Source organism: Eretmochelys imbricata, chromosome 2 (assembly GCF_965152235.1).
Source record: "Eretmochelys imbricata isolate rEreImb1 chromosome 2, rEreImb1.hap1, whole genome shotgun sequence".
NCBI classification, from domain to species: domain Eukaryota; kingdom Metazoa; phylum Chordata; order Testudines; family Cheloniidae; genus Eretmochelys; species Eretmochelys imbricata.
Window position 1 is genome coordinate 159,368,661 of NC_135573.1, and position 534,950 is coordinate 159,903,610.

Consider the following 534,950-nt stretch of genomic DNA (forward strand, 5'->3'; position numbering starts at 1 on the left):
GGGAAGGAGAGCTAAAAATGGGTGACATCAAGAGAGTTGGGGTATTTTGCTTCATTCTTCTCTGAAAAGGTTAATGGTGACCAGATATTCAATACAAATCTTATTTAATAACAAGGGGGAAGGAAAGTAAGCCAAAAATGGGGAAAGAAGAGGTTAAGGAATATTTCAATGTATTCATGTGACCACACGTGATGAAATTCATTCTAGGGTACCTAAGGAACTAGCTGAAGCAATCTTGGAACTGTTAGCAATTATCTTTGACAACTCATGGGAGAGATCCTAGAGGACTGGAGAAGGGCAAACATGGTTCTTATCTTTAAAAGGGGGAACAAAGATGACCTGGGGACTTTTAGACCAGTCAGCCTCACTTTGATACCTGGAAAGATACTGGAACAAGTTATTAAACTATCAGTTTTTAAACACCTAGAGGATAATAAAGTTACAAGGAATAGCTAGCCATGGAATTTTCAAGAACAAATCATGCCAAACCAACTTGATTTCCTTCTCTGACAGGTTTACTGGCCTAGTGGATAGGAAGGGAAGCAGTAGATTTATTTCAATAAGGCTTTTGACACTCTACCACATGATATTCTTATAAGAAAACTCAGGAAATGTGATCTAGATGAAATTAATATAAAGTGGGTGCACAACTGGGAGTGTGTATCTTGGGGGGTCATAAAGGGATCAGTCCTGGATCCAGTACTAGTCAATATTTTCATTAATGACTTGGATAATGGAGTGGAGAGTGTGCTTATAACTTTTACAGATGATACCAATCTGGGAGGGGTTGCAAGTATTTTGGAGGATTAGAATTCAAAACAATCTTGAGAAATTGGAGAACTGGTATGAATTCAACAAAATGAACTTCAATAAGGATAAGTGCAAAGTACTTCATTTAGAAAAGAAAAATCAAATGCACAACTACAAAATGGGGAATAACTGGCAAGGTGGTAGTACTGCTAAAGAGGATCTGGGGATTATTGTGAACCAGAAACTGAATATGAATCAACAGCATGATGCAGCTGAGAAAAAAGACTAATATAATTCTGGGGTCTCTTAACAGGAGTGTCATATGTAAGACACAGGAGGTAATTGTCCCAGTCTATTTGACACTGGTGAGGCCTCAGCTGGAGTACCGTGTCCATTTCTGGGTACCACACTTTAGGAAGGCTGTGGATAAATTGATGAGAGAATCCAGAGGAGCAACAAAAATGATAAAAGGTTTGGAAGCCTGCCCTATGAGAAAAGGTTTAAAAAAAACCTGGGCATGTTTAGTCTTGAGAAAAGAAAACTGAAGAGAGGCGTGTTAACAGTCTTCAAATATGTTAAGGGTTATTATAAAGAAGACAGTGGACATGGAGAAAAACTGATCACAGAAGGTAGGACTAGAAGCAATGGGCTTAATCTGCAGCAAGGGAGATTTAGGTTAGATATTAGGAAAACCTTTCTAACTCTAAGGGTAGATAAGCTCTAGCATAGTCTTCCAAGGGAGGTTGTGGAATCCCCGTCATTGGAGGTTTTTAAGAACAGGTTGGACAAACCCCTGTAAGGGATGGTCTAGTTTATTTTATCCTGCCTCAGTGCAGGGAGCTGGACTTGATATCCTCACAAGGTCCCTTCACATCCTACATTTCTATGATTCTGGCTATATTACTCAATTTTGTTTTCTGGTTCGTGTTAAAACCCTCCAGCCCTCAAAAATAAAACCCCAAAGAAGAGTTCCTTCTGACAGAGACTGTGCTTATTTTTCTTTTGCTGTTGACCATGTTGATTTGAGCATTCCACCAGCTTGCACTCATTACATTGTTAGACGTTTGTGAAAAAAAACCAGAATCCTCCAAGCACCAAAGGCTTAGAAAAACATTGAACTTGGAGGCTGCAAAGTCCCATTTTCCCTGGATTCAAGACTAGAAGTGGTTAGCATCAGAAAAGACTTTAGTCCCATGAAAAAAGGATTTTAAACACTTCAGCAGCTGTCCTCTGTGTTCCTCATTACCATGACTCTTTTCAGTCAAGGCACAGAGATTCAATTCTGAGGTACACAACTGGGCTTTATTGATAATACCTGCACTGCATGAGTATTCACACAGTGTAAATTTAAAATTCCCAAACCCTGTCCCAGCATGCATTGGGCTTAGTGTAAAATCAGGGATGAATTCTTGCTTTTTTGTAAAATCTGGAAAATGCAAGAAATGTCCCCCAAATTGTACACCATCTTCTGTTAATAAAACTGCAGAGGTAAAAATATATACTCCAGAATATACTTTTTATGAAGCAGCTCCTACAGAAAGTCAAAAGAGGAATATAGAACTGGATGGGATGGTATTTGGAACAATAATGAAGATGAAGTCTTTATGGATTCTTTCAGGTGGCTGCTTTCACAAACAATTTGGATAAAGGTCTAGATTTATTTTGTTCAAAAGACACTAACCTGTGCCGAGAATTTACCTGAAATTTCTTCTGTTATTCTTTAAAACTACACCTCTATTATAAATTATTATAAAATTAAGTAAGTTCATGATGTCTTGGAGTGCCTAGTATATTTTCAAATGCAGAAAGAAAAACTCTCTCTGAAATAAACCCCTATATATAATCATTTGCATTTAGGGGGAAAAGTAGTATATATTCTATTTGATTATGCTGGTCTGGTCTTTATTTGATTGTGCTAGTCTGCAAAGCATAATAAGTCACAATTTTTTAACAGTGAGGGTAATTAACCATTGGAGTAATTTACCACAGGTTGTGGTTGATTCTCCATCCCTGGCAATCTTTTAATCAAGATGGGATGCTTTTTCTAAAACATATGCTCTGGTTCAAACAGAAACTAATCAGCCCAGGTGAGTGCTTTAACCATTGGGTTACAAGTTGTAAGGTTGGCACCGCAGAGCCACCACCTCCTCATCTGCCTAGATTTTTAATGGGATGCAATCTAGCAGGCACCTTCTGAGCACACCTACAGGATTAGGCCCTGCATGAGACTTAAATGGTCAAACACCTGTCTTTCCCTGGTCTGTGAGTCACTCTGGGGCTTAGGCACGAGATAGGCATCCGCATGCCTCGAGGGAGCACCAGTGCAGGTAGCCGTATGGAGTGGAAATCTATCAACTGCATGAAAAAACTTGCACAGATACAGACAGACATCATCTTCCTTTCCAAATGCAAACAGATGGACATCGTACCAAAAGGACTGAAGGTAAAAAATCCATTACAATCTACATACCACACAGACTATGCTGACAGCTTGTGCTGGAAATGGCCTAACCTGAAGATTACTTTAGATAAGCTATTACCAGCAGGACAGTGGGGTGGGAGGAGGTATTGTTTCATATTCTCTGTGTATATATAAAGTCTGCTGCAGTTTCCACGGTATGCATCTGATGAAGTGAGCTGTAGCTCACGAAAGCTCATGCTCAAATAAATTGGTTAGTCTCTAAGGTGCCACAAGTCCTCCTTTTCTTTTTGCGAATACAGACTAACACGGCTGTTACTCTGAAACATGTAGAAATATAGGCACTATGGTAACTTTTCCCCTGAAAAGTTAGGGGCCAAGTGAGTTTAGGCACCTACAGGGTTTTGTAGGAGCTTTGTGGATGGCAGTGGAGTGTAAAACTGCAATGCAGGTGTCTAAGTACCTTTGTGGATCCCACCCTAAATGACAGTCAAAGTTTCTAAAAGACAACAGCATTTTACCCTGGGCGAACAGGTACAACTTTGCTGCTTGATAGTGGATTCCCTCGTGCCCAACCCGGCTTGCCACATAATTGTCAGCATCTGTAACAAAAAAAAGCAATAGATTGGATAAATTCAGGTACAAGCCATTAGAAGCACCTGCCATTCTTAAAGTTACATTTAAAAAAAACAGTCCTGGTATTAGGAGAGAACTGCATGATATTGCCATGATACTTTCATTCCATATTTCTATCATTGTTCCAATTCACTTTTTCATGTAGAGAAGTCCCGAGAGACATGAGGGTGTAGAGCTTACTACCTGTTTAAAATTAATTACCCTTACCATTATCATCAGTTTAACCCCACCTAATGACAGAAGGAAATGCAGTCAATGTCAAGCCATTTTCAACAGCTCTACACAAATGAGCTTAGGAGAATTGGTAATGACATCTTCAGGATGTACAACGGAAACTCAGGGAACCCAAGCAATGCATTCCAATGCATTTCCCTGTTAAAAACAGTCTGACCAGAGGGAAAAATCACAACTTTCCCAATCTCCTGTAGAAGAAATTTAGAACTTTAAATGGGATGATGTAAGTAATCTGAGAAATCTTGACATAAAAGCCCCAAACAGATAAATACTTGTTTAGAATTAGTAATGTGAGAGTATGTGGGGAATCAGATATGACTAATCTAAATCACAAAAAAAAGAAAAAATTCAAAGGAAGACCGCTGTTAAACATTTTAATTCCCTAACTATTTCTTAACATACATATCTCACTCTTTAATTTCCTAGGTTTCAGAGTAACAGCCTTGTTAGTCTGTATTCGCAAAAAGAAAAAGAGTACTTGTGGCACCTTAGAGACTAGCCAATTTATTTGAGCATAAGCTTTCGTGAGCTACAGTTTATGCTCAGATAAATTGGTTAGTCTCTAAAGTGCCACAAATACTCCTTTTCTTTTTAATTTCCTTTGAATTTTTTCTACACTGGGTGGGGCTAGTGGTGAACAACAATCAGTGTTTTTATGACCATGTCATCTAATAAGGGCTTGTCTTCACTGTATTGTTCGTTCAAAGAATAACAAGTTTTGCACCTAACCCAACTCCCATCCAGGCACCAAAATTGCTTTAAGCTTGAGCTCACTGGCCCATCAGGGGCTGTGGATTGAAGGCAGACACACAATGGATAGGCAGCAGCAGCTCAGGTTACATACAACTCATCAGTTGCTGATCCAATAGCTCTCTCTGTCTGTGCTAATCAAATCATTCTGCAGCTCGAGTACTGTTTCACAGTATGGCCTCTCTCACTCGGGAGACTTTCACAGCAACCTCACTATAGACATAGGGCTGGTCTGCAGCTGAAAATTTAGGTTGACCCAGCTACGTTGCTCATGGGCGTGGATTTTTCATACCCTGGAGCAACATTGTTAAGCCGACCTAACCCCTGGTATAGACAGCCCTAGGTGGAGGGAAGAATTATTCTGTCAACCTAGCTACAAAGCTGCAACTGTGCTGCTGTAGATTTCACTATAGCCATAGCCTTTGACTCTGAGGCCTGGTCTATGCTATAAAGTTAGATTAACTAAAGCCACCTTGCATCAAACTAGTTGTGCATGTGTCTACACTTAAATTTGTCTCCCACCACTGTAAAGGCCCTGAGTGGCACTGAGCCATGGTCAAGGAATTATTGTTGGTGCAGCATGCGTGTGGGCACTACATTACCTATGTTGATCCCAACAGTCCTCCAGCACCTGTCCCACAGTGCCTGACACTGGCCATTCTGGTCACAGTTGTGAACGCCACTGCCTGGGGGTCATGGAGAGTGGAAGGCCCCATACCCCCTCCCCCTCAAAGGCCCACGGATTTTTGAAATAACTTTTTCTCCTGATTGTTCAGTTTGGGAAGCAGGCTTAGCAGCTCGCCATTGTTGTATGAAAATACCCAGCTTACCATGCTGGTGACATGCTCCAGCTTGGAGTACACAGAAGATGTTGGATCTCCTGAGCCTATGGGGAGAAGAGACTGTACAAGCACAGGTACAGACCAGCTGTAGAAACATGAACATCTACCAGCAGATAGTATGGGGCATTCAGGAGAAACCAGGGACCTGCAGCAGTGCTGCATGAAAGCAAAGGAACTGTTTATCAGGAGGCCAAGAATCGATCTGGTGTTGAGCCACCCACAGACATGCCACTTTTGTCCAATTCATCATCAAGGATCTACAACCTATCCTGAAGGATGACCCATCACTCTCATAGATCTTGGGAAACAGGCCAGTCCTTGCTTACAGACAGCCCCCAACCTGAAGCAAATACTCACCAGCAACCACACAACAAAAACACTAACTCAGGAACCTATCCTTGCAACAAAGCTCGTTGCCAACTGTGTCCACATATCTATTCAGGGGACACCATCATAGGGCCTAATCACATCAGTCACACTATCAGAGGCTCATTCACCTGCACATCTACCAATGTGATATGTGCCAGCAATGCCCCTCTGCTATGTACAATTGGCCAAACTGGACAGTCTCTACATAAAAGAATAAATGGACACAAATCAGACGTCAAGAATTATAACATTCAAAAACCAGTTGGAGAACACTTCAATCTCTTTGGTCACTCGATTACAGACCTAAAAGTGGCAATTCTTCAACAAAAAAACTTCAGAAACAGACTTCAACAAGAGACTGCTGAATTGGAATTAATTTGCAAACTGGGTACAATTAACTTAGGCTTGAATAAAGACTGGGAGTGGATGGGTCATTACACAAAGTAAACTATTTCCCCACGTCTATTCCCCGCCCCCCCCCGCCACCGTTCCTCACATGTTCTTGTCAATTGCTGGAAATGGCCCACCTTGATTATCACTACAAAAGATTTCCCCCCCACCCCCCACGCCCAGCTCTCCTGCTGGTAATAGCTCACCTTACCTGATCACTCTTGTTACAGTCTGTATGGTAACACCCATTGTTTCATGTTCTCTGTGTATATAAAATCTCCCCACTTTATTTTCCACTGCATGCATCTGATGAAGTGAGCTGTAGCTCACGAAAGCTTATGCTCAAATAAATTTGTTAGTCTCTGAGGTGCCACAAGCACTCCTTTTCTTTTTGCGGATACAGACTAACACGACTGCTATTCTGAAACCTGTCACTTTTACAAAGTGCTGCATGCCATACTTCACAGAGACCCCCACCAGCACCCTGCAGACCATCCTGGATACCTCCAGGGAGCCTGAGTCACAGGCCCCTGGCATGAACAGTGAGGACGAGGATGGAAGAGGAGGAGCATGGGGGACATGTGACCAAGGGGGTACAGCTATGCCACGAACCAGGATCTGTTCTGAGACTCCACTACAGTCCAGTCAGTGACGGCAGTTGAGCACAGGTGAGTCTGATGCAGTGCAAGGAACTTCAGGTAAGCATGCAAATCTATTTCTCATTACACTGATGGTGCCACCCAACTTGGCAGGACACAGCAATAGACTTTTCATTCATTTACTCATACTACAAGAGGCAGTGGTATAACAAATTGAGGTAGTGTTGTTATCTGGGTTTCATTCCCCTGTAGAGTTAGGCAGGAGGGCCATGCAGAGCAGTTTGTTTATGGACATAGGGATGCCCCTTGAATCTTCTTGAGAGATCTCGATGAAACTTTCATGGAGGTGTTCTGCAGTCCTCTCATGAACGTGTCTATAGATGGCAGCCTTATTTCTTCCTCTGCAGTGGGACATTTCCCCATGCAATTTAGCAGTGACTTCAGCAAGCACCATTGCAGTCAACAAGCTGGCAACATAAGGCCTAGGTGGCTTTGAGACACCAGCAGCTGTGCTCTCTGTGCCTTTGTCACCCTCAGGTGTGAGATATCAGCTAAAATCATCACCACCTGTAGAAAAGGGTGCCAAGATTCAGTGCCACTGCCTTCATAGTTTCATGCAACCAAACAATTCCCTCCTCATTTCCCCCACCCCTGGCAGGCCACACTCACCATGGCTGGGGCTGTGAGTGGTGCTGTGCACAAGCATTCCCAAGCAGAACTGTTAATAAACAGGTCTTGTTTAAAATTTTAAGGCAGCAAGGGAAGCTAGATTTAACTCTTAACTCTTGCTTTCCTTTGTGACGACATTGACAAGTGTACCTGTGATGGAATACACCCCTGTGTCCACACTCTAAACACTATTGTAACCTTTGTACAAGGTATGCCTGGTAAGGTATCATTTGAAAACTCAAATTTGGTGGTCAGTATTGTCCTGATAAAATAAGTGTGGTAACATTGTATGTGAAGTGATAAGAATCCCCTGTATGATGTTATTAATACACCTTCCAAACCCCACAGCCCTGCCCAAGCAGATGTCAGCAAATGGGTCTGTCCTAAACAAAGGAATGTGTGTCTGCCTTAATTTGCCTTGAAGCTGTAAACAGTCATCAAGCAGAAGGGAAAACAAAGGAAGTTCAAACAGGTGAAAAAACTTTCAGGAAATATCCTTCCACATAGACTTTTTCTCTCCTGGGTCTCAACTGGAAATTTTTTTTCAAGAGGGGGACTGAAACTATAAAAAGGAGGGACAAATATTCCAAAGGACCCCTCTCTTTTCCTGCCCATCATACTCTCTGCATCTCAGAAGACAAAAGGAAACAGCTGTTGGACTTTAAGGGAGGGGTCCTGACCTAAAAAGTTTGATCAGTCATTTGCTGGAGCATGTGGTAAGAAAGTTTGTTTTGCAATTAAGAAGGTTTCTTAAGTAGATATTAGTATATGTTTTATCTTTATTTTTCTTGTAACCGTTTCTGATTTTTATGCCTCATTACTTATACTCAAAAATCTCTCTCTTTGTAGTTACTAAACTTGTTTTACTGTTTTTTTAATCTAATCTAGTATGTTTAAACTGAAGTGTATGGATAACTATTTAAATTAATAATCTGGCATATTACTCCTTTACAGGAATAACAGACTTAATATGTTTGTACTGTCCAGGAGAGGGCTGGGAAGTACAAAACATACATTTCTGGGGGAAGATCTAGGACTGGGGGAAAGTTGTGGTCACCCTGCAGTATAACCAAGGCTGGTGAGAATCACGGTGTAGCTGGCAGGCTGCAATTACACACAGACACTCAGGGTGTGGCTTGCATGCTGGAGACTGTGAGCAGTCCAGGTGGGAGCTACTTCAGCAAGGTATTGTAAAGGCACTCAAGGGTTTCAGGGCAGGGGTGACACAGCCCCCTCACTGGTCTGGATTCTGCCCCAGTATGTCACAGTAACTGTGTGTGTTTTATCTGTGGCTGCTGTCATTGTGGCATTGGGGAGTTCCTCTTCCACATCAGCAAAATGCCTGAGCCAGATAAGGAGGAGGAAAAAAAGAGGACCCAATGACATGTTCGCTGAGATCCTGCCAGCCCGTGCTGCTTCAGACCGTGAGCAAATGGCCTGGAGGGTGAACATTGCAGACAGCCTGGAGAAGGAAAGAGCAGCCAGGAGAAAGTCCCAGGGGAGTCCCAGCAGGAAAAGGGGAGGGAGATGTACCAGGACATAATGGGTCTTCTCCAACAGCAAACACAGATGTTGCAGACTCTTGTGGACCTACAGATTCAACAGTCCCAGGCTTGCCTCTCTCTGCTGTCCATGGAGAACTCCATTACAGCACCTCCCTAAGCACACACCCAAACATTCCACGTGGCATCAGGGGCCACATCCCTGCCCCTACTACTCCACACTGGAGGATGTTAAGGACAGCCAGAGTTTCAGATACACTGACCTGTGAGAGCCACCATTGCTGTATGTGTAGGTAAAACAGACATAAATGCTCTCATTCTGGTGTCCCTGTGCTGGAGGATTGGGTGAGCTTAGCACACAGAATGTGGCCTTGCACATCCGAAGTATTGCAGCCACTGCTCATCACCCCAAGCCTGCATTATGATGTGATCCCACTGATCAGTGCTCAGGCCCAGAAGCGGTGCTCCACCATCTGCAGCTGCTCCATGAATGTCACCAACCTTGAACTAGTTCTTGCTATGTCCCACAGCAATCTGTCCTCCATGAAATCATCATGTTCCCCACTGATTCAGTTCTTCCTGTGGCTCTGCAAATACTGGAGGACTGTGCATCCTGTGCTTGCAACGCTTACGACAATAGTCCAGCGCTGTGCAGGCTCCATGCTTCTGTCAGAGATGGTGAACTGTGAGGAGGGCCATGCAGTTTTGTGGGATTTTTTTTTAACGAAGATGTGAAAATTATGGGATATAGATGACATTATAGGTTGGAGACCGCTGCATACTGTTGACCCCATGCTCCCAGTTGCACCACTGAGCAGCTTGCTTCTGCCCCACCATGCATTGTCAAAACTTCCCATAAGACCATGCGCTAGATGGTGGGAGGGTTGCACACAGGGATATGTACCCATGGTGTGCCACTCTGTGCACTGCCATAAGCACTGCTGGTGAGTACTGGCAGCACAGATGCAAGAAGCTAAGTATATACACATGTAAGTGATATGCTAATTGTAGCAGCTTTAGGCCTACATAACTTGTGTTGGCAAAAGGTTGTACTAAGGTCACATCTACACTAACTGCTCTTCATTTTGTTCATTTCCACTGGGTACGAAACAGTTTTACTGTAGAAAACCGATTTTTGTCTGAATTTAGTGTGTGTGATGACATGCATTTTGTACAGCTTTTCAGCTCTTGAGCTTCTCTGTTGCAGTCCTGGGCCTGATCTTGCCTTCCTCATCCTCAGGTCAAACTCCTAGTGAGGCAGGATTAGTCTTCCTGTTTTACGGGGGGTCCCAAGTGCAACTGATTTTGTCATTCTCATCCTAGTCCATTATGCACATCAAAAGAACCACAAAACTACTACACAATATTTAGCACAGCTGTCATTCTCAGCTCAGCCCTAGGGCTTTCTTGAGCTATCATGGGAACTGCAGATCAGGAATGAGATGTATTGTTACAACTGTGTGATGAAAGCTGCACAGCTCCCTCCTACACCATCTGGCAACAACCCCTGCTATTAGCTGCTCACTTTTAAATATGTTTTAAAGTCACACTTCAAATTGAATCCTAAAATCACAGAAATGTAGAACTGGAAAGGACCTCGACAGGTCATCAAGTCCAGTCCCCTTCACTGAGACAGGACTAAGGTGTTTGTCTAACCTGTTCTTTAAAACCTTCAATAACAGAGATTTCACAACTCTCCTAGGTAAATTGTACCAGTGCTTAAATACCCTGACTGAAAGTTTTTCCTAACATCTAACCTAAGTCTCCCTTGCTGCAATCCAAGCCCATTACTTCTGGGCCTGTCCTCAGTGGATAAGGAGAACAATTTATCACCGTCCTCTTTATAACAAACTTTTACATATTTGAAGACTTACCATGCACCCTCTCCCGCCCCCGAGTCTTCTCTTCTCCAGACTAAACAAATCCATTTTTTTTCAATCTTTCCTCATAGGTCATGTTTTCTAGACTGTCAGTTATTTCTGATGCTCTTCTCTGGACTTTCTCCTCTTTGCCCACAGCTTTCCCAAAGAGTGGTGCCCAGAACTGGACACAGTACTCTAGCTGAGGCCGTATCAGTGCTGAGTAGGGTGGAAGAATTACTTCTCATGTCTTGCTTACAGAACTCCCACTAACACATCCCAGAATGATGTTTCCTTTTTATGCAACAGTATTATATTGTTGACTCTTATTTAGTTTGTGATCCACTGTGACCCTCAGATCCTTTTCTGCCGTGCTTCTTGCTAAGGCAGTCATTTCCCATTGTGTATGTGTGCAAATGATTATTCCTTCCTAAATGTAGTACTCTGCATTTTCCCTTATTGAATTTCATCCTGTTTACTTCAGACCATTTCTCCAGTTAGTCAATATAATTTTGAATTCTAATCATGTCCTCCAAAGCACTTGCAACCCCTCCCAGCTTGATATTGTCCATAAACTTTGTCAGTATGCTTTCTATACCATTATCCAAATCATTTATGAAGATATCGACTAGACCCAGACCAGATCCTTGTGGGACCCCTTCCAGCTCGATTGTGAACCACTGATAAATACTCTGAGTACAGTTTTCCAACAAGTTGTGCCCCTGCCTTATAGTAGGTTTGTCTAGGCTGCATTTCTCTAGTTTGTTTATGAGAAGTTCATGTGAGACAGTATCAAAAGCCTCACTAAAGTTGAGCTATATCACATCTACTGCTTGCCTCCATCCTCAAGGCTTGTTACCCTGTCAAAGAAGGATATTAGGTTGGTTTGACATGATTTACTCTCAACAAATCCATGTTGACTGTTACTTATCAACTAATTTCTTCGGCTTACAAATTGATTTTGATTATTGCGCCATTATTTTTATGGGTACTGAAGTTAATCTGACTGGTCTATAATTCCCCGAGTTGTCTTTATTCCCCTTTTTTACTATATAGGCCCATTTCCATGCCTCTGGGATCTCTCCTGTCCTGCATGTGTTCTCACAGATAATCGCTAATGGCTCAGAGATCTCTTCAGTCAGTTTCTTAAGTATTCTAGGATGTATTTCTCCAGGCCCTAGCAACTTGAAGACATCTAACTTGTCTAAGTAATTCTTAACTTGTTCTTTCCCTATTTTAGCCTCAGGTGCTACCCCATTTTCAATGATGTTTGCTATGTTCGGTGTCTGATCACTGCTCATCTTTTTGGTGAAAACTGAAACAAACGCATTTAACACTTTGGTCATTGCTGCATTTTCTGCTATTGTGTGTGTGTGTCTCTCTCTCTCTCTCTCCTCATTCAGTAATGGGCTTAACTTGTCCTCTCTCTTCCTCTTGCTTCTAATGTAAATGTAAAATGTTATGTCTCTACTAGTTTAATCTTGTTTTGTGCCTTGGTCTTTCAAATTTTGCCCCTACCTACTTGTTTTCTTCTTCTTTTTTATATTCATCCTTCTTAATTTGACCTACTTTCAGTTTTTATATCTACATATGAGAGAGAGAGAAAGAGAGAGATCCAGGTTGTTGAAGATCTGGTTAAGACAGGCGGGTCTCTTGCCATACTTCCTATCTTTCCTACTCAGTGGGATAGTTTGCTCTTGTGCCCTTAATTTCTATTAAAAAAAAACTACCAATGCTCCTGAACTTTTTTTTCTTTTACATTTGATTCCCAAGGGATCTTACCTACCAGTTCTGTGTTTGCTAATGTCTGCCTTCTTGAAGTCCATTTCAAACAAAGCAGCAAAAAAAAAAAAAAAAGAAAAGAAAAAGAAAAATAGCAAAACTGCTTTTGTGGAAGAAAGTTACTTTCCTGAAGCTGGTTAAGAGTACATTAGATAGTTTTCCCAACTGTGGGCATCATTAAAAAATTTAAAATTTTGTCTAGTTTGCTTTACTGAGGTATTCACAATATTCCTTATTACTACTTATAGTTTAGTTATCACCTCCTAGTATTTCCTATACTTATTAAAGGAATACCATAAATATCATTGCAACATTAATTCAATAATAATAAATTGCAAGTCTTCAAGGTTGCAAGTCTGTCTGGGAGGATTTGGTCACACTGTGCAAGATTCATACAATATTTACTGAGCTAATGGCTTCAGTTAAGCCACAATGCACAAATAGGCCGATCTGGCCAAGGTAGGAGTGGGGCCAGGGACATTCAAAATATCCCCTAACAGCCTCCAACAGGGGAGTTCCTATGGAGTCTCCAGCAGAGTTTAGCACAAACAGGCTGTGTGATAAGGCATCTCCTTACTGGCTCCACCTGCATCAGTGGGAGTGAATCCACCCCATGCTTCGTAAAGGGTTTTTAGGATAATCATAGTATAGCTGTACTTTTTCATATATTTAATTACAGTGTGTGTAAGCCATAGACTATATTTTTTTTACATTATTCTGTTACTCAATATGCAGCATGACAGATACTGTTATGTTGACAATAGTTATCCTTTATTATTCCAATGATGATTATTTTAGTGCTTTTTTAAAACAAAAGGTAGAGAACACAGCATGTTTAATCTTACTTATTTTGTAACAAGAATAAGTTACAGTTTTTTAGTAACTAAACAAATGCTTCCTGGATCAGAGATGGTACCAAACAAAATACACACCCAGTTAGTTCCTTTTACTTTGCTATCTTTTTTCACCTGTTAAAAGGAACCATGTTCCAACACACCATAAAGTGGAAAAGCCAAAGTCATTTATTTCAGAGGAGAGTATCATACATATAAGTTGTTTGCCACTGTAATATTTTATCTTTGAAGCTGAAATAAATGTATATTTCATTTCCTACTGGACTACAAATATTTCTGAATACAATAAAAATGTATTCTATGAACAGCTGTGAGGTGACTGAATGGTATTAGACGCAAGGGAGGGCATATGATCTAGTGTTTAAAATCAGCTTTCTACCACAAACTCCCTCCATGCTGTTGGCCAGTCACTTTTTCTTATTTTATCGAATTTAGGGCACCTATTACAATGGTTTCCTAGACTAATTTTTCTATGCCTTAGCTTTCCCATCTATAAAATGGGGACAATAGGACTCTTAACTTTATCATACTGGATCAGACCAGTGATACATCTAGTCCAGTAACCTGTCTATAACAAAGGCTGATGACAAGGTTCAAGAAACTCCAAACTGGGAATTTATGGAATAACTTGCCTCTAGGCAAACTTTCTTCCTAACCCGGAATTAGCGGTTGACTTATGCCTTTAAGCATGAACCTTTTCATCCGTTCCAGACTTTAATCTTTGTCAAGTATTTTGATCGCCTTGGGTGAAAGACATTGCATGAGTGCCAACTATTACTGATGCTAACTCTATTATACAGCGCTAGATGAAATCTGAAAACCACATTTCCTTTGGAGCTAGTGGTAGAAGTGAGCAAGTTGTACAACCCAGAACAGTAGTCATGGAGACACTGAATTGCCTAATGTCACTTACAGCAATAGTGGTTTCAGGACTTACACTTTTCAGGTTCTTCCAGCATGAAGATTCTCCTTCTGTTTGCCTATGATAAGTGCAAGTAGCTCTTTCGCTGCCTGGGAAAGGAAGTAAACTATGTGAGGTGAAAGAGAGGCTTGTATCATCTGTTGCTAATGTGAAACTGTCTCTGAACCTTGAAGCAGATATATATATTTTGTTGGTGTATTGTACAACTAGGACTCTACCTATGCTGTGACTTTGCTGTGCTGTCCCCTCTCCCACCTGACCTTCCTGACTGGTGAACTGGCATATGAGATTTAAAATCTTTAGATGGCATCTGATTCTGAATCTCACAGGACTCAGCTTGGCATTTTGTATAAAGTTTTTTTTCCCCTCCTTTCTTACTTTGACTATATGCAGCAGTATAAGCAGCCACACAAGACATGCAGCTGCTAAGCCCTCTATATTTTATGAGCAAGAGCCTGAAAAAAATACATTTACACGTCTCCTCCTGCAACAAGGAGCCTGCTTCTGCTCCCCTCAATGGGAGCTTTGCCAATGGTTTCAGTGGAAGCAGGACTGGGCCCAAGGTTTATTTTTCAGGGAACCAGGTATATTTTCAGGTTTCTAGGAGAGGTAATCCCCCTGTGTTTCCTTGAATCCCCAAAACAACCTTCTTTCCAGTTAGGATAGATTCCCTTTAGAAAGCCCCTTTTAGATGACCTGACTGTCATTGAAGGTGACATGGGGTGATCCTCTCCTTTTCTCCCTAGAGCTTGAGCACCCTGCTTCTGCAGCACTCCCAGACCCTCCTAATCCAGACAGTAGGAACTGGGATCATGAATCATTTGCATGGTCAGTGCACAGGACTACCCAAAAAGCCATGAGGCTGGCTTGAGAGGTAGGCATCCTGAGTCAAGTCTTTCCCTGAGTTACACGCTATGCAACTTCAGTGAAGAGTGCAAGTCAGAGCAGAATTAGGCTGATGCTTGACAAGAAAGGTCTAAAGGTGGATGGCCATTGTTCAAATGTTTCTAGGGCTGAACACAGAGAAGGTTTTCGGTTGCTGTCCAAAGCAAGCTCTCCACTCCAAATTGATATTTTTCTCCATCACATGACATATTAGAAACAAGATTCCAGTAAAATATTACACAAACTTCATGAATAAAATGAAATAACTTTGGACACACAACATTCTTTTCTTGATTTGGCTGTTGCTTAGGTATGGACATATGTCTCGGCAGCTGCAAAGGTAGGAAACACATTACTGGAGAGAAAGGAAAGTTGTTATCTCAAGAAACATGTGATAGGGTGGTCTCCCTTTAAGGGCCAGGAAGCAACTGGCCCTGTTCTGGAGGAACGTACAGCAGGCAGATGCTGGGAATCTGCCAACCCAACTAGACAGCAGCTAATGATTAGGTCTGATTCCTAGCTGGAGGATAAAAATGAGGACCATAAGGGAGCCTGGGACCAGGAAAGAGCTGAGTGCACACCCCTGTGGCTGCAGCAGAAGGCCATAAGAGGGAAAGCCAGTCCTGTGTACCTCCCCTGGGCTGGGAAAGTCCGGACCCTTTGGTTACCAGAGACTGAGGGCCTCCAGAACTGCAGGCAAAAACAGGACTATTGCTTTTGTTGTTATTCTCCATTTCATTCGTTTTGGTCTTGGAGAATAAACAGAGACCAGGGAAAAAGGGCTACCAGCGGAGCCAGGCATGGCTGATTGTTGTGTTGCCCTAGGCTGGTGATCAGGACCACCTTTTTACAGTACAGTGGTTTACTTTGTCAGTGCATCCTTTGCTTTATCTCTGTGTTACACGCTCTATTTCACTGCAAGCTAAGCTCACTCAGAGAAACAAAAATTGGAGGATGGACAAATCACACTTAAAAAATTTATTCTTTCAGTGTCAGATTTAGCTTTTCATAATTTACAATAAGAATACAGTGTTAGTTTTGATCAGGAGCAAGAGACACATGCACGATTTCTCTGAGGTTAACTCCTAGAACACAGATCCTGTTAGGAGTAGCTGTGGAATACAAAATCTTTCTGTGAGGAAACACTATGTTTTGGCCACATCCTTTCTAGCTAAGAGAAGTAGCTAATTTTTATGTCAGTCCCAGGCTTTAGCCTCCTGACCAGCCTCACTCAAGAGTAGGGTGACCAGATAGCAAGTGTGAAAAATCGGGACAGGAATGGGGGGTAATAGGAACCCACATAAAAAAAACCCCAAATATCAGAACTGTCCCTATAAAAATGGGATATCTGGTCACCCTACTCAAGTGCCCATCTGGTGTCTACAGAGTGAATTCTGACTACTTGGATGCAGAAAATTTAAATTGAAACTACATCACCCTATTTCCTTGCAGTGAAAATCTCTTCAGATAGGAGATTACTAATTCCAGAACCTCAGTTTCTCCAGTAGCAGGCACATCTTGTTCTCAGCATAAGACTTTATAAGCATGGCTCATACCGCTAAACGCCCGGGAGAAACACAGGGAGACTGCCAGAACAGAAAGAATTTACCATTATTCCATTTTTCCCGTATATTGTTCAAACTACATAGAGATGGGAGTCTGAGATATGTCTCTAATATCCTGGGACCAACAGTCTGAGATGTGTCATACTAAGGACCGTGAATCCTTTATTCAAACTAGTGTGCAGTGACAGGAGTAATTCCAGGAGTAACTGATCACCGTTCTGAATAAAGGGCTCATAATTATGATGGGATAATATGATTTTGGCAATTAATTGATTTTTTAAAATATTCATGGTAAATAGGCCCAATGGCCTGTGATGGGATGTTAGATGGGGTGGGATCTGAGTTACTACAGAGAATTCTTTCCTGGGTATCTGACTGGTGAATCTTGCCCATATGCTCAGGGTTCAGCTGATCGCCATATTTGGGGTCGGGAAGAATTTTCCTCCAGGGCAGATTGGAAGAGGCCCTGGAGGTTTATCGCCTTCCTCTGTAGCATGGACACAGGTCACTTGCTGGAGGATTCTCTGCTACTTGAAGTCTTTAAACCATGATTTGAGAACTTCAGTAGCTGAGACATATGTGAGAGGTTTATCGCAGGAGTGGGTGGGTGAGATTCTGTGGCCCTGCATTGTGCAGGAGGTCAGACTAGATGATCATAATGGTCCCTTCTGACCTTAATATCTATGAATCTATAATGTGGTTCTTTGAGGGCTGAACCCCTTAAAAATGTTCTGTTTGTTCACCTACTGCTAGCAAAAAGAAGCTTGTCATCACAAGATAACTTCTCTGAGCAATTTCTGTGTAACAAACAAACACCACTGACTGCCCGGCCAACATCTAACATGAACTTCTTTTGCTTAAATGACAGCAGGTAGGTGGGAGTCTCATTTTTGTTAAGGGGGTTCCTACATTATATTGCCATTGGCATTTCACTTATTTACAAAATATTACTATAGTCCTTTCCCCTTAGCGGATAATATTTTCTACAAATCTGAGGGACACCAAAAATTGTTTCCCTTTTCAATTTCCTTTTCACAAATCATCTAAGGCTTTGTTGTGTACTATAAATAATACCAGATTGTTTCCAGCACTCTGCAGGGATATTCTGGCAAACTGAATACCTGACTGAGGGCTCCTGTCTGGCAATCAGCTGCTGTTGAGTGATGCTTCCTTTTGCACACAGGCAAGATGAGAGACAGACATACTGGAAACGGCAAGTATACATGTACAGATTGCCAAGTGTCAACTCAAAGTACAGAACACTACCTCCAAATTGTTATAAAAATCTGGTCCCTTATAGAAGTACCCAAAGTACTTCTTAATTGCAGGTAAATTCTATTTCTTTTAATTTTTTATGAAGTAAAACATCAAAAAATTAAATGAAATATTTTAGGAGCAATAGCTTGATAAATAAAGTGTATTTGTACTATTGCTCTAGCATGTCTGATAAGCATTATCATTAATGCATTATCCCATAAATTGGCTTAACAATTTTTCTGGTAAAATATTTCATGGCTATTTAATAATACTTGTTTATATTTAATGTCAGGTGGTTGTTTTTGTGGCTAGGAAATGTAGCTTCTTTTGATTATACATGACAGGCCTGATTCAAAGTCTGTTGAAATCGGTGGAACGAGTCCCATTGAATTCACTAGATTTTGGATCAGCCTTTTTTTTAGGTAATTCTGGTGTAAATCCTACAAACCTTTTCAGACCCATGAATAGGTAAAAGACAAAGTTAAAACAGCTATGCTTCAAAATGAGTACAACCTGAAGAAGAGAATCAGTATGTGCCAAATCCATCACTGGTGTAACCCCAGGCATGAATTTGGCCCACCGAGTTTAAGTCTTGTTGGTATGGTCTATAAGCAGTCTATTAAAAATATAAACTACAGTATAACGGCACTCCTGCTACTTACAGTTTCATGACTTTCCTAATCTACTATCCAGCAACAGATTTACTACCATCCAGCTGAATTATTTTCAGCCATAAGACAAGAGAAAAAGAGCTTCAGCAGACAAACTGTCACACAGATTTTTACCAAAGATTGCGCTAGATATCTTTGAAACTGGGCTACTACGAGGCTGGTCTGATGCTGACCACCTCAATATCAAGGATGACATTAGCAATCATAGTTTGTTCTAATGGTCTTTGTGTGACTCCATAGACCAGTGTGGGAAGAACAACATTTACTGCATTGGCCACAGAACCATTTGTCTAGTTGTGGTGATTGAGCTGCATGTTATTTCCATGCCTGGTGCTGGCTTCCAGCTGCTCCATGTGATTCTTCTCAAAGTTGGGGACACCCACCCTTATGGTATGGCGCCATGCGATGCAATCAATTGCCAGTTGCTCAAAGGTAGAGTCAAAAATGTTTGTTTTGTGCAGATTGTTTCAGAGTGTTTTTGAAGTGTTTCATCTGCCCTCCGTGCTTATGACTGCAGGAGCTTAATTCAGAATAGAAGACTTGTTTTGATAGATGGGTCTCAGGGCATTTGAATTATGTGGCCAGTCCATCTCAACTGGGCACACATCAAATAAGCCTTTATGCCAACCAAATCAGCTGTGTCCAGGACTTCCATGCTGAAAACCCAATCCTAACTTCTGATGCCCAACAATAGTTCTAGATGTTGCAAATGGAAGCTGCCAAGCTTTTCAATGTTTCACACCCATTGAGGAATGTTGTGAGGACACCAGTGTTGTGGATTTTGATTTTGTTCTCTAGATAAATTTCATGTTGCTTCCAGATTCAGTGATAAAAGCCACGACATGCGGCACTAGCTTTCTTAATTCACGCACCCACTTTGTGGTGAATTCTTGCTTCATTGTTCAGCATGCTGCTCAGATAAGTAAACCATTTGACAGCTTGGAGTGCGACGCTTTCTAGGCTTATTGATGACTCTTGGTAAGGTGGTTAGGAAACTCGCTGGTATGTAATCTGTTTTTGTTTGGGCGATGGTGTGGCCAAAGTTACGAGCCACCACAACAAAAAGGCTTGTGCGATCTTGTAGTGCTGCCTCAGAAGGTACCTTCAAGGCACAACAAACAGAGAAATTCCTGGATTACAGACCAGTCAGCCTCACCTCAGTCCCCAGAAAAATCATGGAGCAGGTCCTCAAGGACTCCATTTTGAAGCATTTGGAAGAGAGGAAGGTGATCAGGAACAGTCAACATGGATTCACCAAGCTCAAGTCATGCCTGACCAGCCTGATTGCCTTCTATGATGAGATAACTGGTTCTGCGGATATGGAGAAAGCGGTGGACGTGATATACGTTGACTTTGTATCAAAAGCTTTTGATACAGTCTCCCACAGTATTCTTGGCGGCAAGTTAAAGAGGTATGAATTGGATGAATGGACTATAAGGTGGATAGAAAGCTGGCTAGATCGTTGGGCTCAACGGGTAGTGATCAACAGCTTGATGCCTAGTTGGCAGCCGGATCAAGCAGAGTGTCCCTGAGGTCGGTCCTGGGGCTGGTTTCATTCAACATCTTCATTAATGATCTTGATGATGGGATGGATTGCACCCTCAGCAAGTTTTCGGATGACACTAAGTGGGACAGTGGGGGAAGAGGTAGATATGCTGGAAGGTAGGGATAGGGTCCAGAGCGACCTAGACAAATTGGAGGATTCAGCCAAAAGAAATCTGATGAGGTTCAACAAGGACAAATGCAGAGTCCTCCACTAGGAAGGAAGAATCCCATGCACTGCTACATTCTGCGGACCGACTGGCCAAGCGGCAGTTCTGCAGAAAAGGACCTGGGATTACAGTGGACAAGAAGCTAGATATGAGTCAACAGTGTCCCCTTGTTGCCAAGAAGGCTAATAGCATATTGGGCTGCATTAGTAGGAGCATTGCCAGCAGATAGAGGGAAGTGATTATTCCCCTCTATTTGGCACTGGTGAGGCCGATCTGGAGTACTGCATCCAGTTTTGGGCCCCCCACTATAGAAAAGATGTGGACAAATTGGAGAGAGTGTCCAGAGGAGGGCAACGAAAATGATTGGGGGCTGGGGAACATTACTTATGAGGAGAGGCTGAGGGAACTACAGAAGAGAAGTTATGAGGTGGGGATTTGATTTCAGCCTTCAACTACCCAAAGGGGGGTTCCAAAGAGGATGGAGCTAGGCTGTTCTCAGTGGTGGCAGATGACAGAGCAAGGAACAGTCTCCTCAAGTTGCAGTGGGGGCAGTCTAGGTTGGATATTAGGAAAAACTATTTCACTAAGAGGGTGGTGAAGCACTGGAATGGGTTACTTAGGGAGGTGGTGGAATACTGCATGCAGATGTGGCCATCCCATCTCAAAAAAGATACATTGGACTTGGAAAAGGTTCAGAAAATGGCAACAAAAATTATTAGCTGTATGGAATGGCTGCAGTATGAGGAAAGATTAAAAAGTTTGGGACTTTTCAGCTTGGAAAAGAGACGACTAAGGAGGGATATAATCGAGGTCTATAAAATCATGACTGGTGTGGAGAAATTAAATAAGGAAGTGTTATTTACTCCTTCTCATAACACAAGAACTAGGGTCTACCACATGAAATTATTAGGGAGCAGATTTAAAAACAAACAAAAGTATTTCCCCCACACACACAACGCACAGTCAACCTGTGGAATTCCTTGCCAAAGGATGTTGTGAAGGCCAAGACTATAACAGGGTTCAAAAAAGGAATGAGTAACTCATGGAAGATAGCCATTGATGAACCTGTTAGGATGGGCAGGGATGGTGTTCCTAGTCTTGGTTCACCAGAAGCTAGGAATGGGAGACAGGGGATGGATCACTTGATGATTATCTGTTCTGTTCATTCCCTCTGGACCACCTGGCATTGGCCACTGTTGGAAGACAGGATACTGGACTTGATGGACCTTTGGTCTGATCCAGTATGGCCTTTCTTATGATTAAAAACACAAATTGTGTTTAATTGCATGATTAAACAATAGAATATCATTTATTTAAATATTTTGGATGTTTTATACATTTTCAAATACAACACAGAATACAAGTGCTCACTTTATATTTATTTTACTACTAATATTTGCACAGTAAAAATAGTATTTTTCAATTCACCTAATTGAAGTACTGTAGTGCAATCTCTTTATCATGAAAGTTGAACTTACAAATGTAGAATTATGTAAAAAAAACTGCATTCAAAAATAAAACAATGTAAAACTTTAAAGCCTACAAGTCCACTCAGTCCTACTTCAGCCAATCACTCAAACAAGTTTGGTGACAATTTTCAGGAGATAATGCTGCCTGCTTCTTGTTTACATCACCTGAAAGGGAGACCAGGCGTTCACATGGCAGTGTTGTAGCCAGTGTCGCAAGATAGTTACATGCCAGACGCGCTAAAGATTTGTATGTCCCTTCATGCTTCAACCACGATTCCAGAGGATGTGCGTTTGGGTTCTGTAGATTCCACATCTGACTGTTGCTCTTTTAAGATTTCTGAAAAGATGCTCCACACCTCGACTCTCTCAGAATTTGGACAGCACTTCAGATTCTTAAACCTTTGGTCAAGTGCTGTAGCTATCCTTAGAAATCTCACATTGGTACCTTCTTTGCATTTTGTCAAATCTGCTGTGAAAGTGTTCTTAAAAACAAACGTACTGGGTCATCATCAAGACTGCTATAACATGAAATATATGGCAGAATACAGAGCAGGAGGCATACAATTTTCCCCAAGGAGGTCAGTCACAAATTTAATTAACACTTTTTTAAAAAATAAATGAGCATTGTCAGCATGGAAGCATGTCCTCTGGAATGGTGGCTGAACCATGAAGGAGTGTACGAATGTTTAGCGTATCTGGCACATAAATAACTTGCAACACCGACTGCAAAAGTGCCATGTGAATGCCTGTTTTCACTTTCAGGTGAGATTGTAAACAAGAAGCGGGCAGCATTATCTCCCATAAATGTAAAACTTGTTCAGCCAATCACTAAGACAAACAAGAAGTAGGACTGAGTGGACTTGTAGGCTCTAAAGTTTTACACTGTTTTGTTTTTGAATGCAGTTATGTAATAAAAAACAATCTATATTTTTAAGTTCAACTTTCACCATAAAGAGATTGAACTACAGTACTTGTATGAGGTGAACTGAAAAATACTATTTCTTATCATTTTTACAGTGCAAATATTTGTAATCAAAAATATAAAGTGAGTACTTTACACTTTGTATTCTGTGTTGTGATAGAAATCAATTTGAAAAAAATGTAGAAAAACATCCAAAAATAAATTTCAGTTGGTATTCTATTGTTTAACAGTGTGATTAAATCATGATTTTTTTTTAATTACAATTAATTTTTTTGAGTTAGTCACAGTTAACTCACATGATTAATCGACAGCCCTAATATAAAGTAAAGAAGTGAATCAAAAACTAGAGCAAACAAAATTATGAAATTAGAGAGTGCCACCCACTTGCCTCAATGGGTGGAAGACTAAAGGAGGAGGAAAACATACTGGGGAATGCAGAGGTGACGCTTCCCGCTCCAGAGTCTCTAGCCACTCATTAGCCAGTGGAGGGAGGATGGGAGCTGATTGGTTCCTCGTCCTCCCCTTTCATTAAATTAAATGCTAGCCTGGGCCTCTATTTGCTCCGTTTCAGTAGCCCCATCCTGTACTGATAGCTTTGGAGCTGTGTTTTGTGGTTGCTGCAGGTTTGACCAATCACCTCTTTTAAGGTCAGAGGGCCAGGAAGGATTTTTTCTTCTTCCTGTAGGGACCAAACTAGCATAGGCTGGTTGGGGGCGAGGGGTTGTCCTTCCTCACACCATCCTGGAGGCACAGTTAAGTTAAATACGAATAGGATTTAGTAATTAGCGGTAAGGATGTTAGTTTCTTACAACCTGCGAATGGTTTCCAATGCTCGTGGGCCTTGTGCTCCTGCGATAGGGGGGAGAACCTGAGGGTCGCCCTTTCAGTACCCTCTGTGAGGTTCTAGGACTCAAATGAGCTAGCTGAGTCATAGGAGTAGGCTGAGGAGAGTCTATGCTGAGTAATGTGTTATATGAAGGGCCATACCAAATTCACAGCTATGAAAAATACATCAGACTGAAATCTGATCTTTTGCATACTTTTACCCTATACTATACAGATTTCATAGGGGTGACCAGTGTTTCTCAAATTGGGGGTCCTGTCCCAAAAGAGAGTTGCAGGGAGGTCACAAGGTTATTTTAGGGGGGAGGGGGGTGTCACGGTATTGCCAGCCTTACTTTTGCGCTGCCTTCAGAGCTGGGCAGCAGCAGCTGTTGGCCAGGCGCCCAGCTCTGAAGGCAGCACTCCACCACCGGCAGCGCAGAAGGAAGGGTAGCAGTACTGCAATCCCCCCGACAACAGCCTTGCGATCCCCCCACAACTCCTTTTTGGGTCAGGACCCCTACAATCATAGCACTGTGAGATTTCAGATTGAAATAGCGGAAATCGTGAAATTTACTATTTTTAAAATCCTGTGACCGTGGAATTGACCAAAATGGACCGTGAATTTGGTAGGGCCCTAACCATATGGTAGGAACCCTGTAATCCCTGCACTGGAACCACTTCAAATACCTGGTCTGTGTGTATGGGTGACAGGACAGGTGGTGGCCTTCCCCTGTGTTGAGTTTAATTAAAGCCATCCCTGTGTTTGTCCTCATTCACCACCATCTCCAGATCAAATAAACAGAAATCATCACACCACACAGGCAGACGAAGGCTAGCAGGCTGACAGCTATCTTGCACTTGTACTCTGATTGCCACTCCTCCAGGTCACCATATATACAGGTCAAAATTTTCACATGTGGGTGCTTAATCCCTGAATGCATGCATACACACCTGTCACCATCTCTTAGTGGGTTCTCTTGAAGGGTCCAGGCTTCTCCTGGCTGACCCTCCTTAGTTTGCCCCTCCGTCAGATCAGTTCCTGTACCCTCACCTCCAATTAATCTGTCAGCCCTTCACTTTTCTGGCTTGCAGTTGCCTTCAGTCTCCCAGCTGTTTTCTTGGAGACAGCCTCATATGGGACTGTTGCTCCTTTGCTCTCCCAGGCCTTTTTACTTCCCTTTCCAGCACTGTACTATCCCCTTTATAGCAAGCCTTGTTTCCTCTATTGGGGTATGTCTACACTACGAAATTAGGTCGAATTTATAGAAGTCGGTTTTTTAGAAATCGGTTTTATATATTCGAGTGTGTGTGTCTCCACAGAAAATGCTCTAAGTGCATTAAGTGCAGTAACTCGGTGGAGTGCTTCCACAGTACCGAGGCTAGAGTCGACTTCCGGAGTGTTGCACTGTGGGTAGCTATCCCACAGTTCCCGCAGTCTCCGCCGCCCATTGGAATTCTGGGTTGAGATCCCAATGCCTGATGGGGCTAAAACATTGTCGCGGGTGGTTCTGGGTACATATCGTCAGGCCCCCGTTCCCTCCCTCCCTCCATGAAAGCAGCAGCAGACAATTGTTTCACGCCTTTTTTCTTGAGTTACCTGTGCAGACGCCATACCATGGCAAGCATGGAGCCTGCTCAGGTAACCGTCACCCTACGTCTCCTGGGTGCTGGTAGACGTGGTACTGCATTGCTACACAGCAGCATCAACCCATTGCCTTGTGGCAGCAGACGGTACAATACGTCCGGTAGCCGTCATCGTCATGTCCGAGGTGCTCCTGGCCACGTTGGCCAGGGGATTGCCTGGGCAGACATGGGCGCAGGGACTAAATTTGGAGTGACTTGACCAGGTCATTCTCTTTAGTTCTGCAGTCAGTCCTATTGAACCATCTTATGGTGAGCAGGCAGGTGATACGGATTGCTAGCAGTCCTACTGTACCATCTTCTGCCAGGCAGGCAAGAGATGAGGATGGCTAGCAGTCCTATTGCACCATCTTCTGCCGAGCAGCCATGAGACGTGGATGGCTTGCAGTCCTTCTGCACCGTCTGCTGCCAGCCAAAGATGTAAAAGATAGATGGAGTGGATCAAAACAAGAAATAGACCAGATTTGTTTTGTACTCATTTGCTTCCTCCCCTCCCCCATCTAGGGGACTCATTCCCCTAGGTCACACTGCAGTCACTCACAGAGAAGGTGCAGCGAGGTAAATCTAGCCATGTATCAATCAGAGGCCAGACCAACCTGCTTGTTCCAATAAGAACAATTACTTAGGTGCACCATTTCTTATTGGAACCCTCCGTGAAGTCCTGCCTGAAATACTCATTGATGTAAAGCCACCCCCTTTGTTGATTTTAATTCCCTGTAAGCCAACCCTGTAAGCCATGTCGTCAGTCGCCCCTCCCTCCATCAGAGCAACGGCAGACAATCATTCCGCACCTTTTTTCTGTGCGGATGCCAGACCAAGGCAAGCATGGAGGCCGCTCAGCTCACTTTGGCATGTGGAGCACATTAAACACCACACACATTATCCAGCAGTATATGCAGCACCAGAACCTGGCAGAGCGATACCGGGTGAGTAGGCGACATCAGCGTGGTCGCGTGAGTGATCAGGACATGGACACAGATTTCTCTGAAAGCATGGGCCCTGGCAATGCATGCATCATGGTGCTAATGCGGCAGGTTCATGCTGTGGAACGCCAATTCTGGGCTCAGGAAACAAGCACAGACTGGTGGGACCGCATAGTGTTGCAGGTCTGGGACGATTCCCAGTGGCTGCGAAACTTTCGCAAGCGTAAGGGCACTTTCATGGAACTTTGTGACTTGCTTTCCCCTGCCCTGAAGCACATGAATACCAAGATGAGAGCAGCCCTCACAGTTGAGAAGCGAGTGGTGATAGCCCTGTGGAAGCTTGCAACGCCAGACAGCTACCGGTCAGTTGGGAATCAATTTGGAGTGGGCAAATCTACTGTGGGGGCTGCTGTCATGCAAGTTGCCCACGCAATCAAAGATCTGCTGATATCAAGGGTAGTGACCCTGGGAAATGTGTAGGTCATAGTGGATGGCTTTGCTGCAATGGGATTCCCTAACTGTGGTGGGGCCATAGACAGAACCCATATCCCTATCTTGGCACCGGAGCACCAAGCCAGCGAGTACATAAACCGCAAGGGGTACTTTTCAATAGTTCTGCAAGCTCTGGTGGATCACAAGGGACGTTTCACCAACATCAACGTGGGATGGCTGGGAAAGGTACATGACGCTCGCATCTTCAGGAACTCTAGTCTGTTTCAAAAGCTGCAAGAAGGGACTTTATTCCCAGATCAGAAAATAACTGTTGGGGATGTTGAAATGCCTATAGTTATCCTTGGGGACCCAGCCTACCCCTTAATGCCATGGCTCATGAAGCCGTACACAGGCAGCCTGGACAGTAGTCAGGAGCTGTTCAACTACAGGCTCAGCAAGTGCAGAATGGTGGTAGAATGTGCATTTGGACATTTAAAAGCGCGCTGGCGCAGTTTACTGACTCGCTTAGACCTCAGCGAAACCAATATTCCCACTGTTACTGCTTGCTGTGTGCTCCACAATATCTGTGAGAGTAAGAGGGAGACGTTTATGGTGGGGTGGGAGGTTGAGGCAAATCGCCTGGCTGCTGGTTACGTGCAGCCAGACACCAGGGCGGTTAGAAGAGCACAGGAGCGTGCGGTACGCATCAGAGAAGCTTTGAAAACTAGTTCCATGACTGGCCAGGCTACGGTGTGAAAGTTCTCTTTGTTTCTCCTTGATGAAACCCCCTGTCCCTTGGTTCACTCTACTTCCCTGTAAGCTAACCACCCTCCCCTCCTCCCTTCGATCACCGCTTGCAGAGGCAATAAAGTCATTGTTGCTTCACATTCATGCATTCTTTATTCATTCATCACACAAATAGGGGGATGACTACCAAGGTAGCCCAGGAGGGGTGGTGGAGGAGGGAAGGAAAATGCCACACAGCACTTTAAAAGTTTACAACTTTAAAATTTATTGAATGCCAGCCTTCTGTTTTTTGGGCAATCCTCTGTGGTGGAGTGGCTGGTTGGCTGGAGGCCCCCCCACCGCGTTTTTGCGCATCTGGGTTTGGAGGCTATGGAACTTGGGGAGGAGGACGGTTGGTTACACAGGGGCTGTAGTGGCAGTCTGTGCTCCAGGTGCCTTTGCTGCAGCTCAACCATACACTGGAGCATACTGGTTTGATCCTCCAGCAGCCTCAGCATTGAATCCCGCCTCCTCTCATCACGCTGCCGCCACATTTGAGCTTCAGCCCTGTCTTCAGCCCGCCACTTACTCTCTTCAGCCCGCCACCTCGCCTGCTGGTCATTTTGTGCTTTCCTGCACTCTGACATTATTTGCCTCCACACATTCGTCTGTGCTCTGTCAGTGTGGGAAGACAGCATGAGCTCAGAGAACATTTAATCACAAGTGCATTTTTTTTTCTTTCTAATCTTCACTAGCCTCTGGGAAGGAGAAGATCCTGGGATCATTGAAACACATGCAGCTGGTGGAGGAAAAAAAAAGGGACAGTGGTATTTAAAAAGACACATTTTATAAAATAGTGGCTACACTCTTTCAGGGTAAACCTTGCTGTTAACATTACAAACATAGCACGTGCTTTCATTACAAGGTCGCATTTTGCCCCCCCCCCCACTGTGTGGCTACCCCCTCAACCCTCCCCCTCCCCGTGGCTAACAGCGGGGAACATTTCTGTTCAGCCACAGGCAAACAGCCCAGCAGGAACGGGCACCTCTGAGTGTCCCCTGAAGTAAAGCACCCTATTTCAATCAGGTGACCATGAATGATATCTCACTCTCCTGAGGATAACACAGAGAGATAAAGAACGGATGTTGTTTGAACACTAGCAAACATACATTGCAATGCTTTGTTGTACAATGATTCCCGAGTACGTGTTACTAGCCTGGAGTGGTAAAGTGTCCTATCATGGAGGATGCAAGAAGGCTGCCCTCCCCAGAAACCTTTTGCAAAGGCTTTGGGAGTACATCCAGGAGAACCGCGAATGCCAGGACAAATTAATCCTTTCACATGCTTGCTTTTATACCATGTATAGTATTTTAAAAGGTACACTCACCGGAGGTCCCTTCTCCGCCTGCTGGGTCCAGGAGGCAGCCTTGGGTGGGTTCAGGGGGTACTGGCTCCGGGTCCAGGGTGAGAAACAGTTCCTGGCTGTCGGGAAAACCGGTTTCTCCACTTGCTTGTTGTCTACAATCTCTTCATCATCATCTTCTTCGTCCCCAAAACCTGCTTCTGTGTTGCCTCCATCTCCATTGAAGGAGTCAAACAACACGGCTGGGGTAGTGGTGGCTGAACCCCCTAAAATGGCATGCAGCTCATCATAGAAGCGGCATGTTTGGGGCTCTGACTCGGAGCGGCCGTTCACCTCTCTGGTTTTCTGGTAGGCTTGCCTCAGCTCCTTAAGTTTCATGCGGCACTGCTTCGGGTCCCTGTTGTGGCCTCTGTCCTTCATGCCCTGGGAGATTTTGACAAAGGTTTTGGCATTTTGAAAACTGGAACGGAGTTCTGATAGCACGGATTCCTCTCCTCATACAGTGATCAGATCCCGTACCTCCCGTTCGGTCCATGCTGGAGCTCTTTTGCGATTCTGGGACTCCATCATGGTCACCTTTGCTGATAAGCTCTGCATGGTCACCTGCAGCTTGCCACGCTGGCCAAACAGGAAATAAGATTCAAAAGTTCGTGGTTCTTTTCCTGTCTACCTGGCTGAACCCCATCTGAGTTGAGAGTGGTATCCAGAGCGGTCACAATGGAGCACTCTGGGATAGCTCCCGGAGGCCAATCCCCTCGAATTGTGTCCACAGTACCCCAAATTCGACCCGGCAAGGCCGATTTAAGCGCTAATCCACTTGTCAGGGGTGGAGTAAGGAAATCGATTTTAAAAGCCCTTTAAGTCGAAATAAAGGGCTTAATCGTGTGGACGGGTGCAGGTTTACATTGATTTAATGCTGCTAAATTCGACCTAAAGTCCTAGTGTAGACCAGGGCTTGGTTGCAGCTGTGGGTGTCTGCCTCCATGAGTGGCAGCTCTGGCAGCTGTGAGGGGTTGTGATCAAGCTGCTTGCCTGTAAACAGGAGAGACTCTTCCTCCCCACCCCCGCTCCATCTCTGCTCCGTATTGGATTTGTGGACCCTACTACAGCACCTAAATAAATGCCAAATTGTCAGTGGGGGTAAGCACCCACAGCATCCATTGAAATCAATGGTGTTACTGCAGAGAGAACTTGGCTCGCTAAGGCTCCTTAAATGAGCTGGAGTGCTGTATTCCATTCTGACTGCAAACTCCACGATGAAAAGATCCAGCCTGTGAAGTTTCACTAGAGAAAACGGGTCCATTTAAAAATTTTTCTTCTGTTTCTAGAGTTATTCCCCATTTGAAGTATAAGGATATATCTGTGAAACCTTTACCATCTCCAGAAACAGGAGGAACTCTGTGCCCGTTGTCGATGTATAGTTTGAACTTCCACCAGTCAATCATACTCCTCCTTTCTCATGACACTTCATAAATCAATGTACTGAGCTAATCCTTTGAGATTAATTACCATGGTCAATAGAGATTCTGAAATCAGCATTTACACTGTCCCTCTTCAGGAAACCTTCAAATTAAATTAATCCAATGAGAGTGACCAATCAGCAAAGCCTTTCTAAAACACTCATGGAGATTCTCTGTCACACCCACCTTTCCCCGTAATAGAATGTGTCTGCGCCCCCCCAGGAGCTGCAATTGGGAGCTGGGGCTGGGAGCAGAGCCATGGCTGGGAGCGGGCCCACATTTGGGAGCCAGGAGTGGAGCTGTGGCTGTGGCTGGGAGTGCAGCCATGGCAGGGAGCGGGAGCAGGGCTGAGAGCTGGGGCTGGAGCCACAGGGCTGTTAATGCAATTATATTTTTCTCTTTCTTTTTTTCTGATTTATCTTTCATATCTCTTCCGTAGGACAGTAAATTATTTCCAAGCTTGTGAAATCCTGATCCCATTGAAGTCAATGGGAATTTTGCTATTGACTTCAATGAGGCCGGGATTTCACCCTTGGTAAGTAATTTTATCAATCAAAGTCATCGATTTTTATCTGCAAATCATGGATTTTACCAACTATTTCTAATCACATCCTTCTTGAAATATGAACACCAGAACTGGATACAGAATTCCAGCAGCAGTTGCATCAAATACAGAGGTAATATAACCTCCCTTCTCCTATTCAATTCCCCAGTTTACACATCCAAGGATGTGTATGACAGAATTTCAAGTCGCTGAGAAAATATCACGAAAGGAACTTGAGTTAAGAGGTTTATTTATGAGACAGCAGCTGAGCAGAAATCACTATGGGAAAAGTCCAAATTCAAAACAACAACAACAACAATCAACTATGGCAGATCCCACTTAATAGCAACCCAGATATTAACAACTTCAGGTTAATAGCAACATTTTCCTGGGAACCAATTGCGTACCATTGACTTGAATGTTAATGGGATTCAGATACTGGTAGCAATATGCTGCTTATTGAGAACATCTTTTGGAAAAAAGGCCCCGCTGCAGGTTGGTTTGCAAGGCTGCAGCCAGAGAAGGAGTTGCTGGAATTTGTCTTTTCTGGCTGCAGCCACCCAAACCTGCTTTAAGGGCTGCAGGCTGGGAGGGGAGGCTGGTGCCAGGGCAATAAGCTGCAAGGTACCTCTCCTGAGTTCTCCAGGCTGCAGCCTGCTGAAGCTGCAATTAGGAAAGGAAGCGCTGGGATGTGCTAAGCCCCCAACCCCTGGAGAGTGCAGGGAGATGTATCATGCAGTTTTGTGGGACCCCAGGACCCCCATACTCCACAGAAAACTCTAGCATCCAGGCTGCAGCCCCTCTCCCCGCTTGCAGGACTATGGCTAGGGAAGGCACGTCCCAGTGCTGCAGCCCTGCAAATCTGCCTTCTACTTACTGGCAACTGCCAGATAATGGCAACTTTTTGCTGTGTAGCCTTTTATTATATTTAAAGTGAGTCTAGTAGCATTGTATTACGCTACTGTGGGTTCAGCTCTGGTGGCTACAGTTTCAAGCTTAACAGAGTGAAAGTCACCTTTGCTGCTTGCTTCAGATGTAGAGTCTCTAGGAACACATAAAGATCAAGAGTAGTGACCACATATATATTTCCAAGTGCAAGGTTTAGTTTGTTTTATCAATTTTATTAAAGTTACAATTAAGGTTACGATTACCCAAGCATACAGAAATCCTATAAAGACCTATGCACAAATTACAAATATAGTCATATTCACATCCTTTATGATATTCTTAAGGTTTGATGCATGTCTTGCCAATTGATCATCAGTGGAGGGACGGTTCCTGTGGAGTTGTTCCATAGGGAACTCATTTTGCCCAATCTGGGAACTCTCTTTTAGCTTGTGTTTCTGACTCTAGCTAACACTCTGTACATGTGCATGTGTTAGAAAAATGTGATTATGGGGTACGTTGTAATAAAAAATTAGGGTTAATTTTTGCACATCTTTTCCCGTAATCTTGTAGCATAGGGTAATTCTTTGGTCATTTATGTCAAGCATTTCTTAACTCTAAGGCCTAGTAAGGCTCAGCTAAAACCTTACAGGCCTCAGCCTGTAGGTCTTGTGTTACAGCCTAAAGCATACTTATCCCTTCTGACTACTGATCAAACTTATACTTCTACAATTCTACAATTTAAATCTATATAGCATACAATGATTATATATAATATAGCATGTTAGTTAATCATAACATCACACAACACACAATAAATCAGTAGTTCTCCACCAGGGGTACATGTACCCCTGGGGGTACTCAGAGGTTCTCAATCAGAGGGTACATCAAGTCGCTTAGATATTTGCCTAGTTTTACAACAGGCTACATAAGAGCACTCGCATACAGTCAATGACTTGGTTATACTGCTCTCTATATAATGAAATGTAAGTAACATTTATATTCCAATTGATTTATTCTATGGTAAAAATGAGAACGTCAGCAATTTTTCAGTACCAGGGTGCTGTGACACTTTAGTATTTTTATGTCTGATTTTGTAAGCAAGTAGTTTTTAAGTGAGGTGAAACTTGGGGGCAGTTAAGGCAAATCAGACTCCTAAAAGGGTACAGTGGTCTGGAAAGGTTGAGAACTACTGCAATAAATGAATGATAAAATGAAGTAATTGGCTACAGCTGGCACCAAGTTGTTGCTTACAAGTAGAATCTATTGCCTACAGTATGCCTTTCACTGCTATGTTTTCTGGAAACGATAATCGGTAGATCTGATATTTAATGTGCTGAGTAAACAGAATAAGAGTATTTTTCTTGTAGTGAATTGACACCTTTTTGAAAATGGAGAAATTAATGTCAAAACTCAGTGAAAACAGGATACTTAAAATTAATGAGAACACTGAGCTTATTTTCATTTGTCTTTCACAGAGATTAAGGGTCAAGGCATCTTCTAGGTAAAGCCTTTAATATTTGTACAGAAATCCACATCTCTAAAGGAAGGATTCTATATAAAGCAAATTTCTAATAAAAAAGTATCATTATTCAGACCATCTCATAGTGCTTCCAGAACTGGCAAAATAAAATAAAATAAATAAATATCAGCAGCAAATGGACTTTAACTTTATGTTTGGAGAGATATGTCAAATATGGCATCGACATAGACACAGTCAGTAGTTAAAAAATAATTCAGAACAATATATTCAAAAAATAATGAGACTCAACTGGGTAACAGTAAGTCATCATATAATTGGTATTGTTTAAAGTCTGTACAAAAGACATTTGAATTATTCAGGCAAAAATAATCAAGCTGGGGATAGCAAACCTCTAAGAAAGAGAAAAATATGTTTGCATATCCAAAGAGATCTCTTAAAAATAAGCCAGAGTATCTCAAAGAAATATAAAGGAATATAGTTTCATGTAAAGATGCCAATACGTTATAACTTGAATTCTGGTATTTTTTTACTTTGTACTACGTGCTACTATAGGGGTAAATCATAAGCCTCCATCATAGATGTAAACAACATATACATGAATCTGTTGTAGCTATCATCAAAAGTCTCCAGCCCAGCTGTGTATGCTGATATATATGAAACGTCACAGAATCCAAACACTGCAGAAAGCAGTTTATCATTTAAAGTCAGTATCACTAAGCCTCAACCAGCACCATTATGATTCTGCTATCTACATTATGTGAAATATCTTTGGGCCTCTTGTAGGCCTAACATGCTGTCAGAGATTTAAAGAGTTTACATTTTCTGGGTACAGTATACTATAAAATAAAAAGTGCTAGTATGCAAAATTATAGTCACGGTGGATGTGCTTTTATGTGAAATCTAGAATTCTAAAAGCAAAGTGGTATTATCATTAACTTTACTTTCTCTTTAGTTACAAATTAGTACAACACACAAAGCCATGGATGTACGGATGGAGGCAACTTAGAGTTGCCAACTTTCTACTCACACAAAACCGAACACCCTTGCCCCGCCCTCTCCCCCACCCCTCTCCTGAGGCCCTGCTCCCCTTCTCCGAGGCCCCACCCCCACTCACTCCATCCCCCCCACCCTCACTCACTTGCTCATTTTCACTGGGCTGGCTCAGGGGGTTGGGGTGAGGGAGGGGGTGAGGGCTCCAGCAGGGGGGACAGGCTCTGGGATGGGGCCAAATATGAGGAATTCAAAGTGCGGGAAGGGGTTCTGGGCTGAGAGAGTGGGTTGGGATGCTGGAGGAGGTGAAGGATGCTGGAGGAGCTGGGGTTGCAGGCTCTGGGGTGGGGCTGGGGATGAGGGATTTGGGGTGCAGGAAGGGGGTCCAGGCTGGGAGGTGGAGCCGAGGGGTTTGGAGTATGGGAGGGGGCTCTGGGCTGAGGCAGGGGGTTGGGGTGTGGGAGGGGTTATGGGCTCTGAGCTGGGGGTGCAGGTTCCAGGGTGGGGCCAGAAATGAGAGGTTCAGGGTGTGGGAGGGGCCCCCAGGCTGGGGCAGAGTGTTGGGGTGTCGGGGGGTAAGGGCTCTGGCTGGGGGTTCAGGCTCTGTGGTGGAGCTGGGGATGAGGGGTTTGGAGTGCTCTGGGATGGGACTGAGGGGTTCAGAGGGCAGGAGGGGGATCAGGGCTGGGGCAGAGAGTTGGGGCATGGGAGGGGGTGAGGGGTGCAGACTCCATGTGGTGCTTATCTCAGGTGACTCCCAGAAGCAGCAGCATATCCCCCCTCTGGCTCCTACCATGTGGAGGCACAGCCAGGTGGCTCTGTGCATTGCCCCCATCTTCAGGTGCTGCCCCCGCAGCTCCCATTGGCTGCAATTCCCAGAAAATGGGAGCTGCGGAGCTGGCACTTCGGGTGGGGGCAGTGCGTAGAGCCCTCTGGCTGCCCCTATGCCTAGGAGATGGAGAGGGGTCATGCCGCTGCTTCTGGGAGCTGTGTGGAGCCATGGCAGGCAGGGAGCCTGCCTGCCTTAGCCCTGCTGCACCGCCAACCAGACCTTTAACAGCCCGGTCAGCAGTGCTGACCGGAGCCACCAGGGTCCCTTTTCGACCGGGCATTCCAGTCGAAAACTGAATGCCTGGCAACCCTAAGGCAAGTTGTAAAATTTGCATCTGGACTGGACACAGATCTGGATCTCTCCAAAGTGTTGGGGTGTTTAGATCCAAAGTTTTGGTTTGATTCATCTCTGATTAGCAGAATTTGTTTATTTTTGTGTTTACTTCAGCACTTACCTAACATCTGCCTCATGTTGCCTCTTAATACCTCTCACAGTGATAAGAAGGCAGGCAAATGAATATCTCTCCACTTAAATTTGCTTGGGCCATTAAGTGACCAGTCTGGGATGACTTAACAAGAAATGTACTAATCATGGTTTGCCAAACCTCTGTGTTATTTTGGCAATAAATGCATCCATTAGGGTGACCAGATGTCCTGATTTTTGGGCCTTTTTCTGACATAGGCACCTATTACCCCCCACCTCCTGTCCCGATTTTTGACACTTGCTATCTGGTCAGCCTAGCACCCATCCTTTTGAAGGCACAAACTTGTGTGTTCAGGTCTTCCTTTGAATGCCTGAATTCTATTTAGTGGCACAAAACTTTGTTGTGCTGTTGCTTTCAATTGCATTTTAATGAATGTTCAACTCCTGATAAAGTTCTATAACAACGTTTTCAGAAATTAAATATTTTTATCAAATCATTGTACTTATGGCCTAATCTTGCTAGGCACTATAAGGGTCCAGTCACCCAACCACCCATTATTACGGATATATTACTATTACTAAGTATGTTTTATATATCTATATCTATATATTACTATTTATTTCTATTCTATTACTAAGTATGTTTGTACCGTGCCTAGGCACGGTACAATCATACTTAGTAATAGTAGACAGTATTAACAGACAGTCTCTGCCCCAGAGTTTATGCAAGCCTGATGAAAGGTAGGGGAAAGGGACAGAACAAGCTGAGTGAACAGAGTGCTGGCTTGCACACGACATGTTAGGTGTACAATTTTTTTTTGGAGGGGTGGAGGATGGGGCTAATTCTTTAGGTGCGGGTTATGTGGGAATGGATCAGCTAAACAGAAAGGAAAAGGGAGAGAGGACATTGAAGGGATTGAGCAGGGGAGAAGACAGGAAGGAGGGGAGGATGGAGGACAGGTGCAGTGAGGCAGAGGAGAAGAGACTAAGCAAAAGGGCAGAAGAGGGTTGTAGCAGACAGACAGCACAGGGAAGAGAATGTCGAGTGTGAGAACTGTAGAAAGCCGTCTGATGACATCTTCAGTGTCTGAGTAGCTCCTGAGGCGAATTCTGTGTCTGCTCTGCTGACTTAAGAGTTCCTGTGGTTCTCCAAGCTGGCTCTTGCCTGGAATTTCTTTTTTTGGTAAAGGCCATGTGACTTGGGGGAGGCTGAGTGCTGCAGAATTCCTAGCTCCCTTGCAGGGGAGGGGTTCACCATTTTGGGTGTTAGGGGTGCTATGGTGGAGAAGACCAGGACTGGCTGGATCCCAATTTTCCCCCTTTCGCTGAGGGCTGTGTCTATCTCTGCTCATGCTGGCTTGAGAGTTTCTCTGGCCCCTCCCTGGAATTTCTCTGCCACTGAAGTCAGGAGGACACTGAGCACCTTGCAGAGTCAATGCATTAATCAGTTCAGTTTACATCAGCAGCACATATCATCACCCATGCTCTATAGTTATGTTCTGTTTGCCACCTGGCGGGCAGGGAGAATGGAGTACCACAGGGATTCTTTTTCTAATAATTAAGGTCAGTGGCAATAACCCTATTGACTTAATTCAGGCCAGCATTTGACCCTTAATTGCTGATAAATTTTCTATGATTTGATCACATAACGTTCTTCCATTAGTGCCACCAAAATTCAATGTCCATGCTTTCCTCTGTTATAACTGCTGCATGATATTCAGCTTGTTGGGGAGTATTAAAGTGGTTTTTAAAAAATTATAAATAGGAGAGTGCAACAGGCTGACAGTCTAAATGTTTTGCAGTCTTAAAGCTTAATCTCAGGAGAAACGTGCACATGTATATCACTAAAGACAATAATCTGGGAGGGCTGTACATCATCCTACTCATGAAACAATAGCTTTGTTGTTATTCTGATGTCCAAAAATTACATGTTAAGACAGCTACATCTTTTAAACCTATACTGGAATATCACTGGTAGGGCACATGATTTACCCAAAAGTGGCAAGTCTTAACTCTTAGATCTACATATTGTATCAATTATTCATATCCTACAGTCTCAACCAGATGTATGAGAAACACCGTTTCTAGGAATTAATTTTATATGCATGGTGAAATGAACAACACACCCGAACCTCCTCAGATAGCAGTCAATAGGCAATCAGCTTCCTACAGTACCCAAAGTATACAAATTATTCAATTAAATCAGACCCAAAGGCAAAGACCAGTATTCAGTGGCATCATATGGATCTGTAATGCTAATTGGGAAATCCTGAGGTCCAAAAACTATTGAATTAATTATATTACACTATATAGGTAGTCTTTCTTGAGTGGTAGTTATTTGTGGATAATCTTAATTTATTAAGTAAACTGCAATCAAAATAAGATATTAATATAAATTAAAAGTCAGGGATGGACTTGAAAAAAAAACCCTGGATCCTCATATCAATAAACTTTGGGAAAGTTCATATCCAGATCTGAACTTTTGTACGTTGTGCCAAACATTTTTTGTTCGGTTTGATTGTTTCAGGATACCATGTCAGAAAGCCTATAACAGGAGGAAGACTGTTTATAGATATTGTGAGAGAGGATTGTGCCATTTGTTGGGATGGGGCTCGCTTGACAGTGAACTGAAAGGCATGTCACAAAATACCTTTTGGCTGTGGCATGCTTTTTGTCCAACACTTAACTGGAGTGGCAAGCATGCTTCACGCCATAAAATGCATTTAATGCTATTTTTGGAATTTGATTTTGTGTGCTCTGTCTACACTGAGGATTTTGTGACTGTTTCCATTTTGCATTATTGGTGTAGCTCCAGTGCAGGCAGCTCCACTGACGCTAGCAACATTCTGAGTCCTAATGCGGACCAGTTGCTGGCATTTTTACTGTGTTGTCTAGCTCCAGAGCTAGTTTAAATGCTATGGTATTAAACATGCTGGAGGCTAGTTTACATTAGTCTTTTCACCTTTTCTAGCATCCATGGAGCTACACCTGTGCTACAGCAGTGGTTGGAGATTTTGAGACATAGCTCAGTGTAGACACAGCCAGCGGTGCCTGCAGATGTGCACGCGTTATGGAAGGTACGTGACATTGGCAGGGGCAGAGCCAGCAGTGGTGAGGAGAAACAGCTCTGGCCACCTCACTGCCCACACAGGTTTGGCTCCATGGCTCTTCATCCTGACGGGAGCCAGCAGAACCAAACTTGAATAAATGGCATTCTGATTTGCCGCATGTGGGTCTCAGCACCATTCAGGTCATGGCAGAGAGCTGCAGGGCGAAACCTGAGTGGTGCTGCAATTACCATGCTTCAGGTCGCAATGCCACTCATTCAGTTTTGGCCATGCTGCTCCCAGTCATGATGGAGAGCAGCAACCTGAGAGGGCTGTGTGCCGGCCAGCACTGCTCCTCCTCGCCGCTACTGTAGGGCCAGCTCCTGTACCAGAACTCCCCTTCCTGGCCTCACCCCACTTCCAACAGCCCGTGTCCCCTCTGCTCTGCCTGTATGATTCACTCAGTGACAGAATCGAGGCCTGCTATAAGTAGAGCAAGCTGCAATGAGCGCCACGCAGGAGAAGGACGGTGGGGAGCCCTAGAGGGTGGTGGACACAAGCGGGTTTTGCGTCAGGAGCAGTGATGGGTTTCGATAGATGACTCCATTTTGTTTCCATGCTATGGGTTGGAGTGTTTTTGGAGAAGAAACTTTGGGTCAGAACCTGCAGAGGCACCATGCATTGTATGTACCATGTAAAAAATTTCTGGAGGGCAACCCAACACATGGTTTAATGATAGTGAGCATGATTTGACAAAGGCTTCACCACTGGAGGTTTACGATACCTGGTCTTTATGCAATATGCAACATTTTATGTCTAATATTGTCTAGTATGACCATCAGGAAATATGTCAGGCTGACAATGGGAACCTTGATTTCTCTGCAGTTAACATTAATACATCTGGTCAATATATTTGTTACCAGAACTATTTATTAAAATTTAGCCTCTTTCTTGGTTATCACGTTCTTTGTCAATGGATCCTGCTTTTCAAAAGTATCCACTATTTATAAGTGCCCTCTGAATAACTGGGAAATATTGTTCTAATTAATAGTTATCTGCATTGCAGTACCATCTCAAGAAGCCAATCAATTTTGTGACCCCATTGTTTTGACACTGTACTAATGTAAAAGAAGACATAGTCCCTGCCCTGATGAGCTAATAATTTTCAGCTTATGCGTTGTTTGCAAACTGTTTGCCGATATTATTCTCTATTGACGTTTTTGTGGTATGTGATTAGTTACAAAAGTCACATGATATTGTCTCAGCTCCCTGATTCATCCTTTAAAACAGGAGAATAAAAAAAAGTAAATATTACATAACAGATTTCTGGTATGAATTTTTAGATGAAAAGTCATTGGTTGTAAGAGTCATGAAACTTTCAGGATTCACAGATGTTTTCATGAACACTCACAAATCAATGTGCTTGCTATTTCACCACCTCTAAACATTACTACACTGCAAAGAAACAAGGGAAAGAGTGAAACTGCTCTCTCTTACCTGTGGTTTCAGGCCTCCAAAGAAAAGTAAAGAACTCTCAGTCACTAAACTGTGTGTGTGTGTGGCATTCCTTTCCATAACTGAGTGTTATGGAAAGGAATGCCACACATTTCAGAATTTTATTCTTGTGAAGTAGAATCTCTATACAGCACCTTCATTCTTATCTATCTAATCTAATCTACCTACATACTTATGTGGCCTAATCACATATTAACAAGCATCTGATATCATTTGTACCTTGAGATATCAGGATGAACTCCTTAGCCACCTATCTGTAATGTATGAAAAGAAAAATTGTGTTGTTATGGGGGACTTCAGGTTGGGAGAGACATGCCAAAAGTCTCCCACAGCCACTACTTAAACATCATTAGAGTTTCTAAAAATTATAGATGGTAATTTTCTAACACAAGAGGTATTACACCCAGCATGAGGTAACTCATTTTTGGACATCATTATGACCAATCAAGATGAATTAATCACTGGACTGGAAGTTAGTGGTTGCCTAGGAACCAGTGATCATGACCTGATTACATTCAATCTGGGCAAACAGAGGACAGTTACTCATTAGAATATACTTGTTGCTTCAAAAAGTCTAATTTTCCAAAGCTGAAGAAAATTATGAGTGATATTGATTGCACGAACAAATATAGACAGAAAATGTGAATGAAAATTGGGAGTTCTGTAAAAAGAGTTTATTAGATGGGCAAAATGCCACATTCACAATAAAGAAATAGGACAAATTTGGGTAAAAGCCCATCCTGGTTCAATGGGAAAGTGAAGGTAGCAATGAGAAATAAAAATAGTTACATAGAAAAAAAATCTAATGTTACTGTGTTAGTGTCAGAAAATATTTTTAATATTTTAATAAAACTGCTTAGAATTTTTTTGTGTGAAAATTTTTAATAAATATGTTTTTTGTTTCATTAAAATGTTCTTGGAAATTTGTTGAGTTTTCATTGAAAATCTGAAACTATGAAAACTGAATATATTTTGTTTTTTTGTTGCTGCAAACTGAACTTTTTTAAGGGGGAAGGTCATGAAAACATGAATGTTTTTCAATTAAAATGGATTTTTTTTTTTTGGCTAAAATTTTCATTACATTGAAAAGGTTTTCACAAAAAGATTTTTTACCAGCTCTTGTTATTTTGAATGTATTTAAAACAACTGAAAATGAAGCTAGGGAAAATATGTTGTTTTGCTCATGTTAAATTTTGCTGACATTTTCAAATGGTAAGCCCCCATGCTGGATATGCTGATAAGGCCCAGATATATAAAACTTAGAAAAGTGATTCTCAGAATTTATTGATTCCCATACCACATTTTAAAAAATAGATTTTTGAAGTACCACATTCAAATGTCTCTTTTTTTGTGTGCATTTATTTTAGGCCTTGGTAGGCTTAAGTATTTCTAGACTCTAATAAAATAAATGCCTAAGCAAGCCTAAAATGTTTGATTATAATAGTCTTTTTAAACATCTCAGGTTTTTAGACATCAGAAAGATACACAATGAAGCAGCTCTTATGATTATTATTTGTCTCTAGTGCTATTCAAGTTACAAGAAACAATGGAATATGTCTTCAGTGACAATGATCTGTTTTGGTATGCTGCTCAACTATATTCAGTGGCTTGACTTTTTAACTTGTCTAATGTAAGTTCAAAGCTCCTGCCAATTCTTATCTGGATTGTTGTTGAACACAAACCAGAGTTCACTTTGCTTCGCTTCCCTTTGACAAAACGCAAATCAAGAAAGATACACGTTTTGAGTCGCTCTCAGAGAAAATGGAAAAAAGTGCCATTTATGAAAAGGGGGTTCTGTGTGTAAAAGGGCAGAGGGGCTCTGCTGTGAGTGTGTGTGTGTCTTGGTCCACAGAAGCTCCACCCGCATCCCAAGCAAGGTCTCTGGATGTCTGCAAATGCTGGACAAACTGCACAGTGCCTCTGCCCTGCTAGGAAACTCATATTGCAGCCAGCCATCTGCTCTGCTGCTGAAGAGCCAGACGACTTTTTGTCCTGTAGCCAAGGTTTTATCCACCAGACTGACCCCCATGCCTCCAAACTTCCCTGCAGAGCCAGAAGGGAATTTCCCATGCAGCACCTGCCTCTCAGCCCTGCAGAGCAATCAGTCAGTGCAAAGGGAGCCCCTGCTCTGCAGTGCCTTCCTGTGTGAAGGCCCTTTGATCTTGGGGCTTCATGAGACTATGGGTTATGCAGCTGCTCTGACTCATGCCTGTATACCTGTGTCTGTTTGGGCATGAGAAGTTCTGGTGGCATGATATGGAACTTTACAAGCTTATCTCTGTAGCTCAAGCTGTGTGGCCCAGCACAAACTGACAGCTAGGCCTAGCAGAAAGCCAGCCAGCTGTGCAGCAAATGAGAGTACAATGCCCATCTGCACAGCAACAGTGTACAACATACTGCTAAATAAAACTACTATGCTGGCATGATTGCCAAGTGTTATTCACGCATTTTGTTTCCTGGGTATTTTCGGATGTACTGCAGTGCATGCGACTGTTCATTTGATACTGAAAGGTTTTGTTTGGAATTTTTGTGGTACCACTTCTAATAAGCTTATGTATCACCAGTGGTACACATACTTCAGTTTAGGAGCCCCTGATTTAGAATATGTAAAACTTCCATGTTTCTGTAATAATGTCTGTTTGGGTTTGATATTTTTCCTGAAATATGATTACCAGGTTGACCTGTAGGGCTCACTTGCTGCAGAGTTTTTAGAGGGTGTAAGGTTTTTTTGGAGACCAATTTTGTAGGTGACAGTAAGATATAGAAAAATGGAGGAGGGGGACAGACTTCTGTGGAACACAGATATACCGTACTGGGGTGGACACAGAGGGATCTAGACCCTGGTTCGGGGGCGAATTAAGTCCTGGGATGGGACACAGAGTGCTATACACATACATAGTCACTATCATGCTCACACTCAAACAGATGGCACACCCAGATAATGGTGGCAGCTCGTAGAAACACCATAGCCAGGGTTGTGTTCTGGGATGTTAAGCCACCTAAAGTTGCCTAGGCACATTATGATGACTACCATACACCACAGCATTAACTCTGCCCCCGAGGGATGCCAGACATCACCCCTTTACCAAACTATCCCCTCCCAATACCACACCCTACTACACCTAACATCCTCAACTAACAGGATTAGATACTTTGGTAAAGGAGTGTATACAGAAGGTTGGGCTGAATGGGCAGAGTTAAGCTTGTGGTGCATAGTCTCCAACACCCCAAATACCAGGAAGTATGAGCGCGACAAAGATTTCCTTGAGCTACCAGGAATCGTACAAGATGTCTCAACAAAAAGTGATGAGGAAAATCTGTGCCTCAGCCTGGGAGAAAGGAGAGAAGTAGCAGAGATGGTATGACACTACACAGCACAAGATCAAGAATGGACAGTAATGATAAATGGACACAGCAGATCAAGCCCAGGGGTGTAACTGAACCCTTGGTGGGTTATACTCACCTGCGCAACACCTCAGGGGTCTGTCGTTCCCCTACACCTTTATATTTTGTTATGCCAATACTATGTAAGGTGGCTTTGCTTTTCACTACCTTGTTTAGTAAGGGTGGGGAGACGCGGGTGTCAGACATGTTGTGTGTAGCAACACAACCTGCTTTTGTATATTAAAGAGACAAGGTGGGTGAGGTAATATCTTTGATGGGACCAACTTCTGTTGGTGAAAGGCACAAGTTTTGAGCTTACACAGTGGACATGGTGCTACCTAGGAGCTTTCATGAGGCGGGTGAGCTCATCTGTGGAGCCAACTCTTTGTTTCCCAACTTTGGGATAGAAAACTACTCCATTACTTCCCCCATCACCACTTTATTTTGGTGGTTACATTCTGTTTCTCCTCTGGAAGAACCTCCTGCCCTCCCCCTGCTCTCTCTGCTTCCTTCCTGCCAAAGAAACTCCCTCCAGATCTATCTTCTTCCCCACCTGCCCCCCTTAATCCAACGTCACCGCCACCAACTTCTCTGAGGTCACTTTATAGTTAGGGCCGGGCGGGGGAGGGGGGGCAATTGCTAGCTTCTGGTGGGTTTGCAAGGTCAGCCTTTAACTCGCTTCCTCTCACCCCCGTTCATGTGGGTCTGGTAGTGCAATGAACAGGCACCTGGAAGAGGATTGTCTTTTCTTTTCTTTCCAGAATACCTCGGCCACAGACCCTAGAGGAATGTCACAATGACACAGGGAACATCCAACCTCAGATCCAAGCCAATCCTGGGAAATACAGTACAATCATGAATGATTATTACTAATGATGACACCATTGGGTTCGTTCACCTCGGGGCTTCGCTCAATAACCTAGAACAGGTGCTTCCCCTCCTCCGGCAGCGGGACGAGGGCTGTGAGTGCGCGGCGCAGGGATGAAGCCCGCGGTAGGAACAGGGCTTGAGGGCGGAGGCGGGCGCTGGGTGGCGCGCCCTTTGCTGGGGGAGGGCGGCGGGAGGAGCTCGCCCGATCTCCGCCTGCCCCAGCTGAGCGTCCGTGCTGTGCTGGGAGGGGTTCGCCCAGGAAAGTCTGCGCCAGCTCAGGGCTTGCATCATGGCAGGGAAGCCGCAGAGCAGGGCCGAGCTGCAGCAGCAGCAGGCGGCGCCGCCGTCATGGGGAGAGCTGCTGTCCTTCCAGTCCTTCCAGCGCATGTGTCCCCCCGGGGCCGGCTACGGCTACAGCGGGGGCAGCTTGCAGGGGATGCGGGAAAGCGAGTTCCGCAGGCTCGGAGGTAACCCGATCTGGAGTGAAGGTGCCTGGGGGGTGGCCCCCTGCGGCCAGGGAAGGGGCTGTGGGCTCGGCTCGCTCACTGAGAGGGCCTGGGACAGGCAGCTGCTTATACAACTTCTGCCCTGGCCTCCCCCCACTCGGCACAGTCCCTCGGGCTTGACGCGCCGCAGCTAAACCGAAAGTAACACACCAAGTTTCCCTCCTTCGCAGAAGTTTGAAGAAGCGCTGGCAAGTGGAGTGGTTGGAGTGTAAGTGCAGGCTCCTTGCAGGAGAGGACACCAAACACTCGGAACATCCTTTCAGCACGCCCCAGAGCTAGACAGCACAGAGTTTACCCCCGCAAAGGTTGGGTGTTTGTGCTGAAAGGGTCAGGCCCGGTCCCTAGCGTTTGAGACCAAGCGCTCTAATTAGTCTGGCAAAAAATATTCTCTCCCTTGTCCCTTGCTCACCTTTCCCTCTCTTCGCCCTTTGGATGTCACCAAACTGGTTCACCATCCTAGGCAGGACTTGAATTTCTAATGTAAAAAGCCAGGGGGAAAGCCCATTTAAAAATAAAAAGCAATATTGTATATGGCTAAAAGCAGCAAAAAAAAAAAAAAAAAAAAAAAAAAAAGGACACAAGCCCTGCTTGTTTTCCCACCTTTTCAGGTCACCTTTAAACAGGGTTTAAATTATCTCCATTGGTCTCAATAGTGACATAAGTAAAGGACATTCCTTTTTATATATTTATAACATTTTAAAATTGTACTTGTGTTGGTGTAAAATGACACATCTTCACAGGGAAATAATGACAAAATATAGCAATAGCTTTAAAAAGAACAGTACAATTCACAACATTTAGGTGGGTAAGGATTTTAATCTCAACACTTCTCTGAGTGACATTTCTCTTTGTATAGATTTTTATTTTTCAAAGTCAAACTTTGCTTTCCCATACCCAAGCCGATATTATATTGGCAATAAGAATAATGATGTATTGTTATATGTTTAAGATCCATGCCCATGGCTGCTGTGGCTACAAGACTTTTGGAAAAGTTAAAATAACACAGGGAGCAAAAAGTAAAGGAGTAGTCGCTAAGGTGCCACAAGTACTCTTTTTCTTTTTGTGGATACAGACTAACAAGGCTGCTACTCTGAAACAGGGAGCAAAATACCCACAGATCCAATCCTAGATTTGTGATCAAGTCAATATGCTTGTTTTACTAAGAATATTTTTATCCTGTCACTCTCTTTTATTACTTCTGTGAAAATGTTTCTTGCAATAGATTATAGGATCTGTGTTCAACTCACTAATGGTTTAATGTGTAACACTGGCCTTTAAAATTTACATCAAAAGGCCAAAACGAGGAAAAGAGTGAAAGAGAGCAAGGTATAGTTTGAGATGTTTGAGGATTTTTTCTTTAAAGAAACAAAGATTTATAGAATTTTAATTTGAAGACGTAGCATTTCTGACATCAGTTATTCATATTTGTGAAAGTTTGAAAAGAGGTTTGTGTGTGACAAATAAACTTGGGCCAAAATTTTAAAAATAGGTACTTAAAGTTAGGATTCTAAATCCCTATTGACACTGAAACATGTGACCTGATTGTCAAAAGTGCTGAGAACCCAGTAGCTCCTAATAACTTCAGTACTTTTGAAAATCAAGCCTTTTAAGTGTCTATAGATCGGGTCTTTCAGTGAGCTCTCTGTGAATAAATCTCTGCACCCACATTGCAGAATCAGGGTCTAACAAGGGAATTAGGATTCTACTTTAGGTATCCATTTTGGAAAACTTTGTGGCGTGTGTATATACATATATATACACGCCACAAAATCAAGCCTTAATAGATTTTGTTACAGTAGACTATGGGTGTTAGATATTTTATAATGTTTCCAGGGAAAAATAAATATTGAGCATAAAATAGAATGTATGATAATCCTAAATTGTATGTTAGTCTGTGGCAGGGTGACCTGAATTGCCCAATCTAGCTGGCATTCAGATATCTCTACTTTGCTTGTCTCTCCCTCCCCGCCTTTCAGGATGTAATTTTTTTGAGTGTTTAAAAGGCTCCAGAGCATTTAGCCAACCAGCAGTTTTCAGTAACCTGTCAGGATCTCCCTACTGGGGCCACAACTAGAAGCTTTGTGTCATGGAGGGCTCCATCTCATCTGTAAACATGGGTCCGGAGCATACAAAGTTTTTCAAACTAACCTTCAGATTGTCCCTCCCTTAGCTGAATGAATGTTGTTGGGCTTCTCCATGTCTGCTGCAGGAAAACTCATCCCTTCTGGTAAAGAAAGTAATTGAGCAAGAGGTGAAAGAGTGGGAAAAATTATTTCTAGTCGTTCCTGATGATGAATAAGACAGTTGGGTGCAATGCATATGTGGTCAATAAAAGAATTCAAGATAGTCACCGGGGGAATCATCATGCCATTTCTAGAGGATGGCAAAGGACTGTGAACTTTGGACCTTGTAGAAGCTTACATGCACATAGGAATACTCCCCAAGTACTAGAAATACCTTATTTGTTGTAGAGGAACAGCACTGCCAATTGATTCAACTGATTCAATTCATCAACTGATGAAGTGAGCTGTGGCTCACGAAAGCTCATGCTCAAATAAATTGGTTAGTCTCTAAGGTGCCACAAGTACTCCTTTTCTTTTTGCAAATACAGACTAACACGGCTGTTACTCTGAAAACTGCCAATTCAGTGTTTTGCCTTTTGGGTTGGCACTGGTGCCACAAGCTTTTGTGAAATGCTTAGTCATGGCTATCTGCACAGGATAGTATTGCTTGTGTTTTCCTTGGATGACCTAGTCCTTCTCCCCATGCCAGGCAGGAATCAAGTAGACCTAGACCATCCCTGACTGGTATTTGTCTAACCTGTCTTTAAATGATGGGGATTCCACAGACTCTTCACTTGACAGGTATCGGTGCTTAAATATCCTTAGAGTTTGAAAGTTTTTCCTAATATCTAACCTAATTCTCCCTTGCTGCAAACTAGCCTGTTGCTTCCTGACCTACCCTCAGTGGGCATGGAAAACAGTTCATCACCATTCTTTATAACTGCCATTAACGTATATGAAGACTGTTATGAGGGCTTCCCGAACCTTCTCTTCTTTAGATTAAACATGCCCATTTTTTTCAATCTTTCCTTATAGGTAATGTTTTCTATACCTCATCATTTTTATTGCTCTCCTCTGGACTCTTTCCAATTTGTTCACATCTTTCTTTAAGTGTGGTGCCCAAGCTGGATGGTACTCCAGCCGAAGCCTCACCAGTGCTGTGTACCCCCAAACAATTACCTCCAGTGTGTTATGAAACTCCTGTGAATACATCCCAGAATGACATATCCGTTTACAAAATGAGCGAGCTTCAAGCGTTAGGGATTGATCTGTGTTATACCAGATTTTACAAAGTGGTCCTTTGGAGTTATCCAAGATTCCTCTCCAAGGTGGACAGTGTCCTTATCTCACCTTAATGAGCTTGTCTTGACAACATACCCCCCCCCCCAGTATACCCATCCGAAAGCCTTTCTCGTAATGCAAGAGGATAAATGCCCTGGAGTTCTACTTGGAGTGAACTAAAGCATTCAAAGTCCTTCCAACTTTTTGTTTTCAATTGACATCAGTTCCTTAGATGATGCTGTCACTAAGTGGACCATGCTGAAATGCTCTCTGATTGTAGCTTGCATTGCTATGGTGTGACTGGCCTAAAAGTTAGAAGGCCATATCAAGGCTCGCTTGATCTGAGGCAGGGTGGCTTCTACGGCTAGCCTCAGGATCTTCCCAACAAAGACATCTACAAGGTAGATGCAAGAGGAATCCTGTTTTGATCTCTCAGTTCCGCAGAACCTATCTCTAAAGTAGGGAAGCCCAAACTTTCTTGCACCTAGAGATGTCATTTCTTTATGTATATCTAAGTTCGTCACTTTGTGCAATTTTTAAGCCTATGCTTTTTTGGAATCCTTCTACAGACTATATGTGAATTAGGGCTGATGTCTTTTTGGGGAGTATCTTACTTCTTTACATATTTCAAATCAAGCAAAGCCCCCATTATAATTTTCAGTTCAGTTTCTGCTGCCTGTTGCAGTTGTTTGGTGGTTTGCACTGAGAAGCTCTGCTGTCACACCGCGACCTGGGATGAGTAGGGTCCCTCCCCCAGTCTCTATACAGACATCCATTTCACAGCCCCACTACTCGTCCTGGATGCTTGGTTGAGTGATTGTAGCCCTAAATGCATAATGTTTCTCATGCTTATTGGAAATAAATTAATGGTGGGTATAAAACACAGATCTGCTCAGCCTAAAATAAAAGGTGAGATTTGCCAAAGTGCTCAGCATTGACCTAACCCTATTCCCATTGAAATCAATGGGAATTATACCACTGATTCCAGGAGGGAAAAAAAAAATCCCTCTTATAAAAGCTCTGTGAAAAGATAAAAAGAACTAGTGCAGTTCCTTAAATCATCAGGGGTCTGTTATGCTTAACACATAAGCCTTAAGACTTTCCTTTTAAGCAAAAGTTTATCTGTAAGTTTCTCCTTGGAGGACGATTAACTGACAGATTGTGCAATACTTTCTAAACATATGCATGGAGGCTATTAAACTGATTCCTATCTTATAGGCAAGAGAGTACACGCAACGTGTGACCGTGGCCTTAAACACTTACTTATAAAATAGGGTCAGAATATTAACCTTTAATTTAGAAACAGTTAAAAAATCAACAATGTTTCAGAGTCTCTTCTTAAGCAATAGGATCTAATATACTTTATGTTGAATGATTTGCTATAATGAAATCACAGCACTAAAGAAAAAAATCACATTCAAGCTGTATCATGTCTTTGAGAAGAAGTGGGCGTACTGTATCTAATATAGTATGTTACATTTAATCCCAAACTACTTTTCCAGTTATGGGTCTGTTCCTGTACTCCTTTCCTAGAGAAAGCTCTTGTTGACTTCAGTGGGAGTTGTTGCAAGAATAATGAGCACAGCCATATATACAGATGCACACAGAGAGAAGAATCAACAGGGCACTAGATGAGCACCTGTCTTTTAAGAAATAAATAATCCTCACTTGTTGCCTAATGTCCCAAATCCCATATCAAATTAATAGATGGTGCTCATCATCCCATATTTCAGTGATAATCATGCAAAAAATCATACAATACTAAGGTGCTGTGTAGACTTTGTTGTGCATAATTTTGTACCACTAATAAAATATCATGGGTGTTGGTCTCTTAATAATAAATTTAGTCTTGAATTATTAATAAAATTGTCCTTTATTTCCGTGAAATGCGGTGGTCACTCAAAGTTGTCACTTGTTCTCATTCTGTCTTTAAGTAACAAAACAAATAACATTTAGGTATTTGACCTTTGTCTTCTCCAAATAATTACTTTCTCATATTTCTGTTAACAGTTATCCTAGGACTTTGTCTCTAAATAGGATAGTGGGGCAAATAGTTCTTCTCAAGACAGCATTATTTTGTTGGTAAGGGTTATTAGACAAGCAGTGTCAGTTCTGTCCTCTGGGAGGAGAATAATCATAGGCATGGGTTCATCTCCTATTGTTTCTGTCCTGGTTGAAATCAAGAACTAGCGAATGAAGGTTGGAAAGATTTTTCTTCTCACGGTATGAATTAATGTTTAGCCTTAAATCTTTTCATAATCTAGCACCACTCACTTTTATTATTTCCTCCGCAATTGTAAAGATTAAATCATTTTGGTATTTGATCTGAGAGCTGTCTCATATGTATATGAATCCCTGCTGATTTGCAGAACAGTAATGTACACTGGCACATCTGCCCTTTTAATCTTTGTTTTGTAGAGACCTGCTTTCCCCTTCAGCAGAAACTTCTGTTATTTAGGGTTGGGAAGTGAGAATGGTCTAGTCTCAATATGTTTTTAAAGATTAAATTTGATAATTAGGATTATATTTATGTCACTAATTTAATTATCCCCAACCAGGTTAAAAAAAGTGCAGGCATGTTATAATCAGGCAGAAAGAGCTTAATTATGCCTTGTCAAAAGCTGAGCCACCCGTGCTCCTCACAGTGGCTGAAGGTATTATACCTTTTGAAAAAGTAAAATGTCTTCACTGGTGTGAGCAGGTGAGCATGCAGGTGGAAACCAGTGCTCCCCCTTCCTGTCACAGTGGAGCAAACCTGGGGTGCAGGGGGATGGATGGGGCCAGGCCCAGGTGTCACAGGGGTCACTCACCACAAATGATGCCTCCTCCTGGCTGTCCTGGGGTTTAGCTCTGGGCAGGCGCTGCGCCCTCCTCCGCAGTCTCTCCCACCACCCTCTCATCCTGCAGTCCCTCTCGCTCCAGGAACTGCGGCCTCCTCTTTGTGACTCTTTTTCCATTTTGCTGCTGAAAAAGGGGGAAGGGAGAATTGGAAGAAGGGGGAAAGCAAACTCACCCCAATTTTTCATTTTTGAGTTTTAGTAAAAAAAGAAAAAAATGAATATTTAAAATCTCCTAAAAATCTTTCATGAACATATTCACTGGGCCTTTTTTCCCCCCCGCCAACCAAAAGAAATGTTAGTTTAAACTTTGACCAGCTCTAATTTACACTCATGAATCCTCAATCCTTTTAAAAAGAGAAACAAAAAAGCCAAACAAGTATGTGAGAAACATAGATACAAACAAGCGACCTAAAGCACAACAGAGCACTGAATAGAATACAATGCTACCTAAACTTATCTGGGAGATTTACTACTATTTGTATTATGGCTGCGCCAGATGCCCAAATAAATGATCAGGGCTTCATTGTGTTAGGTGCTATTCACAAATGACAAAAAGATAGTCCCTGCCCCAAAGAGCTTACAATCTAAGGGCCAGAACATGGCCTGTCCTATGTGCTAATGCAAGGCAGGAGAGGGGGCAGTAGGTGACCTTACTTTCTTGGACTGATGCACCCTACCACCACTTCCTGTGCATGAGAGTGAAGCAGACTTTACAGAGCTGCTATGTACAGGTAGGTGGGAAGGTCAGGAGAGGGCATGGAGTGGTTGGGAGCCTAACAACAATTACGACCGCCCAGAGCCAGGTCTAAATAACAAGCTCTCCCTTGGGCTGCTCCACTGGCTGTACAACACTATACTCTAGGCTAGATCACACATAATGGTTTACCCCCAGGTAAGGATAGCATAGATGGTGGCGTGCTATAAAGGTGTACCAGCATGAGTTTGGGAGTGTCACATTACACACGTCAATAATGGTAGTCATCTCAATAACATGCTAGTATCACTTTTATACCACATCACACTGTCATGTGTTCTGCGTAAGCCACGCAGGAAAAAGCTGTTTCAGAGAATATACAAAAATTCTTGTGGGACTGTTTTGGCATGTCTCCTGTGACGCTAGGTGATCCAGAAGTACTGGACTTGAAGGGAGAGGAAAATTATAACAAATACATTTTAAAAACCTCTAAAAATGATCTTAAGTATCTTTTCTAGACATAAAAAAGGTCATGACTTAAAACCCCAGTATCTCAGAACCTACTGGTTAGGGAGAGTGAGTAGAGGAAACTGGGATTTGCCCCAACCACACAGAGCTTGTGTTTCTAGCTCCCATTAGGCATGAATTATGTGACAGTAAACCTGTCATGGGCCAGTACTGAATATTTCCCCATGGTGCACTGCATTTTAAAGGGGTAAATTTTGGTTTGCTAGGGGAAAGAAGCTGCTGTTTGAAGATTTGTAGCAAATGAATCCATACCCCATGGAAGATGGATTAATGGGTGGAGTGCTGGTGGTGAGAGGGCCATGTTACATGCAGCTTATTATATGGCTGTTCAATTGATTGCATTGCTATCACCACAACAATGTGATATGACACAATCTTACTAAGAGTTCCTGTAGTTTCTGATTGTATAAATGGTTAGCTAAATATGACCATTTCTTAATATGTTTGTCTGTGTTATCTAATGAGCTCACATTAAGAAGTAGAGTAGGAGCTGTTTGAGTGTAAAAAGGATTTAATACCGAATATAAGCATAAAGTCAACAATGCATAGATATTTCAATTTTTTTTTTCCTTCACAAATTTTCATAGCAGCAACATGTCATTAGGAAACAGCCATCTGGCACATCATGATTCAAAAGGTTATCACTAGTACACTTGGTGTAGGAATGATGGTTCATTCTTGCAGTGCTGCTTGATCTTTTACTCTGGTGTTGGTGGACTGAGCTCCAAATAAATAGTAGTCCCCATCATGAAACTGCCATAATATTTCAAAATTGAAGGAATTTTTAGTTTTGTAAGAGGAAAAAGATTTCCCCAAAGATTCAGGGGTTGTCTTCTGTTTCTGGCAGTTGCATTACTCAGGCTGATATATGGAATGTAGTTTCTAACCTCAGCTTTGTCATTGCAATACATTTCTCAAAAGTGTTTGAGGAACCATTGTACTGGTTCATTTAAATACATGGGTTATAGTATGAGGCTTTTAAAACTGTAAGCTCAGCTGATGAGTTTAGGAAACAAGTCTGTAAGCAAAGGTCTGCTGCTGCTGTAAGTAAGGGTGCAAGTTCAGACTTTTCATTTGTACTTTGCAAGTACAGACAGGATCAGTTGTGACTGGATCCTTTGGCAAAAAAGGTTCAGATTTGGGTCCCTTAGGCACTTATAGCCACATTTAGACTCCTGTTTCCAAATCAATGTCTTGATTTAAAGAGGCGCCTCTGGGAAGTCAACGGGTGTTGCACATATTGAGGCACTAATGAGTAATTTTCAGCACCCAAGTTTGAACATTTTCGTTTTAATGTTCAGATATGTTAGTGTGGAATCCCTATAAGGGATATCTATATAAGGCATAGCAGTGTCCACTTTGTTGTATAGTATATGAAAATATCAGTACAGGGAAGAGATTGTATTGTAAAAGGAGAAGCTGCTTTCTGATCATTCAATGAGCAAATTGAGCATATTTGAAAATTTTGTTGCTCAAAAACATTCCTGCTGTTGAATTTTTATATTCAGCAATGACTACTTCCCATTAAGGTTTTTTTTCGTTGCAATGTTGCCATGCGAAAGTGCCATGTGTAAGATAGAAATACACTGGTAAGAAAACACCTATGTACATATCACATACCATTCTATTAGATATAGAGCTATTTCTTTTTTAAAAATAAGAGAAGATTATTAATCTAAAGAAATTTCATACATTTTAAGACAGAGACATGGTCAAGTTGATATCAGTGGAATTGCTACTCTAGATTTACACTGCTGTAAGTGAGATTGGAATCTGGCCCACAGAAGCTTCTGCTATGTCCATGTATTATTAGTGATTTGTTTGTGGTATCACTTACCATGTGCTAGGTGCTTTCCAGACATTCAAGAAGGGACGGCTACTTGATCCAAGGAACTCCCAGTCTCCAGACAGATGCAAATAAACAGAGAGGGGAGGGGCAGTTTATATGCCAATCAGCTTGATTCGCTGTATACATCATAGCAGAAGTGGATCTTTAAGAGGGTCTTAAATGTGAAAAGAACCTTTATGGTTAAGCTCGGGAAGATCATACCATGCACAGGGGGCTGCCTAGTAGAAATCACCAATGAGATAAGCTGACAAATGGGCAGACAAGACCAGGAACATGGGCAGAGCAGAGAGGATGGTGAAGGAAACCTGAATCTTGTCCGGGGAAGATATTTGGGGTGGGGGAAAAGGGGGCATGTAGAGCTTTTTAAGATGTCTCTAAGGCATCTATAACAATGGTTTCTAAGCACCAGGTATAAATATATACTAGGCATATTTTATTTAAAATGGCATTTTAAAATATTTTGTTAGGAATCTTCCTGTACTTCACTGAGGTCACTGATTCAGAACACAGCAGTTCGAAAAGGGAACTGAAAGTGTTTATGAACAGTGAGTCAGTTTTGTGCCCGTTTTGTGTTTTTGTGCTCTCAAATTTATCCTTGATTGCAAAATAAGTTGTATAATATACTTGTCATGGGGCTGCTACCCTACACAACCATGTTAGTTTTCTATCTGGTATATGAAATCTGGGTATGAAACCAGATAGAGAAATTTCCCCAAACAAGATTTATAATTCTCTTATTGTCCTATTTCTTACTATCTTCCTCTCTCCCCTGTGTAGGAGAATTCAAGGGAATATTATATTTGCAAGAGGAGGAAGAAGATGGGGTTTCAGTGTTCGTTCAGACCAGGTTCTGAAGCAACATGGTCTAAAACATTTTCAGAGCACCTTAGGAACAATGTTAATCAGACAACATTTTTCTCAGTTCTGGATTCCCCTGAGTAGAGACTTATCCAATTTTGTGACATGCATAAATGGAGGAGTAGGATGACAACAACAAACTCACTTTTACTAGTAAAATAACTAGTACTTGAACTTGAGTCTCTGGAGATGGAATCATGTGCTTGTTTAACATTTGGAAAGATGACAACCTTATTTTAACAAGTATTCATTAATGTAATTTTGTGAGAATTTTATTAACATACGACCTTAGGATACTGAATACCACTGTGCATATCCCTATGCATACTTGTTAAGAGTGCAGCTGAAGGTTAAAGGCCACATAAATCACCTGAAGTAAGGATGCAGCCCAAACATCCTACCTCCTATCTGAGAGAGAAATCGAAGGTGCAAAACTTTCAGATTTTTAAGATGCTTGTGCTCTTATAACACTATGTATAAGAAGTTGTCATAATTACTGCTTATGTTGGGTAGTTACTAATAGTTTCAAGGATGCCATGATATGTAAGCCTTTGTGTATGCGTACCAATGCCCTTTCATTAAAACAGGATAGACCTGATGATGGGTAATGGTCCCATCCACTAGTGCCATTAATGTCTCCAACAGCATATTAAGCAGAGGCCTGTGATTGGGAACAACATTTTTTCCTTTTATTTGTACTTGCCAATAATCTCTTTGTGAAATCATGAACGCATTTTACAAAATAAAATGTAAGTGGAAAAAGGTGTATGACAAGATCTATCTTTTGAAACAGAGAAGAGTATGGAGTCATTTCCTCCCCGCCCCCTGCACTTTTACCACACATCTGTGGTTAAAACCAACAAATGACCAAAATGAAAAAATGTGTAACGTAAGAGAGCAGAACATGGCCCTTTCGTTTCCCCCTGCCCAAGCTATATAGAATGGTGAATAACTTGCCTTGTAGTCTGGTACCCCAGTGTGTCAGCATCCTCCTTTGGTCAGATAGGGCACTGCAGTGTCTGCGCAGATCAGAGGGGATGTCAGTCCCCTTTCTTGCGTGTTATAGTCCTGTTCTGGAGCCAAGGACATTAATATCTGTCTCACTGGGGTGTACAGGTTTCCCCTTATGTTGCTGGGGATTATATCCCCCTTGCCCTCAAGGGGCCTGGAACCCCTTTTGCTCTTAAGGCCTTTTAGAGGCAGGTAGGGGAACCCAGGCCCACCCACGCCACTGGGTTCCAGCTCAGGCCTCTTAAGCCAGGCAGGCAGAATCAGTCCTCCACAATTCTCCTGCTATACCCTGAGTTCTCTCCTACTACCTTTGGTTCTGTAGGCATCTCCAGCCTGTGGCTCTGGGCATCCCTTCTTTGGGTTGTTGTCACTCTGGGGCAGCTTCTCACCAGCTTGCTGGGCAGAACCTTCTTTCTCTGGCCTGCTTGTTCCTCTAGCAGCCATTCCACCCCACTGCTTCTCTGCTCTTTTATTCTCCCAGCTGTTATGAGGCTGCCAATCAGTAGTGGCCAGCAGTTGCTGCATTTATTTCTTGGTTGGTGGTGACATTCCTTCTCACACTGAGGTTGGATCAGAAGCAGATAAATAAAAACAGGAAAGCTCTGTGCTTATGGTGCTGACTGGAGTGAAACTAAGGATTTTACCAGAAATTATCTTCTATTTCTTCAGAAATTGCTCTTTGCTTCTTCATATAAATGTTGACTGGAACAATATTTATATTTAAAAAAACTAGAAAAGACCAAAAATAGTTGAAGCTATCTGAATGCTGCAAAGAGATAATGTTGGAAAAGCTACAGTACTTAATACTGCTATTCAGGAGAACATACCTAAGGAGATATAAAGGTACTTGTGTTTTGAAAACTGGGAAGTGAACCAAATTGACATTCATATGAGAATGTATGGGGATTATTGTACTCTGAGGAAAACTATATTACAGGAGCATCATGTATTCAGTGCTTGCAACCAAACAGATGAAACATTTGATTAGCTAGCAAAGGACTTTAAATGCTGTCCATAAACAATGCGAACATCTTAGAGGTGGCGTTTCTTGCTAGAATGTCATAGGGGATCATTAGAGATAATAAGAAGAGGACAATTATTGGCACACCTTAACTGCAGAAAGGTAGTGACAGATACAAAGCGCTGCAGAAACTGCATAATAATAGAAATGGAAACTGATTGATGGTTATACATCAAGCTGTACTAAAGGAGACCATTTAGCATTCAATCAAGTAAATAAAAGCAAACTGCAAATACTTGTTAACACAACAGGCGAATTGGATTTTGGGAGGTCCAAAAATGTTCCATGGGATATACAATGCCAAAAAATCATGTAAAAGCACAGTAGGCATGACACAAAACAGAATGGGACATATGATATTAAACCAAGCAAAAATATCCATGTAGAAACCACTTCACAAAAGTTCATGAGAAGCTGTGACACAGCTGACTTTGCATGGTTCCTGGGACAGTGCCATCCAGTTAGACTGGATTGGTTTGTTCTCCATTCTGCTGCTGACAGCAGTTCGTGTCTTGACTAGGTCTCTTTGTCTCAATTTCCCCACCTATAAAATGAGGATGGTAAAAGTTGACTACCTCAGATTGTGAGGATTAGCCAGTTAGTTTGTATAATGCTTTAAGAACACCAAGTATTAATGTGCTTTTGTCCATCTGGGTAGCTCTTTAAACTTGTCAGGGAGGGAGTATGGAGGAAAGGGGAAAAAACCTATGAAAACATCTTGGAAATTTTTTTTCCAACGTGGGTTAACTAACTGCAAGAGCCATACTTTCAGTGGAAAGCCACTGGTCATATGGTTGTCTGTTTTTGGTGGATTTCATGTCTCTATCTAGATATTATTGAAAACATTATTCCTAATTTATCCATTAGTAGGCCAGGTTTATCACTAACTTTATCAAAGTTATGCTAAGTGGTACAACCTGGAACCATGGGACTTTTGTGCCCCCTTAATTCTCCAGCCTGGGCTGTCTCTCACACTGCTGTGCCATTGACAAACCCTTCCAGGTGCTGTGATCACTCAGCCATCAGTGTGTGGAGACTCACACTCAGTGAAATTGCATGAACGCGCTCAAAGCCACTCATGAATCATACAGAGAGAGGCATTAGCCAATCAAACCAGCCCCTCACCTTGCACTTGAGGAATATTCTGTTTTACACTGCTCAAGACTCCTTTGGACCATGCAAGCTCATTAGTTTGCCACTTTGTCAAAGGAAAGTGGACATGCACCAGCCTTTGTAATCTGAGCTGAGCTTCCCCAAGCATTTCAACCAAACAGGTGCTATTTTGAGGTACAGAGTGTCACAGCCATGTTTCTGTGCAGACTAGGCTTCCAGTTAAATGTAGTTATACTCAGAAAGTCACTCTGGAAAAAACTGTTTTGTGGGATTCTGTGTTTTTCAATGATTTCCATATCAAATTTGCTCAGTGTTTTAACAGTCAAATATTTTTTTCTAACTACTTGGATCTGAAAGTCAAGTGTGTTCTCTGACTTGTGCGTCATCACCAGTAATAAGTCTGTATTTGGAATGTAGTTAATAATTCTGTCAGTGGAATAGCAGCCAGTTCATATACTCTTAGCTTTATTGGCTCTACAATGCTCTTATGACTAACAAGTATTAAAGCATTTCTTCTGTGTTCAAAATAAGTACACTAGCTATAACTCATAATACGAGGGAGCAGATCTGTTGACTAAGAAATGGCCAATTTTACATAGGCACTTTTTCAATCATTATTTTATACTGTGAAATAAACTTGTAGGTAACGATGATGAACACTGATCCCCAATTCAGCAAAAGTTTGAAGTTCCCGATGTGCCTGCAAAATGCAGCAGCTGAGCTGGAGGGATGAGTTGGCAGGATGGGAGCGCAAGGGAAAGAGCATAATATTTTTATATTCTCTTCTATGGCACATGCTGCCCTTTTAGCAGCCACTTCTGACCCTATGACCATTTTGATAGCTCATTGTAAGTAAAAAACAGCCTCCACATAATTTGGGAGGTGTTTAAAATCTCATTTTGGTTTTTCAGTTCGAAAATGAGTTTGGAGTGTCCTCTAGGCTTGAAGCAAAGACAGACTTGTGGTGGCCAGGCGGAGTGAGAAAAGGGCTAATAGTCCCCAGAATACACTAAATGTCACTGTATAGACAGCTGCAGAAGCTAGCAGAGCCATCTAGGTCTCCCTGATGTAAAAATGGGGAGGTGGCAAAGCTGCCTACTCCTCAGAAAATATCCTGGGAACGTGTGGTGGTGTGGAGAATGAGCATTTCCTCACAGTCCTGCTCACAGATGGGGAAACGGGCGAGCTAAATCCACCCTGATGCCCTGAGAGAGGCTAGCCTGAATCCCCCTCATAAGAATTGGGTTTAGCTGGCCACTTGGCTGTTTCTGCAGAAGAGAGCACCAGATAAGGGCATTGGGGTGGGTGTTCCATGACCTATGAAAAGTTTGACTCCAGGTGCGTTATGCCAGTTTCATTTTCAGTCATCTTTCATGGTTTCACCCGGGATGTAGGTGCTTAAATAAACCGGAGAGTTGATAGGAAATGGGAACTTTTTCCTGAGCATTTTAGTTAATTTTTACCCCTCATTTCTCATTGGACCATTGTTTTCAACAAAATTTCTGATTTGCTCAACTGAAATACCAGGGTAAACTCTGGGGTCCTGGTCCCATGTGAACCAAATCCATCAGTACGGTGTGCCAAAACTCCAGCGCTTTGAAACAGGTGAGTTCTGCACAGCTGTAATAGCGTGACATACTTCTCAGTGTATGAAGGTAGTCAGAAAACACCCTAAGCATATCAGAACTTCCGCAAGATTGAAGTGCTGTTTCTATCAGAACCACAGTCAGCTTTTTCTTATCCATTTCTGCAAGTACAGAAAAGGACAGGGTGTGTCTGTAAGGTGTCACAGTGATTACCCTGGAGTTCATTCAAGCTAAAAAGAGTACCGTTGCATTAGGGAGAACATTAATGCAACTAATCTCTTGCAAATGTAACAGTTCTTTCATAAACAGGGAGTGCAAAAGTTAAGAAGTAAATTTTCCTATCTTAGAGTCAATATATACTGGTATATCAACATTTAACGTTAATTGTCATTGTTTTTGTTACTTTCCACTGTGGCAGTGGCATGTAAATATGATTACACATTGAGTGACCAGATGGCAGTTACATGTGTTATAATAATGAAAATTGACTTCAGATTTTAATGTTCTACTCTCAGAGCTCCTTTAAAGAACTGGGACTAAGGAGGCAGAGAGAACAAATGCAGAAATGGGTAATTAGAATCTCTTCACAAAAAAGCCCTTTAATTTTATTAATCAAAGTGCCCATAATGTCTTTAAGAACAATCTCAGTTTTTATAAGGACTCCATCAGCTCTGTATCTGAGTACTTCAGCTGAATAGAATTGTTAACAATCAGTAACATAACCTTCCTGAGTATAGAGAAAAATGGAGAGAGCTCCAGTATTCTTTTTAGTCTCTTAGGAAATGTATTCATGTCAGCTAGTTTTGTTTCAGGTCTTGAGTGCCAATTGAAAATTGTCACACACACGCCCCAGAATATTTAAAAAAAAAAAAAAATTGGAGGGGCTGGGTTGGGAGAAGGGCGGGGAATGGAAATTCAGAAACCAGACTATTTCAGCCAAAAATCTAAATATTTCTAATTGGAAATGCAGCTGTGGTGCTTCAAGGGAGTTATAGTCCAGGTGTTTCATGCTCCCAGTCTCCTCTATACACTGGCCTCCTTGGTTGGACAATATTTCCCATGATGCACCATGGTCTGTCCTCTTGAAGAGGAGAAGCAGTCTATCAGGGAAGTTTCTAGCCATGCTGAATCATGGGGGATGTAGTCTGCCTGGACAGCTTTGCCCATAAAAGAGAATAGAGACATTAGGCAACTGAACCATTATTCCCAAAAGACATCCTGGGAGTATTTCCAGCTAGGAATATTTTGGTTTTCAAGCTTTTTTTTTTTTTAATGAAAAATCAAAATTTTCTACAAAAATCAGACACTTCTAATGAAAAATTTTGTTAAGTTGAAAACACAATTTTCCATTGAAAGCCAATTTTTGACCAGCCCTAATAACAACCCATGGGGAAACAACAGGTGGTGTGAAACTTTGGTCTGGGTAGAAGGGGGTGGGAGAAAAGAAGGGGACAGTAAGGAAACTATTTCTATATTGCTTACTTGAGGGCTCAATCCTACTTTGGTTGACATCATCGGGAGTTTTGCCATTGACTTTACGGAGAACAGGACTGGGTTCCCATAGAACAGAATGGCTTATACTTTCACAGGTCTGGATTTGAAAAGCCACTTCTTTTTAGATTATCTTGGCTGTAGGTGTCTATCTTGACAGTATGTATGTGTTTTAAGTAAAGCACTTGGTTTGTTTCTCTAGATATGCCATGTTGCCAGTTCTGATTTTATTGCAAGTCTTGGAATATTGAGAGCTTTTCATAAGGCACATAGAGTTACACAGTTGTCTGGCTATACTGAAAGAAGGACAGGAGACATTTGATACGGGGTTAATCAGGCTGTAACTTTCTTAATACATGTCGGGTACTACCTGGCAGATAAAAGTGTACAGTACAGGTAACCCCATGTTTATTCTGTAATAACCCAGGGAGCTTCCCCCAGAACCCCCTCTTTTTCCATTCAGGTGCCCCCAGCCAATCCATTGCTGGGACCTTACCATCCAACCTCCCCCGTAGGAGGGTTAAGGTGGGCTATAAGAAAGTGGGTTGGCTCCCTGTGTTATCTGGGATTTTCAGAACCCTCAACAGGGGCAACTTAACTATTTTACTCCAGGCGGTGTAAGGAAGCAGGCACTTCCATCTGATAAGATTCATGCCAGTAAGTGTGCTATATCTAAAATTGCAGTTTATTAGATTTAAGCACACACAAACATAAGCAATAGGTTTAGACAGTGGTTCTCAAACTTTTGTACTGGTGACCCCTTTCACACAGCAAGCCTCTGAGTGCGACCCCCCTTATACATTAAAAACACTTTTTTATATATTTAACACCATTACAAATGCTGGAGGCAAAGCGGGGTTTGGGGTGGAGGATGACTGCTCGCAGCCCCCCATGTAATAACCTCATGATCCCCAGTTTGAGAACCTCCTTAGCACATCCCAGATATTTACCTCCTATCTAGAACGGTATTAAGTAATTAACAGCAGGTTTGCAGTGGCCACTTGTTCACCCACAGGGGAGAAAGGGTGTCAGGAAAAGTGTCTCTCAAGATGGCTTCAGAGGACTGCTCCAAAGTACACTCTATTAGCTAATCTTTTGTAACTAACTTCTACAAAACACATAGGTCATAATGACCCCTACTGGATCATCACTTTTCTAACTTTCAATAAACTGTTAATATCAGAGGCGTCTAGACTCAAGGTTTTCCAGCTACCAAGGTTTTCAGTCTCAGTTGTTTACTTGTCTGTCCCCTCCTCCCATTTGGATGAGCAGAAACTATAGCTGGTTTTGACCTTGTTTCTGAAAGCCTGTCTCCACATCAATCCTTAACTAGGCGGTGTTCTATTTCATTAATTCAGGGTGGCTGAATGCACATAATATGGTTGCAGTTAGCTTGATCACATTCTGGGGTATACATACCCCTCAAATCCAGGGCATCACTTGCCATACCAATCATAGGAGTCCCCAGTCCCCTCCCGTTCATTCCTTTAACAAACCCTTCCTTTATATATCCTTTTCAAGCCATTTATCCGGTCACTGTATGCCTTTCCTATGGAGTACCTGCACTGGACATCTGCCACACACTTACATAATGAGTTGCAACGTATGGCCTACCCCACTTCATGCCATGCATGAACGGAGCCCTTTCTGAACCCGTTGCAGGGGAAGGCGGAAAAAAACCCAACTGCACCTAGGCCAAAATGGTGGTAAGGGAAAATTCCTTCCCAGGCCCCCTAAAAAAGGGGCAGCTAGCATAATGCCCACAGCAGGTCTTGACCAAACCTGGTATTTCACCACCTCAAGGGAAGGGAAGTGGGTACTGCCTCAGCCTGCTCTGTGTAAAAGGGGGCTTCAGACACAGAGCTGCCCCTTTTAAGCCCTTCATTTCCAGGGGATGAGTCAGAGACCATGCTGACCCCTCCTCCACTTTTGCAGCAGTTTTCCTCTTTCCCCCCTGCCCCCAGCCATAAAGCACTGTTCCCTTCATTCAGCGCAGGGAACATGTCATCTTATGTGATTGTAAAGCACAGTGGGACCCACTATCTTGACTAGTACCTCCAAGAGCCACTCTAATATACATTTTTGTCAGTCATAATAAGCTCAGGAAAATATAATCCAATCACATAATATTAAAGTAACCCAGAAGATGACATGAGGCATCAGGAGAAAAACAAGAAACTTTCAACCTATGGCAGGCTCCAGTGAAAGTTACAGGCAGATATGTATGCTAACAGTGGGCACAAAATAATAATACATAACTCTTATATAGCACTTTTCATCAGTAGATAGCAATGTGCATTACAGAGGAGGTCTGTACATTATCCCCATTTTACAGAGGAGGAAACTGAGGCATGGAGCGGTGGAGGTCACTCAGCAGGGTAGTGGCAGAGCTGGGAATAGAACTCAGCCCCCGTCTATTGCTCTTTCTACGGGGCCATACTGCCTTTCTCAAAAGCAAGAGAGATTTTGTATGACTGGAGTAATTAAGCTCAGAATATGTACTGCAAATCAAGAGTGAGTGCCGTTTGTGAGGATTCGTGTAAAACTTAAAAAATACACCTAGTTTGGCAGCATTTTTTAATTGTGTGACAGGAAAATGGCTCCCAGGCTCCCGAAGAAGCAGTCTTTTTACAGCAGTATCAGACTTCTGAGGGTGTATGGTCTAGCACTGCTTCGTTTTCCTTAGAAGCCAAGTATATTAAAAAGAGAAAATAATCAGAGAGTGAAATTATTTCCTCTCATCATTTCCTAAGGCAACCATGACAGGTTTTCTTTTCAATAATTTATTTTTCCTTTCTCCTCTCCATTCCCCTCTCTTCTCTGTTTGTGGTTTTATTGTGGCTGTTGATAAGCTAAATCAAAAGTGAGTTTTACACTTCCTTCTGAAGGCAGTGAGATTTGTGGTCATTCTAGTCTCCTGTCATTAAGAGTTGTAACCCCTAGGCCCTTATCCTGATGGCACACCTTCTGACCGCCTAATTGCCTCTGCCTTGTAAAGCTTCACTATTTTATGATGGGGGGAAGGCAGGAAGAAACACAAGCCAAAATAAGGAAAAACAGGTTGAAGAATATTTAGATATATTCAAGTCAGCAGGGCCTGATGAAATTATCCAGAGTACTTAAGGAACTAGCTGAAGCAATCTAGGAAACATTAGCAATAATCTTTGTGAACTCATGAAGGACAGGTGATGTCCCAGAGAATTGGAGACAAGCAAACATAGAATCTATTTTTAAATAAGGGAAAAAAGAGGACCTGGGAAATTATACCCCAGTCAGCCTAACTTCGACACCTGGAAAAATACTGGAACATGTTTAAACAATCACTTTCTAAGCACCTAGAAGATAATAGGGTAATAAGTAATAGTTAGTATAGATTTGTCAAGAATAAATCATTCCAAACCAAACTGATTTCCTTGTTTGACGTGATTACTGGCCTACTGGATAGAGGGATGCAGTAGAAATGATATAGCTAGATTTTAGTAAGACTTTTGTCACAGTTCCACATGACATTCTCACAAGCAATCAAGGGAAATGTGGTTTAGATGAAGTTACAATAAGGTGGGTGCATAACTGCTTTAAAGATTGTACTCAAAGATGGTTTGCTGTCAAACTGGGAGGATGTATCTAATGGGGTCCTGCAGAGGTCTGTCATGAGTTTGGTACTGTTCAATATTTTCATTAATTATTTGGATAATGGAGTGAAGGGTATGCTTATAACATTTTCAGATGACACCAACTGGGGAGGGGTTACAAGAACTCTGGAGAACAGGATTAGAATTTAAAACAACTTCAACAAATTGGAGAATTGAAATCAACAAAATGAAATTCAATAAAGACAAGTACAAAATACTTCACTTACGGTGGAAAAAATGAAACACATGACTATTGAATGGAGAGTAAATAGCTAGGTGCTACTGAAAAGGATCTGGGGTTTATAGTAGATCACAAACTGAAAATGAGTCAACAATGTGATGCTGTATCTAAAAAGGCTATGATCAATTTGGGGTGTGTTAACAGGAATGTTGTATTGTCCTGCTCTACTGGGCACTGGTGAAGTCTCAGTTGAAGTGCCGTGTCCAGTTCTGGGCACCACACTTTAGGAAAGATGTGGACAAATTCGAGAGAGTCCAGAGGAGATTAACAAAAATTATAAAAAGTTTAGAAAACCTGACCTATGAAGAAATCTTAAAAAAAACTGGGCATGTTTAGTCTTGAGAAAAGAAGACTGAGGGGTGATCTGATAACAGTCTTCCAATAGGTTAAAGGCTGTTGTTCTCCAAATGCACTGAAAGTAGGACAAGAAGTAATGGGCTTAATCTGCATCAAGGGAGATTTCAGATGGATATTAGGAAAACCTTTCTAACTATAAGGGTAGTTAAGCACCGGTATAGGCCTCCAAGGGACATTGTGGGATCCTCGTCATTAGAGGTTTTGAGGAACAGGTTAGACAAACACCTGTCAGGGATTGTCTAAGTATACTTGTCCTGCCTCAGCGCAGGGGGTTGGACTAAAGATGACCTCTCGAGGTCCCTTTCAGCCCTATGTTTCTATGATTCTAAGAGAAAGCCCAGTCTCCTGTTCTCACAAGGAATGTAGCTGCCAGGGAATGTGGTCATCACAAATAGTGGTGACCAAACTTATTACACAGGAGGGCCAACTAATCCTAAACACAACCTTGTGTGGGCCAAACAGATTCTATGTGGAGTGGAGATATTTGCCTTCTTGTAAATCCTCAGGGAGTAGTCTTAGTTAGAGATGTCTATTATCCAGTCTGGTTTAGCAGTTCCTTTATAAAGGTTGTGTTGTGTGTTGTTGTTGTTTTGTTTTTTTCTGAAAAAGTGGTTGCTGCTGAAGCACTGGGCTGGGGAAAATATAATTTGCATGAGAAAAAGGACAGCCCAGAATTGAAGTGTGATGTTTGCTTCAAATAGACTTTAAATTCTTAAACATTCTCTATAACAAAGCCCATTGTGTGTGTGAGAGAGAGAGAGACAGAGAGTCTTTTAAAAATACATTTTCTTTCCCTGTTTGCCTCTTGTTATTGAAGGAGCTTCTGGTGCTGCTCTGCTTATGCCTGGTGGTGGAGACAATGCTCATCAGAATAACACAAGACCTATATGCTTTAGAGACTCCTGAGAAGAGGGGAAGTACCTGACCCTCCCCAAAAGTTGTACAACTGCAGCCATGTCCTGCTCACCAGAGATGCCAGAAGGAGAGTTGGTGAGGGCTGCATGGTGCTGCTGAGGAAGAGGACTAGGGTGTGCTGCTGCTAGGAAAAGGAGGTAGCTCTTGGCCGTGGCTCCTTAGGTGGTTCTTAAGAAGCAGTCCTCAGCAGGCCCCCTCCATTCTTCCTCAGGAGACAGCAACCCACTGCTGCCAAAATAGAAGCCAATGTTCCTTTAAAATCTGGCCTCAGCTGGATTTCACTGTTGATGAGCTAATTTTTTTGATTTAACTCACCATCCAGCGGTGTCAGCTAAACAGAATATTTGTCTGGAGTAATTGTAATATTGATATCTACATTTACACAATATGTATGCACAACTTGCATTGACTTCAATGGGAGTTGTGTATGTTGAACAACTGCAAGACAGGACCTAGTCAGTAAGAAACTATGTCACAGTTACTTGTGGTTAATGGCTCTCAAACTGTACCAGTGACGCACTGCCAGTATTGTAATAAAATGTTTCACCTGAACCTATGCTAAAGTCTGTGTAACAATGCATGAGCTTTCAGAGAAGGGGAGTGAGAGACTGCAAAATCAGTTCTTTTACTATTTAACTGAAAGCACTTTCTCATAAATAGAACCAAAGAAGGTTTCAGAGTAGCAGCCGTGTTAGTCTGTATTTGCAAAAAGAAAAGGAATACTTGTGGCACCTTAGAGACTAACCAATTTATTTGAGCATAAGCTTTCGTGAGCTACAGCTCACTTCATTGGATGCATTCAGTGAAAAATACAGTGAACCAAAGAAGGAAGCAGTGGTAACTGAGCAAACAAACTTGCAGTGATATAAGTTCCACTTTACTGGAAATGGTTATACTCTGTTCCCAAAGAATGCACTGAATGTATAGATGGTAGAGCAGTGTTCATCTGGTGGATTTTTTAGTGCGGAGAAGAAGGGCCCTTTCCCAGGGACATTTTTTGGAAAGTACTTGACACCTATTGCAATCTAGTTTATTCCAAATCCAAAATATTTGCTTTTTAGTAGTACTTTTTTGAGCCTAAGGCACAAGTCATCTCTGACAAGTTAGATTTAGCAGTCTCCAGAGAGGGGATGTCTACATCAGAGGCAGAGAAATCTTCCTAACCCTTCTTTTGATTGGTGCCAGAATTTTAACATGGACCCTCGGAAACCCCTGGAAGGCTCCCTCCAGCATATCGCTAATATCGTGGGCTGTTTCACCCATTCATAACTTTGCATTGCTTATCCTTCAGTGAAAAATCTTTGTTTCCAAGTTTTCAGTTTTAGATTATTTTTAAATTGCTTTGCCAGTTATAGTGGAGGATGAGAATGTTGTAAGCATAGTTAATAGATCAATTATAAGGCACGAACAGATTGTGATTGCTTTACAAGAAAGAGAACATAACTATAAGCCAATTTATCTTCCTTAGAGAGGCAACGGATTAAAAATGGCTTGCAAATTGTTTCTCATGGAAACACCAAGTTTGCATTTAATATCAGACTTGTCTTTCTTAGTAAAAGTTCAGCAGAAGTTTGAGAAAGTTAATCCAAAGTCAGTTCTCAGGGGAGAAGACTAAATACACTGAGCAATAACTGAAGCTTCTAAGGTTTTTTTAACTTGAGTTAACATAATAGATATTAGATTAAGCTTAAAAAATAAAACAGTTTTCAGATATACTATACTTTTTAAAAACACTGGGGGAGTCTCTCTATGCGTCTGAAAACTATGTTCCTTGAAACTTCAAACTAAAAATTGTAACTATATTTTTAGAACTGTATGGCAGTCGGTATAGTCAGTTAAATGGGTTGCTTCTTCAGAAGAATGGTAAACATGAGGACCTTTTTATTAATTATTATTATTATTATTATTTTACATTTCTTTTGTCCCTAATATCACAGCCTGGTTGGTTCCCATTTTGTTAGGCATGGCACAAACATATGTAAATTTGGCAGAATTTTATTTTTGTTTTTTATAAATTTTTGATGGATAATATCAATATTTACTTTTCAACTTTTTTTTTTCTATTTAAATTTTTACAGTGGCAGGAAATTATGGAAGGCTCAGATGATTAGTGGGTCAGACAATTATTTAATGACAGTAGACTTAAAGTTAAAACTAGGGCTGTCAAGCAATTAAAAAAATTAATCGTGATTAATCGCGCTATTAATCGCTATGTTAAACAATAATAGAATACCATTTATTTAAATATTTTTGAATGTTTTCTACATTTTAAAATATATTGATTTCAATTAGAACACAGAATACAAAGTGTACAGTGCTCACTTTATATTTATTTTTATTACAAATATTTGCACTGTAAAAAAGAAACAAAAGAAATAATATTTTTCAATTCATCTCATACAAGTACTGTAGTGCAATCTCTTTGTCATGAACATTGAACTTACAAACATAGACTTATGTACAAAAGATAACTGCACTCAGAAATAAAACAATGTAAAACTTTAGAGCCTACAAGTTTACTCAGTCCTACTTCTTGTTCAGCCAATCGCTCAGACAAACACATTTATTTACATTTGCAGGAGATAATGCTGCCCGCTTCTTATTTACAATGTCACCTGAAAGTGAGAACAGGCGTTTGCATGGCACTTTTGTAGCCGGTGTCGCAAGATATTTACTTGCCAGATGCGCTAAAGATTCCTATGTCTCTTCATGCTTCACCCGCTATTCCAGAGGATGTGCGTCCATACTGATGATGGGTTCTGCTCAATAATGATCCAGAGCAGTGCGGACTGACCCACGTTCATTTTCATCATCTGAGTCAGATGCCATCAAGAATGTTGATTTTCTTTTTTGATGGTTTGGATTCTGTAGTTTGCACATTGGACTGTTGCTCTTTTAAGACTTCTGAAAACATGCTCTACACCTCGTCCCTCTCAGATTTTGGAAGGCACTTCAGATTCTTAAACCTTGGTTTGAGTGCTGTAGCTATTTTTAGAAATCTTACATTGGTACCTTCTTTGCGTTGTCACCTCTGCAGTGAAAGTGTTCTTAAAACGAACATGTTCTGGGTCATCATCCGAGATTGCCATAACATGAAATATACGGCAGAATGCATATAAAACAAAGCAGGAGACATACAGTTCTCCCCCCAAGCAGTTCAGTCACAGATTCCGTTAATGCATTATTTTTTTAATGAGCATCATCGGCATGGAAGCATGTCGTCTGGAATGCTGGCCAAAGCATGAAGGGGCATATGAATGTTTAGCATACCTGGCATGTAAATACCTAACAATGCCATGGTGCCATGTGAACACCTTTTCTCCTTTTCAGGTGACATTGTAAATAAGAAGCGGGCACCATTATCTCCCATAAATGAAAACAAACTTGTTTGTCTTAGTGGTTGGCTGAACAAGAAGTAGGACTGAGTGGACTTGTAGGCTCTGAAGTTTTACATTTTGTTTTTGAGTGCAGTACTTGTAGGAGGTTAAATTGAAAAATATTATTTCTTTTGTTTATCATTTTTACAGTGCAAATATTTGTAATAAAACATAATATAAAGTGAGCACTATACACTTCGTATCCTGTGTTGTAAATTGAAATAAAATATTTGAAAATGTAGAAAAACGTGCAAAATATTTAATAAATTTAAATTGGTATTCTATTGTTTAACAATGCAATTACAACTGTGATTAATCGTGATTAATTTTTTAATCGCAATTAATTTTTTGAGCTAATTGCGTGAGTTAACTGTGATTAATTGACAGCCCTGGTTAAAACTTTATAACCATTAACCATTAAAACACAAATTGTCACTATCACATGTCAAAATATACAAAGTAAATATCCTTGAATCAAATTCTAATAAGTTGCCAAGCAGCATTTTTCTTACTTTGCCTATCTGTAAATTTGATTATTGACAGAATTTTATTTTGTTGATTTGGGTACAGTGAAATCGATGTTTACTGACATTTTTCAATAAAAATCTAAATCTTCAGTGACTACATATGTTGTTTGACTGTACACCTAGAAGAAGGAAAAGGAACAATGGATAACTGATCACATTGCATTAGATACTCTCCTTCACGTTTATCACTTTGGTAGGTTTATTATACATGAGAACTCTATTAAAATATGCATTAGACCAAAATATTTTTTTAAATGATTACTAATTTTTGGAGTTTTAAATATTTTTGGAGGAGGAGAGGAGCAATTTGAGATGCCTTAGTTGGACCTGATTTGCAAAGAGTTGGTGCTCAGCACTTTCTGAACATCATGTCCCATTTAAGGTGTCTTCATTTGGGTCCCCCAAAATCAGACACCCCAAATCACTAGTCAGTTCTGAAAATCTTGGCCTTTAGCTATTATTTTTAATACGAAAATCTATCCATTGTGGCTAGAATTATTTAATGATTTTACGCTTCCTCTGTTCATAATTCTTATCTGCTCTTTATTATTTTCCAAAACTCTTAGTCTGATTTCCGCCCCCAACTGCCTTTTTTACAATAGTTCGTAAAATTACTTTTTTAGAGCATCTTTGCATGTAACAAGAAACTTTTAGGGTAGATTTTAGATTCTTTAGGTAAAGAATTTTTCAAGTATTGCTAAAAATAAACAGAAATTACAAATTAATATTAATCTAAATGACAAATGAGCAGCTTTAAAAGGCAAATGATAAGCAACTGAACACATAAAACCGTTCTCTTGAGCAGTATATATACTCATGTTTTAGATCTTGTACTATTATTATTGAACTGAAAAACAAATTCACACATTTGCACAGTAATATTAGGGTTTACTCAAAAACATAGACCTAAATATTATTCCATGATATCACTTTTAGCTATAGCTGTTAGGCTAGTTACTTTGAGGATGCATTTAAAAATTAGCCAAATAGAAATTAGCTTCGAAATATTAGGAAATTACTACCACTTTTCTGCTTGTGATAACGTTTCTCATTATTAATTTAAACATTCATTGTCGTGAACAATGTTCAGCTCAGTGGAAAGTCCTTTCCATTCTGATATCATTGTTTCATGTAACCAAGTTAATTCTTGCATTTTTTTTAACTCCTTCCAGTGTTTTGTTTGCCAGCCAACGTGCCTTCTCCATATAAGGAATCCATTTGCTTATCAACCTATTTCGTCTAGTACTACACCTTCAGAAGAGACATCTTTTCAGGGAGGCAACATACTCTAGTGAACAGGGCACAGGCCTGTGAGTCAGGAGACTTGGGTTCCATTTTTTTTTTGCCAACTGGGCTTCTATAGGATTTTGGGCTAGTTAACAACTTCCTTGTGCTGCAGTTTCCACATCTATTTAACAGGGAAAATGTTACCTTCCTATTCTTTCATATTGCTTTGTGATTTGCAGATGAAAAATGCTATACAGATACCAAATATTTATTATGCCCGTGAATGTCCTACATCCAGAATACATGCCCTTTTCCTTGATGCTTCTCTGATGTCATGCACTTTCATTTGCTTGTTATTCACTCTCTTCTGATTCCAGTATTCAGCCATTGCATGCGTGCCCTCGCTGCTTGTACTTTCTGGTTGATGTCCTTGCTTTCTCCCTGTGTGGTAGGTTGAGGAATAATCACATTGGTTGGTTACATTCTTCTCTACACATATACCAGCTGTTTCTTTATTTATAATAGTTAAGCTTTCCAGTGCAGGGGTGTGTGTGTGTGTGTGTAATTTCAAACTATATTGGGATGACAGAAGTCTGAAACTCAGTGGAGAAAAAGTCAGTCATCTGAAGTGCATAAATAAACACACACACAAATATAATATTAAAATGTTTGTGTGCTTCAAAACATCAGACCTGGTGTTATTGTCTGCAACTCAAATTCAGTTGTAACTGCCACTTACTCCAGGTATGAATTTGATCCATTAACTTCAGGATCAGGCTCTGAATCTGTTCAGGATATATGGCATGTTTTCTGGGTTTCAATCTGCTTTGTTTTTTCAAGGATTTCTCCTCCATTAACAAAATAAGGTATAATTATTACAAATGAAGGGTCTGAACTTGTCACATTGAAGTTAATGACAAAACTCCTACTGACTTTAGGAGGATCAAAATCAAGCCATAACTCCTAACTTTTTCTACCACCATACCTAGAAACAAAATGCAATAGCTGATTTTGTGATAGTGAATTGTGATATTCAGCTGAGAGTTTTGTGATTAGGGAAATCGTGAAGTTTTTGTGAATTTGTCAAGCATGACTGTTTGCTCCAAAAATAAGTATAGCATAACATGAATAAGGCCCTTCTCATGTACTCCAGTGAGGATAGTTGCTCATCTCAAGCTGTTTATTTTGAAAGTAATTCTCCCAGACTTCTAATGTCATTAGTGTTCAAAGGAATTCTTTAACCGAGAAGAATCAAACTGGAAGCATGAGTTGGTCATGTGCAGCACACTGTTTCTGTACATGTACATTTATACATTCAACAATTTCTTTTTAGCTGCTTTAATGTAAGACCTAAAAATGAGTAAAAGGATCTGCAGTGCATCTTCACGTTAGCAGAATGAGCTTATCCAGAAGGTCATTTCCAGAAATAAAATTCTGTTTGTATCATTAGTGAGTCCCTCTGTATCACTGTGCTCATGACATGAAGATATCATGTTTTCTCAATTATACGAACATAAACCAAGATGAACTCCACCGAAGACAGAATTCCAAATTTTGCTTTCATTTAAACCCACATGACTTCACTAATCTCAGTTGGGTTGCTTGGATGTAGGTGAAATGAGAACTGGGCTGAATGGACTAATCTTGACCTAAATTATATACATAGGTTTCCTTATTCAAAACAACTTTATCAAGTGGTTTACGCACATAATTTAACTGACTTTAAAGTTGTCTTCTGATAAGGCATAACCACGTGTTTTTTAAGCATCTTTATTTAAAAACAAAAGAACAAAACAAACAAACAAAAAACAAAGTAAAAAATCACCACTAGTTCATTTAAGAAATTTAAAAAGCAAATGTTAATTTTTATGCAGCATTAAAAAAAGACTACTTTTGTTGTGTAAGCATTAGAGCAGGTTGGGAATTTTTCAGTGAATTTTTTTTGTTGCAAAATGGAGATTTGTGAAAACTGAAATTGTTTGCAGGATAGGATCAGTTTGACTAATTTATTGAAAGTGTTGTTGACAGTGTCTTGTAGAACCTTATAACTATTAGCTAGTAAATGATTTTAGTTCTTTTTCGTTGCTCATTGAATTGATTTGAAAGAATCCCATTGATTTCAGTTAGCTTTTTGTCAGGCCCCCTGTCTGTTTCCCACTGATATAAACATGATAAATTGACAAAGGAGAGCTCTCTCTCTCTCTCTCTCTCTCTCACTAGGACAAGACATTCTTAAGGGTAAAGTATAATAGGGTATAAAAACACCACAACCATTGTGTACTGCACTGTAATGTTGAATAGTATTTCAGGCTTTTCTAGTCTGATAAGTTCTTCAAAGTTTAATGGTGCATTAGAATTAACAAGCACTTAGTGTTAGTTTTAACAAGAGTCCCCATGTCCCTGAGCAGACTATGATGTAAGCAACCGTCGTGGGATTTGAATCTCACACCAGTTATACACTATTGTAACTCCACTGACTTCAATGGAGCTACTCTTAATTTACACCAGTGTAAGTGAGATGGGAATCAGACCTTATATTTGAAGCTTCTTCATAGGAAAGTAGGACAACTGCATGATTGTTACCTACTCAGAAAATCCCCTGATAGGCACCTATAATGGATGAAAAAAGGGGAGCGAGACAACTCAGGCAAGGAGAGAACGTTGTGTATGTATACGATCCCCATCCTCTTACATGTTGTTTCCCTAAATTTTCCTAAGTGAAGCAACTGAATAAACATAGTCAGGATCTTAAGGATTTTATTTTTTGATTTTTATATATCTTTATCTATGCATGTATATTAATATCTATGGAGACCACCACTCATCTTCTGGATGTCTTACCTAATTAAAATTAAATTCAAAAGTAACAAAAAAAGATGCTGGGCCAGATCCTCATTTAGTATAAATCATAACGCTTCATTGTCAATGGAGCTATGCTGATTTAGGCCATCTGAGGATCTGGCCCTCTGTATGTTATCTGCGAGTGTTGCACCTAAAAGTATAGGTGGGTTAGTGAAAACCATGACCAAATAGGTACACCTTGCACTAAGCCTTGAAGTTCCCCAGACTTGGTTCCTGGGCTTCCAGAGGGCAAAGGTTCCAGAGACTGAGAATGTCCAGTGGAGTTTACCCCAAGAATGACTAGCAGAAGCAACACAGCAAGTTTTCTATAAGAAGCAAGGTTATCTCTCAGGGTCCAAGATCATTTAGGATCTTTGGTAGATCAGAACCCACAGGAACCAAAAAGGGTGTTGAGAGTGGCAATGATTTTTTTTTTATGCCCATTAATGGCTTATGTCACAGACGAAGGCAAACTGCTGCATTCTGCACTAGCTCCAACAGAATGATTCCCATTACATTATGGGTCTGATCCAAAGTTCTTTGAAGTATGTTTTCTTGGGCAGTTTGCTTGGAGTCTGTGACTATTCCTCAGAGATAGGGACTCTGACTAATCCTCACCTCTGTGACTGCAAAGCTAGCCTTTACTTTGGGCTATCATAAAAGAAACTGAAAGCTTCAGTAGAATGGACCTTGGATCCTCTTTACTCATGGACCTTAGATCAGACCCTATGTGCCATTGCTGTCAGTTGGGGATCCAGGAGCAACAATGGATCTGATAATATCACTACAAACTGCACTGGCAATAGTCTGGTAAATAACCCCAACAAAAAGCACCCTCATGCATACAGCCCACTCGTCCTGACGGTCAGCATCACCTCAGTATTGAGTCTAAATCATCTGACTTCCACTCAAAGCCCTGCCTCTTTTAGCCACTGGAGGAGGAAGGAGTCCATAGTGTCTGCGTTTGGGGGAAATGGAGAACCAGATCTGAGAGAGCCACAGGTTCAGTCCACCAAACCGCGATACTATGGTAATGACTTGTGGTCTTTCCAAAAAAATTATATGTGGTGTATCCTGTGCTCCAGGTGATAGTAATTTTAACTTGGGTCCTTAAGTATTTGACAGTGTCCCTTTAATTAAATCATTTTATTCAACACTTACTAAAATATATTGTACTGCATTTAACTTCCAAAATGTGTAAGAGCCATACACTGCTATTTTTATTCAAAAAAGGCCCTTGGTAGGTTGGGTTTTTCAATATATAATGCTGTTCAGCCAAGTTCATTAGCAAGTTGATTTCTCTCCCTCCCCCTGGCCACCACACACACACACACACACTTGTCATGAATAGTTAGTGAATCTCTACAGCTGTCATGTTATTTCACTCTAAGGAAATGTGGTTTGTGGCAGCATATAATTTTTCCGGTAAACTTACTTTTCTCGTTCCTAACACACCCCTGGAAATGGTCATTGGAGACTGTTTGAATCTGTGCTGAGAAAGGTACCTAATTAGTGGAAAACAAGCTGTAGTAATTAATTTAGGCCAGATATAATAAAGTATTAATGAAATAGTGACACCGATTTATAATTGCATTCCTATTAAATTATTGACAATAAGCACAGAATTTGCTTCTGTCAGACTTTTTTTGTGAGTGGGAAAATGTAGTTTTAAAGTCTGAAGACATTTTCCTTACCAAAATACTACACTATATATGGAGATCTTAGAATATTAGGTCCAGTCACACATGGTTCTGCATTAATATTTGAAAAAACAGCTCCCCTCCCAGTAAAGTAGATTCAAAGAATAATGAGTTAGTATTATTGAAGCATATACATATATAATATATAGTCTGTGAACTTGAGTGAAGTAAAAGTAATTAATTTAGTTTAGTCTTTTGATTAGATCAGTGCGTTCAACAATTACATAAGTAAAGAAGTCTCCATTCAAGCAGCAGCTAAGATCAAACTAATGAAGAATAAACATTAAATGGGCTCACTATCTGGGGAAATAGCTGCTCACCATATACACCTACACTTGGGAGACATATTTTTAATGTAGCTTCCCTGATCTCTGCAATGTGTAACCATGTAACTATATATATATAGTGATGGGGCAAGGCCAGATGGCTATAGGAAAGTAGTGAGAAACAGGTATGTTAGCCCCAGCCTAAACAAATCCCTGTTACCATGGTAACCAAGGCAGTTGCTCCAGGTTAATCAAGACACCTGGGGCCAATTAAGATCCTTCCAGAAAGGGGTGGAGACAGCTCGGTTGATTGGGACACCTGAAGCCAATCAGGGGCTGACTGAAACTAGTTAAAAGCCTCCCACTTAGTAGGGCAGGTGTGTGTGTGTGGAGCTGTAGAAAGGAGCCATGCTGCTAGAGAAATACAGCAGTATAAACCTTATCCAGTACAAGGAAGGAGGCTGGCCCTGAGGTAAGGGTGATGTAGATATTGAGGAAGAGGGTGGCTGCTGTGGGGAAGTGGCCCAGGGAATCATACTTTGTCCTGCTTCCAAAATGTCAGCTACCATAAGCTGCTACTATCAGGGTCCCTGGGCTGGAGTCAGGAGTAGAGGGTGGGCCTGGGCTCCCCCTCCCTGACTAATCACTGAGACTAGGAGACAACAGAGACTGTGTGAGGGAGGATAACTTCTGCTCTCCTCCCTTGCTGGCTTATGATGAAAATGGCTCACTAGGCTGTGACCCTTCTCCCTAGAGAGAGAAGGGCTATGTGGAGGGTCACAGTGAGCCTCTGAGGCTCATGTAGTCTGCCAGGAAGTGTGGGACCCACTAATCCAAGATTGGAGCTTTCACTGTATAGAGAGATATAAACACTACATCAGTAGTTCTGTAGTTTATTTAAAGAGGTTCCCAGTATGACTAATCAAAGGTAAATATAGGTGTGTTGTATTGTTTTTTTTTATTTGAACTTGCAGCCAGAGTCTCACTGTAGAAGACTCTGCTGTCAAAAGCAGCTGCTGTGTTTTACTTGTGGTCCCAGTATAAATTGGTGACTAGGTTCAGGTGAAAAGCTGACCTGGGAGAATGTGATAGGCTGTTTCAGATTACCCCCTTTTAAGGACAGCTACTTCCTGCTATAGTTAGTTTCCCCTGACCCTCAGAATTGTGCTGGAGTGGAAAGAAAGGGTTTAGGGTTTTGGCTGACTTTTTTTCAGCTTCCCAATTTCAAAGAGTTATAGAAATGGGATATATCAAAACCAGTTAGTTCAACTAATTGATCACATGGTGTCTGACAAAAGTGTTCCCTACAATATATTCTCCAATATTCAGCTGAGTTTAAATCTCTAGTGATAGGGCTTCCACCATTTCTCAGTGGAAGCTACTCCACTCCAACAGATCACTCATTACTCAGTTTCTTTGTTCTTAGTTTATGCCTTCTTAGACTACTACTTACTATTTCTTTTCTTGATATTCACATACTAGATAATAAATCAATTACAATCTGATCCTAACACAAGAATGTCATTAATCAGTATAAGCAAATGATTTCCCCATATACAGATGATATGGTTGTGAGAATGGACTGAACTCAGTAACTCCACCAACAAAATAAGAGACGCTACTAATTCAGTTAAAGAATAACTTCGTTCTCTCATAAGTAGCAGGCACTTACCTTTGCTGGAGCTTGCCACTGGAGTGAGATATTGTCATGCACTCTAAACCAGTGTATGACAAGCATCTCATCACTAACAAGAAATAGTTTTAGAAATTATTTTATCAATATGGCTGAGGATAAATACATTAGACAGTGAAGTGCTTTGAGATCACTAATAAAAAGTTCTGTAAAAGAGCTAGATCTATTATACTGATTTCATCTGCATGTCACTTAGTTTCTTGCCCTCACTAATTGTTATGCAAGAGTTTTTGTTCTGTACCAAGGTTATTTGTTGAATTGGTTGATGCTGTCATCTGCAAAACCTACAATGTTTGTTTTTGATATTTGTATGTAAGGAAGCATTTCCATTTTATCTTGAACTTGTTTTTTCTGAATGTTCTGGAGACTAATAAAATTTTTAAAAGGGCTTCCATATGTCAGTGCACATTTAATTTGATGTATTTTGCTAGTGAAAGCTTGGAGTAGTTAATTTGTACCAAGGTTTCATATGAATCTGATTAATCCAGGTCATAGCACATTTCTGGTCAACATCAGGTATTATCTTGACATATTACAGTGAGCCTTTGGATTCTTTATGTGACTAACAAAGAAACTCAAAAGTCGGAGAAAATAATGGAATAGTTTTAACTAATGATCCTTATTGTAAACAAGTATAACTAAGATTCCCTAAGCCCTGCCTTCACAATTACGCTGTCAGTTACTGATAATTTTACAAAATTGAAATCTACCCAAAGGTGACTATTTTATGAAAGTTTGCACAAAAACAATTCAGGCATTTTTCAATGAGGAGAACATAACACTTTTCTGTTATTTAAAAAGAAAATTCTTTCATTTGAACAATTGCTCTAGTGACAAAGGGACTGGGGCTAGAAAATGGAAATTTGCCAGGGTAATAGTCCTCATTGTGAAGGGAGCAGCAGTGTCTTTAAGTTTTCCCCTGCAAATTGGATTTGATATGGCTGAGCTATGGGGGTTTGAAGATCTTGGCAAATTTGCAGTGTTTGAGGTTAGCATTTTAGCTTTTTATATATTTATTTCAAACCAACATTATGAAGCTGCACCGCATGTGCATTCCTTGTATGGCTAGCTTACCTGTGTCATGTACAAAACGTAAGTGCCTCAACAAGAAGGCATTGAAGTTTATGGGAATAATCTCATTGACTTCAACTGGCATTGAATTAGGGGCCAACTGTGAAGAAAAGGTCATGTTGAATTTGACAAAGGCATCATTCCATGAGCAGTGAAGTACATTTTGAATAAAGCAAAATATCCTAGATGATGAAGAGAGACCTGGTAAGGTGGTCATTGAATGAGTCATCTGCCCTTGCCCCATTCAGCATACACCTTGTGCAGGAGCTAACAAATAATTCAATGATATCTTACAATACTTTTATAATAACTATTTAAGATGTTTCTTGTATGATGGGGAAGTGAATGAGGCAAAGGCTCGGAAGGTGAAGTCATTGACTCTTTCGCTGCTCATCTGGAGCCCAGTCCAGCAAAGTACATAAACACATGCTTAATTTTAAGCAGTTGAATTCTCCTGACTACTCATGTCCTTAAAGTAAAGCATGTGCTTGAGTACTTTGGAGTAGGATCCAGATATATAAAGAACTTTCATGGAATCTGTCTGATTTCTACAGAGAAGTAACATATAGTAGAAGAGTTTGCACAAGTATATAATGTTTACTGTTAAACCGATTTTAATCTGTAGTCTTCACTACTGACAACACCACCATGAGAGGAAATAAAATAACTCAACAGGAAACGGAGAAAAAAAATTGAAGTTGGCATACCTAAATGTAATTATGCATTTAGTTGTTGGGCCTTTTATAACAAATCTGAAAAATTGAACCCCAAATGCATTAATTAAATACTGCTTTTCCATCATGTCTAGTAACTTGAAACAGTCTTTTAAATATTGATACCAGGGTTATATGCGGGCAACCCAGATTAGCATTTGGCAATCAAGTAGAGTTTTGATCAGTAAAATTGACAAACTCTGTAGATTCACTTATAATGGAACCTAGAAATTGCCCCATGGCAGCAGATGGACTACGCAGTTACTTAACAGAGCCTGTAGCAATTAAAGATCATGCTGAGGAACAGTCTCCTTTATCTGCCTAAAAACTGTTGAAGCTTTCAGAATCTATGGCTTGTCAATCTCATTCTTTTTTTGAGACAAGGTGGGTGAGGTAATATCTTGTTTTTTGTGGTCTTTTCAAAAGTTCCCTGCCATAGGCAATGCGGGGCGGGGAGGGAGCACCTTGCCTAGCAGGGCAAGTGGGACTTTAGGTAAAAGACACGTTGACATTGAGAGAACAGATTCTGGTTTTGATATTTTTGTTCAAATCAATGCCTAAAAGGAATTGAAGGTACAGATAAGGATTGGTTTACAGTATGTGCTAAATCTTTTGCCCAGAGTACATCTAGATAAAGTGAATCCCAAGCCTTATGCTGTAGTGTGGTTTTTTTCCTCTCATTAAAACAATTTCATGAATGGCTTATCACACCTAATCTTTAGCTATCTGGGTGTATGCACTCCCATTGTGTGTAATATGCACTGCATCATGTGTGCAGATGCACTTATTAGAGGTGGAATTCATGAAGCTACTTAGGCATCTAAACCCAGCTTTAGGCACCAAAATCCCCCACTGCAATCCACAAAACTCCAGACAAACCCTGCAGACCACATAACTCACTTTCAAAGTGAAAAGTCCCTTGGCACCTATGTTTTTGCCCCGGGCATATGCACTGCTGCCTCACTCTAAATCAGAGGTGGGCAAACTACAGCCAGCAGGCCACATGCGGCCTGTGGGACGGGACTGCCCGGCCCTTAAGTTCCTGGCTGGGGAGACTAAACCCCAGCCCTTCCCCCTCACTGTCCACCCCCATCCTGCGTAGCTAGCGCTCTGGGCGGCAGGGCTGCCCACTCATGCAGGGCAGCACAGCAGCATGTCTGGCTCCGGCCGGGCAGTGCAGCAGCCAGATATGCTGCTCAGAGCAGCATGGTAAGGTGGCTGGGAGGTTGAAAAGGGGTAGGAGGTCCCTGGGGGCAGTTGGATGGGGCAGAGGTTTGGGGGAGGCAGTCAGAGGCTTGGGGGTGGGGGAGTAAACAGGGTGGGGTCCCAGGGAGCAGTTAGGGGTAGGGGGTGAGGTCCCAGCATGGTGCAATCAGGGGACAAAGAGCAGGGTGGGTTGGATGGGTGGGGAGGTTCTGAGGGGGGCAGTCAGGGGGCAGGGCCCAGGCTGCTTGGGGAGGCACAGCCTTCCCTACATACAATTTCACACCCCGATGTGACCCTTGGGCCAAAAAGTTTGCCCACCCCTGCTCTAGACATCCAGGCATCTATTAATCACCTAAGTGCAAGTGATTCATGAAGCAGGGAAGATAGATGTTAGGCCACCTAAGTCATGGGAGACACCTGATCCAGAGCATGGCTTCCGGATCAGGCTCCATTGAAAAGCTGTCAGGAGGAGACAGTGGGGATGGTGCTGCCCACCCTATAACTTTTAGCCTAGCAGTTAGACCACTCACTTGAGATGTGAGAGACAGCTTCGATTCGCTCTCCCTCCTAGTGGGGGAGGATTGGAAGAGGTCTCCCACCTATCAGAGTGCTCTAACTATCTAGGGATATTCTAATTTGGGGCTCCCCCAATCCCTCCTGTTGAAGCTGTTCTACTGTGGACAAATGAAAGAGTGATTGGAGCAGGGGGACTTGGCCCAGGGTCTTCCTCACCTCAGATGGGTGCCCGACCCACAGGACTACAGAGTCATTCCTTCTCTTTGGCCCTTCCTTTTTAAAGAAAGAGTGGGTGGGGGGGGGGAATCAAACATCTCTCAGACCATAGGCAAGTGCTCTCACCATTAGGATAGATGCTATCAGGTAAGCACCCCTACCTCTTTCTCCTGCCATTTTGTGTGGAGAAAGGCAAACACCTAACTCGCTGTGAGAAGAAACTACAGAACCACCAAAGCCAGGAGCAGGGTTCCTGTTCATGTAGCGCTAGCAGAGCTAAACACCTCCTTGCAGCCTGGCCTTAGTTCTCCCTTTTTGAGAAAAGGGCAGGGCTTTACCACATCACTATTTCCTGTTGACTTGCCAAGGTGGGAAGCTGCCTAGCATGTTGGGTCACACGCTCTAAGGTGCATCTCTCTCCTCATGCATTGTATAGGGAGTTTAGGCACCTACCTCAGCTTTGTCGATCCTGTGTTTTGCTAGGGGCCATGATGCTCAGAATTTCAATGCCTAAGTCCTTTCACGGGTTGCACCCAAAGGCTGTCATGCTTACCACTCTCCCTCCTCTCCTCCCCCTTCCTAGCTATCTAGGAGCCCCAGTCTACTAGCTTACCCACTGCTGCCTGTGCTAAGAGTAGAATCATAGAATATCAGAGTTGGAAGGGACCTCAGGAGGTCATCTAGTCCAACCCCCTGCTCAAAGCAGGACCAATCCCCAATTAAATCATCCTAGCCAGGGCTTTGTCAAGCCTGACCTTAAAAACTTCTAAGGAAGGAGATTCTACCACCTCCCTAGGTAACACATTCCAGTGTTTCACCACCCTCCTAGTGAAAAAGTTTTTCCTAATATCCAACCTAAACCTCCCCCACTTCTTGTTGCAACTTGAGACCATTACTCCTTGTCCTGTCATCTGCTACCACTGAGAATAGTCTAGAACCATCCTCTCTGGAACCACCTCTCAGGTAGTTGAAAGCAGCTATCAAATCCTCCCTCATTCTTCTCTTCCACAGACTAAACAATCCCAGTTCCCTCAGCCTCTCCTCATAAGTCATGTGTTCCAGTCCCCTAATCATTTTTGTTGCCCTTCGCTGGACTCTTTCCAATTTATCCACATCCTTCTTGTAGTGTGGGGCTCAAAACTGGAAACAGTACTCCAGATGAGGCCTCACCAATGTCAAATAGAGGGGAACAATCACATCCCTCAATCTGCTGGCTATTCCCCTACTTGTACATCCCAAAATGCCATTGGCCTTCTTGGCAAAGGGCACACTGTTGACTCATATCCAGCTTCTCGTCCACTGTCACCCCTAGGTCCTTTTTCCACAGAACTGCTGCCTAGCCATTTGGTCCCTAGTCTGTAGCGGTGCATTGGATTCTTCCATCCTAAATGCAGGACTCTGCACTTATCCTTATTGAACCTCATCAGATTTCTTTTGGCCCAATCCTCCAATTTGTCTAGGTCCCTCTGTATCCTATCCCTACCTGCCGCCGTATCTACCACTCCTCCTAGTTTAGTATCATCAGCAAATTTGCTGAGAGTGCAATCCACACCATCCTCCAGATCACTTATGAAGATATAGAACAAAACCGGCCCCAGGACTGACCCTTGGGGCACTCCACTTGATACCAGCTGCCATCCAGACATGGAGCCATTGATCACTACCCGTTGAGCCCGACAATCTAGCCAACTTTCTACCCACCTTATAGTGCATTCATCCAGCCCATACTTCTTTAACTTGCTGACAAGAATACTGTGGGAGACCGTGTCAAAAGCTTTGCTAAAGTCAAGAAACAATACATCCACTGCTTTCCCTTCATCCATAGAACCAGTAATCTCATCATAGAAGGCGATTAGATTAGTCAGGCATGACCTTCCCTTGGTGAATCCATGCTGACTGTTCCTGATCACTTTCCTCTCATGTAAGTGCTTCAGGATTGATTCCTTGAGGACCTGCTCCATGATTTTTCCAGGGACTGAAGTGAGGCTGACTGGCCTGTAGTTCCCCGGATTCTCCTCCTTCCCTTTTTTAAAAATGGGCACTACATTAGCCTTTTTCCAGTAGTCCGGGACTTCCCCCTATCGCCATGAGTTTTCAAAGATAATGGCCAATGGCTCTGCAATCACATCCGCCAACTCCTTTAGCACTCTCGGATGCAATGCATCCGGCCCCATGGACTTGTGCATGTCCAGCTTTTCTAAATAGTCCCTAACCACTTCTTTCTCCACAGAGGGCTGGCCACCTGCTCCCCATGCTGTGTTGCCCAGCACAGCAGTCTGGGAGCTGACCTTGTTCGTGAAGACAGAGGCAAAGAAAGCATTGAGTACATTAGCTTTTTCCACATCCTCTGTCACTAGGTTGCCTCCCTCATTCAGTAAGGGGCCCACACTTCCCTTGACTTTCTTCTTGTTGCCAACATACCTGAAGAAACCCTTCTTGTTGTTCTTGACATCTTTTGCTAGCTGCAGCTCCAGGTGCAATTTGGCCCTCCTGATTTCATTCCTACATGCCCGAGCAACATTTTTATGCTCTTCCCTGGTCATATGTCCAATCTTCTACATCTTGCAAGCTTCTTTTTTATGTTTAAGATCTGCAAGGATTTCATTGTTAAGCCAAGCTGGTCGCCTGCAGTATTTACTATTCTTTCGACACATTGGGATAGTTTGTCCCTGTAACCTCAATACGGATTTTTTGAAATACAGCCAGCTCTCCTGGATTCCTTTCCCCCTAATGTTATTCCCCCAGGGGATTCTACCCATCAGTTCCCTGAGGGAGTTGAAGTCTGCTTTCCTAAAGTCCAGGGTCCATATTCTGCTGCTCACCTTTCTTCCCTGTGTCAGGATCCTGAACTCGACCAACTCATGGTCACTGCCTCCTAGATTCCCATCCACTTTTGCTTCCCCTACTAATTGTTCCTGGTTTGTGAGCAACAGGTCAAGAAAAGCTCTCCCCCAGTTGGCTCCTCCAGCACTTGCACCAGGAAATTGTCCCCTACATTTTCCAAAAACTTCCTGGATTGTCTGTGCACCGCTGTAGTGATCTCCCAGCAGATATCAGGAAAATTAAAGTCACCCATGAGAACCAGGGTGTGCGATCTAGTAGCTTCTGCGAGTTGCCAGAAGAAAGTCTCATCCCCCTGGTCCAGTGGTCTATAGCAGACTCCCACCACTACATCACTCTTGTTGCTCACACTTCTAAACTTAATCCAGAGACACTCAGGTTTTTCTGCAGTTTCATACCGGAGCTCTGAGTAGTCATACTGCTCCCTTACATACAGTGCTACTCCCCCACCTTTTCTGCCCTGCCTGTCTTTCCTGAACAGCTTATCTCCATCCATGACAGTACTCCAGTCATGTGAGTTATCCCACCAAGTCTCTGTTATTCCAATCACGTCATAATTCCTTGCCTTCACCAGGACCTCCAGTTCTCCCTGCTTGTTTCCAAGGTTTTGTGCATTTGTATATAGGCACTTGAGAGAACTTGCTGATCGCCCCTCATTCTCAGTATGAGGTAAGAGCCCTCCCCCCACAGACATTCCTGCCTGTGCTTCCTCCCGGTATCCTGCTTGCCCACTTACCTCAGGGCTTTGGTCTCCTCCTTCCCCCGGTGAACCTAGTTTAAAGCCCTCCTCACTAGGTTAGCCAGCCTGCTCAAAAAGATGCTCTTCCCTCTCTTTGTTAGGTGGAGCCCGTCTCTGCCCAGCACTCCTCCTTCATGAAACACCATCCCATGGTCAAAGAATCCAAAGCCTTCTCTCTGACACCACCTGCATAGCCATTCGTTGACTTCCACGATTCGACAGTCCCTACCCCGGCCTTTTCCTTCTCCGGGGAGGATGGACGAGAACACCACTTGCGCCTCAAACTCCTTTATCCTTCTTCCCAGAGCCACGTAGTCCGCAGTGATCCGCTCAAGGTCATTCTTGGCAGTATCATTGGTGCCCACGTGGAGAAGCAGGAAGGGGTAGCGATCCGAGGTCGTGATGAGTCTCAGCAGTCTCTCCATCATATCGTGAATCTTAGCCCCTGGAAAGCAGCAAACTTCTCTGTTTTCCCGGTCAGGGTGGTAGATAGATGACTCAGTGCCCCTGAGGAGAGAGTCCCCGACCACCACCACCCACCTCCTTCTCTTGGGAGTGGTGGTCGTGGAACCCCCAACCTTAGGACAGCGCATCTCATGCCTTCCAACCAGCGGAGTCTCCTTCTGCTTTCTCCCCCCAGACGTATCATCTGGTCCACTCTCCGCAATGGTACCTGTGGAGAGAACATGAAAGTGGTTAGTTACCTGTGTCTGTGTTGCTGGTACCCGGACAGTCCCCCTTCTTCTGGAGGTCACATGTTGCCAAGCTTCTTCACTGGCCTCTTGGATCCACTGTGCAACCTGCTCTAAATCTTTAGAGCTTTGTGCCCGTAAAAGCATATCCTGACTTTTGTCCAGGAAATCCTCAGATTCTTGTATGCAACACAGGGTTGATATCTGTTGCTTCAGACCTTCAGTCTTCCTTCCAGTATGGATACTAGCTTGCACTTAGTACAGAAGTGACTTTGTCTGTACAGTGGAAGAAAGACAAACATGGCACATCCAGTGCAGGTCACAATAGCTGAACACCCCCCCCCTCCATATCACCTTCCTAATATGAGCTTCCTCAGAGAAGCTGGCAAGATGTAAGCCTCACTGGGCTCACCCCAGGCAAACTCCTGCTGGTCCCCTGCCGCTCTGCTAGTCCGCGGAGCTCTGGCTATTTTTAAACAGCCAGGCTTCCTTGAAACAGACACCCCCCCCCCCAATACCCGCCCCCTGCAGGCTACTACCCAATCAGGCACTCGCTCAGGCTTTCAAACTGCCCTCCCAGCAAACAAACACACACACTCGGATACTCACTTAGCAAACACACACACTCAGATACTCACCAATCCCAGGCAAACTCTTGCTGTTCCCCCCTGCTCTGCTGTTCCCTGCTGCTCTGCTGGTACCTTTATGTCCAGCCTGCCTAGCCACATAGAGTGAAATCTGCCTCAGCCCTCCTTCCCCACTTTAATATATTAAATATGCTTCTGTGTCACTGTTTCCTCTTTTAATTTTCAGTCCCTGTAGAAGAGTCCTTCCCCTACCTACCTGTTTCTATTGATGCTGCTTTGTTTTACATTCAGTTCAGTATTTTTATATTGTCTGCTTCATGCTGGTTTTGGTTAATGTTTCTGTCGTTTAAATACTCTGTGATCCAGGGTGTGTGTGCATGTGTGTAATAAGTAAAAATTGTATCAGCCAATCAAAATTCAGGATGCTGGTACTGCCTATAACTATGCTCTTTCTCCACTGCACATTTCCCAATCTAATTGGCAGACAATGATTCAACAATTGGACTGCAAGAATTTGCATAATGGCTGGACAGTTCTATGGTAACAACCATGTAGACTTTATGGAAATCCACTTTGGCTATTATAATGGGTAAACTTGGGGCAGCCATGTTTAGTGGACAAATAGAGGAGGATTTCTGAAAGCAGTAGTCACAGGCCAGGAATTTATGGTTGCCAAGGAAAAGGGCAGGGATGAGTGGAAAAAGGCTTGATATTACCAAAGCAGCAATAATTAGGTGTGCACTATTAACTAAGTAATCATATGTTAATCTTAATAAACAGCAAGAACAAAAGCTTTGTAAAGCAAGAGTACCTGCAGACTGTCATTCCAAAATGTTCTCACCAGAGATAATTCATCAGGTAATGTCTTCCTGAAAGGCATCCTGGCTTGATTTGAAGTCCTGCTTTTTCAAGCACAAATCAAATTTTGTTTCTGATGTCTGTATTAAGGCTCCAGAACTGATACCTCATGGCTTGGGATTGGTCATATCTTGCTGTATTATCTCCTGATTGTTCTAAACTTGTATATAAACTTAAAATATGGCTTTAATTGGTGTTTTTATATAATTTTGTTCTTTATATAGGAATTAGATATGGTGCTCCTGTCAGCTAACTTCTAAGTTATCTGTCAAAAAAAATCTAGTTTTCAGGTGCCTAAATCACAGTTAAAGTTCTTCATCCCAACAGAATCTGAAATGACACCTCTGCTTCCTCCCCGCCTGGTTCACATCCCCAGCATGCGGCTCCCTGCCACGGGCATACTGCAGCTGCACATGCTCCAGCCCAGGCTGAGGACGCTTAGATTAGCAAACTGGCTGGGGCTCAGGAGCCGCAAAGACCTAGCATCCATCCCCCTTCCCTCCCCCCTGCCTCCTCCAGCTGCTGCTAAGGATGAAGGACAGAGCACTGTAACACCTCCAACTGCACCTGGGATCAGTTAACCCTGTCTAGCACTGGGCCCTTGCTCCATATTGACCACAGTGTGAGTTGTTATATTATGGCTGAGTCGCCAAATCTTCCAAATATCTATCTCTGCCATGTGCAAATGGTTAATTTTAAAATATAATACAATATATTATCCAATTTAAAGTAATTAGCTATTTAACCCATTTTTTCCCCAGTAGCTTGCATTTGTTTATTAGTTATTGGCCTTTTTCCCTGTTGATTTTCTGTAAATAAATGTTGCAGCACTGAGCTGTCATAGATAAAGTTTTTAAAACCGATCTGTCTGTATATAATTTTTATTCTCCATTTGAGGTTAATATAGATAAAACCAGTGTTTAAGGGTGTGTGTATATTTTTTAACAATAAGTATGTGTGCCCACAAGATGTATAGCACAGCCCCCTAATTTTCTGTCTAGCCCAACTCCTCTTCCCCCCCCCCCCCCAACCAGGAAGAGGCTGGAGCTGACCCCGATGAAGGCTATGTGTGTGGTGGTTGTATTTTAAATAATATGAAGAGTTGGGAGGGACAACAGGAAAATAACCCATGCTTTATTGAGAGAGATTAACTCCACTACATGAAGAGAGTAGATAAGCAATAGAAACTGTTTCAAAGAACTCCATATACAGAATTATTTTGCAGGTATATTTAAATGTAGGCATTTTACTATCTAAATAAACATTTCTTAACCACCTTACCAGAACTGGTAGCTAAAAATTAATCCTTTTGGACAGACACCTAGGACAGTGGTTCTCAAAGCCAGTCTGCCGCTTGTTCAGGGAAAGCCCCTGGCAGGCCAGACTAGTTTGTTTACTGCCGTGTCCACAGGTTCAGCTGATCGTGGCTCCCACTGGCTGCAGTTCACTGCTCCAGGCCAATGGGGGCTGCGGGAAGCAGCACAGGCAAAGGGACATGCTGGCCGCCCTTCTTGCAGCCTCCATTGGTCTGGAGCATCAAACTGCGGCCAGCGGGAGCCGCAATCAGCCGAACCTGCAGACATGGCAGGTAAACAAACCCGTCCGGCCTGCTGGGGCTTTCCCTGAGTAAGCGGCGGACCGGCTTTGAGAACCACTGATCTGGGATGTAGATTTCATCAAAAGATCAAATCATTTCTGAAACAGACATAAATTACACTTTAAAATATGCAGTGTTTTCTCAGACCTGAAGAACTCTGCATAAGCTCAAAAGCTTGTCTCCCTCATGAACAAATGTTGGTCCAATAAAAGAAATTACCTCACTCACCTTCAAGAGACGGTAGTTTTCATGTCAGTTATATTCACTATGGTATTAAATTCTCATCCACCCAGGTAAAACAGAGGGCCTCAATACATATATTAATTTTCTTTCAACTGATGCTTTTAATAAATAATACAAATCTACACTGTTGACAGATGGTATGCTGTGTACCACAGAGAATTAAAGGGATCTAAATTATCCAGTTTGTACTAACACATCGGTTTGGTTAACGAGTTTATTAAATAAAGTTAAAATAGAAAATGTTGTTAAAGGGGAAAAGTGCAAATAAAATATCTTTAGCTTTTGTATGACTCTTATGCATGTGGGACTAATGTTTCGGTTTAGAAATAAACAAGTCTATTGAAATGAAAAGATACTATTCACTTGTTGAATGCAATCTCAATTTACATAAACTCCTCCTTTCAGTTGGTTAAGATTGAATAGTAAACACTGTTTACGGTCTTCAATTAATCAGCAAACATTAAAGATAAAAAGGGAGAATGTTTAACAGTTAGTAATTTGTTGATCTCAAGTGAACTTCCTGTAAACTTTTCCCAGAATGCATTCTGGGGTGAAACCCTGGGCTCCTTTGAAGTCAAAGGCATTTTGCCATTGATTTTAATGGAGAGAGGATTTCAGCTGCTATATTTAGACACAGAATGAAACAAGCTTAAATACTCGTTTCTGGGCACTTTATCCAAGGAACCTCTTGTAATGTAATTTTGAGTGTTATTTCTGTTCTGCACAGGGTAGGTTCTTCCTCTTGTCAGCAACATCCCTTGTTTACTAGTGTCCTAAGAGGCTGATTTCAATAGGCCTCTTGTTGTTCTCTGCATAATATATAGTTATGGTAATATTTGTATATTCATAAATACTCCTGTCAATGTGAGCATTCTCAGTGTTTTGCAAACTGTGGGTCATTTTTCCTAACAAATATATGTATATCCTATTCCAGTTAACATCAAGATAACCCAAGGGTTGGGTGTAGGTATCTAGGGGCAGACCTTGACTTCATGTATTATCTTTCATTCTATCTGCCACTGAAATACAGCCATATTTTGGGACAAAACAGCAGCCATAGGCCCTGATACCTTGGGTTTTTCTGGGGCTGGAACATCAATGGGGAAAAAATAGTGGGTGCTCAGCACCCACCAGCCACAGCAGTTCCCCCACCCCCACTCATCAGCTGATGTGGGAGCACTGCTGTTCTCACCTGACAGCTGATGAGAAGTGGTGCCACTGCTAAACAGCTGTTTAGCGGCTCAGAAAGGAGCTGAGGGGAGGGTGGACAGGAGCCTCAGGGACGGGTGGAGTGGGGGCAGGAAGAGGTGGAGCTAGAGTGGGGCCTTCGGGGAGGGGGTGGAGTGTGGGCAGGGCCTTAGGGTGAAGCACAGTTTGAGCCCCCTGGGGAAAAAGGAAAAAGCGCCAGGGACAGCAGCCATTTGACATCCTAAAATCTCTATTGTATACTATTGCAACAGGCTTGGAAGTGATGAACATCTTTCCTGTTTTAAGTGATTTTTAGGTAGAAAGAATGGATATTTTTATACATCATCTTGGAGGAAAAGTAGAAACCTCATCAAAAGATGAGGTATTAAAATATCCTGGCTTCCAAATTCATATGCCACTTTTTCTATATCTCTGTGTCAGTTAGTAACTATCTTTTGATTTTAGTCCAGAAAATAACTGAGATGCTTTTTGGGGGGCAAAGAAGGGAGGCGGGAAGCTAGAAGGCTTTTCAGAAGTAAAAAAACAGGAAGGGGGTGTGTGGTTTTTTTTTTTTTTTTTTTTTTTCCTGGAGCTCTTCAAACCATTTTTCCTGATTAAATTCAAATTAAAAAAAACTTTTTGGCTAGGGATTAAGCATGAGAAATTTGAAGCAGAAAGTTAGAGGGATAAAGAGTGTCCAGATTAGTTTTATAATTGAAAGTATCTCACATCCTCACCTACCAAGTTACTGTTTTAGCACCATAGTAATATATATTTTTTTCAAGTGTCAAGGATTCTAGTTAAGAGCTTAACTGAGCCTTAAATCCTTGTGGAAAGGAAAGAGCTTTTAAAATACTTATTAAATGCTAATCTTAATCATATTCATCATTATTAAAACTTGAAATAGGTTGAAATATTTACATGACGTGAAATGAAAGACTAGCAATGGACCTGAGACACTCTAAAGAAATGGGAGAATAATTGCCAAAGATTAAGAAAGCAGAAATGGCTAAACAAGAAAAGACCTTAGTGTCCAGTTAGATTTTCTTTTTCATTAGAATAAGCTTTTCTTTCAAAAATTTAAAAATGAACTGAGACTTAAGTGCAACAAAATGGGAAGAAATATTTAAATACGTTGAAACTTAAGTTCTTGTATTTGAGGTTAAGGAAGCTTCAAACTTTCCCATGCACACTGCTCAGGCCTTACTAATTCTTGAGACTGATTAGTCAGTAAGACTTGGGGCAACATTTAGTGTGTGTGTGCGCCATATAAACACAAAACAAAAAAATAATCCCTGCCCCCAAAGAGTTTATGATTGAAGTATGTTTAAAAGAAAAGAAATGGTGTTAAAATAGGTTACTTTAATTTCAAAATATACAAAGTTTTGATCATCTCTTTACATGTGGAGTACCTGCCTTCCTCTTCTACACTACAAACTTATGTTGGTATAACTACATCACTCAGGGGTGTGGAAAATCCACATTCCTGAGTGATGCAGTTATAACAACCGAACTCGCAGTGTAGACAGCGCTATGTCGACAGGACGGCTTCTCCCGTCGACATAACTAATGCCTCTCAGGGAGGTGGGGTACTTACGCTGAAGCTCTCCCATCTTCACTAAGCGGCACAGCTACATCACTTCTGCAGTGCTGTAAGTGTAGACAAGCCCTCCTGTATTTTGCTGATTATGAGCTAAAAACTTACTGGGAAAGCACTTAGTGATGGCTGCGACACAAACTCCTGAGAAATAAAGCCATTCCCATGAGCTTATGGACAAAATGGACTTGCCATGGTATATACTGTAGCTTTTAAATTTGCTCAAGTGACTTTTGTGCTTCACATTGGTAAATCTAGTCTGTATGGGAGGTTAGAATTTAATATTAAGAAGCTAATATATTGTACTTTTTTATCTTAGGAATGACCTACCTTGACCATGCAGGTACAGCACTTTTTCCACACAGTCTTCTTAAGGAGTTTACTGATGATCTCAGTAAAAATATTTATGGTAAGTACCAAGCAACTTTCTCATAGGCTAACATCATTTACAGTGTTTCCTGTTACTGCAAGAGTATTTACGTTCTATATACTGCAGTGATCAAGTGACAAATATGATGGTCTTTGTCATAGTTTGGGACAACTGCACCTCCTCAACCATCACCTCTATTGGTCAGAGACATATGTCTCACTCCTTCCTGGCAGGGTTTTTTCCCATACTGCACAGTTCCCTCTCTACATTATGATATTCCCAGCAAGCCAGATCACCTAAACATGCCAGCATCTGTTTTGCTTTCTCTCAAGAGGCTATGAACAGTGGAATTGCCACAATTATAAATTACCACACACCTCAAGGTGACAGCATTACAGAGAACCTTAAAAACAATAAAAGAACATGCATGCTAAAAGCTTGCCCAACATCACCCCATTCCAACTTCAGGTTCTGGTAGGTGTCATCCCTTCAAAACCCACAACTGGGTTTTCCCTGTGGTTAGGAGTTCATAACTGTCTCAGATTCAGAACTAAAACAACAATGAATAGTTCACTCTTTCCTTTATATGGCTTGGGCCTTTGATCTTGACCTCATGTAACAGGTGATCAGCAGACAGTGGCCTGCTGATCCAGCTTCAAAAGGCTGGGTTTTGGCATACGGTTTACACCCCCACACACACACATGGAATTTCCATTGACCTCCCCCTACATGTTCCTCAGACAAACCACTTTATACTTTTTGTTCTAAAAAGTCCATTCTTGTCTGGCACTTTCTTCTATATCATCCTTTGAACCCCCAGATCTCACATTTATCTCCCTCCTTGAGAGGTGACATACAGTCCAGGCTCACAATAATACATAAACCATTCATTTAATATAATGGACCCCAAAGATACTTACACTTAATTCAGTGAGGTCTTCCAAGGATATTGTAGGAAATTGCTACATCAGTTAGTCTTACCTTGACTTTGGTCCCAGCTCTGTCACTAACTCAATGAGTAACCCTGAGAAAGGCACATAAACTCTCCATGCCATTTTGTCCAGACATGCAGAGGGGTCCTCTAGACACAGGTTTTTTGTCCTGTTTCATGTGCAGAGGGAGGCAAGTCAGTCCTCTTTGTGGGTATCTCAGCAGTTTAAGGACTTGCATGGGCAGGAACTGGGCTGCCAGAAAGTGAGTGGCCTCATCTTGGGTGGACGCTTTGTTTCTGGTATGTGCTCCCTGCAGCTCTGAGCACATGATTGCTGGCTTGGGAACTAGCCATTATCATTTAACCAGAAAGCCATAGCCTTTAAGGCAAGGGACACACATCAACATATTTGTGGGGTGTAATACTGAGGTCACCTGTGTGCAGGGTTGGATTTAGGGACAGGCGACCCAGGTGACCGCCTGGGGTGCTAGGCTTGGGGGGCATCCGGCTCAGGGTGCTGTTTTTGTTAGCAACAAAAGGAAAAATTGAATATTCTAAGTACGTTTCAGATATATTCATGTTTTGAATGAGAATAAAATAAAATCTCTAGACTGCTGTAGCCAAGGTTACAACAATGGTATAAACGTGAAGGGAAGAAACAGTGGCATCCAGGCAAGGATCCTTGCACTGAATCCAAGAGCTTTCTTTCTGCCTTATGGCTGCCATTCCCTCAACATGGCAGCATCTTCTTTAGATTCATTCTGTCTCTTAGGAGTACTGCAAAGGATATACGTCCTGTTTTCAGCATCAACTCTCAGGAGTAAGATCCTCATCAATAATGTTACAAATCTGACTGTGAAGCCACTAAGTGACACACTCTGGGAGAGATACATGGACAGTGTAAGGCACCAAGTGACTGAGGTTTACGATGCCCTAATAGAACTGGTGCAATCAAGTAAACCTGAGGCCAGAATTTGACGTGTGGTGCAAAGCCTGGCAAACCAGATCATTAACTTCATGTTTCTGGTCTCAATTGTGGTTTGGCACAACCTCTTTTTTTTTTTTTTCCAAGTAAACATTGTAAGCAAAGCATTACAAACTCAGTCAATGGACATCGCAACCGCTACTACTTTGAGAAGCTACCTTGATTTCGTTGTGGCCCATAGAGACAACAAATTTGAAGATGTCATTACTGCTGACAAAGAAATGGCGGAAAACTTAGGAGTTGAGCTTATCTTCAAGGAAACTCGTATTCCTCAGATTTGGTTACGAGAGCAGAGATGAGGTGATGGAAAGCTTAGAAGAAAAATTCAAGAGGGAGGTCTTTTTGCTCTTATTGACACTATGCAAGTGTCTATCAAAGATCTGGAGAATTGAAGCATCATGAAAAGACCTGGTTTTTTTTGGTACGATGACCTTAGTAAGCTGCTGGTGGACAGGAAAACATTCTTGAACAATTGTACAGAACTCCACTGGGCGCTGACACATGGGGGATGTTCAGATGTCAATGCTAAAGACCTGTATGTTGAACTGAACAACATTAATCATATTTTATAATATGGGAAGCACTCTCTAGTCCAAGTTCTCAAATTCATTCATGAGCTGGACACTTCCTAATGTGTGGATAGCTTTGTGAATTCTTTTCATGTTGCAGGTCAGTCGTGAATGGTGAGCACACCTTTTAGAAGCTCAGGCTCATTAAAACATATCAATTGACAATGGCCAATGAGAGACAGACATCACTTGAAAGTGCAATTGGCCAGTCTTGATCTCTGACACTGAGCTTCAGTTCGTGAGGGCAAAGGGGAGAAAAGCAACCCTTTGAACAAAAGGACTAGGGTTAACATTCTAAGACTGTCACCTACTTTAATACTGGTCCACCCAATGTTGGTGCACACCAATTTCTTGATGTTAGTATACTTCCGTTCTTAAAATTAAAAAAAATTTGTAAGTTTAGAGGAAATTGAATTTGATTTGCTTACATATGGCATGATTTACAGATCCCAGTGTGCAAATTTATCATTTTCTATGACGGGGATAAATCATGCATGCAAATCGAGCATCAAAATCATGGAATGGGCTACAAATGTAAGAAAGATAGTCAAAAGTTTAACAAATGCAGTGGGGGCACTGAAGACATTGCTCACCTGGGGTGCCATTTGGTCTAGGGCTGGACTTGCCTGTGTGCCACAGATGGATTCTGGCTGGTGCTCATTTTGTACACAACTGCTTCTTCTCCCTCTCCATTGCCATGACAGGGAAGCAGAGAACAGAATTTAGAATGCAGCTAAGTTACACCAAGACTTAGAAATAGTTCTTCGTGTAGAGGCTTTAGCTTGAAATGTAGACCTATGAATGAGTATTACAATAGTATAAGTTGATTTGATCTTAGCAATGTGCTTTTATTTCAGAATTTTTTTTATTCAAGTGCATATTAGTGATAAAAATTAATGCTCAGTCACCATACCCATTATAAAGCCTAATATTTGTCTAATCTCAACTATTTCAAATAACCTTGAGCTGAAATTTGATATATAAATTTTAAAAAGTCTGTTAAATTAGTGAGTTACTTCACATGCATGAGCATTAGACTAACTGCTTAAACCAGAAGTTTATCGGATCTGCAGTTGTTATGGAAGAATGAACTAAATCCTAATATTTTCCCCCTTTTAATCAAAATTGATTAAATTTCAATTACAGGGCCAGTTTCTCTCCCCTGTTACTCATGCAACCTCATTTAGTGCTGCTGGGTGACACAGGTGTAAAGGACAGTATTAAGACACCCACGTAAGTAAGGGTAGACCTTGGTTGCAGAACTTATTTTTTGGTGATTATTCACAGGTCTAAAGGACCACAAGTTGCTGAAAGCTGGGGGGGGAGAAACAACTACGAGAGCCCAAGGAACCTATTTTATAGTCCATTTTCACAATGAAACTTCACTCTAAGCTAGAATTGTATTCTGTTTAAAGTTTCTACTCTAATCCCTGCAACACTAAGAAACTCAGTGATATTTTTTTTAAAAACTATGTAAAATAGCTAAGGCCATGCCCTTTTACTGCAAAAATTATATGGATCTAACAATTTAACTTTTTTTTATTTTATTTCTCAAATGTTTAGTCATTAGGTGAATGTAATTGCTTATTAACATGAAAGAGTGATGTGCTTGCCTTCAGGTCCACATACTTTCTCATAAAATCTACCACACTAACTTCAGTGAAAGCTTATTGCCTATGTTTTAACTTCTGAACAGACCTTGCCAGTTTGTTTTGAATAGTGTGAAGCTGGCTGATAATTTTGTGATGGAGTGGATATACACTAAGACCTGCAGTCAAACCACAAAAATCTTTCCCATTTAAAACATAGGATAGATTTTTTTTTTTTAAACCCAGATGTCCAAAAATTAATTGGCTGTCACTTCAACATACCATACCTTTTTAACCCTCTGTTTGCTTGTTAACGTACGTGTGTGTATTACACATGCATTCTCTATAGCTTCCTCCTAGCAGAATAGTACAGCTGTAACTTCCTTCTAATGGAACTCTCTTACAATTAGATCAATTACTAATATCTGCCAGCTGAAGTTTCAAGGTCTGTCATAATTGCTTTCTTCTGTTATTTCTCTTCTCTTGACTAACTACTCTCAGGAGCTTCAGGGCAACACTGAAATATTAACTCTTTTTGTCATCTTTTCACTGGCTTGGTCTAGTACTTTGATAAAGAGAAAAATATTAACAAAACTGATTAATGATTGACTTCTATGTCTGTCTCCTAGGCAACCCTCATAGTCAGAGCATCAGCAGCAAGCTGACGTATGACACTATTGAGCATGTCCGATACAGGTAGAATAATCTGTATTTTATTTAGCATTTTGATTTCCAATGTACTGTTTGGATTATTCCTTGGAGTTAGTCATTTTAGTGTATTGTTTGTTGCATGTGATAGTACATCTAGTTCATAAATTCCATGAAGCATTGGTCAGGCTCATGTTGGCGGGATTAGGGGATCACCAATGCTTCCCCCCCCCCCAGTATCACACCTGTATTTATGTAATTACATGATAATGGAAGCCAAGCCTGCAGTTGCATTAGGATGTTAGGGATGAAACGTTAACCCTGTTCTGGAGGTAGTGATTAACAAGATGGTGTGAGGCATTCTAAAAATGACCTAATGGACTACAGGAATTTGTACATTACTTTACAGAAATTACTAATTAAAATAGCCTTAGTTTTAGGGAGAACAAAGAATATTAAATGGAGACTGAGATACTAAGTGCTTTTTGTTCTGGTTTAGAGCGGGAGCTCAAATATAAGACCATCCCCATCTCCAAATTCTGAAATAGATAGGCTAAGAATTTTCTCTTAGCCATTAATTTACCAAAATAGAGGGAAGCTGGGATTAGTTTAGTCAGCCATTGGTTTTAATTGGTGGCACTGGCAACTATAAAATTAAATTTATGTATGTAGCTAAGTATAAAAACACTTTCATAGTATAACAGTATGCGCTGGGCCTTTGTCTTTAATGCACTGTTTGCCCAAAGCACAGTGGTCTTGGCCCTTATTTTGTATAACATCTTATAAACCACAGTATATCCCAAAGCACTTTACAGAATTCAAATCCATAAAGCCATACCATTGTGATTTTTGAAAGTGTTCTAATTCTGAAACAACAAAATCTGTAACTTATCCTTTTGCTCTTTGATCTCATAATGGAGATGTACAAAAGTATAAAATGATACAATCTGTCCTGAAGAGATTGTAATCCTGAACCCCATTGGACAGAGGCTGTTGCAGGTATAAGCAAAAGCTAAATTTTCAGAAATTAAGGAAAGCAGGATTTGGGTCATGGAAGCATCTGAGTAAAAACAGCCTGTGCTCTTCTGCCCCCATGCAGACATGTACTAGACTATACCTAATAGGCTTTGTCAGCCAGTTAATGGTCAACTTTCTAACAGTCTATTTTCCAATAAAAGTTTGAAAAGCACAATCATCAAAACAGCTTATTCATAAAGGTTCAGGAAAAGAGTCCAAAAAAAAACCCTCTGTAAATCAGCTGTCAAAAAAGCAATAAAATAATTTTTTTAAAAAAAATCTATACTTTCATGACATTGCTTGTTTTTGATTTGTTGCAATGTGACAAGATGATGAGGCAGACATCTGTATTCTGCATCACCACCACCATCTTCTATTTCCTCAATAGAGGAAAAGGTCCAGCTGGCAGATTTAGATTTTTTTTTTAAAATGCTTGTTTGCTTGTTTCATGGTCTCGGTGTGTGTATATAATGTCTTCTGCAGTTTCCACGGTATGCATCCAATGAAGTGAGCTGTAGCTCACGAAAGCTCATGCTCAAATAAATTGGTTAGTCTCTAAGGTGCCACAAGTACTCCTTTTCTGTTTGCTTTTAAATCTATTTGAGCAGAAACTCTACTTAGAAAATGGCTTTTAGAAAAGGTCACAATATTCTGACATAACCACAATGGGGCAGCCATTTTAGATGGGTTTTTTCTCTCTGACAGAGGATCCAAGCAACTATGTTAAAACAGAAATTAAGCTTTTATGTTTTACATTAACAGGACACACACCCCTGTACTGCTTTCCGCAGCCCCATTGGCCTGCAGCGGTAAACCGCAGCCAGTGGGAGCTGTGATCGGCCAAACCTGCGGACGCGGCAGGTAAACAAACTGGCCCGGCCTGCCAGGGGCTTTCCCTGGACAAGCAGTGCCCCAAGTTTGGGAAACGTTGCTCAATATACTAAGTGACAATATTGCAAACAGACAGCTAGCTAATGATGCTACCATATTTATCTCACAACAGCCTTAAATAAATGCTAAAAGTTCCTTAGTGTACTTAGCTGATGTCTTGTGCATTGGAAGCATGCGCCTTTCTGTCCATCCATGATATGGAAATACCATCGCTCCAGTTTCTTTCGTGAAGGCTAAAGAGTGTGACTGTAATTCACACCTCTGGTGCTGTATAAATACCTGAGTTTACAAGTTTAACAGTTGTTACATTGTTTTTAGTTAGTTGTTAGAGTATTTGTTTCTCACGCAGGCATATGAAAATGTTTGCTTTCTGAATATTTTAAAACAGTTGCTCTTTCAAATCTTGAACTTGCGATCTCAGACATTGCATCACTGTTCTCTAGTCATTAAATCAGACAACTGCATGAGAGGATGTTAATTTTTCTATATCTATATAATGTATTAAAATATAGGGTCAAATCATCAGCTGATGTAAGTTGACATATCATTGAATTCAATGGGACTATGACAGTTTATGCAATCAAAGGCCTGACTGTAAGATTAAAAAAACACAAGTAGAGGTCAGGAATTTAAATATGGTGGGGGGGAAATCAAGAAATTTCCCCAGCAAAGGTTTCAACACCAAACTTGGATCTCCTATTTATCTCCAAGACAATAAATAGTACAGAATGGGGTGTGATCCAGAGAATGGTCCTGATCCTGCTCTGATTGAAGTCAATGGGTTTTTTGCAATTGTGTTAAAGGGGAACAAGTTTTGGGTCCAGAACTAGACCAATATACTTTTCATGACCACTTTCTCTCCAGATATGCTGAAAAGAACTTAGTAACCTTTTTATAGGCCTAAAGAAACTACAGGAGAAGAATAATTTCTGTTGCCTGGGAATATTAATTGAAAATGTGAAACAGGAGTAAAATTCATTATTATGAAAATGGTTGTGCCTCTGTAGCAATATATACAGTTAAGTATTATTGGGTTTTGCCCAGAAAATAGTCTTACATTTTTTGGATAATTTCTCTCATGTATTTCAATAAACCACTTAGTAACATGCAGAGCTTTAGTTTGCTACCCTGTATGGATAGCATACATTATTTAATCAAATAAAAGATGGTGAGTTTCAGTGCCAGACTTATTTTTAAAAATAGTTACTGTGGTTTCTGGAATATGATACACAAGATCAGAAATCTTTCTCTACCATAGTTCTCCAGGGCTAAGCAATTTCTGTGTCAGAAAACAGCAATGTTGGAATGGTTACATACATGGAAACTGCTTGACCTTTCATACGCAGTAAGAAACAGACACAGTATCTTCTTAGTATTGATTTGTCCTTTCTAAATGTCACTAACTGGAGACTGTATGGATGAGTGAAATCTGAGCACCACATTCTGCCCTTCCTAATGGTGCACAGCTGCATGGAAACCCTGTTTAGAAATCAGGGTGACTCAATTCTTTTACAATACTGGGTTTATAAAAATCTTTCTTTAGCTAATGCTGCTGCCTTCAGTCCAGCTGGCCATACTGAAGTAACAGCACTTCTATTTTTCAGTAAGGAGAAATGCTACACGTTAAAAGAGCTAAAGGTTCCATGCTCCTCAGTGAGTTGTTTCCACTTAGGAGAGCAGAAACACCTGAATTTCCCTGAAATTCTTCCATCTGGAGGGGTTTTCTTCTTTATCCCAGCCCTGCTGAATTAGCCACTTGCAAGCTTTGCACATTTAGTGTTGAGTTGAATATGCACAGCCTTAATGTCAAAAGTCAAACCAATAGAAGCTGAAGTCAGTATGATGACTGTCACTAGGGTACATTTTGATGTCCTTAGCAATACAGGATAATTAGAGAAACGGTTTTGGGGAAGGGCCTGATAATTTTGTGGGTGAGGGAGGTGCTCATTTTTCTGCAGGGTTCATATATCCAATATCAGTCATGCACAGAAGGCACAATCTCAAGTGTGCATGGAGATGTCTTATGCACTGTTGTCATAGCTGTGTTGGTCCCAGGATAGTAGAGGGACAAGGTAGGTGAGGTAATATCTTTCATTGGACAACCAACTTCTTTTGCTGAGAGACCAGCTTTTGAGCTTACACAGAGCTCTTCTTCAGGTCTGGGAAATGTAGCATGCACGTAGGAGAGCGGGGAAAAAGCCATTGTGCCCATATAGACTGAACCCATGACCTGAATTAATGTTCCATAATGCATTGAATGACAACAAAATGGTGATGTAAACCATTCTGTTCAACAAAGCACCACTTTCAATTTTCCCTCCAGCATGCAGCCTTTCACCTATTTGCTGAAACACTTTTTTTTCTAAATACAAAAGAGGAATTCCCGTAGGAGTTAAGTGCCTAAATAACTTTTGAAGATTTGGGCCTCAGTTTTGCCAACACTTGTCTTTGTGGTTCATTCCTTTAGGGACTGCTCGTTGTGGCAAATACTGAACTGGCTAGTAAAAATTTGCAGGCAGGCCTATAGGTACCATTCTACAGGAATAAATTGGCAGACCAACCCATTATGCTTGGAATTGCATTCACTTGCAACGTAAGAGCCATTGGAACACCTTTTTATTCCACTTTGTTAGGTCAGCTCCTGGACTCTCATCTCTGGTGATAAATTCATTAACTGTTTACTTGATAACGTTATGTTCTAAAGCTCCTACTTATCTGTTTTCTCACTGCTAGCAAGCTTTATGGCATCTGCACTCCCTATAAAGAGACTGCAATAAATAACATCTAAACATTCATAATGTTTCTGCGTTGGCATGCTAAGAAATCCCAGTTACATAATCTGAAATGCTAAATGTTTTAAAAAATCAGTTAAATATGTAAAATATTATAAAATCTGGAGGCTGCACCTGATAACATTCTGCAACACACAGGGTTGTTTCTTTTTAATGGCTTTATTCAGACAAATCTCCCATTGATTATAACCAGAGATTTATTTACATAAGGTGTACAGGATTGTGCTCTACATTTTTGTGTGTGTGTATTTAATGTGCCCATGAATATGAATGTAAGGACCAACCAGGAAGTAATTGTGACCACCCTTATACTTCCTCTGAGGCTTATAGGTAAGAAGACTAGGTGAAGCATGTAATTCAGTATGGGGGGGGGGGGGGAGGGAAATCTCAATTTGGAATTTTGAGTCTGATTACCTCTGTGATGGACTTGGAGGTACCTTCATGATTTATGAATTCTGTATGTTGACCTGGGTAGTGGGAGGTTTACTGTACAAATATAATTTAGTTTAATATGTGCTGTTGGGGGACAATGAGCAAGAAGGAAACAAATGCTTCAAGATGCCTCCGCAATCACTTAAGAGACCATGATTAGCTTTGATTTTTACCTCTTGCTCCAGCCAAACTAAAAACTGGTTTTGACCAGAAAGGTCAAGGCCAGGGAATGAAGAAGAGAACATCAGTACTTTAAAGAGTGGGGCAGTTGTTCAGGGGAAATATAGTGAGACCCAGGGTTCCTGCTGGGAAGTATATGAAGAAGTTAGGCCTGCCTACATTACCACACAGGATGGTAATCCTTTAGGGAAGAGAGACTTGTGTAGGCTGTTGTGTTTAAAATCTTTTTTCTCTAAAAGCTTTGTTCCTACTGCACAATAAACAATAGCTTAAGAAGGTGGTTTGGGGTTCCTGTATACACCACTGGTCACAGATTGCCACAGGGAAGAATTGCGGGTGCTCAAACCTGGCCAGCCCTGTTTGGTAAGCATGGTTGATACATAAGGTACTATACCCTAGTGCCAGGTTTAAGAGTGGGAGAATCATGGGATTGATAAAACCATGAGGCCTTACACCTAAAGGGATGTGCTCTAAGAGACCAGAAAGGGGACACAGGTGCAGTTATAACCTATTCTGCCTTTTCTAGAATCCAGACTGCAACAGTCAAGCCAGATTGACACCCCCTCTGATGAAGGAACAGCCTCTGTGGCAGTGAAGTCAAGCTTTACCTGGATGGATTTCTAAATTGTTCCCTAGAACAAAGTAAATGTTTTTAACTCCAGTTCTGAATGAGAGAGATGGGCCTATGACCTTCAGTTTTTCTGTTGCATTTGAAGAAAAGCCACAAATCTGCTATAATATTGCTGGGCCAAAGTAGCAACAAAGTTTTAAAAAAATATACAGACCAGAGAAGACCTATTGAATTGAGAAACACAGAAGTTACAGGTTGAGGTGATTAAAATTCTGCAAGAGAGAAACAAATACATTTCGTAGGCTCAGAAGAATGGATGAGTGTTGATGATGGATAAAGATAAGACAAAATTGGGAGTGGTAAACTAATTGGGGATGAGGTGAGAAATGGAGAGCCCAATGATGTGCAGGGATCATGGTCTGCCAATTTTCAGCAAAGCCAAATCAGAAGAATCATGCAAGTCTGGGTGATGCTGTTGAAGATGCAGTAACAGAAGGGGTGCTATTGACTGCATAAAAACCAGGTTTGATTGAACATCTAACTTGATTGACTTGCTCTGGATTCCAGAAAAGGCAGCATGTGTTTATAAAAGCAAAGGGGAATGACACGGGGACATCTCAGATAACTGGAGGAAAGCAGAGGCACAATATAGGTTAGATCTTCGGTTCAAAGATTAGATAAGTTTGTATAGTCCAGAATGGATTGCAGCACATAGTTTACTGAATTGGTGTTATGCTTTTGGCGGGAGGGCATGGGGCAGAATCGTTAGAAATTGCTGGAAGCCAAAGCATTTGCTTTTCTCTGCAGAATGCTTTTGTTTTAGAGTCATACCAGAATAATGTTGAAGAGATGATCTGTAAAGTGGATGAGATTGATTTGAGCGCCAAACTGAGCAAAAAGAGCACTTCTACAGACAGATGTAACTCCTACATCTTCTTGAAAGGAAAAATCATTTGATTGATCTGATGCTCTGTTGTACAGAGCAACTAGTTCTTTAGAGTAAAATGCATTGGCTTTCATGTGTGGCTTGAAAATGCACAGCAAATGTGTCAGTAAAAACTTCATGGAACTTTGCAGATTGTTGCCAGTCATATAGAATTTTCTTTTGACTTAAGAAAAACCTCTCCTTTTTATTATGCCCAATCAATCTGGAAGAAATCCTGACTTTTATCCTGCTACACAGTTCAGTGATTCAAGTTTCTGAGCTGCTTTAAGGATACTGTTTCTTGTGTTATGATTGCTGCAAGTAATGAAAAGGAAGAATTCCTTCAAGAAGCAATCTGAGCCATGATAGGATGTAGGAGCAAGAAAGATGTGTATAGAGTTGGGCAACATCTGTGCCCATAATTGCTGCTTTTTTTTGTGAGGGTTAATAACCAGTTAAGAATTTAGTGTTTCGGTGTCTAATTTTTGAATGTATCTAGATTTTTTGTTTGCTGTGTTTCGGAGCAGGAGGAAAAATGTGTTATGACTGGTCTTATGGGAGATTCTTCAGCTGAGTAATATGTTTCTAATATTTAGAATTCCTTTTTTAAAAGGTAAGCCCATTTCAGAGTAAGATGTGCACATCATGAAATCTTTATGAAAACTCCTGCTTGTAATCTGTTCACAGTTCATCCAACAGTGTCTAGTTTAACACTGCCATTTCTCAGCCATCCTGCTATTCTCTCTGTATTTAATTTCTTTTGCCTTTTTTAAAGGTGATTTTAGCTTTCTCTGATCATTCATTTTGAAGTTTATAAAGTGATCTCTGTGGATTTACATTGAGTTTTTTCCTGAAGGCACATAAATCAGTGCCCATATTGTGGTAGGAGAGATTCTAAAGCCACCAAACACCCATGTTCTACTTGCTTAAAAAACCTGGCAGTCTATTTGTTTATAGTTTCGGACTATAAAGATTTATGACAGCATTGTTTAGCAATGCACAACAGTGACAGAACCAAAGATGCTCAAAAGCGCTAAACTCAAGATCCGGAATGCAATGCCGAGGCTTTGCATGCTGGACCCCAGACCCATTAACGTGGCAGATATTTGTGCTGACCTATCTTTGTCCTGTTTGAATCAAGTGTCTGGCTATTGCTAGTGAAATACTTGGCTTCATAGAACACTATGAACAAGCAATACTCATACTCAGTAAATTGTACTGAAGGGACGAGTATGCCTCTCCTCCTGAACAGTGAGTGAGTAGCACCTCAACCGTCCTCCAATCTGCCATCCCCTCCTAGTACCACTGAGAAGTGTGACCCAGTCACCTTCCACTCTCTGACCCTTGTACAATACCATATCCTCCAAAAGAGCCTCCAGCTATCCCTTTCCAGCTGCTGATTCATCTCTCCCACCTTTCAAATGCTCCTCTGCCGCTACACTGTATTAAAACTCCAGTTCAACCTGCTCTTCACATTCATCCCTTCTAACTTTTTTAACCAATATTGAATTAAATCTGCCTGGTGAATTAAATAGAGCTGGTAAAATTAAAACAATTAGTTTTGTGGGAAATTTCTAAACGTTTTTTTTTGGGGGGGGGGCATTTTGGTTGAAATTTCACACCACATTTTCTGTGTTTTTTTTCACTGAAACCAAAATCTGAAATGTTTTTATTTACTGTACCTTTTGAAAAAATGGTTTAGAAAGCATTTTGAGTTTTCAAAATTTGGACATTTTTACTTAATAGTTTTTGGTTTAAAAACACATTTGATTGAAACAGATTTTTGTAAAATTGTTTTTGATGAAAAGCAGTCTTTCATCAAAATTCCTTGTCGCATTTTTTGTTGTAAAAATCTATCAGTTGCCAGAATTTTTCTCAATGCAAGACCTGACTCAACGCGCCTCCAAGTGTCAGATGTCGTTCCTCTGGCAGTCTCATGGAGCATGCCTAGTGTTCTAAGGACTCAATAGCTGGCTTTTTTTTTTTTTTTGCGCAATTGTACCAAAATATTTAATGCAAAAAACCTGATGCAATTAACACTGTGTGTGTGTGTGTGTGTATATATATATATATATATGACACACACTGTAATTTATGTGCTTTATTATATTTAAGTAATTAGAAAAGTGATGTCTTTTTAGCCTTTACTTAGTGCTTACATGTTCAAACTATTGTACGGATATTGAGTAATCATTGAAGCATGCCAGTGAGCTCAAAGTATTATCCCCAATATTCAGATGGGAAAACTGAGGTACAGTGTAGTTAAGTGGCTTGTCTAAGGCCATAAAGTACATCAGTACAACTCAAGAATTCCACTGCTGGGCTATTCCTCCCATACATATTGTATGCTACATGTAGGGGTACTACAGATGTGAGGGATCTCCGAAAGAGCTTTTCAAAAGGCTCAGAGAAAAATGGTCTCAGTACTATCTTTAAAGGTTAGGTAAAATTACTGAATAAGCTCAGCATTTATTTTTCAGCATAAGCCTTCAGCCCCAGCCATTGGAAAGCTTTTGTCTTGAAATGAGGATATTCTTGCTTAAAGAAGTGGGAATGCTGTGACTCTTAGTTCACAAAGTGTCTGATCACTTTTGTCAGAATAGGTCTGTGAGTTCCCCTACTCCCTCAGGGTAGAGACCAGGAGGAGGATTCTGTCCCCTGGACTCTCAGAGATCAGTGAGTATCAGCACAGAAACATTGATTCCAAACTGCCTCCCTGAACCTTCATGCTCTGGAGAGCACTGTCACATAATGGGGATTCCACAACCAGGGGTGGGGAGCAGCACACTTTGATGCCCTGGGTGTGCAGCGGGAGGCAAAAATCTGGCTGAGAACTGTGAGCCCTTCACCCATGCCAATTCTGGTAGTGGTGCCCAGTAACTCTTCCCTGTTGTCAAAGGGCTGATCCAAACATTTCTATTTTTTAAAATCTCAGTGTGCAACATTTTCAGTTCATAATCAAACTTTGTATTTTCATTTTAACCCAGTTGCCCTTGAGGGCTACAACTCAGTGCCTTTGGCAGGCCACAGGTTAGAAGCCAATGGACTACAAAATCTTTTTTTTTTTTTTTTTAATTAAGCCATATTTAGCAACAGCCTAGACTCAGACTTTTTAAGGCCAGAAAGGACCATCATGATCATTTATTCTGGTCACCTGCACATTTGCAGGCCACAGAACCTCACCCACCCACTCCTTTAATAGATACCCCTAACCTCTACCTGAGTTACTGAAGACCTCAAATAATGATTTAAAGACTTCAAGTTAGAGACTCCTCCATTTACGCTAGTTTAAATCTCCATGCTGCAGAGGAAGATGATCCTCCCCCCCCCCGGGTCTCCGCCAATATGACCTGGGAGAAGATTCCTTCCTGACCACAAATATGGTGATCAGTTACACCCTGGGCATGTGGGCAAGACCCACCAGCCAGACACCCAGGAAAGAATTCTCTGTAGTAACTCGGAGCCCTCCCCATCTAATATCCCATCACTGGGCATTGGAGATATTTGCTACTAGCAGTCACAGATCACTTGCATGCTATTGTAGGCAGTCTCAACCTACTATCCCCTCCATAAATTTATCAAGTTCAGTCTTGAAGCCAGTTAATTTTTTGCCCCCACTGCTCCGCTTGGATGGCTGTTCCAGAATTACACTCCTCTGATGGTTAGACACCTTCCTCTAATTTCAAGCCTAAACTTGATGGACAGCTTATATCCATTTGTTCTTGTGTTCATATTTATGCTTAAATTAAATAACTCCTCTTCTGAGGGTATTTATCCCTCTGACACTTACAGAGAACAAACATATCTCCTCTCAGCCTTTGTTTGGTTAAGCTAAACAAGCCAAGCTCTTTGAGTCTCTTCTCATAAGGCAGGTTTTCCATTCCTCTGATCATCCTAGTGAGCTCTTCTCTGCACCTTTCCAGTTTGAATTCATCTTAAACAGGGAATACCAGAATTGCACACAGTATTCCAGATGAGGTCTTACCAGTGGCTTCACAAATAAACATAAGTTTCTTGAGTGGAGTTATACCAGAAATGAATTTGTCCTTTCATTGTTTAGATTGCGGTGGCCAACCTGAGCCTGAGAAGGAGCCAGAATTTACCAGTGTACATTGCCAAAGAGCCACAGTAATATGTCAGCAGCTGTGCCGATCAGCGCCTCCCCCTCCTTCCCTGTACCTCCTGATCAGCTGTTTTGGGGCATGCAGGGAAGGAGCAAGGGCATGGCAGACTCAAGGGAGGGGGTGGGAAGGGGTGGAGTGGGGGCAGGGCCTACGGCAGAGCCAGGGGTTGAGCAGTGAGCACCCCCCGGCCCACTGAAAAATTGGCACCTGTAGCTCCAGCCCTGGAGTCAGTGCCAATACAAGAAGCTGCATATTAACTTCTGAAGAGCCGCATGTGGCTCCAGAGCCACAGGTTGACCGCCCCTAGTTTAGATTATACACAATAAAATCTTTTAAACTCACATGGAAAACCTATTGTCACTTAGCTAATTAGCAAGTACGTGGACAAACAGGTTAAAAACAGAGCAAGAAAACTCAATTACAAAACTTATATAATTTATTTGACAATTGTCACTCACTGTTACTTTGCAGTAATGTGTTACAGGACAGGCATTTTTACAGAACATCAGTGAATGAGTTCTAGTGGTTTATAAAAATAAGACCTACTAAAATGAGACCTCATTTTGACGCTGCATTTGCTGAGATTGAGAGAGAGGGACAGCAATTTGCATGTGTAGTTTATAAGGTACATACATTAGCAAAGTGCCAATGAACAAGGTTGTACCTGTTATAGCTTTTAGTGATGGAAGGAGATTATGCAACCCATCCTGATATGTCCACTCTCTGCTCACTGTTAGTAACCTGTTTGCTTGCCCAACTCTTTTTGGCAGGCTGTATGTAGGTAGAATTTGCCTGATCCCTCACACTATGCACTTGAGTTGTGTATTAATGAGCCACATCTGTCATGTCGTATTGCTTGAATATAGATTCTTCCTGTAGGCTACATTATATTTTTACATCTCCTTAACTTTTAGGAATTGAAGATCATCCTAAGGAATGAAAGTTGTTGCTTATTGCTACCTCCTCCTATTACCATAACATGCTTTTCTGTCCATATGGAACTTAGCGTGTACCCAATGCTTGTGATACTTGGTGAGCTAAATAATAGGGTACAATATGGCAGGGTGACACTCAGACAGAATGATCTGAAACACCAGAGAGGAATGAGACTTGGGCACGCTCATGTAAGCTGAGGCTGCAGTTTTATTAAATGAACCAAGCCTTCTGAGGGGCAGTAAGTAGAAGGGGCATGGGGGAAGGCAAATATTGCTTACCCCAGTCAGGGATAAAACTTAAACATCCCCAATCAGGATCAGGAAGCCAAGCCTTCCTGTACCACCTATATTCCCCTAACCTGTCCTAAAAGGAGTGTGGTCAATGCCCTTGCTTCTTACCACTCCCATATGGCTGACAAACCTGGCCAAGGGAGAGAGGAGGTACGTCTGATCCTTCTAGGTTTCCTAAGGATGTTCATTTCCCTGCCTGATCCAGCCAAAGCCGCATCACAATGAGCAGATATCTATGTATAGTTTCCTGTAAATCCTCTGGGCACGGATTTAATCCCCCGTGTGGGGGAATTTTAGCATGCCCAAAGCCTATAGAGAACCTTCTAGGGAACCAAGGTCATGCATAGTGTGGGAGGGTGTGCCGGGAGAGGCCTGGTGTTGGCAGGATAGACTGGGGGGAACATGCATCTTTCCTTCCAGCAATCAGTGGGAAGTCCCTTGTTATCCTCAAATGAGGTTTTTGACCCGTTTCATCCATATGAAGAAAAACTCCACTGCTCTGACAAGGTTTGGGAGCAGGTACACAAAGGGTAATCTTGTTCAGTTTTCCTCCTCCTTGATTCCCTCCTGTGACTTTTGAATATGGGTGGATATAATCTGTCTGACAATGACAGGTCAGCCACAAAAGGTTTGATTTGAAAAAGCAGAGAGCATTCAGTTGCATCTCCAAGCTTGTCTGAACAGGTTCATGTGTATAAACATCTCAATGGAAGGAAATTATTCCAGTATATAGTGCTGGGAATTTAGCATTTGTAATGAACTGCAAAAATGAGTTTGAAGTGTATTTTTAGTATACAATCAGAGATAAGCCATAGAGCAAAAATGTGATGATATAGGTAGTATTTTTAACAATGCAGTGCAAATGAAATTCTGCCAGCTTTAATTAAACAAGCTTACACTTCACTGAGATTTTGAAATTTAATTCTGTTACTCACATCTCAGGCTCTGTAAATTGAAAGATATTTTGATATGTTTCAAAAGCTGTTTATACTTACTGAAATATCCTGACTGTTGTATGTTAATTGCGGCCATTTTAGTTTCTTTAGGCACTTTACTATTGAGTGCAAATGAAACCCGTTAACTTCCATTAAATGTAGCCCAAGAAGTTCACAGATGTAACCGCAATTAGTGTGAGGGCTGAAGGTGTTAGAATGTTAGTATATCTGTCTTGTGCATGTCTAGTGTAGCCGCACAGTGAGAAGTGCGATACAATACACTGCTGTGAAGCAGTAGGGATAACCAGTGATTAAGCGCTCCTGTGGATCTTGTAAAGTGGGAAGGGTTTGAATGAAGATTCCTGGTCACTTTGTAAAATGCATTGGAAGGAATCCTGCTGTGGTAAACTTTAGACGTGACCTCCTGGCCCCATTGAAGTTAAGGGGAGTTTTGCCAATGATTTCAATGAGGCCAGAATGTATGCTAGTAGCTCCGCAGCTCAGATACCATTTGAATGGGCATGGTTTTGTGGCACTAGTGGTGGTGAATGTTTAGAGCAGCTATTTGTAGTGGCCACTAGAAGAAGGTGAGAGTCTTTGTAAACACACAATGATTGGGATGAATGCCAGACTGTTTTCACAGTCTCCTGGGTCTGTCATCTCCACAGGACAGCTAGGGAAGGCACTTTGCGGCACTCCAAAACTTTGTAGGCGAGTGACTCCTTGCTGCAATCGTAAGGTGTGAGGGCAGAGACATTCTAGTAGTGTCTAGCCCAATAGCCCTAGATTATGAAATTACATACTAGTGCCAATGCTAACTGCTTCATTCCCTGCACTGCAAGTAACAAACTGTGCTGCTGATTTGGAAAAAAAAAAAATAGTACAAGAATTCTGATGGAATTATTAAAATATATTTCTTAGAGAGAAGAGGATGGATTGCATCATTAGGACAATGAAATTAGTGGGAGTAGAAAAGGATAAACATGTTACAAAATGCTACACAAATGTATGTAAGGTGTTGTTAATGATAACACTTATTTTAAAAAAACTATGTAATCATGTAAGTGAAGATAGTAGTGAATAAATATGCAAGAAGCAGAGTTAATATTTCCTGACTTGAGAGCTTAACTTCATAGCATTAATGACCTGAAGAAGACCTCTGTGTAGCTCGAAAGCTTGTCTCCTGCACCAACAGAAGTTGATCCAGTAAATATTACCTTATCCACCTTGTCTCTCTAATATCCTGGGACCAACAGTGCTCCAATGCTGCAAATAGCATTAATTTTCTCAGTGTTGGTTTTTTGTATGCAATTATATATAGCTTCCATGTTTATTTACTTCAGCTACTCAAATAAATTAGCTATGTACTTACACTATTGACTCATATATGGTTTTTGAATGTTACCCCAGCAGTGGCTTGTAACACTATTGCAAAAAAAAAAAAAAGGCAGCCAGACACAAGAAGTAATTCTTCTGCTCTACTCCACACTGATTAGACCTCAACTGGAGTAAACTCCAGTTTTGGGCGCCACATTTCAGGAAGGATGTAGACAAATTGGAGAAAATCCAGAGAAAAGCAATAAAATTGATTAAAGGTCTAGAAAAATGACCTATGAGGGAAGACTGGAAAAATTGCGTTTGTGTAGTCTGGAGAAGAGAAGAATGAGAAGGGACATAACAGTTTTCAAATATGTAAAAGGTTGGTACACAGAAAGGACAAGACGCAATGGGCTTATATTGGAGCAGGGGTGGTTCAGGTTGGACATTAGGAAAAAATTCCTAACTTTCAGGGTGGTTAAGCACTGGAATAAATTGCTTAGGGATTTGTGGAATCTCTGTCATTGGAGACTTTTAACAGCAGGTTAGAGAAACGCCTGCCAGGGATGGTCTAGATAATACTTAATCCTGCCTTGAGTGCAGGAGAGTGGATTAGATGACCTCTCGAAGTCCCTTCCAGTCCTATGATTCCATGATATATGGGATGGCAAATTTTTGAAAGGGTAGGTAACACACTATGGCTATGAATGCATTGGAGTCACTTTAGACAAATATTTTCATAATCTGAAGTATTTTGTTTGTCTCCATGAGTATTAAAAATAACAAAAGTACACTTTTTCAAAAGTACCTACAGGCTAGATCCACAAAGGGAACTTTGGCTCAGCATTGAACATAAGAATGACCATACTGGGTCAGACCAAAGGTTCATCTAGCCCAGTATCCTGTCAACTGACAATGGCCAATACTAGGTGCTCCAGAGGGAGTGAACCTAACAGGTAATCTAGTGATCTCTCTCCTGCCATCCATCTCCACCCTCTGACTGACAGAGGCTAGGGACACCATTCCTTGCCCATCTTGGCTAATAACCATTAATGGACTTAACCTCCATGAAATTATCCAGTTCTCTTTTAAACCCTGTTATAGTCCTAGCCTTCACAATCTCCTCAAGCAAGGAGTTCCACAAGTTGACTGTGCACTGAGTGAAGAACTTCTTTTATTTGTTTTAAACCTGCCACCCATTAATTTCATTTGGTGGCCCCTAGTTCTTATATTATGGGAACAAGTAAATAACTTTTTCCTTATTCACTTTCTCCACACCACTCATGATTTTATATACCTCTATCCTATCCCCCCTTAGTCTCCTCTTTAATCTCTCCTCATATGGGACCTGTTCCAAACCCCTAATCATTTTAGTTGCCCTTTTCTGAACCTTTTCTAATGCCAGTGCATCTTTTGGAGATGAGGGGACATCTGTACGCAGTATTCAAAATGTGGGCATACCATGGATTTATATAAGGGCAATAAGATATTCTCCGTCTTATTCTCTATCCCTTTTTCAGTGATTCCTAACACCCGTTTGCTTTTTTGACTGCCGCTGCACATTGCGTGGACGTCTTCAGAGGACTATCCGCGATGACTCCAAGATCTTTCTCCTGATTAGTTGTAGCTAAATTAGCCCCCATCATATTGCATGTATAGTTGGGTTTATTTTTTCCAATGTGCGTTACTTTACATTTATCCACATTAGATTTCATTTGCCATTTCGTTGCCCAATCACTTAGTTTTGTGAGATCTTTTTGAAGTTCTTCAGTCTGCTTTGATCTTAACTATCTTGAGCAGTTTAGTATAGTCTGCAAACTTTGCCACCTCACTGTTTACCCCTTTCTCCAGATAATTTATGAATAAGTTGAATAGGATTGGTCCTAGGATTGACCCTGGGGGAAACACCACTAGTTACCCCTCTCCATTCTGACAGTTTACCATTTATTCCTACCCTTTGTTCCCTGTCTTTTAACCAGTTCTCAATCCATGAAAGGATCTTCCCTCTTATCCCATGACAACTTAATTTACATTAGAGCCTTTGGTGAGGGACCTTGTCACAGGCTTTCTGGAAATCTAAGTACACTATGTCCAGTGGATCCTCCCGTCCGCATCTTTGTTGACCCCTCCTCAAAGAACTCTAATAGATTAGTAAGACTTGATCTCCCTTTACAGAAACCATGTTGACTTTTGGCAAACAATTTGTTCTTCTATGTATCTGAATTTTATTCTTTACTATTGTTTAAACTAATTTGCCCAGTACTGACGTTAGACTTACCAGTCTGTAATTGTCAGGATCACCTCTAGAGCCCTTAAATATTGGCTTTACATTAGCTATCTTCCAGTCATTGGGTACAGTAGCTGATTTAAAGGACCGGTTGCAAACCATAGTTAATAGTTCCGCAATTTCACATTTGAGTTCTTTCAGAACCTCCTGGGTGAATGCCATCTGGTCCCGTTGACTTGTTACTGTTAAGTTTCTCAATTAATTCCAAAACCTCCTCTAGTGACACTGCAATCTGTGACAATTCCTCAGATTTGTCACCTACAAAGGATGGCTCAGGTTTGGGAATCTCCCTAACATCCTCAGCCGTGAAGACTGAAGCAAAGTATTCATTTAGTTTCTCCGCAATGACTTTATTGTCTTTAAGTGCTCCTTTTGTATCTCGATCATCCAGGGGCCCCACTGGTTGTTTAGCAGGCTTTCTGCTTCTGATGTACTTAAACATTTTATTACCTTTTTGAGTTTTTGGCTAGCTGTTCTTCAAACTCCTTTTTGGCTTTTCTTGTTACATTTTTACATTTAATTTGGTGGTGTTTATGCCCCTTTCTATTTACCTCACTAGGATTTGGTTTCCACTTTTTAAAAGATGCCTTTTTATCTCACTGCTTCTTTTACATGGTTAAGCCATGGTGGCTCTTTTAGTTCTTTTACTGTGTTTTTTAATTTGGGGTATACATTTAAGTTGGGCCTCTATTATGGTGTCTTTGAAAAGTGTCCATGCAGCTTGCAGGGATTTCACTCTAATCACTGTACCTTTTTAATTTCTGTTTAACTAACCTCCTCTTTTTTTTTTTTATATAGTTCCCTTTTCTGAAACTAAATACCACAGTGTTGGGCTGTTGAGGTGTTCTTCCCACCACCGGAATGTTAAATGTTGTTATATTATGGTCACTATTTCCAAGTGGTCCTGTTATAGTTTCCTCTTGGACCAGATCCTGCACTCCACTCAGAACTAGATCTTCCTGTACCAGCTGCTCCAAGAAGCAGTCATTTAAAGTATCAAGAAATTTTGTCTCTGCATTTCATCCTGAGGTGACATGTACCCAGTCAATCTGGGGATAATTGAACCCCCCCCACTATTATTGAGTTTATTTTGGTAGCCTCTCTAATCTCCCTTAGCATTTCATCGTCACTATCACTGTCCTGGTCAGGTGGTCGATAATAATCTCTACTGTTATATTCTTATTAGAGCACGGAATTACTATCCATAGAGATTGTATGGAACATGTGGATTGCAATGCTTAATGTTTAGATGCCCTGTCACCCAGTGGAATCCTCAGATTCAAGTTAGGCTTCCAGGCTCCTTATACAATGCATGAGGAGAATTAGGCACCTAAGAATGGGACTCACAAAAGTCAGAATGCTGAGTCACCTAAATTAGTTAATAAGAAATGCTGAGGAGAGGGGGCTAAGCCCTGTCCCTCAAAGGGAGTTAGATGCCTAATTCTGGACCAAAGGTAGGCATCTCCCTCCACTTGGGATTCAAATATGAACTCCCTCCGGGAATTTGGCATGTATGCCAGGTCATCCCTTTCGTGCAAAAAAAATTGAACCAGGCTTCAACAGGAGACATGGAGACTGCCAACCCAGAAGAAGTTATAGCCTGGTGGTTAGGGGACTCACCTGGGAGGTGGGGGACCTGGGTTAAAGTCTCTGCTCTGAATCAGGCATATGGGTAACCAAGCTTCAAACCCTCCCCCCCCCCCACCCCCCCGGGTGAGTTATCTAACTATTGTTAATTGGGCATAAGAGGGCACCACTACCTCTTCCATTTTTGTGTGGGTCCCAAATTGGTAAGCAGCCTTTCAGCATGCTCAGCAATTGGACCCATAGGCAAGAGAGGTGGGGGAAATGCCTAGTCTGAAGATCTCACAAAGGCTTAGGCGGCTTCAGAATTTAAGCAGCTTTGTGACAACCCACAAGTAGAAATGCAGGTGCCTCAGGGATTTTACCAGTGGAAATTTAGGATCTAAATTTTGGATTTGGTGCCTAAGATGGCAGTTAGGTACCTACAGTCATTTGTGACACTAGCCCTAAGTGGCTTAGCATTTAAGTCCCATTAAAACTATGACTTTCAATGGGCTTAAGTTCCAGAGTCGCTTAGTGTGAAAATGTTATCTAACATTACTTTTGAAGAAGACAGAATTATATTGTGTAATACTATAATGGTCCACGAGGAACCTTTTCTGGTAGTTCACTTTAAATGAGACTGATTGCTTGGCAATGTTTAATACAGTCTGAATATATACAATCTGTAAAATAAAGGCTTTAAAATAGGCATGTTCAAAAGCAATTTCTTTCAAGCACACATGGTTGGCTAGAAAAAGAATATGGGTGAACCTGATAACTTAGAATATAATTACTGAGGAGGAGAGCATATAGCATATTTTGTGAACAGTAGCTCTGTGGGAAGGTTCAAAGTGTAAATATTGTTGTACTTTTCTTATAACCATATTGAAAGACATTCCTTTGAGGAGAAATTCTCCATGGTATACAGATTGGAGTCTTTTTTTCCAAATATGTTAACCATAAAATATACTTTGAGAAAGCCAGCGTTAGCATAGCTCTGCACCAATTCAAAGCATTTGGTCCTGATTCAAAGCATTTAAGCGTATGCTTACGTTTAAGTGCCTGCAATGTGCTTAAGTGCTCTGACGAGCAATGGAAAGACTTGTGTGTGTTAAGCATGTGCATAAGTGACTTGTGGAACTGGGTCCATAGATTTTAACTTGGTGCCCTACCTGCAAAATATGTATTGAATCCCCACAACAAGAATTCTCCTCTTGCATCTTTTCCTTCTAGGTTTTCTTTTAGAAGTTTGTGCGGGACTCTTTTTTAAACTTGTCATTGTTCTATCTTTTTATAGTATATAGTGGGGGAGGAGCAATCCTTATTAATTAGGGTGAGATTTTCCTCTCAAACTGCTGAACATCTGTGTAATTCCACTGAAGTTATGTCTGATTTACACCATGAAAGTGAAAGCAGAAACAAGACTAAGGCTCCAACCCTGCAGTTCACTGCATGGTCACACATTACAGGTAGGGGACCTTATTTTGGGCCTTTACTGCTCACCAGACTCACAATATTCCCATCAGTGGGCATTACATCTGATTTGGCTTTGTCACTGGCTCTAACCACAGATCCAGGACTAAGGAAGACATGGCTTTGTACAGGAGAAGCAAAGCCACTAGAAAACTGGGAGGTGGGGGGGGGAAGGAGATGGGGAACTTTAAGGCAACCTGTGAGAGTGTTATCACATTAAGACACGATGGGGTTTGTTTTATTGGTCAATAAATGCATATTCCTTTGATGCATTGAGAGTCAAATGCCGCTGGTTGGTGGCCTTCAGGAACGTAGACCATCTATAGACCAATAAACACAGCCACTGATATGTCTCCACAGTATGAACATATTTACTTATTTTATTTGTTAATTTTATATAATAACTAGCTGCTTCATAGGAAAAATTAAAAACATAAATAACTAAACTACTACCAATAGGCAGAGAAAACCAGGGCTATTGATAAAACAACCATTTCTGTTGCCAGAAAAAACCTAGATAGCCTAGTTGCCTGGAATGAAACAAAGTGAAGGGAAAAGCGCTCTGAAAATGAAAGTCTTGTGTCCTCCTTGAAGACCACCATACTCAGTTTGTTGTAAGCCAACAAATATGAGCTCTATATATGGACAAGTGAATTGTAATTACATTAAAATATATTTTCTCTATTTTAGATAAATCCATTATGAAAAACAACTCAACTTCTTTGAAAGGCGACAATGTAAAGATAGCATCATTTCTCTCTGCCAGTCTGCTCCTTGTGTGTCCATAGGCTTAACTGCTGACTTCAGTAATGCAAATAAGCTTTTATGGCTTTTGACTCCTGTTAGCCCTGAAGAACTGACACAGCTACAGGAAAGAGGGAAGAGTAGAACTTGCACAAGGGAGAACAGAATCTAATTTCCCCCTCCATTACGGCTGTGCAATTCCCAGGATTTGGCCTGCAGAATCTTGATTACAGCTGGTGATGTAAAGGAAAGAAAGCAAACCCGGCTTGAGTTTGTGGTGCTGGCCAGCTGAAAAGAAAATCTCTTTTGTGACATAAGCAAATTGATATGGAAGTCACTGAGAGATGAGAGGGAGGAGATTGTGTGCTGCACCTCTAATAGCACATCCCTTGCAGTGCAGGGGAAGAGATGGGGGCTAAGGTGACATGAAACCACTCTTATGCCCTCTGATCCTGAGCTGCTCTAGGAACTGGAGAGACCCAACTGTAATTTAGACAGCTCTTGGGTGGGGCTGTCACAGCAGCCTCTCCACAGCACTGTGGGCCTTGCCCCTATCACGCCTCTTCTGTCCCCCATGCACTGCACCCGAGCCAGGGTTTGCAAGGGGTCCTTGACGAGCATGGTTATAGCTATTTTCACAGTACCTGCATTAGGGAAATCAGGGCTTTTAGGGTCCCTTATCCTGTTCTTACCCAATATAAAAGAGCTGGAGTGGGGGGGTGAGGATCTCCAATTTGACAGGGAAGACTTGTACTTGAGTAGTAGAATAAGAGAAACATGGCTATTTGTCACTTTGTTTTCCACAGCTTTAAGATGTTTCCCCAAATACATGTTTCATGTCTTTAAAATGGGATTTTTCTTCTCTCCTCTTCGCAGACTGGCTTGCTTTTGCCTGCTGTAGTCTCTGTGCCACCGGTTCAGCGGTGTCTCACTGACAGCTGAGCTGCTTTTGAGATTTATTTTCTGTTTTTTAAAAAAAGCTACATTGGGAGCTCACTCTGCTCTTGATATGCCCTCAGTGAAACAAATCTTGAAATCAGCCCTTGCTGCTTCTGGAAAAGCATCAGCTGCCAGCCTCTGGGGAGGATTGTTAAAGTGTCTGTCTCTACAGCACTCAAAAGGGATCTTGTACTCTGCCACACGGCGCTCTTTTAGCTCTTTTTAGCATCTTTTAGCTATTGGAAGTGTCCTGCACAAAGTCAGGTAAAATACTGGATGTGTATTTCTACACCTCTGCCTCTTAAAGCTTCCATCCTGCAACTGGAGCTGTGCAGGTGCATCTAGTGCCCATGCAAAGTCCCTTTGACACTTTAGGTGAGTAGCAGAGGCCCACCTACATGGATCCAGCTGTAGCACTGAAGCTGCAATCTGGAGTTTCTGCTCCCAAAAGCTGAACTGACCTGGGAACAGAAGCATTTTTGCTCTAGTCCGTGTGGCCAACTTCTTTAATTTTATCCCAAGTCTTGCAATAAGTGGTGCTTTCCTTAGCCCCAGCTTCTGGATAGAAGTTATTAGAGGAGAATCTCTGCTATCATTTATTATAAAGTAAGTTTCTAGCTCTTGTGGTTGCAGAGAAGTTTGAGAACATGACCCAAGTGCACTCTGAAGGCCCAGAAAGCATAGAAAAAGAATCTGAATGTTCTTCTTGTTTAAAAAACAAGAATCATGATTTTTAAGATCTCATGATTTTTGATTGCTTGGGATTGGCAATTCGGGTGTTTTGAGATTACTGTGACATTTCTAACTTTGGTAGTGGTGTTCTTGTTTAATGTGCCAATTAGTTAATACAGTGCTCTGAGTGAAACATCTCCCTTCTATCTGTTTTTCCAGTAATGTATTCCTGGTGCCTTTTCATTGTACGCTGTGCCTGTTTGTTAGGGAAAGCTGAATCAAGTGCCCGTTTTCTGTCCATGTGAACAGGTATAGACACCAGCAGAGTAGTGATGCTGGAAGGGGCAGGGTTGGATGATGAAAGGGGAGAAAATGCACATCATCTAGGATCCTACAGCAGGGCTTTCTTTTGAGCCTCTGCCTGGCTGTGGTCCTGAGTCCTGACATTGTAGCCATCCTCACAACTAAGTTGCTAAAGAAAACTTCGGAAGCTGACTGAGGTAGCTTCTGTCAGCTACCAGGTTACCTCAGATCCTTCCCTCCAATAACATGTGTCTGGCAGAGATGCTGCCTTTTCCTAGGTGGCAGCCAATCTCCATCTCCTTGTGTTGTCACTTTGGACATTCCAGCCAATCTCTTCTCTGCTTAATGAAGAATTCTTCACTAAGGGCCATGTTTGGGTGTGTGACAGAGTGCTGAGAACCAACAGCTGAACCAGCATTTTGGTCACTGTAAGTCCAATTAGTTTCCCTGGAGAAGGGTTTGATTGAGGGAAGCTGGGGCCAGGACGAGCTCTAGGCACCAGCAAAGCAAGCACGTGCCTGGGGCAGCACAATTCCGGGAGCGGTATTCCAGCTACCTGGTTTTTTGTTTTGTTTTTTTTTTTTTTTTGCTTGGGCAGTTGCACACTCAGAATGGCAAAAAACCTTAGAGCTGGCCCTGGCTGGGGCTAATTACTAGATGGATCTGAGGTGGGGCGAGCTAAGGAGCTAATTAACCCTTAACTGGAGGAATAGAAAGGCAGACAGGAAGGAAGTACAAGGGGGTGGGGAGGAGAGATGAAAGTGTGTGTGTGTGTGTGGGAGAGGCTAGCGGGGCCAGGTAAGGAGAGAGCTTTTCATAGAGATCTCTCCTCTGACAAAAGGGGATGATATGTCACTGTAAGTGGTGGTTGAGGTACTGTAAATAAAGTATACATTGGTGTTTACAAACCAGAGGTGTTTAGAGCCATTTGTGTTAGAAGGCTTTCCCTTCCCTTGGTTCTTGTCATGCAGACAGACAGCAGAAGATCAGAAATCTGAAGTGCAGACAAAGTAATGTTTACTGGGGTTAGTTCCAAGCAAGCATATCCATAGCTCTGCATGCCAGCAGAGTCTGTTTCCCATTGTTCTGTTTCCAGCTCTGATGCCACAGAGCCTTGCTTGTGTCCCCCTTCCGTCTTCTCTATTCCCATCTCCTCCTTAGCAGGCCCAAATATACCTGCCCCATCTGGTTGTGGGAAATTCAATGCGCAGTGTCTTCGTGCATTGCTCTTCAAACTTACTAGTATAAGATATAAGGGGATCAGAAAGTCAAACCCAAAATTCTATCTCAGGCTGACAAGCAAGCCTATATACTAACATGTATGTGAAGACAGAAGCAGGGGGCTGCACCCTGTCACAGGCTCCTAGTCAGGTTTGGGTAGATCCTGGCTCATAGTTGCACTGGAAAACTAACATAGCCAGGCACTCAAGAATGTTGGTAATCCTCTTCTAATGTTTAGATAAAAAGTACAACCTAGAAGGTGTGGGTCTTATATCCCCTGATTAGTGGGAGCACCATTAACCAAGGCACTGAAATTGACAGCAAGAGACATAACCAAGTTATATTGGTAAGATCTTCCCTGTGTGACTATGTTAAAAGAGCTACGCAAATGACTTGTGTTTCAGTTTGCTGGCCTTTCCAAAAAAATGAGAGAGAGAGAATGCATGGGGGACGGGGGGGTCAGGGCACTGAGGAGAGTAGGCTGCACAGGCCCCCTAAAACACCAGACTGCTCAGGGAAATGTTGAGCCTCTCTGAAGCCCAAGGCCCCTTTAAACTTCCCCCATGGCAGTACAAGTTGTCGTCATACCCAAGCTGGCCAGTGGCTTAATCCCAATGTGGCCAAAGTCCAATATCAGTGAGCACTGAGCTCAGTGTAAAACCTGGGAAGAATGATCTGGGAATGCTCTTCTTTACTTCGGTAGCTGCAAAGTCCTGGTGAGCTATTTGGAAGCCGTGTCCCTCCACAGTTGTTGCCATGTCTGGAGCATTGGTCTTCTTTTCTAGCCAAGCTGTTAGAACTGTTTCACTGCCAGACATGTGAAGATGTGACAAGGCAGTGTATTGCCAGTAAAGGAAGTATCCAAGCAACGGGACATGGTTGATGTTGCAAAATGTCTTTAATATTGGATGCTTCAATTGAGATGGGGTCTGGGTTTTTATCTATTAAGAATCAATAAAACGTGCCTGCTTTTTGTCACTGGTTTTTAATTTAATTATTTACCAGCAAGTCAAACTGATTACACAATATAAGTGTCGTACAGCTTCGAAGACAAATGAGTGAATTGTAGCAAATGACTGGTTGTACTTTAAATATATCAATTTCTAGATGATACAAAGTACCAGTGTTCTTAATTAGAAAATGCCACATTTTTGTACTGCGGTCTACATTTTTGATATGCATGAAACTGGGAAATATATTCTGTCACAAAAATGCAAATGGCTGCTAATTTGTTTTGACCTTCCATCTTGAGTGTTCAGTTATCAAAGAATACATGTTTGTTTATGCACCCACTGTAGTTTGGGCATGCTGCAGGGTAAATGCAGGCTGGTTTAGTTCAGCTCCCTTGATTAAATCTATGTAGATGTTATGCAATGTATTCTTCCAACCTAGTCAGGAATGTGCTGCCAATATTTTAACAAGGGGTTTCTATGATTTTTATTCTGTACCTCTTATGAACTCCATAAAACAAGTAGTGGGTGGAAGAGGTATTGGAAATATTAATATATATTCCCGTTTAAATGAAAATGTTTTCTTGCTATTATAGCCAAGAAAGGAGGTAGCAGTGCATGGCAAGCAAACGCATATTACATGCATTACCTGGAAATATTTCCTTTTCTTTCATACACAGTGTTAGACTTGTATAATTTGAAATGGGAGGAAGGGAAGCAGAGAATGGGGACAAGGAACTTTTAGCCTTGCAGAGGAGTCCAAGAGTATCTGATTTAACCTTTTAAATACTTGAAACTTGGTTCCATATGGTGCATTCCAAAGTTAAACAATTGCTCTTCAGAAGCATTTCTGTGATTCTTGGGGAAAAGTCCACCCTTTTTAGGATGAGTTTGCATATTCCAAAAAGAAGTGATTCTATTGGAGGCAAGGAAATTGGTCCAAATTTCTCTTCAGTTTGGTGGCAGAGTTTTAATAAGGGAATCCCATCGATGCCTCAGGAGTACATTTCTGAATCTAGCTGAATGCTGGTACTATTATTGTTTGCATTTCAGTAGCTGAAGCTGTTTCAGAGGACCCAAGAAAAATCAGTGCCCCATTGTGCTAGTTATGGGACATGCATACAGATGCTCCCCAACTTATGCAATCGTTCCATTCCGGAAAGCCTTGAGTAACTCGAATTTTGCGTAAGTCAATGTACACCAGTACGTTAAGCAAAAATTTCCGCAACTCGAAAATCCTGTTTCTGGCTTATGGAGCTTTTTCTGTAAGTGTGAATTTGCGTAAGTCAGGTCTTGTGTAACACAGGGAGCGTCTGTATTGGAAGAGGCAGCATCTCCTCTGAAGACCTTAAAATCTTAATGTACAGGACCAACAGGATGGAAGAAAGGACATATGATCCCCATTTTACAGAATGGAAAGAATAAGTGACTTGTCCAGGATCGTACAAGAAATCTAGGGCAGAGCTGGGAAATGAGCCCAGATGTCCTGAGTCCTAGTTAATGCCTGAACAAATCTACACTTCATCTTGTACAAAGGGTATGTACACGTAAAATGTTAATTCCTTCACATAACAGTGTCTAGAATACTTTACCATGTCAGATTTCAGTTACTTTGTGGTGTTGACTGAAAAAAAATCCATACAATGAAATATAGTAAATGAAATCCATTTAAATTTCTGGGGAAGTTCATACACTGATCTTATATATTTGACACTTCTAATTGGTAATCATCCTTTTAGCTGTTGCTGTCACTAAGAAGTCATGCTAAGCACTAAATGATTTCAATAAACTGAGAAAGTGAAGACATATCCACTTGTTCAAAACTTGAAATAGGTGGATGCTAAAAGCTGGTTAAAATTTTTCCATAAAAATATTTTTGATGAAAATTTTAGTTTAAAAAACACAACCCATTTTGTGGATATTTTTTTTGGAGGGGGACGGGGGGGAACGTGTTCTGGTTTTCAGTTTTCCATGAAAGCCAAACATATTTTCAAGAAAAATTTTGAAAGGAAAATGTTTTCATCTAAATTTTATACAGGAAAAAAATAATTTCTTGATCAGCTAGGACAGAACTCATGTCAGCTAGACCTGATCAATCATTTTAGAAGAATAGATTGGTTAGCAAATGTCTTAGACTATATCACGTGACTGTTTCAGGTCCAAGAAACTGCTCAGTTGAGAGGAATTCTGATACTACATTACATTATGGCAAAAATGTACTGTATATGTAATGGACAGTACAATATTTGGTGAGCAGATCCTCTCTTCTGTAGCGTTTTAGTGATATCAGTCTGACAGTTTGTAAGAGGCAAAAAGGTGATATGAAGCATAAAAATTAATAGAAATATTTTCAGTTGCTCTGAGAAACATCAGCAGGTCACCAATAATGTGGTAAGGAAAAAACAATTTTTGAAATGACAGAAGCAGAAAATATTGAAACTAGAGACGCTATTGGCAGTTGTTGTTACTATAATTCTGAAGCCAGCAGAGATACGGTGATATTAGCATAATACAGAAACCTGAGTAGAAGGAGGTCATGCACAAACTTTTGGGGAAAGTCAATTGCTGAGAGGAATGGTAATATGTGATGGAGAAGCCTTTATTTCTGTATCATTATTGTGAATCCTGCCTGGGTTGAACAGTAACAGCACCCTTAGTCTAGTTCCGAGTGGGCAGGGATCAAAGGGACCTGATCCAAAGCCCATTGAAGCCACTGAAAAAACTCTGATTTTCAATGTGTTTTATTGCAGTCCTTTCTTTGGACTGAAATATTTTTTTTAAAAAAAGTGACACAGTGGTAATGTTCTCAGCCATTGCCAGTCTTAGGACAATATATTTTCCTTGTGATTGCTAGGTAAGTTTCACTGAATGTGATTTGAGACTGGAAACAAAATGCACTAAGAGGAATATATTTTTGTTAATTATCGTTCCATCACACATTTAAATAAACAGATTGCAAATTCAATAAAAAAAATTGCCACCAAGAAATAGACCAAAATGTTGAAGTATAAAGCCACAAATCTTTGCCATTTTGCAAACCTAGCTAAAACATATTAATCATGTCTATTTTTGCAGAGGATGTGAACACTTTTTCATAGCTCTTTGGGAATAATGTTTCATGGAGTAGCAAGAGACAATATAATTCTCAGCAAAATGTTGGGGCTTTAAGCAGCTAGCTAGAAAACATGGTCTGATTTCAAATTTCTGCTGAATAAGCTGAAAATATGAAGCGCTCTTAACAGCAGAATTCTATACAATCTCTCTACGGTTGTGCACTTAGGGACACTGAAGGATGGTCATGGATTGGTGTGTTTTCACTAGCATGTTATTTTTATCATCTTTCAAGTTTACACAATTAATGGAGCAATTCACAAAAAAATTACCCACATTGCCAATAAAAATTTACATATAAATCATAGTAAATGTCAATTGAAATAGAAGATACATTGATACATTACTATTAAAAATGAAAGAGACACTATATCTTTATTGTATATTTGCATTTTGCTGTGTATTTAATTTTGAATTTATCCTGACCCAACAGGATCTGAGAAATAAGACCACTTACTGACATGAAAATCAGTAGAGTGTTGTGTTCTTTGTTCAGTTTCAACTGTAAGGTGACCTATTAAATTTTAACACACAGATCAATACAATTTAAGGGCTTTTCTGATTTGCAGAATCATTGTTCGAGTGATGGATAGAATATTATCCGCAAATCTGCTTAATGATATTCCATGCTGGGGTTCAGGGCTAATGGTTTGGAGATTGTCATATAGCTGGATATAACATCTTCTACTTTAGAGACATTTGTGGCCATAATACTGCAAGGTGCTGAGCACCCTCAACTCCTTTCTTCCATAGTAATTCAACCTCCAGGCTGGAGGACTTGTGCCAGGAAATCTATTACTGTAAGATGCATCTTTTCATCATGGCATTGAGCCAGAGAAGAAGAGAACCTGGCCTGGTGCTCAGAGCTAGAATTCCATGATTAAGCCGAGAGGAGAGAACTGGTTGCCTTGAGGGACCGCTCTGATTGTTCCCTATGTTCTGTCCTCACAGCAAATCTAACTGACTAGGTGTCATAAATAGAAAGGGAAGGGTAATCACCTTTAAAATCCCTCCTGGCCAGAGGAAAAATCCTCTCACCTGTAAAGGGTTAAGAAGCTAGGATAACCTTGCTGGCACCTGACCAAAATGACCAATGAGGAGACAAGATACTTTCAAAAGCTGCAGGGAGGGAGGAAAAACAAAGGGTCTGTGTCTGTCTGTGTGATGCTTTTGCCAGGGACAGAACAGGAATGGAGTCTTAAAATTTAGTAAGTAACCTAGCTAGATATGCGTTAGATTATGATTTCTTTAAATGGCTGAGAAATTAAGCTGTGCTGAATAGAGTGGATATTCCTGTCTGTGTGTCTTTTTGTAACTTAAGGTTTTGCCGAGAGGGATTCTCTGTTTTGAATCTAATTACCTTGTAAGGTATTTACCATCCTGATTTTACAGAGGTGATTCTTTTTTACTTCTATTAAAAGCCTTCTAGTAAGGAAACTGAATGCTTTTTCATTGTTCTTAAGATCCATGGGTTTGGGTCTGTGGTCACCTATGCAAATTGGTAAGGATTTTTACCAAACTTTCCCCAGGAAGTGGGGTGCAAGGGTTGGGAGGATTTTGGGGGGAAAGACGTTTCCAAACAATGCTTTCCTAATAAATAAACCCAGATAAATGTTTGGTGGTACCCCGAGAACCAGTCACAAAAGAAAATCCAGAATGTCTGTCTTTTTTATTTTGGGGGTGGGGGGGAAAAGGTGCAGAGTTGTGTGGGAATTTGTCTTTGTGAAAACCCTGGATTGTGATATGTAATAGAGATGAATAATTTGTAGCCAAGTTGCAAAGTACAATGGCTTCTTTCTGAGATAATTTGCATAATCTCCTTGAGCTGTGCACTTTGGTCTTGGCAATGAAATAAAGTGAGGTTTTGTTATCTTGCTTTATGAATGACTAGCTCAATAATCTCATTCATCACTACTTCAATCAGTTGTAATCCACCGCATGTATGTGCTTTTATTATGTTCACCAGCCTTTCTTGTATAAGGGTTAAATGAGGCAGTTTACTTGGCTGTTTCTAAATAATTTCAAATTGATTGTACATATTGTGTAAAATGATGGGTTTCAAATTGCATACTTTTAAAGCAAATTTCTACAACACACAGATGGCTTTGAAAGTCAAAAGGAAGTATGAACTGTGACAGGGTCAGGCCAGATGGCTACAGGAGAGTGATAGAAGGCAGGTATATTAGCCCCAGGTTAAGTAGGTCCCTTTTCCCTGGATAAGGTAACATGGAAGGTTCCAGAACGACCAGGAACTTTCTGGAAACAATTAAGGCAGACAGGCTGATTGGCTGCAAGTGTTCTAATCAAGAAGCTGCTAGAATCAATTAAGGCAGGCTAATCAGGGCCCCTGGATTTTAAAAAGGAGTTCACTTCAGTTTGTGGTGTGCATTTGAGGAGCTGGGACTAAGAGGCACTAGGAGCTGAGAGTGAGAAGGAGTACTTCTGGAGAACTGAGGAGTACAAGCGTTATCATACACCAGGAGGAAGGTCCTATGGTGAGGATAAAGAAGGTGTTGGGAGGAGGCCATGGAGAAGTAGCCCAGGGAATTGTAGCTGTCGCACAGCTGTCCCAGGAGGCACTCTAGACAGCTGCATTCCACAGGGCCCTGGGCTGGAACCTGGAGTAGAGGGCTGGCCCTGGTTCCCCCCAAACCTCCCAACTCCTGATCAGACACAGGGGGAGTTGACCTGGACTGTGGGTTCATGAAAACAGCCAAACTGAGGGCTGCCATGAATCTTCGAGGCAAGCAAATCTTCCAATAAGCAGAAGACCCACCAAGGTAGAAGAGGAACTTTGTCACAGAACCTAATAACTGATTTCAGAGGAAAATATGTATAGTATCATTTTGATATTTATGTAGCTTAGTGGGGTGGTTCAAAATTGTCTCTTGAAATGGTTATGGCTTTTTGAAGCAAAGGATATTTGATCTCCTATGAAGGGATACCTTGAGTAACTTTAGGCCAGCTGACATGACATTGATCATGGGTAAAATCATAGTAAGGCTAATATAAGCTGCAAACAGTAAAAGAATTAAAGGATGGCAGCATAATTAATGCCAGTCAACATGATTTTATGGTAAATCTATATACAATTTTTCAAGTTTACAAGTTTAATTGACAAAGGTAACTATTGACGTAATATACTTAGACGCCTGAAAAGCATCTGGCTTAGTACTTCATGACATCCTGATTAAAAAAAAAGCACTATGCAAAATCAATGTAGCATATGTTAAATTGATTTTAAAAAATGGCTAAGTGATCTCAAGGTAACTGTAAATGGGAAATCATCATCCAGTGGGAGCATTTCTAGGATGATCCTGCAGGGATCTGTTTCTGGCCCAATGCTATTCAATATCTTTATCAATGATCTGGAAAAAAAATTAAAATTATTGCTGGTCAAATTTTCAGATGACACAAAAATGGTGATAAATAAAGGCAGGTCTATAGAGCAATCTGGATTACCTGGTAAACTGGGTTCACCTAACCAATATGTGTTTAAATACATCTAAAGAAAAGATCATATATCTAGAAACAAAGAAGATACGTTACACTTACATGATGGAAGATTGTATTTTGGAAAACAACGACTCAGAAAAAGGTTTAGGGGACATGGTGGATAGCCAGTATGACCAGTGGCTAAGAGAGCACTTGTGATCCTTGTCTGTATAAACTGGGGAACAGTGAGTAGAAGAATGGAAGTGTTTTTACCACTTTATGAAGTATTCATCAGATCTTTACTGGAATAGTTCTTGTCCAGTTCTGGTGTCCACACTTGAAAAATAATGCTGAAGCATTGGAAAGGGTTCAGAAAAGAATTACAAGATTGATTTGAGAAAAACAATCTATTTAGCCTGTGAGGGAGAAGATGAAGGGGTGACTTGATCATGGCCTATAAGTATTTACAAAAGGATTTTTGGTAGTAGAGAATTCTTTAATTCAGCAGAAGATAAACCTAAAAATCCAGTGGCTAAAAGCTGAAGGTTGACAAATTCTGATTAGAAATAAAGTGTACATTTTAAACTGTGAGGGTAATTAACCATTGGAACAATTTACTAAGGGATGTGGTGCATTCTCCATTACATGAAGTCTTTAAATCGAGATTGGACACATTTCTAAAAGATATATTCTAGCCCAGCCAGAAGTTAAGGTCTTGATGCAGGAATTATTGGGTGGAATCTATGGCCTGTATTATGCAGAAGATCAGATTAGATGAGCATAGTGGTCCCTTCTGGATTAAAATCTATGAAACCAGGGGTGGCTCTACCAATTTTGCCGCCCCAAGCAGTTGCTGCTGAATTGTTGCTGTGGCTAGAAGAGCGGCGGAGCTGCCGCCCAAGCACCTGCTTGGAAAGCTGGTGCCTGGAGACGGCCCTGTGTGAAACATCAGTACAGCAAAAAGATTGGCCACAGAAAAGTGTTTATAAGCTTCAAAGCAAGCCAGGACACAGCATCACACGTGCCTAAAGATAGTCACTCATCCAATTTGGGAAAACTAGCAGACACCAAGTTGAAAGGGCAAAGCCTGGAGGCACAATGTGTATCCCCATGCTTTTTGTATAATCCAGGCAGCTAAATAACAATGGGAATACTAGAGACTGTGAAATGCAAAGGAATTGTGGGCACAGGCTTGAGTAAGAAACCTGCTAAAATGTTAGAAGATATAAATGTGTGCACACAATTTTTGTGATACAGTATTGTGAAATGTCAGCTCCTAAATAAGAGAAAAATAATGGGCCAGATTCTGGTACCCTTATTGGTGTTGTCTATTACCTTATTCCACTCGTAGTTCCCAATAGGCCTCAGAATTTGGACCGATAGGAGTACTTGTCAGGTGCAAGAGAGGATATATTGTCAGCTTGTTTGTAGGCTAATCACAACAATCAAAGCCTCGGGAGACTGACTAAATGATCCACCTTTATATTTTCTGGTAATTGAAACCATATTCTGTACTTGCTGTTTTTCATTCATTTCCCAAAAACTCCTAATTACAAGATGGAGTGTGTAAAACATGCCAGAATGTGTAAAGCCACCCTTCTTAAGTGCTTTGACAGTGGTTGCACATTGACACTAAAATGCATCCTTGTCAAGAAGGACATTCTCTCATTTGTTGTTGACACGATTCATACAATAAGAGACCTGGCAAAGGCTTTCAGACTCAGCAGTGCCATTTGCAGGTGGCCTTGCAAGTATTTACAGTAAACAAAGAAAGAGAGAGTATATGACCATGACCCTCCAGGTACCTGCATGGGACCCACAAGGCTCAGTGTGTTTTGATTTTGTACAGAGGGGAAGTGAAATCACAGAGTAATGCTGTGCTGCATTAAATGAGTATCCACCAACCGTTATTCACAACCACTGGAAAGGACATAAAATCCATAATTCCCCCCTCAGATCTTGGAGTGAGAGCAATAGATTTGTCATGATGATGAGTCCTCAGGAAGTATTGTTTCTGTTCTTAAATATGTGACATGTAAACTTCTTATATTTGGGCACTTGTGACAATCTCATTGAAAGCTGCACTTTTTTTGGGAGGTGGGGCAGGGGTGGACTCATGGAGTTAGTCAAGGTAGGAAAAGGAGTGGAGATAAAAACAGGGATGATAACTGTAGTATCTCTGGCTTCAGAAATTGTCACCCTTTTGGGGGAGGGGAAAAAAAGAGAAAAGAAACAAAGAAAATTTCACCAACAATCATGGTCATCCCCAAGGGCCTGGTTACACAAATGTTTTTTAGTTTGACAGAGGTATGGTCATAAACAGTATCAATCTCTTCTTATGTTCTGGTGTCATATAGAGGGTATGGCCGGTATCCAGTTTACTGACCACAGAAGCGCAACTTGCAGATGACATGCTGTCCTTTCATTGTGGTAGAAATAACTGGTCCAGATTCATTACAACTAAGGTGTTCATCACAAAGGCTGCCCCCAATCTAACTAAGAGGATGTGTGATTGGATTAGTGGGTGTGGGGGGTAAAGGCAATACTTGGGGTCCTGAGAAAGTTAGGGATAATGAGACGTGTGTGTTCCCCCTCCTTTCCTGTCCAGAATGTTTATGAAGGTCGGGTCTGGGGGAAGGGGTTAGGGGAAACCGATTTCTCAGTCTCTCCTTGCTGCTACTGGTTAGGTCAGGAAGGTGGAGGGGAGACTTGATTGTCTCTTGCATCTCCCACCCCCACCCCTAGGGCATACAGCAGCATTTCTACTGTGGTTGCTGCCCTACCCTCCCTGCCCTATCCTGGAAGCACAGTGTGGGTCTGACTGATCACCAGGAAGGAATTGATTCTGGTAGGATTGACAAGGTGTCTGGTGGGTTTTCTAGAAAAAGGCAAAATACCACATTTATTGTGAATACAGAAAGAATCATAGTAAGCAGTTATAGCTATAACCTTCCATTCAATTTCATATTTATTCACACATTCATACAGACACACAGGTTCTGCAAGGTTGTTATCATAGTTACCAGCCTTAGAGTTTCCTCATGCCAAGCCACTGGCCAGGTGGCCTGGACATGAGGAGGGAGCAGGGCCTTGTCAGATGCTCATCTGATGCTCCTGGAAGTTGGTTTGCAGAATCAGACCCCAAAGCTCTCACTTTCTAGAGTCCATTTTTATAGGAGTTTCCTCCTATGCCAGTCTATGGGAATTGCTTGATTCAGCAACAGCATGATGAATCAGCAGATAGCACATTTCTGACGGCTCTGTGCTGCTAGATGTTTTCTTGTTCTTTGGCTCTCCCATTCTTGAGGCTGTTGGGTGGATTCCAGTCTGCCCTCTGGGGGTCCTCTGGTTATTTCCACTTGACGCCTTCTTCAGCCGATGGACACTGGCACCTCCCTGATCATTCAGTTGTTATCCACACCAAGCATCCATCTACATACATCCTCTATCTCTATTTTAATCACAATTGTTAGTACAACAAAAGGGCGGGGAGTCTCTGGGTGCTGTTTCTGTTGTTAGAGTATTGCTTTGAGTCTCTCTGTGTGAATAGCTTTGAGAACAGACTCTGGCTTAGAATGTACTAATGCAATTAGCAGCTTGCAAGTCTCACACATAGAGGGAGAGAAGCAGTACCAAAAACCAAGAGATCTCTTAATTAGTAATACCCTGGAATTTAAACTATGGGGAATCAAACTCATTTGTGATTTTAATACAGAACTTCTTTAATATGATCCAACAGCAGCAGCCAGAGGCCCGGTGTAGGCTAATGAGCAGTAAGGACAGGATTTAAAAGTTGTAAGTTTTTGTATTTTTATTGCAATTTGTGGCGGCTGCCCAGTGTGGTAAGAGGACAAAAGGGGCCAGCTCCCAGAGGTAAACATGAGAGCTGAGAGATTACTGGTGAAGCCTGGATGAAGTAAGGGAAACCTTAATATTTTTTTTTTCCAGAATGAGGTATCTTACATGTGTACATTCATTTCCTCTCGCAGGGGGCGGGCAGGAGGGTTCAGAGGTGGGCTGAACCTAGGGGTTAGGCTGAAGAGGGCCAACTCTGAATATTGATGGTTTGGCATGGAGGCCATTGAACACCAGACTGGACCCAAGTAAATACAGTGTTTTAGGGAGGTATTAGGCCCCACCCCATCCAAAGTTAAAAATTAATCAAGCTGCAGCCTTCCATTTTAAAATCCATCCCTGTGTTTTGTTCTCCTCTATGACCTGATCAATAGGCTTAAATAATAGGTGTATTGAACAAGGAAATAATGTAGCCACTTGCTCTGCTTTTTATCCACTTTGTTCTAAATCTTACATTCCACAAGTAGGAGAGAAGGGTTCGTGGGTCCGTTATTTATGGATGCCAATCTTTAGAAGAATAGGGGCATGAAATTATAGTAACGGTGGTAGTAGTACCATATCTTGTAAGCACCAAGGACTTGTCAGTGATAGCCAATTTTGTCTTTAGCAGTAGCAGGTATCACTTCTCTCATTTGGCTTTAACTAAACTGATATAGAGAAATTGACCCAGTATTAATGCTCTGATGGGATCCTTGGAAAAAACATCCTCATTATGATTATCACCTCACTGCTCTGCTGTACGATAGTATGTTATCTCCAAGTTCCTCATTTCCACAATATCCACTTCCAGCAACAGAAAAAACATTAATTTTTCTAATCTACCACAGCTCTGGTAATTTTAAGGAAATCTGTAACATCGTAGCAGCCACAATACATCACATCAGTTATGAGAATGGCTGGACAGTATAAAAAAACAAGGTTGACTTTCAGAAGTGACTGAAATGAGAACTAGGGGTGCTCAATGCCACTGAAAATCTGGAAGTGTTTTAGGTATCTAAATAGAGATTTAAGGGTATGTCTGCACTGCAAAACAAACAAAACCTCTCGGCAGCGAGTCTCAGAGCCTGAGTCTCCAGACTTGGGCTCATGCTGTGGTGCTAAAAACTGCAGTGTAGGCATTCCCACTCAGGCTGAAGTCAGGGCTCTGAAATCCAGGAATAGAGGAGTCAGTGTCTGAGCCTAAAATCCAGCCCAAGTGGGAATATCTACACTGCTATCTTTAGCACCATGGCACGAGCTTGAGCATGTAGACCCAGACTCTGAGACTCACAAATGCCTTTTTGGTGGCGTTTGCAGTATAGACCTATCCTAATAAAGGGCACCTACTGCTGCACCTTTTACAGAGAACTGTTTTTGTAAGACAATTTTCCCCCTTTTCCTGTTCCCTCTTGCTCACATCTCCCTTCAGATGACTTCAGTACAAAGGGCCTGTTTCCCCTTTCATTTAAATTTGGTTCTACTCCAATTTGAGCTATGTTGACTTCAGTGGAGGAATTCCTGCATAGAGGTGGCTGAAACATTTCAAAGTTTTTTGGAGGGGGGGAATCCTTTTCACAAAATCTTTCACAGAAAAGGTTCCCATTTTCTGACCTGTGCTACTTATGGGTTAGAGGAATACCAGGTCTATTAGTCACCGAGCTGCCAGCTTCTATGGGATAAGAATCCCATATGACTGTAATTCTTCTCCTTTTGTATCAAGGGTAGGAAACAAGAAGTATCTCTTGACACCAGACAGTGACTTCTTCCTCATTCAAAATAGGAAAGCCATTTTTCAACCAGGATGTAAACTTGTTTTGTCAAGGTGACACTGAACTCCAGCCTTGGAAGGAAGGAATGAATAAATAAATGAGAATTTTCAGTTCTATTTCATACTCATGGGGCTATAATAGATTTGAAAATCAGTAAAATGTGTTCATCCATCCCAAATATAAATGAAAATCACTGTCCACATAAGAGAAGCACTATTTTAAAAAATAAGATTGAAGCTTTTCAGGTATATCAAGGGCCAACTTTTCAGCTGTCCTCCCTCAGCGACACTGCAGGAACCATCCTTTGCTTTATTCATATGTGCAAATGCTCTTTTTTCTGTGGTTTTTTTTTTTAAATGGAGTTTTGTTGAGCACAAAAATTCCCCCTGCCCCATATATTTGCCTGCAGCAGTTAAGGAGCTCAGCTGAATATTTGTTCCTAAGTGTCAATTGTTTGAATATTAGTTATTGAGAATTTTCTTTGATTTTTACCATTGATCTGGCCTCAGATTTTGGAGGGAGTCTCTGTATTAACAAAGTCTGTGAAGTATTAGATTTCCAATGAAGTAAAACAAATCATCAGCCCTCTTCCTCTAGCCCACCCCTACCAAAAAACCACAAAATCTGCTCTAAAACTCCACTGGCACCATCTTTCTATTTTATTTTATTTTATTTTGAAAAACCTCATATAGCCTTTCTTTGTTGCTGTGTAAAATGTTAGATGATTGTTTCTCTGTAGATTTCCAGGCCTAAAGAAAGTGTGTGTTTGAGTGGAAAGGAGCTCAAGGAGGGTAATAAATGTGCTATTTTTCCATTAATTTTTTTTTAGATATAAGGAGTGAGTAAAATTCTCAGTTTAAGTCCTTCCACAAGTGTAGCAGTTACCAAGACATTTTGCATATTGCTTACTTTCAGAAGTGATCCAAATGAAGATCTAGACTGTTTGCTAACTTAGGCCTTGATCCATAGCTTATTGAAGTCAATGAGATTCTCTCCGTTGACTCCAGTGGATATTGAATTAGGCCCTTGGAGACTGACCATGCTCCCACTGAAGCCAATTGCACAAGTCCTGTTGATTTAAGTAGAATTTAGGGTGGGCCCATAATTAGGAGTCACTTCTAAAAAAGAGCAGTATTTATGCATTCCTTCTCATCAAGAAGAGAACATAATACTTACTGTAATTTTCAAGCTGCAAGACGTTGATATTCTAAGAGGTTTTTCATATTGGCCATTTACACAGCATGTGCATCTGTGTGTGTGTGTTTTGTTGTTGTTTTTTTAAATCCATTTGAAATCAATACATCTTGTCTTGGGTTTTTTACTAACTGTAATTTACTTATATGCAAGCAAGTCAAATTCATTACACGATCAGGGCCAGCTCTAGGTTTTTTTGCCACCCCAGGCTCGCGTGCGTGCGCGCACAAAAGAAGGGCCAGAGTGCCGCCCCTTGAAAAGTGCCACCCCAAGCATGTGCTTGGTTTGCTGGTGCCTAGAGCTGGCACTGTACACAATTCAAGCAACTTACTGCTTTGAAAAGAAATGGTTGCATCTTTATATTTGACTAGCTTAATTATGTGCTAGTGGCTAAAAGCTAATATAACTGCTATCTATCCATGTTCTTAATTGGAAAATACCACTTGGACTGACCATTTTATACATATGATGCATTGAAATATATTTTCATAAGAATGAAAATAACTTCATTTATTTTGATCTTCTCTCCTGAGTTCTCAGTTATTAAAGAGTACTTGTCCTTGTATTTTGGGTGTGTTGCAGGAGGAAATAAACTTTTTTATAGTTCAACTCCCTCATTTTAATTTTTTTTTTTTTTTTTTTTTTTTATTTTTTAGCTAGGGTCAGGGATCTCATTTGCTATGGGAAAGGGGGCCATTGCCTCCCCAGATCTTGGTTTGTATCCCTCATCCACTTTTCATAGCTCCTCACCTGCTGGTACTATAGTGTCTAACTCTGGCCTCCCAGGCATGGGGCCCAGACTTGGCCAGGGCTCCTAATTGTTGCATTGTTAGTGCAGCCCCTGGCCTGCTCTCCCTGCCCCATTCCCCGGAATAGGACCGGCATGCCACTCCCCACCCCCTTCCAGGATGGGATCAGCCTGACGAGCAGCCATGGCCTCAGCGGGGAGGTGGAATTAAGGATGCTGACACAACTTCATCCCTGTCCCAGAAATTTTCTGAAATGGTGCCCCTGCTAGGGTCTCAGTGCAGCAAAGCACTTAAGCATGTGTTCATCTTGGTCAAAGCCCAGGAGAATCCCCTCTTGTAGAAATTAAGTCTAGAAGTGGGTGGGTTTGCATCTATACAGTGACAGACTTGATCCAAAGTCCATTGATGTCAAAAGAAGTAATTTTGTGTCAGTTGAAAGAACAGCTGTTCTCCCTTGGATCACCCCTTTCTAGTCCTTACTGAATTTCTTCAGACTTAATTTGAAAAAGGAAGCACTTAAAATATTAAGGTAACAAATGAACTTTCTCCAAGGAGAGAGAACAAAGGACATCTAAAAGTGCGAATGTAGCAAGATGTAGACTATCCCAGAGGGAAACAGGATCTAAAGAAGAAAGGAGAACTCCTGGCCAAGTAACAGATGTTCTCCCTCAAGGATAATGATGGAGCAGACACTATGGAAAATAATCCAGAGGACAGCAGAATTGTTTTTTCACCTGCAACGTCAGAGGGATGTGTCTAGAGAAATGTGACGAGCCATTGTCAAGGTTCCTTCCCCACTCTGAACTCTAGGGTACAGATGTGGGGACCTGCATGAAAACCACCTAAGCTTACTTTTACCAGCTTCGGTTAAAACTTCCCCAAGGTACAAACTATTTTACCCTTTGCCCTTGGACTTCCACTGCCACCACCAAACTTTATCTGGGTTCCTGAGAAAACGTTGTTTGGACACGTCTTTCCCCCCAAATCCTCCCAACCATTGCACCTCACTTCCTGGGGAAGGTTTGGTAAAAATGCTCACCAATTTGCATAGGTGACCACAGACCCAAACCCATGGATTTTAAGAACAATGAAAAAGCATTCCGTTTTCTTACAAGAAGACTTTTAATAGAAGTAAAAAAGAATCACCTCTGTAAAATCAGGATGGTAAATACCTTACAAGGTAATTAGATTCAAAACATAGAGAATCCCTCTCGGCAAAACCTTAAGTTACAAAAAAGAGACACAGACAAGAATATTCATTCTATTCAGCACAGCTATTTTCTCAGCCATTTAAAGAAATCATAATCTAACACATATCTAGCTAGATTACTTACTAAGTTCTAAGACTCCATTCCTGTTCTGTCCCTGGCAAAAGCATCCCACAGACAGACACAGACCCTTTTGTTTTTCTCCTTCCTCCCAGCTTTTGAAAGTATCTTGTCTCCTCATTGGTCATTTTGGTCAGGTGCCAGCGAGGTTATCCTAGCTTCTTAACCCTTTACAGGTGAGAGGATTTTTCCTCTGGCCAGGAGGGATTTTAAAGGTGATTACCCTTCCCTTTCTATTTATGACAGCCATCATCATCTTTGATATTGAAAACATGAGATAAGAAAATTGATAATTACAAATCTCCATGTAGGAAGACAGCAGAGGGAAAACAGCACAGTACATAAGGTCAAAGAGAGGAGGAGAAGGCAGCTCCTACATAACAAAAAATTGCAACTCTTATCTTAACACGTTTCAAAGAAAGTGTTGCCTGGGACTGGATGGCACAGTTGCTATTTTTCTCCCCAAAACTGGAAATAGTAGACCCACTGTTCTAGTACCTGTAATGTACAAAATCTTCATTAAGGTCATGCTTCAAAGCCTGTGGAAGTCTTTCCATTGCCTTTCAGGAGTTTTGGATCAGACTTTTTGAGTGCTGAGTAGAAGACTACTAAGGTTAGCTGGTAGCAAATATTTGACTATTTTGTTGTGATAAATTAAATAAATTGATTTTTCAAATAGTTGAAATTTAGCAAAACGAGTGTGCAGCTACCTATACCTATCCAAGAGAAAATATATTATTTTCCCCCTCTGTTTTTGCCTATTGGAATGCATCTTGATAGTACAATAATAATCTGAGAGCCAAGTTTTGCTATTTGATAAACAGCTCCTGTTGTTTGCAAGTCACTGGGGACCTTCTGCATCTGAGAACAAAGTTTGTTCCTTTGGGATTATGCAATTTTAATGTAGAGCCTGGTCCTGCCATTATTTATACAGTGAGAACCCCTAGCAACTTCAACAGCAGCTTGAGGATCAACCCCTGTAATTTTCCCATTGTAGGCTTTCAGCTATTGCAAAATGTGGCATCATGCCGCTCCTGAGACTGAGCGGCTGTGATCACATTACATTCTACCAGTATTCTTTACACTGACAGTCTATAAAGTGATGGACTGTTTTAAGGTGCCCCTGTTGAATTTAAAGTCTGGCTCTATTTAAGCCATCTTCCATGAACCTCACACAGACAATCCCCTCTGCTCTGATATCAACTAACTATAGGGGTCCCATTATCACGCTGTAGGTTGTCAGATGTTTGAAATTTGCTGCAGAGGCCCTTAGAGTTTGGAACTTGCTCCTCAGGAAAAAAAAAGAGACGTGTTCATTCTCCCCTCCTACCCTTCCCCCTATCTTCCCCCCCCCCCTTTTCAAAAGTGAAGGAGAAAGCAACTTTTTCTAGAGGTGTTTTCAGTTTCAGTCACTCATCTAACATGGAGGAAATCCCTGCCTCTCCCCATATTTTTAATACTTCATCCATTTTCTATATTGTTTGTGTTTTCTTTTGAAATAACATAAGAACGGCCATACTGGATCAGACAAAAGGTCCATCTAGCCTAGTATCCTGTTTTCCAACAGTGGCCAAGGCCAGGCACCCCACAGGGAATGAACAGAACAGGTAATCATCAAGTGATCTATCCCATGTCACCCATTCCCAGCTTCTGGCAAACAGAGGCTAGGAACACCATCCCTGCCCATCCTGGCTAATAGCCATTGATGGACCTATCCTCTATGAACTTGTCTAATTGCTTTTTGAAGCCTGTTATAGCCTTGGCCTTCACAACATCCTCTGGCAAGGAATTCCACAGGTTGACTGTGTGTTGTGTGAATGTTTGCTCGGGGCCTCAAGTGCCTATGCAGGGGAAAAACAGTTTTATTAGTTACAGTATCACAGTATCACTTTCACAGACAGCACTGCTTCAGGTTGGGGGCCTGCCTCGCAGCAAGGATTGGCCTGCCTCGCAAGGCCTGTGAGAGTGGGGCATCATTTTCCAGGATAGGCTGTAGATCATTGGTGATGTGTTGGAGAGGTTTTAGCTGGGGGCTGTATGTGACGACCAGTGGTGTTCTGTTGTTTTCCTTGTTGGGGCCTATCCTGTAGTAGGTGACTTCTGGGTACCCATCTCGCTCTGTCATCTGTTTCCTCACTTTCGGTGGGTATTGTAGTTTTAAGAATACTTGATAGACATCTTGTAGGTGAAGCTTATACTCACCAGCAACTACACACCACACCACAGAAACACTAATCCAGGAACCAATCCCTGTAACAAACCCCATTGCCTTCTCTGTCCCCATATCTACTCTAGTGACACCATCATAGGACCCAACCACACCAATAGGGGCTCATTCACCTGCACATCTACTAATGTGATATGTGCCAGCAATGCCCCTCTGCCATGTACATTGGTCAAACCAGACAGTCTCTACGTAAAAGGATAAATGGACACAAATCAGCCATCAGGAATGGTTACATACAAAAGCCAGTAGGAGAACATTTCAATCTCCCTGGACATTCAATAACAGATTTAAAAGTAGCCATTCTTCAACCAAAAAAACCTTCAAAAACAAACTTCAAAGAGAAACTGCAGAGCTACAATTAATTTGCAAACTTAACACCGTCAATTTGGGCTTGAATAGGGACTGGGAGTGGCTGGCTCACTACAAAAGCAGTTTTCCCTCTCTTGGTATTGACACCTCCTCATCAGTTATTGGGAGTGGACCACATCCACCGTGACTGAATTGGCCTTCAACATTGGTTCTCCACTTGTAAGGTAACTCCCTTCTCTTCATGTGCCAATGTATATTTATGAAAGTATCTGCAATTTTCACTCCATGCATCTGAAGTGGGTTTTTTATTCAGAAAAGCTTATGCCCAAATAAACCTGTTTTATATAGTGATTTTCCTTCATTGGGACCAATGAGTTTTGCACTGTTATGCTGTAATCAATTGTTGTTCGAGTGCTTGTTTTCTTAAACTGTTCTTGTCCTTTATCTTGTTCTTTCGTCAAGTCTCTCAGGGAGTTATCCCATGCTGGTTTTGATCACAGCGATCTTGTCCCCATTGATAGGTTCCTGTCTCATCTTTAGAGTTGTCAATCTGCCTTCCTCTGACATTTCAATAGGGGGGTGTTGCAATCTCCTAGTGCCCTTACGTTTGTCCTCAGTTCCTCCCTAGAACATCTGGTCTGGTGATGGCCTTCACACTTATCTTCTAACACACACATCCCTCATTCACACACAAAACGGGATTGATTTACACAGAGCATTTGAACAGAAATATCAAATTGCAATTCAGGAGAAAAAAAACATTGCAGTCTTTTACTTATTTTAAAATGCTAAACCCACAACAAACTGGTGACCCTAAAGGTCAGTGTCTGCCTTGAAATCAGCTTCAGACACAGATTCTGGCTGATGCATCTTTACCCAATGGCCCATTAGGCCATTCCTTTCTGCTTTCAGAAAGTGTGGCTGGCAGGATATGGTCAAATCATACACCAATACATTTAATGCATGCTATGTTGTTAGTCTTATCCTCCATTCTAAATTATACAAAATACAAACATCAAATCCTGCCACTACAACTTGCCTGGCTTTGGATCAAACTCAAATGCCATGTGTATGCTAAGCAGTGTCCTACATTCTGTTGTGACTGGTTTCCAGTTTAATCTTTGGAAATGAGAGTTTGTGGTTGTTCTGTCAACCACATTCCACACTCTTACTAGGAGGTGCATTTATACTTCTTAAGGGACATTCCCCCTATCCTGATGCATCTTGAATAGTGGCCTGTTCACTTGCTTGTCCAAATTCTTTGCTGACATACACCCTTTGCAATCCTTTTTACTTCAGTGGAGATGTGTAGGGTGTAAATCTGGACAGAATCTGACCCACTCTACTTTATATCTCCTTGAAACATTAGTAAATTATTTATTTGTGTTGAAAATAATTTTCCTAATATGTTTATTAAAGTTCACCATGACTCAGTTGCCCAACAAGCATTCCTTGATTAAGCCTTGATTAGTCCAAAGGCTACTTGGTATCAATCTAAGCATAGACACCCTCATATTCTATATTCATATTCTGTATCCTTGCAACAATACAGTTATAAGCATTTGCTGAATACGCACAACCTGATCAGCCCCAGGAGACCCCTTCCCATCATGGCATGACTTTAGAGGGGTAAGGAAAAGTCTGACAAAGAACCCCTAGAAAACCTTGCTTTTTTTTATACACTGTAACAAACAAGTGATGGCATTGCTAACTAACTTATTGAATCTTGGTGAAAGTCAGCTGAAGCAGTTTAGGGCTGCACTCTGCTCTTTTCAAGGGTTTTTTCTTTATCTGACTTTGCCATATTTTCCCCCTACTACTGGACTAAGCACCAATTATTTACTACTCCTGGTGCCCAACTAACTGTTTTCTTTATTTCCCAAACCTTACATACAATAACTCTGGTATTCGAAAGAGTCACTACTCTTAACACACATGATCTTTCTTTCTCATGAGTTCATCCTTTTTGCATGTGTGTGATGGGTTGGATCACAGAAACCCCCTTGGGGTTGCCAACTGATGTGCCAAGACTACCTCTGCCCCTGCTTTCCTGCCCTGTCAGCTTAGGACTTCAGTGCCTTGCCTGGTTTGAGCCAGACCCGCTAGCCTGCTGCAAACCCAGACCCAGGTCTGAACCATGTCCCCTAGCAGCTGTAGGCTTTACTGAAAGGAGCTTACAGAAGTGTTCCTGTCCTTAACACTCAAGTGCTCAACTCCCAATGGGATCCAAACCCTGAATAAATCCATTTTACCCTGTATAAAGCTTATACAGGGTAAACTCAAATTGGTCGCCCTCTGTAACACTGATAGAGGGATATGCACAGCTGTTTGCTCCCCCCTCAAAGTATTAATACATACTGTGTTAATTAATAAGTAAAAAGTGATTTTATTAAATACAGAAAGTAGGATTTAAGTGTTTCCAAGTAGTAAGAGACAGAACAAAGTCAATTACCAAGCAAAATAAAATAAAACCCGCAAGTCTGTCTAATAAAACTGAATACAGACAAAACCTCACCAGTTCCAGTAAGCTTCCTTTTACAGACTAATCTTCTTCTAGTCCAGGTCCAGCAATCACTCACACGCCCTGTAGTTATTGTCCTTTGTTCCAGTTTCTTTCTTGGGGTGGGGAGGCTCTCTTTAGCCAGCTGAAGACCAAATGGAGGGGTCTCCCATGGGCTTAAATAGACTTTCTCTTGTGGGTGGAGACCCCCTCCTCTCTCCTATGCAAATTCCAGCTCCAAGATGGAGTTCTGGAGTCACCTGGGCAAGTCACATGTCCATGCATGACTCTCAGTTTTTACAGGCAGAAGCCATTGCCCACATGGTATCTTGAATGTCTCTAGGAAGACTTCTTATTTGGATTGGAGCATTCCAAGATGCATTGTTCCTTAAGTGATTGGACACTTAACTTTGCGAATTCATTTCTCCAGGAACTGACCAAATACTCTACTAAGGTTATTTAGAAATCAAGCCAGTACACGGCCAATATTCATAATTTCAAACACAAAAATGATACATGCATACAAATAGGATTAATAGATTCAGTAGATCATAACCTTTACATAGATATGTTGTTACTTGGCATATATAGCGTAGAACATATTCCAGTTTTGTCATATATTCACAAGCATATTTCCATAAAGCCTTATGTGGGGCACCGTCACAATGTGCTTTGGGCGTATTGCTCATGCTAGTATTCAAACTCAGTTTAAAACCACAGATCACTCAGGCCTAATATGGGTCTATATTCCTACAACTCAGGAAAGGAAAACATGTTTCTTAGGGCCTGCTTTTATGAGTTATTGAGTTTCCTGGAAGTCTTGAGCCTCTTCAACTTCTAGGTCAAGGGAAGTTGAGGGCACTTCACATTTCCCATGAAGCTATCAGCACCTTAGATGATCAAGGCTTTAGTGAATAATGCCACCATATAAGTGAGCATGTTTCTTGTTTTGTGTCTCTGAAATGTACATGTTGTACAATAGATTTATTTTAGTAAAGAACATACATTAGTTTTGTGACTAGAGCGACTTCCTATCTCGGGTTTAGGTGTGTTTGCAGATGTTAAACCACTTTAACTAGATAAAATTCATTTAAATTATAAATCGGGGGTATTAAAAATAGACACAGCAGAAGCCAAAGGTCAGTGATTTCAGAAGGCAGATTTCTGCTTGAAGATGAACATTAAGAGGACATGCCATTTGATACTTTAAGAGGTAAGCAATCTTTCCTAGAACATCAGCATTTGTATGGTAGTAAAACTACATATTAAAATGGAGGAAATTATTATCAAGCCAAAAGGGCCTGGACATTTAAAAACTGAACAGTCAAACAAAGGGAAGGGAATATTAATCCTGGCAAAAGTACGGACATGGCAACTATGGTTTATTGATTTACAATAATGCTTGTTTTAAAATGGAAAGAGAATTCACATAGACATCAGTGTAGTTTAATTGATACTTTACGGTTACACATTTTTATGCATTTAACTTCCTGCTGTAAGTCATCGTCATTTCAATGTCAATATCAACATTTTAATTTAAAACGCATGGATAGATGTGTGCCATAAGCTTAGAGACAGACCACACAGGGCCAGATTCTGACCCTTGCCGCTCATTCATACTAAGGCAGAAGAGTGGAAAGAACTCTCTTGCTTCTCTTCAACTTACTTCCCCTGTGCAACATGCTAGCCCTGCCTCTGAAAGCATGAGGACATTTGAATCCAAACCCAAATTTCACAACTGGTCCCTATTTCTAGATTCACCCAACCCAAAGCTTCAGATCTGAATATCCCATCTCAAGGAGAGTTCAAAACTGGGTCTGAGTTTTCCCACTTGGGTCCGTCTTGCTCTAACATTTTATATTTATATAGGCCACTAAGTTGGTGCCCAGAGTTAGGCACTGAGATAATAATAATCTGTATTACAGTAGCACCTGTACCGCACCTAGCTGAGAGTGGGACCTCATTGTTGGAAACACTGTGCATTCCCTATCCTCAAGATCTTGCAGTCTAAACAGACAAGAGGGACAGATGGTGGGAGAAAGACAATAGTCTCCCCTCACAATTCCAGATGGGGAACTGAGACACAGAGTTTGAACGACTTGCCCAAGGACCCACAGGAGGTGCATGGAATAGCTATGAACTGTACCCAGGTCATCAGATCCCAGTCCAGTGTTTTGACCACAAGACCATTCATATATATATATCCACTTGTTATATATAACAAGTGGATGGATTTCATAGGTACTGAGCACCTGTAGCTCCCATTGTTCACAAGAAGCAGTTCACAACAATATGCTTTACAACGGTGCTGCTTCTGTTGTAGGGAGCAATACAGTCAACTGGCATCCAACACACCACACACATTTTGGAGTGGCATATTTGGTCAGTTTCTCTTGCTACTTGGAGGCTGTACAGCTTATCCTTTCAGTGTGATTGCAAGCTCCATGTGGTAAAATCATCTACCATGCTGTTTAATCATGCTAAGCAAATGATTCCTCTTCTGCTCTCAGGATGGAAACATACAGATTTTGGCTTTTCTGTTTATGCCATATGTCCTGGCTCTGCTGAGCCCAATGTAGACCTAATAGATGTATTGTCATGTGACCTGACAACAGTTTTCATGCTTTTAAGTGTTTTTGTTTGTTTTTGAGAGCAGCGGTTCTCAACCCACAGTCCGGCATGCAGCTCAGTTACCACACAGCTGCAGCCCAGCTGTGTGCTAAAGGCCACCTGGCCATGCAGCAAGGTCTGGGTTCCCAGGTGCCTGGCTGTCTAGCATGGCCCGGGGCTGCCAGGCGACTCTGCGGTGTCCAGAATCAGGGGCTGCTAACTGGCCCTACAGAGCCTGGGGTCCGGGGGCTGCCCCATGGGGTTAGGGTCTGGGGTCGGTGTTCGGGCTGCTGGCCAGCCCCCCGGAGTCAGGGTCTGGGCTGCCCTGCCACCCAGCATGGTGCCCAGGGCTCCACTTCTAGCCCCAATCTGTGGTGGGGTCTCTGGGTGGGAGGCGCTGGGCATAGGGGTCTGTGGGGGCAGATTCAGGCAGGTGTGTGCACTCTGTGGTTCTCAACCTGCGGCCCTAGTAACACATTGTGGGCTGCAAATGCAGCCCACAATGATAAATAGGTTAAGGACCACTGTTTTAGAATGAAGTTAGTGAGAGTGAAAGTTGCTGAATGAAATTTTCTCCACAGAGTAGCGGGTAGCACCAAGTCAGTAGCAGGGAGAGCTACCACACACTACCTTGGCAATATATTTCAACTAGCAGTGATTGAATGTGACAGAACTAGTATTGATGAAAGTAGGGTAGTGCTTTCACCGTTGTTGCCTCCTTGTGCTTGTTCATGATCATGCACCATAAAGGACATGACATAACAATTCATGCTACCAGCCCAGCTCTCGTATTTTGGATGTCTCTTATTTACATTAAATAGACATCAGAGTGAGTATTTGCTTGACTTCCAAATGGCTGTCCTGTTGAACCATGTTTACACCTCTTTTAATTCACTATTTCTGAATCTTCCTTGAATATGTATTTGGTTACATGACTGATTTCAGAATGATGGTTTTTTGTTCAGATACCTGCATCCACAAGTAAATAAGGGTATATGTATGCAGACAAGCACAGATCCCACCCATTGTAATCTAATTGTTTGTTGCTTTTCCTATTTGCCATCCACTCAGGAGGCAGAAAGATTACCATGTACCAGATGACCAATCATTCACCAAGATTAATGAATTGTGAATAGCCAAAGTAACAATTCATGAACACACCGTTGATCTAAAGTTTGTTCATTTAAACTATTCAGCAACTACTGGCTAAAAGCCTACAATAAGGGAAATCAGGACTACTTCATGAACAATTTACAAGCAAAAAAAGAGAGCTCTACTGGTCAGATAATTTATTCCCAGTGAATATCTTGACCATTTCTCATTACAACCTTGTTTTAGAAGGGTCACTTCTTGGGTTAAGAAGTTAGTTCAGGGTCCCTTGGTTATTTACTTCTCAGCTTTGCTGCTGAACCCTGGTTCCAGGTAGTACCAAAACTGTAGTAAAAGCATGGTGATGGCAGGTACCTTTATTTGCATGAGAAGCATCTACTAGCACATTTGCATAGGTTGTGGAGACCAGATAAACTTGCTCTATCTTTCACCTTCTTCCTTATTAAGGCATGTGGGTGAAATTCTGTGCTATGCATATGAGAGGGGTAGCACTGAACTTACAGCCCCCAAGCAAAGGTGGTATTAAGCCATTGTTGTGTCCCATGATTCTGAGCTGCTCCAAGGGATGGAGAGGCCCCATGCATACCTCAGACAGCCTTTGTATCCACATCTAAGTTATGAGATACTCTTTGGGTGTCCCTATGGCTTGCTGCACTCCCTCAATTTTCTGTATGCTGTGCACCGCATTCCCACCCTGACACACCCCACCTGCACTGAGCACACTGCACACACCAGAGTTGGTGATGGGGTCCACGGAAGGCAGTGTATGGCCCATTTTTGCCGTTCCTGCCCTTTTACCCAGTGTGAAAGGGCCAGAGCAGTGGTGAGAATTCTACCCTGTGTGTTTTGTTCCTCCTATGCATGTGGCTTTATGGTGAAACTTGTTGTTCAAGTAACTGAAACGTGCACCAGAAAAATGGATGCCTGGTTGCAATAATTAATGCTACTGGCGTCTGCTTCTAGTCTCTGCAAAGGAGAAAGGAAGTCAGATGAGGTAAAATTAGGTAGCTCAGAAGGTCCCATGCTTTGCACAGAGCTAGATAATGCTTGCATCTTCCATGATTGATTTTTATTTATGTCAGCAACTGACAGTGAAGCTTTGCTATCTGGACCATAGTGAATGTTAGAAATATACTCTGCCTGTATGATTACAGATATTTATAGGAAAGATGACACTTTCCAACATAAAAATTATTTGCCAGGTCAAAATGATGCATTTTTTCTGCTTAAATATTTATTTCTATTATGTTATTTCAAAACGTGTGAAAAGTTCTTATATTGTTGGAGGGGGGCGGGGGTTGCACATTCAGTGCCGTTGTATCATCTGTCTATCTGTACAGTGGTTAGCACAATGGGATCCTCGCCCATGACTAGGGGTCCTAGGTGCTATATGTGACAGGCTACTACCCCCCACTCCAGGGTGCCACCTGATATATTGGAGTACCACTGAGCCAGCCTGTTCCACCAGCCTGGGCTCCCTCATCCTGTCCTGCTGAGCCAGGCCTTCAAGCCTCCTCCATCACACACACACATAGGTAGGGACACACCCAGCTGCAGAAAAATACAGACACTGAAATCAGCACTGCATGGGAAGACTCAGCTCAGGAATTGCCCAGCACTCAAGTGCATACCCCATCTAGAGTGTAAACCCAAAATTGTATTGTCTTGCACTGCACAGAAAACTCTACAGAGTAAGGTTGTGAAATTCACTCCCTCCCTCAATGTGGAGAAAGATATGCACAGCTTTTGTCCCCCCCAACCGCAGTTATGAATTACACAAACTGGGTTTTAGAAAACAAAAATAGTTTATTAACTATAAAGGATAGATTTTAAGGGTTAGTAAACACATCAAAGCAGATTACTGAGCAAATAAAACAAACATGCAAACTAAACTCAATACCCTAAAGAAACTGGTTACAAGTATTAATTTCTCACCCTGAATGTTGTTTTAGGCATTTCTTTCACGGCCCAGACACCTTTTCCAGCCCGGGCTCAGCTCTTCTCTCCCCCTCAGTCCTTGTTTCTTAGATCTTCTCAGCAGTCATCCTGGGCAGGGATTCAGTGAAGAATAAGCCCTGATTAACTCACTTCCCTGCCTTAAATAGGATTTACATATGGTGGGAATCCTTTGTTCCCCAGTTTGGTCTCCACCCTTTTGTGGAAAAATATTAGCAGGCCAAGATGGGGTCCAGTACCAGGTGACATGATCATATGACCCTGCAGTGTCAAAGCAGCATCCCAGGAAGGTGGGAGATTAGCATCTTCAAAGACCTATTGTTCCCCTTAATGGTTTATTGACTAACCAGCCAGACTGATTGCATTTTGTCTGGTGGGCATTGCCCAGGTGCAAACACTTTTGTAATTGATACATAGTCAATATTTCTAACTTCAGATGCAGAAATGATACATGCATACAGATAGGATAATCACATTCAGTAAATCATAACCTTTCCAATGATACCTCACATGACCCATCTTGCGTAAAACAATTTTAGTTATGCCATATTCATATCATAAGAATATCTCTATGAAGAATATGGGGCGTAGTGTCACACTATGGTATTACAAATAGTTAATAGTAATAATGGGCTGTAAAAACCCAACACTATTTGGCAGTCCTCAAAAAAAAAAAAAAAAAAAAAAAAGATTTTAAATCTTTAAAAATGAAACTTTAATCTTTAGAAAAATTTAACTGTGGCCTGTTACCAAAATCAATAGCTACTTTGTTCTTGTACTGTCTAACAGATGATCTGTTCCCCAAAATACAGTCATAAATAGCAAAATCAAAAACAAAAAGAACTATGCACAATTCATCCCCCACACCCAATGATCACTTCACCTGCCACTGAGGTTAAGTACAGCAGCTGTTTTAACAGCAACACTATACAAGAGTACGTTAGAGGAAGTGAAAAAGAATAGTATATTCAAGTGAGGAAAAGGAAAAATATATTGTAATTATCCAAGTCAAAATTAGGCCAAAGCACAAGAGTTAATTTAACAAATTTCTATTGTTGTGAAATGTGCCATGGGAATCTGTAATAACCACAAGTGGTTGGGACTTCATTTTTGCATTTTGTCCATGCTAATGCACATCTAAAAACCCAGTGCACTCCAGTTTTGATCACATAAAAAGCCTAACCACTTGGAAAAACACTCAAAAGTGACACCGATCCACTAATTTTTTGGCTACATATTTAGCTGGTCATCTCCAATATCGTGCACATAGTGGGTTGGCCATTTATTGCCAGGGCCGGGGCTAACATGACCTTTACTACTACATAAACAGGACCTACGATTGGCATTATATGCATGGTAACAAAGATTGATTTCTTTGTGGAGACTCTGTGGGGAAAATAATTGACTGAGTGTGCTGAGGTGGTACATTTGCAACATATTCTATCAGTGTCTTCTGTTCCGTTTTTTTTTCATAGGCTAGTGTTCTTGATAATTCCCAAGATACATCTTAAAGAGAAATCCAGTGAATATCATGAACTAATCAAGTGGAAAAGCACAATAGGCTACTGAATATTCTAATGTGAGAAACAGACATCCAAATATTCGTATTTTGATAAATAATTACCACCTGATTTTAATGAATATACAACCATTATTTGCTGCATTAATTAGCTGTTGATTACTGCTACATAAATGTGTTTCCAGTAAAATAATCATATTTCTTGCTCTCATTATTAAACAGGCCTACCAATTAGTTAAAAATGTGAAGGTGTAGGTGCTGATTATAGCTAAGTTACAACTAAGTCAAAAGAGAATGAGGCTTCTTTGTTTTAAAATCTGAACCTATTAACATCCCTCAGGTGTATAGTCTTTTGATTACTATTGCCATTTAAAACAAACATGCATCTTTGGATCTCTGTTCTTCTCTAGACAGAAGAAGTTGCTAAGAGTAGAGTTGTTGGAGCATGCTGAGCACTCTTGGGATATGCCATGAACTCTCAACACCTAATGTTACCACTGGAAGTTGAGGGTGCTCAGCCCTTGGAGGAATGCTCAGCATCTTTTTCTGTCTAGTTCCAGCTGAAGTCAATGGAGTCTTTACTCTGACTTTACTGGACTTTGGATCAGGCCCTTAATAAGATGATGTCAACATTCTTAGATCCATTATACACTGACATTATAAAATACATGGTATTACTTCATTGTTCTTCCTTATCACCCTCTATATTACAGTCAATATTTATCTTGAAAAATTTGGTGTAAAATTTTAATTTTCCTTGGTTTAATGAAAACATTTAAGTAAAATTACCCAATCAAAATATAACGGTTAATTGATAAAATGGTTTTAAAATAACTCCCCATTTCCTTAGTTCAGACTTAAGGCCTGTTATGATTTTGTTGATGGTGAGCAAGCCATAGGATACGTTTTCCTAATGAGACCACATCATAAATCAAATAACCAGTATGCTTTAAGAGCACTCTAACTACTGTTCTTCCATGTAAATTGATAGGCCAGATCCTCAGCTGATATAAATTGGCCTAGTTTGAATGGAGATAACTTTAGTTGAGCTATGATGATTTACAACAGCTGAGAATCCTCTGTAGGGATCCTACACTTTACTAAAGTTCATGAGTCTAAAGGCCATTGATTTAAATGGGACTGCTCATGTATTTAAAGTTAAACGCAGTGGGTAAGGGTTTCGGTGGATTGGGCCAGGACACTCAGCACCTTGCAGGATTGAGCCCCATAAACAGAGAGTAACTTTCTTGATCAAAATTAAATTTAATTCTACACCTAAGAAAACAATCATTGTTCTGCTTTCCTTGGTATTTAATGTGAAGTTGTTTTAATACTGCTCAGCTCTAGGGTTGGCATCTCAAGAGGCTATTGCATCTCTCTTCCCATCAGTGACATCTAAGGAAAATTGTATGCTGGTGGGGACTCAACACTTTAGCTAGAGGCCCTGGATTCTCTAAATTATAAACAAGCAGAAAAGTGAGGTCTAAGTTGGGTGGCTAAGAATTGAATCACAAGTGTATTGTTTGCTTCTAAAGTTGTCTGCATACCATCTTTTTATAGGCAGTCTCTTTTGTTAAGCTTCTCTTATTGTTTGCTGTGGTGTTGGTTTCTTTACTCAGAACTGGGTATGTTAAAGAAGTGTAATTATTGAAGCTGCTCAGAGTTCGAGTACTGCAAACCCTTAAGGTACCAGTAGCGTACTGGGTATCCCATGACTTCAAGGCAAGCACAGAAGGTGCTTCAGTAGCTAGGCCTTATAGGAGCTAACCCTTGTAGGTACCAATAACCATTCAGACACATGGCTACCTGGGGCTGTCAGGAAATGGGTAGGTTGCAGATAGCTTGGGTACAGAGGCTTAATATTACAGTTCAAGTTAGCAATAGACTTAATTGTTTTGGGTCCCTGGAGCAGTCCAGTTGAGAGCTAGGACTTTTCAGGCCTACTGCCTGGGGTGCCCTCTTCAGTCAGGTCTCTACTCAAGCAGATAGGAGAGTTGTATTCAATTACATTTTACGGCAGCCTGGCTAAGGCAATATCGAAATCTTGGCAGGCCAAAGGGCTCTTCAAGTGTTTGTTCTATACTGAGCCCGCCGTGGATCACAGTGACCATTTCAGGACGGTGTGCTGGACTGTATTTATAACCTCAAAATAACAGGTTAAACATGCCAGTAGTCCAAATACCAATGAAATCCTGCAAACAAATAGTTATACAGATACCCTGTAATACTATTTAAACAGCATGCTATTAATTCTATTAAACCTATGAAATTAAAATTAGAAGTTAAACTCGCAAGAAAAGAATGGCCATCTAATTTCCCTTTCCTATTGCCTGAAATTTTGACACTTGTCTTTAAAAAAAAATGAAATAAAATTGAGCAGCTATCAAGTTAACTAATAAAAGCATGTCAATTACTGATCACTTTATGTTGTATAAGCACCTCATTAAGTGCCTGATTAAAAGTATACCACTGTAGGCTGAAATAGAGCAACACAGTCTAGCTTGAATATGTTTACATGCAAATGAAAAGTTTCTAAATTAAATACAAGGCATGATGGTAAACAGAGGGAAAATAAACTGAAGTTCATCTACCCAGTCCCCCGCAGTTCAGGCCCCCATTGGATCTGCCTGCTAATGCACCTGTCTGCTCAGCCCTTACAGCTCTCAGCTCTCCAGCCTCTGCTCCTACTAGGGTTCTTTACCCCACCATCCCAGACTGGGAGGAGGGCTGCAGACGGGAGCAGCTCTAGGGTTCTTCCTCCCCTGCCCCCACTTCGTCTTTCCCAGCCCAGGTGTTACAGGGGGGAAAGAGCAGAGGAACCATCCCTGCTCTCAAAAAGGGAAGGGTGAAGAAGGAGAGGAGCCATGCCAAGTGCAAGGCTCTTTCTGTTCACCACTCCCTTTCTGGGAGCACAAACTGCTCCTCCCCCTTCCCATGAGAACTGGCTAGGATCCTGAGGGGAGGAGGAGAAAGCGCTGCTGCTTCCCAGGAGGCATGAAGGAATAGCTGACACTTAGCAGTGGGTGGGCTGGAAGTGGCTCTTGGCCACCAATTGAAGAACAATGAGAGAGGTGCTTACTGGATTCCAGCCAGGCTCAGTTTGTCTTTCTCATTGGGGCCCTTCTGCACTGACTCCCTGCCCAGCTGCTGCTCCCCCATAGGTCCCACAGAGACCTGCACCCAGTTGTGATGTCTGGCAGTCACAGCGTTGGGGATTTCTCTTTCCATCCATCTTCTCTGCAGCTCCTATCTCATCATGCAGCTGCTGCTTCCAAACAGAACCTGACCACTTCTGGGGTTCCCTGCCTGATCAGGGGAAGGGGATGTGTCACGGGGAGGGGTTATAGTCCCCTGCTTAACAGATCCTTCACAGAAGCAACAAGAACTTTTTTGTTGTGTTTGTTATTAACATCGCAAAAGAGGACAGGGAGAATGAAAATGTGGAGTTATATAAAATATCAAGGTAATTTTCCCCAATCAATAACAAGTCAGCATGCTAAGGTTCCAATTTTATGTCTTTAGAACTCTGCAAGCACATTTTCTGCTTTTGCAAATGCACTATTAGCCAGCAGGTTCCCCAGTGGTACTAGAAGCTACAATCAGTTAACATTATTTCCCTGTGCTACTTGGACAGCAGCAAGCTGACTGAATCAACCACATCGATTGGAAGGCTGCTTCATCAAATAAACCCTCCAAAATGATGCTGAAAAAGGCCCTCTTGCTCCTTTGTAAAAGTTTGTAAGAGAAACAGATCAGAATCAGGGTGACCGTCCATTCTGGTTTGTGCAGGTAGTTCTATTTGTTTAGTGGGTTAGATTAAAACAAACCTCCTGCTCCAAACATGCAATACAGCTCAGGTACAGCAGGAGCTTAGAAATAGAGAGAAGAAATTAAAAAAAAGAAAAGAAATGATGATCTGAATAAGCAAGTGGGTGTTACAATGCAATGTTTGCACTGGAAGGTCTAATTTCCAGCTCAAATAAACATGACTGTGCTAGCTTTGATCAGGCTAATGCACTAAGAATAGAAGTATAGCTTCCACAGAGGGAGGGGCCAGCTTATTTTATTATTATCTTAAATCACTGACTATTTTAGGTGAAATAAGATGGAAAATTAGACCACTGGCCTTTTGGCATTTAATACTACTGTTCTCTTCTGTAAAGCACTCATATACTGTGGTGATGGGCACCATAAGAACCTAAACAGATGTAGCTAGAGTTTGATATAGGTGGTTTTATCACTCGAATGAACTTCCCCCCAATTGTTTGGAAAATGTTGTTCTCTCAGGCCTCAGTTCAGGAAAGAACTTAAGCACATCCTTAAGTCCATTGCTATTCAGGACAGCACTGAAGCATGAGTTTAAATCCTAACTTAGCATCTGTTTCAATGGGATTTAAGCATACACCTAACATTAAGCATGTACTTAAGTGCTGTCCTGAATAGGGATGTGCTTCTGAATCAGGACTCAATTTTGTAATACAGAAACATATAAAAGAAAATACATTTTGTAGGTTTTTATTCTTTTTTGTGTTCAGATACCTCAAATGTTGCTAAATAGGATCTGAAAAGCACTGAGTCCTGAATGGGGATAGATCACTCTCTTTGAAAACTAAACAAAAGCATCTTGTTTGTCCGATGAAAATGAAATGCTTTAATATCAGTGGTATGAGATGCCCCTTTCCCAACCACTTTCATTTCTGCAGCCTTGCAAGTATGCATTATGGGTAAAGCCCTCTTGCATCTCCTGTTGTCCATTGTTAAAGGCTTTCATCACATAATGACATAGACATTCGTATCTGCAAGAAGGCAGAATGGTAACTATAATTTTGGCCAACATTTTCAAAAATATGGAAATCAGTAGGCCTTGTGATCTTAGGTCACACAAGTAGTTTTGAAAATCCCATCTGTATGAACTTTGGAGCCTGAGTTTAGGCTCCTGTATTTAAAAATGTAGGCCTTTTTTTTCTGTGTACTTTATTGTTACATTTCTGAGTCTCCTGGGGCAGCAGCCATTTTGTGAAGAGCCACACACTCTGTACTTTCATTTCACTTTTGTTCTTTTTTGTTTTGTTGTTTTCTCTTAATGTTAAAAAGAATCAGCCTAGAAGTTTCTCTGGGTGTATGGAAAAACATAACGGGCATAAAGAGAATGGTAGGGAAGAGATGGATCAGACACACTCCTAATGGGGGCAACAAAGTAATAAGAGACACAGGGCATGAAGAAACTATATGCCAGATTTTTGTAAATTTACATCTTCGAGTTGAAAAGGGAATATCCGTTAACAGGGAAAACGCTGAAAACTAGCCAGTCCCCAGGTGACATCCATGTGGGGATTAACTACTTCCCCAGAGGCTGAACTCACCAAGAATGAGAAGAGTTGGTCAACTATTTATATTTAACTAAATCCTTCAGTCCTTATTTTTAGGCAAAGCTTCCACTACTTCAGTATAAGATTAGCCTGTCTATGGACGGAGTAAAAGCTGCAGCATTTGGCCCTTCGTATATTGAATTAATTTTAGATGTTCTTTGCTTACTTCTTTTTTTTTTCAGTACCTGCTAATCCCCAGTGACAATGACCTGCTATTTTGAGCACAGAGGTAATACATTATTGATCAGCCTAACATAGACTGCACTTAGTGTGGTTGCACTTTACTTACATATGGTATCCAGAAATAATAGCTTAGCATTTCAGAATCTTTTGGGGATAAATGGGTTTTCTGTGTACTGCACAATGTTTCTTTCGAGTTTTTTTAAAAGAAAAAAAATATTTTAATGAGATAGTAGATATTCTTTCAATTTAGTTACTTTTACATTACAATAATTTGTCATTAGTCTTTTTCTCTGTGGATGTTTTGTTTGAATAGCATAATAGTTTAGCTGGCATTCTGTTGTTCCATGAAAATAAATATGAACTGGAAAGAGACTGCATTAGAAGAAAATGTTTTATAAATCAGCTGACAAAAGACAGAATACATGCAATGCTTCATTGAGAGGGGCAACAAGAAGCCAGTCAAACTAGGTGCTGTGGAGATAAAGTCTGTGCAACAATTTAAATATCTCTGTTTAGTTTTGAGCCATGATGGGAATATGGATGCAGATTAAATCTCAGGAAAAACTTCCCAACTGTAAGAACAGTAGGAAAATGGAATAGACTGCCTACAGAGGTTGTGGAAGCTCCTGCACTGGAGGTTGTCAAAAGGAGGCTGGATGGCCATCCATCCTGGATAGTTTAGACACAACAAATCTGCATCTTGGCAGGGGGTTAGACTAGATGACCCTTGTGGGGTCCCTTCTTACCCTATGATTCTATGTTAGGAGCCTCATGAAGCATGAATAATTTAGATGGGTGAAGCTGACAGGAATTCTCTTCTATAAGAATATGTCAAGTAAACTAAATAGCAAAGTATATAAGATCATGATTCATAGGCAATCCCTTGAGGTTGAGGATGACTTTTTCACAGGTTTTATTTTTCATGGGTCCTTTGGTGACTGAGGAGTCTAATTTTTGAGCCACAGGCTCATTGGCAGACATTTCGGGTGGGTTGGGCTGCGATTGCTGCGTGACAGTTGTCTTTCCTTTCTTTTCTGGCGGTTTTCTGTGACCAGGGCAAGGCGAGTTTCCTTTCATGAGTTGGGTGTACAGCAGTTGTTTTGGTAAGAGTATATCAGGCATGAGCACACAGTGCCTGCTCCACCTCAGCTGGTGCTGGATAATCAGAGCCTCAAAGCTGAAGATGTCCGCCTCTGTGAGGATACTGACATTAGTGTGACAATCCTCCCACTTTATATTGAGGAAAGTGCTGGTGATGGCGTTCCAGGTTTCTCTGGTGTTTTCTGTAGGTCACCCAAGTCTCACAGCCATAGAGGAGAGTTGGGATTGCCACCACTGTATAAATTAAAAGTCTAGGATGTGTTTTGATGTTGTGATTGTTGAACAGCTGGCGAAACAGTGTGCCAAAGGCAAGGCTGGAACAGCGGATTCTGTGCTGAATCTCGACATCTATGTCTGCCCTCTGTGAGAGATGGCTGCCAAGACAGGCAAAGTATTCTACATTTTCCAGTTATTCTTTGTCAATGTGAATCTTCCTTGCTGGGTCTGATGATTGACCAGGGACTGGCTGGTGGAGGTTTTGCTGATGTTCAGAGTTAGCCCTAGGTTTTTGTAAGCTTCAGAGAAGGAATTAAGAGCTCCTTTGAGTGTGCAACTATAGCACAATCATCTGTGTACTGGAGTTCAGTTACTGTTGCTGATATTACTTAGTTCTGGCATGGAGACAAGAAAGGTTGAAGAGGTTGCCCTCAGTCCGATATTGGATGCCAATGCCCCGTGGTAGACAGTCTTGGGTTAGTGTTTTCATAGCTTCTAAAAAATGGAGAAAAGGGTGGGTGCCAGTACATAGCCTTGTTTTATGCCAGTTTGGATGACAAATGGCTCAGAGGTAGTGTCACTGCACAGGATGGAGGCAGTCATCTGGTCATGGAGGAGTCTTACAATGATGATAACTTTGCTTGGTCAGCCAAACTTTGACATGATTTTCCACAGAGCCTCGTGATTGACAGAGTCAGAGGCTTTGGACAGACGGATAAAGGCCATATACAGCTCCTGGTGTTCTTGACATTTTTCCTGGATCTGTCTGGCTGTGACAATCATGTCGGTGGTGCCTTGTGATGGTCTAAAGCCACACTGGGACTCTAGAAGTACTTCCTCTGCAAGACAGAGCAGACGATACAGTAAGATTCTAGCAAGAATCTTCCGAGTGATGGAGAGGAGGACAATGCCTCGATAGTTGCTACAGTTAGCCCTGTTTCCCTTTTAGAAAATGGTGATGATGTTAGCATTACATAAATCAGCAGGGATTTCTTCGGTGCGCCAGATTTTGAGGAGCAGCAAATGAAGCTTGTTAGTCCGTGTTTCTCTCCCCACTTTCAGTACTTCAGCTGGCATGCAATCAAGACCTGGTGCTTTATAGTTCTTCATTTGTTTAACTGCTTTGCAGACCTCCTAAGATGTGGGTGGGTTGGCAAGAGTTTCCCAAATTGGGTGATGAGGAATGAAGTCAATGGTGTCGTCAGTCTCAGTCAATTCTCAACTGAAAAGCTTTTGGTAGTGTTCCTTCCAGTGCTCTTTGATGGATTCGTTATCTTTAAGAAAGGTACTACATCTTCGGATCTCAGAGGTATGAGGCCACATGAGCTTGGTTCATACAGGGTCTTTGTTTCAAAAAGAAAAAAAAAAAGCTCCACATATCATAGATACTAAGGTCAGAACAGACCATTATGATCATCTAGTCTGACCTCCTGAACAATGCAGGCCACAGAATCTCACCCACCCACTCCTGCAATAAACTTCTCACCTATGTCTGAGCTATTGAAGTCCTCAAATCATGGTTTAAAGACTTCAAGGTGCAGAGAATCCTCCAGCAAGTGATCCGTGCCCCATGCTACAGAGGAAGGCGAAAAAACCCCAGGACCTCTTTCAATCTGCCCTGGAGGAAAATTCCTTCCCGACCCCAAATATGGCGATCAGCAGAACCCTGAGCTTATGGGCAAGATTTACCAGACAGATACCCAGGAAAGAATTCTCTGTAGTAACTCAGATCCCACCCCATCTAACATCTCATCACAGGCCATTGGGCCTATTTACCACAAATAGTTAAAGATCGATTAATTGCCAAAATCATGTTATCCCATCGTACTATCTCCTCCATAAATTTATCGAGTTTAATCTTGAAACCAGATAGGTCTTTTGCCCCCACTGCTTCCCTTGGAAGGCTATTCCAAAACTTCACTCCTCTGATGGTTAGAAACCTTCATCTAATTTCAAGTCTAAACTTCCCGATGACCAGTTTATATCCATTAGTTTTTGTGGCCACATTGGTACTGAGCTTAAATAATTCCTCTCCCTCTCCGGTATTTATCCCTCTGATATATTTATAGAGAGCAATCATATCTCCCCTCAGCCTTCCTTTGGTTAGGCTAAACAAGCCAAGGTCCTTGAGTCTCCTTTCATAAGACAGGTTTTCCATTCCTCGGATCATCCTAGTAGCTCTTCTCTGTACCTGTTCCAGTTTGAATTCATCCTTCTTAAACATGGGAGACCAGAACTGCACACAGTATTCCAGGTGAGGTCTCACCAGTGCCTTGTATAACAGTACTAACACCTCCTTATCTCTACTGGAAATACCTTGCCTGATGCATGCTAAGACTTCATTAGCGTTTTTTACGGCCATATCACATTGGCAGCTCATAGTCATCCTGTGGTCAACCAATACTCCAAGGTCCTTCTCCTTCTTCGTTACTTCTAATTGATGCGTCCCCAGCTTATAACTAAAATTCTTGGTATTAATCCCTAAATGCATGACCTTACACTTCTCACTACTACATTTCATCCTATTACTATAACTCCAGTTTACAAGGTCATCCAGATCCTCCTGTATGATATCCCGGTCCTTCTCTAAATTGGCAATACCTCCCAGCTTTGTATCATCCGCAAACTTCATTAGCGCACTCCCACTTTTTGTGCCAAGGTCAGTAATAAAAAGATTAAATAAGATTGGTCCCAAAACTGATCCCTGAGGAACTCTACTCATAACCTCCCTCCAGCCTGACAGTTCACCTTTCAGTATGACCCGCTGTAGTCTCCCTTTTAACCAATTCCTTATCCACCTTTCAATTTTCATATTGATCCCCATCTTTTCCAATTTAACTAATAATTGAATGTAAGCGAATGTTTGGATTTCTTTTGCTTTGTCCTGCCACCATTTGTTTTTGATTTCTTGGATCCTCCTTTGGACTTCAGCTTTGAGCTGATGGAAAGAACTCTGGTTCTGACTAGATAGTGGTTGGTTTTGCCAGTCACAGAAGGCTTTTCTTTTCTGGTCCAAAAGGGATGTAATCTTAGTGTTGTTGTCCATTCCTGATGGCGGTGGGTAGGAAGGCTGATGAATTCCTCACAAGCCTCCTGGATGGTCTGTTTCAGGGCTTCCCAGTCTTCTTCGACACTTGTTGTCATTTCCAGATGTTCATATGGTCACTTTTTCACTGAGGAGTGTTTGGAAGTTCTCTTGGTGCACTGAGGTTTGAAGTCTTTGGATGTTGTATTGCTGTCTGTGATATGGATTGCTTTCTATGTTTCGGTGCAATCCTGATGGACATGACTGACCTCACCAGGTGGTGGTCCATCCAGCAGTCATTGGCTCCTCTCATGACACAAGTGATTTGGACATCTCTTAGATCCTGTGTTCTTACAATGACATAGTCTAGGAGCTGCCACTGTTTCAAGCAGTGTTGTTGCCAAGTTGTTTTGTACTTGTTTCTTTGTCTGAAGATTGTGTTTGTGATCAAAAGGTCGTGCTCTGCACATTTGCTGAGTAGAAGGATGCCATTGGAACTGGTCTTGCTCACTCCTTCCCAATGGTGCTACTCCATACATTAACGTAAGAGTTGGCCAAGATTCTAAAGTCCCCTAAGAAGATTATCTTATCTGTTTTTGGAAGGCATGACAAAATTTTGTCAAGGTCAGTGTAGAAGGATTCTTTCTGTTCTTCTTCAGCGTCAAGTGTTGGTGCATATGCAAATTGGATGCGGAGGGTCATAAGGTGCTCCTTAATGCTGATGGGGAGCTCAGTCAGGCGATTGACTAGAAGGTTCTTGATTGCAAAGCCAGCACTGTGTATTCACCTGTTGCTTGCTGTTTTTCATTTCCAGAAGAAAGTGTAACCGCTGCCCTCTTCCCTCAAGTGGCCTTCATCTGCATGTCTTGTTTCGCTGAGAGCAGAGATGTTAATGTTGTACCTCGAGAGTTCTTGGGCAATAATTGATGTTCTGTGTTTGGGTCTTTCACTTTTTGATTCATCTAGTAGGGTACAGACATTCCCTGTTGCAAGAAACATTTTTGGTTTTCGACCGCATTGGGAGTGATCCCTCTGGAAATGATTATCCAGTCAGGTATGGTGGGATAGCCTATTTTTGGCACACCTTTTCTAGCCCCTTCCCTGTATGGGGTGAGCAGAGGGGTTCCTAAAAAGTCCTGCTCAGTCATGATTAGGGCGGCCATAACATGGATTCGAATGCTAGTCATTGGGAGGGGGGGAGGAATAGCTCAGTGGTTTGAGCATTGACCTGCTAAACCCAGGGTTGTGAGTTCAATCCTTGAGGGGGCCATTTAGGGAGCTGGGGCAAAAATTGGGGCTTGATGCTGCTTTGAGCAGGGGGTTGGACTAGATGACCTCCTGAGGTCCCTTCCAACCCTGATATTCTATGATTCATTTAGGAAGAGAGAACAACTAATTCACACTGCTGAAATGAGAATGCTCCAGTGGATACTGAGTAAAAGGGAGCTCACAGGCTATGTAATGAAATGGTCTGAATGATGGTGTGGGTAGTCCCCATCACAAAAAGCTGAGGGAGTGTTGACTGAGATGGCCAGGTCATATGAGACAATGAGATATGGGATATGTTGGCCAGAGAGTACAAGATCTAGTAGTCCTGGGATGAAGACCATGAGGAAGACCTTGAAAAATGTGGTTCAAGATAGTGAAGGAAGACATGAAGAAGGCTGATGTCAACTTATTCTTCATCTCCAAGTGTTCTTGTCAAGTGCATCTTCCAAGTTGATGGGACAAGGTGTAGGTTATGAAGAATAAGGAGAAATACGACCGGTTATCTCTTAAAGGAAATGTGATTTATGCACTTTATTGACACCTAAGATTGACCAAGAAAGTTTCTAAGGCTTGCCTGGAAGCAAGATTCCCATGATGCTCTGCAATTAAGATAAGGATGACTTTAAACAGTGGAATGTTACCACACAGTAACCCATAGCATATTTTGCAAAACTGTTTGTTATAGAGATTTTGGCAATCTTACCTGCAAAGTGTGAAAACTGCTGTTGCAAACATATTAACAATATTAAGTGCAAAATGTGTTACTTCTTATCACCTTGGATTATTTCCTATGTGCAAAAAGGGAGGAAACAGAAAAGGGCTAGAACAACAAAGGGTATAAACACCTTAGAACATCAGGAGGAAGTAAGGCTATCTACAAACTGGCTTCAGATGCTCAGAAAATTGTAGGGCAGGTCTTCCACAGCTGCAGGAAATTGCATGCCTCTCTGTGCCTGAGCTGTTTTTACTAACTGTTAATCAATAAATCCAGCCAAGCTGACTTACCTGAAGTTTGTTGTTGGTATTAGAGAGAACTCCTCTTGCTAGACACGTAATCACAGTAAACTCTTATCTGTCAATTACTTATCTATTAATTGGTTATTGATTATTGGGAAATTATTACATATCAGTTATTACTTATGAGCAACTTCAAACTGATACACTATAATTTTAATCATCTTGGGATCAAAACAATAGTCCATCTATCATTTTCCATGTTTTTATTATTTTATTGATGATGGACACTTTTATAAGGATGTATCTTAATAGGGTCTGCTGGTCCCAGTAGTATGTTTACTCTGCGTTTCTGGCATTGAGATAGAGCTCTGATGCCACAAACTTTCATGTTTTCAGAATATTTTATGGCTTCTGGGTAACCTTTGCATAACAATGTTTTGTTTGTTTGTTTCTCTCTCATTGGTACTAATAGGTACCTGCCCAGAAATGCACTTATCATGAAACATTCTAGGTTTTACTGTTCAAAGGAGAGACCTTGGGCATCTAGGGTAAAATGATCAGAAAGTGCCTAAATTGACTTTCAGTGGGACTTTGGCTCCTATGTCACTCAGGTGCTTTTGAAAATGTTACCCTTAGGCCAAAATTTTTAAAAGTGGACTCTGATTTTGTGTGGCTCAGTTTGAGTGCCCAACTGGAGACACTTTATGCCTTATTTTCAAAGGTACTGAGTGAGTGCAGATCTTGCTGACATCAGTTGGTATTTTAGGTACTTCTCCTGAGCCTGATTTTCAGAGGTAGTGTCAAATTAGGTAATCAAAATCAAAGGTCACTTTTGAAAACATTGGCCTTAACCTCTCTGTTCCTCCATTATTCCATCTGTTTAAGGGGGGTAATAATATTTACCCACCTTTACAAAATACAATGAGATCCAAAGTTGAAAAGGTGCTGTAAAACTGCAAAGTATCATTATGTTAATTTGTATTTACTACTTGCATCCTTTCCCAGTAATTTCACACTGTATGAATTCCTTATCCAAAATTTAGCAGATAAGTTATCATATGAATATTATTGTAATACAACGAAATAATATTTGGGAACTAGTAACTCCATTGTGCTAGGTGCTGAATTACCACAGAACAAAAAGATGGTCCCTGGCTCCAAGAGCTTACAATCTAAAGTGTAAGAAACAAGGTAGCAGACGGATACAGACAGATGGGGGAGCATGGGGAGAAAATGAGACAATTGTGGTCAGCATGGTGGTAGGCTGTGGTCTCAGGCAGATGGTGTGCTAACCATTGTCAAGATTTTTGTAGGTCTCACAACTCATGAGAGTTTTAAATAATGATCTGAAGGAGGATAATGAGGTAACTTTGTGGATGTTTACATGGAGCAACTCCCAAGCTAGAGGGGCAAGTGTGGGAGAAAGTATGAAGGTGACTGTTTTAAAATTTAATAAGTGGATGATGAAAGTTTGGTATCACTGACCAGTCAGAGGCAAGAGTCAACTTCTTGATCACGTATGAGAGATGATAGATAGCAAGGGAAAGGCAATAAAGGGTTGAAAGTGAAGCAATTTATGTTTGATGTGATAGAGACAGGGGAGCTAGTGGAGGGATGCAAAGACATGGTCAAAGTGACCAGCTAGGAGAATTATCTTTGGGACAGCATTTTGAATGGATATTAGTGGAGTACAATTGCATTTGTGAAGGCCAGAGAAGAGGGTGTTGTGGTAGTTGAGATGCAATATGAGGAGTGACTGGACACCAGTTTTAGGTGTGTGAATAGATAGGAAAGGCTGTATCTTTGAGATGTTATGCCGTGACATATGAGATATCCTCAGTTCTTTGGAAAGATTCAGAGAAATTCAAAAGCCAATAATTTTTCAAGAAATAGAAGGAAACAACTCAAATGAAATAAAGAAACAATCAATGCTAATAATTTTGGTCAAGAAAAAAACCCTGAGACACAGTTACTTTTTAATTATGTGTTACAGTCCTTATTCATGCATGTAATCCCATTACTGGGTCTACTTGCTTAGGTGAGGATTTGCAGGATCTGGCCTACATACTTTAAAACTTAAAAGCTCTATGGCTCAGATCTTACAATCCTGATTGAGGAAGTTCAAAGAGAGTTTAGCCTGACTAAGCGCTGAAGAGGGACTGCAAGATCTGGCTTCAAATGAACATTAAGGGGTCAGACTTAGAGCTGGGTGAAACTCCTCTAGTGAACAAATTTGCCAAAATATGCATTTTCAGGGCACCAAACCTCTCTTCACCTGTTCTGAGTCAAATTTGGTGAATAGTCTTGGCTGAAAAAAAATTGTTGGTTTTCTTTTTTTTTTTTCCTCAAAAATATTGAAATGTTTTGTTTCAGCATTTTTGAAACAATCCATTTTGAAATAACATTTTCAAAACGTTTTGTTCAAACCGAGCTATTTGGGACTGGGAGGGACTATTTCATTCAGAATAACAAAAACAAACAACCAAACGAAAATCAGGTCTGATTCAAAATGAAATGAGCCAACATGTTTTGTTTTGTTTTGTTTTTTTAATCTTTTGGTTTGACCACCAGGCTGAAAAATCAATTATTGCCTCAGCTCTAGTTAAAATGTAGCTCGCCCTTATGCCGGTGCACAGAGGTGAGGGTACAAGAAGCACTCAAGGGCCAAGCACATTGCAATTCCTGCTAAGCCCCACCTATTTGACACAAATGTGCAAATTACTCAGAAAGAAGTTGGCAAGGAGCAGGGCACTGGGAATGGGAGAAGTGCCATAGCTGGCTGGAGGCATTCAAAAGGACAGTGCAGAACTGCACCTTAATTTTACAAGTGAACTCTAAGCTGATATCTGAGCAAATACTGCATTCACTTTGTAAGTTATTATAAAATTTTCTGATTGTTCACCTGCTCTGTTAGGATGAAATGTTCATTGATTTCTGAGCAGTAGTTGTAATGCAGAAAATAAATAACAGCCATTTTTACCAGCTCCACATCATGGTTGAAAGGCAAACCTCTGCCAGGTTTCTCATTCAGACTGTGCTAATGGCACCTCTGTTGATTATAAAGCAATGCAGTTTTGTGGCCAATCTGTCCTGGAGTGTTTTTTTTTCCTGCTCTGTAATGTTGCTGAGCAATATTTAAAAACAACAGGTTTAAAACTCATGGGAACAACAAGGCTAGAAAATGATCTCCATGTGTACGCATTAAGTTCCAAATACTGTATACAGAATTCTTTCTGAAGACCTCACAGAAGCTTTTGTTGTTTTCACAGTTGCTATTTCTCATGCACGCCGATCAATTAGCTTTGTCCTGTGGGAACTGGAAGAAGGCTCTAATGCACAGTATCCACACTGATACCCAGTAGGCAGCTTCACAAATATCCTAAAGACTTCCAAATATTCTGAAATAATGTTTGCTTTGTTTACAAGTTTTTTTTCTATGCGCACAATGGATATTTACAATATAAAAAGGAAATTTGCACATTAAATTATATATATTAAATAAAAAAGCATACTATAAAAATCCTTTCTTTGTTCCTGATTGTCCTCTTCTGCAGCAAAATCAGCAAGAGGTGAAAACTACAGGGTTTTCCTCAAAATTCTTCCCAGTCATTCTACCTGGCAGTGAAGTGGTTCACAAGGTCCTGCCACAAACCTCATGGATCCTGGGGGATCAATGGGAGGTCAGGTGTATCCATAAGCTCTTTGGGGCAGGGATACCATCTCTTTGTTCCCCATTGTGCACCTGGCACAATGGGGTCCTGGTCCATGACTAGGAGCTCCTATTCACTCAAGGGATACAAATAATTAATACTAATAGACACAAACTATTTGGATGACTAAATGTACCCTCTCTACACGCATGCACATCATACATCATTTGAAAGCCTAGTATGTCTTCTTTAAGATGAGGTATGACACTGAGCTGTCAAGTTGTGCCATTACCATAGCAATGGTAAGAGTTTTGTCTGCATGAAATGCTGTCTATAGAGCTGTTGGAGGAAAAGATCCGAGGATTGGAGATGCAGGTGGAAAGTCTGGTTGAGTTTAGAAGGGGGTTTGAGCAGATTATGGAGCAAAGACATGAGGCAGCTGAAGGGAAAAGCTCAGACTTGCAGATAGAAGCAGGACTGAAGAATTCTGAGGGGGACTGCTGGGTGAGGAAAGTGGACAGTGGAAGCATGTGACAAAGAGAACAAGGCAGAAGAAAAGACGGGCTAGTGAGGGAGAAACAGAGCTTAAGAATAGGTTTGCAGAGTTGGAAAATGAAGAAGGGGCTCAGCAGGTGGTCACTGAAGGTGTAAGGGTGAGGAAGAAGAGAAGAGCAGCTAGTCCTATAGGAAAAGGGGAAGAGTCGATGGAGACTACACCAAATATGAGTCCCAGGAGGATACAGGATGGGTTGAAGAGGATTACAAGGGAGAATAGGAATAGAAAGAACTTGCAGCCAGAGGGACCAGGAGATAGACTGGAGAATAGCACAGTCACCAGGAAAAGGCAGGTCTACGTGATTGGGTACTTTTTACCGAGAAGAATAGACAGGCCTGAAACCAGAGCTGATCCAGAGAATAGAAGGGTGTACTGTCTTCCAGGTGCTAAGATATGGGATGTAGACCTGAGGTTGAAAAGGATCCTAAAGGGAGTGGGAAAGAATCCCCTAATTATCCTTCATGTGGGAACAAATGATACCGGTAGATTCTCGCTGGAACATATCAAGGGAGACTATGCTAGGCTGGGGAAGACGCTTAAGGAAATCGAGGCTCAGGTGATCTTTAGTTTCAGAGTAACAGCCGTGTTAGTCTGTATTCGCAAAAAGAAAAGGAGTACTTGTGGCTCCTTAGAGACTAACCAATTTATTTGAGCATAAGCTTTCATGAGCTACAAGCTCACTTCATCGGATGCAGGTGCATCTGATGCATCCGATGAAGTGAGCTGTAGCTCACGAAAGCTTATGCTCAAATAAATTGGTTAGTCTCTAAGGTGCCACAAGTACTCATTTTCTTTTTGTGATCTTTAGTGGGATTCTGCCTGTTCCTAGAGAAGGGCAACAAAGGTGTGACACGATTATGACTATCAATAGATGGCTTAGGCAGTGGTGCTATAAGGAGGGCTTTGGGATGTATGGCCAGTGGGGGGAGGCCATTCATGGACAGAGGACAGTTCTCTCGGGATGGAGTTCATCTGAGTAGTGAAGGAAATAGACTTCTAGGATGGAGGATGGCACAACTGATTAAGAGAGCTTTAAACTAGAATTTGGGGGAGATGGTTGAGAGAAGTCCAGGTAATCTCCACGCCTGATTTTAGCATTGAGAGGGAAGAAAACAAAGTAAGAAAGAATACAGCCGTGGGTAGGAGAATGGACATAAGGAGGAAGGGCAGTGTGGATACCAATCTAATAGGTCATACTGGCTATAGAATGACCGTGCCTAATCGGGTACAGAATGTGAGCGAGGCCAAACAGCAAAAATTAAGATGTTTGTACACTAATGCGAGGAGCCTAGGTAACAAAATGGAGGAACTAGAGCTACTGGTGCAGGAAGTGAAACCAGATATTACAGGGATAACAGAGACATAGTGGTATAGTAGTCATGACTGGACTACAGGTATTGAAGGGTATGTGCTGTTTAGGAAAGACAGAAATAAAGGTAAAGGTGGTTGAGTAGCATTATATATCAGTGATGAGGTAGAATGTAAAGAAATAAGAAGTGATGGAATGGATAAGACAGTCCGTCTGGGCAAAAATCACATTGGGGAAGAAAACTATTAGAGCCTCCCCTGTGATAGTGCTTGGGGTGTGCTATAGACCGCCGGGATCTAATTTGGATACGGACAGAGCCCTCTTTAATGTTTTTAATGAAGTAAATTCTAATGGAATCTGCATGATCATGGGAGACTTTAACTTCCCAGATATAGACTGGAGGAGGAATGCTAGTAATAAAAATAGGGCTCAGATTTTTCTAGATGCGATAGCTGATGGATTCCTTCATCAAGTAGCTGCTTAACCAACTAGAGGGGATGTCATTTTAGATTTGGTTTTGGTGAGTAGTGAGGACCTCATAGAAGAAATGGTTGTAGGGGACAATCTTGATTCAAGTGATCATGAGCTAATTCAGTTTAAACTGAATGGAAGGACAAACAAAAATAAATCTGCAACTAGGGTTTTTGATTTCAAAAGAGCTGACTTTCAAAAATTAAGGAAATTAGTTAGGGAAGTGGAGTGGACTGAAGAAGTTATGGATCTAAAGGCAGAGGAGGCCTGGGATTACTTTAAGTCAAAGCTGCAGAAGCTATCGGAAGCCTGCATCCCAAGAAAAGGGAAAAAATTCATAGGCAGGAGTTATAGACCAAGCTGGATGAGCAAGCATCTCGGAGAGGTGATTAAGAAAAAGCAGAAAGCATACAGGGAGTGGAAGGTGGGAGAGATCAGCAATGAAAGCTACCCTATTAAGGTCAGAACATGTAGGGATAAAATGAGACAGGCTAAAAGTCAAGTAGAGTGGGACCTTGCAGAGGGAATTAAAAGCAATAGTAAAAGGTTCTATAGCCATATAAATAAGAAAACAAAGAAAAAAGAAGTGGGACCGCTAAACACTGAGGATGGAGTGGAGGTTAAGGATAATCTAGGCAAGGCCCAATATCTAAACAAATACTTTGCCTCAGTCTTTAATAAGACTAAAGAGGATTTTAGGGATAATGGTAGCATGACAAATGGGAATGAGGATATGGAGGCAGATATTACCATATCTGAGGTAGAAGCGAAACTCGAACAGCTTAATGGGACTAAATCGGGGGGCCCAGATAATCTTCATCCAAGAATATTAAAGGAATTGGCACATGAAATTGCAAGCCCATTAGCAAGAATTTTTAATGAATCTGTAAACTCAGGGGTTGTACTGTATGATTGCAGAATTGCTAACGTAGTTCCTATTTTTAAGAAAGTTAAAAAGAAGCGATCCGGGTAACTACAGGCCTGTTGGTTTGACATCTGTAGTATGCAAGGGCTTGGAAAAAAATTTGAAGGAAAAAGTAGTTAAGGACACTGAGATCAATGGTAATTGGGACAAAATACAACATGGTTTTACAAAAGGTGCCAAACCAACCTGATCTCCTTCTTTGAGAAAGTAACAGATTTTTTAGAAAAAGGTAACACAGGGGATCTAATTTACCTTGATTTCAGTAAGGCATTTGATATGGTTCCACAGGGGAATTATTAGTTAAATTGGAAAAGGTGGGGATCAATATGAAAATTGAGAGGTGGATAAGGAACTGGTTAAAGGGGAGACTACAGCGGGTCATACTGAAGGGTGAACTGTCAGGCTGGAGGGAGGTCACCAGTGGAGTTCCTCAGGGATTGGTTTGGGAACAATCTTATTTAATCTTTTTATTACTGACCTTGGCACAAAAAGTGGGAGTGCGCTAATAAAGTCTGCGGATGATACAAAGCTGTGAGGTATTGCCAATTTAGAGAGAGGCAATATCATACAGGAAGATCTGGATGACCTTGTAAACTGGAGTTATAGTAATAGGATGAAATGTAATAGTGAGAAGTGTAAGGTCATGCATTTAGGGATTAATACCAAGAATTTTAGTTATAAGCTGGGGACGCATCAATTAGAAGTAACGAAGGAGGAGAAGGACCTTGGAGTATTGGTTGATCGCAGGATGACTATGAGCTGCCAATGTGATATGGCCGTAAAAAACGCTAATGCAGTCTTAGCATGCATCAGGCAAGGTATTTCCAGTAGAGATAAGGAGGTGTTAGTACTGTTATACAAGGCACTGGTGAGACCTCACCTGGAATACTGTGTGCAGTTCTGGTCTCCCATGTTTAAGAAGGATGAATTCAAACTGGAACAGGTACAGAGAAGAGCTACTAGGATGATCCGAGGAATGGAAAACCTGTCTTATGAAAGGAGACTCAAGGACCTTGGCTTGTTTAGCCTAACCAAAGGAAGGCTGAGGGGAGATATGATTGCTCTCTATAAATATATCAGAGGGATAAATACCGGAGAGGGAGAGGAATTATTTAAGCTCAGTACCAATGTGGCCACAAAAACTAATGGATATAAACTGGTCATCGGGAAGTTTAGACTTGAAACTAGATGAAGGTTTCTAACCATCAGAGGAGTGAAGTTTTGGAATAGCCTTCCAAGGGAAGCAGTGGGGGCAAAAGACCTATCTGGTTTCAAGATTAAACTCGATAAATTTATGGAGGAGATAGTACGATGGGATAACATGATTTTGGCAATTAATCGATCTTTAACTATTTGTGGTAAATAGGCCCAATGGCCTGTGATGGGATGTTAGATGGGGTGGGATCTGAGTTACTACAGAGAATTCTTTCCTGGGTATCTGTCTGGTAAATCTTGCCCATAAGCTCAGGGTTCAGCTGATCGCCATATTTGGGGTCGGGAAGGAATTTTCCTCCAGGGCAGATTGGAAGAGGCCCTGGGGTTTTTTGCCTTCCTCTGTAGCATGGGTTACGGGTCACTTGCTGGAGGATTCTCTGCACCTTGAAGTCTTTAAACCATGATTTGAGGACTTCAATAGCTCAGACATAGGTGAGAGGTTTTTTGCAGGAGTGGGTGGGTGAGATTCTGTGGTCTGCATTGCGCAGGAGGTCAGACTAGATGATCATAATGATCCCTTCTGACCTTAATATCTATGAATCTATGAATGGGGATAAAATATGACAACACCAACATGTGAAAATGATCACTTTTGAATACTTGCATTTGCTCCTGTTACTTTAATGACTCCATGTATTATTTCAAGACACAAAATTGGATTTCTCTGTGACATCAAAGTATTGAAACAACAATCTAAAGCATAAAACAAAATCGACTAATTTGTATAAGTATCACCGAAATGTAATAGCACTTTTAACATTTTTAGTCAACGTCATTATTGTCATGTTTGTTCATCATTATGATCTCTATTGAGAGTGCAAGGGTTATCACAGTCTTCATTGCCTTGGCATGTGTACAGTTCTGTGCAGGGAAGATTGCTCTGACTACAGATCCAGTTGATTCTGCACTGACCCTTACTGGTACAGGCACAGATAAGAACTTGTAGAAGTTCAGGTGCCATTGGGCCCTTGAAGGATACAGGAAGTAGTTTATCATCCACATGTTTCTATCCATGTGGCAATGAGGGTCCAATATCTGGTTTACCCATGTGCAAAGACATCCAAATCTTTGTTTCTCAAGATGCTCTTTTGACATGCTGTTCAAAACTGTCATCACATGGTGGGAGTTTGGCCAATGACTTTTCCTTGTTGACGGCTAGATTGAGGCACAAGCAATTCAGGGATCTGTGAGTCTCCTTTTCTTTCTCGCTTTGGTCACACAGCACTGCTACCAGCATCCTTGCAGCAGAAATTATGCTTGTCCGTCACTCTTCCCACCAATTTGGCAAGATTTCTGAAGCAGTAAACTCCTGTTGATTTGACAACTTTAAACACAGATTTTTCCCAATATCAAATAGGGAGGACACAGAGTCACATCCTGTTATTGCACAAATAGCAGGAAGTATGCTGCAGAAGTCAGGAGTGTGTGTGTGTCACAATTTGGATGCACAGGTATGAGGCAACACTTGTCAGTTGTGCTGGTAATGGGTCAATGCTTCAATCTACATCGTATCTATGTGCTGCATTTTTGGAAAGTAGTGAACAGCAAGGACCAAAACATCTGTATCAGGTGACCTAGTTACTATGGTTTCTTTGACACCAAGAGACCCAAAAGCCGTATTGGCACATACAGCATGCAGAAGCATTCATGTGTCTGCTTCCTACTAAGTACTGTACAAGTCTTGGACTTCTTCAACACCTCTGCTGGTGATGAACTTTGCTACTTCACCATTGGAAAAGCCTCCAGCAAGGAGGAGTGTTTTTGCTGAACGTGCTCCTATGCTCTCAGGTGCATTTTGAACCATATGTACATACAGGAATTTTACAAGTAACTGCTTGTTGGATGTCACATTCAGAAATTTTTTTCCATGGAGGTGCAGGGCATCCACCAATTGCCTGGTATTTCTTACATCCAACCGTAGATCCTTTCTGGCGCTGTCTTTCTGCAGTTTTCACAGAGTTACTGTTGTCATGTCTTCCAAAGACTTCGCTTACAGAATTAGCTTTGTCAAATCCTTTTAGGATGTACCTCAAATACTCACACCTAATTTATCAAATGTGAAATTTGTCTCCAGCCATTATTTGTATGATAGCCAGGGTATCTCTGGTGTACACTGTCTTTGTTGCATGCCCTTGGTTCATGGATTCAAATTAAAACCTTCTACTAGGCAGCCTAGATGCTACATTGTATGTACAAAAGCTTACAAATGGAGAAGCATTACAACAGGAATTCACGTACATTTAACTACTCACTATGCCGTACAAATTGTGGCCATGCAATCAATTGCTACTGGTGCACAACTGTGAGTAGGAGACTGTTCTGGTCAACAAATTTCAATTGAAAATATAGAAAACTGTAATAATCACTTGTGAGATCCTTTGACAATTATGAATATGAGATGTGAAAACATTGCATGTTAGTATTTTTCAAAATGTTGATATTCACCGTTTTTGCCACATGCTAAACAGCCTCAACATTTCTAAAAAAGAATTACTTGCCCATTCAAAACAAATAACACTCTTTTCATACATTGTCAGGTAGGTAGGTGTGACCAATAAACATGACATTAAGGTACTGAAATTAACTTAAACAGTAAAAACTGTCATCATAGTCCTGTTCAGTTATTCTGGAACTGTGCTAAAAATGACACTTTCTCATTTTGGGTACCTTTATTCCACCTCACCTATGGATTTATGACACCACTCAACAGCTCCACATCATGCCTCGTCTAAATGTACAGAAAATAAGCTTTCAAATGATATACGATGTGGTGTGTAAGGTAAGTTGGTGGGACAGCATCTCCCACCAACATAGCAGGGTGTAGACACTGCGTTAGGTCGATGCAAGCTACATCGCTCAGAGGGGTGATTCTTTCCCACCCTTGAGTGATGTAACTTACATAGACTTAAGTGGCAGTGTAGACCAGACCTAAGGACCCAGTTCAGGAAGGTACCTAAGCAGGTATATAACTCTGAGCACATGAGTAGTCCATTGAGGACAATGGAACTATTCACTCACTAAAAGTTCAGCACATCCTCAAATTCTTTCCTGAATCAGGGGCTACGCACCCAATAAATCTACTGTGATTTTATAACACAAAAGCATCGCAAAAACACTTCCCTATTCATCACATCTGCAGCTTCCAATGAAAAAAGGCCGTGATGTGAAAGTCACATGCTGCAGAGCTGTCTATAATAGCTACCAAGTGCGGGAGGGGGAGAGAACAGTCACATTCTTATTTCAAGAAAAGAAATTAATCAGTAGCTGTATGAAAAGAATCAAAGAGTCTGCCCAGCATCTGTTGTATGAAAAGCTGTTCAGGAAACATACTGCAGCAAGGTCTTCTTCATAATCAACATTTTTTGGCACTTAGCCTTCAGAGGCATATTCAGACAGTCACCTGAAATGATTTATATGGTATAAATGTCAATAGTTAGCAGTGGTGGGTCTTGGATATTGAGCTATACATTAGCTGTAGGCATAAACAAAAATGTACAGTTAAGTTACGTTTTTTGGGATAAAATAATTGTCTCCTGCGTGGTTCTGAAGTGAAATCAAAGAAGTAGAGTGGTTCTGGTGTCTGGATTCTTATGAGGAATATGAAACTTGGATATGAAGTCGATATCTAGCCAAAGCATGCACTGAGAACATTATTTCTGGTTTCAGTGTGTAAAGGTTTCAGAGATATTTCAGAGAGATTTTAAATAGGTCATACTGCAGGAACCAGTAATATCTCTGAACTGGAGTGACTGTTTCAAGTGCACCGATTGTGTAGACAGTTTTATATACCAAAAATACCTGTGTTAAAAGAAAGCTATTTTGGTTGCAGCGATCATTATTTAAATTTCAAACGATGGAGGTGTGAGAGATGTTCAGAAAAAGGCACAAGAAATTTTTTATAATAGAAACTGTTAGGCAACCAAAATATGAGTCACTGCCCTCTCCCCCTACAATAAATCTAAAATACAGCTTTTAAAACTATAAACCCAAATCCTGCCAGTCTTTCTGTAGTGACGGAGGGCCTAACATTCTGTAAAATGGATGCCAAGTGGAGAAACCGCACAGGGGGGCTCTGCTACTGAGCACCATAGCAATTCTCTCCCAACTGAAGTTGGGGAGAACATGGCCAATGACTCTGGGAGCTACACAGATTTACTTGCAACAAATCCTATGTAGGAATTATAGTAGTAACCACTGGCTGATTGGGTAGGACTCCATGGATGAAATCCTGGCTCTGCTGAAGTTAATGGCAAAATGCTCATTGACTTCAGTGGGGCCAGGATGTTACCCTATGTGTTGTGTTAGGGGAAAGTATGTCTTGCTCCATCACAGCCTCCCCTTTCATGTCACCTGCATAGAGCCCTTTCAGTGGGGCTTTGTGGCATGGACCGTCATTTTGCTCTTGGTTTTTATAGCTTAATATACAACAAAGGTGCAAGTTTATGAAAGGTCTGAAGGTTTAGGAGGGGGAGGGTATTAAGTTTAAAAAATAAACTCATCCCTTTAGAAACTTTTTAAAAGATCCCTGCATAATGAGGAAAAGCATGATAACTATGTAATGTGAATAAAGAGAGAGAAAAAGAAATTTCCCCGCACCAATCAGATTTTTGTAATGGACGTAGCTATCACTTAAGCCAGTATGAAAGCAGATTTGTAAAAACTCCTCCGCTTTCTGTAGTTAAAAATTAGTCTCTCTCCCCTAAACGTTTCTGACCTCCCCCAGTCGCCATAGGTATCTTCCCTCGATAGTTTCCCTTGATAACTCATGCAGTCACCCTTAATTCTAGCTACTCACACAGTTGAGTCAAAGCCAGATGGTCTGAACTGATGACCATAGTATAAACACTGAATAGCCACGCCCCACTTACACTTCCTGAAATCTGCAAAAAGAAAAGGAGTACTTGTGGCACCTTAGAGACTAACCAATTTATTTGAGCATAAGCTTTCGTGAGCTACAGCTCACTTCATTGGATGCATGCAGTGGAAAATACAGTGGGGAGATTTTATATACACAGAGAACATGAAACAATGTGTGTTACCATACACACTGTAACAAGAGTGAACAGGTAAGATGAGCTATTACCAGCAGGAGAGCGGGGAGGAAAAACCTTTTGTAGTGATAATCAAGGTTGGCCATTTTCAGCAGTTGACAAGAACATGTGAGGAATAGTAGGGGGGGGAAATAAACATGGGGAAATCTGAAATTATAATGGCTAAAAACAAGTCTTGCAGCACAACACATATAATATAATCCCTCTGATATTGAACTCAGGGTTTGAAATTATACTGAAGATACTCTCCTTCAAAAAGTGGTCTATGTGAAAAGAGAGGTTGAATACCTTGCCTCACGGAATCCAGTTCCAGACAAATTCCTGGCAAGGCATGAAAGAGCGATAATTAGAGCAAGGCATATAATTTAGAGTGAATAATTTATCTGATGAATATTGCTTCTTTTGCTTTGGACATTGCCCACAAAGCATTTATTAGTAACTGGGTAGTTTTTGTACATCACTCTTGCTCCATAGATTGTACACAAGTAGCTTGTTTTGAGCATTTGCTATTCAAAATCATAGTTGTTTGATAGGACACAAGTCACATGTTATGTTTCTGCTCCCTGATTGGCAGAGCATGACTCTTAAAATCAGGTTTCTAGAGCAAGATTACAAGATCAACATTGCTTCTCTTGAAAATTCTGTAATATTCATTCTAAAACTCACAGCTGATTTGCAGATATGTTTCCAGAAAGCAACGCACAAAGGGCATGAAAAAGACATAATGAATTTGTGTAAAACATCAAATAAATATTCACAAAACATATTTTGCAGTTTTTGTCTCTTTCCACAGAGGTTAACTGTTCCCTAAGGAATTCATATGCAAAGAATTGGAGGTGTGGGCAGGTCATTAGAAATACTGCAAAGCCATGACGGTCAACTTCAGTGCACTCAAAGAGCCGAGAGGACCATTTGTATACAATATGAAAGACCTTTATACAGTAACCTGTGTGGAATTCTATTTCCCTGCCTCACGGATGTGAGGTCTGAGATCCGGAATCTGAACCTGGCTTTCCAGGGGTTTGAATTGTCTCACACCTGATGCTTAGATTACTAAAGCTGTCAATTGTTTGTAAACGCTGACCAGCTCTGACCAGCTGATCTGGTTCATATTGAAAGGAGACTATTTCCAGAGCACCTAATCTACTGCAAATGGTGTAGCTCAGTAATGGATGGAGATGGTTGGCATGTTTAGTTTTGTGGAGTATAATTCTTTTGCCCATTAATAAAACTCTGACTATTCCCCCCGCCCCACTTTCCAATTTTGGTGAATTTATAGTACGGTTAGATTACCTAAAATAAGTGGGTTACAGGTTATATCCATGTTTGGTATAAGATTTATTCATTCAATTACATTTGCTCAAAAGGGTTTTATCATTGTGCAATCCAATAGCATATACATTAGTGCGGCTAGTCCTTAGTCTGAGCTTTAACAGACTTTAGGACCTTTGATTCCTGCAGCTGTCACTCAGTTGGGATGCCAATAAATTCTGAAGGCTATTTTTTCTTAGAAGTAACTGTAATTTATAATCAATAGAGGATTCCCTTGTATGTGTTGCCGCAATTACCTAACCATCACTAATGTGACTCTCAGCCCTCTCCCCGCCCAGTGACTATGATAGGTGGCACTGCCTCAATGCATGCAAATCTAACAATACAAACTACTGATTGTGGGCATGGGGAAGAACAGCTGCGAGCAGGGGATGTGCGGCTGAATTCAGACCTGGTGTGAGCATGTGCAATGATGGAGTTGTGCCCACCTAGCAAAGCCTACATTTGTCCGAAAGTGTCTAGATTTAAGAGAGAAAAATGATTTTCCTGATTTTACTAGCGAGAGACTCAGGTAGTTGGTGGGTTGAGGGCACTGAAAGGCTGCAGCTATGAACATTGCCTGTCATGCTGACCAATCTTCTGTCCTTGTTTCCCTGTACTACCCCATCAGTCTGCTCATAGCCAGCTGCTGTCTCTTGTCTTGTACTTGGATTGTAAACTCTTTGGGGCAGGAACCATCTTTGTGTTCTGTGTGTGTACAGCGCCTGGCACCACAGATTCCCGGTCCATGACTGGGGCTCCTAGGTGCTGCTATAATCCAGATTTTGCCTGTGGGTTGCTACATACTACTCCTGTTTATTCATGTAGCTAAAATTTTGTCCCATGAATCTGACTAAGGGGTTGGTCACATATGAACATCCCAGTACAACACCCCCTCCAAACAAGGCAAGTGTTAAGGGATCCAGTCAGATGCTGCAACAAGAGCCACAATCTTCTTTTGTGACTAATGTGGAAGGTAACCTATTCAGCACAAATTCTTGAACTTTGTATTTATTATTTGTCAGAGTATGGGTTACGAGCACTAGGACCCAATCCAACAGACTACATCAGCATGTGCTTAACTATAAGCATATGAATAGTCTGTGACCCATTGTGCCCGCTGCAACTCCTACTAGTAATGCCAAGGGCAGGGCAGGCTGCAAAAGGAGAGCAGATACTCCCAAGACTGGGGGGTAACACTGAAGTTAAGCCTCCCAACCAGTCACAAACTGTGCTCCTGATCCCCACACTGGTTATCAAGAAGCAAAAAAAGAAATCACACAGCCCCCTTTATTGCATTCCAGTCTCTGGCTCCCAATCAGCACATAGGTCCAGTACAGTGAGAAGTTTTATTTAAAAAACTCTGCTCCTATATACAAAATGTTCTTCTGACCCCAAAGGGTCAGCCACATTACCAGGTCAGTATAGGTTTGGATCTTACCTAAAATACCATGCTGCCAGCCAATCCTTTAGTGTCTAAAATTAAAGGATTATTATAAAGAAAAAAAAAAGGAGGAAGAAGAAGAAAGATGTTAAATAGTAAAGCAGTCACATACATACAAAGACTTCAAAGTCCATATATCTGGTTCCTAGCAGTATTGCTGAGTTTGCTGGCTTGAAAGTCCTTCCGGAATACATCCACCACTTGGATGGGTCATTCAGCTCTTTGTTCAGAGCTTCAGTTTGTAGCAAAGTTCCTCCAGAGGTAAGAAGGAGGATTGAAGACAAAATGGAGACGATGCAACTGCCTTTTATAGCCTCTTGCCATGCTGCGTGTGCTTCCTTTGTTTCAAACAAAAAGCTGCCGAGCACATGGTTTGGAGGCCTTAGAGTTTTGTCCATAGGCATGCCCTTGCATGCTTTGCTGAGTCATAAGGTGTATCTGCCTTCTCTCAATGGGTCAGTTGTATAGCTGATGGTCCTTAATGGGCCATCAAGCAGGCTAGGTAGAGATGATGCTCAAACTGTTTGGGGGTGACACCCAGAAGCATCGCACAAGTTTGAAATACAGACATACATATCTATAACTCCTAATACAAAGGTGATACAAACTCATAAATGAGATGATCATATCTGGCAAGTTATAACATTTTTGCAGATACCTTACATGGCATATCTGGCATAACTCATTACAATTTTATAATGTTAATATTCATAATATCCTCAAGTGTCCCCCAGATTCCATACAGTGTCACATAGTCCAATGGGACTACTAAAATTGTTGAAGTTCAGTGCTTTGCTGAGTCAGGATCAGAATGTTCAGCATTCTGTAGGATCAAGCCATAATTGAATATTATTGCGGATGTGCAAGAATAAATATGAGCTGTGCACTATATGACCCTCAAAGCTGCATTACAAACTCTACCCAGTTCCCCTTTCTCGGCATAGCAGTTTTTAGACCAGGGGTCAGCAACCTTCGGCACACAACCCATCAGGGTAATCTGCTGGCAGGCCGCGAAACATTTTGTTTACGTTGACTGTCCACAGGCACGGCTGCCTGCAGTTTCCAGTGGCTACAGTTCACCATTCCCAGCCAATGGGAGGTGCAGGAAGTGGCATGGGCATCAGGGACATGCTGGCCACAGCTTCCCACAGCTCCCATTGGCCAGGAACGGTGAACCGCAGCCACTGGGAGCTGCAGGCAGCCGTGCCTGTGGACAGTCAACGTAAACAAAATGTTTCACGGCCTGCCAGCAGATTACCCTGATGGGCTGCATGCCGAAGGTTGCCGACCCCTGTTTTAGGCCAATATGACTATACATATGGTTTGTAGAAAAAATTGGAAAAATCAGTTTGATACAGAAACTGCTATTCAGCTTTTACTATGTTATAGTTACAGCACTGCCACTAATTGTCGATAGTATACAAACCAATAACCACCCTACTGTAAAAAGAAGTTTGGGGGTGGTGTTTTCTCCTGTTGTCTATAATGGTTCCTTTTCTACACCTCAACACAGAGCACAATCTTATGACATATCTAATTAAAACACAGGTTTTTATTTTGTTTTGCATAACTGGATGGCATGAATTTTAGATTCTTTGATTGGGTGTGGCCTGTCTCAACACACAGTTAGAATGTGTTCAAAAATTGGATCTTATTCGAGTACATAGAATGAAATGCAGTTAAAACAGGATTCAAAAGACAAAGTCAAAGGAGGCCTAGCTTTCTTTTATTATATTTCACTTATATGCTAAGTGTGTATGGATAGGGGAGGGGAGGTATCTGTGTTAAGGGGTAAGATTTATTCACCTGGTTGTCACTTTCTGAATTACACAGATTGAGTTGGTTTGGGCTTTGGGTTTTTTGTTTTTTTTTTGAGATATGACCTCACAGAACATCTTTCACTTCCTTATTTACAAGGTGGTGTTCAAAAAAGGGAACTAACCTGCTTCAGAGCTCACTGATACTAATCCAAAGCCTCAGCTAGTGTAAATTGGCTCATTCAATGAGCTTCAGTGGAGTTACACTGATTTACACCAACTGAGGCTCTGGCCGTCATTTGTGTCTTTAAAAAGTTTTGTTCCAAAATACTTGGAACACATTCATCAAATGGATTAGGTCCTGTGTGCATCCTGATTTCCCGATCTGCTAAATACTGGAAAAAGAGAGGGGAAATCCAAAGGTAACTGTCAGTCTTTTATTCTGATTTCATGACTAGCAACCTTTACAAGGAGAACACTCTATATATAGAAGAATTTCAGAAAATTGTGCTCTTCGGTGCACTTCCTACTTATCTTTGGATTTCATGACACTTTTATTCACTGTCAAGCAGTGTAATTGTGCCTCTAATGTGCAAAAAGGAAAGCCTAATTAAAATGGGTGTCCTATAAAGTGAACTTTCTAATTAATAGGGGTTTTAAATTTACATCAGAATTAACTGATCGGAGACTTTAAACAGTATTACCTAATCTTAGACTATGATTTTTCTGTCTGTCTTTTTCTGAAACAGAATGGTCTCAGAGAGCATGAGAAAGTTGGAGTGGATTACAGAAATCTTCCAAATTCTCTCTCTCACATAGTTAGTTCTTGAACCAGAATAACATTTTCTATTGAAATTAGTAAAGGAATGACATTTTTACATGAGTTTCATGATTCTGTATTTTATGAGAGCTCCCTAAGCTGGTTGCATTTCATGATTGTAAAAACATCCCCTTCCAAACTTTTTAAAATGTTATGGTGTCTCCTTATGTTTGTCATAGACTGCAAGCAGATCCTGTTTAAGAGAAGTCAGGAATATCCCTAAACAGTCATTTATGCCTTATTGCATCTGTCATGTGTAGAACAGTCTCTCCCTCAACTGCTAGAAGTAATGGAAACATAAAGTTGTCAGGATTTAAAATGAACTAAGTGCAGTTCTCAACTTGACAGGCTGAGATGATGTTTCCTATGTGAACTAGCATCCATTAATAGCATGTCGTAACTCTTAAGAGTTTCAACCAAAACGTGAACATGAATGAAATGGAAGCACACTGATAATTTGAACTGGCTTAATTTAAAAAAAAAAAGAACCTGATCTGGGAATATTTTCATGAATAAGATCACTCAGTTGGGTTTACTAATGGTATTGTGTTATTTGTAACTCACAAGTGATCAGGCAACTGGCCATTATTCATAAAAAATATATGAGATGACTGAAAGTTTCAAGGATTCTAGTACAAATAATTTATTTTTTCTAATATTCATACTAATATTCACTCGTCTATCCTCCTGTTTAAAATGTTGCAGCCATCTATTTAGCAGAAACAATATCAGGGCACTTAGGTGGCCAACCATATAACATGAAAAATGAATAGAAATAAATAAGTTATAGCTCTTCCTTTGTGCAAGGGGAGGTAGAAGCCAAAGTTGCAGGTTAGTTTTAAGAAAAGGAGTACTTGTGGCACCTTAGAGACTAACCAATTTATTTGAGCATGAGCTTTCGTGAGCTACAGCTCACTTCATCAGATGCATACCGTGGAAACTGCAGAAGACCAAGGTTAGTTTAGAAGAAGGTTAGTTTTAGTTTGTCCAAGATTCAGATTTTATATAAAGGAGAATGATCTTGAAATGTATTAATAGAATTATATAAACTTTGTACTTTTAAAAGCAGATTGAGTTTTCAGGTTGACCCTCCATTCAAAACAATTAACGTGGAAAAGCTTGGTAGCTGTGATATGCAGCCCTTGGTGGATCAGTGCTCATTTATCTATAGCCCCCATCATCATAGAATCTGTACACTTTCCAGGTAAATTAGGTCTTAATGGTGAGATCCTTAGTGAGTTTCAAGGAATTTTCTCCTCTCCTTGAATAAGAAGGCTCTGTTTCTGGGATAATACTTTTAATGGCCATTGTTGCCTGTTATGATCAAAATACTTTGTCAAAGAACAGGATCTTTTAGGTCATCCTGGTATTTGTCAGTCTCTGAAATAGTTTGATTTTCCTTGTAAGTTCATTCCACAGCACAATCCCCTTGACTGAGAATGCTTTTGCTCTGGCTCCCACCCACTTCTTCCTGGGCTTTATAAAATTAATTGTCCCAGACGAAGACATCTGTATTAGTAGGTCAAGGATGGAAAATGTGATCAGTGCTGTAGCTGGGTCTTGACCTGTTGTTAGTGGCTTTGAAGATCAGGACCAAGGCTTTATACTGGCTTTTGAATTGAACTGGGAACCAGTGGAGGGACGAGAGCACAGGAGTGATGTGTTCACAGTGGCTCAACCCTTTGAGAAGGCAGGCAGCTGCATTCTGAACAAGCTGTAGCCTGTGCACTGCTTCCATATTCAGCCACAGATACTGAACGACAGTAAGCTAGCCTGGAGGTGACAGAGGCATGTATCATTGTGACCAGATTCTCATCCAGAATGAAGGGACAGTTTCCTAGCAAGCTGCTGGGGGGTGGGGGGGGGGATGGATGGAGAAGGATTTTTTTTTTTCATTAATGCTACAAGCCTTGGTGATGAATTGAATGGAACTTCTGATGCTTCACACCTTCATTTGTTTGGGGATTTCACACAGCTGGGAAATAACCTCCAACCTTTAAGAAGAGGCAGGGAAGGAAGGGTGTCTGGAACCTACCCCACTTGGGATCCTTGGTCAAGTGAACTCAGACTAAGGAGTCCTTTTCTCTGTGAATTTGTAAAGCAAAGATGCAACAGATACAAGTGAAATGCCTAGTAATGATATATGAGAACAGAGCCCATGGGGTTTCAGTTGAGATGAAGTGAGTCATGTTAACGGGATTCAGATATGACGCACCCTGCACCTTGTTCACATGGCTGTTCTGATTATTCCATTGGGGTGAAATTCATTGCACCTGTATAAAACCAGGGGCTTTGTGGGTCAAGTTCTGGAGGAGGTGAACTGGGGAAGTGAAATCCAGCCCCAGCAATCCAGGGCACCTTACGTCTGTGGGCTGGGGTAATGACCAAATATACTCTGTGCACTAACGTGGGGTGTTGTGGTCACTATCTCTTGTCTTCCTCTGTTTCTCCCTCTGTGGCACTGTCTGTACTGATTTGCTTGGGGGCCAGTATAGAGAACCCAACCGGCATGCAGTGGTCCAACAGCCCCTTCCACCCCCAGTTCACGCTCCTTTGCCAGTACCTCCAACTCCATCCTCAGTCCCAAGCAATCCCACCAGGGCGGGAAAGTGGTGAAGAGGGTCCTCCTTATCAGGGTGAGCATCATTCTTGTTCAATAGCATGAATGTGTGAAAATGTCAGGGGTCTGAATCTATGCTCTGCAATGGTCTCTGCGCTTATTGAAAACACAAAATGACATGCAGATGTGTAAAACTATAGTTTTCCATTTGGAAATCTATTTTGTGATTGACCATATTCAATTACTGGCTGCTGCAAATCCATTCTCTGGCGCCAGTAGTGGAATGAAATTGACTAGGATTATAGTGTCTAGAGTACTGGCCATATTGTTTCAGAAAATTTAATCCCAATCAATTTTGTACTCCTTCCAATGTCTTGTTTTCCTGCTGACTTTAATTGGGTGCAAAGCCACTTCTTGAAAGATGCAGACAGCCAGAGAGAAGAGAAGTTCACCGGAATGTATAGTAGAAAGAGCACATCTCAAATAGAAACAACCCCCTTAAAGACAAATTAAGCAAAGAATAAAATTTTTAAAGATCTGATTGCAATGTCAATTATAAACAAACATACACACCTTGCATTTCTGGTGGAAGTGTCAAGAATTTTTAATTTCTTGAGAGGTTTATTTAGTAGGTCAAGGATTGTAACAGACTAAAGAGACTAGAGTCAGGAGAAGACCCAAGCAGACTATTTTTTTAAACATTTTTTTTCAAACAGCCTTTAAATCTTTACCTATCACATTATTCTGCACTGTGGGAGGAAATAAAACAGCCAGCTTTTACATTTAGATTTACCAGAAACAGCAAGCAAATAAAACTAATTGCTGGCCAGTTATAAGCAAGTATTCATCACATATATAGACATCACACAGATGATGCTTGCTGAGAGATACTGAAACCTTGGAGAATCTGTGCTAAGGGGTGAAGCTCTGTGCTAAGAGCTAAGAAAATGTGCTGTAATTAGAGATTTAGGCCTGGTCTATACTAAAAAGTTAAGTCGAAGGAAGCTGCCTTAAATTGACCAGTTAATATATGTGTCTATGCTACTGGGTCCTTTACGCTGACCTAAGTCACCTCTAATGTCAGCTTCTGTACTCCACCTCAGCAAGAGGTGTAGCGCTTAATTCGATTTTCATGGGTCGTCTGAGAGGTAGTGCAGATGCAGCATTGCGTAATTCGACTTAATTGAGCTCCAGGTGGTGTCCCACAATGCTCATCTGTGACCGCTCTGGAGATAATTCTCAACTCTGCTGCACTGCAGCCAGGCACGCAGGAAACAGCCCCTCCCCTCCTAAAGCCCTGGGAATTTTTGATTTCCCATTTCCTGTTTGATCAGCATTGGGAGCATAACTCCTTGATCACAGCTGATCATGGAGACTACACGCACCAAATGCACTCCAGCCTGGTCTGCACAGAAGGTGGTGGATCTTATTGCTGCACGGGGAGAAGAGTCTGTGCAGGCAGAGTGCCAATCCAGCAGAAGAAACGCTGACATCTATGCAAAGATCGCTCATGGAATTGGGGGAGAAGGGCTACACAAGGGACACACAGCAGTGCCGTGTGAAAATAGAAGAACTTTGCCAAGCGTACCAGAAGGCAAGGGAGGCAAACAGTTGTTCTGGTGCTGAACCCCACATTTCTACAATGAGCTGCATGTGATTCTCAGAGGTGACCCTACCAGCACCCCCACAAGCAATGTGGACACCTCATAGGTGTGGGAGTCTCGGGACAACAAGAAGGATGATATGGTGAATGAGAAGGAGGAGGAGGAGAATGGGAGACAAGTAGTGAGAGGTGGATCCATTCTCCCTGAGAACCCTAGAGCTCTGTAGGTCACAGGAGATCACGGTGGCTGACCGTGATGCTGGGGAAGGCACCTCTGGTGAGTATATAGTGTGATAGACCCAGGGCAGTTGGGTACAGCAGAGTAGTAGAAGGCAGTTTTGTCCACTGGATAAGCAGTTTTCTGTTCCCTGACTGACCAGAGCAGGGGCTGCTCCAGGCTAGGGTGGGAACACGTCTCCAATTAGCCTGCAAAGAGTCAGTTGAAATCGTTAGGCAAATGAAAACACCACGACTCCAATTAGCCTGCAAAGAGTCAGGTGAGACTGTTAAGCTAATGTGAACACCTGACTCTAATTAACACTAATGTGAACACTCTGACTCTGATACTATAAAAGGGCTCACTCCAGTCAGGCCAGAGAGAACCAGGGAGCCAAAGGAGAGGAAGTGCAGCTGAAGGGCTGGGTAAGGAAGACACCTTCAAACCAATGGAAAGGGAGCCCTAAGGTAAGGGTGAAGAAGGCGTTAAGAGAGAAGTGGGGGAGCTGTGGGGAAGCAGCCCAGGGAAATGTAGTAACTCTGGTAGGGAAAGGTTGGCTGTCAACAGCCGCTGCCATTAGGGTCCCTGGGCCGGAACCTGGAGTAGAGGGTGGGCCTGGGTTCCCCTCAACCCGCCACTACAGAAACACCTCCTGGGAGGGGAAGACAGGCCCCTGTTAGGACAGGAGGCTAACTGTTCTTGAATAACCCTGTAGGGACAACAGAGATTGTGGGAGTTCTCTCACCAACCTCCTTGCTGGCTTATGGTGAAAAGGGCTCAGTAGACTGTACCCTCGCCCTAGAGAGAGAAGGGCTACGTGGAGGGTCGCAGTGAGCCTCTGAAGCTAGCATAAACCATCTGGAAGTGCAGGACCCACAGGGACAAGGTCGGAGCTCTGCCACAATAGTTACAATCAAAGTCCAGTTAAACTTTAGCAGGCACACACATTCGGTGGCATTGCATGCTTACTGTGAAGAAAAAGCGAGGTGCTGTGGATCTCTGCTTACAAGAGGCTGCTCTAGCTACACAGAGGGTGGCCCCCGGAAAAAACTGTTTATGTGGACTGGGATAGCCCAGGAATCTTCTATGCATATCTCTAGGAAACTTTCATGGAGGTACTCTGCAGTCCTTTGCAGAAGGTTTCTGGGCAGGGCAGTCTTATTTCTTCCACCATGGTAGGACACTTTCCCACGCAACTCCTGAATTAATTCTGCTGGCATCATTGCGGTACACAGCATAGCAGCATAAGGACCGGGTCTATACCCAGACACTTGAAGCATCGCCTTCCTTTCTGCCTCTGTTACCCTCAGGAGATTATCACATCACATAGGGTCCTCTAGGGGAAACGGGGAAGTTCTCATTAAAAGTACTCTTATAAGAAAAAAAAGGGCATGTAAACACCCCCCTCCCCTGCCACATTCTGGATCACCAAACCATGTGGCCGCTAATGTACTTTTACTGTCCTCGGCATGGGTTGGCAAGTAGTTTAAAGTGGCTGATAGAGGACTGGGGCCCCACATGAGAAATTCCAAAATTTGGGAGTGAAAATGTTCCTCCCTGCCCTGTTCATAAACAGCTTCCCGTGATGCTATGGGGAAGGATCATTGTTTGACTAGCTACCTCTGCTCCCGACATGAGCCTGCCATAAACTTCGGCCTACTCACCATGGCTGGAGCAGCAAAATGGCACAGTGAATGGTTACGGATTCTGATTATGTTATGGCTTTCACCTAGTGTAATAAGGGTTTTTTTTTAAATGAAAATAGCTTTGCTATGGAAACATTTTATTCATGTACAGTGGTGCCTTTCTTTTTTCCCCCATGACTGATGGCTGGAAATGTGTCCTTCGGTGTGTCATCCACACCTGAAAGCAGATTTTCACTGATTAGAAGGAGGGGAAAGAGAACGCAGGAGAACATGTTCACCGAGATAATGAATGCCTCTGGGACAGCTGAGACAGAGCTGAGAGCATGGAGGATTTCACTGTCCAAGAAGCTAGACATGGACATTGAGAACAGGAAAGCTTCCAATGAGCCAGAGCTTGGGGCGCAGGATGAGATGCTTTGGATTATGAGGGACCAAGCAGACATGTTGATGCGTCTGGTTGAACTGCAGGAACGGAAGCAGAAGGGTAGAGTCCTCTGCAGACCCTGGTGGACAGGCAGCCAGCATCACCTGGCACAGAATCACCCTCCCCTAAGCGTTCTGTGAGGCATGGGTGAAAAGTCCATTATCCCTTTCACTTAACTCAGTGGGAGGGTACAAGGAACAGAAGGCACCCATTCACAGACTTTTGATGGTCTGGAATTGGTGTTATGTTACACAGCTGAAAATGTTTCTCCCATTACAACTTTACAACTCCTTTTCCCCAAGGTTACCTTTTTTTTTCTGTTCTCCCTCTTTACTTACATTTGTTAAATAAAGTAAATGGATTGGAGAAATAAATGTTGTTTATTGAGTAAAAGTAGTGGGCTTGAGCTTTACAAGAACAGTGATACAAAGCAGGTGAAGGTTTGGGAAAGCACAATGTAGACAAATAGCTCACATTACTGTGACTCATTATTGAAATGGCTTTTCAAAGCCTCGTGGATATGCAGTGCCCCTTGCTGTGCTCTTCTTATTGCCTTGGTGTCTGGCTACTCAAAAATGGCTGCCATATGATCTGTCTCAAATGCCTACTGCTGCAGAAAATTTCCCCCCTTTTTTTCCACAGATATTATGGAGCACTATAACGGGGCAAGACTCACCCCTGCGGCACCTCCTGCTGGTCGTCCTTGGGAATTAGCTCTTCCAGCCTCCGGAGTGCCCTCTGCAGGGTGGTGTCCCACTTGCTGCTGGCTCCCATGTTCCTCCCGACCCACGGTGCCCCTTTACCCAGGGTGCTGCCCCCTGCAGTACCCCCACAGATCTGGGTCTCTCCCTCCCAGGGGAACCCCCACCCACTATCCCCACCTCACCTCAGTATATGGCTACTGCCCGGTCACTATCTAGCCCCCGTTCACTGGGGCAGACTGCAGTATATAAGCCAATCATCACAGGCAAGGGGGTTTTGGACCTGCTGCCTCTGCCTACCCGTAGGCTGCCCCCCTGCAACTCCAGTACCTATCTTAGGCTGTCTGCCAGGCCTGCAGCCTGGGGCTTTTCCAGTCTGGAGCCTCCCAGCTCCTCTGGCCTTCCCCAGCCCTGCTTCACCTTAGGTACCCAACTACACTCCCCACCAGCCAGGCCCTTCTCCCTCTAATGACAGAGAGTCTGTCTGCTCCTGGCCCACTGCCCTCTTATAAGGGCCAGCTGAGCCCTGATTGGGGTGTGGCCACAGCTGAGCCTGCTTCGCCCAGTCAGCCTGGGAACTGCTTGCTCCCAGCCACAGCCCTCTCCTAGGCTGTTTTAGGCCCTTCAGGGCAGGAGCGGGTGACCACCCGGCTACAAGCACACAGCAGGTAGCTATAACCATGGGGATGTTCTCTTCACTGAGATCCGACCTCATTAGTAAACTTCTCCAGCACCCTTTCAAACGACCAAAGGCACGTTCAATCACCATTCTGCACTTGCTGAGCCTATAACTATTCCTTACTGCTGTCCAGATGGCTGGTGTATGGCTTCATGAACCATGGGAGCAAGGTCCCCCAGGATAACCATAGGCATCTCAACATCACCAATGTTCATTTTGTGGTCTGGAAAGCAAGTCCTGGATTGCACCTTTTTGAACAGACCGAGTTTCTAAAGATGTGCGCATCATGAACCTTTCATGACCCTCCTACATTGGTGTTGGTGAAACACCCCCTGTGATCCACCAGCGCATGCAACACAATTGAAAAGTATCCCTCTCAGTTTATGTACTCTTTGGCAAGGTGGTCTGGTGCCAAGATGGGAATATGCTTGCCATCTATCGCCCCACCACAATTAGGGAACCATCCCCTATGTCCTGCACATTTCCCAGACTCACTACCCTTCGTAGCAGAAGTCGATTAACGGCCAGGCACACTTGAAGCAGAGCAGCTCCCACAGCTGATTTACGTACTCCAACTTGATTCCCCACTGACTGGTAACTGTCTGGCATTGCAAACTTCCAAATAGCGATTGCCACTCACTTCTCCACTGTCAGAGCAGCTCTCATTTTCGTCTTGCTGAACTTCAGGATAGGGAAAGCTCTGCACACAGTTCCTGGAAGGTGGCATTCCACATCTGAAAGTTCTACAGCCACTGCTCGTCATCTGGTACCCGCAAAACGATGTGGTCCCACAAGTCAGCGCTTGTTTCATGGGACCAGATACGGCGCTCAACAGAGTGCAGCTGCTCTGTGACTGCCAGCAGCAACTGTGAATTGTTTTCTTCAATGGCTTGCAGCAGAGCTGCTTGCAGGAAATTGCTATGTTCCACGCGGCGGACCCTACTTTGGCTCTGGAAATACTGCAGGAGAAAGCGCGAGATGTTTGAGATGCTTGCAGCAAGAGTGCACAGCTGAGCAGGCTCCATGCTTCTGGGGTTATGGCCTACGCACGGCAGTTTTAAGATGCGAAAACCACTGCGTTGTTTGCCATTGAGCACAGTGCATCATGGGATGCCGATGCAATGTTCCCATTCTTCCCCTGCGACAATGTTTTGGTCCCTTGCGGCATTGCACAAACTTCCCAAAAAACACTGCAGCAAGTTGCACTTTGGGATAGCTACCCACGATGCACTGCTTTGTGCATCGATGCAGGCACCGCTAGTGAGGACGCACTCCACCGAGATAATGAGCATGGTGTGGCCACGTACAATCAACTTAATTAATTCAGAGGCTCGAGGTCAAATTAGATAAATCGACTTAATTTTGTAGTGTAGACAAGCCCTTAGATTTGCTAATCAGAAATAGGGATTATTCTAGGAACAAAGACCTTAAATGAATAACTTGCTACATGCGCCTGTAACTGGTATGCTGGGCATGAAGTCTGAAACAGGTTACTCAACCTGCCTCCAGCAGTTCTTGTAATAGTTGAGTGGTTTTTGGTATCCTATGATGTACTAGATTCAAGCCCTAATATTTTACAATGTATAGACTATGTGGAGATGCATAAAAAAGGAACGTATGGTCTGTAGCAAGATGGGAGGAGTTGTGGGGAGGGGGGGGAGGAATACAGTAACAGTAGTTTGCCAGGGTGTCCTACAGGGTAAAATGATATAATAAACCCATCAAAATTTAAAGCTGGCCTAGGCAGCAATAGCTTGTGATGTAGTAGAAATGTCCATACTAGTAAGAAGCTCTCCTGATAGCTGCCTGTGATCTTGCTTCTTCCTGGTGTCTATTACAAGAGGTTTAATTATTTATTGGAAATAATATTTGCTGTAAATATAGCTTGGTTTTTACTTCACAAATCATTCACAAACTGGTTCTGAGTTATTCTAGTTCATTTGTTATTTGTAAGTATCTGCCAAATAGATTATGCAAATAAATTTCATTATGGTTTGTTCATAAACTGCTCACAGCGATTATTCACTAATCATGTGTAGTCTTGAATAATTGGTCACCTAAATTACAGGGTATTTTTTGTGCTTCCTGGCAGGATGGCTCGAATAATACACACGATGAATAATTAATTCAAAATAACAAATAAAAGACTTATGGTGGGAATTTTCAGACTTGCTACAACTGATGAAACTTTTGGGATTCACAAGCATTTTCACAAATACCTCGCAGCTATCCAAATACCCGATCCCTACCAGTTAATAGGAAAATGATTTTGCAACTTTTATTCACTAAAATGTTCACAAATCATTTTTGAAACTGTATGACTCTTTATCCCCTTGTCTATCAGAGAAAATGTAGGCTTAATTACACAGAATTCACAAGTACCACATGGAGGTTTTTTCATATGCCTGCCATGTTTATTAGCGCGGGCTGCTGTCAAAGATGATAGGGATGTTTTTGCTTTACAACAATGCTGTTCCAACAATGTGGAGTCAGTCTGGGAGATATTGCTTGGTGTGTTTGTCAGTGCCCCGTGCTTGTGTCAAGATTCAGATTGTATATGATACCATAATACCAACTGAAATTCTACTGTGTAGTTCAGATGTGCCTGAGAGAAACCCCAGGATCCAAACACCTTCTGGGACTGAATTCATAGATATTTTTAATTTTTTTTTTAATTTTTATTTTTAATTCTATAACTTGGGTTGAACAGTATCTTTACTTTGCAGTGTATGTTTCTGTATACTTTACCAGCTTGTGCATCATCTCCTGCAGGAGACTATCAGGTAGCCTTTCGACTCCAAATATTACTCTGAGCATAACATGAGGTAAATCTCATACAGACTGCTACGTTAGTAGCTTCACAGAATTTGGGGGAGGTTCACCTAGTAAAAACCAACCATGTCCATGGACAAACAAATGGGTATTCCACTATATATCTCTTATGGATCAATTAATTCCCAAGGAGATAAATATAATGGAACATAATGCTTCAATTCAGACTTGTAAGAGGGTAAATAATGTATTGCTTTCAAATAGAAAAAGAGGAATCTTTCCATCCTCCAGCCGTGACAATTGGAGCTTATCAAGTACATCCCCACTGGCAGGATATTTTATAGATTTAGTGGGCCAAATTCAGTGATGCCATAAGCAGCAGTGATGTAAGTTACATGCAGTGGGTAAGATTCCATTCTCATGTACATCAGAGATAGTGGGAATAGCTGAGATTCAAATCTGACCCATTGTGTAAATTGATCAGAAAATGAGTATAACTGGGTGTAACTGGTGAGTATAAGTAGTGTAACTGTAGGGAATCGGGTATTTGGAGCATGATTGTAACTTGGGTGTTGGCAGCAGAAAGAAGAAAACTGAAGCTGGAAAAAGCAATTAAAAGGATGTTGAAAGAGAAATACACAGGACTAAATACTGTTCTCATTTACAGGAGCGTCACTTCATTGAAGTCAGTGGAGCTGCACCGAACTTGGTGTGCATGTAGGGGAGATAGTGCATCTTAGATTTGTTTTGAAAACAGTTTTAAGAAAAAGAAAAACTTATATATTTTCTCATCCAAAGAATTTTTTGCTTTGGAAAGATAAAATGGATAGATTAGGTTCCTGCTTGAAGATGCTTAGTGTATAAAAACATGTATAGGTTTCAAATTGGTTTTGGTTAGGAATTGAGATGTACGTAATAAGGAAAGGAGATCTACCTTTTCACTGGATGCTGTGGAAAACAGGGAATGAAGAAATTGTATCTCTTCAATGCAAAGTACAAGACATTTCCTGAAGAGCTTTCTATTTAATTCAGATAATCAATGCTCAAATGAGGGTTATAATGATAAGTACTTATGCTATGCTGCCACTTTTATTACTGCCTGCAGGGAAAGAAGGGAAAATGCTGGAGTGTGCTATTGGTTAAAGTGGTGCACATGGCTTTGCACTGGGGTGGATTTCACCCTAACTGAGGGTACTGTGCCTAGGGGTCATGTAAATAAAGAAGGAAATAAGAACACACTAAAAGGGTCATTGCTACATATCGCAGGTTCAGCAGTATGATGACTCTGTTGACTCTCGGCTGGGTCCTGTGCAGATGTTGTTAATGACTACAACAGTGTACATTGCTTTAGGGTGTAATTTTAGTCCTCACTGAAGTCAGGTATTTGGAGCAGGACTGTAACTGAAGTCAGTCTTTCAACTGACTTTGCCAGGAACTGGATCAGGCCCTTAGTTGATCAAGGAGAAATGTTACACCCTTTCAAAGAGAGAGAGATTGGTTCCAGAGCAGAAAAGCACAGAGATGGTGAAGACTTTGGGGCCAGGACTGTGCACCACTGTTGAGTCCCAGAGTCTGAGTCCCAGGGTAACAAAAGTATTTGATGATAAAAGTAAAGAATTATGTGCACAAGGGCAGCTGATGATAACACCCTGTTTGCTGAGCATGATTTAAATTAATGCCTATCAATAGGCAATGATGGCCATATCTTCAATTCAGAAACCCTAACCCAAACCCTAGCCATGAATAAATGGCTTTGCCAGCTAACACCAACGGAAAAAATATCCAATTCAAAAGTGAATGTAAATGTCAGCACTAAAAATCACAAACTACTTTGCTACATTTGGGTCATGCTAACAGTAACATGAATATATGGGAACCAGTTTTAATTATATTGTAACATGGGAAGCAAATCAAGCAATGTGAGTTTTTCAGGGTTTTAAAAGTCTTTGGAAAAAATTTCATTCCCCTTGATTTTCAGAGAGTAGGGAGGGTAGAGGCAGGACTTTGCAAGGTAGCACATTTTGAAAGTGTTTAAAGCCTAAAAGCCTAAAAACAAAACAAAGACTGTTAAGAGTCAAATCATCTCACATCAGTTATTCTCTCAAAGGAAAATGGAAAGTCCAAGGCTGCATCTACACTAGCCATGTTAGGGATGGAGAACTCTTCCACCATTATTCTAGCGCTGCTATAGCTCTGCCATTGGTAGCCACAGTGGAGGTGCTAGTGTAGATGGCTACTGGTAGTCCTGCCACAGTGTTGTCTCGTCCTGGTTAGTTTTCATCTAGATGACATAGTACTTTAAATATCAGTGGCTGCTGGCACTTTCTCTGTAGTTGACTTCAAGACCTGTGGTGACCCCCACCAGAATTTGTGAGGTCCTTCTCCTGTTTTGATCAGCTTATAGAGGGACCATTGCCGAGCAACACCAGTCGCCTGCTTACCTTCCCCTGCTGGACTACAAAACCTGGGTCTGCTGCCTCCTCAGCCCTGTCAAACCCTGCTCGCACCAGAGCAAAGTAGCAAGTCAGGTCTCGGACTTTCATTCATCATCCCCCACATGGCAGTGGCATCAGTATCTTTAAGGAAACGATTATCCTGGTAATCATTTCTTGCTGCAAGTTTTTTTGGATGGTAAAAGTTTATAACAATATAAAATACGACTACAACTTGCAGCAGTGAGCTACAGTAGATCAAGCCATCAGAGCTTCCTACAGCAAGTCTCTAGTCCCGCCGACAACACCACCTTATGTACTGCTATAAATAAAATCTTCAAGAGTGTAATAAAGGTGATGAACATGAACTGCATTTCACTATAATGGGATATGTTTTCTACTGAGACACAGAACATTAGGGAGTCTATGTAGAATAAATAGCCAGTGCTTCCCAATCTTTATGTCAAAAAGGAGACTATAGTACTGTGAATTGCAGTGTTCATTCAGAAGTATGAATGCTACTACCGTTAAATACCCTGATTTAGTTATGGCAGTTCTGCTGTGGTTCAGGGGTTGATGGTATTTCTTTTATAAACCTTATTCTGAGGTGCTCCGAGGTCAACTTTTTTCATCAGCACTGTTTTCTAGTGTAGACTATAAATTCTCAAACAGGAGTAATTTGGGAGGATAAAATTACTTTAAAGGTGGTTTTTTGTTTTGATTTTTTACTTTTATGATGTCAAAAATGCTTCAGCCAAAATATCAGACTAAGGCCTAGATTTTTTTCAAGTTATTCGTGTGTTCCTCCACTCAGTGTTGCGATGTTTAACTGATTTAGGAGACTGTCTTAATCTCAAAAGTAATTTAGGTGCCCAACTCCCATTAATTTTAAAGATTAGGTGTCTAAATGCCTGTTACTTTTGAAAATGAGGCTTAGGCTCCTAAGTCAATTGGGCACTGCAACAATGAGTGGAATCACACCTATATAACTTTAAAAATCTGGTCTTAACTCCCTTTTTTCAAAAGTCAATTAGGGTCAAATTTTCAAGGTATTCAGGCACTTAAAGATAGGCACCTAACCTGCTTAGACACTTTTGTCAGTCCCATTAGGCGCCTAACTCCCATTGAAGCCAATTGGACCTAGGCCCCTAACTTGCTTAGGTGCTTTTGAAAATTCCATGAGGCACTTATTTGCATTTTAGGTGCCTAAATACCTTTGAAAATCTGGCCCATTAGGCTTCTAAGTCATGTAGGCACTTAATTTTTACCCTAAATCTTGATTCATTTATTTGAAACTGTCACCTGCAGCGGCTAAACTGAAATACTTAGAATCAAATACAGCAAAAATGTTCCATAGATTTTATTCTAAGAATTATTCGCAGCTCCTAAATTTAACGTATAAAAGTAAGTGGAGTTAAAATATTGATTTCTCTTCAAGGTCAGTTATTCAGCATATATGACTCTTTCAAGTCTACATAGTTGAATTACATATCCTTATTTTTTAACCAGAAACCAAAATATATTTTCCGCTGTAGATTTGCAAAGCTGTGTGTATGCTCAAGTTCCCTTTAAATGATGGAAAATATTCATTCATGTGTCTTATTACAAGAGTATTCACCTGCTCTGCTATGCGTTGTTAGGCAACAGCATGGTTTTATTAAACTCTAATCCGCCCATTCCTGTATCTCAGCTTTTGTCATTTTAAGTCTTGGGCCAAATTTAGTAATGGGGTAAGTGAGTACAATTCCCAGTGGGAGTTGTACCTGTTTATTCTGGGGTTGAATTTGTCCCTCTGTCTAGGTCTGCCTCTCTTCCATCTCAGCTTTGCAGCACAGAAAGGCTGGCTGGGAAGAAGAGCATTGAATGTTTAAAAGATGGATGAGGGCTCAGCTGAGACAGATCTGATAAGCTCCTTCAGTATAAAATTTTCTTTACGGCTGTTTTGCTCTTATGAAAAGATGCTAAATCTGAGTGGTTTGTTCATGTTACCTGGTCTCTGGAATAAAACTGTGGGCTCAAAATGTATCTTTTGAGAGTGGTTATATATTTCGCTACAATGCTGAGAGGCATCAACAGATAAAGAGCTCACTGTGTTATAGAGATTGGCTTGTAATCGCACAGTCTTGCTTTTTGTAAATGCTTTCAAAACTCAATTAAAAAAAAAAAGAGACCCTAACTATAATCTCCCGCTGTGATTATAGTTAGGGTCTCTCTCTTATTTACACACACACACACACACACACACACACACAGAGGGAGAGTGCTAGCTATAATTTAATGTTACAGGCACTACATCATGGCTACAGAAGTGATCTTAGCAATTTTTTTTTAATTTATTTTTTTGCCACAGATAATCCTACTGATTCACCCACCCACCAAAAAATTACTTATTCCTGTTCCACCCTTTCCCCAAGGAAAAAAAAAAGCTAACGGACTTGTCAGGGACTGGGGCATGGGCAGCCATGCCTAATGGTCAGAGCTAAGGCTGGGAATGATCACATAGAAATTATCACAGCTGCAGTCTTAAGCACTGAGCAGTTGCTAGCAACAGCCATTGGTGGGCTTAAGAGTGGACCTGGCAATGTCACTTAGCCAATCAGGTGCTCTGGTCAATGAGGTGTTATAGTAGCAGTTAGTCAGCTGATCCAGGCTCAGCCGCAGGCCCTGATTTCTGACAATTCTAGTCCCCCATCCTCACACCTCTCTGCATTAATCTGAATGAATGAGAAGAGAATCAGGTTAATTGAATCAGATTAATGTCAAGGCAGGCAGTTCAACTACCCTTCTACTGCCATATGTAGAGGGCTACTGTCCCAGCCAGGGTTCTGTTCACTTCTTCTGCACTGCATGTGAGCTCCAGATTGGGACAGAGTATTGGAGGTAGGAGAGTACAAAGGGTGGAGACCAGGGACTATGGATGTGATAGAATGAATGGGCGGGTGGGTGGTGAGGATATGAGGCCAAGACCTACAGTAGAAAAGGGGAAGAAAGGACTAGAGAAAATGTCTGGGAAAAGGAAGAGAGGACAGAAGCACAGAAAATGTAAGAAGGAGAAATCTGCACTCTCTTTCCTGCCCACACTCTCATCCTGTGAACGCTTCTCTCACTGCACACCTAAACATCCCCTCTTACTAAAATAATGGCAGGTCCTAGAGGCTCCAACTAAGATCAGGGCTCCTTTGTACTAGGTACTATACAAACACATAGTGAAAATACATCCCAACAGACACAGAATGGGACAGGAAACAGAGAGGTGCCCCCTAGGTCACACAACAAATCAGTAGTAGAGCTGGGATTAGAACCCAGGTGACCTGAGTCCAATCTAGTGTCCTATCCACCACGCTAATTTGCATCTCTTGCTATAGGCTTTTCCCCTCCAAGATAAATATGCTGGAAATTGAGTGTGGTTATCTGGTTGCTCTATAAATTATCCTAAAAAATAAATACACTCTCAGACTATAAACATTTGCAGAAACTCAAACTCAGCTGATCTGTTTCAGAAATACCTATCTAATTTCTTTCAGATTAATCAAACAGTTGTATTTAAAGGTTAAATTCAGGTTCTACTGATATTACTGCAAATCCTAAGAGTTTTTCTTTACTCATTGAAGACCTCAATTGAGCCTTGGTTACATCACATTTCAAAAAGCTAATATTCTGAAGAAGCCAGCTGAAAGGTACAGTCAAGAAAATACTTAGTAGAACACACGTGTGTGGATAAATCTGCTGCAGTCTATTTTCTTTCCAGCTAGGGTGACCAGTTGTCCCAATTTTACAGGGACAGTCCCAATTTTGGGGTCTTTTTTTTTTATAGGCTCTTATTATCCCCCACCCCCGTCCCGATTTTTCACACTTGTTGTCTGGTCACCTTATTTCCAGCACAATTAAAATTCCCTGGTGGTCATGAAGGTGGAGTTGGAATAATTTCAGCATGATTTTTTAACTCTGTGGTCAGTTCTCAGCCATCACTCATACTGGTTATTTGTTTGTCCAAGGCCTATGAGAGTTGCATGCCAGGCCCAGCTTTTGCGTTTTGAGGCAGGCCCTAAACTGTAAAGGATTCCTGCCCACTCATGGGTTAGGGAGCCTTGTGTTGACCTAAAGTAATGGTGCCTAGAGAATTGCACCTTTTAGTTTCTGGCTGCCTTAGTAAAGGAATTTTCTGTTACTTAAAAAGTTTATGGGGACCCATCAAGGGCTAGAGCTGTAGAGCCCAGTGCTTGGAGTAAAGCTGGCAGCCCACGGACCAGACTGGACTAATACATTACAACACTCACAGCAATGCTGTGCAATAGGGCCACTTCTAATAACTCCCTCACTGGAGTCAGCAGCACCTATGCTCTGATTTTCTCTGTCAGAGTTGTGATTTGTTCTGCTTCACATGCCAGGTATATTCTCTCTTAAATAAAAAGAAAAGGAGTACTTGTGGCACCTTAGAGACTAACCAATTTATTTGAGCATGAGCTTTCGTGAGCCACAGCTCACTTCATCAGATGCATACCGTGGAAACTGCAGCAGACTTTATATATACACAGAGAATATGAAACAATACCTCCTCCCACCCCACTGTCCTGCTGGTAATAGCTTATCTAAAGTAATCATCAGGTTAGGCCATTTCCAGCACTTTGAGTGGGCAGGAATCCTTTACAGTTTAGGGCCTGCCTCAAAACGCAAAAGCTGGGCCTGGCATGCAACTCTCATAGCCTTGGACAAACAAATAACCAGTATGAGTGATGGCTGAGAACTGACAACAGAGTTAAAAAATCATGCTGAAATTATTGTGCTGGAAATGGCCTAACCTGATGATTACTTTAGATAAGCTATTACCAGCAGGACAGTGGGGTGGGAGGAGGTATTGTTTCATATTCTCTGTGTATATATAAAGTCTGCTGCAGTTTCCACGGTATGCATCTGATGAAGTGAGCTGTAGCTCACGAAAGCTCATGCTCAAATAAATTGGTTAGTCTCTAAGGTGCCACAAGTACTCCTTTTCTTTTTGCGAATACAGACTAACACGGCTGTTACTCTGAAACCTCTCTTAAATAACTGTGTGTAACTCTCATAGATGTTAATGGAAGTTTATAAATGCGCATCGTAAGTAAAGACCCCTGTGGCTAGCAAGGAAACTGCGTAAGAGTTGCAGCTGCTAGTCTCCCTCCTAAGACACCAAGTGTCACTTCTGAAACATATTCAGTTTTCTCAGTTGAGATCACGGGAAGTCACAAGGTTGCTTCTGATGTAGGGTCTCTCATGAGGCAGCACCGAGAACAGCCTTATCCATGTACATCTGCGTATTCCAGCTTCCCCCTTCTTATCTTTGGTAGTGGTATTATTATTGTATAAGTATTTTACAAACAGAGGGCAACTTTCTGTGCTAACGTACTCCCCCATACAATCCCATTGACTTTCATTGGGGTGTACAATGGAAAAGAGAGGTTAGAATTTAATTTATCCAGAAAGACACTTAATCTGCCCCCAAAGAATTTACAATCTAAAATAGCTTGAGAGTTATGAATTGGACAGAGTGGGTGGTGGGTCTCCATCTAGCTATTACAGTTCAAACATCATCATTAAAAAGTAAGTTCATTTACTTTTGGTGACATCATAGCAGAATTTTCAGAAGCCTTCTCAATCCATCGTTAACTTCACACTCTCAACAGCTGACCTCATAGGGATCTACTGCACACCTCTTCCATCCATCCACGCTGGTCATCCCCTACCATAGTGACCCACCACTTTTCCTTGCATGATAGCCTTCCTTGCATGATAAGCTTATTTCTATCTCTATGCCCACAGTGACCAAAGTACTTAAGTCTGCACCTGTTGATTTCTGAAAGCAGTCTACTTCTCTCCAATGATATTTCTAACACTAAAAAGTACAGAAGATGGAATAAGTCTGTTCTTGCTAGGATCTGAATTAAGATTTCTCAGATCCAAAAGAAACTGGTTCAATACTTGAACTAAAAAAATATTATCATTATCTGTTGGTAATAAACATTGTCTCTTCTGGCTTTTCAACAACTACTAGGGGAAATCAGAACATGCTTATCTCATTTTAATAAAAATACAAGACCCTAATAGAGTGTTCCATCACTGTGTATATTGGGTGAAATTCAACCCTGCATGGAGGGCCAGGAGAAGGCATTTTTGTGATTTAAGTGATGCATAAAACATCAAAACTGGGATTAAGTGAGGCTTAAATGGTGAATAGACATTGTGCTTGCAGCTGCATCGTGTTAATTTCACCCAGTTTTGATTTTCATTAAAAGTTTGTGATCAAAACCAGAACTCAAGCAAAATTCATGTAGAGTTCACCCCACCCAACCATAGACTGCCATTTAAGTAAAGGGAAATGTTGCCATTGTCTTCAATGCAAGCAGAGTTAGGTATATATTTTGTAGGATTGAGACATACACTGCTCACAGTGACATCAGTATAACTCTGTTGCGCCAGTTTTTGCAAAATGTGAATAGAGTAACTTCAGTCATACTTGTGCAACTCCATTCTGCTAACTGTGAACAGTACTTGGCCAGGCCTGTCGACTTAGATTTTATTTAGGTCCTGGGGTAAAATAATTCATAGCAAGAAAAAACCAAATGTTACTGTTCGGTACAATGCGCAACAGATATGAAATACAAGAAAATAACTCCTTTGGTATCTGGTTTTTTTCTTTTCTTTGCAGAATATTACAACACTTCAATACAACTGCAGAAGATTACACTATCATTTTCACATCTGGAAGTACAGCTGCACTTAAGTTGGTAGCAGAAACATTCCCTTGGATACCTGAAGGCTCGGGGCACCCCAGCAGTCGATTTTGTTACCTAACTGACAGCCACACATCTGTGGTGGGTATGAGGGGGATAACTGCTGCGATGAATGTGTTATCTGTTCCAGTGAAACCCAAGGACATTTTATTATCTGAGAAAAACAGAGTACCAGCTAAAGAACAGAACTGCATGACACCTCATGTTTTCTGTTATCCAGCTCAGAGCAACTTTTCAGGTACCAAATATCCTCTTTCATGGATACAGGAGATAAAATCAGGAAAGCTCTGCCCCATCACAACACCAGGAAAGTGGTTTGTTCTACTGGATGCGGCTTCATATGTCAGTACCTCTCCATTAGACTTAACAGTTCACCAACCAGACTTTATCCCCATTTCATTCTATAAAATCTTTGGATTCCCTACTGGTTTAGGAGCATTGTTGGTAAACAACCAAATTGCACCCTTCTTGAGGAAAAGTTATTTTGGAGGTGGAACTGCAGCTGGGTACCTTGCAGGAGAAGAATTTTACTCCCCAAGACCATCCGTAGCAGAAAGGTAATGTGTTCTTTCGCAAAATCAGGATTTATGTGGATGTTGTTTGCATTAGAAAAGTGTGTGTGTTCTGGCAGTGCTTATTTATTAAACTATGAAATAAATCCATATTTATGTATGCAGTTGTAAAGAGCTCAATATCTAGCTTGGTTCCTTAGTATTTGAATATTCCTTTCTTATTAAAAATCCTCATTAAAAATATCCCATCCTTAGCTTGACATAGTTTGTTGTGACTGGTAAAAATACAAGCATTCATTTGGTGACATGAAAGCCAGTCAATGGCTTTATTTAATTTAGAACCGAAGACCTCACTGAAATAAAGCTGTCTTTTGGAATCTCCAAATTCTGAGCAAATAAACCACAGTAGGACATACATGGTGATAGGCCACAATTAAATTTGAAATTAAGGTCCATAGGTATACCCAGTAAAGGGTTTGGGGATTGCTGTTACTAGGAGATTAATCAGAGTAAAAGTCTTTGTGCTTACAATACAGTATATTACATTGGGCAAATATTCCAAGGTCTGTTGTGATTCTGTGAGCAGGAGCTGTGCCTAGAGGAGGAGCAGTTCTCAGGGACGGAACGGAGGGTTGGCGTGTAAGGAAAGTTGGGGCTGTGGCCACGTTCCCCCTCTTCCCAGATACACGCCCCTCTGGGAACTGGAAAGCTGAGCTCAGTGATATTTGGGTTCTTCCCTCTGCTCCCTCAGTGCTAGCAACCACCTACGTGGATGCACTGAAGAGTTGTGGGTCCCTCCAGCGTTTCTCACATCCAGCACAAATGTACAGAGGGCAGGCTTAAGGTTAGCCTTTAATATTAAACTACAATAGTTGGGAGGGGGAGAGGAATAGTATGTAAAACCAATTATGCCCGTCATTCATTTATAGAAATGACTATCATAATGTATACACATGTCAGCTGTACAAAAGCCTGTATCCGTAATAATTTACCTGTCTCTGCTTTACATATAGTGCAAACGACTGCATGCATTCTTCACCTAACTGTATGTTAGACTAGATTTAGAATGTTCCACATGTGTGCAGTGGTACTTTCATTTTGGCTGCATTTTATAGTAGCAGGCTGTTTGTTATCTCCCGAATGATGATCGACACTGAATGATGATTGACACTGAAGGTACACTTAGTGTTTACTTTTTAAAATATCTCCAACAGCGAGCTCAGTCTCTTGCTTCTCAGGCCAACAAGGGTTAGAAGTTGGAATCTCCATCTTTGGAGATTTTTAAGAGCAGGTTAGACAGACACTTGTCAGGGATAGTCTAGATAATACTTAGTCCTGCCTTGGGTACAGGGGACTGGACTAGATGACCTCTCGAGGTTCCTTCCAGTCCTACGATTCTTTTATTCTAAGTATGATGGAGGTATTTGAAGGTAGTGGTGGTGGTGTGGGTAAATGACACCAAAATGATAGGATCTCAGGGAACCCCAGCCTCCCATTGAAAGCCAAGTATTAATGAGCATTAATTTGACCAATGCATATTTCAACTAGGGAGTATTGTATTTCTAGAGGTAATTGGGAATTGGTTGTTATGAGAATGTTATTCTTTGAAACTGACTGTGTGTAAAATAAAATGTTCTGAAATTTTTTTTGCCATTTTAAAAATGTCAGTCTGTCATTGAACAGAGATCTGTTTACAGCACTTATTTCAAAAATATTCAGCTGACAGTCCTATTATCAGCCATGCTATCTTGCCTAAAAGACTCTGACTGTGAGCTTTGGAGGCTGTGTCCTATTAAATCCAAAGAAGCTAGTTTTATTTATTTCCACTACAAAGTTGGAAATAAGGGCATTTTCCAATTTGATTCCTCATCTAATTTTCAAATATGGGGGGCCTTAGATACCCAGACCCTACCTCTGCATACTCAAGCACATAAATTACCATTTCACATACCAAAGTATCAATATGAGTATCCGAATGCTGGATTTTAGTCATTGTGTTTGAATATTGATGTCTAACCCTTTATTGATTATATGAACTCATAATATTTTCTTGTTATTCACATTTAGCATATAGTCAGTGCTAGCCAGAATTGTAACGGTATTATGCCTGTCTACAGTTTTGACTATTGAGGCTGAAATTTTCAAAACTACATCAGGAATTTGCATGTTAAATTCCTATTAGAAATTAATGGGAACCTGTGTGGCTTTGAAAATCTCAGTCTGAATCTCTCAACTATTTATCAAGACATTTCTTTACAAGGTTATGAGATTTTGTTGTAAGTGTTATTTCTAGTCACAACATTGGAACAGATCAAACTGTTGGGACCCAGCTGTTACGTTTAAAATGTACTTCCTGGCCATCATTGACAAGGCTAATATGCTAACCATATTTCTGGGCCCATGACTGTAGCAAATAGGGTCATCTGTGCTCATAGAGACAGTAACATTTGCCAAGTTATAACTCTGCCAGCTTCTATTATCAGATGCACCTCTTTGGGGCTCCTTCTGTCTTTTATCATTTGATATTTGAATATTTTTAAAGTGCTAGTCTCTTAAAAGTGCTAAAAAGTTCTTTTTAAAGTGCTAGCTTCACACTAGGAGGGAATATAAGAAGACATATTCAGATATATATTTTATTTCAGAAGGAAACTTGTTTTAAACTAAAAAATATTCACAAGGTAGATTAGAAAATGTATCTCGGAAACCCATCTGGCGGAAGGAATTCCCTGTCCACACATAATCAGGGCTTAGTTTACTAAGGAAACGGCTCCTTTCAAGGCTCTGTGAGATTTGAGTGGAGATTTATAAGGTAGTGGCTTGCTTGTCATTCCTTCTCAAGGCTGACACAATTGATACTTTTGCCTTATGGATACATTTTTGCTGATGTTACTTCCATATTGAGAGCACCAAAATAAGGTATAATTGACATCATCTTGGACTCTTTTAGATTCCATAGACTCACTTAAATTCATCTCTGATTTTTTCCCATTGTATGCTAGTAATCTCTCTTCCTATCCCTAAACACACTTAAAAACTTAGTTTTTTATATTTTCATCCATGTATCAAACAGCTTGACAGATTATCGTCGTTCAGCAATCTAGCCTCATTTTCTGTCTTTTTTTTTTCTGCACAGCAGGGGATAATAACATAATATGATTTGTACAGTAAGTGTGGAGTGATAAAATATTCATCCTCTGCCCTATTTTTCCTTTGTATTTGGGATTGCTACTCCGATGCTGATCATTCTGGAACACTTAACTAAAAGACACCAGAAGCTGCTTCTGTACCTGTCAATAGGATGGTTGTGTCTATCCACTAATCTGGAGTATCCCAACCTGTTAACTGCTTGTTTGGGGAGCACGTTTCATTTCTGAGTGTATCTTTTAAGAACAACCTTGAAATCCAGCACCCTGACATCCACTCCAGGGGCTACACAAGGGCCAATGTACTACTTAGCTCCTACTTCAAATCCATCTTAAAGAGCAAGTTCTGATCACAGTATGTAGCCGAATTACCTTGGCTGGGTACCGCGGAGTGCTGCAGGAGCTGAAATCTCTGCTCAGGGGTGTGGAGCAGCAGTAGATCCACTCTTTGGAGGCTACTTCTGCTGACAGGCTGTTGTAAATAGCCCCTGTAGCTCTACTGCACCCCTTCTCTCGGCGGGAGGAAAAGACCAGAGGATCTATGTAGTGGTGGATGCTCTGGTCCACTCCCCGACTCTACTTTAAACACACTCTCCATACCAATAAGTGGGAATCTTCTATGCACCTGTGTTTCACACATTGAGGGCATAATACCTAAATGGCTCTATCTAGAATCCTGCCTTCCCTATACTACAAAAGTACACTAGGTCCATGCCCACCGAGTAAAAGGCAATCTGTCCTTACTTACTTAATTGTAGATAGGGCTTGTATAGGGGTCTGTATCTGGATAAATTTCTTCCTGATAGCTAGTCCTTTATGTTCAAAGACTTTTGTTACTCTATTATTTCTACAGCACTATAGTATTTAAAGTGGTAAAGGTCCCTACCAAAAAAATCCTTGTTATTTTCTAAATTTCAAATTCACAGAATTACTAAGAAAAATTTACCCATCCCTAATGTATGTTCTCTCACTCTGTCTCTCCCCTCAGTTGCTTTAAGAAATGTGATTTTGGTGACTGGAAAGCTCAAAGGATCATTAAAGAGCTACAGAGACTTTAACCTCTAGGCAGTACTGGGTTTACTATGATGCCAATGGTGCCGTTGCACTGGGCCCACACTCGGAAGGGGCCCATAGCAACTACATGTATATTTAAGGGTACACATCATGAATCGAGATAGCTTTCAATACAGAATGTGTGTATATATTAAGAATTTGGTGCTACATTTTTAAAAACAAACTATTTGAAAAGTGTATGCATATTTTACGTGCACATAATCATATTGTTATGGTATTGTAGTTTACATTTTATTTCTGCACTGCAATCATTTACAGTAAGGCGCATTTAGTCACACTGTCAATGGTGTAATGTGCGTATGCACGTACTGCAGTCTACTGCAGGCACGGATGAGGTGCAGAGCAGGAAACTATAAACATAGAATGAATGAACAAGTCCAAGTGATAAATAAAATAATTATGAAAAAACATTTAAGTGGCACTCACAAATGGAAGTGTGAAGCAGAATCAGAAGATCAGAATGCAAAACTGTATTGCTTAAGCAGTTACTTCATTAATAACAGTACAGAGACTCTCAGTGATTATATTAATAATACTAGCAGTACTTGTAACGATGATGAGCATGTAATTGATTATACTAGTATGGCAGCAGGTGCCACCTACGTTGATCATGACTCTGAAGAACATGCTGTTTCTTCTAATTAAATCCTTTTGCCAAATAAAGAACACAGCAATAACCTGCTGCTGCAAAATACACCATCACGATTACCTTCCTCTGATGCTGCCCTGTGGACTGTTGATGTTTTCACTCAACAGTACTGCATAGACATGGGCCCCAATTTCTTCCGAAATTGTGATGGAAAATATTCAATGTCATGAAGACCACATAAGGATAGAACAAGGTAATTATAACTTTTTATGCTTTTTTTATATATATTGAGTCATTTTATGAGATCAAGTTTTTCCAGCAGGGGTTGACTTAACCATTAATTTTGTGAGACAATTGAAATAAACAGATTTTTGTTGTATCTAAATGTAAAAATGTACATTCTAGGTTGCTCGCTACTATACTATGAGCAGCTTACTCTCTTAATGTCCCACTAGTGTGCCTTTTTTCATCTCAAATGTTGGAGAGTATGCATTAATATTTAAATGTTTTTGATTTTAGGAAATTCTGGGATATAGCCTTCAAACAAGTGTCCCCGAATGTTGAAACTATTGAAAGGCCTTGGCTCATATACTTGCCATTGACTGGCTATGTCTTCTGTTTTGTGTGCAAATTGTTTTCTCTGAACAGCACATCTGCACTAGCCAAGAGAGGATTTGGTTCATGGGATCACATTGGCAGACTTCGTGACCATGAAAGTTCTACTGAGCACCGACAAGCTCTCACCCCTTATACGATACTTCTACATAGAGTGCTTCCGCTGACGTGCACGGGCTGAAATTGTGGAAAAGCAGCATCACTTGCCCCATAACCTCAGCCATGTGGAACGCAATGCCATCCACAGCCTCAGAAACAACTCTGACATCATAATCAAAAAGGCTGACAAAGGAGGTGCTGTTGTCATCATGAATAGGTCAGAATATGAACAAGAGGCTGCTCGGCAGCTCTCCAACACCACTTTCTACAAGCCATTACCCTATGATCCCACTGAGAGTTACCAAAAGCAACTACAGCATTTGCTCAAGAAACTTCCTGAAAAAGCACAAGATCAAATCCGCACAGACACACCCCTGGAACCCCGACCTGGGATATTCTATCTACTACCCAAGATCCATAAACCTGGAAATCCTGGGCGCCCCATCATCTCAGGCATTGGCACCCTGACAGCAGGATTGTCTGGCTATGTAGACTCCCTCCTCAGGCCCTACACTACCAGCACTCCCAGCTACCTTCGAGACACCACTGACTTCCTGAGGAAACTTCAATCCATCGGTGATCTTCCTGATAACACCATCCTGGCCACTATGGATGTAGAAGCCCTCTACACCAACATTCCACACAAAGATGTACTACAAGCCGTCAAGAACACTATCCCCGATAATGTCACGGCTAACCTGGTGGCTGAACTTTGTGACTTTGTCCTTACCCGTAACTATTTTACATTTGGGGACAATGTATACCTTCAGATCAGCAGCACTGCTATGGGTACCCGCATGGCCCCACAGTATGCCAACATTTTTATGGCTGATTTAGAACAACGCTTTCTCAGCTCTCGTCCCCTAAAGCCCCTACTCTACTTGCGCTATATTGATGACATCTTCATCATCTGGACCCATGGAAAAGAAGCCCTTGAGGAATTCCACCATGATTTCAACAACTTCCATCCCACCATCAACCTCAGCCTGGTCCAGTCCACACAAGAGATCCACTTCCTGGACACTACAGTGCTAATAAAAAATGGTCACATAAACACCACCCTATACCGGAAACCTACTGACCGCTATTCCTACCTACATGCCTCCAGCTTTCACCCTGACCACACCACACGATCCATCGTCTACAGCCAAGCTCTGCGATACAACTGCATTTGCTCCAACCCCTCAGACAGAGACAAACACCTACAAGATCTCTGTCAAGCTTTCTTACAACTACAATACCCACCTGCGGAAGTGAAGAAACAGATTGATAGAGCCAGAAGAGTTCCCAGAAGTCACCTACTACAGGACAGGCCTAACAAAGAAAATAACAGAACGCCACTAGCCGTCACCTTCAGCCCCCAACTAAAACCCCTCCAACGCATTATCAAGGATCTACAACCTATCCTGAAGGATGACCCAACACTCTCACAAATCTTGGGAGACAGGCCAGTCCTTGCCTACAGACAGCCCCCCAACCTGAAGCAAATACTCACCAACAACCACATACCACACAACAGAACCACTAACCCAGGAACTTATCCTTGCAACAAAGCCCGTTGCCAACTGTGCCCACATATCTATTCAGGGGACACCATCACAGGGCCTAATAACATCAGCCACACTATCAGAGGCTCGTTCACCTGCACATCCACCAATGTGATATATGCCATCATGTGCCAGCAATGCCCCTCTGCCATTTACATTGGTCAAACTGGACAGTCTCTACGTAAAAGAATAAATGGACACAAATCAGATGTCAAGAATTATAACATTCATAAACCAGTTGGAGAACACTTCAATCTCTCTGGTCACGCAATCACAGACATGAAGGTCGCTATCTTAAAACAAAAAAACTTCAAATCCAGACTCCAGCAAGAAACTGCTGAATTGGAATTCATTTGCAAATTGGATACTATTAATTTGGGCTTAAATAGAGACTGGGAGTGGCTAAGTCATTATGCAAGGTAGCCTATTTCCCCTTGTTTTTTCCTACCCCCCCCCCTCCAGACGTTCTGGTTAAACTTGGATTTAAACTTGGAGAGTGGTCAGTTTGGATGAGCTATTGCCAGCAGGAGAGTGAGTTTGTGTGTGTGTGTGTGTCCCCGGGAAAAAGGGGGGGGGTGAGAGAGCCTGGATTTGTGCTGGAAATGGCCCACCTTGATTACCATGCACATTGTAGGGAGAGTGGTCACTTTGGATGGGCTATTACCAGCAGGAGAGTGAGTTTGTGTGTGGGGGGGGTGGAGGGTGAGAAAACCTGGATTTGTGCTGGAAATGGCCCAACTTGATGATCACTTTAGATAAGCTATTACCAGCAGGACAGTGGGGTGGGAGGAGGTATTGTTTCATGATCTCTGTGTGTATATAATGTCTGCTGCAGTTTCCACGGTATGCATCCGATGAAGTGAGCTGTAGCTCACGAAAGCTCATGCTCAGATAAATTGGTTAGTCTCTAAGGTGCCACAAGTACTCCTTTTCTTTTTGCGAATACAGACTAACACGGCTTTTACTCTGAAACTTATACAATGTGTTTATCAAAGACTCAAACCCTTGATAAACATATAGCAGGTGCATATATTGAAGAAAGAAATTACTGGACAGTGTTGAAGCAAGTCGTGTCAGCAATAACATTTCTGACAAAACAAGGTCTGCCACTGAGAGGGACTAATAAAATCTTTGGCTGTCTTAATAGTAGTAACTTCCTTGGCTGCTTAGAGTTCTTAGCAGAGTACGACCCTTTGCTGGCCTGCCAGCATTGATTCCATGCCAGATATTAGCCATACTGATCAGCTGACATTTACTGTATGCTATGTGCTGAATAACTGTACACCTGTGGAACAGTTCTGGAATTTTTCCAATTACATCCACATACAGGTCTTCATCTGTTTAATGTCATCCATGAAACCCTAAGTGATGCACTAAATATCAATCTAAAGGACTGCAGAGGTCACACATACAACAATGCTAGTAACATGTCTGACACTTATTCTGCTGTGCAAGCTCGGGTAATTGCGGTCAACAAGAAAGCAGTGTACATCCCATGCATGACCCACTCACTTGATCTATGTGGTGTTCTTGCTGCAGAGTCATGCACTGATGTAATTAAATTTTTTTGATTTGTCCAAAAACATTATGTGTTTTTTCTGAGGATCAACTTATCGCTGGAGCCTCTAGTGAGATTCTCTGAATGAGGAGACATCTGAGGCCAGTAAGAGAAAACTTTTCCCCAAGTGCCTCAGTGACACAAGGTGGTCAGCTTGAGCGGATGCACTTTGCAGTTTATCATGCAACCACAAAAGCTACAGATCTGTGCCTCAGGCTCTTGGTGTGGACACTCTGCAGAAGAGTGACACACAAGCAGAGGCAAACCCATTAGCTGAAACCATGGATCAGTTGGAGACTGCATTTTTGACAACAGTTTGGAGTAGTATCCTTACAAGAATAAACAAAACAAGTCAACTTCTGCAGTCTCAAACAATGGACTTAGGCACAGCTTGGCACTGCTGGGGTGACTATCTGAGTTTGTCGCAGCACAACGGAAAATTTTTGAGGAATACCATGAATTTGTGACCCCTTTAAGTTCTACAACTAACTTTCAATTAAAGTGGTAACATCATCCAAAGCATATGGCTGATGATAGCATAGGTGCTGGAACTAGGAATGCTGGAGGTGTGGCAGCACCCGCTGGTTTGAAGTGATTTCCATCATAGCCATTGAACAAAACTATAAACCCTGTATATCAGCACCCCCACTATAAAAATTGTTCTAGCACCTATGGATGATAGTGAAGACCCTGCTGTCATGCTGACTGGTGAAGAGAAGTTCAAAGTTGAATCATTCTCTGCCATAGTTGACTCACTTGTCAGCCATCTCAACAGAAGAATTCATGCATGTTCAGAACTAAACAACGGTTTCTGTTTTTTAACAGGTGACCTTGACAGTCTCCTTTGTCCGACTTGTCCTCGTCCATCCCTCCATGAATGCAAACGGACACCACACCATTCTATTTTGTTGTGAGCATGTTCTTTCCATTTCTGGCCAAAGAGTTTTGTCATGGGATCAGCCCAGCGTGTTTTCAGTCTGCCCAGCAATCACTTGTGGTCTCTGGGGATCCAGTCACTGATGTGGGTTGTCCATCTCTTGTCTTGCTTGTGGACTACATGACCCGCCCAGCTTTGCTTTGACCTTTTGAGTACTGCTGTTAAGGAGTCTCTCAGAAGTTTAATTGAATTCTATTCAGATGAACTCAATTAAAAGATCTCTGAAAAATGGGTACAGTGATGCTCACTTGTAAAGCAACTTGCCTCCAAGCCATTATCACAAGCTCTGCCTATATCACTGCAAATGCTGACCATAATGAACATGCATAATTTGCAAGCAGCCTTTCCAAATGTCTTTACTGCACTACGCATTTAAGTGACACTACCAATCTCAAACTGCAATGGAGAAAGGTCTTTTTCACATTTAAAAAGTCTAAAAAGTGCTACAGTGGTTCAAGAAAGACTTGATAGTCTTACTCTATAGACTTCTCCCGTTTAATTGAAACATTTGCTGCAGCAAAGGCATGCTGAAAAATCTGAAGAAATTTTTCATCTCTGTAAATAGAACAATAGCTACATGCAATGGTTTTGTTGAGTAAGTTATTCACGTTAATACTTTTTATGTAATATGCAAATTACTTATCTGAAGCAAGACTAATGTGAATAATGGCACTAAATAAAATGTATTAAAGTTTTTCATATTTTTTATTTTAAAACAGTTTTATGTCTGCCCCAATTTCATACAAAAAATTAATTAAAATCTTGGTAGTTCCTATGAGAAATGGTGCAATAGTGTGAAGGTTGCCTTTTAGTGGGAGCAGCACTTGGCTACTGTTTTGGCCAGGTTTAGCTTTTGTTAGCTGTTTTTACCCACGGTGTTTTATTTTGTATATTTTCTTTTACGGTATAATTTATTTTATGTACACTTGTGTGTATTCTTTTTGCCCTAGGGCTGCCATTGCTAGTACCCTAGTGGCAGCCATCTCCATCTGCAACTTAAATTTTTAAATAAAACCTGTGTGCTGTGTCAGACAACTTGTGTGTCAATCTCCGGTCTTTTATAATCCATTCCCCATGGGGGCCCACAAAAATGTTTGGTGTCGGGCCCACAAAAGCTTAATCCGGTCCTGTCTCTAGGTCACCAGTTCAAATGCATCTCTAGTTGGAAGTTAGCAAAAACTATTTGATGGGTCTTTTAAAGGCCTTTCTAGAATGTACTGGTGGTCTCAGTCCAGTTTCTAGTTGATTAGAAACCATTATGAAACGACCACTACTGTTGACAGTCTTGTTGGCACTTGGCAGCATCAACAGAGACATCAAGGACTGACCAGGCTGCAGAAAATGAACTATCCTCCCCTGACAGCTGACAGGACTGTCGCGCCTGAGCTGAGCAGTGTAGGAAGCTCATGCTGCTGCTGTCCCTGTTCTAAGGATAAATAAAGCACTTCAATTTCCAGTGGTATCACTCTGTCAGCTTTCACAACCACCACCAAATTCACTCTAAAACAAAAGGTGTAAAAAGGAACAGGGACGTTTTGCTTGCTGAGTTAATATACATTCAGCTGACCTATTACTCTTTTCCTTCTCTGCTTCAAGTGTAAATATGTACCAGAAAGCCTCTTACAATTTAGTCTGTCATCTTTTTAGAGGTTTACAGCTTCTCTTTTAAAGCTTCTCCAAGAGATTGAAGGTGAAGACTTGATTCTAATTTGAGAGTAGGAACACCACATGGTCAAACATGTATCATGACAATTTGCTATTGTGATTGCAAACACATATCCTTGCTCAGGCAAAACTCCCTTAGCTAAATTTGATCAAAGAGAAAAATCAAGTATAGGTGTGCATTGGAATTCCTTTCCTTCAAGTCTTGCTCTCATCCCGACAATACCTCATTTGAAATCCCATGTATAACTCCACATTTGTTTTCTTTCTAATAATAAAAAAATCTGATTTTCTAGTTAATCTTAAGGTTGAGTTTGTGGTATGATGACTTTGGGCCAGGTTGGAGAAAGAGGCAGAATCAGGGGTGTGCGCAGGGATTTAAATGTGACTACTTTTGCGGGGGGGGGGGGGGCACTTTAAACACCGGCCCCTACCCAATGCCCTGGGCCCTGCTTCCCGCACCCCATCTCGCAGATTGTGCTACCAGCCCAGCTTCCCTGTTCCTGGTGCCATCTGGTGGGGCTCAGCGAGAGTGCTAGCTGCAGGGCTTTTCCCAAGCACATCTCTTCAGCCACACTTAACCAGATTCCCACCCTAGCAGATTCGTGGGAGGGACTCCTGGGGCAGGAGCTATGGCAGAAGCTATGGGCTGTGGTGGAGATGATTATTGGAGGGCTCCATGCCCCTGCTTGGCCCCCCATGTGCATGCTCCTGAGCAGAATTTGCCCCAATTGCCCAAGGAGACTCTGCCCTGTCACTCAGAAAACTAAAGCAAGAGGTCAGATGTAGGTTCCCAAGGAGACAGATTGCTGCCCAATCTGATTTATAAAAGCACCTGAGTTAGGATCTGTGACAGTGCCTAGCGAGCACCCTCTCCTCTCCACCCACTAGGGCTGCTGTGGCAAGGAGAATCCAAACCTTTGCTGTTCTGGGTTCCCTAGGATGTGTTAAGCTTCTGGAGCCTCAGCAGTCTGCAGATCTGGTTCATCCCTGGGCCTCTCTGGTACATTTCCTGGGCAGTGGCTCTCAGTCTGCTATCCCTTCTCTGAATTGGGGCTCCTCATCTGACTTGCTCTAGGCCCCCAGGACCAGCACTGACCCCCCAAGATACCCTAGTTTCTCTCCCAGAACTCCACCCAAAAGGTGTGAAGCTTCTGGTTTACTGTTTAACTCTCTCAGGGGCATGCAGCAGTTGTGAAGCAGTTAATACACAGTCACACACTTTGCACAGGAGTTTAATACCTTTATGCACTTTTATACTTAATCATGTAAAGCACAGGAGAGTACTAGTCATACAAAACAACAAGCTCTACACACGTCACCTGCTATTTCACCCTTTCCTATGGAGTCTTTGGGGGACAACCTGGGTCCAGGAGGCTAGGCAGGCAGGTTGTCCCCTGCCTCGTGCAGGATGCACTATGAAGAGAGTGGTCTCTCCCTCATGGACTGGAGAAAATTGTCCCACTAAGACCAACTTCTGCCCCTTTAAAACCTATAGCACCCTGTGTCAGGTGACACCCTTTCCCACATCCCCACATGAGTACAATCCCCTGCCAGGTGACTTTGTGGTTAAGGTGACTTCCTGGGAAGGGACCAGTCTTTTGTCTAGAGTGACTAGATTTCTAACAATTGGGTAGTTAGTGTCAACTACCTCCTATTGTTATTCTTTTGCCACCAGCCTTTGGAATCTTACCCCAACATGGAGGCAAACAGACAATAGAAAAGACAAAAGGCTGCACATTCAAAATGAAATTTTCACCCCGACACAGATACACAGGGTTCATAATCTCACATGGAATTAATAAATTGTGCAGACATATTCCCAGATCCTCAGAGGCACCTAACTCCTATTGATTTTCAGTTGAAAAATGTCACCCACCTCTAATCTAGACTAGCACCTACAAATAGGTTAGCTAACTCAGGTTGACTGGCAGTCAACAACAGTAACTCTAGTTAAAACAGAAGCAAAATTCCAGTGTAGACATGCCCTAAGTGACCAAATAAAAGGTATGCATGCAATACAGAGAACCCCTTCCTTTATTTATCAACAGTGCCTTTCCTACTTGAATATTCAACCCCTTGAGGATTACTTTATTTATATATTTACATTTTCGGTGAATTGTACTGCGGATTTATTGTGATTGTGTTATGTCCCTCTGCATTTTCAGGCAATAATGCAGCTTTATTACTGAGAAATAATCACCCGAAATACTACTATGCTTAGGGTACATGCTGAATATTGAAAACACATATCAGCCAACGGTGGGCAAATCTTTCACTGCTGTTCACACAGAGTGCTCAAGATGATGTCTAGCTATAGGGCAGAGGGTGAACATAAGAACAGCCATACTGGGTCAGACCAAAGGTCCATCTAGCCCAGTATCCTGTCTTCCAACAGTGGCCAGAGCCAAGTGCCCCAGAGGGAATGAACAGAACAGGTCATCATCAAGTGATCCATCCCCATCGCCCATTCCTAGCTTCTGGCAAACAGAGGCTAGGGACACCATCCCTGCCCATCCTGTATAATAGGCATTGATGGACCTTTCTTCCATGAACTTACCTAGTGCTTTTTTGAACCCTGTTATAGTCTTGGCCTTCACAACATCCTCTAGCAAGGAGTTCAACAGGTTGACTGCATTGTGTGAAAAAAATACTTCCTTTGTTTTAAACCCGATGCCCATTAATTTCATTTGGTGACCCCTTGTTTTTGTGTTACGAGAAGGAGTAATTAACACTTTCTTATCTACTCTCTCCGCACCAGTCATGATTTTATAGACCTCAATCATATCCCCTCTTTCTCATCTCTTTTCCAAGCTGAAAAGTCCCAGTCTTTTTAATCTCTTCTCATACGGAAGCCGTTCCATACCCTTAATAATTTTTGTTGCCCTTTTCTGAACCTTTCCCAATTCCAATATATCTTTTTTGAGATGGGGTGACCACATCTACATGCAGTATTCAAGATGTGGGAATACCATGGATTTATATAGAGGCAATATGATATTTTCTGTCTTATTATCTATCCCTTTCTTAATGATGCTCAACATTCTGTTAGCTTTTTTGACTGATGCTGTAGATTGAGTGGATGATTTCAGAGAACTATCCACAATGACTCCAAGATCTCTTTCTGGGGTGGTAACAGCTAATTTAGACCCCATCATTTTTTATATATATATACAGAGAGAGAGAGTTTGGATTATGTTTTCCAATGTGCTTTACTTTGCATTTATCATCATTGAATTTCATCTGCCATTTTGTTGCCCAGTTACCCAGTTTTGTGAGATCCTTTTGTAGCTCTTTGCAGTCTGCCTGGGACTTAACTATCTTGAGTAGTTATGTATCATCTGCAGATTTTGGCATCTCACTGTTTACCCCTTTTTCCAGATCATTTATGAATATGTTGAATAGGACTGGTCCCAGTACAGACTCCTGAGGGACTCCACTATTTACCTCTCTCCATTCTGAAAATGGACCATTTATTCCTACCCTTTGTTTCCTATCTTTTAACCAGTTACCAATCCATCAAAGGACCTTCCCTCTTATCCCATGATAGCTTACTTTGCTTAAGAGCCTTTGGTAAGGGACCTTGTCAAAGGCTTTCTGAAAATCCAAGTACATTGTATCCACTGGATCCCCCTTGTCCACATGCTTGTTGACCCCCTCTAAGAATTCTAGTAGATTGGTGAAGCATGATTTCCCTCTCCAAAAACCATGTTGACTCTTCCCCAACAACTTATGCTCATCTATGTGTCTGAAAATTTTGTTCTTTACTATAGTTTCAGCCAGTTTGCCTGGTACTGAAGTCAGGCTTACCGGCCTGTAATTGCTGGGATCACCTCTTTTTAAAAATTGGCGTCACATTAGCTATCCTCCAGTCATTTGGTACAGAATCTGATTTAAATGATAGGTAACAAACTACAGTTAGTAGCTTTGCAATTTCACATTTGAGTTCCTTCAGAACTCTTGGGTGAATACTATCTGGCCCTGGTGACTTATTACTGTTTTCTTTATCAATTTGTTTCAAAACCTTTGGGAATCTCCCTCAGATCCTCAGTCATGAAGACCGATGCAAAGAATTAATTTAGTTTCTTCACAATGGCCTTATCATCCTTGAGTGCTCCATTAGCATCTTGATTGTCCAGTGGTGCCACTGGTTGTTGAGCAGGCTTCCTGCTTCTGATATACTTGTTAAAAAAAAATTGCTATTCCTTTTTGAGTCTTTGGCTAGCAGTTCTTCAAATTCTTTTTTGGCCTTCCTAATTATATTTGTGCACTTCATTTGCGAGAGTTTATGCTCCTTTCTATTTTCCTCACTAGGATTTAACTTCCACTTTTTAAAGGATGCCTTTTTCTCTCACTGCTTCTTTTCCTTTGTTGTTTAGCCACAGTGGCATTTTTTTGGTTCTCTTACTATGCTTTTTAATTTGGGGTATACATTTAAGTTTAGCCTCTATTATGGTGTCTTTAAAAAGTTTCCATGCAGCCTGCAGGAATTTAGCTTTTGGCACTGTACCTTTTATTTTCTTTTATTTACCTTTTATTTTATTTTAACAAATGTCCTCATTTTTGTGTAGTCCTCCTTTCTGAAATTAAATGCTACAGTGTTGGGCAGCTGTGCTGTTTTCTCCGCCACAGGGATGTTAAATTTAATTATATTATGGTCCCTATTACCAGGCGGTCTAGCTATATTAACTTCTGGGACCTGATCCTGTGCTCCACTTAGGACTAGATCAAGAATTGTCTCTCCTCTTGTGGTTTCAGGACTAGCTGCTCCAAGAAGCAGTCATTTAAGGTGTCAAGAAACTTTATCTCTGCATCCCATCCTGAGGTGACATGTACCCAGTCAATATGGGGATAGCTGAAATCCCCCATTATTATTGAGTTTTTTATTTTTATAGCCTCTCTAATCTCCCTGAGCATTTCACAGTCATTATCACTATCCTGGTCAAGTGGTCAGTAATATATCCCTACTGCTATATACAGAGCGGTAGACTCCAAAAGAGCCATGGGGAAAAAAATAAAGTCAGTACTGTTGTTGTATAATACATTTTATAAACCTGCTAATATGTAGAATACAATTATATGCTTTTTAAAAATCATAGGGCCAGATTCTCTGGTCAGCTAAGGATACTTTGCTCTAAGGCCAGAGGAGAGTCTCCTCCTTGTGCTGGTAGAGGTGGCTATGTCAGTCAACCCCTATAAAAGTGGAAGGGATGGGACGCTCCAGCAATATGAGGGGCAGTGTGTATGGCAAAGCAGGGTTGCACTTTATTCAATCTGCCATTGACCTAAGCTAAAGCAGTCCCTGTGTCTAACTTGCAGTGAGCTGTGTTGTTTTGAATCAGGAAGCTGTAACAGACTCCATGCAGCTGCCACTCTACAATGAATATCAAGGCTGTCATTTGGGGTACATATTTATTTTAAATTTTCTTGGGTCCCAGACCCGTCATTTGTGTCTCAGCTTCCAATCCTTCTCATTCCCACCAGCCCTGTCTCTCTAACTCCATAGATGATAGAGGTAAAATTTTTGTGCCTCATTTACTCTTTTTAAGAACCAGATTCTGCCAACTTTAGTGACACTGAGTACATTGATTCAAAGGTGTAGCTAATTGTTTGACGACACTCGCAGTTCATTCTTAAAAATGTTCAAGAAACCAAAAAACCGAACTTAGCCAAATGTATTGTCTGAAGACAAAGCAGTAAAAAAGAGACATACCTACCTTCCTTTGGGGAAGTAATTCCTAGGGCATGGCTACACTTGCGAGTTAGAGCGCATTAAAGCATCCCAGTGCGCTCTAACTCATGATGCATCCACACTGGCAAGGCACGTAAAGCGCTCTGACTCCACGGCTAGAGCATTCCTGGTACTCCACCTCGGTGAGTTGAATAACGTTTGATGCGCCCCTGCTGGAGTGCCACAGCACTAGTGTGGATGCCCTGGTCTGTTAGTGCGCTGTGATCGGCCTCCAGAAGTGTCCCACAATGCCTGTTCTAGCAACTCTGGTCAGCACTTCGAGCTCTACTGCCCTGCCCTCAGGTGACCAACCGCCAGATCTGCCCTTTAAATTCTCCGGGAATTTTGAAAATCCCCTTCCTGTTTGCTCAGCCAGGCGTGGAGTGCTCTCAGTGAATCTTTCCAGGTGACCACGCCTCCACGTGCCAGGCAATCCCCAGTATGGAGCAATGGCAAGGTGCTGGACCTCATCAGTGTCTGGGGGAAGGAAGCTTTCCAGTCCCAGCTGCACTCCAGCCATAGGGATTACGATACCTTCTGGCAGATATCAAGGGACATGATGGAAAGGGGCCATGACCTGGACGCACTGCAGTGCAGGGTTAAAGTGAGGAGTTGCGGAATGCCTACCACAAAGCCCGTGAGGCAAACAGCCGCTCCGGTGCTGCGCCCGTGACCTGCTGTTTTTACAAAGAGCTGGACGCGATACTTGGGCGCGACCCCACCTCCACTCTGAGTACCACCATGGACACTTCAGAGCACAGTCCAACAAGGGGGGAGGAGGAGGAGGAGGAGCAAAGCGGGAGCGAGGGTGCTGAGGAGGAGGAAGACACCTCGGCATCCCTAAATGCATGCAGCCAGGAGCTGTTCTCAAGCCAGGAGGAAGTTAGCCAGTCGCGGTGGCCACTGCTTGGGGAAGGACAAACACCAGAGGAGGCTCCCGGTAAGCTGCTTTTATTTTGGGAAGGAAGTTATTTGGTGTGGGCTCCTGGGGCGAGGAGGGTTATGGCTGCATGCATGCCTAGATGCGGAATAGGGCGTTGATTTGCTCTGTCACATCGCGGTAATCAGCCTCAGTGATCTCTTCAAAGGTCTCATCCAGAAATTGGGCAATGCACTTGTGCAGGTTTCGTGGGAGAGCCATTGTGGTCCTTGTCTCAATCAGGTTAACATGTCTGCACCACTCTGCTGTGAGGGGTGAGGGGACCTTTGCTGCACACAGGCAAGATGTATATGGGCCAAGGTGGAAGCCGCATTGTAGTAGAAGACCCTCCCTTGCATCCCAGGTTACCCTCAGCAGCGAGATATCTTCCAGGACGAACTCCAGTGGAAAATGTGGGGTCAGTGTTCAGTATAGGGGCCCCTTGCAGCTGTTGACTCCCCCCAAGGCACAGAGGACACTACAGCCATGAAAGAATCAGTCCCCCTTGATCTTGTGCCTACTCACCTTTTTTTGCTCCCGGGAGTTATGTGTACTCGCTTTGGGATGGACAAATTATGCTATTGTGTAGACTGTGCTTGCCCTCCTTAAGTACGGTGGAATCATTGCTCTGTCTGGTGTGAACAATGTTGCATCTGTTAAGTTGCATTTTGCCTTTACAGATGCAACCTTGAGATCTCAGCCATCCATGTTATCACCGTCCGAGAGGCTGCAAAGGATCAGGAAGAGGCCATGTAGAAGCAAAGAGGACATGCTGCATGAAGTCATGCAGCACTCCCTTAATGAAAATCAAAAAGTGCAGGAGTGGCGGGAGAGTGAAAGGAGGGTCCACGAGCAGAATGTGAATCGATGTCACCAAATCACAGGGTGGCTGATAAGTATCATGGAGCGTGAAGAGGACTCGAGCAAGGCACTCGTAGCCATGTAGGTGGAGCACTACCGTGCCCGCCCCCCACTGCAGCCCTTGTCCCAAAACTCTTTCCCTTGTGCCCCCGTGTCACCTGCAATCCACTTTCCCCAACGTCAGGGTTCTTATCGCCACCAGCTGCCTCCAACACCTATAGCTTCACCACCCAGCCCTGAAAACTACGACCCTTACCCACTGCACTCAACCCCCATCACCATGCGGTATAGCCATCCTGAAGTGCAGCACTCATTGCACAGCACTCCAAATAGGGAGTCTGAGTAGAATAACAGGACATACACAAACCTGTGATTGTACCGTTCCCCACCCCACCCCCTTGCCCTTTGTGTTTCCCAAGCAGTTGTTTCTTTTCAATAAATGCATTTTCTTTTCATTAAATGGATTTTTTTTTGAAAACCTTCTTTATTATTGTATAACGTAAAAAGATACCTTATCCCAGGAAAGCAACAGGCACTGCAAGTCAGTGTATCATATGTAGCAAATACAGATTCCTACTAACATTGGAACCACTGCACTTCACTCCTGTGCAGGGCATCAGATATTATTGGTGGCTTTCAGCCTCAAATTACTCCCTCAAGGCATCCCTAATCCTTGCAGCCCCATGCTGGACCCCTCTAATAGCCCTGGTCTCTGGCTGTTCAAATTCAGCCTCAAGGTGTTGAACCTCCGAGTTCCATGCATGAGTGAATCTTTCACCCTTCCCTTCACAAATGTAATGGAGGGTACAGCACACAGATATAACCGCAGGATGCTGTTATCGGCCAGGTCCAGCTTCCCATATAGAGAGTGCCAGCGGCCCTTTAAACAGCCAAAAGCACACTCCACAGTCATTCTGCACTGGCTCAGCCTGTTGTTGAACTGCTCCTTGCTGCTGTCAAGGCTCCCTGTGTAGGGTTTCATGAGCCACGGCATTCAAGGGTAAGCGGAGTCTCTAAGGATCACAATGGGCATGTTGACTTCCCCTACGGTAATCTTCTGGTCTGGGAAAAAAGTCCCAGCTTGCAGTTTCCTGAACAGGACAGTATTCCGAAAGATGCGTGCGTCATGCACCTTTCCGGGCCAGCCTGCATTAATGTCAATGAAACGCCCACAGTGATCCACAAGCGCCTGGAGAACCATAGAGAAATAGCCCTTCCGATTAACATACTTGGAGGCTAGGTGGGCTGGTGCCAGAATTGGAATATACGTCCCATCTATCACCCCTCCACAGTTAGGGAAACCCATTTGTGCAAAGCTAGCCACAATGTCATGCACATTACCCAGTGTTACGGTTCTTCTGAGCAGGATGCGATTAATGGCCCTACAAACTTGCATCAACATGATTCCAACGGTCGACTTTCCCACTCCAAACCGCTTAGCGACCGATCTGTAGCTGTCTGGAGTTGCCAGCTTCCAGATGGCAGTAGCCACCCGCTTCTCTGTTGGATCATATTAAAGAAGTTCTGTATTAAAATCACAAATGAGTTTGATTCCCCATAGTTTAAATTCCAGGGTATTACTAATTAAGAGGTCTCTTGGTTTTTGGTACTGTTTCTCTCCCTCTATGTGTGAAACTTGCAAGCTGCTAATTGTGTTAGTACATTCTAAGACAGAGTCTGTTCTCAAAGCAATTCACAGAGAGAGAGACTCAAAGCAATACTCTAACAACAGAAACAGCACCCAGAGACTCCCCGCCCTTTTGTTGGATTAACAATTGTGATTAAAATAGAGATAGGGGATGTATGTGGATGGATGCTTGGTGTGGATAATAACTGAATGATCAGGGAGGTGCCAGCCTAAGAATCCAGTGTCCATCGGCTGAAGAAGGCGTCAAGTGGAAATAACCAGAGGACCCCCCCCCGGAGGGCAGACTGGAATCCACCCAACAGCCTCAAGAATGGGAGAACCAAAGAACAAGATAACATCTTGGAGCCGTCAGGAATGTGCTATCTGCTGATTGATTCAGCAACAGCATGATGAAGCAATTCCCATAGACTGGCATAGGAAGAAATTCCTATAAAAATAGACTCTAAAAAGTGAGAACTTTGGGGTCTGATTCTGCAAACCAACTTCCAGGAGCATCAGATGAGCATCTGACAAGGCCCTGCTCCCTCCTCATGCCCAGGCCACCTGGCCAGTGGCTTGGCATGAGCAACTCTAAGGCTGGTAACTATGATAACAACCTTGCAGAACCTGTGTGTGTGTGTGTGTGTTTGTATGAATGAATGAATGTGTGAATAAATATGAGATTGAATGGAATGTTATAACTATAACTAATTGCTTACTATGATTCTTTCTGTATTCACAATAAATGTGGTATTTTGCCTTTTTCCCTTTAATAAGATCCTGCTGGTTTTTATTTTATTGGTATAACATCTCCACCATCAGGGCAGCTCTCAATCTTGTGTCCTTGCGCTGCAGGGTGGGGGCGAGCTCCTCACACAGTCCCATGAAAGTGGCTTTTCTCATCTGAAAGTTCTGCAGCCATGGCTCATCATCCCAGACTTGCATGACGGTGTGATCCTAGAACTCAGTGCTTGTTTCCTGAGGCCAAAAGTGGTGTTCCACGGTGCTGAGCACATCCGTGAATGCCACAAGCAATCTCGTGTCGTATGCGTTACTTGAGTTGATATCATCGTCGGAGTCCTCGCTGTCACTTTGGATCTTAAAGAGTAACTCGATTGCCAAACGTGATGTGCTGGTGAGACTCATCAGCATATTCCTCAGCAGTTTGGGCTCCATTCCCGCAGGCCCAAAGGGAAGACAGCGTGCGCAGCACAAAAACCATTGAAAGATGGCGCCAATTGTGGACGGAAGCAGAGGGATTGCTGGGATGTGAACCGATGCATCATGGGGTGTTGGGACAGGACCCAGAATGCCCCGCATCCACCGCCCCCTTCCCAGAAGCCACAACGCCAGAATGGAAAGAGGTGCTCTGTGGGATAGCTGCCCACAATGCACCGCTCCCAATGGTGCTACAATTGCTGCAAATGTGGACATGCCAGTGCGTTGTCAGCTGTCAGTGTAGACAGACTGCAGCACTTTCCCTACTGTGCTCTCCAAAGGCTGGTTTAACTCAAAGCACTCTACATTTGCAAGTGTAGCCATGCCCTTACTGTGCAGCATGTTTTCCTTTCACAGAAGGTGTGCTTCAAAGATACACATTTCAGCTGGTAGTATTTATAGTACAAGCTACAAAATTATTTACATGTCACTAAAATCCAACCCACCAGTTTGCAACAGTTCCTTAATTTGTTGTTTTGCTTTGTACTTAGTAGGGCTGTTGATTGCAGAGAAAGTCAATAAGGAAGTGTTGTTTACTACTTCCCCTAACACAAGAACTAGGGGTCACCAAATGAAATTAATAGGCAAGAGGTTTAAAACAATAAAAGAAAGTATTTCTTCACACAATGCACAGTCAACCTGTGGAACTCCTTGCCAGGGGATGTTGTAAAGACCAAGACCAAAAAAGAACTAGATAAATTCATGGAGGATAGGTCCGTCCATGGCTATTAGCCAGGATGGGCAGGGATGGTGTCCCTAGCCTCTGTTTGCCAGAAGCTGGGAATGAGTGACAGGGGATGGATCACTTGATGATGACCTGTTCTGTTCATTCCCTCTGAGGCACCTGGCACTGGCCACTGTTGGAAGACAGGATACGGGGCTAGATGGACCTTTGGTCTGACCAGGTAGGGCCATTCTTATGTTCTTATGATTAATTGCAGTTAACTCATGCAATCAACTCAAAAAAATTAATTGCAATTAAAAAACGTAATCATGATTAATCGCACCGTTAAACAATAGAATACTAACTGAAATTTATTAAATATTTTTGGATGCTTTTCTACATTTTAAAATATATCGATTTCAATTACAACACATAATACAAAGTGTACAGTGCTCACTTTATATTATTTTTATTACAAATATTTGCACTGTAAAAATGATCAAATAAATATTATTTTTCAATTCACCTCATACAAGTACTGTAATGTAATCTCTTTATCATGAAAGTGCAACTTACAAATGTAGGGGTTTTTGTTGCATAACTGCACTCAGGAACAAAATAATGTAAAACTTTAGAGCCTGCAAGTCCACTCAGTCCTACTTCTTGTTCAGCCAATCACTAAGATAAACAAGTTTGTTTACATTTACAGAAGAGAATGCTGCCCACTTCTTAATTACGTCACCTGAAAGTGAGAACAGGTGTTCTCATAGCACTGTTGTAGCTGGCGTCACAAGATATTTACATGTCAGATGTGCTAAAGATTCATATGTCCCTTCATGCTTTGGCCATTGTTCCAGGGGACATGATTCCATGCTGATGACCCTTGTTAAAAAAATGTGTTAATTAAATTAGTGACTGAACTCCTTGGGAAGAGAATTGTATGTCCCCTGCTCTGTGTTTTACCTGCATTCTGCCATATATTTCATGTTATTAGCAGTCTCAGATGATGACCCAGCACATGTTGTTCATTTTAAGAACACTTTCACTGCAAATTTGACAAAATACAAAGAATATACCAGTGTGAAATTTCTAAAGATAGCTACAACACTCCACCCAAGATTTAAGAATCTGAAGTCCCTTCCAAAATCTGAGAGGGATGAGGTGGGGAGCATGCTTTCAGAAGTTTTAAAAGAGCAACACTCTGATGCGGAAACTACAGAACCCAAACCACCAAAAAAAAAAAAAAATCAACCTTCTGCTGGTGGCATCTGACTCAGATGATGAAAATGAACATGCGTCAGTCCGCACTCCTTCGGATTGTTATCGAGCAGAACCCATCAGCATGGATGCACATCCTCTGGAATGGTGGTTGCAGCATGAAGGGACATATGAATCTTTAGAGTATCTGGCATGTAAATATCTTGTGACACTGGCTACAGCAGTGCCATGCGAATGTCTGTTCTCACTTTCAGGTGATATAAACAAAAAGCAGGCAGCCTTATCTTCTGAAAATGTAAACAAACTTGTTTGTCTGAACGATTGGCTGAACAAGAAGTAGGACTGAGTGAACTTGTAGGCTCTAAAGTTTTACATTGTTTTATTTCTGAGTGCAGTTATCTTTTGTACATAAGTCTATGTTTGTAAGTTCAACTTTCATGATAAAGAGATTGCACAACAGTACTTGTATTAGGTGAATTGAAAATACTATTTATTTTCTTTTTTACAATGCAAATATTTGTAATAAAAATAAAGTAAGCACTGTACACTTTGTATTCTGTGTTGTAATTGAAATCAATATATTTGAAAATGTAGAAAACATCAAAAAATGTAAATAAATGGTATTCTATTATTGTTTAACATTGCGATTAATTTTTTTAATCGCTTGACAGCCCTAGTACTTATCTCTGTTTCCAAACCAGTTGGGCTTAGAGTTACATCCAATCTCTTCTAGGACATACCATTCACGTATCTCGGCTTTGACGGGCTTCCTATTTTCAAATGCCAAAGCTGACTTTAGCTTTGCAAAGTGTTGTGAGATACCTGACATGGGTGAAGAAAATTGTGGGGAGAACATAATACATTTCATTAACATAACTTCCCAGCTCCCATATATATAACATATTAATACCATTTCCATAATATCCATTAATGTGATGTATACTATGTACTGGCTAACAAATAGTAGCTCCCCATGTGCCTTGTTTACATTAGGATTTTTCAGATCTTGATTTCCCAGCCCCATTGGTGGAAGCGATGGGATAATCAAGGATTCAGGGCTTTTTTTTACCAATGTGTCGGTGGCAGCAAACCCACAGAAATATTAATTTATTCTTTTGCTGTAAAACATCCTTCATTTCCATCTCATCCCCACACAAACATACACAGTTTACGACTCCCTCTTGAATATACTCAATGACATAATGCTTATTGCTTGGTTTTGTATATAATTATTTTAAAGGATAGTTTTTCTTTCTGCTCTCCAGACTACCTGGCTCTCACACCCTGTACTCTGATTTCTGTTGTGGTCTCTAGGCTGCCCAACTCCCGTCCTGGGTCCGCCTGCTCCTTGGCTGCAAGCTGAACTCCAGCTGTGGCTCCGCACTTGCCTGCTGTCTGGCTGCATAGAACAGTGCAGGGAGCTTGCACAGTTATCCAAATGAACTCCCCCTTGTGGGCAAAACTAAAGAGCAGGCAGACAGTTCCAGACTAAAAATAAAATATACGGTGCCTGGCTCCAAAAAATTTGCAAATTCCATGGTAGAAACGTTGAGTTGTTTGGTGTCACGGGGCAGAATTGCAGCATCCCAGGATCCCTGAAAAAGATGAATGAGGCAGTTTTCACACCTCTCAGAGCTATTGTTTCAGATTGTCTGCAGGGTCGCGCAGGACCCACGGCTTTGGTTTACAGTCTGTTCATTTTTCTCCAAAACCATAAGGGCTAAACATAATTTTTAAAAAATGAAAATTCAGATTGTGGAGCAAAATTCTGCACATTCAGGTAAATTCAGTGGCCACAGAATCACGGAATATATAAGACTCTTCTTACAGAAATGTCTTTGTGAGGGAATCTAAGGAAATATGGAGTTATATAAACTAAACAGTTTATAATATAATAAACCCTACATTAAGGTAAGTAGGAAAGAAAGTGGGAGGAAGGATGGTCTTGCGATTATAGCATTGGACTGGGACTCAGGAGATCTGGGTTTATTTGCTGGCTTTATCACAGACTTCCTGTGTTTCACCAGGGAAGTCACTTAATCTTTTACTGCTTCAATTCTCCATCTGTGAAAGGGAATGATGATACTACCTCATATTTCTCGGCTCTTATTTGTTGTTTCTATTTAGACTATAAACGCCGCAGGGCTGGGACTGTGTTTGTACATTGCCAAGTGCAATGCGGCCTAATCATTACTGGGGCCTCTAGACATTATTGTAATATAAATAATAACTAGACACTTATTAGAGAGAGGATATAAAAGCAGTCTCAGGAAGGCTGTGAGAGTAGCCCCAAGGGGAAGAAGAAATGTTCTCCCTCCCCAAGGGCAAATAAGGTAGAAAGGAAGAAGCAGGAAACACTGTGTTGCTATTCTGCTTAAAGGAGATTTTGTAAATGAAGGATAGTTTGCCATTTTGCTAAAGTTCAAGGTTGACTGGGCAGTATGAATTAATCTGGTCACAGTAGGTATTGAATAGATTATGTTACAGTGGGGAACTGGCTGGATCCCTTAGTTCATTTCTGTATGTTCTAACATTGTAAGGGTGTAAGATTTTAGTAAAGAAAAAGTGATGTGGTTTTGGGGTGATAGCTGGATGCCCCATTAACTCTTTTCTAGCAAAGGTTCTTGTTAGGTAGTGGTTTTTTTCCTACAGTCCATGGACAAGTGCCAGTTCCTGAGATATCCCTGACACAGTTTAGAAAGGCAGCAAGCTGGTCCTTGGTATCAAAAAGGTTGAGAAACACTGGATTAAAGGATATTCTAAAAGAAATGGAAATGGGATTAAGAGAAATGGAAAAAATACAGAAAATGGGACTGAGACAGACTAGTCCAGGTAGATTTTTCCCATTCCTAAAATGTCTTCAGGCCAAATCGTGACCTTTATTATTCTCACTAGTGGTAGTTATTCACACAAGTAGTCTCACTGATCTCAGCAATGTGAATAAAGGGTGGGGTTGGGCTGCAATGTAGCTTGCTGGTGTCATTTTGTGTATGCTTAATGGCATGATAGTAAATATCTGCACTTTGTGATATGAGTTGTATTTTATATCTATCTATCTTTATAAATACATGTGGTGTCAGAACCTCTTAGGCATGTCCAAATGTCAGTAATAACTGACTGAGTTTAATGATTTCCTAAATATGCATGCTGCCAAGGAACCCGCCAGAGCCTGGTGAGTCTTCAGACCAAAGCTTCCTCAGCTTTGAAGTTCATAGCATAATTAAGATTATTTTGAGGGCAAATGTCAGTGTTCAACTTCATTTAGAATTTAATCCCATTTTACTCTGTCCTTCAGATTCAAGCAGAAAGCAGCTAATATTATACAGCCTTCATCCAGAAAGGTTTTGCCCCTGGATTAGCATTTTGCAGGATTATTGAAAAGGCAGCATTTGCCTCCTCAAGAATGAGACTGACCCTTTTACCCCAATAAAAAGGAGTAACCTATAGCGCTAGCTCACTGCCAGTGGTCCAGACTATCAGAGTGTTTATTCCCCAAGACAAGCATAAAGCAGCTCCTACTGATGATTTCTCTCTTCCTATCAATATGACATCATAAATTTCCAGATGTGTCTTTTGCTTCCTTTAACTTCCCTAGATACTTCCTCCTGGTGCATTTGCATTCTTTCTTATTCTCTTAGATATTGATTTGCAGCATCAGCAATAAGGAATTAAAAGAATGTAAACAATTCTTAATTATTGACCTGCTTTAATCTGCTACTGTGATGAGTGGGAAATTAAGTTTTTTAAAGGAGACGTTCAAATATTCTTTGTTAGTTTTATTTCCAAATATTGATCCATTATGTTAACCTGGACGGTCTGCAGGGTTCAGCAATCAAAATGCTCCTTCCATATTACAGCAACTCTTCATCATTGGTTTCCAGTCACTGGTAGTGTTTTTTACCACTTGCATTGTTGGCCTGATTGTGTTTCCCAGCAATTTAACCTTTTCATATATTGTTTTCATACCTTGCTTTCTTGATTCCTCCTTTAGTTGTAACCTCCTCTAGTTGTTGAGCCTCTTCTTTCCATAACATTGGCTTTTCCGCTCTTTGTGATTTCTTCACTGCTTTGCAGAATGATTTTACTTCTACTGCTTTCCCAGAAGTCTTGGCTGGTTTACACTTTCCCTGTAATGTTCTTGTTCCATTGCTTGTTCAGCTTTTCCTTATTTGCTTATGACTTCCAATAATGTCCTCCACTGTACTTTTTCTCACTTCCTTGACTATTTCCCATCCAGTTTATAGTGAGATCTTCTTCATCACCACAAATTAATAGCCTAAAATTAATAGCCTCCAAGCATCATGCCGCCTTCACAGAACTATCCTTTTAACCTGTCAAGGTGGAATTTGACTCTAGCTGGACCCATCTTTTTCTTGAACTTTAATCTTAATAATTCCCATTAGTAGTTCCTGATCACTGCCACACGTGGCACTTCTATATACTCTAACCAGGGGCAGATTAGGGTTTTGTGGGGCCCCTGGGTCTGAGCAAATGGGGGCCCCTCCTCCCCACCTCTTCTGTGTGCAGTCCCCCTGCCCATTCCTGGCACTCCTGCTGGGGAAGTGGGGTCAGCGTATGGGGGCTTGCCCCACCCATCCAGCACTCCTGCCAGGGATCGGGGTTCGGGTGCGGGGGCTTGCCCTGCTCCACTTGCCCAGTGCTCCTGTTGGGGAGCTGCAGGAGTGCCAGGCAGGCGGGAGGAGCGGGCAAGCCCCTGCACCCTGACCCGCTCCCTGGCAGGAGTGCCGGGTGGGAGGAGTGGGTCGGGGTGTGGGTGTACCCATTTTTCCAAGTCCCCAGAATTGGCCGGGGCTCCCACCCAGTGGCTAATCCACCACTGATTTTAACATCCAACAGTGACCATCTGTACTTTTTACAGATAGTAATGGGGTCAGTCTGGTTTTGGTCTGACCATTTGGTGAGTTCCATGTAATCTTGTGCATATCTTTGTGAGATAACCAAGTACCACCAACAAGTAGCCTAAACAAAGAATACAGTGAAACAGCAGTTTACAGTGCATATAGAAAATAGTGGGTTAATAGCAGAATTATCACAAAAGAGTCTTACAAACTAAAATGCTCAGAAAAGATTATTTTGGGAAGGTTTCTGTAATATTGTGTATTTTATTTACATGTTAAACTAAACTATAAGGGACTAGATTTTAAAAATGCTAGTAGACATTTACTCTTCGAGTAGAAGACAAGAATTATTGTAGAGACAATGGGCACTCCAAATGTTTAGATTATATCATTCAGGATAATACTTGAAGATTAGTTGTGGAAATACAAGTTCCATATTTATTTTATTTTCTTAATGCTTACTGTGTGCAAAAATGCATTTTGTATCTCTATTGTTGGGAATATGGAAAAGAAACATCTAAGACTTTCTCAAGAAGCTCTCAATTCAGAGGAAAAAGGAAACAATTTCTGCTATTAAGAGAAAAGATTTAGAATCATTCCATGACTTTTGAACTAAAACCCAAAGTTTACTGAAACAGAAATTACTAAGATTTGGTGAAACACTTAGCCATCATGGTTCAGCACATTCACATTCAATTAAAAACAAGTTCAGAGGGATTCTCTAACATTATTAGAACGTATTTATTTTCACTTTGCACACATTTGTATGATCATTTAAAATCTGTATGTCTTAACTACATCCAGAGATTGTAATAGCTTCGTTTCTGGTACAATTTATAATAAAAAAAAAAAAGATTTCAGACTTGCGGAAGAGAATGTACTGAAGCCGAACAGATTAAATCTCCTATTTCGCACTTCAGAGGAGACACTTTGCAGTTTTGATTTTGGGAACCAATCTAAACTTGCACAGTTTTTGTCAAGCTTGCTTTATAAAACTAAGTTTAAAAAAATCTGCATAGATTTTTTTTTCATAACATAGAATTGTAGTAGTGTGAGGAGTTAGCTAAGCCTGAGTTATCTCTGAGCCTGAGCCTGCCTGATGAGTCATTCCTGAGGCAGAGAGTGGGATGAGTGATCAGAAGCAATTAACTGAAGGTCTTGTGATAGGCCCCAGCTCATTCAACCAGAGTCAGCCAATCCACAGGTGAGGACCCTCCTACGTGATCCTAAGGCAGGTATATTGGCTCCTAAGGGAAGCAGTCTCTCTAGCCTGCTCAGTGGTACTGCCTGGCTGAGAACACTCCCATTGCCAGTTGTTTCAACAAACTGTCCCTGCTCCTGCTCTAGCCTGTGCTTGTTTTCAACCCTGGCCAGCCCCGTTCCTGCCTCAGCCAGCCACCTGATGATTCTGACAACGAGGTGATGATTAAGAACCGTATTCTCCTGTTATTCACACTACTAAATCAGGAGCAACTTCATTGAATGTCAGTGGAGTTACACCAATGTACAACCAATGTAAGTGTAGAGAGGAATGAGGCCCTTTCTGTTAACTTTCAATCAATAATACACAGAGCCTAGCCTGCCTTCTTACGCATAAAAGGAAATAAAACCAAATTGTGATACCCAAATTAACCCTACTTGCTAAAGCAGACTTCATTTAAGTTCTGGTGCTGTCAACAGACACAAAATCTACAAGCATCAATAGCATCAGACTTTTTGTTCCTATTTTTCAAATCTAAAGTAAAACTTAAAGCTGAGAAAGAAACCTTAGAAATGGATTAGCTGTGACTGAATTAAACAAGACACATATATGCAAATAAATATTTTTCTTCTCCTTGAGTTCATAAACCTTCTCATAATGTGTAAAGACAAAATTATATCTAGTCGTATCTTGTTGATACTGTGTAAATGGACAGTCATTTTCCAATGTGGCTCAAATCCCATCTCCATGTGGCAGAAATTTTCTTAGTTTAAAAAAGGAGTTTGCAATATGTGAGAGGTTTAGGACCAAAGAATATCCCCCAAAAGATATGTCACTCTGATCTCATAAAGTACATCATTAGGAGCACATCTCAGTATATTCAGACATTAGTTAGTTCAGATGGTCTGTATACTACATATGAACTCGAATCTATGGGTGTGTCTATACTTCAGTTAGACACCTATGTCTGGTCTGTGCCAGCTGACTTGGACTCACAGGGTTCTGGCTAAGGGGCTGTTTAATTGAGGTGTAGGTGTTCGGGCTCAGGCTGGAGCCTGAGTTCTGGAACCCTCACAGAGTCCTAGAGCCTGGGCTCCAGCCCTAGCCCAAACATCTACACCTCAAGTAAACAGCCCCTTCACCTGAGCCCTTCAAACCCGAGGCAGCTAGCACGGGCCAGCCATGGGTTTTTAATTGCAGTGTAGACATACCCTATGTTAGCTAATGAGCGTGCTGTATACGGTTCCACCTAGGGTCAACATAAATGTATACACTCATTGTGTGACAATATGTGTCCATTTTGAATACTGCATGTTCCTATGTTTTATATATGGATGTGAAACACTCATCCCATGTTTAGCTATGCTCCTTGTTTCTGAATGTGCATTCTCACACCTGGATTGGATGCAGATCCTGAAAGCCACCCTGTTTCATACAGATCATAATGAACGCACATCTGATTTTTAGTGTATTGCTAGAGATATGTAGTGATGTCATGCTCAGGACACCCAAAACTGAGCCACTGTCTTACTCCTCTGCCTTAGCAATAGAGAGAGCTTTGCTGCTGCTAAATTGTGTCTGCTCCTAGACATACCAGCCTCTCTGCTTTGCCAGCAAACTCTTCAAGACTCTGCCAGTCTAAACTTTGCCTTTTAGGTAACAATCAGTGAACCCCAGTTCCCAAGTTTCCCATAGACATCCACATGTAGTGTCCTGTCCTGTCCTCTCACTGAACACTTACAGAAATTATTAGGTTTGCTGGCTCCGAAGGGACAAAGCACACATCAGTCTGTTAGGTTAACTGAATACTCACACTTCAGTTTAATAAACAGCACTCAGAGGGCTTTGTAAGAGAACAAGAATATGTTCATTAATAGAGAACAGAGATTTGTGTATTAAGACAGAGTAAAAGAGACAGACCAGGTTACAAATAAAACAAAACTTGCTTTCTAGTGATGAAAACTTCATCTTAGCAAGTTACAATCTTTGCTGAAGCAGTTTTCTTCCTTACATTAAGTTATCAGCGTCCCTAGACCTCCAGACTGTGGGATCCAACTTTCACAGGCTCAGAGCATGCTGTACCCTATGTCCCATCAGTGTTGGATAACTAAAAGGTCTTTTTTCTCCCCTTATATTACTCAAAGTCCATTGCCTCAAGAGCCAGGAAGGCTTCCTGGGCTGCAGATTCTGTCCCCTGGTGTAATTGTTAAACAGTCCTTTTCCCCGCTTGCTTAGCTTAATGCCTTTGTTTACCTTATTTGTAAATGTACTTGCACTGTCCTCTGCCTGTAACCAATCTGGTCAGACAGGTACATACACATTTCTCGGTTTTATGTTCTGCCTCCCAAACACATTTTAATAACACATTTCCAGCACATATCTATAATTCTTTATACCCAAGTCGTACATGCATCACACAATGACTGTTGGGACTAACGTGTCACTAGTTTATGTACAACACCTTACATGACACCTTTGAGATATATATTATGACGAGAGCATGTTGGGGCAATGAGTGTCAGACTTGATGTGAGTTATTGTCTGGCGTGCCCTGTGCCTAGAGGAGGTCCTAGGGTCACACATGTATATGTCATACAACATATTCACTCTTTTGCAGATTTGCTTTATAGATCTAAGCACAGATATTAACCCATAGTTGTATTAATGCATATTAATCTGAGATACTGTATGCTATGTGGAAGATCAAATTCTGCAGACTCTAACTGAGCAATACTATAGGAGTTTTGGATCAAGCTTATTAAAGTGTGGATACATAGAAATGAAATATCAGGTAAGGTGTTTGTTTATGTTTTGTTTAAATGTGAAAGCTCACATTGATTTTTAATAGGAAGCACATAGCTAACTTCCTGAAAGTACAAAAGATCTCTCAAATCTTTCAATTTGTTATGAATTTTTGCATTGTGGTAATGCCCCAAAACGCCTTAGACTAACATAAAAATGGCCATAGTGGGTCAGCCCAATAGTCCATCTAGCCCAGTATTCTGTCTTTTGACAGTGACCAGAGTCAAATGCTTCAGAGTGAATGAACAGAACAGGGCAATTAGCGAATGATCCATCCCCTTTGGCAGTCAGAGATTTAGGGGTACCCAGAACATGGGATTTCATCCCTGACCATCTTGGCTAATAACCGTTGCTGAGCTTCTCATTCTTTTTTTAATCCAGTTGTAGTTTTGGCCTCCACTACATTCCTTGGCAAGGAGTTCCACAGATTGACTATGCATTGTGTGAAGAAGTACATCCTTATGTTTGTTTTAAACCTTCTGCCTATTCATTTCATTGGGTGACCCGTGGTTCTTTTTGTTATGTAAAGGGGTAAATAACACTACCTTATTTACTTTCACCACACCATTTATGATTTTATAGACCTCTATCATATTCCCACTCAGTTGTCTTTTTTCTAAGATGAACAGTCCCAGTCTTCTTAATCTCTGTTCATATGGAAACTGTTCCATACCTGTGATCGTTCTTGTTGTCCTTCTCTGTACTTTTTCCAGTTCTAATATATCTTTTGTGAGATGGAGCAACCAGAACTGCACGCACTCTTCAAGGTGTGGACGTACCATAGATTTATATAGTGGCATTATGATATTTTCTGTCTTGTTATCTAGCCCTTTCCTTTTTTTGACTGCTGCCACACAATGTTTTCAGAGAACTATACACGTTCTCTTTCTTGAGTAGAAACAGTTAATTTTGTACCCATCATTTTGTATGTATAGTTTGGATAGTGTTTTCCAATGTGTTTTAATTTGCACTTGTCAATACTGATTTCCATCTGTCATTTTATTGCCCAGTCACCCAGTTTTGTGAGATCCCTTTGTAACTCTTCACAGTTAGCTTTGGACTTGACTATCTTGAGTAATTTTGTATCGTCTGCAAATTTTGCCATTTCACAGTTTATCCCTTTTCCCAGATCTTTTATGAATGTATTGAACAGCATAGGTCCAACTGCAGATCCTTTGGGGACCTCACTATTTATCCCTCTCCACTGTGAACACTGACCATTAATACCTACCCTTTGCTTCCTATCAGTTATCGATCCATGAATCATAGAATCATAGACCATCAGGGTTGGAAGGGACCTCAGGAGGTCATCTAGTCTAACCCCCTGCTCAAAGCAGAACCAATTCCCAACTAAATCATCCCAGCCAGGGCTTTGTCAAGCCTGACCTTAAAAACCTTAAAGGAAGGAGATTCCACCACCTCCCTAGATAATGCATTCCAGTGCTTCACCACCCTTCTAGTGAAAAAGTTTTTCCTAATATCCACCCTAAACCTCCCCCACTGCAACTTGAGACCATTACTCCTTGTTCTGTCATCTGCTACCACTGAGAACAGTCTAGATCCATCCTCTTTGGATGGATCTTTCCTCTTATCCCATGACTGCCTACTTTGCTTAAGAGCCTTTGTTGAGGGACCTTGTCAATGGCTTTGTGAAAGTCCAATCGTGCTATATCCATTGGATCACCCTTCTCCAAATACTTGTTGACACCCTCAAAGAATTCTGATAGATTGGCGAAGCATGATTTCTCTTTACAAAACGTGTGTTAACTCTTCCCCAATGTATCATGTTCATCTGTGTCTGATCATTCCATTCTCTACTATAGTTTCAACCAGTTTGCCTAATACTGAAGTTAGGCTTACTGGCCTGTAGTTGCCAGGATTGCCTCTGGAGCCTTTTTTTTAAAAAATTGGTGTTGCGTTAGCTATCCTCTAGTCATCTGATACAGAGGCTGACTTAAGTGATAGCTTACATACCACAGTTAGTAGTTCTATAATTTCATATCTGAGTTCCTTCAGAACTCTTGGGTGAATACCATCTGGTCCTCGTGATTTATTACTGTTTAATTTATCCATTTGTTCCAAAGCCTCCTTTACTGACGCCTCAATCTGGGACAGTTCCTCTGATTTGTCAGCTGAAAAGAATGGCTCAGGTATGGAAATCAGATCCTCTGCAGTGAAGACTGATGTAAAAAGTTCATTTAGCTTCTCCACAACAGCCTTGTCTTCCCTGAGTGCTTCTTTAGTACCTCAATCATCCAGTGGCCACACTGATTGTTTGGCAGGCTTACTGCTTTTGATGTACTTAAAACCAATTTTGCTGTCAGTTTTTAAGTCTTTTGTTAGTTCCTCTTCAAATTCTTTTGTCCTCTAATCACCTCTTTTTTATTCTCTTGTTTATCCATGGTGACATTTTTCTGGCTCTCTTGTTATTTTTTTAATGGAGTATACAGTTAGGTTGTGCCTCTATTACACAGTTTTAAAATAGTTTCCATGCAGTTTGCAGGCATTTCCCTCTTGTGACTGTTCCTCTTTATTTCTACTTAACTAGATTGCTCATTTTTATATAGTTCTCCATTTTAAAGTTAAATGCTACTGTGGTGGGGTGTTTTGTTTTTTTTTTTTTTGTATTTTTTCACCTGGAAGGATTTTAAATTTAATTACATTAAATCTTCTATTACTGAGCAGTTCAGCTACAGTCATCACTTGGACCAGATCATGTGCTCCACTTAGGACAAAATCAAGAATTGCCACTTTCCTTGTGAATTCTAAGACTAGCAGTTCCAAGAAGCTGTGATTAATGGTGTCTAGAAAATTTATCTCTGCATCCTGTTCTGCAGTGACCCAGTCAACATAGGGATAGTTGAAATCCCCCATTATTACTGGGTTTTCTGTTTTTGTCGCCTCTGTAATTTCTCAGAGCATTTCACAATCGCTGTCACCATTCCTGGTCAATGGTCAGTAGTAAGTTCATAGTGCTATACTCTTATTATTCAGGCATGGAATTTCTAGCCATAGAGATTCTGTGGTACATTTTGATACGTTTAAGTAAGATAGAGAGTAAGAGTGAGAGTCACAATCAGAATCATGAATCAAAGATAAAATGAGATTTATCATCGTAACTTAGATTACTTAAATTCTGTGTTTTAGGGGTAAGTCTCAGGGAGATCATTTCATAGTTAATGAAGCAGTTTTAGCAGCAAATGAGACCTACCTTTAGCAAATTAAATAGCTGAAAGAATTTTCTAATTTTATATGCTTCTAAAAATTCTCAGCATGATGTCTTGTTTTAGAAAACATTTTCTTTTTATCTCAGATACCTTTCTGGGTCAAGGATTAACTATATATTAATTTAATATTTCTGATACATTTCTTCTTCAGGTTTGCAAATAATCTGTAAAAAAAAAAAATTAAAAATGGGAAAACAACCACAACTGTAGCTAAGTGAACTGTTCAGCTGTGTATTGTTCCTTTATATGCATCTGAATCTGTGGTGAAGAACTGAAAGGATGTGAAAAAATAGAAGACAATGCTTTACAAATTTGTCAGGGAAGGCTAAATAATGCTTATTATTATATGGGTGTACTAGAGAGGAGAGATGATGCAGGGAGTTTTCACTAGATCTATGCCTACAAATGATATTGCCAACACATTTTGCAGGTGCAAATTGCACCAAAAAAAGGGAAGAAATCCATATGAAAATGTACCCATAAAAATAACTGGAATATGATTAGTGCATCAGCAGTTTTTCATGGGATTATCAGACAAATGGTTTCTTATCTGTGGGAACACACATATTTTATTCCAAATGATAAATAGTTTTTTCTTGAATACAATACTGAGCATCAGAATCTCCTGAGTGGTGCAAACAGGCTGAAATCTGGCTTAAGGTGCCTATTTCAGAATTCCTTTCCCATGAGGGGAAGAATTCTCCGAAGGTGCAAAGCCAGAGAATTTGACTCCTATGTCATAAGAACTCCCTGCCTCCAGTGTAAAGTGTTTGAGACAGCAGGGGCTGTAGCTCTGCTCTGCCACTTTAATGTTGGAGGACAGTTCCTTAGAGACCATGGCCTCCGGTTGTAATTTAGAGCAGCCCCTAGGCAGATCTAATTTACATTGGGGCCAGGGCAGACTGAGAATCAGGGAGCTGTAACAAGCTCCTTAATATTCATCAAGCAAGTCTTGGTGCACTAAAGAACTTGGTCTTAAAAGAGAGTTAGATACTGTTAGTCTGACAGAATTGTATTTTTGTTAAAATTTGGGATGAAATGTGGATTGGTTACAAACATCTCAGTCCAGAAAGCACTGTAAGAACTTGATGGTATGTCAAATGCCAACGTATATCCGTGTTTGGCCTAGTAAACATGACAATGCTCTGTCAATTTCAGAACTTCTTTGGATTCAGAAAATCTGAATGTTATAAGTTTCTGGGACCATCATTGTTTAACAGCATCTCCTCCTTTAATTTAAAGTGATGAACTAACTGCAAAGAACAATTTGAAAAATGTAAAAAGAAGTGTTTAATGTTTGGAATGCGTATTCCTGTTCTTAAGTATTATAACATTTAATTTAGGAATATTACTGCTATTATTGTGGTGTGAATTTCTATTGGCACAGAAACATAAACATTTAAGAGTGATCTCCAATTCAAAGGTTAAGTTAAACCAGAACCTTGAGCCTAATTCTCTTAATTTGCAAATGGGGCTCTTAAAGATTTTATTCCGAATCTGCTTCTGTGATTTTGGTTCTGATTGGATTCAAAACCAGAAAAGGCCTGTTTTCCTGTCCTGGCCAAATTCTTGCCAGAGTGACTCGTGAGATTTAAGCACTATTAAATCAAGAACCCTTGATTCACCATTGAAACTGAATACAGCTCCAAACACGACCTTTTATTTCAGGTTCGTTGCTGGTTAAACTGGGAACCAAATTCATGTGTAACTTGCATAAACTCAACGTTATTACAAAGATGAAAAATAGTTAATTAAAAAAGTACAGCATATTTTTACTTGTTTTGGAACATATAATTATTAACTTTAACAGAAATTTTGTGGTTTCATTACACAGCAGTGATTTGACATCCCATGGGGTTATAATTTCTACAGGCATTACAAATCTCTGAGGGTAGAAGGCGGAAGAAGAAGAAAACAACGACAATGTCATTTGTCTGATTTCCACAGGGGAAAATATCTGTGTGGCATCTGTTTCAATTTGCTGCAGAAAAAAGAATTCTGCCTTTTCTGACAACACTCTTGGATAACAGCAGGCTAAACTGCACAGGAAACAAAGATAATCTATTTGGCAGTATACTTATGGATAAATCTTAAGCCTAAACAGATAGAGTGAGTCTTCTAATCTTGCTTTTCTCTAAAAGTGTATTTTTTTTTAACCTTAAAACTCCTAAATCAGTATAAATGAGCTGTGTCTAGTTTGGAGACTGATTTTGTCTGGGAGATTTGTTAGTTTGCTAATTTTCTTCATGGTATCTTAGACTCCAGAATGAATTTGACTCTGCAACCTCTTGCAATTAAAATTCAATGATACATGCTGACAATTGTGTTTTCTCGATTTGTTTAGTAGTGTACCCATCTAGACAGTCACAATTAGGTTTGGAAGGTTAGGCCTCTGGGTTTTTTCTTTTTAGTTTGTGCAGACTTCACAAGACAGCATTACATTACACTATTCTCAATATCCTACCTTAATATGTTTATTTCAATTACTTCTTAGATTCTCAAAAAGAAAAGGAGTACTTGTGGCACCTTAGAGACTAACAAATTTATTTGAGCATAAGCATCCGATGAAGTGAGCTGAAGCTCACGAAAGCTTATGATCAAATAAATTTGTTAGTCTCTAAGGTGCCACAAGTACTCCTTTTCTTTTTGAGAATACAGACTAACACGGCTGCTACTCTGAAACGTTCTTAGATTCTGGGGAACATAGCAAATGTTGTGATAAGAACTTAAATCTGTTTGCCCCATGGAATTTGATTACTTTTTAAAATTAGTGTTACTTCATGATGCAGATGTTCAAAGTTTGTCTTTTCCCTTCCAGCATTGCCTTACAGCAGTATCCAAAGGAAATCAGACTTAGTTGGTGTCATATGATAGGTGGATCAATAATAATCCTATTTGCAGAAACTCTGCTTCCTTGGAAAATGTCGATATTCAAACTCAAAATTAGTGACACATTTTTTTAAGTTACATTTTTAGGATTTTTCTTGTAAGACTATCCCAGTGAGGGATTGATTTATTATTCTATTTTCTCCCTATTGTCTTTTTTATTTTCTTATTACAATCCTCTGATTATACTCAGCTCTTAAGAAAAGCTAGAGTGTGCCCTGTATTTGCAGCTTGAATTATGATTGTGCCAATAAGCATGACAATTACATTACAAATATTTTCTGAGTACTTTGATAAAGCCTCAAATTAAGAAAAATAATTACCAATACAATTACAATTATATGTAATTACACAATATTCAGTGTTTAGTTTATCACCAAACTCCTCTCACAACACTGCTCACTGTAGAAGAATTAGATCTTAAGTTAATTTATTTGTTAGGAATGAACATGGATTTTGCTGCCCATTGCCTCAGTTTGTATGCATGAAGAGGATGCCAAGTATATCATAGAATCATAGACTTTAAGATCAGAAGGGACCATTATGATTGTCTACTCTGACCTCCTGCATAACGCAGGGCACAGAATCTCACCCACCAACTCCTGTAACAAACCCCTAACTTATGTCTCAGCTATTGAAGTCCTCAAATTGTGATTTAAAGACTTCAAGGTGCAGAGAATCCTCCAGCAAGTGACCCGTGCCCCATGCTGCAGAGGAAGGTGAAAATCCCCCAGGACCTCTGCCAATCTGTCCTGGGGGAAAATTCCTTCCCGACCCCAAATATGGCGATCAGCTAAACCCTGAGCGTGTGGGCAAGACTCACCAGCCAGACACACAGGAAAGAATTCTTTGTAGTAACTTAGATCCCACCCCATCTAACATCCCATCACAGGCCATTGGGCATATCTACCTCTAATAGTCGAAGATCAATTAATTGCCAAAATGAGGCTATCCCATCATATCATCTCCTCCATAAACTTATCAAGCGTAGTCTTGAAGCCAGGTATGTCTTTTGCCCTCACTGATTTCCTTGGAAGGCTGTTCCAGAACTTCACTCATCTGATGGTTAGAAACCTTCATCTAATTTCAAGTCTACACTTCCTGATGGCCAGTTCATATCCATTTGTTCTTGTGTCCACATTGGTACTGAGCTTAAATAATTCTTCTCTCTCTATGGTATGTATCCCTCTGATATATTTATATAGAGAAATCATATCTCCTCTCAGCCTTCTTTTGTTTGGGCTAAACAAGCCGTGCTCTTTGAGTCTCCTTTCATAAGACAGGTTTTCCATTCCTCGGATCATCCTAGTAGCCCTTCTCTGTTCTTGTTCCAGTTTGAATTCATCCTTCTTCAAGATGGGAGACCAGAACTGCACACAATATTCTAGATGAAGTCTCACCAGTGCCTTGTATAATGGTACTAACATCTCTTTATCTCTACTGGAAATACCTCGCCTCATGCATCCCAAGACTGCATTAGCTTTTTTCACGGCCCTATCACACTGGCAGCTCATAGTCATCCTGTGATCAACCAATACTCCGAGGTCCTTCTCCTCCTCTGTTACTTCCAAGTGATACGTCCCCACTTTATAACAGAAATTCTTGTTGTTAATCCCTAAATGCATGACCTTGCACTTTTCATGATTAAATTTCATCCTATTACTATTACTCCAGTTTACAGGGTCATCCAGATCTTCCTGTATGATATCCCGGTCCTTCTCTGTATTTGCAATACAGACTTTATTAGCACATTCCCGTTTTTTGTGCCAAGGTCAGTAAGAAAAAGGTTAAATAAGATTGGTCCCAAAACCGATCCCTGAGGAACTCCACTAGTAACCTCCTTCTAGCCTGACAGTTCACCTTTTAGTGTGACCCGCTGTAGTCTCCCCTTTAACCGGTTCCTTATCCACCTCTCAATTTTCATATTGATCCCCATGCAGGAGTGAAATCAGGAAGGCCAAATCACACCTGGAGTTGCAGCTAGCAAGAGATGTTAAGAATAACAAGAAGGGTTTCTTCAGGTATGTTGGCAACAAGAAGAAAGCCAAGGAAAGTGTGGGCCCCTTACTGAATGAGGGAGGCAACCTAGTGACAGAGGATGTGGAAAAAGCTAATGTACTCAATGCTTTTTTTGCCTCTGTCTTCACGAACAAGGTCAGCTCCCAGACTACTGCACCGGGCCGCACAGCATGGGGAGGAGGTGACCAGCCCTCTGTGGAGAAAGAAGTGGTTCGGGACTATTTAGAAAAGCTGGACATGCACAAGTCCACAGGGCTGGATGAGTTGCATCCGAGAGTGCTAAAGGAGTTGGCGGATGTGATTGCAGAGCCATTGGCCATTATCTTTGAAAACTCATGGCAATCGGGGGAAGTCCCAGACGACTGGAAAAAGGCTAATGTAGTGCCCATCTTCAAAAAAGGGAAGGAGGAGGATCCGGAGAACTACAGGCCAGTCAGCCTCACCTCAGTCCCTGGAAAAATCATGGAGCAGGTCCTCAAGGAATCAATTTTGAAGCACTTAGAGGAGAGGAAAGTGATCAAGAACAGTCAGCATGGATTCACCAAGGGCAAGTCATGCCTGACTAATCTAATTGCCTTCTATGACGAGATAACTGGCTCTGTGGATGAAGGGAAAGCAGTGGACGTGTTGTTCCTTGACTTTAGCAAAGCTTTTGACACGGTCTCCCACAGTATTCTTGCCAGCAAGTTAAGGAAGTATGGGCTGGATGAATGGACTATAAGGTGGATAGAAAGCAGGCTAGATTGTCAGGCTCAACAGGTAGTGATCAATGGCTCCATGTCTAGTTGGCAGCCGGTATCAAGTGGAGTGCCCCAATGGTCGATCCTGGGGCCGTTTTTGTTCAATATCTTCATAAATGATCTGGAGGATGGTGTGGATTGCACCCTCAGCAAGTTTGCAGATGACACTAAACTGGGAGGAGAGGTAGATACGCTGGAGGGTAAGGATAGGATACAGAGGGGCCTAGACAAATTAGAGGATTGGACCAAAAGAAATCTGATGAGGTTCAACAAGGACAAGTGCAGAGTCCTGCATTTAGGACGGAAAAATCCAATGCACTGCTACAGACTAGGGACTGAATGGCTAGGCAGCAGTTCTGCGGAAAAGGACCTAGGGGTGACAGTGGACGAGAAGCTGGATATGAGTCAACAGTGTGCCCTTGTTGCCAAGAAGGCCAATGGGATTTTGGGATGTATAAGTGGGGCATTGCCAGCAGATCGAGGGACGTGATCGTTCCCCTCTATTCAACACTGGTGAGGCCTCATCTGGAGTATTGTGTCCAGTTTTGGGCCCCACACTACAAGAAGGATGTGGAAAAATTGGAAAGAGTCCAGCGGAGGGCAACAAAAATGATTAGGGGACTGGAACACATGAGTTATGAGGAGAGGCTGAGGCAACTGGGGATGTTTAGTCTACGGAAGAGAAGAATGAGGGGGGATTTGGTAGCTGCTTTCAGCTACCTGAAAGGGGGTTCCAAAGAGGATGGCTCTAGACTGTTCTCAGTGGTAGCAGATGACAGAACAAGGAGTAATGGTCTCAAGTTGCAGTGGGGGAGATTTAGGTTGGATATTAGGAAAAGCTTTTTCACTAGGAAGGTGTTGAAACACCGGAATGCGTTACTTAGGGAGGTAGTGGAATCTCCTTCCTTAAAAGTTTTTAAGGTCAGGCTTGACAAAGCCCTGGCTAGGATGATTTAATTGGGGATTGGTCCTGCTCTGGGCAGGGGGTTGGACTAGATGACCTCCTGAGTCCCTTCCAACCCTGATATTCTATGATTCTATGATGTCTCAGATTGGGCAGCCAAAATCACTTTTGAAAATCTGGCCAACTTCTCTCAATCCCTGTGCTAGTTCCCCCTCTGTAAAGTGGGGGATAATGAAACTTCCTCACAGAGTGTTGTGAAGATAAATTAATTAACAAATGTGAGGGTCTCAGATTCTGTGGTGGTGATCACCACAGAAAAGAATGTAACTAAAGATAATACCTTATACTATGGTTGCCAACCCTCCAGGATTGGCCTGGAGTCTCCTGGAATTGGCATTGATCTCCCGATGACTATTGAAAGCAATCTGGGAGATTTTAATAGGCTATTTTAAGAAAATGACTTTACACCATGGGCGGGGGGGGGGGGGGGCGCGGAATCTCCTGGAATAGCTTCAGTCAGAGTTGGCAACCCTACCTTGCATAGTTAGTATAGCTTGCCTGGATTGCAGGGCTGTCTTTATGGCCTTTGTGTGTTCCTTATGGTTATGTCTTTACTAAGATAAAAGCTGTTTTGTAGACGTGTTAACTAGCATGTTCTAAAGCTCCTGTGAAGACAAGGCAAGTTGTCTTCAGCATGTTAGCTGGCTGAGTTGAATACTAGTCTCTCCCTGTTGCAGAATGTGCTACTTAGAATGTGCTAGCTAACATTCTTTTTAAAAAGGAAAGGAGTACTTGTGGCACCTTAGAGACTGACAGATTTGTTTGAGCATAAGCTTTAGTGAGCTACAGCTCACTTGCATCCGATGAAGTGAGCTGTAGCTCATGAAAGCTTATGCTCAAATAAATTTGTTAGTTTCTAAGGTGCCACAAGTACTCCTTTTATTTTTGCGAATACAGACTAACACAGCTGCTACTCTGAAACTGATTCTTTTTAAAAAAACCCAACCTCTTAATCTAGTCAAGAAAAGCTCTGTGCCAGACAGAGGTTGAAGTCGTATATCTCACTGGCACATGGGAGTGAGATTTGAAATAATTTAGAAAATATCTTTCCATACTGAAAGATAGTTCACAGAGATGTACCTTGCTCATAAACTAAACCCAAAATGAGCAAGGATTTGCTTGACCAAGGAAAAGAGTAAATGTGACCTGCAGTATGGTTTTTGTTTTGAGTGGGCTCCCTTTTTCGTCTTCCTTGGGCGTTGAAGAGCATCTTCTGCTTTATTTATTTTTGTCAAACCCCCATTTTCATATTTTTTAAAAATTAAAAACAGTAGTGTTGATGCCCCACTCTCTTTGTGGAAAAATCCAAGTGTGACAGACTTAGAAGCTTGTCTACATGGGGTAGTTATTCTGCAGTAAGATAGGGTGTGAATTTAAACACTGTGGCTATTCCAGAGTAACTCCCTGTATAGACACATTTATTCCAGAATAAGTATCCACATGAGGGGAGTAATTCCAGAATAGTTTATTCTGCAATAGTTCTTCAGGTCAGTTTCCCATATAAATCAACCTTTAAAGTCCTTCCCCCTGCTGACATCATTGCTATTTGCAGGCCAAGCAGAGGAAAACACCATTCCTGTTTCTCTCACTCTCCCTGCTTATTTATACATCATTGTGTTAAAGAGGCTATGTTGTTTGGGTTAAAGTGTTCCCCAGGACACAGAGTATGGGAAGGGGAAAATATTATTCAGGGAAAATGCTCTCAAACTTAAATTATAGTTATTAACAAGTCTATGGAGTTTGTGATGTCACTGCTAACATATGAGTGCCATTAGAAAAAAATCAATCGAGCTTTTCAAGTCACCTTTTAAGTTAGTATCTGTGTGATCCAGTGTCCCCAGCCATAGGACCTCATGCTTATTCAGAGTCAAACATTCTCCACGTCTCTGTAAAACATTAGTGTCCTCAGTATGAATCTTTCTGCAGCATCTGACATTGCTTAGGGCATGTCATAAACATAAAGGGAAGGGTAACCACCTTTCTGTATACAGAACTATAAAATCCCTCCTGGCCAAAGGCAAAACCCCTTCACCTGTAAAGGGTTAAGAAGCTAAGATAACCTCACTGGCACCTGACCAAAATGACCAACGAGGAGACAAGTGTGATGCTTTTGCCGGGACCACGTCAGGAATGCTCTTCAGAACTTCTGTTAAGTTAGTAAGTAATCTAGCTAGAAATGCGTTAGATTTCCTTTTGTTTAAATGGCTGGTAAATAAGCTGTGCTGAATGGAATGTATATTCCTGTTTTTGTGTCTTTTTGTAACTTAAGGTTTTGCCTAGAGGGATTCTCTGTGTTTTCAATCCGATTACCCTGTAAGGTATTTACCATCCTGATTTTACAGAGGTGATTCTTTTACTTTTTCTTTAATTAAAATTCTCCTTTTAAGATCCTGATTGCTTTTTCATTGTTCTTAAGATCCAAAGATTTGGGTCTGTGTTCACCTATGCAAATTGGTGAGGATTTTTATCAAGCCTTCCCCAGGAAAGGGGGTGTAGGGCTTGCGGGGAAGACGTCTGCAAGTTGGCTCTTTCCCTGTTCTTTGTTTAACATGCTTGGTGGTGGCAGCATAGGGTTCAAGGACAAGGCAAAGATTGTACCTCGAGGAAGTTTTTAACCTAAGCTGGTAAGAATAAGCTTAGGGGGTCTTTCATGCAGGTCCTCACATCTGTACCCTAGAGTTCAGAGTGGAGAAGGAACCCTGACAGGGCACAAACAAGGCTCTGCCATCCACATCTACCCTGGGCTGCTCTTTGTATGTTTTTTGTTGTGTTAAGCCCCATATGTTTTCCTCTGTTAGTAGTGTTCTTTCAGACAGCCCCTTTTGCATGATACTTCTGCTACCCAATGGGATGCCTACCATGGTACATGCTGTGTCTTCATTCTTAATACATGTCCCAGATATTTCCATCTTCTTTTCTCTGGGTAACTTTAGAGATAAGAGATTATTGAATTCTCTGACAAATCTCTGCATTTCTTATAAATTAATTCCTTTTAATACTTAGTGTTTTTCTAAGGCTTTTGAAAGCACCTTTGATAGATTTAAAGCTTTCACATTGCCATGTTAAGATGGAAATAACATCTGAGTTGCAGATTGGTAGTTTGGCCTATGGGTTGTAATTTTTGAATGATCTAATCTTGTTTAAATGTAAATTCAACTACTGTCTTGCAAATTTGTGACATTATTTCCATCTGGACATCCCTGTTGGCTTGCACGTTATTGTCAATGTATGTGAATTGACTCACCTCTTGTATTGCTTTGGCGTCTAAAATAATGGTTGATTTGGGGGTTGCTGGGTTTCTCATTAGAACTGTTTTTCATAACTATTTACTCCCATCTTTGTGGTGATACTGGACAGCTTTTAGGTCTTTATTTGCGTGCTTGTTGAACTGTCACTTCTTCAAAGAGCTATGTCTTCAGCAAAAGTCTTGATCTAGTGTTCTGTTGTTGCATCACATGATGTTTCTGTTGCATCAGTCTGTTTTTTCTTCATCATAAAGTCAATAGTCCTCAGTGAATCCAATTGTTTCGTATTCATTTTTTTAGGTGAAATAAAACATGTTTTATAGATACTTTCTGGTTGATTTTGCATAGTTTAAAAATCCCAAAAACTTTTGGGGAGCTTTTTGAAGATTAGGTTCCTAATACTTGTATGGGAGAAGATTTTAAATACTTTATCAATGCACTTTGTTTTTCTCAAGAGATCAGTTGAAAAAGACTGTTGTGAAATTAAACATCAGGGCTCTGATAGATGGCACAAAAGCTAATTGAACACAAACATTAGCCAAGTTCTATTAGAAATGTTATCTGCAGAGCTGAAGTCCATTAGTAAATTTAGTTAAAACAACTCTAGAAAGTGCAGTTTTGTGTTAGATAAATATTCATGGTAGTGTGTTGTGTGAGCTGCATCTTTCTTACCAAGAAAATACATAGCAGCAAGCACCAACTGTATCAAAAGGAGTTAATGTTGAGTTGCTAAGGAGGTACCTTAGAGAATTTGATTATTTCAAAAAGGTAAGCCAACAGTTATTTAAAGGGGTTATAACTGAAAGGGGATTAGAGGTAAGTTCATAAAACGCATCAAATACAATAACATGATGTCATTCAGCTGTCTTTACAGGTTTACATCAAAGTAATGACAGGTTTCAGAGTAGCAGCCGTGTTAGTCTGTATCCACAAAAAGAAAAGGAGTATTTGTGGCACCTTAGAGACTAACTAAGGTGCCACAAGTACTCCTTTTCTTTTTACCAAAGTAATGGTGTCTCAGTATTGTTTTCATAAGATTGGCAGAGCTCGATAAAAGGTTAAACATAGTTCATATCTCAGTTGAGCTGTAAATGATATTAATTTAAATACTTAGCAGCTAGTTCTGCCTTCAGAACGATTTCAGTACAGAGTTGCAGCTTCGTAGCTAAGAGCAGAACTGAGGCCTTAGTGTCAACTTTAACAATACTGGGATTGGCTTACTGCATATTAATGGACAAGTGTTGAGTAGAATGAAGTATACAAGCAAAACTAAAAAGACTTGTAAGTTACATAGTATTGAGTTTCAAATGGTTCTCAAGCCAGACAGTGTTTCATACACAATTGTTATCAGCAAACAATGACAACAAATTTGGACAGTGTTTCTCTCCTCTCCTCTCTTGGATGGCCATAGTGCATTTCACATTTTAAATTATAATACTAATAATACCTAGTGCTTTTCATCTGTAAATCTCAAAATGTTTTATGAAGGGGGCGAGTATTCTTATTGTTTAACTGAGCTGGTCACTGGAGGTCACATGTTATCAATGGTCCTGTTCTCTCATTGGCTGTGTGTGCCTCAAGTGTTCAGGGAGTTCAGCAGAAGCTATTTTGACTGTTTCCTCAGCAAGAGACTGCATCATTTCTGTTCTCTCTCTCAACCAATCAGAGAAAAGTATATGTCTTATTTTTCTAGTATTTGAGATTCTAAATGATAATTCTACAGTGTGGTCAGTCATAGTAGTAGTAGTAGATCTGGGAACCGATTCTTGGTTTTGGTATCTGGTGTTCTACAAGCCTCACTTAGATTTTGCTTTCTTCCTATTGCTCACATTATTATTCTCTCTTCCATCCTCTAAGCCAATCCAGATACTTGGACATACTTCCCACTGGCCAGCAGATCAAGACAAGTACCCAAAACATTTTTATTGGTGTCACCTCCTGAATACATTGGTTTTGCCTACTTAGTGAGCTCAGTTGTTGCGATCTCCAGCAGGTGGTGAGTTCAGTACATTTGTCAGCTGATGCAGCAGACTGAAGAAAAAAGATGGGCCTGAGTCTCCAAAAATCCTTCTAGGACTACGATGCCTACTCTATGTGGCCATGCCCCTCTCTCCATCTGGTTGGCTCCCTGCTAAGGGGTTCATCATGTCTGGTCCTCTAGGGAGAGCTCCAGTGGATGGTGCTGTAACAGCCACATCCAGCTACAGAGGCGGCTGGTAGGGATTACTGGTCACAGTGTGGTTAAATCTCCAGGGCCACATTAATCAAAAAAGCCACAAAGTCTAAGCATATAACCTAGTAATGTTGGAGACAAAGTTTATCAGAAGCAGCCAGGAGAGCTGCAAGCCACAGAATCCGTTATATCTTTACTGACCCTACACGTTTTTGTTTTAAAATTTTAAAAATCGAAAAGACCCAACCTTTAAATAATGTGAGGCTCAGAAAATTAATGTTGATGTTTTTAAAATAAATGTATTTGATGGAAGACCAAAAATACAAGGGTCCAGCATCAGCATAGGGTATACTATGGTTTCAGCCAGAAAGCCTGCCAAGGGAGGAGGCTGCAGGAGATGTACAGTGGCTGCAACCTTCCTTCTCCTGAGAGATCTGTAGGGGCCCAGAACAGTCCAAAAAAGGAGGGTGGTGCTAGCTACAAGTGGTGGTGGAAGGGAATACTGATTCATTGCATATCCCTTGCAGCTTCCACCAGTGGAGCATTGGCTCCAGACCTGACGAGAGGTCAGCGATAGCAGCATTGTCCTCCCTCCCTAGGAGTGAGTCCTCCCTGGACACAAGACATTTAGCTCACACAGGAAGATGTAATTCATACTTTTCTGTGCCAGTTTCAGTGAATCTGGCCCATACTATTTATGTTTATGTTTTAGAGTTCATTTTTGCATCGAGAATGTTGATCCAAGCAAGCATGTGATTTTCTCTAAAGAGATCACTGTAGAGCATATTTAATAACATGTTATTTACTTTAAAGGAAAGTATTGATGAATTAGAGTTTAATGGAATATCTCACACTAGACATGCAAAATTCTAACAATAGAGGATTAATTCATCATTGTTAATGTAACGTGATTAAGCAGGAGTTTGAAAAATCAAAATCAGAGAATATCAACTCTCCTACAAGAATATATTCCCACAGAATAACAGTGCAGAAACGATGTGTGGTGAGGCACACTTTTGCAGGGCTGTATTTCTTTCCCCCCAATTCTAGCAAAAGCCATCTGGCCAGCATTCAGTATGTCACAAAGTCAAAAGAATAAAAGATAAAACCCCAAAGAACACAGGGAGAATTAAATTTTTCCCTTCAAATATGGTTACACAGTCTCCTAAGAGTAGAATTTTCATTTAAAACTTTGCTGACTTCCTGTACCATTTGTTTTTCAACTGTGAAAGTAATGAATTTATTCTCTGTGGCTATTTCTTCTTCTCTGCCAAATCTTTTCCCTTTGAGTAGAAACAGATGCTAACATTCTGGGACACCAGTTAGAGCTATCAGTTATAAATTTGTTTATTTTTAATGTGCATTAATAAATGTAAAACTGCCTTCCACAAAAATCTGAGAGAGTCACTGACATCTGTACTATAAGAATATGGTGTGTAGCTCTTCAAGGGAAGCTTTGAATTTGCTGTGAAGCAAGACCCCAGTCCTTCACAAGGATCTGCTAGCATGAACAACTGTGTTGGGACTCCTCATGGGTACAATATTCTAATGCAGAACTGGGTCTAAAGTGACCAGATGGGATTGTACTTTGACTACAAAACTGACGGGAAATAACATAAACATTTGAAGCCTTTCTTATCTATAGCAGGCCTACAATTTGGGGGGTGGGGTTAAGCCTGAGAATCTTCAACCCTGTGTCTGTGTGTTCAAGAGGGAGATGTCTCATCTTTTAAAAAGCATTAGCATAAAGAACAAAGAGTATTTTCCCCACATGCCATCTGATAATATGAATTTTTATTTTTGACTTTTGGATTTATCATTAACTTTACTACATGTCTAAATTATTTAGTGATCATATTTCACCTAACAGATGACATAAGACTTAAAGAGCTTTTGCTGGGTTCTGGCAACTTGTCGCTACATTTTGCCTGAAGCTGCTTTTGTATGGAATAATCTTCACATTGTTAACATTCAAGATACTCTGCAGAGAATCTTAAGAAGACTTAAATGCTAAATAACTGTCACATAGCAAGTCTTAGTATTATTGCACCAAATTACATTGCAGGCAGCATGATAAACAACATCATAATACGTTGACACATTCATCATTAATTATAACTGAAATCTAATCTCAACTGGATATCTTCAGTAATTATAGCCTGTAAAGGCAAACATTTACATATACAGGGGGAGTCTTTCATAAACACAGGCAATGTATCAAAATATCAAATGGCCTGACAAGTCTTAATAGACCTTTTTTTTTAACTTACATTTGTTATATGTTAAAAAAGAGACATCAAAATATCTGGAATTTATTCAAAATTTGTTTTGTAAAATTAATTGTTTTGGAAGCAAAACATGTTTGCAGCAGCCAGATGGTTATGCTGCTTTATAATGATGTGCAAGGCTTCCACACCAGATCACATCCCATTTTTGTAAGTTATCAGAGGCTCTGCTGGAAAAAAATCCACTTAAGCACATACTTAATTTAAGCACATGAGCAAATCTTTTGTCCTAGTGACATAGGATTGGAAGGAACCTCCTGAGTCATCGAATCTAGTCCCCTGCTATCTCATGCAACCCCCAAAATATAATACCATTTCCATGTCAAGAGGACTACTGAGTCTTAAAATTAAGCATGTGCTTAAGTGTTTTGCTGGATTGGGGCCAAAATATGCAATGGTACAAACCTATTAAGCAAATTGAGATCTGAAAATATTTCAGCTCTCTGATGCAAAAAACTAGATATTATAAAAATTCTGTTGTTTATTTACACTGAGCTGTGCTGAACTGAGTTTTAGAGCTCACTAGTTGTATATCCTTTATTTTCTAAAAACCTTCCATCTGGTCCATACTTTTATGGTTCATCTTTTTAATATTTTGTTGTCATTTCTCATCTAAGAGAATCTCACCGGCCCTCCTTTTCCACCTGTGAACTCCCTCTGTGGCATACAGGTAACTCCTATAATTCAACAGGAGTTACTCTATTTTGCATTGGGAAATGACGGGATTGTCCAGTAGTCCATACTAGAGGGCGTATTAGGGTATTGTGCACTAAGGGCATATCTAGACTGTGTTTTAAAACCTGCAACTGCGAGTCTCAGAGCCTGAGTCTACAGGCTTTGGCTTGCGGAGTTCGTGCTATGGCATTAAAAACAGTGGTGTAGATGTTCGGGTGCAAGCTGGAGCTCGGGCTCTGAAGCCTCAGGCTCTGCAGCCTGAGCTCTGGCCCAAACCCGAACGTCTTCACAGCTGTTTTTAGTGCTGTAGTGCTGTAGTGCTGAGTCTGTAGACCTAGGTTGTGAGACTTGCTGCCACGAGTTTTAAAATGCAGTGTAGACATACCCTGACTGGCCCTAATGGACCTTTCTGGGATGCACTACAAGGTCCCTAGTGTGTATTAATGTAGTCTTGTTTCCAACAGTATTAGAGTAATGAACACTAGGGAACTTTTAGTGTGCACCAGCAGGGTCCACATGGGCCAGTTAGCACCCTAGCCCATACTAGAATTTACCCCTCTCTAGTGCAAACTAATACACAGTGTAAACAAGCCCAAAGGTCCTTGGAGCTCAGGCTGTTCTGAGATGATTTTATGACTTAGTTACATGTGCCTCATGACATAAGCCCAGTCGCATGATGACACAGTGCCATGGCACCTTGTTGGCTGAAACAGAATTTGCTGTGTAGATTCAGTTAAGCTTGGATTTCCACTCTGTTTTATCTGCTACCTTCCTAAGGACCTGATTCTATGAAAACTTATGTACACACAGAATGTTAAACATCTATTTAAGTTCCATTGTACTTTCCTATATTTGTTGCTTGAAATTCCTTGAATTCTGTGGATACTGCGGTTACCTACTTGCAGGCACATGTTTAATTATCTAAGGTTGCTGGAAAAAGAAAAGGAGTACTTGTGGCACCTTAGAGACTAACCAATTTATTTGAGCATGAGCTTTCATGAGCTACAGCTCACTTCATTGGATGCATACCATGGAAACTGCAGAAGACATTATATACACACAGAGACCATGAAACAATACCTCCTCCCACCCCACTGTCCTGCTGGTAATAGCTTATCTAAAGTGATCATCAAGTTGGGCCATTTCCAGCACAAATCCAGGTTTTCTCACCCTCCGCCCCCCCCCCCAACTCACTCTCCTGCTGGTAATAGCTCATCCAAAGTGACCACTCTCCCTACAATGTGCATGGTAATCAAGGTGGGCCATTTCCGGCACAAATCCAGGCTTTCTCACCCCCCCCCGACCCCCCCGGGAACACACTCACTCTAGAGTGAGTTTGTGTGTGTGTGTGTGTTCCTGGGGAGGTCGGGGGGGGGTGGTGAGAAAGCCTGGATTTGTGCTGGAAATGGCCCACCTTGATTACCATGCACACTGTAGGGAGAGTGGTCACTTTGGATGAGCTATTACCAGCAGGAGAGTGAGTTTGTGTGTGTATGGGGGTGGGGGGGTGAGAAAACCTGGATTTGTGCTGGAAATGGCCCACCTTGATTATTATGCACATTGTAGGGAGAGTGGTCACTTTGGATAAGCTAATACCAGCAGGAGAGTGAGTTTGTGTGTGTGGTTTTTGGAGGGGGGTGAGGGAGTGAGAGAATCTGGATTTATGCAGGAAATGGCCCACCTTGATTATCATACACATTGTGAAGAGAGTGGTCACTTTGGATGGGCTATTACCAGCAGGAGAGTGAGTTCGGGGGGGGGGGGGCGTAGGGTGAGAAAACCTGGATTTGTGCTGGAAATGGCCCAACTTGATGATCACTTTAGATAAGCTATTACCAGCAGGACAGTGGGGTGAGAGGAGGTATTGTTTCATGGTCTCTGTGTGTATATAATGTCTTCTGCAGTTTCCACGGTATGCATCCGATGAAGTGAGCTGTAGCTCACGAAAGCTCATGCTCAAATAAATTGGTTAGTCTCTAAGGTGCCACAAGTACTCCTTTTCTTTTTGCGAATACAGACTAACATGGCTGTTACTCTGAAACCTAAGGTTGTTGGGAAGCTTAAAGTGATGCCACTGTACTTAGAGCAAACTTAGGTGGCAGTTTTGTCAGGTAATTCTGAGTCCTGTTACCTGAAAATATTTTCCTGATATCTGTGAATTCTGTAATTGAGAAGATCTGGTACATGCATTTTCAGCTGTGGTTGACTTGAAATTGACAAACTAAAAAATCCTGTCTAGGAGAGTTCTTATAGAATACATCATTGCTATGTTCACTGGGAGGTCAGTAAAACAACGTCCAGTGGCCAACTGACAACATTGATATGTTGGTGGATTTGCACAAAACACAGCACAAAAAACACCAGCACTTAACCTTCACGTGGTGCTTCTGTTATCGTCTGAGGCTCAATGGAGAGTCACATGGAGCACTTCGATCGTTCAAAACAAACAGCTCATCGTTGATCCAGCTGAGGAACCACCAGGTTTTGATTTATGTCGGAAAGACTGGTGCAGATTGAATCGCATCAGGACATCTCATGGGAGATGTGGACAAACCCTCTTTAAATGGAACCTGAGGCAAACACCTGTATGTGACTCTGGTCACCAGGCACAAGCGATAGAACACATCATATCTGAATGGCCCCTTCATTCTTTTGCCGGGGGCCTGAAGGACATTCACCATCTCACTGCTGCAGCAATGTGCTGGCTATCAAACTTAGATATAAATTTGTAGTTGTTGCTACCTACCCAAGCCATATAAAAGAAAAAGAAGAATAGAATACATTCTTTTGTTTGGGGAAGGATATAATTCTATGAGGTTTTCATGCTGCCATTTTTATCTTATGTTTACTATCATGCTCCCAGCAATGTTTCTAAGAATCAGTATATTGCCTGCAATAGGATTACACATGCACTGAGAGCTGGATTCTGCAAGTGCTTTTATTGATAAGAGTGAATAAATAACATGTTTAATGGTACAAACTGAGATTGCCAGATGAGTATTTTGTATTGCAATGTCTCTGCACAAATTCTCTTTTGACAATTCTATTGTATCTGAGATGATTGAGGCAGAGAGACAGAGAGAGAGCTTCTGTACCTTCAGATGGAGAGATGCATTCACAGGGGTGGTATTTTTGTTGTGTTAGCATGATTTTATAGGTTTCAGAGTAACAGCCGTGTTAGTCTGTCTTTGCAAAAAGAAAAGGAGTACTTGTGGCACCTTAGAGACTAACCAATTTATTTGAGCATGTGGCATCCGATGAAGTGAGCTGTAGCTCATGAAAGCTCATGCTCAAATAAATTGGTTAGTCTCTAAGGTGCCACAAGTACTCCTTTTCTTTTTGCATGATTTTATAAAATCATACATCTGTCAAAATCAAATTTCAAGACAATCTAACTAAAATTATTGTACTTTTTTAACCAGAGATCCTTGCAACTGGAAATATTCAGAACTAGTCAATAAATCATACTATTATGTTGATAAAAATGTTGTGCAAATTCAGAACAAAATGGGTGTTACTAAGTGCAATTATTTTTGCTCTTAATATGAGCAATTTAATTAGAATGTCACGTACTTGTGGTAGCATGATAGTAACATTTTAATTTACTATGCATAGAACTAATTACAACAGACTGGATCATAAGGAATTGGTTGACCCCACTGTTTTCAGATTCACTGACTGTCGCGTACTTTACTTTTGTATTCCTCAAATAGGTATCTGATTCCATGTAGTGAAAGGATTGCTGGGTTTGGGTGTCAAAAGACAGGATATTATTGGGAGGAAGCAGGTTCGGGGCTTTGCTCCTGTAGTGGAATGAAGGGAAGGAGCTGAGACAGCAGAATGATGTATGCAAGGAACTCTGGACCTGCAAATTGTTTGAAGGCAGGAAACCACAGAGCAGCTTGCAGACTTTGCACAGCTGTGAATGGTGGGGGGTGGGAAGGACCAGGTCCAACAAAATACCAATATTCAAGTCCAGTTCCAATGCATGCTGGCCAGATAGCCATGCCATTCACCTGGAGGAAACTTCAGTTGCATTTCATTCTTTTACTATGCTCTCCAGGTAAACTACAAACCATAAGTAAAATAATGTGTATTAGACCTTACTGGGGACCTGCATGGCCAGAGTGTGAAACCTGCACAGAATCCAATGGAGGTAAATGGGCCTTCACCAGCTTACATGCATTTATAGGCTTCCAGGATTGGATCCTTAGTGTCTAGTATTGCAATGAAGTGTTTACTTTGCAGAAAGGTAAATGTTTCCCCTTTAAAGTAACACTCCCATGTGTTGCTTTGCTTTGAGGAAGGGGTAGTGATGTAAAGTTGAACATGATTTTAGTGATATATTTTGTGTAGACCCTGCTTAATCACAAAGAGTTAAAGATTACATATTGTGACAAAGTCAGATGGACAGAGAGTGGTCCCACTGGGTTCCGGGGAGGTGGGCGGGCACAAGCCGGCCCACGGCTAAAGGACCTTCCCCCAGTCTATGGGGAGGATCCACTGAGCCCGGGACTCAAATAATTATGGGGGACAACAGAAGAAATAACAAGGACAGGTGTGAAAAGTCAAATGGTCAAAAAAAGGGAACCTGAAGGGGAAGGCAGGTATTTCAGCCCTAGAATGTTAAAGGCCCTTTTCCCTATGAGCTGAAAAGAGGTAACTTCAGGTCAACTAGGGACACCTGAGTCCAATTAAGGGCTGCCTGTGACCCTTAAAACCCCCTCTTCTGGTTAGAGAGGGAGAGGAGAGGGAGAGGTATTCCCTTTTGGGGGTTTTTTTGTTTAGCAAAGAGTACTGCCTGGGCCTGCCCTAAGGCCCATCTTGTAAATATTGAAAAATAAAACCCCACTGGAGAATAAAAATTCTCTGGAGGGGGGAAACGCTGAGCCCAGTGAGGCAAAGGAGGTGCTTTGCCATGAGATATCAACTTCAAAGAAAACAGCCCTCATCCACCACATGCTTTGTCTTAGTTTGAAATAACAAGTACTTTCAGCTGTGGAGAAGTAAAAATTGATGATGTGAGCTAATTTCAGAAGGTGACATGATTGAAAGTATAAGAGTGTATGCTGCCATATTCAAGTTTAGCAAAATTATCTGGTAAAACAAGATACAGGATAAAATCCAACTACACAACTGGCATATTTTTAAAAGTTTGAAACATCTATTATGAGGCTGTTTCCCAGGATAGCTTCTAACTGAATTGCAAGATAAATAATATGGGGAGAAAAATAATCTACACAACAGTCATACTTGAGCTATTGGGCCAAGTGCTCCATTTCAGTTAAACTGTGCTTAGGCCAACCAGAGCAGAGATGCAAATGTGGCTACAAGTGACCTTTGTGACCCACCAATCCTCTGCACTACTGTGTGCTGGTTCAGATCCCCCATGCCAGCTAGGGTAGCCTAGGGCTCTCTGACTTAAGTCAGCAGCCCCCAGCACCCATGGGGTTTGTTTGGCCAGTCAGCCTGTGCCTGGCAACATCCTGGCCATATTCCCTTTCCCTTCTACTCAACTACTGTGAGGACTAGGTGGGGTGGTGTAGGAGCTGCTACTGTAACTCTATGTTAGGGTTACAGGTGTCCAGTTTTTGACCGAAAAGTCTGGTCGAAAAGGGAACCTGCTGGTGTCCAGTTGGATGTACTGACCGGACACTAAAAATCCAGTTACAGTGGGTTGGGTGGGAGGAGTGGCAGCCTGTTACCTGGCCCTGAAGTGGTGGCTCCCACAGCAGCGTGCATGCACCAGCTCGGGCTGCAGGCAGCCCTTTTGAGGAGCACAGTTTGCAGGGCTGCAGCGGAGGAGAGAGTATGGGGGCCCATGGCAAGCAGGATAAGGAGCTCCCAGCTGGCATGGAACGAACATTCCCCAGGAGGGAAGGAATGCATGCTGCCCCAGCAGCCAGTTCTTCCTCTGGCTGCGCTCACAGGCATCTCCAAGGCAGGGAGGGGTTGAGCAGGTGGAGAAGAGGGCTGCTGGGCAGGCAGCACAGAGCGAGGCGGGAGGCTGCTGTGCAGGAGGACCACGTCCCAGCTTGCCAGCAGGACTGCCTGGCTGCTCCCGTGTGGCCATAGCACTCCTCAGACCTGCACTCCCAGGTGGCCCGCTGAAGCTGGAGTTTGCAAGTCCCTTGGGGCTGCTCACACTGGAGTTTAGGGGGGAAAGCAGTGGGGGTGGGGAGAGGAGTGAGTGTGGGACAGGAACTTGAGGGAAGAGGTGGGGTAGGGGCTCAGGGGAAGAGGCAAGGCAAGGGGGTCTGATTTTCAGACATTAGAAAGTTGGCCACCCTAAACTCTGTCCTGCTCAAGAATTCCCCACTGCAGGGGGAAATTTCGGAGTGCTTGTTAAATCTGCTTCTGTTTGAATATGGGACTCTGGGAATCACGTATTCCTGAGTTCCAGTCTCAACTCTGCAAATCAGTTTGGCTAGGACCTTGAGAAAGTCACTTAACAGCTCAGCCTTACTTTCTAATCTGTAAAGTGGGATAGTAATACTACCCTTCTTCACAGGGCTGTTGTGAGGCTTAATAACATTGAAACATAAAAATTCCAGCTATTATACTGATTCTTCAGTCCTAAGATGTAAACTGATTACTTTGTCTAGAATTAAACCCAGTATTGCAATAAAGTAGTTTATTGCCTGAATGTTATTGAGCTGATGTACCACATCTTATTGTTAGTGTTTCATCAAGCAAGAGGAGAAACGGGAAATGATTTCTCGTACAATCGCCTCTTGGTGAGTTATATCCAAGCACCCCGTCTCTGAAGTGTGTGGTGCACATGGCAACCAACATGTTTCTTAGGATGTCATCATTAGATGAGAACTGTGCACAGAAGTATTACTTGTATTTGTCTCCCTTTTCAACCTGCCGTGACAATTTTATTATTATCACAAAGGTCTCAAAATGCAAACTAGCTAATCAGATTTTATTCTGGATCCAAGCAGCTTTATAACTGTAATTTAATAATGCCAGTTGCATCACGTGCCAACCTGTTTTGATACCTAAGTTGACATCTGTGTATATTCTAATTTAAACATAATTTATCAGCCCAACATTTACCCCTTAATGATTCTTTATAGTTAACATAAACCAATGACTGTAGACACTTCCACATATGTACATATTCTGATCAGAAGGAAAGAACAGTAAATGACTGGTAGGAAACGTTGATAACATTGTATTCTTGATGCTAACTGCTACATAACTGACATATAAATGCAGGCTTCTGAATATGACATACTCTCAATTCTCATTTCTATTTCTAGGAAAGAAAATAGTTTGTTAATTGTACCTTGCCTCAAGTCAATCTAGAGATGAAAGGTGATAAGTACAATTTATCATTATTACTGCTATGCTGAACATTGAGGGTCAGAATTTCATCTAGTCACTGACTTCAGTGGAGCTCCATCAGTTTACAGCTGCCAAGGATTTGGCCTTGAATGTTCACCAAATTAATTCATGTACGGCCTGATCCTCTGAGGTGCTAAGCAACCTAAACTTTTAGGGAAGTCAACTTCCAGGGCATGCTCAGATCCTGCAAGATTATACTCAGTCTCTTGTTTGTTCTTCCTCATCAGCATCTTTTAAAAATGTTTAAAGTGTGAGTGAAAGTAACTTTTGACCAACTTTTTCTTTTTCAGCTGCAAAAAGTAACCAAGTGTGGGGCAGGACACGGTCTCCCTCTCCAGCTTTTCCCCCTCCCCTTCCACTACATTTTTTCCCCCAATAATATTATTTATAATTATTATTTATTATTTGTGGCCTTGACTGGACATCAAATTCACATGATATCATATCTGCTCCCTGATTAGATTACAACCTAAATAGAATAACAAATAGCAATCAAAATACTCTTGTTAGTGTGCATACCATGTTCACCGGTAAATATAGAAACAGATTGTGAGACCCTTACTCATACTGAGTATTACCTTACTTAACAAGTATTCCCACTGACTTCAATAGGATAACTCATGGTGTAAGGTAGTAAAAGAGAATTACAATCTGCACAGCAGGCATTTGTATGTAGAACAGCCATTTCCCAAATATGATGTGAAAAACTTGTTCACAGATCTCTTTGTAAACAGCCAATTAACAAGGACATGCATATGATCAAAAGAAACCACTGTTTGAAATGTGAAAAGTGTTGGTGCGCACTATCTTGCAGTATTTGCTCAGTTCTAATAAAAGCGTGTTCATCATTTTTCAGCAGAACAAAGACTTCTACTTTTGAATAGCCCTGTATGGAATACTGTGTGCTTATACAGCAGAAGTAAAAGCTCATGTTAGAAGTGTTGAAAATAGTAAGAAATCTTAGAGGTTTTGTGTTTTCTGTCTTTATGGGACAGAGACAGTGATATTAAACTTGGTATAAGAACTGCAGTTATATTTAGAACTTATTTAGCAGTTTACGTGTTCAAATCATTGTCCCAGCACTAACTATTTGATCGCCAGAGTATCACTGTGTAGAAGGTAGGCAGACGTTGGTACTCCCTTTTTTAGACGTAGAAACTAAAGCACAAAGGTGAAGCTACCTGCCCAAGAACACACAGTGATAAGAGCCAGCACTAGAGCTGAGCCACTCCTGATTCCCAACCCTATGCATCCAATCCTCTAGGTGATGATGTCTTCCCCCAGCTCAGTACTTAGTGGCCCTTTGTCTACATCACAGGACCACAGTTTACAATTTTCTTCCCTGAAAAGTTCAAAACTCATGTAACAGCATGTATCGCCCACTGGGCTAGAGAGTCTGTGGCTAAGCAAACCCTAATGACAGAATGAGCCCCATCTAAGAGGGATCACGTGAGTCCCCTGTAACAAGCAACTGGAAGTTGCAGTGACGGTAGGGGGATGCTCATGGAGAGCAGAGATTGTTAGGAGTGAGCAAGTATTGTAACAACCAGGCAAGGTAATAACAAACTTCAACTGGACTTTATTTTTAAAGGGGAAACCTCTTTACCAAGCTGCTGCTGCACCCTCGGTAGCTCTCACTCTGCCTCCTCAACTCCCCCCATCCTTCCTGTTTCCAATCCTTTCAGACTCCCAAAAGCCAGTGCTCCCAGTTCCAATAATTACAAGCAGCATCTAAACACCACATTCTCTCCTCTCTTCAGAAACTCTCCCAATTAAAATAAACATTCTTGTTTTAACCACAGGAACAAATATGAAACAAGACACTATACTGCTGGCAGAATTATTACACTAAAAACACTGTAGATACTATATAACATAGTCTCTAGTCCAGACAGGTGGTCGTCTGGGTATGACAGGCCATCTCTCAAGCCCCAGTTCCAGTGCCATGTCTTGTTGTGTTGATGCTATGGTGAAGTCAGCCAATGCAGACTGGGTGTTGGCATAATCTCCTCTTGGTGCATAGGCAGGTGCAAGATAAGAAGCATTCCATACCCGCCCATCAGAAAGTCGATAGGTGTAAGGACCCTTCTTCTCTATGATTTTAAAAGGAGCTGTGAATATATGGTCCCCTTGGCGTAAAATTCCAGGTTTTCGTATTCTAATGAAGGAACCACACTCAAACTTTGGTTCCTTAGCACCCCGCCGCTTGTCTGTGAAAGCCTTAGGCTTTGCTTGGTTCTGTTCGACTGTTTTTCTCACATCATCCTCGTTTGGGGCATCAGGTCATGCCTTTAACAATCCAGCAATGTCCAGTTTAGTATTCATCTGTTTCCTATGCACTAACTCTGGGGGTGATCTTTGCGTTGTGGCATATCGTGTAGCCCGATATTCTTGCAAGAAATCAGTAGTGAAGGGTATCCACAATCATCCTTCCAGTTTAGCCGTTTGCAAACTCTCTTTCAAACTTCCGTTAAACCGTTCGATTTCCCCATTGGCTTGAGGGTAATATAGGGATGACCTTCTGTGTAAAATGTTCCTCTCTGCTAGAAAAGTTTCAAACTCCAGGGAAGTAAATTGACTACCATTCTCTGAAACCAGTTCTTTGGGGTTACCTTCCCTGCTAAAAAGTGAAGAGAGGAACTTAATTACTGTAGCAGAAGAGATTTGCGATGTAAACGCTACCTCAGGCCATTTACTGAAATAGTCTATTAAAGTGATGGCATAATGGCAGTCACTTGGAGCAGTATCAAAGGGTCCTACAATGTCAATCGCCACTTTTTCCCATGCAGATTCAGGAAGAGGAAGAGGATGTAATGGAGGGTTACATGTCACTGCTGTCTTATCATGCATTTGGCAAGTGACACAGGATTTTATGAGTGCTTCAGTTTGAGAGTCCATCCCTGGCCACCAATACAGATCCCGTAGTTGTTGTTTGGTTCGGACAATTCCTTGATGAGTATCGTGTGCCGGGTGTATGAGTTTTGGCTGTAATTCTTCTGGCACAAGTAGCCGGTGTGTGCCTCGTAGCACACAGCCATCAAGCAAAGAAAAGTCATCTCGAACTCTAAAATAAGGCAGCAAAACTGGGTCAAGGTTTTTATGGTTACTGGGCCATCTCTTTGTCAGAAATTCCCGTAGTTTTTGTTGAATTGGACACGCTGAACAAGCAGCTTGAAATTGTTCTCTTGTAACGGCGGTAAGAGTCCTTGTAATAAGTGCAACTACTACATCCTCATCCTCCGGTGGACCATCTGGTGAAGGCAAAGGCAGGTGAGAAAGGCAATCAGCTACCACATTTTGGTTTCCAGGCTTCTATTCCAGTTCATAATTGAAAGAGAGTAGTCTTGCAGACCATCTAGCAATACGGTAGCCTGCTCTTCCCAGTCCTTTTGTGGTGAGCAACATTGTCAAAGGGCTGTGGTCTGTGCACAACTTGAACATGCGGCCCCACAGGTAAGTTCTCCATTTTTCAGTAGCCCAGACACAAGCAAGTGCTTCTTTTTCGATTGTAGAATATTTCCTCTCAGCATTACTTAGTGTCCTTGAAGCAAATGCAACAGTCCTCTCTGTGTTGTCCTCACACAACTTCATGAGGATAGCCCCAAGTCCATAATCAGAAGCATCAGTGGTTACAATTGTGGGCAATGCAGGACTCAATAGTGCAAGTACTGGACTATGTACAATCAAGTCTTTCACAGTTTCAAAACTAGCTTGTGCATCCATTGTCCACACGAAGGTTGAACTTCTCCGTAGTAATTCCCGTAACGGTTCAATGACAGAAGCATAATTGGGAATGAATTATGGACGAGGAGCATTTGAAATTGCCAGGATATGAGCCGGATGAGGTTTTAGTCCAGCCTGTGAAATTGTATGCCCCAGAAAGGAGAGTTCAGTTTGTTTAAATTTGCATTTGGACCTATTGAGCTTGAGGCCTGCTTTGCTGATGCAGTTTAGTACAGACTGTAGGTTATTGTCATGCTCCTCCGAAGTATTTCCAAACATGATAATATCATCCAGATAGCACTGAACTCCATGTTGATTCTTCAAAATCAATGACATCATTTTTGAAAGGCACTTGGGGCAGATGTGAGACCCTATGGAACACGTTTAAAACGGAATAGTCCCTCTTGTGTAATAAATGCTGTGAGGTCTCTGCTATCTTCATGCAACATAACCTGGTGCTGTGCGCTCTGCAAATCAAAAGTAGAAAACATCTTCGCTCCACGGAGTTCTGCAAATACTTCTTCTTTGTGAGGAAGAGGATGGCTGTCAATCACAATAGCTTTATTTGGCTCCCTTAAGTCCACACAAAGGCGAATGCCTCCACCCTTCTTCTGCATCACTACTATAGGTGAAACCCATTCCGAGGGGTCGATCTCTTCAATAATGTCCTCTTGAACAAGTTTTCTAAGTTTCTCTGAAACAGCTTTGCTGACTGAAAATGGTAAGCGCCATGATTTCTGTCATACAGGCATCACGTTATTCTGCATTTTAACTTTATGGAGAAACCCGTAAGCACAGCTGAGTTTTTCCTCAACCTGGTGTTGGGTCCCAGCTGAAACTGGTGTGTGTACCGCAAGAGTGCTTTGCTGAGGAAGATCAATTCATCCATTAACTACCCTGAGATTTAAAGCAGCCAATAAATCTCTGCCAAGGATAGGAGTGCCTTTGTGGACAATGTAGAACTCTGCAGTTACACAGCAATCACCAAAAGTAAGTATTGCTGGCAGGCAGCCATGTACTAGAATATGGTTTTTCAGATAGCACACCAGCTGAAGCTTGGGTTCAGTAAGAGGCACATCTTTAAAATAATGCAGATAGGTGGAATCAGGTAATATAGATACTGCTGAACCAGTGTCCAACATTAGCTGAATAGAGTGTGGTTTGCCTGAGGGTATGGCGGAAAAGTTTACAGGGCACTTTCTCTGTTCTGGACTATGTGCAGTAGTGATTTTGTCCATGCTCAGCACGGTAACATCTGGTATTGTAACTGCAGGCACCTGTTGATTGAACTGGCTGCTGCAACATACTTTAGCAAAATGTCCAATTTTTTGTAATGTTTGCACTGAGCTACTTTTGCCAGACATCCTGTGTAGCTTGCAAGGTGTTGTGGGGATCCACAGTGAAAGCATGCTTTTGCTGTATTTTGAATGTGCTGATTCGGTGGTTTTTCATTAGTTTTCCTCTTGGAATCATTTGTCTGCAGCGATAGTGAACTTTTCACAGCCTGGACTGTGCCTCCTGTATCCATGCTCATTATTTGGCTTCATCTGTAGCTGACTCAATCTGAGTAGCAATGATTATTGCTTTTTCTAGTGTAAGTTGTGGTTCTAGAAGTAAGCATTCTCTTAAACGAAGCTTGGTCATTTTCTCAATGAGCTAGTCTCTAATCATCTCATCTGCCATATTCCCAAAGTCACAAGTTACAATCAGACTCCTCAGGGAAGCAATATACTGCATTATAGTCTCCCCTGTTTTCTGCTCGCGCTGGCGAAATCTGTAGCGATTAGCTACTAGATTCACTTTTGGCACAAAAAAGTTCTTTAATGCAGTGAGTGGAGTCTCATATTTATCATCTGCAAGGGGAAAAGTGTAAAATATACGCTGCCCTTCTGCTCCAAGGCAGTGGATTAGCAGAGAACGCTTTCTTACTTCAGAAATCTCTGTAGCACTGATTGCAACCAGATGAGTCTCAAACATACGGCTCCAGGCAGAAAAAGCAATTGGAGGGTCACCTGGGCTTTGCAGAAAGGATGCAGGTGGGTTCAGAGGCAGAAGATGCCATCCTCGTCGCCAGAATGTTGTAACAACCAGGCAAGGTCCTAACAAACTTCAACAGGACTTTATTTTTAAAGTGGAAACCTCTTTACCAAGTTGCTGCTGCACCCTCTGTAGCTTTCTCCCAGCCTCTCAACTCCTCCCCCCTCCTTCCTATTTCCTGTCCTTTCAGACTCCCAACAGCCAGTGCTCCCAATTCTAATAATTACAAGCAGCATCTGAACACCACAGCAGGCTCCAGCAGAATCCTGAGATTTGGGACTAAGGCTATGTCTCCACTTAAAAGGCTACAGCGGCACAGCTGCAACACTTCAGTGTAGATACTGTGACAGGGTTGGGCCAGATGGCTACAGGAGAGTAATAGAAGGCAGATATATTAGCCCCAGGCTAAGTAGATCCCTTTTCCCTGGGTAAGGTAACAGGGAAGGTTCCAGAACAATTAGGAACCTTCTGGAGACAATTAAGACAGGCTGATTAGAATACCTGCAGCCAATCAAGAAGCTGCTAGAATCAATTAAGGAAGGCTAATCAGGGCACCTGGATTTTAAAAAGGAGCTCACTTCAGTTTGTGGTGTGCGTGTGAGGAACTGGGAGCAAGAGGCACTAGGAGCTGAGAGTGAGAACGCACACTGTTGGAGGACTGAGGTGTACAAGCATTATCAGACACCAGGAGGAAGGCCCCATGGTGAGGATAAAGAAGGTGTTGGGAAGAGGCCATGGAGAAGTAGCCCAGGGAGTTGTAGCTTTCGCACAGCTGTTCCAGGAGGCACTCTAGACAGCTGCATTCCACAGGGCCCTGGGCTGGAACCTGGAGTAAAGGGCTGGCCCGGGTTCCCCCCAAATCCTCCCAACTCCTGGTCAGACACAGGAGGAGTCGACCTGGTCTGTGGGTTCAGAAAAACAGCTAACCTGACGGCTGCCGTGAAGCTCCAAGGCGAGCAAATCTGCCAATAAGCGCAAGACCCACCAAGGTAGAGCAGGAACTTTGTCACAATACTTACAACAGTGACAGGAGGGATTCTTCCATCACTGTAGTTAATCCCCTGCCTGAAGGACAGTAGCTGGGTTGATGGAAGACCTAGCTCTGTTTACACTGGAGTTTAGCTCAGTTTAGCTACATCTCTCGGGGTTGTGGATTTTTCATGCTCCTGAGAGATGTAGCTATGCCGATGTAACTTTTCAGTATAGATTAGACCTAAGACTCCAGCCAGAAAGGGCTTGGAGTTGCCTTCGGAAGCAGGAGAAGACCTGAGCTAAGAGCAGAAAGAGTGCAAAAGCTCTCTGGGCAGAGATGCCTAGGAGTAGGAAGAGAAATGTTTGTTTGTTGAACTTAGACTTTGCAACTATGCATTGTGTTTGAGTTATTTTCTGTGAATAAACTCAGACCTCAAGGAGGGATATTTTGACCACAGAAAACTGTGTGTGGAGTCTGTGTCAGGCGACCTCAAGAGTGGGAAATGGAAGCAGGGGGCTTCAGAGTGGGAGGCAGCCGGCCCACTACAAACTGGACAAGAAGGAGGTTCAGACTGAGGTGCATTGGCGTAACTTTGTGGGAAAGCTTGCAAAGTACCTGGCCACACAACAGGCCAAATTCACCACTGGCATAGGCCAATGCAACTCTGACTTCAACAGCATTGTGCCCAATTGAGCCAGTGGTACATTTGGCCCAAGGTCAGGTTCCACCCACTCTATGTAGTCTCATTCTGTCTGGAATGTCAAATTCATACAACAATGATTAAATAAAAGAAACTTACCAGAGTCTGCAAACTTCTACATGTAACTAACATTGAAAGTATAAGAGTGAGCTATACTTAAATGGGATAATACTGTTTCAAAATGCACACAGGAAGAGGCCATTGACTTCAAGGACAACTGTTATTGCCAGTGCATATCTCAGGGCAGAAATTGGCCCTTATGTTTTTATTTCTTTTTAAAAAACTAGATTTGAAACAAGATTAGGTAAACTATACTTTTATCTTAAAGAGTAATATAGCATAGCACAAGCGTCTGTTAGCCAGCAAGTCTGATGTGTTTGGGAATTTTTTTAAATGCATTATGTTTCATAAAGAAACATTCCTATGCTGTATGGAATCTTTAAAGGAAACAACATCCGATAAAGTGAGCTGTAGCTCACGAAAGCTCATGCTCAAATAAATTGGTTAGTCTCTAAGGTGCCACAAGTACTCCTTTTCTTTTTGTGAATACAGACTAACACGGCTGCTACTCTGAAACAAATACAGTCTTACTGGTGCAATTTATGAATCCGGAAGGGAATCTTTTATCAATGACTGTAGTAATATAAAGATTTTTGTAACTTCTGGAACTTCTCACTAGGAAAAAAAACAATTAATTTTTAATCTTCTGTGGCCTTGTAGAGATCACATTGTGGAGAATTTTTTATCCTCTGGATGCAAATGATCTTTTGTTGAATGGCAGCGTAACACTATATGGTTTAAGTGGTGGTAAGAGAAGTTTAAGTCATTTCTTTAAAAAATAATATTGTAGACTACCAGCTGAAAAATTGAAGTCATGCAAGAATTTTAATATTTTATTAAAAATTTGCATCTAGCTGAAACTAATTGAAATGCAGTATGTAATATCTAGTTCTCGGAAACATCACTCTTGTTCACAGATTGAGGGGTCCTGATAATCTATAAAATCAGAATGTGTCATTCAGATTGATTTGAGTAACGAATTCAAAGACTTTTTTTTGCAGAAAGAGGGATGATTTTTACACCTGTAAATGGTGGATAAGGTTAGCAATTAGAAGTTCACCAAAGCAGATCCAATACAAGAGGCAGTCGCCCCTGTGGCACAGCAGTATCTGAGAAATAAAAATTGATTGATTCATTCTGTTTTCTACCCCACAAATGGTAGTCATTGAAGCATATTAATCTCATTGCATTAGAAACAGTCATCACTCATGAACATGTAATGTATCTCTAACTGAGGTAAAAATGAGTTGCTGAAATGGTTAGAAAGGTGTCTTGTTTAGAAGTCTGTAATTTATTACAGTCCTGCTATGATTCAAATTCTTGGTTCATTGAAGCACACCATTGTGCAGGCAATTACAGGAAACTCAGATTACTGTATAAGTATAGATTAACCATAGCAAGCATATCCTTTACAATGGGCCACCTCTAAATTTGATTTTTATTTGTACAGGTGACATCTACTGTATGGGAATGTGGAAATAACAATGAGGCAAATATACTCAAATGATAATGAAGTTATGTATGTGTAAAAATAATTTTTGAGATCTGTGGATCTGATCCTGCTCCCAGTGAAGTCAATGGCAAGCTACCATTGGCCTCAGACAGTGGGGCAGGATCAGAAGCCAAGGGTTGAAATCCAGGACACGTTAAAATTAATGCAGAGTTTTGCCATTGACTTTAATGAGCCTAGGAGTTCACACATGATTTTCAAAAGTGATTGACATTCCCATGGACCATGGCCACTGTTTTCAGAAGTGACTAATGACAATGAGACTGCAGCTAGGGGTACAGCGCCAAAAGTGCGTGGCATTGGCTCAGGAGGGGCAACTCCAAACTAACTGGAGGCTGCACTAAATCAGCAGCATGTGGTATGGTAAGTCAGTCTCCAGTGGAGAGCCCCAGCTATAATTATAAGGTGGCCCAGAAACCCAGCACAACTGGAGTTTGTAGGCCTGTCTAAAGACAGAATTGGGCCCTATTCATTTAAGTGGTCAGTAGTTATATGTTTAGATTAAAGAGAGAGAGAAAATATAGCTTATTTTGCCAATGGTGGGTGTTACTGTTGTGAATAAGCAGTGAATCAATTACATTCCATTCCCCTGATAATTTTAGAGATTGCATTTGCCACAAACATTAAAGCTTGTATATGATTGAAAATAGTTTGTTTCTGAGGTCATACTTTCAGCATTTCAAGACCTCAGCTCCACGTTAGTTCCACTACATGGCAGTTTAGAGTAAACAAAAGAGTTGTATTTCTACAAAACATAACAAATAACATTTTATCGAGGTATTTTGTTTCAAATATAGGTAATACAGAACAGATCTAAAAGGTGAAAATAAGCTATGAATGAGCTACTTTTAAATATATATGTCAGTCATTTCCCATATTGTTATGCTTTTTTAATTAGATGAAAATAAATGAATTGAAAAGATGAAAGGAACTTCTGCAATATCTCACTTCAAAGTGCAGTTCTATTCTGAGAAAGGACTATAGGAAAAAAAAAAGCAGCTTATTCAAGATATCTGCTTTCTCTGTATATTCAGATTCACTTTTGCTTGCTTTAGAGACAAGGGACAACTTCTGCTTGTTTGACCTAAATGGAGTTATTTTAGATACATACTTTCATAAATGAGAGCTGAATTTGGTCCATAATTAAATTTCTGCTATTTGCATTCTCTTGCATTGATTCTGCAAAACCATACAGAAAGAGCCGGATTTTTTGACCATGTGCATTATTAATGTAGTGTGAGAGTGCTGGCCAGTTGCTCAGGATTTTCCTTCAAAGGGAAGATAAAAGTATGAAACTGGATGATGAAAACCAAGTACAGTCCAGCAGCTTCTTGAATCTCTGGATTTTTCCAGACTGCCAACCAAGTGAATGCTTTTGCGGATGCTTACATATACATATACGTGTCTTCAATTTCCTTTGGGTTAATGCTTAAACGATTTGTCTTCTAAAATATGTGACAGAAAATTGTGTGTTTAGATCTGTTTCCTGCACCTGTCTCGGGCTCTAGATACATTAACATGACAATTTACTCTAAAGCTGTTTCGATAGAAGAATAAAGTCCTCAGTTAGTCCTAGAAGTCAAAGAAGTAGGTTGCAAAATAGTTAAGGTATTATATACAGGGGACAGAGTAATAAAGTAAACTGCTTAAACAACTCATTCATTTGCAAGTCCCCAACCTCTACTATAACTGCTTTCACAGGCAGTTCTTTCATGACTTCTGGGACAATAGATGAGGAGGTGTCAATTCCCAGAGAGGCAAAGCTGCTTCTGTAATTAGCCAGCCATTCCCAGTCCCTATTCAAGCCCAAATTAATGGTGTTAAATTTGAAAATGAATTTTAGTTCTACGGAAGCAGCTTTGCCTCTCCTGGAATTGACACCTCCTCATCTATTGTTGGGAGTGCACTACATCCACCCTGACCGAATTGTCCCTGTCAGCACTGGTTCTCCACTTGTGAGGTAACTCCCTTCTCTTCATGTGTCAGTACATTTATGTCTGCATCTGTAACTTTTCACTCTATGTATCTGAAGAAGTGAGGTTTTTACCCACAAAAGCTTATGCTCAAATATATCTGTTAGTCTTTAAGGTGCCACCGGACTCCTTGTTATTTTTAACCAGTTAGTCAGATAACTGGTTAATATAAGGTGATATAGGTTTTCTAAACATCTCATTAAGCTGCTGATCCAGGCTGCAATTATGTGGGCTCAGTTGTAGTAAAGAGTAGATAAGGGAGCTAGTCTGTAGTGAGTTGTTGAGATTCTGAAGAGGTGTTCTTTGTAGTCTGAAATGCATCTATGTTGTCTGCTGTGAGAACTCTCTGATACTTCAGGAAATGACTGTTGGATCAGCATTCAAATGAAGATCAGATTAAGCTCATTATTCTAGCAGAACTACGGTTGAATGGGAAACAAGTTATTTGAAGCATCAATTACATCAAACATAAAAGTAGCCATTGAAATAAATGTATTGTGATACAAGGAGTTTCTTTGCTCTTGTACCTAAAATGCTGTTAAATATTCAGTTAGAACGCTCCCTATGTCCCAAGAGATAGATAACTACCCCTTGTAGCCCTATGCTTTAGCTTAATACTAATTAAAATTGCCAAGGCATTTAAGGCTTCGTTCATTACAAAAACAGAATTATATATGCATTCCACAAATTTCCCAGGGGCACAGGGGTTTGTAAGTAGTGTTCAGTTCAGAAACTGAATAGTGGGGAGATTACATGATTGTCCGAAATAGCATGTATTGGGATTGAGTAAACAATGAAGGTGTGGATGAAAATCACTTGAAGAAAAGGTAAATATACAAATTCTAGGAATAATGGAAGAATTGTTCTGACTTCAGCAAAGGGTATAAAATGATAAACAAAGTAAAGCATAACTAGACTTTGGGTGGGGAGGATATAAACATATAAAATACAAAATGGGCATTTGCAAAGAGTAGGCTATAGCTACAAATGTATCTGGAAGCCTGCCTCTCTTTGGAAATTGAATCTAATATATCATATTTGTAATGGGTCCATCTCAGTAGTGACTAGGTAACCATTTGCAATCAGCTGAAAATGTAATGGTCCTTAAATTTATTCTTCTGGTCAGAGACTGTGCTGGTGGGGGACACAACTATATGGACAGATATTTATAAATTTATAGTTATTTTCTAAAAAGAAAAGGAGTACTTGTCGCACCTTAGAGACTAACAAATTTATTTGAGCATAAGCTTTCGTGAGCTACAGCTCACTTCATCGGATGCAGTGAGCTGTAGCTCACGAAACCTTATGCTCAAATAAATTTGTTAGTCTCCAAGGTGCCACAAGTACTCCTTTTCTTTTTGCGAATACAGACTAACAGGCTGCTACTCTGAAACTAGTTATTTTCTGTGTTTGTTATGGAGGCTACAATAGATGCAAATGGAAATAATAAGTAATAATATAGTTCATGACAATGTAGTTTGTGTATGCTATTTTCTTAATCATACTACCATTATAGCAATTCTTAAAAAAAAAAAAAAAAAGATGGCTTGTTTGCTTTAAAAAAGAAGAGACTCCTAAGTTCAGATCCATTGACTGAATGGATCTTTTGCTCTCTAAAATAGTATTGTGGCTTTCACAATCTCATATTGATAAAGAATTTGATATACTGCAATCATCTCCTTGCTTAATTGCTTATTTTCTCATGAATGTAATCCTAATTTTCTTAACCTCTCCTCTTACTGTAGTTCTGACTCCTGAGGCCTTTTATCTTTTCTGTAGCCCTCTTTGTTACCTTTTGAAATATTTTATTATCCTTCCTGTACCAGCATGCTCTGAATTGTGCAGGGCTCCAGGTTATTTTTGCTCACAGATGTTCTGTACAGTGCCAGCATTTCTGCTCTGTTTCTTTATTGACACAGTTCCAGAGGTTTGTTTGCTTTCCTAACTGCGGCTAGCTAATGAGCTGAGTATAGTATATTTCTGTCAAGTCTCTCTCTCAGATCTTTTCTATAACCTGTCATCAGGGACTATGTGGGACCTAACTCAATAAGCCATTTCCCAAACTTATCTACATCTTTAATCCTTTCCTACATTCAGTTTGAAAGCCACTCCTTTTTGCCATTGCCCTTTGTGATGGTTCTTGAGGCACCCAGGACTGAGCCATGTTGTTACATCTGCCTCTAATGAGAGAAGTCTTCCCTGTACTTCCTGGGTGTCAGCTCCCTAACACCACCAGCCTTTCAGCCACTCAAACACTCTCCTCTGTGCTACACCAGACCTGTCTTTGCCTTGCAGATTAACAAAAGGTTACCCAGTCCCCTTGAGCATTTTCCGTGTGATATCCAGCCCCTAACACTGGCTACTCACAGAAATCCCTGATCCTTTGCTCCCAAAGGAACAGTGTACCCCAGTTGACCAATTTTCCCTTTTGCCACTGCTAACACACTGCACTTGTGAGCATTTTGTAATAAGTCCAAAGAAAGTTTATTTAAAATAAAATAGAGATTCCACTAGAAACAAGAGCAAGTGATGGAAACATGGTTACAGTACAAAAGAAAACCATAAAACGTGAATTAAGGCCTACACTTATTAATAGTTACCTTTCCTATCTAATAAAGTAGGTTTTCCCCACAAAGTTCAGTCTGTTGCAGAGCTGGCTGGCATCCCAGGAACCATATACAAATGTTCATGAAACACGCTGTTCAACAAGGAGTCTCCTCAGTGAATGGCTGCAGAGTATCTTTCTACACCCTGTGATATACTTAATCAGTCTTTCATCTTAATTCACAGATAGGGTGATCTGTTATAAAGTTCCATTTTACCTCCAAGGGTTTTGATTGCTTGCAGTTGTCTTTGATGGTTTTTCATTGACTGTTGTGGGATGGGGCAAGAGTAGACAACTGAACCTGGCTTTATACTACTGGCTGACCAGGGGGAGGTGACAATTCCCTCCCACTTGAATGGGCCATCACTGAGACATGCGATTCCCTGGAGACTCACTTTTACTCCAAAACCCAAAAGGCATTGTTTTCACTATACATTATCGCTTAAATATTTCCCATATAAACATCTCACGATGATTATGTGTATTGATGAATTACAAGCTTTCCGTATAGACCTCACATACTATCCTTCATGGATACATACCATGAGAGTAGTGTATTAGGTGTAGTGATTTTATCCGGTCTGGGACAGAAGTTGCTTGTAAAGAACAGTGAACGCTTTGTGCTTTGGCATCAGTTGGCCTCTGTGTTACACCTTTGGATTCACTCTTGCCCCTTGGAGGCATTGGTGCATTCTCTTATTTCATATCACCTGCAAATGTGCATAAACTGATCTCTAGTTACTAGTCACTAATGTATAGCATTGGGTTGTGTCTGCTGCTATTGAAATCAAGAGAGGTTTTTCCATTGCCTTCTCTGGAAGCAGGCTTGGGCCCTAATTAGTCTAGCTTTCTAGCCTTAAAATCTATTAATCTATTCTCCCTTGTGGCAGTCCACCACTTATCTGTTCCTACTAGATCTGTAATTATTTACCCCATTCTCTGGCCTCTTTTATCCACACAATTATTTTACTCAATTGAGCATTTCACCATCAAGACAGTACTTGCTAACTTTAGATTAGTCATTTATGTGAAAGTAAACTTCTTTTTCAAGTATTATATGTTCTCCTTCACTCGATTCTCCTATTAGAGTTGTTGATTAAAAGACGCAGCCAATTGTTTTACTGCACTCATGGTTCATTCTTAAAAGTGTTCAAGAGACTAAATAACTAAATTTAGCCAAATTTATTGTCTAAAGACAAAGAAGAACAATATGAAAAGGAGGCCTACATATCCTCTTTCTGAGAAGCAAATTTTCACAGTGTATTCACCTTACACACCTTACAACTAGCAGTATTTATACAAAAAGAAAAGGAGTACTTGTGGCACCTTAGCGACTAACCAATTTATTTGAGCATGAATTGGTTAGTCTCTAAGGTGCCACAAGTACTCCTTTTCTTTTTGCGAATACAGACTAACACGGCTGTTACTCTGAAACCAGTATTTATACAGTAGTATTTGTTTTATAGGTTACAAAACTCTTTACACATCACTAAAATCCAACACACAAGTGTGTACCAGTTCCTTAAGTAGTTGTTCTGTACCTTTGTTAGAATACTAACATTCCAGGTACTGTCCATGAAGGTATCTTCCTATACTTTCTCATGTTGTGTTTTGAATACTTCATTCAAAGTGTTGCTGAACCCTGAAAGTAGTCCCTAACAGTACTTGGTACAAAGTATTCACAAAGCTTGCTTTGACAAGTTTCCTATTTTCTAGTCTGACTTCAGCTTTGTAAAATGTTGTGAGATACTTGACATGGGTGAACAAAATTGTGGGAAGAGCATAATACATGAACATAACTTCCCAACTTCCATATATAAAATGTAATGTAATGTTACAGTAATATCATGCACCTAATACCTATTAATGTGGTGTATAGTACATCTAATGTATATGTATGGGCTAACGGTGTAATGTATATTGTTTGAATTAGTTGATAATTGTGGATTAGTGAAAAAGATAATTGAGAAAAATCCCCTGAATTTTTCAAGAGGTAGCGTGAGAACTATTATGCCATTTTATTAAGGGTGGGGTTTTTTGTTTGTTTGTTTAAAAAGGACATGTAGTTTGGATCAGATTGATTTTTGTTTAACCTTTCTGTGCCTTTTTTACTCTATCTTTAGTTGTGGCAATGACAAATCTTTTTTCCATATTTTGAAAACGATTGTGTCATATCTAAAAAGCCAAAATCTGTTCTCTAGGGCATTTTTTGTGCATGTGTATGTGTGCTGACACAGCATAATGCTTTGCTACACAGGAATTGCCATACTGGGTCAGACTCATGCTCCATCTAGTCCAGTATTGTGTCAGTGGCCAGTACCAAATGCTTCTGAGAAAGATACAAAAAAAAAAAAAACAGATCAGGTTGATGTGGGATAATCTGCACCCGTCCTAATCCCTAATAATCAGAGATCTGTTTAAACCCTGAAGCATAAGGTTTTATCTCCCTTCCAATCCTTTTGCTATTAGCATTAATTATTATAATTCTGAATATTCTTTTTATCCATGTAAACATCCAATTACTCTTTGAATCTTGCTAAATTTTGGCTTCAGTTTCATTCTAGGGGAATGAATTCAACTGTCTAATTACATGTTGTTTGAAAAAGTGTTTCCTTTTATCCGTTTTGTATTTGTCACCTTTCAATTTTATTTCATGTCCCCTTGTTCTAGCATTATGAGACTGGGTGAACAGAACGTCCCAGTCTACCTTCTTACCATTTCTAATGAACAGTGGTATTAGAGTGGACTTATTTTCCATTTCCAGGAGCAGTGCAGGGTGGGAATTATGGTACTATTTTTCCTCCTTGCCTTGGGGAAGGGAAGTAATTTATTACTTGCATTAGTTGGATTGGTATGTGGGGGAGGGGAAGAGGCACAGCTCCAACTTTTCCCCAGCCCTTCCTGACTAGCTAGTTAAGGTGAGGAGTCAGCAGTTGCATAGTGCTCTGTACCCCTATGCCCTCAGACTCAAGGTCATGCAGGAGAGTATTGTTCCCCTGGTGGAGGTGTACAGCCCATGTGGAAATCTAGCCCAAAGAGTATATTCTGACCGTACAGGAGTGGGAGATGAATCCCTATGGGAAGAACTCGTTTCTCTGTGAATTAGTTTCACTAGATTTCTAATAAGTGTTATGAAATGTATTTAAAATCATGTATGTAGAGTAGCTACGTGATTGGTTTACTGGGCTCATTTGTTCCCCTCTCCTTTTCTGCAGGTTTGAAGATGGCACTGTTTCGTTCCTTGATATCATTGCACTGAAACATGGATTTGATGCTTTGGAAAGACTTACAGGTCAGTCGCACATATAACTCTAACACCAAAGAAGGAAGTTCCATATTAATACACAGGGCTTGATTCTGATCTTGTTGACACCACTAACTTAATTCACTTGGATAGAGTTATGACTGTTGTTTACTCATTTGAGATTGGAATCGTGCGTGTCAGTGGTGTATTCAATTTTAAAATATCAGATTTTTCCAAGCCATTTTGTCACTATCTATAATAAAAACAAAACATCAATGGGATTCTTCTAAATAAACGTGTAAAGTTTTGAGCAGGTGACACATTTGTAACCTGAATCACATTCACAGATATACGGAAGGATTGAGTAGAAAAATATTTGCATTAATTAGCTGGGCTTCATTCAGCAGTAGTTGGCAGCAGTAATTTTTCCTACTGCATATTCGAACTTGATGATGTGGCTTGGTGCTGAAGAGCTATTTTATGATAGGGAAACCAGTAAAAACAATTTAGTGAATTTCCAAAAGCTTCTTGTTAAATAAGAAATAGTGTTCCATTGTCTGTTTGGCTACCTTCAGGCAGTAAACTTTCTAGGCAATTTTACTTTTTACAACAGTATATATTGCATTATCATGATGTCTTTTAATGGAAACCATTCTGAAATAGATTGCATTTTACATTCCTTATTCAGCCTTTTTTTTCTGGGCAGCTACATCTCAGGAAAAAAAATACATGACTGTGAAGCCACTGTAGAAATAATTTAAGGATTTGAGTATGAGTAATCACTTTTTAGATCATTCATAGAAGAATCTGAAAGATATTGATGAATTCAGTTCTGTAGAAGGCTTCCTATCCTCGGCTGACATGATTTAAAATTAATCCTATGAGTGAATTTCTGTGTTGTCTCATTTTTATTTTTTTCATAAATATGTATATTCTATAATTCAAATGTGACTCTCTGCATAATTAGATGGCATTGTTATAACAATCAGATATAGTAGTATAGTATAACAATCTGATATAGTAGCCCACCTAAGTAGTGACATGCATCCATTGGGGAAAAAATAGTAATCCCTTCCCTCAAAAAAAATCTTCCTATTCCTTGAGATGCAGACCACGTTCCATGAAATTTGCAGTCCCCTTTCACATTTGGGTAAGTGATTTCCTTTCTGTTGTGTTGTCTCCTACATCAGTGGTGCTCAAAGCCGGTCCGCCACTTATTCAGGGAGAGCCCCTGGTGCACCGGACCAGTTTGTTTACCTGCCGCGTCCGCAGGTTCAGCCGATCGCCGCTCCCACTGGCTGCGGTTTGCCGCTCCAGGCCAATGGGGGCTGCAGGAAGGGCGTCCAGCACGTCCCTGGGCCCACGCCGCTTCCCGCAGCCCCCATTGGCCTGGAGCGGCGAACCGCGGCCACTGGGAGCCGTGATCAGCCGAACCTGCGGATGTGGCAGGTAAACAAACCGGTCCGGCGTGCCAAGGGCTTTCCCTGAACAAGCAGCGGACCGGCTTTGAGAACCACTGTCCTACATGGTAGTAGGACACAGTTACGTAAAATGAAAAGTATTTTCAGCTTCTGTTCGTAATTGGCACTGAAAAATTACTGAGGTTTATTAAACGTTATCCATATATTTACCCATATTTATTACTATTACCCCATATCCCATTGGGTGGATCACATAAAAAGATGAATATGGGTGAGTGCTACTCATTGGTTTATGGAATAAAAGTTCTCCAGAAACTAGTCTAAATCTCTGCAGAAGGTCCACTGGAGAGGAGGTTACAATGGCCACATTGCGATAGCCTCCTTTGTGCAGGAGATTTGGGAGTTTTAAGGAAACAAAACAGCCCCCAAAGTAGGGTTGCCAATTTTGGTTGGTAATCCTGGAGGTTTCATCACATAACATAATCTTCAACTGAAGTTTAATCTTTAATTCCTGGACACTCCTGGACAATCCTGGAGGGCTGCCAACCATACCCCAAAAGGGGCATGAACAAGGCTGCCAGGAGATGTCCTCACTCAAAACCTTCTCTGTATGAGCTCCTGCGAAGCCCTTGGCAGGAATCAAAGCTGCATTCCCTAGTGGAAGCCTTTGGAATGAAGGGTATTAGAACCAACAGTTCCATGTTAAAGTGAGTCTCCCAGAGTCACAAAGGGTCTTCTTGACTCCAGGATGTGTAACATATTATTCCTTGCGTCAGCTGGTGCTTATCTGGCCCAGTGTCACAAATCCATGAGATGACCATTAATGCCAGATTTTGCATTTAAATCAGAGATTTTTCTGAAAGATACATAAAATTACATGAAGCCAGAGAGTTCCTTATTGACAACATATAGGATGAGGCTTAACTGCATTGTTTACTTGCACGCACATAGAATATATTGTGCTTATGAAATGTGTTCTTGGCATATCAGTTTCAGGCGCAAATGTAGGTATAGGTGATGTGTCAGGCCTACATCTCTCAACTTTCTTCAGCTCACTCTTCAATTTGTTATTTTCAAGCACAGATGCATCAAACACATACCTGACATAATAGTGGCCCCAATCCAGAGAGGCACTAAGCATCTGTGGGGCTTTTGTAATACCTGTTGGCTGTCATAGTGATTTCAGATGTTCAGTGCCTGAGGATTTGGCCCAGTGTTTGAAAAGTGGCTGTGTTCCTTTCTGATGTCCCAAGGATTTTGTGAGGAGTCTTCTGTGACCCGGAGTGCCTGGGGCTGCCCCCACTAGAAATGCCAAGGTCAGGGCAGGCTGCAAAAGGGAGAAAAGATACTTCCAAGCCTGGGGGTAACACTGAAGTTAAACTCCCCAACCAGTCACAAACTGTGCTTCTGATCCCTCACACTGGTTATCAAAAAGCAAAAAAAGAAATCACACAGGCACCTTTATTGCATTCCAGTTCTTTGGCTCCCAGTTAGCACATAAGTCCAGTACAGTGAGAAGTTTTATTTAAAAAACTCTGCTCACATATACAAAATGTTCTTCTGACCCCAAAGGGTCAGCCACATTACCAGGTCAATATAGGTTTGGATCTTACCCGAAATACCATGCTGCCAGCCAATCCTTTAGTGTCTAAAACTAAACGTTTATTATAAAGAAAAAAGAAAGAACAAGAAGAGAGATGTTAAATGGTAAAACAGTCACATACATACAAAGACTTCAACATCCATGTATCAGGTTCCTAGCAGTATTGGTAAGTTTGCTGGCTTGAAAGTCCCTCTGGAACACATCCACAGCTTGGATGGGTCATTCGGTCCTTTGTTCAGAGGTTCAGTTGTAGAAATGTTACTACAGAGGTAAGAAGCAGGACTGAAGACAATTCTGGAGAAGATGCAACTGCCTTTTATAGTCTTTTCCCACACAGCCTGTGCTACCTTTGTCCCAAATACAAGCTGCCCAGCACATGGCTTGGAAGCCTTAGAGTTCTGTCCATAGGCATGCCCCTGCATCCCTTGCTGAGTCATAAGGTGTATCCCTTGTCTTCTCTCAATGGGCCAGTTGTATAGCTGATGGTCCTTAATGATCCATCAAGCAGGCTAGGCAGTGCTGATACCAAACTTTCTGGGGATGTCACCCAGAAGCATAGTATAAATTTTGTAATACAGGGCTGGAGCACCCACGGGGAAAAATTAGTGGGTGCTCCACACCCACTGGCAGCCAAGCTCCCCCCTCCTCGCTTCCTTCTCCCCCCACCGCCTCTCCTGAGTGTGCCGCATTCTATTCAGTCACAACTTCTATAGCTCCTCAAGGGCCTGCTCCTCTTGAAATCAATAGTGGAGCTTTCATTGATGTTAATGAGAGCAGGATTGAGACCCAAATGAATAAGGAGATTTTGGACGCTCTCCGTATACAGACTACAGTTCAGAAATGGAGCCTTTGGTATATTGTTGATCTATCCATAGAATAAACTGCTTTAATAGTATGTATATTCACTAGACAAACATGTTCTGTGGTAAAGGAGCAGTTCTGTGGAATTCAGGAGCAAACTTCTTTGGTTGACAGTGCACAAACATTACCAGGGACCTGACAGGAAAGGAGGCAAAACATCATCCCTCCCAATGCATTTCTTTTTTCATCTTCGCTTCCTTCTGGCACCTATTTCAGCTGAAGAATTTATCAATCTAATGAGGGTACTAGGCTGAGGAAAAAACTGTTCCCCTCCAGTCCTGGTCCTGGATAAGATGCATGATAATAATGTGATGACAGGATAAATATAGGCATGAATGAACAGTTTGAGGCCTTTTGTTCCCGCTTTTGATTTGCTTCCTGGTCTGTATGAGTGATGAAAATCTAAGACCATACACACACAAAAAAAGACTTTGTGTGTGTGTAGATTTGTCTAAATTCTCTGCAGTGTCTTTTGTCTTCCGATTTTGGACTAATTCATTTGTCATTGGTGGACTTTTTTATTTTTTTTATTTTATTTTATTTTATTTTGAGGAAGCATTTTCTTTGTCTGGCTTGTATGTCAGTTCTTGTCATGAATTTTCTGTAGAATACAAACTAAGGCTTCAAGGCAAGAATAAATTCCTTCACAAGGACAGGCTTGAAATGATAGCTTTCTGTGTGAAAAGATCTGTCTCTGGTATTTTGGATACATCAAATTTTATTTTCCCTATCATTCATTGGTAGCCATGTTTAACTGCAAATCAGATGTATTTATACTACTCTGGGGTGAGTGTGGTGAATTATTGTATTTGCTCAAACCCCCTTTGACCATGTTCTTGGCCAATATGGGTGAATAAACGGTCTTCTAATGAGCTTATGGTGTTCATTATCACCTTCAGAAGAATTATACATTGCTTACTCTCAAGAGTCTAAAAATGGTTTGATAAGTTTGCCATAATTTTTATATATAACAATGTCTATATACTGAAATAACTTCATAGAATAATTTAGAATTCTTTCTTGCAATACACTGTAGATGGTGTGATTTAAAATTAAATATTAGGATGAACTTTAATTTTTTCTACTGATATCTCTTGCTATAGGGCCGACCTTTTTTATTTTTACCCTTTTTTGAAATTGGAAATTTTAGTGATTTTTTTAAAGTGAAACTGAGGAAGTGTTTTGTTTTGTATTAAATATTCTTTAAAAATTGGAAAACTATGAATTAGGGGAGGGGGGAATTGTCTGTTTGGATGTTTCAGTTTTGGTTTTCCACCTCCCCCTTCCCCACTCCTTACTTTTCAGTGGCAACTTGGAAAAGGGAGGAAAATAAAAATAAAGGGGGAGAGAGTGGAGGAGGAGAGGAAAAATTTCAAAAATGAAATTTAAGAAACCTAAACAGTGTGATAAAAATGTTCACATAAAATTTTAAAATAAACTAAAAATTATTGCTTTTTGAAACCTGTGTGGAACAAAAGTGACTTAACAATTTCCCCCAGTTTCTTGACCAGCCGTACCTAATTATGTTCCATCACAAGATTAAGCAGTAATTCTTCTGTGTGACAAATCTAGCTAAGGTTCTTCTGTGGCCCCCGTAACAGTAGTATCTGAGTGCCTCCCAATTTTAATGTCTTTGTCTTGACCACATCGAGGGAAATACAGCTGCACTAGGAGAAGGGGATAAAATGGGACCCAGACGGGGCCACCCCCATCCCTTGCACCCTCCTGGGCAGGGGTGACCCTACTCCCTGACTTTGGGAAACTAAGATCCAGGTGGTATCCTTGGGGGAAAACTGCAGAGAGCAGCCATTCAGAGCTCCAGCCAGTAGGACCAGGAGCAGCCAAAGCCGGGATCTGAATATTTCAGGCAAACCTGTTGAAATTCTGCAACTTACTCTGCCCTGTGCTGATAGGCTGTTTGCTCCAATCCTCCTCCTTCATCTCAGTTTCATCTGCCCCTCCTTCATTTTCCTCCCCTGCTGTGTTCCCCTCACCCCCTTTCCCCTCCTTCTTCTTCCCATTTAGGGGATTCCCTCCAGACTAAACCCATTAAAAAAAGAAACTGTGGTACTGACATGACGTTTTCCGCCATCACATTGTTTACTCTGCTTGTGTGTTCTACCCTTTTCCCTGTCCTCTGTAAGCTCTATGGGGCAGGAACTGTCTACTACTCTTTGTTTACATAATGTCTATCACAATGGGATCCATGCTTGATGGGTCCTGAGGTGCTATCATAATAAACATGATTAATAATAATGTCCCCATTTTACCGATTGGGAACTGAGGCACAGAGAGACTAAGTGACTTGTTCAAGGTCCCACAAGTCTGTGGCGAAGGAGGAAGTTGAATGCAAGCTAGCACCTTAACCAGTGCGTACACTGTTTTCTCCAAACTATGCCTACAATTCATGTGATCCTGTAGTAGCATTTGTGGTCTCAGATTACTCTAATTTTGATCATCAGCTGGCAAGAGCAAACTGGACAAATGCACAGTTTTGGCAAAAACATGGAGTGCAACCCTTAGTGGGGTGTGGAGGAATGTGGCGGGGAGGGAGGGCGAGCAACAACACCAGCCCTGCGCAGGAGGGAGGGCTCAGGAGAGTGGCTCAGGCTGGGCCAGCTCGACATGGGCAGGTGGCAGGGGGTCTTGGGCTGGCCCCGCGTGCAAGGGGTAGAGGGAAGCTTCAGGCCAGTCCTGGGTGTGTGGCAGGGGGCCTCATGCTAGTCCCATGGGTGGGCAGGTGGAAGGGGGGCTCAAGCCAGCCCCATGCAGGTTGGCGGCGGGGTGGTGGCTTGTGCCAACCTCACGCGCGGGGGAGAAAGGAGGGCCTTGGGCCAGCCCTGAGGGCAGGAAGCAGGGAAGGTGGGAGGAGGGAGGGAGCTCGCGCAGGGCCTCAGGCCACTCCATGCAGTGTCCCGTTTTCCATTTGTGAAAATATGGTCACCCTAACACTGCTATATATACCTGTGCTAACAGGGTGTGCAGCATAGGTACTCTACAACCGCCCTAAGTGTAGACATAGCCTAAGCAACAGAATATTTTTCATTAAGGGCTTGATCCTGCAGAGACCAGATCAAGTATTTATAACCATGCACAGCCCTGAAAGGTGATTGGAGGATGTGGTGATATGTAGAGCATGACCCGTAGTATGGAGCAGCCGTGCATTATTCAGTGCAAAAATGTCTTCTGCATGCCTGCTTACAATAGTTAGTGTTAGGGTGAACTTTCTGAGCCTTGACTCTGCCCATTCCTAATCCCTAACATGCCCCTTTTGGCCCCTACTGAGATGAGGTGGCAAAGGATAGAGGTGTGTACAATGCAGAACAATCTGTATGCTTTTGCAGAACTGCTGTGCACTGGGTCACCTGTGGGCAAATCTTTGGCACATTGCTTTCTATATACTGTACTTCGTATATACTTATGCCTGCACAATCAATGCAAAATAGGTCATCAGTATTTGCACTTATACAACGTGAGCTAGCTGAGAAACACTTCCTAATTAAAAAAACGGTTGCAGATTTGTGTTAAACCACTTGGTGCACATTTTGCACACTTGAATTGTCCTAAAATTTTCTGTGGTGAGATGTACAGTGAGACGTGTATTGCTTATAAATTGTCTGTTTTCCGTTGACCCCAGAGTATTTGGGGAGGAGAGGTAGATACGCTGGAGGGTAGGGATTGGATACAGAGGGACCTAGACAAATTTGAGGGTTGGGCCAAAAGAAATCTGATGAGGTTCAACAAGGACAAGTGCAGAGTCCTGCATTTAGGACGGAAAAATCCAATGCACTGCTACAGACTAGGGACTGAATGGCTAGGCAGCAGTTCTGCGGAAAAGGACCTAGGGGTGACAGTGGACGAGAAGCTGGATATGAGTCAACAGTGTGCCCTTGTTGCCAAGAAGGCAAATGGGATTTTGGGATGTATAAGTGGGGCATTGCCAGCAGATCGAGGGACGTGATCGTTCCCCTCTATTCAACACTGGTGAGGCCTCATCTGGAGTATTGTGTCCAGTTTTGGGCCCCACACTACAAGAAGGATGTGGAAAAATTGGAAAGCGTCCAGCGGAGGGCAACAAAAATGATTAGGGGACTGGAACACATGACTTATGAGGATAGGCTGAGGGAACTGGGATTGATTAGTCTGCGGAAGAGAAGAATGAGGGTGGATTTGATAGCTGCTTTCAACTACCTGAAAGGGGGTTCCAAAGAGGATGGCTCTAGACTGTTCTCAGTGGTAGCAGATGACAGAACAAGGAGTAATGGTCTCAAGTTGCAGCTGGGGAGGTTTAGGTTGGATATTAGGAAAAACTTTTTCACTAGGAGGGTGGTGAAACACTGGAATGCGTTACCTAGGGAGGTGGTGGAATCCCCTTCCTTAGAAGTTTTTAAGGCCAGGCTTGACAAAGCCCTGGCTGGGATGATTTAGTTGGGGATTGGTCCTGCTTTGAGCAGGGGATTGGACTAGATGACCTCCTGAGGTCCCTTCCAACCCTGATATTCTATGATTTGCTTTGTATTCATCTTACACAAAAACAGATTCTCATTCTGGGCTTCAAATGGATTGGGATAGAAACAAAGTGGTGGTGTTGTTAATTTTTCCCTTTTGTGCAAATATTAATAAAAGCACCTCTGGTTCATGTCGTATGGATTGGATTTGAATTGTAACAGTGTGATGCTTTACGTTTAAGAAGGAAACAACCAATGGAATGTAAATCCGGCAGTAGAATTGATAATAAGAATATGTTTTAAAACAAAAAACTGTTTGAATCTGATCTGTCTGATCTCAACTTTCAGATAACATTTAGCAAGAAGGAGTATTTCCTGTTAAAATTGCAGCATAGTGTGTGGGGGCGTGTTTACTTAATTCTTTTTCAGAGATTTTTTTTTTATCATTTTAACACATGCTTGGTATTAGCTAGTAAATATTTTTTTCCTACATTTTATCCATTTAGAAAAAAAAGCAATGTAAATAATTTTCAATAATTTAAAAATTCATTATTTGGTCATTATGATTAGGATACATTCTTTCTGTTCTTCCCCGGAAAGTAGGTACAGAAATTACAAATGTATTAATGTGGGAGAAATCAGTATATATAATTGTTTTGTTTTCTGGTTTTTTGTTGTTCTGTTTAATTATGTTATACCTCAAGTAAATAAAAAAATGAATGAAAAGGTCAGCATCTTTCTGATTAATCTTACTAACAAATAACTTTAGGTAGAAGTTTGAAATTCCATTTACAGTTACAGCAGCAATAAGAGAAAAGACAGTGAGCTTCAGTCTTCTCTCATATACATTTTACACCTGTCTAATAATTGAGCCTAGAGTGACCTGTAAGGAACATCTTATCTGTATATATTGTATTACACACAAAAAAAAAACCCCACTACATTTAAAGAACACTATTAAGATTGCAAGGTCAAACCCACAAAAGTTAGGAAATGCCAGAATTAAGGCTGCTTCTGTAACTTTAATTTCTTTACCTTGTGCGTATGTATTGTGACACGGTGTTTAGTTGCAGGATCACACACTATTTTTTCCCCACAGCATTCCTACCTTATTCAATGCACAGAATGAATGGTGCTCACTTAATGAGGAGCTACTTAATATATTGTTTTATCATTAAAAAAAAAAAAAAGGAGTACTTGTGGCACCTTAGAGACTAACCAATTTATCTGAGCATGAGCTTTCGTGAGCTACAGCTCACTTCATCAGATGCATACCGTGGAAACTGCAGCAGACTTTATATATACACAGAGAATATGAAACAATACCTCCTCCCACCCCACTGTCCTGCTGGTAATAGCTTATCTAAAGTAATCTTCAGGTTAGGCCATTTCCAGCACAAATCCAGGTTTTCTCACCCTCCACCCCCCCACACAAATTCACTCTCCTGCTGGTGATAGCCCATCCAAAGTGACAACTCTTTACACAATGTGCATGATAATGAAGTTAGGCCATTTCCTGCACAAATCCAGGTTCTCTCACTCCCTCACCCCCCTCCAAAAACCCACCCCCATACACACACAAACTCACTCTCCTGCTGGTAATAGCTCATCCAAAACTGACCACTCTCCAAATTTAAATCAGTGCCTGGCCCTAGGCCAATTTACTTGACACTGTTGAAACCTGCTATAAAGACAGACCCTGAGGAAATTAATAATTCTTTTCTATAATACTCATCACGATAATATCGGAGAACTTCACAAACAGTAATATATTTATCTTCACAAAATCCCTGTGAGGGGTAGGGGTGGTACTATCCCCATTTTACAGATGGGAAGCTGAGGCACAAGGAAGTTAAGGTCAATAGTATCCACTAAATTCAAGTGCACAGTTTGAGGTGCCTAGGATCTGGTTTTTCAGTGTACGTAGTGTTATGTGACACTTAATGTATACAAGCTCAGCTCCCATTGGCTCCAGCTGCAGCTGAGAGATGAGCAAATAATGGATGTTTTTGTTTGCTGGCACTTCCAGAGAAAAAAGAAAGTTCAACCAGAAACAAAATTTTTAATTTTTTGGGCAAATTGAAAAGTCATCTAAATTTTAAGTTGAAATTGAGTGTTTTTGTATGGACAAAGTCAAACTATCCTCTCAATTTCAAGTATTTTGACAAAAGCAAAGGAAGGATAGATTCGCAAAATAGCTGGCAGGAGCAGGTGGACAGCCTCTCTTTTAACCTTTAGCTCATGGTTAAGGAACTTACCCAGGATGTGGGAGTGGGAGATGCTGGTACAGTTCCCCGACACCTAATGAGGAGAAGAGATTTGAATACAGATGCATAATCTTTCTGCATATGAGTTAGTTAGATTAAATCTGTCTTGTCTGCATGTCGATAGTTCTGTTCCCTCAAGGAAGTTGTTGACTGTCTTTGACTTGAGATGTTCGTCAGATGGTAACTCCACTCTAGGCAGAATTAAGTCTCTGGGTCTGATTCTCCACTCTTTATGCCATTTTATGCCCTTGTAGCCCCAATGATTTCAATGGGGTTACAATAGAGTAGAACTGGAGAAATGGGGCAGGAGAATCCGTTATGAAGTTCAGTGATTAATTGCTAGTGGATGGTACTTCATTCAGAAGAATCAGTGATGGTTTTAACCAAATAAATACACTTTTTTGGGGTGTACTAAGTCACTGAGCATAAGAATCTTTTTAGAATACAGTTGTGTATGATTCTGTTTCTTTTGGATTAGACTGTGCAGTCTGTATTCACACTAGTGTGCACTTTCTCACATGAGTGGAGAAGGGTTGCACAATCTAGTTCTTTTGGTTAATAATTCTGTATAGCCTGCTTCACACAGATTAATTAAGCTCTGTGAACTTTTTGTCTTGTCTACCTCAGAGGGATGCTGTGATGCTAAACTTATTACAAGATCTCATTGGGGATTCCTTATTCATGTTTGTGAGCACTTATTTGAGCCATCCCAATGAAAACATTGGGACTATGAGAGGAAGTATGGACTAGTGCTAGCCTGAGACTCAGATCTGCTTCTCATGCACTTCCTGTGTGACTTTGGGCATTTCACTTAGTCTCTGTGTGTCTTAGTTCCCCATCTGTAAAATGGAGATAATAGCAGTTGGCTATCTCACAGAGGTGTTGTGAGGATAAATACATTAAAGATTTCTAGGTGCTCAGATACTAAGGTGGTTGGGGCCATCTAAGTACCTAAGACAGATTTATCAAAAGGGTAAAATGCTCGTCTATGTGAATACGGGTTCCACAACTGGACCCTAGTATTTGTGATGCACTTGGAGATCTACGAATGGGATGGAACGAGTTAAAGAAGCTACTTTTATTGTTCTTGCGCAGTCCCTTCTACAGATCTTTGGGGTGAATTGTTTAAAGAAAAATAAAGTAATTTGACAAATTTTGTACTCATGCGACCTGACAGTCCCTTATTAGATGTGGGATCTCATCAGCAGTTCCTTTTGAAATGGCAAGATAAATGCAAAAATAGCATAAAGAGGGAAACAATTAATACAAATCTTTTCTATACGTGGAAAAGTATTACAGAATCACCAGCTCAAAATGGATTTGAATTTAAATAGATTCAGAATAGGACTTTGTCACTTACTAATTCAGATGTAAAAGGATTACAGTTAGATCTCAGTAAAAGCATTGAACAGTTACCAGGAGGCAAGTTCCATCGCAAATATGGGATATAGGGATAGAGAAGAAAATAAGCATCCATTGTAATAATAATATCATGGTGACTGTGGGGATGATTTTCAAAGGCACAAATGATCCCAACCTCCTGCAGCCTCGGAATTGGAGAGCCTTTATCTGGGCCAGCAAGGGGGAATAAAACCCTGTGGCTCCATTCAAGATTGTGCCCCTCCCCTTTTTCCTTCCTTCCTTGTTTGCCCTCAGCCTCCTTGTGGGCTTCAGGAGGGAGGGAAGATTGGCTGGACAGAAAGTACAGTATAAGCCTACTGGCTGCTGCTCACCAAAGGCGAGGGTTTATAAGCCCTCCCCCCTGCCTCGGGTGCCATTCTGTGCTGAGAAGAAAAGCTTTTCCCCTCCTCCCTCTCACCATAGAATTAGAGTAGAAGTGGGCCTTTTGAGCCTTGCTGTGGGCATCATGCTAGTCGCCTTTTGGGGGTTGGGAAGGAATTTTTCCCTCACTGCCATTTTTGTCTGGCCAGGGCAAGTTTTTTTCACCCTCCTCTCAGCAGCCTAGTGACCCAGTGGATAGGTTAAGGTGTAAGATTTGTTTTGTTGCAACTTGGAAGGTGCTCAGTGCAGGTACTCATTCCATAGGGGTCTTGTTCCCCCATAAACAAGAACAGGGAGTGGATTAGGAGAAGGCATCTCCTACAGAAGGTGTGGAATTGGGCTGGGCCTTCTAATGTTTGGTACAAAGAGGAGACAACCACTTCTTCCCTACCACCTTAACCCTCATACGAGGGGAGGGTGTTAAGGTCCAGCAACAACGCTGGGACAAGGTTAATGGTGTGGAGGAGTGGAGGGGAGGCAGGGCTGATGGTAGTCTTTATATTTTCAAATAATTTACATATAATTATAGTGTCATCTTAACAAATATTTAGTGGCTTTGCAATGGTGAAGCATATCAGTATATTTCACCACCAGCCGGGGATGTCAGAATTGAGGTGAGCGGTCCAGCCTTAATGCAGCAGGTCTGTTGTGTATGTGGATTGTGCTACAGACTTTCATTTCACATTTCCATGTTTACATATTGTCCCTTTCCCTGTATGGATTATCTTTAGTCTTTGAATCCAGTACTTTAAGAGCAAAGACCCCAGCCACTTGAGCTTGAGGAGTAACTGTTGGCAGATGTATAAGTTGTATTCTTATTGACCAGTCCTTAGCGGGAGACGTGACACAAACCCTTTGCAAGTAGGTTATACAATTATTTGTAAGAGAGTAGTGGCATGTTAGATAACAGGTTCCAGGGCTCTGTTCTTTTCTCTGGGAGCAGAGTGTGGTCCAGAGTTTAAAGCAGCAGTCACAGACTGGATAGCAAAGTACACATATTCCATCTGAAAAGCCTATGTGAGTGAATGGATGACTTGGCTCAGTTGTACTACAGATGTGGATTCTGTTCCCAGTTCTGCCTTAAGTGGCATCATGAAATCCCTGTTACCATATTTATTAAATGAGGGAAATAATAGTTTACTGCCTCTTGGGGGTAAAGATTGGAGACCTTGGTCTGTAATAAGGCTTGTGCAGTGTGTAGAAATATTAACAACAGTTAGGAGGTAATACCAGAACCTATGTATTTACCAGAACCCTGGCTCCTAGCTTGGTGCAACTTCCCCCAGGGCAAAGGGTATCTGTGTATCTCTTTCCTGGCCTACCCACCCCCAGGTGCCAGGTAGGCATGAAAGAGTTGCCAATGCAAGTGTCATGCAAAATGCTTGACATTGGGCAGTCAGGTCATGAAAGCCTATGGAATTCCTTGTGTGAAAGGAGGACTTGAATAAGGATTGTGGGATAAGTTCCTATAATAGTGTCTATTGGAGGTCCCCATCTAAACTGAGAATGTGTGAAATTACCATAAAATCAAATTGACGACTAGACATATTTTCATTTTTAATTTTTGAAATATAGGGCTTGGTTTACATGTGATCTTTAGCCTAGGAACTTACTTCCCTGTTGTGCTCATATTCTTAAAACCTCAGTCAAGGGATATTCAAATATTTTCTATTTATATCGGATATTTATAAAGTTACAACTATAAATCTTAATTGAAAGGTAAATGAAAAATTATGCATAAATTAAATTCCATTAAAATGTTAAACAATGCTCTGCATTTTCAGTTAATTATTATGATGTCTGGAAAAAACAAAAGAAACACAAAATACACAAAGAAAAACATGTTACCTTATGGATATATTTTTTCTTGACTGCTGTATGATCTGTTTCCTTACCTAACACACTTGGGGACTTAATCTTGACAGGCTGGTGAAACAGAGTTAATATATATGAAAAAGAAGAGCAGTCTTTGATTAGAGAATGTATCGGTTTTTGGCATTCATAAGAGTATGCGTCTCAGTGGAATCTTATATGTGCACTTTAGTCATCCTTTAGCAGATGTCAGTGTTCTAATTCCAATGCATATTGGGTACCATAGCAAGGATTACCTTATTTCATTTCTTACATTTTTAATTCCTGAACTAACTGGATCCAGCTGTTCCAGCTCTTGATGAAATGCAGAGATTTTATGCTAAATCCAGAAGGGCTTAATTAAAGCAAAATAAAATTTGCATATTGTGTAAAACTCCACTTGTTCAGCAGCTCCAGATTATATGGTGCTAATCACAAACACTAGATATAGTAAATCCTCTTGAAGTAACCCTGGGGTTAAGTCAACTGCTTTATGCTCTTTGACATATACCCATGCAATATGTAATCGTCTGTTTGACGTCCTCTTCTAATTACTGTGTATATATTTTAAACAGATGCCTTTCCAGCTGATCTGTGCCTTATGAGACTTTTTTTTCACTATTAATCAGAAAACCGCTCTATATGTGAAAGGCAAGTGCCAATTAAAAGAAACTAATAGTAGTTTCACTGTTCAGAAGCTGTGTTTGCAAATAAGAGGAATGCCCTATAGATGTAAATAAAATCTAAGGATCACTGGAATGGTATCCATTGCAGGTAAAATTATTTTATAGTGTACTGTGCTGTTTTAGAATATCATAAAAATAAAAGCTTATTGTTTGACATGCTGATTTTTGGTAAGGAGGCGAATATTAAGTAAATAATATTCTCTGGAAATAGGAATGGTTAACAAATACGCCATATTCTAGAAGGGACTGTTGTGTCTCTCAAAAGTCAGAGTTTAGTTTTTTTCAAGAATGAATATTTTATTTATTTTACTGTCAAGAATTCTAACATATCATTTCAGCCTTTTGTGATATTAGGTAGCATAGTGGGGTCTATGACTAGGTGCTATGATAACACACATAATAATAATAATAATTAATAAGATATCTTTTGCAAGATATTAGGAGGGAAAAGAAATATTTAATGAGCTAGAAGTCATTAGACATTAAATAAATAACAACTGATTGTTACTGTGTTGGCTACTTTAAAATAAAAGTCTTCAGAAATCATCTGTAAAGTTTATTTTTTCCTAACTTTAAGGTGAAAAGATGCAAATTGACCCATGGCTCCTACTGAAGTTTATAACTACTCATATTAACTACAACATGTTTAGCAGAGACATCTGCTGGCTGTCTTTAAAAAATGAACCAGCAATCCCCTGTTTAAATATTAGGACTCTATTTCTCTCACTTCCACAAGGAAGACCCTTTAAAAAGAAAACTAAAAGGGTTTTGAGTCTTTACATGAATACAGAAAGCATTAATACTATTACTTCAGAGGAAATATTATAGGTATAATCAAATAAAATAATTACCAAAGGTAAAATAATTTTCTTGTTGCATTTCTGATCTTGAATCTGAACATAATTGGAGGTGTATATATGAGTGGGGGAAAAAAAATTTAAAAAAAGAGGGAGAAAATGATTAAAGGAATACCCCACCTCAAGAGATCAGGACAGATACTAAAATGATACAGTAGCCAAACTAAGTCTCCATAGTCTTTTATGTGGTGAATAAGAAGAGTCAGCATACCAAACACACTAACTGGTTTAATATCCAGTACTTACCCCATTTTTCGAGTTTCTTCTTGTTCAATAGAATAACAAGATATAACTATCAACCTAAGCTTTCTCCTTAGCTTGGTTTGTTTGTTTCTCTCAGTAAGGCCCTTTGTTTCCTCTTATATCTCAGAGGTCTTGTCTGCACTGTTTTGCTGTCACTAGTGCATCTCCACCCGTTGCAACACTGGTGGGAGTACTGCTGCCAGCAGAGATTAAAACGCTTGGAGCTGATGTACATTGTAGTTCCCACCAGTACTCCCACCTGTGGATCTGTGGCAAGGATAACAATGCTAGGAAATTAAACAAAAACTAATGTCAACATAGTCAACCCTCTTTTATCTTAGTGACCCCAGTCTGGTCTGGCTTTCTGCGGAAGCCAGCATGGATCAGCAGAATAGTCCTGTCTCTCCCTGCAGTAGGCTAAACCCTGACATTCTCTTAACAGGAGTCCACTTATTCCAGGACTGAATTTGGCATTAGGTCTACTTAAACCATCAAAGGAAGTCAAGAGATTAAGTATTTTTTATGAATTTTAAGCCTTTTTTTAAAAATGGTATAATAACTCTGCTTTTCAGTTTACTCTCTGCAATTTTGATTAGATTACTGTTCCAAGAGACTGAAAATGGGCTCCTGATTGTGTTCTTCATGCATATCTTCCTTATTGTTGATTTCAATTTGTAAAATATATTAAATAATACCTATCTTTTAAAGTCTGGATTTAAAATACTAATGGAGTCATAGTAACAGACATGAGCTTTTTCTGTTACAAATCTACGGTGGCAGTGGTTTGTTTTTAAAGTAATTGTATTTATTTAAGTAAAATGTTACTGTTCTCTGAGATGAATATTCACTGAACCACTTTTGATGCAGACGATAGGCTACGTTCTCCAGTGTGCCAGAACTCTGTTCTGTGTACCTTGAAGGGGACCCAAAGAGGATGATGTGATACTTTTTTGCCACCAAATCCTGTGCGTAATTTCCAGCCCCTTGCCCAAATAAGTGGAGCTTCAGAGCTGCTCTTACTTATGCCACCTTGCAATGGCCCCTTAAGGGCCATTGTGCAGGTGGGGATTGCTAGAGCACAAAGCGGTAGGACAGTTCTTTTCCATTTGGGGATGTCTTCATGTCAGGGGTATCCTCAGTTACCCTTTGGGGACAGCTTGAAGTCTCCTCTGCCCACCCAGAATGGTACAAAAGGGACTTAGATAGGCCTACTGTCTCACTCTGTGTTTTTTCCTTCAATTAGTCAGTTGTACATTTCCAATACATCCTATATTTATTTTTGGTGGCATTGGTGTATTAAACTAAAACAGCTTTACATGTTTTGTGGAGGACCTAACCAAGGATTATATTCTATTGAACTAACTTTAATACAAAGTCCCTATGATTTATTGAGTGTAACTGGATTGCTGCTAGTACTGATTGTTTCATTGTGCTGTCTCAAATTGGAAGTGAAATTTCAATCAATACTATTATTTTGACTCAATTAGTAGTTTCAGTATTTTTTCACTGTATTAACTGAAATTCCTTGATGCTCAAATTCTTGCTTGGTTTGTATTTTAAAACATAAATTTGAGAAGCAGATGGAACCTTTACTGTCTTTTCTACAGGCATGCTATGGCTCATAAGATTTTAAGACAATCATAAAAATCTATATATTTTGTAACCATTAGGCCAATGTCAATGATATCCTCAACACTATCAAATGGAACTGAGCTTGGACAAAGTACAGCAACACAAATCTTGAAAATTCTTCAGTAAGATACTATTGAATAAAGGTTACTTTGATGTAATTAGAGGAGGTAGACATGTAAGAGACTTCTTAGATTATTCAGTCGTTGGGACAGACTGGACAAAGTAACTTTAATAAAAGGTCCAGCATAATCAGATCTCTGGCTGCAATGTAGAGTATTACTAATAGCCAAAGCAGTGAGGATTTAAGGACAACAGTTTCTACACTTACAAGTTTTGCTGGCATACTATATTGGTGTGAAGAGATGACATTTTAACAATATGGTTATGCTGGCAGAAGCCCTAGTGTAAGTGCAGTTACACCAGCAAAAAGTATTTTTGTGTTATAGCTTATTTTGCATGCTGAACTGGAATATTCTGTGCCAGCGGAAGCACTTTTGCCAGTATAAGTTGTGTCTACAGTAGGAGAGTTTTGATGGTATAGCTATATTGGCAAAACATCTAAATATAGACAAGGCTTTAGCTTGGGAGGAGGAAGAGAAATGACATTCAAATGTGAGGACCTAATTTTCTCATGACTTGCATCATATGCAGTCCTTTACCCCAGTACAAAGTGAGTGTGTAATGCTACCATTCTGATCTGGCAGCATTTTATACCCACTTTCCACTTATGTAAATGAATGCCTGTGGTGCAGGGCAATGGATAATCAAGCCTTGGTGTTAGATCTCAGCTGGTGACAACAGTTCCACTGACACCAGTGGAGGATTTTCCCCCTGAAGGCTACCACCAAAGAAGACAAGGTGGGTAAGGTAATATCTTTTATTGGACAAGCTTCTGTTGGTCACAGTGACAAGCTTTCGAGCTTCACAGAGCTCTTCTTCAGGTCTGGGAATTGTACTCAGAGTGTCACTGCTAAATACAAGGTGGAACAGTTTAGCATAAGTAGTAAACACATGGGACCATTCATGTTGAAGTGGCCCATTAACACCTCTCCAGTCACAGGTGGGAAAGAGCAGGGGCTGGTAAAGTGGTTTAAAGATTGTTTGTAACAAGCCATAAATCCAGTGTCTCTGTTCGGTCCCTATCTGTTTAGTATCTAGAAAAGTTAAGAATTTAAGTTCCCAGGTTCTTCTTTTGAACGTGTTGTTCAGGTTTCATTTGAGAATGATGACTAAGACGTCAGATATAGAGTGTTTGTTGTGAAAAATGTACACTCTCAGGCGATATGGTGTTTTTGTCTCATCATTTTTTGTGAGTTCATTTGAGAGCATAGTGGTTGTCTGGTTTCACCCACATAGCTTTTATTGGGGGCATTAACTGCACTGGATGAGGTATACCACAAGTTATGATAGGCATGTGTAGGACCCATGGATCTTAAATAGTGTCTTGATCATCATGACAGGTTTCAGAGTAGCAGCCATGTTAGTCTGAATTCGCAAAAAGAAAAGGAGGACTTGTGGCACCTTAGAGACTAACAAATTTATTTGAGCATAAGCTTTCGTGAGCTACAGCTCACTTCATCGGATGCATTCAGTGGAAAATACAGTGGGGAGATTTATATACATAGAAAAGTTTTTCTAGATACTAACATGAAGTATTTTCTAGATACTAACATGAAACAGTGGGTGTTACCATACACACTGTAACCAGAGTGATCACTTCAGGTGAGCTATTACCAGCAGGAGAGCGGGGGGCGAGGTGGGGGGGACCTTTTGTAGTGATAATCAAGGTGGGCCATTTCCAGCAGTTGACAAGAACGTCTGAGGAACAGTGGGGCTGGGGCTGGGGATAAACATGGGGAAATAGTTTTACTTTGTGGAATGACCCATCCACTCCCGGTCTCTATTCAAGCCTAAGTTAATTGTATCCAGTTTGCAAATTAATTCCAATTGAGCAATCTCTTGTTGGAGTCTGTTTTTTGAAGTTTTTTTTGTTGAAGTATTGCCACTTTTAGGTCTGTAATCGAGTGACCAGAGAGACTGAAGTGTTCTCCGACTGGTTTTTGAATGTTATAATTCTTGACGTCTGATTTGTGTCTATTTATTCTTTTACGTAGAGACTGTCCAGTTTGACCAATGTACGTGGCAGAGGGGCATTGCTGGCACATGATGGCATATATCACATTGGTGGGTGTGCAGGTGAACAAGCCTCTGACAGTGTGGCTGATGTGATTAGGCCCTATGATGGTGTCCCCTGAATAGATACATGGACACAGTTAGCAACGGGCTTTGTTGCAAGAATAGGTTCCTGGGTTAGTGGTTCTGTTGTGTGGTGTGTGGTTGCTGGTGAGTATTTGCTTCAGGTTGGGGGGCTGTCTGTAAGCAAGGACTGGCTGTCTTTCCTCCCCCCCCCCACTCCCAACTCTCCTGCTGGTAATAGCTCACCTGAAGTGATCACTCTGGTTACAGTGTGTATGGTAACACCCATTGTTTCATGTTCTCTATGTATATAAATCTCCCCACTGTATTTTCCACTGAATGCATCCGATGAAGTGAGCTGTAGCTCACGAAAGCTTATGCTCAAATAAATTTGTTAGTCTCTAAGGTGCCAGAAGTACTCCTTTTCTTTTTGATCATCATGGTGATTGAGATATGTCTGAGGCTTTGCATCATTGTTCTAGTAGGGTCTGGTTTGCGGATGTTCGTGTATAGGGAGGTGACATTCATGGTGGCAAGGAGGGTGTTTTGAGAGAGGTTGTTAATGTTGCAGAGTTTGTGGAGGAAGTCAGTTGTGTCCTGGAGGAAGCTGAGTGGTTTGAGGATAATTTCTGAGAGTCCCAATATTGCTTCAATAAGAGTGCCATGGCCAGATATGATGGGTCTGCCTGGATTCAGTTGTTTGTGTATATTAGGAAGGATGTAGAAAGTCCCTGATATGGGTTTCTGGGGGATGAGGTTGTAAAGTTTCTCTAGGAGTTGTTTGGGGAAGGATTTGTTGACATCCTTAAATTCACGGGTAAATTATGGTGTGGAAGAAGATGCCATTTATAGGCATAGTTGTGAAACATTCTTAAAATATTAAGAACCAAACTCTCTGGTGCCATAACTTCATGGACATCAACAGAACTGTGCCAGCAGAGAACTTAGTCCTGGACATCAACATGCCAGCAGGGAGACTGCATTATCAAGCTTTCTGTTCTGTTTCTTTTCCTGATGACACCCAAACGTTAGCAACATGCTATAGCAGAAATAATGTTTCTACTGAAGCTAGAGATGAAATGTTAGATATTTGCACATCTTCCATTCATTAGGAAGTTTAATCAAAAAGAGATCTAAGACTACAGAAGGAATGAAGTTTTTAGATGACTTAGGAGATGACTAGACTGGTTGGTTGCTTATGGAGCTATATTTTTTTTAAAGGTTGCACTTAGGTTTGGGGTGGCTTTTGTTTTGTTCTTTTTGTTTTGAGGTTAGGGTTTGATTATTTTTTCCAGTATGTATTCAAAGGTCATACTAATGGTAGGCTTCCCTTCTTGCAAGCGGATGTTAAGCACGAAGTGCTATTGCATTTGTTTTTTTAATGAATAAGCATAAGCTATGTTGAATGAGGGAGAGAGTGATAATATGATTAAGAAGGAACTATGAATGTTCTATTTAATGGTTATAATATTCTGTCTTTTAAAATGTTCTGTTGTGGGAATGAACAACAACAGAACTGAGGAGAAATCCCAGTACTGCTTTATCAAGGACTTTGCACAGATCTGCTCTTGATTTTTTTTTTTGAACCCGCTTTTGATTTTCCCCATTAATTGCAATATATTTTGTGTTAAACTGGGGAGCATTGTTGCTGGTTGAGGCAGTACAGAAATATTTTTAATTGTTTTCAGATAAAACATGGTTATGTAATCATCTGTCACAGAACACATGGGGTCAGTTAGAGTCTTTTTCTTACTTCTTGGTACTTCATTGTGTGTGTTGTAGGAGGATTTGTTCTTTTTCTTGTTGTTGTTGAGAAAATATGTTGCCTCATATTAAACACATGGGGCCTGAGTCTGATCTCACTTAGGGTGCATCTGCACTGCAAAAACACAACACAACACATATTGCAGCAGCGAGTCTCCGAGCCTGGGTCAAGTCAATCAATTTTGTGGGGCTCACAAAGTTTAGAATAGATGCTCCCGCTCAGGCTGGAGCAAGGGTTGCCAACTTTATATCTGCAGAAAACTGAACACCCTTGCCATCCCCCGCTGCACCCCATCCCTCCTCCCTCCATTGCTCGTTCTCTCCCACCCTTGCTCACTTGCTCATTTTCACAGGGCATGGGGCAGGGAATTGGGGTGCAGGAAGAGGTGAGGGTTCCGGATGGGGGTGTGGGGCTCTGGGGTGGGGCTGAGTGTGTTGTTATCTGATTAAAATATGACCATGTAGATCGTTGTTGCTAGCACTGTTATATAATTGTAACAAATCTTGTACAAATTATGTCAAATAAGGTATCTATGGAAAGGTTATGATTTGCTGAATATGATTATGCTATTTGTATGCATGTATCATTTTTGTATTTCAAGTTATAAGCATTGGCTCTACACCTGTATTTCAAATATGTTGGCTCCTGCAGCAATGCCCACAAGGTATTTAGCTTGCACATCTTGAAGGGACTATTCAAGTTAAGTGGCCCATCAAAAGAACACTTAACTTACAATGGAAGACGCCCATCTACACTGAATGGACTTTCCTGTGAAAGTTCCATCTGAAGTATAGGTAATAGCTTCTACTGTGACTAAGCAAAATCAGGCAGGGACATATGACTTGCCCATGTGACTCCAAACACCATCTTGTTCCCTGTAATTTTCCACTGGCTGTGCTGAGGGCTTTGTTTGAAACAATGGATTTCCCTCCACATGTCAGAAGCCATAAAAGGCCCTGGAAATATCTCCATTTTGCCTCTTCCCTGCTCAAACCTCTTTCTTCTTTCCTGCTCAAACCTCTGGACTATGAACTTATACTAACAGGAGCATTCTAACCAAGGAACTGAGGACCTTCCAATGATTTGGAAGCAACCAGACACTTGACTTAAGCCAGCAGTTTATTCCATCACTGTTTCAAGCCTGAACCAAGAACTTTGCAATTATTGTATGTATGTGATTCCTTTAACCAGTTTTAACTCTCACCTTTCTTTCTTTCTTTTTATAAATAAACCTTTAGATATTAGATACTTAAGGACTGGCAACAGCATGATTATTGGGTAAGATCTGAATTAGATGTTGACCTGAGTGTATGGCTCGTCCTTTGGGATCAGAAGAACCTTTTGTTTGATTAAGTTGGTTTTAAATAGCCACTCATCTTTAAGTCTAGTGTTTTGGTGGTGATACAAGGACTGGAATGTCTAAGGAAACTGCTATTCTGACTTCTTGTGGTGAAACAGAAGTTTACTTTTGTTGCTGGTTTGGTATATCTTATGGGAGAATAACCATCATTTTTGGGGTGTGTCTGCCCTATTTCTTAGCAGTTTGTCCTGAATTTGGTATTCTCAGTTGTGACCCATGGAGGCACGATGACACCAGGGATGAGGGGTTTGGAGTGCAGGAGGGGGCTGCGAGCTGGGGCAGGGAGTTGGGGTTGGGGTGCGAGAGGGGTGAGGGTTCCAGCGTGGGGTGCAGGATCTGGGGTGGGGCCAGAGATAAGGGCTTTGGGGTTTGGCTATGGTTCCTGATCAATGGGAGCTGCTGAGCTGTTGCCAGGGGTGGGGGCAACTCGCAGAGCCCCTGTGGCTGTCTCGCCGCCTAGGAGCCAGAAGGAGATGCCAGCAGCTTCCTGGGAGCTGCTCAGAGTTGGGTAGGGAGCCTGCTTGCGCCACCAATCGGACTTTTAACAGCCTGGTCAGCAGTGCTGACAGGAGCTGCCAAGGTCCCTTTTCGACCAGGCGTTCCAGTCGAAAACCAGATGCCTGTCAACCTTAGCTAGAGCCCGGGCTGTGAAATCCCAAGAAGGAGATGGGTTTCAGCGTCTGGGGTTCAGCCTGAGCAAGAACATCTACAATGAAATTTTTAGCCCAGTAGCATGAGCCCAAGTCCGTTGACCAGGGCTCTGAGACTCATTCTCATGGGTTGTTTTTTTTATTATTTGTTTGTTTTTTCAGTGTGTGCAGATGTACCCTAAGTTTCCGGCAGTAGTGTCAGTGAGAAGAGACTCAGGCCCAAGTTCTCTCTGTGTGTATCTATTTCCCCTGCTTGTACTATATATTGTGTAATGATGAAACAGATTTCAAACAAGCTAAAGAACTGGGACACTAAGCAGCTGGGTTAACTCAAGCAATACATAAGTGGGCATGGGAATACTCATTATAGTAGGGGGGGCAATATAAAACAATATAAAAGGGGGGGCGTGTCCCAGAAATGGAAAAAAATTCTTTTAGCACAAAATATGGACACAGAATAGGACCAGAGTATAATTGGTATCTGTAATTAATTAGATCAAACCAAAGGATAATTATAATACAAAAATTCAAAACAGCAAATTTCTGGAAAAGTGGGGTAAAATTAAGTGGGATATAGTGATGGAGAGAAAAAGAAAAGCAAAAATATAAAGATCTAAGAGAGGCTCTCAACCTTTCCAGACTACTGTACCCCTTTCAGGAGTCTGATTTGTCTTGCCTACCCCAAGTTTCACCTCACTTAAAAACCACTTGCTTTCAAAATCAGACATAAAAATACAGAAGTGTCACAGCACATTATTACTGAAGAATTTTTACCCTATAATTATAAAATAAATCAACTGGAATGTAAATATTGTATTTACATTTCAGTGTATAGTAGATAGAGCGGTATAAAAAAGTCATCTGTATCAAATTTTAGTTTGTACTGACTTCGCTAGTACTTTTTATGTAGCCTGTTGTAAAGGTTAGGCAAATATCTAGATGAGTTGATGTACCCCCTGGAAGACCTCTATATTCCTCCAGCATACATGTACCCCAGTTGGGAATCATAATGTAAACCTGTCGTATTCTACTAGCAATAAATACACCGAGAAATACAAAATATAGATCAACGTAAATAAAAAGTTAAAAAAATAATAATAAAAAGAAAAGGAGTACTTGTGGCACCTTAGAGACTAACCAATTTATTTGAGCATAAGCTTTCGTGAGCTACAGCTCACTTCATCGGATGCATACTGTGGAAAGTGTAGAAGATCTTATTATATACACAGAAAAAGCATGAAAAAATACCTCCTCCCACCCCACTCTCCTGCTGGTAAAAGCTTATCTAAAGTGACCACTCTCCTTACAATGTGTATGATAATCAAGGTGGGCCATTTCCAGCACAAATCCAGGTTTCTCACCCCCTCCCCCCCTTTTCCCACACACACACACACACAAACAAAGGAAGTTTACAGATGAGCGACAAGAAAGATTACAGGCATAAAAAAGCTCTCTCATGAAGAGAGATTGAAAAACATTGATTGTTTACAGCGATGAATAAGAGAGTACATGATAAATATATGTATACAAAATAATGACTGGAAACAGTAGATCAGGAGCTATTCTCTCTGTCTCATAACACAAGAAGGGACATTCAATTAAACTGATAAAGAGGAAATGGTATTGCATATAATACATAATTAGACTGTGAAAATCATTGCCACAGGATGTCATTGAGACCAAAAACATATCATGATTCAAAAAGGGATTTGATGTTTATATGAGTAACAAAAACAACCAGAGTTGTTTATAGTAAATATTTTTTTAAAGTAGTTTTTGGAAGGGGTGTAAATCCTCATGCATCAGGGTTAAAGGTAATGTCTGTTAGAATTTAGGAAGAGACTCACTTGGAGGACTCGTTCTATATTAGCCTACTGTGGAGTTCCTTGAACCTACCTATGAGCATCTGGAACTGGCCATTGGCAGAGACAGGATACAGAGCTAGATGGACCACACATCTGATTCAGTATGGCAATTCCTCAGTTCCTGTGCATAATGAAGTACCAAGGGCAAAACGTATTGGGTTGGATTTATCATTTGTCCTGTGGGTGCAACTGAGAGGAGAACGCAGAGGAGCTGGTTATGGCATCCTGATTTTGGAACCAGTCCCATGTTTTGTACACTTCAGAGTATTCTAGTGGCTGGTGTGAAGTGGGAGAGGGTACTAAAGCCATGATGAACCCCTTCCTCCTCGGCCCTCTTAGCCCCCTTTGAAGTGCTCTCTGTCTCCAGAAGAGTAAGGAGGGATTGTAACAATGCCTCACTAATTCTGTCTTATGCAGGGTGTGCAAACTGAGGAGCAATTTCCTTCAGCCCTCTCATGCAGGGAGAGGTAAAATCTCGCCTTTCCTGTCTTTGTACTTCAGTTCTTGCCTGTAAAATGGGGTTACCTCACAGGAGTGATGTGACAATAAATTCATGAACGTACGTGGGACATTATTTAGGGTACAAGAACAAACTATCTCACTGCCTAGGAAAGATAGGAAGTATGGCAAGAGACCACCCTGGCTTAACCAGGAGATCTTTAATGATCTAAAAATCAAAAAATCCTCCAAAAAGTGGAAACTAGGTGAAATTACAAAGGATGAATATCAACAAATAACACCAGTATGTAGGGACAGAATTAGAAAGGCCAAGGCACAAAACGAAATCAAACTAGCTAGAGGCATAAAGGGTAACAAGAAAACATTCTACAAATAGATTAGAACTAAGAGGAAGACCAGGGACAGGGTAGACCTATTACTCAATGAGGGGGAGAAATAATAACAAAAAATGTGGAAATGACAGAGGTGCTTAATGACTTCTTTGTTTTGCTTTTCACCAAGAAGGATGGTAGTGATTGGACGTCTAACATAGTGAATGCCAATGGAAATGGGATAGGATCAGAGGCTAAAATAGGAAAAGAACAAGTTAAAAATTAATTAGACAAATTAGATGTCTTCATGTCACCAGGGACTGATAAAATGCATCGTAGAATACTGAAGGATCTGACTGAGGAGATAGCTGAGCCATTACTGATTATCTTTGAAAAATCATGGAAAACTTTGGAGAGATTCCAGAAGATTGGAAAAGGGCAAATATAGTGTCAATCTATAAAAAAGAAAATAAGGACAACCCGGGGAATTTCAGACCACTCAGCTTTACTGCTGTACCCAGAAAGATAATGGAGCAAATAATTAAGCAATCAATTTGCAAATGTCTAGAAGATAATAAGGTGATAACTAACCATCAGCATGGATTTGTGAAGAACAAATCATGTCAAACCAACCTGATAGCTTTCTTTAACAGGGTAACAAGCCTTGTGGATGGGGGGAAGTGATAGACGTGGTATATCTTGACTTCAGTAAAGCTTTTCATATTGTGTCGCAGACCGTCTCATAAACAAACTAGGGAAATGCAACCTGGATGGAGCTACAATAAGGTGGGTGCAAAACCAGTTAGAAAACCATTCCCAGAGAGTAGTTATCAGTGGTTCCTAGTCATGCTGGAAGGGCATAATGAGGGGCGTCCCACAGGAATCAGTTCTGGGTCTGGGTCTGTTCAATATCTTCATCAATTATTTAGATAATGACATAGAGAGTACACTTATAAAGTTTGCGGATGACACCAACCTGGGAGGGGTTGCAAGTGCTTTGGAGGATAGGATTAAAATTCAAAAGGATCTGGACAAACAGGATGAAATTCAATAAGGACAAATGCAAAGTACTTCATTTAGGAAGGAACAATCAGTTGCTCACATACAAAATGGGAAATGACTGCCTAGGAAAGAGTACTGCGGAAAGGGATCTGGGGGTCATAGTGAACCACAAGCTAAATATGAATCAACAGTGTAACACTGTTGCAAAAAAAAGCAAACATCATTCTGGGATCTATTAGCAGGAGTATTGTAAGCAAGACATGAGGAGTAATTCTTCCGCTCTACTCGGCCTTGATTAGGCCTCAGATGGAGTATTATGTCCAGTTTTGGGCACCACATTTCAGGAAAGATGTGGCCAAATTGAGGGAAGTCCAGAGAAGAGCAACAACAATGATTAAAGGTCTAGAAAACATAACCTATGAGGGAAGATGGAAAAATTGGGTTTGTTTGATCTGGAAAAGAGACGACTGAGAGGGGACATAACAGTTTTCAAGTACATAAAAGCTTGTTACAAGGAGGAGGGAGAAGAATTGTTCTTCTTAACAAGAAGAAATGGGCTTAAATTGCAACAGTGGAGGTTTAGGTCGGACATTAGGAAAAACTTCCTAAGTGTCAGGGTGGCTAAGCACTGGAATAAATTGCCTAGGGAGGTTGTGGAATCTCCATCATTGGGGATTTTTAAGAGCAGGTTAGACAAACACCTGTCAGGAATGGTCTAGATAATACTTTAGTCCTGCCATGAGTGCAGGGGACTGAACTAGATGACTTCTCAAGGACTTTTTCTATTGAGTTCATTGGGCTTTGATGGTGTGCTCATAAATAAAAATAATTAAAAGCAGTCTTTACCAAAACATAGAGAAATAACTATATGGAGTCAGTAGTCTCATGCACCAGAGTTGATGTTATCATACTTTTACTAATTTGATAATGTAATAGGGATAATGTTATCCAGTGGATAGGTCACTAGATTTGGGGTCAGGAGATCAGGGTTATGTTCCTGGATCAGCAATTAACATATGTGACCTTGGGCAAATCACTGAATTTCTCTATGCCACACTTTCCTCATTGGAAAAAAGAATGCTGATACATCTTTGTAAAGTGCTTTGAGACCTAAAGATGAAAAGAGTTACGTAAGCTTAAATTTATTGTTGTGGCAATTTGCGTTATCTAGCTTATTAAAACCAACCTGAAGAAGGTATTGCACAATCAGTAGGTTGTCATCTTTCTATGTTTGCTAGAGGGACTTTATAAGAGTTCTCTATTTATCAAAATGTAGAATGGTTATTTAGATTTAAAACATCTTTTGAGAAGCACAAAACTTATTTCTAGTGCACAAAAGACTCTGATTGGATTCCAACTATTGCTAGTTGGAATGGCCTTTACTATTCTCAGAAGCAAGTTTATAAATCACCACAAGGGGAAAATCTGTTCAAAAGTAGGGAAAGAAACTGTGAGGACAATCCAATTCTTCATCTGCCACTTGATTCAATAAGTGCAAAAAAATTTAAATGGATTTGGGGGTTGCATGCTCCTGTCATAGTGGTTAATGTGCTATATGTGCAAAGACCAATGAAGTGGCCTTGAGCTAGTCAACATGCACTATTGACCTGGATAGTTGAGCTTCAGTGTACATCTAATTGTTTAACAAAACAATGAAGTTCAAGCTACAGGCTATCTTGTCTTCCACGTGATAAATTCAGAGACATTGAGTTGTGCTATTTTCAAGGAAGTTCTTTAGTGGAAAAATAAAAGTTAAATTGGTAGCCATAGTTCCATTATCAAACACAGAACTTTACATTGTGAAACCCTCTATCTGTTATCAGCATATATCATCTACTACATGAGTGGTAGACATTACAGTGATGTAAAATACAGTAGGAATTCTTAAATTTCTCAAAACAGCTCATCTAACTCTGTGAGCCAAATCAGCTGGGAGAAAAAATTTAATCAGAAAAATATGAATGATATTTGGGAATCACTTAAGAACACTTTATTACATGCCCAAAAATCCACAATCCCACAACCGAGGAGGAAGGCTCTGCTGGTTAAAAAACAACCTGATTTAGCAGGCAAGTGATGGCAGCTGTAAAAAAAAAAAAAAAATTAAAAAAATAGATGGCAAAGGGAAGAAAGGGGAAATTAATAGTAATGAATAAGGATACAATTCTGTCACAGAGGTCACAGATTCCATAGCTTTCTGGGACCTCTGTGACAACTTCTGTGTCAGGGCTGGAGTGGCTGTCATCCCTGGGGCTGCTGAAACAGCGGCTTCTGGAACAGCTGGCCAGCAACCAGCCCCAGGGGCTACCCAGGACAATGGCCAGCCCCAGAGCAGAAGCAGCCCCCATAACAGCTGGGCAGCAGTCAACCCAGGGCCGTCAGAACAGTATTGTAGTAGCCAGGCTGTTATACCAATAAAATAAAAACCAGCAGGATCTTATTAAAGAGGAAAAGACAAAATACCACATTTATTGTGAATACAGAAAGAATCATAGTAAGCAGTTAGTTATAGCTATAACATTCCATTCAATTTCATATTCATTCTCACACACAAACACACACACACACACAGACACACAGGTTCTGCAAGGTTGTTATCATAGTTACCAGCCTTAGAGTTGCTCATGCCAAGCCACTGGCCAGGTGGCCTGGACATGAGGAGGGAGCAGGGCCTTGTCAGATGCTCATCTGATGCTCCTGGAAGTTGGTTTGCAGAATCAGACCCCAAAGTTCTCACTTTCTAGAGTCCATTTTTGTAGGAGTTCCTTCCTATGCCAGTCTATGGGAATTGCTTCATCATGCTGTTACTGAATCAATCAGCAGATAGCACATTCCTGACGGCTCCGTGCTGCTAGATGTTATCTTGTTCTTTGGTTCTCCCATTCTTGAGGCTGTTGGGTGGATTCCAGTCTGCCCTCTGGGGGTCCTCTGGTTATTTCCACTTGACGCCTTCTTCAGCCGATGGACACTGCATTCTTAGGCTGACACCTCCCTGATCATTCAGTTATTATCCACACCAAGCATCCATCCGCATACATCCTCTATCTCTATTTTAATCACAATTGTTAATACAACAAAAGGGCGGGGAGTCTCTGGGTGCTGTTTCTGTTGTTACAGAGTATTGCTTTGAGAACAGACTCTGTCTTAGAATGTACTAACACAATTAGCAGCTTGCAAGTTTCACACATAGAGGGAGAGAAACAGTACCAAAAACCTAGAGACCTCTTAATTAGTAATATCCTGTAATTTAAACTATGGGGAATCAAACTTATTTGTGATTTTAATACAGAACTTCTTTAATATGATCCAACAAGGCAAAAGTACTAACAAACTTCAACAGGACTTTAAAAAAATAAAGTGGAAACCTCTTTACCAAGCTGCAGTTGCACCCTCAGCTCTCCCTTAGCCTCTTCAACTCCTCCCCCACTCCTTCCTGTTTCCTGTCCTTTCAGACTCTCAACAGCCAGTGCTCCCAATTCTAATAATTACAAGCAACATCTAAACACCACATTCCCTCCTCTCTTCAGAAACTCTCCCAATAACAATAAACATTGTTGTTCTAACCACAGGAACAAATAGGAAACAAGGCACTATTACTATTGACAGAAATATTACGCTAAAAACACTGTAGATACTACATAACATAGTCTCTAGTCCAGACAGGTGGTCATCTGGGTCTGACAGGCCATCTCTCAAGCCCTGGTTCCAGTGCCATGTCTCGTTATGTTGTTAGTACGGTGGAGTCATCCAATGCAGACTGGGTGTTGGCATAATCTCCTCTCGGTGCATAGGCAGGTGCAAGATAAGAAGCATTCCATACCCGCCCATCAGAAAGTCTCTGGGAGTAAGGTCCCTTCTCCTCTATGGTTTTAAAAGGAGCTGTGAATTTATGGTCCCCTTGGTGTAAAATTCCAGGTTTTCGTATTCTAATGAAGGAACCACACTCAAACTTTGGTTCCTTAGCACCCCGCCGCTTGTCTGTGAAAGCCTTAGACTTTGCTTGGTTCTGTTCTACTGTTTTTCTCACATCATCCTTGTTTGGGACATCAGGTCATGGCTTTACTAAACTGAACATTGCTGGATTGTTATTCATCTGTTTCCCATGCAGTAACTCTGGGGGTGATCTTTGCGTTGTGGCATATCGTGTAGCCCGATATGCTTGCAAGAAATCAGTAGTGAAGGGTATCCACAATCGCCCTTCCAGTTTAGCCGTTTGCAAACTCTCTTTCAAACTTCTGTTAAACCGTTCGATTTCCCCATTGGCTTGAGGGTAATATAGGGATGACCTTCTGTGTAAAATGTTCCTCTCTGCTAGAAAAGTTTCAAACTCCAGGGAAGTAAATTGACTACCATTCTCTGAAACCAGTTCTTTGGGGTTACCTTCCCTGCTAAAAAGTGAAGAGAGGAACTTAATTACTGTAGCAGAAGAGATTTGCGATGTAAACGCTACCTCAGGCCATTTACTGAAATAGTCTATTAAAGTGATGGCATAATGGCAGTCACTTGGAGCAGTATCAAAGGGTCCTACAATGTCAATCGCCACTTTTTCCCATGCAGATTCAGGAAGAGGAAGAGGATGTAATGGAGGGGTACATGTCACTACTGTCTTATCATGCATTTGGCAAGTGACACAGGATTTCCAGTTCTGCGGAAAAGGACCTAGGGGTGACAGTGGACGAGAAGCTGGATATGAGTCAGCAGTGTGCCCTTGTTGCCAAGAAGGCCAATGGCATTTTGGGATGTATACGTAGGGGCATAGCGAGCAGATCGAGGGACATGATCGTCCCCCTCTATTCGACATTGGTGAGGCCTCATCTGGAGTACTGTGTCCAGTTTTGGGCCCCACACTACAAGAAGGATGTGGATAAATTGGAGAGAGTCCAGCGAAGGGCAACAAAAATGATTAGGGGTCTAGAACACATGACTTATGAGGAGAGGCTGAGGGAGCTGGGATTGTTTAGCCTGCAGAAGAGAAGAATGAGGGGGGATTTGATAGCTGCTTTCAACTACCTGAAAGGGGGTTCCAAAGAGGATGGCTCTAGACTGTTCTCAATGGTAGCAGATGACAGAACGAGGAGTAATGGCCTCAAGTTGCAGTGGGGGAGGTTTAGATTGGATATTAGGAAAAACTTTTTCACTAAGAGGGTGGTGAAACACTGGAATGCGTTGCCTAGGGAGGTGGTGGAATCTCCTTCCTTGGAAGTTTTTAAGGTCAGGCTTGACAAAGCCCTGGCTGGGATGATTTAACTGGGAATTGGTCCTGCTTCGAGCAGGGGGTTGGACTAGATGACCTTCAGGGGTCCCTTCCAACCCTGATATTCTATGATTCTATGATTCTATGATTTTATGAGTGCTTCATTTTGAGAGTCCATCCCCTGGCTACCAATACAGATCCCATAGTTGTTGTTTGGTTCGGACAATTCCTCGATGAGTATCGTGTGCCGGGTGTATGAGTTTTGGCTGTAATTCTTCTGGCACAAGTAGCCAGTGTGTACCTCGTAGCACACAGCCATCAAACAAAGAAAGTTCATCCCGAACTCTAAAATAAGGCAGCAAAACTGGGTCAAGGCTTTTATGGTTACTGGGCCATCTCTTTGTCAGAAATTCCCGTAGTTTTTGTTGAATTGGACACGCTAAGCAAGCAGCTTGAAATTGTTTTCTTGTAATGGCGGTAAGAGTGCTTGTAATAAGCGCAACTACTACATCCTCATCCTCCGGTGGACCATCTGGTGAAGGCCAAGGCAGGTGAGAAAGGCAATCAGCTACCACATTTTGGTTTCCAGGCTTCTATTCCAGTTCATAATTGAAAGAGAGTAGTCTTGCAGACCATCTAGCAATATGATAGCCTGCTCTTCCCAGTCCCTTTGTGGTGAGCAATGTTGTCAAAGGGCTGTGGTCTGTGCGCAACTTGAACATGTGGCCCCACAGGTAAGTTCTCCATTTTTCAGTAGCCCAGACACAAGCAAGTGCTTCTTTTTCGATTGTAGAATATTTCCTCTCAGCATTACTTAGTGTCCTTGAAGCAAATGCAACAGTCCTCTCTGTGTTGTCCTCATGAAATTGTGTGACGACAGCCCCAAGTCCATAATCAGAAGCATCAGTAGTTACAATTGTGGGCAATGCAGGACTCGATAGTGCAAGTACTGGACTGTGTACAATCAAGTCTTTCACAGTTTCAAAACTAGCTTGTGCATCCGTTGTCCACACTAAGGTTGAACTACTCCGTAGTAATTCCCGTAACGGTTCAATGACAGAAGCATAATTGGTAATGAATTTTGCATACCAGGAGGTAAGACCCAAGAAGGAACGTAAGGTTTGCAAATCTGTTGGAGGAGGAGCATTTGAAATTGCCAGGATATGAGCCGGATCAGGTTTTAGTCCAGCCTGTGAAATTGTATGCCCCAGAAAGGAGAGTTCAGTTTGTCTAAATTTGCATTTGGACCTTTTGAGCTTGAGGCCTGCTTTGCTGATGCAGTTTAGTACAGACTGCAGGTTATTGTCGTGCTCCTCCGAAGTATTTCCAAACACAATAATATCATCCAGATAGCACTGAACTCCATGTTGATTCTTCAAAATCAATGACATCATTTTTTGGAAGGCACTTGGGGCAGATGCGAGACCACATGGAACACATTTAAAACAGAATAGTCCCTTGTGTATAATAAATGCTGTGAGGTCTCTGCTATCTTCATGCAACATAACCTGGTGGTATGTGCTCTGCAAATCAAGAGTAGAAAACATCTTTGCTCCACGGAGTTCTGCAAATACTTCTTCTATGTGAGGAAGAGGATGGCTGTCAATCACAATAGCTTTATTTGGCTCCCTTAAGTCCACACAAAGGCGAATGCCTCCACCCTTCTTCTGCATCACTGCTATAGGTGAAACCCATTCCGAGGGGTCGATCTCTTCAATAATGTCCTCTTGAACAAGTTTTCTAAGTTTCTCTGAAACAGTTTCCCTGACTGAAAATGGTAAGCACCATGATTTCTGTCGTACAGGCATCACATTATTCTGCATTTTAACTTTATGGATAAACCTATAAGCACAGCCGAGTTTTTCCTCAACCTAAAACCTGTTGGGTTTGTGTACCTCAAGAGTGCTTTGCTGAGGAAGATCAATTCATCCATTAACTACCCTGAGATTTAAAGCAGCCAATAAATCTCTGCCAAGGATAGGAGTGCCTTTGTGGACAATGTAGAACTCTGCAGTTACACAGCAATCACCAAAAGTAACTACTGCTGGCAGGCAGCCATGTACTGGAATATGGTTTTTCAAATAGCACACCAACTGAAGCTTGGGTTCAGTAAGAGGCATATCTTTAAAATAATGCAGATAGCAGTATCTATACTACCTGATTCCACCTGAGCCAGTGTCCAACATTAGCTGAATAGAGTGTGATTTGCCTGAGGATATGGCGGAAACATTTACAGTGCACTTTATTTGTTCTGGACTGTGTGCAGTAGTGATTTTGTCCATGCTCAGCATGGTAACATCTGGTATTGTAACTACATGCACCTGTTGATTGAACTGGCTGCTGCGACATACTTTAGCAAAATGTCCAACCTTTTTGCAATGATTGCACTGAGCCACTTTTGCCAGACATCCTGTGTAGCTTGCAAGGTGTTGTGGGGATCCACAGCAAAAGCATGCTTTTGCTGTATTTTGAATTTGCTGATTTCGTGGTTTTTCCTTAGTTTTCATCTTGTAATTGTTTGTTTGCAGTGATAGTGAACTTTTCTGCAAGGAGTCACAGCCTGGACTGTGCCTCCTGTATCCATGCTCATTATTTTGGCTTCAGCTGTAGGTGACTCGATCTGGGTAGCAATGGTTATTGCTTTTTCTAGTGTAAGTTATGGTTCTAGAAGTAAATGTTCTCTTACATGAAGCATGGTTGTTTTCTCAATGAACTGGTCTCTAATCATCTCATCTGCCATATTCCCAAAGTCACAAGTTATAATCAGACTCCTCAGGGAAGCAATATACTGCATTATAGTCTCCCCTGTTTTCTGCTCGCGCTGGCAAAATCTGTAGCGATTAGCTACTAGATTCGCTTTTGGTACAAAAAAGTTCTTTAATGCAATTAGTGCAGTCTCATGTTTATCATCTGCAAGGGGAAAAGTGTAACATATATGCTGCCCTTCTGCTCCAAGGCAATGAATTTGCAGAGCACGCTTTCTTACTTCAGAAGTCTCTGTAGGACTGATAAGTCTCAAACATACGGATCCAGGCAGTAAAAGCAACTGGAGGCTCACCTGGGCTTTGCAGAAACGGTGCAAGTGAGTTCAGAGGCAGAAGATCTATCTTCGTCACCAAAATGTTGTAGTAGCCAGGCAAGGTACTAACAAACTTCAACAGGACTTTATTTTTTCAAAGTGGAAGCCTCTTTTCCAAGCTTCTGCTGCACCCTCAGTCGCTCTCCCTCAGCCTTTTCAACTCCTCCCTCCTCCTTCCTGTTTCCTGTCCTTTCAGACACCCAACAGCCAGTGGTCCCAATTCTAATAATTAGAAGCAACATCTAAACACCGCAAACAGCTGACTACAACGGCTGGTGCTCTGTGGCCCCAGTCAGCTCTTCCAGCAGCCCTGGGCCTGACTGCTGACCCAGCCCTGGATGCTGTTCCAGCGGGCTTTGAACCACTGCCCCGGCAGCAGCTGCTGGAAAAAACTGACCAATGGTCAGCCCCGGGACTGCTGAAAGCTGACCAGCGGCCTACTGCCAGGGTAGCAGTTCCTGGTCCACTAGAGCAGTGATCAGGGCTGGGTCAGCCCCTCTGGGGTGGGAGCAGCAGCTGTAAACCGTGCCACTGGAGCAGCAGCAGAGCTGGAGCAAGTGCAAACCCCGACACTGCTCTGTTTGTTTCCCCCACCCCCAGGGTATTTGGCCCACAACATGTCCCTGACTTCTACTGAAAATACCTGTGACCGAATCTTAACCTTAGTAATGAATATAAATCAGAAGTTAGGAATTGTAGAAAATTGATAAGGGAAGCAAAGGGACAGAAGTAGAAATCTATGGCCAGCAGTGTTAAGGACAATAAGAAGGAGTTTTACAAATATATTTGGAACAAAAAGAATGATAAGAATGGTATTGACCCATTACTAGATGGTAATGGTAGAATTATCAATAATAACACAGAAAAGGCAGATGTGTTCAATAAATATCTCTGTTCTGTATTTAGCGAAAAACATATGATATAGTCTTATCATATGGTGATGATTTCCATTCCACTAGCATCTCTGGAGAATTTTATACAGAAGCTTCTAAAGTTAGACATTTTTAAATCAGCAGATTCAGATAACTTGCATCCAAGATTTTTAAAAGAGCTGGCTGAGGAGTTTGCTGGACAGTTAATGTTGATTTTCAATAAGTCTTGGAGTTCCACAAAAATGGAAGAAAGCTAATGTTTTGCCAATTTTTAAAAAGTATCAATGGGATGACCTGAGTAATTATTGATCTGTCAGCCTGCCATCAATCCCAGCCAAGATAATGGAGCAGCGGATATTGGACTCCATAAATAAAGAATTAAAAGAGGGTAGCGTAATTAATGCAAACAACATGGGTTTATGAAAAATAAATCCTGTTGCACTAACTTGATATCTTTTTCAGGGCTGTCGATTAATCGCAGTTAACTCACATGATTAACACAAAAAAATTAATCATGATTAAAAAAATTAATCACGATTAATCGCAGTTTTAATCGCACTGTTAAATAATAGAATGCCAGTTGAAATTTATTAAATATTTTAGATGTTTTGGTACACTTTCATATCTATTGTATTCTGTGTTGTAATTGAAATCAAAGTGTGTATTATTTTTATTACAATATTTGCACTGTAAATAGTATTTTTCAATTCATCTCATACAAGTACTGTAGTGCAATCTCTTTGTCATGAAAATGCAACATACAAATGTAGATTTTTTTGTCACATAACTGCACTCAAAAACAAAACAATGTAAAACTTCAGAGCCTACAAGTCCACTCAGACCTACTTCGTGTTCAGCCAGTCACTAAGACAAACAAGTTTGTTTACATTTACAGGAGATGATGTTTCCATCTTCTTATTTACAATGTCACCAGAAAGTGAGCACAAGCATTTGTATGGCACTTTTGTAGCTGGCATTGCAAGGTATTTACTTGCCAGATATGCTAAACATTCATATGTCCCTTCATGCTTTGGCCACCATTCCAGAGGACATGCTTCCATGCTGATGACGCTCGTTAAAAAATAATGGGTTAATTAAATTTGTGACTGAACTCTTTGGGGGAGAATTGTATGTCCCCTGCTCTGTTTTACCCGCATTCTGCCATATATTTCATGGTATAGCAGTTTCGGATGATGACCCAGCACATGTTGTTCACTTTAAGAACACTTTCACTGCAATTTTGACAAAACACAAAGAAGATACCAATGTGAGATTTCTAAAGATAGGTACAGCACTTGACCTAAGGTTTAAGAATCTGAAGTGCCTTCCAAAATCTGAGAGGGATGAGGTGTGGAACATGCTTTCAGAAGTCTTAAAAGATCAACATTCTGATGCGTAAACTACAGAACCAGAACCACCAAAAATGAAAATCAACCTTCTGCCGATGGCATTTGACTCCGATAATGAAAATAAACATGCATCAGTCCACGCTGCTTTGGATTGTTATTGAGAAGAACCTGTCATCAGCATGGACGCATGTCCTCTGGAATGGTGGTTGAAGCATGAAGGGACACATGAATCTTTAGCGCAACTGGCATGTAAATATCTTGCAGTGCCATGAGAATGCCTGTTCTTACTTTCAAGTGACATTGTAAACAAGAAGCGGGCAGCATTATCTCCCGCAAATGAAAACAAACGTGTTTGTCTGAGCGATTGGCTGAACAAGAAGTAGGACAGAGTGGACTTGTTTTACATTGATTTGGGTTTTTTTGTACATAATTCTACATTTGCAAGTTCAACTTTCATGATAAAGAGATTGCACTACAGGTCTTGTATTAGGTGAATTGAAAAATACTATTTCTTTTGGTTTTTTACAGTGCAAATACTTGTAATCAAAAATAAAGTGAGCACTGTACACTTTGTATTCTGTGTTTTAATTGAAATCAATATATTTGAAAATGTAGAAAACATCCAAAATATTTAAATAAATGGTATTCTATTATTGTTTAACAGTGTGATTAATTGTGATTAATTTTTTTAATCCCGCAATTAAGCGTGATTAATTTTTTTAATCTCTTGATGGCCCTAATCTTTTTTGAGATTACAAGTTTGATTGCTAAAGGTAATAGTGTTGGTGTAATATCTTTAGAGTTCTGTAAGGCAGTGGTTCTCAAAGCCGGTCCATCGTTTGTTCAGGGAAAGCCCCTGGCGCGCCGGACTGGTTTGTTTACCTGCCGCGTCCCCAGGTTCGGCCAATCGCGGCTCCCACTGGCTGCAGTTCCCCACTCCAGGCCAATGGGGGCTGCGGGAAGGGCGGCCAGCACGTCCCTTGGCCTGCGCCACTTCCCACAGCTCCCATTGGCCTGGAGCAGCAAACCGTGGCCACTGGGAGTCGCGGTCAGCTGAATCTGCGGATGCGGCAGGTAAACAAACTGGTCCGGCGCGCCAGGGGCTTTCCCTGAACAAGCGGCGGACCAGCTTTGAGAACCAGTGCTGTAAGCAGTTTGACTTGGTACCATATGATATTTTGATTAAAAATCAAGAACGATATAAAGTTTACATCCACACATTAAATTGATTAAAAACTGGCTAAATGATAGGTCTGAAAATGTAACTGTAGACAGGGAATCAACATATAGTGGGTACATTTCCAGTGGGGTCCTGCAGGGTTTGGTTCTCAGCCCTCTGCTATTTAGCATTTTTATTAATGAACTGGAAGAAAATAAAATAATCACTGATAAAGTTTGCAGATGGCACAAAAATTGGGGGAGTAGTAAATAATGAAGAGGACAGAGTCAGAGCGATCTGGATTACTTGGTAAACTGGGCACAGGCAAACAGTATGTACTTTAATAAAGCTAAATGTAGATGTATACCACTAGGAACAAAGAATGTTGGCCATACTTATATGCTGGGGGACTCTATCCTGGGAGGGAGTGACTCTGAAAAAGATTTGCTGAAATCTCAAAATACTTGAAAATAAAACAATGCATTTATATTAGTTTTTTCTTTTTAATTTTCTGTTGCTCTTTAAGTGACTATGTTTTTATGGGGAGTAGGTAGGGAGAAGTTTGGTTTTTAATGGGGAAAAAAAGGCACATTCCCATTTCATTTCTTAGTGGAGGTTCATAATGCGATTACCAAAATGTGAATAATAATCAAATGATGTAATGTCTTATTCCCTATGGATAACAAAAATAAATTTCAGTCAAATGTTTCCAGCAGAAATCTCAAATTTGTCATGCAAAGTACTTTTCTGCATTCCAACTTAATGTATTTAGGAGTCAGAAACATCAAAGATTAGAATAAATAGCCAGATTATAAGTACTGTCTTCTTATGAAATGATTGGAAAGGAAGTGCAGTTAATGAAACTGGCAGAACCATTGCAAAGCAGCGTTAAGGCCTTCAGATGTAGAGAAAACATCCATGCCCGCTTTACGTTCTGGGGTAGGGGAAACATCTAGGGACTGATTCTGCTCCCACACCAGCTTTACATCTGTGTAACTTCAACAGAGTTACTCCTGATTTACACTTGTGAGAGAAGAATATCAGGCCCAGAGCTTACAAACTTCTCCCTAGCCTGATATTTGCACATACATGTTTCCAGAATTGCAATATGGGAAACTACACTGAAAATGTGTGCTAAGCAAATCACCTCATAAAACAAATGAAATCTCTATCATGTTTTTATACATATAACTTGTCTACAACTATATAAAGAGTAAACCGGGGCTCAGAAAGAGCTGGTACATGCCCACATGCTGTACTGGCACTGCTGTGAGTCCACCACCATCGTGCCCCACCCATTCAACTTCACTGGCCTATCAAAACTGTTCCCTGTGCTGATGAGGGTCCCCACCCCTTCCATACCTTCTGATGAGTGTTTCGCTCTCTCCTGAATGCTGGAGCTGGTTGAGGAACAGTGGCTTTGTTCCTCTGCTTCCCACTCAATATGGGAGATGAAGGTCCCCCAATACTGTTACACCCATTGGGCATAGAAGAGTGGGTGTATAAATTGTGTGTGGTGGAGGGAGAACGGGTGGAGGGTGATATAAGTTATAGAGGGTGTGTTAGGGCATATCAGTTGGGGAGAACCTGTGTGTGAAGGGGATGGTCTGCAGAGAACACATCAACTGTGAGGAGCCTCTGTGGGTATGTGACAGGAGAGGTCTGTAAAATGTGTGGAATTCACCAAATGTGGGAGGTCTTCATTAATTGTTTGTGTGTGCTTCTATGTAGAGAGAGAGGTGTTTCTGAATTGTGGTGAGGCTCTACATTGTGTGGAGGTCTGCATCAACAGTCTTTGGGTGGGGTTTCTGTATCAGTGTTGTGCATGGAGGGTTTGTGCCAAGTGTGGGGTGCAGAATTGAGTGGGTGTCCTTTGTAGAGGCAGAATTAATGTTGGAAGGAAGAATTAAGCAGTCTGTATTGTATGGACTGATAGAGTTAATTGGTACTAGGTAACTCTCAATTGGCCTGTGTTTTTTCAGGAGTGCACAGAGCTTCATTGGTGGGGCTTCAGCGATTACCATCACTTTTTTTTCCATTCTGACCCTTGTGGGTGATATGGAAAGTTTCTTGCAGCTATGTTTGTTTTCATTTATTCAGTTTAACATGTGCACAGACAGTATTACCAATGTTAATGTCATGCATTCATAGCAGAAAATTCATGTTACGTTGCCATGTTACAGTCAAACACAGTGTCCTGCCAAAAAGGCCTTTCAAAGTATTGTGGAGTTTTAGACTCATGTTCAAGTCAAGACTTTACTCGTTCCATAGAAAGGCTTGAGATCTCTTGCTAAAACAATTTGAAAAGTCTAGGTCAACTTTTGAGGAAAGATTGAAAAAATTGGGTTTGTTTAGTCTGGAGAAGAGAAGACTGAGGAGGGAGATAATGGTCTTATAACAGTCTTCAAATACGTAAAGGGTTGTTATAAAGAAGAGAGTGATAAATTGTTCTCCTTATCCACTGAGGACAATAATAGGCTTAAACTACAGAGAGGGAGATTTAGGTTAGACATTAGGGAAAACTTCGTAACCATAAGGTAGATAAGCACTGGAATGAATTACCTCGGTAGGTTGTGGAATCTCTGTCATTGGAGGTTTTGAAGGGCAGATAGACAAATACCTGTCCAGGAAGATCTAGATAACACTCCTGCTTCAGTGCAGAGGACTGGATTAGATGATCTATCAAGGTGTGTTCGTCTGTTTAGTGTTGTTGTAGCTGTGTCAGTCCCAGGATACTATGCTTCAGCTTGCATTTAGCTGTGATACTTGGAGTACCTTTCTGAGACCTGAAGAAGAGCTCTCGGTGGCTCGAAAGCTTCTCTCTCACCAACAGAAGCTGGTTCTGTAAAAGATATTACCTAATCCACATTGTGCTGTGAAACTATTCGTGAATTGACATAAAGAGTTATGGCCATTCACAAAATGGCTGGAGGAGGAGCTGATGGTGCTGCTGCTTCTGCTGCCCTTTATCCCAGTGGTGAGGGCACTCACCTGAGATGTGGGAGACCCACTTTGAATCCCTGCTGTGGTACAGACCCAATTTTGACTTTTTCGCTTCACCAAAAAGTCCAAACAATTTCAGAGTTGGTTCCTTCCAAATTGATTTTTCAGACTATACCTCTTTTTGCTTTCTTGCAATAAGGTATGTGATGACCTCTTGTTTGTACATATGAAGGAGCCTGAGACAGCTATAGGGCCAGACTGTGCCCTACATATGTTACTAAGAGATGGAGAAGCAGCAAGGAGACCTTGTAACCACAGGGATGGCACCCCAGGGAGTGCTAGCCAATCTCTAATACCAGCCAGTGGAGCTGGCTAGCTACACACACACATACACACACACACACACAGAATTCTGTACAGGGTGTAAGAGCAGGCTTTTCCCTCCTCTTGCCAGGGAACTCCAGGAGGTAACATGTAATGCCTCTATATACCTGCATAAGAGATGCAATACTGCACTGCTCCCAATGCAGGCTTGTGACTAAAGCAATAGGAGACATCACAGTATGGAATATAAAAACTGTGAGCACAATTGTTCATATTTGGTCAAATCTAGTGGACGGCTATATATTAAATTCATGATCCATCTTTTGAGACTGGAAATTCAGATCCAATCTACTGTTATTACTTAATAAACTACACCTAAATGGCTGATAACTATAAATAAATATGCTAGTTTATATACAGACTAATGATGCATGTATAGGACTTAGAGATGGAATTCCTAAATTCATTTCCTGTGTCTCTCAACAACCCACAGTAAGTTCTTGTACTTCAAGCCTGATCCAAATCCCATTGAAGTCAATGGAAATCTTTCTCCTAACTTCAGTGGATTTTGGGTCTTGCTCTTAATCTGTCTGAATTTCCCAGCAAGTGATTGTCCCCTGCCTTCCACTTCATGTAGTCATTTACATCTATCCAGAATGAGTGCTAAGTCAGTGTAAAACAAAATCATCCTGATTTGGTAGCATTTACGCTTCCTCTGCCTGTATGTAAATGAGTATACAAGGTGCAAGATAGTGAATAATCAGGCTCATGAAGACTCTTAGTTACAAAAGGGATAATGCTATTTTGTGGTTGTTGTGAAGCTTAGTTAAAGGAACATTATTAGTTAATATCAGAATATGTAAAGCACTATATAAGCAAATATTATTTATAAAATAGATAATTGAATAGTGGTATAGGTCAACTTAGCTAACATTTTTTTTGGAATTGTATTCCAGTCTACAAATTATGAAATCACCTTTTTACAGCATATTAAATAATATAAAATATTATTTGTTTAGTTATTGGAATTATGATGAATGTTTGCTGTTATTCATGGGATAATATTATGCATTGTTCATGAAAATTCAAATTGCCAACCACTTTAATCATGGAAATGTGCCCAAATCCATGTTCCAAATAAAAGGTGAATGATAATTTGTTTAAAATTAGTACCAGATGTGAATTACTCATCATTCTTCCATTTTTCAAGTGTCAATCATCTAATGAGGGAGCAGAAAAAATACTTTATAACTTAGGTGACCAGTTGCACACCTTACATACAGCTAAATTAAGCTATGATTTTCAAAATGAGCAAGTTGTGATCAACAACCTGTTGAAATTTATTCATGCAAATTATTTAGAAAATATTTACAAATACCCAATACATTAGTAGAAATTCAGTTTCCCAGTGATTTTGAACAAGAAAAATAAAAGGCTAAATTTGCCGGATAATTTATTCATAATGAGTAACTCAGTCAGCGGCACATATAACCTAGTGCATTTGAATGATCATGCAGCAGAGCCATTAATTCCAAAATATGCCACGTAATTATGCACTACAAGTAATCAAAACAAAAAGGATTAAAAACTGAAAGCATGGTATCAAGCAATAACTTAAATTATATTTCTAAATGTGAGTGAGAGAGAACCTTAATCATGTCTTTAACTATTAATCATATTAGTCAATAGAAAAATGCAAATAAAGCTAGATTATGATTTAGCTATGAATATGCATTTTAAAAACACACTAAGTAATACAACTGATAAAATTAATGTTTTCACATAGACTTGTTAATTCACGTACATAAAAGCATGTACATATTTATAAGTTTGGGTCGGCAGGGTACTCTGTTGTTGGTTGTTTTGAAGAATCTGTTTCTGTTAATGTCAGAGGTTTCAGAGCAAGGGTAAGGTAGCTGAGTCTGAAATTATAGTGCAGGATAAATCCACTGAATCCTTTTTTTTCCCCTCTCAGTGCTGGTTGTTGCATTCCTCACTCTCCAACGGTCTCTGATCCAATTCCTACTGAAGGTGTGGATGTAGCTGGTGTGATACTTATTTTAGACTGAGGGACAGTATAAAGACTAAAGTTTGGCTTATTTATTACTGTCAAAATATTAACATATATAATATCATATATCAGTCAGAATGGGCTGGGCACCTAAGACTACTTCAGCGACTGCACTGGAGTAGCCTCTGTAACTGCTCTATTATTTTGAGGGGAGAAGGATTGTTTCCTCCACCATCCCCATGTTGGAGATACTTATTACCCAGCTGACTCACTGGGCTGTGTAATGAATACCTGGATTTTGGCCCTCAGCAGTAATTGTATTTTATTATGTCTTCTACCTATAAAGAGAAGTTGGGCAAGAGCACCAGGATTTTGGTGAGAATGAATATGGGCGTGATCCAGCAGTCATTGAAATCAATGACAATATTCCTATTGATTTCACTGGGTATATGGTCAGTCCTTCAATAGCAAGATTTAGTGAATTTCTGGTGTATATGAGGATGGAGTGCCATTTAGGATAAGAACAAATGTATAGTGTATGCATATTTATGGTGGTAACAGAGGAAAGTGGGGGTTGCAGGATGATGTGGGCATAGTAATAAAAAAAATAGTTGAAACTAGTTTAAAATATTCAAGGTTTTTTCCCTTCTGGAAAGAATCTTTTAAAGACTTTTATATAAAAAATAAAAACTTTTCTATAACTTTTCTAACCATGTGAGAGCATTTAATAGAGAATTGTGTCCTTGATGTAGACTCCTATAGGATTGCTTTAAAGACAAATAAAAAAATAAATAACCCCCGCCTCCCCAACCTGTAGAAAGTATATCATAAAACTATTAAGCTCTCTGGGTTTTCACAGTAATTTCTAGAGAACCCAATGGATCACATCTTATTACATTTTATAGGACTTTAACATTAAGGTTTTCTTACAAGAAGATAAAGTATTATTTAAAATTGATAAAGTGATTGCAGGACTGAAGCCTTAATAAAGTTTAAACTTCCAGTCAAAGTTACGTGATAATGTCACCGTGATGTAGTAATTCTGTATTCAGAAAGTATTCCTTGAAAAACACATTGTTTAAGCATTTAAGTATTCTTCTTAAATGACAGTATCTTTAGAGGTATGTATACATCAGACTACAGGATCTGTATGTACAATATCATAATAAAAGGGAAAAACAGTAAAAGTCCATGGGTGGTTAAGGTTGTGTTTACAGTGAGTGAAAATGCTATACCTTTGATGAAGTGTATGTATCAGTAACAGTCAAAGGACTCTTCTTCAAACACACATACATGCAGCCCTACGTTTGTGCACATTCTTAATAGACAATATGGCTCTAAAAGAGAGGCAACACACCTCCACAAAAAAAGTTTTTAATTTTGGTTGTTTTTAATTTTTTTTCTCCAGCAAACCAAAAATTACAGGGGTATATATTATGGACTGATTGCTTGTCAGATGTATGAGGCTCTAAATCAGGGCTAATTTTGCATGATAACACTGCAAAAAGGAATCATAAAACTTCAAATTCATTAGTGTTCAATGGCTTTCATGTGGTCTATGTAAAATGACTTTGTGGTCTAAGTCCTGGCCAAACAGCCATATCATAACCCCCGTTAGTCTATGTATAAATAATTATTTCATATTCAGGTGGTATTAATCTGGCACTTTTCATGAGCAATATATTCACTAAAAATAATATTCATTTATTTTAAAAATATTAAAACCAACTGCCATTCTAGAATTTCCTACTTTTAAAACCTAAATATTGCCAAACAGACTTTCAAGTGGTCTTCATGTCAAGTCTTAAATGGAGTGAACTTTCACATCTGCGTTATAATCCCTTCAAAATACAAATTATTATTGGAAATATCGGTACCACCTTTTCCATAGTTTTGTGAATAGTGGAACACTCATGTTCTTCCCATTCTCGTAGAATAGATTATTTATCAGTACACATTTTGACAGAGTATATTAAAATAATTATTATTATCACTGACTAAATAATTTTAACTAACTGATTAACCATACTAAGCTTCTGACACATTCACTGAAATTCAGGTTGTTTAAGCTAAAGCATAAGTGAACTTTGACAGAACTTGAATTTACAATGAAATTACAGAAAATAAAGACTGCTACGATAGTGTTCAAAGTTTACATGACTTAATTTAGCATAGAATGTTAGAATTTAAGTACAAACCGTAAGTTGAAGCAGTAAGTTTCTATAGTAAGAAACTCCAGTGATTTCTGTCATGGGTCTTATATTATTTGGTGTTTTTCTGAAATCCCAAACTCCTAGAGTCATGTGATTACATGAGAATTTCCTCTTTCATTATATAAATAAAACAAACTTGCTAGCCCTCATGGTTGTGGAGAAGAACTTGAGAATGTGAAACCTGAAGCTCAAAAATGAAAAGGCAATACCCCCCCACACGCACCCCTCCGGTTTTTAGCCCACTTTCTATTTTGGAGGAGCTAAATCATGACTTTTGAATGCTTGGGATTAGCAATGCCGTTTGTCCATCCCTTAAACCAAATCTTTAACTAAAAAAAAAAAGTGTTGTATATTTATTTTCCTGCACTTCTGCAGTTTCCAGCGTTTGGCCAGAGAGACACATGAAAGGCTACTTTTGTTGTATTTCTGACTCTGTTACAAGTAGAAAATATTTGAAACTGTATAAGTAAATCTGTTTTTGCAAGAGCTCTATCCCAATTTTCTAGCGTATTTGTGCCAAATTATCTGCTTTCTGTGGTCATGGAAAGGCTGACCCCAGGGGGATTGGTTGTATAGTATAAATTTTACGTTGAGTAAAAAAGTATGGGCAGCTACAAAATTAGAAGGGGAAAAAAATCAATAAACCAGAACATAAAACCATTTTCTGCAAGAGAGATTGGAGTAAGGGGAGCAACTCACCAAAAGTTGCATAAGGGAAATAGTTGCTTAGACCACATAGCAAAAGCCCAAGATTGTGATGCCTATATCGGGGTATGCCTGTAAGTGATTGTTACACTCCTATGACAGGGCAAGTAGTTAACAAAAATGGGGTATGGTTAACCAAAAGTGGGAGGCTCATGTAGCCGTTATTAACATACGTTAATATGTCTGGGACTAATTAAGTCTGTCTGGGACTAATTAAGGGCACATTTCATGATAATAGTATATCATAAAAATGGATATGGCCTTTGATTGTTCCGAATGCTGAAAATCTGCAATGTAATTCTAAAGGCAAAAGCAAGCACATTGTTTAAAACAGAATTTAATTGAACTGTTAGAGATCATTCCTGATTTTCTTTAATAAACTACAAAAGCAATGAGTTAGTAACGGGAAAAATGAGAACAAGGAAAAGATAAAATAAGGGGCGTAGAAAGCGCTAGAAGTTGAAACTATTGCCTTTTTATAGATAGCATTTTATAAATTCAGAATCTTACCCAGTAACAAAACTAATCCATTAATTGACTAACATCATAAGTGTTTAAAAGCAGTCCATTTTTATGGCTGTGTTAAGTGATCAGTAATATATATTGTGCACTCTGTTTCATAAATTGGTCCTAAAAAATGTCTTCCCGTTCCTGACATCAGAAATTCTCAAAATCTGTCTCTGGGCATCTTGCCATTCTGTAGCACTAATAGATCATTCTGTTCTGACAGGTACGGGTTTAAGTAAATATCTGCTCAACAAACAGCTGTGTGAAATAGAGACCTGGCCTCTCTGTCATTTGGTCAAAGACTTCCTGTGCCCACTGCAAAACAGAATTAATTTTATAATATATATAAACAAACAGACAGAATGTTCAGCTAACGTGATAAAATTTCAGAGTGTTCAGCTAACGTGATAACATTTTGAAAAGGTGGATTCGCATTTCAATATCATGTGGGACAGAAAGAAGCTCTTATGGAGTAGTCCAGAAGAGCTTTACAGCTGTTAAGAATCTTGTCCATTTTAATGAGCTCTAAATACATTACTGGCAAGCTGGCTAACACGGAACTGACATTAAACTGTCTGATCCCTATGACACACACGTTTGTCTCTTCCATGTGTGAAGATCAAGGGGCAAAATCTGTGGAAAGCAACTAATCGCTACAGCCGCTTCTCCATAGAAAGATCAGAACTTTATAATAATGTGTTTAGCTTCCTGCTTATAGAATGTATTTGGAGTAAATGATAAATATATCCTACACAGAGGTTAACAGGGAGGAACCCGACCAGAGGGAGGAAAATGGCAGTGTTAGTGTAGGGGGCGTAGAATAGCTGGGCTGAGTCAGCTGTGGGGAATTAATTCCCCTTACCTGCACCACAATATGTAAGATGGATGTTGTGATGTGGGTTGAGTGAGAGTCAGGATATAGAGGGCAGCAGCTGAGAACAGAAGCAGTGATAGCTGACTCTGGCTGTTGAATAAAATGCACTTTGAAGTTTGTCTTTGGACTTGGCTGAAGCAAGCTGGGGCTTAAACTCTTTGGGCTGACCGAGGAAAGTCCTGTTGGGTTTGACCTTCCAATTGCATTCTCTATTTTTTTTATCAGTTTTACCATCAAACAGACAACTGAGGCGTTTCAACTTTTGGCCACTTAAAAAATATTGTGTCTTACCATGGTTTATGGGGATTAATTTTAGTGTTTTTCCCTGAGTGTTACAGAAGGCAGGAATTATAGAAAGCTGCTAGTTAAGGTTAAATTAGTGTCGATACTACAGCCTTGGAATACACCTTACTCTTGAGAGGTATTGTACCCTCGGTGTTTGTCCAAGCCCTCCGCACAACTACAAAGCATTTTCTGAAAGTGGATATATTTGCTTTTGCAGTCAGTTGTTCTCACTCTTTAAACAATGCTCAGGGAGTGGGCTGAGTGAGACAGAGTGAAGAAAAGGAAGGACATAGTGTATTTTTGGAAAGAACTGAGAAATATAGAGAGCTGTAGCTTCTCACTCTCTAGCCAGTGCACTCTCTCCTGACAGCGGACAAAGTGACAGGAGAAAGCAAAATCTGTGAAGGGTTCCACTCTACAAACTTCCAGCTCTGCCTTGATTTGGACCTACAATTCCAGGTCATGGAGGTTGTACTAGTCTACTGAGAGAGGACTCTCTACTCAGACAATGAGGGGACTTGGAGTGGACTGCCTGCTGTGGCCAGAGATGCCCACTTCCACTTTTAGAGAATATTTCAATCCCTTCTCTTTAAAAAAAAAAAAAAAACGCTTACCAATAATAAGCACAATGGGAAAATTATAGCTGCATATCCCAAATGTTTCTATAGCAGGGAAGGAACGAGAGCAAAAGATTCAGTGAAGTCCACTAGGGACCTCACCATGTGTGACTGGGGTCCTAGTGGGGAGTCAGCGGCAGTCACTCAGTTAGGACAAATTGCAAAGAATGGGGCAGACAATCCCCATAAAGGTGCTGGATATTCCAGTACTTAGATTACCAAGCCAGCATAAAACCTCTTCTTTATTCCCTTACTGGTTACTCAGAAGTCCAAAAACACAGTTCCCTTAAAGTGATCCAGCCTCAGGCCACCATCCAGGTACCCACATCCAGTGATGAGCTGCCAAAATCTTAACAACTGGTTCCCTCCTCACCCCATGAGGGGGTCGTGGCCCACCCCCACCTCCCGGGACTCCTGCCCCATCCAACCCCCCACGTTCCTTGTATCCTCTCCCCCCAGGACCCCTGCCCCATCTACCCCCCCTCCCCTGTCCCCTGACTGCCCCCAGAACTGGGCAGGAGGGTCTCGTGGGCCACCGTAGTGGGTTCCCACCCCGCCCCTAAGAGCCAGAGGGACCTGCCAGGGGGTGAGGTGGGAAGTCCCGGTGGTGCTTACCTGGGGCGGCTTCTGGGAAGCATCTGGCAGGCCCCTCTGGCTCTTAGGGTTGGGTAGCGTAGCTGGGGGAGAGCAAGGGGAGCGGCCACTCCCCCCACTGATCACATCAAAAGTGGTATCTTAGGCACCAACTCCGTGGGTGCTCCGGGGCTAGAGCCCCCATGGGGAAAATTTGGTGGGTGCAGAGCCCCCACCAGCAGCTCCCCACCCCACGCCCGGCCCCAGATCACCTCATCTGTGCTCCACCTCCTCCCCTGAACATGCCGCCCTGCTTTGCTTCTCCACCCCTCCCCAGCTTCTAGCGAATCAGCTGTTTGCGCGGGAAACTGGGGAGGGCTGAGAAGCAGGCGGTGGCTTCCCGCTCAGGCTGAGGGTGGCGGAGGTGAGCTGGGGTAGGGAGCGGTTCCCCTGCATGCCCCCCAGGTTACCCACTGTGGTGCGGGTGGCCCTCCTCGCGCCCCCCTGCCCCAGCTCACCTCCACTCCGCCTCCGCCTCCCTGGGCCTGAGCGGGAAGCTGCCGCCTGTTTCTCAGCCCTCCCCAGCTTCCCGCGCGAATAGCTGATTCCCGGGAAGCTGGGGGGGGAGCAGCGGAGAAGCAGAGCAGCGGAGAAGGGCGGCGCATTCAGGGGAGGAGGAGGAGCAGAGGTGAGCTGGGGCTGGGTGCGGGGCGGGGAGCTGCAGGTGGGTGTTCTGCACCCACCAAACTTTCCTCGTGGGTGCTCCAGCCCCGGAGCACCCACCGAGTCAGCGCCTAAGGCGCCACTTTTGGCCAGTTGTTAAATATAGAAGCGGGCTTCTAAATTTAACAACCGGTTCCAGCAAACCGGTGCGAATCGGCTCCAGCTCACCACTGCCCATGTCAAATATGATGAAAATTTCTGTAAATCTGATTTCATCATATAAAAGATCCCAAAGGATCAGACACAGTACCTCTCAGGTTAATAAATGTTTCAGATCTTACCCAAATACACACTACAGCCAATTCTTATTAACTAAACTAAAATGTATTAAAAAACATAAGAGAGAGAGTATGGTTAAAAGGTCAATATACTGTGACAAAGTTCCTCCTCTACCTTGATGGGTCTTGCGCTTATTGGCAGATTTGCTCGCCTTGGAGCTTCATGGCAGCCCTCAGCTTGGCCGTTTTTCTGAACCCACAGTCCAGGTCGACGACTCCTGTGTCTGACCAGGAGTTGGGAGGTTAGCGGGGAACCCGGGCCAGCCCAGGGCCCTGTGGAATGCAGCTGTTTAGAGTGCCTCCTGGAACAGCTGTGGAACAGCTACAGCTCCCTGGGCTACTTCCCCCATGGCCTCCTCCCAACACCTTCTTTATTCTACCATAGGACCTTCCTCCTGGTGTCTGATAATACTTATGCTCCTCAGTCCTCCAACAGTCCACAGTCTCACTGTCAGCTCCTAGTGCCTCTTGCTCCCGGCTCCTCACACGCACCACAACCTGAAGTGAGCTCCTTTTTAAACCCAGGTGCCCTGATTAGCCTGCCTTAATTGATTCTAGTAGCTTCTTGATTGGCTGCAGGTGTTCTAATCAGCCTGTCTGTCTTAATTGTCTCCAGAAGGTTCCTGATTGTTCTGGAACCTTCCCTGTTACCTTACGCAGGGAAAAGGGAACTACTTAGCCTGGGGCTAATATATCTGCCTTCTGTTACTCTCCTCTAGCCATCTGGCCCGACCCTGTCACAATACATACAGACATGAGTTCAATTCATTTAGGGGCAGATTCATAGCAGAGATGATGAGCTTTGTGGTTGCAAAGAGTTCTTTCAGAAATAGTTCATAGGTTTTAGTCCAATGTCCAAATATTATGGTCAGGGTGTACCAGCATAACTGGTACCTCAGTCTTGTGACTCAAACTTCCCCTGATGAAGTCTAAGCAGATCTGAGATGACAGAATCAGGAACCAAGGATCTTTTATACAATTTCATGTCTTGTGACAAGTTGGAATTCGCCAGGGAACAAAAGGTAGTTAGGATGACTTGAAGGAGGTCCATCACTGGTACTTAGCTATACAAATTAACATAAGGCCATTTGCTTGTTCCTCCACCATTCACAGTACATTTCAAAGAGAGATGAATACTGAGCTATCCTGTGTTTACAATTCTGTCAAGGTTCCTTCCACTCTGAACTCTAGGGTTTAGATGTGGGGACCTGAATGAAAACCCCCCTAAGCTTATTTTTACCAACTTAGGTTAAAACTTCCCCAAGGTACAAACTATTTTACCTTTAGTCCATGGACTTTATTGCTGCCACCACCAAGCATCTAACAAATATAACAGTGAAAAGCCCACTTGGAAATGTCTTTCCCCCAAAAATCTCCCCAAGCTCTACAACCCCTTTCCTGGGGAAGGCTTGATAAAAATCCTCACCAATTTGCATAGGTGAACACAGACCCAAAGCCTTGGATATGAAGAACAATGAAAAAGCAATCAGGTTCTTAAAAGAAGAATTTTAATTAAAGAAAAAGTAAAAGAATCACCTCTGTAAAATCAGGATGGTAAATGCCTTACAGGGTAATCAGATTAAAAAAAAAGAGAATCCCTCTAGGCTAAACCTTAAGTTACGAAAAGACACAAAAACAGGACTATACATTCCATTCAGCACAACTTATTTTATCAGCCATTTAAACAAAACAGAATTTAACACATATCTAACTAGATTGCTTACTGACTTTTTACAGGAGTTCTGACCTGCATTCCTGCTCTGGTCCCGGCAAAAGCAATGCACAGACAGAGAGAACCCTTTGTTTCCCGCCTCCCCTCCAGCTTTGAAAGTATCTTGTCTCCTCATTGGTCATTTTGGTCCAGTGTCAGCGAGGTTGTCTTAGCTTCTTAACCCTTTACAGGTGAAAGGGTTTTTCCTCTGGCCAGGAGGGATTTAAAGGTGTTTACCCTTCCCTTTGTATTTATGACAAATTCATTTACATGATAGGATGTTCTTTTGACCCTTGAATGAATACAGCATAGACTGGGATTGTTGATTACATTGTCCACCCTACTCATACATATGTAAATACACAAAACTACAAACATTATCTCCCCACATGTCTTTTGAGGGTTATTTATTCTGCGGGATATTTAACCCTTTCTAGCCATGTATCACACCATGTAAGCCAAATTTATTTGGGGAGTGCTCGATATCACGTCTACGTCTACACTACTAGATGGGTCTAGGATTCCCCTGCTTGTGTACAACTACTTATGCTAGCTGTCATCCGGCTAGCACAAATATAAATAGCAGTGTAGCCGTGACAGCACTGCTATTGGCAGTGGAGCTATGAGTGGGTATTTGTCATGGTATTTATGAAGGCTCAACCTTGCCTCTGTTGCAGATACCTGTGCTGCCATGGCTACAATGCTATATATACTAGTACTAGTTTGATGAGAGTAAGTGAACACGAGCAGGGGAATCACACCCCTAGCTCATAGTTTTCAGAGTAACAGCCGTGTTAGTCTGTATGCGCAAAAAGAAAAGGAGTACTTGTGGCACCTTAGAGACTAACCAATTTATTTGAGCATAAGCTTTCGTGAGCTACAGCTCACTTCATCGGATGCATACTGTGGAAAATACAGAAGATGTTTTTATACACACAAACCATGAAAAAATGGGTGTTTATCACTACAAAAGGTTTTCTCTCCCCCCACCCTACTCTCCTGCTGGTAATAGCTTATCTAAAGTGATCACTCTCCTTACAATGTGTATGATAATCAAGGTGGGCCATTTCCAGCACAAATCCAGGTTTTCTCCCCACGCTGCCCCCCCCTCAAACCCACTCTCCTGTTGGTAATAGCTTATCTAAAGTGATCACTCTCCTTACAATGTGTATGATAACCAAGGTGGGCCATTTCCAGCACAAATCCAGGGTTTAACAAGAACGTCTGGGGGGGGCGGGGTAGGAAAAAACAAGGGGAAATAGGTTACCTTGCATAATGACTTAGCCACTCCCAGTCTCTATTCAAGCCTAAGTTAATTGTATCCAATTTGCAAATGAATTCCAATTCAACAGTTTCTCGCTGGAGTCTGGATTTGAAGTTTTTTTGTTGTAATATAGCAACTTTCATGTCTGTAATTACGTGACCAGAGAGATTGAAGTGTTCTCCAACTGGTTTATGAATGTTATAATTCTTGACATCTGATTTGTGTCCATTTATTCTTTTACGTAGAGACTGTCCAGTTTGACCAATGTAAATGGCAGAGGGGCATTGCTGGCACATGACGGCATATATCACATTGGTGGATGTGCAGGTGAACGAGCCTCTGATAGTTGTGGCTGATGTTATTAGGCCCTGTGATGGTGTTCCCTTAATAGATATGTGGGCACAGTTGGCAACGAGCTTTGTTGCAAGGATAGGTTCCTGGGTTAGTGGTTCTGTTGTGTGGTATGTGGTTGCTGGTGAGTATTTGCTTCAGGTTGGGGGGCTGTCTGTACGCAAGGACTGGCCTGTCTCCCAAGATTTGTGAGAGTGTTGGGTCATCCTTCAGGATAGGTTGTAGATCCTTGATAATGCGTTGGAGGGGTTTTTAGTTGGGGGCTGAAGGTGATGGCTAGTGGCGTTCTGTTATTTTCTTCGTTAGGCCTGTCCTGTAGTAGGTGACTTCTGGGAACTCTTCTGGCTCTATCAATCTGTTTCTTCACTTCCGCAAGTGGGTACTGTAGTTGTAAGAATGCTTGATAGAGATCTTGTAGGTGTTTGTCTCTGTCTGAGGGGTCGGAGCAAATGCAGTTGTATCGCAGAGCTTGGCTGTAGACGATGGATTGTGTGGTGTGGTCAGGGTGAAAGCTGGAGGCATGTAGGTAGGAACAGCGGTCAGTAGGTTTCCGGTATAGGGTGGTGTTTATGTGACCATTTTTTATTAGCACTGTAGTGTCCAGGAAGTGGATCTCTTGTGTGGACTGGACCAGGCTGAGGTTGATGGTGGGATGGAAATTGTTGAAATCATGGTGGAATTCCTCAAGGGCTTCTTTTCCATGGGTCCAGATGATGAAGATGTCATCAATATAGCACAAGTAGAGTAGGGGCGTTAGGGGACGAGAGCTGAGGAAGCGTTGTTCTAAGTCAGCCATAAAAATGTTGGCATACTGTGGGGCCATGCAGGTACCCATAGCAGTGCCGCTGATCTGAAGGTATACATTGTTCCCAAATGTAAAATAGTTATGGGTAAGGACAAAGTCACAAAGTTCAGCCACCAGGTTAGCCGTGACATTATCGGGGATAGTGTTCTTGACGGCTTGTAGTACATCTTTGTGTGAAATGTTGATGTAGAGGGCTTCTACATCCATAGTGGCAAGGATGGTGTCATCAGGAAGATCACCGATGGATTGTAGTTTCCTGAGGAAGTCAGTGGTGTCTCGAAGGTAGCTGGGAGTGCTGGTAGCATAGGGCCTGAGGAGGGAGTCTACATAGCCAGACAATCCTGCTGTCAGGGTGCCAATGCCTGAGATGATGGGGCGCCCAGGATTTCCAGGTTTATGGCTCTTGGGTAGTAGATAGAATATCCCAGGTCGGGGTTCCAGGGGTGTGTCTGTGCAGATTTGATCTTGTGCTTTTTCAGGGAGTTTCTTGAGCAAATGCTGTAGTTTCTTTTGGTAACTCTCAGTGGGATCAGAGGGTAATGGCTTGTACAAAGTGGTGTTGGAGAGCTGCCGAGCAGCCTTTTGTTCATATTCCGACCTATTCATGATGACAACAGCACCTCCTTTGTCAGCCTTTTTGATTATGATGTCAGAGTTGTTTCTGAGGCTGTGGATGGCATTGTGTTCCGCACGGCTGAGGTTGTGGGGCAAGTGATGCTGCTTTTCCATAATTTCAGCCCGTGCACGTCGGCGGAAGCACTCTATGTAGAAGTCCAGTCTGCTGTCTCGACCTTCAGGGGGAGTCCACCTAGAATCCTTCTTTTTGTAGTGTTGGTAAGGAGGTCTCTGTGGATTAGTATGTTGTTCAGAGGTGTGTTGGAAATATTACTTGAGTCGGAGACGTCGAAAATAGGATTCTAGGTCACCACAGAACTGTATCATGTTCGTGGGGGTGGAGGGGCAGAAGGAGAGGCCCCGAGATAGGACAGCTGCTTCTGCTGGGCTAAGAGTATAGTTGGATAGGTTAACAATATTGCTGGGTGGGTTGAGGGAACCATTGCTGTGGCCCCTTGTGGCATGTAGTAATTTAGAAAGTTTAGTGTCCTTTTTCTTTTGTAGAGAAGCAAAGTGTGGCTTGTCTAGTTTTAGTAAAGTCCAGCCACGAGGAAGTTTGTGTGGAAAGTTGGTTTTTTATGGATGATGTGAGCCACACACAACTTTTAAGCAGATTGAGATGGAAGGGGTGGAGGAGTGACAGAATTACATGAAAGTAAACACTTGTCTTCAGTGACTCAATAACTTTTCATGTTTAAAACTATGTGCAGTAACTTCTGTTCATAGCAATGAACAAATGGAAGGTGTCCAAGTGGTTTTTAAACATGAATGGCCAAATTAGGAAGTCCTTGTAATACTTCCATTGAGTTCAATGAATGTTTTGCCAAGGACCACACAGTTTGTCTCAGATGCTTTTTCTCTTACAAAACTGAACGATAATGTTCCCTGACATATTGATTGTCCCCTGTCCTGAAACACACCATCATGCAGGAGAGTTACACTGAGTAAAATGAGTAAACTTCTCCTAAATGTGCACACATTCACACCTGACACAGGCAGCATTTAAAACTGCAGTTCTTAATTATCAAAGCTTTTTTTTCCTTGTGGGTTTTAATTAAATATTTGAACAGTTTGATTAATCATTGCAGCCCTAATTGGTTAAGGTTTAAGAGCTTTTCCTGAATTGGTTCTTTTGCAGCATTTCAATGCAGCTCTTAAGATCTGCCACTGTGGGTTGGCATTATTACTTTAGGATTCTTCTCAGTCACAGTACAACCAAAACCACCAGAGGCCTTGGTATATGCTTATAGAAGTATCACAAACTCCAACATCAAAAAACCAAGTTACATTGACCTCTGTCTTTACTTAATTCAGAAGAGGGTGTCTATTCTATAAAGTGTCCTAGGAAACAAAAAGAGAAAAAATGACTGAATCTTGCTAAATAAGCCTCAAAATTAATTGGCAAGTGAGGCTAACTCCAGACAAGGCAGTATAAACAGTAATCCCTTAATATTCAATGAAAGATGTTGAATGCCTCTTACAGACTGAGTAAAGAACCCATTAGGATGGGAAAGCCAATGAGCATTAGGTGAACATATATTACTCACATAAAATTTTTACATTCACATGATTATATTTTGATTTAAAAGGTCTTACAGTAGGCCAGTAACTATCCTTTCATGAAAGTCAATTTACCTGTCTCTAAAATAGATAAGAAAATACCTACCTCAGAGCAATGTTATATTCAAGTTACATTAATGATTATAAAGCTCTTTAAGATCACGAAGGCACTGTAGAAATTCAAAATAGTAGTATTAATGGTATCAGTGTGTAAGCATGTATTGTGATTAATGAGTTGTCTTTGTTATACTTCTGTCTGTGTGGAGCATTTAGGGTTGCGAACCCTCCCGGATTGTCCTGGAGTCTCCAGGAATTAAAGATTAATCTTTAATTAAAGATTGTCATGAAACCTCCAGGAATACATCCAACAAAAACTGGCAACCCTAGGAGCATTATCTTGGCTCGTTTTTGCAAATATTTAGCATTTACACTGATTTGGGCCTAATAATATGCAGAAGGATAAATCAAAATAAAAAAGAAAAGCATTTTATAAATTGATTTTTTTTAAATCAAGGGACCCATGCTTTTGCATAAAGGCTATCATAATGAAATCTGTTCAGTGCCACAAAACTGGAGATATGTAAACTTTCATAATCTGAAGCATCTCTGTGTATTTAAAGGTCATTCAGCTAAACTTGTGTCAACTTTCTTTGCTGACAGAAATAATACTTACTATCTGTTTTGTATAGCAGTCATATGGACTCTGACTCATTTTTAAAGATTGCTCTTTGATAATGCTGTAAGTACCAAACCCTTTTCATAGTCATGCTTTTGATTTATAGTAGCTGGACTGCACGTCTCCTTCTCATTTTGAGGGGCAGGATGATTCAGGCAGGAAGAAAGAAATTATTATTTGTACATGTAGTTCTTTAAACACCAAGAGCCCAGTTTATTATTTATTTATTTTATGAAACTAGAGTCACCTGTCTCTGCACTCCAGGTAACCTTGACAAATACAATAAATCAAAAAAGAGACAGCCACATCACATACGGTACTAAATAGCCAAGAAGTACAAAAAATAAACCATATTCTCCATTTCTCTTATCTATCACCCCTAATAATATTAACTTCTTCAGCAGACATTTTAAAATATAAATATCTCATTGTATGCCCTGAAGTTCAGCAGTTTTAGACCCAGGTGTGGGGAAAAGAAAGAGAGCCTCACATGGGACGTCCTGCTAGCAAACTCCACTCTTTTATACTCTCTTATTTCCCTCCACTGAGAGGGGACCTGCTCAAGTGCTTTTGCTCACATCATCTGTAGCAGTATGTCACAGGAAGAGAGGTGGCATCTGAGGAAGGAAGGTCTGAAGTTATTAGTGTATCTCTTGTCCACACTACTAATAGGCCCTTCATTTCTTTCATATACGACTCTAGCTGGAATTGGAAGTGTTTTCCCTTATGAATTTCCATTTGAATCTAAGGTTTTTATCTGCTCCTGCCTCCAGGATGGAGAATTATCTGTAGAGGCAATTCTCTACTTTGATGCATATGGTCAGATATTAATTTATGACTTGGAAACCTTAATTTACAAGCACGAGTCACACATGTTGTAAAAAGAAAAGGAGTACTTGTGGCACCTTAGAGACTAACGAATTTATTTGAGCATGAGCTTTCGTGAGCTACAGCTCACTTCATCAGATGCATACCGTGGAAACTGCAGCAGACTCTATATATACACAGAGAATATGAAACAATACCTCCTCCCACCCCACTGTCCTGCTGGTAATAGCTTATCTAAAAGCCATTTCCAGCACAAATCCAGGTTTTCTCACCCTCCACCCCCCCACACAAATTCACTCTCCTGCTGGTGATAGCCCATCCAAAGTGACAACTCTTTACACAATGCATGCACATTGTGTAAAGAGTTGTCACTTTGGATGGGCTATCACCAGCAGGAGAGTGAATTTGTGTGGGGGGGTGGAGGGTGAGAAAACCTGGATTTGTGCTGGAAATGGCTTTTAGATAAGCTATTACCAGCAGGACAGTGGGGTGGGAGGAGGTATTGTTTCATATTCTCTGTGTATATATAGAGTCTGCTGCAGTTTCCACGGTATGCATCTGATGAAGTGAGCTGTAGCTCACGAAAGCTCATGCTCAAATAAATTCGTTAGTCTCTAAGGTGCCACAAGTACTCCTTTTCTTTCTGCGAATACAGACTAACACGGCTGTTACTCTGAAACATGTTGTAAAATACTTCAGGTCTCTTGAACTGGATCTAAAGCATAGATTCCATCTGTTTGGGGAGTTGCTGCTTATTTATGTCCTTATTAGTAAGTATATTTAGGATGCTGCATAAAAGCTTTTAGTCAAGACACTACTTATTTAGGAAGTAATTTTCCTTAACTAGGAAGCAAAAAAATAAGCAATTTTAATTATTGCTTTATTGAAATTTATTTTAATAATCTAGGAATACTTTGTGACTATAACAAGATTATCAATATTTTTCTCCTTTTTACTGTTCCTGTTTACTGTTTCTGATATTTTTATGCCTGTTTTCTCTTTTAGTTTTCTTTTTAGTGGCCTTGAACACTTGCAACTGATCAAAATACATCTACCCTATACTTTTACAAAATTATGGGTATTCAGTTTTTAACCACCATACTCTATTATTACTTTTAGTTCCTGGTACTTAGAGTGCACACAGTATTTTAGGTGCCAGGGATTTCAGAAGCTATTAGGACCAAACACTGTGATGATGACTTACTGATGGTTAACCTATAGCAGCACTGTGCAGCGCTGTAACAGAACCACTGGAACAGGAGATTGGAAGAGGAGATTGAGTATATCCTTCAGGATTGGCTGTACTTTGATTAAGAATTTTGGAATTCTCATGTCTTCTTGAAGGACCTCTTGATGAGTGAGACTGGCACTGGAAATTGCCATGATCACCCAGATTTGTTCCCTAAGAATGTGCAGCATTGTGTCAAAATAGCAAGTTCTGCTTTTCAAATCTCCTGTTCTTTAATTTGTGAAAATTTATGAAGACTCAAAAATTTTGCCCACACAAGTACATGGCCAAAAAACTACATGAGTCCTGAGCCTGAAGGACTTTGTAGTTCCAGACCCTGCCAGAAGAAATTCATGTGTAAAGAAAAATATGGTGATAGGTTTTCCTTCCCTTCCCCTCAGGCATGTTGTGAGGTGAAACTAATTAATGAAACTTTGCGATTGTTGGGTAAAAGAGAATATAAAAGGGTAAAACACAATTATTCAGCTGGAAGTTCCTGAATCACTGATTTCAGAGTAACAGCCGTGTTAGTCTGTATTCGCAAAAAGAAAGAGAGTACTTGTGGCACCTTAGAGACTAACCAATTTATTTGAGCATAAGCTTTCGTGAGCTACAGCTCACTTCATCGGATGCATACTGTGGAAAGTGTAGAAGATCTTTTTACATATGCACAAAGCATGAAAAAATATCTCCTCCCACCCCACTCTCCTGCTGGTAATAGCTTATCTAAAATGATCACTCTCCTTACAATGTGTATGATAATCAAGTTGGGCCATTTCCAGCACAAATCCAGGTTTTCTCCTCCCCCTCCCCCCCAACACATACAAACCCACTCTCCTGCTGGTAATAGCTTATCTAAAGTGACCATTCTCCTTACAATGTGTATTGATAACCAAGGTGGGACTGGACTTCTACATAGAGTGCTTCCGCTGACGTGCACGGGCTGAAATTGTGGAAAAGCAGCATCACTTCCCCATAACCTCAGCCGTGCGGAACACAATGCCATCCACAGCCTCAGAAACAACTCTGACATCATAATCAAAAAGGCTGACAAAGGAGGTGCTGTTGTCATCATGAATAGGTCGGAATATGAACAAAAGGCTGCTCGGCAGCTCTCCAGCACCACTTTGTACAAGCCATTACCCTCTGATCCCACTGAGAGTTACCAAAAGAAACTACAGCATTTGCTCAAGAAACTTCCTGAAAAAGCACAAGATCAAATCCGCACAGACACACCCCTGGAACCCCGACCTGGGATATTCTATCTACTACCCAAGAGCCATAAACCTGGAAATCCTGGGCGCCCCGTCATCTCAGGCATTGGCACCCTGACAGCAGGATTGTCTGGCTATGTAGACTCCCTCCTCAGGCCCTATGCTACCAGCACTCCCAGCTACCTTCGAGACACCACTGACTTCCTCAGGAAACTACAATCCATCGGTGATCTTCCTGATGACACCATCCTTGCCACTATGGATGTAGAAGCCCTCTACACCAACATTCCACACAAAGATGGACTACAAGCCGTCAAGAACACTATCCCCGATAATGTCACGGCTAACCTTGTGACTTTGTCCTTACCCATAACTATTTTACATTTGGGGACAATGTATACCTTCAGATCAGCGGCACTGGTATGGGTACCTGCATGGCCCCACAGTATGCCAACATTTTTATGGCTGACTTAGAACAATGCTTCCTCAGCTCTCGTCCCCTAACGCCCCTACTCTACTTGCGCTATATTGATGACATCTTCATCATCTGGACCCATGGAAAAGAAGCCCTTGAGGAATTCCACCATGATTTCAACAATTTCCATCCCACCATCAACCTCAGCCTGGTCCAGTCCACACAAGAGATCCACTTCCTGACACTACAGTGCTAATAAAAAATGGTCACATGAACACCACCCTATACCGGAAACCTACTGACCGCTGTTCCTACCTACATGCCTCCAGCTTTCACCCTGACCACACCACACAATCCATCGTCTACAGCCAAGCTCTGCTATACAACCGCATTTGCTCCAACCCCTCAGACAGAGACAAACACCTACAAGATCTCTATCAAGCATTCTTACAACTACAGTACCCACCTGCGGAAGTGAAGAAACAGATTGATAGAGCCAGAAAAGTTCCCAGAAGTCACCTACTACCGGGCAGGCCTAACAAAGAAAATAACAGAATGCCAGTAGCCATCACCTTCAGCCCCCAACTAAAACCCCTCCAACGCATTATCAAGGATCTACAACCTATCCTGAAGGATGACCCAACACTCTCACAAATCTTGGGAGACAGGCCAGTCCTTGCGTACAGACAGCCCCCCAACCTGAAGCAAATACTCACCAGCAACCACATACCACACAACAGAACCACTAACCCAGAAACCTATCCTTGCAACAAAGCCCGTTGCCAACTGTGCCCACATATCTATTAAGGGGACACCATCACAGGGCCTAATAACATCAGCCACAACTATCAGAGGCTCGTTCACCTGCACATCCACCAATGTGATATATGCCGTCATGTGCCAGCAATGCCCCTCTGCCATTTACATTGGTCAAACTGGACAGTCTCTACGTAAAAGAATAAATGGACACAAATCAGATGTCAAGAATTATAACATTCATAAACCAGTTGGAGAACACTTCAATCTCTCTGGTCACGTAATTACAGACATGAAAGTTGCTATATTACAACAAAAAAACTTCAAATCCAGACTCCAGCGAGAAACTGTTGAATTGGAATTCATTTGCAAATTGGATACAATTAACTTAGGCTTGAATAGAGACTGGGAGTGGCTAAGTCATTATGCAAGGTAACCTATTTCCCCTTGTTTTTTCCTACTCCGCCCCCCCAGACGTTCTTGTTAAACCCTGGATTTGTGCTGGAAATGGCCCACCTTGGTTATCATACACATTGTAAGGAGAGTGGTCACTTTAGATAAGCTATTACCAACAGGAGAGTGGGTTTGTGTGTGGGGGGGGGGGTGAGAAAACCTGGATTTGTGCTGGAAATGGCCCACCTTGATTATCATACACATTTAAGGAGAATGATCACTTTAGATAAGCTATTACCAGCAGGAGAGTAGGGTGGGAGGAGAGAAAACCTTTTGTAGTGATAAACACCCATTTTTTCATGGTTTGTGTGTATAAAAACATCTTCTGTATTTTCCACAGTATGCATCCGATGAAATGAGCTGTAGCTCACGAAAGCTTATGCTCAAATAAATTGGTTAGTCTCTAAGGTGCCACAAGTACTCCTTTTCTGAATCACTGAGTTATCTGTGTGTTGTGTAGTGTCATTTTGACTGGTTAAGGCAATGGGCCAAGTCCTCTGCTGATGTAAATTGTTGTAGCTCAGTTGTGGCTTTGGCCCAATAATTCCAGTGATTTGTGATATTAGCTAAATAATCTTTAATACCTGTAAAATAGGTCTAAATAAAGGCAATTTCAAAGCAGGTTTTTAGCAATAGTTGTCACTGTTTCAGTATCTCCATGGAGTGAATGAGGCTGGTGTTTCTTCAGTGGTTGCTGCTATTCTCATGATGCTGCCTAGCATGATGGGGCAGTACAGAAGTCAAAGAATCATCTTTGTCTTACGAAAGCAATAGAAATCGGGAGGCTTTAAAGTCGAGATAAGGGAAGTTTTGTTATTTAAATAAAAATGGAAAACAATAGAACTTACCTACAAAAAGTTAAACTTTCAGATTTCCATAGGTTTTTAACGGCAAGGCCACTTCATCCACTCCATTGCATATACTTTTCCCTCCAGGGAGAAGGTGAATGAACAAACAACACAACAGATCTCAGTCATGTTGCTTAATGCACTGCTTGAAGTTGCTCAGGTACAGCAATAGAATCTGCTTTCCTTTTGCATCATCCACTTGTCAAGATGGTGGCGTCCACTTTGTTATTCCATTATTTTTTTTTACATTTACACTTTGTACATTTTTCTTTTGTGTAATTAGCTTTTATATTGCTATGCTGGGTTAAACTACCAATCCAGCTCTGAAAAGGCCCCAGTACAAGCTGTCTGGTATTGCCTTCAGCAAGGTAGAGCCAGACCAGCAAGGATTAAGTGGCTTATTAAACTATAGGACCTAGCTGTTAAGTATAAGAAGAAGAAAGGGGAATTGCCCACTCTGATTATGCACGGGAAGGGAGGTGAGCTTTGATTGGGGCCTAGTTTATACCCTAGTGATGACTTTGATTTGGATTTGTCTTACTCTGAAAAAGTAAGGAAAACATTGCTGCTTTTTTTTGTGTGTGATTTTGTAAGCTACTCTCACTGCTGATAAGGGAAACCCCATTCTGTGACAACTGCACTTCAATTTCTCCTTAAAGATTATTGTTGCTACAAGCTGTTGGTTAAGTGTATATTACATTGATCTCCAGGCTCATTCAGAACAAACTACTGGACCAGTATGGAAGTCATGAGGCCTTCAAGTGGACAAAATAGGACTGCAGATTGAGGCCCCAAAGAAAAGTTCTTGGAGAGAGGAATTGCATTTATCTCAGGTCCGGCTGGTGTCAGAGATTCTCTTGCCAAGCAAGGTAGAGGAATAACTAGTGTAAAAAGTTGCTCTGGTGGTTAGCCATAATGAAGTACATTTTGCCCCTTTGCCATAATAAAATGCACAGTAAGAAGATGTGGCTGGGGAATAAAGTAAATAAGGGTCTTGCGGAAAAAAAGTCAGTGCTTAACAGTAAGCTAGATTTATTACCCATCTGTGTGAGATTGGAGCATTGAGAGAGGAAGAGGTCACAGTTTCATGATTTTCTCAGTACCAGCAGACTGGGTTTCAGGAGTTGGAAAAACCAAGAAGCAAACTCTGGAAAAGCTCTTACATGATGATTTCAAGACACTGTGCAGGGGTAAGCTTACTCCAGTAGACAGGGAAAGGAGAAAGCCACATGAGGCTGTCTGAGCCACTCATAACAGGGGGGCAGTAGAGAGGCTTGGCTGTCACACTCCTCTTTGCAAGTGATGCTGGAAAAGAGGAAGATTTCGGTGCCTTTATAATACAAGCTCCTCTCCCATTTAATGGTTGAGAGGACTACCAAGGGAGGATGTGGTATCTGCTGGACTGGGAAAGACCCTGGGAGCTCTGGAGTTCTGCTTGTGTAAGTGTTTTGGGTATGGATTTATTGCTCTGTTAAAGAAACTCTGAGGACTTTTATCACCTGAGTACTTTGGAGAGCTAGTCTGTTTATAAGCTATTATATATAGTGTACTAAATATCCTGAGTTTTACAAAATCCTCTCTATTTCTGTTCTCATTTATCCTACTACTTCTCTGGTGGGCCAGGGACATTCTGAAATGTTAAGCTTTTTATAGTCTTTTTAGTAATATGACCAAAGCCTGTGTTCATGAAAGGGAGTGGGAGGGGGGGATCTCATTGCAAGTAGTCATTTAAATGACTTAAATTTGTAATTGATTTGTAGCACTGTATGGTATTCCATCAAAGAAGTACCTAAACAAAATTGAGTTTCACTAATAATTAAAATAGACATGTTAAGAATCAAGCCAAAGAATATGTGCAGCATCTCCTCTCCACACTGCTCCCAAGAAGTTGAGAACAAGGAAATTCTTGAGGTTGTGATGTTTGAAAATGAGTAGCTGCTTTTCTCAGAATGTTCTGCTTAGTTTACTCAGAGTAAAGACTCTGAACCTTCCTTACCATACAAAGACAGGAGCGTAAACTAGCTGCTCTAAAGAACTGAGAGATGGGGCCGCAAAAAAGCCTTCTGCTCATTAAGATAAACACTGAGTATTTGTTTCATGTTTGGTCTCAGGAGAACGTCCTGAATGGAGGATTAAACAATTGCTTTCCACAGTCTAAAACTGTTGAGGTGGTGGGGAAGAGAGATGAGAATAAAAGGATTAAAATTGTTATGCACAGGATTAGTGCTGAGAGAGTAGGGATCCCTATATTGCACACAGTATGGAATTAGTGTTGCGGGTGTACAGGGCCTCCATATTGTATACACAGTAGGTGCATTTTGAAGATTTGAATATGCTGCAAGATTCTATCCAACTTTAGGCACAGACACTTGGTCCTGTGGGGAAAGTAGCACATGTTGGTCACAGAAAGTGAAATTTCTTTCCTTCTGTGAATTATTTATTGTATCCCAAGATCATATGAGAAAGTGTGTCATAATTTATACATGACTAGAAATTAATGTGGAGGAATAAAAATCCCAAGAGTAAAACAGATTGTGACTCCCCGTGTTCACACAGATAGACCCATCGATGGGATGATTGGTATGAATAAGGAGGTAACAATCTTTTCCATGACTGATATTTTTATTCTTAAAAAATAATTTCCACTCATATAGTTTATAATTAAAATAAATGGGACTGTTCTAGCGAGCAACTACCGATTAGTGTGGATAAGGATTTCAAAATCTGGCCTATACCTTCTATGTTTTCTCCGTTTAGATGAAACTCTACATAAGGTCTGTTCCCTGGTTCTACAGAAGAAGTAAGACCAAAAAGCTACATGTTCTCTTCTGCTTCTACACTCCTGCCTGGCCATGTTGTTCCTGTTCATGGTGAATAGGTGTGGGAAGGCAGAATACACTGTCAGAGGTCTAGTCGTGCAGGATGCTAAGCTCAGTCGGAGGCATCAGCACTTTGCAGGAACAGACTCAGTCTGTATTGACTTGTGTATCCTACTTGCATAAGACATCAGTAATAAGTCTGTGTTATTTGTTTATCATCACACTCTAGGGACTGGGAATTCATTTTAGGTTAATCTATATGGAGCACTGAAAAGGAAGCAGAATAGAGTGAAATCCCACATTGTGTTTGTGTACATCACTGAATAAAGTATAATGTTTATTGGATTTATTTCCAGGCAGCGTCAAATAGATTTGATATAACCTAGAAAGCTACTCAGCAGCCAAGCAAATTTAAAAGAAGTATTTGTTTTTCATTTGAGTATAATCGTAGACAGTAGAAAGGAAACGCTTTTCTTTTTTGCACAACAGCAGAGGGGCAAGAAAATTACAAATGAGAGGAGCTGAGGCAAAGCCCATCAAAGTCCGTGAAAAGACTTTCACTGACTTCAGTGGGGTTTGGATCAGGCCATAAGAGAACAAATCCAGACCGAAGAAATATAGTCTACTTCAAAAATGCAGGATATGAACTTGTACCTGCAATATGCCTCCACAGACAACTGCTGCTCTGGCTGATCAGTATACCATTATGAGCTAGCCAATGAGTGATGGCAGCAGCACCATAGTAGCCATGGAGTAAAGGAACACCTTGGACCCAGTGACATTTCAGCACCATCACCCCATCAGTTTCTGTAATCAGTATGAACAGCTCATGGGTAAAGCAGCAGTGTGGATGCCTGTGCTGACACTGTCATGATGCCTCAGGGCACAAACAAAGAAATGTTACAGCCAGCAAGGATTGCACAGTACCTAACACCAACACCACAGGGTAAATGGCATATTGCTGGAAGGGGGTCAGTGCGGGAAAGTAATGAGTTGCTTTCGGCAATCTCTGATGTTCAAAAACCATTGCAAATACTTGTTATGCTATTCACTGTGCCAACAGATAGTGTAAAAAATGCTGTGTCACTAGAAACAGAAAATGTGAAATGCTGAAGCCTGAAATGACGTTAAGTTAATAAAACAAACACACACACACACACACACACATATAATATACATGCAAGGGATAAAGCAATAAGAAAAGTATTAGTGGAAATATATAAATTTAGACCAGACAAGGAAGTCTACATTATGCATTTGTGCCTTAGGCAGAGGTATACAATAGTGAACGCAAATTACACATCAATGCATAACCTTTACAATAGATATGTGGCTGCACACCTTGTTTTGGTCAACAGTAGTAATCAAACTCCATCAGTAAGTGTTACCTGGTCTGCCCTAGATAGGTGTCCATTTCTAAAATAATAGTATATAACATGTATGCTGCTCACCATTTAAAAATCATTTAGATTAATAAATAACTGCAGTCTCTTAATAAAACAGCTAAAATTCACTAAAATTATAGAGACTGAGTGAGTCTTAGACCCCACTTGCAATGAGCTGAAGATCACAGGCCAATCCCCAAATATATCCTCTTCAAAAGACTTAAAATCTGTCACTGCGCCTGACACCAAATAGGCACTTAATAAAAAAAATAAATCCAGATGTTCAGTGTCAAGGAACCTGACATAAGAACAGTCACAGAAATTTATATGCAGGGGACAAAATGCAGAATACACTAACAAATACCAGGTAATCAGTTGTAACATATGGTAACCAAACCTTATTTATCTCAAATAGCGTCACCCCCTTGATTTTATTCCCTTCTACCACCATGTATGACCGTGTGCTAGACATGCATTGATTCAAGCACATAGCCCCCAGTGGGAGGCTGAAGATCTGTTGCAATTCTTCTTCCCCCTCCTTCCACTCCCTGGGTCACAGCAAGCAGAAAGGAGGTTGGGGAATCGCAAAAATTATGTAGGGGGCAGCACAGATCATTCTCTAAAAAAAAAAAAAAATCATGACTGAGTCATATATTTGTGATTTTTTTTTTTTTGGTCAGTATCAACCATGACCCATTGGCAATTGTTTTGAAGAATTTTCTTTGACAATCCATCAGCCCTAATTGTGACTCATTCTGCTATGTGAAAATACAGGTACTTGGCTACATTACTTGCCATCTACCTCCTCGGCAGGGGGCAGGAGTAGGGAAGGGACACATGCAGGCTGTTGCATTTGTGTGAGGATAAATAATTAAGAGACTCATCGGTTTCTCACCAATGCACAAAGAAATGTGATTAAGGAACTTTAAATCAAGAATGGCTAAAGGCTAATGCTGTAACGACGGCAGGATATGTGCTCTGAAAAATAGACTGAGAGATTTCTTCAACAAGTCACAAAGAAAGTATCTTAATATTCCATCAGAAAGTTCCTGCCAATTTGGAAAAGCTCTGCATCTGGCGATCAAAGACATCTCAGAAACTGACAGTGCAGTCAGATCTAATAATAGCACTGGCAGTATCACAGAAATAAGCTTTCTCAACAACACTACCACCTTCTAGCAGAAAATGTGCAGGACATCTTAGGCTAGGCAGCCCTTTTCTTCTCAAAGTCTGTGATACTATGAAAGTCCTTTGGGAACTAAGTGTTAAGAGAGAAATTTGCCAAGTTTACCATGACAAACATCAGCAAATCATGCTAAATAGCTTCTCACAAGACTCCTTGAAGGGCTTTCTGGTGTTCATCCTGTATCTTGTTTCTCCTCACTATGCAGAACATAGAGGTTCTTCACCATATGTCCACCATTTCTATGACTACACTCACTTCATTTTCCCAACTAACATAGCTAAAAAGGACAGCATGCCATTTTGAAACTGGAAATAAATACTACAAAAATAATGTAATTTTTCTGTTTCAGCCAGTAAAAGCATATTATTGTTATTTTGATTAGACTCAGCCCTGGTCTACACTAGGTGGGGGGATCAATCTAAGTTATACAACTTCAGCTATGTGACTAACGTAGCTGAAGTCGACATACTGAGACCTACTCACCGCGGTGTATTCACTACGGTGAGTCGACTGCTGCCACTCCCCCATTGACTCTGCCTGCGCCTCTCGTGGCGGTGGAGTACAGGAGTCGATGGGAGAGCGCTCGGGGATAGATTTATCGCATCTAGACTAGACGCGATAAATCGACCCCCGCTGGATCAATCGCTGCCCCCTAGTATGGCAGGTAGTATAGACATACCCTCAGAGATGTTGACAGCTCTTTTCTGTATTAAAAATACACATGAGAAAAAACAGATGACACAACTGCTGCTCAGAGGAGTTCAGAGCTTAATGTTGCAACTTCCAGATATCCTGGTACTCGGTTGCAGGTCTGCACTTTCGAATTGTTAGGTGTAGCAAAGAAGAAGGGAAAGAAAGCATACTCCTATTTACTGTCCAGGCCAAATTCTGTGCTGACTTACTCCCTGTATAACCCCACTGAAACAAATGGTTTTCATGAGTGTGAGCTGATGCAGAATATGGGCCATCCTTTGTCTTTCCTGTTCTGCAGAAGTGTAGACTGAGAAGAGTATCCCTTCTTTATAATATTAAATATCTGTCATGGGATCACAAATGAAAACCTTTGTTTTGTAGCCTCATATAGGACTATGCACTACAACTAATCTTCCATCCTATGTTAGTACTGATGTAGTTTCCTGATCTGCAGCATTACTTTTCCAGTCCTTGGCACTCCTGAGCAAAAACTGCCATTCTAACAAATGTAGGCCAGAATGATTCTGTGATGTGTACAGACTGGAACCAACACAATTATTCATTGTGTGAACCCATTCAAATTTAAACTCAAATTTTCCCAGCTGAAAAGTGACGTGGATTAACTCAGAGGTAGGTGGCTCTTGTGACATTATAGCACCACTAAAGCTCATTGTAAGAAAAGAAAATTTTGAGAAGTATGATGATTTAAAAGAGCTAATTTCGGCTTTCCAGGCTTTGCACGGGTTGGCTTCTAGCTGTGCTATCTTTTTAAACAAAAAGTTTCAAGAGAATAAAGTGTTTGACAGATATGTTGTTTTCCTCTTAGGTGGCATGGAGAACATAAAACATCATACCTTTGCTTTATCTCGCTACACCTACACAGTGCTGTCTACCTTAAAATATGCTAATGGAGCACCCATTGTGCGTATCTACAGTGATTCAGACTTCAGCAGTCCTGATGTCCAGGGTCCAATAATTAATTTTAATGTACTGGATGAAAATGGAGATGTAATCGGCTATTCCCAGGTACACGAACAATTTCATTTTGCTCATCTTAATGTTCAGTTTATACATTAAACACCTTTGTGATTATCTTTTCCTCCCCACCAAATATGCTGTACATAAAAATATTCCCTATGTGTATGTTTTTTCTTCATACCTCTAGATGACACATTTAGTGTTTGTTTATTTTTAAAGGTTTCAGAGTAGCAGCCGTGTTAGTCTGTATTCGCAAAAAGAAAAGGAGCACTAGTGGCACCTTAGAGACTAACCAATTTATTTGAGCATTATTTCCATCCAATGAAGTGAGCTGTACCTCACAAAAGCTTATGCTCAAATAAATTGGTTAGTCTCTAAGGTGCCACTAGTACTCCTTTTCTTTTATTTTTAAAGTAATTGAAAGATAGGGCAATAAAAATGTCTACCGAATGTAATGTGTACAGTAGCTGATGCCAACTTCTATTGCAGTTTTTAATATTGGACCTATACTGAAGTATTAAAAACTTGTCCTCCGTTTATCCTGTGTTATTTATCCATGACTACATCTATGATCTTGGAGTGTGATTCCCCGGCATGTGTGCACATACTCAAGCTAGCTGTCACCAAACTAGCACAAGTATAAATGGCAGTGTAGCTGCAGTAGAACGGGTGGTGGCAATGGAGGCCTGGCTGAGCCAAGCTGTGTACAAACATGCCTGAAACTGGTGGGTATGTACACAGCATGGCTCAGCTGCTACCCATGCTACCACAGCTATACTGCTATTTACGTGCTCTATGAGAGCAGATGTGAATAGGTGTACACGAGCTGGGGAATCACACCTCTAGCTCTTGGCGTAGAATTAGACTTAGCATTAGCAGTCCAAAATATGGGGATGATTCAGTATAGGAGGCACCTTTCCTCTTTCTTTCAACCAATGCTCCAGCATGGTGCTAGGGAGTACTTTGCTACGGCATGTGCTGCCATTTTAGGTAAGTTTGAAAAATGAGGTCCTGGTCATTTTTGTCCCTAAGGGATTCCACAGAAGTGCAAGCAGTTGGCCAGGATACCAGGATTAATCCGCATTTCCCAATATGGATAATTATTGGAGATGGTTGGCAAAATTCTGCAGAACAACTGTTTTTGTCAGAATTTGCCTATTTGTCAAAATTGAAACATTCCATGGAGACTTCAGTTTTGACTAAGTTGCAACAGAACCCTGCCTGGTTTCCTGCCAGCTTGTCTGCCTGGCTTCTTGGTTGACTGTTTGCCAGACTGCCGTGGAATCAGGGACCTCAAGGCTTTCCAGGTCACTGGCTCCAGAGTGAACTGCCTGGGAGTTGGGGACGTCAGGGCTTCCAAATTGTAATGAAACCAAATTTCAGAATAATAAAACCTCCACAAAACAGAATTACCTTTCTCTACTTAGCTCTAGCAGTATTTTTTTTTTTGTAATATTTTTGAGGAAGCAGGGAGACTTTAGGTTTCATTGAAATGTTTTTATTTAACGATTACATGAACAGAGTAATGTTTTTAAATCAGATTCATTATCTGATTCAGAAAGTCCCTAAACTTTGGGCTTGTCTACATGGTGAGGTACTGCTCACTATGGGGATGTGATTTCTAAAGTGCACTTTAGAGAAAGTAAATAAGGAAGTGTTATTTACTCCTTCTCCTAACACAAGAACTAGGGGCCGCCAAATGAAATTAATAGGCAGCAGGTTTAAAACAAACAAAAGAAAGTATTTTTTCACACAGCACACAGTCAACCTGTGGAACTCCTTTCCAGAGGATGTTGTGAAGGCCAAGACTATAACAGGGTTCAAAAAAGAAGTAGGTAAATTCATGGAGGATAGGTCTATCAATGGCTATTAGCCAGGATGGGTCGGGATGGTGTCCCTAGTCTTTGTTTGCCAGAAGGTGGGAATGGGCGACAGGGGATGGATCACTTGATGATTACCTGTTCTGTTCATTTCCTCGGGGCCACCTGGCATTGGCCACTGTCAGAAGACAGGATACGGGACTAGATGGACCTTTGGTCTGACCCAGTATGGTCTTTCTTATGTTTTTATATGTTGTGCATTAATTAGTCTTTGTAGTCACTGCTGGTGCATACTAAAGGTTCCCGATGGCGCTTTAGCAGCTGTACATTAAAGCGCAGTAGGGAAACTTTCAAGTGCACCAGCAGGTCTACAAGGATCAATTAAAGTGCAACGTTTTAGAAGTCATGTCCCCATAATAAACATCGCCACAATGTGTAGACAGGTCCTTAGTCTGTCTCAATGTTTCTCTCACTCTACTTCCTGTTACATACTCGTAGGATCCACCTAATGGCCCTATGCCACAGTTTTGACTACCAAAGATTGCCTTATGTATAGTACCCTTATAATTGCAACAACTCAGATAGCACCTTTCCCCATCCTATGGCTATCCAGGAGACTTTGCCCCATTCAGACAGATGAGACTTGGCCATGGTCATCTATGACTTCTTGACCTTCGAACTTTATAACACAATGCACTGTATTTGGGAGTGTAATCAGAGACTGTGAAGAAAATTGTTGGTCCAGAAAGCAGCAGTCCTCCTGCTGAGCAACTTAGGCCAATAAGAGCACATAAAACTAGTTTTGCTTAATACTAGCTTCTTAATTCTCTTCACTGAGTGCCCATCAAACAAGTCAAGTTCAAGAGTCTTGTCTTGATTTTCAATGATCTGGGCCCAGGCTGCCTCAGAAACCCCTCTCCCTCTGTAAGCAAGAACTTTCAAGAGAGCTGCATTCCTGTGGGAAGATGAAACTCTGAACAACAAAGGAGAAATCAGTGCAAGCTAGAGAAAAACTTTGTCTGAAATGGTTCCTGTGGCATTCACTACTAAAGCAGTTGAGAACGGCCACAAATTTTACCACCATCTGAACAGATTACTTCTCCAATCTCTGTGCCATAACTTTTCTATAATTAAATGATGAGAAGAATACATCCTGACCTTTGAAGTAAAGAGAGAAGTGAAACAGTAGAACATCAACTTGTATTTTTATGTATTTAAGTGCTCATGTAACACACTGATGAAGTTATAGAGCTGGAGACATTATTATTCTTTTCTTAGTCACCTAAAAACTGTTTTTTAGTGTTACTGTGCTTTGTTAAACAGTTGCCACATTTCATTCCAGAGGTCACTGCATTTCAGGGATGAATGAATTCTACATATGGTCTGTAAAGTGCTTTGCAGACTTTCAGGATGAAAGGTGATATATAAAAATAAGGTAGTAAAGTTATTAATTATTATCATCATTATGTACAGTAGTTGGGAACAACCATACAACATTCCCTTTGAGTTGCCACCAGCTCTTAGCAAAAATTAAACACAACTGCTGCTTGAGCCAAACAATGTTTTTAAACATAAAAAATGCTCTGAACACTTAAAGAAAAATATTTTTAGTCATGTAATTTCATTGTTGCTGCTTGCTGTTAGAGCTGCTAATAAAAAGATGACTTAGTGAACAGTATGCTCTGGATTTTGAAATACAGTAGATAAGTGGTTTTCAAGATTATTTTCATTTGCAGACCCCTACAAATTTTAGAATGGAGATGTGGATCCCTTTAGAAATCTTAGACATAGTCTGCAGACCCCCAGGTGTCTGCAGACCACAGGCTGGAAACCACTGCACTAGACTCTGATCATTGCTGACATCAGTATGTTGAATGAAAGGCTAATAAAGATACTTCTTTGAGGAGATGTTCTTCTGGCAGTCGGCGCTCCTGTATGCCTTCCCCAAATCCCAATCATCCCTCAAATCATTCTCAAACTCTAGGAAGATTGGGCCAAGGTCATTCTCAGTGCCCCGGTGTGGCTAATACATTGCTTGTTCTCCATCCTTCTTGATTTCTCTTCAACCTCCCATACTGCTCCCTCTCCATCCTGAACTTATTCACTCAGAAACAAAGCCTCACCTTCCATCCAGCACTCAGTTCCCTGCATCACATGATGTCAGGGTTCCCTCCCCACTCTGAACTCTTGGGTACCAATGTGGGGACCCGCATGAAAGACCCCCTAAGCTTATTTCTACCAGCTTAGGTTAAAAACTTCCCCAAGGCACAAATTTTTCCTTGTCCTTGGACAGTATCGCTGCCACCACCAGGTGAGTTAGACAAAGATTTAGGAAAAGGACCACTTGGAGTTCCTGTTTCCCCAAAATATCCCCCCAAGCTCCTTCACCCCCTTTCCTGGGGAGGCTTGAGAGAAACCAAGGTGAGCACAGACCTGACTCTTGGGTTTTTAGGACACTAAAAACCCAATCAGGTTCTTAAAAACAGAACTTTATTATAAAGAAAAAAGTAAAAGAAGCACCTTTGTAAAACTAGGATGGAAGGTAATTTTACAGGGTAATAAGATTTAAATTACAGAGGATTCCCCTCTAGGCAAAACTTTAAAGTTACAAAAAAACAGGAATAAACCTCCCTCTTAGCATAGGGAAAATTCACAAGCTAAAACAAAAGATAACCAAATGTATTTCCTTGCTATTACTTACAATTTGTAATCTTAGATGTTTATTTCAGATATGGCCTTAGGAAATGTATTTTTCCTATCCTGTTCCCTCTCTGTCCCGGAAAGAATACAAGGAAAGCACAAACAAAAACCTTCCCCCACAGATTTGAAAGTATCTTCTTCCCTTATTGGTCCTTTTGGTCAGGTGCCAACCAGGTTATTTGAGCTTCTTAACCCTTTACAGGTAAAGGAGGGATTTTACACTACCCTTAGCTGTATGTTTATGTCACACGGCATTGCTGAATGAGAAGGAAGACCTGTGTTCGGCTGCTGACCTACAAGTCTTCCTTAACAGTAAAAAAAACCTCCACCAGGATGGCCTATTCAGCTAAATGGAAGTTATTTTTGGTGTGGTCATTAGCACATGGAATCCAACCAACACTGGCCTTTTGTAGTACCCGCTGCACCTTCAGTCATTGGGGCTAGCATTGAGTTCATTGAAAGTGCATCTGGCAGCAATACTGGCATTTCATCCCACTATTCAGGGAAGGTCAGTCTTCTCCAGTGTCATGGTAACAAGATTCTTTAAAGGGTTCCTTTGTCTACATCCTCTGATCTAAGAACTGGTTCCTCTGTGGGACCTTAACTCAGTCCTAGTGGCCTTAATGGGGCCTCCATTTGAACCCTGACATCTTGTCTCTTTCCACTTCTATGTCAGAAAACTGTGTTCCTGTTAGTGATACATCTTCAAGCAGAGTGTGTGAGTTGCAGACTCTGCTGGCAGAGCCTCCTTATACACAATTCTCCAAAGACAAAATGACTTTACAACCCCATCCAAAATTTGTGTCCAGAGTGGTTTCTCAGTTTCATTTGAACAAGCGGTATATTTACCTGTATTCTTTCCTAAATCTATTGATCTCTGGAGGATGATGTTAGATGTGAGCAGGTGTCTAGCCTTTTATCTGGACATGATTAAACCGTTTTGTGCTTCACCTCATTTGTTTGTGTCATATGTTGATCACATGAAAAGTCAAGTGGTCTCTTCATAGACAAGCTCCAAATGGATAACATCCTGCATCAAGACTGCATGTGAAATAGCTTCGGCTTCGCCCCCTCAGGGGGTGCTAGTTCATTCTGCAAGGGCACAAGCAATGTCCATGGCATTCCTCAGTGATGTTTCCATATTGGACATTTCAGGGCTATTACATGGTCATTGATACATATGTTCATGACTCCTTAACCACTTCTTCCAAGGTGGATGCAGGCTTTGGTAGAGCATTCCTACAGTACTTGTTTTGGTAGACTCTGACTCCAGCTTTGGTGGGGAGGGGGGGTAACTGTTTGTGAGTCACCTACATGGAATATACAGCTGCATCTACTCAAAGAAGAAGAAATTATTACTTACTGTAACTGTAGTTCTTCAAGATATGATGCAGACGTGTATTCCACGACCCACCCTCTGTCCTCTCTGCATCGGAGTTTCATTTCTAGGCATTTGGTGTGACAGAACTGAGGGAGGGTCAGGGCAGCTCCACCTCATGTAGCCGGGGGGAAGGTCTAAGGCCATGAGGCACAAGCATCACCCTTCTATGGGTACTGCTAGCCAATTTTCTCCGGCTCCGATGCGCTGAGTGCACACATCTTGAAGAACCACAGTTACAGTAAGTAAGCATTTCTTTTAAAAATACATGCTAGCAACATTGTATCTGCACTAGATGTTAGGCTAATTATTTAGTTAAAATAATGTATAGTTTTCATATATTTTAAAATTCACATCCAAGTAACACAGTGCAGTCCATATAAAGAATATATATGAACCCCATTTGGCTTTTATATGTAGTCACATTCTTCACAGATCTAGTGTACTAGGTGGAAGAGTAGAAAAGTTTGATTTGACAAAAGGAATATATCCAGTGCTGAGAAAACTACATCCAACTAGCAGTGTAATCTCATCTGCTTTATATGAACAGCATTGTTTTTATATATGTCTATCTACATGCAGGTCTATTCAAATAAGAGCAAAATCCAATAGTTTGGTTTCTTTAGTATGGAAATGAAATATGATTATTTTAGTGTAGTCATGTTTGTGACCTGCTAATTTGAAAGCTGCTTAAAGTTTGTCTTTGATTTTAGGATTCACTGCTTGGTATACAACATATCTCAACCTTGGTGTAAACTTCATCCACTTATGTAGGGAAGACACCAGATTTAGAGGCCAGTTGGTTAAGGCACTGGTCTTGGAATCACTTAATTAAGGGAAAATCGGACAACATTTCTATTTGAGAAGAATAATACTTCCGAGAAGTATCTGTCTACTAGTAGACACCTAACTACTAATTAATTACTCAGATTGTGCTCCAGTTAATTTATTCAAATAGACAAATTCCTAAATGTCTTATTTCATTACTGTTGATGCCTCTTTTGTAAATAATGTATTCATAACCAATCATTCAAATAATTTCTTCTGTCTGTTTGGTATTCCTTCTGTGCCCATTGCCATGGTATCTGAGCTGAATGACTCATTCTACAGAGAATTTTATGGTGAGGGTTGCGAGAATTTTATTTGTAGCATTTGCATCTGGTCAGAAAGACTTTAAAAGTAAAAGTGACAGTCTCTTTGGAGGATATCAAGCTTACAGTTAATCCTTGAGATTTACATAATTTACTCAATATTCAAAATTCTGAAATAAGTCCAAGATATTTAAGATTTGAAAGGCATGCAATCAAATATGTGACATTTAACACTGCTACTGCAACATGAAAGCAAGGAAAATCTTGTCTTTTGTCTGTGCACCATTTTGAAAGGAACCAATTCTTAGCCTGATACTAATGTTAAAGTCCGCTCCTAACTATTGTCAGAGTATTATCATCCACAGTTAACAAGATTGTGTTACTAAACACAAACATACTTGAATTACACACACAGGGTCATTTATTCAGTGAGGGAATAGCCATGGGCTTCAGATTGATCCTTGAGTAAACACTTCATTCAAATGTTGAAGATCAAATAAATGAATCCCCTTGAAGCCTAATGCACAAATTAGACTTTGTCATGATTGCATTTCTGAAGGGTGACAATGTTCTTGACAGCTTACTGTCCCAATAGGTGTGATTTATAATGCTTGAAGGTTTAGAAGTTATGAGCTGGAAGTGAAATAATTATGAAAAGTTGTGCTGTTATCCCATTTTTATTTAAGTATATCTTTTCGTTTATTGAAGGTTATCACTATTTTCAGATATTGTTCATTGAAGAAACCTGACCTGAATATTAAAAGTATGTTATCAATTTAATGGGCAGCTTAGTCACTGGAATCCATTCAGCACACTGCTGCCAGTTAAAATGATTTAAACAAAAGTGATTTGGAGACTCCAAACACAGTAGTCACTCACAAGGTTTTGCTAACATCCCAATCTTTCCATGTAAATTTGCTTTCTCAGCCAGGGCCTGGCTATTTTGATTTTGAAGTCTCAATAACCTTCTTGCTCTTAAACTATACTAAATAATAGTTTTCTTCTATTAGCCCCTTAGGGCTCCTATTCCTTCCCCTGAAAATGCTTCCTCTCAGTAAAGCTGTCTGTACACTACCATTTGTAACCTACTATAGTAATGAACTGAAGAGACACCTGCATTCGACTCATAAATTGTCTAGCTTTTGCTGCATATATCAAGCAGTATGGTGATTGCCTCTTTATGGAATACTGTATGGACTCTACTAACTAAAACATAGGCATTACAAGTTTTTTCTATTGATATTCGCAGCAACGTATAAATATTTAGCACACGTGGTGCTTGTGAAAGGTAGCAGTGTAACAGTGCTGGAGACCGAAGACCTCTGTTTATCTAGAGTGATGGTACAATATGGGAAGTAACAGTGCTGGCTTCCTAACACTGCTTCACCAAAGTAGCTCTGTAGCAATCCTTTGCTTCTCTACTGAGACTGCCAGGAAGGGTACCACTTAACATGAGATGTGGTTGTGCTTTTTGTGATGTCACAAAAGTGAGGTCACACGTTCACTAGGCCTGGACTCCTCCACACATGAAACAGCCATTGGATCATTAATAATAATGAATAGTTATCATTTGTATTGTATTCAAATATGTGATCATATTCATATCTCATTACAAATACTCAAGTTCTCCAGTCTCTCAAACGATAACCATTGGACAATTAGTGGACTACAGTTTGCGTTCTTAGTTGTCATTATAATTATTTGTTGTTTGAAACTTGTAAATAACTCCATATGTGTGCAACTTTTAAGGTTCCGGCATCATCTTCTTGCAACAGGAAGAGGAGATGGAACAGATGTAAGAAAGCAAAATTGTTTGGAAATTTAAAAAACAAGGACAATAAAGTGACAGAAAACAGAACAAAAACTAACAACCCCCCCCCACCCTGATTCATGTGAAATTAGATCAAATCTGTTTTACCTCTTCCACTCCAAGATCTAGAAAAATATATAGGCTTTGTTGTAAGATGCCTGTTGTGCTGTTATTATTTGCACACTTTTGCTTTCCTTGCTTCTTTAATGTGGCAATATATTCAACTAAAGAAATACTCTTTTTTTGCTTTACATATTTTCATAAGGGGTACAGCTCCCATACCTGCCCCTCTTCCATAACTTAGTCTTGTATTTGGTCACAGACAATGCTTAATTTGTGCCAGGGCTTGCCAGCACCTCTAGGCTTGGCAGTTCATAGCCCTGGCACCTCTGGGCTTCTTGTATTGGTTACGAATGCAAAAAAATTGCTTGAGGCCCGGCACCTCTTTTAATTACAAATTAAGCACTTGTCACAGCTAGCTAGTGTAGTGAGGAGTTGGTAACAGCCAGAGAAGGCCAGCTGAATTTTTGGCAACTTTAATTGGTTTTTAATTTTATGCCATGCCTAGCTATTCCCCAGTTTAATTACCTCTGTTCCATTATGCAGCTCGCTGTGCTCTAGTCCTCAAGAAAAATAACTCTTCTCTTAGGAAACTTCACTTGCTTCCATTCGGTGGAGTCCTGAGAGAACTTTTTTCCTCTCTAATTGTTTGTGCCTTAAGCCTTTTTTTTACCTCATAGCTACCTTTGAAAAGTGACCATCAGTTCAGCAAAGGATTAGCAGGTTCCTTTCAACTTCTCATCTCTACCTCCTTTGCCTATAGCCTAAAGCAAAAGAGAAGGTAGTCCTCCTTGATCGCCTCACCTGCAAAAGTTTCTTCAATGTCTCGCATTCTTGCCATGCCTGCTAGCGATCCTGTCAGGAAGACAGCAATCAACAGTTCATTAGCAGCTCCAGTTTTCCTACCTATAGCCCGGCCATATCACATTCAGTCTGATAGACAAACTGCTAAAACATGCGGCTGCTGCAAAAAATAGGAAAGGCAAACATTTCCGTTCTCCTCACAAAGCGCCTGACTGTAGCTTTACATGTCAGTGAGTTTTGCCCTCCTCACCTCTCTTAAGATTACTGAGAACACTTCTCAGATAGGTTGTGGTCAGCTTTGACAATCAGGCTACATCTACACTGCATGCTTTTTCTGGCAGGCTGTAGAGTACATACTTAAGTAATTCCCCTAGCATGGGTATAAGTTGCAGTGTAGACAGTGAGGCACAGCTTAGGCAAGTCTCGTACTCGCTCAAGCTGTGCCTTCCTGTCTATGCTGTTACTTTTAGCCATATACTGTCCTGCTGCTGGAGCCTTTTACTAGCACAGGAAAAGACTCCAGCATTTGGGAAAGGCTGTGGCAGGAGGGAGGCAGTGGGGGAAGGGCTCCATCAGCTCCCTACTGCTAGAGCCTTTCTTCACTGCAAGGAAATACTCTGGGGCAGGGAAAGGCCCTGCAACGAGGGAGGCAGCAGGGAAAAGTCCTGAAAGGGTGAGGCTGTAGGGAAAGGCCTAGCCTTTTGCTGCTGTCTCCCCCCTGTCAGAACCTTTCACTGACATATGTAGTTCCACACCACAGTGTGAACACAGCTTGCTTTTTACTGTGGTGTGTAGCTACACATATCCTACATGCTGCCGAAAGTGGTGGGAGTGTAAATGTAGACTAAGTGTATAGACTAAGTGTATGTTAACATTCCCTGGCTGATCCTATCTGCACAGGAGGAGTGAGAGAAGCGCAACACTGTAAACTTATGAAAACCCAACTTTTCCAACACTGCTTCTCAACAGATACCTCTCAGGATATGTACATGCAGCCCAGATCTAGAAAGCAATTTTCATTATGGCTTTTCATAGAATCATAGAAATGTAGGGCTGGAAGGGACCTCAAGAGGTCATCAAGTCCAGCCCCCTGTGCTGAGGCAGAACTAAGTAAACCTAGACTACCGCTGACAGGTGTTAGTCTGTTCTTAAAAACCTCCCATGATGGGATTTCCACAATCTCCCTTGGAAGCCTAGTCCAGAACTTAACTATCCTTCGAGTTAAAAAGTTTTTCCTAATATCTAACCTCAATCTCTCTCACTGCAAATTAAACCCATTACTACTAGTCCTACCTTCAGTGAGCATGGAGAATAATTGATCACCGTCCTCTTTATAACAGCCTTCAACATATTTGAAAACTGTTATCAGGTCCGTCCCCACCCCCAGTCTTCTTTTTTCAAGACTAAACCAAGCCTAGTTCTTTTTTAACCTTTTCTCAGAAGTCAGGTTTTCTAAACATTTTATAATTTTTTTTGCTCTCCGCTGGACTTTCTCACCAATTTATCCACATCTTTCCTAAAGTGTGGTGCCCAGAGCTGGACACAGTACTCTAGCTGGGGCCTCACCAGTGCTGAGTAGAGCAGGACAATTACCTCCCATGTCTTACATATGATATTCCTGTTAATACGCCTCAATATGACTTATGTTGACTCATATTTAATTTGTGATCCATTGTAGTCCCCAGAATGATTTCAACAGCATCACCATCTAGCCACTTATTCCCATTTTGTAGTCATGCATTTGATTTTTCCTTCCTTCTTTTGCACTGTCTTTATTGAAATTTCATCTTGTTTACTTCAGACCAATTATCTAATTCATCGGGGTCATTTTGAATTCTAATCCTGTTCCCCAAAGTGCTTGCAACCCTTCCCAGTTTAGTGTCATCCTCAGATTTTATAAGCATGCTCGCAACTCCATTATCCAAGTCATTAATGAAAGTATTGAATAGTACCAGATCCAGGATTGATCCCTGCAGGACCCTACTAGATACATCGTCACAGTTTGACAGCAAACCATTCATAACTACTCTTTGAGTACGGTCTTTCAACCAGTTGTGCACCTACCTTATATACCATGGCATTTGCCCCCCTTAACCTGTACTGGTAGAGGATAGATCCCCTATCCTACTGGGTCTTTTCCATCTCTAATTTCTATAATTCTAAAGTGTTAGAACCTTTCCAATGGGACTTGTGCTCCTAAATCACTTAGGTGTTTTGGAAAATCCCACCCTTTGTGATTATGTGATAGGTGCTGTAGTCTCCCACCTGTTTGTGTTGAACTCTTTTTTCCATACTATGCCATTTTCTCTTTGTCTGCTCCTCTGCTTCTTGTTTTAATAATGAGACTTTGGATGATGGATGGCTATGTGATTGTATTTTCCTATCTACTTTTTTTTTCCTTACAGAATATAATGAAAATATCAGGGCTGGCCCTGCTCTAGGCTAGGTAGGCCATGTAGTTACCTAGGATGGCACAACAGAAGGGCACCCAGTGTCTTTCAGTTGATCAACAACTCAGCTTTCTTCTTCTGCTCCCCAGCTGGCAGCTCCTTCCTCTCCATGGGGAAAGGACAGGGCAAGGTGAGAGATCCCAGTATGTGAAAGAAAGGAACGAAAGGGAAACCCCAGATTAAGGGACAAGGGTAAAAGGAAGGAATGGGGAAGCAGCAAGAAGCTCTATCGCAGGGGAGAGGTGTTAGTGGGGTAAGGAGAGATTTATCAGTAATGTGAAGTTGTGATTTTTTTCACATTTTTAGATTACTTGGATATGACAGTAAATGTGGATAGAATGTTATGGGGTTTGTAAGTCTTGCCTTAGACCTTAGTCCATCCCATGCTATGCTGCATATTGGGCTACCCACATTTGCCAACCTTGCCTGTCAACTGCCCTTCTCTCCAAATCTTCCCATTTCATGTTGAGGTGCCTGATGTCATTCTGAACTGTTTGTTTCCATGTTATTTGAGGTCTTCCTCTCTTTCTTCTTGAGTTTTCTGGCTTCCATTCAAAGGTGGTATTTGGTAAGCGTTCTTTTTCCATTCTCAGCACATGTCCCAACCACTGATGTCTTTTGTAGATTATTTGTGTGAGGGTACCTTGTCCAGTAAATTTTCTGACTTCTTCATTCATCTTCCTATCTCTATATGATATTCCCAATATTCATCTCAGACATTTGTGATTAAATGCATCCAGCTTTTGTATATCTTTCTTGGTAAGTTGCCATGTCTCACTGCTATATGTTGTGATGGCAATAACAATTGCTTTGTACACATTCAGTTTTGTCTTAAGGGAGATGTTTTTGAGTTGTCAGATGTTTTTGAGTCTTCCAAATGCAGCATTTGCCTTCCCAATTCTTCTTATTATTTCCTCGGAACTAGTACCATCTTGGCTGATGGTACTTCCAAGATACGTAAAATTGTCCACCTTCCAGTTTCTCTTCTTCAGTTTTGATTTCTGTCCCTATAGTCCCCATTAACATTACTTTACATTTCTTTGCATTGTATCTCAAACCTATCTTCTCCATTACTTCTTTTACTTGGTTTGTGCGTTTTTGTAGTCCGTTGGCATCTTCACTGATGAGCAATATCGTCAGCAAAGTCTACATCAAATAGTCTTGAAGTGTTTCATTTTAGGCCATATGTATCACTGTCTCATTGTTTTAATCCATAGTTTATGACTAGCACAAACAAAAATGGAGACAGGACGCACCCCTGCCTTACACCTGTCTGGATGCTGAATGGCTTACTCAATCCATTTTTCATTTTAATGCAGCATTTTGAGTTGGCGTAGAATGCCTTCATAATGTTAATTAATTTTGTTGGAATTCCATATTGTTCCACAATTTTCCACATTGTTTCTCTGTTTACACTATTGAATGCCTTTTGAAAGTCCACAAAATTGATGGCAAGACTGCCTTGGAATTCAGTTGTGTTCTCAATAATCCATCTCAGGGTGAAAACAGCATCTGTGCATGATCTCCCTTGTCTAAATCCAGATTGTTGTTCTCGTAGGATGGTATCCATCTTTCTTTTCATTCTGTTCAGGAGGACTGCTGCTAATACTTTTCCGGTGATAGATGTATTACTCCCCTCCAATTTGAACAACTGTTTAGATCACCTTTCTTTGGTAACTTGATTATGATACCGAGGGTCCATTCTTCCGGCACTTTCTCCTCCATCCATGTTTTGTTGCACAGTGAACAGATGACTGATTCCACATCTTCACCTCCATATTTAAACATCTCAGGATGAATGCTGTCCAGACCAGGTGCCTTGTTGTTTTTCAGCTTCTGCAATGCTTTTTTTACTTCTTTGATTTTTACCTCAGATACATCTATATCTAGGTCTAATGGTTTATCATTGTTAAATTCCAGTCTTGTAATTTGTTCTGGTTGGTTTAGCACGTCTTTGAAGTGTTCCACCCACCTATTTTCTTGTTCCTCCTATGTTTTCCAAATTTCTCCTTGTTTCCCTTTCACTGGGACACTTCTGAATTTTGATCCATATCCTGTTAACTGTTTAAGGATCGTGTGTAGACTGTTCTTGTATTGTTTCTTTCCTCTGCTTCTTCAGCTTCACTAGCCTTACTTTCTATCCAATTTTACTTATCTTTTTTGCATTATTTCTTTACTGCTTTGTTAAGGTTTCTGTAGGTTTGGTTTGTTTCTTCAATCTCGTGTTATAGTATTCAAGCCTTTTGTTTTCTTCTTTTGTCTATAATTTTCCATGTTTCCACTGTTCATTATTGCTTCCTCTCTTTCTACCAATTATCTTTTCAGCTGCTTCTAGCATAGCTGTTTTCAGAAGATCCCAATATTTTTCCACTTTGTTTTCTTCAAGATCTTTAAGGGCCTCAAACTTATTCTTGACATCTATCTGGTACTTTTTTCATATCCTGCAATCTTGTTGTTTCTGCGTATTGCATAATCTTAGTCTGTGTTCTTTCTTTTTAAGCACTTTGAACTTTGATTTGATGTTTGCTTTCAGCAAATAGTGATCGCTCCCTATATCTGGTCCTCTGAATACTCTTGTGTCTAACACTGATGTTTTCCACCTCTGACTAACACAGATATAGTCTATCTCATTTTGTGTACGGCCATCTGGTGAAATCCATGTCTTTTTGTATATGTTTTTATGTTGGAAGAAAGAATTGTGGATGCTAAGATTGTTTTCAGTACAAAATTCAAGAAGTCTTGTGCCATTGTCTGTCATTGTTCCATCGTTTCCTAACCTCTTCTTTCATTTCCAAACTGGGCATTAAAATCTCCCATAACCAGGACAAGATCATGTTTTGATATTATTTTTCATTACATTGTTCAATTCTGTATAGAATCTCTTTGTCCTCTTCATCTGCATCATTTGTTGGAGCATATGTCTGGACTATGGCGCATTTAATGTGCCGAGAGTGGAATCTAGCTGCCAGAAGCTTATCTGGTATTGGCTGCCAATTCATTAGTGATATCTGTGCAGTGCTATTCATGATGATTCCTACACCTCTCTCACGTTTGGTTTTCCCTGAATAGCACATTGTTTTTTCTCCAGATGTTATCATACCTTGATCTTTCCATCTAACTTTACACTCTCACAAAGTCCTTAGATGTCAATTTTATATCTATCCATTTCTTTGATTACCTGTGCTAATTTTCCTGCACTATTTAGAGTTCATACATTCCAGGTAGCTATGGATATACTCTTTTTGGCCGTCAGAATTTGGACCATCAAGTGGATGACTTCCCAATGGGTTTGATGATCCACTTTCCTATGCGCATCTGAACGCTTTCCATCCTCCTCACGGCATGATTTTTGGCTTATGTGAGTAGTTTCTGTAGCTAGAACTTTTTTTTACGGTGATGGGAAGCCTCCCCATCGACCAGCCTTCCTCCTTTTTGATCCAGGCTTGGGCACTGGCAGAGCTTTGTAAGTCTAGGTGGGAAAAATACCACACCGTTGGTATAATCAAACCAAATGCTCAGAACCGTCTTGGGAAACATTCCCTAATACACAGTAGCCTTCCTTGGCACTGGCTTCGTTATTTTCTGTCCTTTCTATTTTGTACATTTTGATTTCCTTTAACACTACTTTAATAAGGTGTTTATAAGACAAGAAAAATGATCCTGGGGTTAGGGCACTAGCCTGGGACTTGGAAAACTGCTTCAATTCCTTGGTGTATCACAGACGTCCTGTGTGACCTGGAGCAAATCAGATAGGGTGCTCACAGTGCCACGCAGGTATGCAGGCTTGTGCTAGCAGAGCTTGAGCTAGCATGCTAAAAATATCAGTGTGGCCATTGTAGCTTGGGTGGCAGCTCAGGCTCTCCAGCACCCCCGGTCCACTGGTCTGAGCTCAGGTGGCTTGCTGAAGCCACCACGCGTAAGGTCCACACTGCTGATTTTAACACGCTAGCTTGAGTCTGGCTAGCGTGAGTCTGGGAGAATTGCTCCCAGCGGCAGTGTAGGCGTAAACATGAGTGTCTCTGCACTTCTCTTCCCCATCTGTAAAACAGTGACAGTTGTACTTCCCTACCTCACAGGGATATAGTGAGGATAAGTATGTTAAAGATTGTGAGATGCACAGATATATCAACAGGATAATAGCTACCATGAAACTACCTAAGATCAGTAGATTTCTTGAGGAACAACTGTAGTTGCAGGACACCTAAAGTGACTTTGTCAGAGAGTAGCCTGTGTTTCGGTAGTGTGCCAGTCCTACTCTAGACTAGTAGATGTCTGTGTTCTTAGAAGAGCAGCTTACAGCTATGAAAAAACTACTGCATTTCTCACAAATGGAAGGGAGTTGCCAGATCAATCTGTCAAAATCACTAAAGGGATTTTGGTCAAACTACCTATGTAACGTACTTATCCTGTAATTCATAATCTGTGTCCTTAGAGCTGCTAGTGGGTTGATATTAAGCAGAAAAAAGGTGTCCTTTTTACATTCTTATCTGCACAGGTTTATTTTTTAGACAAAGCAACTTAATCAAGAGATCTTTTCAGTTTATATATATATATGTGTGTGTGTATATGTATATATATACATACATGTTTATCTATTTATTTCTGATCCACCTGTGTTTTTAGATATCATGTAAAACTATTATTGTGTAGATGCATAAGCTGACAGTATGCACCATATATTTTTCTTCTAAAATATTAGTGTAGGAGCAGGAAACAAACACTTTTTAATTCCAGCAAAGAATATGTCTGTACAAGATGGTCAAAAGACTCTGAATTACTTACCCTAATGCTTTTTGGAACATATCCACTCATTACATTAAATGCGATGACTCAAGGAAAGAAAAATATTAATAACATGCCTAATGGGATTTTTGGCCATGTTCCCAACAGCTACCTAAAAATTACTGGGGTGATTGCTTGCTATTGATTTTCGTTATTGATTTAGCTATTAAGACTTCAGGAAACCAGGGGCAGCTGATAGACCAGTGGTGTAGAATGCAAACAGGATTACAAGGAGAAAAACATTGTTGCAATGACTCTTTTTAAAACTCCACTAATTTCTTTGGTTCTCATCAGTTTGTGCTGTAGACATCTTGTAAGAGGCATGCTTGCCACAGCAGTGATTTGCATTATCTCCTGTACTACTGGGAGAGACCTTTTTGTGGTCCAGTAAACCAGAGTTGTCATTATAATGGTGTGTTATCATCTCAAACTGACAAGATGGGTCATTACAATATGTGTCCTTGCTTACATTTAATGGAAGTTAGTTATGTGGTATTAGACATCAAAAGTCATTTCTCCTAACAGGGGACTCTGTGTTCAATGACCTAGCATGCAGGCCGGAGATATGCTGTGCTTGTGTAGAGGGATTAGATTACATGTGGTAATAAGCATCCTTGCAGGCGAATTCAGGTCTCTTACTTGCTGAGCAAGTTGGGTGGCAGGGATCAGGTGGGATTGTTCTTTGTAATAGTTCAGCTCTGTGGGGAGCAAAAAGCATCCTAGCAGGTGTGTTTGAAATCTCCTACTATTGAAATGCTAGTAAGAAAGGGTTGCTATTACAAAGCTCCATCAAATCCTATGCTGAGGAGGCTGTCTGGCATCACCACTTTTGAGTGTCCTTGTGTGCTTTGTGTTGCTAGGGAAACTGTGATGGAGATAAAGGAAAGAAACTCATGCAGCTCTTAAAATGAAAGCATCTAAGGGAGAACATTAAAGCAAAAATATGTAGATATGGAACCAGAGTGAGGTTCTAAGTCACTGACTCCACTGAAGAGGGGGAGAGGGAATGTGAGACGAAACCATGGGGCATCAGCAAGAGTCCCCACTAGCAGCAGGTTCTGCCGGAATTCCTCCTGGGACTGTGGCAAAGCAGCTCTGCTACCCTTAGAAAGTGTGCAGCATCCAATTTTAACCCTCCAGCCCACTTCCATTGGTCAGCGAAAAGTAGGAGCATGGCTCCATCTTACTATCACCCTGCCTATTCCTTCCTGTCCCCTCTGGGGAGTCTATCAAAGTATTCATATGGCCCTCATCACTGTCAAATATGAGCACCTCAGGTGCATGAATGGAATTTTATCCTCAAAACATCCCTATGAGCTTGGGAAGTACTATTATCCCTCTTTTACAGATGGGAAACTGAGGCCAAGGCAAGATTAAGTGACTTGCACAAGGTCAAACAAGAAGTCTGAGGTTAGAGCCAAAAATGGAACACAGATTTATTGAGTCACTGAGTCTTATCTACTACATCATCCCTCAAAGTTCATCCACCCAAAGTTCAAGCTAGAGTTGCCACTACCACTAGTCTATCACAGTTCTATTTTTCCCTTTCATTATGTTGGTTGGTCCCTCTGCAGGAGTGCAGAATGGCAGGGGAGCTTTATATGCCCTGTTTCTCACCTCCACACCATGCACCTTTGCTTTGCCTGCTCTAATCCGTTGCATAATTATTATCCTGAAGAATGGCTAGAGATGCATATTGGATTACATATGCCTGCTTCAATACCCATGAGAGGAAGCTCTGATTAAGTTATCTGTGATGTCACAGATGATTTATTTCTTTGTTTTTCTTTTTGTACTTTTCATTCCTATGCTGGATGGCATTTTAAATGTCCTATGTATGAGCCCAAATTGTATTTGGGTATGAATGCAGGTAAATGAGTGGCCAGGGAGAGGGAACATTTCTGCCTGAAGATACATAGGTCCATGGCAATATGCCTCTTACAGGGGAAGATTCCAGGGCATGGCTGAATCACTGAGTCTTGGATGCCATCTTGCTTGATTACTCCATCAGGTATGCATATATGGCCTATTGAAATTCAGTGATTGAATCTTTCAGTTCACAAGATGCGCCAAACAGAAGAAAAGGGCAGTCCAGAAGATGCAAGATCATCCATTAAGAATCAAGAAAGTATTTCAAATCTTCTCTCGTACTGTAATTCCCCAGTCCCAAAACATCTAGCAGTTTCTGGATTTGACATATGTAGAATCATAGGACTGGAAGGGACCTTGAGAGGTCATCTAATGCAGTCCCCTGCCCTCACGGCAGGACTGAAGTATTACCTCTACCATCCCTGACAGGTGTTTGTCTAGCCTGCTCTTAAAAATCTCCAATGATGGAGATTCCACAGGCAATTTATTCCAGTGCTTAACCGCCCTGACAGTTAGGAAGCTTTTCCTAGTGTCCAACCTAAACCTCCCTAGTGGCAATTGAAGCCCATTGCTGCTTGTTCTTTTTAACCTCTAAAGGTAGGACAATCTTTTATGTACTTGAAAACTGTTATCATGTCCCCTCTCAGACTTCTCTTTTCCAGACTAAACAAACCCAATTTTTTCAATCTTCCCTCATAGGCCATGTTTTCTAGACCTTTAATAATTTTTGTTGCTCTTCTCTGGACTTTCTCCAGTTTGTCCACCTCTTTCCTGAAATGTGGCCCCCAGAACTGGACACAATACTCCAGCTGAGGCCTAATCAGCACAGAGTAGAGCGGAAGAATTACTTCTCGTGTCTTGCTTACAACACTCCTGCTAATACATCCCAGAATAATGTTTGCTTTTTTTGCAACAGTGTTACACTGTTGAATCATATTTAGCTTGTGATCCACTATGACCCCCAGGTCCCTTTTCGCAGTACTCCTTCCTAGGCAGTCATTTCCCATTTTGTATGTTTGCAACTGATTGTTTCTTCTTAAGTGGAGTACTTTGCATTTTTCCGCATTGAATTTCATCCTGTTTACTTCAGACCGTTTCTCCAGGTTGTCCAGATCATTATAATCCTATCCTCCAAAGCACTTGCAATCCCTCCCAGCTTGGTATCATCCACAAACTTTATAAGTGTACTCTCTATGCATTATAAGTGTACTCTCTATGTACTCTCTATCATTGATGAAGATATTGAACAGAACTGGACCTAGAACTGATCCCAGCAGCACTCCACGCATTATACCCTTCCAGCATGACTCTGGGAATGGTTTTCCAATAAGTTATGCACTCACATTATAGTAGCTCTATCTAGGTTGCATTTCCCTAGTTTCTTTATTAGGAGGTAATGCGAGACAGTATCAAAAGCTTTACTAAAGTCAATATATACCACATCTACTGCTTCCCCTCTATCCACAAGGCTTGTTACCCTGTCAAAGAAAGCTATCAGGTTGGTTTGACACAATTTGTTCTTGACAAATCTATGCTGATGGTTGCTTATCACCTTATTATCTTCTAGATGTTTGCAAATAGATTGTTTGATTATTTGCTCCATTATCTTTCTGGGATAGTTTACAGAAATTAAGATGTCTGGCCTGTAACTCTCCAGGTTGTCCTTATTTCCCTTTTTATAGATGGGCACTATATTTTCCTTTTTCCAGCCTTCTGGAGTCTCTCCTGTATTCCATGACTTTTCAAAGATAGTCGCTAATGGCTCAGAAATTTCCTCAGTCAGCTCCTTGAGTATTCTAGGATGCATTTCATTAGGCCCTGGTGACTTGAAGACATCTAACTTGTCTAAGTAATTTTTAACTTGTTCTTTCCCTATTTTAGCCTCTGATCCTACCTCATTTTCACTGGCATTCGCTATGTTAGACATCCAATCATCACCAACCTTCTTGGTGAAAACCAAAACAAAGAAGTCATTAAGCATCTCTGCCATTTCCACATTTTCTGTTATTGTGTCCCGTCCCATCCCGCCCCCCTGTCCCACCCCCTCATTAAGTAACGGGCCTACCTTGTCCTAGGTCTTCCTCTTGCTTCTAATGTATTTGTAGAATATTTTTTTGTTACCCTTTATGTCTCTAACTAGTTTGATCTCCTTTTGTGCCTTGGCCTTCCTAATTTTGTCCCTACATACTTGTGTTATTTGTTTATGTTCATCCTTCGTAATTTGATCTAGTTTCCACTTTTTGTAGGACTCTTTATTTTTTCTTTCTTTTTTAGAGCTTTGAAGATCTCCTGGGTGGGTGGTCTCTTGCCAGGGTGGTCTCTTGCCATACTTTCTTGCTTTCCTATGCTTCTTCCTCTGGATATACCTTTCACAGAGCTCAGAGACTCTTTAGGATGCATGTGAACAAGCAGGAGAAATCTTCTGGGGCAGGGTCCTACAGGATGACTACCTACATATTCTGATTTACCCACCCTTCTGGTTCTTTTTCCAGGATGTTCCCTGCTATTAGGACAGATCTACCAAGTGAGCTGCCTTTTTGCAGAAGTTCTAGAAAGGGTCTCTTCATCTGCTAGACACCTGGCACTTCATCCATTTCTCTGGCTGACATTTTTCCCAACAGTAAAAATGTCAACATTATTAATCTCCACTTAGATCTTCAGTCCAACAATAATGAATACATTTATGAGCAACCAAAAAACACATCCTTGTGCTGCATGTGCCAGATTGCCCCATATTCATCACACTTCCTAATTAAAACATCTCAGGTAGAGATTTAACACAGAATTTCAAACCAATTAACAACTGGTCCCAAATAAAATCCTGCTTCAGAGCACCCATAAGGTTTAGAAGAGTTCAGAACCAGATCATGCCCATCTCTAAGTACAGGCCTACCCTACAGCAGCACAGCTACGGTGTACTGCTACAGTGTAGATGCTTCCTTTTTCGACAGAAGATGTTTTTCCGTCAATGTTGTTAATCCACCTCTCTGAGAGATGGTAGCTCAACAGTCCATCCACCAAGCCATGAACCTAGCCACTTCTACGTGGGGATTGGGTCAACCTAACTACGGCACTACCGGCATGAAATTTTTCAGAGCCCTGAGCCACCTAGCTACGTGGATCTAATTTTTAGTAGTAGACCAGTCCTAAAGCAAGTAGACAAATTGGTACATACATCAATTCAAAAATGCCTAATAGTAATACATTACCATTCCCACTCTCAATGCATCCAATGTGCAGTTCCAATATACATTTCAGGTCTGACTCTCCACTGCCTTGTACCCAGTGTATTCATTTTACTGGAGCAAAGTAAGCGCTGAGTGGGTGTAAACTGCTACCATTCTGATCTGGGAGTGCTTTACACCCACTTTGCAATTAGTTTAAACATATGTAAATGACTACAGAAGATGCAAGGGAGAAGAAAATCAGACCTTTAGACAATATGGGCTCTGTCCCAACTAGAAATTAGCGCCTCGGATGGGAATGTATATGTTTTGTATAAAAAATATCATTTTGCAGGAGACGATCTGGTTAAACTTTTATGTCTTAGTAACTGAACAAAGATGTCATTTTTTTCCTTCTTCTAAATTATGATTTGGAAACAAGTGCTGATTTCTCTTCAGACCTATTTCTGGATTAAATTACATTAAATGAGATTAAGCATGCATCTTTGGCAGTCGCAACATTTCACAATCAAAAGCTGGGTGACCAAAGGAGCTAACTTACTTTCTCTCCAATTTCATGCAATAAATCAGTGAATTAATTTACCAGCTGATTTGGAGAAGAGTGTCACAAAGTCAGCTTTATAACCAGCCATCAGTAGTGTGCAGTGAAATTCTTGTGATGAGCAAATCCATCTGACAAACCTACTCCAGAAACACTATGCTCTGAAGTTTGGTCACAGTCTAAAAACTGAGTAGAAATCCAGACTGCCATTCTTCCAAGAGAATAAACACTGTTGTGACGAGGCTTCTTGAACTGGGTGGGTTTTTCCATCCTGTTCATACGAAATTATAAAAATGTCAAGATTAATGGCGCAGTCTGACAACTTCTGCTCATGTGAGTAATTCTGTTGACTGTAATGGAACAACTCATATGAGTAAGGACTGCTTGTTTGAGTTATGCGTCCTATGATTTAAGGTGAGATTTTTAAAGGAGCCAATAGAAGTGGGTGCCTTCCATTTTTAGTGATTTAAAATAATGCAAACCCATATGGTATCTATAAATCTTAACTACTACATATTTCAAATCTGCTTACAATAGTATTATTGCTGTCAAGCATATCAATAGCACTAGAATATGGAGGATGATTTATATTCGGATTATACATTATTATTGTTGTAGTTATTATTCATGAATCCCTCTAACTTAGATGCTCCAGACACTAAATAGTTAAAGTACAGTAGTAATATAGGGTTGCCAACGCTCCAGGATTGTCCTGGAGTCTCCAGAAATTAAAGATTAATCTTTAATGAAAGATTATGTCATGCGATGAAAGCTCCAGGAATATGTCCAACCAAAATTCACAACCCTAGCAGGAAACAACAAATAAAGCAGTATTTAAAAAAAAATGCTCACATATCAAAGCAAAATGGCATCATTAAAAGGAAGGAGGAGTAGGAGCACTGACTGTGGTTAAAACAGAAATTACCTCTGAAAAAGAAGAATAAAGTTTTAACTGTGTGATCTTAGTAAAAAATAGATGTCTGTTTCCTAGCTAGTTCACCTATCCCTGTTAAAGCACAAAGGCCCCAGCCTTGCAAGGCAATGAGCGTCCTCTGCTCTCATTAAGTTCAAGAGGGATATGAGGGTACTCACTCCCATCCAGGAAATGCCTGGCATCCTGGCACATTCAGGCTCATAGTAAACTGCTTCAGAAATGGGACTGAATACTAAGGGTTAGCTGATACAAAGGACTCCAGGTCTTCGTAGTGTCTTAATTACCATGTACATTCAGTATAGAATCAATAAAAATGCTGTAAGGTCTATTAGATAGCATTTAAATTGTAAAAAATCAAGTTTATAAAAGACAAAGTCACCCTAGTTCTAAATATCAGACCCAGGAAAGCACCAAAACTGATGATCTGAGTACCTAAACCTGTGTACCTGCCATTAGCACTTTTTCACGCTTCCATGCCCTTACTGATGAACATATCCCTGGCTCCTAAATGGCAACCTGTGTTGTTACATGCTGAGCTGCAAACACTCTGCTGCACTTTGCAACCCATAGGTCTATACTTCTTATTGCTCCTTATGGCAGTTTTCAAAATGTGTATTATTGAAGACTTTTTTCATCGAAACAGACTCTAACAGATGGTTTATATTCTGTTTGTTTTGCTGTATGCTAACACCACAGAAAGAGATGAAATTAACTCCTTAAGTAACATATTTCCAGGGTGAAGCTGAGCAACAGGATCTAACAGCATATGTCCAAGTGAAAATCAAGTATTTGTCCAAAGAACGTAGGTTGAGTCCTGCAATCTTTAGAGAGACAGGGTAGGTGAGGTAATATTATTTTTACCAACTGTCTAATCACACAAACACCCTTGCCCGCCCTCTACCCTGCCCCTCCCTGGGGCCCCGCCCCTTCTCCGAGGGTCCACCCCCACTCACTCCATCCACCCTCCCTCCATCACTCACCCTTCCCCACCCTCACTCACTTTCACCAGGCTGGGGCAGGGGATTGGGGTACAGGAGGAAGTGTGGGCTCTGGGCTTGGGGGTGGGGCCCAGGGGTTCAGAGTGTGGTGGGGGCTCCAGGCTGAGCCTAGGGCAGAGGGTTCAGGGTGTGGACTCTGCAAGGCAGTTTGGGTGTGGGAGATGGCTCAGGGCTGGGGCTGGGGGTTGGGATGCAGGAGGGGGTGAGGGGTGTGGCCTCTGGGAGGGAGTTTGGGTGTAGGAGGGAGCTCAGGGCTGGGGCAGAGGGTTGGGGTGCAGGGGGGGTGAGGGGTGTAGGCTCTGGCCAGGCGGCGCTTACCTCGGGTGGCTCCTGGGAAACGGCCAGCATGTGCAGCTCCTAGGCTCAGGGGCAACCAGGCAGCTCTGCATGCTGCCTCTGCCCACAGGCACTGCCCCCGCCCCCAAGCACTGCCCCCACAGACTCCATTGGCTGTAGTTCCCAGCCAATGGGAACTGCGGAGTCAGTTCTCGGGTGGGGACAGCACACGGAGACCCTGTGGCTACCCCTGTGCCTAGAAGCCAGACATGTAGGTTGCTTCCAGGAGCTGCATGGAGCCACGGCAGTTAGGGAGCTTGCCTTAGCCCCACTGCACTGCCAGTTTTTAGCAGCCTAAAATCTCCTAGATCAGCTTCAGTAGCCTGTGGGAGATTGAGCCTGATTCTGGGAGACTCCCGGGCAATCCAGGAGAGTTGGCAACTCTAGGTAATATCTTTTATTGGACCAACTTCTGTTGGTGAGAGACACAAGCTTTCAAGTTTACGCAGAGCTCTTCTTCAGTTCTATGTAATCTCAAAAGCTTGTCTCTCCCACCAACAGAAGTTGATCCAGTAAAAGATATTACCTCCCACACCTGGTCTCTAATATCCCGGGACTGACACTGCTACAGTAGCATTGCATCCTGCAATCTTTATTCATTCAAGTAGTGAAATTGATGGCAATGGGGAGCACTTCATATTAGTAAGTGTTACTTGCAGGATTCCCATGTGAGTTTATGCTTTTCATGGATTGGTAATGAAGCTCTCTAGAGTTCATACAAAAGGTTATGCTTAACTGGTCTTTCTCTTATTCAAATAATTCTCTCTCTTCCTTTAATTTGGTCTCTTTTTTTCTCTGCCAATAATCCTTGCACTGGTCTAATCTAAAAATGAACATAAACCGATCATATAAAAGTGTTATTTGAGAACGGTTTTGTCTTACGTTGCAGTGTTTTTCTCTGGAATTCTGACACTTGCTTATATGGAACAAAAGTCCAGGTTTTGCATTAATGAATAATGATGATTTATCTGACAAGAACAAAACAAAAGGAGAAGAAGAAAGAGAGAATCTATTTGCAAAACATTTCCTGAAGTCAGGGCATGGCAACTCCGTCTTTAAACATCCTGTAATTTTAAAAGCAAGGCTGTTCAAACAAAGTGAAAGGGGTTATTATTTGAGAAAGATTATAAATTTTGGATTAAGGCTTTTAATATAGTGAACAAACCAAACTAAATGCTGAACAACTTCAGCAGTGAAATAACTGTCATGATTTTTGCCCTTCTTGTCATCATTAACTGAATGATAGTTCCACCCACAAGTCACTAGAACCATGACAAACCCTGTAATGTCAGGGTGACAACTTTTCTCATCCAAATGAGAAAATAACGCAAGAAAATGTCACGGTTCCCAGATAGACGCCTTCTGACAAAACAAAGTTAAATGACACCACAACAGTTTTTCTCAGCAGATGCCTTTTACTGTAGCTTTGATTCTTAGAAACATGCTTGTAATACTGCACGGATACACTAACCATAAATAGAGACCTTGGGTCTGATTCTCCATTGCACTTGCTAATCAGGATCTGTGTCGTGCTTTTGATTGTGTTTACATTAGAGAACTGAACCATTCATAATTGAAGCAAGAGGACAGAACCAGTTGAAGCATGAACATGCTGATTTACTTTCTGCAATGCTGCAGTTTCGGCCTGTGCCATAATATTGTTTTTCTAATGTGTTTCAATTGCAATGGTCTCTGGTAACTTACTGCACAAAAGCAGTGGGTTCTGGAAAACTTCAAAAGAACCCTAATGCACAGTCAGGAAGCAGTGGGAGGACCACCTCACTGTTTTCATTGTGACCTGTTTTAGTGCAGTCTACACTGGCACTGAGGACCTGATCCTGCAAGTACTCACACTGATGGGAATAACTTCATTCCTGTGAGGAGTCCCATTGAAGGCAATAGGAATACAGACATGAGTACATTTAAGCACATACACAAGAGTTTGCAGGATTGGGAGCTAAGACCATGAGCCTGCAATGAGCTCCTTGAGAACAGATCCCTGCACCTCGGTGTGCAGGGATTCACCCATTCAGAGCTCATTGAGAAGTTTGCAACCATGATTGCAACTCTCCATCCTTTTTTAAGTAAAAATATAATGCTTTTAATGAGTGCTTCTATCAAGGACACATGCTTAACCAGGACAGACAAGAGGATACAGCGCCTGCAGTCTTTTCCAATTACTAAGAGTACAGTAAATTGAAGGATATATATTTTATTTCTAATAATGCAGCTCCTCTGGTAATTAATGAGATAATATACGTAGGTATAATTATTCAATAGTTACATCATGATAGCTCCCAGAGGCCTCAATCAGGACTGGGGTCCCATTGCTGTACCAACATAAGGATAGACATGATTAGTACACTGCATAACAATATCCTGGCTGTGTACATACATCACTTTTGCCTGCATTTTCTTTGACTCTTTTCTATCTATGATATTTTTGGTGTTTTAGGGCCTGGATAACAGGATCCGCTAGCGCCCATGCGGAATCTCACTGAGGTCAACCTCTGCCATTTCTAGCGTTGATCTACAATCAGTGGGTCTTAGGTTCCTATGTTACTTAGGTGGTTTTGAAAAGTGTACTCCTTGTCTTAATGTTAGTGATACAGAGACACTCATACTCGTGTACGTTGGTCGAAATTGAAGAGTACACCCTGGATCAAATATGTCACCCCCAAATAATAAATATAAACAGAGACAAACAATTTTTGCCCTTGTAAATGCAACAAAGCATGTGAGTTCACCTTCTATGCACTGAAATTGAATGCACGGTTAGTTTTATGGTTATTCTTTGTGTCCTGGGTAATAAATTGTGATTTTGAGACCAGGACCATTAATTTAAAACAACTCTTAGTTATTTTAACAGACAATTTAAGGAGCCAGGTTTTTCACTGTTTTGAGTTTTGGGTAAATACAGCTGTGCCAAGTGGGTGTAGAACCATTCCCAGTTGTCGCTTGATTGTGTTTTACACTCGCTGCACACTCACTTTACGCAGGTGTCTTACATTTATATTTCCATTTGTTTCCCAAGCATTCTTGTGTAAAACCCCTTGTACCCACACATAAAAGTGCTCCAGATGCTTTGTGTGCACCAAATACTGTTAGGATTGCTTTCATTAGGTCTAAAGATTGACACAGACTAAATAATTCCTGCACTGGGTTGAAATGTAGGGCTTGATCCTGCAAGGTGCTAAGCAAAGGAGTATTGGAGACAGTGGAGGTTGAGATTGCTCAGCAACTCACACAATCAAGCTCCACAAGAACTTACTTTTATTGTGTATTAAATGGGTAAACTGAAGAGAGGTTGAGTTATATGGCCAAGATCATGCAGGCAGGAATGTGCAAAGTCAGGAATAAAACTTAAGCCAGTCCCTTAATTTATCTGCTCCATACATACTTCCTCTATTACAGAGCCTATATAAATAAGGCTATTATACTACATTGCACTGCACATGGGAGGTGTGATTGCAGCAAGTAAAGACTTTCATGTAAGGCAGTGAAGCCACAGTAGCACAGGCGGCAGTGTTGAGCTAACCCATCTGCCCAGGACCCTGGGTCCCATACTCCAGCAATAATCGCATATACCATATTATCCTTACAGCCCTTGTTATCTCTTGTTAAAATCCATTTACTTGGAGAGTTTGCGGAGCCATAATGTTTCTCAAACGGTCTTTCTTCTTTATGCTTTCCTAGGAGTCCTGGGAGTCCCTAAAAGTATATCCCTCCTCTCCTGCCACAGATCTCTTCATTCTGTGACATTCTTTCTGTTGTACAGACAGACATGATCTCCCATCTCCCCTGCACACTCACATGTTCATTCTCTCTCTCTCTCTCTCTCTCATATTCACATAATTTATTCATCCCAATGATTCATCCATTAATTATTGTATTTGTGTCCATTAATTATTCAGGTTTTTTTTTCTTTAACTGGCAGTTTTAGAGATATTCAGAGATGTAAAAGTATAACATTAGGGTCAGCATAGTTGGTGAACAAAGTGTTCATGTGTGGAACATTCAAAGAGGTCTCTCTCTTCCTATCCTTCCAGACTAGTGTCTTCCCTGTCACATGCTATTGCTTACTTATGGCCTCATCCATCAAGCCTGCAGAAATCTCAAGTGTGCAGAAATCTCACTGGTTTCAATAATTTCCTGCACTGACAGTATCCCTTATTCTATGGAGTATGTAGCTTTGCAAAGGAAAGATGTTGTCGTTGTTATTATTTGGATTGTGGCAGTACATAGAAATCCCAGGTATGGACCAGGTTGTGCTAGATCAGGGGTTCTCAAACTGGGGGTCACAAGTTGGCATAGGACTGACAGCCTGAGCCCCTCTTAAATTAAATTTAAATTAAATCCCCCCCTTTTAATTTAAAACGGGGGAGGTGGTCACACTCAGAGACTTGTTGTGTGAAAGGAGTTGCCCTTTCAAAACAAAAAGTTAGAGAATCACTGGGCTAGATACTGCAGATTTAACTGAAGAGCAGCTCCCAACCCCCCACCTCCAAGCAAAGCAGTTGCTGTTTTATTTCCATTCAGATGCAGAATGTTACAGTGTAAAGCACTGACCCTGGAAGCACTTACACATGTACTTAACTTTAAGCATGTGATTAGCCTAGCTGATTTCAATGGGCTTCTCCACGTGTTGTTTAAAATTAAGCATTTGCAGGATTATGGCTTATTTGTCTGTATTTCTTCCGTCTTTGTTTTAATAATAAAGCTGAAAAATACCTGTTTTCCTCATAGTGTATGTGAAAATATAACAGCTCCAACAACCAAACTGTTAATAATTTAGCGAAATAACTTACTTCAAGCAGCCTTTATGTAAACTGAGTATATTTAATATTATCTCTTTCATTCTTTTGTTATTTGTGCTGCTGAATCTGTAAGGTGGACAAGATTGCCAGTCTCTACAACATACATATTCGTACAGGATGTTTCTGTAACACTGGCGCCTGCCAGCAGCATTTGAGGCTCAGCAATGAGGATGTCAAAAGGAACCTTCAGGTCAGGATCAAATCCTGTTGAGGCCAAGTAAAATCACTTGAATGATTGAATAATGAGAGGGTTGAAGGGAAGAATAAAAACTGAGTATTGTTAAACGTGGGTTTAAAGCATGTATATACCTCATGTATCACGGGGCATGGGTTTTAGATTTGGGAGGGAGACAATTTATATAATGGTGACAGGTTTGTATTGTTCTCCATTAGACTTCAGTTTAACACACTACTACTGAAGGTACCTTCATTTAATAGCACCTGTTTCATTCAAGCTGGTTGAAAATTTTTTGACTGTCAAAAAATGTGGTTTAGTTGAAATCAAAATGTTTCATGGGATTTTGATTTTGATGGGGAAAAAGTCAAAACTTTTGAAAATGTTTCATTCTAATGGTTTCATTTTGATCCATTTCATTTTGACTTTAATATTTTATTAAACATTAAAATATTAATTGTAATATTATATACAATATATACCATGTACTGTTAAAGTTGAAAATAAATTAATCCAAATGACACTATCAGAACAAAATGTTTCAGTGCTATTGAAACAAAAGCCTTCTGAATTTTTGTTTCACTGGAATGAATTTTCGACCTTTTTTTCTGATTCAGAATGGAAAAAAATGAAATCTCAGAATTTTCCACACAATGGAAATTCTAGTTCCTGACCAGTTCTCGTGATCATCTTGTGTTTATTATATTATTATTAAAGTGTCTTAGTTGTGCTTCTCAATTTTCAAGAAATAAAGACTGAGGGTATGTCTACACTGCCCACGTTACAGTGCGGCTGCAGCTGCACTGTGACATGGGCAGTGTAGACTCCCCTTATCACTGGGGGAGAGCTCTTCCAGCAATAAAAAACAAAAAACACCCCAAATGAATGGTGGTCTATACTGGTGCTTTTCAGCACTAAATTTTTTGTCGCTAAGGGGGGTGTTTTTTCACACCCCTAAACAACTAATCTTTTAGCACTGAAAGTGGCAGTGTAAACACAGCCTTAGGCCAAGTCTACACTATTGACCTATATCAGTATAACTGTTGCTTAGGGGTGTGAAAAATCCACATCCCTGAGTGGTATAGTTTTACCAACCTAATCCCCTGTGTAGACAGCATTGTGTCGCCAGGAGAGCATCTCCTGTCAACATATCTATCGCATTTCAGGGAGGTGGATTAACTAAACCGCTGGGAGAAGCTCTTAATTTAGGAGCGGTTTAATTTAAGCCCTACAGTGGTGCAGCATTTTAAGTGTACACCTGCCCTTAGTCTTTCCCCATTGGATGCATAGTCTAAAAGAGACCAAAATTAGATGGGGAAAAACAATAAGAAAGTACTCTAACATTGAGAGACCAATGACAGTTTAAAAAGACATGTGCATATGACATGTCTACAGAGATTAGAGATACGTTAGATAGGGAGCAACTTAAACTTTAAGTTGCCAAAGTATGAACAAACTTCAACTTGCTAGCTGCACTCTTGTGAGCTATTTTCTGCTGATTGTCATTCAAAAGATTTGGGTAAGTATGCAGCATATGTTACAAAAAACCATGAGGGACTTCACAGTTGTAAACATGTCATCGTTTGATATTACAATGAATTAGCAGGGAACAAGCCCAAAAGCTTATTAAAGACATTTTTCAAAAGATAAAAAACTTATGACAGTATTGATATGGTAGTTCTTCGTAATTACATTCAGACATCTAGATACAAGCTGCAAATACATAGATGCTGCAATTAGATGTAGGACCCTATGTAAATCATGATTTCATGGCAGGCATGGAAATAGTGAAAGTGCCACCAAAGCTCCTGTTATGTGATATGGGGACACAGTTTAAAGATCTTTCAAAGGTGTTCTACCATTAAACTTCATGAAAACTGGTCATCTAATATGGTTAGTATTTTATAGATTGCCATATATACTACAAGTGAAACATTTTTGGAAGAAATAATCTAAGCAAAAGGCAAGATTCAGACTTCAGTCACACCAATGTGAATCCACGGTAACTTCGTCCATTTAAATTGTGGTTCTCTAGATTTGTAACTGAAGGTTGTAATGTGACCCAAATGAACTATTTTCCCCCATAGGCATTCACATTATTTAATTTTGACTGAACATTAAACAATAAATCAGTGGGATTAAACCAGATTGTTCAAACTAAAAGCTCTCACCATCTTGTTCTTTCTCACACACCTCTGGAGTCTTCTACTGTGTTTTGCATGTTGCTCATATGATGTTAAATACAGCCCAGCAATTTCATAGCAATGCTGATGTCTGAGCTCTGGAAAAACATGGTATGGGTTGATCATGCTTGTGTTTGTCTACAAACAAGGTTCTTACCTATATGGTATTTGGGGACATATCAGTACCTTAGTTAGATGAACGGATAGATATTATGTGTAGCAAATGAGACAGATGAAAAGATTTTCTCCATTTTCCCAATCTATTCATGTATTCATTATGCTGTTTTTGGAACGGATTTTCTGTTTGAAGTTAGCAAAATGAAGTATAAAGTTGTAAAACAAGAAGGGAAAAAATGAAAAGTTTGTTCTAATAGCTCATTGCTTTTCCTTTTATTTCAATCTAGGCTGGCCATGTCTGTGGAGATGACATAGATATAATTGATGGACGTCCCACTGGGTCCATGAGAATATCATTTGGCTATATGTCTACTTTTGAAGATGCACAAACCTTTCTAAAGTTCATCATAGCATCCAGGCTATCTGAATCAGAATTCAAGTTTCCCTCCCAAACCACCACAAGAGAGACTATTACACAGTCAGTCAAATCTCCAATACAGAATGACCATTCTGCCAACAACAATGCAAAGAAATTCTCTCTGAAAACTATTGTCTCAGACATGGGACACTGGAATAATTCATCTGCAGCATTGAAGACACCTGAGACTAGCACGGCTGTTGCTTCTGAGAGTGCTATACCAGTATACAGAAGTGGAAGCAAGCCAATCACTGTCACCAACGTTTACCTCTACCCAATCAAATCTTGTTCTGCATTTGAGGTACAGTAACTCGTCAATTAATGTCCTCCCACTTAACGTTGTTTCAAAGTTACGTCGCTGCTCAATTAGGGAACATGCTCATTTGAAGTTGTGCAATGCTCCCTAATAACGTCGTTTGGGTGCCTGCTCTGTACACTGCATGTAAGATTTTGTGGAAGAGCAGCCACTTTACAAGGGAGCATTGCACAAGTTCCTCTTCTCCGCCTCCTCCCCCTCCCTCGCAGTGCTTCCCCCACCACCAAACAGCTGTTTGGCAGCGCTTAGGACTTTCTGGGGGTGGGGAAGGAGCGGGGATGCGGCGTGCTCCAGAGAGGAGGTGGGAAGAGGTGGGCCTGGAGTGGAGCATGGATGGGAAGAGGTGGGCCTAGAGCATCCCCCAGCAAAGTCGGCGCCTGTTCTTCTCTGGGTAAGCTGCCACTGCTGCTGCGAAGGTGCTTCTTAGCGTCCTTGCCTGCAGTAGGCTGTGCCTATGTGGGGTAAGCCAGGAGCACTTCCCAACCACAGTACAGTACAGTATATAATGCCTTTTGTCTGCCCCAGAAAATTTCCTTGGAACATAACCCCCTGCATTTACATTAAATCTTATGAGAAAATTGGATTCGTTTAACATCGTTTCACTTAAAGTTGCATTTTTCAGGAACATAACTACAACGTTAAGTGAGGAGTTACTGTATATATTTTAAATGAATTTTAGAGATTCGTTTGAGCCATCCCCCATTTTTTCCCCCATAGCTTCTCAGGAATATTCTGTGTTAAGTATAAGGCAATAGCAGGTGAGTATTAATCTTATTTCAAGAAGCAGTGCTCACTTTCTCAAAATTATACTGTAAATTTCCTGAACACTTGGATATTTAGTTTTTGAGGGAAATTCAATTAGACTGAAGTCATGGAATGCAAATTTATTAAATTTTCCTAACCTCCCCCCTCCAGAAAATCGTCATGTAATATGTATCCAAATGAATAGTTTGGATTCCGAAAAACTTGAATAAATTGTAGTCAAGTAATTAGTATGCTTATATTAAATGGCACGTGATGGACTGCAAGCATTGATGGGTGTGCAGCAATTGAGAAATAACTTGATTAACATGTTATAATTGAGAAGAAGCTAATTTACATTACAAAGAAATGTTATCATTAAAAATGCATTTGCAACAGAAATATGACATTTAAGTGTTGCAGCCCTATTTGAAAGTTCACTCTTTGAAGATTTTAATTGCTTTTTTGCCAAGTTAATAATATGGTCACCTTAGCTGCGACTTTTTTTTTTTTTAAATAATGCATGATGAAATAGGTGTATGCGCTGCACATTGACCTAGAATCTGACTTTGCTTCACACTGTGCTGTGGAGCAATTTAATGAATGTCAATAATGGTATAACTTTCCTTATGGAAACTTACCAGTGTGGGTCACTATCTCACATCTGAGTGAAAATTGGGGTCAAGCTTGGTGACAAATCACCTGTGTTTAAAATATAGCCTCTCAAATGATACGATAATCATATTTTTAAAATATGAGGGAGTTTAAAACAAAATATAATGAAGTATGATCATGGAAGTCAATTTTTATATAAACATATAAAATGTCTTGGTTTTGTGTATGATGAACACTGCCATTAATTCAGAGGCACAGCCTTGGAAAATACAAAAACAAACTTTAATTACCTGTCTACAAAAGCCAAGTACACCCTGCATTTTATAAAAGAATGTTTTAACCTTAATTCAACTGCTGCAGTTTTTTGAATTGTATTATAAAAGCTCACTCCTGCCAAATGTTTTACTGCTGCCTAGACGTCCATACACCAGGCAGGCATGCATAGGGTTAAACTGTGGCTTTAGGCCGTAGGCTGCTGTCAGGAGAGTTGTGCCACACAATAAGTCTCTGCTAGAGGATTTGGATGCTGTGTATCCAGGCACAGGCAGGATGTATCTTGGAGTGAAAGGGTGCATTATGCATTTTTCCCACACAAGCAGGGCCAGATATCTTCCCTCCAAGCCCACTTTGGGGAGGCTAGCATCACAGCGGTGCTAAACTCACTCAAACCTTGCACTCCCCTGAAGAACCGCTATGTGATTGTGCCTGGCTCAGGCCTCCAGGGTTCTTTGCACTCTCACGATACCCGGCCTTCCCCATGGACCCCTGTGGTGCAGCACCTACTGTATATGCTTATAGACTAATCATATCTAAGTTAGCTGAGAAATTGCAGGTAGATTATGAAATTTTGTTAGCCTTGCCATAGAATCATAGGGTTAGAAGGGACCGCAAAGCTCATCTAGTCTAACCCCCTGCCAAAATGCAGGATTTGTTGTGTCTAAACCATCCAAGACAGATGGCCATCCAGCCTCCCAGGTTTATAGTCAGCTTTTAATAGTACTAGAAATGTAATTTATAGTTGTTTAGTATTTGACACTTGCACTGAAGCGGTGGATAGAGGCTCAATCAGCATCAGGTTCAGTGTGCTGAGCACTGTACAAATACAAATAGACGCAGGCCTAGATCCTCTGAGGTATTTAGGCATCTGCCTCCCATTTAAATACATTTGAGAATCTGAGCAATAAGGTGGATACACAATTAAGTATATACATGCTTTATGTGCATTAGATATTGGAGTTTATATATATCTAAGTTTCAGCTATCCTCACCTGTTTCTCAAACTAGCCAGCATTAATTGGTCCATTTCTTATACATGTCAGAGCAGAGATGGGGTCTGAGGAGGGACTGGTAGAAAGAGAGTAAAATGGCCTTGCTGATCAGTTCAGGAAGGACGTTTTATGCATAAAGAACAGCATGGAAGCAGGCCTGGATGGGAGGGTCAAGAGTTGAGAAGACCCCAGATTATGGGTTCCAGCCATGTGGAGAATGGAGGTCATATCAAGAGTGACAGAGAACAGAGGAAAGGGTTTGGAAGCAAAGACTAGGAGTTTAGTGTTGGTTGTGTTAATTTTAAGTTGGTGATGAGACCGCCAGGAGGAGAAGTTAGAGAGGCAGGAAGAGATGTGGAATGGGAAGAAGCTAAGCAGGTCAGGAAGGGTTCTTTCCTTTCATTATTCTCATCATTCACACCTGTCTTCACAGAGCTCTTGCTTCAAAACTCTTAGAGACAGAACTAGACTTGTCACTCACCACTTGATGTGTAGGTCTGCCCTATGAAAAATCACTCAATCAAATTTTCTGCCTGCAAAAGCAGTAAAAATAGCAACCCCCAGCTCACCATTTGTAAAAAGCCATAAAGGCTTACTGTCCTCATTTTATTACCAGTCCAGCTGAGGGTAAAATCTAAAAGCTATTGTTTATTTTGACATGGTATTTTTCAAGTCAGATGAGCTTTCTTTGGTTATCAATATTTCATGGAAGTCACTTAAATCCATTCTAAATCCAGTTACTGCTTGGCCTCTTTTCAATGGCTAGGAGTAGGACTGCAAGATGGAGCAGATACCTCCACACCCCATCTCATTGCTAATTGCAGAGTGAGTCACTCTCCCTAAGACTGTAGGGATATGTCTACACTGCAATTAGACATCTGCGACTGGCCAGTGCCAGCTGATATGGGCTCACGAGGCTCAGGCTAAGGGGCTGTTTAACTGTGGTGTAGATGCTTGGGCTGGAGCCTGAGCACTGGTACCCTCCTGCCTCACAATGTCCCAGAGCCTGGGTTCCATCCAGCCTGAGCTCAGATCTCCACACCTCAATTTAACAGCCCTTTGGCCCAAGCCCCATGAACCCAAGTCTGCTGGCACAGGGCAGTCGTGCGTTCTTAATTACAGGGTAGTGTGACAAAGTTCCTCCTCTGCCTTGGTGGGTCCTGCGCTTATTGGCGGATTTTCTCGCCTCAGAAGTTCACGGCAGCCCTCAGTTTGGCCACTTTCATGGCTCAAATCTGCTGTTCACTCAATTAGCCTCATCACTGGGCAGCATGGGGAAAGGAGGAAGAACAATCCCCGCAGTCTCTGCTGATCCATCTAGTGGATCGGGGAACAGGCCAGAGACCTTCCCCTCTGGTGGAACCCACAGTCCAGTTCAACTCCTCCGGTATCAGGTAGGGAGTTGGAGGGATGGGGGGAACCCAGGCCCGCCCTCTACTCCGGGTTCCAGCCCAGGGCCCTGTGGATTGCAGCTGTCTACAGTGGCTCCTGTAACTGCTGCGTGACAGCTACAAGTCCCTGGGCTAATTCCCCATGGCCTCCTCCCAACACCTTCTTTATTCTCATCACAGGACCTTCCTCCTGATGTCTGATAATGCTTGTACTTCTCAGTCTTCCAGTAGTACGCCTTCTCACTCTCAGCTTCTTGCGCCTCTTGCTCCCAGCTCCTTGCACGCACCACAAACTGAAGTGAGCTTCTTTTTTTAAACCCAGGTGCCCTGATTAGCCTGCCTTAATTGAGTCTAGCAGCTTCTTGATTGGCTGCAGGAGTTCTAATCAGCCTGTCTGCCTTAATTGTTTCCAGAAAGTTCCTGATTGTTCTGGAACCTTTCCTGTTACCTTACCAAGGGAAAAGGGACCTACTTAACCTGGGGCTAATATATCTGCCTTCTATCACTCTTCTGTAGCCATCTGGCCTGACCCTGTCACAGTAGACATACCCTAAGTGTCACTATTGTAACTTCAGCCTTCCTCATTTTGAAAGATGAAAGGCTCAGATGCTAGACACATTGGTGTTTGAAGTGAAACATTCTAGAACTACCTTCCCAAAAAGGAATGGAGAAGGAATGAAATTTTGAAAACTAAATATGGCCTTTCAGATTGTCACAGGAATTCGATCATTCTGCATCTCTGTCATTTGTCACAAAAAAGTTAGCTTATACAGAAAATCACAGACTTTGCCAGTCTCCAGATATAGTGATCCTAGTAGTAGGGACTGTTTCAGTTAATGTTGCTGAACAATATCTGTTCTAATACCAGCCTTCACAAAGCTCATAACTTTCTGAAACGTTTGTCGTTTTGATTGAAATTGTCTATGCTTAGTCACTGGTTACAAGGTTCTATTTCTTTAGAATTTCAGTTCCATTTCAATTTTTAAAAGTAAAATCCCTTTGGTCATTTTTATCGGGGGATAAAAAAGTTATCGGGGGATAAAAAAGTTTTTACCACTTACAATTTGGATTCTACTTTTTGATGGTGGTGGAACATCTCTAAACGGACTAAACTATTAGGGCTTTAAATTTTATACTGCAGTAAGTGCATTCTTGCCTTTTGCCTCCATACAGGAGATCAAGATCAGGTTTGTTACTTCAATGCAGGCTTGAATCCCATGCTTTTAAGATTGAAAACTTGGCATGGAGAGTATATAGGTCTGAATGCGAGAACATGTTCTGTTGCATTTCAGAAAGAAAGAAAGAAAGAAAGAAAGAAAGAAATGCCAGACTGTGCATGTGCAGAAGAAAGTTCTGTTAAACTGTTTGTGCTTTGGCAAAACTGCCATTGACACTGGGTGCAGGATTGGGTCATCAAAAGATAAAGTTGGTGAATATGTGTATTACTTGGCCTTTTTTCAATGACTAGGAGTAGAACTGCAAGATGCAGCAGGTACCTCCATACCCCATCTCATGACTAATTAAAAATCGCTGTTTGACCTCCTCTCTAGTGAAAAGTCTGTTAATATAACCCACTAATTCTAAAACTTCACTCCTCCTGTGTCTAGCTGCCCTAGCACATAAGGCACGGGATGCCAAGAGAAAATGAGACTGCAGGGGATGAAAATTAAGGTGGGGATCTGGAACTAAGAGGGGGATAGTTAGTTTCTACTCCATATATCTTATAAAATGTGTTTGACAAGGATAATTTGTCGACTGCCCAGTCCTGCTCCATGCATGTGTTACCAAATGCACAGAAAGCAGAGGACCCAGATGGAAAAGGACGTTTTATGGACTTTTGGGGAGGAAGCTCTACTTTCATGTCCTTTCAGTTTTTATTTCAGGCAAGTGTGGGGGGGGACAATCAAACCAGAGATGAAGAAATTCTCACCCTCACCCACCTTCTTTTAATATACACAAGATTGTTTAAAGTATGCATTTTTAAACATGAACATTTCATGTCCATTAATTTTGTATTGTTACATAATGCACCATGCTCAATGAAAAAAGGTTAAGACTTTAAACATTAATAACTTTATTATTCTTACCACAGATTCTAAACTATAAAAATTACATGGCATCACCCAAGACTATATAAATAGTTTTCATTGAAAATACAACATATACTTTTAGTTATCAGTGGACAACAATATATACAGGTGTGTGAACGTGAACTTTTCTTACACTTGTATAATTTAAAACTTGCTCAGTTAATTCTCTTCATATGTTCCAAACTGTAATACCCACTCTATTGTAATTAGAAAAAAAAATCAAGTCAAAAAGCATTTTAAAAAAGAATTCTAAAAAGATGAAAACAGGGGTTTCTAATGGAAAATCTGAATTGAAGCATCACTAAGCACTGTGCTCTGCTTACTTTTCTGGCTAAATTTTGTTTGATTTGCACAGAACTCTTTTTAGCTAAAAGCAGGTAGGCCAATCGGTGGACCAATAACGTGAATTGACTTTATTATGCAATGGTCTGGCTCATGACTGGTGGAGAAGAAGATTAGCCAGTGTGGGAAATAGGAAGAATTTGGTCTTTCTGTTGGTCTCCTGCCCTTCTTGCAACGGGCAATCAAGGAATGGATTGTCAAGCTCTGATCCTCCTGAGTTTCAGGCCTAGATACATAGGTGAATGGAGGCGTTTCATATTCACCTGAGCATCTCCAGACATCATATGCTGAAAAGTTAACTATGTCATTTACTGATGCTCTGCCCAAGAGGTGGGGCATGCAATTAGCTTATATTATTGCAACTTTATTATCTGGGATCCTGGTAGTATAAAGATGATAGGAGTTCTGATGTAGAGAGAAAAGGAAGCACTTGGCAAATGTCAGTGACATAAGTGGAGGGGCCTTATTACTGGGCACCTTAGGTTAGCTATGCAATAGTGATCAATATCCTGGGGAAGAGGGAGAAGTGTGTTGTGGACATGCAGTCACGGGTGCAGCATCTCAAAGTTGGATCATGGAGGTTCCTATAATCATCCTGAATCTACAACAGGCAAAGTAAATTGTTGCTATCTATCTATCTATCTATCTATCTATCTATCTATCTATCTATCTATCATTTATCTGATTTTTTTCTGAATAGTGCCTATCACTATATAGTGCATTATTTAAGGCCCTGATTGAGGAAGGCACTTAAGACATGTTTAGTTCTAAGTATGTTCATAAGTCGTGTTGCCTTTATTCGCCAGCTTGAAGATCAGATTTCTGGCTGAAAATTCTATATCTACAGTATAGGTAACAAGGAGCACATAAAATTATTCTAATTTTTAAAAGGAAGTAGAAAAATATTTGTTTGTTTGTGCACTTGATGCATTTTACAGCACTCTGGCCAGGAATTTTAAATGGCTGCTGCTGAAAGGTCTGACTGAGAGGTTGCAAAGGCCCTTATAAATATCAGCAAGGGGGAAAATAAAGCCTTTTAGAAGTTTTAAAGTTTGTTTTCAGTTGTGGAGATGCTAACGATGTTCTATCAGAAACTTGATTTAAAAAAAACTGTAAATTATGCTGACATTATCAGTCACTCGAGGCTGAATTTTGCCCTCCAGTAGATGCACAATAGTAAGTGTATACATGTATCTGAGAGCAGAATTTGGCCCTCAGTATTTACTTGCTAGAGGTACCTTGCCAGTTAGCTCCCCAATAATCACATGGACTGTTCAGGGAGTATCTCAACTAACATATCTGAAAATACAACAAAGCTTAGTCATGGTTAACTCTCTAAATATTTTACTGCTACTGGAGAGTACACATGATCTGAGGCAATATGTTTAAAAGCCCAGCTTTCAACTAAATGGAAATCCTTAAACTGAGGTTCTCTCATTTTACTTTGGATTTCATAAAGTAGTTTCAGTTTCACAGAAAAACTCAGGGTTTCATTTGAGCAAAAAATCTTGAAATTTTCAATATGTTGAATTTCAAATTGTTCTTTTTTAAAAAAATTGATTTTTTCATTCAGACACATTTTGTTAAATGTCCTATATTGGATATGAAAAGTGGAATTGCGAGAATCCTAAAGTGGCCCAGATTAAAGCTGAGAACATTTTCCAACAAATTTCACGAATGATGTTCACTATCTTCTCACAGCCCCACTTGTTAATTGTGGTGACTAAAAGCATGGTGACATGTAACAAACAATAGCAATAAAACTCAATTTAGATCTGGCACCTTCTTACAGAGATATTTGTCTTTGATTTGATAATTAAAGCTTCTGTTAACAAGGCTGACACTGACATATACATGAGTTTTCCTATTTCAGTTTCAAAGGATTTCATGAAGGAAAAGTTTCTTTTCCCTTTCCTTTTTGTGCAGTGCCTTTCCACTACTGCAGCTAGAGATCTTTATTAAATAATTGATGTTGAGTTTTCTTTCCGATTGTATTTTTTTTTTCTGTTGCTATGCCAGGTTTCTGAGTGGCCTGTAGGAAACCAAGGATTGCTCTATGACCGAAGCTGGATGGTTGTGAATCAGAATGGCGTTTGCATCAGTCAGAAGCAGGAACCTAGACTGTGTCTGATACACCCCTTAATTGACCTGGAGCAAAGGATTATGGTCATCAAAGCAGAAGGTTAGTAACCAGCATCCATTCCTCTCCCTTACTGAATAATAAAAAAAGAAGTACAGAATGTCATGAATCACTAATATACGAGGAACAAATCTTGCTCTTCCAGCTGTGGGTATGGAAGTTCCAGACTTCATGACAAAGGATAGATTTGGGTTATGTATGGGGAAGGGAGATCTCCACAGTGGCTCCCTACATGCAACTATGGAGTGGGTGCCAAGGGCAGGGATGGACAGTGCTGGTGAAATTCACAACTATGTAGGTCCACTGGCCATTCTGCTTCTCCACATCATGGAGACAGTACACCAGTCTCAAGGGGCTACTGTAGCCCAGAAACTGAAGAACTGGCCACTCCACAGCAGGCCACAATCTCTTCAGCACGCAGCTGGGTTACTTGGGCTGTGCAATGGGGACAGACTTTCCTGCTTGCTGAGTAGATCATCAGTGGGCATTGGTATCACTGAGGTGATGACATAACATTTTTTAACTGATTGCTTTACAGTATCCTTTCAGATAAAAGAAAATATTTCATTCTGGCTACTTTTCTGAGCACACAATCAATGAATACACAAAAGAACCATATTTGGAGAGTGCTGGGGTTCTGGAAAGTTCTTCGCAATTTGATGGGATATACTGTTTCTTTCACTGACAAAACTATTAACATTGAACTAAACAGCAGGCTTGTAGTCTTCAGAGCTCATTATTAATGCCTTGTTTGCATATAACTGAACAGTATTTACCTTCTCCCTGGGGTCTAACATTTGCTCAGCCTCTGCATCTGTTAATAATGTATATGCTCATATTTGAGCAGCTAGGCCCAAACAAGTTAACTTCTTTAGGTTTTTTTCCTATTGTCATAATTCATTGTCAGGGTTTTTTCTCTTTCCTCGCGGAACTGCAACAAGAGATTCCTCCCTCAGGATGTTGGTTTTACCTTCAGAGCCCTAAGGCGCAGATTCTATGATACCCCTACAGTAGTGAGGTCAACAGGACCTATCCTGTGCAGTGAGAGTCCCCATCCTCTTCTCATTTGCTCTTAGGGCATTTGAAATCAGTGGGAGTGTTTGAGCTACAAGTTCCCTGTTTTAATTGGCAGGGCATCCCTGATGAAGGACATTTGACTCAGAAAGTTGCATCTCCCTAGATCCAGCAAAAGCTCATATAGTGACCTAGTGGACAGAGCTCTAGACTGGGACTGTGGAGACATGGTTTCTATTCCTAGTGCTGCTTCTAGCCTTCTGGATTACCTTGGGGAAGCCTCCATTTCCCCATCTATAAAATGTGGATAAAGTTACTTCTAAGGTTTTTTTTTGCGGGGGGTTTGGGTTTTTTTGCCAATTGCTTTGTGATCTACTGTTGAAAGGTGCTGTATAGGACCTGGGTGTGATTATTCAGAGCATGCCTTATGCATGTAGCTGGGTTTTGAAGAATGGGATGCATAGAGAGTATAAATAGGGTTGAAGGAGGGGTGCTTTTCATTTATTCATCTGGACAATGGAGGGGTATCCTGGGTGAGAATATTCATCTTTTTTTATTTGTTTATTTTGTATTGACTCTTTTTCAAGTTTTGATGTATTCATGCTGAAAGAGAAAGGAGAGGCACTTTTTTAGACTCCTAAATATACAGTGAGCAGTAATGCAGTGTCACCACCGAACTATTTTCAGGGTGATTCTTGTGGGAGATACTGGGTATAGGATAGGGTTCAAAAAGAAAATCAAATTGGAAAACCCACCTATAAATGATCTGGCTTTGCCCTGTTCACAGAGATGTCTCTTTGTAAGGTGGAATGATCTGGAACTGTCTTTAAAGCCTTTAATACCTTAGGTCATCTAGCCCACCCCTTTGCAATAGCAATGCTATTTTCTAGTATTTATAGTATAGTTTCAGTCTAGGAATAGTTTTAAATAACTAAACATGTGGTGATGTCTGCTGTTTACTTTAGGGGATTATTCCAGAGATTACATGCAGTCAGATACCAAGTAATGGGGGCATATAAGAACCTGACTGGAAGCCTGAATAGTTACACTAATTGAGAAGACCTTCATGATATCCTGACTAATTTTCCTCCTCTTAACTTCAACCTCAGAATTATATTCCATTGTACAATACTAAATAATTACTCTCTCTTCCTGGTGTTTACACCCTTCAGACATATAAACGATTGTTACATCTCCCAGTTAGTCACCTCATAGTAAAGCTATTCTTATTTGACTTGTTTAATCTTTCCTTGTAAGACAGTCCTTCAGGCTCAAAATCATTTCTGTTGCTCTTCTCTGAATTCCCTCCAATTTGTCAATATTTTTGCTAATGAGGTATGTAAAACTGAATGCCATATTTCAGGTTCATATAGGCACACCACATCTTTACAGAGAGAAACTGTCAGCCCTTTGTCCTGTGATGTGATACCTTTCTTTCTGCAGCCCAAACTTCATTACCTTTTGTGCTGTCATTTCATATTTCAAATTGATAATATTTAATTTGTTGACTGTGGTCACCTCTAGTTCTCTCTCAGCATTATTTCTTTGTGATTTTTTCCAGCACTGTGGACACCGTTCATCTGGATTATTTGTATTATTGTGCATCTTTCCAAGATTAATCTTTTCTTTCTCCTTTCCACTTCCCTTGCTGCTTTTAGTATGATTTCTCTGTCTTTGTTAGTATATGCTGCCCCTCTCAGCTTAAAACCATGAAAAAATTTCATTATCTTGCTCTTTATTCACTCTATACTAGCATTTATGTGGGCAAAACTTTTGTGGCTCAGGGGTGTAAAAAATCCCCAACCCTGAGCGACACAACTATAGCTACTGCCACTCATTGAGCTGGTTTTATTATGTCGACAGGAGAGCTCTGTCCCCCCTCTGTCCCTGTCTCGATGCAGCTGTGCCACTGTAAGCTTGGACATGGCCTTTCAGATCATTAATAAGGAGATAGGGGTTGCAGTGGTTTCAGTAGGCTGATGATACCCAGTTCTGTATCTTTCTTATCTAATCCAGCCAGCATTGGCAGTGGCCTTGACCCAGTGTTGGCCTGACATCTGGGGTAGTAATGACGACTAACCGGTTCAGGCTTAATCTGGATAAGACTGAACTGATGTTGATGGGTTGGGGGAAGTAACTAGAAAATAAAGTGAGGATTTATATATGTCCCTTTGAAGGACTTTTTGCTCTCTGAATTTGCAATCCCAGCTGCTGTTACATGATGAGGTAACAGCAGTGGCCATGATGGCCTTTTTCCTGAACTGAAGAAGAGCTCTGTGTAAGCTCGAAAGCTTGTCTCTGTCACCAACAGAAGTTGGTCCAATAAAAGATATTACCTCACCCACCTTGTCTCACACTACCGTTGTCACTTTAAGATTAGATTACTCAATTTATCTCTATATTGTGCCATACATTAACTCCACCAACAAACTAAAGCTGGTACACAGTTTGGCAGCATCCTGCTAGCTAAGTGGTGTATCTTGCCAGCAGTATGATATACTGATTCTCATCAGTTGCATTGATTCCCTCCCCATAAAAGCTGAAGGTATTGGTTTTCACCTAGGAAGTCCTGAATGGCTTAGGAGGAGCCTCTACAGATCACCTCTCTCTCTATGCAATACTGCCACCGCTGTAGTAAGTAAAGATGCTCAGGGTGTTTCCTCTAGCGCCACATGACTTAGGAACTTGCTCTCTGAAATAGCTCAATCTGTTAACCTGTCAGCATGCTACAAACTCCATCTATTCTCCTAAGCTTGAGGAGAGGAGAGGAGTGGTGGAAGAGGGAAATTTGTGGTGTTTGTTTTGTACTTGGTTGTTTTGTGTTATGTGAACTTATTGTATCTGTGGTTTCTAAGAATCATATTTTAAGGTTTGTTATGCCTGTTTTTCCTAAGCTACAGGTTTTCTGGCTAACGTTCGTTATATTCACCACAAAGCTTTTTCATATGCAAATTATAATAAACATTTGTCATATTAAGACTATCTCTGATAAACCAGTAATACAATTTTATGTAAGCTTCTTTGGAAGTGAAAGCCTATTCTATCTGGGCCTAGCTCCCATTGACTTGAAAGGCAGCATGAGCAGGTCCTCCATTTCAAAAAATGTATTGCATGTTATGAAAATATAATCCTTCTTGTCTTGCCTCTGTTAAATGCAGACGGCCAAATTCTGGTTGCCATTGAGCTGCTGTAAATATGGAACTATTCCACTGCCTGCACCGGACTTGTTCCTGATTACACTGGTGTAAGTGAGAGGAGAATTAGATGGAGAGTATGCTGCTGTGAAAGGCCAATTTATCTCTTTCCATTTCAGCTAACAGAGTCAGCACTACTCTTGCAAGTTGTGAATTAGTTTGTCATTGCACAGAAGCAAGAATTTTGAGTGTTGTGAAATCTCTTTAAAACATTGGAGTAGAAAGATAGTAGCAAAATTGTGAAACTAATTACACTTTATAGATTTTATTCTCCCTTCGATGCTCATGTGTACTGCCAGTAACATTAATAGGAATTACGTGCACATGCTGAAGAGAGAATGCACATGAATAGTTTATATTTCAGTATGTTGAAATAGCAGACTTCTAATTTTTGCCATTGACTCAAAAGAGTAGCTTTAAAGGCAGGGTTTTTTTTCTTTATTACTAATACTGTGAACACATCTGTGAAATTTATCATCAAGCAAATGACCATGGAGAATGCCAGCTTTTACAGTTAAGTTACTGGCAATCTTCCAGCTTTTTTTTCTTAAGATGGAATAAAGTTATAATTAACAATGTTAAACTGACCTAAATATGGCTGTAAAATGTGTATGTTTCAATCAGAGTATGATATACTGGCTGATGTGTAAAATCAATCACCTATAAAACCCTGAGCCCCCATCTGAGGAACTTGCATGTGTGCTCTCTGTTAAGAGTTGTTTTTATAAATGATTACAGTTAAACACACAAAAAGTTCAAATCTTTCGTATTTTCTTTTCTTCCAGGTGAATGACACTGATATTTTTCCATGGGGGATGTGGGCGGAATAATCATAGAAGGGTGTTTGTTACACTCCCAAGATAGTAATATTTGTCAGTTTTTACTTGGATTATTGCAACGGGGTTAAACTGATTTGTTGCTAACATGTTTTGTTTTCCAAGTGTGTCCAGCTTTTCTTCTCCCATCTTAATTAATAGGCAGCAGGTTTAATACAAACAAGAGGAATTAAATTTCACACAACAAACCTGTGGTACTTATTGCCATGGGATGTTGTGATGGCCAAAAGTATAACAGGGTTCAAAAAAGAACTAGATACATTAATGAAGAATAGGGCCATCAATGGCTATTAACCAAGATTTGTCCAGGACGCAACTCCATGCTTGTGGTGACCCTAAACCTTTGACTACCAGAAATCTGCAGTGGAAGATGAGGTGAGGGGGGATCACCCCCTAATTGCTCTGTTCTGTACACTCCCCCTGAATCACTGGTACGGGAAACAGGATGCTGGGCAAGATGGACCATGGTCTGACCCAGCATGGCAGCTCTTCTGTTCTCTTATCATCTTTATCATTCTGTGTTACAGCAATACCACCAGTCAGTCGAGTTTGGGATGATACTGAAGTTAACAAATACCATAAACCTTTCTCTTTTGAAATCGTGTACGTAGAACAGAATTGTGGCATGGTGAAACTGAGTTAAACTTCCTTACTCTTCAAAATAAAATCAAACAAATCCGATTCTCGCTTTATTTTCACTGGCCTAAATCAGAAGTAACTTCAGTGAAATCAAAGTCCATTGATGTAAAGCAAGTGTACATGAGATCAGAGTCTTTTCTGCTTTATGTGGAAGTGTATATGGAGAGCATTAGGGTTCACTGCAGCCTGATAGTAAAATGCTTTGTTGGCCATTTAAGATTATTGTTTTCAATTAACAAAGAGCAGTGCTGTATGGGTTTTTTTCTGTTTCATAAATCAGTATAGCATGGCCCTCCTCTCAGCCCATTGAGCTTTATTATACTGTTTAAATTCAAAGATTATGTATGCCCCTTTACACAGCTAAGTAGTTTGTGAAACATATTTCATTTTTGAACACTATGTTTCTCTTTTTAAAATGTGTTTATTTCCATTCTCTCTCGCTAAGAATGGCTATACTCATATCCTGATTTACTAGGGATAGTAGAGCTATGATAAGCCTGTCCTTTCAACAACAGCCATGATTGCTGCAGAAATTTTGTGCCAATCTCCATGTAAAAGATACACAGGGAATAAAGTTACTAAAAGCTGAAATTGTATATTAGTTAATGTGGTTTGGGTACCAAGGTCATCCAAAGCCTTTGTTCTTGCATTATCATTTGGAGCCACCTGCAGGCAGAGAATATAACTCTGTCAAAAAGCGAGCAGAATTTGTGTGACTGCTGTGGTCCTAAACAGTCAGGGAATATGTACTTTTTTTTCATAACATATGATTCTGCCCAAATACTTAATTCTTATAATTTGTTCTTGATACATAAAGGAATGGACCCCATATCCGTGCCGCTAGAGGAAAACACCGGAAGAGAGATTCAGATTGGTCAGAGCAAAGTTTGTGCACACAGGTGAGTGAGAACAGGTACCCTAGAAGGTTCTAAGCTGATGACCTTATGCAGGGACAGCTCAGGATGACCATAATTGGAATGCAAGTTCAAGGGTTATGTGAGAGTCTAGAAGATATCCGCGTAAACAAAATAAAACAAGAAGAGAAGAAAAAAAGTTCAGTGATGGAATGAAACAAACAGCAGAGTGGATTAGACTTCTGTGGAAAATGTAGCACACAAAGCAGGTCTGATAAAACAAATCAAAATCAGGTTTAGAGGATTTTGCAGCCCATAAGTTAGGAAAGATCTTTGCCTGGTTTGTCATCAGAAAACTATCAATAAGAAAAATGTGCAAGTGTCCTGTACGTTTTCACATGCTATGTGGCTGCCCCAATTTGGCATATACCGTTTCTGTTAAATTACTCACCTGTGCTGATGTTAGTAACTTTTCCCATTTCCCATTGCATTGTCTCAAATTTTCTAGACCCAGCTGATTTTTAAAATAAATTTTCCATATTCACAAGAACTCCTAATCTTATTTTGAGCACCAATGTTGCTCAGTATTCAGTTATACTTCTTTGAAAAATTATTAGTAAATATGTTGAATAACATTAGCACCAACTCCCTGCAGTACATCGTTTGATGCATTGTCTTTCAATAAGATATAACACTGCTATTATTATAACTCTGTTTCCGATTTGTGAGCCAAGTGTTTATCCATCATGTGGTATGATGATCCATAAAACAAATATTTCTCCAACATCAGTTTTCTGAGTAGCTCTGTACTGAATGACTTGCTGACATCCATGTTCATTATCTACTGCATTCCACTTACCCACCAAGTCTGTTGATATGTCCAAAGAAGCCATTTGATTAAAGTGATTTGAGTAACTTGTGCTTCACCGACAGTTATTTACTGCACTCTGCTTCCTCTCTTAATTTGTCCATGGTACAGTTATTTTATAAGTTTTCAGATATTTTTCGGAGTTCTGAAGTCCAGCCTAGAGGTCATACATGTACATACCACAATTACTGTACTTCTCTCTTTAAAGACTGGACCCACACTAACCTTCCGTCAGGCCCTGAGCACTGCAGGAATTCCAAGATTTTTCTGATATTTTCTTTGGTACAAGTTTATTTTCTCTACCCCTCTAGCACTTGCTTCCCAAAACAGCAATAAGTTGTCATTGGACCTGAACGCCCTCCTATGGGGTCATGATGGTGGTTAGCATGTCCCCCAGTTGGCAACTTCTTGCGTGCCAGATTGGAATGCTGCTCCACTGCTGCTAAGGAGAGAAGAGGCTCTTTTCTCCCTCTTTCCCCCTAGTGCACACCCCATGGCAGCAGGGAGGTTTTGGCCCTATGTCATAGTGTAACATTTTGGTTTTGTGGTAAACCCAGGACAAACAGCTACAAAAGGGGGGTATTAATTAGTCCCAGGGAATTAAAAGGCCCCTCTCTATCCACTGAGGAGAGAGAACCCCGGGGCAATAAGGTTCAACTGGAAAAGGGGTTGCTAGGGAACCAATTAGGTTCAGCTGACTCCAACTACTTGGGACCTTTTTAAACCCTCCCCTGGGTGGAAGGAGGGGGAGAGTGAGGGAGTGAGAGGAGCAGGGAAGCTGCCAGTAGGCTCTTTGCAGCAAGACACCAGACCTTCCCAGTAGGGAGGCTGCACTCGCTCCCCAGAAGGGAAGGAAAACCGCACAAGGGACTGACTGAGGACAGGAGTAGCAGGACCCTGTGCCACCTATAAGGATTCGCCTTGCCCCAAACCTGAGTCTCCAAGGCTAAAAAGGACTGAGCCTGCTGAGGCGAACAAGGTATTTTGCCACAGTTTGTTTACCTGGTGTTTCTAGACTCAGTTAGTTTATGGCCAATTCACTTCAGTTTCTCTTATGTTTAATCAATTTATCATGAAGTTTGCTTTCGTGAATAGTCTAAATGGAATGCGTAAGGTATGTCTATATCATGTATAATACACACACATTTTTGCTTTTCTACCCTTTGTATTAGGAAAGTATCCTCCACTAAATTAAAGTAATAAAAAAGGACTTTTCTTTGGCAGCATATTTTTCCCAAAAAATGTCTGGATAGCGGAAACCACCCAAAAGTCATTTGTTCTAACCATCTGTCCAATTTCCCTTAGTGTTGACTCAACCTTATCTTTCCCGAGGTTAGCCCATCTTTAGTAGACCCTGCTTTTAAAATATCCTTGATTGCCTTGCTCTCTCTGCATTTCTTTCGCAGTAATACCATCATAGCCTGTCTAAATGTCATTGGCTGCATTTTTTTTAACTGTCTGAAAAGGGAAATTTTCATGAGAGGCTGCTCAAAGTTCTCAGGGGCACAGAAGCCTGCAGTGGAAATGGCAAAGCAGGGAAGGAACCAAACAAGAATACAGTGTCAAATAGGGCTATCAGGTAATAGATACGGGTAACAGAAAAAGCAGAATGAGTGAATGGTAGCCAAAGGGAATAAGGGTAATACTGGAAATAACAGAGAGAAAGAATGTATGTTAAAAAGTAGCTCCATTAAACAAATAAGGAGGGCAATGAAATCCAAGACACTCATAGATTCTAAGGCCAGGAGGGACCATTGTGATCAGCTAGTCTGACCTCTTGAGTAACAGAGGCCATAGAACTTCCCCAAAATAATTCATAGAGCAGATCTTTTAGAAAAACATCCATCTTGATTTAAAAATGGTGAGTGATAGAGCATCCACCGTGACCCTTGGTAAATTGTTCTAGAGGTTAATTACGCTCACTGTTAAAGATGTATACCTTATTTCCAGTCTGAATTTGTCTAGCTTTCATTTCCAGCCATTGAATTATGTTATACATTTGTATAGCTTGAAGATTATATTATCAAAAATTTCTCCTCCATATTTATAAACTGTCATCAAGTCATCCCTTAACCTTCTCTTCATTAAACTAAACAAATTGAGCTCTTTGAGTCTGTCACTATAAGCCATGTTTTCTAATCCTGTATTTATTCTCATGGCTCTTCTCTGTACCCTTTCCAATTTATCAACACCCTTCTTCAATGTGGACACCAGAACTGGACACAGTATTCTAGCAGCAGTTGCACCAGTGCCAAATACAGATGTAAAATAACCTTTCCGCTCCTCCTCAACATTCTCCTTTTTATGCATCCAAGTAGTGCATTAGCCCTTTTGGCCATAGCATTGCACTGGCAGCTCATGTTTAGCTGATTATCCACCAGGACCCAAATCTTTTTCAGAGTCACTGCTTCCAAGGATACTGTCTCCCATCTCAGAAGTACAGCCTACATCCTTTATTCCTAGATGTATACCTTTCCATTTAGGCTTATTAAAATGCATAGTGTTTACTTGCACCCAGTTTACTGAGCAATCCAAGAAGAATAAATAATGATAATTGACCATATCTTAAGACCTGTTTCACAATGGTTAACAGAGAGGCAAGATGACCATGTGGTAAAGTCACTGGACTCTGAATGAAAATCTGCGTTCTGGTCCCACCTCTGCTGGACATCTTGTGCTTTGGGCAAGTCACTTTACCTCTTCGTGCCTTGGTTTCCTCAATGCGCATGAGTGTTGTGATGCTATTCCACTAAAGTATGTTGGCACTCAGATGTTATGATGAAATGCACCATATGAAAAAAAAATACAGATAAAGACCTAGTAAACCTGCTAAATGAAGGTAGCCTGATTTTCAAAGGTGCCAAATGCTAACAGCACCCATGGACTTCATTGGGATCTTCCATAGATTCACAGAGTCACAGAATTTAAGGAATTTAGATCTAGTCTGTCCTGTGTATATTGCAAGTCATGGCATTTCATACAGTTACCCTGTATTAAGACAAATAACTTGTGTTTGACTAAAGCATATCTTCCAGAAAGGCATCCAGTCTTGATCTGTAGATTTCAAGATGGAGAATGCACCCCTTCCCTTGGTAGTGTGTTCCTGTGGTTAATCACTCCCACTGTTAAAAATGTGTACTTCATTTTTCCTTTGAATTTATCTGATTTTAGCTTCCAGACATTGGTTCCTGTTATGCCTTACTCTGCTAGATTAAAGAGCCCTTTAGTACTCTCTAAAGGTACTTACATACTGTAATAAAGTCACCACTCAATCTACATTTTTATAAACAAAAAGAAAAGGAGTACTTGTGGCACCTTAGAGACTAACCAATTTATTTGAGCATGAGCTTTCGTGAGCTACAGCTCACTTCATCCAGGATGAAGTGAGCTGTAGCTCACGAAAGCTCATGCTCAAATAAATTGGTTAGTCTCTAAGGTGCCACAAGTACTCCTTTTCTTTTTGCGAATACAGACTAACACGGCTGTTACTCTGAAACCTATTTTTATAAACTAAACAGATTGATCTCTTTCAATTTCTCACTTTAAGGCATTTCCTCCTCAAACCATTTTTGTGGCTCTTTTCTACATCCACCAGAACTGGATGCATGGTTGCAATATCAGTCTTACTAGGCTTCCTGTTTCTGTTATATAATTTCAGCTTTTAGTAACTTTATTCCCAGTGTATCTCATACATTGAGATTGGCACCACATTTCTGCAGCAAAGCTGGGAGTGGATGACAGAGGATGGATCACCCAATGATTGCCTGTTCTGTTCATTCCCTTTGAAGAACCTGGCATTGGCCACTGTTGGGAGACAGGATACTGGGCTAGATGGACCATTGGTCTGACCCAGTGTGGCCATTTTTATGTTCTAACTGGGGAGGTCTGGGGTAAAGTCACTGGACTGGCCATAGTTCCAACTCAGAAGAAATGCTTGAAATCAATAGAAACTTTACATGAGGACAGACTGTCCTAGACAAATTCTGCTTTCAATTATACCAGTGTAAATTAACTTCAGTGGAATTAATCTGGATTTATGCTGATATAGCTGGGAAAAACATGTGGCCCAAATCTATTGTACAGTCACCAGAAGGAGTTCCTTGGGTATGTCTACATTTGAGCTGGGAGGTGTGATTCCCAGCTTGCATAGATGAACCTGAGCTAGTTCTGCTTGAGCTAGTGCACTAAAAATAACATCATAGCCAGGGTAGCATGGACAGCAGCTCAGACTATCCACCTGAGCTCATACCTGCTCAGACCCCCACAGTATGTACTCTGTCTGCTAGCCTGAGCTGCCGCCCATTCTACCCTGGCTACACTGTTATTTTCAGTGCACTAACTTGAGCAGAGCTTGCACGGGTATGTCTACACAAGCTGGGTCCAAACCAAGAAGGCCAAGGAAAGCATAAATGGTAGCAAAAGACAAAGAACTGGTTAAAAAGCAAAACAAAGTGAATTCAGCTTGTTGTGGGGGAATGTAAGTGGCATCCCACTGGAATCAATATTCAGACTTTGGCTGTCCTTGTTTTTCAGTCTATAAATTACCTATCTGGAGGGACCAGCTGTAAAGTACTGAAGCTAAATTTGTTGATGACACAATAGTGGTATGAGTAGTGAACACAAGACACACAGCAGGTAAAATTTGGAAGAATTAGGGCCCGCTTTATAAATTGGCTGACATGCGCCAAATGAAATGTAATGTTGACAAATGTAAAGTAATACTCAAGCAAAATAAACACACGAACAAAATAAATGGAATTGAACTACAGCAGAAGGACTTTGACAGGGACCTTGAAGAGACAATGGGCTTCACTCTGAAAATGTTTAGACAATATGGGAAAGCAATTTGAGAGCACGCAGACTCAGAATACAGAAACTACACAGTGACCTTCAATGAAATACTATAATACAATATAGCTGTAACTTTTCATCTCAGCCACTGTGTGGTGTAAAATACTTTAGCTATCTAATAAAAGAGGGCCACATTTTGAGACATGTTTATGCAGTAGTAAGGCGAATGTAAGCCCCAACAGACCATATAAAGCACAGATCAGGAAGGGGGCTTTTAGTTGCTCTGCGGGCAGGAGGAGTTTGAGCAAGGAAAAGAATTTGTGTAAACGAACTCTCTACACCCCACCATACTGCAGCAGCCTTGTGTGTTGGCCTTAGCCTCTTTCTCCCTGCCACTGGGGCTGTTGAGGATACAGAAGTTATTACTGCACTTATGAGAACATTTTCAAAACTGAGTTTGAAAATCTAAGGAATTGCTTGCATTCACTGTGAATCAGGAAAAGAAGTCATGACAAGAATTTACTGTACGTATGTCATAGCTGTTTACTGGTTTAAATAACAACCATGTGTGCTTGTGAAGATAGAAATGAGTCACAGGCCGTGTGCTAAGATGAAAGGCAATTTTTACCTTCACATACCTCTGCCTTAAGACATCAGAAAACATGAAATATTCAAGTAAACATGACAAATGTTTCACCCTCATGAACTGATTTTTCACTGTTTTCACAAATAGTGAGATTTTTTTCACAGCTCTGTGACAGACCCTTAACTATATATAGCAAAGCAGTCATCTGACTTTGATGTGTACAGAAAACAGCAAAAGGACCCTATTATGGGGCGTGGGGGAGTGGGATATAATTAGGCCAGAGCTTGAAAGTTGTAGTAAAATCAGGATTCAAGTAAATTATGTAAAAGAACAAGGAAGAGAATTGATATTGATGGCTCAATAATTTTGACCTGTTTTGGCTAAAATCTTTTCTTTCAGTATGTTCTTCAGAATTCCAGACATCAGCTGAAAAGAGATAGGAGTCCTACTTCTGATCTCACTTATATTGGCATTATATCAATGTAATTCAATTGGGTGTGCATATCTTTTACAAAGACAAACTGCATCCAAGCTCAATCCCAGAATTTAGCATCTTTTGCTGTGGTGACTATTTTTTATTTCACAAAGTAGATCATCTGCATTCAAAATCATCTTTCTTGATAGAAGAAACAGCAAGCCGACCACAGGACCAAAAACACACTGCCATCCTCCTTCCAATAATTTTCCCCGTAGTCATGAGGGCTGTCAAGGTTCCTCCCCCATTCTGAACTCTAGGGTACAGATGTGGGGACCTGCATGAAAAACCTCCTAAGCTTATCTTTACCAGCTTAGGTCAAAACTTCCCCAAGGTACAAAGTATTCCACCCGTGGTCCTTGGAATGGCCGCTACCACCACCAAACTAATACTGGTTACTGGGGAAGAGCTGTTTGGACGCGTCTTTCCCCCCAAAATACTTCCCAAAACCCTGCACCCCACTTCCTGGACAAGGTTTGGTAAAAAGCCTCACCAATTTGCCTAGGTGACTACAGACCCAGACCCTTGGATCTTAAGAACAATGAACAATCCTCCCAACACTTGCACCCCCCCCCTTTCCTGGGAAATGTTGGATAAAAAGCCTCACCAATTTGCATAGGTGACCACAGACCCAAACCCTTGGATCTGAGAACAATGAAAAAACAGTTTTTTACAAGAAGACTTTTAATAGAAAATAGAAGTAAATAGAAATGAAGAAATCCCCCCTGTAAAATCAGGATGGTAGATATCTTACAGGGTAATTAGATTAAAAAAACATAGAGAACCCCTCTAGGCAAAACCTTAAGTTACAAAAAAGATACACAGACAGAAATAGTTATTCTATTCAGCACAATTCTTTTCTCAGCCATTTAAAGAAATCATAATCTAACACATACCTAGCTAGATTACTTACTAAAAGTTCTAAGACTCCATTCCTGGTCTATCCCTGGCCAAGCACAGCATACAGACAGACACAGACCCTTTGTTTCTCTCCCTCCTCCCAGCTTTTGAAAGTATCTTGTCCCCTCATTGGTCATTTTGGTCAGGTGCCAGCGAGGTTACCTTTAGCTTCTTAACCCTTTACAGGTGAGAGGAGCTTTCCCCTGGCCAGGAGGGATTTCAAAGGGGTTTACCCTTCCCTTTATATTTATGACAAGGGCACTAATGGTTAACAGGGTGTCTCCATGGCCTTTTTGACTTGTGAGAGAGAATCCAGAAGCCATTCTATGATTAATTATCAGAACTACAGGTGAAGGAGAAAATCTGTCCACCAACCGTGAAGAATACCATCATGGAATTAGTACTAAAGGAACCATTTGATAGGAGCAACCTTTCAAGCTACCATCTTGTTTCCATTGCTGTTAGTTTATGTACTAAGAACATGGATTGAATTAGGCAGCGGGCAACACTGTAACTGATGGATCATTTAAAAAATTCTTACTGTCTGGCTCCAGGGGACAGGAGTAAAGGCAGCTGTGATTGTGCCACTGAGTTACAAAACCAAAAACATTCAAACTCCCTTAAAACACCTTTCTTGGCTAAAATACTGGGATTAAGAAGCTTTTTATTTGAACAATTTACAACACAATGGAGGCTCCCCTAATAATTTCTTCCTATTATTATTTTATTTTCTTATTTGTGTTATTATAACACCTACCTAATACAAACAACAATAATGATAATTAATCAACCTATCTCTTACACGTTTTACCCAGTTTTGACCCCCTTTTAAATGCATATGTATAGCGCACTGAAGAAGATGTGCTACATTCATTTAGAACAGAAGCTTCCACATAATGGTCCACAGAAAACTGACTGTTCACTCTTGGTGCTCGCTTTCCTCCATATTTCCATCAATAATATTGCATTAAAAGAGACTGTGATTAAATATTGTCCTAACATTATTTTTCCATATATGCAATTGCTGTTGTTGCTACAGGGAAGCTGTGTGACAGTGAATGGGAAGGGCAGTGCTATGATGTAGTCTGTGCTATGAAAACACTTGAGAACGCTGATTGATATAGATTAATTAGATGTCATTGTTAGACAAATACATTTAGTCCAGATCCATCAGAAGAATGAGGTTTCTGTAACTCTTGTGTAACAGCTGGTGGGATGGCAAAGAGATGCATAATTCTAGATAGACTTGGTTGCTTTCAAAAGTTCAGGTGTTTGGAAAATTCTAATCTGGGCCCCAATCCTCTATACATGTATGTGAGTAACATTATACACATTATGGGACTACTCATGTTAGAGATCTATCTAGGTTTCATAGACATGGTCAGACTGCATACTTGCATAAAATTACTCATGCACATAAATGTTGACAGGATTGGGGCCATAGAGAGGACAGCATTACTAGCCATATGTTTATAAGTATTTGCAAGTACTGTGATTGAAAAAAAGGGTCATTTTTAGTTTGTCATACATGGATTACTGTGTCTCAGAGCCAGTGCCATGAATTTTTATAATTATACAGACTTTCTATCCCACCGTAAGTTATATAAAACTGAATTATGTCTCATCAATAATGAAGTCAAGATTGACAGAATTCCAGCAAATTTGGGAAATATATTTGTGCATAATAGTACTTCACATCTCAGCTGTTTCATTCATTAGTGTTATAATGGATGCTGCATTGTGGATTGAAACAGGCAGAGCAAGTATCTGATTAAATATCTCCACCAGCTGTCCTTAGTTTTGCAAATGAAGTTTTTAGCAATCAGATTATTGCTTAAATTAATACTAATCACTTCTCTCCCCCTCTTGATAGAGTACAAACATATGACTGTGGAGAAAGAATAGCAGAATGGTTCTCTGAATTACTTGGTCGCCAGTGTCACCTGATCAGGCAGAGTTCAGACTTCAAAAGAAATGCAGATCAGAAACATGAAAAAGGTATATCAATTTGGCATGATTATTAGAAAATATATATTCCAGCTCAGCATATTAAAATATTAGCATGACTCACATACTTTATGCTGAGTGAAAAATCCCCTCAATGAAGAGATGTGGGAGAAGTCTTGAGATATTAAATCCAATAGGCAGCAAAGGGTACATATATGCTCATACTCTGCTACGCTATTCCTCTGTCTTGTTGCATATAGGGAAACTTTATAGATCTATGTTTTTGTTATCCCATCACTTTTCCGTCTGAAAATGTTATAACAATTAGAAACATGAAAAATCTATTAATATTGAAAATATCCTTATGCTGAAATTCCTTCCTGAACAGAATAAATTGAGAAGAATGTTTAGAGAATCCATATATATTGATTACAATTAGAAAATTATTCCACAAAAATGGGGGGGGGGATATCTTCTCAGCTTTATCTCGATTCTAAAATACATTGCATCCCTGAGTCTGAGAGGATCCATGCTTCTAAACTTAATAGGATAGAATCTTTCCTTAGCAACTGAAGTCTAATGAATAATTTCTTTAATTGAAACGGATAAGGTCATTGGGGTGAGGGGTGGGGGTAGTTACCAGTATGATAGTCATTGTTTCTAACAATCATTTTATAATGCTGTATTGATTTTAGGTCAGGCTACAACAGTCTCGCTTTCTCTTGTGAATGAAGCACAATATCTCCTGATAAATACAGCAAGTATTTTACAACTGAAAGAGCAAATTACTGAAAGGTAAGAGCCCCCTCTGATGAGGTAGGTAGCCTTTTTATAGAATCATATAATCACAGAAGTGGAAGGGACCTCGAGAGGTCATCTAGTCCAGTCCCCTACTCTCAAGGCAGGACTAAGTATTATCTAGACCATCCCTGACAGGTGTTTGTCCAACCTGCTCTTTAAAATCCCCAGTGATGGAGATTTCACAACCTCCCTAGGCAATTTATTCCAGTGCTTAACCACGCTGACAGGAAGTTTTTCCTAATGTCCAACCTAAACCGCCCTTGCTGCAATTTAAGCCCATTGCTTCTTGTCCTATCCTCAGATCTTAAGAAGAACAATTTTCTCCCTCCAACCTTTTATGTACTTGAAAACTGTTATCATGTCCCCTCTCAGTCTGTGGTGTGGGCATCCAGAATCCTGTCATAAGAAATAAATACCAACTTACCGTTGAGAAATTTGAGATTTTTACTTTTCAGACTTTGAATCAGTGCAGGACAAAGCATGGTCCTATCCCTTCCCACCACATCAGCCAATGGAACTGCCTGCCACACTGAGAAAAGCTCCCCTTTGCTGGTGAAGCTTCACACTGCCCCAGTGCTCAATACTGTGCCTTAATGGCACAGTCTGGCCCTAAGAATGGAAAATGTCAGAAAATCCACCATAAATTTAAATTACTGCAGCATTATTTAATGGAGCCCACTCTAGGATTATTAGGATTCATACTTATTCATAATGGACAAGAGAGAATCTGTGGGCCAGGAAAATGCAGTAGCCATTTCTCTCATCTATATTTTTTTATTGTTATTATTAATGACATACTAACAGCCTGCTAGGCGGCTTGCAGACATGTAAAGGTGTCATTCAAAGCAACTGGAGGGAGAAGGCTGAAACTAATCAGAAATCAGTATGTGATTGACCACTGGAATTTGGCACATATGTTAAAGCCATGCATTTTTTATTGTTTTTTTTTAAATATATGTGTAAAACCAATCAGTAGATCTCACATACATGTCGGTTATAATTTCCAAATTTACCATTTATTTTTCACAGGGTTTCATCAGGTCAAACCCTAAAGCTGTTTCTACTGAATCCTTATTCTGATCAAGCAGTCAGTGACCTCAGTAAGAGTTTGGCCAGAGTAAGGAATGAATAAAAGCTGAATAATGAGGGTCCCTTTATGCAGAAGACCTGACTCAGAGTATTAATTAGTTTAAGTAGGAATTCTGTCTAAAAATCAGTGGGAAAATATAGGCCAAAGCCTTAAGGATTTGGTTCAGCACTTTTTTCTTCCTCTGTAAATCTATGAAAATGATTAATTGTTGACAAAATGTCATTACCAGGAGTCTGTGTTTTCCTTCTTTCTTATTTCATGCTTAACATTTTTCACACAAAAATTGATACGCTAGTCCCCCTTAGTGACTAAGTACAGAACTATATAACCTCTTTTTGAAAAAGGCTGACTGCAATCACTTGAATTCTTGAATAATATTTTATATTTCAGAGGAGATGATCTGCTCTCAGATCAAATAATACTCTTTAAGACAAGTTTGATTTGAAAATATCTTTAAGTATTATTTCAGGTTCTTGAAAACCTTTATGAACCCTGGGTCAGCAAATAGCACTATTTTGAGAGTAGTATATGGTTCCTTTAAGATCAATAGAAAGTCTCCCTACAGTGTATCTTTTAGGATCACATTTATCTGTAACTCTTAACCTGGAAAAGAAGGCAGTTAATAACCATATGATATATTTGTAATATACCTACTTTCATGTCCCCTTTAGTGTTTTTCCAACGAAGTTCCTTTGAAAACAATTTCAGCTGTTTGCAGAAGTCAATGGATGAATTGCAATTAAAATTGTGTCCTTTACAAATGTAAATCGCAAACTGCTATATTAACATTTACCACAATCATACTCAGCTACTGATCTGAAAGTTCAGGTTAAATGAATGAACCTAATCTATCTGTCAGTAACCTACAGAAAAATGCAACCCATTTTCTTGTCAAAAAATCTGTCTGCAGAAATCTGTTAGGAACATGCCAACATCTAAGTTAACAATATGTTTTAAGGTTCAGGCAACAAGTCACTCCAATTGCTGGGAACAAGATATTAATTAGATTTCTCATCTAGGATGCAAGACTGCACAAGATAAATCTCTTGAAGGATCACATGTTAAACTGAAAACATAACATTTCTTAATACCCTTTGAAAGTCTTTGTCTCTTTACTGGAAAGCTAAATGTTCAGCGCAAGAGAGTTATTTTGTCATTTGTTCTTAATTGAATGTTGCTATATTCTTACAAAAATGGGGAATAAAAACAAAAAACCAAGTATTCCGTCAATCACAAGACCCTTAAAATCTAAATGCTAAAAGCTAATATTGTTGGTTTGTTATTTACAGTATATCACTAGGATTAGCTTTCCTCCCTAAGTCGCACTTCAAATTCAATCTTCTTTCACTTCAAGCCTCTGCCCAGTACTGCCCCACGCTACTTCGTTGTTCTCATTTCCTCCCCTTTCCCACCTCCCTGCCTTTCTTCCTAACAAGCCTCCCGCTTCCTATGCACGGAACTCCCTCTCTCTTTCCTTGTTGACCAGCATAGGCTGGAAGAATTCCCCCCGCCCCCGCATTCCACCATGCAGAGCAACTTTATAAGGGTGCTGAGAAGAGAATTTTAGCCCAAGGGTGCAGCACCACTCTGTAGCTACTCCTAAATCACTGGATGGTAACTTTCGAAATACTGAACTGCAGGATTTATTTTCAAAAACCTATACCTGCGAAGTCTGTATTAAAATTATTTTTCCCCCTGGGAAACAGTAGTTAGTTTCTTTACATATAGGGTTGTTTTATTTGATGAAAATTGGTTATACTTTATAGACACTTTAAGTTTTCAATTCAGTTTTAATAGTTTTCTTTGTTTTTATCTTTCCAATGTAAAAATGAATCTTCCACTTTGCAGTCAGCTCTAGGGAGGAGATCTAAAACAGTAACTGCAATTTAATTAAAAATAAGAATGTAACAAAATGCTGCAGAATCATATCCCTGCAGAGGCATCCATCTCTCTGGTGTTATTGTTGCTGACTCCCTCCCTGAAGAGGGACAAAAAATGCCATTGTCTGACCTAACACTCAAGTTTTTTGGTTGAAATATGCACTTGAAGATGCACATAATTATTTTTAGTTTTGTTTATTAAATAAATGTAATAAGAGAGGTAGACCTGAACTAAGATTCTGGATCCAACATCTGGATTTCTAATTGGCCAAAATGGAAACCTAGATCTGAATATTCCTAAAACCCAGCTTCTGTCTGGCACTAAACTATATTTCATGTAGTTGCAAATACTTTAGTGTGCACTAATTATTGGGATGGCCCCCATGAACTTGGTAAGACACCCATATTCCCTGGATTGTTCAGCATTTCCTAAGCAGGACATACAACCCACTCCTATGCCATGGTCCCATCTCTAATGAGACAGGGACAACAAATAAGAACCATAGATCTGTTGCATTTTATGGAGCATTAAGCAGAGTTAATAAAGTTACTGTGTAACTCAGTGAATACACTTTTCTTCTTTAGAAATAAATATCTATAACTGTTCTAGTTTATTGGTCCCATGCCAAATTTTCCCCCTCCTCCAAGTGATGAGTACGTCAGCCTGACCCTAATGCCAGCCCTTCCCCATCCCTTCTGCATCCCCAATAACAATTCTCCTGTTTGCCTCCTCCCATCTAATGAAACCTTATCCTCTAGTGCAGTGACAAGTGCAATCCCTCTCCACTGCTAGAATTCCCCCACACCCTCTCCACTGACAGTTCTACATATAGCCACTCCTTTCTAAATGTATGGGCTTCAAAAGAAGATCAAGAGAGATGGTGATCCTCAAAGAATCGTCAGGAGCATATGCTATTAAGTGGAGGAGCACTGTCCCCTAGGGACAGCCACAACTATCAAAGCAAAAGATAGATTATTCTCTAATTCCAGAAACTGGAAACACTGGCAGCAACAAGGTTTATTGCTTTCTCTGGTCCAGCACCAAGACCCTGTGTTGTGCAGGGCCTTAATGTGCAATAAATAGCACATCCCGTCCATACCGAAAGCTGGCTCTGACAAAGTGTATATACTTCCACACTTTTAAAATGTAAATGTTCCTTCACTCCATGCCCCCATTCATGCCCCATCCCAAACACAGGGAAGAAATCTATGTAAAATGATTGCTTATTTATGAAACACTAATTTCTTCCCTTATAAACTATCAGTAGCCCAGTTGTCAATTTTTTATTGACTCTCATATGCTGAAGTTATTAAAAAGAGTGTGTGATGTGCTGTAGTATTACTATGGAGAATTTTGCCCCCCAACAACTAATCCCTAGACTCTCTGCAATACAGTAAGACATCTAGGTTTTGGTAATGTTGGGACCAGGTTGTGTGATTTGGTGTGAAAATCTACATACACATGTTTATTAGTATGCACATTTGTCTCCTAAAGGAAAAGCCATGCTACTTTGAACCAGACAAGCTCATTTTTTAAAAACAAACACACATCAATTTTACCAAGATAATTGCTTGAAGCTAACAATTTTTGTAGAAGTTTTTTTACACAGTTTTCCACCATTTTAATTAAAATACAAAACAATTTTAAAATATTTTTTAATATTTTCCTAAAATATTTTTCGAAAAGAGAAACCTCTCTGTATCTCTAGGCTTCTGTCTCTATTTTGGGTGACAGTTAAAACTCCTCAGGTCTCAGGTGGTGGTGTCTTTTGAAGTAGTTCATGTACATCTGAGCTTAGACAAAATTAAATGGCCCTCATATGCTTAGGAGCGGTGGAGCACTTGAGAGAGCATTCTCTGAAAACCCTAAGGCTGGCCTGTTCTTTCCACTAGCAAAGTTTCCACTTTAAAAATGAAAGAGAGGAGTGAGATTTCCAGGTTATAGCCAGCTCTGTGAAATTTCTATGCTATATGCTGTCTGCCACTCTCTCTCTCTCACATACACACGTTTGCACATGCACACAAACGCAACACACTCACACATCCATACGCTGGCAAATAAAACACTTCGTAGGGAGGTGTGGAAATCTTCACCTGTGGATTTTTTTTTTTTTATGTCTGCCATTTGGTGCAATCTGATGCATTCCAAAAAATGTCAGGGATAAGTTCTCTCTCACAACATTCTCTTACTGGTCTTGTTGCTTTCACAGGCCACTGAATGTCCTCTGAGTTTCCCCCTGTATTCGTTCTGTTTCCGCTTTAGTTAGATTTAACCAATTATTTGATCAGTTATCCAAAAGATCCACAAATGCTGTACTACAGCCCTTCAATATAGTAGCTAATGCTGAAATTAAATTACAGTGATCCTTCCCTGGTGTGCATATTTATCACTGCAGTACCACCTACTTCTATATCTACCCTTTTTGTTCTAGTTTACACCTCTCAAAATGCCTCCTAGCAGACTACAATTTGTATTCAAATACCTGTCCCTTTGTCATAACTTCTGTAATAATATTGCATTTTAAACATGTTCTTAACAATTGTGTAGAAGAAAAATCTTATTGAATAAGACCAGCAACTGGATATTCTAAGTGAGTCAATAATTAATGCAGGCTAATTAGTATGGTTTATTTTCTTCTGTTCTGTGAATCTTTGGGACAGACTGGAGGAGCCATTACAAACTGAGGAACTAATTCAGCGCTTCCGTGCCAACATTGTGATCAGTGCAACAGTGTCTTTTGAAGAAGAGGAGTGGGTTGAGATTTCCATTGGTGCTTTGCGTTTCCAGGTACAGTCTGACTTCAGTAGTACTTTTATGTTATAAAGCGTTCTGACTTGAAAACAGAGCAATTCTTCACAAAACTTAGGCCAAGTCTAAACTACAAACTTACGTCGGTATAACTATGTTGCTCGGTGTGTGAAAAATCCACCCCCTTAAGCAACCTAGTTATACCAGCCTAACTCCCGGTAGAGATGGTGCTACGTTGACAGGAGAAGACCTCCCGTCAACATAGCTACCACCTCTTGCAGAGGTGGATTAACTATGCCAATGGGAGAAGCTCTTCTGTCCATGTAGTAGCATCTTCACTAAAACGCTACAGCAGTGCAGCTGCCCCACTGCATCGCTATACATGTAGACAAGTCCTGACTGTGATGTAAAGGCAGGTTCTGTCAAATGTTGTCATTTTTTAAATTTCACCAAATCACCAATTTCCCTTTCTAAATGAAAAGCATTTTTCACCACCAAGAAAAGTCCTTCTTGGCAGTTTTTGAGGCAGAAACCTTTGCCTCGTATTTTCATTAAAAATTTATAGATTGAGGCACATCCACAGAATATTTTAGCCCAGATTATGAGGAGTGACCTTCGATTTCAAATGCCCTAATTTTGGATGTTCACTTGAGACATAAAGTACCTCAAAATGTGTACCCAAATCAGAAGCCATTTTTGATATTTTGTGCCTTCATATTCTTTTAAAAAAGCAATGAAGACATAGTTTTTCTTCACAGTTTAATTTTTAAAACACCACTTGATTTACAACTACATTCTTTACTGAGGAGTTTTGCTTGTTAGTAAATATAATATGAGTACTTTAAAAGTTAAAATTAAGCTAAGGGATCAGGTGTATAATCATGAATTTTCACTATTTCTTGTATTTCTGCTTGACACCATAGTATCTAGGCATCGTTTTAATTCCATGAATCAGAATTTTACAAAGTCATTATTTAGCCCACTTGGTTTTTAAGTTACACCCCTTAGAATGGGAAATAATTACAGTAACAGTTACCACAGTGGCTAAATGAAGACATGTTAATGACAACCACTGCCCAAAATAAAAGTTGTGCTGGACCAACACAACCCTTTCACACAGTCACACACAAAGTTCATCAGAATTGTCAGACACCTTTACAGCTGTGTCAAGCAGCAAGGGAATCAGCCTTATCAGTGTTCTAAGATCAGCTACAGGCTGCTCACTGTGAAGGAAGCAAGCCTGATGGAATAAAACCAAGGCTGAAAAATGCCGTAGCAACAGTAGAGGCAGCAAATGGCAGTTGTTCCCACACAAACACAAACACCAAGCGATAGGCACAGAGAACGTAGGATAAAGAGAACTTAGAAAAGTTTTATACAAGCCACTGCTGAGATATGCTGATTTCTATGGCTTACAGCCTTGTAAGTATTTTGAGATACTGGGGTTGCCATCTTGAGCTGTCTGCATATGTGTGTGAGGGGGGTTTGGGGGTGGGGTTAAATTGTATTAACCTCCTGTGTACTTTTCTGGATAGTGCACTCTATTAGATAACCCACTGCTGGTACACCAGCTCCACAGAGCCCTTTTGGTTGGGACATTTAGTGGGGATTGCGTGCCTCGTTTTTGGTGCATCTCTTCTCCCTATATATAGTTGCATGAATGGAGATTACGGGCCCCTTTGACTCTTGGACTACGCAGATTGGGTGCAAGCTGTAGCAGTTATCTATAAAAGGATCTTAGCAGTCCAAATCTTAACAATTTCAGTGTCAGTTCACTCAAATTGTCTCTTCCTATTCTTATCAATGTCTTTTTTGTCTTAAAGAAAATCTTGCCATCTTTTTGTTTTCTTATTTTTAGGGCTAGCAAAAAAAAAATTAAAAAATCAAGAGCCTATTTTTGTTTCATCATTTATTTTAGCATTGAAAGAAAAGACCCTTAAATTCTACCATTGTATCAGTTGCAATGTTAGATAATATTTCATCAGAACTCATTCACCCGTGCCTAACTAGAACAAGAAGCAACCTGGGCCTTCACCCAAAACTTCAACTTAAATTTCTCTCAGGTCTGAAAAATTTTTCACTTCTGAACGTTAGCAGTTTTCCTGGTTTCTTTCTGGAATAGTGAAATTAGAGATGAATACGAACCAAAACTACAGGAATGAACTCTGCGGAAAGAAGGGATCAGCATTCAGATCTAGATTAAAATTGGGCAAATGACCTCTACCTTTGTAATGAGCCAAACAATGACTCCAGGTCCCAGCAGCCCAGATTTTTAAGGGTATGTCCACACAGCAATGTAAGCTGTGGAGTTTTGGGGACTGGCTCCCACTCGCCACCCTGCCAGTGCACACTGCCCAGGCACTACTTCATACACTGTCCCGAGGGCAGGGGCGAGAATAGAGCAGGGGCCAGGTGGCAGGGAGTGGGAGCTGCTGGGGAATTTGGGGTCATCCTCCCCCGGCTGTGCTGAGCTGGGAGCCCTGCTGTTCTCCATCCCTGCAGGGCAGCCGCTTAGTTCCCGCTGCACTCTCTGGCCCTTGCTCCTGGGCCGCCTCCTCCCTCCCTGGGGCTGCGTGTGCAGGGGCATCCTGGCAGCATGCACCAAAATCTGGCTGTGCTCTTGTGACCAGGGAGCAGCTCTCTTTGCAAAAAACTTCTTCTGATCAGTCTCCACTGAAAACCCAGCAGTCTCTCTGATAGCATGCTGGCAGACCGGTGTTCAGCAGACAATGGGTTAACACTGATCTGAGCTGCTGTGCACAGGGAGGTTTTGCTTCCTTTTGCAATAGAGTGCAGTAGACTGCACTACAGATTGTCAGCATAGAGAGGACTAAGGAAGTTGCCCCAGGGAACTCTGGGATACATCCAGAGGACTTCCAGGACCCCAGTCAAACTGCAGCCATGTGCACACAGGAAAGCAATAGGGCTCAGAGCCTATGTCCCACCTGAATATGAGTTCGGACTGTCCAGCCCTCCAGGGTCCTGGGACCCTAGATTCAAGCCCTTGGTTAACACAATTGGTGTGTGGACGCAAGTGGGGTTAGTCTTGAGCCCAGGCTCAAGCCTGGGCTTATATTGCTGTGTAGACACCCTAAGGGGTCAGAGGTTGGTTGGAGGCTGGGCCAGGAGAAGGTTTTGTTCCTAGAGGCCATCTCTTACCCAAATATGGTAGAAAGGCTGCTCCCCTGGTATTTCCAATCTGGATGAAATCAATGAGTACTAGTCAGTTATGCCTCAGATAAACAATGAACCTTTTGGGATTCACCAATCCTCATCAATATGATTATTTTGTTAATATTTGTATATAACAGCATAGATACACATCACTAATGTAAACCTTGTGAACCATGCCTACTGCAATCCTATGCCTAATACAACATTAAATGCCAAGAAAATACTGCACTATCAGGTTAAGCCAATGGATCAAGTAATTCTTGTGACAGAAATCTGGGTTGCATTTATGATATTTCGTCAATGAAGAAGCCAAGTGTGAAACCTTAGGTAGTGATCCACATATGCGTTGAATATTGATTTGTTTGACTGGTCCATATCTATACGATATGTATTTGTAGGAAATGTATCACCTGGAACATAGAAGTGGCTTGTTCACTGTTCTGCTTAATGATGCTGATAAATGTGTGGATAGCAGAAGTGCTGATGCTGTCATGAAAATAATTGCCCTTTTCCTGAGCTCAGTGCACTGTAAAAGGAAGTGAGGCAATTGTTTAGCAGCTTGTCTACAGTATGTACCAGATGGAAATATATGACTTGCCTCTGCTTGTCTGAGCCCCTGTTGTTCTTTGCTCAATTAGCTATAATAAATATGAGACACATCAAGTTAAGAAATTTCTTTGTGGGTTAAAACACTTTACAAAGGACAGCCTTGACCTGCGGCCAAATCATTTTAGAATTATTATTATTTATTATTTATACTGCCATAGTGCTCAGGAGTCTAACTCAGGACCCCATTGTGCTAGGTATTGTAAAAACAGAGAACAGAGTTGCATTCCAATTTAAAGTAGAGATTGTCTGAAGCAGCAAAATTTTTAACTGATCTTGATATCAAACACTCCCAAACTTAAGGATATTTGGAGCTGGGGTTTTGATTCTGGATGATCGCTAATTTAGAAATATTATAGCTGAATGATTTTAGAAATTTTAGCCTTTGTCTGCAACTTAAATGGTCTTTTCCAACCTCTGGTAAATCCTTACTTGAAGTTGATGCAAATACTGATGAAATAACAGGAGGAATTATGTTCATGGTGCTTGATGCCAGTGAAATGGTAGCAGAAGGTGCTACTGCACTGAGACAAAGCAAAGCAGAGGAAAAAAGTCTCCTTCTTCTTCGAGATGTGTGTCCCTGTGGATGCTCCACTCTAGGTGTCGGTGCTTCCCTGCGCCAGAGATTGGAGATTTCTTGCAGCAGTACTCGGTCGGGGGAAGGGCGCGGCACAGGAGTTGTCTCGTGCAGCTGTTGGCACCTCCTGTAGCGCACACTCCCCCACCGTCCCTCAGTTCCTTCTCAACCATCCTCGGCTGCAGACGGCGCTCCGCAGCAGTGCTCTCCTTGATGCTTTCTGGGAAAAATAAAAAAGTTATAAGTTACATAGGAACTTCTTTTTTGTTCCTCTTAGTGTACACATAGTTATATAGCTTCATTAGTTCCTCTGAGAGGTTTTACTTCCCCCCAAAAAAAAAAGAAAAAAAGAGAAGAAAGAAGACGACTTTTTCTCTCCTTTACTCCCCATTTGGGAACAGTTTGTACAGTTTACCATTACAATTAACCCTTATCTCTCGAGAGGCGGGAGAGGCTTAACTGAAGTCATGCCGGACTCCACAGGATTTAAAAAGGGTGACTCCTGTCGTGAACCAGTACCGGTCTCTGACGGCCACACATCCTGCATTCGCTGTTTGGGAGAAACTCGTATCTCCCAGAAATGCATACATTGCACCAACTTGATAACAAGGGCAAGACGTGACAGGGATCTCCGCTTGAAAATGATTCTGCTGGAGAAATCCCTCCAACCTCCGCAAGAGACGTCCTCTGGGGAGTCTCATAAACCGAGATCCCTGAGCTCTGATAAGTCTCCGACTTCCAAAACTGTCAGGAAGCGAGCCTCGACTTCTCCAGCAAGGGTCTCTCAGAAAAAGAGGGCTTCCCCAGCAAGGTCTTTACCCTCAGTGCTCCACTCACCCAGAGTGAGCACTGACGAAGCACCGGGCTCCTCCAGCACCATCCCTCAGAGGACCCCTGCTGAGCCCCAACGTGCGGCCCCAGAGTTGAGATGTCAAGTCTCCTCCACGGCACCGACTACCCCAGTGCAGGGTGCGGCACAGACAGCCGCACCACAATCAATGCTTCCACCACTGGCACCGACCCAAGACTTGCTGCCGCCTAACAAGCTGAATCCAGCACTGGTCGGCTCTACAACGGTCGACCAAACCCCAAGGCAGGACCAGTGCAACTCCTGCGTCCTGCTGACATATCAGTCTCTTTGGCACTGCAGTCACCACTGCTCAGCACCGAACACTCCCCGAGCTACATAGTGCGGTACTAACCTTCATCTCCTGCACCACTCTCCATGCATAGTGGAGAGGAAGGAGACGTGCAGGACAACCGCTTCTCCTCTCAACGTTCATCCCCATCACAGAGGAGACCTACATGGAACACTATGAAGCCTAAGCCTCATCCCTCCAAGCACTCACAGCCCTGGTATGCACAGCACTGGCCTTACCCATTACCACCTTACCCCATGCAATGGCCACAATGGGGTCCTTAGCCCACATACCAGAACCCCTATTCTGGTCCTCCTTCCCCAGCAGCAAGAGGTTCCAGAGTACATCCATCATTACCACGCACAGAAACCTCTGACCCCCCTGAGACAGAGATAGAAGAGGAAGAGATACTATCACCGGGAGACCTGGATGATTCACCACCTGCCCCACACTCATCTTCCGCACCAGACGAAGCAGTGACGCCATCTACCCCTACAACACCAGATGACCTGAAACAGTTCCAAGACCTCTTCAAAAGAGTAGCAAACAGCCAAGAAATTGCTTTACATGAGATGCAGGAGAAACAACATAAGTTGTTAAAAATCCTACAACCCCCATCATCGACCAAGATTGCCCTCCCCATGGATGGGGCTATAATGGAGCCTGCGGAGGTAATATGGCAACCACCGGCATCAGCACCACCCACCAACAAAAGGGCTGACAGAAAATACTTTGTTCCAGCCAAAGGCATGGAATTTTTGTTTTCACACCCTCAAGCCTGTTCTGTGGTAGTAGAGGCTGCCAACCAGTGCAGTAAACAGCCTCATTTCCACTCCTCACTGCAAGATAAAGAACACAAGAGACTGGACCTCTTTGGGAGGAAAGTTTACTCGTCAGCCACCCTTCTGCTTAGAGTTTCCAGCTATTCTGCTCTACTAGCAAATTATACTACTATAACTATAGTAAACTACAAGAGCTCGTGGAAGACCTCCCCGAGCATAAATGTTGTCAACTCAACGCCATTATCAATGAGGTCAGTTAATAGCCCTCACAGCGCTGCAAGCCTCAATGGATGTAGCGGACACAGCTGCCCGAACAACCGCAACAGCTGTGGTTATGAGAAGAACATCATGGTTGCAGGCTTTGGGAATTCCAAAAGAACTACAGCTAAAAGTGGAGGACCTCCCCTTCGATAGGGATCAACTATTCTCGACTCAAACAGACGACGTCCTCCTAACCATGAAGGCCTCCCGAGCGACGCTGCATACACTAGGCATGCACCCACCGCCTGACAAGCGCCCTCAGTTTACACCATACCAGAGGTCACGAGACACCTCGTTTAACCATCAACAACCACAATACTTCACTCAGAACAGACCCAAACAACGGGTTTAGAGGCGACGAGCGCCACAGAATCAGGCCTCGTCCACCCACATCAAAACCACAATTTTGAAGTCTTGGTCAAGGGTATGCATGACCTCTCCACACCTCTAGCACCAATAGATACCCCATCCCACAATTTTGGACACCGCCTACACACATTTTACCATGCCTGGGCTGCGATAACCACAGATCAATGGGTTTTGGAGATCATACAATCTGGCTACACCATTTCTTTCACAGCTATCCCCCCTACCCTCCCCCTTTCCCCATCCCTCTTCAGGGACCCCTCTCATGAGCCCTTCTGCAACAGGAAGTAGACCACCTCCTACTGCTGGGTGCTGTACAACCAGTACCACATCAATACCGAGGGAGGGGTTTTTATTCCAAATATTTCCTGACAGAGAAGAGAGGAGGGGGATGGAGACTAATCTTAGATCTCCAAAAACTCAACATGTTTGTACGCAACCACAGGTTCAAAATAGTCACTCTGGCCACAATAATCCCAATGCTAGATGGGGGGACTGGTTTGCAGTCCTCGACCTTCAAGATCAATACTTCCATATTACAATACATCCTGCCCACAGACAGTTCCTGAGGTTCACAGTAGGACCCAACCACTACCAATACAGGGTCCTTCCCTTCAGACTGTCCACTGCTTCCTGTGTGTTCTCAAAAACGCTCGCGGTAGAAGTAGCACATTAAAGATGCAAAGGAGTCATAATTCCCCTATTTGGATGATTGCCTTCTCAAGGGTGCCAGCCGACAAATGGCAGGCATGCTGAAAACCACAATAGACCTGTTTCACCAGCTAGGTCTACAGATAAACGAAAAGAAATCTACCCTGGAACCAACCAGCAAGGAGTTTATCGGAGCTGACCTAGACTCCATACAAGCTAAGGCAATATTGCCAAACCACAGATTCACTACATTGACCAATCTTATTTCCATGGTGACCATCAGTCCACAAACTTCAGTGAGAACATGCCTTCAGATTCTGGGACATATGGCAGCTACGACTTTCGTAGTAAAGTATGCCAGACTCCATATGTGCTGTCTGCAGCACTGATTGAGCACGGTCTATGCACCCAGCAAACACTCTCTCTCAACAGACGTGTGAAACTACCACCAAGGATTATCCTCTCCCTACAATGGTGGACAAAGCCAGGGTGTATGCTCTGGGATTCCCTTTCAACAAGACCCCCCCAGTCAGTGACTATTACAACAGATGCCTCCCTGATAGGTTGGGGTACCCATTTCGGTCACCACAATGTACAAGGCAAGTGGTCTGCGACAGAAACGTAACTACATATCAATCTCCTGGAACACCACGTGGTACACAATGCATGCCAACACTTCCTCCCACTCATACGAGAAACCTCAATCTCTATTCTCGCCAACAATGTGGCGTGCATGTTTACATCAATCACCAAGGAGGAGCCAGGTCTCACTTGCTATGCGTAGAATCCATGAATTTATGGAACTTCTGCATCCGCAACAATATAAACATCACAGCATCATACCTACCAAGGTGCCAAAATACTACAGCCGACAACCTCAGCAGGCACTTCTTACAAGAACACGAGTGGGAACTCCATGACAGTGTTCTCGACAAAATATTCCAAAAATGGGGTCACCCAGTAATCGACCCTTTTGCCTCAGCAACAAATCACAAATGTCCAATATTTTGCTCCAAGGCAGGCCTAGCACTGGGGATGCCCTCCTCATCCCATGGAACGCGTCACTCATGTACACCTTCCCGCTCATCCCACTGATCTCACAGGTCATCCGCAAGATATGACTCAACAGAGCATACATCATTCTCATTGTCCCCATATGACCCAGACAGACTTGGTTTCCATATCTCTCATGTCTAGGAATCTGTGCCCCACAGCCGCTGCCTTTCTGGACAGACCTCCTGTCCCAGAACAAAGGCCTGACTCTCCATCCAGACCCTGCAAAACTCCATCTCAAAGCGTGACTCCTCTCTGGTTCAAACATGGGGAATTGAACTGTTTGGAGAAAGTAAAACTGGTATTACTAAATAGCCATCACCTCACCACTAGAAATACTTACCAACACAAGTGGATAAGATTCTCCCTTTTGGTGTCAGCAAAAACAGCTGGATGTGACCAAGGAGCCTCTATCTATGATCCTAGACTACCTGCTAGAACTGAAGGAAACGGGGTTAGCCATAAGCTCTATTAAAGTAGACCTCTCTGCCATTACGGCCCTCCATGAACAGACAGAAGGGCCTTCAATATTTGCTCACCTGATTACACGGCACTTTCTAGCAGATATACAGAACATGTACCCAGAAGTACGCCAACCTGCACCACCATAAGATCTCAATCTTGTGCTAAAATGTCTCACAAGACCTCCCTTTGAACCTCTAGCAACCTGCTCGCTCCTTCATATGTCAATGAAGGCTGCATTCCTATTGGCAATCAAGTCTGCCAGACGTGCCAGTGAAATAGGAGCACTGATGGCTGAACCACCCTACACTGTATTTACCAAAGATAAAATTATGTTACATCCTCACCCAAAATTCTTGCCCAAAGTGACTACAAATTTTCATATTAACCAAACCATACACTTACCTGCCTTCTATCCCAAGCCACATAACGACTCTCGAGAAGCAACGTTGCACATGCTAGATGTCAGATGGGCCATAGCCTTCTACCTGGACAGAACTAAACCATTGTGCAAGTCACCAAGACTATTCATCTCTACAGCAGAGCACTCCAAGGGCTCTACAATATTGACTCAGAGACTCTCCAAATGGGTCTCTACCTGTATTCAAACTTGCTACCTCCTGCATCATAAAGAACCCCCCCGTGGGCATCAGATCCCACTCAACCTGAGCCATGGCGACATTGATTGTATTCTTGAACAATGTCCCCTTAATAGATATTTGTAGAGTTGCAACCTGGTCATTGGAGCACACTTTTGCAAGGCCTTGTCTCAGACTCTATCGTTGGCCTTACAGTGCTTTCATCACAAACTTATACATAAGTTATACTCTGAACCCCTAACATCCCTGGTGGGTACTGCTCTATAAGCACCTAGAGTGGAGCACCCACAGGGACACCACTCGAAGAAGAAGTTGTTACTCACCTTGTGCAGTAACAGTGGTTCTTCTAGATGTGTGGGTGCTCCACTACCCATTCTCCTCCCTTCTACTTTGGAGCTCACACAGCCGAGCTCTGTGGTAGAGAAGGAACAGAGGGACGGTCCGGGGAGCGCGTGCTACAGGAGGTGCCAACGGCTGCACGAGACCACTCCTCTGCGCACCCTTCCCCCAACCAACTACTGCTGCGAGAAATCTCCAGCGCAGGGACGCACCGACATCTAGAGTGGAGCACCCACAGGGACACACATCTCAAAGAAACATCATTACTGCACAAGGTGAGTAACAACTTCTTCTTTATCTCTTATTCTTTCTCTTTTTAATAAAATATTGACTATGCTAGAATTAGCAATGTATTATCTGAAGAATCAGAGCCAAACGTATGGTTTGGATGATTACACTGGAAAGTTTTACTATTCACTATAGATACATCCTAGAGAATCCAAATGACACCCAAAACAGCATATAGAAATATTTACAACATGACCTTTGATTATTTGCCCCATTATCTGTTTGAGTTTTATGCTTAATCTTACAAAACTAGGTAAAATTGCATGAGATATGGAAGTTGAAATATTGTAAGAACTGTTGATTACTGTACTGTTCTGCAAAAATTTCTGATGCAGTAATTGAGTGGAATTGGCATGTGTCATCTTTATTCTAATCCCCAAAAAAAGACAAAAAGAAATTCACAGCAGTGTACTTATAGTTCATTTTAAGAAAATACAGATCTTGCTTTCCTAACATTCACAAAATACCACGGAAAAGAATGCAAAATGAGGACAAATCTGTTCATTTCAGTCACAGTGAACAAATACGTACCACATCCTATTATCTTACTTTTGAGAGAACTCTTCTGGTCAAATCCTAAAGGCCTTACCCAGTTTTTACTCATTCCTCTACCAGTCAAACTTTCCCTTTAAGTCAATAAGCCAAACAAAGTCTGTGCGAACTACAGGTGCTCAGAATTTCTCAGACTTAGCCAAGTGGGAGTTTGCCTGAGTAAAGAGTGAGCAAAAATTGAGTAAGGACTTCAGAATTTGACCCTTTGACTACATAGCTGAGTCAGGTTAACATGATTTAGACCTTTTACATAGTAAAAAAGTATTCTGAAATGTTTCAGTTATTAAAATACCATGAAGGTCAGAGACAAGTCCTAATATGTAACTGTTTGACTAATATGTAACTGTCTGAGAACCTATTTCTGTTGAATTTCAGGTTGTAGGTCCGTGCAACAGATGCCAAATAATCTGCATAGATCCACAAACTGGACAACGAAACAAAGAATTTCTGCAGACTCTGTCCTCAACCAGAGGTAGAAAGGTCAGTGTTACCTGTAAAATATCCATGCAGAAAGGTTTAGAGTCTTGATGATGTGTGTAATGCAGCATCGTTTGCTGGAATATTCAATCTTAAGGTGTAACAATGATCTTCATTTGTCTTGTCTGCAGAAAGATGTTGCATTGAAATCCTAACACGACATAGTTTATTTATATAAAAACGTTCATTTCATTCTTGGTTCAGAAATTGGTCATCAATGTACAGGAGATGGAATATGTATTTTTACCAATATTTGCTATGATTATTTTTATACCTTCAGCTTTTTGACATATTTATTTTGATCATTGGGAACCAAATGGATTCCTATGGGCCTTTTTTGTTGTTCAGGAATAGAGATCTGCAGAAAATCATTGTTAGCCTACACCATGTTTTGTGATTATACTGTTAGCTTGTAACCTAGCCCCTACTTACGGAAATCTTGCCTTTATTGTGGAAGTCACAACCCTGGAAGGGTGGATCCGAGATGTGAGTGTGGTTGAAGAGAGAGCTGATCAAATAGTAAAGAATTGATTTGTGAATATCTGTGAATAAAAAGGCCTGGTATGGTTCATTGTGGTTCCTGAGGTCATGTTTGTCTGGAACTGTGAGTATTCAGACAGCCACTAGGTATTCAAGAATCCTAAAAGAATCACAAATTTCACCATGAATGTTTGTGTAGATGAAAATTCATCCCATAAATTCAAGATTATGTCCTGTTTGTTTATTCAATTTGTTATCCAACCAGGGAGCAAAAGCCATACCATGTGACATAGCTGATCAGTCATACAATATGACTAAAAATAGCACATAGTCAAAGCTAACAGTTTGTGGAGAAATTATTCATTCAGACTGCAGCAAACACTTATACAGTATGCTTCCAATTAGCCAGATAGCACAGGGCACATGGATTTTATCTGGATAATCGGGAATTCGGATATTCAAGAGGGCAGGAGCCATTCAGCAGTGGGGTGGCCTCCCACACAGCTGTGGGTTCATTCCTCTCCTCTCAGTTCTGGCCAGGGGTCTCTGCTCTGCCCCGAAATCTCTGCTCTGCTCTGCCCTGCCCTGCTCCCTGCATTGCCACAGGGCTGATAATACCTGATCTCTGCAGGCACAAGGTATGGGGGGAGGCTGTGGTCCTGGTGTGCCACAGCAGAGACCACCAGCCAGGACTCTGCTTTGCTTCTCCAGGTCCGCAGCCTTCTCTGCACCTTGCTTGAGCCTGCAGGGATCGGGCCTCACCAGCCCTGCGGCAGTGCAGGTAGCTCTCTGCAGCTCCATGGTCACTCACTCACACCTGTGACAGCAGGGCTGCAGAAAGCTCCCTGCGCTGCTGCAGGTGCCATTCAGCAGCAGGGTGACCTCCCCTGCAGCTGGGGGCTATTCCTCCTTCCTTGCTGTCCTGGACAGAGTCTCTGCTCTGTTATCCAAACCTCCACATTATCCAAATTGCCTCCTCATCCCCTAGCATATGATACATGCCGTGGAGGGCACATATCTCATGCTGGAGCACAAGGAATGGATTTGGATAATGCACAGGTTCAGATAATAGGGTTTCAGATAAACGAATTTATTCACTGGAAAAAAACAGGATCACTTTGAACAACTCACTAACCAAACAAGGTTTGTCATGAATATTATTCGCAATGAACGGTTCAGTCAGTTCTAAAAGCCAACCTGCCTGGCTCAGAGTAAGATGATTAAAAAAGGATAGGTTGGGGGGATGCATTTCGAGGCACAATTTACAGCTGATTTGAAAAGGAGCAGAATGTATTCCCAGCTAGTACATACAGATGACAGCATCATGTGCACTAAGTAGCTGGGCTCCTGGCCACACCACGAAGCCTCAGGACAAGAGCTCCTTAGGGTAACGGTGAGCAGCTGTTGCAGTAACTGGGCCACTGCACTGTGCCCTCTTGAGAACCAGATAGGAATCCTGCCCTGCTGCATAACAGCTTTGGTGCAGGGAGGTGTTGGATAAGACTCTCTCCACCTCACAAGTGCCACCCACACTCAACGTGGCCCCTAGGATTTACTCAGTCTCCATTGAGGGAATCCTCTCCAAACTCAAGGGAATTCTCAAGAGGGAAAAAAACTCCCTGGGCCGTGAGCTCACAGAAGAGACCGAAATGAAGCGTATCCTGCATACTCCCCACCGCAGTGATAAGCTTCTGTTTGCATTTCTGATTTAATCAGAATCAAAGGCTCTCTTGATACAAGTACCCCTAGAACCAAATAATGCATTGACACATAATTCAAGCAAACAGAGCAATCTGCTCTCCTTAAAACCTAGCATCAGATAAGTGAAATGTAGCAAGCAGAGAGAGCTGGAAAACATATTGCTGCTATTCACAAAGGGGAAAGAGTTCTGCTCCCCTGTTCTTGAACCTTTCACCATTCATAGTGGAGAGGGTGGTTCAAATGCCTACACAACTGAAGATGTGCAGCTCCTTTGGTACTTCAGGTGCCACACATCTTCACCCTGTTCTTTTCCTCAGAGGTGTTTACTTACTTTTTTATTTTTGAGGGTCACAGGAAGCTAGCAGTACACAATGATACAAATGCAGTGGAAGAACCCCAGCAAAGTGTTAGTAGTAAATAATTGTCCATAGGATAGTTATTACAAGTGCAACAAGCAAACACAGTGAACAGGATTTAAGTTAATAGTTGTTACATGGTGAATCAATACATAATAAATAAATAAATGCACTGTTTTTGCAGCTCAGGTAGCCAAGTTATTAAAGGCAATGTTGTGTAGATATTTTAGCATTGTGGAAATAAGCTACATTATGACTTAACTGGCATCACAGAGACTTGGGGGGATAAGTCTCATAATTGAAATACAATGGGCACAGCTTGTTCAGGAAGAAAAAAGGGAAGAGGTGTTGCATTATACATCCAGAATATATATACACTTGTACTGAGGTCCAGAAGGAAATAATGGAAAGTGTCTGGGTATAAGATAAAAAGGGAGGGTCGAAATAGGAGTGATGTCATGGTTATGGGAATACTGTAGATCACCAAACCAGGAAGAGGAAGTGGTTGAGGCATTTCTAGAACAAATAACAGAAATATCCAAAACAGAAAATCTGGTAGTAATGAGGGACTTTTCCAACAGCTATCTTGGTAGTTAAAGTAATATGGCAAAACATAAAATTTCCAGTAAGTTTTTGGAATATACTGGGGACAACTTTTTGTTTCAGAAATTGGAGGAAGTAACCAGTGGGCAGCCATTTTGATTCTGATCAAAAGGGAGGAAATTGGTAGTGAATGTGAAGGTGGAAAGCGATTTGGGTACAAGAGATCATGAAATGATACATGTCATGGTTCCCAGGAAAGGAAGTAGTCAGAGCAGCAGAATAAGAACAATGGACTTCAAAAAAGCAGACTTTAACAAACTCTGAGAACTACTAGGTAAGGTCCCATGGGAAGAAAATCTAAGGGGAAAAGGAGTTGAGGAGAACTGGCAGTTCCTCAGAGAGACAAAATGAAAGGCACAACTGCAAACTATCCTCATGAGAAGGAGAGCTAGGAAGAATAGTAAGAGGTCAATATGGCTTCATGAGGAGCTCTTTAATGACGTGAAAATCAAAAGGGAATCATGCAAAAAGTGGAAACATGAACACATTGCTAAAGAGTAGAAAAGAATAGCACAAGCATGTAGGGACTGAATCAGAAAGGGTAAGGCACAAAATGAGTTACACGTAGCAAGTGACATAAAAGGCAATAAGAAGAGGACAAAGAGGACCCAGGGAATTTATAGACCAGTCAGCCTAACTTTGATACCTGGAAAGATACTGGAAGAAATTATTAAATAATCAATTTGTAAGCACCTTGACGATATTTGGGTTATAAGGAATAGCCAGCATGGATTTGTGAAGAACAAGTCATTCCAAACCAACCTCATTTCCTTCTTTGACAGAAATACTCGCCTAGTGGATGGATGGGGAGAGGGAGCAGTACACATGATATATCTTCATTTTAGTAAGGCTTTTGACACATAAGCAAATTAGGGAAATATTGTCTAGAAGAAATTACTATAATGTGAGTGCACAACTGGTTGAAAGACCATACTCAAAGAGTAGTTATCAATAGTTCACTGTCAAACTGGGAGGGTGTATAAAGTGGGTCCTGTAGGAGTCAATCCTGGGTCCAGTACTATTCAATATTTCTATGAATGACATGGATAATGGAGTGGAAAGTGTGCTTATAAAATCTAAGGATGACACCAAGCTGGGAGGGGTTGTAAATTACTATAGAGGACAGGATTAGAATTCAAAACAACCTTGATATATTAGAAAATTGGTCTGAAATCAACAAGATTAAATTCAATAAAGACAAGTACAAAATATTACATTTAGGAAGGAAAAATCAAATGTACAACTACAAAATGGAGGTATGTGGTAGTACTGCTGGAAAGGATTTTAGGGGTTATAGTGGATATCAAATTGAATATGACCAGGCAATGTAATGTAGTTGCAAAAAAGGCTAATATTGTGGGGTGTATTAACAAGAGTGTTATATGTTAGCCGGGGAGGTAATTGTCCCATTCTACTCGGCACTGGTGAGGCCACAGTAGAAGTACCGTGTCCAGTTCTGGGCACCACACTTCAGGAAGATATGCATAACTTGCAGAGAGCCCAGAGGAGAGCAATAAAAATGATAAAAGTTTTAGAAAGCCTGACATCTGAGTAAAGGTTTAAAAAAATTGTTGTGTTTAATTTTGAGAAAAGAAGACTGATCGTTTGCAGTATTGTTGTGGCCGTGTTGGACCCAGGCTATTAGAAAGGAAAGGTGGGTGATGTAACATATTTTATTGGATCAACTCCTGTTAGTGAAAGAGACAAATTTTCGAGCTATATAGAGCTCTTCTTCAGGTCACTGGGGGACCAGATAACAGACTTCAAATATGTTAAGAGCTGTTATGAAGAGGATGGTGACCCATTGTTCTCCTTGTCCACTGAAGGTAGGACAAGAAGTAATGGCCTTAATCTGCAGAAAGGGAGATTTTAGGTTAGATATCAGGAAAAGTTTTCTAACTGTAAGGGTAGTTGAACTCTGGAACAGGCTTCCAAGGGAGGTTGTGGAATCCCCATCACTGGAAGTTTTTAGGAACAAGTTGGACAAACACCTGTCAGCGATGGTCTAGATTTACGTGGCCCCTCAGCACAAGTAGTTGGACTTGATGACCTGTCAAGGTACCTTGCAACCCTACATTACTATATGACAGGTTTCAGAGTAACAGCCGTGTTAGTCCGTATTCGCAAAAAGAAAAGGAGTACTTGTGGCACCTTAGAGACTAACCAATTTATTTGAGCATAAGCTTTCGTGAGCTACAGCTCACTTCATCGGATGCATACTGTGTTTCCACAGTATGCATCCGCAAATAAATTGGTTAGTCTCTAAGGTGCCACAAGTACTCCTTTTCTTTTTCCTACATTACTATGATTCTATGATATCAGATTCCACCTGTTTAATAAAAAAGCTAAGTATCAAAATATGTTGGTCATTTTCTCCATGTTTCATATTACAGTAAAAGCTTTGTTATCTAGCATGTTGGGAGAATGGGGAGTGCCGGTAAGTCAAAAATTCTGGTTAATTAAGAGGGAGGGAGTTTGGGTGCAGGAGGGGGCTCAGGGCTGGAGGTTGGGGCGTGGGAGGTGGGTGCGGGGCACAGGTTCTGGGAGGGAGTTTGGGTGTGGGAGGGAGCTCGAGACAGGGGGTTGGGGCCCAGGAGGGGTTTCAGGGTGTCGGATCTGGGCAGTGCTCACCTTGGGCGGCTCCCCACAAGTGGCAACATGTCCCTACTGCGCCTAAGCAGAGGCGCGGCCAGGCAGCTCTGTGCACTGCCTCTGCCCACAGGCACTGCCCCCGCAGCTCCCTTTAGCCGTAGTTCCTGGCCAATGGGCGCTGTGGAATGGGGCAGGGACAGCGCACAGAACCCCCATGGCCGTTCCTCCACCTAGGAACAGCAGGAACACATCCCCAGTTGCAGGAGCCACGCAGAGCCAGGTGGGGAGCCTGCCATCCCCACATCAACCGGACACCTGGCAACCATACTGAAGATCAGAAATGCCAGTTTATAGAGCTTTCCGGTTAGTAAAGTGCCGGATAACACAGCTTTTACTGTAGTAAGTTTTTCCATGACAAAAATATACCAAACTTTAGCAATCTAGTTGCCCTACAGTAGCGCTTTGCCAGTGAGATATAGTAGTAAGTTAAGTTACAGTAAGAAATACAAAGATTGTCAAATGTTTATTGACATAGTATTTTTGCCTGATTTTTCAGAGATGCAAAGCATCTGGAACTCCAGTTGAAGACCATGGGCTCTACAAGTGCCTAGCACTGCTGAAAATCAGCCCCATTAATTTTAACTAGTGACACACAGATTTGCATTGTTGTTGATAACCTAACATAAACCAGAACAATGCAGTCTGTCCAACTGCATGTATTATTTATTAAAACTTTGATGTTGTTTTAATCAACATTCAAACACACCTGCAAAGGAAACCTGATGACCACTGCCATCAATTTTAACATAACGTTAGTTAAGTATTCCCTCTAATTTTTGTGGCCGAGTAGAAAAGAAAATGAACTCTCCTAATGTGACAGAACTCTGTGATGCTGGAGGTTCCTAGGTGTATGTTCTATAGTAGAGTAGAAAAGACTAGACAAGCATATAAATCAAACAGAAGTCAAAATACCCACTAACTCTAGGGTGCTGCCCTATGTGAAATGTACACAGTGCATTTCCTGGGTATCTTTTCATTAATGTTGTACTGCGTTTGCTGTAGTGGAGCCCCCCCGGTGTAGAGGGAGATCACCTTGTAAGACTGGCTTGCTGTTCAGTTACCAGAATTAGTCACACTGTTGCAAACCCCATTATGCACACCACTACAGTGTGTTGACAGTTTGTTCTGGTGTAACTACTGTACATGGATATAGCTACACCAAGGCAAATTTCCCTACCATGCATTTACTCACTATGGGACATGGTCCTGCAAGATGCCAAGTTTCTCCTGTGGGCTGCAGAGCCTCCTTTACTCCCAGGGATGTCAGCATGAGTTAGGAGTGCTTGTCATCTTGCAGAATGAGACTCTAGCTTATTGGACTGTTTACACAAACTTTGCTAAAGCTAGACAATTACTTCTCTTATCTGATGAATCATTATCACCATCATCTTAATGATACAGGGCTCTACACTGTGCTAGTACCTTTCATTCCAAAGATCTGAAACTCATCTACAAACATTAATTACTGTAATTAAACTTGGCAACACACTTGTGAGTTAGTGAATTGTTTATTATATCCATTTGCTACATATAGGTAAAATGAGGCATGCAGTGTGCGAGTTTAATTAGTCAACTGATGGATCGCCCAGAGGATTGCTGTCTATGAATGGAATCAAGGAGTGCTAACTCTCAGCCCCCTGAATTAAGTGCTAATATGCGGCACCATTTTACTCATACAGTATGTAGCGAAAGGATATAATAAACAATTCACTAACTCACAAGTGTGTTGCCAAGTTTAATTTTCAGTAATTAATGTTTCTAGAAGTGTTTCAGATCTTTGGAATGAAAGGTACTAGCACAGTGTAAAACACTGTATCATTAAGATGATGGTGATAATGATATATCTTCTTACTATATGTTCCATTCTATGCATCCTATGAAGTGGGCTGTAGCCCACAGAAGCTTATGCTCTAATAAATTTGTTAGTCCCTAAGGTGCCACAAGTACTCCTGTTCTTTTTGCGGATATAGACTGACATGACTGCTACTCTAAACCTTTAAGGTGATGGTTACCAGTTCAAGCAAGGCTGTATTCTCATCACGTTATAATCTGAACTAAGTAGAAAATGAAGAGAAGTATTTTAAAGTCTCTGCTGTCCACCCTTTTGTCAGCCCTAGCACCTCAGGCTAGTGTCTTGTGGAGAATCAGACCCAATATATTTATATGTGAATAAAGGAGTATGCATTGCATGGACCCATTTATGTGGTATATATAATTGAAATAACACTTAAGAATGGCAGTACTTTGTATCTATCACCCAAAGGGAAGATAAGGACAGTCCTATGAGGATAAGTGTATTGCACTCAGACGCCTGCTGTTTTGTATTGTGCTTTTACCAGTGGTTTGACAGTTTTCTCCCCTATGGTGATTAAGAGCAATGGGAAGCTAATAGAAAAGGAGTACTTGTGGCACCTTAGAGACTAACCAATTTATTTGAGCATAAGCTTTCGTGAGCTACAGCTCACTTCATCGGATGCATACTGTGGAAAGTGCAGATCTTTTTATACACATAAAGCATGAAAAAATACCTCCTCCCACCCCACTCTCCTGCTGGTAATAGCTTATCTAAAGTGATCACTCTCCTTACAAAGTGTATGATAATCAAGTTGGGCCATTTCCAGCACAAAACCAGGTTTTCTCACCCCACGCACCCCACCCCCATACACACACAAACCCACTCTCCTGCTGGTAATAGCTTATCTAAAGTGACCACTCTCCTTACAATGCGTATGATAATCAAGGTGGGCCATTTCCAGCCTGGATTTGTGCTGGAAATGGCCCAACTTGATTATCATACACATTGTAAGGAGAGGTTTCAGAGTAACAGCCGTGTTAGTCTGTATTCGCAAAAAGAAAAGGAGTACTTGTGGCACCTTAGAGACTAACCAATTTATTTGAGCATGAGCTCAAGAATGAGAATGAGAGCTCAAGAATGAGAGCTCATTCTTAATCTTTCCCTGTTTGCTGTAGGGGATGTTGATCAGGTGATTCCGCAGTTTCTTTGAGAGCGTGTGGCACAAGCTGTCAGCATAGTCTGTGTGGTATGTAGATTGTAATGGATTTTTTACAATACCTCCTCCCACCCCACTGTCCTATTGTTTCATATTCTCTGTGTATATATAAAGTCTGCTGCAGTTTCCACGGTATGCATCTGATGAAGTGAGCTGTAGCTCACGAAAGCTCATGCTCAAATAAATTGGTTAGTCTCTAAGGTGCCACAAGTCCTCCTTTTCTTTTTGCGAATACAGACTAACACGGCTGTTACTCTGAAACCTGTCATTATGCAAGGCACTGCATTTAGCCGTATGGAGTGGAAATCTATCAACTGCATGAAAAAACTTGCACAGATACAGACAGACATCATCTTCCTTTCCAAATGCAAACAGATGGACATCGTACCAAAAGGACTGAAGGTAAAAAATCCATTACAATCTACATACCACACAGACTATGCTGACAGCTTGTGCCACACGCTCTCAAAGAAACTGCGGAATCACCTGATCAACATCCTCTACAGCAAACAGGGAAAGATTAAGAATGAGCTCTCAAAAATGGATACTCTCATAAAAAACCAACCTTCCACACAAACTTCCTCGTGGCTGGATTTTACTAAAACTAGACAAGCCATTTACAACGCACACTTTGCTTCTCTACAAAAGAAAAAGGACACTAAACTTTCTAAACTACTACATGCTACAAGGGGCCACAGCAATGGTTCCCTCAACCCACCTAGCAATATTGTTAACCTATCCAACTATACTCTCAGCCCAGCAGAAGCAGCTGTTCTATCCCGGGGCCTCTCCTTCTGCCCCTCCACCCCCACGAACATGATACAGTTCTGTGGTGACCTAGAATCCTATTTTCGACGTCTCCGACTCAAGGAATATTTCCAAAATACCTCTGAACAACATACTAATCCACAGAGGTCTCACAGAAAGAAGGATTCTAGGTGGACTCCTCCTGAAGGTCGAAACAGCAGACTGGACTTCTACATAGAGTGCTTCCACCGACGTGCACGGGCTGAAATTGTGGAAAAGCAGCATCACTTGCCCCATAACCTCAGCCATGCGGAACGCAATGCCATCCACAGCCTCAGAAACAACTCTGACATCATAATCAAAAAGGCTGACAAAGGAGGTGCTGTTGTCATCATGAATAGGTCGGAATATGAACAAGAGGCTGCTCGGCAGCTCTCCAACACGAGTTTCTACAAGCCATTACCCTATGATCCCACTGAGAGTTACCAAAAGCAACTACAGCATTTGCTCAAGAAACTTCCTGAAAAAGCACAAGATCAAATCCGCACAGACACACCCCTGGAACCCCGACCTGGGATATTCTATCTACTACCCAAGATCCATAAACCTGGAACTCCTGGGCGCCCCATCATTTCAGGCATTGGCACCCTGACAGCAGGATTGTCTGGCTATGTAGACTCCCTCCTCAGGCCCTACGCTACCAGCACTCCCAGCTACCTTCGAGACACCACTGACTTCCTGAGGAAACTTCAATCCATCGGTGATCTTCCTGATAACACCATCCTGGCCACTATGGATGTAGAAGCCCTCTACACCAACATTCCACACAAAGATGGACTACAAGCCGTCAGGAACACTATCCCCGATAATGTCACGGCTAACCTGGTGGCTGAACTTTGTGACTTTGTCCTTACCCATAACTATTTCACATTTGGGGACAATGTATACCTTCAGATCAGCGGCACTGCTATGGGTACCCGCATGGCCCCACAGTATGCCAACATTTTTATGGCTGATTTAGAACAACGCTTCCTCAGCTCTCGTCCCCTAAAGCCCCTACTCTACTTGCGCTATATTGATGACATCTTCATCATCTGGACCCATGGAAAAGAAGCCCTTGAGGAATTCCACCATGATTTCAACAATTTCCATCCCACCACCAACCTCAGCCTGGCCCAGTCCACACAAGAGATACACTTCCTGGACACTACAGTGCTAATAAACAATGGTCACATAAACACCACCCTATACCGGAAACCTACTGACCGCTATTCCTACCTGCATGCCTCCAGCTTTCACCCTGACCACACCACACGATCCATCGTCTACAGCCAAGCTCTGCGATACAACCGCATTTGCTCCAACCCCTCAGACAGAGACAAACACCTACAAGATCTCTGTCAAGCTTTCTTACAACTACAATACCCACCTGCGGAAGTAAAGAAACAGATTGATAGAGCCAGAAGAGTTCCCAGAAGTTACCTACTACAGGACAGGCCTAACAAAGAAAATAACAGAACGCCACTAGCCGTCACCTTCAGCCCCCAACTAAAACCCCTCCAACGCATTATTAAGGATCTACAACCTATCCTAAAGGATGACCCAACACTCTCACAAATCTTGGGAGACAGGCCAGTCCTTGCCTACAGACAGCCCCGCAACCTGAAGCAAATACTCACCAACAACCACATACCACACAACAGAACCACTAACCCAGGAACTTATCCTTGCAACAAAGCCCGTTGCCAATTGTGCCCACATATCTATTCAGGGGACACCATCACAGGGCCTAATAACATCAGCCACACTATCAGAGGCTCGTTCACCTGCACATCCACCAATGTGATTTATGCCATCATGTGCCAGCAATGCCCCTCTGCCATGTACATTGGTCAAACTGGACAGTCTCTACGTAAAAGAATAAATGGACACAAATCAGATGTCAAGAATTATAACATTCATAAACCAGTCGGAGAACACTTCAATCTCTCTGGTCACGCAATCACAGACATGAAGGTCGCTATCTTAAAACAAAAAAACTTCAAATCCAGACTCCAGCGAGAAACTGCTGAATTGGAATTCATTTGCAAATTGGATACTATTAATTTAGGCTTAAATAGAGACTGGGAGTGGCTAAGTCATTATGCAAGGTAGCCTATTTCCTCTTGTTTTTTCCTACCCCCCCCCCCACGATGTTCTGGTTTAACTTGGATTTAAACTTGGAGAGTGGTCAGTTTGGATGAGCTATTACCAGCAGGAGAGTGAGTTTGTGTGTGTATGGGGGTGGGTTTTTGGAGGGGGGTGAGGGAGTGAGAGAACCTGGATTTGTGCAGGAAATGGCCTAACTTCATTATCATGCACATTGTGTAAAGAGTTGTCACTTTGGATGGGCTATCACCAGCAGGAGAGTGAATTTGTGTGGGGGGGTGGAGGGTGAGAAAACCTGGATTTGTGCTGGAAATGGCTTTTAGATAAGCTATTACCAGCAGGACAGTGGGGTGGGAGGAGGTATTGTTTCATATTCTCTGTGTATATATAAAGTCTGCTGCAGTTTCCACGGTATGCATCTGATGAAGTGAGCTGTAGCTCACGAAAGCTCATGCTCAAATAAATTGGTTAGTCTCTAAGGTGCCACAAGTACTCCTTTTCTTATTGTAAGGAGAGTGATCACTTTAGATAAGCTATTACCAGCAGGAGAGCGGGGTGGGAGGAGGTATTTTTTCATGCTTTATGTGTATAAAAAGATCTTCTACACTTTCCACAGTATGCATCCGATGAAGTGAGCTGTAGCTCACGAAAGCTTATGCTCAAATAAACTGGTTAGTCTCTAAAATGCCACAAGTACTCCTTTTCTTTTTGCGAATACAGACTAACACGGCTGTTACTCTGAAACCTGGGAAGCTAATGTTACTCCTCCCTTGCTGAGATCAGTAGTATATAAAGCCACAGACCTCACAGCTCAGCACTCTCTGCTTCATTCTTGGATTGTACTGGGGTGTGCAGAATAAAATGCCCTTGAAGTCAGAAAGGGGTAGCCACACAGAGAGATTAAGATTGCAAACTATAATCTCAGGGACTGAAAGCCTCATTTTTTTAATAGCAAAACGTTAAAAGGACAAAATCCTAGTTTTTGTGGTCTTCAAAGTAAAATTGGCTTGGCATGGAAGTCTTTTTAGGAAGGCTTGTTTTGCTATTCATTGTCAAAAATATTGCTGATCTAATATTTTTAAAACTTCAATAAAAATGGTAAATTTGCGTCAGTGATATTAAGTATTTTTGTTTACTTTTAGTGAGCAGAGGCAAAATTTTATTCCCAGGAATGTGTACAAAATGAAAGTGTTGGGAATACTTGCATGAGACTGTGTTAGCACACATTACTTATCCAAATAAGTATTTGCACAGCTATTCACACACAGCCATCTTGAAAGCTCTTTGGAAGTCATCCAATTAGGGAGCAAAATAAATAAATAATATCACTTAGGTGGCTGATCAAGCAGCAAATATTGAATGGTGAGTATTTGAAATAGTGTTTGAGCAATCCAAAATTCTGAAATATGTTCACATATACCATTTGTTTAATAATTTCAGCTAATTAACAAATTTGTAAAAATCAAAGTTGGGTCTGAAATAATTCAGAAAAATAAATTTTAAAAAAGATAAATTAAATTGTGAATAATTTGTCCAATTCTATTCTGGAAGTAAACCAAGAAGTCAATACAATAACATGTATACAGAAATAGATTTTTATTATAAATAGTAGAGTAAGTTTATTTAGAATGAGGAGTAATGAAATTTGTATGAAATGTGTTGCATTGTAACCTAATATTTTTCATTTTACAATATTATGTTTCTGTTTACCTGATTTTTGAAAGTAATATAATTAAGGCACACTATTAGCTTTGTATTATGTTATGGGGAAAGAAATCAATTCCCAGTAGGTTAACTACAAGGCTGAAAACAAATAATTGATGCCCACAAAGAAAGCAGTTTATTGCCCAGAAAAAGCAAAGTGGGAGTAATCATTTAATGCAATAGAAGATTTTTAAATAAACTGGATAGTAATATTTGAATTTTAATGTTATGGCTGATCTGGTAGCTACAGTTTTTGAAAAGCATCTTGATACATCATTATTACCTTAGTGGTTTTCAGAATTTCTGTACAGCGCTGATTCTCAAATATGTTACCATTGTACCACACTTGAAATAGCAGAGTGCAAATTAGGTCAGGCCTCACCTTTACATATGGTAGAGACAGTATTCACATATGTCAATTATTCATTAAATAGCGAATCATTGAGAGTGAAGGAGGAAAGACACCATGGGTGCTGGTGCTGCACTGGCCCCGGTGGCAAGGGAGAGTCATTTATGGTAAACACTGGTCAGTCCTCGCAGCCTTGCTGGATGTGTGAGATCCCAGCCAGTCTGCGGGAACATATATAAGGAGTAAAACAAAAAAAAATCCGATGCAGTGTTTCTTATTTTCAAGATTATAAATTAAAAACTGAGACAAGAGTTTCAGGCCCCAGTGAGACACTCTCCAGGCCCCTGCTGTCCAATAGTCACCTTGTCTAAAAGGAGAAGACCTCTACAATGAGTCATGCTCACTAATTCTGCATTAAGACTTAAAATTATTGTATATTTCCATGTTACCTTCCTTGCATAGGACAAGAAAGGTATTAAGCATACTTTCCTACATTCAGCTACTACATGGTTCTTATTTACTAAAGACCCATTTACTTAGCAAATATTTAATTAACTTGAATAGGTTTGTTCTATTTCTCAATTTTAGTTACTTTATTTGAATACTGACAACGGAGCTGGTCAGAAAATAGAGAGGGGGTTTCATGGGAAATTGTGACTTTTTGTCAAATGTCTCAACCTGAATTTTTTACAGTTTTCAGAAATTGAAAACTGAAAAAATTTGCCTGTGGACTGCCTGAAACCAAAAAATTGACCAAAATCTGCAATAAAAAATGAAACACTGCAGTTTGCAGCGGAAAATTTTCTGTTTTCAGGTTTCTGGTTTTCGAATGAAAAATCAAAAAATTTTGAGTCAAGCAGACAGTCTGTGAAAATTTTCATTTAGTTTAAAACTCAACTTTCACTCTAAAAAAAGTTTTAATGCACAAGTGACAATTTTCTTCATCTAAAACTATTCTAAGGATCTGGGAATATTTGTCCAAGATAGCAAGACTGATAGCAAGTCCTTTCTTGCACATTTTTAAAATTACCAGCAGTTAGGAAAGAAAAGCATGTTGGGGAAAACGCACCCTGAATCACTTCAGTAGTGATCAGTTTATTTAACATAACATTTAAAAAATACATCCAAACATTTATTGCAGTCAATAGGACTATTCCTATGCTTAAATTAAGCATGTGGTCAGTACTTTGCTGGACTGGGGCCAGACTGCTCAGCATCTTAGAGAATCAAAACTGCAGCACACCAGATAGACGAAAGGTCAATGGGTAAGGCTAAGTTTTTGTCATGGATATCTTTAGTAAAAGTCATGGATAGGTCACAGTCAATAAACAAAAATTCACAGAAGCCTGTGACCAGTCCCTAACTTTCACTAAAAATATCCCTGACAAAATGGGGAGGCAGGTTCACTACCCACTGCTGCTGGGGCTCCCAGGGCCACCCGCCACGGCTTGGCAACTGCAGGGTGCCCCCATCATTGTGGGGTTGGGAGATGGGGCGGGGGGCCCGCTGGCTGGGAGCTCCAGCCAAGTGACAGAAAATATCATGGAGGTCAATGGAAGTCACGGATTCTGTGACCCCTGTGACATAACCATAGCCTTATCAATGAGTGAAGCAGCTGTGCAATATTATTTATCTCCATTGTTCAGTATTCACATGTATCGCAGGGATATGTATATAAATATTTCTAATATTTATCTGTTGGATAGCTTCACAGCTAATGACAGACTCCAAGCTACAGCGTTACTAATCAACACACTTTCAGAATATTTTCAGTAAAATTTACCAAAATATTCACAAAAACAAATGAAGGGATCAGTCACAAAGGCTAGTCAGAACAACGTTCTATTAACAAAGCAAATAATGCATAGTAGGAGATCCAAAACTTTGCTTCACTGTTTCAACATATGCGCATCCTTACTCTGTTTAGCTTGTGGATATTTATCTCAGAAATACATTAAATGTATTGCTCAGAAAGCCAGAATCTCAATTAGATTACCGGGTTGTGAGGGAATGTAAATTAAATAGGTAAACTAAGGGACTGGTGATGAAATATTCTTTTATTTATCCAATTACTCTCTAGGTCTGTATCTTGAATAATCTGACGTTGGCTCTTGGTTACCAGTCTGTTGTATTTAATTAATGAAAACTTATTTAATAATATAGAGCTGGTAGTTTTGCCCTTATAGCAACACTGTTCTTATAAACATTATCCTTGTTGTGAGATCTACTGGAGATTTGACAGTTCTGGATTTGGCATACACTGATTATTTTTTCTTGTTCTTCAGACAAACTTTGGTATATATCTGATGAACCAGTCCCTGTGCTCATCCCTTCCAAATATCTTGTCAGTGGGATCGCAGGTATTTCCAGTGTTGAAGGAAGACAGAGAAATTCGAAGTCCTCTATCCAATGAAGAAAAAACATCAGGATAGCGTCCTTGGCTAGACAAGTTGTACATGCATAATTAAGGCTCTTTAACAAACACATTACATGTATTTAAAAAATCTGGTAATTATTAAAAAAAATTTCCATGGATTTGCTTCTAATTTAATTCTACTCTAATTATTTTTTTGTTTGATGAAGATGTTAGAATCCTCAGTCTTTATATACCTAGTAATTACACACCACCAACTCTTTTTTTTAAACCCTCCTGTGAATATGTTACATCAGTCCTAACAACTCTCTTTACTCAGCTGCTTTAAGATGCAACAGGTTTGGGCGAGATTTATTGCAGGGTGGATGACTCCAATACTAAGTTTAATGTCATTGTCGTAAAAAAAAATCTTAATGATGGGAAGATCTACTCTTCCCTGACCCTCAAATGAGTCCAATCATTTCTGATATTCTCTTCAAGGATGCTCTCATCCTTTCAGTGGGTCTGAAGTCCGATTACTGACTTTAGGCTGGTTGCTCAGCCTATTTATTGCATTATGGTAGGTGAAATTCCAGCCCTATCAAAGTCGATGTCAGAATTTCCACTTGGTGTGCTCTGGGGTTTCCCTGGGGTAAAGCTGGCGTAGGCTGTATATAAGGCTTCTGACCTGCGGTAACCCTTGGTTATTTCAAATTTGAATAGAGCCTGAAAGCACAAAAGTAGGCCTGCTGAGAGTCGTATGTCAAACAGTCAGTCTGAAACAGGAATTATTAACATAGAGTTTAAGGCCAGATCATCTAGTCTGACCTCCTGTACATCAGAGGCCACCAACACCAGCCAGGACCCACACACTAAACCAAACAGCTAAAATTAGGTCAAAGTATTACAGCCCACAGAAAGCTAAACTATTATGTGTAACAGGCAGAGAATAGGAGGCACTGAGGTGTATGAATGTCTGAGGCCTCTGCAATGGCAAGGAATTGATTGAGATATACTCAGATATACCAAGTGATCCTCAACCCGTGCTGCAGAGGAAGATGAAAACCTCCCAAAGTCACTGACAATCTGACTTTCAGGAAAATCACTTCACAACCCAACATATGGTGATCAATTAGATCCTTAGCATGTAAGCAAGAACTAGCCAGCTAAGCGTGTGCGTGTGTGTGTGTGTGTGAGAGAGAGAGAGAGAGAGAATGCTTGGTACCACTTCTCCCCACCCAGTCTCATCTCCAGCTGTGGCTTTCTCTGATGTCTCAGAGGAAGGACATACACAATCAACAAACTAGTGCGGGGAATCCACTCCTGACCCCTGCAGATGACTGGCTAAAGCCCTCAAGCATGTCCTTTTAAGAACAGAAGCAACCCCATCATATAACCCCAGTCTGTAATGTATCCAGCTGTCTCTTAAAACTAATTAAGTTGCCTGCTCACTTGATTCCTATTGGGAGGCTGTTCCAGAACCTCACTTCTCTGAAGGTTAGAAATTTTCTAATTTCCAGCCTGAATTTGTTCATGGCCAGTTTATACGCATGTGTTCTTGTGCCAACATTATCCTTTAGTTTAAATAGCTCTTCATCCTCCCTGGTGTGTACCCCCCCCCCAATATATTTATAGAGAATAATCACATCCACCTTTAGCCTTCTTTTTGCTAGACAAAACAAGTCAAGCTCTTCCAGTCTCCTCTCATAAGACAGGCCCTCCATTCCCCTGAGCTCCTAGTAGCTCTTCTCTGCAACTGTTTCAGTTTGAATTAATCTTTTTGGAATGGGGGTGACCAGAATTGTACACAGTATTCCAAATGAGGTCTTACCAATACCTTGTACAATGGCATTAACATTTGTCTATCTCTACTGGAACTGCCTTGCTTGATACATCCTAGGATCACATTTGCCTCTTTTTTTTTTTCCCTGCTGCATCACATTGGTAGCTCATAGACATTCTGTGATTGACCAATACACCCAGGACTCTCTCCTTCTCTGCCGCTTCCAACTGATGAGCCATATCCGAGTCTGACACTGAGCAGACCTCTAACACTATCCTAACAGAATCTTTTTGAGTCAAACAGATTCTGTTTTGTCAAGGGTATCACTTAGTATTTCTTTACCATTTACTGCTGTGACATTCCCCAGGGTACAGTCTGGACTGTTGGACAGCTGTGTCCCCTCAGTCTCCAACCTGGGGTGGCTTTTATGCTGCTTTGTTGAGAACTACCACTCCTGGTCTGTTCACACATAGCCTCCAGCAAGTAAAATCACTCCCAGCTGAAATATATGAGTGCTTCTAGCCAGCTACTCCTGAATTATATTGCAGAGCAACACCAGTAAACTTCCAGTCCCAGACTTGTCCCCAGGAATGTGCCTCTTGTACTGCCTGGCTCTTTCCTTCTGGACAATACAAGCTCATAGAAAGTCCATCATTTTATTAAAAGAAAATGATATGCACAAAACCCGTTATCTCAAATGTAGATTGCCAGACAATTCAATCTAAACATACACTGGTTGAGATAAAACAAGTTTATAAACTACAGAAATATTTTAACTGATTACAAGCAATGAGGCATAAAGGTCAGAATTGGTTACAAAGAAATAAAAGGTAAAACACAAACTAATACCTAACAACAAGATAAATGAATTCAAAGCAAAGGTTTTTCTCACCACATGCTTTTACTGGCTGAACACCTTCAGTCAGGACTCCTCCCCCAGTTCAGTGTTCCTTTAGGTATCATTAATGCCGTGAGAAGAGAGGTGATTTGGGGGCCTCTGTGCCTCATTTTTATACCTTTTCCTCCTCTTTGAGAATCATCTCCAGCTGGGTTCAGGTGACAGCAAGTCTGTTTCTTTGCTAAGATGTAAATGTCTCACTCATAACATTCTTTCTGCCAAAGAATGGCCATTTAACCAGGTGACAGTTCATTTGATTATGTTTACACCTGGATGAGGTGTTGGCTAGACTTTTGTCTCTGTGGAAGTGGTCTGAAGCTGTTTCCGCAGACTTGGAACATGCCTTATGCAGTAGAATTTCATAATTTTGCATACAGTGTTGCCACACAGATTTTACCAGGACAATAATGCTCAGCAGTTTATGAGTTTTCAAATGATAGCTCACAAGGCATACTTTTTAAAAAATGTATCATAGACTTGTAAAAAGGGTGATCATAAGAGTACAGACCCTCACAACCACTTAGTTGATGTTCAGTTCTGTCCCACCACCTTTACCTTTATTTCTCTCTCTCCTAAACAGCACATATACATCAATATCTATATTCCACTCAGGAGTGCTATTCCATGTTTCTGTAATCCCTATAATATCTGGTTTGACCTCCTGCACCAGTAGTTCAATTCTTCCATTTTATTGCCCAGACATCTTGCATTTGTGACAAGTATCTCAGTTGTTTCCCTCGGATCTCACCCAGTTTTCTAGACAGATTAGATATAGTCCTTTCATCTCCCTGACTACTGCTCCAATCAATAATTGTGCTTTCTTTCTCCTTGCAGTCCATACCCTTACCTTATGATGTTCCATTATCCCTTACTATTTCTTCATTTAGCTACTTTTAATTCTGGGTCTTGAAGCCAGGCATGGAGATTTCAAGAGTTTCTCCCAACCTTCTCCCTTCATATTTCCTAGTTGAAAGCCTTTTTTATCCATTCTCCCAGCCTTGATCCCAAAAGGTTAATGCCCCAGGTACACGAGTGAATTCCACCTGTCAAAAAAAGTCATCTTTCTGTGAAGACCACCCAAAGGTTGATTATCCCAGACCATTGATTCTTCTTAGTATGGAGAATCCAATCACATAGATCAGTCTCTTCCTGGTGTTGGTATCAATCTGTTTTTTACGCTCTCTCACAGTCCCCTGTACACCATCCTCATTTTTTCTTATGCTCTGGTCCCTAACTATCTCCATTGCCTCTTCCTCTCTTTGGCAGGGATTGGCTTCATTTCTTTTCTTCTTCACCACCCCATCTACTGCCTGTTTCTCATTGTTGTGCCCCAATGCAGCAAAACTGTTTCTCTACTCCATTGCACCCCTACTAGCTGGTCTCTTCCTCTGCCTTGTCCTTAGCATCACGTTTTTCCATGGATCACACTCTTGTTCTGCACTCTGCCTTTCAGATCCTTTTGTTCAGCAGGCATCTACAAATCTTGAGTTGTCTGTACCACCTCTTCTTTTCTAATGCATTATATCTTTAAATCCCCATCTGAATTCCATCACTGTGTCTAGCTGCAACTCTAACCCTTGGATCTTCTCTGCCCTGAGCTCTATCATGCATCTAGCATGTATAAGTAGCTTCCATCAGATACCCATTCAAGGATGATATACCTCCCGCAGCTTCTGCATCCTACCATCTATTTTGTCTCCTCCCCTCCTTGGGTCGCTTCTAGTGCTGCCTCAGTAGCCATCATTGTCTTCTCTTCCTAATCCCTGCTCCTAAAGAAAAAGAGAGGATGACCCCCCCCCCCTTCTGGGGTACCACTGAGCCCACCTGTTCCATCAGTCTGGGCTCCCTTACACTGCCCTGCTGAGCCAGGTTTCCGCTAGCACACACACAGGTAGGGACACACCCAGCTGCAGAAAGACACAGACACTGAAATCAGTACTGCATGGGAAGGCTTTCAACTAGGGAATTGCCTAGCACTCAAGTGCATATCCTCTGTGGAGTGTAAACCCAAAACTATATTGTTTTGTGCTGCACAGAGAACTGTACAGCATAAGCTAATTGAAATTCGCCTTCTCCCTCAAAGTGGAGGAAGATATGCACAGCTTTTTGCTCCCCTCCCCCAGTTATGAATTCCACAAACTGGGTTTAGAGAAAACAAAAACAAGTTTATTAACTACACAAGATAGATTTTAAGTGATTATAAGGGATAGCAAACAGATCAAAGCACATTACGGAACAAATAAAACAAACACGCAAACTAAGCTTAATACGTTAAAAAGACTGGTTACAAGTAGTAGTTTCTGACTCTAAATGTTGTTTTAGGCATTTCTTTCACAGGCCAGACACCTTTTCCAGCTTGGGCTCAGTCCTTCTCTCCCCCTTTCTCTTTGTTTCTTAGATGTTTCCAGCAGTTATCCTGAGCAGGGATTCAGTGAAGAATGAACCCAGAATTAATTCACTTCCCTGCGTTAAATAGGATTTACATATGGTGGAAATCCTTTGTTTCCCAGTTTGATCCCCATCCCCTATTAGTGGAAAAATACTAGTAGTCCAAGATGGAATCCAGTACCAGGTGACACTATCACATGACCTTGTAGTGTCAAAGCAGCCATGAGTCAAGGTTGTTTGCAGCATCCCAGGAAACTTCTCAGGAAGGTGGGAGATTATCGTCTTCAAAGGCATATTGTTCCCCCTAATGGCCCATCCAGGCTGATTGCATTCTGTCTGGTGGGCGTTCCCCAGGTGTAAACCCACTTGTAATTGATACATAGTCAATATTCCTAACTTCAGATACAGAAATGATACATGCATACAAATAGGATAATCATATTCAGTAAATCATAACCTTTCCATTGATGCCTCACATGACTCATCTTGCACAAAACACATCCTAGTTATGCCATATTCATATTGTAACACATCTCTATGAAGAATATGGGGCATAATGTCACAACCCCCGACCCTGGCCCTCAAACTCCCGCTGAAACTGCTAGCCATTCTCTGCTCCAATGTTCTCTAGTGACTGGTTTGTAAACCTAGCCAAACTAGATCATCACTTCCCCCTTGTTAAGCAATATTAGCAAACACTGGATCATGTCAGGACATAAAATTACCATTCTCCTCTGAGGCCAAACTCCCACAGAAATTCCGCTGTTAGTTGCTAGGTGTTGTTCACTGCCCTGCACAGAATCCGATGTATTGGAGAGAGGGAATGTATCCAAACCACTGTAGATTTGAAAAGTTTAGGAGGGCTCTTATTCTTTTAAAGAACTGGTTTCCCATCCGTAGCCCTACATTTCAGTCTGAAATGGCTGTAATAAATCTCAAAACAGTAAGCTTTGTGATGGAAATTAGGAAAGACAGTATCTATTTCTTGCAAGTAGGAACTTCCCTAATATTCAGAAAAAAAAGAGGTGTTTTATGTTTATCAAAACTGTCATTTTTGCTAGAATAATAGCATAATATTTAACAAACATAATAATTTAACAATCTCTCATAAAAACCTTTCTTTTATTGGATACAATGTCAGTACTGTTCTGCTAGATTCCATGTGAGAAGACTTGCTGTATTTTGGCCTTCAGATGATCACCGACACCTTTTTCTGCTTGACTTTACCCTTCCAATATGCCGTTTCTTTAAAATGGCACAAGAATTAGAAAAGGAAATAGCCTCACTTTCACATGTTATTGGCTATACAACAGAATAAGTCACTTTAGTACAAAATAGCTTGACAACTGGTGGTTGTGAATAGCCTTAGTACAATGTAAGATAACTAAGGATGAGAGAATTTGAACTTTAAAAAAGTCATGCTTGGTCACTTTGACCTATTATTTACAATGCCATTATGCTTTATCTGTCTTGTAGTTTAGTAATATTAGAACAACAATAATTTTGTAATTTAACATACAGTTTCCCTGATATATGAACATACTGAACAGCATAACTGTGCATTTCGCAGAAGGCGTATCCTTGTGCTATGATGATAGAAAATTCCACACTGCTTTATACTGATGGTTCTCACATAAGGAATCTCTCACTTCAACAGACGATAGTATTTTTCCTCCTAATAAGAGGAGTCCTCACAGCAGCATCAAGATGTTGTTTTTCCCATGAGTGATGACAAATTATGCAGGGTACCAAGCACTTTGTAGAAAAACTAGAAATTAGAACCTTTTAAATTACATGTCCTATAAGTTTTATATGAGAATATCCTTACAGTAATTTGAAAACATTGTAAGAAAGAGCCTTTCATAGTACAAGGCCAAGTCCCACAGTAATGAAAAAGCTATAAATACCTCAGTAGAATATATAGTCAATAGATAGAATTTAACTGTCATTTTGATGGGTTATACATCCACGTTCTGAGAATATAGGAAAAAGGCAGTTTCATGGGGACATATAATTTTGCAAATAGGTACTCCAGCTGCTGCAAAAATAAGTTTTTAAATATATATCTACCAGTACTTCAATCTCTTTGTGGAAGAAAATCAACCTAATAAAAGTATTTCCAGAATAATGTACATAGTAAGTTCTCTATGTATTGGAAGACCAAACCCATATTTCCTTACAATAAATTATTCACATGCATTCCATTTTCTGTGTGGCTTACCTCCTTCTCAAATCTCAGAAAAAAAAATAATGACAAGTTCTAATAATAGCTAAGAGGCTAATATTGCTAAAAGGAAATCAGTATTTTGACCCTAAGCCTCCGAACTTTCGGTTCCTTAACACGATTAGGACATGTCAGACACAGTCTGTATATATGTTTTTGACAAGCATTTTATAAAATGTGGACCAAATCACAAAGTCATCATGCAGTTAAAATTCCCATAAAAGCTGAATGAAGGACTGAGTAAGGACCTCAGGAGCTGCCTTTACATTAAGATTATGCTTTGCATTTCTTCTTCTTTTTCTCATTTCTTCACTTTCAGAAATGAGATCAATAAAATATATAGTACACCTGACATGCCTATTGGTGCAGTAAACTCATCATTATGGAATGCAGCTAACCTTGACTTCATTGAGAGCTGATGGCACTAACCATCTTGAAGTAGGGTTCCCTATATTTGGATGCCATTTGCAGAAATCCTGCTAATAGTGGTACGTCTGTGTACGTGTAGCACAGTACTAGTAAGTCATTGTTCTTCCCACTGCTCACATGCCATTTTTGAGAGGACCATTTTCAGGAGAAGTGCCTTCGGAAAAAAGAAAGATCATGCTAAAATCGAGGTTGGAGGTAGCAAGCTCTAAAGTTGCCATTAAAAAGTTAGCAAGAGTATCCGAAATACATACTACCCATTGCAGTACATAGAACATGAAAAAAAATCCCAAATACTGCCTTTTTCATAGGCACAGTTGAGCCTGGTGATGGTGAACCCTATAAGGCTTTATGGAAATATGCTTATGAATGTATATATGACATAACTGGAATATGTTTTATGCTACATATGCCATGTAACATATTTCTGTAAAGGTTATGATCTATTAAATCTATTAATCCTATTTGTATGCATGTATCATTTTTGTTTTCGAAGTTATGAATATTGGCTGTGTACTTGCTTGATTTTTAAGTAGCCTTAGTAAAGCATTTGGTCAATGTCTTGAGAAAGGAATGTGCAAATTAAATGCCCAGTCAAGAAGCACTTAACGAACAATGGATCTTGGAATGCTCCAATCCACATAAGAAGGCTACTTGAGGACGTTCAAGGTAGGATGTGGGCAATGGCGGCTGCCTGTAAAAACTGAGTTATGCATGTTCATGTGACTTGCCCATGTGACTCCAAAACTCCATCTTGGAGCTGGACTTTGCATAGGAGAGAGGAGGGGGCCTCCACCCACAAGAGAAAGTCTATTTAAGCCTGTGCGAGACCCCTCCATTTTGTCTTCAGCTGGCTCAAGAGATAGCCTCTCCACTCCCAAGGGATACCTGAAAGAAACTGGAACAAAGGACAGTAACCACAGGGGTGTGAGTGATTGCTGGACCCAGACTAGAAGGAGACTAGTCTCTAAAAGGAAGCTTACTGGAACATCTCTGAGGGTGAGGTTCTATCTGTATTCAGTTTTCTTACTGTATTAGATATAGAATCATAGAATATCAGGGTTGGAAGGGACCTCAGGAGGTCATCTAGTCCAACTCAAAGCTCAAAGCAGGACCAATCCCCAACTAAATCATCCCAGCCAGGGCTTTGTCAAGCCTGGCCTTAAAAACTTCTAAGGAAGGAGATTCCACCAGTTCCCTAGGTAACGTATTCCAGTATTTCACCACCCTCCTAGTGAAAAAGTTTTTTCCGAATATCCAACCTAAACCTCCCCCACTGCAACTTGAGACCATTACTCCTCCTTCTGTCATCTGCTACCACTGAGAACAGTCTAGATCCATCCTCTTTGGAACTCCCTTTCAGGTAGTTGAAAGCAGCTATCAAATTCCCCCTCATTCTTCTCTTCCGCAGACTAAACATCCCCAGTTCCCTCAGCCTCTCCTCATAAGTCATATGTTCCAGTCCCCTAATCATTTTTGTTGCCCTCCGCTGGACGCTTTCCAATTTTTCCACATCCTTCTTGTAGTGTGGGGCCCAAAACTGGACACAGTACTCCAGATGAGGCCTCACCAATGTCTAATAGAGTGGAACAATCATGTCCCTCGATCTGCTGGCAATGACCCTACATATACATCCCAAAATGCCATTGGCCTTCTTGGCAACAACGGCACACTGTTGACACATATCCAGCTTCTCATCCACTGTAACCCCTAGGTCCTTTTCTGCCGAACTGCTGTCGAGCCATTCGGTCCCTAGTCTGTAGCGATGGATGGGATTCTTCCATCCTAAGTGCAGGAGTCTGCACTTGTCCTTGTTGAACCTCATCAGATTTCTTTTGGCCCAGTCCTCTAATTTGTCTAGGGCCCTCTGTATCCTATCCCTTTCTTCCAGCGTATCTACCTCTCCTCCCAGTTTAGTGTCATAGACTTGTATGTCTATGTCCCATAGACTTGTGTTTTCTATTTTATTTTTGCTTGGTAATTCACTTTGTTCTGTCTCTTACTACTTGGAACCACTTAAATCCTACTTTCTGTATTTAATAAAATTACTTTTTACTTATTAATTAACCTAGAATATGTATTAATACCTGGGGTGGGGGGCAAACAGCTTTGCATTTCTCTCTGTCAGTGTTATAGAGGGCGAACAATTTATGAGTTTATCCTGTATGCGCTTTATACAGGGTAAAACGGATTTATTTGGGGTTTGGACCCCATTGGGAGTTGAGCCTCTGAGTGTTAAAGACAGGAACACTTCTTAAGCTGCTTTCAATTAAGCCTACAGCTGTTAGGGGATGTGGTTCAGACCTGGGTCTGGGTTTGCAGCAGGCTAGCGGGTCTGGCTCAAACCAGGCAGGGCACTGAAGTCCCAAGCTGCTAGGGCAGGAAAGCATGGGCAGAAGTAGTCTTGGCACATCAGTTGGCAGCCCCCGGGGGGTTTCTGTGATCCAACCCATCACAAACCCATCTAATTTGAAATACCCCAGCAAAAATGGTTAATGCAAAGTTCCCATTTTTCTTCAGCCACTATTTGCACAACACAATCCATGACTAGAATGAAAATGGTTCAGTAGCACTCCCAACTAATATGTAGTCTTGGAGCCTGGGTACATGTATGGAGAGGCAAAGGGGTTCCACAAAGATCATTTGTTCCATCCCCATTTTGTGCCAATAATAATGTTAGAATGCAAGCTGAGCCAAACTGGAGTGGGTCATATTTGAATTACTGTTTTCCATCTAATTAATGGACAGTTGAAAATACTGGGGAAAGTTCCTAGTGTGATCATCATACTGCAGCTTCATGACTAATCTGGAGAGCTGCAGTTCTGGAAATGTATTCTGTAATTATGCACTCTCTTGCATTCATTTGGGTATCCTTATTACTGCTGTGAGACAGTCAACTCCAGACACAGAGCCAACACTCACCAGCAGAGAACTAGAGTGCAGATACTCACAGGGTGTTAACATCAGCTCCCAAGAATTATCAGTGCATGCCAACCTTGAGGTTGTCTTGGGTTCTGTACTGACTTTTCTAAGTATATAAATATTCTGTCTAGATTATACAGTATGTTGGGTAGGGTTTTTGGTGCAGACAAGATCCCTCAGTTACAAGATCAAATTGTCATTTTGCTTTGGCATGGTCACAGTTTTCACCAAACTGTGTTTGAAAAATTGCTGTCTATGGGAAAAATATGTTACTATGTGGTAGGTGTCGTGTATGGATGACCCCAAGTTGTTAAATGTTCGGGAGTTCTCATTTCCTAAAGGAAAACACAGGTGTAGGGCCTGCAATAGTCTGTCTTAAGCTTTTACTCTGTTCTCTTCACTTCTCAAAGTGAAAATTATACTGTTGTTTTCAATGACTGCTTTATTTTAGGCATTCATCCTCTGGATAGGTGATTTCAATTAGCTATGAGATGTGTATTACTGTTTTGTCATTTCATGGGTTTAGCTATATCTGAACTACCTTTAAATAGCTCTGGACACATCCTACCCATTTCCCTTATTTGGTGTCTTTTTAGAAAATGTTAATAAATTAGGTCCTTAAACAATTCAGTGAACTTGCCTCTTATCAGTTGAGTATCTTAATCAATAGGTTAAGGAATGAAAATCCACTGAGTTACTCAGCAGTTCAGATGATTGAGTATTTGACTGTAAAATCATTAGACTTGATGTGTGAAACTCAGTATATTGACTTAATTAGAGAAGACAGACCCTGGTCTGTTTTGTTTTTTCCCTACCAGTGAGTAGTCTGAGGAAAACACTTTCAAGTATTCTAATACAGGGGGTCCCGAATAGAATAAACACACAATATTCTATAATAGTGGGCCACAGCACACTACTTTACAATTAGACATAAGGCCCAAGCCACAAAGTTTAGGCCCAGATCTCAAACACCTCAGAGTTCAGTGCTGGGAGTCTGCATGGTGTTGTGTGTTTCCGTCCACAAGAGCAAAACCCTTTAAACCGATATTCTTTTAGTCAAGAAAAAACAGGAAAGAACAAAAGTAAAGTCTTCATGAGAGTACAGTGTGTCTTTTAATATCAGGCAGCAGCAACTCTGAAAACAAAATGGCTGCTGTCACTGTCAACAGGCAGAGTTGTTAGAAATGTAAAAGTTCAGTACACAGAAAACAAAGAAATCATACTTTCAAGCTACAGTTTATCCCCTTATAAACCAGTGAGCATCTGGCAATGCTTAAGCTAAGACCTGAGTTTGTATTTCCAACAACACCAAAGTTTAGGGATGTCCAAATCTAGAGTTTTGGTTAGGAACTATCTCTGGTTATCATAATGTCACTACAGAGGTTTGGCTGTTGTTGTAGAGCATTATTATCTATATAATAAGATTACAGGATTGTCAGCTGTATATCTGTCACTCTGAAGCCTAAAATGTCTGTTGAACCAGTGTGAAGTAATGGAAACAGCTACAAACATGGCTGAAGGCTCTGTTTGTTGAGAATATCATGAGGTTCAGTTGTCACTGGGATTTGCAGCATATTACCATCAAATTTTTAAGTTCTCAACCATTCTGATTTTACGAATGACACCTGTGAGGTGTACCACTACAGTAACACATATATCTAGGCCATTCCAAGAGTCTTAGACCATTCTGATATCAGAGGTAACTCAATCAATCACCACCCTTATCTACAGCTAACTTGCATCCAACAGCTTCATTGGTTGTATGAGGGAGACTGCTGGGATGGTGGATTACTTGGTGTATACTTAACTCAGAGATCCTTGTTACAATTAAAAGCCAATGGATGTAGCTAATTTACCTTGCAAAACTTGGAGGATTTTAGTTAGTTATTTGTGCATGTATTGTATTAGAGGAGCACTTTTATGTCAAGTCCTACTATTTTCTGTACTCTTATACTGGTGTCACAAATTCATTTGGTATTCATTGAATCTCATATGCCTTTCCCACAGGTGGTGCATGTTAATTTGAAACTATTTAAGTGTAAAGAGAAGAATATGTCAGGAAAGAGAGACTGTGACATTTCATTGAGTGACTAACCTGAAACAATTGGTTAAATTAGTCAAAGAAGATTGAGAGCTTTATATATTTGGGCCTTGGTGGAAATGTTAAGAAAAAAAAAAAAGAAACAAGTGGACTCCTTCCTGATTCTCTCTCTAGATGCAAAAATGAATAAAAATTGAAAAATATTATTTATTTTGAAAGATCAATACAATTTCAATGAAATACTCAGGCACTATTATAGGTATATTTATTCAGAATGGTATTAAATAAATATCCTGCTTCGGATAAGAACCTATTGATTTGAAAGAATGTCCTATTGTCATATTTCTCATCTCTTCTCATACCATTTGCTCCATGGTAGAGTAATGAAATGCAAAAATATAAAAAAACAACAATCCACATTTTGCTTGGAGTAGGCAAAAATAAAAATACTTCATTTTTCCTTGGCCCTAGGATGCCCAGAATTTCTGAGCTGAAAGACTAAAATCTGGCGGTTAACCATAATCTTGATATTACATGTTCAATCATTTGTAAAAATGACCATGACGTTCATCAAAGAGAAGAAAATCAAGGATGATACAATTGTCACTGGGCAGACATTCAGATAGTTATTATGTTTCTGGGGCAAGGACTGTTATCAGGGAGAGAATTTTCTTAACATACAAATATATCTCTCTTAGAAACCACCCATAATAGGAAGGTTTTGAGATATATGCATTATTCACTGTTATTTTTCTTAAATCTCTGATGGTGAACTGTGTGCTTTATGCTACACAATACAGGTACAGATTGAAATGGAAAGCTGTGTGGGGCCATGAATGACAGAACACAGGGAAATAATGGAATTTTTTGGCTATCAGTTGCAGTCCCTGAAGACAAATGACCTCAGAATAAGGTATAAAATTAATATTAGAAAGAAAGAAGGAACTGACTAATGAAACTAAATAAATCGTCTCGGTCCTATGCAATTCACTGATATGAAAAAGAAAGGTTTATTGATTTTTGTGGTTCCACATATTACTACAACTCACTAACTTCTGGGTCCTAGCTAAAATCACTCTCTTATTTAAAATCTTACTAGTGTTGGTCAAGTAACTATTGTAAAGAATATCAGTGATGGGGTTGGGATGAGCTGTTTAAGTTACACTCATGAAGTTGATTGCAAAGATTCCCACAGGTCAACAAAGGCTAGCTGCAGAATTTTTGTTTGGGTGCATCCTTAGTTTAAATAAAAAGAGCATTAATTCTAAAAGCAGGGAAAATCTTAAATTTAAGCCAAAAGTTCTTAACCTGTGGTCCTGTGCACTTGCTGGCGGAATAGGGAGAGCTGTCAGGTCCCTATGATGATGTTTTTTCCAGTTTCCAGGTGTGAAATTGTATTGAGAGACAATTAATTACCAGTGTTGCCAAGTCTTGTGATTTTATCATGAGACTCATGATGTTTCCTGATTTTCTTGACGTCGATTAGGGGAGAATTTCAGCTTTCATTAAAAAGAAAATGTGAATTACTAGCCCTCGTGGGTGCAGAAGAAAGCAGGAAACCATAAATATAGTAAACCCTGAAGGCTCAAAGAAACAAAACCTCAAATGAATTATTTTTAATGAATCTCACAGTTTTTAAGACAATCTCATGATTATGGAGAGACTGATGATCAGTGAACTCTTGCTACTGACATTACTGATTATATGTACATACTTTCCTAATATGACTTTTTCCATATAAGTAATTGCTACAGTTGTCAGAAGAGGATGCTATGTAATCACAAATGGCCTGGAAGGTGAGCCTCTTAAGGTGTGGTGAGCGGAATGAAAAAGTTTGTGAATCCCCAGTGTCTTTAGAGTAGAGGTCCTCAAAGTGTGGAGCGTCCCCCTACCCCAAGGGGGTGTGAAGGAACATTGGGAGGGGATGGCAGGGCTCCATTCCCGGCCCAGAGCCGAGGCTGGGGGCAAGGCCAGGAGCAGAGACTCACCTGGCCACAGGCTTGACTGCAGCTCTACTCCCCCCTCTGCCCCCAGCCTCGGCCCCTGGCTGTGGCCCCACTCCCAGCCCCAGCCCCACCCCCAGCTGTGGCTCCAGACTCGGCCACTTAACCCTGTCCACGTGTCCCCCCTCCCCACACGCCTGAGCCGCAACCCTGCTCCCGGCCCCAGCTCCGGGGGGGATGGGGAGGAAGGGGCATGGACAGGGGTAAGAGGGGGGAGGCGATCCTCAAAAGTTTGGGGACCGCTGCCTTAAAGGCACAGAACACCAAATTTACACCTATAGGCTGTGCTAATAGCATAGAGCCAGTAGTATGAGTGCAGCCTAGGGGCTGTCAATCACAATGTCCTCTCTATGACCTTTGTGGATCTGCACATGTGCAGAAGGAACGCCTGTCCTGAGGAGTGGGGGTACTAGTCTTACTCTGCCCAGCAACAGTTACTAGTTTACCCAGCAACAGCTCTTGATTTGTTAATCTGTTAACCTATCAATAACTCCCACATGAGTCTGTATTGATTGGTTAATGCTGTTACCTTCTCTTTGGCATTGCCTGGCCAGGCGCTATTTGCTGGCCAGGTTTCTGCAGTGTGACACTGCCTGTCCAACAGAGCTTCAGTGACAATGATTTTACTTTCTTAATAAAAGCTATTGTTTAAATCCTTCCAAAGACTCCGGAAGTGGATATCTCAAACCAGGTGGGTTGCAGGAGGAACCTGCAAGGAACCTGAAGTATTGCCTGGGAAAGGAAAGACTGAACAATGCCCAACAACACCCATGCCTTGTTTCCTCCTTGAAAAATTAAGTTTCATGAAGGCTGTAGTTATTCATACTGCACTGATACTGGTACATGGATTTCTCTCAAATAATCTCTTTTTGATGGAATAGTAAACAGGTAACCTACTGAGCAGATAATTTAAAAAGTAAATTGCAACAGGATTTATAATAGTAAATCTCCATTTTACCTACCGGATTTAAAAAACCTGGCAAGATAGGCTTTTAAATTCACTCTCACTGAGAAATGGGGTTAATTTCATTTTTAGCATTATCCCATTTTGAGATCCAGGATATTCATTTGCTCATTGCCAACTTGCTGGCAGCTTCCCTTTTCAACTCAGTCCAGGAGAGCTAGATAAGAAAAAGCATATTTTTGTAAATATTTTTCGTGTATCTAACAATACAGTTGGATGGGGATGGTGTACATGGGTGAAATTCTTGCCCCGTTGAAGTCCATGGCAAAACTCCCATTGACTTTGGTGGGATGAAATCCTGGCTCCATTTGAAGGCTGGAGTTAATCACTATTTCTTTCCTCAGTAGGGTCTGAATGATCTTCAAACATTTAAAAAGTAATATGTGATTTGGGTGCCTCCATTTTTTTGATGCACAGTTTCAAACACTTTACAGGTGTCTGATTTTCCAAAGGTGTGGGCTCAGCACTTGCTAAAAAACAGGCGCCTTTAAGGTGTATCAAATTGGCCACCCAAAGTACCTTTGAAAATTTTGGCCAATATTCCTATTTTATTAAATTAACTTAATCCAAATGGAGATTATAAGACTTTCCACATGTCAGCAGGCAAAATGGTGATAGCTGTTGAAAGTTATATCTTGTATGTTTATCTTTGCATATATTCTTGTGCAAAAAGTGCTGTTCAGACAGTATATGTTAATACAAAAATAAGACACGAGTGGCAGCTGTAAAACTATCTGAAAATGAAAAAAGGATTAAACAGTCAACGGGCCTGATTTGTCACTGCCTTGTGTGCTCGTTCACACCTATGCAAAGTGAGCATAAAAGGCTACGACTGTGTAAGTGGAGAATTCTGATGTAGTCGCATTTTCCAGTCACTTTTCTTGGGGGTAAATAATCAGTACAAGATAAAAGACAGTAAATGATCAGGTTCACTGGGACTGCTTGATTGGGTGGAGGATGCAGAACCAAAAGCCTTTGTCCACTTGAAATGAGAAAGCTAGAAAATAATTTGCCTTGCCATTCCCTTTTCTGGTTTAATAGCCTTAGAAATTGTAAGATAATGCTGGTGGAATAATAACTAAGCTTAATAAGTTTAAAAATAAGTCTATTTACCTGTGCATCTTAGTGTTTTACAGTCATATAATGAATTCTAGTGATGGACTATCCAAAGCAGCCAAAACTGGGTTAGTTTGGAGTTTTTTCTCCCTTAAAATGTCTTGATAACTTGATTAGTGAGTGAAAGTACTGTTTAAAGCCAGCAGGTAACCTGAAAGATTCCCAAGAAGTCTGTTAGTTCCTGGTGGAACACCACTGACTTCAGTAAAGTTGCGTCAGGGATAAATTTGACCCCAGTATATAGTAATGTGCTTTGCCACAGAAAGAATACTATGAAGGGACTGAAAGAGATTTCTGATGCCAGCACACTTAGCCATGTTTAACCTCCTTTCATTTTACTGCTTACTTTTGAGCTGGTTTGAATTCTGCACTAACATACTTTTGCCAGAACTATGTTAGGTGCATAGCTCATATACAAAGGTTGGTGTGGGAAGTGAAACTGCTAATTAAAGGACACTTGCCAATTTGGCCAGTTAAATCTTATTATAGCTTTAAACCCTACAGACGTCTGTGAGATTTCTACTGCAAACCTCCTTTTATCTGTTATTTTTCAAATTAGGGCCTTAAATTGCTCATCATATACCTTTTACCAGAAGAAAGTTAGCTGTTCTTAAATTTCCAAAACAGAATATAAAAATGCAAATTCATGTCAAGCAGATGTTTACCGCAGCTGATTGAAGTTTTGCAAGCGATAATACACCAGCTGAGCAGAATCATTTAGGAGGCATTTTTCTGTCTTTCATCATAAATCTCATTAAAACAGGAAATAGTTTGAAGCATGAAAGAAAGATAAATGAGACTCATTAAAAGGAGTATGGTGTGATTAAACCATAGGTGCATGTCATGTTGAGCTATCACCATATTGTGAAGTCTGAGTCTAAAGGACAAGTGCTTGCTGACACCAAAGGAGTGGTGATACACAAGCAAGACACAGGTCCTAAGGTATCTCATTGTGATGTACTTATTGGAAGGGAGAGATTTTCAGTGTATTTTAAACACCTTAACCACAAGATTATCCTTGATCCCTGAAAGTAAATTTGGAAGAACAGGAAGCTAATTAGTTAACAAACAGTCTGACCAAATTTACCTCTGGTGTAACGAGGCAGAACATCAGAGAGTTGTACCCAGGGCAGAGTTTAACCACATCACCCTCTGCTATATAAATATGCCCATGAAAGGGCAAACACAAACATAACATTTTTTCTCCTGCTATTTTTGGGCCCAAATCATAAAACTATGTTTGATTTCTAAAGAAGCAGGATAGAGCAGTTTGTTTAATTTGAATAAGTCATCCTCATTGAATGTAATGGAAATTACTCGGTAGCCCTATTTACTCTTTTACCCTGCTGTGCCTAAAGCCGGAAGGAGATATTACTTTCTAGCCAATGAAACAGGAGTAGTTCTCACTCTGCTGGCAAACTCTTTGAAGCATGTGTGCCAGAGGGCAAAGCCAAAGTTTGAAATAGAGGCTTTATTTACGAACAATGCTTTCAACTTTTAATTGGTGGATGACCTTATGCCTAGCAGTACACCTAGACATAAATAATTACTCCATTGCACTTACCCTGCTGTGTCCTATTGCTTAATTAATGGATTCTTAAGCCTCCAAAAGTAATTTGAAGTTACTTGGCATTTTTTAAATGGGTACATGGCAATGCATCCCTACCGAAAACTCCAGCATTCAAGCTCCCTTTCATTTCTAAAGCCAGGAGGCCTGATTCTCCTTGGCCTTGTATCTTGTAGGCATTTACACCCGTTCTGCTCCTCTGTTCCATATGCTTTGAACTGCTCCAGCTGCACAAAGTAGGTGGAAACCTGACTTAGCCGACTAGGTGAACAGTATGCCGCTGCTCTGCATAGAGGGTGTCTTGGAGGGTGTGGCTGGGAAAAAGGTTGTGACCATAGTGCTGTTGAACAGCCAGTGTGGTCTAGGCTATATTGAACTCTGAGTCAATCTTCTGTAAGAGGTCTAAAGGAATTTTTTTTTCAAAGTCAGTAACAAGTTTTTTCAATGTAATTTGAACCTACAGATTTTGAAAATGGTTTTTACCAAGCTGAATTTTGATGTTTAGACCCTCAGACTTGCAAATAAATATGGCCACCAAAATTAACCAGAAACACACCAACAGCATGTGCATGAACTTGTTAGTGAAATCAAACTGCTTGGCATAATTCACTTTTAGTCTATTAAAAACAGAAATGAGAAGAGACACATCTTGGTTTTAACATCTATTGAACCCTAATATTCAACTTTTTATAGAAGAGTGATCCTTATATCACAATATTAGAAATAAGTTAAACATAACACAGAAGTTATGTTTTCTGTAATATGTGAAATCATCTCATTTTCTTGCATTCTTAATATTTGTTTTATACTTGTTTGTATAATTATTATACTTACAATATTTGTTTTGTTTTTAATGCACAGTAGTTACAAGAGAATTAACACGGAAGTGATGGTAATTGCATTTTTTACAAATAGACTAACAGTAGTTAGATGAGGTGGTGGTTTTGACACTCACAGTGGTTAAAGTTGTATGTAAACCATGGAACTGGTAGTAAGCCTCATGCCAGTTTCCTACAGTCTTTGCGTTGTTTGCCAACAACCAAGTAAAGAAGATGTGTGTGAAGCAGGATTGTATAGAATAAGTGTAAGCGGGGGAATAGTCCTGCTATTGTGGGGAACTTTCCTGGCTTCTGCACTACCCCGGTGAAGTGGGCTAGCAAAAGGATCTGAGTCCTCGCTCCCACCTCCTTTACTCAGTGGCCTCCTTGCCCTTGAGGGCTCCCCTTCCACTCACCTGTCTGGCAGAGTCCTCGTAACCCCAGAAAGGCTGGGCCCAGGATTCCTGGGAGGCTCGACCCCCAACCCTACTGTGGTCACCTAGGACAGGGGCTAGGGTGTCCCCACTCCGGGGTACTCTCTCTGCACTGGGCACTCTCTGACCCACTGACCATTACATACAAGTTAAAGCAAATGCAAGTTATTTAATCAACAATTAATTTTAAAAAGAATAAGGAAAAATGGGAAAGGTTAAAGGAAACACATCAACCCGCTCCTTGGCAGGGAACATCACAAACAGTGTCTCTGGAATGTCAGGGCAGTTCACAGTCTGTTCCTTGTAAGTCCCAGGCCTTCTTCTCAGGCCCTGTTGGGATGCTGTGAGGATGCTGTGGGTTGGACACTTGCTCTGGTGGTGGACACATGCTCTGGTGGTGGACACTTGCTCTGGTGGTGGCCACATGTTCTCAGGCTCTAAGTGATAGGACCTTTCTTCCCAGCGTTGTCCCTGCCCTGTCAGGGTTATGATCCAAGCCTGGCCTGCAGAGCCTCTTGGCTGTGGTGTCTTCCTGTGCTGGGCCTGCTGCCCAGGGTCCACCAGAAGTTTTGAATGACCTCAGGTTGGAGAATGTATTATTGTCCCAAATTTGGGGAAATGTTGTATCTTCTGTAAGTTAGGTTGGGATTGTTCCAGTAGGGAAGGGCACCCTGGAAAGGCCAATAATGAGTAAGTTTAAGACATGAAGCTTAACAAAATTTGATGGCCAATTATGCAGTGGTAGATCTTAAAGTGAAAAATGTCTGTTGTGATTTCAGTACAGACTTGCTATATTAGCTTAGAAATGTTCTCAGAAAAATTACATTATTTGTAGGGCTGTCGATTAATCGCAGTTAACTCACGCGACACTCAAAAGACTTAATCGCAATTAAAAAATTAATCGTGATTAATCACATGTTTAATCACACTGTTAAACAGTAGAATACCAACTGAAATTTATTAAATATTTGTGGACGTTTTTCTACATTTTCAAATATATTGATTTCAATTACAACACAGAATACAAAGTGTACAGTGCACACTTTATATTATTATTTTTGATTACAAGTATTTGCACTGTAAAAATGATAAGCAAAAGAAATAGTATTTTTCAATTAACCTTATACAAGTACTGTAGTGCAATCTCTTTATCTTGAAAGTGCAACTTACAAATGTACATGTTGTTTGTTTGTTACATAACTGCACTCAAAATAAAACAATGTAAAACTTTAGCACCTACAAGTCCACTCAGTCCTACTTCTTGTTCAGCCTATCGCTAAGAGAAATGAGTTTGTTTACATTTGTGGGAGATAATGCTGCCCGCTTATTGTTTACGTCACCTGAAAGTGAGAACAGGTGTTCGCATGGCACTTTTGTAGTTGGCATTGCAAGGTATTTACGTGCCAGATATGCTAAACATTTGTATTCCCCTTCATGCTTTGGCCACCATTCCAGAGGACGTGCTTCCATGCTGATGATGCTCATTAAAAGAAATTAAACTTGTGACTGAACTCCTTGGGGGATAATTGCATGTCTCCGCATTCTGCCATATATTTATGTTACAGCAGTCTCAGATGATGACCCATCACATGTTGTTCATTTTAAGAACACTTTCACTGCAGATTTGACAAAACACAAAGAAGGTACCAGTGTGAGATTTCTAAAGATAGCTACAGCACTTAACCCAAGGTTTAAGAATCTGAAGTGCCTTCCAAAATCTGAGAAGGACGAGGTGTAGAACATGCTTTCAGAAGAGTTAGAAGAGCAACACTCCAATACGGAAACTACAGAACCCGAACCACCAAAAAAAGAAAATCAACCTTCTGCTGGTGGCATCTGACTCAGATAATGAAAATGAATATGCATTGGTCTGCACCGTTTTGGATTGTTCTCGAGCAGAACCAGTCATTGGCATGGACACGTGGCCTCTGGAATGGTGGTTGAAGCATGAAGGGACATATGAATCTTTAGTGCATCTGGCACATAAATATCTTGCGATGCCAGCTACAACAGTGCCATGCGAATTCCTTTTCTTACTTTCAGGTGACATTGTAAACAAGAAGCGGGCAGCATTGTCTCCTGCAAATGTAAACAAACTTGCTTGAGCGATTGGCTGAATGAGAAGTAGGACTGAGTGGACTTGTAGGCTCTATAAAGTTTCACATTGTTTATTTTTGAGTGCAGTTATTTTTTTGTACAAAATTCTACATTTGTAAGTTCAACTTTCATGATAAAGAGATTGCACTAGAGTACTTGTATTAGGTGAATTGAAAAATACTATTTCTTTTGTTTTTTACACAGCAAATATTTGTAATAAAAATAATATAAAGTGTGCGCTGTATACTTTGTATTCTGTGTTGTAATTGAAATCAGTATATTTGAAAATGTAGAAAGTATGCAAAACTATTTAAATGGTATTGTATTATTGTTTAACAGTGCTATTAATTGTGATTTATTTTATTAATTTCTTGACAGTCCTAATTATTTGTAAATAATATTAGTGTTATTTATAAAACACTCTTCTGCTGAGGTGGCTAAGCACTGTGCAATTAAGCAGTTAATGTTTGCAAAAGTCTAGAATACACAAGAATGCATGTACAACTCTCCAGTAGCTGGACATGCCCTCTGCTCCCTGCTTTCCCAATGATTTGGGAAAATGTGCCGTCTATCAGATGAGATACTTCAGGAGTTATCCAGACATGGTATGACATTTATAATTGCTGGAGAGAGAGATATGATAATGGCGCTAACATGAGAGGACAGCAGCAAGGTGTGCAAGCTCGTTTAGTACAAAAGAACAAAAAGGCATATTTTGTTCCTTGCAGATGCCATTCCTTAAATCTAGTGTTGAGTGATGCAGCAAATTCCTCAAATGGTTGAAAACTTTTTGTGGTGCTCTTCAAGAAGCGTACAATATATTTGCAGCTTGAACAAGTCGGTGGACAGTTTTGAAATCCTTTGTGGGGAAAAAAAATGAAAGCCTCTCTCCAGCCCTGCAGTTTCAGACACAGAGTGTGCAATCGGCGCCGCTGAAATGGAGAGAAATGACAAAAGATAATGGGATATATGCAGAAGCTGGATCACTGGTGGAAGAACTCCCCTCATTTCAGTTTATTGTCTCACTTGTGGTTTAGCTTAACTAACTGCTTAAAATTGATATAGTAAGCAAAAAATTGCAGAGCTCAGTGCTTGATTTTGATTATGTCAGGAAATTAATTGAAGCTACTCGGACAGAAATACGGAATTATCATGCAAATGGATTTGAAGAGTCATTGTTAATTTCTAAACAGATAGTCGAAGAAACATCATTGCATGCGGAGCTAGCTGAAACAGAAGCCCGCAAAAAGAAGAAATTGTTCAGCTACAGAGCAGAGGATCAAGTCATTGGCAATGGGAAAAAAGAGATTTATATTTGACTTCTTCAGTATTGCTATGGACTCTGCTCTCATGAAGCTGGGAGAATGTTTTGCATTATTGTGAGAACACATGAATGTGTTTGGATTCCTGTGTGGTGTGTAGAACATTGCAAATTTTTTTCCAACAAGTGAATTGTAAAAATTGTGCAGGAATCTGGAATCAGCTCTGATGGCAGTATCATGGATGAAGACGTCTACTGGTACGTGAACTCCAGCATCTTCCTGGTGTTTTGCCAAAGTCTGTGGATGCACTTGAGACGCTTCAATTTATTTTCTGGAGTGGTTTGTCCAGGGTGTCCTCAAACACATGTATTGCTCTGCAACTGTTTCTCACAGCTCTCGTATCTGTGGTGCCTGCAGAAAGAAGTTTCTCAAAGCTTAAGTTAATAAAAAGGTATTTGAGATCTACCATGTCTTAAGAGCATTTGGTAGGATTGGCTACGTTGTCCATAGACAGTGACATTTGCAAGACTCTGGACTTCAAGGACCTGACAGATCAATTCATCAATACAGCACTCTATTGCTCACATACATGCTGGAACTAGGGGTGCTCTGGGTCGCATACCCTGGCTTGAAGTGGATTCCATTATGTACAGGGTTTACAGTGTGATTCACTGGCTCTCCGCACCCACACAATAAAAATTATTCCAGTGCCCCAGATTACTCAGCATAAACAAGGCGAGAAAAATACTCATTATACTTTTTTTCCAGTAGTTATCTACTGACAAAAGTAAAACAGGCTATTTGTTTGTTTGTTTGTTTATTTCTCTTTGAAGGTATTTGCAGTCAATTACTAGTTGTGGATTGCCACACATCATTATTTGCATATTTTGATTACATTGGTAAAGGAATATTATTAATGGAAAGGGAGGGCCACTAGGTTCTCCTGAAGGACACCTCCACATTTTGTGCTACAGCACTGTGGACTGCAGACATGACCAGAAAGGTGGGGAGCTGTGTCCCTAAGACTTAGAGTCAGAGGACTGCGCCCCCATTCCAAATGATGGGTACAGCAATACCTACTGATAGAAAGATGCCTGGGGGCAGTAGAGATGTCCACCTTCACCCCAACGTAGCATCTTAGTGGTACCACCTGTGACAGGGCCCAATCCTATTTCTAACTCTAACTGACTTCAATTGTTCAGCATCAGGCTCTGTAAAAAAAGAGAAAGTGGATTTCCTTACTGTGCCTCTAGATGGCAAACTTGATCTTTTCTATGAATCTTGTCACTTATTCAAAAGTAGTAAATATATTCTAGCTTGGCCACACTGAAGACAGCATCCTCGGTGACAGGGCCATCGGTCAGCCCTGGAATGGCAAGTCCTAGATTCCTAGGTAAATTTGTTTAGAAAACAAGTCAGAGGATGTTATATAAAGTCCTTAAGATATGCCTTTTGTTGTTTAACATGATTTGTAAGGGATGTTAGTGAAGTCTTATACCAAAGACAAGGTTTCATGAAAACTTTTCCCCTGCACGTGATCATGAAGGGTGTCACTCATTTTGGACTCAGATGTATTTGCCACACATAAACCTCGTACAATCTCATTGTTTATTAATGTCAGTCATTGACTTCATTACTGGTATGTCATTAAACAGCAAGTATAAGGAATTTGATATATAGTCAAGAAATGGATAATCTAGCCCTGAGGCCTGATTCTGATCTAACCTACCACAGTGTAAATTAGACATAAATCCAATGAAATAAAAATGATACCAGATCTGTGGCCTTTAGGTGTTACCACAGTATAAATCTTAAGTACAAATAATAAAGCCTTGACAATCCAGTACCTGTATAGTCACTTATATAAGTACAAAATAAGGCCTAGATCCTCAAAGCTGTTTAGGCACCTAACTTCAAAGTGTCTATGCTACCATTCTGATATGGAAGTGTTTCATACCCACTCTGGTGTACATGATTCCACAGGGTGCAAGGCAGTGGAGAATCAGACCCATATGTCTGTCTGCCATCTCATCAGGAAAACAAGAATGTATTCCCAGCCCAGTACTTTAAGCTTTGTGTTTAACACTGAAGGGGGCAGGGGCTTTTCAAAAATATTTTGCACCTTCTTCCACTCCAGTCCTTGCCACTGTCCAAGCTGCCCTTGTCACTTTCCCCAGGTGACGTGTCTGAAATTATTTTGTAAACTTTTTGGAGGGAGCGGGGGTCATCTTGTTCATCTCCCAACCAATGCTGTACTCTGCTCCATATTGTATTTTGTCCAGTCATGTTGAAATAGTCCAGCAATGGAGTCTGTCACTTACTTTGGGAGATATCTCCACCACCTTAATAATCTCCACTTAATTCTGTTCTTCAGTATAAGTTTGGCCTCTCTTAGTTTCGTCCCATTACTTATTATTACAACGCTCAGCCTCCTTGTTGCCTTTTCTCCTCTTCTTGTTAGAGTCACTTGTTGTGTAATGTCTACAATTAGATTGTAGATTTGACTAGGGATTTTTATTTGTTCTATAAAACATCTGAGTAAACTTTAAGCACTGTGTAAATAAATAATTATCCCAGTTATACTAGTTCCACTGCCCTAAATAATCGGTCTCCCTCCTTTCTTTTTACGCCCTTCAAATACCTGCAGATTATTATCATGGCTCATACCCTTTGTGACTGCTTAACCTAATCTTAATCTTTCCTCAGATCAATCCCTCCAGCCCTGAGATCATTTTTGATACCCTTTGAACTCCCTCTGACTTGTAATTATCGTTGTGATAATGAGATCCCCAGAACTCAATGCAATATTGATGGTGTGGTCTCAGCAGAGCCACAGTGAGAAGGTTCTCACAGCTCTTTGAAGCAATGCCTCTTGCAGTAGCTTTTTCTGCTGCCATATTGTATTTGCACATTCATGTCTAATTTGTTAACCATGATCACTCCTAGGCCTGTTCCAGTATTACAGCTTTCCAGCTTTCTTTTTCCCTGTGCTCTGGATTATGAGCCAGATTGTGGCTGGCACTTTAGCAGCTGTGCAAGTTGCAGGAACACAAGGAGCCTTTTCTTCTTATTCACCCCCTATTGTGCCAGCCACAGCTCAAGTTCCTGTGCCCTTCTGAGCTCCCTTTTAGCTTCCCAGAAGCACTAGCCACCCAAAAAGGACAAGGAATGATTGGGTGAAGCTAATAATCCTTTGCTGCTCCGGGCAACAATGTTGGTTGGCAATGAGGTGGACATGCTGTGACAGATATTGCAACCCTGTGCAGTATCTCTGGGTACAGTTGTATTACATTTATGAATGATTCAAGTATGATTGTGTTCTACTCCAGGAAGGTATGGTTACCACAGCTTCTTCAGGAACTAAAAACAGTGGGGTGATGAAGGTGACTTGCTAAAGCTAAACTGTTTTAGAGAGGTACCAACCCCTGGTTCAAATTGCGTTTTCTAGAGATTCAAACAAGGAAAGGACTTTTTAAATAAAAAGGCCCTTCTGATCTGATCCAGCAAACAGACAGGACTCCTCTGTCCAAGGGGTCTCGGACCTTGCAGAAAGATTAGAAAGATTTTGGTCTACTAGGGCATCCTAAGACTGGTGGGTAGCTCTGGTATGTTTCATGCGGGTTTAAATCGGTTTATTGTTTAATATGTTTCTCAGTAATGCTTTTACCTTAAGAATAGATGTGCTTGCTTAGAAAGAGCTGTGTGGTCACTTGCAGCTGCTGGCAATACCATGCTCATAGTCCTCAGAAAAAGAGAACAAAGTACAGTTGCTCACCTTTAGGCAGACTGGCATGCTGGGGATATCACAGTGTAAGGCAGGGAGCTGTGCAGCTTTTAAACTCTTAGTCAAGGGTCTCCGTCCAGAGATGGATGATGTCTGGAGTCCTGAGACCTGAATTGGCACTCCTGGAATGGACCATGGAGGGAAGGATACTGGTGCAATTACCCTGACCCTGTGACACACAGTACATCCATCCTCACAGGGCTTGGCACAACAGTGCGCACAAAGCTTCCTTCCTTAATCTGGTTCTCTGGTTTCACAGATAGATTTAGCTTTCGTTTTTGCCTGTTGAATCCCATTTTGCTTCCTGCTCATATTTCTAATCTCTCTCTATGGCCCTTTAAATGGGTTCTTTGCCCTCACCAGGGCTCAAAACACCCTCCAGCTTAGTGTCATCTATCAGTCACACTGATGTGCTGTTTACCCTTCTTCTAGACTACAAGTGAAGATGTCAAATAAGACCGTACCACACACAGATCTTTGTGGTGCATTACACACTTCCCTGCAATCTAATGCCTTGGTTTTACATCAGGGAAGAGAGAAGTAGCTAGCATTATAACTGTCTCTTTCAGTGCAGTAGGCTCTACTTTCTGCATATTCAGGGAGTTCCTAATGACAAAACTGATATAAAGACATACTTCTTGTTCTCCAAGGTCACATCCTAGAGAGCCAGGACAACTCCAGGAAACTTCTTGGGGAAATAAGACCATGGCCAGAGTGGAAAATTATTAGGTTATTGACTTCTGTGCAAAATATGCTGAGACAGAAGGAGTGGCCATGTGCTTGCGGGGAGATCTGAGCTCAGGGTTTATTTCCTTACTGACTTTTGTGTGATACATGCTGTAGATTCTGTGTCGTCCAGCTGAACATTTCATGTTTATGTTCTTTTTTATTATGATTCTGTTGTGGATATGTGTATGATCACCCTATGCATCAATTTTCAGGGAATTTATATTGTATTCCTCCCCTTGTATTATTGGGAAATACGCAGTCAGAGTCCTGAAGCATTTGTATTTCTTCATGGCTTAGATTTTTCTGGCATCCTGGCACAAACATCAATGGAAAATCTCTGAGGAAATTAATTTTGCTTGCTTCTAATCACATGGGAATAGGTCATGCAAATTACACACACAGACCAGAGTTTAGGAAGGTTGTAGTCCCACTGCCGCAGGACACAATGTCAGGTCTCCTGGAGTGTATGGAAACTACCCCGTCCCTTTGTGGAGTGCACCTATCGCCCTTGAACTTGCCAACTCTGCTGCTCAGTGTGTATGGGGATTAGGGCATGAGCAGAGCCACAACTCTCACTCCTCTTCAAATGTTTCTCCTCATGCACTCCCCCAGTAGACAGGAAGCAGCCTCCTGTGAATATTTTGCCTTTGATTCCAATCTCATTCATATCAGCATCAATCAGGAGTAACTTCAGGACAGCCAGTGGAGTCACACAAATAAAACCAATGTAAATAAGATCAGAATCCAGCAGGTCATTTATTCGTTCATTTGATAAATAGAGAAGTATATGTAAGCGGGGGAATAGTCCCGCTATTGTGGGGAACTTTCCTGGCTTCTGTATTACCCCGGTGAAGTGGGCTAGCGAAAGGATCTGAGTCCTCACTCCCACTTCCTTTACCCAGTGGCCTCCCTGCCCTTGAGGACTCCCCTTCCACTCTCCTGTCTGGAAGAGTCCTCGTAACCCCAACAAGGCTGGGCCCAGGATTCCTGGGGGACTCGACCCCCAACCCTGCTGTGGTCACCTAGGACAGGGGCTAGGGTGTCCCCACTCTGAGGTACTCTCTCTGCACTGGGCACTTCTCTGACCCACTGACCATTACATACAAGTTAAAGCAAATGCAAGTTATTTAATCAACAATTAATTTTAAAAAGAATAAGGAAAAATGGGAAAGGTTAAAGGAAACACATCACCCCACTCTGTGGCAGGGAACATCACAAACTGTGTCTCTGGAATGTCAGGGCAGTTCACAGTCTGTTCCTTGTAAGTCCCAGGCCGCCTTCTCAGGCCCTGGCTGTGCTGCAGGGAAGCTGTGGGTTGGACACTTGCTCTGGTGGTGGCCACATGCTCTCAGGCTCTAAGTGGTAGGACCCTTCTGCCCAATGTCGCCCCCGCCCTGTTGGGGTTACTATCCAAGCCTGGCCTGCAGAGCCTCTTGACTGAGGTGTCTCCCTGTGCTGGGCCCGCTGCCCAGGGTCCCCCTTGCTCTCCCAAGCTGCTCACCGCACCCAGCTCCGGACTGCTCCTGCTCCACCACTCTGTCTCAGCACTGCTGCTGCTGCTCTGCCTCCAGCTCCCTGGGCTGCTTCTTTGGCCCCTCTGCCTCTGGTTGCTACAGCTCTGCTCCCAGGACAGGTCTGCTCTGCAGGCTGCTTCTTTGACTCTGCTCCCAGCACTGACCTGCTTCCTGGGCTGCTTTTCTGGCCCCTCTGGCTCTGGTTGCTGCAGCTCTGCTCCCAGGGCAAGTCTGCTCTCTCTGGGCTGTGATTCTCGCTTTGGGGCTGCAGCTCTGCTCCCAGGACAGGATCTGCTCTTTCTGGATCTGGCACAGCTCTGCTCCCCAGCTCAGCTTGGGCTCCTGCTTTCTCCTTAGCTCGGCCCCACTCTGTCTGACCCAGGTAAATCCAGCTCACACGGAGAACGAGACCTCCTTGGCCTCCTGACTCTCTGATTAGTCTGCCTGCCCTGTCATTCAGGCTGACCTGGAGCATTGGCCTCTCCCCATTGTTCCTGGGGATTATCAGTCTCAGGGTTCTGGTTTTCCATAGACCCTTCCCTTTTTAGTACCGGGAGCTAGCCAACCAAAAGACCCCCACTGAATGTTAGTAAGGGGGCAAGAGTCCCCTTACATATAGTTCTTGAGTTCATAGGCCATTTTAGAAGAAAAAATATACATAATGTGAGAGGTGTCTGAAATGTAGTTGGAATAGGGCTTGAAAGTAAACTGGTACTTTAATCACATTTGTTACTTGGATTGGTCTGGGTTATATTGTACTGTATATTTATGTGATGTTTCTGCATCATACTTTTAAATATTTAATCAAGATGCTCTAAAAAAATTCTGTGCTTCTGGATGAGCCTATGCTTTGCAGGTCCATTCTATATGTTATCCTCAGTTGTGTTCAGGATAGCAGATAGTAAAAAATAAATATACTTTCTCAGAAAGAAGAAGAGAGAACTGCTGAAGAAGGCTGGATGGAGTTTTTTGTAGGCTCCATCCCAAATCTGCTCTTTCAGATCACCACCTGTATCTTGTTGCTATCATTTCCCCATTCCTTTGATTAATTGTAAGCTCCTCAAAGCGGGGACTGTCCTCCTGAGTGTCTAGTACATAGTGGGTGCTTCCTGCTGCTTTCTTAGAAACAACAACTTCATCTTGCCCAAAAGAGAACTGTTCCTTGTCTATTTGCAAACAATATAATAAAAAGTAAACTAAAAAAACTCTGGGACAAGATACAAAGCCCTACCAGAATGCCAAGAGGCAAGGAGCTAATTTCTTGGCTTGATCTTCTGCAGGTGTACAGGGTTGGGGCAGAGATAATGAAGCAGAGAGCCAAACACCCGATCAGGTACTCAGGACAAAACCAGAGAACTTTAGAAAGAGTTCCTTGGTATTACAAGAATCCTGAGGGGAGGGAGAGCTCCACACCTAGTTGTTAATTGGATGGTCATAACGGAGGCTGGGCTTCTTCTGTAAAAAGCCTTTTTAATGTAAATAGTGCTCTTTAGGTTTCAAGAAAGCCTTAGGGAAAATGACTCGCTTTGTGAAAGATCCTTGTTGTTCCTGGACCTGCTGGCCCACTCAGCAGCTTACATCTCCTCACTATGTTTGGTCACAGTCATATTATAAATACATAATTCTGTATTTAGCTAGCAACTCCTATGTTAAACCTATAATTTAAAATAATGAAGGAATCTAATTTGTATCAGCAATGCTCCCTGTATGAGCTCAGTCTAACCTATAATAAGCTAATTTGTGAATTACTTGTATTTCCCTCAATCCAGCCTAAATGTGAAAATAAAAGGACAGACTGCTACTGTGACTCATCATGAGGCCTCCTTTCAAAAACAGGGCTGTGCTGGTTAAAATGCATTTGTTAAGGCATATACACACTTAGCATTTTCTCAGTCAAAACTAGATCATCAAAATAAGTGAGCCATGTGCTGTTTGGTAGGTTGTTTTAGAGATGATAAAGATTAACAAACACATCACAACTTTGTTCATATGCAGCAAACAACACTGGCTAAATGGTCGCAATGGTTTGTAATTTGACTTTTGAGAAACAGGCAAGCCAAGGGTTAAGGAAGCACTTATACATGGGTACATTTCCAAAGCAATATGAGATTGAAGTTAGTAGAAGAAAACATGTTTTAGCATGACCTTCAAGAAGGTTTTCAATTTGTTATTAATATGTCAACTGTCTCCTTTCCCTCCAGTGTTAACAGTAGCCTCTCCCAGCTTTCTCAGTACTTAGATGAAATCAGCACATGCATAAAGGGCATATGGCCAAAAGTGAAAATGAACAAGACTGAGGTGATGGTAACAGAAAGAGCTCCCCACCCCCGTAACAGGCCCACACAATAAAGTTACCTGCCCCCAGGTCATGATGAAGTTGATTCAGAGCCTTGCAATCCCTTTAGACTTGTTCATTGCTCTTGGCCACCAGAATGACCACAGGGCTAAGGAATGGTCATCGCCATCTGCACTAGCCAGAAGATTGAGCCTGATCTTATTGAACTCACATTTGGCCATAACAGCTAGACTCGACTACTGCAGTTTTCTGTATCTAGCAATGAGATGCCTTGAGAAAGCTCCTGCTGCTTTAGAGTTCAGCAGCCTACCTGTTTGGCTGGCAACACATATTACTCCAATATTTTGATCTCTCTACTGGTACTGTTTCACCCAGAGCCCAGTTCAAAATCTCTGTCCTGACTTTCAAAGCCCTGCATGTGAAAGTGGGCCTAGCTCCCTGAGACTCAGTAACAATAACCTCACAAGGTAGCTTCGATCCATTGCAATAACGACCTGCATATCAATAGGGCAACCAATCAAATTTTCCTAGTACCTAGGCAAAGACAATTTCGCTCACTACCAGGTTAAACAAGAATGACCACTAATGTTTCTACATTTAGAGCAAAATGCAAAATCCATCTATTCACCCTCGTTTCCCCTGCAATAGTACCTAAGGGGCAAATCCTCCCCCCTCTTAGGGTGACACAGTGATTGGTAGAACTAGATTCTTCCCTGGAGTCAGGGGTGTGTAGAGGTGTGTCTTGGCTTTGAGGCTTATCAGTGGAGTCACTGGGTACTGAAGGAGTGGGCGTGAACCCACTTCCAAAGCTATGTAGCGAGAGCCTGACAAACAGGCCCTCTGGTGCAATCCAAAGAAATGTGCGTGTTATTTCCTGACATACTGCATGACCTGGATCAAGTCTCCAAAGGCAGATACCCTTGCCTCATGTCAGGGGTCAGTTTCTAGTATGCTAGGAACTCCACAAGGCCTGATCATCTGTAGAAAAATGATTCCCAACCCCACCCACTGATCGTGAGGCATCTCTGTGCTGTGCTGGAAGCCATGTGCTGTGCTTGCACCTATACTGCTGTTCCCTACCCCCATTAGCAGCAGTGAGCACTCAAGAACCTGTCGCTATTGGCTTCTGATCTTAACCAGCATACACTTCTTAGCCAAATTTGCTGTTATTCTTGATTATGGACTGTACCTTTTTGCCCATACAGCAAACGTCTTAAACAGCTTCCAATGTTCAGTCACATATTTCTGTCTACATATTTTCTCCCAATCGGTTTTGCTAATAATTTTCTGCAGCTTCAGGAAAGTTCTCCTTTTGAAGCACCAAGTATAAATATTACTGATTAGGCTTGTCCTCTGTTTGCCTATATTCAGTATAATCGGGTCATGATCACTGGTCCCTGAACAACCACCAACTTCCTGTCTTGTGACCAATGAATCTTTAAGAATCATAATGAGGTACAAAATACTTGCCTCCTGTTGGCTGCAATAACTATCGTGACAGTTCTGATTTAAACTTGCTCCGAGTTGTCTGCTGCTTGGAGTGGCTTTCCCCCTCTCTGCTCTGGGGTATGGGCCCTGAGTTCTGTATCTTGGCTTCTGCTGCGTCCACTCAAGGGGGCCCCTCCCAGTGCCTGGAACACCAGGGTGTTGTCCCTTGGGAAAATGTTTACTATCAATTAATATATGGGATGTGATAGGTGCTGGAACTGGGGGTGCGAGAGAACCCCCTGGCTTAAAGTGGTTTCCATCATATGCAGGGTTTACAGTTTGGTTCAAAGAAAAGGAGTACTTGTAGCACCTTAGAGACTAACCAATTTATTTAAGAATAAGCTTCCGTGAGCTACAGCTCACTTCATCTCAGCACCCCCCACTATATACATTGTCCCAGCACCCCTGCTGGGTGTGTAGTTCAACATACAAGAATTAAGATAATTATCACAAGCCCCGAAGTAATTATACAACAACAGGGGAACTTTATTAGGTACATTGAACAAAGGCTCGGGGATAATGTAAGAATAGGAGTCACTAGCACAACACCTCTGTGACACTGCACCCCATATTCTTCATAATGATGTTATTATGATACGATTATGACATAATTATGATGCATTTTATGCAAGATAAGTCATGTGAGGTATCAGTACACCTCACAGCTGTACAGTTCCCTGTGCAGTGCAAGATGGTATAATTTTGGGTTTATACTCCACAGGAGGTGCGTGCATGGGGAGCTGGGAGTTGCCTTTGCTATAGCCTTCCTATGCAGGGGCTGGTCAGAGAGCCTGCATGTACCTGCAGCTGGGTGTGGCCCTACCTGTATGAATGCTGGTGAAAGTGCAGGCTGGAGGGCTTTGCAGCTTGTCACAGCAGTATAGTGTGAGAGGGACCCCAGGCTGGTGGGTCAGGGGGCTCAGTGGTACCCTACTTCCAGATTACACCCCAGGGGAACCTGTCACAAACACTTACAATGGGTCTTGTTACCCAGCTCCGTCCCAATGCTTGACTAGGCAGATAGTGAGTTGAGAATCAGTTCTTCACTGGGTGATGCAGCACTGTAATTGTCGGCTGTCTTAAAACTCACAAGCAAAATAAACAAACATGGGATTTTTTTACAAGGTCTTCACTCTAAAACGTAGGATTATCCTGCGGCTCCCTGGTCAGCAGTCCATTGGAAAATTAGGTCGGCTCTGAGTAGCCTGACCTGGAATCACTTCTCAACCTCCTGGGTTGCAGGTCTCTGCTGGGCTGACATCCTTCAGTGACCCACTAGCTACCCACCAAGAGAGCCCCCTTGGGTCAGAAGGGGAAGTTTAATGGGGACCTCCCAGGCTGTGATGCTTCTCTCTGCTCCATTCTAACAACAGCCAAAAGTGAATGTAATTAGTAAACCAAACCCTTTGTCTCTGAATTCTGGCTTACGATTGGGTCTGGTGGTAGCTTCCAGCTTGTTCTGTCTCTGCTCTGGACTCTAGGCAATCTGGGAAGCGGAATCCTGAGCCTCCTGACAGAATATACTTTTGTACCGAAGAGGTCTAACTTCTTATAGTCCTTAGCCTTTGGCGTGGGCCCCTGTTGTCCTTGCCTCTCACTCTCATCTGCAGCTGCTACCACTAATGAGCCCAGTGGTGGGGGAGAATATAAATACTTAAACCCCTTTGATGGGACAAAGTACTTGTGTTCCATCCTCTTTGCTGTGGGGTGCAGAGAGGCTAGAGTCTGCCACAAAGTTTTAGTTGTGGCCTTAATAGTCTTAATCAGTAGCAGGGCAACCCAGGAGGGGCCCACAGGGGCCAGCATGTCCATCATGGGGTCAGTGGTCTCAGAGACTTACTCTGCTTGAAGCCCCAAGTTCTGCTCCATCCTCCTCAGGAGCTCTTCATGGGTCTTACTGTCCTCAAAGGTGGGTGTTGTGGGTATCCCCACCACAGCCTTGTCTGGGGACAAGGAAGATGATGCTCAGACAGGGACAGGCCTTTGCTTTTGTCCTTCTGCCCCAAGGGCATCACACGGTACAAGCTCCTCTAGCTTGGCGTCTGGCTCAGTGCCGTGATGTTCCTGAACTGAAGTGGGAGGAGATCTGCTCTCCGAAACCATTGAGAGAGACCTCCTTGAATACGACCCCTGAGCCTGTTGGAACGCCTATGGTGTCCAAAAGAACTTTTGTGCTGGCACTTGCCATTGTGCAGGCCAAAGCATGGGAGGAAAGGGCTGCCCCACGTCAGTCCTCGAATGTCTCTGCTCCAACAGGTGCCGGCTCCCCCTCAAAGTGTAGGACTCTGGCTCAGACTCCGAAGGCGACCAAGGGCAAGTGATACCATGGCTGGCTTCCCTCTTGACAGTACTGAGGGTCTTTGCTATGCTGGTGTTCTCGTCGTCTGGTGCCCGCTCCCTTCTAGTGGGAAATGGTGGTGCCATGAGGGTTCTCAGCTCCATAGTCACCTCAGTTGTTTCTGGTGTGGAGGGAAGCTCTAAAATCTCCCTTGGGTCTCCCTTGGAAGGGAGTCTGGCAGGACCGGACTCAACTGACCTCTCATGGAGGCCGGAGTCAACAGTACCGCACTGGGTAGTACAGATGTTGAGTGGCCCGGCGCGGGGCACACTCCGCTCGAATCCTTACACCCTGCTGGCCTTGGTGTAGGCAAGCACCCTGTGACTTCTTTTGCTTCCTGTGTGGCACTGGCAATTGAGAGCAGTGCCATGTGCGGAGCTCTTAGGCGCCGGAGAGCCTTGCTGGGCCCGAAAATCTCTGACAGAGTTCTTTCTTAGTGCTGAAGTCTTGGGCACTGATGCTGCTGTGCTCTGCACCGGGACGGACATGCTGCATGGAGAGTTGGCTGAACTCAGCTCCGAGTGCGGGCAGAGGGCTGCCTCCATTAGGAGGAACTTCAGCCTCTGATCTCGCTCCTTTTTATTCCTGGGATGGAATTCCTTGCAAATTTTGCAGTGATCCTTCTGATGGGATTCTCCCACACACTTCAGGCAAGCTGTGTGTGTGTGGGGGGGTCACTCCTAGGCATAGATTTATGACAAGCCCAATAAGGGTTAAACCATGGAGACTGAGGCATGCCCTGGTCCTGGAGAAGGAAAAGAAAGGGGGGGTGACCCTGATTAGCAGGGTCCTAACTACCCTAACTTAACACTAATCTAACTATCTACAGGTGAGAAACAAAAGTCTATTAGAGAAGCACTTGTGAAAGCAAGAGAGAACCAAGCTTTCTGGTCAACCATCACAGGCAGTAGGAAGGAACTGAAGAGGTGGGGGGTAAGCAGGGCCCTACAGCACCATGAGGGCGTGACTCCGGGGGGCACCAGAGCCAACCTGACAGATACCACTAGAGGAAGAACCTTCTGGCAGCTGTGCACGGCACTCAAACACACCTAATAGGAAGCTACATGAGCAAGTACTCGAAGTCGAACCCTATTTATTTCCACAGATTACAGACAGGTGCTTAAGGAGAAGCTCGTCTTGCTCTCTGGTTTGATTTGGTGATCTCCATGGGATCCCCACCAGTTCCTTTCCTGGTCTTTGTTAGTTAGCACATTAATCCGTATGCATTGAAGATCCTGCTGTTTAGAACTACTGATAACTCTTAAGACACGTAATGGCGTCTTTAATGTAGAGCACCACCCTCCCCACATCTTCTACTTACTCTGTCCTTCCTATAAACAGGTTGTAGCCAATCATTTTAGCATAGATAGAACACCATCGCATGATAGGGAAGACATATGCAGGGAAGAGATGGGTGCCATCTGACGAAGAAGGGGAAGGACATTTTAGGACTCCAGTTCACCAACCTAGTGAGGAGGGCTCACTAAACTGTGGTTGAAGGTGGCCAGTGACAAAAGCCCACAGATAAGTAAAAATGGTACCCTGGAAAATAATCTGCAAGCTGAGGAGGGTAGAGGGGGCAGAAACATGGGAAATTGCAGTAGGGTCATAAGAGAGACAAGAGGGAAAATAATGGGACAACCTACCAAACCTCTTAGCTGTCTATATAGTAATGCAAGGAGTATGAGAAATAAACAGGACAGACTGGAAATCTTAGTACACAAACAAAATTATGGTTTAGTCTTCATCACAGAGAGCTGATGGGATAAATTGCACAACTAGAATATTGATATTGATGGGTATAACTTGAAGTATAGGCAGGGAAAAATGAGAGGCTAGATTGCATCATACCTGAAGAATGTATACACTTGTTCTGAGGGCCACAAAGAGAAAAGAGGCATCCCTGTTGAAAGTCTCTGGATAAAGTTAAAAGGGGAAAAACAGAACTGGGCCACTGCTCCATCAGTTGCAGGTCGATTAGTTCACCATTTACTTGGGCGAGTTTTTTGTACACCTTCAGATCATTCTTTTGTTTGTCTACAAAGCTCATGCTTGATGCTATCGGGTTTAGGTCTGGGGGGAGCAGGTGAAAGGATGCCGTGTTTTCTTGATTGCAGTGGGGGGGCGGGGTGCAGCTCCTATCAGGAAGACCTTTCACACCTGACCATACCGATCCTCTCAAAGTGCTCTCCAGCCACTGGGAGAGGCACTAGTGGGCAGCTACCTGCTGCCCAGGTTACGTTTCAGGTTGGAGCCAAAGCCAACAGTGTTTCAAAAGACTCTAGGCCACTGCTCAAGATCAGGCACTCAGTGGGTCTGTCTCCCAGTGAAAGCACTCTTTTGTTTTGGCTGTGATGTCAAAGATGGCCGCCTTGACCATAGTCAGGCGTGGCCTGGCATCCAGGCCACAATATGAGGCTAGTACTGGCCCCATCAGACAAGATGCTAGTACTTGGGTGGCCACTATGCAGCCATGATGACCTGATCAAGATGATGAGGATGCCTTCTGGGCCATCTTCAGGCCCCTTCTTTGTGAATTTTATCAGAATGCTTGGAGCTGAAGTGGTGCTTGAAGGTCTTGCTGCAGAATTTACATTTGGCCCCTGCATTGTAAGAGGGTCACTAATTGTTGGACTAGGTATTGTTGCTGTTCTTATTGCTGAACTGCCAACTTCTGAATAAGCTCCTGCTGTTTTGTTGCCTGTTGTTGTTCCTGGGTGGCCATTTGTTGGAACAGCCGGTACAGTTGTTGCTGCTGTTGGGCCGCCTGTTGTTGTTGTTGGCTGTCCAACAGACACTTAAATAATTTTTCCATATCTATCCCTTTTCCTCTTTTTTAGGCCTTACAGAAGATCTGGGACGTTGCCTGCTTTCTCTGCCAAATTGTGATGGGGGATGGACTACCAGTGGTTCCAACTAGTGGTTAGGTCACTGGGTCGCAACTCTCCCGTTTCTGGCCTCCTTCACCAGCAATCACTCCAACACTACTGCATCCAGCTTTCGGTAAGACGTGACTTGGCGCTCTGGCGAGGTCACCAATTTAGTTACCCCCCTTCCGGAGAAAGAAAGTCCAACTTATAAGAAAGTATATAGTCCAACATCGCCACAAAAGAAAGGGTCTTCAACCCACATCTGGTCGCCTGTGAGTGGTATACCCTTGACTCAGGGCTTCCAGTGTCTCTATTCTCTCCAAGGGAGGGGAATGGGTTTTATGATCCCTCCATGAAAATGGGGGTTGGTAGGGGAGCCCGGACCCTCCCTCTTCACTGGGCATGGGGTCAAATGCCTCCCCCATGGTCCTCCAGACATTAGAGCAAAGGGTTCCTTAGTCTTAGGGGAGGGTTAGCCCCTTCTCTGAGCCTGGGGTAGCTGCTGGCAGCAGAACCTCTCCTGCAGCCAGGACTCCTGCTGCACCCTTATTCAGGAGCTCTTGAGGTAAGTCTCTTGTTCGCTGCTATCTCTACCCCTCCTGAACTGTCTGGCTACCTTTTAAACTCCTCCTTCAGCTGGAGCAGGTTATGCAAGTGCAGTGGGGCAGGCTCACAGTGTTCCAAGACTGCTCTCCAACCCCTGCTGGTCCAGTGAGGAGTTTTTGTATCCCATCACAGGTGTCCTAAAAGGCACAGTCTCTGCAGCACCTTAGGCACCTGATGAAAAGAACAGATGGTGTGGAACTGACGCATCATCTTGGCAGTGACATCCTCCTTCTGCAAGAGAACAAGAGCCTGTCAGAGACTGGGATGGTCCCCAGGAATCAGGGGAAATTAATGGCAACTGGAACCAGTAGCATTTCCACCCAGCATCTGCCCATGTCTCAGGGTCAGATTTACCCACCTGAGCCTGGGGATGGACTCTTGTCTTCCTCTCTAGTGACCTCCAGTGACAAACACTCCCCCACACACACACACACACTCCGGTGAAGGGTGAGCTTCTGCCTCCATTCCCTCAGCCTCCCTCTGACACCTGTTCAACCTCTCACCCACCTTGGGACGCAGCTCAAGTTGTCAGAACTCTCTCCTCCATCCCACCCTCCGACCTGGATAGGGCAGGGAGGGGGCTGTAGTGCGGGGCAGGCGGGGCAGGAGGGATTGTGGCAGCAGTGAAGTGGGGTGTGGGGAGGTTGAGACCTTTTCCCAAGTCACCCCAGTGACTAAAGCTGAAGTCACAGGATGGCAGCCCTGGTGAATGGGGCAGGTCGGCAGCCCCTGCTGACTGAATCCTCCCGTTCTCTCTAGAGCGGGTCCAACCCTGCCAGCAGCAGGACAAGCTTCCCTTGCCCATGTGCCTCAGCCCTGCCTGGTCAGTCGTCATCACCAGTCAGTCCTTGGCCTCCCAGGCTGCCAGTGATGGGAGCAACTCTGGATGGTGGCGCTGGTGACATGGACACTAGGCCACTGGGAACTGGGTCAGGCCCTATGGGGTAGGAAAGGCTCACAGACATCTCTAGGGGATGCTCCTGACCTTACTATGAGCAATGGCAGCTTCCTCTCTTGATGTTACACTTGTAATTAAATAGCCTTGCTAAAGAGCCTGCTCTGAACTGTTCATGGACAAACTGGCTCCATCCTGGTCATGGAGGTGAATTAATCTCCCCTCCCAATGGCATCCACTCTGACTCTCATTTCCCTCCAGGCTTGTTGCTCCAAATGGCAGTAAAATGGGAATGACTTTCCCTGGTCTAGAGGCGAAAGGCCCGGGTCATTAAATCTAATCCAGGTGTTTACCTCATCCCCCAACAGCTGGTCGGCTTCCCCCAGAATGAAGTAGGCTAAGACCAGACCAGCCTGGATGATCCATAGCAGGGGGTCATAGATGGCCAGCGTAGCTGTTTGGAGGAACGATCTTCTCTGCTCCTCTGAGACTATATTTCCAAAGACCTAAAAACAACAGAAAATGAGTCTTTAGATGACTGCACAGAGACTGCCCAGACTGACCAGAGACTGCTCCAAATCCTGGGACTGGAATCGTATTGCTGTCTGGTGGCCCAGTCACAGACACTGAGAGGTCAGCAACTTCTAGTGGCTTTTTCTGGAGTGGGATTCACAGCAGGGGCCATGATGTGCTGAGAATATATCTGCATGGGTGAGCTGGTACGCTCTGGAGTGCAGCTCTCTGAGATGTTAGGGTACCCTCCATTGCCTTCAGCAGAGATACTTCCTGGAAATTGATGCTAGGGGTGTGGGGCTATTCCCCTCCCCTCTGTGATTTCTCTAGTAACTGGGTCTGCAGTTTGTGGATTTGTTCCAAGGGGAATCCAAATTGCAGCATAACATAATCAATGTGATCCCATCACACAGACAATAATCCCCTGTGGGGAGGGCGGGGGTCTGATTCCTGACATGTGATGGAACTTGGCAAACCCCACCCTTTTTCTGGGCTTCCACAGGGAGCAGGGAATCCAACAAGGATCTGGTCAGGCAATAGCTGGGTGTGTCATGGCCACTCACCAACCCAGCGGCTCCCCTCTCAGCCACTCACTTGTCAGCTAGGCAGACAGGGATAGGAACTGGATCCCCAGAGAATGAATCCTGCAATAACTCACCAGGGATTCTTTTCGTGCCACATAAGAATGGATCCATGGAAACCACAGCCATTAGCAAAGCTCCAACCCTGGACTTATAGAGCCATCCTCTCCCACTGGGTGCTGGATAGGGAACTGTGAGCTAGAAATAAGGAGTGGGCTCTTGTCCTGTCTCCAGCACGCAGCCACTGCAGGGAACCCAGCCAGCCCCACTCCCCTGAGCTGTGTCATGCCCTGGCAGAGTGTCCTTACCTCCCAAACCCTAGCTGTGTTCATATAGCCCAGGATCCTGCTATACTGGTGCCAGTCTCAGCATCACAGATCTTCTGCCTCATGGATGGTCAGCCCTGGGAGAGAGAGAGAGAGAGATACATTTGTTATTCTGGTTGCAGTGTCTGTGTTCTTCCAGTCCCATTGGGGGCTACACAGTGGAAGTAGCCCTTTCTTCATCCCTGCCTGAATGGAATAGCAGGGCTCCCTCCAGTGGGTGGAGCATCCTCGGTTCCTTGTGGGGGTCCGATCCTAAACTAGGGAGGGGAACAAGGAGAGAGAAAGATTCGTCATCAACTTAGGGTCAATCGCAGAGGAGTCAGCAGGTTTCAGCGGGGATCCCATTACCCAACTGGGGTCAGTCTCAGGAGGGGAGTGGGGTTATTTCTTCAGGGGTCCTGTTGCCCAGCTTCCCTCTGTTTTTGTCTTCTCTTGGGTCCCATTTCCCAGCTGGGTTCCTTACCTCTCTGATGTTGCAGCAGCTGATAGAGCTGGTAAATCCCCTCCCTGGCCTGCCGGCTGATGTCCTTGGCTTTTCAGTTATGTGCAGATCCAGCTAAGCCATGAAGTTCCCCGTCTTGGAGAACTCTGCTGAGTTCTAATGGCAGAAAGAGGAGAGGAGACTCCATCAGCATTTTTCTGTCAGCTCCCAGTCCCCCCTGGGCCAGGAGTCTCCTTCCCCTCAGCCTCTCTGCCTGAGATGTTGGGGGAGAGGAGCTAGAGCTAGACCCTTCATTTTCTCTGCTGCCAAGGGAGTCTGGAGCAAAGAGATGTGGGCAGGGCCCTCCATGAGCACTCCCAGCTGCTCCAGGATAACAAGAACAGACCCAAGGCCAGGCATGAACCTGGCTGGAGCAGGGGCTAGAGTATGGTCCCTTTAAATGCCCAGTCACCACTTAACCAGAAAAAGAAGAACTTGACTCAAGCCCAGCTCATTCCCTGCTCTGACTCTGCCTCCCCAAGAGGAACACTCCTGACCCACAGCCCCTGCAGCAGCAGATCCTACAGCCTGTCAGTGCCAGCCCACCCACGCTTGGAGTCAGGAAGTTGGGGTCAGAGGTCACTTACATCAAACTCAGGGAGGGTGATGGTGAATCAGAGTAGGGTCATGCTGCTCCTAATGGCCCTGGCTCTCTCCTGGGACACCCCTGGACATGATCCAGAAGTTTACGTGCTGTGGGGGAAGGAAGCAGGTCAGGATCAATGGGCAGGTGCATGTGTTGTGCTAATGAGCCCCTCCCCACCCCAGGGGGCTGAGATATTGTGCGCAGGGTGGAATATCTGAGTCATTGATCGCAAAGCTTCAGAAGGGGATTGTTGCCCCCAGGATGATGCTTGTATGCTGCAGGTCACAACTTCTCAGTGTCTCTCTAAACTGGGACAATATTCGGTGTCGGGGCTGATCCCATCCTCCCTGAACTCCTGATTCCTGAACAACTCACCAGGAAGGAGACAGACCCCTCCCCCCTCCCACGCTCTCAAGTCGTTGGTTGGATGAAGGGCGTGACTGTGAACACAATCCCCCCAGGAATCTCAGGGCCCACTGGAGAGCAGGGCTGATTCCCTGGGGTCCTCCTGTTTCTCTAGGAAGGAGCCTGTGCCTCTTCTCTGAGGACCGTCTCCTGGATCTCACAGGGTGGGTGGGGTTCAGACTCTCACTCCCCATGCCAGCTAGGGGCTCTGTGGTTAGTGCTCAACAGGACCAGGCAGAGCTCTGGGTGAAGTCCGAGCTCCTTCCTCTGTCCTTCAAGGAGGAAGGGCCTGACACTGCATTGCACCGACTGCCCTGACCAAGGATGGCCCACTGGGGGCCCAGCTAGGAGAACAGACTGGAAAGTGGATCTTCCAGTCTCTCCTTATCAGTCCTCCTAAGAGTTAAGGTAAAATTGCTCCCCACTCCTCCTCATGGGGGTCACCTCCAGGATGTACTGGGGCCTGTCTGTGCCTGGGAACTCTGCCAACAGGTTGCCAAGCATGGCATCCAGGAGCTCTGGTATGACCTTGTGCAGAGCCTGCAAAGCAAGGGAGAGTCATGGGTAAGAGTTAGGAAAACTGGGGACAAAAGAGACAAAGAAGCATGTGAGATTCAGGCCGCACTGACACTTTCCAGTGAGGAAATTACACAGCCAGCACCCCACACAGCCAGCAGGATCCCCTCACCTGCCTCCTGCTCCTCCTATTCCTTCCTGCCCATCAAACTTGGCCCAGGATTCCTGCCCAGCTTGGTCCCATTCCCCTTCTTCCCTCCTGTCAAAATTTCCCCCATCCAACACCATCCCAACTACTGAGCTAGGACCGTCTGATTCCTTGTCCCCCCAGCCTCAGCTGCCCCTTCAGCTCCATGATTCCCCCACTCTCCACTAGTGACCAATCTCAGAATTTCTCCCATTTCTTCTCCCCAGTCCTCAGCTCCAGCAATCTTGCCCACTGCTGCCACCTCCAGCACCAGCCATCCCCCATCCATTTGTCTGGGGAGACCCCTCCCATCCCATGTCTCTCTCCTCTCTCCAGCTGCCAGGTGCCGTGTCTCACTGACCATAATCCGCTCCACCACAGCTGCCTTGCAGCAGTGTAGTTCCAGTGTGTCCTGCCCTCTCTGCTGTGCAGCGAGACACACGGGTTGGATGGCGTGCAGGAACATGAACTGCTAGACCTCCTCCTGCACCCACCAGGAGTGGGGTTAGGGGAGAGACAGACTGTTAGCCAGGGACCTCCCTGCCCCACCCACACTAGCTTCAGGAATCAGGCCTCAATAGGGGAAGGTGGGGAACTGCCCATTTTCCAAATCACCCATAGCCCCTACACAAGCAGGGTCAGGAACTGGGTTAGTGCCTGTGTGGGGAGGGGACCCAAGATTGTGGGAGACGAAGGCTCACATCTTGGGAGTCCCAGATCATGTTGGATAACAGTCCCAATTAGGGGTGGCAAGGTCCCCTACATGGGATGCTGGGAAGGGGAAGGACAATCTCGGTTCCAGCCCAGCTGGGGAACATTTGTACCTTTTCTCTGTCCTGGAGCTGCTCTTGGATGTTCTTGAGAGCAGCCTCCTCTGTGGCCACATCCACACATTCCTCCTTCTCCTTGTCCTCTGAGTCCCTAGGTGTCCCTGAAACAGGGAGAGAAGGGGACAGGGTGACTCCTGCTGCCACTTGGGGGAAGAACAGGGGCACGGTGGGGAGAGCAGGGTTAATGTCCCCCCCTTCCCGCCTCAGGACACAGGGCAGATCCTGCTGGGAATCAGGGCTGAGCTCCTGGGGCTGGTTCTTCCCACACAAGAAGCCCAAGAGCCACTCTGCCTGGCTCCCCTTCTGGGCCAGCTCTGTTGGGGCCTGGCTGCTGCCTCTGCTGCCTCAGCACCTGTGCCGGGAGTGGGTTTCCTCTGCCAGAAGGCTGGGCATTTCCACCTCCTGGCCTGGCTAAGACCTGCTTCCTTGCCGGTGGGACAGAGGAGCCGCTCTGCTTCTGGGGAAAATGGCAACTGCTTCTCTCAGGCTCCAGGGCCACCTGCAAAGCCTTCTTCCTGAACATCCTCAGGAATCTGGCCATCCTGGAACTGAGCGGGGAACAGGTGTGAGTGTGGGGTCAAGGCAGCCTCTCACTAATGGGCCTTTTCAGTCCCTCCCCATCCCTGCCACAGCCAGACCAGCTCCTCCTCCCCCAACAGGGGGTGCAGGGAGTGCAAGCTACATACACTGGCAGGAGTTCATTGCATGATCTGCACCCAACGTTCCCCCGCGTCATCTCTAGTGCTGCCATACCCAGAGAGTCTCATCCTTTTGGAGCTGTGGGATCAGTCACAAAGACAATCAGTTTCTTTGGACAATCAGCCCCCTCCTGCTGTCCCAGGCCACACTTCCACCCAGTCTAGAGAAGGAATAGAACCCAGGAGTCCAGATTTCTCTTGGGAAACCGTTCCCCACATCCAAGTCACAAAGTCCCAAGTCATAGAAAGCCCAGGGGCCCCCTTGTTTCCCATTGATTTCCATGCGCAGCAGCTCACAGGGTCTGGCCCAGCTCAGAGACTCTCAGCCTGGGGAACAGTCTCCGACAAGGGAAGGGCTGGGAGCCCCATTGCTGGGACATTTCCAAACGCACCAGGGACGGCTCTGCAGAAGCCCCTGCCAGGTCTCAGAGCGAGGGGCTCCTGGGAGCTGTTTGCAAATCAAATCTTCTTTGGGAGAGATTCTCTCCCCCTATTTCTGCCTCTCCCCAGACATACAGGGGAAGCCACTGAGGAACACTAATGCCACTCACTTGCTCTAGGTGGTGCAGCGATGGATGGAGGATGTTCAGCTATCTCTCGCCCTCCTCCTCACTGTCCAAGGCCAAGGCAGGCTGGAGAGGGTGGTGACCTTAGGAGCTACCCTGCCCAGCCATCAGGCAGGGTGATGATACTGGGCGATCGACTGGCTGTGAAAGCAAGAGTCTGCCTTATTGCCAAGGGATGGAAAAACTAAGCCAGCAGCAGGTGTAGAACACTGCCCTAGAGCGGGGATGACAGCGCCTCCCAGCTGCTGACATCCGGGCACTTTACACACTTTCATGAAGCCTTCCAACCCCCCTGGACTGTAAGGAGTGGGACCCCAACCCTACTGATGGGAAACGAGCCTGGGGAGGGAAAGTGTCAGAGCCATGGATGGGACCTAGCAGTCCTTATTTCCAGGCCCCATACTAACCACTGCTGCACACTCCCTCCCACAGCTGGCAATTGCAACCAGGCCCTCATGTCCATTCCCTCTCCTTTGAGAGGAAGTGTGCTCTGCTGTAGTGACTGGACCAGGGGATTGGGAGTCAGGACTCCTGGATTCCTTTGCTGGGTTTCCTATTGACCTGTGGGACTTTGGGCATAGTGCTTCCCCTCTCTATGGCTCCGTCCCCAGCAGTCAAACGAGGATCTCATACTTTCTCTCTATGGTAAAGTGCTGGGAGAGTACCCCAGGACAGGTGATCTGTCAGTCCTAAGCAGCATTGTAACAGACCCCAGAGTGAGGAGTTTTGGCTCTGGGGATTCAGCTCAGCCCAGCCATGGAGTTTGGCTCAAGAAGAATTAGGCAGCCTGGGCAGAGAGAGGAGCTAACAGGCTTTTCCAACTCCAAAATCTAGTATTCTGGGCCTAGGAAGCCAAATTCAGTTCCTTGTCACTTAGACACTAAAGAGCCAGGAAAAAACCGGTTACCTACCTCTTATAACTGTTGTTCTTCGAGACGTGTTGCTCATGTCAATTCCAATTATCTGTGCATGCGCTGCATGCATGGCAGCTGGAAGGTTTTTTTCCCCCTATCAGCACCCGTCAGGTCACTTCAGGCGCCTCCAAGGTGCTGAATATAGGGCCCTGCTGACCCGTCGCCACCTCAGTTCCTTCTTGCCAGTTTGCTCCAACAGAGGTAGGTGGGCAGGTATTAGAATGGACATGGGCAACACATCTCAAAGAACAACAGTTATGAGAGCTAGGTAACTGATTTTCCTTCTTTGAGTGATTGTTCATGTCGAGACCAATTAAGTGATTAGAAAGCCTAAATTTGGAGGCAGGGTCGGAGCTCAAAGGTTCACTGATTGTAGCACCGCTCTCCCAAAGGCTGCATCATGTTTAGTCTAGTCTGCTGAGTAATGGCATAATGCATGATAAAGGTGTGGATTGAGGACCGCGTTGCAGCTCTGCAAATTTCCTGGGTCAGAACCTGGGCCAGGAACGGCACTGACGATGCCTATGCCCTCGTGGAGTGTGCTGTCAGCGGAGGGGCAGGTATTTTCATCAGATTGTAGCATGCCCAGATTCAGGAAGTAATCCATGTTGAGATTCTTTGAGAAGAGACTGGAAGCCCTTTCATTCTGTCATTCTGTGACAAATAGTTGAATAGATTTTCGAAATAGCTTTGTCCGATTGGTATAGAAGGCTAACACCCGGCAAATGACCAGTGAATGAAGTTTTTGCTCCCTGCTGCTTGTGTGTGGCTTGGGGTAGCAAACTGGAAGAAAGATATCCTGGTTAACATGAAACTGGGAGACAACCTTAGGGAGAAAGACTGTATGCAGTCTAAGCCGAACCTTGTCCTTATAGAACATAGTGTAAGGAGGCCATAGGCGTGCGCAGCACATTTCATTAGGGTGTGCACTGAGGGAATTTTTTTTTTTAAAGGCGAACATTTATTGAATACTCAATCATAAAGGACTTTATTTTTATTCATCAAACAAACTAAAGAAACTAAAACTTAACTAAACTTTTTTTTTTAAATTAACAACTAAACTTTGCTTGAAAATACAAACTTAAAAAATGAGACACAAAATACCAATTTTTTGTTGTAGTGATAACCAGGCGTATACAAAGATACATGATCATTATCTTTAACCAGATAATGAGCTAACCAAAACTGACCAGAACAGATTAAGGTTTCTTCATCTTCCTGTCCTAGAGAATGAGACATCGCTCACCAGGTGTTATGGATTTAAATTCCTCAATCACATCTTTGTAATTAACTGACGAAGCAAATTCTTGTTCAATGTACAAAATCATGAGTGAGTCGAGGCGCTGTTGGGACATTGTACTTCTTTGTTTGTTTTTTACATGTGCTAGTTTCGAAAAGGCTCTTTCACATGAACAGCTTGTAACAGATAAGACTGCAAAGCATTGAATAGATTTGTAAAAGGTCTGGAACATGGAAGACCGATCTGATTCCTTTAGCCAATCAAACCACTCTCTGGTGGTGTACGTAGTGCTACCTTTAGGAACAGATCCTTCATAACCCTGAAGCAATCCGACTTCAGCTTCCAACTCATCCAAGGACACTTTGAATTTGTTGGCAATGATTCTCATATCGTCCCTGCCAATGTGTAAGCTCAGCAGTTTTCCCATTGCAGTCACAATTTTACAAGTCTCCTGTTCAAATTGCTGGTCAATGCCAGTAATCATTGAGTCTAGGAGTGGGTAAAATAAAGTTATTCTCTCCTGCTCGTCTTTTGTATCAAAGTGATGCTGGGACTCCAATGCGTCATCAATACAAGTGGACGTTTTTCTCTTCTTAACTGGGGGAATCGATATATCATTCTCTACACACATTTTCACACTGTCATTGAAAATAGATTGAAAATATTTTGGGCCACTTTTCATCGGAGCCAAAGAGTTACGCGAGCTTTTCACCCCTGTCATTGCAGTAAGTAAGTTGAGATCTGGAGCTTGAAGAGCCTTACTCACTTTTACCACCATCTGGAGAATAGGGTGCATCATGTGAAGGGCAAAGATGAACTTGACTGAATTTAGTTCATGGATAAGGCCCCTGGCTTTTATTTTAGCGTCAGCAAGGCGAGTTGTTTCGATAATCTCTTCTAAAGCTTGTAAAATGTTGGAGTAGTTTTGTTTTACAGCAGCCACTGCTTCTGCTCTGCATGCCCATCTTGTGTGTAATAATGACTTCAAAGTCTTCAATTGGGATCCTACTTTTTGTGAAACCTTCTCCATTACTGCATGTCGTACAGGACTCCCCTCCATGAAGGCATAAAGAGTCTTAATAACACCAAAAACAATCAAAGACAGTTCTGTTTTGTTTACTTGAAGTGCATGCACCTACTAGGATGAGATTCAAACAATGCGCATAGCAGTGTACATGGAGTATTTCACTGTTTCTTTCTTTACATTTCATTTAAACTCCCGCAGTACATCCAGATATAGTAGATGTGCCATCAAAACAGATAGACATCACTGATGACCAGTCAATTTTAAGAATGCCAAGGACGTCATTTAACTGGTCAAAAATAGACTGAGCATCAACTGTTAATAGTCTCTGAACAGATACAAAATGTTCAACTAGACTATGTTTTTCATTGTCAAAATACCGCACCACAATGGACATCGGTTCATGGTGTCCACAGTCAGTAGTGTCATCGGCTATTATTGAGACCATTTTTCCATTTAGTGAAGACACAATCATTTGTTGCACAACATTGTGCAAGGCCACAATTAAATCATTTTGGATGCGATTACTCAGATAGGTAGCGTTTCGAGGAGATTGTTGCACATGCTTTGCCATTACAGGATCATATTTTTGGAGCATATTGACAAGATTTAGAAATAAACCTTTCTCAAAACTGTCAGCTTTTTCATTGTGACCCCTGAATGGTCTCTCACCTTTCGCCAAACACAGAACAATGTCAATCAGTCGCTCCATTACACTTCGGTTATGGCACCATTCTTCTTCTTGTAGACAGATAAGCCTGCTTGCCCGCATCCAACAATAGATCAATAGGTTTCCCTTCATTAAAACCATGAAGAACAGCTCAAAATATGAGATTTTGACAGGTGGTGGTTTTTAAAACATTTGTTAGCCCTATGCCAGTTTTTGAATCCCTTATCAATAAATGCTGGATCAGTGTGACCTTTGTTTGCTGCATCATTACAGGAGAAGAAATGGCAGTAAAAGCAAAATGCTGGATCCTTTGATGGGCTATATTCTAACCATCTATACTTTTCATACCAATCGGATTGAAAACTTGTTTGTTTATTCCCTATTTTACTTTTAGGAAACATACTCAATCTAGGCTGATAAGGACCTCTAGATAATCAAGACCGAAGTTCTAATCTATTTTTTGGAATATCACAGACCAGGTCATTAGATGGAATGTTTGATGGCTTTGAATAGGAACTACACTGACCTGAACTAAGAGACAAAATCTGTTTCTGTTGGTCATTACTCAGTTTATTGCATGCACTGGAACTGGTGGCGGCATTATCTTCATGTAAATTCTTAACCAAGGAGTCCGAGGTATTTGCACTGCTTTCAGCACATTCATTATAATTCAGTTTCTCTGCTCCTTTTCTTATCTTAACAACAAACCAATCCATATTTTAAAATTAAAAGGGGGTATCATATGATTGAATTAAAACGTAAAGCCACGGGTTTGTTTTGCTATTCAGTAGAGTACATGCGACAAAGATTACAAACACTGTAGACACTGCACTGGGCACGCCTGACGCGGCTGCTTATATAGGTCAAAGAATTTTCTAGAATAGTAGTCGGAGGGGGAAGGGGAGAACCAATGGTAATGCAGCACCGCAGTAGTGGGGACCCATGCTGCGAGCAAACACGGGCTTTCTATACATTTCTACAACATCTGTAGTACGCAGTTCAGTGCTTATTGCATAATACAACAATCCATACTTTAAAACTAAAAGAGCATATCATGCGATTAAATTAAAATGCAAAGCCACTTTTTTTTAAGACATTAGGGTGTGCCTGGGCACACCTGCCACACCCCATACGCACCCCTGTGAAGGAGGCTCAGATGTTACAGCCTTGAGCTCAGACACCATCCTGGCAGAAGTTACCATTACCAGGAATGCACTTTTTATGAGAGGTAAAGCAGAGAATATGTTGCAAGCCGTTCAAAGGGTGGCCCCATTAGCCTGGAATGGACCAGGTTAAGGTCCCAGGTCAGAATCGGCTGTCGCACGTGAGGATATAGTCTGTCAAGACCTTTAAGAAAACGAGCAACTATTGGATTGGCAAAGACTGACTGGCACTCCACATCTGGATGGAAGGCAGAAATGGCAGCCAAGTGGACTTTTACTGATGACATAGAAAGTCATTGCCACTTTAGGTGAAGGAATTAGTCCAATATCATGGTTCTTGATGAGAGTTTTGGAGACGGGAAATATTCCAAAGACCAAATTGTGAATCTTTTCCATTTGGCTAGGCAGGTAGCCCTAGTGGACAGTTTCCTACTGCCAAGGAGGAGTTCCCTGACTGGACCCGAACAAACCAGCTCCATTGGGTTAGACATGGAGCTTCCACGCCCTGAGGTGAAGAGATATGAGTTTCGGGTGCTGGAGGCAGCTGTGATCCTGGGTTATCAAGTCCAGGAGCTGCGGTAAGGTGACTGGGTTTTCCACAGACATTTCCAGGAGAGACATGTACCAGTGCTGACAGGGCCAGGCTGGAGCTATCAATATCACTGAGGCCTCGTCCCTTCGAACTTTGAGCAGTACCTTCTGAGCAGAGCTATAGATGGAAACATCTACAGGAGGTGTCCCTTCCAGGGAAGGAGGAATGTGTATGTGATGGTGCCTGGGCTGTGATTCTGGAAGGAGCAGAACTGTACTCACTTACGGTTTTGTTGCGTGGCTAACAAATCTGTTTGGGGAATTCCCCACTATTGGAAGATGACATTCGCAAAGTCCTGGCAGATGGACCACTCGTGCCTGTGAAAGGACTTGCTGAGATAGTCTGCCAACTCGTTCTGAACTCCGGGGAGATAAGACGCCTCCAGGTGTATTGACTGAGCTATGCAAAAGTCCCACCATTTGAGGGCTTCCTGGCACAGGGGAGAGGAGCGTGCTCCCCCTTGACTGTTTATATAAAACATCGCTGTTGTATTGTCTGTCATGAGCAATACACATCTCCCCTCCAAGTGAACTTGGAATGCCTGGCATGCCAGACAGACTGCCCTCAGCTTTTTGGTGCTGATATGAAGTAAGATGGGGTGGCCAACCTGTGGCTCTGGAGCCACATGAGGCTCTTCAGAAGTTAATATGCGGCTCCTTGTATAAGGCACCGACTCCGGGGCTGGAGGTACAGGTGCCAACTTTCCAATGTGCTGGGGGCTCACTGCTCAACCCCTGGCTCTGCCACAGGCCCTGCCCTCACTCCACCCCTTCCTGCGCCCTCCCCTGAGCCTGCCGTGCCCTTGCTCCTCCCCACTCCCAACCTCCTGCATGCCATGAAACAGCTGATCGGGAGGTGCAGGGAGGGAGGGCGCTGATTGGTGGGGCTGCTGGTGGGTAGGAGGTGCTGGGAGCGGGGGCAGGAAGCTGATGTGGGGCTGCTGATGCATTACTGTGGCTCTTTGGCAACGTACATTGGTAAATTCTGGCTCCTTCTCAGGCTCAGGCTGGCCACCCCTGAAGTAAGCTGAGCTGTGCCTGAGACCAGAGGCCCTGAGTCCTGAGGTCTCCCAGGTGTGCTCCCCAGCCCCTCACTGACGCTTCCATCACCAGTGAAAGGGATGGCTGGGGCCTGGAGAAGGGAACGCCTGCATACACCACTTGTGGGTTGAGCCACTACAGGAGAGACACAAAAACCAGCCAGGGTAGAGTGACAGTCTTGCCTAGACCATCCTGAATTGGTCGATACACTGAGGCTAGCCACACCTGAAGAGGCCAGAGTCTCAGTCTGGCATGCTGTACTATATAAGTACAAGCAGCCATGTGGCCAAGTAGCTTTAGGTAATTCCTCGCTGTGGTGACTGGGAACTGCCTGAGACCTAGTATGATGTTGCATAGGGCTGGAAATGTGACTCTGGGAGGTATGTCCTTTCCTGTGTTGAGTCCAACAGTGCCCCTACGCACTCTGTCCACTGAACAAGGGATAGGGTTGACTACCACACATTCAATAGAAGGCCCAGTTTGAAAGTGGCTCTTATGAGGCTCACATGTGCCTCCACTTGTGTCTTGGAGCAGCCCTTGATCAGCCAGTCTTCGAGGTATGGGAACACCTGCACCTGGTGCTTGTGTAGGAACACAGCTATGGCTACCATGCACTTGGTAAACACTCAAGGTACCCCGAGAGGCCAAAAGGAAGGAGTGTGAACTGATAGTGATTGTGATACATGCCTCACCGAGGTGATAGCTATGAGGAAGTCTGTCTTCCAGGAAAGGTACAGGAGCGAGCAGGTGGCCATTGGCTCGAACGGGGCACCCATGAGTCTGGATAGGACCAGGTTGAGGTCCCACGTAGGGGCCGGATGCCGAATTTGTGGGTATAGGTATTCCAATCCCTTGAGGAACCTGCTGATCATGGGATTGGAGAAGACTGAGCGCCCATTCTCACCCGGGTGGAGGGCTGAAATCGCTGCTAGGTGTACTCTGATGGATGAAATCACCAGGCCCTGCTGTTTCAAGGACAAGAGGTAGTCCAAGATGGTAGGTACTCATGCCTGCAGGGGGGCAGTATTGCTCGGGGTGCATCAGCAGGAAAAACACTTCCATTTGGCCAAATACGTGGACCTGGTAGAGGGCTTTCTGCTACCGAAAAGGACCTGTTGTACCGAGCGGGAGCAACATAGCTCAGATTGAGTTAGCCATGCAGCATCCACGTTGTGAGGTGGAGGGATTGCAGGTCAGGATGGCAGAATCGTCCATGTTCCTGAGCGATCAGGTCTGGCCGCAATGGAAGTGGAATTGGAGTGACCACCGATAGCTATAGGAGAGTGGTATACCAGTGTTGCCTGGGGCACTCCGGGGCGACCAATATTAAGCAGGCTCTGTCCCTTTGCAACTTGAGCAGGACCCTGTGGACTAACGGGAATGGAGGAAAGGCGTAATACAGGTGGTCTTTCCACGTTATGAGGAAGGCGTCCGACAGGGAGCCCGGGGAGTGACCGTGGAGAGAGCAGAACACCTGACACTTCCAATTCTCGCGAGAGGCAAATAGGTATATTTGAGGAAACCCCCACTTCCGGAAGACAGAGTGGATGACGTCCGGGCAAATTGACCACTTGTGAGCCTGGAAGAATCTGCTGAGGCGGTCCACTAAGGTATTCTGGACTCCTGGGAGAAACGATGCCACCAGGTGGATCGAGTGGGCTGTGCAGAATTCCCACAGGCAAACGGCTTCCTGACAGAGAGGGGAAGATTGCGTTCCCCCTTGTTTGTTTATATAAAACATAGCCGTTGTGTTGTCTGTGAAGACTGCAACACAATGGCCCTGGAGGTGCTTGTGGAACACTTGACAAGCCAGGCGCACTGCTTTCAACTCCCGTACATTGATGTGCAGGGTTATCTCTTGTGTGGACCAAAGGCCCTGCGTGCGAAGGTCCGCAAGGTGAGTGCCCCAACCCAAAGATGATGCGTCCATGGTGAGGGCCAGGGAGGGCTGTGGGGCATGGAATGGGACTCCTTCGCGCACTGAGTTGGGGCTCAGCCACCAGTCCAGGGAGGTTAAGATTTCCAGTGGTACAGTGACCACTGTGCCCATGCTGTCTTGGCGTGGGTGGTATACAGTTGAGAGCCAGGCTTGAAGTGGGCGGAGGTGCAGACTGGCGTGTCTGGTCACGAAGGTACAAGACGCCATGTGTCCCAGGAGACCTAGGCACGTCCATACTGTTGAGGTCAGAAAGCCTTGGAGGCAGCGGATGATTTCCACCAAGGATTGAAAGCGCATGTGCGGTAGACACGCACAGGAGAGTCTCGAATCTAGGACTGCTCCGATGAAGTCTATTCTTTGGGTTGGCTCTAAAGTGGACTTCCCGACATTGAGCAGCAGGCCCAGTTGTCTAAAGAAGGTCATGGTGAACTGAACATGAGATTGCACCTGGTCCCTGGAGTGACCCCGAATGAGCCAGTCGTCGAGGTACAGAAACACTTGGCTCCGATGTCGATAAAGGGAGGCAGCTATGAGGACCATACACTTTGTAAAGCCCCTTTGTGCCGTGGATAGACCGAAGGGAAGGACGGTGAACTGGAAGTGCTGTTGGTTGACCACAAAGCAAAGGAAACGTCTGTGTGGCAGGTAGATCGCTATGTGGAAGTACGCATCCTTCATGTCGAGGGCAGCGTACCAGTCTCCAGGATCCAGGGAAGGAATAATGGTCCTCAGGGAAACTATGTGAAACTTCAACTTTACCATGAATTTGTTGTGTCCGCGCAGGTCCAGGATGGGCCATAGCCCCCCCTTTGCCTTCGGGATTAAGAAATAACAGGAGTAAAACCCCTTGCCCTTCAGTTCCCTTGGAACCTCCTCTATTGCTCTGATAGCTAGGAGTGCTTGCATCTCCTGTAGAAGGAGTTGCTCGTGAGAAGGGTCCCTGAAGAAGGACGGAAAGGGAGGGTGGGGGGAACAAATTGAAGGTGGACAGGCCCAACAAAGAAAATAACAGAATGCCACTAGCCATCACCTTCAGCTCCCAACTAAAACCTCTCCAACGCATCATCAAGGATCTACAACCTATCCTGAAGGACGACCCATCACTCTCACAGATCTTGGGGGACAGGCCAGTCCTTGCTTACAGACAGCTCCCCAACCTGAAGCAAATACTCACCAGCAACCACACATCACACAACAGAACCACTAACCCAGGAACCTATCCTTGCAACAAAGCCCGTTGCCAGCTGTGTCCACATATCTATTCAGGGGACACCATCATAGGGCCGAATCACATCAGCCACAATATCGGAGGCTCGTTCACCTGCACATCTACCAATGTGATATATGCCATCATGTGCCAGCAATGTCCCTCTGCCATGTACATTGGTCAAACTGGACAGTCTCTACGTAAAAGAATAAATGGACACAAATCAGACGTCAAGAATTATGACATTCAAAAACCCGTTGGAGAACACTTCAATCTCTTTGGTCACTCGATTACAGACCTAAAAGTTGCAATTCTTCAACAAAAAAACTTCAAAAACAGACTCCAACGAGAGGCTGCTGAATTGGAATTAATTTGCAAACTGGATACAATTAACTTAGGCTTGAATAGAGACTGGGAGTGGATGGGTCATTACACAAAGTAAAACTATTTCCCCATGTTTATTCCCCCTCTCCACCCCCCACTGTTCCTCAGACGTTCTTGTCAACTGCTGGAAATGGCCCACCTCGATTATCACTACAAAAGGTTTTTTCCCTCCCGCTCTCCTGCTGGTAATAGCTCACCTGAAGTGATCACTCTGGTTACAGTGTGTATGGTAACACCCACTGTTTCATGTTCTCTATGTATATAAATCTCCACACTGTATTTTCCACTGAATGCATCCGATGAAGTGAGCTGTAGCTCACGAAAGCTTATGCTCAAATAAATTTGTTAGTCTCTAAGATGCCACAAGTACTCCTGTTCTTTTTGAAAGGAGACTGGTGCTCTGCCCTCGGGCGCACCTTCAAAAATTTTGTTTGGGCTCCACCGATGGTTTGGGGGGACCCTGGTTATGGTCCGTCTGTGGACCAGACTGTCTCTGCCTACCACCCTGGCTGCGACTTCCAAAGAAGTCCTGTCTCGGCCGGGGGTTGGGGTAGGTATGCTGTGATTGGGGTCGGAATGGCCTACGTTGCGTCACTGAGGTATGCATGCCCAGTGAATGCATGATGGCCCGGTTGTCCTTCAGACTCTGAAGCCTGGAGTCCATCTTCTCTGAGAACAGACCCTGGCCATCAAAGGGTAGGTCCTGTATAGTTTGCTGGAGTTCTGGTGGGAGACCAGAGACCTGTAGCTAGGAGATGCGGCACATAGCTACACCCAAGGCTAGAGTCCTAGCCGCCGCATCTGCCGCGTCTATTGAGGCTCATAAAGATGTCCTGGCTACCTTCTTGTCCTTGTCTAGTAGGGTCCCAAACTCCTCCCTGGCCTCCTGAGGGCTAAGCTCTTTGAACTTCTGTATTGAGTTTCAGGTGTTATAATTGTATCGGCTTAAGAGGGCCTGCTGGTTAGCCACTCTGAGCTGCAAGCTGCCAGTGGAATAAATTTTTCACCTGAATAAATCCAGGCATCTAGCGTCCTTGGATTTAAGCGTGGGAGCTTGTTGGCCACGTCTTTCCCTCTTGTTAACAGACTGTACAACGAGGGAGCACGGCTGGGGGTAACTATACAAGTATTTGTAGTCTTTGGAGGGGACCAAATACTTCCTCTCTACCCCCTTGGCAGTAGGAGGAATAGAGGCCGGAGACTGCCAGATTGTAGTGGCATTAGCCTGAATAGTCCGAATAAAGGGTAGGGCTATTCTGGTTGGAGTGTTGGCAGACAGAATGTTTACTACCGGATTCTCAACCTCCACCACCTCCTCCACCTGGAGGCTCATATTTTGCGCCACCCTGCGGAGCAGCTCTTGGTGAGCATGGAGGTCTATAGGTGGGGGGCCAGAGGAGGACGTACCCGCTACCCCTCGTTGGGCGCACTGGGGAGCTTACGTGCACCAGACTCGAGGGCCCTTGGGGCGCCAGAGTCAACGGTGCCGGGGTTGATGCCTTTGCTGGGCGCTGCAACGAGGGAGGCACAAGAGGCACCGGTGACTGCAAAGAGGCAGCAGATTGCTGGTGCTGCTTCTTTGGTCCCAGAGACAGGGAGCAACACCGCACTTGTAGGGATGCCGGAGACGCCTTGTGCTGGGAGTCTTTGCCGGTGTCTGGACGTGGCGCTGACCCTTCCGGTGCCGCAGGCGTGCTCCAAACTGACGAACCGTTTCCATAAGGAGCTGCTTCAGGCGATAGTCCTGCTCTTATTTAGTCCGAGGCTTGAATGCCTTACAAATGCGGCACTTGTCAGATTGATGGGATTCCCCCAGGCACTTTAAGCAGGAGTTGTGGGGGTCTCCCATAGGCATAGGTTTAAGGCAGGCCGAGCATGGTTTGAAACCCAGAGACCTAGGCATCAGCCCGAGTACTGGGAGGGAGGGGAGGGGAGAAGCCCCTTACTCCCAACTACTATTTACACTAAGAACTATAACTATTAACTGTTACTAAAGAATTAATAACAACTATTTAAAACTATTTACAATTATAAACGCTTGCTAACATGAGAAGCTAGGGAAGTGGAGTTCAGCTAAGCCGCACTCCACAGTTCCAGCGACCATCACAGGCGGTAAGAAGGAACTGAGGGGGCACTGGGTTGGCTGGGGCATATATCCAACACTCAGGTAATTGGCACTCAGATATTAGGGTGATGAGTATCAACTGAAGAACCTACATAAATAGCTCCCTATGCCATGTAAAATAATGAATGTAAATGCAAAGATGTCATGGGGTTTCTGGTCCCTTTAGGGCAGGGATTTTCAAACTTTTTTTGCTGGGTCACACTTTGAAAATATTTCAGACTGTGACATCCCCCGTCCCACCCCCAAGAAAAAGTGATAGTATATTACTGTACGTACTTATAGGACCATTAAATGAAGCATGTAATCATTATCCCTGCAGTCAAAGACTCTGAAGTCTTTCAAAAAGTGTAAAGCAACAATTTTCAGGAATAAATACATGGATATTTAAGAAACATGTTTTCTGAAAAAATGTGGACAACAGGATACAGTTTGTGGAATTGGAAGCCTTTACCAGTGATTGTGGCAATAATCATAACATTGTCCAATATGTAGTAATCATCATAACATTGTCCAAGGTTTGTGTCTTTATACACAATTATATACAAAAAACTATCTGGATGCAATGCGAGGGGTTCTGCTGTTTTGATAAGGTTACTATATGTCCAAGTTTTCCTGGACATGACCTTTTTTGGTCCTCTGATATCCATCATGGTGGATTTTTGAAATATGAAAAAATGTTCTGAGAATTTACGACCCCTTCAGCGGAAGTTGTGGGAAACAGTCCCCCAAGAACTATTGGCTGTGTTGGACCTAGATGTCGTTGGGGAATCCCCTAATGCACCGTTTCTCAAACTGGGGATCCAGACCCAAAAAGGGGTTGCAAGGCTAGTGTAGGGGGGTTGCAAGGAAGGTGACCGTATGTCCAGGTTTTCCCGGACATGACCTCTTTTTTGGTCCTCCAATCTCCGTCCAGGCGGAATTTTGAAATATGAAAAAATGTCCATGATTTTTCCTTGCCTTCAGATCTGGGTGGCTGCAGAGCGGCAGCTGCTCTCCAGCTGCCTAGCTCAAAACTGCTACCAGCAGCAGCGCAGGACGAAGGATGGTAATACTATTGCTGCTGATGGTGCTGGCGCTGCCTTCAGTGCTGAGCCTGGCCAGCGGCCACCATGCTTCAGCCGTCCAGTTCGGAAGGCAGTGCCACCGATAGCAGCAGAGCAGAAGGAAGCGTGAGAATAGCATACCATGCCACCCTTCCTTCTGCACTGCTTCTGACAGTGGTGCTGCCTTCTGAGCTAGGCACCTGGCTAGCAGCCACCGCTCTCCACTCACCCAGCTCAGAAGGCAGCACCACCGTCACCAGCAGCACAGAAGGAAGGATGGCAATACAATCCCATGCCACCCTTCTCAGCTGCTGCGGGCAGCAGTGATGCTTTCACAGCTGGGCACCCAGCCAGTAGCTGACACTCTATGGCCATGCAGATCACAAGGCAGTGCTGCCATCAGCAGCAGCTAAGAAGGAAGAGTGGCAATACCATACCATGCCACCCTTCCTTCAGCGCTGCACTGCCTTCAGAGCTGGGTGCCTGGTCAGTGGCTGCCACACTCCAGATGCCCAGCTCTGAAGGCAAGGCAAAATCACAGACATTTTTTCATATTTCAGAAACCCATCCCGACAGAGATGTCTGGGGAAACCTGGACATATGGTCACCCTACTTGCAATCCCCCTGCACTAGCCTTTTGGGTGGGGACCCCACGTTTGAAAAAGGCTGTACTAGGAGATTCCCCAATGACCCCAAGGTCCAACACGGCCAGTAGTTTCTGGCAGACCATTTCCCACAATTTCCACAGAAGGGGTCATAGATTCTCAAGGACCTTTCCCCCCCAGTCTTGGTAGCCACATGATGGTAAGCTAGGTGGGTTTATTCTGGCAGTGATAAGAATACCGAGGGAAAGTCTTTGATTAACTATTGTATTTTCTGTTTCTGTTCAGGCTAGAATAATGGATTAAAGTCACTTGTGGACGGAGCTCATTTTCCAGTGGAAAAGGTGTTGTGAGGGGACGCTCTTGAATCCTTCCAAGCTGTCAGCTGGTTCACATGGGTATGACTGTGTCTCTTTTCTCTTCCCTGAATGATGGATTTCATAATCAACTACTCTTGCCATTTTTACAACCTTGAATGGTCCTTGCCACTTGGCCAGCGGTTTTGACTTCAAGGTTGGCAATAACAACCATCCCTATCACGGGGCTTAAATTTTCACATCCTGTCCCCTTTATTGTAGGCCCATTCCTGATTCTACTGAGATTTCAGCAGGTTCTGTCTCAAGAAAACCCTCAGGGTCTCTAAGTTTACCTTCAAATAAAATTGTATTGTACCACATTGGTTGTTCCTGGGTCTTGCTCCTCCCATGTCTCGTGGAAGAGATCTAGATTCTGTGGGGCTGCCTCCCATACAGTAGCTCAAATGGGGATAATCGGAGGGGTGGGATCAGCCAGGCCCAGTGATGGGGATCTGAGGCCAGAAACTTCCTTAGTATTTTTCAACAGACCACACAATTCCTTTATTAGCTCTGAAGTAAAGATGGTCCTCTGATTGGTTACTATCTCCTTCGGTATTCCCACCCAAGCAAAGATTCAAAATAGTGTGGCAGTGGTGGCTGCTGAATACTGAGCAAAGGGGATGGCCTCGGGATATGGTGTGGTGTAATCTAGTATCACCAAGATGTGGTGGTATCTGCTTCTTTCCAAGCAGCTCCACCTGATGATCCATACCGATCCTCTCAAAGTGTTCTTGAACCACTAGGAGAGGCAGTAGTGAGCAGCCATCTGCTGCCCAGATCACCTTTCAGGTTGAAGCCAGAGCTTTCATTTCTAAAGGTTCTGGGCCACTGCTCGAGATCAGGTTCTCAGTGGGTCTGTCTCCCAGAAAAATAGCCCAGTGCTCAGGTGGCCACTGTGCAGCCGTGGCGACCTGGTAAAAGGTGAAGAGGATGGCTTCTGGGTCATCTTCGGGCCCCTTTTTTGTGAGTTTTATCGGAATACTTGGAGCTGGAGTAGTGTTTGAAGGTCTTGTTGCAGGATTTACATTTCACCCCTTTGGTTGTAAGAAGGTCACTATTTGTTTAATTAGGTGTTGTTGCTGTTCTTATTGCTGCACTGTCAACTCAACTTCTGAATGAGCTGCTCCTGTTGTTGTGTCGCTTATTGTTGTTCCTGGGCAGCCATTTGTTGGAAGAGCTGATACTGTTGTTACTACTGTTGGGCTTCCTGTTGTTGTTTTTTTGTCCAACAACCACTTCAGTACTTTTTCCACATCTATCCCTTTTTCTCCTTTATAGGCCTTACAGCAGGTCTGGGATGTTGCCTGCTTTCTTTGCCATATTGTGATGTGGACTAGGTGCCATCTAGTGGCTAGGTCACTAGGTCTCAACTGTCCCCTGTGTCTGACCTCCCTTGCCAACAATCACTCTAACACAATGACAGTCCACCAGTAACGACCTTGTCCTCTGGACAGTTCATCAATTGAGTTCCGAGTTAACAGAGTCCAACAAAATGTGTATAGTTCAACGTCCCCACATAAGAATGGGTCTTCAGCCCACCTCTGGTCGCCTGTGAATGGTACACTCTTGACTCAGGGCTGATAATGTCTCTATCCTCTCCTCCTCTCCAAGGGAGGGGAAAGGGTTTTATGTCCCCTACATGAAAAGGGTGATTGGTAGGGGAGCCTGGGCCCTCTCTCTTCACTGGACATATGGTCAAATGCCTCACCTATGATCCTCCAGAAGTTAGAGCAAAGGGTTTGCTCGTCTTAGGGAAGGGTTAGCCCATCCTCTGACGCCTGGGGTAGCTGCTTCCAACAGACTCTCTCCTGCAGCCAGGACTCCTACTGCATCATTATTCAGGAGCTCCTGAGGTAAATCTAGTTCTCTGCTGTCTCTCCCGCTTCTGAGCTGCCAGGCTCTGTGAGGCAGTGCGTCAGTTAAAGGTGCCTCCCCTGGCGAAATGGGGGACATGGCTCTGGCTCACTCAGCTCAGTGGGGTTGTCAGTCCATTCCTGGTGTATAGTAATCTGGACAGCCTCTCTGTTCTCAGGTCCATCAGAGGGTTAGTAGGGGAACCCAGGCTCGCCCACTGTATCGGGTTCTAGCTCTGGGCTCTCAAGCTAGACAATGAGAGTCAGGCTATGCTGACTCTGATGGTGCCCTGAGCTCCTTCCTACCTTCCCTTGGACCACTGTAGGCCTTTCAGTCTGTTGGCCTTGTGACATGGCATTCCATATGCTTTATGAAAATATGCTTATCTTATCAATATGCCATAACTGAGATATACTCTATGTAAAATGACTCATGTAAGGTATCATTGGAAAGGTTATGATTTACTGAATATGATTATCCTATCTGTATGCATATATCATTTTTGTGTCTGAAGTTAGGAATTTTGACCTGTGTATCTGTATTTCATATTTGCTGCTTTGGGTCACTCCCACTGCTGATACTTCAGGTACTACAATGGAAAAGCCAGACAGGGCTAATGGCCCATTAGCAAGAGACAATGGCTTGTAAAAGAGCTTAGTCTTCCAGTGAATGTGGGGGGTCAGCCTGTGAAGAATGGACTCCTGCCTTATGCAAATCCCATTTAAGAGTGGGGAGTGAAGTAATCCTGGTCCTCAGTTCTCCCTTGTTACCCCACCCAGGATGACTGCTGGAAACTACTAAGGGCTAGTCTACGCTGGCAACGCTAAAGCACTGCCATGGCAGCGCTTTAATGTGGCTTGTGTGGTCGCGGCAGAGTGCTGGGAGAGAGCTCTCGCGGTGCTCTAAAAAACCCACCTCCATGAGAAGCGTAGCTACCAGCGGTGGGGCACTGTCTACACTTGCGCTTTACAGCGCTGAAACTTGCTGCGCTCAGGGGTGTGTTTTTTCACAGCCCTCAGCGAGAAAGTTGCAGCGCTATAAATTGCCAGTGTAGACAAACCCTAAGACTGAACAGGGGGAAGAACTGGGCCCAGGCTGGAAGGGCATCTGGCCTGTGAAAAAGATTATTAGAACCACAATTAGGGTGAGAACTCACGTGTAACCAGTTTCTTTAGTGAATTAAGCTTAGTTTGCATGCTCTGTTTTATTTTCTTAGTAATCTGTCTTGTTCTGTCTGTTACCTCCTTAACTACACCTGTTATAGTTAATAAATTTATTTCTGGTTTATAATATAACCCAGTTTATGTGATTTCTAACTGGGGGGAGGGCGAGAAATTGTGCTTACCCTCTTCCACATTGCGGGAAGAGGCAAATATAATATAATGTATCGTTGGGGCTGCACTCCATCTGAGTGCTGAAGCGAGTCCATTAAGCTTTGTCTTCCCAGAGCTGATCTGCAGTTGGGTGTGGCCCTGCCTGTGTGTGTGTGATAAAGAAAAGAACCAGAAAACAACCCTATAATCATGTAAAGCTAGGCTTCTGTCTTTTTTCTATGCTTATCTGTCCTTTCCCTATATTTATGGGTAGAAAGAATTTGAACTATGTGTAACCTGTACTCCCCGTTTGGGGAAGGAATTCCTTATACAGATGGGCCTCCATGTTCATACCTCAGGACTCAGACCAACAGGGGTTGACCGGTTTGAACTGGAAGAGATATCACAAAGTATGTTGAACCAAGCTATAAAAGCTTTACCTTGTTCTTTGTTCTGGGCTTCGCCATATTCCTCTGTGTAGGAATTGGTGAGCCCTTCAGCTGTCGTACTTGCTAACATTAAAGTACCTCATTTTATCTAAGAGTCCTGACTCTGTGTTTGTTTGGCTAATACAGAAGTCCAGGGAAGGCTACCCTCCCAACCCTAGACGGGAGGGAAACCCTTTTTCCCTAACATGTGTTAGAGAAAGTTTTAAGAGCCTGGCTCAGCAAGATAGGTAAAAGGGGGCCCATGCTGGCAGAACAGGTAGACTCAGTGGTATCTCAGCACATCAGGTGACTTCCCAAGGGGTCCAACACATCACAGGCCTCTTCGCCCCTTTCTGGGGTGTTGTCCCTGGGAGGCTTTCTACCAGTCTGCTGACAGGAGTTCCTTTCTCCTGCTTTCTCACTCCTCTTTAGCTGCCCCGCCCAGCTTCCCAGCCCTTTTATGTCCCCAGCTGCTGTTAGACTGCCAATGAGTCTAACCTTTGGTTGCAGGGTTAGTGTAGGGTACATACACCCCATGACAGGCTCCCTTTTAAAGTCCTCCTCCCGCTTGAGTAGGTTCTGCAGGTGTAGTGGGATGGGATCACAGTGGCCCAGGACTGCTCTCTAACTCCTCCTGGCTATAGGTGCTGGAACTAGGGATGCTGCTACACCCGCTGGCTTGAAGTGGTTTCCATCATATACAGGGTTTACAGTTTGGCTCACTGGCTCTCAGGACCCCTACTATAAAAATTGTTCCAGCTTCCCTGCTCCTGGCCCAATGTGGGGTTTATATACCCCATCAGAGGTGTCCTAAGAGGCACAGGCCTTCAGAGCCTTGGGCACCTGGTGAAAGGATCGGATGGTATGGAGCTGATGCATCACATTGGCCCTAGCGTCCTCCTGCCGCAAGAGAATAAGAACTATGTCAAAGACTTGGATGCCCCCAGGAATAAGAGAGGATTAATAGCAACCAGAAACAGCAGCATTTCTACCCAGCCCCTTCCCCTGTCTCAGGGAAAGATTGACCCTCTGAAGAGGCAATGGCCCTATAAAGTCAATCTGTATTCGCTGCCAAGGTCCATCTACTGGCTGGTGCAAGACCAGACCTTTCCTTACCCGGTAATCGGGGTTATTCTCTGCACATCTTAAGCAGTTGTTGATTAACTCCTCAATGTCCTTTGCAATGCTGGGCCACCAGCTGATGGTCAGCAACTGTTGAGCCATCTTCTCGGGGCCAAAGTTAACATTTCTTTTTGAAGACAGGATGGTATGACCAACACCGGGATTTTGTCTTGGCTATCTCTTTTTCTTGCCATTATTAAGCCGCTCTTATGTTGAAACACCTCATAAGCTCTGCACTGCTGCTTTTGCAGAAGCTCCTTAACTTCAGTGTCTCTCATTTGGAGCTGCTTAATGTCCAGTTGGTTTGGGATGTTGCTTTGATTGACTCGACTGATGGTGCTATCTGCTTTGTCCTATAGACTATCAGGTCCCAGCTTGTCCACTTGGTTGTTTAGTAAGGAAAGCTCTGCTTGGTTGCGTCGATGTGCCCTTACTTTAAACATAAATGTATCCCCAGTACGTTTTTCAGCTAGGTGCCAGACATGCAGCAAATACCCAGCATAGTCTATCAGTTTATTGTCCGAAGATGTCATGCCTGGCTCTTTCCAAACTGTCATCCAATCAACTAAGCATGGAGCACCCAATCTGAGTCTGTACATATCATGAGATTAGTGGCTGGCTCAGCAGACTCGAGAGCCGCAATCACAGCCACTACCTCTGCAGCCTTTGCTGAATGGTGCTTGACTTTGCCTGTTGTTTCTTGCAATATTGCAAATCCTGTCACTGGTCTTTCCTCGTGATGGAAACTACTCCCCATCCACCGCCCATAATTCTCGCTCCGCTTGCTTGACAGACTCATAGCATGTTTCTAATTTAAGTGGTTACCTGATTGTTGGTATCTTGACATCCAGGAACGGGCTTTCATGATTCTGACCTTGTATAAGAAGTGCAAGCTAATAGCAGCTAATGTTGTTACCTTCTTGACCTCCACCTCCTGATTTAATAAACTCACAGTCCACCCGGCAAGCCTTGGGTTAGACACCCTGCCAGAGTTGGCTTTGTCAGACAGTACATATTGCACAGAGGTATGTGTCGTTCTGAGTATAATGGAAGACATTCCTATTATGTGGTGTGGAGGGCCCACACCACAGCTATCATTTCTTTTTCACATGCAGAGAATTGCTTCTCTACCTCAGTCTGATTTTTAGAACCGAAAGCTACTGGTTTTAAAGAGGTACCTGCATGTTGCAACAGCACTGAGCTGATGGCCTTGTCTGTTGTGGCAAGCTGTAGGTGGTATGGCTATGTGGTATGCGGGTACGTGAGTGCTGGGGTTTGCATCAACACTTGCTTCAGGTCAAAAACTGCTTGTTGTTCTGGTTCTTCACTCTTCCAGGGCTGGTTCTTCCTGAGAAGAAAACGAAGTGGCCATGTCATCTCGGAGTATCCATGAATAAAGTTCAGAGAGAACCTCACTACCTGAGGAACGAGCACAACGTTGACACATCTGTTGATGCAGGACGTTTGCAAATTAAATCAACCTTCGCAGCATCAGGCCTCCTTCCCTCAGTGTCCAGTTCCACACCAAGGTAAAGTGCCCTTTGTTGAGCCAGATGAGCTTTTGGGGGATTAATTAGAAACCCAGTGTCTTTTATTCTTTGCAATACCTCATTTAGTGCCTCTAGGTTCTGTTTTCTGGTTGTTGTTGCCACCAGGACATTGTCCACATAACTAATGATATTATTTTTATGTGGCAGGTCCTTCCACATTCCAGCAACTATTTTATGACATATCGAGGGAGCATTATGGTAATCCTGGGCTGCCCTCGTGAATGTCAGTTGCTGATCATTATATGTGAATGCGAATTTGTAGAATGATTCAGGGTGGAGGGGAATTGAGAAAAACACATTCAAAATGTCTATAACAGAGAACCATTGTGAACCTGATGTAATTAGGGACATAATTTCAGGGAACTTTGCTACAACTGGGACAAGGCGTGGAATGACATGATTCAAAGCTCTATAATCAATTGTTAACCACCACGTCTTCCTGTTGGCCTTCAAGCCGGGCCGTATGGGTGCATTGCAAATACTTTCACATGGAATGAGCACCCCTTGTGCCTCAGGTGCCTCCATTGTGGATTTAATGCCTTCTTTTGCCTCCAGCGGGTACTTGTACTGCTGCTGGTGCTCAGGATCAGGATCTTCTACCCTAATGGCAGCGTTTATTTTACCACAATTCATTTTGTCCTTAGCAAAAACTTACCTGGGCTTGTTGACCATGATCATTATGTCATTGTCCAGTCTGGTAAGTCTAGTTTGGTTGGCACCTTTAGGGTGCTAACCCTATGTGCCTCAGAGATGACAAGTCCATAATCTTCACTAGGGCTTTTACACAACATTTTGTTAGGCAGATCTACGATAACCTTTAGATCTTTTAGGATATTAACTCCCAGTATGCCATAGCCATCCAAGGCCTATAAACCCAGTGAAGCTTCAGTTTTAAACGAGCCCACAGTACATGTTAATGGCACCATAAATAGCACCACACTTTGCTTGTGATTATAACTTTCTAAAGTCTTGATCTTCTTTATGGGGATCTTTCCAGCTTGAGGTGCAGCATGTGTACAAATAAGAGACATTGAAGCCCCTGTGTCTACCAGCACCCTGTGCTGAAACTCACCAAACTCTCCAGCCAACATGATATCTGTTGTTGGCCTCCCCCATTTCTCGTTGGTCAGTGGGGCTACAAATCCAGGGGGAGGGAGAACCTGGCCTCCTCAGAAGGCATGCTGAAGAGATGGTGACCCTGGGTTATAGTGGGCACTGTTCCCTCATTGTGTGCTCCCTCCTGTTTAGAAAGTTTTAGGAAGGATTATTCCATGGGTAGACTGTCTATCTGGGCCCATGGCTCATGTTTTAATAGCCTTGTCCATAACATGTTTCTGAACACCCGCAACTCCACAGGAGTGCCTTGAAACACACCATCTGTATTTGGGACTCTTGGTGTTGGAGACTCTTTAAACCCTTCCTTATAGTTGGAATTAACCTTGTTGCTATTAGGATTTTTGTTCCTTGCATCCTGTGTTTTAGCAGTGGCATTAAATGCTGCTATTTTCCTTTTTCCACCTGATCCCGGTGAGCTTCCTTACCCAGGTCATAGGCTTCATGAGCCCTAGCCTCTAGTTCCCTGAGGCTTACCACACATGAATTCACTAGACCCATTGCCAGACTTATCGTTGGCAACAAACTTTGTACATAAAGCTCATGGAATTCAGGGGCATCATAACTGACTATTCCATTAACCACAGGAGCCAACCCAGTGAGCCAGTAGAAAAGTCATTTTCTGGCTAAATAGCTCTCAGGGCGCTCAGAGGGCTTCTGCATCTCTGCGTATGCTTTCCCCATCAGGTTTTCATAAGGGAAAAACAATTTAATTACCCCCAAATAAATGTCAATCATTTCATTAATGTTGCCCAGAGGTATTTCATGGGGCAATGCATTGAAATCCTCACCGTCCATATACTACAATAGTCACTGCATCTTCCTGGCTGAGATTAGGAGTACTACTCAACTGAGCGAGCCAATCAAATGCACTTTCTTTAAGGGGACCTATTTGCTTCCTGATTGCTCTCGCTTGTTCTGGAGACAAAACCTTAATCTCATATTTTGTCTCTTGTAGCCGATTTGGTCTATACTGAACCACTGTGGTGGTTATCGGAGCGAACGGGAGTCATTGCCTCCCTTCCTGGCTCTTTTCATGGCTGATAGGAGCTGATGGTAACGAGCCGTTATACTCTGTGTAGGTTGGTGGTAACCGTTCATGTTCAGAGCCTGCATCTGACTCTGACCCATCAGAGGCAAATCCAGCCAAAGAGTTTGCCTCAAAGGCATGAATTACCCCTTATGATTTTTGAAGCTGTTGTTTTAGCTTCTGCAGCTTCTTCTGGCAGGCATCATAGTTAGCACTGCTCTCACCAGACCGTTTTGCTTCTTTTTACAGCTGACTTACAGTGGCTTGGGATTCTTCTAGATTTTTACTGAGGACAAAGCTTTCCTGCTCAGCTGTCATCAGTTTCTCATTAAGGTCTCGCAGCTGTTCTTCCAACTGTGTGAGCTGCATAGTTTGGTTAGTAACTTGAGCAGCTGTGGCATTGTGTTTCATCGCCAGCTTTTCTAAGTCCAGAACTTTACTCACTAATTTATTTTGAGCTTGATCATTTGAGTCTTTAAGCAATTTTGCTTGTTTGTCAAGCTCCTTGCTCACCATGGCTAGACTGTAAATAAGAGCCTTTTTTTGTGCTTTCTTTTTAGGTTGTGATTTGCACACCATGTATCTTTCCCATGTTTTGCTTAACTTCTGGAGGGAGTCTTCCCCAGAGAACAACCCGTCCTGCCATGGGTTTTACCCTTTCCCAAATAATGACACACAGTACTTGAGTGAGGTATTATTAAGCTGCCTTGTCCAGCCCGAGATCCTGAAGACTTTTTCCATCTCCTTAGTCGTCTTATCGCCGACTAACACAGTAAAGTTCACTGTTTCTGACAGCTCCCCAGGTCCTTTCGAGGACCCTAGCTGCAGCCGTGTACCCAGACTCCTATTAGCCGAGACCCTTTAACGGCACAAGCAGGGGACTCGCTTGTAAAGTGCCTCTGCTCAGTTTCCCTGGGACAGAGGGCTGGCCAAGCCTCTCCCTGAAACTTGGGACTTTTTTCCAGACTGCTTCCTCCCACTTTGAGGAAAGTCAGCTCCCTCCAAACGGGATCGTTCCTCACCACCTTGTGAGGCAATCCCTGGGACTACCTTCCAGTAACCTCAAAGGGTCACTAGTCCCAATTGCCAGTTGCTTTGGGAAGGGTGGCAGCAACCTTAGCCACCCAACAGCCCAATGTCTGCCCACAAGTCAGGCCCACCAAACTATTCGAGCTGATGCCTGCTTGCCCACAGAGCTATCCAAACCGCTCATCTCCCCTCTGTAGAATTCCCTCCCCAAGTCACTGGGCCGATTGCAAACACAATGCAAAATAAAAGGGTAAACTAAATAAAATCACTAGGTCAGGATTGACAAAGGTTAGCTACTCCTCTGCCAGTCCTGCCGCAGTCATCAGAATCTGTTACGTTCAAACTAGTAGACAAAGGTCAGGTACTTGAGCTGGCCTATAGTATCTATCACCTGTGGAGTAAAGATGTCAATCCCTCCCACCACCCTCTTAACTTTAATAAAGAAAAGACAGAAAGAGATATTTTTCGAAAACACCTAAAAGATTTATTAAGGAAGCAGTAAACTGCAATTGTGGTTGCCCCAGAAAGGTAGGCGTGAAGCTTGGTCCCTCACAACCCCTTTGTTACATCCAACAGAATAAACCCAATAATTTCCAACAGAATAAACCCTAAACAAAATACCCCAAAACTATACTGTGTCACAACGGATGACATTATGGCTGAGGGCAGGAGGAACACCATACCATCCACGTACAGGAACCCAGGCAATAGCAATGCTGGAACCAGGATCAGGTAGGTTGTCTCAAGTGTTAGATGACGTTGACTCAGGTGTAAGTTGTCGTCCAGATCTATAGGGTAGATCTTGATCCAATAGAGGTGATCCTCGTAGCCCACATAAACAAGTCTGATACCGGCTGCCTCTCAGATGAACAGCCCGTCGGTTCGGGCGTGCAGTCTTTTTATACATTCTATGGTGTGAACATTCCTGGTCTGAACTGGACGCCTCGTGACTGTTACTCCTTGCCACAATGACAAGAAGAAGGGTGACAAATATGGAATTAAGAGCTGTTAATTGTCTAGGCTCCCTTTTGAATCAGAGGGTCCATTAGCCACATTACCTTAATTAACACAGTTCCTTATAACTATATGTTAAAAACACATTAAATTCACTATAGACATCTGACTCTTTAGGGGAAGGTACATGGTCCCTCTTGTTACCCTGGGTTCTTTCAACCCAAAGCTCTTGGTAACTTTTACTCTGTGCAAGGTGGTGTCAGGAAATAAATCAAGGGAGACACAGCCATCCGACCGATAGATGGCTGACACAAACAGGACAACACAAGCGTGCTTTCACTTAAAGGTAAGCTTTACTTAGTTTCATAACACTTACACACATCCACAACAGGTTAGTAAAACACCCCCAACCCTTGATAATTACCAAAGCTGAGTGTGGCTCTCGAGTGGCACGTCTGCCAGTGGAGACCGCAAGATGCACCCAGAGGGAGAGTCCCTGAAGAGTCCCTCCAGGAGAGTCCAACTACCTCAAACTTTTTCTCCTTATGTATACATTAGTAATACAATGACATGTCACTTAAAGAAAACTTGCTAAGGAAGCAGTTTTTAAAGGTCAAGCAAGAGGTTTCTTTCTGATCATCAATTAACCAGATGTGTTTATTTCAGAGTGAGCATGCCTTGAGGTCCTGACAGACACATTCCTGAGGGCACATATAGACAAGCTTCCTGTTTTTCTAAAATACATATATCAGCTATTTCAACATTCTTAGCAGGAAAGACATGGGGTCAAGCTGCCCTTTCTGTAGCACCCAAAATCTCCTCCCCTCCTGCCTTGGTTAAACTAAGGCCACTGCATGACCAATCTACTGCCTGCTGACTTGGCTATTATTAGCAATAAGCAATAATGATTCAGGCACTTTACTGGTTTGCCAAAATCTCCCCGTCACTCTCAGTTAGGGCTCATTCTGTAATCAGCTTGGCTAAGCCCCAGGCTCTTCAGCCCAGGGGAAAGCACCCTGTTACAGGCCTGCTCTGCCCAGTCCTGCTATTACTGGGTTGAAGCCCTTGCTCCCCATTTCAGACCTGATTTCCAGAGGGGCTGAGGAAGCACAGGCTCCACTGGCTGGAACTGGAGTTTGCTTGTTCTGATGACTCTGACATTCAGGCCCTTCATCATTCAGAGGCTGACGGGTGTGGGGAGGGAGCTGGAGAAACCCCACTGCTGATCGGAAGAAGGTCAAAGAGTCGGGACTCTGGGAGATGAAGGGTTTGTTTGTCCTGCTCTGAGAAGTGGAGCTGGGGAGCTATTACCTCAAGGGGAATAAGGTAACGCTTCAAAAGGGAAAACTCTAGAAATGGTAGAGGAGGGGAAATAGAAAAGGAAAGCCCCTTTTCTCAGAAGGGCAGATTCGACTCTCTTCCGTGTCTGTCACCGGTTAGATTTGCTGACAATAGACGTGTCCCTCCCACCCTGTGTGGTACAGTGAAAATAAAGAGAAGACAAGGTAATATGGTACAAAGATAAGTATATTAAGGATAAAGGTACAGAAACAGGGTAAAATAGGAGGAAGAAACATGAGCATAAACAAAACAGTGAATCAGTGACTGGTTTAGGAGCGTAAAGCTCAGACCCACAAAACCTCCCTTGGTGTTTGAGAAAACAACAAACAATACTCCAATTCAGAAACCTTTCCGTACCATTTCTAGGCACAGTGGACACAATATACAGATGCAAGGCCCAGGACCTTCATACGGGTCCCATATGAGGAGAGATTAAAGAGGCTAGGACTTTTCAGCTTGGAAAAGAGGAGACCAAGAGGGGATATGATAGAGGCATATAAAATCATGAGTGGTGTGGAGAAAGTGAATAAGGAAAAGTTATTTACTTATTACCATAATATAAGAACTAGGGGCCACCAAATGAAATTAATGGGTAGCAGGTTTAAAACAAATAAAAGGAAGTTCTTCTTCACACAGCGCATAGTCAACCTGTGGAACTCCTTGCCTGAGGAGGTTTTGAAGGCTAGGATTATAACAGGGTTTAAAAGAGAACTGGATAAATTCATGGAGGTTAAGTCCATTAATGGCTATTAGCCAGGATGGGTAAGGAATGGTGTACCTAGCCTCTGTTTGTCAGAGGGTGGAGATGGATGGCAGGAGAGAGATCACTAGATCATTACCTGTTAAGTTCACTCCCTCTGGAGCACCTGGCATTGGCTAGTGTCGGTAGACAGGATACTGGGCTGGATGGACCTTTGGTCTGACCCAGTATGGCCATTCTTATGTTCTTATGTTCTCTCTGGCTAATTGGAAGCCTTTGAAGAGGACCACTGGGGAGTCCCGACAACTGATGGACTTCGTCACAGGCGGAGAGACCGTCTGGGATGCTGATCACAGGAAAGCAGCAGGACCCTTCACAGGTAAGATGGATTTGCTGTGGTGGGGATGGTGATGGTAGGCCTCTCCTTCCTCAGTCTCATTACGGGATGGATGGTGTTCTTCTCACTGGCTCTGGAGAGTTGGGAAGACCTGACCGTACACGCGCTGCCGGTGGAATGGACAGTCCCGTGCAGGCACTGAACAAGATCTCATATAGTCTCTGTGATGGGAAAAGTTCTGAGGGAATGGAATGTTGGGGGCTGGCTCTGGCAGGAAAAGCTGGTTCTGTCCGGTTTGAGCCAGGGGAATCCAGCGTCTTAACTGTAAACAAGTCAGCTTTCAAAGATGGAATCTAAGGGTCACAGTTCATATACTCCATGTTGGATTTAATTAAAAACAGTGATTCACATAACATTACCTCATAAATACAATTAAGACAGCAAATTGAACACATTGAAAAGTACCAACATTCTTTACTTATTTATACCTAACATATCCCCTCCTTGGTGGTATTTGAGATTAACAATCACAATAACCACCCCATTATTATACATATTAGCACAAAACATTATGTATAAAATACAAAAAAGAGGATAGGCGTGTATTTTAAGACAAGCTGTTATATCAGAGCGTTAAATGCTGAAATATCAAAAGGGGTTTGTTTAGATATTTTCTTAGCTTTCTTGAGCCTGCACAGACCAAACATTTAATATAATTACATAGAAGATCAGAAGAAATTGAATTATTAAAAGTACCATGATCGGGTGAAGCATTATGAACCAAGCAGCATGTGTCTCACCTGCATCTGTACTAAAAATACCTTCCCACCAGCATGGTGGTGAAGTTTCCTCCTTTACCTTCTTAAGGATTCACTTTATATTAGCTACAGAATGATGGACTGTAAGGAGGGTCTTAAGATCTTCTGACCTTAAATCGTTGATGTAATACGTGAGCTGTTTATGATGTAATAACCTTTTGATTGCTTCTACGTCAGCTCCAATATGTATGGGCTCAATATAGTCATACAAACGATATTCTGATTGAATAACCTCCAACTCTAAATCATGCAAGGTGACATTTATGTCACAACCCCTTAAACTAAACATTTGGCATGAACATATATTTACAGTGAAATTATTAACAATTTTATAGAATCTATTTACAGTAAATACCGGACACAAACTTCTTATGCATAAACAATGTTTATCTACTTGCACTATGGCGGACTGGTTATTAAGGGAGTGCTGGTGCAATTCATAATTACATGGCCCTGACTGGGAGTTTAGGCACACATGGGCTTCTTCCCATATTCCAGATGTACAAGTGTAGCCCAACCCCTTCTGCTCGGTACGGACTTGTAGGTTGATTGGCTTATATTCTTTGCCTTTGAGATGTACCCATTTGCAATCATCGATTGGCAGCAGTAGGGATTGATTGGTGAAGAGTCCTAATGGAACCAGAGGGTTGATGGTCTCCTCGGTTGCTGACTTCAATGTAAGTACGAGTGCTATGATAGGTTCATTGTGGGGGAAATATGTAAAATGAACGAGTTTCCACCACCTCTGATGATTTATTTCAAACTCATTGGAGTTACTTCCGATGATTCTCTTTAACTCCAAGGGCATGTCTCCATTTAGGCCATCTTGCACAATTGATTTTGCTACACTTAACAGCCATTACTGGGTTTCCACACAGGCAAATGCCTTGGACAGGTTTGAAGGGAAGGATGCCAAGAGCTCCCAATACTTGCAGATGATCCTGTTCCTGTATATCTAACCAGCAGGGAAGGATGTTTACAATATTAAATTCAGCACCGTCAATGCCAATGACAGGGCTCTGACAAGATTGAAACGTCATGTCCTAGATCCCCTATTCTCTTGGTGAGGAAGTTCTGATCCACTGCATTAATTACTCTGAGACCAGCCCCTACACCCGCAAGTACCTTCACTACAACATCCCTTCGCTTCCTCTGTTGTGTGGAGGGTGGCAAAATCCCTTGTAACCATGCCCTCCATCCCATTAGCAGAGGTGTCACATAAGGTGCACAAGGCAGGTGCAGTGGAATGATGGAAAGTTGGATAGACATTATAATTTTCTTTAGAGCAAATTGAGGCTCTATCATCATGACTCTTGCCACATCCTTTTTAATAACAAAAGGTCCCACATAGCTAACTTGCAGAGGCAGAGCAATAGTTAGCTTAAACAATGTTTCTACTTGAAATGGGCCTTTAACTGTCCATTGTCTGGAGTGCAAAGTGCTAACATTGAACATAAAAGTGCCCATGCAAGTAATGTTATGGTATATTATTGAATCGCCTAACTTACAAAACTTGGATGAAATAAAACCATGTAATGAGATAGAACATTGTTTTCTGCAAATTTGACAGGACAGATTCATAATTAAATATTCATGATCATGCAGAGGATACACAGTTTGACTGAGGTAGATGAGAGATTATGATGGTGCAAAATGGCAGTGATGTTTATGAGTCCTGGAGTTGTTGTAGAAGGTGTATTAATTTTAAGATTTAGGCATTTGGATGAATCCCAATCCTTTACATCCTGTGAGCAGCCTAAAAAAAGGGATGGATCCAACATCCAACCACATCCATAGGATAACTTTTTGATATACTTCAGCTGCCCCGTTGGGTTCATTGTTGGGTCATGCACTCGGTTGTCATGCAGAGTGAATGATACCAATGAATTGTTACTTTTAATTTCCTTTATTACCAAGTAACAGTATGCCTCTGCCACATATGCATAGATAGTGGCCAAGCCAATCATTACATCCTCAGGTATGATCCAATATGCAGGTGTGGGAGGAACTTTAGTTACGGGCACATCTTTTCGTCCCCTCCCCATTCCAAATCTAAAGGGTATGCGTACCCTTGGTGGCACTTAGCTTGTCGTTTCATCTGGCCTTACTCTGGAAATGGCTTTGTAGGGGTCTCAAGTGGTACCCTTGGTCTCATTTGATTTACTTCAGATATCTTTTGAACACTTCCTTTATGATTCTTGTAACCGTCAACATATTCCTCATCATAATCTTCATTATAGTCCTCATCTTCAAAATCCTCTTGGGTGTATATTCTTTCTTCCTGTCCTTTTGTATCCTCTTGATCATATTCGTTGTATTCAAAAATGGGAACCTTCCATTTGTAAATTAGGTTCTCATTGACTTTACAGAACCAGTGTTCATTCTCTTTGATGGTTAAACCTTGCCTGGCCCACAGGTATGGCCATGTTGTAACTATATACAATAGAAGTTTTCCAGTAGCACTCATGCTTCCTATGGTACCTGTGAAAGGAAAGACATGAGAGTGTTAATCATTAATTCAAGGTGGTTTTTGATCACTTTTCTTTTTACTTTCTCTTTCAGAGGGATCAGCATGGGTGTTTCCTTTCCATGCTTTTAGTTGTGAGCTATGAAGCCACTTTTGAACTCGGTGTGTTCCAGACTTTAACTCCAGCAGGTAAGTTGTTGGGCTGGTTTTATTGAGAATGGTTACTGGCCCAACCCATCTAGGACTCAAAGGATGATTTTTCTCTGAGAAATACTTGAAAAAAATGTGATTCCCTACGTTCCATTCAACATGCTTCAAGTTGTTATTTAACCTTTGGTCTACTTTGTGGATATTTCCGTTCAAGTTAATCGCAACAGCTTTCTGCACCTCTGATATAGTATTCAAAACTGACTTTATGTAATTGTCCATTACAGTTCTGGGGCAGTACTCGTCAGGGTGTACCCCTCCTGGCATCCACCATTGTTCAGGCGTTAACATAGAGTGCTTCATATGGAGTAAATCCATGAACACTTACACTAGATCTAATTGCCATCAAAATAAGAGGTAGATGTTTGTGCCAGTTTTTTCCAGATGAATCGATTACTTTTCTAAGCGCAGTTTTAAAGTACGATTTGATCTTTCTACCAAGCCAGAAGATGGGGGGTGATCAGCTACATGAAATTTTTGATGTATTCCCAGTGCTATGCACAGCTGCCTGGTTAATTCTCCTGTGAAATGCATGCCTTGATCTGAATCTATGATCCAGGGAAAACCAAATTGGCTAAATGCATTTTCTAATAGCATCTTTAGTGTAGTACTGGCGGTATAATTTCTGGTCGGGTACCCTTCTATCCATTTGGTGAAGGGGTCAATTAACACTAAACAGTATACATTCCCATGACTAGTTTGGGGTAAGGGACCAAGATGCCATGTGAACGAGACTGCATGATGCTGTCTTCATGCTTGAGGGGCTGGAGCCTCCTTCCAGAAATGCTCTCAGGAGTCCAGGTAGAAGGACATGTCTGGGGAGCCTCTTCATAGGAAAAAACCAAGCGTGGAACACTGATGGAGACGTCTCTGTCCCAGGGCTGGGATCCAGAGATGGGGGAAGCTCTCAGCCAGGCTATGTATTAGGGATCCCATTTCTCCCCCAAGAGACCCCCATGCCCCAAGGAGTAAATGGCTCTTACCTCCATGAAGGAGCAGGGTCTTTCCTCTCAGCCTCTTTGAGACTCAGCACTGCTTGGTTTGGTAGGACAAGGTGACCTGCCCCCACTGCTCCCTGAGGTGTCTCAGCTGCAGGCTGTGCCCATTTAGAGGCTGTGACAGATCCCAGGTCCTGGAAGACAGCTGGGAAGGAGGCTCCTATTCATTTCACAATCTGAGACCCCGTAGAAGGGCCAAGTGGAGAATAAAGGGCAGGAGGTGAAGCTAGCCCTGAGCCTCTGTCCCATCCCCACCTCCTCAAAAGTGGGCCTTTCTGAGCTTCAGTTGGGCAGACGTGCTGTAGCCCTGACACAAAGGGCCTTCTGCACCATATGGGGCAGGGATAGCTCTGTCTGGGAGCAGGGGGAATGGAATGGGGGTCATGCCAAGAAAATGGGGGGATGGGAATGGGAGTGAGGGGAGCTCCTGTCCCAGATGAAGGAATTTTGGGGGCAAAGAGAAGGACCCTGCTCCACAGAGAGGGGAGAGAGCTTCTGTTAGTGCCAGGGGCTCCATTTCCCCTTCCGCCAGCCCCCTATTTACAGTGAGATAGAGCAGTACCTGCAGCAGAGAGCGGGAGTTGCTGAACATGGGAGGAGAATCTTTAAAGGCATCCGGCAAGGCACAGTCCCTGCAGCGCCTCGGGCACCTGGTGCAAGTGCCAGATGATGTGGAGCTGGCACATCACATTGGCCATGACGTCCTCGTGCTGCAAGGGAATGAGAACCTGTCATAGACTCAGACCCCCCCAGTAATCAGGGATGATTAACGGCACCTGGAACCAGCAGCATTTCAACCCAACAGCTGCCCATGTCTGAGGGATGGATTCATCCTCCTGACCCCCAGGATGGAGTCTTGTTGTCCTCCCCAGTGACCGCCAGTGCCAACCCCCCTCCTTGTAGGGTGAGCTCCTGCCACCTCCCCCTCAGTGCCCCTGACAGCTGTTCCACCTCCAACTGACCTGGGGACACAGCTCAAGTTCTCAGAATCCTCTCCTCCACCCCCACCCAGGTAGGGCAGAGAGAGGGCTCTCGCAGGGGGTGCAGGAGGGATTGTGGCGACATTGAAGTGGGGTGGGTGGAGGTTGAGGCCTTTCCCCAAATCATCCCAGTGACTAATGCTGAAGCCACAGGATTGCAGCCCTCGTGAATGGAGCAGTTTGGCAGCCCCTGCTGACTGAATCCTCTGGTTCTCTCTAGAGCAGGCCCAGCCCTGCCAGCAACAGGGCAAGCTTCCCCCTCCCATGTGCTTCAGCCCTGCCTGGTCAGTCGCCATCACCAGTCAGTCCTTGGCCTGCCAGGCTGCCAGTGATGGGAGCAACTCTGCGTGGTGGCTCAGGTGACACGGACACTAGGCCACAGGGAACTGGGTGCAGCCCTGTGAGGCGGGCAGGAAAGGCTCACAGAGGGCATTTAGGGGACTCTCCTGCCCTTCCCAGGAGCGATAGCACCATGTCCTAAGAATATAAGTCCATGATGAGGTAACACTTGTAATTCATTAGCCTTGCTAAAGTGCTGGGTCTGGACAGGCAATAGTGACTCACTGACCCAGTGCTCTTCTCTCAGACTTGGGTATCAGCCAAGGAGACACGGAGCAGAGACACACCCAGAGTCATAATTCCACATTAACTCACCCACTGGGGATTCTTCTTAGGCCATGTAGCAATAGATCCATGTCAGACAAACAAATCAGGGCAACTAGCGAGGTTCCAACATGGGACCTTTAGTACCAGCCTGTCCCACTGGTTGCTGGATAAGGAACTCTGAGCTGGAAATAAGAAGTGGGCTCTTGTCCTGTCTCCAGTAGGTAGGCACTGCTGGGAACCTAGCCAGCCCCACTCCCTGAGCCGTGTCATGCCCTGGCAGAGTGTCCTTACCTCCCCCACCCTGGCTGTGTTCCTGTAGCCCAGGAGCCTACTGTCCTGGTGCCAGTCCCAGCACCTCAGGTCTTCCACCTCATGGATGGTCAGCCCTGGGAGACAGAGACACACACACATTTGTCACTCTGCTTGAAGTGTCTGTGTCCTTCCAATCCCATTGGTGGCTGCACAGTGGGCAGAGTCCTCGCTGCATCCCTAGTCCAGTAGAATTGCAGAGGGTGGAGAAGAACAGAGAAATAGACAGAGAGACTCATTCTCCAGCTGGGGTCAGTCTGAGATAAATTGGCTGGGGTCCCATTATCCAGCTACGGTCACTCTCAGTTTCCTATTGGGTCCTATTTCCCAGCTGGGTTCCTTACCCCTGTGGTGCAGCAGCAGTTGGTAGAGTCCCTCGCTGGCCTGCCGGCTGATGTCCTTATCTGGGTCACTGACAAACAGAGCCAGCTGTCACATGGTGACCCATCCTAGGGAATTCTGCTGAGTTCTAATGGAAGGGAGAGGGAGAGAGGACTCCATCAGCATTTTCCTGTCAGCTCCCAGTCCCCCCTGGGCCAGGAGTCTCCTTCCCCTCAGCCCCTCTGCAGGAGATGCTGGGGGAGAGAAGCTAGAGCTAGACCCTTCATTTTCTCTGCCCCCAAGGAAGCCTAGAACTGCTCCAGGATGGCAAGAAGGGACCGAAGGCCAGGCATGAACTTGGTTGGAGCAGGGGCTGGAGCATGGTCCCCTTAAAGGGCTGGGGTCACCACTTAACCAGGAAAAGAACTTGACTCAAGCCTAACTCATTCCCTGCTCTGACTTTGTCTGTCTCCCCAAGAGGAACACTCCTAACCCACAGCCCCTGCAGCAGCAGATTCTACAGCCCATCGGAGCCAGCCCACCTATGCCTGGAGTGAGGATGCTGGGGTCAAAGGCCACTTATGTCAAACTCAGGGAGGGTGATGGTGAATCTGAGCAGGGCTGTGCTGCTCCTAATGGCCCAGACTCTCTCCTGGGACACCTTGGAGACGATCCAGACATTGACATGCTGTGGGGGAAGGAGGCAGGTCAGGATGAATAGGCAGGTGCACGAGTTGTGCAAATGAGCCCCTCCCCATCCACAGGGCTCTGAAACGTGTGTAGGGTGGAATATCTGAGTCATTTATCACAGAGCTTCAGAAGGGGATTGTTGCCCCCAGGATGGTGCTTGTATCCTGCAGGTCACAATTTGTCAGTGTCTCTCTAGATTGGGATAGTGTTTGGTGTCGGGGTTGGTTCCATCCTCCCTGAACTCCTGATTCCTGAACAGCTCACCAGGAAAGAGACAGACCCCTCACCCCACCCTGGCTCTCAAGTCCTTGGTTGGATGAAGGGAGTGACTGTGAGCACAATCCCTCCAGAAATCTTAGCACCGATTGGAGAGAATGGCTGATACCCTGCGGGCCCTCCTGTTTCCCTAGCATATGCCTCTTCTCTGAGGATCATCTACTGGATCTCACAGGCTGTGGGATTCAGACTCTTACTCCCCAAGCCAGCCAGGGGCCCTGTGGTTAGTGCTCAACAGAACCAGGCAGAGCTCTGGGTGAAGTCCCAGCTCCTTCCTCCGTCCTTCGAGGAGGAACGGCCTGACACTGCATTTCACTGACTGCCCCGACCAAGGACGAGCTGGGACAACAGACTGGAAAATGGATTGTCTGGTCTCTCCTTAGCAGTCCTCCTAACAGTTAAGGTAAAATTGCCCTCCTGCCCACCTCAGGGGGCTCACCTCCAAGATGTAGTGGAGCCTGGCTGTGTCTGGGGACTCTGCCAGCAGGATCCCCAGCATGTCATCCAGGAGGTCTGGCATGACATTGTGCAGATCCTGCAAAGCAAGGGCGAGCCATGGGTCAGAGTTAGGGAAACTGGAGCTACACCTGACACAGAATGGGAAGAGGGGTCTCTGGGAAGCGCTGGTGAGATCCCCAAACACATATCCTGGCCTCTCTTATTCACATCCCACTGCAGGCAATTAGCAAGGATTCATGGCAGGATGACAGCTGGCTCTTCGGTCCATGAGCTTAGCAAGTCTCTGTGGATGGCCTCATGGGCAGCAGAATATGGAACAGACAAACTGCTATGGATGGAAGCTGGGATGCTGGGGAAAACACAGCAGAAGGAAGGAAGGAAGAAATCCCCCAGGGAATCCCCTGCAGCTTGTTCCATCTGTGCCCACCCCACCGCTATCTCTGGAGCTCCAGCGAATCAAGGGAGCAGGGACCAGAGGCCACTCGTGCTCCTGGCAGGGAGGACTAGGAGGATGATCTACCTGGACTTTGGTGGTGTCCTTCTCCGAGCTCAGAGTGAAGACTGCGTGTAGGGCATTTCTCAGGAGGTGGGTCTCCAGTTCTGGAGCCAGGGCAGGTGTCATGGTGCCTGCAAGAGAGGAGCTGGTTTTAGACTGTGTAGTATGGGGGTGCAACTGGCACCAACACGGACGTGAAGCTGCAGGGAAATAGGCACAGGCTGGTGAGGATGGAAACTGAAGCACCGAGCCTGGGAATGACAAGGCCAAGGCCTCACAAACAGACAGTGGCAGGGCAGGAATAGCGCCTGTTCCCTGGACCCTGCTGCCCCTCCTGTATCTGACTCCGGGAGTGAGCCTCTCCCGGAGGCCCCTGTAGCATTACTGGAGTGAAAAGAACAGCCCAGCCAGGAGAGAGTGAACCTTCCCTGTCTTAAATATAAAGGGAAGGGTAACAACCTTCCTGTATACAGTACTATAAAATCCCTCCTGGCCAGAGGCACAAAATCCTTTTACCTGTAAAGGGTTAAGGAGCTCAGGTAACCTGGCTGGCACCTGACCAAAAGGACCAATAAGGGGACAAGATACTTTCAAATCTGGGGCCCGGTGGGTGAGGTGGGGGGGCGGAAAGGTTTTGGTCTGTCTGTTCTGTGTTCTTGCTGGACACAGATCAAGGAAGCAAGCAATCCAACTCCATTAGAATTAGTAAGTACTAGCAAGGGAATGCGTTACTTTATTTTTGTTTTGGCTTGTGATTTTCCCTGTGCTGAGAGGAAGGTGTATTCCTGGTTTTCTTTTTGTAACTTCACAGTTTGGCCCAGAGGGCAATCCTCTGTGTTTTTGAATCTGATTGCCCTGTAAGATTCTTCCATTCTATCTTCCATTCTAACTTTACAGAGTTGCTTCTTTTACCTTTTTTCTTTATAATAAAGTTCTGTTTCTTTTAGAATCTGATTGGGGTTTTTTTTAGTGTCCTAAAAAAACCCAAGGTTGGTCTGTGCTCATCTTGTTTATTCTCAAGCCTCCCCAGGAAAGGGGGTGTGGAGGCTTGGGGGAATATTAGGGGGAAGTAGAAAATCCAAGTGGTCCTTTCCCTGAGTTTGTCTGAATCACTTGGTGGTGGCAGCGTTACCTAATCCAAGGTACAAGGGAAAATTTGTGCGTTGGGGAGTTTTTAACCAAAGCTGGTAGAAATAAACTTAGGGGGTCTTTCATGCGGGGCCCCACGTCTGTACCCTAGAGTTCAGAGTGGGGAGGGAACCCTGACCTTCCCGCCACATCTGCCAGAGGAGCCATCCTTGGGAGGTGACCTGGGAGTGGGAGAGGCAGTGACTCCCAGCTCTGGGCCTGAGCAGAACTGGGGTTAGGGGAGCTGCAGGGAGGTCTCGGTACCTGAGGTTCCCCACGGCGATCAGGGAGTTGGCCAAGATGACTCCAGTGGGCGGAGAGTTGTCAGAAAGCTCCTTAATGAGCTCCTGTGAGACCCAAAGGTGCATGTGAGATTCGGGTCCCACTGACATTTCCCCGTGAGGAGATTACAGCAGGATCCCCCCCCCACCGCCTCCTGCTCCTCCCATTCCTTCCTGCCCATCAAACTTGGCCCCATTCCCCTTCTTCCCTCCTCCATGTCAAAACTGCCCCCATCCCACATCATCCCGACTACTGAGCTGGAACCATCTGATTCGTTCTCCCCCAGCCTTAGCTGCCCCTCTGGCCCTGCGATTCCCCCACTGCCCACTAGTGACCAATCTCAGAATTTCTCCCATCCCTTCTCCCCAGTCTTCAACCCGAGCAATCCCTGCCCTCTGCTGCCCCCTCCAGCACCACCTAGCCCCCATCCATTGGCCTGGGGAAACCCCTGCCTGTTCCATGTCTCTCTCCTCCTTCCAGAGAGCCCCCCCCCCGCCACTGTCCCAGGCTCTGTGTCTCGCTCACCACAATCCTCTCCACCACAGCTGCCTTGCAGCAGTGCAGCTCCTGTGTGTCCCGCCCTCTCTGCTGTGCAGCGAGACACACAGAGTGGATGGCGTACAGGAACATGAGCTGCTGGGCCTCCTCCTGCACCCACCAGGAGTGGGGTTAGGGTAGAGACGGACTGTTAGCCACGGACCTCCCAGCCCCACCCACACCAGCTCCAGGGCTCAGGCCCCAATGGAGGTTACTGGTGACCCACCCATTGTTCAGATCAGCCACAACTCCTACACAAGCAGAGTCAGGAACTGGGACAGTGCCTGTGGGGGGAGTAGACCCTGGCTGGTGTGTGACAAACACCTCCATGTTGGGGGTCCCTGATCATGGAGAAGAAACGTCCCCATTAGGGGTGGTGGATCATTAGGGACAAGACCCTCTGCAGGGTGTGGGGATCCTGGGAAGGGGCAGGACAATCTTGGTTCCAGCCAGGTTGGGGAACATTTGTACCTTTTTCGGCCCTGGAGCTGTTCTCTGATGACCTTGAGAGCAGAGTCCTCTGTTGCCATGTCCACCCATTCCTCCTCCTCCTCATCCCCTGAGTCCCTGGGGGTCCCTGCAATAGGGACAGAAGAGGTCAGGGTGATTCCTGCTGCCGCTCGGGTGAAGGACACAGTGTGGTGGGGAGAGTAGGGTTAATGTCCCCTCTTCCCAGTTCAGGGACCCAGGGCAGATCGGGCCCCACACTCCCTCCTTTCAGCAATGTGCCTTCAGCCCCCAACAGCTTCAGCAGCCCATAGCAGAGAGCTACCCCCTCCACCCCCGCACTGTCCTGGACTCCCTAGCAGGTGTCTGCCCCCTCTCCCCCCGGAGCATCAGGGACCAAAGTGATAGCAGCTGCCCCCACCCCCCAGTTTCCCTTCCTGCAGGGACAGCTCTGACTGCTGCTGGTGTCAGTGGGGTTCGTGTGCCTCAAGACAGATACCTGGTCTGGGGACCCACCCCAATAGCACTGGTAGAGCACCTGGGCCCAGGGTGTTCACAGCCCCATCCTACCCTCCCTGAGCCCAGCCCAGCTCCTCACCTGGAACAAAGCAGCGGCGCCCATCAGCCTATTTTCTGCCAGAGTCCCAGGAGCTGCTGCTGTCCCATGCTGAGCTGCTGGTGCTGGGGGACAGGGATCCTCCACCTCCTGCCCTGGGGAGGCTGGAAGGTCCTCAGTGACCGGGCAGGGCGATACCTCCTGCTGGAAATCAGGGCTGGACTCCTGGGGCCGGTGCTGCCCACACAACAAGCCCCAGAGCCACCCTGCCCAGCTCCCCTCCTGAGCTGAGTCCCGCCTGCCCAGCCGCGTCCTGGGCCAGCTCCATTGTGGCCTGGCCGGTGCCTCTCCTGCCTCGGCGCCTGCGCTGGGAGCAGGTTTCCTCCGCCAGAAGGCTGGGCACTTCCACTTCCTGGCCTGGCCAAGACCTGCTTCCCCGCCAGTGGGGACGAAGGGGCCGCTCGGCTCCTAGGAAAGATGGCGCCTGCTTCCCTCAGGCTCTGGGGCCAGCTGAAGAGCTTCTTCCTGAAGACCCTCAGGAGCCTGGCCATCCTGGAACCGAGCAGGGAGCAGGCATGAGTCCGGGGTCAAGGCAGTCTCTCACAAACGGGCCTTTTTTGGTCCCGCCCCATCCCTGCCCCAGCCAGAGCAGCTCCTTCTCCCCACACAGGGGTGCAGGGAGTGCAAGCTACACATACTGGCAGGAGTTCATTGTATGGTCTGTTCCCATCATTGCCCCTCGTCATCCCTGGTGCTGCAATACCCGGGGAATCTCCTCCCTTTAGAGCACTGGGGTCAGTCACAAAGACTGTCGGTTACTTTGGAGAAGCAGGCCACACTCCCCACCCCCAGGCTAGAGAAGGAACAGAACCCAGGGGTCCAGACTTCTCTTGGGAAACCATTCCCCACATCAATGTTACAAAGTCCCAAGTCATAGGAAGCCCAGGGCCCCCTTGTTTCCCACTGATTTCCATGCTCAGCAGCTCACAGGGTCTGGCCCTGCTCCGAGACTCTCAGCCTGGGGAACATCTCCCACAAGGGAAGGGCTGGGAGCCCCATTGCTGGGACGTTTCCAAACACACCGGAGATGGCTCTGGAGAAGCCCCTGCCAGGTCTCAGAGCGAGGGGCTCTTGGGAGCTGTTTGCAAATCAAATCTCCTTTGGGAGAGATTCTCTCCCCCTATTTCTGCCTCTCCCCAGACAGACGGGGAAGCCACTGAGGAACCCTAATGCCACTCACTTGCTGTAGGTGATGGAGCGATGGATGGAGGATGTTCAGTGTCGCCAGCTGCCCCTTGCCCTCCTCCTCACTCCCCGAGCCCCAGGCAGGCTGGAGAGGGTGGTGACCTGAGGAGTTACCCTGCCCAGCCAGCAAGGAGGGTGATGACACTGGACGATTGACTGGCTGTGAAAAAAAGAGTCTGTCTGATTGCCAAAGGACGGAGAAAATCGGCCAGCAGTAGTGGGCCCAGAACACTGCGCTAGTGTGGGGGTGACAGCGCCTCCCAGCTCCTGACATCCTGGCACTTTCTTCTTCGAGTGATTGCTCATGTGTATTTCACAATAGGTGTGCATGCTCACCACGTGCACCGGTGCAGGAAGTTTTTCCCCTAGCAGTACCCATAGGGGGAGTGCCCCAGCAACCTCTGGAATGGCGCCTCCATGGCGCTGTATAAGGGGAGCTGCACTCTTCTTCCCCCCCCCCCCCCGGCCCCAGTTCCTTCCTGCCGCCAGCATCGGAATTACTCTGCTCCAGCTTTGCTGTAGCTCGTCCCCAGAACTTTTTGTTCGTTCAGTCCTAGTACCTGTAGTTAGTTAGCTGTTACAGTTAGTTCAGTTAGTTAGAGTGCCCGGGCCGGCACGCCCCAGGTTTTAAGTCATGCGACACTTGTAGGCGATCTATGCCAAGGAGTGACCTGCAAGCAGACTGTTTACGCTGTTTTGGAGAAACCCATATCAGCGATCGTTACAAGATTTGCAAGTTGTTTAAACCTCGGACTGAGAGATTAGGCTCTGGGCTATTCTGATGGAGTCAGCGCTGACCCCAACTCCGGTGCGTCGCTCCAAGTCGGCACCGGGCACTGCAGCATCGGTGCATGGCGACCTTCTGGTGCCTTCGACCAGTCGGCACTGCTCCCCGTCCACAGGGCATCAGAAGGCAAAGGAAACACCTTCTTCGCAGCGGCACCGAGGGAATCCAGGGGCAGAGACTAGACCCATGTTGAGCAGTCCTCGATCCCCTCGAGGGGTACCAACGGGACCGAGGCAAACATCACCAAAGGTCCTTGTCTCATAGGGATTACCATGGCTGGTCACGGCATGGACGTCGATGCTGTTCCCACTCGGAATCCCGCTCCAAGACTCCGCCAAGGCATTGCCTCCGCAGGCCAGGGCGTTGATCGCCGGCACCTCACAGTCGCGGGTCCACCTGTTGGAGCCGATCGCAGAGCAGCAGCTACAGACTGTACCAGTCCTCCACATCGAGGTTACAGTCCTGTGGGCGACGTCGCTCCCAGCACCGTCGTTCCTCCCAGTCCCGAGACAGCGCAGGTTGTTCGTCAGCCCGGCCTCCGCTTGTAGTCGCCCTTCCATGGGACAGGCCAGCCAGGACGAACAACCAGAGCCCGTGGGCACCATGGCCCCGACACAGTGCCCCCGGTGGGGGCCCACTCGGTAGCCAGAGCCTCAGAGGCACTGTTGGCCTCCCTCTCCAGACCTCCGAGGAGGGGGTCGGAGGGACATACGTTCTCAGTACCATGCCCGGAGTCCGACCAAGTGGTGCATCCTCCAGTGCCAAAGGACACCCAGAGCACCGTGCCGGCCTCCTTGCCCTCCCCGGATGAGGCAATAATGGCCCTGCCCCACTCTGTCCCACGGGAGGACTTTAGGGCCCATCAAAAACTTTTTAAAAGGGTGGCATCAAGCCTTCACCTCCAGGTAGAGGAGTTGGAGGAACACTTGGACTCCCTATTCAACATGCTGTCCTCTTCAGCACCGGGCAGGGTAGCTTTGCCCCTCCACGAAGGGGTGGCAAAAATTTCAAATGCCTTGTGGCAAACACCAGCTCACTGGCCCCCATCTCTAAGAAGGCGAAACACAAGTACTTTGTACCCGCCAAGGGGCACGAGTACCTCTACACCCACCTGGCACCCAACTCCCTGGTGGTCGAGTCGTCAACCACAGGGAGCGGCAGGGCAAACCAGCCCCTACTTCGAAAAATAAAGATTCACGGAGGCTGGACTCTTTCAGGAGAAGGCTTTATTCTCCCTCAAGTTTTCAGTTGCGGGTGGCAAACCACCAGGCGCTCCTGGGCAGGTATGAATTCAATTTGTGGGGTTCCCTGCCCAAGTTCAAGGATTCCCTCCAGGAGCGTGATAAGAAAGAGTTCAAGGCGCTAGTGGAGGAGGGTACAGCAGCTGCCAGAGCATGCCTGCAAGCAGCTTCAGATGTGGCAGACACGGCAGCATGGTCCATGGCCTCGGTGGTGTCCATCAGAAGGGTATCATGACTCCTGCTGTCCGGGCTGTCCAGTGGAGCGCAGGCTGCCATGCAGGATCTCCCGTTTGACGGCAAAGTTCTGTTTGCGGAGCAAACAGATACAAAGCTTCATGGCATGAAGGACTCCCGCACGACCCTCCAGACTCTGAATCTCTATGTCCCAGCTCCGGCCAAATCTAAGTTCAGGCCACAGCAGGCTCCCACTCAGGACACGCAGCCGAAGTACAACGCTGCCTATAACAAGTCGAGGGTCTATAAAAGGCAGTCATAGCCTGTCCCGCAACTTGGATCCTCCAAGGGCAAACAGGCAGGAAAAAGGCGGTTTTGACAGGATGTTTGGGGGCACCCGGCCAATTCTCCCCAAGGATCCTCCACCGCTCAATGAAGCTTCCCTTCTACAATTGGTTGTGTGCTTCCCTCCCACAGTGGTCACGGCTGAAAGGCCAAAGGAGGACTCAGGCCCATCCTGGACCTGCGGGATCTAAACCAGTTCATGGTGAGGCTCAAGTTCTCCATGGTCTCACTGGCCTCCATTCCCTCCCTAGACCCCAGGGACTGGTACGCTGCCCTCGATCTGCAGGACACGTACTTCCACATTCACATTTTTGACGGGCACAGACGCTTCCTCCATTTCCATATGGGCAGAATCACTACCAGTTTACAGTCCTCCCATTTGGCTTATCCGCTGCCCCCAGGGTATTTATAAAATGTATGTCCGTGGCAGCGGCCTACCTCAGGGACCGGGGGGTCCAGATCTTTCCGTATCTGGACGATTGGCTCCCGGTCCGCTCCCGGTCGCAGGTAAGGGATCACATGACATTTCTACTGTCCACAGGAGCAGCCCCGGGCATTTGGTAAATCATAGAATCATAGAATATCAGGGTTGGAAGGGACCTCAGGAGGTCATCTAGTCCAACCCCCTGCTCAAAGCAGGACCAATCCCCAACTAAATCATCCCAGCCAGGGCTTTGTCAAGCCTGGCCTTAAAAACTTCTAAGGAAGGAGATTCCACCAGCTCCCTAGGTAACGCATTCCAGTGTTTCAACACCCTCCTAGTGAAAAAGTTTTTCCTAATATCCAACCTAAACCTCCCCCACTTCTTGTTGCAACTTGAGACCATTACTCCTCATTCTGTCATCTGCTACCACTGAGAACAGTCTAGATCCATCCTCTTTGGAATCCCCTTTCAGGTAGTTGAAAGCAGTTATCAAATCCCCCCTCATTCTTCTCTTCTGCAGACTAAACATCCCCAGTTCCCTCAGCCTCTCCTCATAAGTCATGTGTTCCAGTCCCTTAATCATTTTTGTTGCCCTCTGCTGGACGTTTTCCAATTTTTCCATATCCTTCTTGTAGTGTGGGGCCCAAAACTGGACACAGTACTCCAGATGAGGCCTCACTAATGTCGAATAGAGGGGAATGATCACGTCCCTTGATCTACTGGCAATGTCCCTACTTATACATCCCAAAATGCCATTGGCCTTCTTGGCAACAACGGCACACTGTTGACTCATATCCAGCTTCTTTCCCACTGTAACTCCTAGGTCCTTTTCTGCAGAACTGCTGTCTAGCCATTCGGTCCCCAGTCTGTAGCGGTGCATGGGATTCTTCCATCCTGAGTGCAGGACCCTGCACTTGTCCTTGTTGAACCGCACCAGATTTCTTTTGGCCCAATCCTCTATTTTGTCTAGGGCCCTCTGTATCCTATCCCTACCCTCCAGTGTATCTACCTCTCCTCCCAGTTTAGTGTCATCTGCAAACTTGCTGAGGGTGCAATGCATGCCATCCTCCAGATCATTAATGAAGATATTGAACAAAACCGGCCCGAGGACCAATCCTTGGGGCACTCCACTTGATACCGGCTGCCAACTAGACATGGAGCCATTGATCACCACCCATTGAGCCCAACAATCTAGCCAGCTTTCTATCCACCTTATCGTCCATTCATCCAGCCCATAGTTCTTTAATTTACTGGCAAGAATACTGTGGGAGACCGTGTCAAAAGCTTTGCTAAAGTCAAGGAACAACACGTCCACTGCTTTCACCTCATCCACGAGCCAGTTATCTCGTCATCGAAGGCAATTTGATTAGTCAGGCATGACTTGCCCTTGGTGAATCCATGGTGACTGTTCCTGATCACTTTCCTCTCCTTTAAGTGCTTCAGAATTGATTCCTTGAAGACCTGCTCCACGATTTTTCCAGGGACTCAGGTGAGGCTGACTGGTCTGTAGTTCCCAGGATCCTCCTTTTTCCTTTTTTTAAAGATGGGCACTGCATTAACCTCTTTCCAGTCGTCTGGGACCTCCCCCGATCACCATGAGTTTTCAAAGATAATGGCCAATGGCTCTGCAATCACATCTGCCAACTCCTTTAGCGCTCTCAGATGCAGCGCATCCGGCCCCATGGACTTGTGCTCGTCCAGCTTTTCTAAATAGTTCCAAACCACTTCTTTCTTCACAGAGGGCTGGTCACTTCCTCCCCATGCTGTGCTGCTCAGTACAGCAGTCTGGGAGCTGACCTTGTTCATGAAGACAGAGGCAAAAAAAGCATTGAGTACATTAGCTTTTTCCACATTCTCTGTCACTAGGTTGCCTCCCTCATTCAGTAAGGGGCCCACACTTCCCTTGACTTTCTTCTTGTTGCTAACATACCTGAAGAAACCCTTCTTGTTACTCTTAACATCTCTTGCTAGCTGCACCTCCAGGTGTGATTTGGCCTTCCTGATTTCACTCCTGCATGCCCGAGCAATATTTTTATATTCTTCCCTGGTCATTTGTCCAATCTTCCACTTCTTGTAAGCTTCTTTTTTGTGTTTAAGATCAGCAAGGATTTCACTGTGAAGCCAAGCTGGTCGCCAGCCATATTTACTATTCTTTCTACATATCGGGATGGTTTGTCCCTGTAACCTCAATAAGGATTCTTTAAAATACAGCCAGCTCTCCTGGACTCCTTTTCCCCTCATGTTACTCTCCCAGGGAATCCTGCCCATCAAATTCCCTGAGGTTGTCAAAATCTGCTTTTCTGAAGTCCAGGGTCCGTATTCTGCTGCACTCCTTTCTTCCTTGTATCAGGATCCTGAACTCGACCATCTCATGGCCACTGCTTCCCAGGTAATCATCCACTTTTGCTTCCCCTACTAATTCTTCCCGATTTGTGAGCAGCAGGTCAAGAAGAGCTCTGCCCCTAGTTGGTACATTGGTACGGTAAATGATGCCAAGCCCACGTTTGTCCCGGTCCAATGCATAGAATTTATCAGGGCGCTTCTGGAGAACTCGTCGGCCACAGCCTCCCTCCCACCAGACAGGTTCGAGACCCTAAAAGGCTCATCGACACGGTCAGAAGGTTCCTGGTGACTACGGCCAGAGCGTGCCTCCAGCTCTTTGGTCACATGTTGGCATGCACCTACGTGGACCGCCACACCAGACTCCGAATGGGGCCCTCCAGCTCTGACTGGCCTGGGAGTTGTCCCAGGCCAGGGACAGGATGGACAAGGTCCTCACTGTGCTTGACTCAGTGATCACCTCACTGCGGTGGTGGCCCACCCCAAGCAACATGCTCCAAGGGGTCCCGTTCCGTTCCCGTCCCGTTCACTGGAGCTGGTGTCCGATGCATCAAACCTGGGTTGGGGGGGCCCCATGTGGGGAATGTTCAGACCCAAGGTTTGTGGTCAGCGCAGGATCTGTCCCTACACATAAACGTCAAGGAACTCAGGGTGGTACACCTAGCGTGCGTGGTCTTCTGCTCGCACCTGCAGGGCAAGGTGGTCAGGATCCTTACGGACAACACGGCCTTGATGTTCTATATCAACAGGCAAGGTGGGACCTGGTCCTCTGCCCTCTGCCACAAAGCCCTCAGGCTGTGGGATTTCTGTATAGCCCATGACATCTGCCTGAGGGCCTTCCATCTGCCGGGCACCTGGAACACGCGGGCGGATCGCTTAAGCAGGAACTTCTCCTCCCAACACGAATGGTCTCTCCACCTGGAAGTGGCTCACCAGCTCTTCCGCATGTGGGGAACTCCCCAATTGAACCTGTTTGTGACGCGGCAGAACCGGCGCTGTCCCCGCTTCTGCTCTGGGGGGGCCTGGGACAGGGCGCTATCTCCGATGCCTTTTGCTGTCCTCGTCAGGCCAGTTTTCTCTATGCCTTCCCCCCATTCTCACTGATCAGCAGGGTCCTGGAAAAAATGAAGGTGGACAAGGCACAGATCCTCCTGATTGCCCCAGTGTGGCCAGGCTACATTGGTATGGGACCCTCACGGGCCTGGCAGTTGCTCCACTTTGGCTGTTGCCGCTCCGCCCTGACCTGCTCTCCCAGGACTGGGGCCGCCTCCTCCACCCAACCTAGACAGCTCTCCACCTCACGGCATGGCTGCTCAATGGTTAGGTAGAGGGAAAAAGACGTGCTCAGAAAGGGTCCAGCGCGTCCTCCTGAAAAGCAGACGGCCCTCCACACCGCGCCTACTTGGCAAAATGGTCCCAGTTCTCCAGATGGGCGGCCGAACGGGGTGTCTCCCCGGTGGCCACCCCGATCCAGCTTATCCTGGTCTACCTTCTCCACCTTAGAGCCCAGGGCCTGGCGCTCTCGTCAGTCAAGAGGCACCTGGCGGCCACACTGGCCTTCCATCCACCGGTACAGGGGCGCATGGTATTTATTCCCCCATGCTATGACTGGCCAGTTCCCCAAGGGGTTGGACCATCTTTCCCATATGATAGGCCCTGGTCCCGCAGTGGGACCTGAACCTGGTGTGTTCCCGTCTCAAGGGGCCCCCATTTGAGCCACTAGCTGCGTGTTCCTGGTCTCACCTCTCGTGGAAAGTGGCCTTCCTGGTCGCTATTATGTTGGCCAGATGGGTCTTGGAGCTCAGGGCCCTGACCTCTGAGCCCCCGTGCACAGTTTTTCATAAGGACAAGGTTTGGCTCCGCCCACACCCTGCATTCCTCTCTAAGGTGGTCTCCGCCTATCACATGGGTCAGGACATTTTCCTGCCAGTCCTCTGCCCCAAGCCTCACGTGTCCAGTGAGAAACACCACCTCCACACACTCGACATGCGAAGGGCTCTGGATTTCTACCTCGAGCAGACAGAGCCATTCAGAAAGTCCTCGCAACTGTTCGTCGCCTCGGCTGGGCGCATGAGGGGTTGGTCGATCTCCACTCAGCATCTCTCCAACTGGATCACTTTGTGCATCCACACCTGTTATGATTTGGCTGGTGTTCCCCCGTCACCAATTGTGAAGGTGCACTCGTCCTGAGCGCAGGCCTTGTCGGCTGCCTTCCTGGCCCACTTCCCCATCCAGGATGTTGTAGGGCTGCCATGTGGTCTTCGGTTCACACTTTACCTCACACTATGCTATCGTCTCCCAAACCAGGGATGACGCTGGGTTCGGCAGGGCTGTACTCCATCCCGGGAATTTGTGAACTCCTACCCACCTCCAACAGATATAGCTTGGAATTATCTATTGTGGAATACACATGAGCAATCACTCGAAGAAGAAAAGACAGTTACCTTTTCCGTAAGTGGTGTTCTTCGAGATGTGTTGCTCATGTCTATTCCACATCCCGCCCTCCTTCCCCTCTGTTGGAGTTGTCTGGTAAGAAGAAACTGAGGGTGGGGGGAGCACGCAGCTCCCCTTATACCGTGCCATGGAGGCGCCACTCCAGGGGTCGCTGGGGCACTCCCCTTACGGGTACTGGTAGGGGAAAAACTTCCGGTACAGGTGCACGTGAGGAGCATGCACACCTATTGTGGAATAGACATGAGCAACACATCTCGAAGAACACCACTTACGGAAAAGGTAACTGTCTTTTACACACCTTCATGAAGCCTCCCAAACCCCCGGGGCTGTAGGGACTGGACCCCAACCCTACCGATGGGAAACAGAGCTTGGGGAGGGGAAGCTACTGGCTCAGGGTTGCACCAAGTGTCAGAGCCATGGATGGGACCAGCAGTCCTTATTTCCAGGCCCCTTCACTAAACACTGTTGCACACTCCCTCCCACTGCTGGCCATTACAACCAAGCCTCATGTCCGGTCCCCCTGCCTTTGAGAGGGTGTGTGCTCTGCTGTAGTGACTGGACCAGGCCATTGGGAGGCAGGACGCCTGGGTTCCATTGCTAGCTTTCCTATTGACCTGTGGGACTTTGGGCAAGTTGTTTGCCTATCTATGGCTCTGACCCCAGCAGTCAAATGGGGATTTAATACTTTTCCACTAGAGTAAAGTGCTGGGAGAAGGGTCCAGCCATGGAGTTTGGCTCAAGGAGACCAATTCTCCAATTTGTTAAGGGTGTTTTGAATTCCAATCCTGTGCTCCAAAGTGCTTGGTGTCATATGCAAATTTTATAAGCATTCTCTCCACTCCATTTTCCAAATCATTAATGAGAATATTGAATAGTACCAGACCCCGGACTGATCCCTGCCGGACTCACTAGGTACACCCTCTCCACTGATCCCTGCCGGACCCACTAGGTACACCCTTTGGACAGCCAAACATGGAGAAGGTCTCTTGAGTATGAGCTTCCAGCCAGTTGTGCACCCACATTATACTGATTGCATCTTGACCACACTGCCCTAGTATGCTTGTGAGAATGTCCTATCGTACTGTGTCAAAAGCCTTATTAACACCAAACTATGTCACGTCTACTCTTTACCCACCTCCACGAGGCCAGTAACCCTGTCCAAGAAGGAAATAGGCTTGGTTTGGAACAATTTGTTCTTAACAAAGCCGTGCTCACTAGTCCTGATAACCGAATTATCCTGTAAGTGCTTACAAATTGATTGAGTAATCATTTGTTCCAGTATCTTTCCAGGCATGGAAGTGAGACTGGGTAGTCTGTAAGTCCCAGGATTGTCTTTATTCCCCTTCTAAAGATAGGTCCTGTTTTGTTAATGGATGGGAAGATGTTCTTTTTCTGGGAGCTCAGAAGAGAACTGGTTTATTAAGGCCACAAAAATTGAGGCAGGATCCTCTTCTCTACTCCGGGCAAAAAGGCCCAGGTAACTAAAATAGCGGGATTCACATCCCTGAAAGGGGTTTTAAAAAGACAATGGTTAAAATTTGGCCCTGGCCATTCCTTCTTTCCACAGACCAGCCATTTTAGCAAAGCTTAAAATTCCTTGTCACTCAACATCTTGAAACACCCCTTTCTCCTTCTCAGAGGGCTCTAATGCCCCTTATCTCACCCAGGCTCACTGCTGTCCGGAGTTAGAGAATTGTCCCTATTCCCTGAGGTACAGAGAAGGAAAGTGACCTACCCCAGGTCCCACACAGCAAGGCAGTGGCAGAGCCAGAAAGAGAAGCCACCAGTCCTGACTCCTGTTCTAACTAACAGACAAGAAACCCCGCAGAGGCAGGGATACGGCCTAGGAATCAAGACGGTGGGAACATTTTCATGGAAACAGTTTTCTGTCATGAAATTCCATTCAGACTAAACTAGTTTGTTTTTTGAAATCATAACGAGTTGGAAGAAAATTCTTTGCAAAAATATTTGTTTGCAATACAAAAGCATCTCCTCTTCCTCACAGTGTGTTAAATTGTCTCGTCGCACACAAAGAGGAGACACTGTGATCTAGAAAATTAGATGAGATGCTTCAGTCTGAGCTAAGTAGTTGCTGCTCTTAATAATTTCAAAATAATAAAATACAAATAAAATAGAATCTTTCAGCTATTATATTAGGTCATAATCTGATATGACTTAACATGATGGGACACCTCATATTCTGCTCTGCTCCTAGTGACACTCTCCAATGGATCCCCATGCTCCACCCACCATGAGGTAGGTAGGAGAGGATTGTTATCTCTACTTGATAGAGGGAGAAACTAAGGCTCAGAAAGGAGAAGTGACTGGTTGTAGGTCACACAGCCAGTCAGTGGCAGAATTGGGAATAGGACCCAGGAGTCCTGACTTTCAAATTAACCATCATATCTTGAATTTCACACATTGAATGATCAGAAGAAAGTGCTCTCAAATGAGCTATAGACCAACAATTGTTCCTAGTAATTATTCAGCAAGTATTTTAGAAGAACTGGAATGTTAGAGAGAATCATGAACTGCTCAGAGTCAATGAATGCAGAGAAGCATCAAAATTAGTCAAACATATAATTGGTTATGACTTATTTGCTTCGTCTTAAAAGAGAACAACTAAGACCTGAGTCTCCTTCCTGTCAATAGCCCCCTGCTCCTCCAATCAGGGTAGAGACTGAGTGGTGTGAGGCTGTGTTCTCACCAAAGATCCCAAAGGATGGCCCAGGTCACTGTCACAGGAATTCACTGTAGATGTAAATATTCCAGCCCCACCTTTTTGTGTGGGCCTCCCAGAATGAGAGCTGCAGTGCACTCCCCCAGCCCGGCAGCTCCTGGAGGTAGGATGGGAGCAGAGAAAAGGACAAAAGAAGCAAGAAAAGAAGAAAATAGAGGAAGGGATGGAGGAAAAGGGACACCAAAAAGGAGAAACCCCAATGTCCCCAGTGATTCTAAGGGACAAAGTCCTCGGTGGGGAATAAAATTCTGCCACCTTAACCTAGTGTTCTCCATGCCTAGAATTCAGCTGGTACCAGATGGATCAGACCGAACAGGTTCCACACTTCTCTGAGGCCCTTACCTTCTAAACAGGGACATCTGTTTTCTAGTGAAATCAGAAGAAAGGAGAAAACTCCAAAGAGGGTCCTCCTAGCGCGCCCGTACGAGAATCAGAATTCTCTCTCAGTCCTCAAGGAGAGACCTCGAGAAGGAAACTTTGCTGAGGCAAAGCCACAGGGGTCTTTCAGGTTTCCCTGGCCCTGTGCCCCATCCTGCCTGGCTGATGTCAGCATCTCTCTGTGAGGTCACCATCTCCCCACGACCTTTGCCCAATAGGCTGAGGTCCTGCCAATGGCCCTTGTGAGGTCCCTGCCACACCCACTCCTCCCCTTCAGGGCAAATGTCCTGCCCCTGGCCAGCCCCCTTGAATGTTTGAGCTGCTCCCTGTGGATCACCCCACTCAATGATTGTTGATTCTGGGAACCCGTCAGGCTACACATTAAAACATCACAGGCTGCTCCCCATGCTCCACTCAGTTTTCATAAATTAGTAGACTTTCAGGTCAGAAGGGACCATTAGAGCACCTAATCTGAGTCTCTGCATATCACAGGCCTCCTTTGTAGCACAGTAGCTATTTTTTGACCAAACACATTTCAGAAAGGCATTTCATCTTCATTAAAAGACGTCAAGAGATGGAGAATCCACCACTTTCCTTGGTACTTTGTTCTTGGGGTGAATCATCCTGGCTATTGAATATTTGTGCCTTATCTCTAATTTGAATTGGGCTCTTTTCAGTTTCCAGCCACTGGGTCTTGTTATGCCTTTCTCTGCTAGATTAACGAGCCCTTTAAGACCTGATATTTTCTCTCCTTTAAGGCACTTCAACACTTCAATGAAGTCACCTCTCGATCTTTTATCAGCTAAACAGGTGGAGCTCTTTCAATAGCTCACTAGAAGGCATGTTTTCTCCAGCCCTCAAAACATTTTGTGGCTCTTTGCTGCCCCAGCTCCAATTTTTCAACATCTTTTTCAAAGGTGGACTCCAAAACTAGATGCAGTATTCCAATATCAGTCTCCCTGCTGCTGGGTCACCTCCCTATCCTGCTCACGGCTCTGTTTATACCATCTAATGATGGGTTTAGCCCTGTTCACCACAGCATCACACTGGGAGCTCATGTTGAATGGCTTGCCCAGCATGGCCCCTCAATCATCTTCAGAGTCACTGCTTTCCTGGATACACTTCCCCATTCCGTAGGCGTGGCCAGCGTGCTTTGTTGCTAGGTATAGGACCCTGCATTTGGCTCTGGTCAAACTTGTTTTGTTTGAATGGGTTCATCTTACCTAGGGACCCAGATTGCTCTGTATCACTGCCCTGTCCTCATCAGTAATTACCACTCTGCCAGTATTTTGTCACCCACCAATGTTATCAGCAGTGCTTTTATAGTGTCTTCTAGTTCATTGATAACAATTATTTTCAAGAATTAGTCCTTGAGAGCCTCTTCAGATCCTGAGTGCCCAATACCTGCTCCCCACAGCAAAGTGAGAAAAGGCCGTCCAGCCCAGCTGTTTCATAAGGGCTAAGCATAGAACAAAGAAACGCTTAGGAGTTGTGTCGTCTATAGGCTCTGAACAACATGTGGGAGTCCGCAGCTTACAAATGGGCTACAGACCTAGAGTGTAGACAGGCCCCAACCGTGTCTCAGTCTCCCACCCTGATAAATAGGAATGTAATCAGGGAAAATTAAAACTAAATTGACCCCAGTATGCCTCTCTGTTTGCCTTTTACAGGTACAGGTTCTTGGTCTTATTATCAGGGTCTATCTCCTGAGGAAGCAGCTCCTGTGTCCCACCCCCTACCCCACAAGTGTGGTGTAGGAAAGAGGAGAGACAAAAGTTATTTTTGAATTAGGTAAGTAGT

At 42.2% G+C, this 534,950-nt stretch overlaps 1 protein-coding gene across 5 annotated transcripts; it reads left to right on the forward strand.

The window, feature by feature from the left end:
* Nucleotides 1-44,618: 44,618 nt before the first annotated feature.
* On the forward strand, nucleotides 44,619-477,285 carry MOCOS (molybdenum cofactor sulfurase). Of its 5 annotated transcripts, XR_013345256.1 has the most exons (18): nucleotides 44,619-44,868; nucleotides 92,402-92,491; nucleotides 97,156-97,222; nucleotides 199,736-200,377; nucleotides 275,020-275,096; nucleotides 345,647-345,846; nucleotides 375,447-375,563; nucleotides 378,136-378,567; nucleotides 387,049-387,211; nucleotides 393,670-393,751; nucleotides 403,200-403,324; nucleotides 403,969-404,068; nucleotides 409,706-409,832; nucleotides 421,018-421,122; nucleotides 437,156-437,378; nucleotides 450,706-450,818; nucleotides 475,156-475,318; nucleotides 477,055-477,285. XR_013345256.1 is itself a non-coding variant. In XM_077810912.1 (15 exons), exons 1-15 carry the CDS (start codon nucleotides 44,691-44,693, stop codon nucleotides 425,919-425,921), a joined length of 2,574 nt encoding a protein of 857 aa, XP_077667038.1. In that variant the 5' UTR covers nucleotides 44,619-44,690; the 3' UTR covers nucleotides 425,922-425,936. The 5 variants fall into 5 exon arrangements, 4 of the variants coding, with proteins under 4 accessions (XP_077667038.1, XP_077667037.1, XP_077667040.1 ...); XM_077810912.1 differs by lacking the exons at nucleotides 437,156-437,378; nucleotides 450,706-450,818; nucleotides 475,156-475,318; nucleotides 477,055-477,285 and adding an exon at nucleotides 425,853-425,936; XM_077810911.1 differs by lacking the exons at nucleotides 450,706-450,818; nucleotides 475,156-475,318; nucleotides 477,055-477,285 and having other exon boundaries at nucleotides 44,620-44,868; nucleotides 437,156-437,405.
* The last annotated feature ends 57,665 nt before the right edge of the window (nucleotides 477,286-534,950 follow it).

Excerpts from the sequence above, each read along its gene's own strand:
- MOCOS (XM_077810911.1), top strand. The coding sequence starts at position 44,691 with ATGGCAGGGAAGCCGCAGAGCAGGGCCGAGCTGCAGCAGCAGCAGGCG. Across the intron at positions 200,378-275,019 it reads AGACCATCCGTAGCAGAAAG|GTTTGAAGATGGCACTGTTT; the intron begins GTAATGTGTTCT and ends CCTTTTCTGCAG. Across the intron at positions 403,325-403,968 it reads AGATCAGAAACATGAAAAAG|GTCAGGCTACAACAGTCTCG; the intron begins GTATATCAATTT and ends TATTGATTTTAG.